The sequence below is a fragment of the Leptosomus discolor genome, chromosome 11, assembly GCF_034619465.1.
Source record: "Leptosomus discolor isolate bLepDis1 chromosome 11, bLepDis1.hap2, whole genome shotgun sequence".
Taxonomy (NCBI): domain Eukaryota; kingdom Metazoa; phylum Chordata; class Aves; order Leptosomiformes; family Leptosomidae; genus Leptosomus; species Leptosomus discolor.
This window is the reverse complement of record NC_141401.1, coordinates 18,865,672-19,442,387: the sequence shown is the minus strand read 5'-3', so window position 1 is coordinate 19,442,387 and position 576,716 is coordinate 18,865,672. Positions and strand designations below refer to the sequence as shown.

The following is a 576,716-nucleotide window of genomic DNA, read 5'->3' as shown; positions in this document are numbered from 1 at the left end:
AATATGAATATGCATTCTGAACTTCCTTTCTCTGTACATCCTAGTAAGAAATGAGATATATGCATTGCAGAGAGAGAAATATACTGCGAAGTGATATAATGTCATCTTTCAGTCCTCAGCTACAGCAGCTATACTTAGCCTTCAATCCAAAGCAAATTACAGAGTCCAGTGAATTAGAGATCACTACGGGTCAAAGAGAAATTGCTTTAATAGCATGATGGTTCTCTTTGTTCTCAACAGATGACATATTAAAATATGAAACTGAAAGGCTGCTGTGAAGTGATTTCCAGCCACAAAATACTCTGTGGTGGAATCCCAACATTATGCCTGCTAGAACTATCTTTTTTTTTTCTTAGTTCTAGTGACTGATGGCTCATGGTTTCACCCTTGGGCAGCACCTAGAATGTTGAGGTACTAGAAATATCCCCTAAGTGTCAGAGTAATCCAATAGGAAGGTTGGGCTTACCCCATTGCTACTGGGTGGGTTATTTTGATTGCTTGTGTGACATAAGGCAGAACATAAGAAAGGGCCTTGCAGAAGATTCCCGAGGATCTGGGTCCTGTTCCATTGTTCTACCAATGACCTAATATGTGAAAATCCAGACCCTAGAGACATTTGTGCTCTCTGGGTCTCTGTTTATGCTCTCATTCTGTCTGGGTAGTGCCCCTGTCAAAAACCATCATGGTGTTGGTGCCTTATACTGGAAAATTTGAAAGTGCTCCTATAAAATTACGTTTCCATACAAAAAGCTTTGTTTCCACCCAGATATTAGGCAGCTGTGACTATTCAGTTGTTCTGTTGCCAGCTGCCAGAATAATGTGGTACCCATATTATGAAAAATGAGCTCAGGTGTGTAAGCTTTCTGAGAGTGCTTTTGGCTTCTTCAGGAGTTTTCTTTAACTGGGGCCTGTATCAGTTCTTTTGACAATTTTGTTGCTTGCATAGATTAGCAAGCACACACACAGACATACCACAGATTCTGATCACTGATCCTGGAAATTAGATTAGTAACAAAGCACATTAATAATCCTCTGAATCAAGGAAGAAACAAACCACAGTAGGAATTTGCAGCTATAGGTACTGACTTGTGTCTTGTATTTGAAGCATTTTGAAGGAGCCTCATCTTCAAAAACAGCTGAACCTGAAAACACTGCTCTTTATGTACAGGTATGACTGCTCTAGCTGCATGTATGCTGGTGCTTGTCTGGTCTCTGGTGACTTCTAAAGTTAAAAAGTAAAGGGCTTGCAAATTATTTAAAAGGATACTATCCTCTTCCTGCACACTTCTCTGTAATCGACAATGCAAAGGAAACCCTGAGATTTGCTAGATGTATTCTCAGTCCCATGTTCTTTTTATATTGTCTTTGCTTCCAAAGTCCTATCTAGCGCTATATGGGAACTTCGTAGCTTTTGAAATATTGGTCCTGAAATACTCTCCCTTAAGCTCAAAGTTACCCTACTAATAAAACTACAAATGATGTAAAGTGGCACATAACATGTCAAACAAAGGCACAGTATAGTTTATTTTTATGTGTTCCTTTTTTCTTTTCATATCCTATCTTGCTTTGAGGCTTTATATTCCTGAGAAAGTAATTTTTACGATCCCTCTCTACTGTAGGAAGTACAAATAAATTTTTCTTATTAGCTGTACACAGAGGTGATTAGTTAAGCTCAGTAGGAATTATGATAGAAAATGTAGACTGGATACATGTGTACATGCTTATGCTGCTCTGTTTTCAGATGGACTCCAACACTCCGTCCTTTTGTCTCTCTGCCTTCCTCCCCTTCTCAGTGAGTGTTAGAATATGTGAGAGAAATCTCTAAATTCAATGGAAAGTGCTATTAGAAAGTATGCTGAGCAAGAAGACTCAAAGCAGAACACTCAGCTCTAATGATGTTTTGATCTCTTTCTTTATGCTATCTTTTTAAAGGAAAAATGGAAAATATATGTTTGGCTGAAAATGTGTTCTCTCCTTCAACAAATATGTCTCATAGTTCAGGAGTCACTTTCCTGGGTTTATTTCCTGAGCCTAGATTCAGATCAACTTACGGTCACTTGGACTGCAGAATATGAGGCTGTGTGGTTTTTATTAGATAACCTGAAGGGGTCTGGAAGAAGATCGTCTTCTGTGATAAGTTCTGGCGCAAATGGCTGGATTCATCACGTGAGCAAGTGCTTTGTTTTCTGCCTCTGTTCAAACCATGCTGTGCAAGCCGCTTTCAGTAGTGGGGAATTAAACTGAACGATTTGTCTTCTCCAGTGTAGCAAACCCTGCATCTCCATACAGAAATGTTAGATCTGTTTGGATTTTCCTTTGTCCCCAAAAATACACGGTGTGATGATGCTGACTTGCTTTGAACAGTTCCACTGCGAAGTGGCTTTGCAAATGAAACATCAGTGAGGCTACATTTTTGCCTGTATAATTTTTTGCGTGCATTTTGTTTGCTGCTGTGGTCCTTAAATTTGGTTTGAAAAGCCTTCTATAAGAGTGCAGGCTTTGCAGAGGAATTGACCTTCTGAAATTAGCTACTTTTTGGTTCACACGTGAAATGTTCTCGCAGTGCAAATGCTGCCCTCATTTCTGCCTGTGCTGCCCTATGACTTTCCCAGAGGTTGCACAGGTGTAAGTGGTGTCAGAGTTTGAAGCCCATGAGGCTGCACAGCTGGTCCGAGAATCTGAACTTAGCAGTGCTGGCAGTGCTGTTTTGCCCTGTTGTGCTGTGTGGCTAGTGCAAGCCTCTGACTGAACAGGGATTCAGGTCCCTGCTCAGTTCCTGAGATGCTCTAGTACAGGATTGTGCTACAGTGACATGTGAACCCGAGGATATAGATAACTGCCTCAGACTCATCTTGGATCCGCAGCACTGTAATGATGAAAGACAGCTGAAATCCTAGTGTAAGCAGAGATGAGACTGAAAATCCATGCGGGGATGATCTGTTGAGTAAGAAGGTGCCATCTTCACAGTGTCGCATCTCAAGAGTAGAACTGCACATTAAAGATCTCAAAAGCTACAGGAAAACAACACCTGGATGTGTAACAAACTGACATGTTTATTCTGGGATGACAGCATTATGGATTCAGAATCTTCCTCAGTCTGCCTCTGTGATATTTTCTTTTAGCAGTCTTCCATAGCTTTCCTGGTAATCTGGGCAAATCTGTAAGAAGGTCATCATTTGGTTGTATTAGATTTTTTCCCTCACAAATGCAGAAAGTTCTAATATTTTTCAGTTGCCTTTTAAAGATGTTTTAAATTTGATTCTTTTGCAGTAAAAATACATTTTTACAGCCAAGGGCAATGGAAAAATTTCTGAAATATTTCTGGTCAGTTTTCTTCTCTGGTGTATTACTTTGAGATGACCTCATCATGCCCTGGTATGGATCTCATTAGCTGGTAGCATTTCTGGTGTAAGATGGCAGAGGAAAGGGAATGTATTAGCTAGTCCTAATGACTAGGCAGCCAAGCAAAGCTGCTGTCGACAGGGATTGACAGGTATAATCAAGTCTAGATATTTCATTCTTCCAAAGTAGATATAAAACAAAAATGGTTGAAGGCTTTCTTGGGGAAAAAATGTTCTATCCTAGAGATTTCTACACCCACCCACCCCCCTCTTTTTTTTTCCTCATCTCTCCTTGTTCATGGTCTCAGAACAGCAAGCAGCAACAAATGAGTAGTTTCTGGATATTTCCCTGGTCTGTGAAGTTCTTCTCTTTACATTTGCTTCATTTTTCACAAGATTTTGCACTTTTCCCAAGCACTTGTTTCTTGAGTTTATGTAGTTAACAACAGTGGTTTTCTCTAAGTGGAAACATACTGCTATCCACCTTATGTTGGTATGAAAAGGAGAGAGAGGAAACCTAGACCTGCTTACCTTTCCTGAAAGACAAAGACAAGAAGCAGCTGTGTGCATTTGCGGCTTTCTCTTGTTTCAGCTCCGAGCCTCAGCTGTGCACTTGAACAGCTGGTAGAGATGGAAGAAGCAGGAGGGATGGCCATTCACCACTAATCAGTGCCTTAGATGCAGATGTTTGATGTTGTGGCTCTGAGGATTTCCACCACTGATCTGCTTCTAGAGAGATTTGAAAAATTAATGGAAGGTATTCCTCACTAAATACACAAGTTTTCAAGTATACTGAGTTTTCCAGATTTTTGCAGGTTTTCAGAAGCAGGAACCTTAAACTTCTAAGTGATGAGTAAGGGCCTTTCAGCATATTCAGCAGTTCACATGGAGAGTCAGCTGAAATCAGTGGGAACAGCTACGCCCTTAGCAGTTTGGTAAATGAGGGCCATTACTTAAGGTAGGCTAGAAGCGTATTTAGGAGTGAGCCTGAGGGAAATATGTTTCCCTTCCTTTTAATGATCCCTGTTTGTGTACAGAGAAATGCAACCACAATTCTAAAGAGAAGGGGAGGCATAAGTGGAAAAACTTTCCCAAAGTAATTTTATTCTTTCCTACTTTTTCAATTAAGGCTTTAAAAGAAATCACTAAGGTCTTCCTGTATCTGAAAATGATGGAGGATAGCATGTCTTTAATTATTCGCTAATAAGCACTGTGTTAAAATAGCTGGATCTCTTTCCTTCATCTCCTGCACCACCTCTGGTAACAGTCTTTTTTTGTGGTAAGGGCTTGTTTCTTCCTGTTGGTTCCACCAGAAGCCTGTGCTGTAGAGCGAAGGGTCTTCACAGAGTATGCAGGGTGTTCTTCAAGAGGTACAAAATTTCTGTCACGTACCTCTGAATGTTCGTATTGACCGATTTAGGTTCTCAGATAAATAAATGAGAGCTTGAGGCTGTATGGAGCATTGAGCGCAGTCGCTTCCTGACTGCTGCCTCTCCCTTTGGAAACCATATTCTGTTGCCAGACAACTGGAAAACAAGCTCAGGGGCCTTGGTGTGAGGAGGCAAAAGGCAAGGCTTGGAATCGGTCTCATTCAGGCTGTTCATCTGTGCAGTTTGGTGTGGTTTGAGATGAAGCACGTTCTGTAACCTCCATGTCCTTGTGCTGTGAAGCCAAGCATCTAATTGGATATCTGGATTTTATGGTGCTGTATGCCTGGGAAAGGAATTGGAAGGATACTGGAAACTGGATATATTGCACATCCACTGCTACTGCTCAGGTGAGCCCCTTGAACACAGAATAAACATTTGCATTTACTGATGAAGATTTAAGCATATGAGTGGTCCTACCTCTGTTAGCACAGTAACATCCACCAGCTTAATTTAAAGCGTTTACTTAAATGCTTTGCTAGGTTAGGACTATACATCATTGAAATGACAAGGTTTTTGAAGAGGCTAACAGTGTTCTGTGAAGTCTTTGTGAAACTGTTTTGTTAATAGACATTTTAAATATCTTTAAAAAATGTCAGAGTAAGAGAGTAGCTATCTACAAACTTGGTGCTGGGAAGGAAATAAAATAGGATCAGATCAATACAGCCTAGGTTTGTATCCTCCCACACCTGCTTTATCTAGGACTGTCAGAGCCAATGGCAATGATACCTCTTCAGTTACTGTCGCTAGGCAAAGACTAGCGGATATATTCCAGCTGTTTGGCCTCAGATTTCACCATCTCTGCTGGAATACTGCAGTGATCTAAAACCCTGAGACAAGACAGAAGGGCTTCTCAGCTGTCTGAGACAAGTTGGCACAAAATAAAATATTGTGGACCTCCTTGCTGAGAAGATAGTAGCCAAAACTAGAGTGGCTGCTACAAGATGGAGTGGGAAGGTAATAAGTGCAGCTGGAGGCAGCTGTAGCATAGCATATAAATTGACTTAAAACAGGGGGGAAGGATTGAAGGACTTTCCCAGAGTGAATGATTTCACAGATTATTGATTTGGGCAGCAGTTTATTTAAACATTAAAACTCTGAATGAAGCAAGTTACCCTGAAGAAAAATGTGTCAGGTGTAGAACTTGTTACAGCTAACTGGTTAGCCTCTGAGGAATTTGTAAACTGTCCAGATATATTTATTATAGGAAATATTTTCTTGAGGAAAAAAGAGACTGTTTCCCCCTCCAGAGTATACTGTGGTATTTTCTGATGTGAATGCTTGAATTTTATGGTCTATTATCATTACAGTTACTGTATGACTGTGCTCAAGAATTTTTAACAACCTCTCTCTGTTTCCCAGGGAAAGAGAATAAAAAATATCAAATAAAAGAAAAATTACTGCAACAGTAAATAGCAACAGTTGTATCATTACCCATCCAGATACATTATTATACTTAGTGCTGTCTCTGTGGAGTGTCCCACAGAGAAACAGAAGCACTTAGAAGGACACGTCATTCAGCAATGGAAGGGGACTTTAGGCCGAGGAATGACAGAGCATATTCCTTCATTCCTTATGGCTCCTAGAAATTTGTGGATAACAAATCCCTCAGACTTGTAGGTTTACTGCCGAATAAGATTGGTAAAATGAAAGTCAGGCAGTTAGTAGTAGGAGAGGTAATGGAGAATACTTATTCTGTACTTAGTAAGGGCCAAGTCTTCAGTCCTTTACAGAGCAAAAAGAAGATGTAGGAGACACAAGAGAAACAGGTGCTCTCTACCCTGATGTCTTGCCAGGGGTAAGGCAGGCTTGTCCATAGGCTACGGATGTGAGTGTGAAGTTCCTCAGGCACTGCTCTGTTCAGTACAACTCCACTCCAAGAAGCAGTTCTTACCTGAAATGTGATGGCTGTTTTCATGCAGAAGTTGGCTCTCAAGCTCTAGAAAGTGTTTTAAACTAGATCTTTGAAAATGATCTCTCTGCCCTCTCTCATAAGCTTTAGTCCAGTGCTTTCCAGATGCCTTTACAGGATATTCAGGCAGCATTCAGGGCACTGGCGTTGAATATCATTCTGTGAGGAGGTAAAAAGTTAAGATTTGTGTCCTGAACAGGAAAGACACATTTGTGTGTAATGCTTTATTCATGGTAGAAATCAAATATTCAGGTGGCTGCTGCTGGTCATATCTCTTTGGCACTGCTTACAAATAGGACAATGTCACACACATCTAGAACCCAAGACCAGTTCAATCAGTACGGGAAAGTGTTTACAAGTAGCAGCCTTTCACAAAAGTTGAATCCTTGTTTGCATTTTTCAAACATTTTGAATGTATGTTTAGTCTCTCCTGCTTTTAAAAGACCTGCAGAATGAGTAATGGTCAGCAATTTACTGCACAGAGGGAACAGGAACAGCAAATGGGTTATTAGCGCTATAACACCTGCAGTTCGTGTGAGTTGAGTGGACAAAAATGTGAGGTTAGGATACAGATTAGAAACGCTTGATACTAAAGCTCGTTATTTTGGGACTATAGCTACTTCAGGTTCGTTTACTCCCAGGACATGCTCTTAATGGGGTGTCTGCTGTCCAGCTTGTGTGGTTCCTTTCCCCTAGTCAGCAGGAACACCCCCCACCCCCAAATTGCACCAGTTCAGAGGATTACATTTCTTTGTTGTGCATTTGTGTAAGTGGGCCAGGACCAGGTGTGTATTGCTGTTGGCATAGCAGCTCAAGAGTTCAGCTGCCCAAGTACATGGCTCTCTACCTTAAACCAGACTTAAATGTGTCCTTCATTGCTAAATAAATGTTAACACAGTGAACACTACATCAGTAATTTCTGACTGTCTCTAAAGCAACTACTGTAAAGCAAACAAACCTGGCATTAAGGTTAATTTTAAAGAGAGAAACTTAAGCAGGAGGACATGTTACCATCCTCTTTGTGACCTGTCCTGAGGGTTATATCAGCCCAATAAAAGTATTGCAGGGTTTATGGTCCCTGATCCGTTTGAACAGTTGGGGTTGGCTTGTTTAGTAAGGTAGGCTTGACTCTTTTTTTTTTTTCTTTTTTTTCCTCTCTTGTGGTACCAGAAAGCATAAACTTCTGTACTAACCACGATCCCTCTATTTTATCATAATAGCATGTTTGAATTTAACTTTATTCTAATTTATTTCAGTAAATAATGCTTTTCTGGGAAGGCAGGCAACACCAAAGAAGAACAGTTAAAACATCTCTGTCATTTATTCCACCTTAAATTTCTGGTAGATATTCTACTGCAATTCCACATCCCCAGAGATTTTGTTGTTTAAATATTTAAACAATAAAAATTACTAAAGCTCTAAGAATGATGTCTCATGATAGTCAGTGACCTGAAGATAAGCTGTATCAGCCCTCAAGAAGGTAAAGAAAAGACTTGCATGTAGAAGGTGAAGAAATACAGTCTTACTAAAGCTCTGTAAGTGAAATCACCCTTAAAATTCTCTTATGCTAGGATATGTTATCTGACAGGCCAATTCTGGAAAATGCTTGTTGTCTTAACTAATTAAGATACATTTTTGACAGGATGGATATCATATAATATAAGCAAGTTGTACACAAGCTAATAATTTAATTTTTCCAAGCAAAGCTAACTACACTGTGCAAAAAAGACCTGTCACAGGAAAATGTCAATACGGTAGAGGAACTGGAAGTCATTTGGAATACATTTTGAGGCAAACATTTCAAAACTAGCTTGTATGCCTAGCTGACGATATGTACGAAGCCTCAGCCCAGGAGAATATAGTTTGTATTGCACATTGCGAAAGTCATTGATGCTGTCCTCTTCATGTGAAAAGAACATGGTAATTTTTTAACACAAAAGCACTTACCATTGTACTCACTAGCAGCTAGAGCTCTTTGCATTTTCAGTTTAAACAAAGAAAGGGAAAATTATATTAGAAAACATCCTGTGTATTTTAGAAATGTACATTTCAGTGGCAGAGTGGATTCCTTGCGACTTTGAGGCACGTTGCTTGTAGTGAATAATTTGAAAGAATCTGTTGGCTTTAGTGCAGACAAAACTCTGGCTCTGTTGTGGAGATCGGCACTGCTGGGTGATCCCTCCTGTACAGGGCTGGCCCAATGGCTGGCCACAGCCCAGTGGACCTTTTTCAGGACTGTCTCCTATATACTCTTAGACCGAAGACTTAATGTCATATAGCAAAGCAGCCTACACTTATTCCTAGGGTGTTATAGGACCTGGAGATTGTAATCGTGCTCTGACAACAGATGTGAATGGGAAGAAACAGCAGGTACAGGTGGGCAGGGGCTGGGGATCATCCAATTTGAGTTTGTATATGATGCAAACCTTATGCCTCTTCTTATAGAGAAATAACAGAAATGCCACAGCACGCATGCGCGCTGCCATCTCTGGGGAGGAAGACCAGTGCTTAAGGAGACTGAAAAGTTAATTGTCTCTGCTTTCCACAGTTCTGCTGGTGGATTAGCACAGTACAGCCTTGGTAGAATGGTTGTTCCCTAAGCAGTGTTGGGGTATGTGGAGGTTGTGTGTTTATTTTTTATTTTTTAAAAAGGCAGTCAAACACAACAAAACACTTTTGCCTTGGGTTCAAAAGTGTTACAGCAATTAGGTCCTAAAGCATTTAGGATGAGCAGCACTCATTTTGTTGGTGTTAGGCAACCCTGTGTACATTTGCACCTTGCAATAAAGCAAATTGTGCATGGAAAAAGGCCCACCCTGGCAGTGCTCTAACAGGCCATGCATTAAACCCTGCAGATAAGCTGATAGAGGGTATTTTATGCTTCTGCTGTTCCTTGGAAATCACTATTTCAACTGTCCTGTTTTGAAATTTAAGGAAGTGGATTTACTCAATCAAAACTTTTTTTTGTTGAAAAATAATGGCAAATTGAGTCATGTAATATCATAATGTAAGTTTGTCATATCGTAAAAACACCTTGGTGTAAATTTGAAAAGTAATTATTCACCTCTTCTGTTAAGCAGGAAGGTAAGGTCTGACAGTGCTTGGTAAGGAGGAGGAGAAACTAACTGCCTATTTGAGAGGTTCTAGCATCCCTCTGCTTTAGTACTCAGTGAATTGGAATCCTTGTGGCAAGACCTAGATCAGAACCTAGTCTTGGCTGTGTTTGGTACTGAGAGTCTTCCTGCACTGGCAGCCCAGTTCCCGTGCGCCCCAGTTAACTGTTGCCCCAGCACCATTTTGTTAGGTGCAATTCAAATTCAGGCCCATATGTAATGAGAATCCCAGATGGCTTCATGCAGCGAGCTTTATGCTTTTTTTTTTTTTTTTTCAGTGTCTCTTCAGTGAAGCTGAAATCTTCTTTCCAGTTACACCTGTTTTTTTTAACCCTTCCTTCAACAAAAAAGTAACCAGATGGTGATTTGCATTTCCCAGGGGACAAAAGCAGTGAAGGCTAACCCTGGGGCTGATTAGTTCTCCCTGAGCATCCCTCCTCCGACCATGCAGTGCACGTTTCTGGGAACCTAAGCCAGCTGCAGACAGGCGTTTCTTTAAGTTTTGGAGTTTACTAACCCAGGTTTCAACCAACTAATCTTTCTGAAGAAGAACAACTGGTGTTGTCACTGTTTGCAGCTTGGTCCCACATGAACCCGTGCTACTTTGCACAATAAAACCCATCATATGTTTAATTCTAAAAAAAGGGTTTGCCTAAAAGGATGGTGTGAATATCTCTGAAATAGAAACGTATTAAATTTTTATGTGTGAAAGTGGAAAAACCCCACCTTACGTATTACCAATTTGTTATATTAAATATCATTTGTGTGGTCCTCGCCACATCTACAGCAATATGCAGCTGTGCAAATGGACATGTTATTTGGCTTTTGTCAGGTTGCATCAGTCAAAACAAATGCTGCCTTCTGTTCCTCAGCTGTTTTGCCCACGCTTGTGCCCTCCTGGTTTCTTTGCTCAGTGGAATCCCTTTTTTGCTCTCATTCTGTCTGCTACAAATGGTTAGGAGTGGGAGTCAGCAGAAACAGTTTGATTTTCGTTCCAACTGAGGACGGCAGCAGACAGAGCATAGCAGCCAGGCTCTCCAGCCCGTCACTGGGGCACAGTGGGGTTCTCACTAAGCTAGGAAAGCTTGATTAATGTTAGGAAGCACTTGGGTCTAGATTGTTCCTCTCCTGCAAACCTAAACAGAACTGATCAGTAAGGAAACAATAGGGGGAGTTAAAGGCAGACTAGGTAGTAAGGGAGTGAATTGCTTCTGGCCTTGGGAGAAGGGGGCCTGTGCCTTTGGCCAGTAGCCACATGACTGTATCGTGAGGGTGAAGAAAAGGCAGCTTTTTCAGGAACCTTCCTCCCCGCAGTTTTGCTAGATTGGATGGGTTCCCACCCATATCATGAAATGACCTGAACCTTCTCTCTCTTAATTCCACAACATATATCAAGAAACGATGTCAGACTGCAGTTTTTTTGTGTTTTCTCTCAAGTTGTCATTGAAAGACACTTGGAAGCCATGTGAAAAGTAATCCACCCAACGTACACTTTTTTTGGACAGTATGTTTCCAGCTGCTGTCTAGTGTTTCTGCTAGTACATCCAAGCAGTGCAACTTCTCTTCCTACTCATGGAGTAAATGTGAGAGTGCGACTGTTAACAAGGATTTGGTTGTCGCTGGCTAAGCCTCATGGAGACCTGCAGAGGATGGTGACTAAAACCTTTGTCTGTGTTAGAACTGCTTTCAGCGGATATGATGAAAAAGCTGGAGAGATGAAAGAAATTTTAAATGATCAGCACTCTCTCTGTTTTGAACTACTGTACTTGTGTGTTTATTTGGCATTACCCCCAGTCTTGCACCTTTGCAAGTAAGCGTAGCAAAATCAATGGATTTTAGAAAACCAGTGCTAGTATGACAATGACAGGTTTCAAAGTCTGATCAGGAAGCGTGTGGTTTCAGGCCTCCAGTTTTGGCTTAACTATTTACTTGAGAGTAGCGTCTGTAGAGAAATGGAGCTATTTCTGGTGAGTTTAGTCCACTTATACTGGGTTGCACTGCAGCAGTTGACAGTGTGATCTGAATGGGAGTGTTACAGGAATTATTTTATTGCCCCTTTCTGCTTTTTTATTTTGCTTAGTTTAAATTCTCCAGAACACTTTGCTATTCAACAAATGACCAATTTATATCGGAATTTTTTTCCATTTTGTTTTTAAGTCTGTTTAATTTTTGCATAGACTCCTTCATTTTCCCCACTTCCATTTGAAATCCCCCAATATCATGGTTGGCTAGCTAAGTAAAACACTCTTCCCCTTTGGGATCTCATAGCCTCTTGATTCAAAATTTCATTCTTATGAAAAACCTTTAGAAACACGGTCGTTAAAACATCATGGATAATCAAGTGAAGCAATGAAACAGTCCCCTAAGAGAAAACACACTTGAATTTGTAAAATATTCCCTGCAGATGTCTTGGAAAACGTTCCCTCTCCTCCTGCAATTCCCACTAGCAGTACGACATGCTTTGCATTGTAGATATTTTTGCTAAGTGTCAGGCATAAGGACTTCTTAGAAACACCATTCTTTCTCATTTGCATTCTGTGAAGTTTAACCTGAGGGATTTCTTCCGGAGGCATTCATGGGCAGAGGCAAGGATGGATACAGACCTGGCTTCTGTGCTATGCTGTGTTAAAGCGATCACATGTAGTCCTTTTTTCTAAGCAGCTACTTCAGATGAATTGGGTAGATCTCTGGCAAGTAGTTAGAAAGGTATTCACTTTGGGCTCTTTAACATGGATAGAGGATTTTGCCTCACCTATGCAAGTAAGGGTGTGTCCAGGGTGTCCTGGCAGGGACTTGTCTTTAGGTTTGGATGCACCAGTGTACCAGAGTGCATGATGCTGGATATATATACCACAAATGGTTTGAGAGCAGCACACAGGATATGGTGGCCTGAAATCTAATGCTTCCCCAAATCAATTATTAATTTGAGTTTGATAAATTTCCAAACCTGAGATATTTAGCAAGTCAAAAGCAAAATGTGCTCTGGCCACTCCTGAGCCAGGAGCTTTGAATTTGGGTAATTCTGTGAAGATGCCTCTTTCATTAAGGAGATGCTCTTTATCCAGCCTATGAATTTTGCTCAAGGCCTAGTTTTGATGTTGGAGAGTCGCACTGAATTTGGTTCTGGCTTACCTTTATCAAATAAAAGACCTGTTCTGACAAAGACACGGCACAACAAACAGTTTGAAGGCTAATGTAGTCTCTGTAGCTGCAAATGCTCAAAGGAGGAATTGTAGGACTGACTTTGGCCCTAAAAGCTGCCAAAATAATTTCTTTGCTCTGGACCTTTTCATATCAAAATGGCATGATGCAGTAAACTGAGAAGGTCATGTTGGTTGGATTAAGTTAATTCTTTATTTTTATGTTTAATTTACTTTAACTGCTTGTTTGAAATTTTCCCTACCAGCTGTGGCATAATTACCTATTAGGGTGTAAATCAGATGTTTATAAAGCAATGATGCTGCTCTTTCTCTCTCCTCTCCTTCAGTATGACCTGGTAGATATTGAGGGTTTGGTTGGGGGTTGTTGTGGTTTTTTTTTTTTTTTTTCCAAATGACTTGAGGGCCAATAGTCATGAATGCTGTCATGTGAAACACCATCTGTGATTCTGGCTTGACTGTGCTATGTTCCAGAATGCACAATGCATGAGCAATAGTTCAGATTGTGGTAATGTGTTGCTCTTTCATGGTGCTGTATGTACAAGACAGATTTCCTTAAGGACTTTTCTAAAAGCAGTGTCATGAATAAACAGAGCCAAAGCTATCAGTTTAACAAGATTTGAGGTAAATACTTTGCATACTTACTTAATTACAGATCATGAGCTAGTGAAAATCCCCATAGTGCATGGTTTATTAGCAAGCAAACGACAACTGAGTGAATATGTAATTCCAAGCAAATGAATATATTTTATTGAAGATAATTGTAAGATGGTGTGAATGAACTTAAAATGCCACACTAGCTTTGGCCAATCTCATGAGAAACATATTCAAGACTACCTAAAGCTATACAAAGCAATGCCTTAAAATCTAAGGGTTGGATTTCTGCACGTGTTGGTTTCCTACAACTTCCGTAGGCCAACATCTGTCATAACCCTCAGTTAATTTTTTGGATGCTCCTGTTGACCACAGCACAAGCTAACAGTTATTTAATCTCTGATGAAATAAAATAGAGCAATTAAAGATAAATCTAAGCAGCATTCATGATGAGAACAAGAGGCATCTTGCAGGAAGAGGTCCCACAGGAATAAATGAAAAATGCTTAAAGAAAAAGTTATATAAAACCCCTTCTAAAACTCTGTATTCCTGATGTTTGAGACCAGGGTCTACTCTGTCCTCTTGGTGTTAGACAGAAGATAACAGTCACCAAAGCTAACATTTGTCTTCCAGGAGCAGTATCCTGAAATGTAACTGAAAGACTTAAATTTTGTCTTTATGGCTGTAGACTAATATGAAGAAATGAAGGAGATACTAGAGGCTCATCTCAGAGAAAAGATATGCTTGATATCCTACTAACCATCTCTCCTATTAAAACTGTTAGGTGCCTGTTATCTAATTATGCCTATCTGTTATCTGAGCTTTATTTGTTTATATTTATGCAAGACTATTCACTGATTTATCTATCTATGTCTATAGATAGGTATGCACATGGTGGGTGTACCTTAGCCCGTGATAATCTCTGTCCAGAATTGTGGCTCTTGTCTCTCTTGTAGCTGAGACTGGCTCGTGGCTGAAGGCCTGCATGTAGGATTTTTGCCCATTTGGGGACTACAGTAGGAAATTGAGCTGCATTGATCAAGCAACTTCAAATGACATGCACAATCTAAGTGCTGTTCATCAGGTGTACGTAACAGTAGAGGGATGTATGTTACCTGCTGGAGATTAACTATGGGGAGTAGCTAATACTAGCTAAGAATCGTGCTATACCTTTCCTCTGTTTTTTTACCAGCACCTGATGTGGCGTCTGTGATGTCAGTCACATGACGCAGGACTGCTGAAGCCTCCTTTTGCAGGTCTCCACCCACACATCCTCTTGAATTTATTAGCAGGCACAGCTTGGCCTTGTGTTTTTTCTCAGTTTGGCTCAGTCAGGGCTCAGCAGGACCTTGTGCTGTAGTAATGTTTTATCCTTCAGGACTAGTCATAGTTATTCTTCCATCTCATTCCAGGTGGAAGTCTGTTATGGCAAATGTTTCGGGGAGAATTTTGTCTTTAGTATCTGGATCTGGCAAGAACCTTCTCTATGCTGGTGTCCTCCCTCCTTCCTTTCTTATTTCACCTTAGAAAGGGGCCATAGGGAGATCAAATTCCTTGCAGGTGACCCTAACCTGAGCTCTGAGGGCCATGGCATTGGGTATCTTCTTAGAAACTTGGTGTCCTAGATACAGCTATGTATATACTAACAATATTTATGTATTTGTAAAAACAGAGAGAAAGAGTTAGCATATCTAAGTCCAGCTCAGTTCCATGAACAAGGTACTAATTTTTATTTATAGCCTGGATGTATGTAGGTGCATAGCTAATTCTAGCTCACCACAAACGAAAGAGAAGTTTTTATTTATAGATATGTGTACAGCATGTTCATCTTTGCGGAATCTCTGAATTGTTCCTCAACAAGACTTACAGCTGACAGGTCTGACTACCTTGACAAGGTGATTTTGGATAGATTTACCAATATTTAAGACTAACAGCCAAACTCTCCACTTTTTTACATAGATGAAAATGTCAGATAATCAGGATGTAAGTAATTTACAAAAAAGAAAACTAGTACTGCTTTACTTTAAACTTTCTTCTTAAGGCTAATAAGCTCTGGATTAAAACTCTGCAGCTTGGAACCTGCCTTATGCTATTTTAAAAACTTATCAGGTCTAAATACAAAAAGCAAACAATCATCTCTGAGTGAAAGAGTGAAAGGTTATTTGAGGCACTACTTGTTTTCAGTAGCTTACTCTCTAACTTGATTTGGGGATTTACAAAGAAAAGTTGCATCTAGTGGTCTTTTCTGTGACTATCACCTAGGAGGATGCTGTTGCAGGAAGGAGAGGAATGGTCCTGAAGGAATGTTTTTTTAATGTCATTTTTATCTACCTGGTCATATTCATACTGCTGTGGATATTGCTGGATAGGCTGAAGATACTTTCTCCATCTCTGTTTCTCCATTCTGTGCTCCCCATCTCTTTGGAGAACCCTCAGTTTTTCACCTGACTGCAAACAGAGATGCAGGCTGACCATTAGATGGGTCATATTGCTGAAGAAAACCAGTGGCCCAGGACTGGCCACTCTGGAGAACAGGAGCAATTCCTCCTAGCCAAGTGGGTACCCACCTTCTGTGGGAGGTCAGGATCTTTAAGTGTCAGATGGCAACAAAAATTTTTGAGGGCAGTGTTTATACTGGCCAGTAGATCAGGACTAGTAACGTTCTTATTTGTATAGCAATTGCCCGGCTGCAGTGTGCAGCTGAGGTTCTTTGGTGCTATACAGCTGCAGAGGAGGAAAATAATGACCCTGCTCTGCAGAAGTTGCAAGCAAATGCAAGGCAAACTCTACAGGTGGGAGCAGACAGGGTAACAAATAATTGGTCCTACTTTTTCTGCTTCCTGAACTAGCAGATTTGTAAACAGCTGGAGCTCCCAATTAGATTTCGAGCTACACACATATAAAGATCAAAGCCATATTTCTGAAGTTTGATTTATGAATTAACACTATTCTTAAAATAACAATAACCTTTGGTTTTAGTCTTTGCTACACCAAGGCTTTCTGCCATTCCCCGCCCATACCTGTCCTTAAACCTAGGTTTGGGGTTTGCTGCTGAAGGCTCCTCCAACTTCATTTGTATCCGTGTGGGGTAGCAAGTCATCTCTGACATGAGGCAGCAAAACCTACTTCACACTTCCCCTGCGGGACCAACGGCAGCTCCTGGCAGAGGGTATTTCAGGAAAATGGCAATAGTCTGTTACAAGTTATACTAGTCTAAAGCAGTTCATGCAAGCAGCAGTACTGAAAAAAATCTAGTTGTATATAACGTCTGGGATCTGTCACTTCAGAGGCTTTAGGAAGCTCCTGACTCAAACCTCCACTTCATCTGCAAAGCATAACTGGTGAGTGAATGGGCACAAGGATGAACAGGTGAATGTGTTGTGTAAACACACGGATAGGGTTTTGTGAATGTGACAGCATGAAAAATGAACTCACTGCATCTGAACTTCTCAGATATGGTATCATGTTTAGTAAGCTGTTTTCTCCTCCATGTCTGTTGCTTGCAGACAAGGATTCTCCTCTCAGCTTCCAGCATGCATCAGCTTGCCATCATGGTGGCATCAGAAGGAGAAAGAAACAAGCACAGCTTGAGGAGAGGATTGCTGCCAGTCAATGCCAACAAAACTCGCTTCGGAGCTTTTCTCTGTCAGTTATTAACGCCAGCAAACTAGACTGTAAATAAGAGGCCTGACTTCCAACAGATCTTACCTGTGCCATTTGCTTGGAAGTCAGCATAGTGGCAGATGAGACCTGGCAGATGTGACTGCAGCAGTTGAGGCCATCAATGCCAAACAACCACTGCTGCCTCTGCTTAAAGGTGCCACTCCTTTTATGCCAGGTGGCACAGTGAAATGTTTGCCTGTGCCCCAGTCATCCCTGCTCATGCCTGACTTCTTAGCAAGATCCCACCCTTTGGTTTCAATGAAAATCAAAAGCTTCCCTGTCCTTAACCCAGATAGTTTCAGATATTCAGTTTCCACACACAGCTGTACTGACAAAAATAAGACTAGATATCTGTAGCACTAGGTTGGGAACAAGCAGGCAGGCAGAAGTGAGGGGGAGACAAGGCTGAGATGAATTTTGGCACCCATCATTGTCATTAAAGGAGAAGTTTGTATAACTGGAAGATTTAAACGAACTGGAGTAAGCTTATGGGCCTTCAGCTGCTCTTGCAATAGGACAGTGATCTAGAGAGCAGAAGGGGGAGAGGGACACAGCAGGGGACACTAGTGTCAGCTAAAACCACCGTGCCTTGTGTCTTGGAGACCTTCACGTGAGCCGTGCACGTGCAACACCTTTCAGTTAACCAGTCTCATTTCTCTGCCAGTGAACCCTAAGCACTTAGTTAGAAAATTTTACCCCACAGCATTTTACCTGAGCAATGATCAGCTGTTTGAAAACAAGGGGTCAGACCTGGGAGCAGTACCTAAGAAAGAGTCTGTTCAGTGCAGTTGTCATGCATCCTTACGTTCTGATTTAAAGAAAAAAAAAAAAAGGAAAAAAATGAAAGCAGCTGGCAGTTGTGCGGTGCAGTGGGTGTGGGGCCTTGAGACAATTGTTCGTTTTTCACCTGCAACTGTGTGTAAAGTGAACCTTCATAGTGAAAGGGACTGCTACAGCCAGCTTTTCTGGTAATGCTGTGCCGTTGCTGCATTGGTTTGTATTCACAGTCTTGCTACCTACTGAAAAACAGAGACAATAGGAAGAATACATTCTGTATGGCAGTGCTTGTGTATTACGTCTTGGCAAACAACTACAATGAGCCTAGCTTGAATTTTGAAGTGCAACTATTAATTACATGCCATTGTGCTAAACATTGATGAATTTCTTTGTGGTAGAAAATATGTGCACATTTCTTCTAGGCATTAAAGCCTTTTCTCTTTGGTGGTGGTAATTAAAAAACAAGGACAATATGACTGGCAGAACTGAGTGTTTTTTTCTTTTTCTAAGGAGACATAATTTATAAATTAAAAGCACTATGTCTTAGCCAAGAACAAGCTGAAGGGTGGTCTTCTGAACTATGGCGTGAATGTCATCAATGAAAATGAAAGATAAAAGATGAAAAGCATCTTCTTTTCCAGTTAGAATGAGCATTTTGCTAGTGTATTCAAATTGCACAGAGACGAGTTTGTAACCCTTCCTAACTCACAGGGCGACTGGCCAAGAAAATACTAGCTCCCTGAAACCAGCCCTCACAGGAACATACTCAAGTCACTGACACTTCTGAAGATGAACAGAGAGAACACTGCAATGTCAGGAGTGCCTTTGTTCATCTGGGAAGCGTTTGCCTCTCTAAACAAAATCAAACAAAAAAGGAGGGTGCGTGAAGGACCTGGTGACAAGTACCAATAAGTAAATAAGTTCTTATAAATACACTTTTACTTTACAAGTAAGTAATGATGCAAAATAATAGCTGAAGGGCACTTTCCACCATTGCTGTGGATATGGCCAATTTGTGCACCACATAATATTTCCTACAATAAACACTTATCCAAAGTGGGGTGCCCATTCACCACTGATTTAAGGCTCTCTACATTTCTTTTGCCACTAAAAGGAAGAATTCAGCCCTCCTAACTTCCTCTTTCACCTCCATTCCTTATCGTAATGTTTCTGAGAAGATAATCAGTGAAATTTAAGCCATAAAGAAAAAAGAAAGATTTCAACTAATCCAGGTCCTGAGTCACACTGCTGAGCAGCCTTTTCAAGAGAACAATCAAGAAAACACAGGTGAGTGGAAGGAGAGCAGATCCACCTCTTTTGGAGGTGATCTGAAGTTAGATTGATTTAAATAAATCATTAATTAATCTATTCTTAAACAGAGCCCGGAGTTGGAGATCTGGATTCAGTTAGCTACTTTCCATGTTGTGGAGGTGCATAATCAAGGTACTGGGGTTTTTAAAATAAATATATTTTTTGATTTGTTGTTTTTATTAGTTTGTGAATTGGCTTGTCTGTGTTGCACTCCCAGTTGCTCCAAAACTAATTTTAGCGTCAGTGGCTTGAAACTCTGGGTCTACAGCTTTGCGTCTTGTTCCCAGTCCCTATAGGAGGAAGTTGCAGCTTTGCACTTCTCATCGCTTATTGAGTGAATGGTTTAGGTGTTTCTGCTCTGTATGGCCATGGAGGATGAAGCTGTACAGTTAATTCTCTCCAGTTGTGTTTTTGTTCTCTTTTTGATGACGCTCTGTTATTCTGCCTTGTGCATGTCAGTAGTTTAACAATCTCTTTATCTGGAAGTTAATTAAGAGTAGGGCTGGCTGAGTTTTTTAAAATTAAAACCAAAGCAAACCCAATATTCTGTTTTCAAAACTATGTCCCTAAGCTTTACAAGTCTCAGTCAAAAACTGTGGGTTTTCTAAAGCCTTTCAACCCCCCCATTTTTGTTATCTTTGCCTGTTCTCTGTCCCTTCTTTCAAGTTGGGTTTGTTTGTTGGTGGTTTTGGTTGTTTTTTTTTTTTTCCCTAGGGACAAAACTAGAGAGAAAAAGGTATAGAGGTGGGATACAAAACATCTTTTTTAACTCTCCCCACACAAGTACCTGTCTTTCAATCACTGCGGGTTAGAACTAGCTGCAAATGCATTTCTGTGGCCCCAGTATGCCTGCACTGTGTGAGCACCTCTGCCCTCTTCTTGATATTTTTAGCCCTGCTTTTCTTCAGTATATTTCTGCTCTTCCTCCGCATTAGAGGACAATGTACCTTCCTGTGTGATTTGCCTGTTTTCACTGCCCTTTCCTGACCCCTGGCATTTTTTCCTAGAGGCAGTAGGATGAATTTTACTGGCATTCAAGCTCCAGGCATGACACTGCCATAAGTCTCTGATGACACTGGGTATCACAGGAACTGCTGAGAACTCTGCTAGCGCTTTTGAGAGGCCTGATTATGCAGTAGGTGTCTTGCTTTGTGTCCGTATACTGTGTTACTAAGGGGGAGCTGAGTGGGAGACAAGTTAATCTCAGCTCTTTGGGCCATTAGAACAGCCAGAGCCTGGATGGCAGCATGTATTGCCTGGGGCCATCCTCCCACTTGGCATCTCCAGCCTGACATGGCCTCTGCTAATCCCCTTTGGGTTGACTGCATGTTGCCCCACTACAGAGGAAAAGAAGCATCATCTGCCTTTGTCTGCCACTGCTGTTAGAAGGTTTTTGCTAATGGCAGCTGATGCGACAGCAGCATTCATGTCGCAGTTATCCTGACACAGGGAAACTGCGTGGGAGTTCTTCTAAGCGCTGAGTACTGAAGAACTCATTGGTGGATGACAGATGAAAACCAGCAGTGAGCGTTTGTGTTCTGCCTTCTTCCATAGGGACTGCGACTGGCAGAATCTGCCTGACTCCTCATTTTCATTTTCTGGAGGAGCGACAAGTTGGGGCAAGGGGGCAACCACAGCTCACTGCTTTCTTTTTTTTTTTATCTCTTAAGTATTGCTGATTTCTGAAACTTCCAGAGATATCTTGATTAAATATAGAAATAGTGTCACAGGTCCTACAGCTGTCAGAAGAAAATGAGAACAGGATGCTGATTATGAGGAAAGTCATGGTTTTCACTAGTAAAATACTTCCCCAAAGTGATGATTTTTTTCATTCTTATTTAGGTGCTCAGAGTGCACGTAGATTTAGAGTGCTGGGATCTTTTTGATGTTGGGTTTTTTTGCTTTGTCCTGATCTGCTAACAATAGAATTGAAGTATTTGGGGGTTTTGCTTATCATTTGTCACGTGAAAAATATTTTGAAAGGGAAGCTACTTACGGGGTTAATCAGCTCTCTGGGTCACTCCTCCTCTGACAGAGTGGAGGAACTGACTTTGGTGCATATGGAAGACATCATTCCTGGTAAATTAAATATGAGAGACAAAGTGAAATTTGACAGAGATTATTTAAACCAGTGATTTTGCTCTGGATATTTAGACTAGGTTTTGTTAGATGTAAAGATCTTAAGGATTAACAAAATTGTGTAAGATTGTCAGACACAGGCGATTAAGAGGTGCTTGGCATGGTGCAATGCAGATGAATGGCCTAAGCAGTCTGAAGCTTCTGCATCTGGCACAAGATAAGTGTTCTGTCAGTAATGCTGGGTATTTTTCTGCAAAATTTAGAGATAGCAAGTTGTGTTCATTTCTGCCACAATCAGAACAGTCTACGGGGAACACAAAGCCATCAGACCTGCCAGGAATTTCACACAGAGCTGTAGTTTTGGCTTTTTCCAGGACAAGAGGCTAAAAATGCTTCTGGATGCACCGTTGTGTTTGGGTGTTTCCTTTGCTTGTTTTTACGTCTGACAGTGAATTCAAAATATGTACTCAGAGCAGGAAGTGTTCTCTCCAGGACTAAGTACACAGTTGCAAAGAAAATAAACAGGAAATATAATACGTAAGTTTTCATGCATGTTGTAGGTTCCTGTTACTGCAGAGAGGTCCTAGGATCTTTTGGGTGTTTTTTTGGGAAAAGAAAAGTTGAATTTTACTGTGAGGAAAAAGAAGGCGGCTTTTCTACAGCAGCTGTATTATTCGAGCTTCTTATTTTAGTTTCTGCTATTGCATGAGCTGATTGGTTTTCTTAGGGTTCTTTAACATGAAGTTTGAACTAGAAAAACTGACCTTGTTATTAGAGTACCTAGCAGACATTCATTGTGCCAGCAGGACTAGCCTAGTAAAATTAATGGCTTAAAAATTCAATTTCAAATGGTACTTTGATTTTTCTTTTTTTAAAAGAACTTCTCTTTGCAGTAAATTGACATTTAAATAACATGGCTAATTCTACCCACAGAAGTATTAGAAAGCAGTGGTGTTTATATATCATCCTCATGTGGGCTCTATGGTAGCTGTCCAGCACAATGCAAAAAAGAAAACAGAAGAAAGGAGTCAATTGGACGCTTGAAATTCAGCTACAGGATTTAAACAGTCTTTTTCTTATTTCTCTTTTTTAGGTGTAACTCCCATTGTAGATCTTCTATATTCGTGTCTGATAAACCATCAGTTGACTTCATTTTGACTGTTATTGAGCTAGTACTGAACTACAGTTCATATATTGCAGGGATGTGTGAGGAAATGTATAAGGAAAACTAAGCAAGGATTCAGCTGGATTTGCCCCATTTAAAGAGCATGGAGACAGTAGAAAAATGGCAAAATGCAGTATGAATGTATTTAGAGTTTTGAGATCCTGATATGAGACTTCTGTGCAGTTCAAGCAGTTTCTTAATACCAATTCGTTATCTACAGAAGAAGTCTTTTTTCTGTCTGTTTTTCCTTAGTTAATAGCTTATTTTTTTTTAAAAAATGCTGTAGTTGAAAGACCCAGCAGGCTCCACCTGCCATACTGGCACAACCCACTGGAGCTGCAGCACATCAAACTAAGTAATGCTTTTATAGCTAGCATTCAGCAAACTGCTTTTATAGCCAGCCCGTGACTTTGCGAATGGGGCAGCAGACAAGGGGTTATGTGAACTTGCGTATGTTGGAGCACAAACATGTCATAGCCAATTTTAATCCTTAAGCCTGCTTTTGTTTCGAAGGTTCTTGTTTGCTGCAGGTATCTAAATTTAGCCTTATTTTTGTCAGCTAGAAATTATGTTATAGAAAAGAATGCTAGCAAATCTCAGCAATGTCACACTTTATTAGTCATGCAAGCACTTGAAAGCAAGGTTAGAAACACAAAATTCTGGAGATCTGTGGTGGCAGTTGTTTAAAAATGCCACACTGAGCTTTTTAGGATTTACCTTCTGAAAATGGACCAAGTTAGAGCATTAGATTTCATGAACAATGCAGCTTTCTTAAGTTTGGAAAAAGGAATATTTAAATCCTGAAGAAAATCTTCACTGGACATGTATGCTCCTCTATCTTTGCAACATTCAAGAGTCCCTCACATTCTCTTCCAGGTTCAAAGGCAGAAAATAGTATTTTCTGACAACCTGCTTTTCTCTTTGGTAGCAGCTGTGGGCTTCTTAAGTCCTGCAGAGAAGCTCCAGGAACTCACGGCATCCCCTTCTAAATGTTCTTTTTCCTTTCTGCTGCTGGCTCTCCCAATGTTGCCTTGCTCTATTGAGGAGGGTGAGAGGGCAGAAGCTGTGCCATGCCGTGAGGCAGAGTCCCACATGTGGCACCTCTCTAACGGCGCTAAGCATGAGGCACTGCGGTTGTTTCTGCTGTTGAGATCTGATGTTCTAGTAGCAGTATATAAAAATTTACCTTGAGTCTGCTGATGGGCATTTGCTGCGGTGTTCTGTGTAAGAGAGAGAAGCTCCTCACACAATTATACTTGTTTTCTTTCTTTTTGAGCATAGCTGTATGGAATTGACAGGGGGGAATTAAACAAATGCTCTCCCAGTGTTTACACTCTGGACTTTTTCCTTGTTTTTCTGCTCATGACCACTGGCTACTTGAAAACCTGGTAAGAGAATGCCTTTTGTTAATTATGTCTTAGTAAAAACATGCACAGAAAATTCCCGTTGGCTACCAAAAACGCTGAAATATTTTAACACAATGTGGAAATTACATCCTTCTTGTGATAGAGCCCCTCTGTAAAAATACTCTTGAGCATCCTGCAGTTTGGTCCAGTTCCCAGGCAACCTTTGTGTCCTGTGATGCTTGGCTTGGGAGAAGAGCAATCACAAGCACCAAAGTGGCAGTCTGTTGGCATTAGTTTTCGAACGTGGGTGCCTCAGAACATCCCAACCCACCTCATTTCACATACACAATGACTTTCCAGCTATTTTATTAGGGGATACCATTCTGCAAAGGGAATGGTTAACCAGCTGTCTAAATAGCTATTCAATAACCAGTTGAGCTATCCAAGATCAGAAGGAATCAGCTTTGGGAGCTGGGGCTGTGAGCAGGATGTTCAAAGCAATCCCTTGGCAGTTACCATGGAAGGGAAGGCCAGACAATAGTGTGCCTGGCTGGCTGGAGTGGAGAGCCAGCATGCCAGCCAGAGACAGGCAGGGAGGTCTAACATAGCTGTTTTAAGGAATGAAGTATGTGGCCAAGAGAAAAATCGTGTGTGAAGAGGTTATGCTCAGAACTTGTTAGCTGTTGTGCTCTTAAAGCTGCATTTAACCAGAGGTCTGAGTGGAGAACTTCTGGGTAAATCCCCGTTTATCCGTACTGCAACTGTTCCAGAAATGTTTCAGAGCAGATGAATTACATAACCAAGTGTCTTGACTTCGCTTCTCAGTTGAGCATTACACCTAAGCAGTTTGTCCTCAGAGCACGTGACAATCAAGTGGAGCAGTGGTTTCACATCTGCTGCGAACTTTGACAGTTCTTAAATAAAAAATTCAAGGCATCGTTACTAGCGTTGTCTGCATTATACTGGCAGTTGCAAAACTGTGTTGAAAAAGATTCATAGATTATTCTAAAATAGAAGATATTAGAAATATTTCAGGCCTGAACACTTGGTATCTTCTGTCAGTAACAATATTCAGTTTGGCATCTGTGGGAGTTTCGGGCTTGTTTTTTCTTTTAAACTTTGTTGGCTTTATTAGCGTCTTTGTTTCTGTAGACTCAAAAATGTGGATTCTTTCATAAAAGAGCTTTTTTCATAACACCTAGACAAGTTTATACAGATTGTCCTGGCTCCAAATGGTATTATGCGTTACTAATATTACCGAGATCCATTCTGCCTTTCTCTGGTCAGGGAAGATATTTTGTAGCTCTAATTTGTACAAATAGCTATCTGTGTCAGTGCTGTGGCTCGGCCACAGAATCACATCTCTAATTGGAATAATCTGTTTTGGATTATTGTTGAATAATGGGTGGGGAATTATTCACCTTTTTTCAGTAGAACTGTACATTCTCCGCAGTGATTTGTTTGTTTGTTTGATTTCACAAAATATCTAATTCCAAGCTCATAAAATGACTACCAAAATTCTTGGTAACAGAGGGCACTCAGCATTTAAAAAGATAAAAGGCTTCAGAAATAGAGGTCTCTGGAGATCTGGATGCAGACTATACACAGAGAATAAAATAAACCTTATACAGGGTGTAAATACCGAATGGTCATCTGGAAATAAAGGGCATTTTGAAGGTAGCGTTGTTAAACTGGACTTGTGCCAAAGTCAGAAGGATCAAGAAATAAAATCAAAATTCCACTATTTCAACTTTTTTCCCCTTTTCCCAGCTATAGAGCTACAGCTGCTAATTTTACAAGCTATTCTGCTTCCAGGAACAGCAAATGCGAACCATAAACATCAATGAATTGCACTTAATATGGTTCCCAGAACAGATTTCTGAAGGCAGCACAATGTGAAGTTGTGGGTAATTGAAGCCTCGAGGCATTCTTGTCCCTTGATCTTTACCTGGTTACAGAACCTCATCTTCTGATGCCAAATCCCATTAGGATACCCCAAAATGACAGATGGCTCTGCCTAACTGCCAGTCGGCACAGATGTGATCCTTGGTTTTGGATAAACAGTAGAACTCTTTTTTTGTATGTAGCAACCTAAATTTTCCTAGCTAGAATGTAGCTGCTTGGTGACAATAATGCAGGTTGTTCTATATAAATTAAGAGCAATGTGTGTGTGTGTGTATGCACACGTCTATAAAATTTCTGTGAAGCAGAATTACAGATCTGGGCCCTGGGAAAGCTGTACTAACATAAGACAAGGTGTGAATTTTAAACCACTCACTTTTCTAGCGTAACTCCTCCCATGGAGCATTCTCACCACTGAGTTCTGCTTTAGTTAAGCTGAAATGAGGGCATCTGTGTGAGAGGTAATGGCATGACAGAAGTGGCTTAAACACACCAGCGTAGCAGAGGGTACTTTCCTCTATAGACTGGCCCACAGGCTAATTGAAAAATAGGTATATATTTTTTTGGATAGCTATTGGCAAATGTTTTATTAAACATTGTAAGTATAAATGCATCCTCACAAAATGACTCAGGTAGACTATTTAGCCTTCCTGTTATACAGCTGGTAAACAATAAGTATTAATACAAAGTAATAATTTCCACAGGATACAGTACCTTGCTGTTAAATGTATTCTTCGTGACTTTTATTATTGCTATTAGTGACTTCTCTAACTGAGAGTAGCAAAGCTGTAAAATCTAGGGGAATCGCATCTTCAGCAAGCAAAAGGAGTTCTTACACGTGTGGATACAGAAGTGTTTTGTGGTGTTTGTGTACTTCTACGCCCTGTACTCATTTATGTTGAGTGGTTACTCTGAGTTAGAGTCCTTATATGCAAGAGCATTAGCTCATTGAAGGCATAATTCACCACATCTACAGATATATACAACTTCATGATATGCATTCCCAAAATCACCAGTGAATCTAGCATTCTCAGACTCTCAGTTCTGAGAATGAGATACATCTGTTCAACTTCCAGAAAGGCAAAGTCACCTTAACCCCTCACTCCAGCTTCTCTGTCTACATCTGAACAATGAGAAATCAAAGAACTTAGACTTCGCTGCTTGCTCTGAAAATTTAGATGCTGTGGTGCAAATTCCCAGGAGCATTTTACGCCTGTATTCAGTTCCTCGGATGGCAGTCATTGTATCTCTGGTGTTTGGTGGAAGTCTACTTGAATGTTATTTTAAAATATCCTTAAACCCTTGCGTTTTGCTCTCAATGTGCTGAGAACAGCAGAATGGCTAACTTCCCATGCCATCCTGCTTGGGGACATTCGCTCTGAGCAATAGAACTTGCTCCAGAATGGCCATGGTAAGCTAAACTGTAAGGGCAGTGACAAAAAGGCCATAGACCTAGCTGGGAAGCTGTAGCTGATGAAAAATTTCAGTCTGGAAGAGTTCTGTGAGGTGTTTGGTAACTCCTGGAGCCATTACTCAATACGTTGGTCTAATTTTAAGGTTTCCATGGACAATGACTAATTCATAAAAGGTTTTATCCCACCTTAGAATAATTTATTAGTCTTGTGTTGGCATTCAGGTAAGATAGGTGAACTTTTCCTTTACTAAGATAATCGAGTGTGGGCTTCCCTCAAATTTGAAAGGGAAGAAAGCAGGATAGCATTAGTAGCTGACGGACAGCCAAAATTGTATTGGTCAGCTCTGCTGAGGAATTGTTTGGACTGCATCCTGCTCCCATGTGAGGCAGAGGGCAAACTTGAATGTAACAAATCTTGAATTTGCTCTCTGCAAAAAAACTGTAAAAGAAATTATTAAAAAAAAATTGAAAATCCTCAGAAGTTAGTTAGTTATTTTAGAAAGTTTCAAAAACTTAAAAATTCGGTATGTTGCTGATAGTGTTTCAATTGTTGATTTAGTGAATTGTGGATATCACCTTTCTGTCTTTCCTACCCGTCATGAATATGCTGATTTCATACACAGGGTGAACGCAATATCCTCTGGAGAGGGTAAGTGGAGTAGATGCAAATGTTACACTCAAGGTTATGCGCTGTCTGGGCCAGGAGACATACATACTTCCCAGCTCCAGCACAAGATGTTTCTTGCATTAGACTCTTGGCATCCACATTGTGTAGCTCTTTCCATAAATTCTATCGTGTTTTCTTCTTAAAACACTTCCTGGGTCATCTTGACAAGTTGTTCTGTTAGAGCAGTTAAAAATATTTGTAGCTGAGAATGGAAACTGTCCCTATTCTCAGCACGGTCTGAGTCACTCCTTTGTGGTGTGTTTGGGTGTCAGGCTGACTGTGCAACGCTGCGCACATGTTGAGCTGCCACCCGGGATGGATTTCTCCAGCACCTGCAGAACAGGGGAGGCCAGAGTGAATAGGGGACAGGTGGGGTGAACCAGGTTTTGGGAGGGCGGCAGTGAGCCAGATGGTTCCTGTGTCTGTGTTGCACCAAGGGGATTTGCCCCAGTTGATATATGTGAGCTTCCACGGCTTTGTCAGTCTCTTGCAGAGAAGTGGCACTTCTCCTGTTGAAGATTGTAAGGTGATTTCATCTGCGCTGTGCTGGCCTTGGCTCGCCCTGTGGAGTTGATGGGGATGAGGTTATGTCAGCTGCAGCAGAGGAAGGACAGGCAGAGTTTGGCCATCTGAAGCTGTTACATGGAGGCACAGAGGGATTAGGATCAAGCTAGAGGAAAAAAGACCGCAATACCCATTGCACTCAACACCCTCATTGCAATCTGAGAGAAGGAATTCCTTAATGGTTTTGTGATTTGTTTTACTGGGCTCAGCTGTCTTGGCTGGCTATAGGATTGGTCTCAATTAAGAGAACAGAGGAGGAAAGTGCTCGCAATTTGACCACGCTTGCGTTGGCACCATGCTTCTGTTGATCTGGCTGCTGTCTTGGGGCTGGGAAGGATGAGGCTGGGTGGGGCAGCCTCTGGAAAACACAGGTCCGGCGGGGTGAGTGCGTCCCACCAGCCCCTGCAGGGCACCTGCTGTAGCACTCGAGCAACCAGAGAGATACCCTGTGGGAAGGGGATGCTAAGTCTAGGAACTCTGTGACACAAACCACAGCAATTTGCTTTTACTCCAATAGAAACATCTCATATATAAGAATTCCCTTCCTCCTTTTCAGGTCATATCTTTACCTTGAGAAATACCCACTTATTGGAATGGTTGTTATTTACATCTTTCTTAATTTTTTAGCAACTTCTTACTTTGACATATTCAGCTAAATGAACGGGGGGAACTTGCATTTGTTTACTTGTTCTTTTAGAGATAAAACACCTCTGTGCCTCAGCCTTTGAAATACTGTGAATGATGGTTTTTGAAAGTGAATTTAGAAAATATTCTGAATTAAATATTTATGTTTAAGCTTTTACAAGGCAATCTGAATAAGCTTTTTGGGTTTTTTCCACAGCAGACTTAATTGTGCTTAGCCATATATGAGAGTTTGATTCCCTAGCTACAAAAGCCTTCTGTTGTTTTTTGTGGAAAGTTCAGGCCCCCCGTAATCTCTGTGCTAAAGTGTTGAGCTAGGAAAAAATTAAGAGAGTTTTGCCCATGAATTACACTCCTGAAGTGTTACGGTGTAGATGAGTCCAGAGAGTGAAAGTCTACGTGGCTGTAATCTCTGGTGGATCAGAATAGGTTAAATGCACAATATTCTCCTCAATCACCCTGTGCAGTTCAGAAAGCCAGCAGGTTGTGTTATTGGCTATTCCAGACTTCGTGGTGTAGCAAAGAAATGTCTCTGTCCTGGGCGACTGAGTGGAGAGAAGCGCAAAATAGATGCAGGAGACGATGAAAAAGACCAGAACACAGAACGCTCTACAGAGGGAGTGCAGAATGCCCAGGAAGAACTGAACATCTATCCTGACAACAGGAAGAGAGAAATCTGTATGGTTTTGGACTTCTCCGTCTGTCCTCGGAGAACAGAAGCATATGCTAGTTTTCAGGAACAAGGATAAGAAATCAGGGATCAGAGGCTAAAACTATGCATTCTGCTGGGAGCAAGCAAGACTCCACTAGATGTCCTTCATGTCCACATAAATGACACCGTCACATTTCACTGAAAGGGCTGAAAGGTGTCTGCAGGAGATGAGGGAAGACACCTGAATGCGTGGATCTACGAGCACTGCAGGGTTCCTTTCTGCATGAAGTGAATTCATGCATGCTAGTGAGTGGCTTGCTCAAAAATGTGACCTATGTCCCTGGAGAAATATTTTTCATGGTTAAAACTACTCTTCAGATTGCTGAAAGCAAAAACTAACACCTTTGAGGAGCTGGTTATGTATTACAGTCTTGTTTGTATGTTTTAGATGGCTGCTGATTTTTTTACATACTTTAGTTTATAATATGTTATTGTTTATGTTGACTATAGCCACTAGGAAACTGGTGTGTGTTTGCCAGAGACAATCTAATGGAAAGCTAGTGTTCACTAAGGTTGTGGTGAAATAAAGGACGGAGTTCAAGTTCCCAGTTTGGATGAGGAAGGTGGCATCTGTGTCACTGAAGAAGACAATTATTAGTAGTATTAATATTCATATTATTAATAGTTACTGCTAATCTCTTCTTTGGGACATATTGGGATGGGCATATTGTTCAGACAGCCTGAGGTCGCTAGCTGTGTTCACAGACGAGGGAAAGTGTTTGTTACTGAATGCAAAGTTTTAGGTGAAGAGGAGTCGAATGAAATTGGTGACATATATGTACTGAAACAGAGAATCTCAGACCTTTCTTATTGGTTCTATAGACAGGTTATGGAGAGGGTTGTGGTGCGTATACTGGTGGCATCCATTAACGCCCTGGATAGTGCTAGTGCATAGTTTATGGATGTTGTGCCGATGCATTAATGCTTAGGGCATTAGCCACAGGAGGGAGGAACTGGAACCAGCAGTGCACAGTGATATCACTAGCAAGGCAGAAAACAGCATCCTTGAGCTGCTGTTTTGTGCTGTACTGGTGCTTATGCTATCTGCTTTCCACGCAGTTGCACTCTAGGTTTATCAGGAGAACTAAGCTTGGAAAGAGAAGGGCAGGGATGGGAAGGGAAGAGAAAGTGGAAATTGCTGAGGAATTGATTCTCAGGCAATGCCTGCAAGGTGGACTGTTAATTCTGTCAGATGTTTAGTCTCAAAAGGTTGCCAGGTCTTTTAGTGATGCTATGCCATTTCTAACTACTATGTGATCTTAGCAGCGTTATTGCGTTACTGTGCAACTTAGCTGTTCTCGTACAGTGTGTTATGTTACAAGATGGTATCAATAAGCACAACTTTCAAAAGCTGAATGTTCTTTTGTGATCTATATTGACAAAATAAATGTCAAGTTGCACATAGCACATCTATGTCCTGCAGCAAGCTGGGAGATCACCATCTGTCTGGAGAAAAGCTACATTCAGCACTGAAGCACTGAAGGAACAGGACTGGGAGTGTCTAATATCATGCATTTTAATAACTGCCAACTATGCCATGCTCAGTTAAATTGCTTTCCATTATGTTTGCACAGGAAGTATTGAATGAACAATGCAAAACTTCTTGATTTCTGGTGTCTAATGCTGAAGAAATACAGGCATATGCTTTTACGGTTTCTCACTTGGCTATTTTCTGTCTTTTTTGAATGGGGAGGGATGAAGAATTTTAGCAGCCTACATGCCTTAACATTGTGCATAGAGAAATGTGTGCAAAGTGATATGCTGTTTGAAGTGCAAGGGCAAAACAAGTATTACTGATACCATGGCAAAGGTGTGTGATGAATTACACCTCATAAGAAAGAACTTTATATACACTGGATTTTGAGTACTTTTATACTTTGTGCCTGTTGGTATTTAAAAATGATTGATTAATCTGACATTATCTGAGAAAACTGCGACTGCACTGTTCCTCTGTTTATGTTACAGGAACAATATCTCAACTTAATGGAATGTATGGCAAGTTGCAAAGCTATGGTGGCTATATTCCCCAGAATAAAGTTGAAAAATAAAGACATAAGCTTCTGGATGGTATAAAACAGAGGCTTGGGGAAGAGAAAGGTCTCAGAGTAAAGAAAGGTTGAAGAAGATTGAAGGATGGGTATGGTAAAATGAGAATTCAAACGGATGTGGCAATTTGTTTTACAACAGAACCATAAAATGCCACTTAAAATGCCTCATTTGTATTCTGTGTCAATGTAATAGATGTAAATCTTCCAGGGAGTTACTAAATATACATTTCTGTTGGCAAGTACAAAAAGCATATGATCAATGGGAGAAACTTGCAGGGATTTTTTGTTGTTAGGACAGCATGACTGAACTTTCTGGGACTGGATCGCTCAGACGAGCCCTCCATTTCAGGCTGTTCATTCTGCCTCTCTTTTTGACGTTTTATCACTTCACAGCGTTTAAACATTTATTTTCATCTTATAAGTCGTAGTAACCAGCTAGTGACATGTCTGCTTTTGACACTCATTGGTTTATTGCAGAGGTCCCATCCATCTCACACATATATGTTGCATTTATAAATAAGGCCTTCTGCTAACTGTTTTAAATGATCTGCATTAGGAAGAGTGTCACTCCCTATGAATGAGGATATTGCTGCAAATGAAACCACTATTTGTCAGGATTAAGGGAAGCAAAGGGTAAGATAAATTTCAGTTAAAAATGGACTCATCTGAAAAGACACAGCAGTTATCAAGTTTTCAGCTTTTCTGAGTAGTGACCCTGTAAAAAGAGTGTGTGACAATATCAGTGAGTCTTATGATGGCTTGCCAAGTCCACTTGTAGTTCAGCTTGAAATTCAATTTCCAAATAAATTCCAGAAATTTCCTAAAAAACATGCTGTTAGTGAGGATTGCAATATTTCCAATGAATTATTTTCAACTTCCAGTTCTATAGGGGAGCTTTCTCAATCTATTTGTAATATGCTTCTCATTTAGGGATTAATCAGTTCTCTTCCCTGGGAGGATTATATTCTTTTCATCTTTGGCCCTCTTTTCCACTGGAGCATTATATTAGAAGTGGGATAGTCTCACAGAGGGTCAGTGAAGTATATCACCCGTATTACCTACCTATTAGAAACAAAAGCCTTATCATACCTGCTACTAGGTCCTACCCTCTGTAGTCAAGGCAGGAAACTGGTTTACCTAGTCCGGCATTTGATTCCAAATAAAAATCCGAACTAACTTCTGAGTTGTAAGATTCCCAAATCCTGCTTTTTCTAGGAGGTGGTAAGTCATCATTCTAGGAATAGTTTTGTGTTGCTAAAAAGAAGTTGGCATCTGGAGAAGTATTGGCACAAATTATGTTTTTCTAGGTTCTCCTCGGGTTTTCATCATTACAGTGTCTAGCAGTACTGCCTTATCCAGAAATAAGCATGGTCTTCCTTGTATTTAGACATACGTTTCTTTCTCTTATGCTATTCTGCAATATTCTTATTTAACTGAACAGTCTTTACAAACGATTTAATACTTTACTGGCCGTAGTATACAGAGGTTAATTTTCTACTTTAAAGTTGTCTGTCTAGTGAGGAGGCTAATGCTGCCTTAATTAGCAATTTGTATGAAGACTTAGTTCAGCGGTCATTTGCTTAGAAGACCAGAGTAGAGATAGTCTGTTCATGTGTTGGTACCTGTAGTTGTCGTGTTTGCTCATACTCGTTTGCTACACCACATCCATTGACCTTTGAAGTCCCACTTAACAAAACTCGCACTCTGAAAGCTAAACATTGACCTATTCTGAGAAAGTTCAGCTCCAGGGGGTATGAAGAAGTAGTCAAAACCATCCTGCAAAGCTCTCTGATGGCGTGTTTACATCCTCTATGATTTGGTCAGGCTGCTCTGTGTTGACACTGCGTACTTCAGAGGGCTGGGTGAAGTGCTGAAGGCTGTGACAGGTTTAGTGTCACATGGATCTGCACTGATGCAGCCTAAATCCAAATCCTGCCTTGTTTTCAGGGTACGGCCTAGTGTGGGAGTGGCCATTTTCATTCCTTCACATCCCATTTGGCTTAGTAGCTACTAGATGGAACATGCCAGTATATAAGGTAATACCTGGGGTTTAATGCCTTTTTCTTAGAACTTTATTGCATGCTGAGAAGATGCATACAGCAGCTTTTTTTGCCAGTGTTTCTCTTCCCTGTTCTCTCCCTATTTCTTATTTTACCATAAGGTATTCTGAAAGCCTAACATTGATCTTTCAGAGTGCTCAGTTTAAAGTGTTGATTTGAGGTACACCATTTCTGAGAAGCGGCATGTGTATTTGTTTTCTTTCTGTATCTGGAGGAGTGTGTATTTCTTGGATCTGTTTTCTGTATCTGGAGGAGTGTGTATGTGTAAACTGCTTTGCTTTGCAGTGGTTGCCCACAACAAGTACTGCTCAGGCACATGTACTCCAGCTGCTCTGTACGACTGGTAGGCAATGAAATAACGAACTGGTCATTTGCCTAGAAGACCAGGGTGGAGCTAGTCTACTCCAGCAGAGTTAAAACCCGTATGTGATGCATCTGTCTGTTATCTCCTCTCATCTGCCTTTTGTTTTCTCATTCTCTAGTCATTCTTTGCCCTGATTCAATACTCTCAAATAGATAACTTTCTTGATTTCACATCTTCTCCTTTCCATATTGACTGTGTTTTCCAAGAGACCTGTTTCCCCCATTGCCCATGGGACATTTGGCCATGGTGGCAGTCTGTGGAATGTCTCCTCTCAGTGAACTCCTGCACCACCTTTTGCTCACCTTTCATCTTGTCGAACTACACTGGCAAGGGTGTTCCAACCGATTCTCTAAATATTTAAGCTAAGTAATCAGCCAAGAATGTTATTAGCAGAAAAAGGATACTGCAAAGCCTAGAAAATACAGTTATCTTCTGAAAAAAACAACATTAAATAAAATGTCATAGAGTTCCTTGTTTACTCCCTCTCATGACTTCTGAGTTTATTGATGTTAAAGCTCAAATAGCCTTTCTCCAATTATTTGTGGTGATTGATTTTCAGTTTTTTTGTCACTAAGTAACATAACTAAAGCAGTTAATTCTTCAGTGATAATGGAAGGTGGAGTTGTGGCTGCAGGCTTAGGATTTGTTCTTCAGTAAGGTATCTATAGGTGGCTGTGTCTCTGGTATCTGAGAAGATTTGCTCTGAAGAATTACAAAGTTGTATCCTTCCAAGAACACCTTTCCTAGAATTTCAATCTGATTTAAAAACATATTAAAGCACATTCTAAAACATATCCTGTTTTCCTTGTACACCTTTTACAGACACCTTGCTAAAAATCTCCAGACAGAGTTCCACTGTTTAGCAATTTTAATAACAGAGGAAGAAAAAGAACGAGAGATGGATGTTTGTGGGAACACAGCTAGACTCTGGAGCTACAAACAGCATTCCTGGGGTTTTCTGGATGGTGTCAAGGTTGATGTTCTCTGTGTGAGCCTGTTCATTCAGTTTAGAAAATCTTTCGCAGATAGCCACTCTTCTTGCTGCACAAATATGCAACTTCAAGCACCGTGGGTTGCTTGATATGCAAAAGTTACACATAGACCTTAGATTCTACATGTTAAGTAGGAACAGCGAATGAGTCTGTGAAACTTCCAAACCTTATACACACACACCCACACACACACACCCCCAGTCTCTCTTTTATATCAATCTCTCATCCAGCATGCAATTTACAGTGTAGATGACTGCATCCCAGACTAGCCTTCCACTTTCCAACAGTCTCTTTGCCTAGAACTTCACTGTGATGATTTGGCCAGTGCCTGGCCGGTTTGAGATGTCCTCAGAATGATCATGAAGCATTTACTAATGGCAGTTGGTCCTTCCTTCCTTGCCTGACTTTCTGCCTACCTTTGCTTGGTCCTGACACGACAAAATAACATATGTGGGCAGGGGTGTCAGAATTCGTTCAGAATTTAGTGGACAATATTGCGGCATAGCATGGTCAGTCAGGTCTGTATACCAGCAGCATATCTTTGCTCTGACAAGAAGTGTGTGAGATTCAGGGAGGTCAGCAGAAACAATAAACGATGGTGCCTTCATGTGGTGTCTTTCTGGCCTCACTACCATTAAAAGATTTGAGACCAAGACAGCCAAGTACTATACTAGAAGCCTTTCCAGACTTTAGCAGGAGAGGAACCCAAGGGTACAAGCACCAAGGCACAGGGCACATCCATTGCCAACGGATGAGGAAACTCTTTAGCTTTTAGCCAAAGCTGCCTCAGTTTTTTATGGGATCAGTAGCTCTTAGCGGTGCATATTGTTACCCACAGTAATATATTTGAGATCGTATTTGTGCTAGTGTTAGTGCAGGGCCTGTTGGGGGGTAGAAAGAAAGGACAGAGCTCAATAAGAAAGAAAAATCAGGCAGATTGGAGGAAATAAATAAAGAGTATGTTTTACTTTTGTCTTGTATGTGAATCTCTGGGAAATGAATGCAGTAGCCTGCTCTGTCCTTGTGTCTTCCAATGATGAGAATTAGCCCAAAGCAAACTTAGCAGAGAAATCACATGTTGTTAGTATTTTCATATTTTTACTATTCCTGGAAAGACTGAAGGCTCAGGCAACATGAAAGAAGGAACAATGATGTATTCTACTTTTCCTCTGGCTAGATATTCCTCAGCAAACTTAAAAATATTGACCAGGCAATTATAGAGCAGATTTCACTCCAAACAGATGCCTTATTATAACATTCTAACAATTATTCTGATTCAAGTGACATTTAAATATGCTTAATCCTGAATTTTTATGCATTGTTTTGCATACCACAAAAAGATGCAAGCAAATGTACTGTAAACTGCAGATTTTATGTCTTTAACTTTTGGGCCATGTAGTAATTTGTTTTGCTTTCACCACAAAGCATCATTGGTTTGGTTTATATCACTTTTTCACTAGCTGGTTTTCAAGCACATTCTTAATCTCAAGCTGCATTTGCTATAAAAACAAAAATGGTCTTGAGAAGCAGTATTAAAATGTGTTTCTCGGTGTTATATGCTTTCCATCTTCAAGAAACACACTGTTAATCTCAGGGAAATGTTAATCTTTGGGTGTACACAAACAGCAAATCTTTTTTTCTAATTTCATACTTAAAGATAATAGGCTGATTCACACTGAAAGTAGTGAAGCCTGAAAGTGAAATAGGTTTAAATTTACAGCTAAGCAGTCTATTTTATGTTTTGTCTTGCTTTAAAAAAAGATTCATGGCTATTTACATGTAATTGTGTGCACAGAATAAGTCGTTTATGTAGTTATATATCTTTTCCCTGATTAGAGCTTCTGTTTCTTTTCTGAATCTTAAACCAAAAACAAGGTTTAAAAAAAGTTAGAATGGGAAGGCTAAATGTAGAGATACTGTATAAAAATGAAGCAAACTGTCAGGAATCTATGAATATAAATAGTTTTTAGCAAAAACATGTTATCAAGGAGTTCTCTCAACTATATTTGGCATTTTTGGAGCAAGAGTGTTGGTGCTTTATTAAAGAACAGCTCCGTGAAAAGGGAGAGTTTGTGGAGCCTCAGCCTGGAGAGTCCTTGAAATGAATATAGGAAATCTGAAAGGTGTACTCATGCTGCTGTGGCAATATCTAAAAAACCATTATTATTTTTTTATGTTTTTGGAGCACACATCAACCAAAAAGCTGTAAATAATCTACAGGAATGCTGAACTGTCACAAAATTATTTAGGATGAAAGCAAAGATTATAAAATATTCTTTTTTTTTTTTTTAAATTCATGTAAGATCGTGAAATTAAACAAGGTGTGAAGCACACCTATTTTCTGTGTCTCCTACTTTCTCTCTTACTGCCTAATAACAATGGGAAAGAGGTGGACTGGGAGCATTCCAGTTATAGTTCTGAGCACAATTTTATATTGTTACATGCCTGAGACTTTCTCTCAAATTTGTACTTAACCTGATAACTTAGCCTACCAAGCATATGTTCCCCCTCAGCCACACAGACTATTAAAGACAGAATTATAGGCTCATCTTTATGAAGAAGGAGCTGTATTTTGAAGCGGGAGCTCATTACTGTATCTGCAGTCTTGTGCTGTACTTGCTTTCCAGAACTTTGATTAGAGTTAATAGGGGCTGCTTGTGAACGTGAAATGCAGTATCAGACTCCAAGGTGATACGTAACACAAATCTCTGCAGCCACTGAAATGCAGTGGAATTGGGGAGGTTTTTGGTTACAGACTAAAATCTTAAAAGTTTACTCAACAGCTGCTTTGGGAGTGTTTCTTTGTTGTTTCAAGCCTGATGACCTTACATTTTAACCATCGTTCCTCTTTAGCAATATGCTTGCTGCTGTAGGTGCTCATCACATCTATATGTGAGCTGAGAATCACCATAACACATTAACTGGTTTTAGAGGCAGTAGTTCTGCCAGGAAGATGAGCTTGTAGGCATCTAGATTGGCACTGGTAGTTCTAAATTCTGATCCTCAAAGAGGAGTTGAATTCATGAAAGAGCTCCTTACTGCATGTGCTGTAAATTACATTCATACTGGCCAAACTGTGGATATCAGGAGAAAAAACAAGGTTGAAAGAAACCCATGGGTGGAGGTTTGGATAAAGCCCACAGCTAAATGCTTAACAGTTTCTTAACTAACTCCAACATGGGAAAAAACACTTACTTGTGTGGGTTCCTGTTTCTCTCTTATTCCTTTCCTGTGCTGTTTTGCCCAGAGCCTTGAACATATTAAAGGAGGCCCAATGGGAAGAGGGGAAAGAACGTGGAGAAGAGGTGGAAAGGGGAATAGCACTATCCAGTCCCTGTGATGTGACATGCTTGCCAAAAAAAAAGGGATACCACCCACTTTCAAGATGAGGATCAGGCTGCTGCAAGTGTTTATTCAACTGCCAGTGCTGTATTCAGTTCTCTGGATGCCATTCCTGAAATCGTCTCCCAGACCCCAGCTGTAAACATAGTTACTAAATGCATACCTCATAAAAGCACTTCTAAATGCAAATAGCCTGGTTTTCTTTGCTGTGCATAAAGCCATTTGGGCGTGCATGTGGGTGTGCATCATATTCAATTTGTCTATGATTGATAGACTGTCTTCCAGACCAGAGGGATAAAAAGAAAAGTGGAAGTCAAAGCCTCTGATTTTTATTTCAGCAGTAGCCAGGCACATACATCTGTGTGCAGAATTTGGCACCCAGCAAATCTAACTTTTGCCAAACCAACAAAAGTAATTGGTGTAACAAGGCTCTCGTGAAATGAAAACATGCATGAACTAAGTATTTCACATCTCTGTATTGGAAGTTATTTTTAGGGTTAATTTGGGTTATGCGGTTATATTGTTTGTGATTAATGTAAGGTCTTTACTATGCAAATGGTGCTTGTAAGGAGCAGAAACCAGCTGGTTTAGTTGGGTGGTCTTAATGGTCAATGGCCTGGCCATAGTATGTGCACCATAAATATGTGTGATGACATTTTCCTGCGCCAGACCCCTTATAGTTCACTCCTAAGCACAAATGGCTTTTGTGGTAACTTGCAGACAGTGAGGAGAGAGAAATTTGTATGATACACAGATGCTGACTAGATACTGTGGATTTATTGATATTTTTTTTGACTGTCATGTCCATATTGTATGAAGTTCTGTCACCAAGGGATGCACTTAATAGTCATTACACTGTGTCCAGTCTTGTTCAACATATTCATCAGTGACCTGGATGAAGGGACAGAGTGCGCCCTCAGCAAATTTGCTGATGACACAAAGCTGAGAGGAGCAGCTGATACACCAGAAGGCTGTGCTGCCATTCAGCGAGACCTGGACAGGCTGGAGAGTTGGGCAGAGAGGAACGTGATGAAGTTCAACAAGGGCAAGTGTAGGGTCCTGCACCTGAGGAGGGATAACTCCGTGCACCAGTACAGGCTGGGGGTCGACCTGCTGGAGAGCAGCTCTGCGCAGAAGGCCCTGGGAGTCCTGGTGGACAGCAAGTTGACCATAAGCCAGCAATGTGCCCTTGTGGCCAAGAAGGCCAACGGCATCCTGGGGTGCATTAAGAGGAGTGTGGCCAGCAGGTCGAGGGAGCTTTTCCTCCCGCTCTACTCTGCCCTGGTGAGGCCACACCTGGAATACTGTGTTCAGTTCTGGGCTCTCCAGTTCAAGAGGGACAGGGAACTGCAGGAAGGAGTCCAGCGGAGGGCCACAAAGATGATGAGGGCACTGGAGCATCTCTCCTACGAGGAAAGGCTGAGAGACCTAGGGCTCTTTAGCCTGGAGAAGAGAAGACTGAGAGGGGACCTTATCAACACTTACAGATATCTAAAGGGCGGGTGTCACAAGGATGGGGCCAGGCCCTTCTCAGTGGTGCCCAGTGACAGGACAAGGGGCAATGGGCACAAACTGGGGCACAGGAAGTTCCACCTGAACATGAGGAAAAACTTCTTTACTCTGAGGGTGACAGAGCCCTGGAACAGGCTACCCAGGGAGGCTGTGGAGTCTCCTTCCCTGGAGATGTTCAAAACCCACCTGGACGCGTTCCTTCGCAACCTGCTGTAGGTGACCCTGCTTTAGCAGGGGGGTTGGACTAGATCGTCTCCAGAGGTCCATTCCAACCCCTGCCAGTCTGTGATTCTGTGAAAACATTTTGATTGGAGCTGGTTATATTGGCATAGGGATGAAATTGCTTTTTCTAAAACACTTCTTGGAACTGACACAGGTGTTTAGTGTCCTATCAGGGCATCCCTAGGGTAGAACATGCAATTATCAAAATTACTATTTCTGGAGCAGTATTAACTAAGTTGTTATTATTCTTTGCAACATCATGATTTTTATATGTTGCATTTTTTTTTTCATTTGCTTCCTGGTGTTTGTATCTGTAGGGTGTCCTGGGATTGTACTTCCATTCTTTCCTCTGCAGGCAGAATGGCTAGAATTTACATAGGAAAGAAAACTAAGATTTGTATGAATCAAAGATTTTGAATATTTTATGCCTTATGATAAAATCAGAAGAACTGGATACACCCTTTTTGTGTACTGAAATTGTACTGAAATAGTATGCTGCAGCATTTAGGGCACTCCTGAGAATTTTGTGCTAACAAGGGGAAGGCATAGTGTTACCAACTCTTCGTTCTCTTTAAGACATAGATTGGTGAAAAGGGAAGGGGGAACAGAATTTAACCCATTCGCAAATACTGAAAAAATATTTTTATAGGATAGATCATTAGCTCATCAGCTTTATCACTTCCTGAAAGCATAGATGAAAAAGAAAAATTGGTTTGTTTTCACATAAAGCTTCTATGAAATTTTTATAACTTTCTAGAGTGAGAGAGGGGAAACCCTCTGTTTTTCTTTCTCCAAGATGAATGGGGACATTCGATACCCAGGCTACAACTCCACAAGCCATGGCAGAGATCTTTGAATCAAGTAACACATTTTTCCTTGTGATTCATGTGAAAAGTGAAAGCTGTACAGTTCAAGCTGGTCCTGCTTTAGAGCAACATTTTTTTGGTGAAGAGAGAGGATACCTTTGATGAAAATGAAATTGGTTCCTAAAGACTTTCAACAGACTTACCAAAAATCTCTCAAAACGGAGCTCAGACCAAGAAGTATTGCCTACCACATACTTTGCTTTCATGGCTTGCTTCCTTCTCGGCACTGGTCTGGCTTGGAACCTCTTTCTGAAAACAAACTAGTGGCAAAATTGTTAAAAAAGAAAGAAAGAGATGGAAAAATAGAAGAGAAAAGAGAAAAGAAAAATGTCATCCTTGATTTAAAGAAGTCTACTCTTGTGAGCTTTAGAGCTCAGTTTTTTAATTTCAAATTGTATAGTTACAATAAGCATCTAACATCTTGGATGCTTGTGAAAACCTCAGCCTTATTACAGTGAGCTTTGTCTGCCAGTGAGGGAAGATGCGTCACTGCACGTGTCACCTGCACTTTACAGGTGCCTTTACTGAAGCATAACAAGCAGATTCCTAAAACTACTTAAAAACAATTTCTGAAGAAAAATTAAGGACCATCTCTCAAAATGAGAAGAAGAATGCCCAGCTACTTCATCTAGAATAAAGCAGCAAAGGGTGCATTATGCTGAAGGTATGGTTGCTTTTAAATAATGATATCAGCTCTGAGAACAGCACTAGACTCTTGGTCTGGTCACCCCCTGAAAAAGCAAGTATTTCTTGCTCAACAGTGTCAGATGTGGTCCTTGTCTTATTCTTTTTTAACAGTGCATAACCCATGTTATCTCTCTGCATCAATATCTCCTAGATAATGGACATCAGTGCTTTAAAGGCTTTATAGGTAAACTATAGCTATTTAATATTTTCTTTTATAGTCAGCCAGTCTTTTCCTTTTCATGAAGGAGACTGTAGTGATCTAGTGATACAGCCTACCACTGCTTTGTCTGTTATATGATTGTTATGTTTCCATTTATATCACAGTCTGCTCTGTGCTATTCAGATCCAGAAGAAGAAAAAAAACCCTACTGCAGAGTTAGATTTTCTGTTTGTAGAAATGCATTTGATAGCAGGGGGAGGGGGTGTTTTCATAAAGTTCAATTTCTTAATAAAACCCAATTTCCTTTTCACATCACAGCCACATTATGACAAAGGAATTGCAGCAGGTGTCTTTCACAGAGAGAACATAATTGTGAAGCTTGCTGGCATCCTGCTTGCTCAGTCTCTCCAGCACTGACAGCTGGGTGAGGGGCTGCTGTCAGAGGAAAGGCTGTAGCCCAGCTGTGGCTAGAGGTGTCCACAGCAAAGGAAGCAGCAACAAACTGTGCAGGACTCTGGTCTGGTGGTCTCTGTCCTTTGCTGCCTGTCTATCACCATGTGGTGTCCCCTGTTTTACTGAGCTAGGTGCTACTGAAGTACAGTGTGAACTCTTTAATTCCCGGAGTGCTATTGCAACCCAGCCCAGAGGGCAACACTTCCTTATTTTATGGTTTTGGACTAGCTATCACCAGCGTTGGAGCAGGCATAGGAACAGGCTGCCCAGGGAAGTGGTTGAGTCACCGTCCTTGGAGGTGTTCGAAAGATGTGTGGACGTGGTGCTTAGTGACATGGTTTAGTGGTGGGCCTGGCAGTGCTAGCTTAACAGTTGGTCTTGATGATCTTAAAGGTCTTTTCATCCATATGAAAGGTGATGAGGTCACACTTGCAATGCTCCAGTGTCACTGTGTTACGGAGCAAACCTCCCTGAGAACAGGGACCTGTGCCTGCCTCTGTGCTGCAGCAGGGGAGGGAAGAAAGGACACTGCAGTACAACAGGGCTGGCCAGGGCCAAACCTTTGCGTTTTCTGAGCGAGCGGGCTGCTTCAGATGGCCTCTGGTTTGCACCAGGACCCTGCACTTCCTCCTACCACCCACAGTCCTCAGTTGTGGGCTTGTAGGAGGGACAAAACAGTGAAACAAATGGTTGATTCTCTCCCTTCCTTTCACTTTTGCTTCCCAAAGCACTCCTTATCACATTCCACTTAAGAGGGCACAGCCTGACACCACAGTGAGATGGGCTGCTGTGATACTGCAGACTTAGAGCATGTGAAGGTCTGCACGACTTTCATCTTCATAGCCAATGTGCAGTTTCAAGGAAAGAGCACCCTGCCACGGATATTGTACCTTTGTCACTAACACTTAAAACCTTTGTTGAAGCAGAGAAAGCACAAAAGTTCAAATAGAAAGAGTCTCAGTAATGTGCAATAGCCTGCTGGATATCTGCTTGATTTTACTTGTGTTCTGGATCTGAATAAGCAGCAATTTCAATATTTCCCTTTCCAAAATGCACATCTTGTGGCAGTGAAAAGATCTCAGGTACTTGTTTCAGGGAGTTGATATGTTACAGTGACCTCAGACAGGGTTGTGCTGGCCGCAAAAGGAATGCCCATTCCTCCAGCCATGTTAGTTCAGGTCTCAAATCTGAATTGCTTAATTTCATGGCTTCGTATTTGGCTCATAACATGAAATGTTGAGGCTACTATGCCCAGTGCCATGTCTGTAGCTGTCCTTTGCAGATCTTGCTGATGAAGCCTACTAGTCCAGAAAGAATTACCATCAGTGTTTTGAAATCACCCGCAGACCAGGTGTCCTGCTGAGCACTGTGTAATAGCAGATAGCAGCTGCTGTATGCTTCCTTGATACTGCTTTCCCCTGTTTAGTAACCTTTGATTGTTGCTGTCAGTGGTACAAGGCTTATAAAACCTGATTTCTATCTTCAACTGCATGTGCATATCTCTTTTTATTGTCTGTATGCTTAAGTAATCACTCATGTTGACAGAGAATTTCCCTTGTTCTTCCAGGTCAGAGACCCTCTAGTCATTACATTAATTTGAACAGTTTAAGAATGATCAACAGCGCAAGCAGAAAACACCATTTGCTTTCTTTAAATAAACAGCTCATCTTCTGGCAACTGCAATACCCTCTGCTTGTCTCTCTCACATGTTGTACCATAAATTTATGCTGTCTGTGAGCTCTAACCTCTTGGATATTCTGTAAATCCTTGGCAACAATTCTGACTTGCAGCCTGTCATTAGTTATGTTGTCCAAGTATCTGAGATCAGATGCAGTATGTTGAGAAGTTGATGGAGCTGACACAGTCTGAACATCACAACTACAGCAGATGCATTTTGGTAAATTGGTAGGAAAAACACCTGTTTTTTAAAATGAATTATTCTCTTAGTTTGCAATAATATGGATGTTACTAGATTTTAGCAAGGTCCTGCTTTATATGGGTTGTTTTTAACCCAGCATTACATCAGGAGTGTTACTGAATCACATGGGATGTTTTCTTCTGTTCTGTTCTTACTTTTTTTTTTTTTTTTTAAATTGGCTCTTTGCATAAATGACCCTTCACAAAAACAATTCGGTCTAAACCCTTGCATCAGGTTAACACATTCACTTTTCCCTATCAAGCTGTCCCGGTTTCAAAAAGCTATGAACCCCTAAAAGGGGTTAGCACCATCATACCAGTGACATTTAATGCTGGACAAATCCATGCTGAATTTGTTAATCTGTCAGATGGACTTTTCAATGTACAGCCTGCTCATTTCTTACAGTTTCAAATACAGCTGCTGCAGCAGTATTTGCTCTTAGTTTATGCATCAAGCTTTACCTTCTCATTTGCGCATCCATAGCCTTGATCTTCTGAAAATATTTTCTGAATGAATCTTCCTGTGTTTAATTTGTGGCTATTTTTCATGTGCAACCAGTGTTTTCCTGCAATGTTCCAGCTTCTAGAAGACCCCTGGGTCTAGATCAGGGGTCCATGGCTAAGAGGGGCTACCAAACCCAACAGTAAGATGAGCCCAGGGTCGACTCAAAAGAAACAGAAGGTGGTACCAAACCCAGCCACTTCCCCTTGCCTTCAAACATCCACCAGCCTGTTAGCACATACACAGAGCTGAGAGCAGACGAGCTCTGCCCAGTTTTGCAGCTGACTGAGAAGCAAATTAGTCCTGCTGGCTGTGTCTGTAACAAGTAGAGCATCATAGCTGCAGCACAAACTCGCAGTAGCCTGTCCTGAAGAAGACCTTAGCAAAAGCACGTACAGTTAATGGTTTCTCACCGTTTAGCTGATGGTATCTCTGGAGGGGCTGCCAGGCTGGAGGATGATTGTTTTGAGAGGCTTTTTTACATTCTCAACATCTGCCCAGCAGAAACTGGATTGATCCATGCAACTCAGAAGCTGCTGAATAGCTCTCACATGGAAATAACTCTTCTTTGTGGCATGACCTGAATGGAACTAGACACCTGAAGGCAGAAGGCTGTGTTTGGGTAACATTTCCAGGCAGATACTCAGGAAGTTCTCCGCCCTTTTCAGTTTTAGATTAAGTCTTTTGGTTTGAGATATGTAAATTGAATTCAGGTCAGTTCAAAATAAGATCCCCTGTTCCTCCCCACCTACACACACATACAACCTTTTCATCCATCAACTTCCATCCAACCAACATCAGAACTTTCCCTTTGGTTAGTTGTGGGTTTGTTGTACTCCCAGAAAACAACTTCTTGACTGGGCTGCCCAAACTGCATGTGGAGTGCTCCAATTTAAAGATACAGAATTTCAGTTTAGAGATGTAGAATGCAGCAGGGAGGTTGCTGCAGCCCTTTGCACCAGAGGGACATTTGTTCACTGTAGGCATGAGTGTATTCGTTACAACATCTTTGAAGTTGATCTAGTGAAGTACGAGTTTACAAAAACATGTATTTTTGCAGCCAGGCCTGGAACTTGCAGGGACATTTGAGGTCTGATTAACTGTTTTCTTTCCCATCATCTACATTCAGAAGATATGTTTTTTAAAATAATAAGTGGGAGGCATATTGCCCTGTTGCAGTAGTAGGATAGTTTGGATTCCAACCATTGATTCAAATGCATGCTACTTGCCAGCAATTTATAGGGGAGCTAGTGGTTGTTTTTAGTGTAAGACACAAACTCTGCCAAATAAATCCAATATTAATAGCTTCTCTCCTCCCACCAATTACTTCAAAGCAATTGGATGTTTTGAGACAAGTATTGAATTGTTATCAAAATGTCTCAATCTCTCAGCTTAGACTTTGACATGTTCTATAGGGAGTTTATTTCTTTAGCCAGAAATATGGCATTGAGGATTCCACTCAGTAACTTCCCACTCAAGTTATAGATTTTCTGTCAGAAAAAATAAAATCATGCCTGTATACGTCTACAATTAAAACATATGGCTCTGCTTTGGCATCTGTTCTTTTTTTCTATTTAAAGACTTGGAAGTGTATAATAAAACAGTAGTTCTATAACTATGGTTTTGTTAGTGATTATACATTGATATTACTATAGCCTTCTTTAAGAGCTACAAAAATAGTTCTTTAGTCTTTGGTCTTTGGATCATAGCTTCTTCATGGGAGCTGTAACACCTGAATTAAAACATGTTCAATTTAGCTAATAAAAGACTAGATCTGGAAAAGGTATTGTGGTAGAAATACAGCATAATTAAGCTGAAGGTTTGCATAGCTACAGATACAACTGGAGACCCCTTTTGCCCCTCTGAGCTTTCTAAATTAGAGGCAGGTAGTGTAACAGTTGTAGTAGAGTAAAAAACCGATACTATCCTCAATACATACCTAGACTAAATTTGGAGAGCAGAAAAGGTGTCTGAAATTTGCATGTAACTTTTCTTTCTGAGCCATACACTTTGCATCCCTGTAAAGCGTATCCTTTTTAAAATAAATTTGTTTTCCATTTTGATGCCATTTTTATTTTCATGTTCCAGCTTCTGAGTTATCAGATTGAGTGTTACAGTGTTATGGACACAAATATGGAAACGATCTTGGATGTTTGGCAGTACCTTCACACTCACAGATCAAACGCTAAGTGCCGTCTGATTACTTTGACAAATCACAGCAAAGAATACAGTTTACAGTTGGATTATCAGGATCCATAGAGCAAAGTATGTGCTAACATATTCATTGCATTCAAAGATGAATACATTTGAGGAAATCATGATCTTCACATTGATAATCTTCGAACCAAAGTAGGCTGAATTTAGTGAATAAGTTACTCATGATTTATTTGTTCAGCTTTGAAAACAATGATGAATCTTTTAAAAGTAGCAGTGAATTTTTTGTTGAATAGAGAGCCTTGAAATCATCTGGTTTGGATATATCTGTATACTCACATTTGATTGGAGTCTTTTTTCACTAGCAGGCTAATGAGAGAAATAAAACTTTTACTGCCAAGAGACAAAACCTCCCATTGAAGTTGTTGGCACTTTGGCCACTGATAAATAGCAACAACAATCCCCTACAAGTCCCTGCATGATCTTAGTGGTCTGGGTAGAGTGCTGGCTAATTGTTCCACTGGAAACCAAGAAAGCAAATACCATCGAACAAATTTCTGATACATATAGCTTCTTATGACACATCAGAACAACAGCAATGATAATAAATCCACCAACAGAGGCTGAGAAAAGCAAGCATTGTCATTAACTTCTTTTGAGTTACTGTAGTCGTGGGACTCAGTGATCCAGGAGGCCTTTAAAACAATGGCTTTATGGCTATTAAATGCTGCAAAAAGAGACAAGAGGTGTCACGCTTTGGGGCCTCAGGTAATAGTTCATGGAAAAAAACGAAAGACAGAATTCTGCACAGCTGACTACAGTGACTGTAGGAGTGCTTGCCCAAGGCACTAGCCACTGTCTACTGGCACCCAGAGAAATGGACCAGGGATACAGCTCCTGTGGGAAAATTCCTACCTTAATCTTCCACTGCTTCACACTAGAGTGTGGTACACGTTGCATCTCTGTGGATCGGTAAAGTCATAGTACCATAGAATGCTTTGAGTTGAAAAGGGACCTTTATAGATCATCTAGTTCAACCTCTGGTTGTGGTTTGTTTTTTTTTTTATTAACCTTTTCCTTACCTCTTTGACCAATTCAGAAGATCCATTCCTGGATGAACTGGAGATGCTGCATAAGTCATAATGGCAAGCTCTCTCATCAGCAGATTTCTAAATACTTCAGTAAGAGTTTCAGTATCTTTATTCCTTATTTGCTCTGTGGGGAAGCTGAGGCATTGACACATGACATGACCTCACTGAAGTTAAGGTAATAAAGCACAAAATACACCCCCCATCTCCTGAGCCTCATTCTTGTGCTCTCCCCTTCAGACTATTGATGCCCTATGCTATTTAGACCCAATGGCTGCAGTCATCTTTTTTGGAAGTTTTCTTTTACTCAACCTTTATAATGTTCTCTTTTTCTTTCTTGCGGCCTTGTTTCACGCACATTTTTAAATCCATTTGTATATTACTGCAGTTGTTTATTACAGCCTTTTCAAGGAAAGTTTACATCAAATGACAACATATATATATATCTATCTCAATTTCACATTTGAAGATAGTAAGTAGCGGTGGGGGTTTTTTATGACAACACAGTTTTGGCCCTCAGGTTCTTAAATCAGCAATGTCTCTTTATAGCTTTTAATTTATATATTTTGAGTGTTCCAACCTGACATATTTTGAACATAAGACATACAATGAGTGCTTGATCTAAAAATGTAGATTCACTGCTGTGACTCAGAGAAACAGAATTGCCATATCATAAATTCTTTGTAATCCGTCTTTCCTAGGGCACCTACAGTTTTTATCGTCTGCTCATATTGACTTCTTCCTTTTGGCCAACTTGAGTAGTCAGGTCCTTGAAACAGCAGAGATTTTCATTATACTGATTAGAGATTACGTGATGGGTGGAGACATGGGCGACAAACATATCAAAAGCCTTTCCTTTTCAAATGCTCTTAGAATTTTAGCTGTTTGTCGTTCTTTCAAAACCTTCTTCACCTATTGCCCTTTGTGGATGCGCTGACTTCCAGAAGCTTCCTCCCTTGCTACTCCTCAGGGAAAATCTTCTTTGCTCTACTGTTTTTGAAAGCTATTCAAGATGCTGCTTTGTGTCTTTTGCATACTACTTCTTTGGAGAGAAGTTGGAGGAGTATTTAGCTGGATGCAGATTAATCACTCCCACTACTTCTTTTGGCCTTCTGGACATACATTTTACAGTTGCTATCTTTTGAGGAATAATATTGCTTTAAAGCTAAAGGTCTGAATTACTCTCACCGTGCTGAATGCATCAAGACTTTAGACACTTGAAAGGACAGTTAGTTTTATTAGCTTTGACCTGCCTTCAGAGCAAACCAATTTTGACGGTGGGTATTTTTTGAGGTGGCTCTGGTGATTGGGAAGGAATCAAAGTTAGATGCTGGAAGTAGGTGGGAGTTATAGGACAAAAGGTCATAATACAGCTAAAGGCAAAGGATGAAAAGGGAGGATCATGGTGGGAATTGCTCCATATTACTTTCCAGGGAAAAGTTACACCTATATGGAAGCTGTCTAATGAAAGTGCCAGGGAAAGAGTAAAACAGAAGAGAAAAGTAGACATTCAAAGGCCCAGGAAAGACTCACAGTTTGAGGCCTGGAGAAGAGGACACTGTTCACATACAAAAAGGGAGACCTTAGCAGGAAGGTGGAAGGCCTTCCACAAAAAGCCTAGGGAAAGAGCTGGAAGCATGTTTTGTTTAGCCTGCTTTTTTTAGTTTAACCTTGCAAGGGTGGGATTTGGCTTTGGATAGAAGACTTCAATCCCAGGAGCTTGTCTGAAACAGCTGGAGGAAAAGAGTAGGAAGGTAAAAATATACAAGAAACGGTATCTGTTAACAACTTGTTTTTAACAGGTCAATTTTGGGCCTGTAGAGGTCTTCATAGAATATTTGTTAAATGTGAAAAATTGTTACATGATAAAACCTTTCAATGCCCAGCTCAACTTTGTCATGTAACTGTGGCCCTGCCAGGTGACTTCTATCATATACCACTGTTGCTTTAGTCAAAGTTAAAATGAAAACTTCTGTGCATGGTACCCCATGGAGCAGAGAACTATTCTTAAGATTTTGGTGACATTTGAAGAATAATGGGTTTAGTTATGTTTGAGTAAATATAAAGCAGTTATTCCCTCAAATGACTTTGTTCACAGTGGATATAATAAATCTGGTTTGCCCTTTTTATCTATTTTAGATCCCAATTCAGATATTGAAATGAATTTATCACAATACTCCCACAGCTCATATTATCTTTATGTGAGCATGCTGGTGAGCAAGTTTTACTAGGAAGAATATTTGCAGAAAGAGAATTTTAGATACTAGTTTTAGATTTTAGTGCATGTGGGAACCAACTGTGGGATTTCCATGGAGAGTTGTGCCAAAGCACTAACCAGCTATTGTGTCGCAAAAGCAAAACCTATGATTTACCTAAGAGACAGAAATCAAAGTAAATATATTGAGCAGGGAATTTCTGTTATTAACACTTCATCATTCATATCCTAAGTTTTTATTCCTTAAAAATAGTATTAAATCTGTTTTAAGAATGAAGAAACTGCATTCTTCCAGCAGCTTGTGGTTATTTTGCCACAAGGCGCCAATTCCATCACATTAGTTTCTTAGTTCCAACTTCTTTGGTTAGACAGCTACCATGTAGAGTCGTTTCTCAGAAAAAAAAAAAGAGACTTATCAAGCAAAAAGCATAAAATTACAGAAGGGCATTCCTTTTGCCTCTTTTTTCTGAGTAGGGAAACTATTCTCACTTAAATCAATTCTTCAAATTTGGCCTTAAGTTAGTATTACTGTCTCTCAGTGCTTTTCCTCTGCAAGCCTCTGTGTGCTTGATAAACCCAGCCTGCCTATGCCGACATCTGATTCAGGACTGTATCTGTCCCCTACTGTTTTGGGGCACAGAACGGGCTGTGCTTTGGGATGGTGCAGGGTCTGACACTGAGTGGCTGTTTGCATGCGTCACTTAGCTCCCTGCTGCTTCTGGTCCTAAGAAGACAGAATCAGAAATGGTTTTACCATTTCATTTTGGCAAAAGGAAAGATATTCCTTTCACTTATTCACACTTCTGTGTCACACGGCTTGCATCAAATTTCCCACAGAGCTATTTGCTTATCTCTAGGGTTTAACACTAGATGTTCTGATTGCAACTTTTTTCTCTGAACTCAAGTGCTCTATAAACACTTCCTTTGTTGTATGTGCAAGAAACATGTGATGTATGTCATTCTAAAGCCTAATGTATCTGTCTTTTTCTTTCAAAATTTCAGGTAGATGTTAGCTAAGTGAATGTTGCAAGGAGATGGCTTCTGCTTCTTAAAGAAGAAGCACTAACAGCAGAGCTAAAGACTTCTGTTGAAATTCAGTGTGTGTGCCCCTTACGTGGCCAAAGCTGGAGCTAGCGGTGAAGCCTTGCTTCATTAGGTCTTGCAGCCCTTAGTGGAAAAGCAAAATTTCTCACTAAGCTGGGGAAACTTTGTGAAGTGACTAAGACTGTTTCTCTGAAACTAATTGGCAGCCACTTCAGATTATACCAGGTCTGTATCTTATTTTAGTTACCCCTGTACTCAGAAGTGTTTTGAGTAGTATTTTTGGACCTTTTTGGAAATCGTGGGAAGTTTGGCACAAAGGCATTATATTTTTCCATGTTCAAACATCCAGTGGAACAAGGATGGGAGTACGGACTTCCAAAGCAATTTTGGAAAAGGTATGAGTGAAGAGCTCATATGGTGGTGGGTAGAAATGGCTGTTGTAATACACTTTGAAAAATCTTCTCCCTGAATAGTACTTTTTGCAAAACTAATGTAGAGTTTAGTAACCTGTAGTCTTTAACGTTTCATATTGCAAGATTTAATAGCCTATTAAAAAACCCTAAAACTCCTTAATTCATTAAGGCATAGATCCCCTTCTCTATATGTACATTGAATCCTGAACAGTATGTTGAATGATACACAGAAAGTTATGGTGGGCAAAGGAAAGATTCTGCAAAAAGATTCTGCAAAAAGATTCTGCGAAAAGCAGATTCTTCTGCTGCAACCTTCAGAGCACTGGTGTGCTATAGGTTCACAGATATTCCTATTTGTTCACAGAACGAATAGTTCCCCACTGGGGAACCTGCCGTGCAGACAGGCAGTGGGACCTTGTCCTACAAGGGGCACCAAGGTGGAAAAGGCATCTTTCTATTGAGCGGATAGAACAACAGGCTCTGGCATGCTTTATAGATTATTTCCCTTAATCTTTACAATGAGGTAGTAAAGAAATAGTCCATATTAAATTAAGACATGGAGAAAACTCATATATGCTGTTCTGCACCTGGGTTGGGGCAAGCCCTGGTATTAATACAGGCTGGGGGATGAAGGCATTGAGAGCAGCCCTGTGGAGAAGGACTTGGGCGTACTGGTAGTTGAAAAGCTGGACATGACCAGACAATGTGTACTTGCAGCCCAGAAGGCCAACTGTATCCTGGGCTGCACTCAAAGCAGCGTGGCCAGCAGGTCGACGGAGGGGATTCTGCCCCTCTGCTCTGCTCTGGTGAGATTCCATCTGGAGTATTGTGTCCAGCGCTGGAGTCCTCAGCACAAGACAGAAACAGACCTGTTGGAGCAAGTCCAGAGGAGGGCTACAAGAATGATTAGGGGGCTGGAGCACCTCCCCTGTGAGGATAGGCTGAGAGGGTTGGGGTTGTTCAGCCTGGAGAGGAGAAGGCTTGGGGGAGACCTTTATAGTGGCCTTCCAGTAGTTAAAGAGGGGCCTATAAGAAAGATGGGGACAAACATTTTAGCAGGGCCTGCTGTGTAGGACTTGGCTTTAAACTAAAAGAGGGCAGATTTAGGTTAGACATAAGGAAGAAATTTTTACAATGAGGATGGTGAAACACTGGCACAGGCTGCCCAGAGAGGTGGTAGAAGCCCCACCCCTGGAAACATTCAAAGCCAGGTTGGACGGGGCTCTGAGCAACCTGATCTAGCTAAAGGTGTCCCTGCTCGCTGCAGGGGGTTGGACTAGATGGCCTTTAAAGGTCCCTTCCAACCCAAACCATTCTATTATTCTATGATTCCATGCTGGTATTTCATAACAGGAGGAGAAGAGCCTTTCAAGTGGTTTTCATGATGAAAACAAATTTCTGGGGCACCCAAACCCAGTTATTAAATGGTGTGAAATGTTAGTTGGTTTTATTCCATTTATGGAACAATCAAATGTATAAGTACCTAGTTGTTGTATAACTACCTTAGCAGCAGATAAATCAGGTCAACATTGACTTCTTTAGTAAAATGTTATCATGTACAGATGGGAAACTGAGGTACATAAGATCTCCTGGGTCCCCCTGCAGTTCCTTGTGCATTAGATCATGCTGCCTGCCTTCTACAGACATAGATACTTTTAGAATGGAAGCCTCCTCTAATTAAATCCTTTCCTCCTCCACTACACACAGGAAAACTGCAACTGCCAATGGGGCTACGGGAATGGGAATTGTGAATTACTCAGTGCAGTGGATTTGCATAATTTGGGTTTTTCATTCCTTTTCAATATCTGAGTTCCATTATCTGAGCTGACTTGGGGTCAAATGCCTGAAGCGTTTCATGCACCCAAAAGCAACATAAAGGCCATAGTTGTGATCCATAGGGAAATAAAAGCAACATACTCTCTGCAGAAGGATCACAAGTTTCTCTGCAAACTGAGGACAAGGAGATGCTTATGACTTGCCACAGGAAAAGGGGAGAGGTATGGAATAAAAATCTGTTGAACTCAGGGTCGTGATTCATTCGTACGCTTCCCAGCAGCTGAAACAGCACACAAACCAAGAGCTCCTGCTGCAGAGGGAAAGGCCAAGGGACTTTCTGGTTCTCTTCAGTGTTGTAAATGAGGTTCCTATCCCTCTAACTCTGCTTTCTTGGTTCTTCCAGGGAATTCGCAGGACCTATGTAAGTATTCCCTTGTATCAGACAGAGGGAGAAGCAGCAAGCAGTCTCTAAAGGAAAATACATAAGAAAAAAATTACAAGCATCACAACAGCTTTGCAAACAGAATGGCATAAAGCTTACCAGGCTGACATATCAGCACCTCCCCAGAGGAAATACTGGGAAAGAATTCAACATGGAATATTTTTATATCTGAAGGGGGAATGTGGGGTAAAAATCGGAACCATTTTTTTTAAGCAAAGATACTCCAGGAAACTTACAAATGTAAGTTCCAAAAAAAAAGCTCAAATAAAACCCCAGTGAAATTGATTCCCTCTGTTTTACTTAATAAAATGAGGGAAGTACACCTTTAGCTAAGGCAACAGTTAACCGACACAGTGTCATTACGGATCAGGCAGCCCAGAGGGGTGTTGTGCAGCTCTGATGGGGAGGGGAGGGCTGCTGAGGAAATGGTTAGAGATATCTTGTGGACATGCAGCACGGATGTGCCTTTGTGGAGAGGTGAAAAAGATACAGGGAAGATGGCTCCTTGGGGTGGGAACATGCAAAGGGAGTTCTTCCTGGGGCCCTAAGTGCAGAGGGATGTGGACTGGGAGGCTAGCAAATGGGCATGGGGCACTTAAAGTTGTATGTCACCCCCACAACCTTACATCGCATTCCCTAAATTTATTATCTGTTTGTATCTACCTGAAACAACCCAAATCAGGCATCTTTTGCAGGAGAAAGGAGGTAGTCTTCAGGCTCCACAAATGCAGGAAAGGCTTCACGGTATCACTGCAATGCACAAGTGTACAGACAAATTTAGAAGGGGCAGAAAAGTTTCTGTTCCCCATGAGATGTCCCTGCACAGCACTGCAGCACCTCTGCAGCTCCTCAAGTGCACAGCCCAGACAGAGTTAACTGTGTCGGGAGTTTCCAGGACAGGACAGGAGTTGCAGCACTGTGCAGGAGACAGTCAGCTGCAACCCCCTCACTGCGATGCAACATAACAGGCATGGGCTGTGTCCCTGCTTTGTCACCTAGTTCAAGAAGAAGCAACATTCCTCTTCCCCCATCCCATGTTAACAAAACAGCTTCATCTGTTCATATAACAAACACATTCTCAGAAAGTTACACAAATGAGGTACAAAAGAATTAGTTCATATATTATACTGGCCCAATTAATTTTACTTAAGACTCAGGGACATGTGCCCATATAAGGTTACATCAGCAGCATCCTCCTTTATGCATTTGTGAGTAGATAATATATTTGTGCAGGCTAGTGATCTGAGACTAAATAATTTTCTAATAAACATTCCTGCTAGCAAAATAGGGGTTTTTCCGTTGTGCCATGTTACTCTTATGTTTGCCCCTGCTCCTAAGAAAAATGACTGTAATGTCTCTGTTCAAAATCTTTAAGAGTTGATGTGCTACAACAGTGCTGGAGAGAACCTAAATGCTGCCCAAAACAGTCTCTCAGTGAAGGGTAAGAGCAATATACACTGTAAAATGTTAAAACCTTGTTCAGAAGTTAGTTGCAAGATAAATATGGGAAGGAAAACTAGTATTAGAAGGGCTGCTTGTGGACTTATCCAATAAATTGGTTTCTGCAGGAATCGTGATGTTATCTGCTGGAGTCAGCTGTGGTTCATACTGTAAAAGCTTTCTGAGAAAAGGAGTACTTGGTGCTTTGTCATATTAGGAAAAAGAGTGATGAATGATGTGCATTTCCAGATACTGACTTTCATAGTAGTAGTGTATTATCTGCAGCTGAAAGACCGCCCTTTTTCCATTGGAGCAAAATATAATGAATCTTATTAAATGTTGTTATGGATGTGTGGGAATTGGCGTGGAGACTGTCATGAACACCTTCCTTTCCTGTGCAGACTTGAAAGACACAAAAACTGTTAACATATTCCTAAATGTATTGTTTCAGATTTGGACAAAATTTTACCCTAGGAGGCACGAATTTCAAACTCCATTGCTGGCGGCAGTGGCATTGTACTACTTTATAGACAGTATTTTCTTAGTTTGTTATAATAGCTTTATCTAATGGTAGTAAACTAAAGTGTCCAACTTGGGATCCAAGGCAATTATAGCATCACTCAGCTAAAGACTGTCAGATATGAAGGCAAATCTGTGACCAGTGTCATGTAGGATAGTAATAAAATATAGTTCTCCGTTTTCTTGATTTTTATTTTAGTTTTGTAATTAAGAAGAAAGAATTTATTTAAATCAAGTCATTCATGCTTCATTTTGAATAGTGAATTATTCTAGCACTGTAATAGGTTTTTATTGCAGAATAACTGAAAGCAAATAGTCCAATTTTATTCTACCTAGGAAATAACTACAAAAAAAACAAAAAGAGGAGTTTTTACACAGGAGAGACAATCAGTATTCAACTCCTTCCATTCTTGTTGGCTTAGTAATATTTGTCTGGATCAGTTCTTCTGGGAGGATGTGTGAGAGTGGGGTAGGAGGATAGTGAGAGATCTGGAAATGCAGAAGCTTAGGCAAGCATGGCAGTGTGAGCAGGCAAAGCTCTAGGTCAATGGCTGGCAGATGGCTTATGAGCTGAGGAGGCTGCTGGCAGATGGTATTGACAGTGTGGACAAGACAGAGATTTTTGGCTACAGAAAGGGAGCTTTGGAAAGACTCTAGAAGTCTATCTTTCCTGATAAGAACACTGTCCAATTTGGATGCACATCACATCTTGTTTTTTCTTGGTTTTTCTTTTTTTCTGTTTTTATCAGAGAAAAGGTAGAGAGGCTTTGCTGCTGTAGGAAGGAAAAAGTGACTGAAACAGAGAAAGTGAGGTCTGTTATTTGGTCTAGCTCCCAAATTCTGACCATTCAATAACAACAAAAACCCCTTACTATGTGTAATTGGCACGTAATTATTTGTGATTGCTAGTCTGATTCCTCTGCTTCTCTCACTGTTACTGAACTAATTACGCCTCTTATGCAACATTAGCAAATTAAATCATTCCAATTATCTGCATTTATTTCCCTGTACTTTCTCTACTGCCACAGTTCCTTCTCATCACCCTGTGTGATGGTGCCTGTCACGCTTTCGTTTGCAACCTACTTTCTTCTTAGGCAATTAGAGGGTGCTCGGTCTGGGCCCAGCTGTGAGCCAGGTTCTGAGCCAAGCAAGTGCCTGTGCACCTGTAGCTTGATGTGCTGTGGACAAGCACATAACTGTGAGGGGTGATGTACAAAATTAGGTGTGTACCCATGAATTCAGATGGCTCAGAGGCAGAAAGTTTGTAACCCTCAAAGAGATTTGGAGAAAAGGGAATCACTTGAAACAAACTAAGAACTGGCTTTAAAAGTCATTGTAACCACAAACACACAAAAGACTGAGTCCCAGTACTCAATTACTACTCAGTTTGGTGTTTGTTCACTTTAGGATGCCAAACTACGAAGGGCAGTGAACCCTTAAGCAAGCTGAAAATACTGTAGAAGGTGCATGGTCTGCTATGGAAATGCTTGTCGACAATGAAACTCTGAACTGGTTTGGCAGAAACAGAACTAGGGATTTTAGAAACACCGCGTACCTTCTCCCTGGGTGTGGGAGGGTACCATCACAGCTGATGCTTTGCAGGGTAGGAGGCAGCTCTCCATCAGGCTCCTAATAGCCCTTAATTTCCCTGACAAACCTTACCTGGGGCCTCCCCACGTTCCAGCCATGGCACCAGGGGGCCATTTAAGTTCAGCCTGGGGTCTTTGTTCCTGGTTTGGGCTCTGTTGGAGGTGTGCGTCTCTCTATAGCTCAGCCACAGCTATATCTGTGTGCAGTTGTGGACCCTGCTGGTCTGGACTCCTTGGAGAGGGGCTGGCCTTTACCACACTCTGATGCTTGTGCAAGAATGTGCCTTGAAGCCTAAACCTGGAATCTGGGTCTCAACTTCTACGGAGCTTAGTTGAGCTTTTGAGAGTGATGGCATAAAGGTGGCTCTGCGTTCAAACGGCTGGGTTCAGCCATCCATTCCTCGATACCAGAAGCTTGCACCCTCAGTGTAGGGCCAGAGCTTCACTCCCTTCTGAGGCTCACCAAGCAGCAAACAAACTTGTCTCTCCTGGTGGTATGCTAGCAGGTAAGTCAGTTGTCGGAGTTTCACTTACTGCCCAGGAATAATTTCTGCTCTCTTCCATTCTTTCTACCTGAAAGAGTCATTACTGTAGCTATTATGTGCTGCTTCACAGGTTAAAAAATACCAGCATTACTGTTTCGTGGGATTTAGGCAGCATTGTGTACTTAGAGCATTCTACTTCTGCTATAGTATAATTGAATGTTACAGTGTAATGGAGAAACGACAAAGCAGACGTGTGTGCCCGCTCAGCTGTCAGCACTGGGCAAGAAGCTTCTGCTCATCTCTACGGGCTGGGTGTGGGAATAACCACCTGCAGCTGCTACCCATGGCATCTGCAGTTCCTGTGAATGAAGGCTGCACAGAGCAGCTAAGGGTTTGAGTCCCACATCTGATATAAAACATAATTATGGTACTTCTGGGTGCAACTTCTGCCTTTCAGTTTTCTGCATTTAACATGCTAGACCAAGAATAACGTCTCTTTACTTAAGTACTTGACTGTAAAACAGCTTTTCTCTGTGCAGTTGCAGATGATGTACACTTGCCTGTTTAGGTCTCTGAACTGTAAGGTGAACAGATGCATTGAATTTCTTGTTATATTTTATTTCCTGCATCATGAAGCTTCCTTTGGTACTATAATATCCGTTTCTACTGATTTTCAGACGAAACAATTTTAAATTGCAGTCCGACAAAAATATATGGTTTTAGCATTTAACCTTCAGTAAAAAGCACGATATACTCCCATTAGGAGGGGCTAAGCAGGAACAAGAGTAGACACCAGATAGAATTACAAAGTAGCTTTTCAGCAGGAATCCAGACAGCACTGGGAGAGAAGTTGGTGCTCTTTGCTTAGGCTTTAAATTGGGTTTCAGTGTTCAAATTCCAAAGGCCATAAAAATTTAGAAGGGAATACAGAGCAAGTGTCTGTCCAAGTTTGAGCATTAAAGAGTGAAGCAGGGAGATGACAAGCACGAAGTGTACTTGTGTGTCTCGGACTTCCCTGAAGGACATTTTTCCCATGTGCGGAACTGAGAACAGGTGAAAATGGTTGGTAATTAGTCACAGATGAGTTTTGTTTTCTTTCTTAATAGGTAAGAACCTTGCTTTACAGGAGGACTAGAAGCAGACATTTAACTTCGTTGTCTTTAAGATATTTCCTCAAGAAACAATATTAATCTTAATGTGTGCCAACAGGGTCTAATCTGGACTTCTTAGGACAGTGCTTGACAGAACATCCAGCATTGCTGAGCTATTGTGGCAGGACTGTATTGTAGAAAATCCCTAAATCCTGCAAAACTTTGTCTTCAGGAAAACCTTTAGCACATGCTGCATGTTTGTCATCACCTCTGGTCTGCTGCTACAGTGCAGCAGTGTTTGGTTTTGTATCCCAGTACCACAGGTTTAAATAAGGAGTGCCTCGACACATGTGTGTACGGTAGTAACCTTGTGCATCGGTAGCAGTAAAAAGCACTGTGTGTTTGTTTGTGGTGACACGTGATATTTAGGATGGATGAAAAATCTTGCAAGTATCTTTTCCAGATTGACGTATGCAGACATAAGAATCTGCAGGCTCCTGAACAGGTGAGGCGTTTTCATCAGCCAGGTTGATTAGCTCTGCAGCAAGCTGAGGAGCTTCCCAGTTCACTGGGCTTCCTCCTAGGAGAATGTAAATGATATAGAAGGAATTACTTTCACATCTTTATTTCTAAACTTGCTGGTTTCTGTCCTTTTGGATGTGAGCAGCAACTGCAAGTCACAAGGAACGCTGGAGGACTTATGTTGAGTGTTGTAGGTTGGTTTAATTTGATCTTAGTTGGGCCTGCTTAAGATTTTTGTTAATTCTGGGAACTAGAAAGTTTAAACACAAGCTTTTAATTACTTAAATGCAAGCTGATGATTGAGTTTTATGTTGTAATATTCTGCGTAAACAGGTGAATTTCAGTCAGTGCTTACGAGTTGTACTGTAGGAGATGAGTGATGTATTCTTAGTACCAGGAACTAGCCTCGTTATTGGAGGCAATATTATAGCAGCTGTTAGTTCTATGCTTTAATTTTTACCTGTTTAACAAAACATTATGGCAGTTATAAAATGTGCCCTGCCACTGGTTCTGTGGTGATTCAGTATTCTGCTTTTGAAAAAGTAAAGTTTTGAAGTTCCATACTTGTTAAATTTGCTGGCATCTTCTTGACAAGATATTCTTGGTGTTAACTGCACTTCTCAGGTACTGCAATTCTGGGAGCACAATTACACTGTTTAGTGTGATTCTGCCATCCATTATCACCAACACCACCTACTTTTGCAGAGCTGTAGCAGTGGGCGTGATGCTATCCGGTTCACATTAATTGCCTACAATTCTGTACACAGGAAGAAAATAAACTTCACAGTTGCAATAACATGGATATACATTTTAATTTAGTTTTAGGATTAGTATCCATATTGCTAATGCAGGGATGTTTTTTTGCAACGGGAAACTACTTTCACCCAGAGAAGGGCAACCTTTTCCTATAGTATGTATGGCTGCAGCAGAGTGGCAGTGTTTGGTCAGCAGGTAATACTGTTCAGTGTGCTAAAACCTCCTCAGCTGGTCAAGGTAGTGTAGAAGTTGGTGCTGTGTAGAGATTTGGCTGTGTCACAGCCAGCTTAATTGCTGTGATCCTAATGAATCTTCTTTTGCAGTTCAAGGCAAGATGAATCAAATAAAATACATGCATCTTTCAGAATGATATAAGGGGGAAGAGTAGATGCTGAGTGCAAGAGCTTACCTTGTAGTCTGAATGGGATACGACATAGAAAAATTGTTGGTAGGTCTTCTCAGGCATAAAGCAATATTCATCAGTCCAATCATGTTACCATACAATGTTACTCTATGCACCAGAGACGATGGCAAATTTTTCTGTAACTAACTGATGCTAAAAGATGCAAATATTTGCTGTATTTTGTACACAGTGATGAAAAGTTGTGACAGGGACCAAAGACTCTTTTTATGATAGCAGCCATCTGGTAAAATAGAAAGACATAATATTTGTGCAGGATGGCTTACAACCTTAAGGTAGACTAAAATGCTGCCAGACTTGCTCTTGTTGCTCCTTTCTGGTCAAGCATAGTCCTGCATTGTTTTATCTACATACCAGAATGACTGATAACCAGCCTCAGGTCACATTTGATCTCGTGTTCATTAGCCAATATTTATTTTCAATTAAATTATGAGCAGTCTGTTGAAGCCATGTAAGGTACTAGAGTGCCTGCATTGCAAGGGTTTCATTTTGCTCAAGGATTAATACACAGGTACTTGGTTTCTCTATCTCGTTATGACCCATGGTGCTCTTAGAGATGAGGAGCCTCCTCATCTCTCAGCTACTTTTTATTCCCGAGTTTCTCACAGCTCATTCAGCTTTCATCATTTTCCTTCTAGAATCCCTGTGCAAGCCTTTCAGCACCTCTGTCTCTGTTCACTGTTGATCCTAGTAGCACTTTGCAGCCTTCCTCTTCCATAGCCAGTCCGGCTTCCCTTGGTGGCACAGGTCCTTTGCTTGGCCCAAAGGCAGGAGGCGGCATGTACGCTGTCCTGGCTGGACTGTTTCCCTTAATAAGGCCAGTTATTCTGTGACATGTGTATATATAATAGTTATTGCAGAGAAGAGTTTAAATTACGAAACAACTTTAATTTCCCTTACAGCTAACCTCAAAGGAGCATGAGCTTAAATAACTTTGGCTAGGTTTTGAGCTGCATAATGTATAAATAACCTGCATAGCAATACATAAACACATGAAACTTATATTCAAGTTCAAATAGCCTTATTTCTTGCACTATGATTGAGGAGCAGTTGAAAGAATAGGATCCTCTAATTAGACAATTAGTCCCTCTGGGGGGAGGGACTATTTCTCCATGCAGGGACTAATGTGTTTACTGACTTTATATTATGTTCTGTCCATGCTACCATAACACAAAGTAAGTGGTAGCTTCTTGGATTTAGTAGAAGATGATGAAAAGATGGCCATGATGACTTGATTAGATCTGTCAGCTGTCCTTAATTCTATTAAGCATGGAACTCGGGACGGCTGGGTGGAAACAGCATTTTGGGTGACCTTTTTTACGCAGTCAGGTTGGATATGGCAGGAATCTTTTTACCTTTATTCCTATGGAGTACATCTGCGAAATTACTTGATGTTGCTTGAGATTCTGTGCTACTGGTGGCTGATATTCAGCCATACAGAAACAAGATACCAGTGGCTTTTCAAGACTGGATTGGATGAGATTAGACATGCTCAACTCTCAGCTAGAAGCAGATAAAGTGCAGTAAAAATGGAAGGCAATATTCACAATAGTAGTTGTGTGTTGCCAATATCAACCTGCTGCAGGGAGATTATCTCCTTAGTTTTTGTCCTGTGATTGTCTTTAAGACAGGCTGATTATAGGACAATGACAGACCAGCTGTTACTTGAGAAGAGAAATCTTACAAAGCTTGGCTGGAGGCATGTGACCTTTTATTCTCAAATGTTAACATCATTTTGTGTTTTGTTTCTTCAGACTTTGATTGCAAAGGCAGGTTTGACATGAGCTTACAAGCTGACACTCTTCTCAACCCTACCTTAGGAGTTCAGGGGCCATCTGAGGGTCTGTTAGGAGAGGTCTCTGCACAGCAGCTGTAGCTCCAGTATTTCAAACTAGGCTAAACCAAAACATCATGGGTAGGGCTAGCTTTGCCTGTAGAAGGTAGGATGACTCAAGTTGACCAACTCTATCTTCAAAATATTTTTCTTCAAGCAGTTGCAGCCTGAGGAAAATCATTCCCACTGGAACTCCATGGGGCCCCTGGAAGGGTTGTCAGCAGATTGTCCAGCTTAATACCTCCTCCAGACCCCCTGATGCATCCCATGCTTCTCCCCCAAAACCCAGACAGTGCCACTAAGGTTCTCCTGTTCTCTTCCACTCCTTTATTCAACCTGCACGGAAACCTTGGAGTGAGTCAGCTCCCCCGGGCAGGTACATACCGTTCTGGTCGTGGCAGCCTGTTCAGACAGTTGCCTCTCTGCAGCTGAGAAGATGTGCAGCCCTGCTTTTGGGGCTGGCACGGCACCTGCCCTCCCCTTCAGGCGGGGTTCAGCTTGCCTTTGCAAAAAGGATGAGGAGGCTGTCAAGACACTCACATAACGCCTTGCCCTAGCCTGTAGGTTCTGGCCAATCTTGTCTCTTATCTCGTTATCTCAAATTGTGTGGTATGTTCTCAGTGTAGCAGCCAGATGTAGGGAACTTCTGGAGAGAAGAGGAAGGAAAAAGGAGACTGGTGGTGGTAATGAGAGCTTTTAGTGTGCTGCCTTTCTTCCTCTGTCTCAGGTTTGTCTGAAAGCACAGGGCGAGATGCTGTTTTCATAACTTTATGATCTGACTGGGTTTAGTAGCTTCTGGTTTGTTTCACTTGAATGTGCGAAGGTAATGGCTGAAAATATGATCATGAATGATGTTAAGTATTTAATGGTATATTAAAGTTTTGGGGAGACGCTGCAATAAATGGGTGAGTGCTGAGAAAGTCAGAATCAGTGTTCAGAATAGATAGGAAAATTTGAAGGATGATTTTATTAGTTATGAAACATACTGTGTGGAAGTTCATGGGACTGTGTGGGGTGCATCAAATGAATTTATTTTGCAAACAAACCTTGATCAGGAGATCTATTTCTGGTGATCATTTGATATGTTATTGGTGTTCACAGTGGAAAGCCTGGGAGATATTTCTACTGTATCAGCCTTGTAGTCAGACTAGATAACAGGAACTTCTGGTGCTGCTTGTATGTTCTTGATTATATTGACATAACTTGGCACATGAAAATAAGCTTAAAAAGCCAGATATATTCAAAAGCTTTTTAGAAGCTAAGATCCTGGGCAAAGCTGCAAGGTTTTCAGATTTCATTGCATAGTTATTTTCTAAACTAGAGTGAGAGGTGCTTTCCACAACTCTATATTTTCACTTTGGCTACTTGAACTGCAAAGACGAGCAGTAAAAAGTATTTTGTAAATTGTTTTCTTTACTCAGCTCTTACGAAAGAGGAAATGTCCACCTGAATTTGGGCCTGTTGAGCTGTTTGTATCACACACATTTTTTACACTTAGAATTTTTTCAGTAGAGTTTACTTGAGATACAAGACTTAACTGAATTGCATTTTCATGTTAACTAAAGTATTTGGATCCCAAAAATAAGAGCAGTGTCATAAACTAGGACATTAACTAGGTAATTCTTAAGAAAAACAATATACTGTTTTGGCAGATATTTAGTGTTCTTGAAACTAGTTAAGCTAGTTTTGCAATTAGGACTAAATATTTCTCTTTGTTTATGCTATGTGAAGTATTCCTAATAAAATTCTACTCAGAATTCAAAAAGCTTTGCAAATTAATTCACAAATGGACTTATGTTAGTGGACACTTTTGCAGTGATGCTGGCATCTGAACTTTCTAGGAAGGGAATGAAATTAATATCTTGTGAAATAGCCAGTTCCAGGTATCAAAATAGTTCTATTTTTCAAGCGCACATCTCTCATAACAGCCAAAAGAACTAAAGCTAATGTATTTTGTAAATTCAAATTGCAGTATGAGATACCTATTTTCAAGTAATGGCAAATAAGTGAAATAGGACCACTGCAAAAGCATGTTAAATGAATTGGTGTGTATTGCAGCAGTATATCAAACAAACCTGAATTTTGCAGAGCTTTAATTACTAGTTAACTAGATTCAAGATGGATCTGTATATAAGCTAAACAATAGATACAAAAGAGCATTATGCGGAACATAACATGCCTCTAACCATTGTTTGTTCCACTTGATTTGAAGTTCCACATAACAAGATGCCATTTGGACTGGAGATTTACTGCATGCCTTACCTTTAGCAATTATGCAGAAATTTTTTAATCATTTATAGTCATTACCCCAATTAGAAGACAACTACTCCTAAGTTTTATGCGTTTTTCTAGAATTTTTTCTTGATACATATTTTGTTGTAGTAGACTGGAGTATAAACTCACTGCTTTTGGTAGCTGAAACTGAATAACTGAAGTCACTTACTTTGAACACCTGCATGCATTATTTACCTCTACTGATTCCAGACACAGCTTAAGCTATATCTGATTTATGTATATGCACATACGTACATGTTTTGTAAGTATCTTACCTTCTATATGATCTTTGGATTAGGTTGGACAGCAATTGGGCAGTTGCTGGGCACTAAATGCATCTAAAGAAACTGTAACTTCTTTGGGGTGAGGACTTGAGAGTTCATTTACAGTGTTACTTCTGCCGTGCTCAGGTAGAGGACTGTGCTTGAACATATGGAAAGGAATATCCCAAGTTTTCCTCTTTGATACATGGCTTGGTACTGTAAGGTGTGTGGAACAGCCTGGATGTTGGTATGCTGCGTGTGGGAGGGAAGGTAAAACCCACTGGTCTGGCTTTCTGACATCCCTTCCACAAGGAGCTCCCAACCGCAAAGACACTTTTCCTTATAGCTTGTAGGTTAGTAATGGACTGTTCTGCCTGTTGTAGCAGTCAGGAGTACACCTAGGTTGGCACTGGAGATTCTGTTCTCATGTGTGTTGTCTTGCTTACAAACAGGTGACCACAGGCTGTTTCAGGATAAGACATACTGGAAAAACTCTTGCATCTGGGAGGAGCACCCTTGTTACTCTACTTAACTAGCTCACAACACGTGACTCTGGCAGGGTCCAAGTAATATGAACACACTGGAGTGAATGTGAGTGAGAAACAGTAGTTCTTCACAGCTGATGGGATTTTGGGTCAGCATCATGTAAGCTATTGCTGATGATTCCCAGAAGTAGTGAGTCAATAAAATGGAAACTTAATTAAATCACAGCCTAGGTATCTTCTCCTTTCTTCTGGCTGAAGAACAGAACTCAGAGGGTTGTGATTAGTGGCGCAGAGTTGAGCTGGAGGCCTGTGGCTAGCGGTGTTGCCCAGGAGTCAGTACTGGGTCCGCTGATGACACAAACTGGGAGGAGTGGCAGATACACCAGAAGGCTGTGCTGCCATTCAGGAAGATCTGGACAGGCTGGAGAGCTGCGCGGAGAGGAACGTGATGAAGTTCAACAAGAGCAATTGTAGGGTCCTGCACTGGGGGACAAATAACCGCATGCACCAGTACAGGTCAGGGGTTGACCTACTGGAGAGCAGCTCTGTGGAGAAGGCCCTGGGAGTCCTGGTGGACAGCAAGTTGACCACGAGCCAGTGATGTGCCCTTGTGGCCAAGAAGGCCAGTGGTAGCCTGGGGTGTACTAAGAAGAGTGTGGCCAGCAGGTGGAGGGAGGTTTTCCTCCCCCTCTACTCTGCCCTGGTAAGGCCACATCTGGGGTACTGTGTCAGGTTCAGGGCTCTCCAGTTCAAGAGGGACACGGAACTACTGGAGAGAGTCCAGCGGAGGGCCACAAAGATGATGAGGGCACTGGAGCATCTCTCTTACGAGGAAAGGCTGAGAGACCTGGGACTCTTTAGCCTGGAGAAGAGAAGACTGAGAGGGGACCTTATTAACACTTACAAATATCTAAAGGGAGGGTGTCACAAGGATGGGGCCAGGCCCTTCTCAGTGGTGCCCAGTGACAGGACAAGGGGCAATGGGCACAAACTGGAACGTAAGGAAAAACTTTTTTACTTTGAGGGTGGCAGAGCACTGAAGGGGTTGACCGGGGAGGTTGTGGATTCTCCTTCCCTGGAGATATTCAAAACCCACCTGGACGTGATCCTGTGTGACCTGCTCTAAGTGACCCTGCTTTAGCAGGGGGGTAGAACTAGATGTTCTCCAGAGGTCCCTTCTGTGATTCTGAGTGTCCAGAACAAAGTGGATCTCACAGTGTAGGTGTTGTACTGATTACAATGTGGTGTCCAATATTTTTCAGCTAGGAAAGAGTCTACTGAATTGATTCCATGCTAAGATCTAGAGGATGCATTATTTTTGAATTAAATAAGTTCAGAGAAATGAGTTGTGTTTGTACCCCTGTGCAAGCAATGGTAGCAACATAATAGCAGGTATGTAAGAGCCCTATTGCTTTCCGCAATCAGTGGGTGTTTTATTGTGGAACAAATGGCACTTACAGTTTATCAGAACATGAATTTGCAATCCACATTTGAAATTCAGTAATATCTTTCATCTGTTCTTGCAAATATAAATTGGCCTCTCCAGAATGGCTCCCATGAATTTCTGAGAAAACAGCCAAAGAAAATGGGTACTAAGGCATGTTTTTCAAGAAAGAAGAACTGCTTCAAAAGAATCTGCCCCATAATGTTATGGAAGAGCTGGAGCAATGCTGCTTTGATTCATCGTCCCAACTTCTTCCTGATTTTCTCTCTCCTTCACTCACTACCTCAACTAGCAGAGAAACAGCAGCAGCAGTGTAGGTGATTGAGCAAGAAGTGACACAACAGGGAAGACAAAACAACCACAGTGAGGGACTAGAAAACTTGGTAGTGAGGCTTTCAGCCCTAGATAAGGATGAGAGACCTCCTAGGGAGCTGTAAAGCACTCATGGCTGCAGAGCAGGCTAGAAAGGACACAGTAAGCTATTGGACTATGTAAAGGTGTAAGCTGCCACAAACCATTGCAGTAGCTTATTCTCTTCCTTGCTCTCCATGTTTCTGCATATCATGTGATATTTCATCTCAGGTCTATGATCAGTAACAGCAGCAGGGAATAAATTTATTGCTGAAATTTGTGGAATAGTGCAACTTAGAAAGTTGCTTTTTGTTCTGGTGGAGTTGGGGCAGAATGAGCAGAGAAATGGCAAAATGCTTGGAGCTTTGTGCTTGTTTTAGCTTTCATGCCCTGGTCCTCTTTGTCCAGTCCTCATGAGGATGGTTTGCTGGGTTTGGGGCAGTCTTTCAGCAACAGTAATGCAAACCAGGGATCAGGAGCTTAAATTTCCACCTACTCAAGTAGGAGTACTGAGCCATGTGTTGTTGCATTGTAGTCTCAAAAGGGTTTACTTTCATAACAGAAGAAAGTAAAGAAGGTTGTTTAATTGAAAGTAATCCAAAAACACTTACTATGTATAAATCCAGGAATAACTGGGCTGTTAGAAGAAAGATCAAAGAGTGATTTTTTACCTTCACCATTGGATTCATTATAAAAATGCATGATTCATTACACTTTGAGTGTCATGTGTATCTACTGAACTTGCAAATTAAGCAGACATCAATACAAAAAAGTATTTTATTGACATAAAGTAGCAAGTTGTGCCAAATTTAGAATATGAACTAAAATAAAATCTCATGCTTGGATCTGATGAAAGCTTAACTGCATTATACTCCATACTGCTAAGGTGCATGTAAAACTACTTGGACAAATGTGTAATAAGGGTCCCTGCTTTAAGTGCCTTGCTTTCTCACAGCCTAGCACAAGAAGAGGTAGCTCTTGTTCAGCAGGTGGGACTTGCACAGATGGTAAACCAGACCAGTCCAATTCTCTCAGTACTTGTTTTGTGTTGGTACCTGTATTGCCTGAAAGCTAGTTGTTTCAAGCCAGGCTGCAACCACTACGTGGTGAGCGACTACATACCGGTGTAACTTTAAAGTTCTGACTAAGATTTATTGGCCTGGAATAGGGACATGATAATTTTCACTATCGTAACAGTCTGGGGAAAAGTGATTAAGAAAAAAAAGAAAAATCTGCCCTTTGCTTCATTCTTTATTGCCTGGTAAATGCTGAAAAGGGAAGGTCAGTGGATGCCCACCCATCAATAGAGGAAGGTGATAAATATGGCAGACCATGTTTTGTGCATGTTTCCCTTGTAAAGACTTTCTGTTGATGTATGTATGTAACAAAAAATTTGTTTTTAAATTAGATTAATTGAAACACACAATTCCTTCAGCTGCTTTCTGTGTGTCTTGAGAAATAAATGTATTAAGTTTTATGATGAGATGTCTCTGTGGATGCACAACCTGAAGTGTATCAGCATGAACGAAACAGCAGCAGGGAATATTGTCCTGCTTGTATTCAGAGCAATTTTGGCAGGCTCTAAAGGCATAGCTGTGTCCAGTTGGATTAACTTAAAGGAAAAACTCTGCTCTTAAGGGGACTGGGAGACTTTTAGAGGGGCAATGGCTCGGTTCGGACAAATACAGTTTGAGGCAGATGTAGCCCCCTCCTCTGGGGCACTGTTGTGGGCATTGGGGGTCCAGGCCCAGACCCTGGTCTTCAGCCCAGGGGCAGCTCTCTGTGCCACTTTGAGCTGCTGCTGGGTACTTGTTCTGTCACGGGCTTCGGGCTTCCTGGCAGACTGTGTGCCGGGACTGGATTTTATTAGCACAGATGTATTCCCGGCAGCATGATGTTCTTAACACAGTCCTTATGCTGTGTACCTGGTGATCTGGAGAGAATCATGGCGTCTACTTGTCAGTGTAAATCTGTGGCAGTTGGCTGCTGGACTGCAGTCCTGTGATGTGACCTGAAAAGGGCAAAGGCAGCACCCGATGGGGCGCTCTGACTGGTACAGCCAGATTTTGGTGAGGTGGAAAGCAATACCTTTTCTAGCAGCTATTGATAAAGTGGTCTTCGAGGAAGTGCCAGCTCTGGGTGTAGCTCAATCCAGGAGGGAGAGATGAACATTTTGGAAGCACCTTATGTGAGTAGCCTCCTGTATCTACAAATAGGCAAGGTAAGGTAACTTACCCTTTAATGGATAAGTTAATATAGTTGTGGGAAAGTTTTAAACAGCACAGTGGGAAAGAGTAGTGTCACAAGTGACTCAAGACAATACAGACTGGGTTTCAAAGATACGCAGTATTTAATTACTGTGCTGATATCAGCATAATCACAGTATCCATCCAGTGCCTATGGAAAACAGTTCTGGTTTTAAGTGTATTCAGGGAGGTCTGGATCAGGATATAGTCCACATCTGTGTTCAAGTTTGCTTAACAATATTATATTCCAGGTGTGGAATATATATAATGACTAAATAACATTAAATATCTGCATAATGTTTCTTACCTGGAAAATTCCTGTAACTACTGAAAATTGATTTAAATCAGATAACAGCTTTGACTGATCAAAAGCCCAGAAATGTCAAAAGCTCTGTGTGTTTCTTTGTGAGTTGTTGCAAGGCATACGGTTTAGGTGATTAATTCTTATGTTGAAAGGAAGCTCAGACTGGTTGTTAGGATATCTCATTGCAGTAGGTGACAGGGGCTATAATGGACATGGGCACATAAAACATTGAGAGGGAAAGCAGGGTGTGTGTTACAGTGCATCAGCTACTCTGCAGTACTTGCCTGAGTGTGTATTCTTAACCCTGCAAAACCCCTGATGTAACAGGCTTCCCGCTGGGGGACAGCCTGCACAAGTTACATTCTCCAGTTACACTGGAGAGGCCCATATGATGTAAGTTCACACCCCAGTTTACTTTGCAATAGTTCATTTGCACGTGGAGTCTTGGTTTCTTGTATTTGTAACAGAAATACTTTGTGAATTTCAGAGGAAATAAGTTTGGAAGATATCCAGTTAGACTGGGACAATGCTTTAACAAAAAAATCTTTCAAAAGAATTAAGTACTTATAAATTTGAGGACTGATCAGTCTGATAAATGTGCTTAAAAGTGTTCATAATGTTATAGCATAGGCATACTAACATATTTTAATGTCTTTATCTTTAATCTATTATCACTTTCCTTGCTGCTGTTAGACCCTTTCCTCCCTTCCCCATGGACAAGAGCTTTGGTGTGATCGTAAACAATAAAACTCATCCTTGGAGAGAGGAAAACACTTTCCTCTTGTGAAGGATAATCTCTTTTTATGCTGACCTTTCTGCAGAGATTACTGGAGAGTACTGGAAGTGTAAAGTCTCCAGCGGAGAACAAGCTTTCAGATCCATAGTTACGGTCACTTAGGAACTTTAGTTGAGAAACCTGACAATTGAGGAAATGCATTGTCAAGGTGCAGGTGCAATTATATGCCAAATTTCGTAAAAAAATTTTTTTTTGTATATTAACAAATTGTTTTTAAACTTACTTCAAGGCCATTCTGCTATTTTAGTTTTGTGATGGAAATAAGCTGTCTAGTCAGCGTGAATTTAAAGGAACACATTTTGCTTTGCTCTTTACTATCATGAAGCATATTAGAACCTGCAGATCTTCCAGGGCATGTATCATGTCTAGAAAAGGGTTATTTCATGTAGAAAAACCCATTAATGAGTTTGTTCCTGCTTTCTCTTTATTACTGGTAATCTGTTTCAATCACATGATGTGGAAAAAAAAGTGTAAGAATATTTCTTTCAGTTGGGGAAATTGCCAGCCACTCTGGAGCAGTTTTTAAGTTAAGGAATAGATGTAATAAAGATCAACAGTTCTATTACCAAATGGGACTTTATGCACAGCACATTCAGACACAAACCCAGCATTTTTCTGATCCCATTAGGGAAAAATGCTCGTCTTGGCTGATCTTAGAATGTAGCCGTTGGCAGTCAGGTTATAACTAGTAGTATGGTTCAGGACTCAATTTGTTTTCTTTTTCTGTACCCTCTCATATTTTCCTTTCTATATAGAAATTTCTGCACACACACCCCCACACACCCCCAATTCCCAAAGGCCTCTGAAATAAACAGGTGCTACAAACGACAGCACACAATTTAAAGGCAATATTAGCAAGAGGAACAAGATAATCAGAAGTATAGACAGTTCCAAAGCAGCAAAGCCGACATGTGCTGACCTTCGAGCAAAGGTGCTGTTGATAAAAACACCTGATGGGATAGCTGAGAATTTGACACTGGTGTTCTGCAGCCTTCCATGTTAGTTATGTTGGAAAGTGGAACCGTTGCTGTGTATCCGGTGGCTCCTTCGGCTGGCAGGATGACAACTGCAACAGACTGTCAATATCATGTGCTCGGCTTTACTTTTTCCCCTTAGGGTGTTGCATGTTTAGCTCAGCTGGTAAAACCCAACGCATCTATACTTGATCTCCATTTCTCCCGATAACTGCATGTGCTCAGTAGTATGTTTTGGACTAGTGCTCTCTAGCTGTATTACTCCTTGTACTGCAAATACTGCTGCAGCAAGGAATGAATGTTTCATTCTTGTAGTTAGAAACAGTTTGAGAGAACACAGATTTTATTTTTCTTCTTGGCTGCTTGCCCGTACCATGCCAATAGACATCATTGGGCTGTGATGCTTTCTGATTGCTCATATTTAATTTCAGCTCCTACCTAAGGGGGAAGGATTAGTCTGTACATACCAGACAGGGCAGCAGTGCTTGTTCTTCCCTAGTTATACTCACCATGTGTCCAGCGTGAATGATTTTAATCATAGTTTGTTTCTAATTCACCGTTGCATGCCAAGTTGAATCTTCATCTTTCAGTCCCTTTTTGTTGGTACTCTCACTTCTAATGTCTCTCATGCAATATGATGTACTCTTGAGTTTTAATGCTCTCTATTTCCTATTGTGACACTGCATCATTCTGTGTTATCTTAATTTCCTGTCCTGGCAGCCTTCTCGCAGTGGTGTGCATGGTTTTTTGTATCTGTTATTACTGCACGTTGACCAACTGATTCTAGTTTGTTGTTTTTTCTTTATTCAGTCCAAGTATGACCCTTTAATCAGGCTTAATAGATAGTCTGGTGTGTTGTTGTTAATCTGCTTGTAATCCATCACTGATGGCCACCTTTGAAGTCAATGATACTACATGAGAATGTGCAAAACATCTAATTGTTACTTGTCTTAACAACTGTAGTTTTTTCTCCACTTCTTCCTATAACCGTTGTTAGGTCTGCTGTGGATTTTGACCTGTATAGCTAAATAGTGTTCCTACTTTTTCAACCATGGGATAAAATATCTTAGCTTAACATCACATCAGATTTCTCTCTCTAACATGGGCAAGGCATTTCAAGGGTCAAAGACTCCTGTGCTTACTGTGGAATTTCAAATGCTCAGGAGAATGTGTTTTCATTAATATTCATGGAACACTCTCATTCTGCAAACATTTGTGTGAACAGTATTTGTCAGAATCTGCTTATACCTAAGCCTCCAATAGAAGTTTAACATCCTAGGCCAGCATTTCTTTCAAGGCTGTAACAGGTTATTCATTTCATCAAGCAGGCTGTTTGCAACACTTTGTATTTAACTGCATGTCAGCCATAGGAAATCATGGATAAGCTACAAGATTGGCTTCTCTATGGGAATACATGTCGGCTTGCACAGGACTTCTTTAGCTAACTCTATTACTGTACAGTTATTATCAAGTAGATAGATGTGGTGCTGACAGCTCCTGACAGAAGAATGCTTTATTACATAAAAGTTTGCAAAGAAAAAACCTGAACATTACACCATGACAATCTTTTATGCCCAGAAAGCCACATATGGGACAAGAATCCACATAATTAATATTAATTGTAATAAAGTGTGACAATCAAGAAAGACTAACAGGAGATTCTGCTCATAAGTCAAGACCTCAATAGAATGGAAGAAATAGAGCCAGCAGAGATGGATGATGGAAGAACACTGGCACTGAAAAATTCATGAAGGAACACAGTGCATTGCATGTGAGGTCTGGAGCCTTTTAAAGGCCTATGAATAGATGACAAAGTTCACTCAATTCAGGTAAGTAAGAGAGGAGAAGGATGGAGAATGTACATGTGATGTAGCATAAACTATTCATAAGAGTTTAAAGGTCATATACTTCCCATGTCAAATGTGAATCATCAGGAACAAAAAATGCCAAAAGATATATGTAATATGAAACTTATAAGGAAGCAAAAGCAAATATGACCTTCGCAACAGCTTTGATAATTTAAAGGCTTATTAGCTGCATGGTTTTGGCATTTTTTAAAAAATAAACTACTCCACTTTGTGAACAATGTGTACATAGGGTATTAAAACGAAGTATGGAGCATAAAATACGTGGGAGCAGTAGGTAATACGTAATATAATGAACAGTGTTATATAGTTTCGGTTTTAATAGGAGGTGAATGTGAGAAGAGAAATTCTACTTGGTGTATGAATGTTAGATCTCATTTAATATTGCTTCAGGAAATTATGGTCATGTTCTTTAAACAGATCTTAACACAAGGAAGTAAGGCGATAGGGGATTGACTAGAAAAAGATGTCTTGTGCTGAATGAGGAGTCCACTACAGAAACGAACAAGTATATTTCTGGGGAAAACATATTTCTGTAGAGAGACCATTTGACTTGAAAGAAAAATATGATTGAGTTTTAAGGCCTGCCAACAGGATTCAATAATGAACCTTGAATTCTGCTAGCTTCCCGGAAGTCAATTAATTTTGACCATCAGCCTTGTCAGTGATCAGCCAGGCCTGTGCTCCCTTCTGGGGTTGTGAAGAGGCATAATTGGCATTTACAAAGGTCTGATGGATGTTTCTGGGCAGTCCCTTTAATTTGCTCAAACAGAACAAATCAAATAATTACTGCAATACATAAGTAGGAAATGAGAGAGGTTTTGGTTATTGTTTTATCTATGCAGTTATCAGTCTGAAAATTTTCTCCTTGACAGTGAAGCTGTTGACTTTAACCTTATCAAGAAAGTACAAAGTAAGAAAAATCTTAGGTTAAATGTGAGAAAGGTTAAGCAAGTAAACTCTGGGCTGAAGAGCACGTCCCCGCAGTGGTGCGGAATAGCAGCCTTTGGGTTTGTAATCCACCCAGAGATTGTGGCTCGCCTCGGGTGCTGGGAGTGGGGCTGCAGTGGGTAGGCAGCTCTGAGGCTGGCAGCACCAACACTGCTTCCAGCTCGGCAGCGTGGAGGCCTGTGTGACTGACAGGCCTTTGAAGCCTCACTCCTTTGAGCTCGCTGCAGGACAGTTACTTTCCAACACGCTTATTCAAGAGCGTCTGCTTCTGTGACAAAAGCCAAAAGCATATGTACCTGTTCTAAGAAATACTAAGTGCATGCAGTCTATGGCAATTGGTACAGCTCAGGCTTGGTGAGTGAGGTAATGTACTGACAAAGTTAGGGGTTTTTTGGTACTGACTTGGTATTCTGCTGCAACTTTTCCTAGTAAAATCAACAAGGGTTTTCTTAAAGCCTGAAATTCACTGATGTAGTTATGATACATCCTCTGTCAGATATTTGGATAGTAAACTGAGTTTATTTTACACTGTCCTCCCTTCTTGTTTCTGATGTGACAGATTTGTGTTAATGTATATAGTTGCACAGTAGAGGCTGTCACAGAGAAGTGAGAAGTTCTGGCAGCTGAGTAAAGGGCATTTGGGAACTATCAGTGTTGGGAGTGGTGTGGGAAATAATTTGGAAGTTGGGTATCAGCATGTTGTTTCCGCCTTCAACACTGAAGGAGCAAACAATATAGTTTCAACTTGCAATTCAACTGAAATGCATGGATAGTTCAGACTCTGTATTACTATTGTTTTGACTTTCAACAAATCCAAGAAAGTTGTGTTGAATGGGTTCTCATACAATTAGTATTTTGATTATCTCTAAGGAAATAAGGAAAAACTTTTCCATTCTCTCATTTGGGATTGTAGCTAAGTGGGAGCACTGGCCTGTTGGTCTGCCTGCTGTAACACCTAGAAACAATACAGCAAAATGTTCCTTTTAGCAGGAGAGCTTATTTTTGCTGAAAGAGTGAAAATAAACGTACACAGTTAACACCATAGAGTTACTTTACCTGTGTGCTGCACTAGCTTGGATATATGAGCAAAGTGTTTAGAAGCTGGTTTGGTTTTTTCAGCAAGCATTTGTATTTGAAAAGAGTTTAGGACCTATAGTAGATTCCTTTACTGCATCACACTGAGCATTTTGCTGTGGTCATTTCTACTAAGGAGCTGAAACTTCAAAGTATACAGAAATAGCATATCTAGAAAACAGGGAATTGGTCCCCATCTAGGGAATTGAGAAGGCATCCATAATTATGGCAAGGTGATCACTGAAGACAATTATTTGCAGATCTGATTGTAAGAGCAGATGGGAAAAGGCACTTAGCTGAAAAAAATCTGTTACTGTAACTGAAGTCTGTTTCAGGAGCATACATTAATCCTAGCTTTAGGTGGAGTTAAGCTTTTGAATAACCAATAGGAGTTGGCTGGCAAGATGGTCTTTTACATGTGTATATGCTAATGTAAATGTCATAATGCAAATTTAAGCACTCAAGAACATTATGTGGATTTGGGAAAATCCCTAAAATTTTAATTCCATAAGCAAAATATTATTTTGGCAGCACATGACAGAAATAATCCTGCTCCCAGATGTTTCATACTATTGCAGTTGAGACTAGTTGCATGGTCTTCTTCAAGACAGCTCTGAAATAGCACAAAAGCTGCTTGGAATATGAAGCAACTCAATTATACAATGAAGCAAAGAGCCATGTCTGTACTCTTAATGTTGCACAGTCTTCTGGGGAAATACAATGGGGAACAGAGTCTTCACCAAGTTTTATAGTATGTCAGTTAGAGGACAGAATGGAAGAAGACTCTTGAAACTGAAGAACAGAGAGGTAGTCTGCTGTAGCTTTTATATGGATGCCATGACACACTGTATGTCTGTGTTCTCAGGCCAGGTGCTGACAGCTGACTATATACAGAAATACTTGAGGATATGTTGATCTATTATTGAGAAGGGTGGGTATTATCCATTGTTCTTTGGAAACCATGGGGAATCTTCGGGTAGAGAAACACCTTTTTTACAGTAATAATTAAATTTAAATATTTACTTTTATTGTCCTGTGTTTCAGTGTCATGAATTTAACCACATGAGAAGTGTTCATTGCTGTTCAAGGTGATTCTTTATTGTTGCATTAGTCATTAGAACTAAGGCATGTAGGTTTTATTAATCTAAAGCTGCATGAAGAGAGCCTTATCCTCTCTCCATCTAGAACACACAGGAAATACCTTTTGGATTCATTCTGCTATCTTTTATCAAAGCAAAAGCTGTGACTATTCCCTCAATGTACTTCAGAGGTGGCTTTGCAAATCCAGTACTACTGCTGCACAACTCCGCTGTCCTCAGCAGCAGGTGCAGCAGGAAGAAATGGACTTGGCAGGCGAGTATGCCCATCCTAACAAGTAAAGAAAGCCATGCTGCAGGAGACCATGCCATGCCAGGTCATGCCTGCACACTGCCCGTTTAGGTGGAGGTGTGCAAAGCCCTGAATTTGACTTATTTTGCCAAGTAATTTGCAAAACGAATACAAAAATGAGGTGCCTGCTGAACTGAATATTTCTTAAAAGCTCTAACAGTAGGTTACCAGGGAATTAAATACTGGATTTCTGGTCCTCTGAAGCGGTCTGCATGTGGCCCTGGCCTGGCGCGACCCCTCGCAGCCCTGGCGCCGCCCGGCGAGTGCTCGGTCCCGGCGGGAGCCCTTCCCGCGGCGCCCGGGCTGCCCCGAGCCCTCCGGGCACGGCCCTGCCGGGACAGAGCGGCCGGCGGCCGCGGGGAGGCCCCTGGGGCGCGGCAGCCGCGGCCTCGCCGCCTCCGCGCCGCCTGCCAGCGCTGCCGCGGGCCTGGGCGCTGCCCGCCTGCGGGCGGAGCGCGGGGACCCGCCTGGGCGGCAGAGCCCTTCGTCCGGAGCGGGCGGGCGGCCCGGTTCCCCTGACGGACTGGTACCGGTTCGGTCACTGAGCCTTACTGGGGACCGCCAGGGTCAAGCGCCAAGTTTGCGTCTGCCAGAGAAAGGCGCCATGGCCCCCGGGCCGGGCCGGCCCCGCTGTGAGGAGAGGTGCCGCGGCGGCCCTGAGGGGAGGCCTTGCCTGTCGCCTGCTGTGGGGCCTGAGCCCGTGAATCCCCGCCGGTGCCAGGGTTTGACTGCTCCGGGGCCGAGTGAACAGCTTGAAAACTGGCCTTTTGTTGGGCCCCCCAGCTCCCTGACAGGACTGGTTTGTGGCTTCCTCCGCTTAACAAGCTTCACTTCTGGTACTTTGACTCTTCAGAAGCAGCTTGATCACTTCTATGATGTTTAAGGCCATCATCACCTTGCACAGTGCTTCTGCTCTTTTATTAATTTATGTAGCTGTAGAGGGTGAGTGGCTTCTTGACGTGTACTGCCCAGAATTATGTGGCTTCTCATATTTGATTGTGGCTCTTCTGTGGTTTCAGTAAGGTCCTGTTTAGCAGCCTTGTGACAATATGGCAGCTGTCCCAGGAAAATGGCGAAGTATAACGAAGGGAGAGATATATGCATGTGTGGTGGTGGCACCAACTGTCAACCATCAGTGACAGGCCTCAAATGAGTCACCTTGCTTACAGCTCTTTTAAGCTGCTTGCATTCCTATAAACTATATTTTACAGTAAATACACTGGGTTTTCCCCCCCCTTCTGCAGGGTAATTCCTACCTGAAGTCAACTGCAAGAGGAGATTTTCTTTGGCAAGAATCTTGTTAAAGATGGAAATTCTCACTGCGGACCAACATGTCCCACTTCTGTGAGCAGATTCCTCCTGGAATGCTGAGTACTGGTGTATGGTGAGTACAGTTGTTACAGGCAAGATACGAAAGAGCAGGGTATGGAAATAAAGCCACAGTCTGGAAATAAGGAGATGTAAGGGCTTTTTGTAAATATTGTTTTAGATAGCATATATTTTCTGGGTTTGCTTTTCAGCAGTGTGTAATTCTAAGCATTGCAAATGCTAAAATTTATTCCATTACCCACTGAGTGGGGGAGAATGACAACTTGTTTACACTGTAGTTTAATGGTACAAAGCCTAGCAAATTCACTGTCACATGCACCTTTTCTCCTCTTTCCTTCTGTCCTGGAGTTACCCTTATTTGTTTAATATGTATGCCATACTGTAGTGCCTTGTACAAGCTTTGCTTGGCTGCCTACTTGAATGGGGGAGTGAAGGGAAGGAGGATGTATTCCCCCTCCTGTGTCTCGGTGTAGCAGTGGAGAGTACTTGTTAGGTATGCTTTATTTGCTTTGGGGATAGATCATAGTTTAGAGCGTGTTATAGCTTTGTGGGATTAGCAGAGGCTTGAGGAGCACAATTCAGTAAGAGTGTTCTGGCAGTACTGCTGATTCTAATGTCTTTTGCTATTATGAGTGTAGGGAATATCCAGTATCTAAGACTGAAGAGAACTTTGTATTTAGAATTTTAGAGTATTCACTAGTAATAAAACAAAAACACAAGTTGAGGGGGAGAGCCCCTATAAATTGATGTTTGGTCATACAATAGTCACCGTAAGGGAAGGCTGAATATAAGGAGCTTAGAGTGAGGCTGGATCTATTCCAAGCACTTCTTACACTCTTATGAAAAATTTAAGGAAATAGCATGTTGAGCACTTTCAAATTTAATTATGAAAAAATGAAATATAAAATCAGAGTGTCTGGCTGAAATCTCTTGGACTGTAACAAAAACATTCCTTCCTTCTAATGTAGTATGCAGTTAGATGGGTTTTATTTTAGGCAGAAGCTAGAAAATTCTAGATTTGTTTCTTTGAAACATTCTTAGATCAGAAACCTGGTTTGAATTTAATGACATTCTATAAGGCACTTTTTCCCATGCCCTAATGTTAAATGAAGGAAAGGAGGAAAGTTTTTATTTTCATTCTTCTCCGTTTGATCCCAGGGTACTTGGTAAGCACTCCGCTCGTGTACTTCCAAGCGAACATGCCCAAGCTATATAAACAATGCTTTAAACTGCAGTTAAACCCCTCTTTAATTATGGAAAGACACTAGTCTGTACTCAGAATGGGAAACTAACTCAAGCCGTAAGCCTCACTTTTGACCTATGATAATACTTCACACTTTTGTGGAGCTTTCCATGAGAGGATCTCCACATCCCTCACAATCATTGACAAATTTAACTTGCCAGCTGCCTTGTGAAGTAGGTGAGTGCTGTGTTAGTATGCTGCTTCTACAAACGGGGAAACTAAGACACATAATATCTGCTTTATTGCCTGAAAAAGCACTTTGCAGAACATACGGAAGACATGCTTGCCTGGAGGAGATTACAGCATAAAGACAGACATAACAAATGGATAAAGAGAACAAAAAGAGATTGGGGTCAATGAAAAGAGGAGAAAGACTGCAAGACCATGTTGTCACTTTGGGAGTCATATGCAAATCTTAGTCCTATGGCTGTGGATTTTATTTTGTAAGACTTCAGATTGCTCAGTGAGGTCACATTTGTAGACTTAAAAACTGGGGGAAGGTGTGGGAAGCATCATGGACACAGGTAAAATGATGCTAAGCAGCATATAGTTCAAATTGGTAGGAAGAAGGCAGTTTAAAAGTAGTTTATCTACCACAGACAACAAAATAGAAAGGCTGGCGTGCCAAGACTTGAGTGGGACACGGCTGGCTCAAATAGTGCTTGGGTTTAAGTGTGGGAAAAGCCCGAAGTCTTTGCCTTCTCCTAGCATAGTGCTAGCCACTTTGCTCAGGCCAGCCCAGCAGGCTTGCCCCCAAGGCTCATGCCAACAGTTCAGTAGACGCAACCAGATATAATACCGCTGTGTCAAACTACCTTTTTTGCATTTTCTGAGTAATCAGCCTTGGGTGATAGGACATTCACTAGACGATTCTGAGGAGAAGAGAATGTTCTTTTGGTGAGATGATGTTAGAAAGATCTGTGGGTGTTTCTGTAATAGCTTTGGAAACCCAAATCTGTTTCCCAGTGTGGCAAACTCAATTTGACTTTTGTTGTGAGCATCCTACTATTCGTGATTGCATTAAATAGTTAAGGAGAAATCTGTAAACATATAGTCATGGTGGCTGCAAAGATGGAAAAGGTTACCAAGGAGGTCCTGAAGAGTTATGAAAACCCCTTAAACTTAAAAAAGCAAGGAGGGATCTATTAAAATTCTCATGAACATTGGAGGCAGTGTAACTTGTGCTTTTTGGATGTAGAAGTGAAGCACTATTAGTTTTTGTTATGTAAAGGAGTGTGAAATTTTGGATGATAACAATCTAAAATACTTGATTTGATGTTGCTAATGCCTTTGTAAGATACATTAGGTCTTGCATTAGCAGTTGTCTCCTGGTTTGGTGCCAGCAGGTACAACTGCAACCTGTATTCAGCAGCTAAACAGCATTTCTCCTCCTAGGCTATGGAAGTGGGCCCTTTCCGCTATGATTTTTGTTCTTACCTAGTGAAATGCACAGTGTCTTCTATTAGAAGATAGAGAGCCTTCAACACTGGAGAGAGGGCAGTGGCATCAATCTATGTTATTCAGGGCTCTAGAAATTGCTATTGCTGTGTTTCATTTTCAGCTGTAATATATTTCTGGATATAAAAACAAACAGATTGGTAGGCCTTCATAGGATCAGTTCTGTAAAAAGTTGCATGCAGCAAAGGGGAAAACAGAGCTTGACTGCTGTGTGCTAGAAACTATTGGCTATATTTTGATTAGTATTTGTCACTAGCACCACTTAATGTCAAATGCTTATTCAGCTTATGATTTAAAGTCATACAATGCAGTGCATAATTGTAAGTAGGAGACATTTGTGCATCTGGTATTTAAATGGAGTATGTGTACTTTGCATTCCAGAGCATCCCTAAACACTGCTGTTAGAATTGTCATTTTTAAAAATATGTTTTGTCCTGCTTTTAGAGCACATTTAATCTTTTCCCCATTAATCTGCTTTCCCTAAACCTTTCCCTAATTCTTCTGAAGGATCCCCCACCTGCTGTGCAGGCTACACAACACAGTGAATCTAATCATGTCTGGAATTATCATTTTTATCAGTTTAATCCATATTTTTCTGTTATTTGCTTTCCAAAGCCTTAAACATTTTATGCACTGTGGTGAGTACTGGAGCAGTTGTGGCCGTTAGTGTCTTTTCAAAAAAGCAGTGACAATACAGTTAAGATAATCAATTTAGATTATTTTCTGGAATGCAGCATTAGTGTTCTGTGGAAGTTAAGCTTGATCCTTAGATATGCGGAATTATATTTTAAACTTCCAATTATAGATGAGTTGAGAAATGTCCCTGTGTTTGTTAGAGCAACTGTTCTGAATTGTCTTGATCAACGCTTGCACATTCTTGATTGTACTCAGTGTTCTGCTACCTCTCTGAATTTGTTCACATACTTTTTCCGTATGAAGTCTTGTATTTCTGTTTTCTGAAAAGCATTTATGGAATGACTTGCATCTAAGACAGCAACTATTTTCTTTATGGTACAGTTTGCTATCATGAAGTGCAGCTTCAAACATTTAAAGAAAGCACCAGCTTAAATCAAGCAGGTGCTTTTGTGAAGCTCATCTGAATTTACAATGGTCTAAAGATGAGAATTTGGTTTGGTGTTTCATTCTCTTACTCCTATTACCTATGCTGCTTAGAGTCATTAGTCAGATGCTGGTACTGGCAAGATCTAACAGACAGTAACTGCTAGCAATACCCTGTACGAATTTGGAACAGGATGTTTTGCCATAGACAAATGAGATACTTAAGAGCAAACTAGATGACTTCATCTAGATGCCATAAACAAATAGCTATGGAGGTGCCATCCTGGTTTTCAGGTTTCATGCTTTCCTTCATGTATATATCAAGCTGCTTCAGTCAGAGCTGCTTTTTCTTTTCTGCTCCTGTCCTTCACTGCTTGTTTGGCTGTGAGGCTCTGGGATGCTCTGCAACAGCTAGCTGCTTACCTATGTAAAGGTCTAGTACTGCTGCATTGGTAAGGTTGTGCTGTAAAAATGTGATTTAGCAGAATTCTTGCATAAGCTATCAGACTGTAAAACATTTGCAGAGTGCTATGGTTTGTACTGTTTTCATTCAAAGCAGGACATTAGGGCTCCAGCCACATTTCGTTATCCATTTGAATAACTTTTTTCAATTTAAAGCTCTCTGTCTAACCACGAGCACTAAATTAATACTAGATTCTCTCTCTGCCTAGTGGGAACACTAAATAGATAAATAAAAATCGTTGCAGAATAATTGTAGGTGCTGTGGGCTGAAAGCCAAACCAGGCCAATTCAGCCTTTGAGCCCTGTCTGTCTGCTTTTCTTTTTCCTTGCCCATCATAATAGGGTATTCAATTATAATCTTTTCTCTGCCTGCACAGTGGAGGTTTGCATACAGTGGCCCAGAGGCATTATTAATCTCAATGCATTTGGTGAGTGAATTGAAAGACTAAAGGGTGGTGGGGGGGAGGAATCTCTCCCCCCCTGTAGCTGTATTCATCACTTAAGGTCTTTGTCAAAAATGTACTTTTCTTTTTCCCTCCCCCCATTCCTTGGAGCATAAGCTGGAATTGACTCCAGAAGTTAAAGGACAATGGAAGCATTAGCACAGGGATTATGGATCTTCATGTGCAAGATGGGGGCTGGGAGGAGAAGGTAGAGGCCTGCTGTCGTCAGGATGGAAATTTAAAACATGTGGCTAGACCAGTGCTTATCACTACATAAGAAAAAGCAGTACTGTAGTCTGTATCCACGTGGAACTTTTCAGGCCACTGAAAAGAGTACACAAGAGTTGTTTCTATAGCTGGCAAATAAATAATTGGGTTGCAAGTTTAGTGTAAGGGTCTAAAGAAAATCGTTAAGAAAAATAACGTATTTGTGTGGTTTTTCCAGTGGAAGAATTGTCTTCCAGAAGCTTGTGACTTTCTCTAATTGATTAAATCAGAGTCCTCTGGATAGGTTCTATGAATGATGCTTGACTGTCTTTTTTTTTTTTTCTCTCTCTTTTTTTCTTTTTTTTTTCCTTCCCCCTCCTCTGAGCACTTACCTATAATGCTCCAAGGGGAGGTTTAGAGTTTGGAGAAACTGGATGTCATGGCTACTATTGAAAGGGTTTTGGCTGAATTTAGCTGGGTATATAGCTCCATAAACTTGAATCAGGTGTTCAATATTACAGATCAATGCAGCATGATTTTCAAGGCAATTTTCTGCAACATGAGTAGCTTGGATCAGCCATGGGACATGATAGAGCAATTAGCAAAGTCATCCAATTCATAATCATGTTTGATGTACGTTAACCATTCATAAATTTTAGTGGTCCAAATTATCAAACCAATAAATGTTATTTCTTCCTGTGAAGACAATAGAATTTGGTGCTTTAAATTTGGTAGTAAAGCTGATTGGAATCATTGCAAGTTAAAGGAGCATTTTTGCTTCCTCTGCTTCAATGAAATTGGTTCACCCCATCTGTAGTCACATAAAATTACTTCCAGAGCTATTCCTGGCTTTCCCATGAAGGTCCAGTAGATGTCCTTTGGTAACTGTAGTCTTTAAAACAAAAGTTGGTATTTACTTTGTTTCTGATATACTAGATAGATCCTTTCCAAATGTTTAGGCACTAAAATGTTGTTTGGAAAAGTTTTCAAACTCCCAGATTTCCCTGGGCATATCTAAGTAGAAATTTTAGAAAAAAATCTATTATGTTGCCCAACTCTGTTCTCAGTGATGTTTATGAAATCTTCCTTTCTTATTGCTGGCCTAATTAAACAAGATCAGAAATTATTTTAATGACAAATAAACAAATGGTCCTCCCTTACCCTGCTCTTTTGATATAACTGCTGTAATGACTACACAAAAGCGGGGGAAAAATTCTAAATAATCTATTAGGGTGTCTTTAAAAACCAAAAAACCCATAAACAAACCAAGCCACCAAACTCGTAGAATTTTTCAGTGGAAGACTTCACACCTGCCTACTGGTAAACTGTTATTTTACGGAATCTGATTTAACCTGGATAATGCTTTAACAGTGTCTTCCAGCATAAAAGCTTTAACATTTCACATCAGGACCTTGATTTACTTACCATCTGCTCAGAGGTCTGTCATCAACAGAGATGATTTCTAGCTCCCTTCAGATAACTGGCGTTTGGCAGAGTTCTGCTAAACAGTCTATAACCTTGAAGACAAGGAGTATGTTATAACTCATGCATATCAGTTAACCTTTAAGTGGCTTAATACTCTTTTTTTTTTTTTTTTTTCCTAAATAAAACTGCCAAATACTTCAGTTTGGTCCTGGTTGTTCCTGATTTTTCTTTCTCTTCCTTTTAGTCAATGAGACCTTGGAGACAGTGAAGAAATGATCTTCTGTTTTATTTTTGTTCACCATTAGCATCCTCAAACTTGTTTTTCTTTTTTGTCTGTATTTTTTTGATGGCTTTTGCAATGGTATTTCTATCAGAAGAGTTTGTCTGGAGAGTAATGTATTTGTGGCAAAATAAAAAAAAAAACCACCCACCCTGTTTTTGCTGTGTTATTCCAGTAAAATCAAGAAAATTATTAGGATCAGTTTATCAAAAGTCAGGCAGTCAAAAACCAGCTGACCTCAATTTTAGCTTTAATAGTAAGATCGACATTTAGGAGGCTAATAATACACTTCTTAGGCTGTCAAGTTAATGACAGAGTTAGTCATTAAGTTTAAAGAGCAGAAGAATATATTCGTAGAGGAATCTGAATGCTTTAGAGTTTCCTTAGGCTTATGTTTAGATGTTGTCAAGACAAACTTACCAGTATTTGATTTAGACCTAAGCGTGTAAGGAGTAGTTAGACCAGAGTTGTTTTTAGACCAAGTGGCCAAGAACTTCAGTGAAGTAAAAGGTTTTCTGTTAATTTAACTGATAGTTATAGAAGTTAGTGTGAAAATACATCGTTCAAAATTACAGGACCACTTGAAGCAGTATGGATTCTGCTAACAAATAGTGTCGTTCACCAGTGTGCACAGTAGAGTGGCCAACTACCAGATGATGTCTCTTTCAATATATTGGATCAGTTACAGGACGCATGGGAGGTTTCTTTCTGTATGTTTTGTTTTTACTCTTTGTTCAGAATCTGCTTTTTTCTACCTGGCCTTTTTGACTCATTGTGCGGAAGGATTTTTAGGATAAGTTGGCGAGTTGTTCTCTTCAGACAACTGGAATTCAGAATAAGTATTCCAATTGGTCCAAGATCAGCTAGAAACAAGAGCTTGTGCTGTGACCAGAACACTATGTTCTACCTAGTTAAAATCCATCTCTGGATTCTTTGTACTATGGGGACAGTCTTAATTTGCTTGCTGTTCCCACTTGTAGCAATAATAAGAAATGTAAGTCTGGGCAAAGAATTTAACTCGGATGAGTTTATCTACTCTTCCAACCTGATCTTTTTAAACAGCTTTCAGCCTGCAGCGGTCAAACCCCTTGGCCACTGGGGGAACAATTGCTAGAACCTTTATGTTTACTTAGAGACACCCTTTTCAGCAAGATTCCTTGTAACTTTTTTAGCTTTGTCTTGTTAAAAACCAGTCAAAAATAGGCCAACTTTGCTTCCTCCTTTCAAAAGAAGCACCAAGCAGTTATAGAAGACTGGTGTGTCAGCCATACTTGTGAACGGGGGATACATAATAGTAGGCATGCTGCACCCAGAACAAGGCTCAGTGTGTTGCTCTGTGGTTGAGGGCTTGTGCTCAATGTAATTTTTTTTTTTGGGGGGGGGGGAGGTGGCTGTACAGTTTGGGGTGAAAGAAGAGTCAAATTATTGGAATCTTTGCAAGCTTGCCTCATTTAATTTTTTCCAGCATTTTTTTAGCCTCTAATGTCTGTGTGGTTAATGGCTTCTTTATTATACTGTTAAGAAACAAATTGGAATGGAGGGTAGCTTTGAGGAAAAGGCCGTGTGCATACCACCTTACATTTGTATATTATGATGGAAGCAGGTTTCCACGTTTGCTTTGATGTCCTTTTTTTTTTCTAGATAACTTCCAGCAAGTTAGCAAGGATTTTTCCACTATCATTTGAATTTAACATCCCACCACACTAGCTGCTAACGTCTCACTGAAGCGAATGTCAAGTTGACACAGTGAAGATTCAGTAGTAGATTACTTCCTCCTTTTCCATGTGTTTGACCAGTTCTGTATTGGTTGTTGACAGTAGTTGGACCTGTTGGATGTGTTCAGTGTTTCAAGCAATTGAGTACATCCCCGTGCTGTCAAAGTGATGATGAATCAGTAGACACCCAGGTGGTTTTGAACAGTCAGAAAAATGGACTGGGGCTTACTTGAGCTCCTGTTGGGCAGGTAACAGGAAAAAAGCATAAGTAGTGGAAAAAGTCCATCTAGGTTCATGATACACGATTTCCAAAGCAAACACCAGACATCTCTCCTGCATGAAGGGCTCCACAGAGGCTCATCAGAAAGTCTTAACCATGTTTGCTTTGTGACTTTTGCCTGGAGAACAATAATGGAAGAAGGTGGCTGTGAGGCTTGCTAATGTGAGGCTATATATGCAGGTGCAGAAGTAAGTGAAAGGATTAAAAAGAAATTTGCTGAAGACACAAACTAGCTTTGCATTTTAGCAGCTTCCTGAAAACATATGTCAAAAGAAAGAGCTTAATCTAAATAGGACTGCCATTACTGTTTTTCACATACAGAACACAGGGGTAGAGTAATTAGCTTAAAATTATATAACAATGCCAATCTGCTTTTAGGTCCTGGGAGGCCAGTTGGGAATTGAACCATGACTCTCCTTCAGTCTTTATTTCTAAAGCAGCTGAGTTGCAAAAGGAGACTTTTAATGCTTAACTCGTCAAAACATTCTGCAGTAATCTCTTGGATGGCTTGGATATCAATTTTAATGGCATTATGCCTGATGTGCTTTGTTTTCTCTATTTAAGATGAAAGACTGAATAGCATAACTCTGAATGGTGTCCAGGTGCAGCAACACCTTTCTGTATCGCTTTTCGAATTCCTGACTGCACTAAGACTGCAATTAATTTATAATAACGTTTGGCACAAAACACCATAATTTGGTACTGAAAGAGCCAAAATTAGCTTAGCCATGATTAGCCTATGAATGTTTCTATACTGCTAGTGATTGACAGGAGTCCTGTGGACTTCGTACTACAAATAGATATGATTTATCCATTAATGAAAGTCGCTTTGTTTACTGCTAGGCATGTTAAAATAAGAAAAGCCACTCTGCAAATGCATTGTTCTTGAAACCCTTAAGCCTGTTGATTACTGCACAGGCAGTATTCACAGGCATCTGTTTGTATTGTAAACCACTGTCATCTCTGCCTATGCACATGTTCTTTTTCATTTCTGGATCCATATGAGAGCATGTTATGAACATCATTTTTATGTGTACCAGAAGTGGCCGTTTGCTATGCATGAGATGAGTTTCTGTGCCCCACAGTGTCTTGTTACAGAGGTCAAACACAGTATGATTTTCTGCTTGTGAGGTATTTAATCTAAATATTTATCAAAAAGCTATAAAGTTTATATACTTCTGCAGAAACTGTAATTTTTTGTTCTGGCTCTATTGAAGAATGCATCAAGAATGTATTTTCATGAAGTTTGGCTTGTTCTTGGTGGGATTCTCAGAAGATTGAACGTGGTGTGGCACTGGTGTACAATGGGTGAGCTTGAATGCCTAATTCTGAAGATCTGTGTAAGCTTGGAGGAAGTTGGAAAGAAAGATGAATATACCGTGATCAAACCTCTTTCCCTTTGAGAGTAGTAGTTTGTTGGTACTAGAATCTTTATTTTTATAATGTTTTTTCAGCTAAATTTCTGTCCTCGTTTCCTTCCACTATTTAAGTGTCTTCCTTTGTATCTACATTCCAGACTCTCTATGTTGGTTTTTTTATCGTGCTGTGTAAAACTTGCTACTGTGTGAATCTTTAGGCAATCTGTCTATCTTTGACCTTCTGCAAGGTATCTCTTCTGTGTTTTCAAGCGTCACCTACACTAATACCTTAAATTGCTCTGACAGCCTTCAGAGCAAGGAACATGTTACACCAAAACATCTGTGAGTATAAACCTCTTCAAGTGTTGTATTTAAAATAGAGAATCTCCTGTACCTTAAAGGGCTAGATGTAAGGCTGGATTAGTTACTGCACTATCAGCCCCTCTGAGCTGGTGAAGTAACACCAACAGAGAGATTTTGATCTGCAAATGGCTGAGAGAAAGAAAGAAAGAAAGAATTGGGAGTGGATAGAAATCAGTTTTCACTTGCTGATCCTCTGGCCTGTGATTCTTTAAGTTATTCATGGATGGCATAAATTAGAGCAACCTAAAGGAGGCAGAATAAAGTAGGGCAACCTGTCTCAGAAGTAAGGAGCTGTAACCAGGTATGTGACACTGCTCCCTTTTCCCATTTCCCTGCTGAGTGGAACTCTGGCACAGGAGGAGAGTCTTTCCTGTTCTCTTATTTCGTTGTAATAATTCTAGGTGCTGGACATACAACAGCATAATTATTTCTTCAGCACTTAATTTTCTTTTGATAGACTATTTGTATTTCATTTTCTAAATAGCTGGTCTTTTTGTCAAATGTCCTGGGTATGTTTCTCTGATTTACTTTTTCATTTAAGAATCTAATGATCTCTGGAGCTGCCAGTAGTGTTAGATGATTTTGTTAAACATTTGGAAACTGTCCCAGTTTCTGCTTCACCTTTAGAGGAGGTGATCTTCTGTTTCAAGTCCTCTATTGATCTCTTAAAACTTCTCAAAAATGCCCAAGAGCAGACTGAAAACCTAAGTCAGGCTTATAGGAAGTGTATTCTGGCATCACTACTAAAAGTAGGTGAGTAGAAGGTAATGCAGTCTGGTCATGAACTACCAGCTGAATGAAAGGGAGTAGATTTTGTCACCCTGTTACTCTGGATCCAAAAATCTCACAGCTCCACTCACCTCATGGTTTCTGTCTGGGGGTTTACTCTTAGAGTGAGCATATATACTAAACTTGTGTTAATTGAATTTGGTTGAATTATTTATTAAGTAGATATTCTGTCTTCTTTCCAAGTAATTCTTGCAGATCATGATCTTTTGCACTATTTTCAACTTCTGGGAAGCAATTTTCATGTAACAAATATTTAAAGGTTTTTAGTATTACACAAGTTTTGGGAAAACCATCTTCATTCAGAAAGTAGATTAAATCCTGCAAGATGCCTTTTTGACTTAGAAGTGGGCCAGTCTTCCTATGACTACTTTGAATATTTTGATGGTTTTTCATGTTGTTTTATATATTTCTAGTGTGATCAAAATCTAGCCAGAATAGCTGGTACCATCCTACCAAAAATCTATTCTTTAACAACGTTTTGCATTAGATATTTGTACTATGGTGGTAAATACAAGCCATGTCTTCCTCTTCAGTGAAAGATTAGGTAGGGGAATCTCTCTGCTTCTGGCTAGGAAACTTCAGTGCAAATCTCTGGATGCCTTAGGGATGACAGGAGAAAAGATTTCAAATAATGTTGATTCTTGATCACAGTTGATTTTAATGAAAGTGTCTTTTAAAAAAAGAGTATGTAATTGACCTGTCTTTGTTCAGCCTAATGTGATTGAGAGGAGAATTAAATAATAACCGACAGACATCACTTTTTAAAGCATAAGAAACAGATACTGTCAAATATGCAAACACAGAAAGGAAGAAAAAGTTTCAAACTGCTCTTCAGTTTCAGCTGAGATGAATTACATCAATAGATCTCCAGCAATTCTGAATCTGCTTCAAAAAATGTTTTCAGTATAATAAAAATATACTTTCTTACTACAATTCTGAATGTCAGGAGTGGCTGGGAACAAATCTGCCTAGAATAATAAATTGTCACTGGTCAACTTTCTAGTGGGTGTCAGTGAGCACCAAGCCTATTATGCTGCAGGAAGTTTTCACCATAAATGTGTTGAGGTCCTTTGAGTCATCCTGGCTTGCGGAGTCTCCCATGCTACGCATACTAACGTACTATACTTTATGAAAAGGACCCTGTTGCACAATGCTAAAGACATAAACAAGATGAAATACAGGCCAAGGATTAAGAGGGAGATACCTTGCTGGAATCATCAGTTTATTGCTTTATCAAATGTTGAAAACTACTGAGAACGTGTTGTAATTATTTAGAAGGCATGCAGGCAGGAGACTTCTGTTGATAAAACAAGGAACCAGACACAGAAAGAGTAAGTTTTGGAGTACCTGGTGGGAAATGGCCTGGCATTCTGGGGACAAGAAGCTGCAAATAGGAATCAGCCTGGAAGAAGCCTGTGGTGAACTTGGAAAGTCTGACTGCTAATCACAGGTTCAGGTCTGCTGAAGATGGGGACAAGTTCTGCTCTGCTAATCCAACGCAACTCTAAATCATTTGTTTTGATGAATATTCTCAATACAGCTAATATATAGGTCTAATATATGCATTTCTTCATTAGCCTTACAATTCTGGAGAAACAATACTTTTTTGTATTGAACAGAATGAATAATAATAATGCCAAATTAGTAGACAGAAGATGCTGAAACACTGTCTAGGACAAAAAATGTTATCTCTGGATTCATTAGATGGAAACTGTGTGAGCTTGAGTTGAGCAGTACTTGGTTTACAGCAGTAAATGAAGCATTAGCTGGATTATCAGAGTAAATGTGAATGATAGTTTAGATCTGTAAGGGGTGGAATGAGCCTCCTGCTATATTAAGTGCAATTGAGTATTTATCCTGGTAAACAATAGAGAAGCTAGAAAATAATCCTGTAGTCTCAAGTGAATATAGCAAGCTATCAAAAACATGGCTAATAAAACACAGAAATCAGTACTTCAAGTGAAGTAGCCCACCATAAAATCTGTTTTAATACCACGAGCTGCCAGAAAGTGAGGCTGTTTTAGATTCAATTTAAAAAATATAAACTCCATTCATCCTATGATGTGTAGAGCAGTAGGTCTTAAGAGCTTGTAGCTGCATATTTTGCTTCCTGCAGCTTTCATGAAATGCTGGGTAAAGAAAGGATGTGACCTATACTATACAGTACAGAATTTCTGTAAGGATTCAACTAGTTAGTTCCAGTTAAACATGCCAGCTAAGAGGCAGTGATTGTGACTTGTGCCATAAGTAAAAAGAACAATTTTATAATCAATTTGTTGACTTTGTTGCAACTGATGGAAAGGCTTTACAATCGGCACAATATGTTCAAATCATCCCTTTCTTGCAAAAAAACAGAGCAGCAGGCTGTGCCTGCTGGAGATTGTGCAGAGCCCTGTTGTGCAAGCCAGTCAATAAAGAATTACAGTAATCTAATCCTGAAGAAAGACAAAAGTGTAAATAGCCTTTTCAAAGGCTTCCTAAGATGGAAATAACAACTGCTTGGCAATAGCCTTTTCAAATGGTCCAGAGGTGGTGATGTAGTGCGGATGAAATACTTCTCTGTGGTCTAACATGATTCTCAAATGTTTCCGTCTCCCAAAGAAAGCACTTGATTGCAAACTGCAAAAATACGTGATGGAGGAATAACCTCCTTTGAGCCTCACAGCCAAGAGTCAGTGTGACTGCCTTGTTCAAGGGAAGTTTGGCGCAGGGGATTGAACATGCACCAAAAACGCTACTGATTATGCAGGCTGAATTAACATCTGTAGGAATTATGTGTATTCTAGAGATGGACAAGCTTGCATACTACCTGCTCAGAATCATCCCTCTTTGGGCCACAGTGTGATATACATACCCCGTCCCTAAAGTGGAACATTTTTGGCGGCTTCAGGGTGCAGAAAGGACTTGCTGAGTCTCTTACAGTAAACAACATTAGGTTGTCATCTTTGCTTCATATAGGGCTTTGAGCTGAACATTTGGACGACTTAAACTCATTATTGCTGGTTTTTTGTTTTTTGTTTTTTTTTTTTAAAGGCTTGAGAGAGTTTGTCTTGATGTCTTCTTGGAAAAGACTTTCTGGATTTAATGCTCAGAGTTTTTAGGAGTGTAATGCTGTCTGACAGAGTGATAAGGTCTCTTGCAACCACAGGAAGAATTTGACGCTTCTAGTCCTCTGGAAGAGGAAGACCACGCATTTTAAACTAACAATAAAAGGAAAGGACAAGGAAGTTAAAGAAAATCCTTACTGAGGATGAATTAAGCTCTAATATATTCTATTACTGTTAATAAAAATGTGAGGTAGTTTTTGAAACTATGCAACAGCAAAGTCAATCTGGAGATGAATATTGACTAAACCAAGACTGATTCTCTTGTAACTCCAGTTAGAGTGTTCACCGCAGAAGTTAACATCCTGAGTTTTCTGAAGGCGAACCCCAAATCAAGCAACTGCTTTGGTCTATTATGTAATTTTAAAGGGCTCTTCATTGTAGAATCTTTCATTCTTAAAACAGATAATAATTGTAAACCTGTAAATCACATTTCCACTAGAAGCATTCTGTAGCAGCCCTGAGCTCACAAGATTAGAAGGATAAAATGTGTTAAACCTTTGCCTTTTTTCAGCCTGTTGGCCTTGTACAGCTGAGACCTCTCACTGCATAGTAGTTTTCCCTGGTTTGGTAATTATTATTCTCATGCATGCCTTCTGGGACTCTTCTCTGCGCTAGCCTATAGGCTTTTAAGAGCATCCTCTGGTAACAGGAGTGGTAGTGGAACGCTGTGGCCAAGAGGGAAGATGTGCAGAAGGAATACAGAGTGGAGGGACTGAAATACAAGAAAAAAGCTTAAGGTGGATACTGTTTCTTATGGGAAGTTTCTGAAGTAATGAGCTGGAGAACATGTTTTGCTTCTGTCTGCAAAGAGCTTGTCTTTTTCATGGAATAAGCATGTCTCTAGAATGTAACACTAGCATCAGACCTTGACAGAAAGAGGTTACCTTTCCTATTATCAAATACGGGAAAATGGTCTTATTCTTGAGCTACATCCTGCTGTGTTACTTTACGTACCTCCAGTGCTTGCTATCTGGACACAAATGGAGCCTTGCAAGGGAGAACTTAGAATCTGTGAAGATGTCAAGCTGCTTTCGTGCTTCTATGGATATCAGAAAACAGATCAAAAGAGAACAAAGTGCAATTATGCATGCACTTGAATTTCACATCAGCTCCTTAAGGTGCTGCTTCCACTACGCAGCAAATTCCAAATGAATTGTGGTGAGATCTTGAGGAGGCAAGGATGGGCCTGCTTCAGAGGGCACAAGGCAACTGTGGACTTCCTGCAGTACCAGCAGTGGGTGTTAGAAGTCCAGCTACACAGCGTCATTTCAGGCATTGCATTCCTGGGGTCTGCTTTTCCTCAGCTTTACCTTATATCCTAAACATTTGAAGTAGCGATACAAAGATACCCTTTCAAGTTGAACTTTACAATTTTTAATTGGTTCTCCCAAGTTTTGATGAATTGGGGGAAAAACCTTCCTAGATCTTGCTTGTTTACTTTTTTTGAGAGGAAGTAAGAGGTGAGCAGCATCTCTGACTTTTAATCAGAATACAGTGCTCCTTTTCAAAGCCTTCTGCTTAAAGAAACGACTAAGGTTGCAGGGATCAACGGGGTGGGAAAAGGGTGCGGCTGAGACTGTTAGATCTGTGACACAAACTTGTATTGTGAAAATAAGACAACTGTTAAAACTTCAAGGTTGAACCAGAAATAGGAGACAGGGAATAAAGCTAAAATAGAGAAAATATTTCAGGAGAACAAAATGTGTTAAAGGTAACTGGAGAAGGAAGAGAACCAGTGACAAATGGGGAGTGACAAAAAAAATAAGAAATAAAGGCTAAACCAGAGGCACTAAAAGGAAGAAAACATATATAGAGTGAAGTTGGTTTTCCTGAAAATAAGTAATTAAACTGTGAAATATGGAAGAAGCAAGATTCTTGAGCATAAAGGTTGTCTAGAAAATAATTTTTTTTAATCCACAAATTCATTGCAATTTTTCTGGCGTTTGTTCTTACTGCACTCTTCTGGTACCTGTTTGCTTATGTAGTTGTATGTGTTTATAGGAATGTGCTTATAAAACTACCATCCTAACTGAAGCAGACACTGAAAAAGAGCACTGGTAATGTTGTAGAGCCAATTTGTAACAGTATTTTTAAAAATGCAAAAATGATAATTTCATTCAAGTTTGAAGACTACATGGCATGTAAGGCAGGAATTACAGTCATTGCATGAAAAATACGGGTTCTTTTGTATGAGGTAGGAATCTCATGGAAAAAGTAGTACACTATTGTATAGTCAAAGGCTACAGTATTTTCTCATGAAAGAGTAAGACTAAACGGATAACTTCTTATTGTGGTGTTTCTTTTTTTTTTTTTTTTTTTTTTTTTGGTAAGCTGATGTTCTTATGGTTTGGCTTGCTTGCTGTTTTGCGCAGTTTGGGGTTTTCTGGCGTTACCACTCAATTTTTGTATGAAAATCTGGTATGGCATTTCAGTACAACTTAACATTCATATTTGACCTCAAGGTAAGCATTTGCTAAAACTGCATGTGATAAAATGAAATTTGGAGACTCCTTTTAAAATTCATACTGGAGGAGCTGCTGTAAATGAGTGTTTCTTTGTAGCATTAGCAAACCAAATACTGAACTGCTAAGGACTCTGAAAAGAAAGTTGACTATAAATTGTCACTGAAATTCTTGTTCTGAAAACCAGTTCACCTGCCTCAGTTTACTCAGAGTAGGTTAAGTAACACTAAGCAGTATGACTTCAATTATGTAGGTATGTGTACAGTCATGTCATTGTGGCATAATAAGTAAGTAAATCTAAAATCACCCACCCTTATCTAAGTTTGTTGATATAGAATCTGTGTCAAGATCATCTCTAAATATTATACGTTTAAGAAGTTTTTTTAAGACAATCTGAAGAGATTTAAAAAACAAAAAGGATTATGAGAAGTATTAATGAAAATATTTTTATAGTTCAAGATTTTCTGGGATTGCTTTCTGTAGGCCTGAATTTGGAAGTCTTTATTAATTGGTATAATGACTGAGAAGAATTTCTTAGAAGCCTAATCAAGAAAAAGTTCCTTTAGGGATTTTCTTGTCTATATTGTATGAAAATCACATGGAGTTTAATTTTGCAACAGGGAATAGAAGATGAGGTTATAATAACATGAAGGGTAGGACAAATAAAATTCTTGCTATGGGTGCTCCTTAAAAACCAGAACTCAGTATATCGGGGCTTGATCTAAAGCCAATTCTTACGTGAAGAGTCGAAGTTTTACAGTCTGTTAAAGTAATGATTTGGAAATGTTTTTGCACAAGGAAAAAGAAACAATAATGCCTTAGGGTAAGAATGCAAGAAGTTTTGTCTTTTTCTAAAGCTCTTTGAAGAATGTCTTAGACAAGGTGTTGTGATGTTTGCACTTGAGTTTTGGAAAATATGGAAAACCTTAGTCCTTGCCATGTATCTTTTAACTAGAGGCACTCAAATAATGCAGTTTGGGATCCGTTTTATCTCTTCTTAGAGTCAAAAGCACTTGTGTCCAAGTTTTCCCACTGAAGGATAGGATGAGCCGTCCAAATTATGCAATGTGTGGAAGTTTATTGGTTTGGCTTACTTATCTCTGGGTTTTTTTGAAAGAAAAAGGAATTTAGCTTGCAGTTAACAATAAATTAGAGGAGAACTTTCATGAGCTTTGTTACTGTCTAATGCATTAGTTCCCTTTAAAACACTCCTGAAATTTGAGTCTGGTGCAGCTAAATGCTTTTTTTGCCTTTAAAGAATTGTTCAATTGTTCAATTCTGTAAGTACATAGTACCTTTGTATATAGTAATAGCTTGGAGTGCTTCCTTCCTTGAAGGCTTGGTCCCAGTCCCTTTTTCTGCAACCTGACTGAATGTTTGCAATACATCAGCTGAGGACAACAACTATACCATTTCCACTTTCCTCACACTCTTGATTGTAGTAAGAGATTTGTGTATGAATATAGCAAGAAATCTGGGAAGTATTTCTTCTGTATTCAGTCAGGATTTAAACAAAAAGACAAATAGGAGTACATTGTCAGGAGTGGGTAGTATTTATCTGCCCTAGACAGGTCATGCTGTGAGTGAATGCTGGAAGATACTGGTTAAAGTCAAACTACCAATCTAAACAGAGATTTTTCCCTATGAAAATGTGTTAAACCAGATAACAAGCTTTGGAGAGGTAGTAGGCTCACACGCATAATACTCAGCTTAAGAATTACCTACTGCATATGTCCAGCAAATATTTTTACAGTAGAATATATTAAGGAAATTGAAATCTTCTTGTGAATAACTTGAAGACAAGTCATAAATTCTCAGTTCTAATATTGCTGTACATAGCTATTAAATCAGGTGTCTTTGGGCTCATGTATTTGGTATGTCCTGCAAGTTGTGTGGCAAAATGAAGGTTCATTCTAGTCAATCTGCTAACACAGTTGTAGGATACGAGCTCGGATGAGAAAATGCCAATATGCTATCATATAAAACTTAAAAATTATGCATGTAAAATGACCAGCTCTTCAATGCAAATGGCTTCCCATAATGATAGTCTTTGTGTGGAATTTTCAGAAACAAAGATGAGCAGAGGGGTGAGAAGCTTTATGCATGCTGGCTGAAAAGAAGTGACATCGTTTGAAATGAGATTTTTCTTCTGACCTATGGGTGAATTAATATTTTCTAGAGATTGTAACTTGCTGTTTAGCAATGGTTTTGTAATGTTATTTGACCACTGAATAGGTGATAGTGATCTTGAGCTGAACAAGCCTTTGCAAATCTTAATGAACACAACTGGGAACAAAGTCACATTGTATGGTTTTGGAATAATCAGTCAGACATATTTTTACCATCTGGTGGTGTTTGTTAATTTGTACATTGGTAACACAGCTATTTCTGGAATTGCATCGTACAAAAATACAGACAGGGCTGTAACGAAAAGGTAAAACTCTCAGGGAAAGTTTAATAAAAGTGAGTTCTTGGTGGAAAATATCTAGTTCAGAAGCAGAACTTCAGTATGGAATAAAAGAAAAAAGCCTGAGGAATATGGGTGAAGGGGAGGAGAGAATGAAATCTGTCAGAGGTGTGTGTGCAGCAAAATAATACGTTGCAACCATGTGTCATGACTGATGGTTTTGTAAGTCATCTTGGTTGTAGGTGAAGAGGAGCCAAGTTCAGTTGCCTAGCTCACAGAAACAGACCAACCCTTTTTCACAATTCTGAGTCAGTGGAAGTTTTAAGTTGGTAAGATGGGAGCTGGGGCAAGGCCTTTGTATTTCTGTCTTTCCACCTAAAGCTTTAGGTTGAAACAATGGTGAAACACTGCCGAGGCTAATGGATTTCACAAGTCTGGGTGAAAAGAACGAATTGCCTCTCTGCCCTGGGAGAAATACCCACAAGTCAATGGTTCCTTCCAGAACTCTTAGCTTTGCCTAGGTAGCTGTCTTTATAGACATGGTTAACGGCACTTCCGTGCATGATTTTCAGATACATGAGTATGCCTAGTTTCTAAGAAGTTGAGCCTTTTAATTCTGTATTAGTTTAGAGAAAGGGAAAAGATATGCAGTCTCTCTGTCTCCTGCTTTGTTTCTGTTAGACCTTCCCCAATTTTGATTTCAAGTTTTTTTTCCAAGACTTGCAATACTTGTAAAAATGTGTAGCAGCTGAGCTTTTCTCATCAAACATCTGTTGAGGCCAGAACTCAATCAGATGAGAAACATCAATGGCCAATCTTCTTTTCCACCAGGCCTGAGAACTCTGCTTACATTTGCCTAAATACAGCTATGACACAGCCTACCTTCTGATTTTGACAAGATGCATAAAACAAGTTTTAATTAAAAGACTATTGATTTTTTTGAGTACCTGCGATATTAATATTCTTTGTCTGACAATTCAAATATTTTTCTCATTGTAATTTCTTCAACTGAAAGAGGTTTAAAGCAGCAAAGAGCATAAATTATATCTTGTTTTATACTATAAAATTTGAGGTGTGAAAGTTCCCCCAAATGTACCCTTTAAAAACCTCTTTTTCTCTCTGAAAAAAGTAGCATTGATACATATTTTGAGTCAGTTAAAAATGCACAGTATTATACATTTCAGCTTAATGGTTTTCATTATCTATGGTAAATATTTAAATTTGTTTTTTAATTAATCATATACCACTTTTTATGCATTCTCAAAATAATTGTCACAGGGAGTGTTTTCCAGTGCAGCTGGGTAAGACTAAGGTAAAAACAAACCAGGAGAAAAACCAAAGACTTTCTAAGATACTGCTGTGTCTGTAATTCTTGTTTGCGCTTGGAGGTACGCTAGCTTTATAGCAATGACTGCTGAAACGTTGCACGATGCTTCTAGTGAACCAGGCATTCAGACGTTATCATTTCAGCAGATAGCGGCTAGTGTCAGCAGTAGCAGAAAACCTTTTTTGCAGTGAGGACATTTTTTAGAAGCCATGTGGAGTACAGCCTGTTTCTCTTTTGCATATCTGTGACAAATCTGGTGTCAAGTGGTGCAAGCGTCACTCAAAACCAAATGCAACAGTTTAAATGCCAATAGTAAGTGAACTACAATCACGGGGCGGAGATGGAAGCATTTACTGGATTGAGATTGTGTGTAATTTAGGAAGTAGACTCTGAGCATTTTTAGCAGCCTCATGACAGTTCCTCAAAAAATAAGAGTAATGAGTTGAAGTTGGCCCATTTCATTTAAAAGCAGAGCTGAGCCATTAAACTGATTCAAGGGCACACCCATTAGATTTGAGCAAAATTTCCTTCACTTACCATGGGCCTCTTGAGATGGATTGAACTGTGGTCAAATCAAAACTGGTTAGGTGGGTAACGTTGGAACAATAACTTGCATCTAAACCTGGGAAGTTTCTCTGCTCTATAGAGCTTGGCTCTGAAAGTTCATAGCTGGAGTCAGTGCACAGTGGGGGTATCGTCATGTTCCTCTCGGTACCTCTGCTTCCCTGGTGTATACTGCAGCTGTTTTTGTGAAATGCTGTGGGAAACGGTGTCTCCTGGCTCCCAGCTCCCACTGAATTTTAACTTCAGCAGAAGCTGGGAAAACAGGAGGATGTGGAGGCTGTTGCCCATCACAGAGAAGCAAGTTGTTAATTTGATTCTGAAAAGGCACTGGCTTCCTACTCAAAATTTCTGCTTATTAAGAGTTCAGCAAGAGCTGGGAGCTCCTGGCATTCAAAGGTGTCATGGTGCCAGTCAGCAGCCTTGTCTCTGTGGAAGCAATGGCTGCTCCTGAGCCATTGTAGGTGTGGGAACTGCAGCCTTATGTTGCTACAGGATGGACTTTTATGGTGTTGGGGAGCTGGAAAGAAATACTGAACTGTGACATCCAAGCCAAAGTATAACCACTTACTGCAGCACTCTGTACACATTCAGGTATCAGTGACAGTGATAGCTGCACCTTAGTTCATGCCACTTTAAGCAAGTTCACTGCCTAATCAAGTCTGTTGTTCACTGCTTTTATAATGGCAAACAGGTTTTAGGTAGGTATCTTACAGAGCAGTATGTAACTACTAGCTTATAGACTCACACCACTCTCTCTCCCTCTTCTCTGGACAGTGGAGAGAGCTTCAGCAGCAAAAGTTGAAAGTGTATCTACTTTATGCTCCCCTGTGTGAAAGCTGTGGACCTCAGGTGGAGGAGGAATTGGAGATGTTCTAAAACTTTCATGAGAGCTCTAACTGCTGAGCTATTAAATGAAGAAAGAGTTCTTCCTACAGCTATTTAGAAAAGACAGGTGTACCCTCTGTTTTGTAATAGAAAAACCTCGGTATTGGAAGTTCAGAGAGTAGATGCAGCTGTCTCTCTGCAGTGAGGATTGCTCACCTACTGTCTGCAGCCTTAAGACATCTCTGTTACTGGGTGTAACCTCATCTCTGTCTAATCCTCCTCCTGCATCGTAGAGAAACCCAGGGCACCTAACTGGGCACTGGGGATTGTTTTAAGCCTCATTTGGCTGTGAGTTAGACATTGTGAAGCTCAGTGTCACTGTGCAGAAGCCTTTTTGTGAATTCTGTTCCAAAGTCTCATGAGTGCTTTTGAAAATACTTAATTTTTTTCTAAGCCTGATTTTCAAAGGTGATACAGGACCCTCTACTGAAAAGGGACTTGAACTTCATGATCTACAGACAATCAGCACTATCCAAAAATAATTCTCAGATTTTGCTCCAGTGTAACCATTCTCAGTATTATTATGTGATACTCTATCTTGATATGACCTCTGCAAGTAGTCTTTATTCTCATCTTCTCATCTTGTACATTGTACCAATGCCTTTGAGAAAAGTCCAGATGAGCCAGTAGAAAAATCTTTATTCTGAATAAATGAGATGTAATTGAAATTTGTCAGAAAACGAAATGCTCAGAACATTCCCTGAACAAGAGTTTCAGGACATCTGTTGTTTTTTCCAAGGCTTGCATAAACCTGGGTGATATATATGAAGATGGGTAGCTCTCCTTAATTGAAAACCTGACTGAGAATATCAAACCTCATTTGTATCTTTATCCAAACTTCACCATACTACTGTTAAAGTATGACTTTCTAGATGTGTAACGTAGCCACATTAAGTTGGTAATAGGGTCATTGACTGGAGTATATTTTCCTAAGCTGTCTTAGTATAGCTGAGATGAAGGCAAATGAGATGTTTGCAGCTACTTCTATCTGTGAAAAGTGTTAAGAGTAGAAGCTGAAACAAGTAGCAAAATGAGTGGTTTATTATGATTACCAGAGTTCAGAAAGTGGCATTTAGTTTTTCATTTGTTTTTCAGTAAATCCTTTTCTCCCTGCCTGGAGACTAAAACCTGCTATTTTTCCCTGTACAGATCATAGAATCACAGAACGGTTTGGATTGGAAGGGACCTTAAAGATCATCTAGTCCAACTCCCCTGCCATGGGCAGCGACACCTTCCACCAGACCAGGTTGCTCCAAGCCCCATCCAGCCTGGCCTTGAGCACTGCCAGGGAGGGGGCAGCCACAGCTGCTCTGGGCAGCCTGTGCCTGTGCCTCACCGCCCTCATAGTAAAGAATTTCTTCCTAATATCTCATCTAAATCTCCCCCCTTTCAGTTTGAAAACATTACCCCTTGTCCTATCACTACCCTCCCTGATCAAGAGTCCCTCCCCACCTTTCCTGTAGGCCCTCTGTAAGTACTGAAAGGCCGCTATAAGGTCTCCCCGGAGCCTTCTCTTCTCCAGGCTGAACACCCCCAACTCTTTCAGCCTGTCCTCACAGGGGAGGTGCTTCAGACCCCTGAGCATTTTTGTGGCCCTGCTCTGGACCCACTCAAGCAGGTTCATGTCTGTCTTATGTTGAGGCCCCAGAGCTGGACACAGCACTGCAGGTGGGGTCTCATGAGAGCAGAGTAGAGGGGGAGAATCCCCTCCCTCAACCTGCTGGCCACACTGCTTCTGATGCAGCCCAGGATGCGATTTGCTTTCTGGGCTGCAAGCACACATTGCTTGCTCATATTCAGTTCTTCATCCACCAGCAGCCCCAAGTCTTTTTCTGCAGGGCTGCTCTCTGTCCACTTATCGCCCAGCCTGTATCTGTGCTTGGGATTTCCCTGACTCAGGTGCAGGACCTTGCACTTCGCCTTGTTGAACCTTGTGAGGTTTCCACAGGCCCACCTCTCCAGCCTGTCCAGGTTCCTCTGGATGGCCTCCCTTCCTTCCAGCGTGTCAACTGCACCACACAGCTTGGTGTCGTTAGCAAACTTGCTGAGGGTGCACTTCATCCTGCTGTCCATGTTGCTGACAAAGATGTTCAACAGCACTGGTCCCGATATTGACCCTTGAAGAGTGCCATTTGTCACTGGTCTCCACTCGGACATTGAGCTGTTGACTGTGACGCTTTGAGTGTGACCATCTAGCCAATTCCTGATCCACCTAGTGGTCCATCCATCAAATCCATGTCTCTGTAGTTTAGAGACAAGGATGTTGTGCTCAGATGCTTTGCACAAGTCCAGGTGGATGATGTTGGTTGCTCTTCCCTTATCCGCCAATGCTGTAGCCCCGTTGTAGAAGGCCACCAGATTTGTCAGGTACAATTTGCCCTTAGTGAAGCCATATTGGCTGTCACCAATCACCTCCTTATTTTCCATGTGCCCTAGCATAGTTTCCAGGAGGATCTGCTCCATGATCTTGCAGGGCACAGAGGTGAGACTGACTGGCCTGTAGTTCCCCAGGTCCTCCTTTTTTCCCTTTTTAAAAATGGGGGTTATGTTTCCTCTTTTACAGTCAGCAGGAACTTCACTGGACTGCCATGACTTCTCAAATATGAGATAGTGGCGTAGCCGCTTCATCCACCAGTTCCCTCAGGACCCATGGATGAATCTGATCAGGTCCCATGGACTTGTGCACCTTCAGGTTCCTTAGTTGGTCTTAAACCTGATCCTCTCCTACAGTGGGTGGCTCTTCATTCTGCCAGATACTATCTTTGCCTTCTGTAACTTGAGTGGTGTGGCTGGAGCACTTGCCAGTGAAGACTGAGGTGAAAATTCATTGAGTACCTCAGCCTTCTCCATATCCCAAGTAACCAGGTCTCCCATTTGCTTCTGGAGAGGGCCCATATTATCCCTGGTCTTCCTTTTTTCACTGATGTACCTATAGAAGCTTTTCTTGTTGCCCTTGACGTCCCTGGCCAGATTTAATTCTACCAGGGCCTTGGCTTTCCTAACCTGATCCCTGGCTGCCCGGGCCCTTTCTCGGTATTCCTCCCAGGCTGCCTGTCCTTGCTTCCAGCCTCTGTAGGCTCCCTTTTTTTGTTTGTTCGAGTTTGTCCAGGAGCTCCTTGTTCATCCACACAGGCCTCCTGGTGCTTTTGCCTGACTGACTCTTCATTGGGAAGCATCTCTCCTGAGCTTGGAGGAGGTGATCCTTGAATGGTAAATACCAGCTTTCTTGGGCCCCTCTTCCCTCTGGGGCTGTATCCCATGGTACTCTGCCAAGCAGTTCTCTGAAGAGGCCAGAGTCTACTCTCCTGGAGTCCAGGCTAGCGAGCTTGCTGTGCTCCCTCCTCGCTGCCTTAAGGATCTTGAACTCCACCATCTCATGGTGACTGCATCCAAGGCTGCCCTTGAACTTTGCATTCCCCACCAGCCCCTCCTTGTTGGTGAGAACAAGGTCCAGCATAGCTCCTCTCCTTGTTGGCTGCTCTAGTACTTGGAGAGGGAAATTATCATCAATGTATTCCAGGAACCCCCTGGATTGCTTGTGCCCTGCTGTGTTGTCCCTCCAACAGGTACTGGGGTGGTTCAAGTCCCCCATGAGGACCAGGGCTTGTGATTGTGAGGCTGCTCCTGTCTGCCTATAGAGGGCCTCGTCCGCTCGATCTTCCTGGTCGGGTGGCCTGTAGCAGACCCCCACTATAATGTCACCTGTCCCTGCTCTCCCTCTAATCCTGACCCATAAGCTCTTGGTCAGCTCCTCATCCCTCCCTGGGCAGTGCTCCATGCACTCCAGTGGGTCATTGACATAGATGGCGACATCCCCTCCTTGTCTGCCCTGCCTGACCTTCCTGAAGAGCCTGTGTCCTTCCATTCCAGCACTCCAGTCATAGGAGCCATCCCACCATGTCTCCGTGATGCCAATAAGATCATAGCCCTGCACACGTCTAACTCCTCTTGTTTGTTCCCCATGCTACATGCGTTTGCCCCATTTAACATGGGCCCGCAACGAAGCTGACTTACTGGTTGGAATTCTCTTGGGCTACCCTTCAGGTGCTCTCCTGCTGATCCTGAGATTTCTTGAGATCCTTCTCCAGGCTCTGGGCATCTGTTGCTGGCATTGGCATCAGACTGGTAGGAGTGGGATGGATTGAGGTTCCCCTCCCCCAGTGACTTTAAAGCCTTTTTCACCACCTTGGCAAGTCTATGACTGAAGATGCTCTTCCCCTTCTCTGACAGGTGGACCCCATCAGATCTTCCTAAGGTTCCAATACAGAGTGCAGTTTCATCTGCCTCTTCTGCCTTCTTTAATAGTGCATAGAAACTTTGAACAGCAGATGATTTTTTTCCTTTCTAGGAATGCTCAACAGATTAGTACGGCTGTTGTTCTAGCTTGTTTTTATTTTATCACATCAGATAAAAGACCCCCATGAGAGAAGAGGAAAAGCACATGAATATATGAAGAAATAACTTAAGAAAGCTGCATTTTTAGCTTATGCAGTGTAATTAAACACACTAATGGGTTAAAGCATAAATATAGAATCAAACTATACAGAAGGCTTTATACTCTGTATGTATGTAGGCCTATAGCCCTATACTTTGTTAGAACCTCTTAAAGTCCAGCTGTGATTCAAAACAACCCTTGAAAGTCTGTAGCTGAAACATCCTTCTTAGTGTGTAAGAGGTGCTTCTAAAATTTAGGAGGTGGGTGTAGCACACCAGTGGGGTAATATCCCAGCTCAGCAGTTTTGCTTTGTCCCTCTGAGCACTTCAGAAGGCAGAAAACTTGACAAATAGCAATTCAGACACAACCTGACCTTAGTACAAGTCCCCAGTGCAACTTCAGCTGCAATTTACAAGTTCTAGCTCATCAACGTCTTCAGCTTGGTAAATCCATAGACAGCACGAAGTAATTCTAGCTGGGCTGTTCTTGAGATCGGAAAGCACCTCCTTAGCTTAATACGACCTCCAATACGGTCCTGCTGTTGTTCACAACTTGTTAGGCAGCCTAGACTTGCTTCTTTGACTTGCTCTGTGAGTGCAGGTATCTGGACTGAAACTGTGTTTGCACATGTGAAAAGTCTGGTGTTTGAGAAGTCTCTAAGATGAACCCAAGTCTGGATTTCCTACTCCTTTCCTCCTTTTTCACATGAACTCAAGTGTACCAAGTTTGGGGAACGTTCAGGACATAATGCAAATCTCAATTTTTATTTCTGTGTTTGAAAACAAATGTAAAACCGCCGTGAGTGGAAAAACTGCTGGGACGACTTAATGTGCTCACTACTGGGTTTGCATTATGGCATGTCGGACTACTGTGTTTTGCTGTTTGTTAATGAGCGTTAGGATCCTTCCTGTTTCATGGATGCCTCTGAGCATTTTGACTGACCAGGCAAAGCACTGCATACAGCAGGAATTTGGGAAGTATGGTCATGGAATGACATACTTGGGAATTGCCTCTCTCAGAAGCAAGTGGCCTGCAATTAATTTTGCCGAATGAATTGCCGCGGCTGGATGAATTTTGGCTGTAATTGATAGACTACCTCATCACCAAAGCTGTAGTGGACAGAAGCTCCCTCCCAGTTACCCAGGGACTTGTGTGCAGGCCTGTGTTCCAGGGACTGGAGCAGTCAGTTGCTCAAAGCCTGCAGGTTTAAGTCTTGCATGGTCCTGATTCTGGTAGAATCCCCCCATCCCACTATTCTGCAGGGCAGGGAGACGATGGGGTAAAAAACCTGTTCCAAACCTATGCTGATGCCGGGAATGAGGTAACGTTTTATTTCTGAGGGTGTAGGGGTGAAAAGTACTGTCTGACGCATGGTTTTGGAGTGGTGTGGTTTCTAGCTTCTTGCTGATTAGGCCTTCTCTGAGTAAAAAGTGGGGGACTCCTGCTTGCAAGCACAAGACTGGAGTTGCCTCTTTCATGAGCAAGCCTGGGGGCAATAGGGAAGCAGTAATCTTTTTGTTCCCTATGAAGCTACAGAGGTGTGCACAACATAGTCCATCCAAAAATTGCTCTTTCTGGAGTTAAAACAGGAAGGGAGATAATGCAGAGTTTGCAGATTTTTCTTTTAATCTTTTTTAGGAGTCTAGAAGTGTGGTGCTCAGTCCATAATTAGAGGAACTGTGAGAAACACTCGGTAAATGATCAAATGTAAATGCACATCTTTGAATGATGCCAGTAGTGTTGTGGACCCATTTAGTAATCTACAAGGCTTCTTGGGGGGAACTGCAGAAATTTACTAATTGGCTTCATCTTTTGAATGTGTGGAGAACATATTGCTATTAATGGGTTTCATAGCACTTTCTGAACTACACTGCTATCTGATCTTTTCTTCTTTTTAGAGAGCCAATTGCTTTAACTCTTTTGTCCAGCATTTAGAGATTTTGTTTTTCAGAATGTTCATCAATAGCTACTACTCTAGTCAGACACAGGCAGTACAAACACAAAACTCCCAGTCTTGCTTGGCTGAGCTGGCATAGCAGTATATGAACTGCTGGCATTGGGAACCTGCTGGGATAAAGAAAGTAGCAGTGACCAAGCACTGAAATACCACAGATTCTCCAGAGGCAGTGACACTAAAATTGAAAGCGTTAATCACAGTCTTGCTTAAATACGAAATAGCGGCACACTAACCCATTCTACTTCCGGGGAATAATAATGCTGTTCCAATTCAGCATGAAATTAAAATCAAACAAAACAATTTCTCTGTAACTAAAAGCAAGTCTGTGGTGGGGATGAGTCAGGACTGAAGTCTTGGAATGGAGAGGGTTTCATGCAGGAGCCTCTCTCCCTTTCCCTGTTACCAGGGAGGGTTCATAGGCAACAGACTTAATGTGTTAAGCAGACAACTTGTTGCTGAGTAAGTCATGAACAGCTGACACCTATTCTGCATCTTGGAAGGCTTGCATGCTGTTTGGATGTGTTAGCCCAACAGTAGCATGCTTTAAACTACTTTCCTAAAAAGAATTTTTTGCATAGTTTTTACGGATTTGGGCTAAACCACTTGCTTATTTGAGTAACTCGTTTTGTTCTCCCTGCTTTCTTATAGGTAAAGCACACTATTCTGTCAGTTACAATTTTAGTTCTCCCCAACAGCAGGGAAACCTGGGGTCAGATTCATCAAAAGGGATAATAGTTTTCAGGTATTGCATACTAATGAATAGCTGGCTCTTATTCATTATTTATCTACCCAGAAATTTAATGAATAGCTTGAAAGCTAATTATTGAATTTCTGTATTTGTGGAGAACAGTGCTTCAGAAAGTGCGGATCACTGAATACTGCAGACAAGTTTCTGTGTGTATTCACTTAAACATAAAAACAAATTTACTTCAACAATGCGTGTCCTTATTCATTTTCCTATTTGCCTTTAATGGCTTTCTGCCACCATTTATGCACTTCAGGAGGTGGGCACAGTGTGAATTCAAGACAGTTACAAACCGTGGAGCATCTTGATAAAAGCTTAAATGTATGTATTTGTAGCATCATGTGTCACCTTGACACATCTGGGAAAGATTCTGGCTGCTGATAGGACTGGCCTTTCTTAATACACTGCTACAGCTGCTGCGCTTTGACAGTTCTGAGGTGGTTCCTGACATTCTCCCTGCTGTAGATCAAGTCTTACTTTTTGGAACCCTGAGCATGGAGATTTGACTAGCTGGAGGTATTCCCATTGGGAATTTGTGGCGTGTGTGACTAGGCAGCTCTTAAACTGGGATGTTGTTTTTTAACAGCAGAAACAGAGCAAAGCAAAAGGGAAAGAGGAGAGGGAGTAAAGATTGTTAGTGTGGTGGAAGGGCTGTGATGAACAGGTCTGTCATCCCAGAGGCTTGCCATTAGCCTGGTCTAACTTCCTCAGAAGCTCAAGCAGGTTGCTGCATCCATGTCAGTCTGCCTGACAAGAGCAGAGGAGTATTATTTAACTATTTGTGGTCCTTTTGATCTCTTGCTTCCCTGTACTGGCAAAGCAAGTCCTGCAACTTGGCTTAAGCATCTTCACAGCTAATACTGAAAGCATTAAATGTTTCCACATATGTATCTAGCAAGGGGCTTGGTTTGAACCACTGTGTACTTTCTTCTGTGTTCTAGATGGTCCAGAAACTAAACCACCAAGTACATGCAGCGAGCAGTCTGATTACACAATGTGTATGGACATGCAGTATATTCCAGGATGACCACAATGATTATATAGAGGATTATTTTCATCTTGGTTTCTTCTAACTCTCCTCTTGGTAATTCTATAGATGCTGTCAGGGGAACAGAAATGCTGTCATGTGACCAATCAAAAAAGGCAGCTCAGTTTTCCAACAGTAAACTAGTTCTATTGCAAAATAATGTTTTGGGGGAGAAAGAGCAAGGTGAAATAAAGTGCAGCTGTCTGACTATCTTGGTACCACTGAGTTTCTTGAGTTTGAACTAGAACTTTAAAAAAAAGGGGGTATTTAAAAAGAAGAAAAGTGAGAGTTCTTGTATTTTAATTTAGGTTTTTGTTCTCAAAAGGAAAGCTCAGTAAGTTAAAAATATTGTGGTTAGTAGTCTATTTTCAAATCCAGACTATTAAAGACCGTATACCTGGCATTTATGAGGTCCTAGTTCAGCAAAGCATTTACGCATGTATCACGTAAAGCATGTGATTAGTTTCATTTTTCGTTAGCTGTATGCTTTCCCAAGTCTGTCTTCTCCAAAAACTTAATCTTTTAGCAGTATAAGAATGTGTAAGTCCATTGACACTGAGTTTTTTTTGCTTGACCATAAAGTCTGAGGTATACATTCTATTAATTGTGCATAGCCAAAAGGGGCACAAAGATGTCATTACCTGATACAGAAAATACTGAGCAAATGTATGGTTGTCCTATGTCTGTGTATGCAGTCCAGAGGGTACACAGTTTTGCTTATAAAAGGGTTGTAGAAGCGTATGCAAGCACGGTCATTTAAATAAACATTCCATCTTTGAGTATTAAAAATAATTATGGGCTTTAAAAAAATATTTCTGGAAACTTTGCATGATCAGTTTTAGAACTATCCCCCTTCCCTCCGCAGTTGCTTTTCTCTTGGGGGGAAAGTATTTGGAGAGTTTGATTCTTAAAAGGAAAAAAAAAACCTCACATCCACAAACCAAAGTTCTGCAGAAAAACCTACTGTGGTAATCAGTACATTCATCTGGGGAAAAAATAGAGCTGAGCTATTTATTTATCTTTAATTATAAGTAGTTAAACAAGGAGAATAGACTTACAGTTCCTACTGAACTTAAAAAGACTGTGATTTGTGCCAGCTAAAAATTAATTAGTAAGGAATTTTTAATTCCAGCATCCTAGGCCAAGAATCTATTCCTTGATAAAGATGTCCCCATGGAATAGAGTTATGAGATCAGATTAGAATGAACATAAACTTTATATCACATGAAGCTTGTACTCATAGCACCAATGCAAAAAGTGTGCCTAAATTTTTTTTTTTTCCTTGGTACTGGAACATAAGCTGACAGCTGACCAGACGGGGGCCCAACATGCCAAAGGAAAGAACATAAGATCCCTGAATGTAACTGGAAAGTTCTGAGGTGGAAAAGTATTAAGAGCTTTTTAATCTGAAGTAAGAAATTCCTCCCCTGGATTTTTTTTATGAACCTGAAATGATAGAATAAATAGTACCATCCATTTTGGAAGATTATTATATGCTGCTGCTTCCTTCTTGCCTACTTGAAGCAGAGGAGCGTGAAGCACTTGTGATAAAAGCCATATTAATTATTTGTTATTTTTTAAACCTCTTTCCCCTAGTTTTGTTAGATTTTTGGCAATTTTTTTGAGGTATAGATAGAAAGTGGGGAAGGCTTAAAATTTCACTGTGGAAAACAATGGTGAACAGTAGATATAAAATATTTAAGTTTGGTGGGGTTTTTTGTGAGAAATAAAATCTTTTGGCTCCCAAAATATAAACTTGTCATTTTCAAACATTTTCCTCTCAGACAAATTTTGCAACACTAGGGAAAAAAGAGAATTTAAAGCTAGTATTTGTTATGAGTTCAGTTTTATGTTCACACAATTAAAAATTCTTAAGTAAAGCTGCTACATTGTTTTTGCACGTTTCTATTGATTTATGAAAAGCCACAAACATTAGTAAGGAACTTTAACGTGAACCACTTTTTACTCCTTTGAAAATTGTTCACTGATCTTGCTGTTCCTTGATGGTAACTGAACATCATAATAAAGGTCTTATAAAACTGTAAGCCTCAGGGGAGGGGGAGGCACAGCAATAGTTTTCATTGGTGTATGTACCAGGAAAATATCAGTGTATTATAAAGATTATAGGTAATTTGAAGAAGAGTAAAATTGTATTAGTGTAAAGCTAGTGCTGTAAACATTAAATTATTTGCCTAATCTATTTAAATTGGAGGCAAATGATTGCCATCATGTAAGGTGAGAAAAAGCATACTGTTGCCAGTGAAAATTTGTGTTGATTACTCTGAGTACCTAATGGCAGGCCTGCAGAGCTGAAACATGGCGGAAGCTGCAAAAAGTCCTGTGGACACTTCATTAATGTGTCCATAGGGTAACGTATTCATGTTCCATCATTCGGGATGTAAAAATGGATGGAAAATTATATTCTCTTTTATATAAGTAAGTTGATTTTCATGCTACCTATTCACCATCTAGGATTTTACCTTCATAAATCTCTTCTTTGATGTCTAGTAGTTTTGTATGCTTTGCTGCTTTATGTTATTTTTAAATGGTGGTTAAATTTCTACAATAGCAACAAGAATCGCCAAGGTGATTTATGCAAGAATCCCTTGCATTACGGAAGGTAGTAAAGATAAAGAAAGATAAAATTTGCTATAAGTGACAAGCTCAAATGGAAGAGTACTCTAGGAATCTATGGAGTATGGCGGGTTTTAATTTTGCTTCAAAATAATTGTGTGGGTTATGAAGTCTCCCAGTCACAAGATTGAAACCTCAACTAAAACAAACTTGTATAGCAAAGAGCTTCCTGTTTTGATTATGAAACCTGTAAGGCAATTATTTTTTCCTAAATGAGAGAATATAGCATGTCTGAATACATTTGTGAGGATATCTTACATAGGCTATTTTTGCTTTTAAGTAATGTCTTTCTTTTAAAGAAAAGTGAAGAATCTTTAACAAAGAAAAAGAGGAGAAATGCCTTATCTATCTCAGTTGATAGTGCATTCATAGGTTTGGAAAGGTTCAGAAATAGAGGGCTAGCATCTTGCATTACCAGGCTTACTAAAGCTCAAATTTGGTATTTTCCTGGGTTCCTTGAATGAGAAGGAAAAAAATCTGATGTCTTGATATAGAATTTGCATAAATTAAGATGTAAATAAAAACCTTTGGCAAAAGAGTTGAAGGTAGTAGCTATTTGGCTAACAACTGTCCAATTCATTTATATTAAAGATGGTTGCAAATAAAGTATCAAAAAAATCCATCCTTGAAATTTTTATTTAGTCAGGATGCCTATTTTATATTTTTTGCCTTGACTTTACAGAGAGGAACTGAGTGTGTCAATGTGTTTCTTCCCTCCAGCTTTATCTTTGACTTCTAATTGATAAAAGTTTTGAAAATTATTTTGTCATACGCTGCTTATTTTGTCATTTGTAGATTGGTGAGATTGTCTTGGTGGTTTGAGAGACAGAAGTTGCTTTTTTTTTTTTTGCTACCATTGCTCTCTGGGCATTGCCCGTTGCCATGAGCAGCTGTTGGTCGTTGAGATGCATCCTGAGGTGAGTGCATCCATAGCTGTGGAACAAGAAGGATGTTCAGCCAAAAAGACACGTGGAAATAGCTTGCCAGTGGTCTGAGCCCGTGCCTTGGGAGAGCTGCTTATGGCCTAACACAGACATAGGCCTCGCAACGTTCACGCTGCAGTCCCAAACCTGAGCATGAAAGCCATTTGTAATGTTACAGTAAGAGCTGACTTTTTCATGTCAATACGTAAAAGGATTTGAGGATAGTTGAGTCTCCTACTAGTTTAAGACCTACTGAGAGTCTGTCTTGATGTTATTACTGAGTAGCCTACTTCACATGGTATGTGTACTTCTGTAGTTGGAATTGTGTAAGAATCACCACATTGATTGTACAGAGGCTGCCAAAGAGCTATTGGTAACTTTACCCTGTCCAAAATGTAGTGGCTTTTTTTGGCTAGAAAATCCATAGTTGGGTCTATTTAATGAACTTTGGTTTGTGATTGATTTATTCAATTGAAGAAGGAATTGGAAAATATGCAAGACCTTTATGTTCCTTTTCTAAATGCATTCAGGAGCTTGCTCGTTTTGTTTTGTTTTGGTTTGGTTTTTTTTTAAAAGGAAAATACCATTTTACTTTGAACCATATCTAAACTTCATTTTTAACATGTTAAAAAATCAAGGTGCAAAATGCATCTTACAATTCCAGGTCTAATTAAATATTTTTTGATTAAAAGGTACTTTTCCCATCTTAATTTTCATCACAGGAGAAAAAGTTGAAAAAATTGCAAAGCTTATTTTGGATTGTAGTGCTTCATAGAACATGAAGACAGCTCTAAAAACAACCACCATTTTTTTTTTTTTACACTATTAGAACCATCAGTTGTGAAAGTTCAATAGTTCTGCCCTCTTCCCTCACATTTCTAAACACAGGGGAAAATGGATCTTTTCCTTCTTACTATACCTTTGTTCCATTAACACATGGGAATATATTCACTATTAAATTCCTCTGCCAAGTATTCTTTTTTCAAGTGGTACTTGAAGCTTCATACTCGCCCTTCTAGTCTGTATAAAATATACTAAATTTTGGTCTTATAAAAGGCAGAGGGTGTTTTCTCTTGTGGAATGTTCTCAGAGTTAAAGCAGACAGGAGAATGTATGTTTTCTGTAATGCTGGGCATGGTAGTTGACCTTTGCATGCAGTAGATGTTTTTCCATTTTCCCTTGAAATAAAAATACTTTACTAGATACAGTATTTAAATAAAACAAATGAGGCTTCAAATTATGTGAAACCTGACTAAGTGTTTTAAATTAAATTACAACTTTCACTTCTGCCTTTCTGGCATAGTTCAGTTTTAATGCTCATCTAAGCTGTAATGTCTCTGCTGTGTATTTGCGCTGTTTGAATAAAGTGATGGTTACTGTAATTTTTTGGTACGTGTTCAATGAAGGCAACTTTTGTATTTTAAGCTAGCTAGAAGATCAAGTTCTGTGACCTGGAGAATGACGAGGCAGATCAGGAGGTGCACAGGCATGGCTCCTTACTATTGGAGTGGGATACCTGAGAAAGCTTCCCCCCTAGCTGTTCAGAACGTTTTCTTAGATGGCTGGGTGGTGATAGGGTGGGAAAGGCAGGTAGTTTGTATCATCACTTCCCCACCTTTCTGAAGGTACTATGTTGGAAATTGTTGTGAGTTAATGGTGAGGTGAAGTACACTGGTACTTAGCATCGTGACTGCTGGAAGGAAAGCATGGCAGCGGTATAATAGGTTTGTGTGAGCACTTCACTGCGGTTAAGTGTCCGTGTGGGTATGCTGTTTGCAGACCTCAGATACGCAGGGCTCTTCTTGTCATCTTTCTTTCCGGGTAATTGGGAAAAGGTAATCGCAAAGAATGTTACTTGGCCGTGTTTTAGACTCCTGTAATATGCAACTTTGTGTTTTGGCCTGACTGTGCCCTCCTGTGCATGCATCAGGCAGTCTCTGGATCAAGTATCTCATGCATTACATCCTAATGCACACTAATACGAGGTAACTTGCAGCTTTCCTAGGCAGGATGATTGGAACTATGAACTTCTAGTCTGATGTGCTTTTGCTTGGCTAGTGCAAACTTCATTAATGATTTTGAGTGAAAGTGAGCTTTCCAAATGCATTTAAACTCTGATATTTTAGGGTCTTGACAGTGAGCCAATTAACTTAGACTGGCTCTTTCAGGTGAGGTATTTTGAAAGGGGTGACTGGAGGAATCCACCGGGAGAATGAGAGATGTATGAAGGCTTACACACAACGATCATCTAGGCAATAATAACATTTTTTTCTTAAGGAGAAACTATTTTTTTTCTCCTTGTTTTAATCTGGTTTTAAGCTACTACTATTTCTAGAGAAACACATCTTTTGTACAGAATGTATGAATTATCAGTCTGATATAAAGGATGAATTCTGTAATAAATGTGGTATCTCAGGGAACAGCTATTAAATAAAAACTTAGTTAAGAAGGTACTGAAGGAGGAGTTAATTTAAAAAAAAATGAACAAAACCAAACCAACCAACAAAACCAACCAAACCCAAAACAAACCACCCCCACTTTGGACTGGGAGTAATACAAGATCTCAGAAACAGTGTCTCTCTTACTGCTCCTCACTAAAAGGCTTCTGTTTTCTTGAGATGAAAAATGTATTTTTGGATCAGATTTTTCTTTTCTGTTTCCCTTCCAGTCTCCAGAGAAAATGGGCAGGCTGAATTGCTCCTCTAATTCAATTAGCTTACCTTTGTGGGAGGAAGACGTTGTCTGGAGGTGTATAGAATGTGAGAAAGGTGTTCATCTTGCTAAGGGAAAATATTCAGTAATTTTTTTAACCATCTGCAAGAAAACAGTAGTAAAGGCAGCATATTGAGAAAGACAGGTGTCTCTAGGCCTTTTGCCTTAATTCATTCACAAAATATATTGAATTCTTAAGAACTGGCCTGTGCTATTGCTGCTTACTCTATATGAGGGGATGCTGATTGTGGGACATAGAGCTGTACAGACAAGCACAAAGGATTCATTACTGCTTATGTTGTACGCTTCTCGACTTCAGGTTTTTTCAGAAATAGAAAATTCAGTAAGGAATGAATCCAAATGGCAGGAGAGGAAAGTGGAAACAGAGGCTTAACAAACAATGAAAAGCAGCTTATAGTTTACACTGTGAGTTTGCAACAGGAAGGAGATTCCACTGAATCTGTGCTGTGCTAGCTAGTTAACGAATGCTCCTCAGTCTTTAAAACAAACAAAACTGTATCTGTGAGTGTAAATTCCAGATGAACTGTTTGATGAGCTTTCCACTTTCTTTAGAGATAAAGGCTGTGGGAAAGGGTCCACTGAAGCTGCATTCAGTCACAGTGCCTCCAGCACAGTTGTCATCTTTTCTCTCCTGTTATTTCTTACTTTGTTTTCATCTAGAATAAGACAGAATGCTGTTAAAGTAGTATTTAATTTAATTACTGCCAAATATTCAGCTTCAGTAATTAGTCCATGTTCTATACATGTAGTTTACTAGTCTGCCTGTTTCTGCTGAAGCCTAATGGGGTGTATAACTTTGAGAAAGTTCCTTTCAGGCGTTGTAGGCTGTATGTTTCAAGTGGAAGCTGTTTTTTGTCCTACTGTAAAATTTAGTTATCTAAAGTTTTGTAAACCATTAAAAGATGTGCCACAGAATATGCTACAAAGAATAGATGCATATGAATGAAATTCTTTATAGATTGATCTATAAGCATGAGTACATCAGAATTGTACTAGCTGACTCCACTGAAGACCTAGTGGACGTCCTACTACTTGCGTAACTCTGAAATTTGGTCTTCTGAATGTCCTCAACCTATGATATTTTGTCCTTTTTTTTTTTTTTTTTTTTTTTCCCTGCAAAGACATCAACCACAGACAGCAGAATGTGTCCTATGGAAGCAAATGTCTTCACCCTGGCAACTTGTACAGGGGGAAGAGCTGTAACTGGAAGAATTTGGGGGAATGTCGCAAGGGAACACCTAAGGCAAGAAATGCCACCAGCACCTAAATATTTAGCGAGTTTTTTGTGTGGTATTATCCAAGCTCTGCCCTCATGATGAGTCTGCACTGCAGCAGTATGTTCTCTACAACTGCTTGATTGGAGCTAACAAAGCTTCCTAGGGAGGTTTGACAGTCCCCTTTGACACGTGCTTGGTGTGCCCAGAGGTCACTGTAGCCCAGATCCACGAAAGGGAATGGGGGCTATTGTGTACTTCCTCGGTTGGAACTGTACCTTGGCATTCTTTCTGAAGTGGGGTATTTCAACAGCTCTATTAGTTATGTATGTAGAAGACCATTATTGACTGCCTCAAATTCAAAATATTGTTGCATATTAAGGGACCGTGAACACTATGGCAAAATGGTGTTGTACTGTTCTCTTGCAAGCTGTGATTTTCTTCCGTGCGTGTGCGCTCTGCCTACCTTGTGCCTGTCCTGTGCAACAGCACAACTCTGTCGGTGCTGTGGAAAAGTGTCCATATGATCTTAATATCTTGTCTACTCTAGAATCACACAAGATTTGTGTGATTTTTTTTTTTCTTTCAAATTAAAGTTTAAAAAAATTATTAATTCTTCCACCTACATGGAATCAACAAATTCAACAGGAAATGTTTGGTGATACTTTGATACTTCCCCCCCCCCCCCCCCTTGCTGTTACTTCTTGTAGGATCTGTTGCAGGTAACATATGCAGTAATTTCTAAAGCCCTTTTTAATCTAACCAAACAGTTCTCCTCAAGTTTCTCAGCATACCTGTCTTTGCTGCTAATGCCATCTCACTTGTTTAAACAAGCTTAGTGATCAAAGTTAATGAACCATTTTGATATGGGTTAGAAGCTAGAAATAAAAGACCAAAGAACAAGGAAGACCTTTTCTGTGCCCAGGAAATGTCTCAGCAGAGCAGCTTCATAGAGAAGGAGCTCGACGAAAGTCATGATGGTTTTCCTCCATTATGTAAAGCTCAAGTGAACTGTCACTCTTCTTTTCTCATGGTGCTTTCAGTTTTTTTGGGCACCCTCTCTTTTTGCAAAAGAGCAAAGCTGCTTTGCCTCTTTGCTTGTGTAGGTGCTACAAAAACTCTAGACTGTTGCCTCTACAAACATGCTACAAGTCTGTCCTGCTTTAGCTGGTTTGTACTGCTAGTGACTTATGAGAGATGTTGTTAACATAAAATGAATTTTTTTCTCCGTTGCTTCAGATGTTCTAGGCACTTGGGTTTACTCCTCTGATTTGCTCCCCCCCAATGTCTTTTGAAAAACAAAGCTGTACTGTATATTGTCCAATTGTAGCCTTCAGTGTTTCCATTTCTTCTTTCTCTTCTAAGAAAGTAAATTGAAAAATTGTTTAGTTCTAGAAAATGGAGAAAAGATACACTAAATTACAATTGTATAGCTAAGGTAGGTGTACTAAATCTTAGCAGCCTTTAACAGATAAAAGGAGAAGAGAAAAAACAACAAACACCCCACACTCTCTGATAATTGGAAGTATCTGCAATACTAAAAACAGTCCTGCAAAACACTTGCGTGAATAATCCTTACTGTAGCAATAGTCCGGTTGTTCCCAGTGCTGGTGAAAGGCAGTGGTCTGGCAGCTTTGAGGAATGAGGTCCTTTTTTTATTAGCCGGGCAAGTTTCCCAACACACACTGCCTGGTCAGCCTGCTTAAACCCTGATCTGAAGAGGGAGGGATAAGCTTTCTCTCAGGATAACAGGCAGTTCAGTTTCCACAGCTCACATAATTCTTGCTTCTATTTGGAGGCTGCCAATTAGTGAAAAGTAAAGAGAGAGAGTTTGCAGGAAATTGCAGCTCTCATCCATCAAACTTGCATCAGAGAAGGACCACCTCGCTGCCCTCTGCAGATTCCGGACAGACCATGCCAGAAGGCTGTGAACCTGTCTGTGCCAGCGTGTGTTAGTGTGATGAGGGGATGCTCTGCACAGCCTCCAGGTAAGGCACTGGGAGCAAACCGTACGCCTGCCTCCCTCTTCCATTTTCACTCGCTCCCCCTCCAAGTCTGCTGTCTAGGAACAGCCTCTATCAGGCTTGAGATGGTTTCACTTGTTGCTGGTGGAAAACACTGTACCCTTTTGTGTCCATATCCCCGAGCTTCCAGGCCTGCTGTGAGCGAATACTTAATCGTCAAGAATAAGCACTGGTTTACTCAATGGGCAAGGTCTGGAAGTCCAGCTCTGACCTCCTGAAATTTATTTGTGCTCTGAAAAATAAATGCAGAATAATTCTTAATGCTACTTTGTCTTCTGCAGTCTTTGCCCATCCCTCTCAGATGTAGGCAGCCAACAGATAACCAGAACTCCTGTGTGTTTTTCAGACACGGGTGATTGGAACTTCAGGACCTCCAAATCAACTGACCCCAGGAAGCTACCCTTCCACTAAAAGGACTGTCAGCAGTGCAAGATGTAATCCAATTTGTGGACGAGCTCCTGGGGCAAATAGGAGTCATGGTACGTTTCACAGCTGTTTGTGAGCAGCCGCCATTTGTGACAGCGCAGTGCAGTACTGGTGATTAGACTGCAGAATGTGGATTTTTCCAGGGTTTACCTATGAGTTTCATCAGGTACCAGCATTGGCAGTGTTAAAAGCTGTAGCAGCAGCCCTGGTCAGCAGAAGGTGGCATACCCGCTGCTCGCACACGACCCAGTACCATTTGGAAAAAGCTTGTACTTGCTGTCAGCACAAATATCATGATGTGGTCTACTCAGGCCATGCTTCCAGTCAGAACAGTCAAAGCAGACAGCTTTAGCACCTTCTGTGCAGGAGGCAGTAGGGCTGCATGTAACATGGCCTCTGTTACACAAGAGGGATGTGTTCTTCAGCACACTGTTTGTGGCAGCTGTTAACTTTATTTTAATACTGGATAATGGACAAGGAGTTGACCGTTATTGAGACTGAACTGCACAAGAGTGCCTGCAGACATCAGACCAGATCGGGAGGTTTGCTGGCACCTTGCTAGTCACTTTTTGTCCTATGTTGAAGCGTACTTCATTGGAAGAGGGGTATCGTCTGAAATGCTGCCTTCTCCGGCTGCATGGCTGCCAAACGCGTGGGTCTTGAGACACTTGGCGCCGCTGGCATCTTCCGATGCAGCTTCAGCAGGAGCAGCCATGGGGGAAAGGACAGCCCTGCTTAGAAGCTTTTCCCAGCGCCGCTGGGGCTAGAGGGGGGAGCTCGTCGTGGGCCCGCTGACCTTGTTGGATGGGCCCCCCAAGCGCGTCGAGCCGCGGTGCCAGCCCAGCCGGAGGTCGGGCGGCCTTCCCCCCCCAGCCCTGGGCACGGGCAGCGCCTTCTCCTCCCCCGGCCCCGCGCGGGGGGCTGCGGGGGCTCCGCGGCCGCCGCCCGCGGCCGTGGGGCGCCCCGCACGCCGCCTCCGCGGGCACCCGCCCGGCTCGGCCCGCGCCCGCCGCGGGCCCGCGCCCTGGGGCCGCGCCGGAGGGCGGCGGTGGAGGGCGCGGGGCGCGCGGCTGGCGGCGGAGCGCGGGGGGTGCGGGGGCGGGGGGGGTGTGCAGCTCTCGCTAGCGCTGCTTGTGGTCACAGCCAGGCAAGCTCACATCCCATCTAGATCACGCTCGCGCTCTCCCTTCTGCTTCCCTACCATAGAGTTGCGCTGGAAACAGAAGATAGAGGGAGTGTAGGAGCTCGCCATCTCCAAGCGATCTACATTGGGAAAAACATGGAGTCCGCTCCGGCAGCCCCCGATCCAGCAGCCAGTGAGCCGGGCAGCAGCGTCTCCGAGGCGGCCGCCGGCGCCAGGGACACCCCGGTGAACCTGGAGCCTGCCCGGAAAAGCGATGCGCCGGCTCCCGTCCGCAGGCAGAGCTACTCCAGCAGCAGCAGCAGAGGTAGGGAGACTTGGGGAAGGGGGAGGGGGCCGGGGGAGTGGGATCGGGGGGTGGGTGGGAATAGGAAGAGGGGGGTAAGAGAGAAGGGGGAAATGCAGCAATTTAATCCCCTGGTTTATTGCTCCTGCGTGTTGGAGCCGCGCACGCAAACAAGCCACGCTTCTCCCCCCTGCAAAACCTTGCAAACTTTTATAGCTTCTTTTAATTGCTGCAGGAGGAGGGACAAATGCAATGAAAATATTGAGCGGTGCTCGGTGCTTTCCTGTCTCTCTCGTTTATTGCCTGTGGTATCCGGATGGGTACTGTGCCTCTGAAATTACATAATTTTATAAATATATAAAGCAACAGCAGGAGTATTGGGATTCAAGGGAACAAACTTTTAAAGCTGCAGTGTCCTCCCCCCCCCCCCCCCCTTTTTTTTTCCTCCCCCTCCTCTGGCTCCTTTTGACAGTTTCTCAACTGGTGTGCTGTGGCTGGTTGTGAATGGGGGATCTGTGATTAAACGGGAGATGTGCGGTTTGCGGGTGACTTACTCTCTTGCGCGCTGTTTTCCCTTAATTCATTTAAGTGTATCTTAAAACTGATTTCCTCGCGGGGCGGATGATCTCGTAGCTGCTGTTATTTCTTGAAGGTGTGTAACTTTGCAGGGGGTCTCTCTGCTCCCGTGGATTCTCCTTCGCTCCCCCCCGGCCCCCGAATAAAACGCTGCAAACAAACACAGGAGCCCCGCTGTTCTGTCGCTGACTGCCAAGCCCTCTCCTGCCCGCCTCGGATTGCGTTTTTTAGTCGTGCGGGTCCTCTCCGAAGGTGCTCAGGGCGATGGAAGTTTGGCGTCAGCTCGGCAGTGCCCGAGCCGCGCCGGCGGCGGGAAGCGAGCCCCGGCGGCGGGAGGGCTGCGCGCTGCCAGGCGCGGCGGAGCGGCGCGGAGCGGGCAGGCGCTCGTCCCTGCTCCCGCCGCGGGCACGGCGAGGGGCGCCCGCTTCAAACGCCGCCGGAGTTTGCCGAGACGTGCGAGCGGGAGGAGGCTGCCGCTTTAATTACTTGTAAATAATTTATGAAGCATTGCTCCTACGAGAGGGGGAGCGCGCTTAGAGAGGCTTCGCTCGGCAAAATCACTCGGTGATGGGTAAAAATTAATTAAATAACGCTGTGTAATAATACACACGGCTGCCGAAAGAAACGATGGGCGGAGAAAAGTACATGCCCGGCGGGAGTGGCAGCCCCCTCGGCGACCGCCGCCGGGGCCGGGGCGGCGGTGCCCGGCCGCCGGCGATGGGGAGCCGTCCCTCCTCGGACGGAGGGGTTTTCGGTTGTAGGTTGGAATATGGCTGATCATGTGTTGGCTTGTGTTTTACAGTATTTTTCCCCTTTTGGCCACACCCCCCCTTCCCAGGCAGCTTCCCACTCAGGGAATCCGCGTACAGTAAGATCCATCGAGATGACACACGCCGCAGCGTTTAATTAGAGGCGATTTGGGAACGGGCGCGCGCAGCGAGGCGGCTGCCGGGGCGCGGAGGAGCGGGCTCGGCCGGAGGAGGCCGGGTGGCCACGGGCGTGTGCGCAGGGAGCGCTCGGCTGCGCGGGGTATATTTAGAGCTTGCGAGAGTGGATTTGGAATGCAAGCGCCTTATGTAACGAGGTTAATCAGAAACACTGGAGAAAATTTCCTTAATTTGTCGGGGAGTTTTCTGGATGTTTGCGGAGCGGCCGTAGTTCGCGGGTGTTACACAACGCCCCCCCCCGCCCCCGCCCCGGCTCTCCCGGCCGAGGGCTCCGGCGGCGCGGGCAGATGGTGCTGCCGGGGAGCGGGGCCGGCAGCCGGCTCCGGCGGGCCCGAGGAGGGGGTCACTTCGGGGTCCCCTAAATTACGTAACGCTCGGCTGCTGCGGATGCGAAAAGGAGAGGGGGGGCTGGGACGACCGGGCGGCTCTGGTGGGGAGGGTGTTTCCTTGGCGGTCCCGAACCGCCCGGGCTGTGGTACTGCTAACCTGCTGACCCACATGTCCCTCCTCCCCCGGGATGGAGCGGGGGGGGGGGGGGGGGTCGGGCAGTCGCTCGCCCGGGCGGACGCTCGCCCAGGCTCGCGCTCGCCGCGCGCGGGCGGGCGCCGGGTTATGTAACGGGCGGCATGGAAGAGGAAGGTCAGTGATGGAGGGAGGCCCCCGCGTGCGGCACAATAGCGGGCGGGCGGCGCGGTCCGCACGGCCAGACGGGGCTTGCGGCAGGACCCGGCCGTGGGTCCGAAGGGCTTGGGAGGGGACAGGGGACAGGGGGAAGGAGAGCGGCAGGGATTTGAGGGGATAAAAAAAAAAAAAAAAAAAAGACATGTTTGGGGTTTTTCGGATGATGTAATGGAGTTGGCAGAAAATACAAGTCTGCTCCTGGAGTGCAAACAGTAAGAGAATTGGAGCTGGCGTTCTGTGCTAATGTTGCATAAATTAGCGTATTGGAAATAAATTGACCCACACATCACACACCAGCTGATTATGCCTTTGTAACAGTTAAAGCCCAAAGATGCAGAACCGTGCAGGAAAACACGACAATACTGACATCTTGGCCTCCTGGAAGTCAGGACTCGATGGATTAGGTGTTAGGTGTCCCTGTGGACTTGCAGCCTTTTTTTTTTTTTTCCCCCCAAAGCTATCGAAATAGAATTTGATTTCTTGCTGCCCTTTTTTTTTTTTTTTTTTTAACATGGTCCTTTATTTCATATGGCAACAGCGTGACCTTAATGTGTGACCAGTATAGAGGGAATTATTTTTAGAACTGCTATCTTATAAGCTCATATGTTCAGCTGTGTATTGACTTCAAGAATTTACCTGTTTGGGTCATGGTTCTGCAATGTGTTGTAATCTGGTGGTTCTGGACTCTCATACAGACTGTGTGGAGGAGTGATGCAGATCCTTAGATACTTAGATATATGTACACATATACACACCTATCTAACTGCAAAAATCCTTATTTTTTGACTTAGCAAACCTAGAAAGATTTGTTTCATATCCGTTGTTTTCATAGCTGCACCTGCTGCAAAGCTGCTTTGATACTTCAGAGTTTATAATAACCAGGCATTACACAGGCAATGAAGAAAACAAAATTGCAGAAAGGGCTGTTGATGAAGTGGGGAAACTTTAGTATGGAATAAATCCCTAAGTGAAGCTTTAGCTATTATAATGCTGGCATATCAAAATGCCCTATTTCCTGATATACATACATGTTTGGAGCACCAGATCCTTACATAACTTGATTTTTATTTTGCTAAGGTTGTGCTGTTTGTGTTGCTGTGTAGAACACTTAACTGAAAACATAAATTCAGGCATTATGAGAAGCACCTTTCAAATGGAGAATCATTGCCTGATATATTTAGTATATGGAAGCATGCATGTTTTGGAAAATTACCTGCAGTCTGATATCAAAACTGATCATTAGAAAATTGGCACCAGATGTGGAAAAAGCAGGAAATGGATAAAAAGCTTGGTTTCCTCCAAAAGGATATTTTTTTTTTACTGCTCACAGTAATTGTTAAGATTTTCTTAAGAGCAGTCACTGTCCAGCAGGTTGAATTTCGGTCCGTGTATGTTCTGCAACAAGGGTTTGTGGTTTGCCATGGTTAGCAGAAGGAGTGTTTCACTAGCTAGCTCTGGCCCTGGACTGTGACTGTTAAGTGCCATTCATTTCACTCTGCAGGCTTTGACATCCATGGAGTTCTCCTCGTGCTGCAGTCTAAGGGTTAATATTCTACTAGCCTCCTTAAAAAGTCGTAATTGAATAAACTGTATTTTAATAGAGAAGTATTATCTCATTAGAAATGAAAAGTATATAAAAAGCTTTTTAATCTAATAAAAAATGCTCTTTTTTTGGAACCGAGCTCTTGGTCTCAGTGGTGAGTCCATCAAGGGGGAATGTCTTGGTAAAAAAAACTTAAAGGCAGTTCTTGCATCATTGGACGATGCCGTGTGTAAATATTTTTGTGATGCTTCATATTTAATAATAGAAGGCCACAGCTATGTAGGTACTTATTCTTGTTTTCTTGCTTTTGAGGTGCTGAGAGTATTTGCTGTTTTCCAGAAGCCTTTGGGATTTATTATTGTGTCATCTATTCAGCTGATCCTTTCTATACTGATAGATGGGGGGGAGCCCTTGCTTTTTGTGTTTTTTAATTTGGGTGGTGCTCCACAAGTAGGGATTTGACATCATTAATAGTGACATCAGTAGGTTTGTGGTGTTCTTTTCTTTTAAAAAATCCTTTATTGCTAGATTGTCTTCGTTCCTGGATTTAGACTATTCCATGGAGCATAGCTGTGGTACAAAATTTGGTGTGTTGTTCCCAGGAGGACTCTTTTTCAATTTTATAAATTTGGATGTTTTCTGTAGATTCTTTGGGTTGCCTTTGTCATCACTGAAGGTTGTTCTGCATGCACCACTGATTTTGTCCTGTTTTGGTAAATGATAAGTGCTGTGAATCCTTTAAAGAACAACATTGTGTTAAATGTTTGTAGCGTAGGAGCAATAATAGCAGCAGTATGTTGTTCTCTTAGGAACGCTGCAGTTCTCTTATTTCAATAAACTGTAACCTATTCTCTTATTTTATTTGCCTGAGAAGCATCTCAGGAGCTCATAAACCAGTATGTAAATACTGTTATCATTCAACCAAATGCTGTAATTTTACCAAATAAAGAACATGTTTTGTAATGGAGATTAACAGGCTGTGTGACAATTTCAGTTTTGGGTATAGCACTGCGTTTGAATGGAAAGGGCAATTTCAGCTTTGGGAGGTTGTCTGATTTATTTTTTTGCTTCTAGTATTTGTTTTCTAAGCTACAAAAATGTGTACTAGGGAAAATCTGGAATGACTCAATTGATCTCGGCGGATTTAATCTGAGAACTATGCCAGTGAAAAAGAGGGGGGGAAAAACCTAACCTATTTTTAAATTACTGTGATATCTGTATGACTCTTGAAATTAATTCATGAACAGGTGATCCATTTTCTGCTGAAATATTTTTAAAAGCTTGTTTTCAGTGATACACAGTTGTAGGAACAGGTGTAAAAAAAAAAAAAAAAAACAAAAAAAAAAGAAAAATAAAACTGGGGAGATGTCTAAATGGACTGGCAAGTCTGGGTGCTGTGTAGCTTAAGGATTGTTTTAAACTCCGTGCTTCCTTGCTTCTAGACATGAAGCAAAGGAACTGTAGTTGGAGGCAGCAGAAGCTGACATTCCACAGTTGTGGAAGGCAGGGGAAGAGAAGGGGGACGGCCGGGCCCAGGCAGTTTACAGGGGGCTGTCAAAACAGAACAATACACTTGACTTAGGGCCTTCCACTTCTATACCGTGAGGTAATTGTCACCACCTTAGCTGTCTGTCCATCCTAGACCTGTAAGCTATAGGCACCTGTATCACCAAAGGCTTCCTGCCATCTCAGTTCCTTGGGGCAGGATGTTGTGAGGGGGAGCAGTGGCTGCTTCTCAAGTGGAGCTGAATTTTTTCTCTGTCACAGTACACTTGCACCTGGACCAGAGCTCACTAGGGAGATTCTGTAGGTCTCTGAATTTCTGTGGCTTCGGTAGAAGAGGAAGTTCCTACAGGTAAGGCATTGGAGAAACTTTTGGACATGTGGAAGCTTCCACACTTCATATGCAGCTTTCTGCTGTCTTGTTTTCTCTTCCTCTCATTTCCAAGTATCTTGTGTGTCACCTGTTGCTGAGGCAGTCTTTGTAGCCCTCATAGTCACTTCTGGAAATGTATTTTACAGAGCTGTTGCTTTTAAGATTATATGTTCCACAGCTGGCAGACAATTCATGCCTCCTTTTCTGCAGAAATTCTTACAGATGCATGAGGAGGACCCAGCAGAGCAGAGTCCAAATCCTCTACCATCGCTAGATCCATGTTACACAATTCATGTCATAAGTGGATCGAACTTAGTTTTAATGGCTGTTAGCTTTTTTGGCCCCAGTGTTCCAACAGGAGGCTCTTCTACACCTTTGCTGTTCTGATGATTAGAAAGCCTCTTCTCACATCTAGGTAACTGTGTTTGTGATCCGTTACTTTGCTTGGTTCTTTAAATGTTGGTTATAAAATCTCCTTGGACTGAAAATGAAGAAGAAGTTGATATTGTATTTTGTGATAGCTGAACTAACATACTGAGCTCTGTTCTCTGACTCACGGTTTAGTACTTGAGCATATCTGTTGTAGATGGTCTGTGCTGATAGACACATGAGTATAGCTTGGGCTGTATGTCATGACAAGTTAATTGTCTAATTTCTTGAATGTAAAGGTTGTGGATTACTCTTCATACTCTTATCTGAAGTCGCATCTGAGTATGTTTCATTCTCAGCAACATCTGAGCTCTTCAGAGACTAAATGTATTAGGGTGTGTACTTTTATGAAGAAACTGTGGGGCTTATTTTACAGCAGTTTAATCTTACGGTTTATCCTCATTGCACTGTTCATTTGGAAGGATCCCCAGGTGTTTTAAATACTATCGGGAACCATTTTGCTTATTACTGAAATCGAGCTACTTCTTGTGTGGAATCTGACAGCTGTTTAATGGTGCTCAGCCATGCTAAGCAGATCAGAACAGAAAGTGAAGAATACCATACCCGATTGAAACACTCACAGGGACTTTAGGTACAGATAATATAATTATCTGCATTGGAATTGGGTCAAACAGCTCTATTCCTGTAGAAAATTACTAGATATTTTCAGTGGCAGTGTATGGTCAAGAAATTGGTTTGAAATACCTTCCTGAAAATGATACCCCCAGCAGTGAGATAATCGAAGATCCTGCTGCTTACCCTATTGTGATCACCAGTTGCGGTATGATCAATGTTTTCTTCAGGTTTTTCTAAATGTATTAATTGTTTGGTCCCATGCTGGTATGTGAAATCTTACAGACCAGGAGGGACAACTGGGATGTTTCAGGTATTGCTTTTTAAAGCAAATGCCTGTACAGTTGTGTTCTTTAAATAGTGGGTTGTGCTGCTGTATGTGAAATGTGCTCTTATTAACTGAGGTTTTAAAAATGGTAGTAGGGAATCTGTTGACACTAAGCCCATAGGGGATGAGGGAGGTGGGTGTCACAAGCTTTTCTTTTGAGGATGTTGGGGAGTATGGGTAAAACATACAGCTCTTTTCCAATTGTCTTCAATTTCACTTCCCATATAATCTAGCAAAACAGAATATGAACAGATGATCTGTAAAGGATGTAAAGGAACAAAAGTTAAATTCATGGTCAACTGAATGTACATAAATGTTCCGGTAATCATGACCAACTGCGGAGTCTTTCATTGGTAATTTAATCTAATAATTTCCATGCACTTCTAAAGGAACACACTATGAAGCTGGCAACTTCTGAGAAATTGCTGTGCTGTTACAAACAGCATTTGAGCTGGCATTATAACAGCATGATAGATAGTGAGATGGAGAACAAAGTTAGCAGTTGAAACTGAGCTGAGAGAAATTGCTAGCAGAATGTGAGAAAGCGGAGTTGGATTATGATAACCTCCCTTGTAGAATCAAATTAAACCTTTTTAAAGGTTTTATTGATTTTTAGTTTGTAGTTGTACTATGTATTTACCTCACATGGGTACATGAGATTAATGAGGCAGGTGTAGTGATCACGGAGTGAAAAACCGTGGTGCTGCTGTTCTTTTTAAATGTTTCATTTTCTGCAGGCTGTGGGATATTTACAGCATTAATTGACAATGTGTCTGTGTGCTTTAGTTCTGCAACAGTTCAAATGGACTGGAAGTGTTTAATATACAGAAGTGATGGAAATGAAAACTCCTGAGCTCCTAGAAGCAGGTGGAACAGAGAGCCCCACCACATTTTTTTTTTTTTATTACTCCCATAAAAATCCTTAGAAAGGGCATGCTCATCCAAGGAGGCAGTTTGTGTGAAGAATGGTCAATAAATGGCCAAGAAGGCTGCAGCTCGCTTTGAAAATACGGCTGAAAGAATACAAAATTTAATTTTTTTTTTTTTTCAAAAACCAGAGGTAGACCATTGGCATGACTGTTATCAAGTATGCATCCAATAACATTGCCAAGTCCTCACATATGAGAGAGGATTTTTTTTCCCATAGTTGTGTAGAAATGTATGCCATACACTTCTGAAGTACATATATATGCAAAACTGTAGACACCGTGGGGAAGACTTAAATTATGTATTAGTAGAGCTTGACTTGAGTGTTTTGGCACTGAAGCAAGGTCTGTTAGATACAGTCAAGGATAAAACCAAGGCCAAAGGTTGTGAAATACAGATTATAGGTTTTATTTTCCTCCTGTTGTGGAAGTGTGAGAATACTTTAAATTCGGATTTCCACTCATAGTTCCTCTTCAGAGGTAAAGGTGGGAAAAAAAAGTCTTTTTATGAACTGATAGGTGACATTGCCAAAGTCTGTACCAGATGTAAATCAGTTGGAGGGCTGTGCTGCATTACATCTGTTAACTAGGGGCAGAAAGGTAAGGTTTAAATTATTCCTTTGAAAGAAGTCTTGAAATTTGATAAGACAGGCTAAAATACAGCTTTTGTTAATACTTTACTTGAAGTCAAAAACTGTCAGCATAAAGCATCTTCTAAATCCCATGTATATTAAAAAATAAAATAAAATGAAACCAGTTTCAAAGGAAACTAGGGCATATCAAAAACCTCTTCTCTCTCTGCGTCATACCTCATTTGTGTAATCTTCAAAAGAAGTTTTTTAGTCATTTGTGTTGTCATTACGGAAGTTAGGAAGGGTCCTTCACTGCCTGGGTTGTTACAGAGAGGCCTTTAAAAAATTCTAATGAAATATACTCCGAATTATTAACATCTGTTGTTGAGTCATACTGTTTATGAGATAATACACGTAAAAGTAAGTCTGTTAGCAAAAGCACAAAAGCAGCTCTTTCCAGGGTTGATGCTTGGAGGAGCAATGGATGAAGAAATAGGTAGTGGTGTTGGACTTTCAGTATCTAAGCATTTTTGCCCATCTGCCAATGGCCAGCCAGACTTTACACCTTGCAAGTCTTTAAAAAACAAACCGGTAAGTAATTTCTACATATATCCTTACCGTCCAACGGTTGACATTTGTAATGGTATGTTATTTTCTGGTAAAATCAGGTGTGTTTTTAAAAACTGAAGTAATCTGATTTTCACGAACGTGAATCTGTGAAAGATCAGATTAAGGTCAGTCGTATGTTAGCAGCATGGAAGCTACCCTTGGCTATTAGAAGAGTTCCACTCTACTGGCAGAAGACTTGATCCTGTGACAGTTCACATGTGTGTGTTTAACACTAAGTGTCATGAATGATTGTGTTGACGTCAGTGATCCTACATCACTGTACAGAGCCAGGGGTATACGTTTAGTAAAGATCAAGGGAGGACTGCTAGTAATCGAGAACTGCACTGTGAAATTGTTTAAGAAAAATACGAAATTCTAACGCCAATGAAAATTACTTTGGAAAAAAAGATGAATTAACTATTGTTTTCAGAGTAGATAGGGCTGGGTGAGTAGTTCTGTTTACTTTGGCAGGTATATTGTTATCCTGCTATAATTTTGCTTGCAGGATCAAACTGTGGCTCTGTTGCTGGAGAAATAGTTTATATCCTTACTTAAGAACAGCTATTAGGAGACGAGCAAGAATTTCTTCATGTACAGAACCTGAGTTGCACTTGTCTGTCACTACATAGAATGTGTTTGCTAAGATTACTAGAAGTTTTATTTTGTAATTGCTGAAATCCTAGCTCTATTCTTGTAACATTCAAAAAGTCTTTTCTGTTTCCTGATGGAGAGAAGGTGGGAGGGAAAGGGGAACAAATTGTAGGGACTTACCTGCAGAAAAACTAGAAGGCTGATTGTTGAGGTGACTGGGCTTGTTGGTATTTATCTCTCTAGATTTTGGCTAGCTGTCAGAATCTGTTTGTGCTGTCTTGGCTGCTTCTAGCATGGTTTGACCATAACTGAATTCTCTTCCCTTTTTTACTCTTCTGGGTGAATTACACTATACCACTTCACTTCTTTTTAGAGATTCCTGGCTTTAGTTTGTGAGAAGTTGCAGTTATTACCCCACTGCAGTTACATGCCAGATCAGCAGTGTCTCTGAGATGCTCTAGTGTGACTAGTAGTGTAATATTCAAGGCTGAGTAAAGGAAGATAATTTTTTTTTTTTTTTGAAGGGAAGCAAAATCCTTCCAAAATTCTGGCTAGTTACTGACTTTCCACAGCACTGCTTACATCTCTAAAAGACAGGCTCAAGGAGTTCTGCCACTAAAATCTTTCATTTCAGTTCTCCAGAGAACACTCCCCCAAACAACATTCACCTTGGAGGCGATGAGGACAAAAGATTCCGAACGAAGCCAGGATCAACAGAGCAGCTAGGTTTATGGATAGCCACAAGCTTGCAGTTAGCAGGCTGTATTTAGTCCCAGTGTTGGGCTTCTCTGTGGTAGCCATGTGCTGAAATGGCTGACTGGTGTTCCCAGGTTCACCTTCCTGTTGTTTCCAGCCTGGTTTAGAGGCTAGAAATGGCTTGTCACAGATCTCTGCAATTGGCAAGTCTCCTCTGAATTTCTTCCATGTATCCTTTCTTTTCTTTTCCACAGCAGAGGTTCAAAGCAGAATGTCTTTAGGGATTTGAGAGCAAATGATCACAAGTGGCAAGGTGGGGGACTTGTGCCAATATACTGAAAATATTTTGTTGCATTGCTTTTCTCTGCACACAGCAGAACACGCACTGGAAGCAAACTCGGCTCTGGAAAGGCAGCAATAGAAAATGTAAAAACAAACCCAGAAAGGAAGTAAATGAAGCCAAAGGGAGAGCAGGGTAGTTCTGGGTAATGAACAGTAAAAGAAAGATGTGGCACTTAAGGAAAAAGTGTAATGAAAGGGCACAAAGGAAAGATGACTGATTTGCAGAGTGGCCTGAAAAAACCCCCGAAACATTTAGAAAAGGACTGGAGTACTAGGGGAAGCTGTGGTGTCTGTTGAGGGGAGGGGAATTTGTCGCCTTATTGCCTTTGGACAATTCATATATTAATATTCTGTGATCTTGTCTTTTTCTATGGAATGTAATAAAATGTATTTTAGTACATGGTGGGGTCTCAAACAGTTGCCTTTTACAGATTTGCTTCAGCACGCTATTGTTTGCAGTGAGCTCTTACTAAATGCTTTAGCCATAGATGTTGTGCTAATGTGTTATATGAATTATTTGTCTTATCTCAGTGCTGTGAAATTAGAAGCCCTTTCCCACAGTGTGTTAAGCAGATTAAAATGAAAGCCTGTTTTTTATGGTCCAGGAACAGTGCAAATATTTTTAAAAAGGGAAAGAAAAAAAAGTTGTGATCTAACAGTTGGAGTGCTGTGAGAAGGCTTTATGAAGCAAATGCGTTTTGTAACCTGAATGGTGAGGTAGGTTCCAAGCTTCCCTTGAGAAGGTTTATGTTGTTTTCTATGGTGCCTTAAATTGAGGAGAAGAGTTGGGGATAGGTAGTTTCTACTAAGATACTTTTTGTTGTTGTCTTTTGAAATCAGCTTCGAGGCAGCTGTGCAGTTCCTTCTTCAAAACCTTGTCAGCGACTAAAGGGCTACATCTACTTTCTGGTAGACAGTCCTGGGACAGACTTTGGGCTGTTCTGAAAAGCACTAAAGATCCTATTAGAGGCTACTACCAGCTATTTTTTGTTAGTAAGAGAAATTGCTTTAAAAAGTAGTCAGGTGATGGCGTTGCGGAGGTACACGTGAAATTCAGGATTCATGTTACTGTCTCTTGAATTGATGTCTTGTGTATCAGTCCCTCGTCTCTTACAGGTCAAATATATCTTAGTTACAGCAGTATTTTATTTCTACCAACTTACTCTAATCTTATTGTCATAATGTTCTGAGACACTTTGTGTAAGGTGAGTACTCTTCTACCTGTGTGATATTTGTCATTTAAAAGCCTAAAGCTCTAATGAAGTTATTGCAGACATGACATGTGCTTAAGATAGAGTATCTAAGTGTGTTTGAGCAGTAGCTTAATTAAGACATCACATGTTACTATAATATGTATTTGGGTGAGGACAGAATAAAGGCACGATGTCAGTGTCAGAGTGAGCATTTTACTTTTTTTTTTTGGACTCTGTTCCTATTTCTGTAGCTTTCTCATTCATTTCTCTTATTTCCCTACATGGAAATAAGTAGTGATATTTGTGTATTGCTCTATCAGCAGTGCTGCCCCTTGGGGCCTCTTCAGATCATGAATAGGGTTGAGAAGTCATGGAAATGCTTGCAGCCTGCACTGTATGGAGGTTTAGGCTGAGATACATTGAGTTTCAAATCGTGAGGACAGAAAAAGGCAGGAGATGCAAGAGAGCTGACCCTTTATTTCCTTGTCCATGGAGTAAGTTAGCAGCAGCAGGCCAGTGAAGTGCCACAGAAGGGACTAAAAGGTTTGCCTTTTAGGCATTTGCTTCCTACAGAAGGAAGGGGTAGGCAGAAGTGAAGGGGTAGGCAGAAGTCTGTCACTTTTCCCTTTGTCAGTGTTGGAGGAGACGGCAGCAGTTGTGCCTAAACGGTTTTCCTTCTTAGTCTCCAGCATCTGCTTCAGGTGTCCTTTTGTTAGACTAGCTCTATGCAGCCACGTGTCCCTGAGATACCTGTGTGTTTTGTTGGCACAGGAAATGAAAAATTCACACTCTGTCACTGATACTGCAAGTCTAAACTACTGGTGGGGATGCAGCTATGCCAGCAGAAGGGAGCATTTATCAGTTTATCATGTGTTCAAGGGAAGAGCGCAGCAATGGCAGCATAATAATTTATTTTCTTAAAAAAATTGCCCTCTGTCAATCTATAGCTTGTCATGCTGGAGATCATGAGGACTGGGAAGGAGGGCAAGGGTTTTTTGTCATAGCTGTGTTAGCAGAGGCTCTGCTGTATAGGTAGTGCTTAACAACGTTTGGGAGATTCTAGGGATCTCTCACTGGTTAGCCCTTATCAAGGGGCAATTAGGCCACTCTGGTCAGTGGAGTTACGTGGTTTAATTTATGTGAAAGCCTTCAGATCCCCATGCAAACTTTACACCAGAGGTCTGTGATGTTCTACAAAAAGATTGCGGTATGTTATGTATTGAAACTTTATAAATTCTTACCTATTGTGGGCATTTGTTTTTGGTGTATCTTGAGCAGACCAGCACAGAGAAAGTTGGTTTTAGTCTTTCTTGGGTAGTGTCTGATTATTGCAACCACATTTAAGTGTAAATATAAGCAGTTGAAGCTTTTGTGTAATGCTGACATCTCTATGTGATACTTCTCGAGAAAAGTAAATGTTTCTACGTTACCGTTTTCCAATGTAGTGTTTTCTCTGTAAACACATTGCTTCTGATTTGCATTTCTTTTTCATATTTTTCCAATGGGTTCTGTTTTAAGCAGAAAGGCCTGTAACTCCTGGACATTACTGACAAAAAAGCTGTAGACATAAACCAAGAATATATAGGGAATAATTAAACTATCTTAAAATTAAGACATTTGAATTTTTTAATACCTTTAAGGTAATTTAAATTTAAGACATACTTTAGATTTAAGTCATAGCATGAAGCTGTTCTGCATGACTTCCACCAGCCTTTATTAAGGACTAAGCAGTCTACCTGCCTCCTTTTAGAGGTTAAACTTTTATTTGTAATGTCTTCTAATGTGCAGTTAATAGTAATATGGCAGTCATTCAGTTTTGCAGAACCAGGTAGGCTTCTAGCACTGTGGAGAGGTTTCTAATACAACATAAAACCACATAATTCAAGGCACTGCTGTTAGAAGTAGCCTCTTCACATTTTCTTAAGGACAATTTGGAAGAAAAATAAGTTCCTTTTAGTGACACAGGTGTGGTTATAGATTTGTTTTCTATCGCTGGTGAAATTTGCTCATGAATTTTCCAAATGGGAAGGATGGAAAGCTGTCTGTTACATCAAATTTGTTTAAAATTTCACATGGTGAAACTGGAAGGATGTAGTGCAGATGTGACGTGTTTTCTTGAATATCCCATTTGTTCATCTGGATACAGGTGTCCACTGAGACTGTGGTCAGAAGTGGGAGAGGGTTCTGAAACATTCATGCTATATTTTTTTTGCACTTGGAGAAGTTAATTCAGTTTGTTGTCTCGGGTAAGGACATCAATGGCCATTGAATTATCAGGGGGCAGGGGTGGAAGTCTTGCAGGAGAGCATAGAAGCAACAAAACCAAACTGAATTCCTTGGTAGCGGTGTTTCATGTGGTTTAGTCTACCTGAACAAATCTGTACTTAGAAATTGAAAGGGGTGGTTGGCCTTTAAAACTCTCTTTGTCTAGACCTGCCTTCTCCTTTGGATATAGGGAAAAAGACCTGATGCTCTTTGGCACGCCCCTTGCCAAGTTCAGCTGTAGTATGTGTGAGGTGACTGCAGTCACTGTGTGACTCTGCCTGACACTATACCCAGGAGCAGGTATTAGCAAGAGTGAGCATCTCATGGCTTGGCAGCACTGGGAGATCGAGGGGTGTGAGGAAGGCTCTGGTTTGATGTCCACATCAAACTCTACTGCAGGTCCTGAGCGAACACTTGGGTTTTAAGCCAAATGTAAGTTGATGATATCAGCCATCAAAGACTGTTTGACCTGAACTGGAGTTTCAGATCCAGGATGTGAAAAGAATAGAAATGCCATATGTCATGTAACTTTAGGTTGTTAATATGTGGTTGTATTACAGAGAAGGATTAACGGCAAGTTTTAACCAAAAGCGTTTTCAGCAACTGGAGATGTCCAAAACATTGCTAGTCATCCTTTCAGCTTTTTATTAACAACATCTTGCTCAGGAAGGTAGTTGTTAAAATTGCTAAGGAAGGCTGGTTGGTAGTTAAAGTCTGAAGTTTTAAAGTGAACTTTCCAGCAGAGAGAGGTCACTGCTGTTGGTTTTAGCTGGAGACACAAGTCTGATACCTGCGTTTTGGGTCATGTGTTCAGGGAGCACTGGAGAAACTTGTGCTGAACAGACTTCAGAGTAAAAAAGGAGTTTGACTACAACCAGTTAAAATATTCGAACAAGAAAAGTAACTAGTAAAATTCAGAAACATGCTAGCACAGGGAGGAGAGAACCAAAGAGGAAATGATTGGTCCCTTATGGATCTTTTGTATTGGGAAAATCTGGTCAATAGGTTGTTACCAGATTCTTCTGGGAGAACCAAGCTAGATGTTTTTCCTGAGACTGGAACTAAGAGAATGGGTAAAAACATTAAAACAAACCAAAACTGCACAGGATTCTGCTGCCTTCTGAACTTAGCTTAGATAAACAAATTTGGAATAGCAATAATGCCTGCTGTCTGCCTTGAGAGGACAGAAGGTTTGTGTACCCATCAGAAGCTGGAGAAGAGATGGAATCCCAACCATCAGAAGGCTATAGACTTTTCTCATATCAAAACCCAAAGCAGCAATTAACACATCTGAATATTGCACTGTGCATGGTGTGCCACATGTTTCAAAGAGATCAAATTCACCTGTAGTTTTGAATTCGAGCTTTTCTTCCAGAAACTAGCCTGAATAACAACAAAATTTTTAGTCTTAGTATGAAGACCTTGTGTTGAGGCATCACTCAAGTCCTGTTAATAATGTAGTGACTGTCTGTTAATTCCCATCACTGTTACGTCAGTTGATTTTCAGCTACTTGATTCATCATGATTTTGTCAGTTATATTGGAGACCCTTTTTATATTCAGCTGTTAAATAATGGTTTAGGTTTCTGTTGACTCTAATTTTTGCGTGTTTCCAGACATCAGTAATGTCCTGAACTAAAATTCCCATTTTAGGAGTAGAAATACCTCTTGAAAATCTATTTCCTTACCTTCTCAATATATACATGTTGTCCTTTTGAAGTAGATTGTACTGCTTCCCAAGAGACTAGGGAAGCTTCTGCTCTTCTTTCTGTTTGAGTCTTGCTAATGCAAGTGTTACTGAGATATTATGTGTTAAATCTGCAGTGGAACAACATTGATTTCTTTCATTCTTTTCTGTATGGTGGAGGGAAGCAGAAGAGGCTTTACTCTTAACATTTATCTCACCCAGGTGGGATGGGAGTCACTTTTCTAACACAAGAATTATTTCTAAATATACTCTTATATTTATTCAATCTAGCAGCTTGTTCAAGCTTTCATTTTCAAGCTAAACAGGTTTCTAAAGAGCTCCCTTTTCAACATGAAGGTGGTGGGAGCTGCTGGATATTAAAATTAAAGTGAAATGTTTATATTCCTAGAAGAAAGGTGCGTCTTCAGAAAAAGATGAACGGCTGCTTAATTGCTAAGTGACACGTGCTGTATTTGCTTTCAGTGAACAGTTGTGAAAATTCATCTGTCCTTACAGGTTTATGTGGTTTTGAAACTCAGATCCTATTGAATATAAGCTTTTTTAATAAATAGCTTCAGTAAGATTTTCTAAATTTGAGATTGAGTGCCAGTTAGGAAGATGGAGGTGCCAAGCTAGAATTACGGTGTAATTAACTAGCCAGTGGAACATCCTGAATGTGAAGGTTTCATTCAGAGCATTTAACAAGAAGCTTTATCAAGCCGTTAAAAAGTAGCAAAGGAAAGTTTTAGGTAACAGCAAATGCAGGGGATGTGGTAACCCATTTGCAGAGATCATCTCCTGGGCTGATTTTTTTTAATTAACAAAATTATAACAAGTGATGAACTGCTGGGATCAACATGTTGTAATGACCAATTAAGGGAAACAAGGAGATGATTTTCTTTCAGAAAATTGATACGGTGAACAACCAGAGCAGATGCAGGTATGCTTGTAAATTGCTAAATTGATGCATTGAAATACTGTTTCTGAAAGATAAACAGCTGGGAAAGAGTTTGAGGAAGTGTTGATTTTTGTCTTAGTAAGATAAGTACTGACAGTCAAACTAATAAAAATAAGTTCCAGTAGATTATTATTTTACTGACTCGTATGTTTTGTCTAAGTGTTGGAAGTGTAATGGAGTTGAGGTCTCCCTCCACCAAGAATTAATAAGCCGTGTTTCATTTGTGCCTTGTGTTGGAGTGACTTTATTTTACTGTTTTGATTTGTCTCCTCCGTGCTACTTGTGCTCCAGCCTTCTCAGTCTCTTGCCCATAGGTATTTCTCACTTACTTATTCCTTATATATCTTATTCCTAGTTTATAGCCAAGTGTTTTTCATGGTGAGTAAACTTTGTGATAGCTTAATGAAATTTAGCTTTGCTCATCGCTGTCCTAACAACCTTCCTTCTGGCTAGACAAAATTAAGCTCCAGTCTCTTTGAAGACATTTTTGTGTACAGATTTGACAAGTAACTTTAGCTGATTGCTGAAAACAAGCTAAGATTATGGGCTGGCAGTAGTTGCTACTGATTCTGAATGTTAAAGAGGCGGTATCTAGTTATTTGCTGGGAAAAGAGCCCCTATTACAACTTTGGTACTTTGATAAAGGGAACTGCTAGCCCAGCCATGCTTTAAGAGGTACCGTGACCAGAGTTTATTTTTTTTGCCATGAGGCTGATTACCAGCGCTTTTGTTTTTGTTTTTCTTCTCTTTGTAAGGCTCAGCCTGAGGGAAAGGAATGCTTTTGTGAAATACTCTGAAACTTAATTGCTTAGGTTAGCTGAGAGCAGACCACAGAGCCCCACAGGTGTAGTCTACATGTATGCCCTCGGATCACTGAAGTGGCAGTACACATACGCAGAGGTTTGAATGGCTCTTGGAATGTTTCCTACGTAACCCTTTACTTTTAAATCAATTTATTTAGAGTTTGTAAAAGGTAGAAGTAGTGCCAGGTTTTTTGTTTGCTTTTGACTCAGTGATGCTGGATATGTGATCAGTATTGTGTGGTATGAAATAGTCATACAGTGCAGATAACAGTCTTACCAAACAAGTGGAATCACATTCGTGGGCTCCTAAAGGCAAAAAGAACAATATTTCTAAAATTAGTCGCTGAAAGAACAGCGTTGCTGCTGTTGTCATTGATGTACTACAAATCAAAACTGTGGCATTGTACTGTACATAAAAGGAATTTTACTTATTCACTTGCTTTAAATGATACAGTAATAGCTATAACGTAACAAAAAAAAAAAAAAAAAAAAAGAAGAGAATGTATATGCTCTGTTTCTTCCCCAAACAGGCTAATGTATGGAATCGTGAGGAACTTGTGCCCTCTATGGCAGATAAGGTTGCAAGTTTCTAACCTAAAGTATAAAGAGTTACTCTCTCCAAGGGTGATTAGTGCTCTTCAGTTTGGATTTGACATGTAAGAGAGGGTGTATTCTGATGCCTACACCAGATTTCACCTTGATCCTTATATAGAAGTTATGTGTGTGCCAGTGACACTAAAGAGTTCTGGCAGGAATGTGGAAAAATCCCAGTGGTATCCTGAGTAGATCTTGTCTCTGGAAGCATAAATCCTGAAGAGCAAGTGGAAGCTGCTGTTTGGGCTGAGGAAAGGAGTACGAAAATATTGTTTGTGTGATAGCTGGTTAATGGGCAAATTAAGAAAATGCATAATATAGACTGGGAAGGAGCAGGAGGTAGGAGAAACCTGTTCTGAGAGGCTTCTGATGCCTGGAAACCAGATGAGTGAGTAATGTAGTCTACAGGTTTTGAGATTGCTTCAAGTATTTAGTTTTGATGATAGTTGCTTTAAGCCATGGTGGAGTAATACGCATGCTGACTCTCAGCTGCATTATTTTGTATCATAAGTCCAACAACATAAAGTGCTGTGGTGGAAGATGTTTACCTAGTTTGCTCATAAGGTCTGACTTTACGGATGTTGTGATCCTCAGTTATTCTGTAGTGGCCATGAAGCTCCAGCCATTTTCCCTGCAAACAGGCAAGTAAGGTCTGCATTATCTGTCTTCATCTCATTTCCCTTTCTTAGTTGTCTGAAAAGCATTAGAAGGGAAGGGGCAGGTCTCCAAGATTGATAAGAAGCCTTATTGTGTTTCACTTTCCACGGTGATAGCTACCATGAGGTGTTCTAATACTGCTTGTCTTCAGCTATGCAACATTGATACCTCTTCCTCATCCAAATTACAGAACATGGAGTACTCATGTCATGTAGGATTCATCTAACGTTGCTGAGATGTTTGCACAGTAGATATGTATATCTAAGTTACTTCTTCAAAATGCCTCTTATTGTCTAACAATAGTGGGGATTTTTAGGGGATAAAATAGGAGGGTAACTCTTCTGAAGACTGATGTCCAAATTAAGTCAAGGAATCACCCTAAGTGTACCTGTTTCTCCTTTCAACCATAAGAATTCTGTGCAGCAAGCCCATTAGAATACAGTAAATTCACATATCAACACCACAGATGCTTGAAGCTAGGAGTGGGAATGGAATCAATCTCGCCAGCATGGTTTACAGGTAAGAATTAGAGGTGGGTAAGTTTTATTTAGGGTGTACTTCCCCCACTTGCAACTTCTAGGGCAAAGATAAATTGAGACCAAATGATCTCTCTGTACTTTTTCCTTCTAGCCAAGATTTAAAAAATTAATTATTGTGAGGTTGAGTATTGGATCTTTGTGTATCTAAATGGCATAATTTTCAAATTGCTGAGCATGGCTGTCAACCCAGTGAAGCTGAACATGATTTTACTGAGAGAGATGCAGCACTATGTACTTGTTAATGCAGGAAGAGTCCTTCCTTCCTTCGAACTGTTGCATTCTTTACAGGCTTAATGCAGCAATTGGGAAAAGTCATACTCATAATTCATTATGAGGAAAAAAAATATAGTCAAAACTCTACATTGAGAATATGTGGCCCACTGCAGTTAGTCTGTTTCAGATCTAATGCAATTATTGCTATAAACTGGGACCTTTTCAAATTCCTTTTATTCAAGTGCTACGTAATATTCTTCAAGTAATTTACATCTGCCACTGATTGGGAAATATTTCAGATTGAATGAAGTGGAAATACACTTCCAGCTCTATATATGCAATATCATTTAAATTTTTATGGCTGACTCTAGGGCCTAAATATGCTTTCACGTGCACTTATGAAGCTGCTGTCAGAATCTACACATTGTGTAACTGAGGGTAGAATTTGGCCCTTTATACTACTATATTGTTTTAAAACAAAACCAACCAAACCACAAAAAAAAACCCAGAAAACAAACACAAACCAGAAAGCCCTAAACTCAAACCCAGGGATTCCCATGAAATTGTCATAATACATACTACACTTTAATAGCTGAAAATATTTTATTACAGTAATTTGAATTTTCACTTTCTATTTACACGGATCCTCCCCAGACATCCTCATTTTAGCTTCTTCAAAGAATCAATGATTTTACTGCAGAAACATTCATGGATCAATAGACTTTGAAGATTAGCAGGTCACGGCCAGGTACAAAATGCATGTTGTAAAACCCAGGCTCTTATATTTGCTTGAATCCTGCCTCAAAAAAATGAGAGAAGGGGTAGCCTTGAACAACAGACCTCTTTGAATGGATTAATTCCCCGTGTATTTCAAAGGTTTGAGAATGTACGAAAGAAACTACAAATGTGGAATTAATTTTCAGTGAATTGAGAATTCAGCTAGCTGACAAACAGTTTTCTTGGATAAGTCAGGGTGCTGAGAATGAAAGAAAGGCGGTGAAAAAGCCTGAAGAGGAGCACTATATGTTAAGTTTTTGGTTTTCCTGCCTTCCCACCTTCTATTGTAGATGGAGTTGAGGAGAAGTAGCTGCCTTATTACTTTGCTTTTTCAGTTGTATTTTCCTGATTTCAGGGCTTTTTCTGTGCAAGACTGGACCCTAACAACTCTTGACGTCAAATGAAGATAAATAGGACTAATTTGTCTGCTAAGAGTGCTAAATAAATCTTTACCTCTCCAGCATTCAGCTGCAGCCCCTGAAATGGCCTGTCTAGACTTTTTAGAGAAGCTTAATCGGATACAAGTAGCTTTTGAAGGTCTCTAGTAATTGTATTCCAGTGCTATGTTGCTTCACCTGCTTGTACGTGAGAATGGTGAAGTTTGAAGAGGGGGAGTTTGGAGTCACCGATTAGTTAACCGTATGAACACAAAATTCCAAGTTGCATTTGTTTCTTGTCAGTCAACTGATCATAATTTATTTTCATTCCTTTTCCTTTCTTACTCTCTTACCCGCAAGGTTATCGTCTACATACTCACTTTGATTCTCATTCTTCCATGGGAATTGCAATTTTAGATATGTTTCCCCTCCCACCACTATTTTTTAATCCATCAGTTTTGGTCATGTTTGACAGAAGGACAGATGTTTCAAAGATAATGACATATCCGCAAGTTTTGTGAGAACAGGCATACAGAAGAGGCTTAATTGCATGCAATTAAAGGAAAGTACTTATTATTAGACACTAGAGAATCCATATAGAGGAGTGAATTTAAAAAAGATTCCTCTGCAGAAGAAAATGCTAGTGGAGTTTGTAATTGATAACGAGCGTCAGACCCCTGTGAAATCTTATTTTCATAGTGCCAGGCTCCTTGCTATGTATGCATCAGGCTGCATTTATGATGGAGGCTTGGTAATATTAGTTACATTAGTTGTAAATCTGGTTCTTCATCCACTGGCTTACTAATGTAAAGTAGTTAATTCTTTTACTACTGCAGCTAGAAAGGCTGTGGACCTGCAACAACCACGAGTCCTCTGTATGCACTCCAATTAGTAAATTGCCTGACCCACAGTGCTGTTGGGAACTGAAAGAAAATCTTCCCCAGGGCAATATTATCTGCTTTCTCCTCTTCTGGGATATTGCTGCTTTTTATTTTTGTGCTGTGATATAACATGGAAACCTGTATTTGGATCAGTGTATCTATAGGAACTGATAATTTGGGGGCTTGCTGTATGGATTTACTCTGTTGTGAAAATGTTTTTGTTCTTCTGTGTTGTTATCAAAGACATTTTGTGGGCTTTTCCTGATGCCTATCTTTAGAGAAAAGAGATTTATCTCTGTAGTTGCAAGGTGCACGTTGAATTTTTAGGGCCATTGACAGTTTAACTCAGGAATGATCTAATTAGGGATCCAGAGAACTGGATTGAACGTATCCTTAAGTATTGGCTGTCCTGAGAGATGCTCTGGCAGATGGTTAGTTCAAAGTGAGTTTACCTTGGGCTCAGTTTCTTTAGACTGACAGCTTTTTTTACTCAATTAAATGAGACAACTGTCAAAAGAACAGACTCTGAGTTGATGCAAATAACTCTGCGGCACAGATAACGCTTAAATGTGTTCCTTGAGTCAGCTGAAACTGTCAGGTGCTTTGAGTAACTAGTTCAGCCAGCCAGAAAGGCACACTGGCAAGTAGAAGAAAAGGTTGGGAGGTGCCTAAAAATAAAACAACTCCCAGGTTTTTTGTTATCTTTCTTCGTTGATTTTATTTTTTGTGACATAGCAGTATGGCATGTTGGGAACCGTTCCCTGCTTTCACTTTTGTATTCATTTAAGTAAGGAATTTTCGTTATATTTTAATTATCCTCAGAAGTTTATTTGTTGTTAATGTGCCCGAAGTCCTTAGGCTATGAAAGCATGAAAATAATGAGCTATTATGATGGAGCTGTCAGGCAGTCCCCAAACTAACTGTCCTTTGCTCTGAGATTTCAGCTGTTTGCAAATAAATTACTGTGTTTTTTTCCTGGCAGCTTAGAAATCCGTATGTGATGCTTACAGCTAAAATCTAGAGTGTACTCTTCGCTCCCTCTTGCACTCCCCTGGAGGACTGAAGTAACTCTTCCTGGTACTGATCTCACTGAGCAGGCAAGACCCTGCCTTCCGTTTTTCTCTGTTCAGTCCCTGCAGCTTCCATTTCCTCAAGAATTACTAGGTTTCATTAACTTTGTGGGGTAATGAGGAGGTCCTGCTGATGTTACACTGCCATTTGGGTGGTGTCTTGTCTGCCCTGAGCTTCATCCACAGTAAATTGGAACTGAAACCATTGAAACTAGACAAAATATTCTTATGGGTGAAGCAGAAGCTACTTGTCTGCTGCGAACTTGAAAATGATTTGCAGGCATCTTAAAAACCTGGATGTAGCTGTGGAATAAGAACACCAGACATGGAAGGAAAAAAACCAAAACCTGGGGTGCCTGTCGAGAAGGCTGTGGTGTGTGGGTACCTGCTGGTGCAGTTTGAACTGCGGAGTGCTTGAATGAAAACTTGTTAAGACTTTAATACATTTTTTTTAGTTGAGAAAAGGGGAGGGGGGATTTTACCTTCCCCTTACACTATAAATTTCCATGTTCAAGAAGAGGAGTGGGATAGGGCAGAGGAGAAGCAGTGTTCATCTCATGAAGAGGCAGATTAACTGCTCTTGTCAAACCACACAGCTTTTATAATACTTTTTATATGCCCTCAAACATGGACTCATGGAAGACTCGTAACTTTCCATAGTCTAAGATGATTTGAAACATAAGAAACATTTCTGATTTTAAATACTTATGAAGTGAGCGAAAAGTCCCTTGTGAGAACCAGGTTTGACTCTCGGCATCTAACGCAGACAGGAGCCTCAGTTAGTATGTTACTGTAATTGTGTCCCAAGAAACGTTTTATCAATACATTAGTAGACTTTGACTGTCAACTTCCATTTGTTGGCTGATGGATTTATCATTCCTCAAATGTATCAGAAACATGAAGTTTTCAAGTCCTACCTATGAGTCTTCTATGTGACTACTTAGGTGTGTACTTGGGAATCAGAAAGCCAGTGTTCTGCTTTGGGCACATCCTCCTTGCCAGCTTCATTGCCAGCTTCCTGAGCAACTGCTTCTCAATCGTCTCTCCTATAATTATGTATTACCCCGTTTCTCCTACTGTCATCAGAGTGTAAGTCATAGAGGAGCGTACAGTGCCAAGCTCACATAAAATAAACATAACCAGTTCAACACTAAGGAGGTATGTATTTATAATTTCTTCCTCCCTCATTAGGATGGGCATTTTCAGGACTTCTGCTATTTGCTTGGCATTTCAGCTTGATTCTGAAAGGAACATTGTGGGCTCAAGTGAAAAAGCCCAGTGCAATGAGTTGTGTAGGGTTTTGCATTTTAAAAACACATATATGTCACTTGATACATTTTCATGAACTTACTTGAAAGTCCTTTTAAGCTAGGAGCATGAAGCTCTAATTTCAGTCTCAATGAAAATGCTGACTATAATGGAAGTTAAAGAGAAGTGATGAGAACATCAAAGGCCTTGTTATGTCTATTAGGAAACAAGATACAGAACTGTCTACGAGCCTAGAGGGAAAAGGGAATGATGAAGCCAGGAGTAATTGGAAAGATGGGTGTGGCTTGTGGGTGTAATCAACAGACATTGAATGTACCAGGAGTGTTTGGGTTGGTCCAATCTCGTAGGTGGGCAAGGCTTCTGATGCCTAGCCGTATATACAAAAGCCAACAGCTAGGTACAATCACTATTTTTTTTTTTGTTTGAAAGATCATTTTCTTAGTTCAGTTGTTAGTGGGAAAATTGTTGATTGATACTACAGCTGGGGGATAAGTTTGTAAAGTCAGTGCACTTAACTGGCACAGCTACTTTAAGGTAGTGCTGCAAAGGAATGGTGCTGGTAATAAAGGTATATAATTTTTTTAGCAGATGTTGCCGGAAGAGATTCACATGTATCTTTGTGTGACCGTAACTTATGGGATGTAGAAATTGAAGAATACTTGGTCAAACCTAATTCTGAGCTCTTTCCTTTGTTGTTATCACAGAAGATTCACTTTTTCTTTGTAGATATGTATTTTTGAAGGCAGGAATCAGTGAAAGTGAAAATATGTCATTCATTGTTTGTCTTAACCTTTGAATTTTTTTAGTACTCTGCAGTACTGTATAGCCAAGTCTGTGTCAGACAAGTTTTGAACCTGTAGTTGCTTTGGTCAAAGCTTCACCTGCTGAAAAGCATTTTGGCTGGCTGCTTTTCCCTTTAGGGAAGAGATCTATGGATCTAGAATGCGTAGATCTTTAGCCACTCGTCAGTGTGATTATTATGTGGGTTTATTGCATTTTATGTATAGAAGCTACGGCTTTTGGTAATTGATGGGGCACTCAAATTTCTTTCTGGAGTTTCCTCACCAAAAAAAAAAAAAGAAAAAAAAAAGAAAAAAATTACATTTGTTGTGCAGCAGTGAATCTGTTGGTGTGGAAGGGGTTGGGTTTGGCCAGCCATGCACTGTATAGGTGACCTGGGCATGCTCAGTTGGATCCCTTTGGATGTTGGGCTGTCCAGCAGTGCAGTCACAGCTGCTTTCTTGTCTGGCTTGCAGAATGTCTAGAAATCCCCTGGTAAGTTTTGTAAATCCTGCTTTTCAGCCACAGCAAGGTTTGCAGTTGGAAGAAAGCAAGCACGTCTTTTGCATAACCCAAATGGCACGTGCCTCTTTATAAATGTATCAGCATTCAACTCTTCTGTTTAATTTTATAAAACTAATGATTTCTCTTCGCTATTCCTCATTCTTTTTTTTTTAGTTTTCATCCTATTGCAATCTATTGTACTTTGCTTATGAACAAGATTATTTTTATGAGTTTCAAGAGACATTGTCTTTTAAATGTATTAAAACATCTGTGGATGTTGCTTAGTACGTGCTTTCGTGTCACAATCAGATTTTCAGCTTGCAGGGTTTCAGCATTTTTGCTTTAAATGCTTTTTCTTTGGAATAGAATAATCTACAAAAAGATTTGACACATACTGTCCCTAACTTGTGAACCGGAAGATGAATTGTCGTCAGGAGGTAATCCAGTGGCAGTCAATGATACAATCTCCTTTCCCTCCGCAATGTCCTCGTTCATTTGAGTTTGAAAACAAGTTTCTGTTTCGAAAAGTAAAAACTGTTCTAGCAATGACAGAAGTTTGCTTTTACTCTCAAGTAAGCACGAGCAGTTTCCAGTGAAACCTGAAGGTGTTTCGTAGACAGAAATCCGAGTGACCACTGGGCTCTGGGGCCCAGTCAGGAGGCGACACAGCTATGCCGGTAGAACAGGGGAGGAATCTGTGGTGGTAGAAGTATCTCTTCACCTAAATGAAGCCATTGAGCTGTGTGAAATGCAAAAAAAAAAAAAAAAGGCAACTTCATAGTATATCAAATTTTTTTAGAAGGGTGTGTGTAATGGCCCTAAAATGAGACTATAATCAGGCTCAAGAAGACTTTTCTAGAAATACTTGAGTTCTGAGCTGTTCATGTATTTATTGCTGCTGCTTTTCATGTTTATTTTCAGATGTTAGTTGTTTGAGCTATGGTATCGTTACCCGATAGTCTGTTCTGATGTCAGTGCTTATTCACCAGTTTCAGCTACAGGCAGCTCAGTGACTTAACTGTTGATAAATGATAAAAGAAGGAAAACAGATTCACAGATTAATGTTAACTGATAGTCTTAGGGAAGCCCTAATTGCAAGTACTAAACCAGCTTCGTAACAGTGCTAATAATACACTCTAGTCTCGTAATAAGGCTCCCTGTTACGATTTCATCACGGTACAAGCACGTGCGCTTTGGCTCCTCGCTGCATTAAACCATGGGACTGTCTGTATTGCTAGTGCCTGCTGTCTGAATGCTTGCGGAGGAGAAGAGAGCCAGCTTTGTCACTGAGCGGCCGTGCTTTCCTCAGGATTTGTTGTTCTTGAGCTCACTACTACAGTGGCTCTTACCACCAGGCTTCTGTAATAGGCAGACTGGGGCTTTGATGTGGGAGTGACCCATCTCATTATTTCTGTGCAAGGAGGAAACCAAAAAAGGCCCTGTGTCTTTAAATTTCTATTATTTCATATGGTCTGCCTGGCAATAGACCTCTGTCCTAAACCTGCAGAGTTAAATTTACCCAGAATGACAACTGTATACTCAGGGTTTAGTTACATAACAGCAGTTGCTGCGTTTCACATTGCACTAATCCAAACACAGTGATAAAGCAGGCTATGAAAAAGCTGGCTGGTTTTGGTATGTTACATAGGCAGGAGGATAAAGAGCTTTTTAATTTTCTTTTCTACATTGCTGAAACTATTCTCCGACTTGGGTGTTTGGCCATCCAGTGGCTTATTTTGTGCTTTAACCAATGTGTTGCAGATAATGTTGTTTGCACAACTTTTGTAAGTAATGAAGATGGCTGAGAAGATGGTTGTGTTTGTGAGTAACATGCATACACCACTGTATTTGTTTAGATAATGGTATTAAGGCTGGCATGTTGTAAGGTACTACGGTGATTAAATACTGCTCAGCTTTCATGTGCTCTTCTGAAACTGCTCTTACCCCAGTTCCACAGCAGATCTTTCCAGCAATACTCGGAGGAGAATCCTTGTGCTAGTGTAAAGCAATTACCTCTGCATGCTCACTAGTCCACAGTGGTCAGATCATCTATCACGTATTAATGTGTTATGGCTCTGCTTTTGATCCCTGCTGTGAGCATGCCCAAATGCACTGTTGAGTTCCCTTTTGAGTGTAGGCATTCGGTTCCCCATGGGAGTGTTTGCAGAGCTTTGTTAAATAATAAAGACATTTCTCCAACTTCTCATGTGTTTAATCAAAATATGAACTCTCCCAGGAGGTGAGGAAAGGCAGTGGGGAGGAAGGCAGAGGATGTTGAAGATCTAGATTCTTGCAAGGGCTTGGAGTTGGGAGATGGCTTGTCGCAGGCTGTATATTTCCTTGAAACTTCCTGCACATCGTTGCTGAGCCCCAGTGCTTCTCCCTCATCCTTGTGTTTTTTTGGAGACCTCTGAAGCAGTAATGGTTTTCATGTATCCTGTGCTAGCATCGTGCTTGCCACTCAGTAAATAAAAATGGATACTGTCCATGCCACACGAAGAGCCTGAAGGTTGGGTGTTTGCACCCTGGATGATCCCTGGAGGGGGTTGTATCTTTTCACTGGCAAAATGCCTGTGGTCTGCAGTGGAGCCTGGCAAAGAGCCATTAAAATCTCTCATGCTGTATTGCCCAGCGCACTGTTGGGCTGACTTCGTAAGGGAAGCTGCAGTGTGCTCAAGAGACCTGAGCGTAGCAGTGAGAGGGGCCCAGGGCAGAATTGCAGCAATGGTACCAGAGGGGATAACTGTCATGAAACTATGCTGTAATTGTTAGGGGATTGGTTTCGGGTGCTGAGGAGAAGCCGTAGGAGCCTATTAAAGGAAAAGCATAAAACCAAGTTGTTGAAAGAATGGAGGTTACCATAAGCCTTGCAGGATATTGTCAGTGGAGGAAGTTGACATGTTCGTGTTCAGGCTCTTCAAACTTGTTTGTAGTGTGTTCAGAAACATTGTCAAATGTCACCAGTAGTCAGAGATACCTATTTAAAAAAAAAAAAAGTTGCCACGCAGGTCTCAAATGCATATTCAGAATGGTATCTCACTATTGGTAAGTACAGTTTACAGATGTTATTTTTAGCTATGTAATTTATTCGGGTTTTCTTAACTGTAGCTTTCCTACTTATTTTTATGCACAGCACTGTTAAGATTAGTTAAGTAGCTGTATGCTTGCCTTGGAAATTATTTGCATGGTTACATTACCTTTGATCTCTTACATATCTGTCTTTAGATTTAGAGCTTTTACTGGTCAAGAATTCAGAAAAAGATAAGAATAATTTTCTGAAGCAAAATCAGTTCTGCAGTCTACAATGTAGGAAATCAGTGCTTTAATAGGTGTCCAAGAGCAAATTGGTTTGTTTCTTTCTTCCTCAGGCAAACCTTATAGGAGCTATTAAGAAGCCATAGTTAGATGATATTTGAGTGTCCAGAGATGAAGCTCACTCTTTTGCTAGAAGAGATCTGAAAACCCCAGCATAATGGATTAAAGTTTTTGTTCCGTATTTTTCATTTTGGACAGACAGAGCTCATTTGTGAGTGTTCCCTGAAATTTGTCTTTTATTTGAGAGCTAATGGGTTTATTTTTGCTTTCCAATGAACACAAATACTGTTCATCCCAATTAGAATGAGGAGATATAAAACACTTGATTTTTTTGTTTGTTTGTTTTTTTCCTTGCTATTCAGCTCTCCCATGTTTCATAATTTGTTCCTTTTCTTGGGCACTGTTATATGAAGAGCCATTTTGGTTCCTGCTTTCAGGATAAGAAGAATCACGATAGTGTGACAGTGAAAAACACTGACAAGGAAAAACATGATTTCTGTCTCTTTTGAACATACTAGAAAAATCTCTTTGGTTGTGGTAAATAACTGTGTTTCCTAGCTTCATCTCTGTATAGTTAAATCCAAGTTCTTAAAAAGCAGAAATGGATTGCTAATGTGAGTCACTTCCTTTTAAAAAGGAGATCAGTGATAGTACAGTCATGGTTTTGGAGTCCAGACTTGAGCTTTTAAAGCATTAGTAAGTGTAGAGTTGATGCATTTTATGTTTTCGCTTTCAGAAAAAAAATTAAAAAGGGACAAAGGGAAGGGCCTGGTCCTGATCTCTTTGAGTATTAAATGTAACTGTTCTCTTAATAAAGACAGCACAGTTTTCAAACACATTTTATGTCCATCTTGATACATCAGCAGCTCCAATCTGTGACTTAGTCTCCTGAGCAGCACTGCCATGTAGTTTTAAGTACTTTATGGAGATCTGCAAAGTGGAAATGGTTAGTGGCTTTGATAGCTACCTCATCTTTGGCTTTTTGAAACCTTTTACTTCCCCTTAAACATTTTTATTTGTCAGTAGGAATAATCTTCTGTGGGTCAAAAGCTCTGCTTTGAGAGTAGTGTCATGAAGTTGCTGCGTTTTAGTTTTGTTTTGTTTTTTCCTAAATGGCCTGGGTAAGCAAAGCGAGGTTTTTGGGTTTGGTGGTGGTGTGGGGTTTTTTTTTGTTTGTTTGTGTTGTTTTTTTTGTTGTTGTTGTTGCTCGTGGTGACTTTTTTCTTTGAACAATGTAAGTGTTTTCACCTCCTCCTGAAAAGACACAATGTGAAGCTGCTTGTCTTTCAGCTGCAACAGCGTTCATAAGAGATTTTAATACATCAAGCTCTGTCACTGGTATTCTGAAGTTTTCCTGGAATTTCATGGGTGTCTGAATGCAAATGTACTCTCCCCCCCTCTTTTTTTTTTTTTCCTGTTTGAAGGTTAGTTTTCTTTAGGGTATCGCTTCATTCCTGCCAATCTGATAAAGCTAACTTAATTAAAAATATTACCATTAGATCATACAGTTCTCTTTATTAGTTTAGTCTGTGGGGCTCCTTTTCCACTGGGAAATTATTTACTTCAGAACTTGCGAGAGTAGCCTTGACTGGCTTTGTTTAATGCAGCTGCTTTAAAGCTTTCCATCAGATTAATGTTTTTCCAGGTCTTTTCTTGCAGGTACACTGTTACTGAGAGATAACTGATTGCTCAGATCTGCAGCGTTTGCTGCAGAGCAGTGCTCTGATTGGAAGGGTTTATAATAAGCAAAGGAGACACAATGATTTATTTTGGATGACTGGTTATTTACGCCTTTTTTCCTTTTCTCTCCCTCTTCCCTACCACCCGCCCTCGCCCCTTCCCAGCCTTATTTTTTGTTTCCAAGTGAAAAAGTCACCTTTTGCTGCACGGACTGTTACAAGTACTTACTTTCTGCCTCAAGGATTTTTTGGCTTTACTTGGCAGGGGAAGGGGTGGACTGCTAGAGAAATTATGTGACTCTCCTCTATTTCTCCGTAGCAGTTTTAAGCAATAACATTGACAGCTTGTTTAGCTGGAGGTCTGGTCTGCAGGCTTTTATTTATACTTCCTGTTCCTCATGTTGTATTGTGGAGGAGCCATGCTGTAGTGGATACTGGAAGCAACCTTAGTGTCATATAGTCTGCAAGTGTAGGCTAGAGGAGTAGGGCAGTGTGAAAATTCTGTGCTCTAAAACAAGTTGTGGTGTGACCATTCTCATATTGTACTTTCCATCCTGTATCCGACATTCCTTATGAGTATTCTCTTCCTGTGTGTTTCTGTAAAGCCTAGTGTGGTCCTTAATAGCTGTTCAGGCCTCAGTACTACTTTGGTGCAACTAATAGGTAGCAGTGAAACTCGTATTACGTGTTTGTTCAAGATGCTGAATTCTTTCAGCACAGACCTGTTTTCCTCTTTGCTCTGTATCAGTGCATCTAATCTAGAATTGAAGCTGTTTTTAACTAAATACTGTTAAACCCTGATACAAACTGGATAAACTTACTTTAACGCATCAGCCTGTAGAGTCAAATTGGCAATTGTCTGCTGACTGCTGTTGTAGTACGTGGCAGTCCCAGTCTGCGCAGCTTCACAGTCTTCCCTAACACCGTGGACAGTAAGAACAAGCTGCAGCACTGAAGGTGTCTCTGGACTCAGCTGTGCTTGAGACTTATTTCTAACCTGTTCAGTAATGATCTCTTCTTTGAGGTGTTTGAGATGGGACTGTTGTTTCCAAACGTCTGTCTTCCGAAGCATGTGACCTCATTACCTACATGCCGATTTAGTCTGTGCAAAAGTTATTATTACTTGTGCTCATAAGGTTTTTTTAGGCCAATCTCTGAATATTGAATCCATCTTTGAGGCCAAATCCTCTTCCCTTCAGACTAGCAGTCCTGCTGAAGCAGAAGTGAGTAGGCTTTGTTCCCCTCATCTTGCCTATTTTGTTTTCATGGGAAGCGACTGCTGTAGCTTAGGCCATGCTTAATGCTAACGTGCAGGCGGCATTATTTTTCAAAATGCTCCCTCCCTCATAATTAAAATTCATGAGCAGTTCCCCAGAGAGCCACCTGAGGTAACAGAGGCTTTTCAGTACGCCATTAATATACAGGAACACTGAATACAGGCATTTGGCTGTGTTCACTCTTCCTCACTCTTCCCTGGCTGGTCGCCTGTATGTGTTGTGGAACAACAAAACTGAAATCTGGACAATTTATATTTCAGTAGTGATGGGATATTCTCTCTTTCCCTGTCACTTCACATTAAGGACCTGCCACTAATAAAACTAATTAATAACTCTTGGCTCCGCACAGAACACTTGGACTCCCTGGTGCTGGCACTGTGCCACCGTAGCTTTTGAAAGAAGTGCTTCATCTTAGTCAGGGACAGGATGAATATTTCTCCACAGTTCTAATTGGACAAAGTGCCTTGGCATTTCAAAGACAGCAGATTAGCAGACTGTAGATATTCTAGGTAGGATCTCTTTTCTGTAGCCTCTGAGACAGTAAGCTGGGAGGGACTATAGTGTGTCTTGTTTCAGTGCTGCGGTAGGAGCAGGATGAGGTTGAGCACTGCATGTAAGAGGTAGCCCGTGTTCTGAGGCTTGGCCCTGCACAGAGAGGGCCCTTAGGGGGAAGATGAATTTAACGCGTGCAAAAAGCAGGATGTGTAGGTAGCATAGAGATCTTGAGAGGACAATGAAAGGGGTGCCTTTGGCTGTTCTAAAATTATCTGATTAAATGATAGAAACTGTACTGACCAAATGACAGTCTTGATGAAAAGTTTCATCTCTACGGGAGGCTTTGTTGGCATTGTGATGCCACTTGTGGGCGTATTTTGGGTTTTTTCTTCTTGCTGCTGACAGAACTGTGCCAGCAAAATTTTGTAGTACAAGCTGGGCTGTGTTACATAAAAATATTGTTCTGCCTTCTGCTCTCACCCCTTTTTCCCTTTAGAAGTACTATTCCCTTGCATACTCTAGCTTGAAGACCCTTTCCACTGATGTATTTCTGTTCAAGTCAAGGCAGTGGGTGTTGGTGGCCCTGGTGATCTGGGATGTCATGATATATGTGTTTATTCATGAACACGTCATTATAAACAAGAATGTTCTGTCTGACACCTGTGCGGTGTGCTCTATGTGTATTAGTTCTGCTCAGGCACCTGCAGTTCATTCTTGGTACTGCCTTTCATAGATGCATTGTTTGGAAGGGTCAGCACAACAAGGACTATGGTTGCCTGTGAAGTTGGCTGTAATATATTTATCAAAGACAATTTAATGAAAAATATTAATGTGAATGCATGTAAAGAAAACAAATTGCGAACAGCAAGCCCTTTTGGATTTTCTGACCTGGCAAAAAAGTATCTGACCCCTTACTGCCATTTTCCTCAACTTTCTGAGTGTATCTCTGTATAATTGATGATTTTTTTTTTTTTTTTTTTTAGGTGAAGTTATTTTTCAGTGCTTTAGGAAGGGAGGGGCCTCAAGCATATTAAAAAACCTGAGCAGATTCATAGCTGGAAATATCAAGCATTGATTTTAATATCCCACAATATATCAAGGAAATGAGCATCTTTTCTTCATCATCTCCACTAGTTTACTGTCAATATGACAATACTCATTTATTACTGTAAATTTGTTATGGCTCTGGATGTTGCTTTACTGACAAAGGTGGATTCTCTGGCAGAACTTGTTATGCAAGTTAAATGAAGCTGGAGGGGGTGGCAAATACTGGATTGGAAATGGAGAGGATGGCAGTGGTGAGAGCACCCACAAGCCTGTGTGTCTTGTAGGACTAAGGCTTTCATAACTTTGTGTGCATGGTGAGCTAGTACTGAAGAACACACTTGACTGATATTTCCGGGGGTTCCCAGTGACCCTCGGTGCTTACAGAGCCTTGGCAGTCATGGCAATGGAGCTGCAGCAACTGATACGCATCAAGTGCTAGAAAAGGGAGGAGCCCTTCTGTTTAACCATGGTAATGTCTCTGGGAGCAGGAGGAATATATTCTCAAATATATATGGAGTTGTTGCTTTTTCAAGTTCCCTATCCCGTTCATTGTGGAGATGGTAAAAGATGTGAAGTGAGTCTGTCTCTTCTATGACTCTGCTGTCACTGCTTTGGAATTACACCAGTGAAACTACGGAGAAGAATTTGTCTCCTTGTTTTGTTGCCAAGTAAACTTAAAAGTGTCAGTGTTAAATTACTGAACTGCAGCCCCTTGCTCTGCAGGTCCCAGAGAAGTATTGAAATCCATGTTGTACTGTCAGACAAAAGGAAGAGTCCCGAACTCCCAGCTATATGCTTTTCCTAGTCCCTTTCTTCCAACAGTTCTCCTTGACATTATACTTCAGTCCTTTCCAGCAGAACAGCCAGTTGGCAGCCTTATGGTCTCAGAAAATATAGTAGTTGTCTCTTCGCCCCCAGCATGAAAAAGGGGGAAGGTTGGCTGGAATTATAACTGGTAACTTCAGTTCCCTCATTACTGAAAAAGCTTTCAGCTACTGCCATCTCCTTCAATTTTTGTCTGGATGTCAAGAATAAGAACACAGCTGAGCAAGAAGTGTGTTTAGCTCTAGCTCTGTTGCACTGAGTTGTTTTCAGTTACGTGTTTGTGGAGTCAGAGGTGATGCACAAGGTAGGATCTGAGAGATCTGACCCTCTGTTCTTTCTGGGATTTGCTGTTCCCTCTATACCTGCTGCTGCCCGCCCTGCCCGCCTTTATGTTTCTGTGGATGATTTTTGGTAATAAAAGGGCTGCATTTTTTTTTTCCTTTTAATGGTTGCCTTCACAGAAATAGTTAAGCTGGGGCTGTGTTTCCCAACAGTGATTCTTTGTAATCAACTCCACATTTTCTAGGCAAAAAACCCAAATAGTTTGTTTCTTAGCTCAAAGGCGTTTTTTTAAGTGGTGAGGGTGTTTGTTTTTTTTTGTTTTGTTTTGTTTTGTTTTGTTTTAAAGGTGTAATCCACAGTAGTGTGCTGTTAGAGGAAAGCAGATGCTGGGTTATTAAATTACCAGTATGCTGCGAATCACTGTGTAGCAGAGGGAGGCAGGAGAACGCTGCCAGTGATCAGCAGTGTAGGAGAGCTGTCTTGGAGTGATTGTACTTGAGCATTAGGAGAGAGCATCAGAGGAACTATGGGTGACAAAATGAGTTGGGCATCTAAGCAGCACCCAAGGAGAAGCTTGGTTATGTAGATAACAGGAATGAGAAATCAGACTTTGGTAAGGCACAGGTACTGCTGGAAGCAAAGCTGTTGTTGGATTTGAGTTTTGCAGAGAGTTATTCTTGTAATGAGAGGGCTTGGTTTCAGGGTATTGAATTGTTCTGTCCTTTCTCCTGCTGTTGAGATGCTTTATTGCAAGGTTATTCCCTCTATAGCCACATTTTGATACAATTATTTTCATTTAGGAGTGGTACGTTCAGTCAGAAACTAGGATGTGGATGGCTGCTTGCTTGGGGTTTTTGTCTCTTTCCCAATATTTGTGCGAGTTCTTTTTAAGGAGAATAGGACATGGGTGCAGCTTCAGAAGTTACTTGATGTACTCAGCTTTAATCCATAAGGAAAGGAACTCCAAGTTTTGCCACATAGTTAAATTCCTGGGTGCGTAGGGAACACAGTGCTATGTATTGCTCTAATTCTTGGAGACTGATATAAGGCAATCGGAAGCCTGGAAGTGTTTCTACAGCTGATTTCTTAAATGGGACTGCTGAGAGATGATAATGCAATGCTTGTTTGTGGTTAGCAGTCAGAAACGGCAGCACTTGATAGTACAGTCTTTGGAAAGTTCTCTAAAAATGTAATCTCTAAACAAAGACAACTGGTATATGTCAAATCAAAATGCAGGATCAAGTCCTGATTGCTGCACTGCAGTACACAGATTCTTGCAGCTTACCTTTCCCTCCTGCTATGGGCAACGGCAGCTCCCAGCACCCTTGGTACACAGGAGGCCATGTGGGCTGCTTAGGCAGCATGCTTTGAGGAATGCCTTCCAGAGGTTCAGACCCCTTTGCTGGTAAATGTGCTTAGAGGAACAGGGAAAAGAGAATTGGTTTGTCTGTAGCAGCACAGTGAATCCTTTTTTTACACACAGAGTTGTTGAAAAGGAATGTAAAAATCGAGGAGGACGTTTCAGTGAGTCGGAAGCTGAAATGGAAATACTATTTAGTGCTCCAATTTGGCATACAGGGAGTATTCTAAAATATCTTGTTGGTTTTGTTATTGCTGTAGCTTCATTTTGGAAGTTAGGAAAAATAATAATTTAGAGCCTAGTCTTTTCTAAGTATGCCTGTTTAAAAGCTTACTTGTTCAAAGAGATGATTTATTTGACTGGGTTCGGGTGTCTTTAGAGCATTGTTCAACGCTGAGCTTATTTGGCCTTTAAACTTACGGTGAATTACAGTGTTTGGAGGGTGAATACCATTTTGTATCTAACTTAGGGTTTTGGCTGTTCACTCTCTAATGAAATAGCAGTGCAGACTTTGATTTCTGTACATCTATTATCTACAAGAGTCCCTCTCAGCCTTTCCTTTATTGTAAGATACATTCATCAAAAAATAGTTCTGAGTTCTGTTACTTTTGATGACGTTATAAACATGTAGTGCTATCTGTATTGTTTAGACAAGTTGTGCGTGAAGAAAAATAACAGAGTTCTAAATCGAGATGGGAGTTTTTTACTTCTAAAAAGTCTTTATCTTTGGGATCATCCCTCCTGTGTTGGGTTCATGCCATACACTTTATAGATAAAATGCATCATTTATTGATAACTATGAACACACGTTGGATGTAACTAGTTTATTTGAAGTTGGAGGTCATGATATGTTGTGCTTTTGATAATACACAAATTGAGAAGATCACTTGATAATTGTGGAGTTTTCCACTTGTCAAAAAGTTCCTGCATTGCCTTTGAGTTTTCCATTGACAGCTATTAGCACTGGAAATTTCCCCTGTATTTTATAATTGGGACAACCTCTCAGTCTCTCTGTGATTTCTAGGTAACGTTCTACGTGGCTATACACACAGCAAAATGTAATATTGTGCCTGATGGGGCTTGGTAGTTGCAGCACTGATCTGCCATTGGGTTTGTGAGAACCAAGGTGTTTAAATGCTAGTGCAGTCCAGCTTTGTGTTTTCTTACACAAGTTAATAAAGTAAGGATTTATGACTTATAATTTATTCCCAGAAGTGCTTCATATAAATACCGTATGGGAACAATCTGTTGATAGCCTCTCTTGGTGGTGATGACGGTTTTATGTTATGTGTATCTGCAAACAGAACAAGTTTCAGCATGTTCATCTTTATGATGAACAAGACATGGATAAGGCTGGCAGGTATATAGCTCAGTCTGAAAACTGAGGAATTTCAGAAGAGAAGCTATGCAAAAGCAAAACTGCAGTGGTAATGAAAAACACAGTCAGGCCAATTACAGTGTGGCATCTACCAGGTTAAAATTAACGACAGCAAATGTACAGAACTGTGTGTATATTAGTTCTTGCAACGCTAAGAATAATGCAAAAAGATACTAGGTAATGTATGATACATGTGTGAACAATATAAAGCCTGCATATGAAACCTGCATAGTGATTTTATCTTAAACCACTCCTCAGGTGCTCATAATAAATCTACTAATAATAAATAAAAACTGAATCTAGAAGCTAGCGGCAAATCTCTTGTTACTTCCTTGACTGAAAACTGGTGGTCCAGGTGTACTGCCTGGCTAGGGAAGTCCCACATCCGCTGGTGACCAGATACTGAGAAGGAATGTGGGGAAAAGGATAAGTACATTTATGCCCCATTCCTTATGATCTGTATGTATTTGCTACTGAAAATCTTGCAAAATGGCTTCTTACCATTCTCTTACACAGAATTGTTTTCAGAAATACTCTCACCTCAGATGCTTTGGTTTTCCAAATACTTTATGAGAGAGCACAAGAATCTGCTGCTGCAGCTAGGGAGTAACAAAATACCTTCCTGGTATATTGGTTGCTATAGTTTTTACCATCCTGTGATACACCTATTGTTTAGATAGAGCATGCAGGAAAAGGATGTCTGTCTGAACCCCAGAATGCTCAATACTCTGTTTCACTGTCAGAAATTTGGACTAACTTAGGGTGCTTCCTTTTATATGTTTCTGCTGCTATCCCTTTTTTTTTTTTTTTTTCCTGGGGAAAAAAATATTCAAATGTCTCCAGTATGTATTGTTCTTATAAGATCCTACAGAGGCTAAATGGTCTCTTGTGTAAAGCTTAAAATCCTAATTTGCAGTTTGCCATGATATGCTAATATGTTCATGCTTCTTTCAGGCAGGTTTATGTCTAAATACCTCACAGCAGTGCTGTAATCATATTGATGAGATCCAGAATGTCTTAGGGAACTTCCTTTTTTGTCCTCCCTTTTTTTTTTTTTTTTAAAGATGTAAATTGTTTTCAGGGCACCATGGCCAGCTGCAAAATGTATGTGTCAGAGGACTTTGGATACAGCAACTTTCTTCCTCTCTGAAAGGCCCTATGTCAAGGTGGATACTTCATGCAATCCGAGGTAGAAATCTATGACACTAGAAAAGTTTTAGGAGAACAGTGGTGTCTTTGAAAATGCCACATAACCACAAATGGGTTTGGCCAGTGACTGTTATGTCAGTGACTGATCTTTATTTTTTTTTTACTTCCTAATTTGTGCAGTCATTTAAAGTAGAACTGGAATTTATTCACCAGTCCTGAATTCTGACACGTTCAGTCTAAGGGCAAGGAATTATATTCAACAAAAAGAAGTTGCCTAGCTTTTTGATCAGTGTGGAGTAAAGTTCAGCTTTGTGTAGACTTTTAAAAGTTATTTCCTTGTGTAGGACATTTTTTTTTTTCCAATTAGAACCTGCAATTACTTTGCAATGGTATTTTTATGCTTAATTTTTTTAAGCATCTGGTATTTAGCACTTGAAGGACTGCTTCGTTTTCTGTTTTGCAGGCAAGTTCTTAAAATGGTTTTGCATGTGTTGAGGCTTTTGGCTGATTTGTTGTCTAGACTTTTAGAAATCTTTTCTAGTGAAAGTATCATATAAGTCTGTTTTACTACGTTGAAGCTATCTATATAGGCAGAGTCATTTAGGGTAAGACTGAAGTCCATTCTATAACTCCTGCTTCTCTCCATCTGTTATGTAAAAGGTATAAGTAGTGTAGTTAAGTTCTTGTGTCTGCCTTCTGCATCAGGACACATGTTACTGATTACTGGAGTCCTGGCCATTCTGCACTATAGAATTGCATCAGAATAGCCTGTTCTGCTGTTAGTGCACACTGGTGCTGTCTGACAGACATTTGGACATCACACCTGTTTTCTGTGAAGAGTTTTTATCTTCATGGAATACAAACTGTGACAGTGTTTTGCAGGCTCATAACTGAGAAAAAGCAAAGGAAGGAGGCACTGGAGAAGTATGCAGTGGAGATAGACTCGGGAAGGAAAGGAAGGCCTTGCTGGCCATTCAAGCTCTACTCCCAGTGGAAAAAGATGTTTACAAGTTCACCATTTTTCTGTGATTTCCCCCCGCCCCCCTCCCAAACACTCCCTAGCAATAGAGATACTGAGGAGAGAATATGCATTATCGCCCTGTGCCATGACACTAAGGCAGTGGTCTGTGTGGGTATTTGGAGTTTCATGTGAGGTAAAGAATGAGAGAAGATCTCTATTGGGGCTGTTAGTAACAAATGCTGCAGGGTGCACAGTAACAGCAGTGTGCATGTCTGTGTTTAGCTTAGTAATTTTTTTCTATGTTAAAATAGGGGCTCTTTGAGTGCAGTCCTAGAACTAGTTTTGTAGTGTTTACATGAGAAACAATTTGACTGGAGCAGATCTTTCATCCGCTTCTCCCACCTGCCTGCTTGGTTTCTCTAGTATCATTTTTACCTCTTATCAATCCTTCCAAACCCGTCTGTCCTCTAGAGTGTGTGTTTTACAGTATATACGGCCTCCTCACCTGTGTCAACCTAAGCTCAAAAGATAGCTGATCTTTTTTAACTATCATCTTGGAAACCTTCTTTTACTGCAGTAAACTTAAGTGTGTATGTAAGAGAATACAGTGGGAAAATGCTGCTGTGTTAGTGTATTGTATTCTTGGCTTGATAATAGAATCTCTTCTTAAAGTAACTGAATGAAATGGGAGGAGGTTCTGTCATTCAACACCAGTCAGCATTTGAGGGTAATGTCTGTGTATGCACTGCAGGTGCTGTGATTTCTTCATTGCACAGTATAGGGAATCTGAATTCGTTTGACACTTTAGCCGCCTTCAGAGACTTCAGCGCAGCAATGTGTTAGAGCCTGGCTGGAACTACCTGGTTTGTGCTCCCATAGGACCAGCCGCACGAGGAGGTGGCCCCCTGTGTCTGTATGATGATGCTAACAGGCAGAGTCTCTTGCATGGTGGTGAGTTCCAAGTAGCTTCTAAGTGAACAGGTTATTTTGGTACTGAGGCTTCATGCTCTGTCCCTTTAGAAACAGTTCCCTCCTTTCCCTAAAGACAACAACGTGGACATTTCAAGTTGGTGTAACTTAAACTAGACACTGGTTCTCTTGCTATGAAGCAAACTAATTGTTAACTTAAAAGATAGTCCAGTGATAATTTTTTTGGCCGGAGTTCTTTAGTATCTTAACATTCACTGAAAGAGATCATATGCCTTTTCTGGAAGACACTTTCTGAGTATATAGCGTGATTCTGTCATCTCTTCAGCAGCTTTAAACATTTGCTTTTACATTTTTCTTATTTAATGTATGGCTATGAATGTGAAAACATGGTATTCCAGAGTTTTGGGGGAAGTTTTAAACACAGGCTTCAATGTGTTAGACAATGCAGAGACAATGATTTGCTTTTTGAATTAAAAAAAAACCCCTGTGAACTCTAAACTTTATATAACATCTGAGAACACATTTGTCTTTCCCTTTGGTATGAGAATGTATATGCTCATATAAATATATGCTGACACATGTTTTTTGCCTTCAGAATGGCTTGTGGGCCGTAACTGAACAGACTGCTCAGTTACTGTGCTTGGATTGTTTATTTAATACTTCCAAATTTAAATATTTTATATGTGTTGGTTTGTTGCAAAAAAAAAAAATGCAGTCAAGTTTATTTTGGCAATTTATTATTCTGAAGGAGAGTTAGTCATTGGATGAAACAGACATTTCTCCAACAAATGGTTGTTTTCTCCTATACTACAGACATCCTTTTTCAGTGCTTATAACTGAAGTAGAAGCACTAAGGACATTTATATACCTTTATCTGTAGTGTCTTGGTATAAGAAAGTGTTATTCTGGTCTAGCAGAGAAATTTGACTTTTTTTTTTTTCCTCAAAAATGTGGAAGTGCAAATTAATGTGCATCATGCAGGCATGAGGTGAGCTGTTTCACTCAGAATCAGGTATATTACATGGTCTCTTGCAGTTTCTCCAAGTTGGTACTGAAGTAATGTTTTATTAATGTAAATAAATAATATTCTCCAGTATTTCTGAACATCCCATAAGCTTTTCCAGGCAGTAGAGGACCTTGATTGAAAATACCCTCTCTGATAAGCTTTCACACGTATATTAAGGCAGATCAGCTTCTGTCACAGGTCACCTCATTTGCTAATTACTCAGAATTCAGATCAGGTATTTGCAGTGAAATTAGCATGCAGAAAGAGCATTTCTGAAGGTGTTTTCTGCTAGGAAAAAAAAAAAGGGCAAAATTTAGAGTAACACTTAGAAATGCAAAAACATTCTTGTTCCCGTGGACTTGGTTGCTATAGGGAATATGGGAAAAGGGTGAATAATAATAAATAAAGTGGAAGTAGTATGCTTGGAGATGGCCTGAAGTTATGTCTGAGAGTTATGTGGAAGGTCTCTCCTTCCAAAGGCTAAAAAAGGGAAGCAATAGATTGCATCTCTCCGTTTGGTGGAAGCAGGAAGATCAAGGATGGCGTAAGGACTGTATGCATGGAGGTAAAGGAAATTAACAATGTCTGGAAAAAGAAGAGGAATAAAAGCGTTACGAATCTGGTGAGACTTATGGGGAATCTGTTCTTCAGATGACAGGCCGTTTAGTTGAGAGTCTGGGAGGAGAGAGAAAAAACATTCGTAGGGTTGATCTGTTTTCTGCCATCTGGATGATGGCCGTTATCTTCATGCTGTTCTTTGTGCTGGTTTGTTTGGTGTCCCAGATTGATCAGCAAATAGCTAATTTCAAAATACATCCCCAGTGTTCACAACGTGTTTATTCTTATGTGATAATTTCTTGTGTAGAAGAAAAGGTTGTGAATTTTGTTTCTTTCCAGCTGGAAGACATTTCCAGACATTTGTAGCAAACAATGCAGATGCTATCATCTTCCTATCTCCTCGCCCCAGTACCTTAGCAAGGCAAAGCCCTATTAGGTAAATTTTAAGCCAAGACAGAGCGAGATGGTATGGTGGAGGAGAAGGGCACTTTGAAAAGATAACTTCTTACTTCCTTGCAAATGTTTTGTCTTTCTCTATCGTGGTGCTGATACTTAATTTTAATCTTATTAGGACTGCCTGCATCTCGAGTACCTACCTCGACATAGATGTCATACCATATGTATCACATGATGGCTCTTACTCTTTGAATATACCTTTGTCCTCAAAGGCTCCCATGTCTACCACTAGTAAGTACACCTTGGAGGAGAAGACAGACATGGATAAACATTCCAGCTGGTTTGCTGGAGCTCTGCTATATACAGTGACAAAGATCAATTGCTGTGGCATTCTTCACGTGATGCTCCCTCCTCATCCTGACAAGATGGCAGTAGTCTGATTTGTCTCAATAGCTCTTTTTGTATAACAAGAGTTGCGATGCACCTGGTTACCGGTACCTTCACGATGAAGCTTGGGTAGGCAAAAAAACAGCATTGGAGACTGAGCTGTGAAGTTGTTTATGTAAGACAGTAGAATGGTAAGAGCTGGACTTCTAACTGAAGTAACTGGAAGTGCTAGAGAAAGAGAAATGTTTCAGAAAAAGATAAGGAAAGAAATTATTGTCTCCCTTCAAAACGCAATGAAAGTACGCTGAACTCTGTGCACAGTTTTATGTCTCAGACCTTGTTTCTTTGGGAATAGGGCTTCAAGTCACCCGTGCAGCTGCTCAGAATCTGAAGGAGATGGTGGCACAACAACAGGAGAGGAAACAAAGTGAGTGCTGAAACTGTTCATCACTGTGGTACTTGTTAATGATTCTTCTGGGTAGCAGCAATAATGAGCAGTTGAAAGAAGTACTTTATGTACCCGAAATAAATTGCTTCCAAACCTCATAATTGCCACAGTTCTGGCTTTCAGTAGACCTGGTAATGAATTTTTGAGTGGTGTCCACATGTTGTGCCTATTACTGTACTTGACTTCCTTCCCATTTTGAGTGATCTCATCAAGGGATGGATGTTATTATCTGAATTGAATATATTTGTCCAATATTGTGAACAGTGGTGATCATGAGATTGAAATAACTCTGCAACTGACCCCCCCACCCCCCCCACCCCCCAGGAAGGCCACCTTTTCATGATCCTGCTACATTTCTGATAGATGTGTCATTTCAGGTGGTACTGCCTGGAAAACCCCATATATTGATTGCAAGAATGAAAGGATACAGCAGCCTCTTGAAGGGTACTTTTGTACACAGGAGAAAATAGATGCTTTCTTGTCTTGGAAATGTAGACACTGCCGAGGTGTTTCAAATGCCAGGAAATGCCTTAGGTTCAGATAGGCGTGATGAAGCTAAATGTCCCTTAAAGGCTTGTGGCATGTGCCTGCAATCAGAATTTCACACAGTTCTTGCGTTCTGCTGACAAAATAAAAAGGAGAAGGAAGTGGCAGATTTTTTTTTTTTTTTGGAAAGAGAAAAGTAGAGAAATCTGGAGAGACTTTACCTCACTTACATGAGCCCTTCTTATATGTATAATTTAACATGGCACCTTATATATAATTTAACGTGTGAAATAAACATAACATTTGAATTTCACAACTGGAACTCTTCTTCTTACAGAAGTGGATTTTTTTTCCATCTGTTTTTAATTTTAAAATGCAGTTTCTTAAATGAAATGAACATGTACAAATTTTGAATTCTAAGAGTAAAGATTGCACGACATCTTGTGCCTTTCCTAGGACAGTGAGCTGAACCACCCTACAAGGTATATGTTGCATTGATGTCAGTGTCATGACTGATAAATCACTTTCATCCTGCAACAGAGCCTTATTTATAAATAGCTCTTTAATAGAATGCCCTAAGTTTGCAATGATGCTTTTCAAACCCCTGAGAATACTGTCTCTTGCCTCAAAGAGCTTATGGTCTAAATTAAATAGATAACCAGGAAGAAAGGATCAAAGAAGAGAGGAGAAGTGCAAAGGAGAGAAGCGGTGGGTAGGGGGGAAGGGAGGTGAGCATAAATCTCAGGAGAGCAGGTCCTGTTTTTATAGTCTTGTGTTGGCTTCTTATTTTTAGAAAGAATATTGTTCACTGTCGTTATAATTGAAATCAGATAATGTTTTTGGAGCAGAGCTCGCTGAACAGACTCACTGGTCTTGATGAGTTTTGTAGAGGAGAAGGGTGTTCTTTTGTGTGAGAGGAGAAGAAAGGCTGTCTTAAACATTAGGAGTAGCATGAATATGCTGCTTGCAGTGGGGTTTTACAATAGGTGAACAACTAGTGTCAATAAGCTTTGCTTCATTGATTTTGATTCATTCCAGCTGAGGATATAACCCAGTGGGAGCAGTTAGGAGAAAGTAATAGACATAGAGTGGAAAAGGTCTTTTTTTTTTCTTTTTTTTTTTACCCTTTGTTAAGCCTTTCACATTGCAATCTGAGTTGCACCTTTGCTCCTCAGCAAGTGCATTGCCATATCAGGCACAACAGAAGTGACTTACTGTCCTGGCCCTCTTGAAGAAACAAAATATTCACATTGCCTCTTCCCTGCCTTCTGACATGTAGGTGTTTGACAGAAACTGCAAAAATGGGATGCTACATTTGTTTAAGGTTTCTGAACACAGAGGAAAAAATAGCCCCAAACCAACAAAATTGATTTAGTCTGGTGCACTTGCAATTAAACAGTTGTGCTGTGCTTTTTGTGGTTGGGGTGGGGTGGGGGGTGGTGTCTCATTCTGCAAAAAGTTTGCTTTTTTAGGTTGTTTGCTCCTCAGAGCCTTTGAAATACAAAAATAAATAAATCTAAGAGTCACTAGGCATTAATCTGTGACTTGCTGTAGTAATCATTAGCCATAATCTCTAAGTGTTCACTTGCTGTCTGTCTTTTTATTTTGACTGCAAGGCAGTCTTGGCTTTGGTGTTTTACTAATAGAGCTGGTAACACTTTTACTTGTCATCATCCTGAATCTGCTTTTAGTGGAATACCACCAGTTGTGCAGGAAAATGAATACGGTTCCTCAAGGAAGAAAGAACATTTAGAAATTCAAAGTGGAACAGAACTGATGGATCAGCAGAAGGGGTTTAGGTGGTTAAATACTAAGAAATGTGATAGGTTTGGATAGGACAAGTCCTGGTCTCCTTCTTCTCACTCAATTTTGAAATAGACTTAATGGAAAAGCAATAAAGCAATGATGTTGTATAGAGCTAAACGTAGTTATGTTTCAGTTTGTAATTTTGACCTTTCTCCTCTTCCTCCTGTTAACATGTGTGGAAGGAAATATACAAATTATGTAAAATTTTGGAGCCATTATAAAATCATAGAATGGTTTGGGTTGGAAGGGAACTTCAAAGATGATCTAGTCCACCCCCGCTGCCATGGGCAGGGACAGCTCTCAAAGCCACATCTAGCCTGGCCTTGAACACTTCCAGGGAGGGGCCATCCACGACTTCTCTGGGCAGCCTGTTGCAGTGTCTCAGCAACTCTCATTGTAGTAAAAATAAATTAAAAAAAAAAATAAAAATCTTCCTTATATATGTATGAAGAAGGACATTGCTTCCATATATGTCTATTTTTTAGTTAGTTAGTTAGTTTGTTTATTTATTTATTTATTTATTTCAGATACGACAAAGTGTGTGCCAAAGTTGTAACTTACAATTCTATTTGTAAAAGCAGAGTTTCACAGGGCCTGGCCTGACATGCAAAACTATGGCTACATTTCTGGTTTTGTAGTCTTAGCCACTGTCTTGTGTTTGAATTTCAGCAGTTAGTCTTCCTGGCAAGAGAGTGTAAACTAAAACTTGTTAGATTTGACAGTGTATGCTGTGTTTTAAATGTGCACACACAAAGATGGAGAGTTAATTACAGGTTTGAATTTTCTGTCCTCTGCCAAATTAAGAATCATCTGGAGATCTTGAATCATGATGCGACAGAGAAAGTAGAAACCAACTTGACAGAAGATGTAGATGATTTATCATTTATGATGATTTTCTCTCTTCTATCTAACATCCTGTCCACAGTGCGCTCTAGGAGATGCTACTGTAGCTCTGGATATGATAGCTATGGAGAAGTAGAGTAACCAAATTTCTGGTGCAGTGTGGTAAACTGGAGTGGGATTTCTTTTTTAACTTGGTTATTTAAATAGATACTCTTCTCTTAAACATAAATACATCTGCTTCTGGTAGCTGGATGCACAGAAAATTCCAGGTGGTACTTCTGGGCAGTTTATATGCACACTTCAGGTAAACAAATACAATATGATTCTTAATTAATGAACTTTGGGAGTAAAAATCTAAAGGGTTTGTAATAGTACTTGTTTTTATTACACTGCTGTTCTGTTCTGAATAAATTGATTGTGCTCTGAAGCTGCACAGCTCAATTAAGAGGGTATCCCCCCCACTGCATTTGTTTCTAGGTGTCTGGTAGGCAAGGTGCTTACAACCTGTTTGAAACATTTCATTTGTGTGTCTGCCAGTGACTGGGGGCATCTCTTTAGGTTGGAGAGAATGAGAACAGTGTTGCTGCAAACTGAAATCGTGGCAGTCGACCTGAGCATTGGTAGCAGATCACAGGGGTATGATGGAAATTGGGGAAAGTCTGTTACTTTTCAGACTGTCACCTGTGGAGGGTAATGAGACAAGCTCTTGCTGCTGAGAGTGGATGTGAGTTTAGGGTCTGAAAGTATGGTGATGCTGACTTGTTCCATATCCATTGGAAATGGAAAGGAAATAGAAACCCAGAGATAGAGAATTGAAGCTTTTTTGTTTGTGGCAATTATTTTTAGAGCAGTAATGTCGTTGCCATTCAGCTGCTCTCATAAAATGACCAGAATTTATTAATGGCCTACAGTTTGGTTATGGAAACTTTACAGACACCGGAGTTACGGAAAACTGCCTTTCAATTCACGTACCATCAGTGATGGTTGTAAAATATTTCTAGCACATGGAAAAGTTGGCCAGTTCAAGAGCAGTTATCATGTGTCAAATACAGCGTCCTGGTACAACTCCTGAAATATTTCAAACCAATAGAAACTTAAGTATAAACAGTGAGTGTGTTTCCTTAAAAACAATGCTAAACTAATAGCTTAAAGATGTGTCTTGTGGAAGTGTGGGATTTGTATGCCGTGGTCTCGAGTGTAAAAAGTCTCTATGCCTGTTTTCTTTGTGGAAGGAATTTCAATATAGAAGTGGTGATCAAAATGCTTGATACTGCACACGCTTGTTATTAGGAAAGACAAGAAAGATGGTTTTAATTCCCGTCTTATAAGCAGACAGTTCTCTAAGACTGGTAATGTGTCCAGGCTGTGGATATGGTGCACACAGGTAAAATATTGTGTGTTATTAAAAAGCAGTGAATTCAGAGATACGAGGTATTGCTATTGCCACTGTACAGTGGTCAGGTTCTTGACTGTGCCACAATAAAACCATTCCACTTCTCATTTTCTCTTCATAACATGCTGGTTTTATTTTATTGCACAGCCATACCTACAGTCTTGTTTTTAACTTGAAGTTAGTAAAACATCTTGCTGTTACTTTTCTGTTAACCTTGCTTGGATGAAGATAACAGTGGTGTAGCATAATATTTTTTTATTATTATTGATTCCCTGCTGTCCCTTCCTGAATTGCTAAGCTAACACAGGAAGGAGTGAGTAGCTATTTTAAAAATACCTGTTATAATTTAAAACTGTGGATGAGACACTGACAATTTTTTCTCTTATTCTGCTCTCTTGGATGTCAACTGGTTTTGGAGCAATTTAACCTCCGGCTGGGAGGGTGGACAAGCAGCACCCTCTTGGATCTCTGCAGTGCAGGCCATGAAAATAGCTTTGTGGATGTCTTTGTGCAGTGCCACGCGTTAGCCAGTTTTCCAAAAGCAAATTGACCTTTGCTGTGTAACATTTTGTGTCAAGTAGGAGATCAGACTTGTAGCCGCTTGTGCTGGAATTTTGTCTAAGTGCAGTATTAGATTTTCTGTCGTAATGGTGATACCAGTTACTGTGCTAGCTGGTGTTTCCCTCTGTTCCCCTCTCCTGCTTATTTCGGTTCATCCAGGGCTGCCTCTAAATGTGTCTGTAGAAATCCTTCCTGCAACTTGCATTGTCAGGGCAAGAAAGGGGAGCCCTGAGCATCTCTGCCTAAAAGGCCTTTTGCTGTGGAGCCTGCCCTGTGCAGGTGTAGCTAGCAGGAACATCTCTGCCTCTTCTAGTGGCAACTCTGTGTGCTGGGGCTTTTGCTGCAGGCTGGACCGGTGGAGCCAGGTGGGCAGCGGGCCCCAATCCCAGCCCTACAATCAGCAGTTTCTCTAGTGCCTTGAAACTGAACAAACGAGTGGCTAAAATGCGTGCTGACTTACAAGATTCAAAGTGATACATTTGTCTGCTGGGCCTTCTTCAAGCTGTGGAGGGAAAAACAGAACAAGCTTAGTTTTTTCCATAATTTTCCCCCTGTAGCCCAGAGGAGACTACACGGCAGAGATGTCTTCTCTAATCTTCTCTTCCTACCCTGCATTATTTTCTTTCCCTCCTCCTTCCCTTCTGTCTCACAGCTCCCCGCCCCACACGCACACACGCAGACTTTTGACAGCACACCAGTTTTATTCTCGAGCTCTCTTTTTAGCCCACATGGGTGTCTAGTCAGTGCCTTAGCCCCGGCTAATGCACGAGAGTTTGAATAAATGTATAACAGCAGGTAGCAAGTGACTGTAGACAGGGTGACATATTGACTTAATATCTTGTGTTATGAGATATGAAGGATGTGCCTTTTGGTGTGTATTTTCATTTTAATTTTTTTTGTGTGTTTCTTAGGCAGACACTTGTAGGCAGTTTTGAGTAATTGTCTGAAATCGTTAACATGTTTATTAAATAAGGAAGCAGAGTGCATTATCTAGCAAATCAATTATGTAAATGCACAAAAAGCATAAGAGATTAGTCTTTAACTGTTGCTGAACTGCATCCACTTTCCTAAATTATAGATGAAAGTGGTTTTTTTTTTTTTTGTCGCTGTGTCTATGTGTGGTGTTAGGCTCCACTTTGCTGTCTCGGAGCTTAAAGTAGCAGCAATTAATTGGTGCTGTTGTGCAAGAAGAGGGCATTCCTGATGTACACTAATGAACGCCAGTGTGCATACATCCTTTCTATACAGGGAAACAGATGGTCTGTAGTGAAGAACAGAAGTAATCTCAATTGGAGGGTCTGGATGACAAGATAAACTGACAGTGAAGCCCTAGCAATTTATTCTCTCATCTAGACACTGGGAAAAAATCTCCAGGAAAATCTGTTAATCTCTAGCATTTTTAGCAGTATGTTTTCTTTCTGGTGACTTTCAATCAAATGAAACTCTGCCTCTACAATTTTACCAGTCCTCAGCTTCAAGAGGAGTGAAGAATAGCACTCATCACTTACTCTGTGTGTGTAAAATTCACCCCTTTCAATTACAGCTGTATAAATGGTGTGTGTAGGGGACCATGTGCTAATAACAGCACAAACTACACTGCTTCATTTTCACCTGCTGCATTTTCAGTCAGGCTCAACTGGAAAGACAGTACTCTTCTGTGATTCAGGCAACTGTGACTTATCCACTGCTCTGAAGCACGTTGCTCAGAAAGAAGGAAGACTTGGATTTTGTGTAAATGATGGGTACGTGCACAAGAGTCAGAGAAAAGGCAATGGATACATTTTAAAAGTAAGTGAAGCTTATTCTGCTGTATTACATGTACGGCCTCAAGCTTCCAGTAGGAGCTGGGGCCTTCCCAGAGGTTGTCACTGTGCAGCAGAGAAGGAGAACATCTGTCACACTATTTTCTTGCCACACTATTACTTTGTCCATGTCAGTTTCTGTGCATCTTCCGCAGAGGTGCGCAGAGGTTGGACCACTCCAGATGCTCAGAACAGGGGATGCAGAATTTCCCTATAATGTTGATTTTGCAGATGATCATAAATGCTCAAACTGTCTACAGCACAGTTGTCCTGAAGACAATCTGTAGTTTCATCCCTACTGGAATGCCATCACAAATAATTCAGCTCTTTATCTGTTTCCGTTGGTTTTATTTCTTACCCAGGCTTGAGTTTGACTTGTTGAAGTGACTAACTTCTGTTGGCTTGACAGATCGCATCCTATTACCAGAGACCAAGGTTGCCTCCAAGGAATGGAGGCAAGGAACTTTTCTTTCTCGCTCTCCTCTGGTACTCGCTCTTGTCCTCTAGCCCTGACAGGTAGCTTGATGAAGAAAGACTTTGCAGCCTTACCTCTTTCTTTGACAGACTGTGCACTACAGTGACAGAGCCATTGCACCAGGTATTGCAGGAGTTAGCTTGTCATAAAATCAGCAACTATGCTACAGAGCTTAATGTAAAGAATGTACGCTGTTTTCCTGTATTCTGACCATATTAGTTGGAGTCAGCTATCGGAATGCAATTCAGTTTACCAGTGCAGTCACTTACATCTGAGTTGGCTATTTGCTGTCATTTGAAGACTTTCTGGAGTGTGTATTGCTGTGATGTTAGAAATGTGGAGATGTGGCAGTTTAGCTGGAGACAGTAAATTATATTATTGTACCTGAAAGTAGGATTAGTTTAGTTTCTGATGAAATTTTCATTCATGAAAACCTTGTTTAAAGACAATGCCTTCCCAGGAATGCTCAGTGTTAAAGTAACAAGACGTTAAGTGTGTCATGTTTATTAACTGTCAAAATTAGATCAATCATAACAGAGCTAACAGATATGTCTGATTGAGCTGAAAGATGAAGATGGAAGAGCTAGCGGATATCACCAAGGAGCTAAGAGATGCCAGGAGAGATGACAAATGTGGCTGGATGAGCTGAAGGGGGATTGGAAAAATGCAGTCCCAGTCATTGCCTCAGGGAAGAAATAGTAAACCTTGTAGACATTGAAAAAATGTTTCAAGTGAGCAGGAATGAAGGGGTTTGTTCTGTGCCGTTGTCTCTGTTGACTCTCACTTGCAGTGTCTGCCTTTTCCTCTTCACAGGAAGTTAACTGTAGGGGACTGAATGCTGGGATACCTGGGATTTGGAATTCTATTCATGTTTAGATTAAAAAGCAAACTAAAGTATTATTGTGCTTGTGCTGATTCTTTCTGACCTTAGCAGTGTCCATGGTTCGGCACTTGCAGAGACTTGAGTATATTTAGCCTGCAGTGTTAAAGACCTTTAGCCTGCAGTGACTCACTTGGGAACAGATTCCTGTACCTGGGCAGAGAGTAGGAATAAACTCAGGGTTGAAAGGTGGGTGATCGAAGTCCAGCCCTTTGCTTTCCCAGAGGCTTTGGGAAAGCAGATACATTTGTGTGATCTGTGTGATTGTGAAGCAGGAAAAGCACTCTGTGGTAATGTAAGAGGGAATACGTTGGGGTTTGCAAAGTACTCAAGTGGCTCTAATAATATGTCCAGGGAACTGATAGATAAAGAATGGAACATATGTCATTAAGTATATGTTAATAAGAAAACAACATCAATATATGAAATATGGTCTTCTGAATATATTAAAATATGAACGATATTCTTTAAGTACATCCCCTTACTTAAGGGATGTATTTATCTGGAATGTGCAGGTAGCTGTTGCACTGAGGGTTTTAAGTGGAGATTGCACAGTACCCTTTTTGGTTATTTCCAGTATCTTAAAAGCTCATTGGGCTGTAATAAAAAGAATAATGGGAACACATCATAATGCGTTTAGTGAAATAACCCATCCTTTTACAAATACTTGTTTTTCACAAACCTAGAATGAGACCTAAATTCCTGACTGGTACCTTTTTAAAAGGAGAGCTCACAGAGCTTTTTCAGATAATGAAGAGTGTACTTCATACGATAATGCTGCATAGGTATGGCACTTCTGTAAAAGTTAGTTCAGAAAGTCTGCACAGCACTTCCTCGTTGATGCTATAAATACAGCTTTGTGATGAAGCTCAAAATGTGATGAAAATATTTTGATACTGTGTTTTTAACTTTTGATACACCTCTTGGCTTTAAAGATAAAAGGATTCACTCCTAGAATTTACACTCCTCTGATGTGATTAAAACCAGATAGGTGTACTGTAAATAGAATATACTCTGTATGATGGTAGGTATGGCTTAGTGTTTTTGAGCAGGAGGTTTCTTACTGTGGAAAAACAGCTTTTCTTGATGAGCTGCTTGTCACTGTTTTCAGCAGCACCTTCTTTCATCTATTATTCATTTTGAAAGACTTAATAGTATGGTTGGGATGTGGGCTGGTACCAGACACCGGTAGAGTATAACCCCTGCAAAAATAAGGGATCTACAGAGCTGTCTGGGATAGAGTGGAAAACAGTACAAACGCATCTTTGCTTTTTAAAAATAATTTCTCTATCCAAAAAAGACCCTCAGTGGTACATGCTGTAAACTCTCTCCTGTAGTCCCCTGTTTAAATGCCTGATTGAGCAGACAGAAAGTTGAGTTTCTATGCACCTTATGCCCACGTAAGGTATGATGTGAACAGAGACCCCTGTCCTCTAGTTAAAGGAGTAGATCTGCCCCCATTGTCTGATAATGATTGGAACATGGAGCAGTATCTAGGAAGACTGTATCTAGTATTTTTATCTAGTCTGTTAACACAAGCTGGGGTGTTTGTGGAAGGTCTACAGTTTCTTCCCCATGGTTTAATGTGAGGTCTGTAGGGCTGCAGTTTGGTGTGCATGTAATGACTGTGAAGCCCTATGTGACCGTGGGTTTGTTGCAGTCGCTATGTGCATATAGATGGATATATTTATAGAAGAATGACTGTGAATGTGAGAAATAAGCCTTTGAAGTGTCAAGCCAAATATTCTGGGGGGAAAAAAGAAGATTTCTTGTCTACATCAGAAGCTTGTGTTTCATGTAGGCTTGTCTCATTTTACCCAAAATATCTCCCCACAGGTTAAGAGAGCTGAAAACAATAATAATAATGGGAATGTAGGGGGAGGGAGTGTGCGTGTGAGAGCGGGGAAGAGGGAAATAACATCTCTGAATTTTTTTTGTTCCTCCTTACTTAGGGCTTTTTTTCTTTCCAGTAGCCTTTTCTCTTGCTTTATTTCCTGTTCTGTCATAGAGCTGGTAGGGAGACAGAGCTGTGTTGCTTTCCCTTTGGTCAGACCCCTGCAGGTGTCCTACTGGCAAGGAACAAGTGATGGAGGACAGCCTCCAGTGCTCTCTAAGCAGGCTGGACCCTCACCCTCCAAAGCTCTCTGATGGGGATCTCAGCTCCCAGCATGGCTGCCACCACAAAACTAGCCCAAGCCTGACACGAAGCTTTTTTTTTTTTTTTCTTCATTGCTTCCCTTTGGGAAAAAAAAGGCATACAGGTACTCCACAGTCACAAAAGAAGGGATCCACCAGTCTTTCATTGAGCTGCTACTGTGATATATTGTAAGAGTGGACTGAATGACGTTTTGATAGGAATTAAAGCCGAGGAATGTCACTGAAAGGAGGCATTTTGCAAAGCAAAATAAAATACAGATGTTTTTCAAAATGAACTCTTCAGCTGATGGTAGTGGTTTTCTGCGTTACTTCCATTCCAAAACAAGGAAAGCAATCATTTTATGGAGAGCTGTTTCAGACTGCAGTTCCAGGCTGGTAGGCATCTTTGCACATGTTGCCACTGGGACATCTCAAAATCTTCAGTTGGTGCTTTTGGTGGGAAATCTGTGACTTTGTGTCCTTTGCTGTATCTTTATGGTTTGAATACAATATATCTTTGTCCCAATTGAAATTTCTAAGTTTTGCTCTAAAAGAAATAGATCTTGGGAGGATGATGTAAAGTGCCTCTATAACCTTCAAAAACATACATTGCAAATAGTCTGTGGTGTTAAGGATGAGAATTCTTACTTTCTTGCTTGTAGGCAATTACTTACATAATGTTTATTATTTCTGTTATTGTAAGTGATATTTCCTTTCCCCGTTCTTTCTAATAGAATGTGTAGTACTGAAGCCAAAGGAAACCAAGAAGCCAAGAGGGATGGCTTAGAAAAGCCAGCTTCTGTCTGATGGAAGACTTTGGTTTTAAAATACCTTATACTTTGTAGTATTAAATCTTTTCATGCAGTGATGAAAGGTTGTGTGCTAATAGCATGCGCTGTTAAGAGGTCATTTCAGTCCTGAACTACTAAATCCTTCCAAAGAGTCTGGTTTTAAACAAGGTTTGTGAAATCTAGCCAAGCTATTTGTTGTGCTCTGTATTTGAAATCCATTATTTTGTAATGTACATTGGTGTGATCTGTGTGATTGTTTTAGCTTTGTTCTTGGAGAGTGTTGGTAAAATAGCAGTGGCATTAATATTTTTCTTGAGTATCCTGGAGACTTAAAAAACCTACCTTACGGTTAAACTAGCAATAGGTTGCTAGCTGCCAGCTTCAGTATGCATTTTGAGTAATTTTAGAGAGACACAAATTGAGTGACTGTGTGGAATTGAGACAATGTTAAAATGTAGCTTCAAATACCTGTAAGTATCAATAATTGCAAATGCTTCATCTTTTCATGGAAATATCTTGGTTGGACTGGGCCTGCACCTTGGCATTTGAATTGACTTGCGCTGCTGTAGGTAAATGTTAACATGCAGCAAACACTGCAGGCACATGAGCTGGCTGCCAAAAGAAGGGCATTTTTCAAATGTATCACTGTAGTGTTGAACGAGAAGCTGAGAATATGGTTTCTCTGAGAGATTTAAAATATTAAAGAAGCCAGTAGCAATAAATGAAAGTGCACCCGTTGGTTAACTGCATTTGGCTATATTATCAGGACCATTTCTGGATGTAAAACTTGTAACATAAATTACTGAATACTGAATTACTGCAATGTGTTAAGGATTCTTTTTAATTACAGGATGTTAAGGCTTCAAAAATAAAATTCTTCAAAGTTAATCATGAAGTAAAATAACTCCATATTTAGCTGAGCTTCAACTTCATTAAAACTGTTCAAACGGCTGATGGAGCCCTAATAAGTTTTGTTCAAAGATATGACATCTTTGAAAATCTTCTGCAAATCTAACTCTATTATCTTTGATACTCTCTAATTGGATATAGCAATCTCTATTCATGTTGTCTAGTGGATTGCGTCCAGGATAAGGTGTTGTAAATGTATTCTGTTGTCCTGAAATTGCCAAATCCAGAGATTGTAAGGGCTATTTTCACAGTAGTATTCAAGCCCTTCAGGTGGTGTTCTGTCATAAGTCAAGTACAAAATACGTATTTTGCCTTATATAAATATAAAACTACTTTGGGAAATGGAAGATGGGGAAAAACTGGAATAAGCAACATTCTGACAGTATCAAATCATTAATGAGGGCACTGGTTCCTAAATTATTTACAGTGTATTCCATGTGCTCATCTGTTTTAGAATTGTTAATATTGAATGTGTTGTTTGTTATATACAAATATTTTTCTCTTTTTTCTTTTAGTTTTCCTTTTTGTGATATAATTTAATTACCCATGCTGTTTACTTTCTGGAGCTGTACAGATTTTTTTCTTCTTCTTCTTCTGCAGAGTAAAACCACTAACTAATTTACTGCAGAAGATCATCTTAGGAGAAGCTGTCAATACTGTGTAGCTGATAGTAAGAACAGGGACGCGGTATTTATTTTCACAAACCGAGGGAGACCAGATATGGCCGTGATGGAGAGTGATGCCGAATTGTCATGGCCGGGGGGAAGGCAGGGAGTTCTTCTTCTTTGTCTTCCCTGTTGTCGTCTCCCCCCGGGCCGGGCAGGGGAGGCGGGCGGTGTTCCAGGGCCCTCTCTCCTCTTTGGGAGCTGTTACTTTCAGGACCATCAGCTGTTCATCCTCTTCTTGGTGTCCCTTAAAGCAGCTTCAACAGCAGCTACAGAAGTAGCATTTTGCCCTCTGCTGGGAAACAGAGTTTGACAATTCAGTGGTGTGAACTGTTGTGACAACTGTTCTGTTCAAAGAAACTGTGCAAGTCGGAAGAAATACTTAGCGGGCTTCTAGGATTTATTTTTTTTTTCTGTGCTTCACTTTCTCAAATGTTGTAGCAATGGCATAAGTTTCTGTTCTCTTTCTCTTGTGTGTGGGGTTTTTTTTTCTCCTTTATGATTATTCCTTTTATGTCAGTGTTGTCATTCTGTGGCTATTAGTCAGGCTCGGGTGAAATCCTTTGCCCCAGTCCCTTCTAATAATACGAGAGTACTGAGCTACTGTGTCCCACCTCACTGCTGTATTTGTGGATCTGATTCGCAGTGTGAAAAATCAAACACACAAAAAGAGGAAATGGCCTGATTTCTAGTTCTGGCTTGGAAGTAGGCAAAATACTTTTTGCATTTCTAGTGTAATTTCAGCTAAAGTTATTGGAAGGATAATAAAAGCAGTATTTTTTTTTTACTTTGTTCTGAATTTTAGTTAAGAATAAATTTTTTTCACTTATGTCTTGAGATGCTCCTCACATGAGCCCCTACTTCTTAAATAATTTTAATTGTGTATATGACCATTCCTCTTTCATATTTATCTTGTTACCAATGACAGAGACTCTGTCACTACAAAGTTACACTATGTTTTCATGAACATGATACTTCTCATGATGTTCACTGGCCAAATATCTTCCTGCATAACACCAGCAATGACAAAGCCCAGTTTTCTGGGTATTTTTCAAATGCCTAGCATCTGTTAGAAGCTCTAACTGTGTTACTTAGGAGTCATTAGGGACTGTGGAGGTCCTTGTTACTATATTCACATTTCATACTCAATGACACATAAATTTCAGTCAATGTGACTGTTGTTCTGTGGTTATGGAACGCATGTTGAGGCTGTTGGATGCTGTTCCCAGCTCTGTCACAGACTTCCAGTGCAGTCGTGCACAAGTTGTTTGGTGTCGCAGTGCCTCGGTTGTCAGTATGGTCAGGTTCCTGAAGGTCCTTTGATAGCAGCGCAGAAGTGTGGACAGGTGGCTGTGGTATGAATGAAGGCAATGAGCTGGTTGCAATAATGGCAAGTTTGTCAGGATTATTATACTAATGTGTAAAAGCAACACTCTTAAGAATATTGCTCCTTGGTGTTATTAAGCTCTAAACTAAAGGGGAATGAATATAGCTGTATGGGATTAATTGTCTTTTAGGGTTTTTTTGTAATGTAAGTGTTTTTGCCTTAACTTGGCTGCAAGCATTTTTGTGTTACTGTGTTTTTTGAATCTTGAAGATAACACTGATAGCATTCTTGGTTATTATGGGGTACTAGAACGCATAATGCAGAGTGTCTTTATTTGTATAATTTTTCTTCACATCAGACAAATTGCATCCCTTGTATTCCTTAGCATTTCTCTGTCTCATCAGTAGTGTGCACTCAGTTTCGCTTGTTTGATAGTTTCAGTGATGGAGATTTAATAATCTTTCTTTGTTGCCTCCTGAAGTAAATTGTAAGCTAATAGTGATACTAAATCTACTCAGTTATGAGTTTCAGAGCTGGTTCTTTCTGCACAGAGCTATATTGCAGGCATTGCTGAACAGATTTGAGACTGGAGAATCGCAGTAGCTGTGAAACTAGCTCATAGAGTAAAATTTATTTCTGTTCAAAGACTATTTTCCCTTTTTTTTTTTTTTTTTTCCCTTCCCTGAACTGGTGCTTTATGTGTATATTTACTGAATCTCAGTAGTGACCTGATGTCTTGCTTTAATCAGTGGATGGTGTCAACACAGCAGTGCCGTACGTGAATGTCTCCCCCTTGCTCCGTAACTTATCCAAAAATACAGGAAATAAATGGAAACAATTAAGCGGGAGTAAATATCATCTGCATATATGCAGGGTAGAGGCATCAATTGTGGGAAGTGGAAGCGAGCTATTTGAGTATTGAGGGAGAAAGGCAGAAAGAGAAAAGGTAGCCAGCCTCCCCAGCTACCTTTCATAAGTTAGTCAACAACTGTTGTCTTGATAAATAGCTCATGCTGAAACTGTCCTAGCAACAGCTATGTTTAACACTGCCGTCTGGTGCAGATTATGGATAGCAATGCAGGAAGAGTAGTTCTGAGAATGTTCTTTTAAATAAACAAGCTGGAAGATACTAGTAAAAAAAAATACTGGACTATATCGAAGGAGGGATTGTAAGTAAGGTGCAAATTAGTGTGTGAGCAGGAGATGACTTTACAAAAGTATAGGTAATGTAGAAGAAAAGTGGTAAAAATAGAAATTGATAGTGAAATAGAAAGTGAAATAGAAAGTGAAAGATGGGAATAGAGAACAAGGGAAGGTTAGGAAAAATATGAAATGGAGCCAAGATAAACTCTGGCTTTTAGAGTTAAAGATGACAGAAATTACAGTAGCTATTCATCTCTCCAGCTTGGCTGAATGCAGAGGAGTGTAAAAGTTAAGGTCCCCTTAAAGGGCAGTGTGACTTCGTCATTCTGTGCTCCTACTGTACTAAAGGGCTTGAAAAAGGGAACAAGATGAACTGAAGGTACATTGGAACACAAGATCCTCCTTTTTCTTTCTAAAAAGGCATTATGATGATTCAGCATGAAATACAGGCAGTAATGCACACTGCTTTGAACTGGATTTGTTGTACTTAGGTGTTTAAAACAGTTGCTGCATTAACGGTAGGTATCCCCATCCGGATAGGGGATGTCTCCCTCCGGATGAAAATGAAATAATTGAATCGGATCTCTGCCCTATTTAGTGTCTCTCTTATTCAGCAATGCCCTGTGTTGGCTGCTGTGAAGTAAAGTGTAAGAAAACCTACAATGCCCAATTAGGGAGTCAGGTGGCTGTGTATGCTATTTTTTCCATCTCAGCTGAAGACTGGCTTCTGCCATGAAGTGTTTGGATTTCTGTCCCTTCCACATTTACTGCATTCTGTGCAGCATAATACAGGATATTCTCATTAGCTGTATGACTCTCAAAACCTTTTAAAAAGCTTCAGTCCCAATTATCTTGTGTATTTGGATCTCCATTCTTTGATTGTGTTCTAATACTCATTCCTGTGGTGACAACCATCTTGAGTGGGTCCCTGGCACAACCCTACCATATCATGTAGCCACATGATAAAAATATAAGCATAAGCAACATAACATACATAAACACACAATATGTGGCTGGGAAGTTGTGAGTTTGCAAGTAAAAATCTTTCTATTTGGCTGTCAGAAACCAGACTCTGATGAATCGAGATAGGTAGAAGCCAGTGTTCACACGTACACCTGTGCTGAGGCTGTTCTGTATGGGAGTGCCACATGAAGTCTTGGTTCCTGTATGTGATTTCAGTCAGACGGGCATTTAGAGGATGGTTCTGTTTATTCTTGGTACTTGAAAAATCTCAATAATTTTGTCAGTGATTTTAGTCATTAAAAAGTTTGCTCCTGCAATATTGTTTTGATATTTCCAGTTGATGTATGCCAAGGAAATGAACTCTAAACCTCCTGATGCCAAAGGGTATCTCCCTACTTGGTGTTGATATTCCATACTAGTTGCATTCTTTTTTTAGTATTGTCCCCCAGTTGTTCCTTGTTATACTACACAAAAAGATGATAGATCAGTATCTTAGCCCCCAGACACCACTGCAATTTGTCTGATAGCTGTCATTGAACTACGGGCAGTTGTAGTATGTCACTTTTTTGTGTTAAAGAAAGTTGTTTTTCCTGGCAGAGTGTTTTAGGTATTTCCCTCCACACACTCCCCACCCTCCCCCCGCCCCGTGGCACTGTGCTGAAACTGAAGTTCAAATATACCTCAGATATTTGCCTGATAATTAAAATTAGGGGAGGAGCATATAGCTCTTCTCTGTGGAGTGGGGCTTCAAAAGGAAAATAGAAATGCTAGTGAGGCAAGTCACTGCTGCCTTCTTGATTTACAAATGGTAGAGGGGTTTTCTCTGAAATACTCTGAAATACTGGTTGAGCTTTCATCCAGTTTTCCAGTTGTCTGGCTTGCTAAATGGAAATGGCGAAGTACAGAATTGTTCTCCAAATGTAAGAAACCCTCAGCATGCCTTGAGATCAGTAAGAAAGTAAAAAGACGTTAAAACTTTGGTGAGAATCATTAATGGGAACTGAGCAAACAGCTCTATTGCCAAGAGGAGAAAATTGTTTCATATATGAGTGATGATGTGTATTCTAATAAAAGACATACTTTCACACCCACCAGGAATAAGATCTATTCTGTATTTTTATATCCCATCCTGTTTTGAGTAGGAAGAATATATTTTTTAAGAAGAAAAATGTTTCATTAGGAAAGAGAAAAGGAAAGAGGCTTTCCCACATGCAGAAAAAATTCACAAATCGTTCCCATCAGAGTATGAACAAAAGCAGAGGAGCATGCTATAAGAGAGAGAACAACTGATATTTTTCAGTTGACCTCCAGCATGGGCTCTGACTGGTTTGTGACAAAGAAGTGAGGTGAAAAAAAAAATTAGGGCCCCTTCCTTGGCTGCAATGCTGTAAATATATTGAAATATTTTTCTGTGGAGTTTTAAAAAGAAACAGTTAAAGCTGCGATTGGAGACAACAGATCCAAGAGAGGTGAGAAACAGGTGCCCACATCATACTAACTTTGCTCTGTAGTCTCGAGTGGGAGGAATGTTGTTGCTGGGTGGAAGGTATGTGTGCAGGTGAGGAAGTTCAGCTGAGAGAGGCACAGCCCAAGGCTCTGAGTCAGAGGCAAAATCCCATTTTGAAATGGGGGTAAGGTGTGTGACATGAAAGGGGAAGAAGACAGAGCGTAGGTTTGTTCTGGGAGGAACTTGAGGGATGCAAAGTATTTCAAGAGGGTGTTGAAGTGGGTGGCAGTCACCCCTTCATCTCCTCTCTTTCTTTCCTGGCAGACTATCTTCCTTCCCTGCTCCTGTCCTGTCTCAGAACCTGTATCCCCACCCCGTGAGCAACAGCCTCCTCCTAGCCACCTGTTTTCACTTCCCTCTATCTGTTGGGTGGCTGCAAAATGGGAGAGAAAAGGCACCACCTTGTATCAGAGGGAAACACTAAATGGAGCCTGGATGGGAAGCAAGAAGATGGCTCCATTGGGAAAGTGTTCTTTTGTGGTTTTCAGGGGCCGTGTAGTAAGGACTTTTGCTCTCCAAAATCCAACATTATTCACCTATATACAAGCAGGAGAGAAGCCGTTGCGGCTGCATTAGTTGCTGGCAGCTGCTCTTGGCAGCTGTCTACTCTGACTGTGCCTTGAGGCAGCTCTGGGCATAGATACTCGAACGCCAGTTTGGGTTTCTTCCTGTGCTGCCAAGCTCTAGGTGGAATGAAACTGCTGAGAAAAGGACGATAGGTACCCACACCTTGGAGCTGGAGAAGAACACCATCTCTTTTGAAGTGTAGTAGTGTTTTGTATGAAGTCAGGTGCCAGTTTTCCAGCTGGAATCTGCTGGCTAATTGGTTTAAGAGCTTCTTGCCTTTTAATTCTTAGAAGAAATACATTATTGTTGTGTAATCTGTTTCACAAAGTGATGTTTGTCACTTTTCCTGTATCTGACTTCAGAAAAGACCCAACTGATTGTATGCAGGGGAGTGTATAAGGGGAGAGGGCATGGAGGTGTGGAACTGCACTTGCAACTTTCCAAAGAGTTATTTTGATAGATTCAGAACAGAAAGACATAGAAGTTGAGGGATGTGAGGAAAGGGTTGTGGGTTCAGCTCTCCCAGGGGACTGAAATAGGAAGCACTTAATTGTCCTACAGCTGGAGATCTATTGGCATTGTTATCTGACATCTGCACCACCAGAAATACAGAACCTGGAGAAGGGAGGGTCTCCAGATGCAGCAAATAATTGAATGGGAAGAGTTTCTGCAAGGCAAGAAGGCCTGAAAGGAGGCTCTTCTGAGTTAGCAGCAGCTAGAAACTGGTTTTATGGGCTCGTCAATAAGATTAGGAATTTCCCTAGGTAAATGAAGGCTCAGTCAGCAGTTACTGTGATCTGGAATCTCTGAGGTAAGCAGAAGCCTGGGAACAAAATGATGCGCTGTTTTGTTCCCTTTCTTTGCAAACTGCTCCACAGCTGAGTGGGACAGACAGCCAGGGATGGCTGAGGGAAAGGAAAATCTGTGCTTTGTTCTAATCCCTTCGTTCACTCTGTCTGGAACTTGCCCAGCTACTACCAACTTACTTAGGAACCTTTAAAAGAGATTTCTTTTTCAAGGCCTTTCTGAACTTAGTTGATGCAGTGTCATCTGAACGCTCTGCAGGGTAAAATGCTCTTTGCCAAATCTGCTGTTTTTGTGAGAAGACTTCTCAATTTATCCCATTTATGGCATAGTTTCAGCAGGAACTTTCATGCAGGATTTTCCCTTGGTTTGACACGTTCACATGAAGGTTGGGGGGGGCTTGTTTTTGTTTTAATGAGTTACAAGGCCTTTTAGAAGTGATATGTACCCAATATTTTATTATGAGAAGCAGGTTTATTTAGTCCTTCAACAAATGGTACAATAAACTGTCTTTTTCTTTTTAATGGTGTCCCAAGGAATGCATTAGTCTTTGAAGCTGAAATACTTTGACATCAGACTGGGTGATGAGTTGCTATGGTTTCAAGGGAAGTGTTAGCGCTAGAAAAAGACCGCATCCTTGAAATGCACACACATGCAGTCCTGGGCTCCTATATATTTCATGACCAGAACTTAGGAAATAGCCTTCCACATCAGTGGCTTCATCACAGGGCATAAGGAGAATTTGAAAGAAGATGTGTAATTGGATTTTTATTCATTAATAGCCTTTTAATTTGATTTGAGTAGAACTTTGCGTATGTGGCAGCACTTTGATGGAAAGATGGGAAGCTTATGCCTAGTGCACAGTGCATACGCAGGGTGAATTTCTAAGGCAGGCAGAAATCAGAGTGAGAGGGAGAGGATTCTTATTTTGATGTGGAAGAGACTCTTAATGCAAGCCACTTGTTTAACTCCTTGAAATAAATTCTTCAACCTGCAAAATATGGCATGTTTTATCAGATGCTCATAATAACCTTGAAGTATATGTGTATATATGCTTTCTCTGAAGAAACAGTAATACAGCAAGAGTACAAAATGTTTCTTGATAACCAAAAAAAGATGTATTAGCCACCTGCTTTTCTTATTATTTAAGTGTCTTTAAAAATAGAGCCCTAGTCAGTTTTCTCTTGAGTTCTTCAGCCTGCAAGTAAGAAATAGATAACCTCTGGATGTTTAAAACCATACATTATTTCTCAATGCATCGTAGAAATATGAGTTTCTCTGAGTTATGTTTAATGTGTATATTTCTAGAAAATACATAGGAGGCTCACTGTGGATATTGAAATGTGTTTCTGAAAGAAAGAATGAATTCCGTAAGTCTTAATGTCTGCCTTAATGATTTGTAATGAACAAACCCTCTTCTCTACAGACAGTCTGTTTTTGGTAAAACAGGTACAGTTACTGTGATTGACTCTGTTACTTTTTCCTCTGATATTTCAGTTCCTTCCATGGTGTATCCAAGGATAGTTTAGAAAAACAGCTAACATTTAGAGCTGTGCTTGATTTTTCTCTATACCATACGTTCGTTTCCCTCTTCCCTCCAATAAAACAACACAACCACTCATTAAGTTCTTTACAAGCTTCAGCAGTGTGTCCCAGCTGGGTAACCTGTCAGCCCTGGGCCTGGCAATCTTCTGCCTATCGGATGCCTTTGTAGAAGTTGAAAAGTTATTAGGGCTTGGTGGGTTCACAGACACAGTGAGGAGGGTCCACAGTCCTCTTACTTCCCTTGATTTTTGGATTTTTTGGAGGGGATCCTGATCCTTCTTTCTTCACCTCTGTTTTTCAGTCTAACTGATAACATTTGATTTTTCACAAAAAAGCTGCCTGTAATTTTGGAAATAATTATTTGATCCTTAACGAGTTTACTGATGTGTGGAGACCGGCAGGATGAAGGGAAACCACTTGCAAATGAGCAGAGTTCATCTAGAAATTCAGCCTTCTCACCAAACTGTTCAAGGGAGGAAATGGTGCCAGAGGAGGTCCCAAGACTTTGAATTCTAAATCGGGGATTTCCAACTCAGAACAGCTGTATGTACACTGAGGCTTTTCTCTTCATTTGTCATCTGATTAACAAGCTCACGGCACATACATATATTTGCCTGTGAATTACAAGGAAATGTTTTGGAAGTCTACAGGGAATCAAGTTAATCAATTGGATTCATTGCAGTACTTATTAGCCATGATGGCTGAGCCTCAGAAGGTTTACGATTTTCTTTGGGTGAAGTTCACTGTATTCTAAGCCAAAATTGTTGAAATGAATGTCTTAACTTTTATTACCCAAAGAAACCTTTAGACCTCTCTGATGTTTTCAGATGGAGTGAGTCTGCTTTTTTTTTTTTATTTTTAATGCATAGTGCAGGCATACACAAGTTGTGGGGGAGGGGAATCTGAATTAAGGTCCGAGTCCTGCCCAAATCTTGTGCCGCCATTTAGGTAATATTTTTTTATTTTGTTTTTTTTTCACCAACTGCTACTTAACAGCTTGTAAAGATCTTTTGAAACTCTGTTACTTTATGCATTAGAGATTTGCCTGCTTCCACCCTCCCCCTTTTGGGATTCTGTGAGGCTTTTTTCTTGTATGCTGTGCCAACAGCAGATTTTGCCTGAGTATTCTTTTTCTCATTAACATCAATTGAAGTGAGACGTCAGAAATCCAGGACCATTTGCAATGACAGGACAGTGCCAATGCTCTTCCTTTTATAACCCATAGGAATAAAACTATGCAAAGCATCATTTCATTATTCACACTGTGATAGCCTGCATAAATTAGAAATCATAAGCTAGGGGAAAAAAATTTCATTATGTCCTTTGTCAAATACCCAAAGTTTAAATTTTTCAGAGGAAATACGAGGAAAAATTAAAAAATCAAAATAGTATCACCAGTGGATTTTGGATGAGCCTCTCTTCATTTGTTAACAATTTTATCACAATACCACATTAGCCTACTCAGGCAAGTGAGGATGAACATCAGACCATCTATTTCTTTGCTGGTTTAGAGCAGGTGTGTACTGAAAACCATGCTTAAGTCTTTTGCTTGTTTGTTTGCTTGTAACAGTGAAATATTGAAGGCATAGAGTTGAAATCAGATCCTTTATACAGCCTTCATTTGGTAACAGATTAGGTGAAATCCTCCAGCATATAGTGCAGCTAAGTCCTGCTAAATTGAGCAAAATGCCCAGCACACACTTTGCAGTGTCAGGACCCTTGTGTGTGTCATAAAAAGGACATTCTTTTTTCCTAAACTGAACAAGTCCTCAATTTTACAATAGATTTTAAAAATCTAATTCTTTATGCAGAAATAATTTGGCACCTGTCTGTGCCTTAATTTTAAATAAGCTCACTGAATTTTGGGGCTTGTTTCACCGTATTTAGTTTTTATGTTGAGATCTCTGAAGAGGGCAAATAAAAGCATACAGACAGTGATTGTTGTGAACATTGGTCTTACTTTGATTAGGTAAAATATTTTGGGTTAATTGATGAGGTAAAATCCAGTTGAATTCAGTGGAGGAAAAGCCATAATGTAGCTTACACTTTGAGTAACTATTCCCTTTTTTATTGTATTCTGTGGACTTTGGCCCACGGGAACAGAATAAACCATTTTTCCTCATGGAGACACAGCCAGAGCAGCCTCTGTCAGAGCTCAAAGCCATTCAGTATTTCTGCATCTTCATGTTTGAATCTATTGCTCATGTTGGGGTGCAACAATAGCTGAGGGGTCTGGCGGCAGGCTGGGCGCTCTGATGTACCCAGACTGGAAGAACATGCTGATTAGGCATATGATAAATTCACTTCCTGGGTTAACGCCTCGAGTCTTGCCACCTTTTCAAGCTAGATAAATGGTCAGATGTTTCTTTGGAGGGGAAATAATAAGAAAAGAAAAAAGAGCTATCAATCTTTAGGTATCTGCTCCGATCAGATGCTAGTCACATATCTCTTCTGTAAATAACCACTTTGGTTTAGGGAAAGCTTTTGGAGGTGGAGGGGGACACCTTCATTATTAAGATATTTAGGAAAATTAAAGATGTTAGAGTAATAGCTAAAGTTCAACACTTGTTAGAATTTGTTCAGTGGAAATTGGTAGAACTGACTGACTTAGAGACTCAGTAAAAACCAAAACAAAACGAGAAAACCGAACCCACAAAAGAGACAAACCTCTGTGATTTTGCTAATTTTCCTAGTTGCCTGGATAAAGGATATGTTGAGCACCACAATCTTCAGTCTGGCTGGGGGAACAAGAGGCTTTTTTTGTTTTGTGGGTCATGAGAAGGACGTCTGGGTTTTTAAATGAGAGATAAACCAGGGCAGTTAGAAAGCCTGAGATGCATTCATTCAAAGGTGTGATTTTATATGTTTCCTTACTAGGAAGAAATAAACTTTAAAATGCAGCAGGAAATGGGTTCATTGCTGAGTTAATTAAAAAAAAAAAAAAAAAAAGGATTAGTATGTTGTTTAATGTGGGGGGGGACACGGACGGACGGGACACGGACATGACCCCAGAAAAATAACCCTTTCTATCAAATTTGTTAAGATCTAAGGGAGTTTGATGTTGCTTCTTTTCTAGATTAATGAAACACACCACATCTGCAAAGTGGCATTTCAGGGTGGTTGCAAGGCAAATTCAGCATGTTTAAGGGAAGACGGATTTCATCCCTTCCCGCATGCAAATGATTTAGACTTGCACTGTTCATAGATCCCTTTCTTTGTAGCCTAGCTTTCTGGGACACAGGTTTCCGATGTGTCTGGAGCCAAGAGTCAATGAATGTGATAGGAATTGGAATGTACTACTTAAGATCCTGTACCTATTATTTTGTGCTTGTGTAGAATCAGCCAAGGTAATTTTTAGTAAGTGGGCAGGTTATTCAGAGTGTCAACATCTCTTCAAGATAGAGGAAAATAACAGACATTTAACAGTCACTTCACATAGTTCTTCTTAGATTGAAGTAAAGTTCAGTATTAAAGATTAAAACAAAGCCAAAACATAACCAAAGGCAGTGTTACTATAACTCTAAATGTCATACATCCCTTACAGAAAGTATCTCTCAGATTAATTATGGAACCCCTGGATTTCAAGAAATCCGTTATGGAGGCAGGAAGAATGGCCCTCCAGGGAGAAATCTAAAGATGTTTCATGCCAGCAGTAAGAAATTGATAGGGAAGCTAATTGCTATGAAAGACTTCTTTAGAACAAATAAAATACTATACAGAGAAGTCAGCAGCTTGAAGTAAGGAGGGAAAATGAAAAGATGATTTAACTGTTATTTAAAGAATTAGTGGAATTCTTTAATTAGAGAGGGCTTATTTTGGCCGTGTCTGAAATGGATGGCCAATTTGAAAGATTTTTATCGGTACTCCTTTGGAGTTACCTCTGTAACTACTTCAGAATAGTTTGCTGCCTACAAATGCAACCCTTCTGAGCTCACACCACAGACGTGCTTCAGGCGACCTGTGTTGTGTTCCTTGTCATTTTCTGCTATCAAATGAGATAAACTTTATTTAACATGATGTGTGCCAGAGTGTTGTGGGCTTGGGTTTTTTTTGTGTGTCTGTGTGTGATTTGAGGTTTTTTGTTTGGGTGGGGTTTCTCGCCTCTGTAACATAGCAGGAGTACCTTGTTGCCTATGTCTGATCTGTGTATAAGAGCAGGGCTGGATTACATTTTCTCATCTCTGTTTTTTCTGTTGTCCAGCTTGACCAGCCCAGCTGGCTTTTACCATTTCAGGTACCACGATTTTGGGGTCAAACCATGGTGAGGTACAATCAGCATGGATGCTATTGTCTCAGAGATACGTTCTGGTATAAATATAAGTTAAAGTTTGTGAAATGCTGTGCGTTAAAGTTATAAATGTTAGAACAGGTCCTGTCCTTTGCATTCCTGTTAAGGTACCGTTTCTTACTTGCATGATCATAATTATTTTTAAGTACTGTGTCTGTTCTTTCTCTGCTCCTTCAAAATCCAGAAAAAACATGGACTTACCCGTTTTCAAAAATGTACGAGCATGTGACAATAGCTTTAGTAGACTTGGGCTGACTTACGCTTAGAGTACTAGCAGGGTTCAGGTCCGTGGTATAGCTGGCTGCTGCCTGGATTATGGAGGAACTTCAGTAGGCTTTTGCTGCCTGGGGACCAGCAGTAGCAGGAGGAAATACAGTGAGTTACCTTTTGATAACAGATGGTTTACCAGATTTTCTGAAAATCCAGAGTTGTTATCTCAATAGATGCAAGAGAAAGAGCGTTCTTTCCCGTCTGTCTGCTTCCACCTTGGACCATTTCTGCAGTGAGGACATCACACCAGCCTTGTCCTGTTTCTAGAACCTCTCTTCTTTACCCCCTACGCTCAAATAACTATGGAGCTTCCTTCTGCTCCTCGAGGGTACAAGGGTACATGCTGTGAGAGGGCATGAAGAGTCATCTTCTTGTTCTCACTTCTGCTGTGCCAGTGTATTATAATCCTTTTAAGAGCAGAGGGGAGGAGGTGTCAATTTTTCTATGGTTTCAGGATGGTGCTACGTCAAGTTCTGGAGGCTGGACCTACTCAATGCTAGGGGTGATGGTAGAACTGTAAAGGCACATAAAGCGGTAGCTTCTCTTCTGGTTTTGAGGTACTTAATCTTGGTCAATTCATGTGAACTTCCATCACACTGAGGGTCATCCTTAACCCCACCTCCTTTTTATTCAGTAGCAGAGGTCTCAGCTGCTGAGATGGGATTGCAAACACAGTTTGAGCTATAAATGTTGCTTCCTGCTTTGTCCATAACGTGCATCTGATTCTGTCCCTTTGTTACCTTTGGCAGCACATCAGGCCATTTTCTGTTTCTTGCTCCTTGTATTGTCAGGCACTTTTCTTCACCAACACCTGTTTCTCCTTCTTTTTTTTTTTTTTTTTTTTTTTTTCTCTTTTAATGCTGACTGCCTTCCAGAAGAACTACAGCTATGTGTATTACCACTGCATGGAGAGAAGTCTAAATGTGTGGTAAGGCAGAAACAAATAGTCATACAGAAATAGAAATCAGTAGTACATATATGGGAGATCTTAGTGTTTGTCGGAGAGGACTGATGGTTGTGAAGAATATGCAGTGCACAGCTTGAGGTAGAGCTTGCTTTGTTTTTGAGGAGGGCAGTTGAGGCCTCTCTGAGAAGCGCAAAACAGAGGATCTCTGCTTTTGTGCCATTTACAAGGGATTGCTGTGGCTTTCTTCAGCTTCAAAGTTAGCCAGGGTTTGGAAGTGTGCTCCATCCTAGATGGAAAGCTGTGGGAAGAGGTCTGAAGACCTTGCCAACTTGCTACAGGAATTGACACCAAGACTTTTTTCAGTGTCTGTAGGCTGGTAATGCACAGGTGGTTCAGCCTGACACTCAAGTCCTTGTATTCTCAGGAGCTTTGGGACAACAGTGGGCTTCACCAAAAATAGTTTTCCAGGAGTCAAGGATATTTGGATTTTACAGATTTGGTTTTGTTGTTGTTGTTGTTGTGCCAGATTTCATGCTGACATAGGAGTAAAATGTTTTTATTTAGGAAGAAAGCTTGACTGCCTAGTCCTGCCCTCATATGTTCTTATCTCATCCTCTTAGTTTAAGCCAAGCTATTTTATCTTGAAATTTGATCTACCAGATATGACAAGAAGCAGAAGTGCGGTATTTGGACAACTGTTTACTAAAAGCATTTTTGATGCCTGCTTCTCAACTGACTGGTGTGCGTCAGTCGATTCGGGCAGTGTGTTTGCTAAGGAGCAGCCTTTATTTGCACATTCATGATTGTCAGCATGTCCTTCCTCTATTGCGGGTTTGAACCACTATCACTGCCTGTTTAACTAGATGTAGTATGTTGTCCTGAGTAATCGTCAGGAAGTATTGGTTTGTGATGATGATCAAATGTGCAAGTAACGTAAGCCAGTGTGGTCCAAAGAGCATCAGGAGTTGAAGTATTGTGGATGAGAGAACATGCTCTCGTTCACAGGTTTAAAGTTTAGATTGGTCACCAAATGGTGGAGAGAGAGGTAAGTTCAGAGGCTCTTGGCCTCGTTTCCCTGCTGCTCCAGTGTAAAACATGGTGTGCCTGGTACGGAGCCTCAGAAGCACGGGGTGTGTTTCTCTCACTCATCAGGCACTGCGTATGGCTCAAGGCAGTTTACAGAGTGTTTCGGCCAGTGATATGACAGAGTCTGGCAAATTCTGGTTGTACTTTCTGTTGCTGTTGACTGCCCTGTTCCTGTGGCCTGTGAGGGTTTGCGAACCCTGCTGTACAATAGCAGAATACCTCGTTTTGGAAAAGGGAGGGGTGTTAGAGAGGTCTAGATCTTTAAATTTGCAAAACATTATAATGCAAAGCCACAAGTGGATGGTTTCATCAACATTTTGCACATAACCTGGTTTATGGCTCTCAAATTGGTTTCCGCAGGCCTTGTGATAAAAGGCCGGAAGAACTTTTTCAGCGAGCGTTCCTGAGCTTGATGTGCGGGGTTGACTGGGAAAAAAGAACAGAATTTTGTATTTGAAACGGATGACAGAACAAAAAAAAAGAGCAAGGCCTCACAAACGTCTCTGCTGTGAAGAGAAATAAGGCATGTGGCAACTGACAGATTTACGTATCCAGATAAAATCTTGCACTTTTCCAAAAGCAGAACTTTCTCTTTATGCAATGTTAGTTTCAAAGCTTCCAGCTCCTGCTGTGCCTAATGGCAGGTATGTTTCCAGCTACTTCCTTTTCATGCCTGAAAATGGGATCATTCTCAGGTCTCCTCATTGTCATCTGGTAGCTATTCCCTTTCACTAATTTCCCCAAATGAGTTGTGGCCTACTCCGAGGACTACAGGATTCATTAGAGTGAGGCATAATAAGAATGTCCTTGGTGCTTGAACAGGAAGAAAATATCCCAAAGGCTGACAGAGATAAAGATCACCCACTGAAAGGATAAAAATGAACAATGCTTCTTGCAGGGAACCTAAAAATACAATACTTGGTTCTCTCACACAGAGTTTAGTTATTGAAATAACTGGATCGTACAGTGCCAGGATTATTTTGGTCTCAAGAAAATATAAGTCTTGCAAGTTTAAACAAAATGCGTATCCGAGAAAACGTAGTTTCAAGTCTAAACTGTACCCGGTGTTCTGGGGTGAGCAAGTGTTTATGTGCATGTAGGAATGAGGCTGGAAGTTGCAAGATCTCTTTTCAGTACTTAACTCTTCAACAGACTTCTTGAATAGCTTTGGATTAGTTGCTTAATCTTTTCACCCCTGTTTTCTGTCAGCAGGTTTTTGGAAAGTGAAATGGGAATAACCATGCTTTTCTGCCTGAGTAAGTGGGTTATAGGTGGGTTGATTGCTGCATTAGTTTGAGTTCTGTGTGTCAATAAGACATAGAAAAAACAAATTGAGTACGCTATGAAGTTTGACATTCATCAAACCCATTACTGTTGCCTTTAAACAGATTGTTATGTGAACCTACGCTTATGACCCTTGCTGAGTCGCAGTTCTACATTAATAATTTTCCTTTCTCTATTGTAATGTGAATATGTATGCATAGTATATGTACACATGTAGAAATGGCATCTACTGAATGGATCCTAAGTACTATAGTCCAGCTTTTATAACACTGTAAAGAGGCACAGGTCTGCAGATTTTATTTTACTGTGTATAAACGCACACAATTTCATGTTGTGCCCTTGTTTCTGTGTCCTGCTTCAGATCATAGAGCTGGAGGAGAAAGAAGAAAAGAGTCAGTTTTTACAACTGCAGCTAATTGTTCCTACTAGGTAAGGACGCATCCCTTTTACTGGCTGTCTGATGATGGCTTTTTGTTTCTAGCTACAAGCAAATCTAATTTGCAAATGAAAAATTTCATTATAACAGAAGCTGCCTGCAAGGGAATTAAAGGAGACACATTCAAAAGAATTCAGCAGAACATACAATTGCTTCTTAAAGAATGGATTTACAATCCCAATTAACAATTAAAATAACAATTGCTTTTAAGTGGCACCTATTATTTTTAAAAGGTTAGATATTCCAACAATAGAATTTTAAGGGGAAAAGGCAGCTTATGAGCAGAACGTGTGGTAGGTAATTGGCAAAGCTCACTTAATATTTTTTGTTTGCTATCCAAGAGCTATTCACGATGCCACTGTAACAGTATGTTGTTGGTACAACAGAGCTGACAGTTTTCTGAGATGAAAAGGAAGAGAATGGAATTAATCACACAAACTTCATCATCCAGTCTGGCATAACTGAAAGTGAGTTCTGCTATACTTGAACTATTTTAAATAACTTCATGTTTTATTAATACAATTTTTTCTCTGTTAACCCCTTCTATGCTTGCTGTCCAGAATCCCCTTGTGACTTCTTGTCCTTTGGAAGGCTGCCCCTGATACATGGCAGCCTTAGTATGTACTAGCTGCAGGGTACAGTAAAGAGGAGTGTTGCAGCAGCCCTGGTCCTGTACCACGTGTATATATCAGGTAATACATAAGGTGTTACGTGGAAAGTGGAAGTGGATGAGTGCTAGTGCAGGGAGTTCCAGGCTGGCATGGCGATGCTAGTCCTGCCCCTTCTGGGGAGGTCCCCCTCTGTGGCATATAGTATGCAAAATGGATGGCTTTCAGTATTATCCTGCAGAAGCTAGGGTATTTGTACTTCTTTTTTTTTTTCTTTTTCTCCTTTGTCCACAGAATGGCTAAAAGAAATAGAAAACTGTAACTGCTTTGTGCTGTGGTGCCTACTTTAATCATCATCTACAGGGAGACCAAGTTATGTGTAGAGGAGCCAGATTATTAATGTATTGAGAAACATTTATCATCTTAAAAATAATGCATGTTTTAGAAATGTCTTAAATTTAAGGTAGATGTGACTACATAAAAATAAGCTTGTGGCTGTGAGTTTGACGATACTGGAAGGGTCCTTGTTCAGAAGAGACAAAATAATTTTCAGTACTTGTTTTCTCCAAGCCTGCTTAGCAGCCAAGTCTTCTGATAATGTCTGCTTTGTTTGACATTATGCAGAAAGTGCCTAGCAGACCTCATGAGTCCTGTGTCCCTTGGAGAGGAGAAGAGAGAGTACTAAGGGTCATTTTTCTTGGATTTTAACTCTGTCATTCATTATGGTTTTGCACTATTTTTTTTCGTCTTCTGTTGTATCATTAGAGGCCATGTTTTGTGTCCGTTGTCGGCATAATGTTTCCTCAGGTAAGAAATTATGTCCTCTTTTTTTTTAATTTAGTGAGGTATTGTTTGACCTTTGTATTCCACAGTTTGGTAATACTTTGGTGTGTTGGCCGCCTTCAGAGAGAAAGCAAAGGGTTTGCAGAAAGGTAGCATTGCTAGCTTCCAAGGAATCTGCCCTAGCTCAGATATTTTAGATATTTAATGTCAAGCTATGGATGTCTTTGTGCAGATGACACGAAGTACTGGTCTTGCATTAAGTAGTAAATTCCACTTTCCATAAAGGATCACTGGTCTTTCTATTGAAGTTGCAAATGGCATCCACTGTGGTGTAACCTTGGTATGTTGGATATTTGCCCTAAACCTATTATGAATTTCTGTTTCCATCTGGAGTTTGGATTTGCAACGTGACTCTGAAGGCCCCGTGCAGCAGTTCAGTCGAGCAGGTGTCCTGTAGGTACACAACCAAAGCGGAGGCACCATGAAGCTGTGTAGGCTTAGCTCATGATATTTGATGTACACCTGTTGATACCAAGGAGCCTTTCACAACTGTGGATTTTCTCTGTTCTTTCAGGTTTTGACGTTACTCCTCTGTCTTAGGAATATAAATTACATGCAGAAAGAGGAGGAAATGGGTGTTTGACATATTCTATCGAGAAAGTCAAACGTGTAAAATGCTCTGAAATCATTCAGCTGCTGCACTTCTTTAAAACAGATGCATATGTGTTCTTCTACATATGAGATGTAGTCTGTGATGAATGGATTATTTTCACTGTGATTATCATATGCAAAATTTTATGATAGTTTTGAGAAGTTTTTCTACCTTTAGTTCACCTTTAACAGTTAGGAAAAGAGCTCGTTTTAGAGAGGATACGGATTTACGTTGAGTTCTAGTTTGGTTAAAAATCCTGTCCCCTTTTTTCAGGTAGTATATTTCTTTAAAGAAGAGAACGTGGAGTTGTGATAAATTGCTGTTGGCCAGGAACTGTACTTTAATGTGCATCACGTACATGTAGCCTGATTAAAGAGCTTTCTGTAAAGACTGAGAGAAAAATGCTGGTAGCTGACACTGTCCTAGAACAGTCAGTAGGAAGAGACCTGGTAGCATCTCTTGAAAAATCCTGATTTTACAAGGACTGTGTTCTAGGTTAATGTTGTATCTTCTTTAATGTGAAATTGCAGTAAGAAAGGCTTAAGAGACTACAGCAAGGAAAGCATAGTTGAATTGCATGTGCTTATGATTAGCACTCTGGCACTACATTCTAAGACCTGTTTTAATAAAAATAAGTATTCTTTATCCCTAGATTATGTTTCATAGATTGTGGCTTGGTTTTTGGCAATGTTTCATGGTCTGTATGTGGTCTAAGGGACCTTGCTTTCAAGAAACTAGGAAAGATACTTAACCTGACCTTAAGGAAACTAGTATCACGTGCCATAGGGATGATTGTGTCCTGAGATGGTACAGCAGGCATCCTAAAAGAATAGTTGGGAAAACCTGACTGATTTTCAGGACACTGGAATCTCCTTGGCATGCTGCTTTGATGGAAAGCTGAATCTGACTTTTTCTCTCCCCCTTACCTTTAGGCTGCAGTACTCCCATAAGTAATTGCTCTTAGTGCTGCTGTCACTTTAGTTTATTTCTTGACTGTCTTTTTACTCGTCTATCTTATTATTGTGTTTTAAGTATGACTAGACAATTTGCTTCTTTGTGATGTGGAAATGTTTTATCTTTGCTTTATAAACACTGACAGTGCTCTCTAGCACAGGAATTGCCAGCCACGCTATTCTTTCGGGCTCTTGGTTGTAGAGAAGTTTTAATACAAAAGTTCTCTCTTCTTTTTTTTTTTTTTTTTTTTTTAATAGGCTCTGAACTTTCAGATTGCATATCGCTTTCTACATGCTAATAAGCTTAGATAAGCAGAGTACATGTTAACACTGTTGTACAGATGGGGGAACCAAGATACAGGAACATTAAGAAACTTGCTCGAGGAAGTCTGTGGGAGCTGACCTTATTCTGTGAGAGACCCACGCACCATCCTTTTTCTTGTCAGATTCTTTCTTTTTACTTACTCAAGTCCCTCCCTCCAAGAAGTCTTTGGTACATAAAAAAATCTTTCAGATTCTATGTATCTATATTTACCGACAGCTATGATACCTTATTATACGGTATTCCATGTGGGACTGCAATCTTCAGTCAATCACAAAGTGTTTTCTAGTTTTCGAAAGCAAACGCTGCTTTGCTGGTTATCTGGCAAACTGCATTTCGGAGGCAATCGCATCAGGAAGTGAGTTCTGCAAAAAGTACAGCGAGTGTGCGGCGTGGAGCTGACTTGCATAAAGAAAGTGTTCCTTCACCTCAAGTACCCTGCAGGTCGTGAGCCTGACTACGCCGAGCTGCACACTCTGTCCTTGTCGCTAAATAAGAATCTCCAGTGTTGTTTGATATGGTGGAGATACTGGTCTTATTCCTCTCCTGCAGGAGTGGATGTATGGAGTTAAATGGTATAGGGACCTAGACATTTACTATTACCATGGCAACTTCAGATGATGATTTATTAAGCCATATTTTTTCCACATTGAGACTGTGCATTTTTGTTGGTTTGAGCTCTCCAGAGACTGTTTCTTGCCACTCCCTAGCATGTCCTTTTCTCCCATCCAATTCTTTGCTTCTCCTTGCTGAAATGGCAGAATAACGGAAATGTGTTTGTAGCAACCTTTATATCAGGCAAAAAAGGCTTAGTACAGTTATTGCTTTATTAGTAAATATACTACTGCTGGTTACGACCTTGGACTGGGATGCTATTCTGATGGCTGGCATAGTAATTAGGAGCAAAGGCAGCACTGGGGAGAGAGCGTCACAAGTGCTAATAGAGCACAAGATGCTGCGGGAAGAGAGAGGGAGGCCTTTTGGCCGGGCAGGCTCTCTTTTTATTGATCTTAAACTCTCCCTCTTGCTCTCATTCCTCTGTGACTGTCTCTTTCTGCTCTCGACCCTGCAGTTGTTGTTCCCATAGTCGCCCCCGGCTGCTGATGCTGTGCAATTAGGACTACAGCAGTGCTGGAGCTCTTCCAAGTTGCAGTCCCCCTTTGGAGTCTGCGACCCGCTCTTCTGGTGTAGCTTATAGTGAGCATGGCTAAATCTGTCCAGTTGTATAGTCGTGATGTATTTGCAGAGCTAGGGCCTCAGTGACTTCTGTGGTCAGGGTTACGTTTGCCAGCCCTTTTGTATAACCTTTGGAACAAGGGCAGTGATGGCCTCTGTCAATGTCTGCACCTAGCACATTGCAACTGTTCACGTAGTGCTTCGCATCACAGGCAGGCCTGCTTTGTTCAGCCTTTGGAATGCCAGCTAGATGTAGCCCTGAGTAAAGTCTCCAGATGCAAATACAGGCCACTTAATAAATTATTCATTTTTGAGCTGTGTAGACACAGTTTGAAAATCTTGAGGATGATGGTAACCAGGCCCAAGCAAACAAAATGTATGGAACAGTTACTGAATAGAGAATCATGAAATGAATCCTCAGAGCAGAAAAGATTGCTTTCAAAAAATCTGGCATCTATCTTATCATGCGTCTATCTTGATGAGCAGACAGTGATCTTTATGGCTCTAATATCTTAACAGCATTAATCTGCCCATAAACTTATTTCAAGTTTTAGTGTCAATGGGTTTGGTTTTTATTTGTTTTCATTTCTGAAGTACAGGAATGTTGTCAGAATTCTTAAATAATATAGTTGTGATACATCTAGATGTGTAAACCAGTTGTCTCCTACCAGTTTCTGCTGGTTACTTGCTTTTTCTCAGTAAGATCTGTTCATGTAGTGCAGTTCCATTGTCATTCGGCCGTATTTATGGTATTCTTTTTTTACTTGATTAAATCATTCATTAGGGGCTTCCTAATGTGATAATTATGTAATTATATGTGTGTTTATTTCAGTGTTGATTGCGTAAGTGTATAAATAGCTAATGCATAGCTTTGTTCTTCAACTACGTACCCCTGAGTTAATTCCACTAGCAAGAGAATACATAGTAAGAGAATACCTACCTGTGTGGGTACTTTCTGTAACTGCTTTCAAGCGATTTAAACTTGTTTTATGAGACTGGGGCACACAACCCTTCTCTGGGAGAACTTTCTACCTTTTCTTTTTTTTTTTTCCTCATGGGTAATTTATGCTGCACTATTGTAAGGCAGTGATATTTTCCTGAATTTTTTTTTAATCATATTATACAAGTAATGAAACATAAATAATAGGTGTAAAAACATTAATGAACAACACAGAACCCAGTTCTAAGCATGTGGATCAAAGTCTTGCTAATATTACTCAGTATAATGGCATAAGGAAATCTCCATATACGGGGTTTCTTGATGTGTACATATATGTTTACAGCAACAAGGAATGGCTTTAGGTGTGAAGGACTGTCGGAAGTACAATGCTACTTCATTTGTGAGAGCATCACTTTACATTGTACAAATGTTATCAGAACTTATATACTTTTTGAAATTGAAGACTTTGGTGTGGGGGAGGAAAATACTATATTTTACAAGTCTCAGCTGTATCATACAAAAAGAATCATAGAATGTATTGGGTTGGAAGGAACCTCTAAAGGTCATCTAGTCCAACCCTCCTACAATAAGCAGGGTTTACTAAAAGGTTGCTGAACAGCATATAAATTTAACACACCCCCCCCACACACACCCCACACCCCTCCCCCCAATCATTCCTCTGCCATGCTGGACAGGTTGTAGGAAACGTTTTTCAGTTTCAGCTAGAAGTGGCTCCTTGCTATTGTATGTGCTCACAGCGCTCTGTTACCTGATTCTATTGTTTGACCTGTGCCATTTTTCAAAACCAAGCTAAAATAATTCCTCTTTCAGTGTTCGTTGCCAAAAGACAGTCATATATCTCCCAGTCTGTACTCCTTAATTTACCTGTGTCTTTTTGGATTTTCACATACAACACAAGTTTGCAAGTGTGTTTGTTAGCTATTACTGCTACCCTGTAGAAACTGGGTGCGGTAGAAGAGCTGAAATCTGATCATAGACTAAAATTTAAAATTTCTGTTGTTGATATTAGGAGAGTCATCGCAGCATATTGTGGTGATGATATGAAAAACCACTTTGCCCAAGTCACCAACTGCTACAGGGACACTTTCTGTAATCCGGTGCCAGTTGGGCACAAGAGAGATTTGATTTTATTACAGTTACTATACATCAGTATATATGTCTGACGGAAAAAAAAAACAACTGGGCTAAAACCATGTTTGAAGACAGAGGAGCAGGGAAAGGGACATTTCCTTTTCTGCCTCTGCCTTTTAGAATCCTCTTCTGCTTGACAATTTAGATGAACTCCCCCAGTAACAAAGTGTCTTTAACAATAACAATGGGAAATAAAAAACCCCACCTTTAATAAAAAAAGCAAAAGAATAAGGAAAAAACAAACAAACAAACCCTAAAACCCCAGATTGTACAGGAGCCCCAGAGAATCACTGGCTGGATTTTGCAGCTGGGGAGATGCAGTCCCACCTTTATTATTGGGTCAGAGCAATCACTGGGAGTTGCTGCTGCAAATTCAGAGATGCTTGGGGAGAATTCAGTTAGCCAGGATGACGGGGAAAAGAAAAAAAAAAAAAGGGAGGGGGGAGGGGGGGAAGGCCTCCTAAACAACAAACTCAGTCCCATAAACAGATTATTAAAACTAATGGCAGACAAAAACTGATGCAACCACAAAAGGCTTTATTTTGCACCACTTGCATCTCTAAGAGATTTCAGAAGGGACTGGAAGGCGCCTTTATGGTTGTCTAATGTGACTTTGTTTTAACACCAGCCAGAAACTTTTGTGCTGTCTCAAGCTTATAGATTTTTCTCTCCACTTTTGGGGGCTTCCATGTGATTTGATGGAGTTGAACGATTGCCATAAGCAATACCTCTGACCACCATATTACCAGAAGCTGCACAGATAGTGTAAGTTTTAGAAAGATGGGTTGCTTTAGCATATTTCCATGAAACGAAAACCATTGGAAGGATCGAGTATAATCAAGGAAATTCACTGCAAAACTAGAAAGCTTATATCCTACTGCAGAACTCATGCCTTCTGCTGTAGGGATCTGGCTTTGGAAGCGTCCTCGATTTTTCTGCCAAGTCTGCTGCCCAGGCTAACTCTCATGATACCTTTACTGTTCCTTTAACAGTACAAAGTTACCCATTTAAGTGAGGATGGAAAGAATAATTTGGAGATGGAACAAATTTGCTTTGCCTTGGTGACATAGTGTGCAATTAGCCAACAAATATTGATGACTGTCTTGGTCCCATTTGCCAGGAAGGCATACAGTGTATGTTTACTTTTTTGTAACGTGAGTCATCAGGCCATGCCAAGCAATGACACCCTTGGGGATGCTCAGAATTGTCATGACCTGGAGAGGGAGATGTATTCTGGAGCAGAGCAAGTCTGTACTCGCTTCCAGATGGAATGCACAAGTATAAAGTGAGTCGTCATATACCTGTTAGCAATGGCCAGTTTCTCCAGTGTCATATATCCAGTTGTGTTACAGGGATGCTTTTAAATTGTGCAGGTGAAAGGATGAAATTCACCACAAACGAGAGTTTTTCCAGTGATTGGTGGGGGACAAGGATTTTGCCCCAAAACATTTATATTTTTTCCAATGAGGTTTTTGTTTTTTTTTTCAAGAAGTAAGATCAAACTTGGTCATGTTAGGATGAGAGCAATTAACGCAAGATAGGAAAGGCTGATTGTAACAAAAGAGAATTATTAATAGGAGAATAATTTACATCAAGGGGATAGTGGGAGTAAAGTGAATTTTGATGTTTTGAAGGTTGATTGGGTGGGTGGGCATGTTGACAATAACAAGACAATCATATAATCATATCTTCCTCAGGAACTTACTAATGGGCTTCAAGGATTTAAGATGAAATGTATGAGTTCTGTGGAAATTTCTCTTTTTACAACAGCAGGAACACAATATAATTTTGTTGCAGAAAAACCAAAACGTAACTTCAGTTTTATGCTGACTTTTCAGATCATGCTATCACCAAAGTATTTTCTTTTGAATAAAATTCTCCTTTCAACATTTCTAGGGTTAAGCACTACAGTTCAATTTTATTTTATCTATGTAACTTCAGTAGCTTCTGGAAACCTTCAGCATAATATTCCCAATTTCCAGGAGATGTTTCTCCCTCGCAGAGGCTCATGTTGTGGGATGAAGTCTTTGGTGTTTATGGTGATGCATTTCAGCAACATAGAAATGCAGATGGACTCCTTCACATCGGCTTTTTTGTCCGAGTATATCTTAAAATGTATCTTTAGTCTAGAAAAATTAGAAGTCTTGGTATAAAAGTGTTAATAAACAATGGCAATCTGTAAAATGATATCTGGATAAAAAGTAGATAAATCAATGGCATGGTTGTTTTCTTGTGCAGCTAAAATATAAGCTCAGGTGATGGGTATTTTTCTACCTGTTGTGTGATCTGGAGCAAGTCCTCAAGTGAATTCTGGTTTTTGTCACTTTATTAGCGTGTGCACTGGAAAACCTGTTTCTGTACAAGGCTGGTTCGTACTCGAAATGTAACCCGGGAAGCTGGCCTGGTTGGAAAGCTCAGCAAACAAACAGATCCTGCTCCACTCAAATAGATGGTTTGATATTTAGCACTTTGGGGTTGATCGAGTGTTCATATAAATAGTGACTTGAAAAGATGAAAAAGAAATAGTAGCAAAGGCCCCTAGAGAGTGTGTGTCTGGGGAAAAAAATAGCAACAGGTCACTTAAAAATGAGCTAGCAGGGCCAACGCTGGAAGAAGGCATGGGAGGTGTCCCTGCCCCTGGCAGGGGGGTTGGAACTAGACTATCTTGAATGTCCCTTCCAACCCAAACCACTCTGTGACTCTTAAGTGAGGAATCTTGAATCTAAAGATTTTTCATCCAAAACTTTAATCCGCTGTTTATGCAATTATACGATGTACTACAGAAGCTGAGGGAGCAATAATTTCCCTCTAGCATTACTCTGTGCAGCGTGTATGCTGGGTCACTGAACTGAGAGCCCATCTTGCTCTCTGCTGTTACTGCATCCAGGTTTGTATCAGCATATTTGTGAATGCTTTTAGAGGCTGGATAAGATGCAGACAGGGCAGTCATAGCTTTGTGCAGAGAAAAGAAAATAAAGTTCTTGTAGTGTTAAATCCAAACTGATTAAATTAAATCCTAGACAGCTTCTGCATCTGAATCTTGTATTGGATTACATACTTGTTCCTGAACAATGAAAGGAAAAAAAAAAAAGCAATTAAAGGTGTTGATGACTTTTTCTTGGCAGTTTTCTCTGTTCGCAAATTGCTAGTCTCTAGACCTTTTGTAGAGTATTTTAAAAAAAATCATTTGTTTGCTATTTACACACCATTTTGGTTTTTCAGTGATTTCAGTGCTGAATTTAGCAGCAACTAAGCATAAATTTGGAGAGAGGGAAGCTTTATTTGCATGTGCTGCCTTTGCTCAGATCCAGCCCACTGTGTCCCAGTGCAGAGACTGAGGAGACATAGAGTCAGATCAGTTTAACTACAGTGGGAGTTCAGCTTTAGAGACCTGTTCCTTTGCTGTCCGTTCTGAGTATCCCTGGGGCTCAGCGAATCCAGTGGCTGAGGTGAGGAAGAAGTAGACAGATACCCATGGGCTGGTAATAACTGTATCATGTTCCTTCAGTAGGGTTCCCAGTGTAAGCCTTCAGGATAGTAATTATCCACGTCTCCCTATTTTTGTTCTTAGGGGATGATTAAAAATAAAAAGCTGTGTTCCCTAACATCTTATACAACATGCCTCTGTGCATGTGTGTGTTTTCTCAGCACGTAGTAAAAAGAAGCAGAAGATGATTTTCTAGAATGAGAAAGGAAGGACCTTTATTTGGGTTCACTCTTTTCATTGTATCTCGTATTTTTACTGCATCAAAAGTGATTTATCTTTTCGATGTATCTAGGCGTCATAACCTCTGCTGTATTTCTGTCCATGGCTTGCTAGTTGATAAGGCCATCTGAAGAACTGTCATGTCATCCACTAGTTTTGTTTTTAGTATTATTACTTCTATATTATGTTATTGGTGGTCACAGAGTTATAGTTGCAGGTCTTTCCAGGTGCTATCATGAAAGATATTAAAGATCAAGCCTGCAGGCACATTTTTAAAGGTATGTGTTGTGAACATGCAGGTATTAATCCATATTTATTTTTGCAAAGATGTTCGAACACAGAAGTTCAGCCTAGTGACTGTTGTGCCTGGGGACACCTCACAGAATCTCTCAGCTCAGGGCATTGTGGCAAGTTCCCTGGTTCTGGAGGGATGATCTTCATGGGAAGCTCTTGCTGTTCTAAGCACCTACAGAGAGGTAGTGGGATAGTCATGTGAGTGGCCATGTTACTGACCTGAATTCCTGCTGTCAGTAGCAAATGTTACAAAATGCTCTTTGGTGTAATGGTCCCTATAAGGATAAATAGAGCAGTCATGCTTTCAAAAGCTCAAATAAATAACTGCTGGCACTCGCAGAACACCGGCCCTCCATTTGGGAAAGACCACTTGATGACAGAGTTGATGAAAGGTCCTCAGACATCAAACACATCAACTATATATAAAAAAAGGCATGCTATAAATGATCATTACTCTCTTTGGGAAGACATTCCTTCTGTTGTTCTCCTTTGCTTATTTTAGTCACCCATTTCATACCTCCTCTTCAACACTTGACCTTTCAGGATAACCAATCTGTGGTGATGATATGTATTTTCTTCAGAAAGCTTGGAACTGAAAAGATTCTTAGTGACAGTGCTAGGAATTCCTGATTGTCTTAATTACTACTTTACGTCAGCGCATCTTCGCCTTTTCCATTTCAGATGTGATCCCTGGGTTTGAGACTTCTGAACCTTAAACTCATTTCCAGCTGCTCTTTATGACAGTGTTCTTCATACAGTCACAGTGTGGGGTTCAGTGTACACTGTTCACCAGGATTTAATCTAAGTTCCTTCTTGCTTCTTCCTGTGAGTTCTGTTTTAGTCGCAGCAGTCTGTGCGCTAAATGCAGCTCTGGCTAACTGCCTTATCTTGGACACATGTTTGTGGAGAATCAGTGTGACCTGCTACAGGCATTTGACAAGGATCAGGACTAGTTTCAAAACAATTCAATATTTATGTCAATTACTTGGAAGAATCTATCTGAATCACTGATGCTTTATTTCCAAAGAGTGGCAGAATAAGAGATAAAAAAGTAGTAGACACTTTACACGGAAAGCTCTGGATTGTTTTGCCCGTTTAAGCAGAGGGCCTGTGTAAATCAACTTGCCTAAGAAAAGAAAGTGTTTCAGTAGGAGAAGATGATGTTATGCAAAGCAGAGGCAGTCCTCTTGGGTAACAGCTGACCGCAGGCTTCTAGCAGGAGAGAACCGTGATGCAATGCTTGTTTGTGTAAATGGGAATGAGAGATGGGAGAGAAGTTTTGCCTCTTCATATGCCAGTGTATGTTGGTAAGACAATGCTAGAATAATTCATGTCATTCTAAGATCCATGTTTTAGGAGGGACATGGATGTTTTGGGTAAGATTCAGAAAGTCATCACAAAATATTTGGGGTGGGAGAAAATGGTTAGTCTTAAACACTTGGAGCATCATCTGTTGAATCTATCGATGAGAAAACTGGGTGTCTGTAGGATAATGGTGTTTAAGAGTCTTCAGAGAAAGGGAATACTGGCTACTAAAGGACTCTAATCTAATGGAGAGAGGCTGGAATGCTGGAGCAGATGAATTCAAATTGGAGAGTAGGTAAAAATGCACAACACTGGTTAAACATTGGAATGGATTTCTAGGAGGAGTGGCTGCTGCACCATTTCCTGAAGCCTTCAGGACTTCAGCTTGGATGCCTTTCTGTAAGAAAAGTTTTAATCAAACAGTATTTATGAAGCTCGGTGCAGGAGTTAATGATGTGAAATGCAGTGACCTGTGATACGCACATCTTGGGATATGCAAGAATAGATCATCCCACTCATCTTTTTTTTTTTAAAAACTTTAAATTCTATGAATTGGTAGATGTCTGCTAGTGATACAGCTCTTTGTACTTTGCCCTAATTCTACAAGTCTTTGTAAAAATTTTTCTCAATATAATCTTAAGAATACCGTACGTATTATTCTCTCAGTCTGTTAGCTACTATTAGTAACCCGTGTGAATCCAGCCGTTGGTGTTGTAAGAATTACTTGGGAAATAATTTCACTTTCTCAGTGCTGGATTTTGATAAGGTGGAAGTAATTTTGACCTTTAACTCTACATTCTTCAAGAGAAATATTATGATTCATTCAACTTTTTTTCATGGGAATATTATAATAAGTCTCAGTGGTTGGAAAATACAATTTGGTGTTGACATGTTCAACAGCACAGAATCCAGTACCTAATAGCTCTTGAATTCTTCAGTTCTTTGAAGGTCAGATATTAGCCACTCTAAAAAGCCTGGCTACTGCATGTGGACCATCCATCCGAACTCAGGTTGCTGTGGTCTGACAGTTTTGTGGTTTGTATTTAATTCCACTGTCTTGTTTCTTTTCTGTTGCAGAATATGAAATATTAGATCCAGTTGACTTTTTTATTTCTAACATTTATGGGAAACAAGAACAGCTTGTCAGTGTCTTCACAGAATTCTGTTTGTGAAGTGTTTTTTTTAATGCAGTGTAACTTATTACTGACATATACTTAACACTAAGCACACATGTAAATACTACACCATTTTATAGGCTTGAATAGTGCTCCATTTAGTTGATACATACCCTGCAAAATAGGGAGCCTAATGATTAGCTGTTAACTTCGTTTATATAGCACCCACTATATTAGAGGCCGATCCTGGTCGGGGCTTGGATACACATACCAAATGGTGATAGCTTTTGCGTTGTATCCGGTGGTGGTAACTAATAGTGCTGGAGTATTCTGTAGAGTCAGAAGGAAACTCCCTGTCTTGACTTTGGAAATGTATTTACCTTTCTGAATATAAATTATTTCGACAGTGCACCATTGTCCCCAGTAAATAACCACTCTAGCATAACTTATTTTCTGAGCAATGAATTGATATAGTTGATCCCATGTGCTGCATTTTTGTTTATATCTTGTGTATTTGATTTTGAAACTGAAATGAAATACTGAAGTTTAAACAATGTGGATTTTCTAATCTGTGTCAAGTCCTTTAGAAAGAAAAAAGTAAGATGACTAAAGGAAGGGGTAAGGTGAAAGCTATTCTAAGTCTGATGATGTTATACTTTGCCCTCCCAAACAGCTTCTCTAAAGCTAGCAAGTACTTTTCTACAGTACGGAATGTGTTAAGTCCAGTGATGTTGATTTTATTCATTTAAGTTCTGGTACAGGCTGTGCAGTAAGGCTGAAGATTTCTTGTGCATCTGTATTTGAATCCATGGACTCTTTTAAAAGATAGGGGATGAATGAGTTGCACGTACCAAGTATTCATTGGAAAAAGAACTGTTACTTTGCCAAGGTCATGGAATCATACAATAGCAATATGCTCTGAATACTTTTGTTTCTGTGGACTTATGCTGTGGTATTTACCTTGTCTGTCTGACAATTCCTGGCTCTGAAGTTTGGAAATGAAAAATATAAATGCAGCACAGAATTCCTTTTGATGCTACATAGTGAGAGCAGTTTTTGCTGATAGAATTGCAGGAAGAATATTTCAGGTTGAAGTGCAAGGTCTCTTGGTCTTTGATACTAGCTGGGGGAGCCTTCCTGCTCCTCTAAACTTTAAATAGCTGATAAAATAACGCATACATCTGAAAAAGAATACATTGAGCTCCGCGTAAAAGTACCTTCTTTAGTGAAGTGGTTTGATTAACGTGCAAGCAAAAAATAGCTGCTTCTCCCTGCAGTCTTTAATTGACAGATGTGAAAACTGAAAATCTTCCCATTCCCTCTTTGTTTCTTTTTGTTTCATTTATGCACACTTCCATTCCTATTTGTTACGATATTGTTGCAGTGATTTTGGTTAGCTTGGAAATACTTTATAAACTGTCAGAATAAATCTGTCTGATACTCTCTTGGGAAATTTGGCAGATAAATTATGTCTTCATGGCCAGTAAGGAGCTCTGAACAGGAGTAGGCTGGTTGGTGCTGCTCAGATGGGCAGACTGGGGATTTGACCAGGATGTGGTTGCACTGGCTTGTAGCAAGCAAAGTCCTTGGGACCATGGAGATGACAGTGAAGTGCCTTGTCAAGTACAAGATCATCCTATAGCAGGCACTTCGTCAGTGCTGGAACTGAGCAGGAAGAGCTGTGAAAAGGAGTGCCGTGTGGGGAGACGGTCAGAGCTGCCCCATGCCTCGCTGGGGCAGAGCAGCTGGTTCACAGTCAGGTAGTGTCGAGAGTCTCGGAAGTACAGTTGATGATTTCTGCAGAAACTGCCTGCAGGTAATAATTGCCGGGCTCTTGGAGTGGGGACAGAAGTTTCCATCCTTCAGAAAGTAAATTGTGGTCCCCCACGGTCTGCAAAGGAGAGGAAGAGGCATCTTCAGGAGTGTGTTAGTTCTCAGGCAGGTGCTTTGTCTGTGGGAGTTAGTACTGGCCTGTGTCTGATGCTGACGACCTTTTCTGTCACCAGTCACGGTAATGCAGGAAAAGCAATGTGGTTAGAAAGAAGTGGAGCTCCTTTTTGCTCTTAATCCGTAGACACAGGTATATGATCTTCTGTAAATTACAAAGATGGTATTAAAGAATGTGCATGGCTTTTTTAAAAAAACAATTAAAAAAAATCAAATGCTATTTCTGAGCTCCAAGGGCTGACAGCTGTTCTAGTTTTGCTTGGGGACGTTTTCACAATGTGGATTAATCAATGTTATGAACTGGGTCCATGGGGTTTTGGGAATGTAATTGGTTTCAGATGACACTTTGCTAGTCAATCTGCGAAACAACCGAATGTTGACACAGCTGAACAATTCCAGCTGTTTCCACTCACCCCTTCTTCCCTCCCTGGATGCACCAGCCTTTTCCCTCTCTCTTGTCTCCCTTTCTTATTGTGACTTTGTAAAACAAATTTGTGATCTCAGTTTCTGTCATTTGCTTCTGTTTTGGTTTTGCTCCTTCCCAGGATGCTTTCAAATGTTTTATTTTAAGGATGCTTTTTTGATGACCTTTTTTGTCACTGTGAGCCTAATTTGGTCTACAGATGTTAACTCTTTTGAAGCATATTTAGATGTTGATTGAAGGTATAGTTTTCAGATATTTTGAGGAGTTTTAAAATACTTTTACCTACCTCTTCTCTCAAAAAGCTAACGAGGAAATTAAAATCAAAGGCAGGGAAAACTGTGGGGACTCTGCTTAGAGATGTACTGTAGGGACTCTGCTTAGAGATGTACTGTAGGACATCTTCCCCTGCTTTGAGGCAGGGCTGCTCTTGTTTTGCCCTAGCTGATAGCCCAGCTTTGGTAAGGCTGATGATGCTTCTGTGCTGTGCATTGAGACCTTAATGACTAGTAGAAATAAATCCCCAGAAGGAAGTGTTTCATAAATTGCTTATACCATTTATACCTCTAGAATTAATTTTTAAAGTTATTTTTCTCTTCATTCCCCTTTTTTTGCCCCATTGTATGATAAGGATAGGTAAGTCCTGAATATGTCATGCCATCTGTCATCTGGAGTGTTTAATATGGTATCAGTGCTGTCCCCTTTTGCGGCAATGAAGAAGAAAGAAGATGCAGTGCAAGACAGCACACATTCTTTTTCCACAGCATTTTTCATGTGAACTGAGCTTCAGGGTACTTTGCAGCAAGGACTACAGCCTGGCCTGGCCAGTTTTTCCTTTAAGACCTGTGTGCACAAACACCTACACACAATTCACAAATATGGCATTTTAAAGAGTTGGCCAAAACTGCTGACAAAGGTGGTCTGGCAATGTTGAGAGCCTTTGGTCACTGTACCTCTTGTAGTAGGCTTGTGGCTAGTCTTTTTAGTAGGAACTACAGTGGTGGTGATTTTCTGTGTAGTATTACTTTTCCATTATGATGTTGGACAAATCTTGAAGGACACATACTCCCTCTTGTTTGTGTGACTCCTCCAACAGCAGACTAGTCTAATTTTAAACTGATGTGTAAAGTACTCCAAAATCTGCTGGTTTGGACAGCAGTTAAATCTGCTAACTTTTTGAAACAGCAGAAAGCCCCGATGTGTGTTAAGCCATTGTAAGTCATATTTATTGTGTTAGAGTAGCATGTAATGGAGTGACTGATTATATACTTTCCACATCCTATTGCTAATGCTTTGCCTACAAATGAGTTTCTTTGACTACTACGTATGTCCTATTTAGAAAAGGAGAAATATGTATTGAAAATATAGTAGGAAAATGGCACTTCTGTGACTATCTTAGAAGTATGTTGCTGACTAAGAAAATTGCAAATTTGTGCACGGTGGTTTTCAGAGAAAGTCTTGATGTTGTTAATTCCTGTTTGTTTGGTTTTTCTATTACCAGAGTATTCAATAAGAATATCCTACAGACTCTATGCTGGCAGTGGGCATTGGGAGGTTTTGTGGATTGCTTGTGGGGAGGGAGCCTTGGAAGGTATAAATTCAGTACCTAGATCAATGTAGGTGTCTTGTGTGACTATCAGCAAGCCACTTTGCTTCTCCTTGCCTCAGAGGCCCCACTTGTATTGTAGCATAAAACTTTTTACATTTTTTCTAGCTTTTTCTATCTTCATGCCCCAGAGGTTTTGAATTCTGACCAGCATTTCTAACTAGTATTAAAATCCTTTCATTGTCTGAGAACTAAATATCAGGATTCTTCATTTTGTAATTTCTAGAAACTGTGAAAAACCCTGCGTTCTTATCAAAAGACTGTAGCTTTCTTTTTTCTTTTTTCTCTTTCATTAGTGAAGATTAGTTTCCTCAAAACTAAAGACTAAGCAAACATTTAAATGCATTTGCTACTTGAGCTTGTGACTTGAGGTGTATCCCAGTGGTAAATTGGATCTTGTATTTAATCCAAATGATATGTAAGGTAATTCATGATTTTGTCTTTCTGTGCTGCACCAGCCCATAACTAGTTCTTAGTTAAGCAGTGTCTACACAGAGTTGAGGAGAGAACAGTGAAGGCTAATGCTTACATTCATTGAGAAACAAAATAACCATGTTTCTTTAAACTGAACAGACATTAAATGCGTCGAGGACATGTATGCTATTCACTCTAATGTTCTTTTCATTGTTCTTCAAACAACCCATAGAGGTTTTCTGTTGTACAATCTTTGACAAATCTTTCTTTTTATCCCTAGTTCTCTTTTATTGGGCTGAACCACCGAAGGGGCTCAGTTCTTGGAAAGACAGAAGGAATGTACACAACCAGTACGGTGTGGAAAGCGTGTCTGTGCTGTTGTGTGGTTGAATCCATACAATCTTAGAGGTGCCATAAGTCCAGACTTTCCCAATATGTCTCTTGCCTCCTGCTGGAAATTTTGCGCAAGTAGCAAAGAAGGAATTTGTCTGTTGCCTAGGGTTTGCAGACCTGCTTATGCTGGATCACTAGCACTAGTTGCAGCTAGACTGCCTGATGCTGCCTTTGCTCAGGTCTGCTGTTCGTACCCGTGGATCTAGTGTAGAAGTGCAGTGCATTCAGTCCAGTGCACGAACAAGAAAGAACAGAGTGCAGGAGATGATCATTTGGTAGCTTGCCCTTTTTTGAAATGGTTTATTGTTTTCATGCTGGAATTGAAAAAGTTCACTGGCTGTTAATCATTTTGTATCTTTAGATACACTTGCAGAAAGAAAAGCATCTTAGGCTACAGTGTGTTGCTGAGTGTTGGGCTCTGTCAGGTTGATATGTCTAGCCTGCGATAGAAAAAGCAGGTTCATCGATAGAACCTGCTATAATCGTATTAAAAAAACCCTGCTTCCTCTCTTTTATCAGTGCGGTATCCCTGTATTATCCATTTTCATTGCCTTGTCCACCTCTTCCCACTAACTTATTTGGTCGTTGAAGCCTGGATACCCTCAGGAAGCTCCTCCAATAATACAATTTTGAGGAATGGGAAAGATTTCTGAAAAAGTTTCTAACAATCAGTCCATTTCCAAGTTAGTCTTTGGTAACGCCAAATCACTGGTTACTTCAGAAACTTAGGTAGAGCTATTACGTCCCAAAGTACTAGAGGCAAATTTTTACTCTGTATGCGGGGATAGTTGTTTTCCTTTCTGCCTGTCTCTCCTGTTAAGTTGCTGATAGAGGTGTGGTTCTGAGGAGAGCAGCAACACCCTCCATCGGTACCTGCCAACAATTTGTATCCCTAGGATCTGGGTGTAGTTTCTGATGGGTCTGTATTTTCTGGTGTGTCTTTGTACGTCAGTCTGGTTCTGAGAAGGGGCCCTGGGGACTATCACAGGAGTAGCAGGGCAGAAGGCACCAATAGTATATTTTGGTAGTGTGCGCTCATTTGTGTAAATTCAGATATCAGGCACTCAGAAGCACAGGACTGATGCGTGACAGTATGGCACTGTCCAAGGACACATTCACCTTCCCGATACCCATGTGCATAAGAGAAGTCTTCATTTCTATTTCTTCCCCTTTTTTTTTGCCAGAGCAGAGGCTGTGGGGAGCAACACACTAATATAATCCTCACATCTTAGTTATTTTCGATACCTGTGCAATGTTACTATTTCAAAGTAAGTTAGAAAGAGACCTTATATGTATTAAGCTGTTTTTTGCTTTCAGAAGCTTTATTTCAGTCTTTGTATCAGTGTTCTGCAAAAAGGATGGTAGCAACTTGCATACATTCCATGTCACATTGCAGAAGTTTCTACTTAAGTGTTACTCTGTCTTCAGAAGCAGATCCCTGGTGTTCTGTCTCCTCCAGCATTTTGATACCAGTCAATGGTTCTTAGGCCCTGTTAGGGCCCTGAGGGCAGCAGTTGCCCTGACCAGCCTCACCTGGGGCCTCCGCCTGCACCCCTGCCCAGGTGCCATGGGGCTCCTTTTGAGCTCAGGACTGTGCCGCGTCAACAGGCCTCATGTTTCTTTCTCTTAGAATTTAACAATGCAGTTATATATAACAACTTAACAACCCTTCCTCAAAGAGCGACAAGAAGAGATAACAGAACATTAAGAAAATTTCCATCCTTGATCATATCATACAGCGCTGGTAAGTTGTTGACATTGTGGTGTGCTATGCTGCTAAGTTTTTGACTCATTGGAAATGTAGCTTGAGTCATAAACGCCTATATTCTGTTGCTTGCTATGTTTTGGGGCAGGTTTTTTTGTAGTGGCTCTTCCTCCAAAGAGGAAAACAGAAAAAGCAGTTCTGAGGAGCAGATAGAGTAAGTTGCAATTCCAATTGTTGTGCAATAAAAAGAGGAAGAACTAGTGTAGAAGGTAGGAACCTTGGCTGACATTTCGGTGTGTGATGCAGGAGGTATGGTGAAAACAGGAGTCTATGCTCTGCTGCTGGGAGTTTGTTGATTTTCCTTCAACCCACTTAGTCAATACCTAGCTCATGCTGTTAAGAAAGATGATTGAGAGCTTCACAGGTGCATCAATGAACATTTCAAATTAAAACTTTTTCAGACATATCAGAATTCTGTGTTGAAGTAGGATAAAACCTGACAGTTTTGATCTTAAACTTAGTAGTTCAGATTTTTAATGCATGAAACCATACCCCACGTCTACTGCAGCACCACAGACACTGAGAAAAATGATCATCAGAAAAAATCTTTTCTGCACTGAAGTTATCATTGATAGAGATGAAATCAAGGTCAAGATACCACAATGTGTGGGAGGAAGCTGGGTGAGAATTAGCAACTTCATCTAAGGCTTTATATCTCAGCTCGCTTCCAAGTTGTCTTTCTTCCTCTGTCTCTTAGTGACTGTGAAAGACCCATGAGAAATTGTATCATATATATAATTTTCCCTATTACGTGAGATCTCATGATCTTTTTGAGGATAAGTTCAAATAGATTCAAGCTGATTCAGAGAAGAGACCATTTAAGAATTCTTCACTTTTTCAAGTGGTTCACTTAATTTCACATGCTCTGGGAGGAGGAGAGAGATTGCTCCTGGTGGAGGCTCCCGTCAGGCTGTATAAGACATTGGTTCATGAAGAAAGTTAGGCACGATCAAGACAGGATTATTCTGTGTGAAGAAGTTGTGCATAACTTGGAAGACACCAGCAAGTTCTCTCCTCCCTTGTTTTCTCTCCCCTTTCACCACTGCTTTCTGACATGTTCTTTCACATCCTTAGAAAGCCATAAAAATGCTATTGGTATTTGTGTGATACAAATGTCACTGTCTCTGGGAGGCTGTTGTTAGTCAGTCAGCCTTCTGGATCTCGTATGTTCCTGGGTCAAGTGTGATAAATGTGGACTGTTCTTTCCTCGGTGCCCACTTGCAGACTTCTGCTGTTCAGAAAGTCGGAGTCTGACTGAAACCCTAGAAAAAAATGCCGGGCTGCTCCATGTTTTGTTGTTGACTGCTTTGGGATGAGGTAGTTCCTTAGGGAGCATGCTGCTTGTTAGAAGGTGGGATTTTATAAACTTGATATGGTCATTCCAACTTTAGGAGTAGGGTGTCACATATCCTGCTTTCCCACTTGACTATACAGTCTGCTGTGGGTATTTTGAGCTTCCCTTTAACCTGGTCTGGCTGTGATTTTGGTTTTCTTTGTTTCTTTCCTTGGCCTAGTCTAGCCTTTTCCCATAACTCAGTTCCCTAGGCAAAGCACTCAAGTTGTTAGCAGAAAGAGGTGCTAACTTCCCAGACGGGTGCCATTCCTGGTGAATTCAACCTCTTTCTGTCTCAAAGTATAATTTCCTTCATAGCTGATTGCTGAAAGATGATGTAGATGGCCCTAGATTCCTCTGCTGTAGCTCTCAAGCAGAGTCAGGAGTCCCTCTCAGCTGGCTGTCCTGGTCTCTGATGCAGTTGCAGCAGAAAAGCCTTACCCTGAAGCAAAGAACTGAATCCCAGCTTCAGCACCCAAAACAGAGTGGCTTGTACAGGATGGACAGGGTTGCACAGTTTGATTCAATAACATCTCGCTCCATCACATTGAGCATTTGTATCTTCTCTCTGACATTCGCTGATACTTTTTTAAGATTATATTGAAAGTATTCAAGAAGGGAATAAGTCTGAAGTTTTAGCAGCATTATCCCAGAAAAGAGAGAGCATGTTTTCTTGTGTTTGTTGTGTATAGTGGTGACCTCTCTGGAATTTGAGTAAAAGGGAGTTATTAAAGGAACTCAGCAGAAAAGAGAACCCTCCAAATAAATGGTGTTTATTTCCTATCACTCTATGTGCTTTGTAACCTTGTAGGATCCAATAGTGCACCATTCTGATGACAATACATCTGAATTTTTGGTGAGTTCACTGGTCACAGTTCCTTGGATCAGGGGCTTGGCGTGGCCAGAGGCACCAAAGGTGTCCTGTTAGCATGGAGGGAGCTGCAAGCCAGAAATTGGGCTGGTGTTTCTTCATACGCACAGAGAGAGGGTCAGAAGTGGATCTTATTAGGAGTACTTTCAAGACAGACCAAATAACTCCAGCAATACCCCAGTCAGAATACCAGGAGAGCATTCAGTGTGCGTGCTTGGGGAGAAGGGCAAGAGTAGTTAGTATCCATTAATTCAGATGTTTCTGAGTTGTTAGACAGGTGCTTTTTTTGTGCAGCCTTTTCAAAGGCTGATACTGCTTTCTTTTTTTTTTTTTTTTTTTGGTTTGCTTATTGCATAACTCCAATAGAAAGGAATTCCTAAGGCATGAATGCTAAAAAGGAAGGAAAGAATAAGTGGTGCCAGTTAAATTTTCATGTATTTGTGCCTTATTATGGCCTGACAGTCAGAAATAATATTCTTTTCCTTTTATCATGATTTTCTCTTTTGACTGTATATTAAAAAACCACCAGCAGTAACAAAGTGTAAAAGATTGAATTAAATCCTAGTTAGAATGACTTCACCTTAAATAGTGGAATATCTTAGATCTCTTTCTCTTCCTTTTTTCTTTCTCTCTGTCTAGTCTACAGAGACTTGGCAGTCTCAGATACCCTTCGGTGTTCAAAGGTAGATCAGTCTGCGGCAGGGCTGCCTTTGATGTTTTCACCTACAAAAATGTCACATCACAACCTGCTCTGTTATTTCACATTGAATGTGAAAGATTCACTAAAAGGTTAATTTCAAGTCTTGTTGAATTTTCTACCTTTAAAGTCAATGCCTTTTCAAGGATGCACCTAGAATGGTTTTAGAAGGATGAGAGAAGGGGCTGGTTCTAAGTTTCGCTGCAGCTACACAAGCGCCCGATAACAGTGTGCGTAGGGTGCTTGTGGATTCATAACCCCTCTGTGCAGGAATGTTTCACCCTCCACTCCCTGTGGAGAAAGAAGATCAGGAATTGCTATAGATACTTTAAATAGCGCTACATCTGCCAACAATACCTTTACCCATTTGTGCATGAGGCCCTAACTTGGTCTGTGTTCGGTCTTGTCAAAGAAAAATCTAAAGGGTGAAAAACACTTCTATACAGAAGATTTTATAAGGGTAAGGATAATTCTGAATATCTGTTCTGATTTCTGGGTCTTACGATTGATTTCTGGAATGATTTGTAGGGTCATTACAAATACCTGGGTAACATGTTTTTGAAACACTGATTTTCTTGGTTTTTCCTTCCTCTTCAAAACGTATTGTTTTGAATTAATGCTGTATGTTTGCAGTGAACAAGGGCTTTAATTTCTTTGTGGATGCAATAGATTTCACTGGGGAAGGCTAAATGTACTGGATTTCAAACATTATTTTGAAAAAGAAATAGGGTTTTCTAAAAGATTCTTCAGATTGGAGAAAAATACTTGTTTACCAGTCATACCACAAATAGTGCATCTGGAAGATTTCTGAATGGACAGATGTTGAAGGAATAGAAGATACAGGTTATGTTTTAAATCTTTTTTTTTTTTTAAAAAAAAAAAAAACAACCCCACACAGTTGCCAAGTAATTATATCCTCTGTTTTCTCTTAGTATCATAAAATCTTGAGATTCAAAGAGGGCACTTAGAAAAGAAGGTGACCTCCCCACCCCTTCTCCTAGCATAACTTGTATATGTCATTTAATTTGTTACTGAGCCCAATGCCCTCCAACACTCCCTCCACCTCCCTGCTCCCAAAATCATTTTTCCAAGTGAGCAGTGAGAAGTTGGGTAACTCGCTCTAGTGTCCTTGCCTTGGTGGCATAGTGGAGGCTGGGATTACGTGCTTTGTCAAGCTGTGTTCTTAAGGATGTGCTACATGTCCTACTGTTTTAACGCAGGAAGTGTTTCTGTCACCAGGCAGCTCTGCTTTTCTGTGGATCCCCTAATTGTGTGTGAACTGAAGGTGCAGCTGGAGAGCACTTCATATCTAATTGGTGTGTGAAAGCTGAGTAGAAAACACAATTAAGTAGTCATGGTTAACTTCAAGAAGGGCTGTAATCGAGGCAGAACTGAAATTAAAAATTGGATTGCTACTGACCTGAAGTGAAAATGATATATGGAAGAAAGCTGTAAACAGCAGAGCAGCCTAGGCTGCAAAGTTGCACTTTCTGCAGTAACTTGGCAGTCTTCAGGTGCCTGGAAGGAGTGGGGATGTAGGGACTGAAGTGCCTCAAGCATACCTGATGTGGAGCTTACCTTCCCAAGCCACCTGGCATTTTTAAGAAATGTCTGTGGGTTACAGTGGCAAAATTCAGTGTGTTACAGGATGTCTCTGATTTTGGTCATCATCCTCTTAATCAATTAGTCTGCTGATAGCACTGGAACAAGGACTAACTGCTCCATTCAGCTGCCTGGTTCTGTCTTCACTTACCAGCAAATAAAGAAGTAGAGATGCTAGGTGTACTCTTGAGTGCTATTTTAAATCCACCTAGTGAAGAGTTTGAAGTAATTTAACAAAGGAGTTCATGTTACTGTTCAAACTGTAACAGTTGCTGTGTACACTAAGTGATAATGAGGCCATTTAAAAATCCTTTTCTTGCCACTTCAAATAATTGCATGTAGGTTTTGTAAGAATGTATTAAAATGTGTGTCACAGCAGCTCATTGCCGTTTTACTGTTTGGCTGAAGTGTAATGAACTCTGGCAAGTTCTAATTCTTAAAAGTCCTGGTCCAACCTGTCACTGTTATTGTGGCATATGTGCTAATGGCTGGTTTTTATCAGTGTCTTAACACTAATTGTTCCAATATGAGCTTAGGTCATAGCTGTGCAAACGGAAAGGTAGTGCAGGATGAGCCCCTGCATTAGAAGAACTTGCGAGTTGCTCAGTAAAGCCCTTAACCTGAGAAGCAGTGACGTGGTGTCAACAGGGAGAAGGTACAGTCCTGTTGGCTCCTCCTGGCAGGAGCTGCAGGAGATTTTCAGAACGTACCAAGAGGAAAAATAAAGAGCATACCAAGAGTAATTCTGAGCAACTAGAAAGCAAGTGCCTAATGTGTACTAGCCAGGAAGAGATTTTGTTCTTGGTTTGTTTATTTTTCTTTCCCCATTATCTCCATGTCGGAGATCACTCTATCCTGTCATCTTGCCAGGTACTTGCTTATTAAGGTTGTATGTCAATGTTTGCATAGTGGAACTCTCATGCTGCTGGGAGAAGCTGGGAACTAATGAATTAACATTGTTAGTTGGGAAACAAGTGGCCAGAGGGTGGCCTAGCTGGCAGGTGTGAGATTACTGGGATACTTTTCTTTCAGTTAATTAGATTTTAAGAGATCACCAGCTCTATTTGTTCAGGCTTCTGTGACCTTACTCTCTTTCCCTAGAAACTTTCACCTCTTGCTTGAACTGTGGAAGAGAGTAGTTTGGGCAGTACTCAGGTTTCTGTTGCCGTGGCACGGTGTGTCCTGTGCTGCAGAACTACTGCGTTCCTGCCACAGCTGGAGCAACTTGTAGTTTAGATGTGCAATTCTAGAGTTTGTCAGAATTTGTTAATTTTTTCCCCATGCATTCAGAATAGGGTTATTGCTCTGTGCTCATTTAGGATCTTTTTGGACAAAAGGAACTACTGAATATGCTGGTGTTCTCTTAACAAAAATAGTGGTTTGGATGGGTGCTGTCCTCCAAATTTTGTTCACACAAAGTAGCTACCTGTTGTGTAAAAGGCAGAAACTTTTCAGCGTGTTAGGAGAATAAACCACGTCGTAAATAGCTGATGGAATAATACCCGCCTTCTGAAGTAGGTGGCGATACTTCCCTGGTGATGTTAGCTTAATCTTGCCTTGTTCTTGTTTGCCTGATTGCTGTTTGCCCTGTGCACGTGTCCTGACATCTTCCTCAGCCCCCCCCCCCCCCCCCCGCTTTGATTTCTGTGAAGCTCGAAGGCTGGAGGAGAGGGACTGCCACCTACTCTTCACCTTTTTGCTGCTTGCTGTTTAGTGAATTACGTAAACAGCTGTTTAGTGAAGGATATAAAGATGTCACAGGTCAAGGAATGCTTTTTAGCATTGACTTTTGCTGAGGCCCATCTATTCAGGGTATCCCTCTTCCTTTCCTCTGCCTTGCTCTTGGCTGAGAACAGTACATTACAAATATCACTAGGTGGCATAGCCACCCTGGTGTACTACCCAGGTTAAACCACATTTGTAGCAACTAAGGTTTTGATTTTAGTTTGAAATAATTCCTGTCTAAAAGACATGATGTCCCGGTCTTTTATAGCACACTTTTACACTTAATCACTGGACTCAAGCGTAAGGCAGATAGGCGTGTGTGCTCAGGCTTATGCAAGTTAGAGCTGTCCTGAGAAACGTGGCCTGCTTCTGTTAAGGCAGTACAGGCAAAAACTTGAAGGTTTTGCTTACTTGGAAAAAAATAAATTGAAATGACAATTCCAAAGCTTCTTGGAACGTTGTTTTGCAGACGCATACCTTAATCTTCCTGTTGTTACCCAGTTCCTGTAAAGGTCTGTTTTTCAGCCTTTTGGAATTTATTCCAGGGAATCCAGTATGTAATCCCAAGTTTAAAAAAAGCACTTTATAGTAGGTGCTTAAGTTTTAAGCACAGGCTTAAGTATTTTCACTAAAGAAATGAAGAATAGTGACACAAAGCTTGTGCTCGAAGTTGAGTATCAGTTAAGTGTGTTGTTGAGCTGGGACTTCTCCGAGTATTATTTATGAAACTAGTTGGGGGAACTCCGTTTAAAAGTTATAGGATGGTTTCTGTGTTCATTTCTCATTTGGTAGAAATCAAAGTGTAGGGGGGACTGTATGAGAGAGAGAGATGGATCTAAGTCAAGTTGAGATTTTTTACATTGAATGTCTTTAGTCCTGAGGATTCAGAAAATTCTTAGCAATTGATGAGTGCTTCTTTTTGAAGTAAACTCATTGAACTGTGATGTGTTGATTCACTTCCCTAAACCAATGTGAGTTTTCAGGCACACTGATTTGTTGTTGGTGGTTTTAATTGGAGTGGTAGGGATGTGTCTAAGAGTGTAATGTATGTTTGAATTTACAATAAAGAGTTATGATGTAGAAGTTATTATTTAAAAGAGCAACTGTTATGTGCTTAAGTATGTTGTGTATGGGTTATACTCATACTTAGCCATCGCAATTAGATGTTTTCAAGTGCAGTGACAGTTACTTAAAAGATTGCTGCTGTTTGAAAATAAAGCATGGCTTTATTTTTAAAGCTTCACCTTCATTTGTAAGGAAAGATGCTATGAGAGCAAGTGGTGGTGTTATTATTGCTATTAATGTAGCTTGAAACCAATTGTGGTCACCTATCAAAAGGAAAATAAAAGTCTCTTCCAAGATCCCTCATCAAAACACTCCTAGAAAATCAGAATGGTCTGGTAAAATAGAACTTAGAGCTGTGAATTAAGGGGGTTGGGGATGTCTTGCCTATAATAGGAACTGAAGATACTTTTGTATGTATTTTTTCCAAGAGCCCCCCTTTGTCAGAATATTGCATAAATACCGGGTTTATTTCCACTGTGAAGCAAAAACTTCTTCATTATAACAGGAACGTTTATGCTGAGACAGTGGAGAACAGTGGATGCTGGAGTAGATTTAGGGAACCTAACGTATACATCCCCTTAGAACGTATCATTCTTCACATGCAGATCAAGTGGAAGTATTTACAATGGTCATTTGCATTTGCGCTGGGTTCGGTCCCATCCCTGGCACTCTGATAAATATTGCAAGAAAGCACCAGGGTAATCTTGCGTCCTTGCTTAAAATAATGCTGCTATAGGCTTCCCACACAGGAGAGAGTTAGTTGTTGAAGGGGATTTTTATGGCTCAGACTGGGACTGACGTCAGGCTCACCCACAGCCTGGGACTGGAGAAATTCTGAAGCTGTACAGACAAGCAGTTCCTTCCTCTTGGGCAGAAGAACCACAAGCAGGTTTGGCTCCCAGGCTGTGATGCACTGGAGATTTTTGCAGGCAACAAAGGAGCTTTTCTGAAATCACTGTGTAAAAACAAAAGCATCCTTAGTGGAAAACAGCTCTTCCCCATGCATGTCCCTTCTCTTACGTCGTTTTCTGTTTTGGTCTTTTTTTCTTTTTCTTTTTTTTTTTTTTTTTTGACATATCTTGAAAGAGATGCTTTTCTCTGTGTGATCTGTCCATTTCCTTCTTACCACTTCTGGCCTGATTTTACTTCTAGATCTGTGCTTCTTTGTATGCTGGTGAGTACATGCATGTAACTATGTTGATCTATGCTAATCCTCTCTGTTGATGTGCCTTATATTTCTTTGCTTTGTTTCCCCTTTTGAATGAGATACACGAAGCAACATGGCCAAAGGCATGCCACAGGTCAGTGGGAACACGTAGATGAAATCTCCAGGTTTTTGGTTTTGTTTTTTTTCTTTTGTGCCCATTAAAAAATTGAAAGTTACAGTCTGAGACACGTGCTCTAAAGTGTTCTTCAAATGAGAAGTTAAGAAACAAGCTCAGGAGAATATATTTTCTGGATCTTACTAGACAGCCTAAAGTTAAACCCTCTTAGCATTAATCCTGTTGGAAAGTGAAGCGTTTGCTTTAGAAATGCTGGTTTCATCTTGACAGCGAATGTGACGTGAAGAAGACTGGCAACACCAAACCCAGCCAGACATCCTCTCTTTCATTGGTGTAGCATGGAGGGGCTGAAGACAACACTGAGGGCAAGCTTTCTTCTTCTCCTTCTTGCAGTGGAGAGGTCAGGTTTAGGTACACCATCTGCTCCTGCTTTTTGCATTAAAAATGTCTGTGTAGCACGTAGCAAAATCCAGCTATAAAGAGTTCTTAAGAGTGAAAAATTTGCATGGGTGGTGCCAGGAATTGTTCTCACTTGGGATGCAGAATTGCTCACACAAACAACTCCATAAATTCAATGTTGGTACCTGTGCTGAATTTGGTTGTTCTTGCTTTGACTTCCCTGAGGTTTAAGTTCAGCTAAATCTGATTCAGATGGGAAGGACACCAACTAACTGTCATAGCAATTGCCTCTCCATGTATCCTTTCGTCCTTTCCTAGATCTTACAAATCTACTTTTATAAAAAGTTTTCAGCAGCTGAGTGCATGAGGACTTCTTAAGTCCTATAGCTCAGAGCTCTAAAGTAGATTTTACCTTGACTCTTTAATTTGCTTTTGTGGGTGTATCACTGCTGTATCTTGACGTGCCAGAATCAACTTCCTTGATGGTGTTGTGCAGTCCCTATTAAAAAAAAAAAAAAAAAATATCAATTTTGAGCAAAAACAGTAGAATTTGAGCCAGTTATACTTTGAGTGATACCATAGGTTGACATCCATAGCATATGACAAATAGAATCTGAAGTGAAACTGTTCTAAACTAGCTATGTGAAAGCAAACGTGAGGTAAACATTGTACACGTTACCTCTTATTTAAAAAGTACCTTAAAGGTCCCCTAATTTGCTACTTGTCTTCCCAGGTACTCTAACAACTCCTTTCCACTTCGGGGCCTGCAGGACAACTTAAAATTTTGATTTTCAGAGATGTCTTCATGCAGTTTTCTGAACTGAAAAATATCACGTGTTTGTGTGGAGTAGTGTGGACATGTAACTGCAGGCTTGTTCTGGAAAACTGACTTATCTGTGCCGACATCAGTTTTGTCCTGCTAGGGAGATAAAAAGGACTAAGGGAAAATGTAGTGCTTTGACAGACTCTTTTTGCTTTGGGTGTGCTGCTCTTATAATTTTGTTCATCAACCAGGACGTTGGGCCACTCATTCCATGTCTTGGACCTCTGCTATGTCAACTAAATAATAGGGTATGCTCACAGCAGTGAAGTTCCTCTGCCAGTCATCAGCTGGTAACTGCATGAATGTGGTTAGCCCTTATAAACAGGTGCAAATTACATTCGTGTTGAAATTAAGATAAAGGTTGATGCAAAAGGTCAGTATGTCATTGCTGACACCAGAAAACCTGTTTTAGCTTGCACTTTACAAACTTCAGCTGGTAATTATATGTATAATATCTAAGAGATTTTAGATTTTACTAAATGTGCTTCTTATGCTTGGATTTTATTAGATATTTGCTTCCTGTTCCACCTCTTGAGGAGAATGTGGGATTAGACCACACACTAGTAAGACAGAATCTGCTTGATACCTGCTGGCCACACTCTTCTTAGTGCACCCCAGGATACCACTGGCCTTCTTGGCCACAAAGGCATACTGCTGGCTCATGGTCGACTTGCTGTCCACCAGGATTCCCAGGGCCTTCTGCGCAGAGCTGCTCTCCGGCAGGTCAACCTCCAGCCTGTACTGGTGTGTGGGGTTATTCCTCCCCAGGTGCAGGACCCTACACTGGTAACTCCACCTTCTCCATATCCTCCATCACCAGGGCACCGACTTCATTCGGCATTAGGCCCGCATTTTCCCTAATCTTTCATTTGGTACTGATGTACTTGGAAAAACCTTTCTTGTTGCCCTTGACATTCCTTGCCAGCTTTAATCCCAGGTGGGCCTTAGCGTTCCTTCCTGCATCCCTGCACACTCTGACAACATTCCAATAATCCTTCCAAGTGGCCAGTCCCTTTTTCAACATTCTGTAACTCCCTTTTTCTAGTTGAGCTTTTCCAGAAGCTTCTTGCTCATCCATGCTGGTATAGAAGCATAATGCGTTTCTAGTACTCATTATGGAGCTATCATTATACCTTCCCAGCCCTTGAGAGATACAAATTAATATCCTATGTCTGACCAAGTCCACACATTCTTGGTCAGAAAAAAAAGTTCTGGGAAGTAGATGCTTTGAGGTTGCTGCCAACGCCTTTTTCACTTTTACAAACTACGTCAGAGCTTTGAAGCTACTGTTGTGCGTAGCACGCTTGATTTTTGTCAGAAACAGTTTTCAAATGGTTAACTCTACCCAGAAGCCTAAAAATAAAGGAACCCTCCGAAGCTTTTGTTAATTCTGTAGATTGGTTTCATACTATAAAATTAGTTCAAAATGGCAGGAGTGTTCTTGATGACAGCAGTGTTACCGTGTAAAGTTGGATCATGATTTTACAACCTGTTTGCTGTAGTAGTAGTCCACATGAGAAATCCTTTATTTACTTGTATATGCACAGTATGTGAGTAAGGATTTCTACATCTAAGTGGGTAATCAATTAAAAGCCAGAGAATTCAGGGACAGCTTCGTTTGTTAGTCAGCTGCTGGTTTTGCTTAGTCTTGTGCTAGTGGTTTTAATTCTGTGTTGCAGTTATATTGCTTGTAGCATGAGGATAATAATGCTTGCCTGTATCTATAACGTTTTCAAAGACACACTATGTAATGTTTAGAAAAAACCCTAGTAAACACAAATGCTGGACGCAAGTGAAATGAGAAAAACGAAGGTAAAATTTATGAGATTAATCCTGGAGAGTGGAATGGTGAGTGTATTTTTAAGATGGTACAAGGGGAAAATACAAAGTCGCAATTACTTGAAAAGCTGTGAATGACCTGTGAGATGTCCCAGTGTTGAAGTCAGTTTGATGAAAAGCAACCTGACACACAGTCCTTCCTCTTTGCCTTCCTTCTCCCAGTTCTCACTGGTATTTAAGCTGGGAGGAAGACCTCTGTGGTTGAAAGTCTCTAAGAAAAGTGTGGAACCATGTGGTGGATTGACCCTCTCTGGGTGCCAGGTGCCCATCAAAGTTGCTCTGTCGCTGCCCTCTTCAGCTGGGTGGGGGAGAGAAAATAGAACAACAGGCTGCTGGGTTGACAGAAGGACGGGGAGATCACTTGGTGGTTACTATCACAGGCAAAACGGACTCATTGTGGGGAAAAATGTAATTTGTTACCAATCAAATCAGAGTAGGATAGTGAGAAATAAACCCAAATAGTGAAAAACACCTCCCTCCCCCCGCTTCTTCCCAGGCTTAACTTTATTCCCTGATTTCTCTACCTCCTCCCCCTGAGCAGCACAGCGGACAGGGAATGGGGGTTGCGGTCAGTTTATCACACGTTGTTTCTGCTGCTCCTTCCTCCGCAGGAGGAGGACTCCTCACACTCCTTCCCTGCTCCAGCATGGGGTTCCTCCCATGGCAGACAGTCCTCTGTGACTTCTCCAGTGTGAGTCCTTCCCACAGGCTACAGTTTTTCACAGACTGCTCCAGTGTGGGTCTCCTTCATGAGATGCAGTCCTTTAGGAACCGACTGCTCCAGCGTGGGGCCCCCATGGGGTCACAAGTCCTGCCAGGCGCCTGCTGCAGTGCGGGCTTCCCACGGGGTCACAGCTTCAGGCATCCACCTACTGCGGTGTGGGGTCCTCCATGGGCTGCAGGTGGATATCTGCTCCACCATTCACCTCCACGGGCTGCAGGGGCACAGCCTACCTCACCATGGTCTTCACAGGCTGCAGGAGAACCTCTGTCCTGGTGCCTGGAGCACCTCCTCCCCCTTCCTCTTCACTGACCTTGGCGTCTGCAGAGTTTTTCTCTCACATCTTTTCATTCCTTTCTCTGGCTGCAATTGCTGCTGCGCAGTAACTTTTCCCCTTTCTTAGGTACGTTATCACAGAGCTGCTACCACTGTCACAGATTGGCTCGGCCTTGGCCAGCGGTCGGTCTGTCCTGAAGCTGCTGGCTGACATGGGCTGTATCTGACACAGGGGAAGTTTCTGGCATCTTCTCACGGAAGCCACCCCTGTAACCCCCCTGCTACCAAAACCTTGCCATGCAAACCCATTACAAACCAAAACCGTGAAAGCAGTTATGGGGGAAGCAAAAATCAGCAGCTTCTTGCTTGTAAAGTAGGAGTGTTTATCCAAGTTGAGGCAGACTGTCAGGTAGAGGTCAAAGTGCTAGATAAGATGCAGAATCGGAAAATGGAACTCGGGACTTGTGGAAGTTATTGACAAAATGCTCATTGATTTGATGTGGCTGGAATTTCACTTGCAATATATTGTGGTTTAGACATTCCTTCAATGCTAGTGACTTCCCACCTTTTTAGGAATTTCTTTAGACCTATCTGTTTAGAATTTTTAAATGTTTTTCTCCTGCTGTAACTGATTCTGAGCAGGCATGGAGAAAATACCAGTGCAGCACATTCTGTACAGCTGCAGGCAGCTGAGCTGACTGTTTTCTGAGTTGTGAAAAAATTGTTACTACTAAGAGACAGCTTCTGTGATTTTTTTGGTTTATAGAAATCACATTATTTTTTTGAGCTATTCCAGCAGCATAAGTGCATGCACATGATGGCTTATCTTCCATCTGGGCGTGAGCATTGTTTATGTAAATAGAGAAGGCCATATATTATTAGTGCCATGAATAGACACTTGCAGGGTTTAGACACAGGCCTTTTTAACATTCTACTATCAAGGTTAAGCTAAATAAGATGCCACACTACCATGTTACCATTTGCAGTGTGAGATATAAGCACGGTATTTGTCTATAGTGGACTATCTAAGGAGACAATGAGGATGGTTAGAAAGGGGAGATGGTGAGATATGTATTTGTGGTGATATATCCATAAGCAGAGAGAGAGTAGGATGGATGGAGATGGTGTTACGAAATTGGTAGAGCTGGTGGCTAAAGCTGTGAATGAAATGACAAGTCTTATGTAAGCCCATGGAAAGATAGGAGATTTTCAAAAGAATATAAATGAGTGTAGAAGAAGGAAGAATTGTGAGTAAAAAGCAAACTTGGAGCTGAAGGAAGGATGTTATTGAAAGAAAAGGAGTGCACTTGGCTACACTGAAGATGGCTGACAGGTTGGGGGGAGTAACTGCAAGGTATTGATTCTGAATTCTGGGTCAGACTCTGTGCTGATACCAGCCTTAGTCCGTGTGAGATAGAGAATAAGTTTTACAGTTACCATACTACATGTGGACAAGAGTTCTTGGCAGTAAAACATCTGTGAGCTTAGGGAGGACATTGAGGTGATGGTAGTGAGTTAGGTCAGTATTTTTGATGTGGAAAAGATTACGACGTGACTTGTCTTGGAACAGAGTCAAAAGAGAAGATGAGATGAAGGAATAGAACTAGGCAGGAAGGAAAGATAGTGGGCACTAGAAAGATGAAGTGATCAAATATCGCCATGGGGAAAATAGATGTATTGGAGGAAGGAAAAAAGTTTAACATGTCCGTTATCTTTGGTAGAAAAGGAGGGTGACATTCTGGATGTGTCAAATTGAAAGGAAGGGAAAGATTGTTACGCTTCCCAGTGTTCTTTGAAGAAATCATTAAAATCCTGTGCAGAAGAACAGTGGAGATGGACAGATAAGAGTCAAATGCAGTTAAAAGACAACTGTGAATGGTGATGCAGGATTCAGGATACAGTGCAATCAGAGAAGTAATTGTTTTGTGGGGCAGCTAGCCAAACAGAAGGAGTGTTTATACTGGAAAAGGTCAGTTTTGTTTTTCTATCATTCCGTCTGTGTTATAGTAGCAGAAGGGCATGATGTGAAAGAGAGGGTGAGCCAGATCTGAGCTGAATCATCTCTGACTTTTTCTGGTCTTGCATTGCAGTGACTCAGTGATATCAGTAAAAATTAAGGAAAGATAGGAAAGGGAGGTCTGAGATCAGAAAAGACTTTTAGTGCTGCTACAACATCTACTCATTTGACATGTCACTATGACAAAATTATTGTTGCATGTGAGAGGAAGGTGCAAACACACCCAAAGAACCTTTGTTCATCTCTTTAAAAGCAAAGAAAAAAAAACCCCAAACAACAAAACGAAAAAACCCACAAACAACCTCACCACCAAACAAAAAACGCAACAACAAAAAACCCAGCCTGTGAACTGAAACTGCAGGTTATTTGTGGTGGAGAGATTGCCATAGCTGTGTTGGCCACGTAGTGTGAGCAAAATGAGGGTTGCTGTGAGTAGTAAAACTTTTCCACCTCCTTTAGCAGTCCTGGCTTCTACAGACTGTTTGTATGTAATTTCTGAATTTTTAAGGTTATGATAGTTGATTGGAAGGCTATTGTTTCTGTTCATAGGTGTTGTGAGTTGCTGCAGACTTAGCCCATTTTTTGTCTGTCATGTGCGTAGGCAACAATGTGAACTCCAGTGTCTCCTCAGAGCCTGGCGTAGCAAGATACTTGGTGTAGAAATTGTTTGTAAATGTCAAAACAGTCTCTCTTGACCTGACTATTTCACAGAGCAGGTGGTGGAAGTGTGACTGATGGAGCCAAGGACCAGCTGGCTAGTGATGGCTGATGACAGTGATGGTTGACTTGAGAGTAGCATTTTTGTCTTCACTGGGGTTGCACTCAGGTGCTTGCTAGAACACGCAGTTGTGCCCGTTGGGTGTTGTGGTCAGTATGCGCTTCCTGAGCTGCTGTCGAGATGTTACCAACAGTCCAAGGTGCAAAATACAGTTATTGTTTCTAAATTAATTTTTGCTTAATTTTGGCAAGTAGGTTTGGCCAAGCCTGTCTTGTAATTAAAAGCTCTGTTGTAATGAAGATGGGAAGGTGTAAAAAGTGCAAAAGGAAGTTGTGTGCTATTCTTGTATGGCTGGCCATGTGCTAATTGATATGAAGTGTTCAGAACAAAGAAGGGTTTTTTATATGTGTCAAAAATATCTCTCAGTTGATTTGGAAAATGTGGTAAGTATCAGAATAAGCAATCTCCTTCCAGTAAATAATTCTTTCCCCGCCAGAAGAGGAGTAGGGGGATTTTTGAGCTGAACAGAGGTGATTCTTAAATTCTGTGTGAAAAGGACCTTTTCTGCTTGCTTTTTAATTCCTCAGATTAGCTCCTTGGACTGAAAGTAGAAGCAAACTCATAGCATAACAAATTTCCTCTTGTGTTTGAGGGTGTTTTTTTGTAGAGGCCTGTCTACAGTGCTTAAGTGGTTTCTTTTCCCTGACAGCATAGCAAGTAGCCTATCGTAGGCATCAACACAGAGGAATTCACTTTATTTGCCATTTTGGATGCTTAATTCGTTGACTGCGTTGCAACTGGCTTAAACTCAGAGCTGCAAAAGAAGTAGGCCTTAGAGTGACACATGAGTAGAGAAGACCTCGAAAAGCTGGAAGAAATGTGAATAAGATTTGTGAAACAAAGTCCTCATAAAACTTGTAGCCCTGATCTTCATTGCTGTCCAGAGCATTCACTTTCCTGCTTAGAAGTATGTTAAGTGAGCTCCTCATCTTCACTGCCAAACCACCGCTACTGTTGGCTTCTCAGCACGCTTTCTAGAGTCTAGATCCTGTAGTGATACAGAAATTGTTGTAGCTCTGCTTGATTGCAGCACTGATTTACAGCCCATAATGATTTGAGTTGGGGCTGGTTGTATTTGCCTTTAAGATGTATGCAGAGTCCTAGTTTAAATCTTAGCTTTGGCATGAGACTTGGCGTTTAGCATCTGGATATGAATTTACATTCTATGAATATTTGTTATTGCAGTGAATAGAACAAAAGCCTCAGTGGAGGCTACAACCAGCACTTTAAGGTTAGAAACCTAGGGTTGGGACCTTTTTTTCTTTTCTTTTCCCCAGAGCCTTCTGCTAGCCCACATTACCATTTAGTTGTCATTTACTCCTCCCTGGGTCTGTTGGTTTCTCAGCTTAGAAACAGCTGCCATGTGATGTGAATGATATTTTTAAAGTCCTGTGTTTGAGTTCTTGTGATAGCAATGTGCAGAGAATTGGCAAGCTCTTGGAAACAAAATGGCATGCGTTATTTTGTCACTAGAAGTATGTTCAATCTGCTATTTGATTCTTTGTAGCGTTTTGATTAAGAGCTCAAGTGAAGTTATGTGAAAAGTGAAAATCCTCTTTATTCTTTCTCTCCAAGAAAATGAGATGCACAACATTGTCAAAATATTTGCCTAATCTTGCAGATTTGGATACTTGTTGTAGTTCTTCTGACAGACCAAAACAATGGTCATTAAATGAGAAGCAGATGCAATAAATATGCAAGCAGGCTTACTAGGATAGACTGAGGGGGAAGCGGGAGAAGCTGCCAACAGTACTCACTAAGCACTGGAGAATAAAGAAAAAGACAATCTTTCCTTGCTATTGTACCCCATAAATAATCATTTTCCTTTAGTAATGTAGGCATTGTATTTTTCTACATTGGTGTTTTCATATGTTCTGGTGCAATATTGACTTCAAATCCAGATGCTTCTTTTGGCTTACTCAAATTTGTTCCTTGCCAGGAAAGAAAAATGCCAAAGAAATGCTTTAGCTTGGTTTCTTGTGTGTGTTTGTTTGTTTGTATTTGAGTAGTTTTTGGTTGGGGATTTTGTTTGTGTGTGTGTTTTCTTTTCTGGTTTCACTCACTGCAGCACTGTTATTTTGGGACTAAAGGACATTGTCCAGGAAGAATCTGGTTATGCTGAGTTACATTCACAGTTTTGTGTGATTGGGAAGAGAGAAACTGCTCAAAATAAAACCCTGAGTCTGACCTTGGGTGCTGTTAAATTTTGTATCAAGGTGTGAAGTATGTTTTTTGAGCAGATCTGTTTTGTGGTTGCAGGGCTGCTATGTGGACTCATCAGGACGTTGGTCTAAAGTCTGCCTTATGTTATGGATAGAATTAGAGCTTTCCAGCTTTACTGTTGCTCCAGTTATTTACTCAAACCATAAGAATTACAGATCTGCCTTTAAGAAAGAGAACTGAATTATTATTCAGGATCTTCCTTCAGTGATCTCTGTGTATTCAAGCTCATATCTGTGATTGCTGTTAGTGTTCATGTTTTCTTATGTGTCCTTAAGTTACCGGTATTAGCTAGTGTGTGGTAATTCTTGATCCTTGAGTTAAAAAGCAAAACCAAACATTGGAGATATGGTGTGTAATGCTTTGCAGTTCAAATTCTGTGTCTCCCTGCTGCCCCATCCTCCAAATCCTTGCATCTCCTCTAGGATGGTGTATAAACACGTGCGTGCGCACCCACCCACCCTTCTGCGTGCACAAATTTTTCAGCAAGAACATAAGGAAAATGCTGATTTTGGCATACATGGAAAAGTGCACAATAAGGATGGGGATATCAACGTCAAACAATGTATTGCTTAGAAAAATAAATGTAATATGCTCCTCTAAGCCAAAGATAGAGTAGTAGTGCAATACATTGTGTTACAGAAGTTCCTCGTTTCTAGAGGAAAAACACTGTGGTGTGATGCCTGCAAACCAGCCCAGATTGACTTGGTTTGCAAAAACCTGTTCTGGGTCAGATGTCTCTTGGTTCTGTGCCAGTCCGCCAGTGTGCAGTCACTCTGATCAGACAGTTATAAGGTCTGTCTGCAAAGACCAAGCACCTCTTGTGTGAGGGTTTGAGATTTTTTTTTTTTTTAAATGTATGCAGAGCGTGCTCAGGGCTTAGATCTAAATGGACTAATTGCAAGGTTTGTCTGTGGGCTTACATCACACTGACTGTGGCTTGAATTTATTTGTGTATGATGAGTTGTCACTAGAACTCCCTTGTAAAGCTCAGGAAATGTACTTCCATTTGTCTTGTTATGATACTGTATTGCAGTCAAGTACAGCTGCTTGTAGAAAAGATGTGTTAGGCAGTGCCACTGCTTGAATTTTGTTTTCTCACACTTAGGGAGGAGGAGGGAGGCATTGAAATGTTGGGACCTCATTGCAGACAGTGCCATAATAGGTAGTGATTTTTTGGAATGGTGTTTTGCCTTGATTTCAAGAGCATCGAGTTCCTTGAGAGAATTCAAATATTGTTAGTCCAAGGTTTATGAGATGCAAAGCATATCAAATGCTTCTGTTGCCTATTCACAGGTTCAGTCTTGCCAAGCTCTACATACAGAATAGAATCACAGAATGGTTTGGGTTGGAAGATATAATCTGGTTCCAACCCTCCTGCCATCAGCAAGGACACCTCCCAGTAGACCATAGCTAAAAGTGTCCGCCATTCTATTTGACTCTTGGGTGTTGCTTTAGATTCTTTTCAGTTTCATATTTTTGCTACTTTATAAAGGGTTCATGCGTTATATGAAGCATTGTAGAGATCATTGTCTGGATTCTACAGTTAGAGATACAGATTTCCTTAATTACTTCTTTAATTAATGAGTCTTCTTGGATATGAGATACTTGGGATACTTGGAGTCTGAGAACCTGTGTGATACCTGAAACAGTCTATTTTATATTTCTTCCTGGGGAAAAAAAAAAAAAAAAAAAAAGACACTGCCTAAGGTAGAGAGGAAAATTTGGAAGCAGCTAGCAAGATAATAATTCTCTTCCTGTAGTTCTGTGTCAATGGAGAAGTGGTTCTTCTGGCCAAAGCTTAAAAACAGTTGAGTCAACCCAATACCCATGTTTAAACATCTGGAAAAAATATTTATAATTCTTGAGAGGAATACAAAAATGTTAATCATTAACTGTGGTTAGAGAGACTTTATTCACACATGTACAGCTCCAGTGTGAAGAGATGATACTTCACTGCATACAGCCTAGTGTAAATTTTGGATCTCTGTTAAGGATTTGCATGTGTTGTTCACTCTGGATCTGTTCCCGCTGACTAGCTGGGGCTGAAAGTACAATATGTTCAGAAATGGAGTTCTGCCTGTGAGTGACCCCACTCCACCTTTTTTTTTTTTTTTTTTTTTTTTTACAGATCTCTCCAATATGTCTCCCTCCCCACTGTACTTTAAGGTGATATAGTATCTCTCATCCTTACGCTGTCTAAAATGCATAACTTGGGTTTATTTTAGGCAGGACCCCTGAAGTCACTGGCACAGGTAGCTCTGAGTCTTGAGGGACACTGAGTCTCTGATGGAGGAACTGTGGCCCACTGCAGGGCACTCCTCATAAAGCCCTTTAAACATAGATGGGATGAAACAATGACCTTTGGAAAAGGTTGGCTACATTTGATGGGAATGGAATTATGCTATTTTTTTACCTTATCATGTTATAATATTACATGTATTTATTTTACTTAATGACTGTTATTTGTCTTAGCATATAAATGTTCCTTGTACATAGTGATGCGTTTTAATATCTTCAAAATATATTTCATGCTCAGCTTTTGAGGATTTGATTGTGTGTCCTGAGTTCTCTGATGTTTCTGAAAATTAGACCACTGATGTAAGTGTCTAAGCCTGAACTCCTGACTTGCTCTTCTTGGAGGGTTAACTTGTAAGAGAAAGTTCATCTTGGCAGAGTTGGGAGTAGAGCTTTATCTCTTCAAATGAGCGCTCTAACCACTAAAAGCCTCCCATTCACCATTTTATGATTAATTTCAAACTTGTGTTTAAAGTTAATATAAGAGATAAGATGAATAAGTGCTTCTCAGATACTCAAAATACTGGGTTGTTTTTTTTTTTCAGATAACGCTTTGTCTGTACCAGCTTCAGCTAGCTTGTAAAGGGACTGTAGCAAAGCAAACTGACTTGTATTAATTTTTTTTTAAATCAGTGAAATTAAGCTGAGGGCCAACTGGAAGACTTTGGTTCTACTGGAATAACATCTCTCATTAGCTTGGGGCTACATTTCTAATTCCAGTGAGGGATTTTGAATTTTTCATCGGGCTTAATGTGCAAAGCCCTTAAATATTCTGTCATATTTAGTAATCTGAAATACCAGGACCCTGTGAATCTGTATCTAAAAAGCTAAACTGCACAAAAATAATGCTAAAGTTTTTGCTTTAATATTCTAAACTAAACAGATACTGAGTTAACTGAAGTTTTCTGAGTCACCACCGAGCAATAGTAAGTTTGAGTATTTTTAATGACAAGTTCTTCGGTGTTAAGATATCAATGTAGTTTAATAAACACAAACTTGGAGCATCGACCCTGATTAAATCTTACCAAAAGCTTTAACATTTTCTGAGTATTGTACTCTAATGATGGCAGCTTGGTGAGATACATATCTAAACAGCAAACATGAAATAGTATCTACTGAAATGAATTTAAATTGAGTTCTAGCTCGTGATTAGTAATCTATGTGGCTGTTAGCTTGAACTCTGTAAAATCTGGGGCTTTACAATTCAGTAGGGGGAAAAAAGTGAACAATTTCAACAACGACAGAGGTGTTGTGAGCAAAATGAAATGGCTGGTGCTAATTGTGATAGCTTACAAAGAACGAGGTTATTTACCTCCTTTTTGCATGGAAGCTGATGTCTTCTCCCATGAGCTTGCTTATAATTCTTATTCCATTTTATGCCTGCAAAATGTGCTTTCTTTTGGTATACGTATTATTTTTAGGATGTTATGTTTCCTTGGTGCATACACAATGAGCCTGAAATCCTGTAGGAATGTGTTTAATTTGAAAGTTTTATCCTCTGGGCCTGGTTAATTCAAATACGAGGCTCAGAACAGTGCTGCAGTGCCGGCAAGAATGCGGGAATGGCAAATCATCTGCACAAAGGCAGCAGAGAGCTTGTGCGGCTGCGATGCCTGTGCTGAAAGGTGCCGGTGTCCTGAAGATCTCCTTTCTGAAGCTGCTCTGTGCACTTCTTTCCTCTGTCACTCCTGTGCGCTAATAAAGTGAATATTTGGCCAGCTTTGCTTTCCTTTATACCCTTAGCATTGTTAAGGGAGCTTGTAATTACAGCCTTCCCAGATACTCTTTTATCCAGTGGCAGGGTATGTAGCAGTGAGCTGCTTGACTTCGTTGTTGGTGATGCAATGCCTAGACAGTATTTGAAGAGGGTTTGTTGGTGTCTTTTTAAAGCTGGAAAAAATTGAACTGTGGCCAGTATTAACTCTCACCCTAAATTTTTTGGAAGACAGAAAGAATACACTTGCTGAGTCTGTCCTGCTGTGAGAGCAGTAAACTATGTTTGTGTCTGTAGGAATGCGAGAGCTGAGGAATTCCAGTGTGCAGCCTGCTGGAAAGCGCTGCTGGCTCATGGGCAGCAGAGGGGAACGGGCCTTGCGACGAGGGCTGTGGGGAGAGAAATGAAAGGCATTTTTTATAATACCCTGGGCAGCATACGCAGGATGTTATGTCTGGCTTGGACTGGGCTGACGTGGTGCCTCAGATTTTTTTTTTTTTCATAATGCTGGAAAAATAGATATAAGGGAAATACAGAGATAGAAATGGAACAAAATTAAAATGAAAAACAAGCTTTATATTTCACAGTGAATAATTTGCAGCATCTTTCCTCAAAGACATTGCGCTGCCACTAGAGATAGGAAGCAAGCAGCATCAAATTTTCTGCAGATTTATAGTACTTTTGAATACCCAAATTATTGCAGCCCCATCCTGTGACTTGGGAGAAGGCATGGTTGTGGGCAGCTGTGGGGTGGGGTTGGGGGATGCCTCCAAGCAGCCCAACTAAAGGAGAATTCCAGGTGTGTGTTAGAAGAGAGGAGACAGCAGTGTGGAGAAAAGGGATGAGAGAACTCTTAGCTCGTAGTTGGCCAAGGAAGATCTCTAGGCTTGTACGTACTGAGGCAGGAAAGGAAGGTATTAGCTCCTTCCTTAAAAGGGGATATGCATTTACTGGATAGTCATGTAGTTTTTTCCCCAGTTACCTCTGGAGGGTGGAGTGAGTGTTATTACTTTTCCATAGCTGCTCATGAGCAACTAGAGTTTAAACTTGTTTCCTTTCCAGGAAGGGGATGCAGTCAGATTTTCTCTGGTCTCTCTGATGCTAGACCTGTCTTCGATTCAAGTCAGCACTCAGACTGGTACCCTTTTTGGAATGAGTCTGTCCTCCTTGGCTTTCATTTTTGCCTGATGTAAGATGGATTTCCTTTCTATTTGAAATCTATGTATCCAGGCTTTATGCAGTCCTTGCCCTCTGGAATTCACCAGTTGCACCCCAAAATGGAGCCTCTGTCTTTAGAAACAAAAGTGTTTAAAAGCAAAGAAGTGTGTGTATGTGGGGGAAATCCCATTTAGTGCTGCATACCTCATCAGTGACTGTAGGCTGTCAACTGCCTCATTTATTTCAGTATATTAATAATGCAAGTCCCTAAGGCTGATTATTGTCCCTGGAGTCTGCTATGTGCAAGTGCTTTTCTGTTCCAATGAATTCAGTAATCAAAGTCCCACTGGCAGGGCCAGTGCCGAGCAGCCTGTGGCTTAGAAAAGATAAGCCATGCCTTTTTTTTCTTTCCCCTCCCATTTATTTAGTGTTTTACATTGCCCATCAATTTTTGTGTCCCTACTCCTGACTTTCATACACAGTCCAGATAACAAACGAAGGCTTTCTTTCATCATTTTAAATATTAAAAGATAGAAGAGAATGAAACAGCTATGCCATTGTATCTGTGTCTTGCTTAAAAGGAAAGTGCTTTGTCTGAAGAAAGAACAGACAAAACATTCATTGGAGTTCATTGAGTTCTTCAGCTTTCAGAAGTCACAGGGAGTTGCTCCCACTGTTTCCCTAGCAGCATACACTGGGATTTCTAGCTCAATTTTGCTGAGACTCTGGAGTGAAGTTTTTATATATAGTTTTTGATGTAGGACCTAATTAGGCCCTACACATCTTAATACTTTTTGCTACATCTGCATTAAAGATGGCATTGCATATATTTGCATACAATTTACATTTAAAAGTTAGCCATGCTGTGTGCAATAATCATTTTAACCAAGTACCATTGACAGCCAATATTGTGAATAAGGATACAAAAAAAGATGGGTGCGTACAGTCATCTTTCTCAAGCAGTCTTGAGAAATTTGTATTTATTTTTTTAGCATTGTAAGTTAGTCAGGATATTCCGCACAAAGTGAGCAAGAGATTAGAGCTCCTGCTTTCACTAGAACCTACATGTGCAAGACTGTGTCACACTGTTCCGATACTCACCAAAACTTACCTCAAAGTTGGAGCGTATACAGTCTGCTACGAGGGTCATCATCAGTCAGGCAGGATGCTCAGACGTGATGTTCGTTTCTGGAACTTCAGCTTGTTCCCACTCAATTTATATGATAGTTAAAAAACAGACCTCTGGGAAGGTCTGAGGTTGTTGGATTTTAGTTCTGGCGTGTAAAAGGTGATTGGTTTACTAATTTATTTTCAAAAGTACTGCTAATGGTCAAAAATCCTGACGTCCTTTCAGTGTTTTCCTGTGGAAGCATACTGAGTTGTTCAATTTTTCATTTATCTCAAATCAGGAAAGGAATCTACAAGTGGCAGGAAGTCAGCAAAAAAACCAAAACGAGTTAACCTTGCAGGGCAAAGAATCTGTGTGCGGCGACACTTAAGCCAAGCATTCAGTCCAAGAGATGCAGATTTACATTTTGGAGTCAGTTTAAAGAACATAACTAGCAGAAGCGTCTATGTTTTACTCAGCAAAACTCAGTCTGTTGTCTTCTGTGTGTGGGGTGGTTTTTTTTTTGCTTAAGGGGAACCAACATTTCTCATTTCGTGATTATGATGATGTCAAAACCTTTTCAGACTTCCTTAAAAAAGCATGAAAAGAGCTTGGAGTCAGCTGGTGCTTAGGCTAGTAAAGATCAGACGGAGGCATATTCTTTTTAGACAGACTTCAGATCTGATTCTCTGAGGTAGAAACCAGGAGTTTGACTTCTGTGCTACAGATGAATTGCACAAACCAGCAGAGTCAAATGTTAATTTATGTCTTGGCAGTTAAGTAATAGGAAAAATCAAGAAGGATGAATAAAATTTTCTACAGTATCCCATCTGCAGGCAAATCATTTTATTTCTTCGCGTTTACTTATCTGACTGCTTTCATCTGTATAGACATCACAGGTGGCTGAGGTTTGGCAAGTTGGCAAGCTGATGAATTAAGGATTTGATTTTGCAATATTGAAGTTAAGTGGAGTTTTTCCGTTGTCTTGGTCAGATGCCTTAGAAACATGTGTTCCTCCGTTAGGTCAGGAACAGAATGAATCCTCCCTTCTGCAGTATTCACAGATAAATGGAAAGGGGTTCGAAATCATGCAGTCTCTTATACTTTTTATCACTAGTTTCCTTAGTTGGCTTTCTCTACAAATTGAGCACAGTTGAACTCATCTGAGAAGCTACAAGCTGGCATGCTGTTTCTATAGCAGTGTGAAATCAGCTGAGCCAGTACAGCACCATGGCTGCCAGATGATGTGGCTCCATCCATGTGGCAGCTGGAATTGCTGGATTAACCACTGTGATACTGATGTAACTAACGGGGGATGAGGATTGCCATGCTTCTCATGTAGTTGAATTGACTGCGATCCTGTCTATACAGTGCCTTTATAAAATCAAATACATTCCATGTTAATTATCACAATGTAGGCAAAAGTGCTTTGGATTGTCAGTGATGTGTTTACATCTCAACAAGCATGTGCAAGTAGACATCTGCAGCGAGGTGAATACTGACGTTTAGTCAAGGATTTTAGCTTGTTTAGAACTTTGGTTCCTCCCTGCTTCTTCCTCTGCACTGTGCTTTAGTTACTCAGAAGACAATATAGTGCATGCATGAGGTATGCAGTACCTGCTTTGCCTTTACAAGTCTAGGACAGCACACAGCTGTGAGTCTTGACTCAGCTTTTGGATCTCTAATCTTCTTTTGTGGCTGTGGGAAAACTTGTCTGAAAATAGCTGGGTTTGCTCCTGAAAAAAAAATAATGACTGCATTGTGTTTAAGTAATTTAATTCTATATTAACTTTGTGCTTCCTGACATTCACAGTATTTTTTTATAATGTCATCTCGTCCAAGGCAATCAAAGAGCTTTTTCCATAGGGGCGCTTTTCAGACAAAAGGCTTTCAGAGCAGCTTCTCTAAGTGCATTCTACACCATATGAATTCTGTAAAAAATAAGTCCTGAAATTTTTTTTCATATCTGCTTAGTAAAATATGAGCTTAGTTTCAAAACCCATGAACTCTGAAGTGTCCCCTCCTTGGAGAGTGCTCTTGTGAGGTAAATTTCTGCTTTTATATTTACAGACAGACATTCGAATTATCTGGATGATGATAATAAATGTGTTGCTTATAAGCTATTATAGGAGGGTTGAAAAAGCTGGAGGGTGATTGTAGATCCTGCTCATCTTAAATGATGAGAAACTAAAACATAAGAGAAGAATGCAGAAAATAGAGCATAAAAAATTAATGTTTTACTAATGAAAATCTTCCAGATTAAGCACAAAAAGGAGAGGGAAAAGGAAAAGCAACTCCCACAGTAAACAAGTGGTACTAAAACGAGCAAGAGATTTGAATCCAATTCAGAATGCTCTATGTATAATTGATGATTAGTATTTGATTGTGCTGCTCTTTTCTTTGTACTACCAAAGCTTAACTGCACTGTAAAATTTGTCAGGAAGGAAGAGTGGCTTTTGAGTTTCTTTTTTCCAGTCAGTATAAATACAAAATAGTTGTGGTTTCTGTCACTTGGAGAGTTTTTTTGACTGTTAATGTGAGTTGGCTATAGCTGTTGATATCAGCTGTAAATAATTAGTTATACTGGCATTTAAATTGTCATCCTTAAAGATAAATTTCAGCAACCTCCTGAAATCAGTTAGACCCTTCATAGTATGCAAATATTGTTTTAGATTGTCAGCAGACTCAGGCAGGTGGCATGTATTAATTGATACTTCTTTTGCATTTTTCTGGCCTTCACATTTTTAGTGCTGCAGTGTGGCTGGGAGGGTTAGAAGGATAAACTTCAGACTTTGGTGTGGGATTTAAGAACTAGTAGTGAATCCCCCAGAAGAAAGGATGGGATGATTCCGAGAAGCCACCTCAAAACTTCAAAGTTTTCACCACTGTATAGTGGACGAAATTAAGATCTTTAAAAGTTGTTCTATAGAAAGACAGAATAGATCCCTTCCAACCTCAACTGTCAAGGGATTCTGTGGCCGTTAAGATGGTTGGGGGCTGCAGCACTGGCACGTGAGGAGAGGCCGAGTGAGCTGGGTACGTTCAGCCTGGTCAGGAGAAAGTGAGCAGGTTATAGTACAGGGTGGGATCTCGTTGTGTTCTTTGGCGTTTTTATGGAGGGCTCTAAAGAAAAGAGGCAAACTTTTTTCAGATTAGTATACAGCAAAAGGACAATAGGCAGCAGTCTACACTTGCAGCAAGGGCGATTCCTCCTGGGTATGGGAGTGGTCAGGCACCAGAACAGGTTCCCAGAGAGAGTGTTGGGTCTCCATCCCTAGAGACTTTCAAACTGAACTGGCTGTGGCCCTGAGCAACCTGAGCTAGCTTTGAATTTAGCCCAGTCTTTACTGGCCTATAGTGAAATAGGGTTTTCTTCTTAAAATTCTTATAAATTACATGTAACATTTTTCAATGTCACGTGTCTCTTTGTGAACATAAACTGCTGTTCCTACTGCAATTTGTGGGTTTTATTTGGATTTATCTCTAAACAGCCTTTGGCATTTAATTGCAAAGGAATGTTGTTGTGATAGCACATGCACTTCCAAATGTTGGAAATATGGTGGCATATGTTCTTTCAGTGCATGTTTTAAGAATTACTATTAACTTTTAAAAGGCAATCTTTTGGAATTATGAGAAAGAATGCACAAAAATCTCATCAATCCTTTGTATTCATTTCATGCACAATATATAGATTGTTTGGAAATGATGCCATTATGTCATAATTGTATTGCTTGGCTGTTACTCATTTAAACAGAGAACTATATTTTTCTAAAATAATTACTCTGACCTTTGGGCAATTAACATATGGCTTGTCAAATAGGTGTTCAGGAATCTTTAGCACACTGTCTCTAATGCAATCTGATGTGCACTTGATACTGGGTGAAAAATTAAATTTGTAGTGTATTCAGTCAATCTATGCAGCATGCAGATCTCAGAGCTGCTGATAAATGTGTCTGTGGAGGGGATTGCAAGACAGTGCATATAGTATAGCTGTAACAGAAAGTTAGAGGAATCTCTGCAATGCTTTACTCTTAAATTTGTGCTCTGAAATGATAGAAGCAGGCTAAGCTGGGAACTTGTAAAATACTTGGCGGCCTGCCCGTTGTGAGGCAGTATTTTAGAAGTAAATTAAAATAGGGAGGTTTTTAATAGCTGCTTTCTACTTTCAGCTATTTAATGCTCAAAATTGCTCTGTGTTTAGTTATGTAGATTTGGGCTCAAAAACAAATCGTTCTAAAATTTAACATTGAAAGGAAATGACTTACAAAATTGAGCTCAGGAAATGAGAGCGCTGTCAGTTTGTTGCAACTGTTGGTCACTCAGGTAAAGCCTCAGAATGTTTCTTGGTTCATAGCACACAGGAGTTGCATATGGAGACATTCCTACTAAGAGGTTCAAAGGGAGGTGAGCTAACAGTGTTTGCAGTTCATGTGTTGATTAATTTGCTTGCCTTTTGTTGCTTTTCCTTTCGATTGTGTGAATTAATAAACTAGTAAACTCTTCATTATGGTCTGGCCTGGTGTAGCTGTAGCTTTCAAAATGTATCAGCAAATATATAAAATTGCAAAGTTACAATGGCAAAGGGTATTGGCTGACTGGTTCCAGGAATCTGACTGTACACACAGGAAGGGTACATGTGCCCTTACACTGACTTTGAAGGAACTTTGTTTTTCATTATCACACACAGACCTGAATGGCAGAAAATACATTTCAACCATTCTGTTTCTTTTGTTTAATGAAAAGGACTTGTGACCAGGTTCTGCCCTGGCAGAACACTAATAGAATCAAGACAGAGATGGATGCATTGGATCTTTTAAATCTACTTCTGTTCGTCATGTCTTGGTATTTGGTATTTAGTCTTATAGTTGTTATGTAGGCTTTGAGCTTTGAAAAAGGCCTTGTAATCATTTTAACATAATTTTATCCTGTTATCTAAAAAAAGACAGAGAAACTATGGCAAAAGGCACGGGCTTAGCCATGAATTAACCTATTACACTACAGTCATGCATTCAGGTACATTTACTGTCGTAACAGACTGGTACTGAGGTTGTACTTTTACATAGCTCATCAGGAAGCCATGGATTAAGAAGCGCTATTAACTGTGTTTGGTGGTGTTTAGAATGGAACAGTAAGAGCCTTTTAGCACTGCAGTTAATTTACTTTTGCTTTTTGCCCATGTTTTTGGTGTATGTATCAGTTTTATTGAGATCTCTTTAGAGCTGGCTTGGAAGAATTCTGCTTGATCCTTGCACCTTTCATTGGCCTTAGGGCCTTTTTCAAGCAAATGTCCTGCGTGATGCTTGTTGAGGCATTTGTGGGTATCCAGGATTATGCAGAAGTGCAAGTAGCCTTGAGGAGGAGAAAAGGTCACAGGCTTACTCTACAAAACAAGAAAGAAAGATAAAAAGGGTTATTTTTGCTTGTTAAAATAGTAGAAATTCTTTTTTGCCTTCATATTTTCTTTGTTAGTGGATGTTATATCTTCCATGTTTAACAGCAGATTAATCTTTTTCTCTTGTCAAGAAACACTGTCAATATGAGCATAATAGGTAATTTACATAATGGAAGAAAATCTTAGCAATAGAAGGAAAAAAGTTTGTTTTCTTGTGTGTTATTAACTGAGTGTCTGAGAGACATTCAGAAAGGTTGAAAAAATTCCACGTTTTGTTCTGTGACATCTGTGAAGCGGAATCCAGCAGGTCAGGGGTTGTACAGAGTCTTGGGACATGGCCATGCACAAAGGGTTCTGTGATCTGCATCCATTTAGAAAAGACAGCATACAGACTTCATCGGCAGCATAGGTGGAACACAGTACAAATTGCCCAAAGGCGAAATATGATAAAATATTATGAGCAAGTAAACGTGTGGGAGGGGGAAATAGACAAGAGAAGTTCTGGTCAAAAGGAGGGAAATACATTTGTCTTACTTCCCTTACTCATCATTTGGTGTTCTTTCCTTTGAGTTAGTGTGGTGGTATGATGAAGATGCATCAGATCAAGTCACTGGTCCATCTGTTTGACAGCACCATTTGAGAAAAAGATACAAAGACACTACATAGCAAAGGAGTTCATCTTGCCCTGTTGACAGCGGGTGTATTAGTTATCTATACAAAGTCCCAAGAGCTTCTGCTAATCTCTTGGCCTTTGTGATAACCTATGGCAATGAGTTCTGCCAGCTGTTATGTTTGTTTGGCTGGATCTCCTCATGTTCTTTCCCATGCTAAAGGATAAGTAGGTATATATTCTGTACCTTTCATAAACTGTCAGTGTTTTCATTTCTGTCCTATCTCGTAATTTCTGTCCAGAATTAAGGTGCCCAGATTTCTTAACCATATGCAAAGTTTCCTGCAGTGTAGTTTCATAATGCAACCGTTATGAATTTTGGGGGTTGTTCCTGCTGCTGGCAGAAACAACCCTTTGTAAACTTTTTTCTGAGTGACAAACCTTAAAATGAGGGAATATGTTCCTTAGAAGTGGTATCACGATACTTTGGGATTTTTATAGTTAAAACTAAAATGTAAAAGGAGCACAGTAGGTATAAAACTTGTTCCACTAGAGACTGGGGGTTTTCCTCTGGTTTCACTTCTCTCCTGGCATCGGTGTTCTTCATCCCTCCTCTCCTTCTATCTTGCTTTTCCTGCCCTCCCTCAAGCCACACTGTGCACAGAATGCCAGAGGCATTTCAATTTGGTCAGCCTTTCTTAAGGCCGTGCATCTGGACTTAAACAACAAGGCTGGCTGTACCTGGAGGCCAGAATGGCGAGGCCTGTCTCTTTAGTTCAGAGAAAAATCCTGCTTACCAATGTCTCTTTTTTTGTACTTGACAGCACCTTCTCAAAAATGTCTTCCACACAAAATTAGAAGCTAAGAGGAGTGGTGTTATGTGCCAAGGGAGCAGGGGATGAAGGACTCAGAAATCCAGGCATCTGTTAATAGCTCTGTGACCAGATTGTTATGTGGCTTTGTGAAAGGCTTATAACCTGTCTCTGTCTCCCTTTCTGCTACTGGAAAACATGTTAATAATACTTTTCTCACCATGGCTTCTGTGGCTTTATTGAGGCTTAATTAGTAGATACCCACAAAACATGGAAAAAAAACCCCCATGCTGTATTTTTCAGAGTTAATTGTGGTGATGTAGCGATGCCAGAAGCCCATAAGCTCACCCTTCTGAGAATGGTCTGTATTGGCTGCTGCCAAGTGTTTTTTTGCAGGTTGCAAATTTATGAAAACTTGCAGCTGAATTTCTTATGTTGAATATTGTGAAAGATTTAAACAAACTGTTTATCTTATGATGTCTGTATATCTCAGAAGGTTAATGGTTAATCCGGGATCTAGCAGAGGTAGTCTCTTCTTCCATCTGGTAGTATCTATCATGAAAGTTAACTTGAATTTCATTCCAGAAGGACAACTGATCAGATCACCAACTTACATGGAACCCCTTACACTGTTGTTAGTTTGCTGCAGGTGTGTGTGCGCAGGTGAGATAACTACCATCTCTTACGCAGTTCATCAGCTTGGTTCATTAAGTTTCCATTTTGAGAATGTGTCATTTTGGGCAGATCTGTTGGTTATCAGAAACCTGCTAGAGCTTGTCATTCTCACTGGTCTATAAATGTGTCTTTGGGTCATCTACATCACTTCTGGAGGCTTTGGCTATGAGTGTCTAGATTCTATTCTTGACAGTAGTACAGCAGGCAGGTAGATGCTGTCGGTGTCTGGGGCTGAGAATAGCATGATGAGTGGCATTGACTTCTGCTCCTGTGTCAGGGCAAGTGTATATGCAGGAAGAAATATCCTTTTTCCCCCCCCCCCCCCCCCCCCCCCCCCCCCGACCCTTCCGTTTGCTGTTGTTGAACATTACTTTTCATTCCAAAGCATAATTCCATCTGCTCTTCACCTCAGCACATCCCACCTTTCACACCGCTTTCTGTTTCTAAATTGGGAGTGCAAGTCCAAGTGTTTGGATCCCCACAGGTATTAAGGGATCAGCAGTTACCACCTATATGAAGCAGAGGAAGTACCTATGTAAGTAATTAATATGGATGTTTACTAACTGTCTGTTTCCAAGTGTCTCTTCTTGGCTCTGCTTATAGAAAGGATTGGAATGCATCGAGGTGTGCCTGTTTCCCTTGCTTTTACAGCTGCTTTCAGGGACTGTAAGGTTTCTTGAATAGGTGAATTAAATAAAAAGAGGAGGAGGAGGGCTTGTGATGCTCCAGGGTGGTCTTCCAATACAGAAGTCAAGAAAGACACAAATTAATACAGTGGAGAAACCTGTGGAGCTTGCTGTAATTCTTGTGAAGTAATTTAAGAATAGTCCTTTGAGTTTCAACCCAAAGACTTTGTCACTGGTAACAGAGGTTTGTCACCTGAGGAGACCAGTGTGATGATCACTACTAACTGCTGTCTGAGCTGTGATGTGTATGAGACTGTTCTTGCTTTCCACATTTGAAGGATCAAGAAGAATGGCATTGCTGATACTACCTATGTGCTAACAGGCATAAAGTGGTATCTCTTTATGGCAACCACTATATAGGATTTCTCCATACTAAAAAGAAAAGTGCTATGCTAGGTCAAATCACGCCCAGTATCCTGTCTCAAACACTAACCATGTGTCTAAACCATTTAATTTCAAATCAGAGATAGTAATTTTAAATTCAGCATGAGCATTCTGAAGAAATGGAAACTTCCTTCCTCTTTATGAAACCATTTCTCTTAATTCCTTCTGTGTTCATTCTTTTAGCACATTCAGAGGCTCTCTGATGTTCAAGATTAAATTAACAGGATTCCCCCTGCTGTTTCTATTGAATTCAGTTGATATAATGAGTTTATTGTTAAATTAAACAAAATAAAGCCTGCCATGTGGCAGAAATACCACTGAGATCCCATAATGTCCACCTAATAGCTAGTGTCTGTACTGTGGGGTTATAACTTAAGTGGTGGAGAGTATGTGTCTGTTGGACATGTTAAATAGTTTTCATAAAAAAACTTTGGACACTTAATTGGTCATAAAAGCAATGTGCCTGTGACATAGTAGCCAATAGTTTTATCTCTAATACAGTAAATTCATTTCCATTTGGCTTGCTTTCTTTACTTGTGTATGCTTAAAAATTCTCAAGGCGGTTCCATGACTCAGATAATGTGTATTGTCTTACCTGTTGCTAAACCAGTACTTTGGAATAGTTACAGCTTAGACTGCTGGTTCAGCAAAACAATTTGCTCTGAAGTTTGGGATAATATAAATGGGTTCTGGGAAAGGTTGGACCGTAGCTTGTGGCAGCACCAACCACTGCTATCCCTACTTGTACAGCATCTGTATTTTTATGTTCTCTTCTACGCCACTGCGGTTTTGTCATAGCATAAGGAAGTTTTGTGGCTTGTGTTGTTTTGGGTTTTGTGGGGTTTTTTTAATGTTAGATTGTTTTGTTTTACCATCTGTTAGTTCTCTGCCCATAATGCTCACTGTCTATAACCTCTCATGGTTTTTGTTTTGTGTGCATGTCTCCTTTTGTGGCCAAACGCAAAAGCTAGCTACAAACGAAATGTTTGTATATTCTCATCTTAATACTTAAGTATCAGAGCCCCGAGGTCCTAGGATGATATCCATCAGTGACTGCAGGGTTTGTACCAAGTGAATGTCACTATGGAGCATTATACTTGGTTATTTCTTAATTTAATTTTACACACTCTTGGTTTGTTGGTTTGTTGTTGTTTTTTTTTTTTTTTTTCCTGCTGTTTTCTGATGTGCCTTTAAGAACTGTGAAGATTTTTAGCCTTGAGGCTTGTCCAGACGTGGAAAAATGCAAGATTTAATTGTGCTGTTTGTTTTACTTGGTTCTGATCTGAAAAAGAGATGGGCCTACTTGTGGGTTTGTAGGCTTGTTTACATTTTGAGAGGATTCTGGGGCTTGGATTTTGGTCCATCACTAATTGAAATCCCATTAAATTTAATGCCTGCTTTTGATGAATTTAAACTGTTGTTTGGTTGGTAACTTAACTCTGAGACATGAGGCTTTGACACTTCAATAAATGCTTGCAAGGCATGTGCCTGTGCGAATCAAAACCCGAGATGATTGCATAAGCCCCTATGAAATGAAACTGCTGAGTTACTGCTGATGCTTGCTCTTAGATGGGAGTTTATTTAACGTTTGGAAACTAATGTGTAGCTAATGTCGTTACTATTCTTTCAGGCTTTAATTTTATAAAATATAAAACCCACCGTACCGAAACACTACTTCTGAAAAGTTATTTTTGTTTCCTGTAGGAGACCTTTACAGGTTAAATATGTTTTAGAATCTTTGATCAGTTGAGTGTCATGAACTATTAAATGTTAACACTAGAAGGTTGCTATTCCAGCTGCTAAACCGTTTGAAACACTAAACGTGATACAGGAAGTTGCTTTTCCAGTCTTCTAAGTGTTTCTAAATGTTTGATAGATTTTTTTTTTTTTAAATTCTTGCCTCTCTTGCCCTCTCCAGTAATCCATCTGCAGCTCAGCAGCTCACAACAGTCTTTGGAATCGAGGCCTGTTTAGATTTTACTCGTGAAACCAAGTGTGAAATCTGTGGCCAAAAGCCAATCCCTGTCCCATAAGGCTGAGATTGCTCAAGTTTTCTCAGAAGCTCAAAGAAAATGAAAGAGGAGAACAAGTCTGTATATTTATACAAGTAGATCTCTGCAAGAATCTTTCTTGTTTAAGCATGGATTATTTTCAGGTCATCTCCAAGTGATTCAAATCCTACTGCGAGGTTCTCTCTCTTCCTCTTGACATGTGCAGTGCTGCTGAGAGAAGAGTGTGCAGAGTCAGGATACCAGGGCTTGCTTCTATTCAGGATTTGGTGACAGATCTGCTGGGTGAATCATCTTACCTCCATTTGTCTCATCGCCCACGTGTAATTGGGGTGATATTTTGTAATCTGATTATGCAAAGACCACTTGTTGGGAGTAGTTGTTGCAAGCTGACTTGTGTTATGGTGATTTTGGAATGTAAGGTTAAAATCACAAGTGTGTGATACATCACAGCAACCCATTAGAAACTTATGTGGCATTCTCAAAGGAGCTTGGACTCCATTTGAAATACTAAATGGTTTGTCTGTAAAGTATTGTAAATTCTTTGAGGCAGTCGTTCATTTACCTTACACTGATACAGTGACTAGCTCAAGTGCAGCCTTGGCATGTTATCATTAATAAGTTAGTTAGTTATTCTGGTGCATGTGTCCAAATAAGGAGAGGCTTCTCAGTCTGCTGGTGAATAGAATAGGTAATACGGAGAATTTTACATTATCTTAGTGCTGAGAGATTCAGGTGTTGGTTTATTTCTCTCCAAAACTTTCTTTAATAGACCAAGTCTATCAAACAGCCTTGCCAATTCCTTGCTATTGCCATGGAAATCATACTGTTTCTGTGCTTGAAAATAGCACCTTCTATTATGTGAAGTGTTGACGGTACGAGCATTTACATGGGAAACCACAGTGCAGTCACAGAACAGAAGGAAGTTTTGAATAGGGAATGTTTCACAAGAGATCTTGGAACATGGATCCTGCCCGCTGACCTGCCGAGAAGACCTGTAGTTCTGTACGTGCAGCTACTTCCATCTCTTGATGAAGTTTTGGCCCTTGAAAGAAACCTCCTTGGTCCCATGTGGTTGGTCAGAAGCGGTCAACAGGCCCATAGCTCTGTGTTCCTCTTTGAGAAGACATGTCCGCTCCTTCCAGGATTTAAGGAGTTTTATGCTTTTGTTTCTTTGTTTTTTGGTTTTGCCCTTGGTCCTTATTCATTCCCTCTATATCTTTCTTCTCTCTTTCAAGCCTTCTTCCTCAGCCCTTGACAAGGATTGCTCTATGTGGATCTTCTTACTGGGCAATTAGGAAAGGAGCCAAAGATGTTATTCTTACTTTGTAAGGCTTTGAAGGCAAGGGTGGGTGAGCAGTACTACTATGGCGGCTGTTTTCTCCTTTCATTTTCTTTGTGGGTTTCGAGTGTTTGTTTTTCATCCTATTTAGGGAAAAATATCCAAAGTAGTAGGTGGAGCAGCATCAGCAGGTGAAATATTTCTTTGGGGGAGAAAACAGCTTCAGTAAATGTGATGACTGGAAAGGGAAGTAGGCACAGGGTACTGTGTGGACTCTTCTCTGCATGCTGTTCCCTGATAAGAGGCCGTTAGCTCAAATGAGGATAGACAGACAAGAGCTTTCTGAGCCAAACTGGGACTCCTGGCAAACATCAGATCAGGCTGAAAATACCTCTTTGAGTTAGAGACAGTGATACAGTTGGAGGTGTGACAACCCACACAGATCAGTTTGAGCAACTGTGCTGGGGAAAGTGTTGGTTTTATCTACTGTTAAATAAGACGACGTGTCTAGCTCTAAGACAGGAGGAAGGATGGAGTTGGTATGAGGAGCAGAGGGCACGAAAAAGAAAATAATGCTGCTCCAAGGTCACCTTTTACTACAGGTATGGGAGATTGAAGAGAACTTTCTTGGTACTTTTGATGGCTAAGGGCTGCTGCAGTCCTGGCAAGTCTCTCGGGAATGGTTCAGGAAGATCTGCTGCCATACCTGAGGCAGACACTCATTTATCTGAGACGCTGTGCTCCGACTGCTAACAACCAGCTCAAATTGGCTTATTTTTTCACATTTGTTGCAGAGCCAACCACATTGTCACAGCTGTGCCTCTCTGAACAGGGAAGTACAGAACCAGAAGAAGTTTTGGAGTCACTATTCTTATGCATTTCTTCCTCCCCTGCCATGTTGTCGATTGTTGGGTTTTTTTTCTTTCTTTTTTTCTTCAACTATGCTTATAATCCTCCTTTCCTTTGTTACCTTGAAACCTTGGGATTTTTCCACTCTCTTCTCCTGTAGGTAGATGCTCTGTCCTGACAGTATCTTGTTATAATAGACACTGATAAAAAGCTGTAATTACCTAACTCTTACATATGCTAAATCCCACTGGAGTACCTGCCCTCGTTAAAGTCAAATACCCTTACGGCACTGAAGAGGATTCTCTGGAGGAGAAATGGCTGATGTTGCCTGAAAATGGGGACCTAGTTGTTTGGGGTTTGATGGTAAAAGGGAAAGTCCTTTCTGACTACAGTCACAGAAGCAAGTAGTTCCTGACGGGTCCTTTGGAAAGAAATGTTATCCTGCTTTAAAGCAGTAACATTTCCTATGCTGTAATAGCTGGTGAGTGAGGTAGTGGTGGAGCTGGCAGAATGATCATACTGGTCATGTTTAGAGACAGCAGCTGTACAGCTGGAAGAGCTGCTAAAATGAAACAACTAAGTCATTTGTAGAAGCAAATCCATTCATGTGCTTAGGAGCATTTGCCCTGGAAGATTTATGTTGCACATAGTGCTTAGTTACAGGTGCTGTGACTCAAATGTCACTCAGTTGTACAGTCAAGCCCCAGTGTTGACATCGCATTGAACAGTCTTCAGAAAGCTGTGTTATAACGACCGTTGATAACAGAAGTTCCTCCATGTGGAAAGCAGTGTAAGTGTAGGTATTCAGAGCTCATGATTTATTGGTAAAGTGAACCTAACTATAGAGGAACAGTAGTAAGAGATCGTATTGTGTTTCTTCTCAGATTATTTCCATCAGAATTGTGTCTCAACAGCATTGATGTGCTTGAAATGCCACTGTTCTGTCCTTGAAAGCACCTAACACTTTTCTTTTACAGTTCCTAGTGTCTGTTTGGGTTTCTTAGTCTTGAACTCTTGTAAGTAAACCTTTTATGCTCTACACAGATACACTTAGACCCATCACAAATGAAATGTGCCATTGTTAAAAAATAAAAATTAGGTAACTTTGTACACACACTCACTGCGTCTGTTGGGTAATGAGCAATTGCATTTTTTTGTCAGATGTTCTAATTCAGTAGTAGATATGTCAAGGGATGGCTCCTGGTGATGTTTTTAGTGACAGAAATCCTAAAATCATACTGTTTCAGTGGAAATAACTTCCAAGTTGTGAAATACAACTCAGTATTGTTGGATGCACTCAATAGCCAACAGTTTTCTAGTAAAGATCTCTGTTAAATAACGGGATTCTTTATGATTTTGGTTTTGTGTGGTTAAGTAGTTAATGAGATGATCCTTTTAGGACTTTTCATATTTACAGCTAAAAACTGAGCTATTCTACACAAAGTTTGTCATTAATGCTTACATTTAAAGAGGAAAAAACCATTTTGATTTCTTCACTAAAGTGAAATTCTTCTTTGAAAGAATGTAATTTAAACAATCATATTTTCTAATTAAGGTGATCCTGAAAGCTGTTAGTTTTCTGAATAAGTATGTATGAGTCAGTAAGGATCATATTCTGGAGTTATTCTCACTCCTAAGTACATGCTTGGCAGTCTAATTTCTGTTTCAATTTATTTTTTGTTTTTATAACTTCTTGCTAGAATGTTGCACTGGTGGAAAATCACTCATTTACTGGCGATTAGTGATTAAACTATTAGCCAGCCAGAACACACAAGGAATATAATTTAGCTTGAAAGCAATTGGTAACGGAAATGATGAAACATATAAGCTGTTAACGGAAAGGTTGGTGGTTCAAGCCTACTGAGGGGTGAGTTCCCCTTTCCCTGCCCATGGCAGGGGTGTTTGGAACTAGACATCTTTAAGGTCCCTTCCAACCCAAACCATTTTATGGTTTTATATCATAATACCAAGGTAATGAAGGAACCTGTTGTATCACACAAATAAATGAAAGTTGACTTAAAATGTAAATGAACAACGGTTTGGAAGGTATGTGGGAGAACACCTGCATCTGAAGTTCTTGTATTTAAGGGAAGGGCTTGACAGTAGCATTTGCAGAGTTGCAGTGAGCTGTGGTGGTATCTGGTGGGCACCCCTCCTTCGCTTCCCTTCGAGGTCCTGCTGCCTGCTGGGCAGGGGAGTGAGACCAGGCAAACAGAAAGTACTTCTGTCAGGTCCCAGCACAGGGCAAAGGGATGCGCGCAGCTGGGTTTGGATCAGGCCTCCCAAAGGCAAGTGTTTTGCTCTTTTTGATAGCGCCTTGAAGAGAACACCCTGTCCTTATTACAGCCCCAATTATTGGCGAGGATTTGTGCTAGGTGCTGGCAGAATTACTTGTCTAAATCCCTTTGAAAACTCAATTTAAGTCCGTTCGCAGTAAAGTCCGATGTCATCGTTGTCCCTGTTACGATTTCTAGTGAAGGAAATGAGTGCAATTTAAGATTCAGTACAAGGGATTGACAGAGATTAAAAATATGTTAAACGTTAGTGGTGTGGAAACATGGAACAACTCTGTGCAGCTAGCAGTGCAGACGAATACTATGTGTGAGCAATACACACACATGGTAAGAGCAAAACACTGTGGAAACAGAACTTTGGGAACTCCTTACTAATTGACTCACTTCCGAACTCTTAATAATGTTATAATAGTTTCTGTTCATGCTTAGTTTATGAGGAATTGGTAGAGAAAAACATAATTACCACAAAGCTATAATGTTTCTGCATATTGTAGGCCTCTGAATACAGATGACAGAAGCATGACCGTTGTGTTAACTGCTGTTCAACAAGACATGGCCCCTTTCTCAAACGTCATTTCTAGTTGTGCACGTGCAGCATGGAACAGATAGGGTCAGTGGACTGTTGCAGAACATAACCGAAACACAAACCTCATAATGAGGTGGATGCATGCTGGGGCAGAGCGCATCCGGCCAAACTCCTGCTCACCATGAAAGCTGTGAGACTAAGGTGGCCAATAAAATTAATTTTGTTCATATTAATTATATAACTTCAGGTGTGGTGGCATCAGGTGCCATCTTAGAATTGATCATGACTCTTCAAACTTTCTTGTGGGATATCTGCACTGACCAGGTGGCTGAAGCCATAAAAGCTGACAACAAACTGGGCCTGCTGTGTTACTCAGCAACGCAGAAGGATCCCTGAAGTTCAGGCATTGTTTACGTGAATGGTGGTGTCTGCTTTCTTCTTCTGTGTTGGGATGTATGTGGTTGTCATCATTATGAGAAATTATTTTCTTTGGTAGGAAATGGATATAGTGAAAGTTAAAATAGAGAAACACCAATTATGCTGCAAAGACCTTAAAAAATTAGCTCTTATGCAAACTGAGAACTATAAAATAAAAGGTATTATTTCTAATGTATCTGGTTTTAGTAGCACCTATAGTGTTTTGTGTACAAAGAAAGCATAAAATCTGCTTGTATTTATAGTGTCACTTAAACTCCAATGGAAGTAACAAGGCTGTTTGATTACAGGCTGAAAGGGTGTACTTGATGGAACAGACTTTCTCTTTTCTTAAACATGTAAAATCTGAGGACTAACTTGAAGCACTGTAGTCTAGCCCTCTGACACAGGAATAGGCTAAAGACTTTTGGAAGTCTGGCTGTAAATAGGATTATTTACCCTTTCCTACCTTAGAGGATAGAGTTCTTTTCAGAGCCTTTGAGGATGTCATATCTTAACTAGATACTGAATTGTTATATTAAATAACATGAAACTATGTGACAGTAAATACAGTGTAAGGAATGTGACCTTGAACTGCCTCTGAGAATGTAACACACTCTGGGAAAAGCTTTTCCTTTTTCTTCTGATATTAAAAATAATTTGTGTAGTGGAGCTATGCAGTAGAATTGTTCATGTTGACGTTGTAGCATGTGGATTATTCAAGCACATGCTTTCACCAAACACATAGGAAATTAACATTTACGGGAGAAAGTAAGTGTAGTGAATGTTTTTCTCCCCCTTCTATTTCAGAAAATAGATTCTGCCAAACATCATGCAACTCTGTATAATCCCACTCACTGTTCTGTGGTCAGGATGTCAGCTGGAGCAGTGGCAGAAGGGGAACTTCAAATTCTTGATGGCATTTGTCGGAAAGTCTTTTTGGAATATTGTTTAAATGTTGTTTGCTCATGTAATGGGTTTGCGTGGCAAGGTTTTGGTAGCGGGGGGGCTACAGGGTTGGCTTCTGTGAGAAGACGCCAGAAGCTTCCCCCATGTCCGACAGGGCCAACGCCAGCCGGCTCCAAGGCAGACCCGCTGCTGGCCAAGGCCAAGCCAGTTGGTGACGGTGGCAGCATCCCGTGATGAGGTATTTAAGAAGGGAAAAACCCCGTGCAACAGCAATTGCAGCTGGAGAAGAGAAGAGTGAAAAGATGTGAGAGAAACAGCTCTGCAGATGCCAAGGTCAGTGAACGAGGAGGAGGAGGAGGTGCCTCAGGCAGCGGAGCGGAGGTTCCCCCGCAGCCCATGGTGAAGGCCGTGGTGAGGCAGGCTGTCCCCCCGCAGCCCGTGGAGGTGAACGGTCTCTCCATCTGCAGCCCGTGGAGGACCCCACGCCAGAGCAGGTGGATGCACCCAAAGGAGGCCGTGACCCCGTGGGAAGCCCGGGCGGGAGCGGGCACCTGGCAGGACCTGTGGCCCCGAGGAGAGAGGAGCCCCCGCTGGAGCAGGTTTGGTGGCAGGACTGGTGACCCCATGGGGGCCCCACGCTGGAGCAGTCCGTTCCTGCAGAACTGCACCCCGGGGAAGGGGCCCCCGCTGGAGCAGTTTGGGAAGAACCGCAGCCCGTGGGAAGGACTCGTGTTGGAGAAGCTCGTGGAGGACTGTCTCCCACGGGAGGAACCCCACGGTGGAGCAGGGGAAGAGTGTGAGGGGGAAGGAGAGGCAGCAACAACGTGTGATGAACCGACCGCAACGCCCGTTCCCTGCCCCCTGTGCTGCTCGGGGGGAGCAGGTAGAGAACTCGAGAGTAAAGTTAAGCCCAGGAGGAGGGGAGGGGTGGGGGGAAGGTGGTTTTAAGATTGGGTTTACTTCTCATTATCCTACTCTGATTTGATTGGTAATAAATGAAACTAATTTCCCGGAGTCGAGTCTGTGTTGCCTGTGATGGTAACTGGTGAGTGATCTCTCCCTGTCCTTATCTCAACCTACAAACCTGTTGTCATATTTTCTCTCCCCTGTGCAGCTGAGGAGGGGAGTGATAGAGCAGCTTTGGTGGGCACCTGGTGTCCAGTCAGGGTCAACCCACCACAGCTGCTCATTCGGAAGTTATGTGACCGATTTATGAATTGTTTTATTTATTGATTTTAGCCACACTAAACAGTAAACTTTTATTCAGCGATGTCATACAAAACATGAGTTTGGAAAGCGTTCAGATGTATAGTTGGCCTTTCCGTTCTAAAGGTGTTGTGGGTTGGGTTTGTCTTTAACCATGAAGATAAAGACTGTTTTGCAGTGTAATGAACAGTGCAGATTTACAGAAATACTCCTAATGGCAATACTTTTGGTGTTCAACCAGCATAGCCTGGCTTTTGACTCCACTTTCTTCAGCTGCAGTCAGTTTCCGGCTTAGGAGTAACCATCAAAGGCCTACTCTGCAGAGAAAGGTGCATTAAAAGCTTCCTTAACCTCACCCAACCAAGTGCATAAAGTCATCTTAAACTTTCACAATAACACTTTTTCTCTTCTAAAACTGCATTTGGATCCAAAATTTGCAATATTTCTGTAGAAACAAAACAGATCTTATGTACTCTACTATGCGCAGCTTCCAAGGTGAAGTGTAACAGTTGTTAGATGCCAAGGGTAGCAGAGGGTTTGGGTGCAGATAGGTGTTCTTCACATCACCAATTTCTATAAATTACAAAAGTCAATGTGTGTTTTTCTCATTGTTTCACAAATCAGCTATAGAAATGCAAAACTTTCTGCAAACTTGGGTAGTAGGATGTTGATTTCTGGTACGTTTGTTTGTTGTGGTTTTATATATAAATACATCAGCAAGAAAGAAGTATAACAGATCATGGAACAGTTGCCGCAGTACAGATTCAGTTGTAACTAATTAGTTTGAATTTGGTGTTTACCATAACTTTTACGTTTAATGAGTACATCATTTTTGTGAACATCCTTAAGTCTGTTGCACATTTGGACTAGTATGATGTATACTATTTATTGAAATCTGAATGTTGTTCCTTTAATGTTTTCAATTGTCATTTCTTAAATACACAAATGTAACACATTTCCTTTAAAAAACATAGACAATGCAGTAGTGCTATAATTGTTTGAATTCACTAAACCTTGAAATTAAAGTAGAGTTAAATGGCTTGACATTCAAACAAAAATTGTAACTGAGCTTCCAGAAGCCAACTATTCCGTTATCTTTTCAGATCTTGGAAAGTAGTGATACTTAACAGTCCAGTAATTTAGGTGAGATGTTTCCAAATGACCAATGTTAGAAGTGTAACCAAAAAAAAAGAGAAATCTGTACCACTTCTTTTTAACCTAATCAGTGCTTTATGACTTGATATGTTCAATATGAACTTGATATGTCCAATATCAACTTGATATGTTCAAGCAAGCAAAGTGTAGTACTGGACTTCAAATGCAAAAATATGAGATTTTTCCAAATCTCCCATTATAATTTAGAAGATTTTTTTAATACATTCTGTGATCCATAATTATGTGAAAGATGCTTTGAGGGGAACATATATCCAGCAAAGGGCTTGTAAAATTTACTCCAGATACTTCCTGCCTTATGGGTTATCATCTCTGATGTTTGTCTGTTTAACCTATGGGGGAACTAGTTTACCGTAGTTGATTTCTGATTGCCAGGATTGGAGAATACTTCCATGTGAAAAACACTGCATTTCAGTCAGTCCCAGAATATTTGGCTATTTGTAACTAGCTAGACTGCCAGAAGACCTTCAGCTTGTTCAGATCCGGAATCCGGTGTTGTGTGAATACATAGCTCTTCCTAAACTGGCCCCAAGATATTGCAGGAACAACTTCTGTTCTCAGGCATGTTGCTGAGATGGATGCACCCGCCTGCCTATGAGCATTCTTTTGGTTTAAGTTAGTTTTAATGTCAACATTTTTAGTAGATGATAAGTGATAAGGACCAGGAGAGCCTGTTCCTTGAGTCTGAGGGCTAAGGGACCCCTCTATTTCCAAAGAAGTTTGTGTCAATGGTTTCTTAACAGTACCTTTACACGTCAAACCTCTTTTGTGATGATGTTCAGAGCAAAAGGTGGATCTTGCCTGTAGTTTGGAGCAATTGTGCACTTCAACCCTGATCTGCCATTGCAGAAGTTATTGTGGAGGAACAGATGAGTCTCCAGACTTTCTCTGCAGTTCAAGATTGATTTTTGAGGTACCCGCTGAACAGAGCGCTTCAGAATGTATTTGAATTGAACCTTGATTAAGATTATTGCTCAGGATAGCTTTAAAAATCAGCTTTGGCCTTGATAAGAAGGGGTGAAAGAAATGGGCAGTCTCTTACTCTGTTTCTAAGTCAGAATATTTTAGCAAATCTAAGCCTCATTTATGTGGATGGCTGACACTGGGGGGATTGCCAAGAAGTTTCTGTAATATAAAAAGAATACAAGCTGCATAGATGTTATACAGATGAAAAAAGGGGTGTGTATAACCCCTTCCTTGATAATAATCTGCATCCCTTAAAAAAAAAGTCTCATGATTCTCATGACTGAGGGGCTGTGGAGCTAGAAGGGATGCACTATAAGGAATCAGGGGGATCAGTGCTCCAAGGGGAGGAGCAGTGGGAAAGGGAAGATACAGAGCACCATAGTATCCACATGTGCTGGTGGCCTGCAGAGCTGCTGAATATCATGGGCTTTTTCAGATAATCCGTGGGCTTCAGAACTGAAAATATCCTCGTTATGAATGACAAAGCTAGTTTAGATGAGATGCAGAGATTTCTGAAGTGGATTTCTCTCTTTATGCAGAAATGTTGGTAATTAGAATGTTTCTTTTCCAACTGAAAGGAGGCATGGCTATTAATCAGACAATAATGACGCGATATTTCTCAAGTAAAATATTATTTTTCAAATAGCGTTAAATAACCAAGGTACAGCTTAACATTGGCTGTTTATGACAATGGTAATTTATCCTCATGTGGCTGCCAAAGCAGCTACTTGTATTTCCCCTGTTGGAGATGGGGGTGGTTTGGAGACATTTAATGCTGTTGCATTGCAATCTCCAGTGTGACCACTGCTCTTATTTATGAAAGCATGGGTCATCACTTGTGACTGAATCCAGTTGTAATCTGAATTTACATTAGGAATATGAAGTCATTAGCAAGCTGATTCTTTTCTAAGTTAACACTCTGGGATGAAAGTGTTACTTTACGTCATGGTTTAGATTTATTCGATGTTACAACATTTGGAATGTGTAAAAAATATCATGCTAATTTTTTCTGTTTTCCCCCCTTGGTTACTCATGGTAAATGGTCAATTTGAAAATTGGTAGGTAGGAGCCTGGCTCGCTGTCTCCTGCTGCCAGCGCAAGTCCCAGCAGAGAGACAGCCTACAACTGCAGCAGGGGAGGTGGCCAGCAGTTCCTGAAGGCCTCCCTGTTGCTACAGTCGCCCCCAGTCCACCCCCCGCTCCCCTCCCCGGTTAATCCAGCCATGTGCCTGCATGCTCAGCGAGGGGGATTACTTTAAGTCTGCATATTTCCATCTTTCCTGGGTCCAGGTCAATTTACTGGCTGGGCACAGTGAGCCAGAAACAGATTGGTGTGGTGAGGTACAGAGGAAGCCAGCTGAACTTTCGTAAAAGGCAAGGCATCACTTTGAGATGTTGCGATGTTTACAGGTTCTCTCCTGCTAGATACATCACAGGAAACACAGGCAAAATAAACAGCTGATTTTTCCTCTTGTTTTTTCTTTTTTCTCCCCCCCCCCCCCCATGTGGCAAGGTGATTATATTTTAGAGAAGTGCAGGAATTTCCATCTTTCCAGTGACACCATATGAGAACCCGCTTAGCACTGAATAGTGACAGCAAATGCTGAAGTGGAAAAATATTTTCATCCATCTGCACTAATCTTCTTTTACTCCAAGATTTAACGGGGCGGGGGGGGGGGAGGATATATGAGACAGAGGAATCAGAAAAATCTCAAAAGCTTGGCTTAAGGTTTTAGCTTTGCCAGCTCATTCCCTAGTCAGCGAAGAAAATGCCAGACTTCTGTGTTTGTGGTGGGGTTATTGGGATTTTATTCATTCGAATAGTGATGCCTGCAGACTTTATTACGAAAAATAAATAACTAAATAATGGCCTCCAAATATAAGCCGTGGAAGGGAAAAGTCATAGCTGAACAGAACTGATTATTTTTTTCAAAACAGACTAGATTACATAGTGTACTCCTGGAAAAAGCATAAATTAGTAACTTGCTGTTGACAAACTGTAAAAGTATCCAGGATGTTTCATATTTCTGCTGCTGCATAACTTAGGTTTTGTTATGCCATCAAATCTGTGATCACCCATGTTATTTTGAACTGCACAGATCTCTGCCTTCAGAGCCCTGCTGAACGGATAATAAATACAGAAAGGTTTAAATGCTGTGACTTACTCTGTCTTTGCTTTTACGCTGTTAGACATCATGTTTTCAAGGATTTTTTCAAATAGGAATACCTAGACTATTTCACTCCTTTTTAGCATTGAAACAGATCTGAGAGTCGCATGCTTGCTTACTCAGTATAGTCTTTCTTGCCTTGTTGTGAGGCCATCCTTGCAGGCATAAGGAAGTCCTACATTTTATAGTGGTGCATGCAAAGCTTCTCTCAAAGCTGCAGCTTCGCGTTCAGAATCTTCAGCAAAGAAGCAAAAATAAAAAAATTCTTAGAAAATCTGTTGATGCCGAAGAAAGATCTTGTTGCTGTGATATATAATGAATAGGTAACAAAATTGCTGGGAAAGAAAGAAAGAAAGAAAGAAAAAAAAAAGACAACTTCGCAGAAGTCATTCTCTCTTCTCCCTCAGGGTGGGTCAGCTAAAAATATTGCCATGTTTTTCTACTTAAAGGAAGGCCCAGGCAAAGAACCAGAGGTAGGACAACAGGAACAAAAACATCCTTTTGAATTAAGCTTTGGCAAAGTGAGACACCACTCCATATAATATATTTTAAATATTGTTTGAGTTGGGATGTTTTCCTCTTTCCACATCTCTACTCCTTTATTAATGTTAGCTGTGGGGGATTTTTCTGCATTCCATTTTCTGTGGCGTGTATTTCACTGGATATTTTTGCCTTCTCTTTCCTTCTGGGAAGGAACGCAAGAAGACTTACCTTGAAATTCAACTTTGAGGCTCCTGTCATTTGGGGGTTTGTTTGGGGTTTTTTTCTTAGGATAGTGGATAGCATTTTCTTCATCCCGACTAACTAAAAAGTGAAATAATGGCTCAGGTTTAATGGAACAATATAGCACAATAGATACGTCAGTGTGACACATTTAGACAGAGATAATAAAGCAGCAAGTCAGTGTAACAGCTAGCCATACTTTAGATAGATATGAAACTTGAATTACACAAATGTGGAATAAGTACTGATTGTTTTTGTGATGATTTGTTTTTCAAAGTAGTAGTCAAGTAGTTGTGAAACAAGACTTCTGTATTTTCCCATGTACAGTAAGTATTTGAGCTTGACGATTTTGGCATCTAAAGCTACTGCAGGTTGTGTGTGTAGACTGAGGGGTCATATTTGAAAAATCTGTTCTTTTGTATTATTCAGTTTAGCTGCAATCTAAGTAAAATAATATCTTTATTTTCATCAACATCATTAATGCAATGTGTTTTAACTGGCCACTTTGATACAAGGCAAAATAATTTAAAATAGGTTATGTACTAATGAAGTGGGCTGATCTTAGCTCCTGCTGAATTCCCAGGAGTGTGAGACTTCGCGATGTGATGACAACCCCATTAAAAAAAGGGATACTTTTATGCTGCAATGCCTGTTGGCAAATCAGAGCCCTGGGACCTGGTCAGTTTGACCATACTGGCTACCGGTTTGAGAATTTGCATTGTGCCACTACTAAGTTGTACAGTTTCAGGGCACAAAGGAAATGATTTTTTTTTTTCTAGTTCTTTCTGTGCAGTTGGAGATACATGAGGAAACATTTATCTTCTCACTTCCATGGAATAATACCTGCTGTTTAATTTACCTTGGCTTTAAAAGAATCAATGTTTAAAGTGTCGTTAGCATTGTGACCCACAGTGGGTGGGCCACGTTTTCCTACTGTGTATTTTCATGCTGTTCTGTGCAGTAAAAATCATACCTAACATAGGATGTAGAGTTACCCAGTGTTTCTCTTCAACTCGTGGCTTAGTCAATAAACTGGTCCTACCTGACTATTGTTTTCTAAGAAAGTTAGAAAGAAAATGTTTTCCTTTGAATCTTTGAAATTGTAATTTTCTATTTTTTATTGTTTTTCTCTGAAGAGGAATGTGAAGAAAATTGTCTTGAAATCCAGTTGTGAAGTTTCTGTAGTAAACCACGAAGAGGTGGATCACTCACTTCACTTAAGTGCAGCAAGGGAGTATTAAGCAAGACATTTAGGATCTTTCTGATTCCTATACCTAAGTAGTACAGGAATAGGTTGTTTGGAGAGGCTCTGGAATCCTTGTTGTTAGACGCCGATAAAAGCAGGGCAGCCAGGCCTCTCTCTGAAGGATACAGGTACTGTGGATCCCAGCTTGGGGCTGGCAGATTACGTGACTTCTTGAGATCTCTTCCGGTTCTATTTGTCTGATTCTACACCAGGAAGTAAAGACTTTTGCCTTTTATTTCAACACCCCCCCCACACACACACCCTGCAGGAGGCTACTGGCTCCTTGGGACAGAGATGATGATTTTTCCGCTTGTTTTTGTTGCCGGAGAAGTGGGGTTGCCATCCTCACAAGGCTTAAGACGCCCCTGCAATACAAATACTTACAGTAAAAGTTCATTTGGTCATTTAGAGACTACATCTTACTGTTCATTCAGCTCTTACTTCAAACATCACTTATGTCATCATCCCAGCTGACCATCAATGCCTGCCCTCCTTTGGGTGCCACTCAGAGCTCTTGGAGCAAAAGCGTTGTCATACATCCAGCGCTTCAAGATCCAGCTCTACAGTAATAAGTGCGATTGTATTTGGCAGAGGGGGAAATTTGGGTGGTTTTTTTTTTGCCTTTATTCCAAACTATAGCAGGTAAAATAATTATTTGGGAGGGTAGGGGTGGATGGGTGTGATATCAGCCAGGGAAAACAATCTTGCTAGTAATTGCCATGTTGTCCTTGACTAAATCACTGTTTTCAATATTTGTTTCCTTTTTCTAAAAGCTTTGTGAACCTCTATTCTGATTTCCTTTGGTTCTAATCTGAGTCTTTGTGCTTTTGGGACAAATAGTTTGAAGGTTGATGTTTTGCCAGAAATGAACACTAGAGCACTTCCAAAACAAATTAAAATGAGAACTAACGAAAACCACTTTACTTCTGAATAAGGAGTCTTTCAAAGAATTTAATGATCTTTAATGCATAGTGATTTTCTCTTTGGTTAATTTGATTTAACTTGACTTGAATGAGGCTGCGCAGACAAGCACCAAGTCCATTGATTTTCTGCGGGACTCAACCTCTTAAACAAAGTGCTTGTGAAAATGATAAGGGTGCGTTTGAAAACGTTGACTGCTCTTGTCCCTGGCTTAAGAAGTACTTCAAAAATATCCTATTTAGCTTTCATAGCACCTTTGACAGTTAAGCAGAATTTAACAAATCCACTTCTATTTTAAGCTTTTTCTTTCTCATCATTATGGGACACATCCTGGTCACTCAGAAGCTGATGATGCCACTGGCTTGGAATTCAGCTCCAAAAGCTGTAGCCCTGGCATATCAAAGGAAGTCATCCTCATGTGTGTAACATAATTAAGTTGCTGGAAGAAAGAATGTAGGAGAGCATTAGTTACAACATTTTTATTCCTTGTGTTTGTAAAAATTAGCTGAGTTCTGGCTTGTTTATTTCCACCACAGATGGAGATACTTCTCAGCTGAAAAATGAATTCTGTATCTACTACAGAGATGTCCTGTCTACTTTATATTTGCATGCTTTGTAGGTGTGTGGAAACTTTTTTCACTGTTGTGTTACTGTTAACAATTATTTTAGTGTTTATAACAGTCTTTGCAGTGAATTGCACTGGAGTAGAAATTGAGAGCTACAACTGCTGCGTGACAGTAAGAAGGAAACAACAAAGAAATAAGCATTATAGCAAATGAAGTTTGAGATACTGCATGTAATAAGACAGGAGATATAGTTAGCTAACAGTTGGCCGTGGATAATTGAATAATTGGTCCTGCACATGGCTGGAAGGCCATACTGTTAATTACTAATTTATTTCCAAGATACAGAGCATCTGCTTTCTTTGTTTAGTTATAGCAGTCAGGGGTTGACAGAACACCTTCTGGGTTGTTTGTTTTGATCCCTGAGATACTTATCAAAGTCACTTCTATTCTAATAAGCCATGGATCTGGATGCAGTGACTTGAGGATTATTTGTAGGTTATGACTCTCTCTAGTGTTTTCTGTGGCAAACACAAAACATAATAGTGAATAGGCTTGGGAGGTACCTTGAGAGGTCATCTTAGGCATTCCTGTGCTTGAAGGTAGGAGCCTTATGGGGAAAGCATCCCTGACTGACAGACATGTGCCCACCTTAACTCCGAAGATGGACATTCCATAATTGCTTAGGTAATTCATGTCAGGTTTTTGTGACATCTGATCTAAATCTGCTTTGTTGCCGTTTAAGCTCAGTACTTTCAGTCCTATCTTCAGGAGTCAGGGAGAAAAATGTGATGACCCCTCTCTTTAGCAAGCTTTGAGTTACTCGGAGGCTGCTGTAATACCTGTTCAGCCTTCTGGTATCTGGACCATAAATCTAAGCTTTTTCAGCATTTCCTTACATCTGTATTACCCACTCCTCTGAGCTCTTTTCAGCCAAGCAGCGTCTTTCAGGTGCTTAGAAGCATCAGATCCTCCTCAAAGTGTTCCTAGCCAGTCCTTTCCCTGTGTTTTGTGCAGTTGCTTACACCCAAGCTGAGTATTTTGCCTTTGTTCTTGCTGAATTACAATTTGTTTGTTATTGCTCTCCAATTTGAGATCACTTGAATTATCTTCATTCACACAGCTTGTGACCCCTCCCACCTTTAGATTGTTTGCAGAGAGAGTATTTTCCTTGTGCTATTAAATACTGCTAGTAAGTGGCTGTTTCCTGAAACAATACCAATAGAGGACTTGGTCCAGCTGGCAAAAACACAGCCTCCTAGTTATGCCAACATTTCTTTTGTCCGGAGAGAAGTGTTGTCCTCTGAATATGTTCAGGCTTAGATAGCTGGAATCTGATCCTTCCAACCTTTCCTTAGGTTTGACTGTATATGTTTGGTGGTCTAACTGGAACTGGGGAAGGCGGCTCTCTGCCTAAATAGGCCTGTAAACCAGTACAGGACTTGCACAGTAGTTCATGTGCAAGGGACTCTGTGTATGGATTTGGTATATCTTTACTTTTTTCTACTGATAATATTAGGATTGATCACTTGTATAGACCTGTCCAGGACTAAGATAGGTTAAGTCATTTGACGTTAGAGTGTCTCCTCAAAATAATCAAGGCCTGTCAGCCCATTTTTGCCCATTTTCTTCAAAGGACTTTCTAGTCTTCCATTCTGGGAGCCCTGACCCATGCTTGTCCCACCTATCACTACACTCCTGTTATATTGCAAATAATCCTTAGGATGACATACCTGTGTGTTATTTCTCAAGACTTATTGTTTACATATGTTCTTCTGCTCCCTTTTTTTTATGCTGCTTGGAACCCTAGATGTCATTTAGGGAAAATACTTTTTCCTTCTTTAAGTCTAGGGAAATTATTATTAGGAAATCATTTTTAAAACGTTGTTTGAGCAGAGAAATATTTCACAGATGATTACTCATTAAAAGAATTCAGCATTTAGTCTTAATATTGGCATCATCATCCATAAATTAGAACAACTGAAAAATACATGATGTATGTTAGCTTGAAGCACTCCTTTTGGGGAATTAGGCCCTTGACCTCAATCAGAATGAGATGGGCTCCTTAACTGTAAAACAGAGATGAGAAAAATCAAATGGGCTTTAATAGCACACTTGTATTATGTGCTTGTAAGTCACTTGTAAGCTTTTACTGTGTAAGGTTTACACTTGTAAATGCCACATTACTAAACAAACATGAGTCTTCATACTTTCAATTTCTAAGCTATTGACTTTTCTTGATAATGCCAGGGGAAAATTTCAGCGCACGCTCCTTTACCACCATAAACATTGTTCCCTGCCAACACAGAGTTCTTCGTCAATCCGATTGCAATGAGCTCAGAGAAGCAAAGAGTGCAGAGGACCAGGTATTCCCCCAGCTCTCTACAAGGCATCACTGAGAGCAAGAAAAGAGAAGGCTTAGTTGTCTTCAGTTAACACTGGACTGATGAGGTGCCTGGAAAGAAAGTAAGTGACCATAACTTGGTTCTGTGTTTCATGTAGGAGATGGGTTTGTAAGCAAAATATCTGAGGTTGGTGTTTATTATCCTCAGTTGAGGAGAGAAAAAGGAAAAGAAAAAAAAGCCAACCAAGAAAAAAAAGCCCTACACAAAAACCTGAAAAAAAACCAAAAACAACTGAACAAAAACCCTCAAAGCCTTGACCTGGAATGTTCATTTAGATACTGTTAAAACAAAACAAAAAACAACAACAAAAAATTAAAGTCATAATCATTTCGTGACACGATTGTGAGATTAGACAAAGCTGTTATCTGGGAAAAGTGTGTTTAACAGATGTTAAATGAGACAGTAAAATAATTTAAAACACTTCTCAAATTTAATTTCTTAATTTAAAATAGTGCTATATATAACTTATATAAAAAATACAAGAAAATCTATTGAAATCTTCAAATCATTAAAAAAGTAAATGCAATCAAGAAAGTAATAATGCCAAGGTTTTATCAGTGGCTTAAGATGGAGTAGTATTCATTTACCTGAGCACTTTAGTTACAGCAAAACTGTAGATTCCAGACCTTCTTATGTTTGGGGATTTTTTTCAAATTATGGTAAACAAGCAGTTATGATTAGTAAGTGGCTTGTTGGAATTACGGCACAGCTTTCTACAGTAGCTGTAATTTTCAGGTTTGTGAATGTGGGAATGGACACAGTCTCCTCTATAATAGTAATTAGTCTTCAGAAGCAAACGTTTGATGCAGCATAGCCCAAATCAGTGCTTTTCGTCTGTCTTGCTTTCTTCTCTTTGTCTTCCCGGTGATTGAAAGAGGCCCAGGCAAAGTGAAGCAGAGTGTACAGCATTCTGTATATACTTAGTATATAGCACATATCCAGATGGTTACAAAACCAAACTAAGCATCGAGTCCAGCTCCCTGGCCTTTCTGTCACTTACACATAGACATTGAGGTAGGGCACAGGGCCACTCACTTGGTTACTGGCAGCTTATAGTTGTATGGAAACATCCATCCATCTTTTTTGTGAAGGTGGATGATATATTTGGGAAAAAAAAAAAAGATGTATTTGAAACTTGCAGCTAACAGTTCCTACGTTCAAGAAGTAATCGGTGTAGCAGCTGATAAGTTTTCCCACAGCTGTATATAGGTTACTCACACAGATGTTTGGGTATTGATGGCATGATTCATGTATCCTGTCTGTCGTCTAACCTCGGATGAGGTTAATAGTATTACAAAGAAAAAAAAACCCAACACATTCTAATGTAGTAATTCTATTAGTAATTAGATGGGAATTAAGTTGTTAAACAGTTATTAAAAATTTGTAGAAATATCTGCCAGCTCTGCTAGCATCATGTACAGGGAATCAGGCCTCCAGTGCTGTAAGGAATAATTTGTCATCTCCTGCATATATACCATCTCAGTCTCAATTTAGTAACTTCCCCTACTCAATTTAGTAAGCTCCCTTACAATACTATAGACTAGTTTAGTGTTCTCTTGAGGCCTTTTTGGATCTGACAGCCATACAAAATGCAGGCTCTAAGAACAGAGAGGCTTTCCTTCCTGCTTAGAGGAAGGGCTGCCTTCTTCAGACTGCACAAAGTTGAACTAGGGGTGGAAATGCAAGAGAGAAAATCTATAGGCCAATTTAATGGTAAGTACTGACTTGAAGCAGCATCAACATTATCACTTAGAACTTGAAGGATGGTCTCCAGAAAATCGTCCACCCCGCTGTTATAAATTCACCTTAATGAACAGCAAACAAAAGGTTGCAAAGGATGGTTGTGACTGATTGCTGACAAAGTTGTGGTGTACTGCGGCTGGCAAGGCTCCTGCTGGCACAAGACATCATACGTATTGCTACAGGTCATACAATGGTAAATGAACGCTTACTGCCTCTGTGGCAAGTGGATTGATTGTTGTGTCCACCTCCAAACAAGTCTGGCTTTGTTTTACAAGTAAATGTATTTGCCCCTGCTGTGTTGAAGTCAGGAGATGACTTAAAATACACAGAGTGCGAAGCAAAGGCGATAGTGATGTGTACAGTAGCTATTTTCAACTTTTACAAAATTACTTGTCATGTGCGCATATATAAATGAATGATTGTGTATAAATGTACTTTTTTCTTGCAAATGTGATTTTATTTTTCACAGGTCAACATGCCTAGAATGTTATTCTAAGATAACAGACAAGATTTGTTTGCCAGGTGCTGACTTCAAATCATAACTTGTGCTGTGATAAAAAGGTCTCTGTTAGTGAATACCACTTAGCTTTCTCAGTACATTCTTAATGCATTTTGGCTTTCTTAGTACCCTTGAGAAAATTGCAGGTGCAAGAAGGGCCACTTTAAAAGTTTTCCAGTTTGAAGCCTGAGGTGCAGATCTTGTCTTAACTAAAATGCCACATCCATTGCCTAAAATGGGAATTTTAATATTTCTGTGCAACCAGAAAGGAAGGAAGGATGGATCCTGTCACCTGAGAAGGATGGCCAGCGAAATTTCTGGGGTGTGGGAGAGACAGGTGGGCTCAAATCAGCACAAGCTCTGGTACCTCTCAGTCACATTTTGGGGATATCCCGTTTGAAGTAATGATTAATCATTCACTGGGCCAAATATACGTGGAGTCTGTTTCTCTAGCTTTTAGCCATTAGAGAACTTATTTAGGATGTGGGATGGTGAAGTTCAAGTCCTAGTTCTGCCTGATTTGGCACCCTTGTCTCAGGGAGCTGCTTAAGCTATTAGACTGTTAACTTTTGCAAAATTCTCGAGGCTTTCATCTTTCTTCCAGTACAGAATGGAAAGTATTTTCCAACTCTTTATGAAATGCAGTTCTTGTTTTCTGCCAGCCACAACTGTAACTTCTGGCAAGAGTCAGTTTGGACTCCAGTCAGCACCACGATCAGGGAAAACAGAAAAGTGGCCTAAAGCTAGTTCTGCCACCCGCCTCCGGAGCTGTGTCAAGCATGCTGAGACCTAAACCCTGCATGTGTTGTGCATGTGCTTCCCTTAATTATGTTTGACAAGGGGCTGAGATACACCATCTGAGATAGACCATGTTTTGATGGCAAAGATTTTCTTAGAACAGTGATTTCCCCCCCCCCCCCCCCCGGTACATTAGTAAGTATCCTTCTTGTGTTTATTCATATGTGTATATACATATACTTATGTATGTATCCTGCAAATCTGGGTATCTTTGCAGAGATTGACTCTAAGAACTCCTTGACTCCTTGCTCAGGATCCTACATCACGTTCTCATATGCTACCATAGAGCGTACTTGCCATGTGCAAGTATTGCTTGGACTGCCGTGCAGGCAGCCTAGCACTGAATTATCAGGGGTGTATAAGCAGCTGATGACCTTACTGTGTCACTGGAAAGCAATTTTTCCCCAGAAACTCTTGTCTGCCAAGTGATTTTTAAATTGTGTTAGGTAAGAACCACAAGCTACTTCCAAACATCTTTGATTTAATTGCTTTAAAAAGTATTTCTAATGTGGAACAATTCCTGCAGTATTTGTCTTCGTAGGAAACTGGTAGTAAATGATGTGAGGGAGTGGAGACTCGGACAGACCAGGGCAACCTGTAGAACAAAGCAAAGCAAAACAAATGCTTGCCTGGATCTGTGTCAGTGAGAGGCCACTGTGACCCTACAGCAGTTAATTTGTTTAGCATGTTGCTGCTGTCATGCTAATTAGGTATTTCGTGAACCAAGAGACTGTCAGTTCCAAGTTTCAGAACTTTGTTCTTTTTCTTAAAAAAAAAAAAAAAAAAAAAAAAAAGGCAGATGAGAGTTTCTTGGAAGTGCACAATTCTAGCTTGCCCGTGTCTTTCTCTGTTCTTGGCTTTTACAGCCACTACAAAGCTCATTTTCTTTTTTTAATGAAAAACACTGTGGTAGCACTAGGTTGACCTCAAAAGTGCAAAATTAACAGAACTGTGTTAAATAACAACGTTTTCAGTGCTTAAAAGAAATTGGCAGTTTTGTTGAGGAAGGACCTCTGCTTGCAAGCTGCATGCTCTAAAGGGGCCCTTCAGAGAAGTGGAAAGAGTGGAGGGAATGGTGGAGCCCACTGACTTTTCAAATCTGTAGGATAGTAGGTTGGGTTGGTGAAGTCCTAACTAATTCCTGGTGTTTGCATGACTTTCAGGATTGGCCGAGACACCAGTTGTAAAAGCAGAAATGCGTCTATTCAAAGAGCAGGATGGTACTTGTGTATTACAGACTGGGCATAACAGACTTGTTTACTAGTTATGTAGTCAGCTTTTTGCGCACATAGAAACTGTAATTTAAAATTCACTCTTCAGCTGTAACAGGTAGGGAAGTAAATTATTCAGAGAAGTTGCTAAAATCTGTGTGGTCCATCCTTAGCAATTCAGTTTCCAGAGACCAAATAGTTAGCTCCGTGCTGAGAAATAATCTCAAGAACTACAGTGACTGTCAAGCTTGTCTTAAATAGCTTCTCTCTCCTTGACGAAACATTATTTGGTCAGTCTGAAGACCAAGGAGTAAAATGCCTTGGTCTTGTTATTTCTTCTCAGCAAATAATTCCTTTACATCAGGGGCACTTTTGGTTTGTTTTTTTGGTGTTCTACTGTTCAGCTTTCTGCCTCTCCTTCTGTGCCATAGCTGCAAAACTGGCAGGCACTTACCACTCCAAAATGACGGTTTGGAGGTTTTTTGTATTAGTACTCTAAAATTGAATTACTTTCAAACTGCCCTCAGTCCCACTGTTGCTAGAATTGGGCCGGTCTGCATTCAGAATGTCAAACTATAGTTGCTGGCAATGATGAATCCTCATGACTGGTTCAGACCATTATAGGCAGCACACCCTCTTGCAGACCTCAAATTCAGGTGCAGGTTGAATTTGCCCTCATTTTGCATGCTGAAAATTTCCAGTTTGAATCTGTGAGTGTCTGTTTCAGACCTGTAAATGTTGCACGTTGTGTTTGTCAAGGAAGACACTAATCTACAGTTACGCTTTGATGTGTAATGGTGTAGTGGTGTAAATCTCAAGTGATGTAATTGTTTTAGCTTTTTACCCCAGGTGCTTTCTGAATCTTATTGTTTTAGAGAATCTTCTCTTGCTTAGTGCACTGTCTTGCAGTGCTGCCTCATGAATCCAAAAATGGGTTTAGTAGTTTCATATCCAGTTGGGCTTTGTAAGAACAGCCTTTAAGCTGGTGAATCTTCATTTATGTAAAGGGCTTGGCCATGAAAAGAGTTCCCCCTGTAAAATATAGTAGCAGCCATCAGTTGCCCTGCCTATTGGAGGCAAGTGCGAGGCAAAAATGAAGCTAAGTAAGACTGCAGTAGTAGTAATTACGTAGGTGCTTGTTTAACCATGCAGCAAGTAATGAAGTTGGGGACTGTAATATCACATCAACTGCATTACCTCATTTTCTTCTCTTGCAGACCCAGGGAGGTTAAAAATAATGAGCCTGTCTGCCTCTCCCCATACCCCTGAGCACATTGAATCACAAGCACCTTCTTTCTAAAACAAATTTATTTCTTGCTGCCTCCTTCCCAACAAAGACTTGCCTGTGATGAATACCAGACTTCACAGCATATTTGTCAAAGTGGTGCACCTGTGAGGGTTCCAGCACAAGATAAATTTTGGCAGGCCCAGGGAGTAGAGGGAGGTACTAGGCGAGGAATAAATCTTTGTGTGTTATGCCAGACTGCAAGTGAGCGTTCTCCTCCTAAGAATCACCCTTCTGACAAGTTATGATAAATTACACTCTTTGTTGACACCTTCATCGTGTTATTTATGGCTCATTAATTGAACCGAAAAGGAGAGTTGTAGCACAGCAGGGGTACTGTACAATACCTTTCCAGTAGGCTGGAGCTCAAACTAAAGAACAAAAAAGGAAGAAAAAGGTAAAAGTAATACATGTGTGTTGTACTCTTCACTGAAAAGAACTAGCTGCTGTGAGATACCAGTCCGGAATTGTAGCAAGTGCTCTCAGTCCTCTCAGAAGCGTTCAATTCAGTCCTTCGGATGTCCCAGTAGGAGTGTGTATGTTAGTCTTCTGCTTTTATCTTTAATTCTTGTATCTCTGCTGCTCTGTGCATTGCTGAAACGTGGGGTTATCAGTCCCATGTGAAGGCAAGCATCAAGCCTGTCTTTATGGGCTTGACCATCTCTCACTTCCCTGCTCTCTCCTCGTACCCTGTTGCCCCAAGTGAGATTCTGACACCACAGTGGGTGAAAAGAAAGGATGCTGATGTGACGTTGAAGAAGTGTAACATTTCTATACCAACACAAAATGCTATTCTTTTGGGGCAATATATGCCTAATTCAGAGGTGAACTCATTTGGGGAACCTTTGTGGATCCTAGCTCTCTACCACTGGTAAAGGCTAGGTCATTTGACCAAACATCCTATTGTGGCAGTATGGGCGGGCATGTTCTCTGAGTAGTGGTAGTGTAAACAGGAAAGGGAGAGGTTCAGGATCTGAGCAGGTGGCTGTCTACGCTTGTTATGCAAGAGGTGTCCACAGGAAATGTAGCTGAAAGTCATTGTGGGCAATGGTAAAAGAAAGAACAAAATCTTCAGCAGATAAGTGCTGAGGCAGATGAGCTCGCTTCTATGAAGAATTGTAGATTTGATGCTGAGCTGTTTAAAATCTGAAGTTGTTCTAACAAGCTGTGTCCTAAAAGGAAATTAAGTGAACTGACTCCTGAGAGTATTGATCATGCATAAGTATTTTGAGACAGGAGTACCTCAAAGCCTGGCCAAGATTGGAGCATGTTTTCCTATCAAAGGGTTTCTGAGATGACTGTTCAAGGATCTTGCTGGAGAATACCATCTGAATTTCTCACACTTCCATAGCCGTATGAGCAACATTACTCACACGCTTGCTGTTTGAGCTCCTTTCTTCCAAAGGCACCGGGCCCTTCTGTAGTGGCAACCTTGGGAGTTTCTTAATTCAGTGAGTGACAGTTCCCTTGGTAGTATGGTCTAGAAGAGGGAGTAGTCGGGCTGGGTGTCAAGAGATCTGAGATTCGCTCTGACATAGTTGCTTAATCAGCTTTGTAGGCACAGTCAAACTTCTTGAACTTTAAGGCTTTGGTGTGTCTCTTTTCAGGTATGAAATAAAGCTTTGCTTTTCCCTTAGCTAGAGATCGAGCTAAGTGGTTCTGCAGGGACAGAATTTAATCAGGTAACACTGACCATGAAAATGAATTCCTCTTCTGACAGCTTTCCACCCTCCCAAGTGAAATACAAGTGCAGTTCCTTTATGTTCCCCTTTAAGGATTTATGGGGCATAGGGGCGACCTCTCCTGTGTGTCATTCTGTCAGGGGGGAAGACACCGTACTTTGCTAAACTTTAGGTAAGGTGGTACACAGCTCCTGGGTATGCATTTCCCTGCTGCTGTTTGTTGGGAGACTGGTTATGTCCCGGAATTGAAAAGTGATGAAACTGAGAGCAGTCGCCATCATTTCTTTTCTGACTGGTGTACTTGGTGCGTGGTGCCGTTCGCTGAAGGGTGGCTGTTTTGCAGCCGCCGCTGTTGGTGGGAAGGCTTTGCTGGGGCTGTAACCCTGCACAGGAGGTAGGATGTGACTTGTCGCAGGGTGCTGTGACTTTGGAGACAGTATTGAAACGTGGTGGCAGGCTGTAGAGGCGCAAGGCCCCAACTCCCACTGCCAGCTGCTCCTGCTGTTCCCCGTGGAGCCCGCTCTTCCCTCAGAGGCTGCAGCGCTCCCTGCGCTCCTACCGAGAGCAGCATCATTGCCCCTCTCTCCTCTTATACGTTACCTTAATAAAAGACTTAATGCAGTGTAGTCACACCGTGAGCATGAAGGCCGTGGGAATACTCTCTGTTTATAGCACTGCTCTTAGTTATATGACGGGACTATTTGCCTGCGTGCAGCGGCGGAAGCGTCAAGTCGGCGCTGGGCCAGCAGTTGCGGAGAGCGAGGCCGGGCTGCAGACCGGCGCGAGGGGGCCTTCCCGCCATCGGGAGCGGGCAGCCAATCGGCAGCGCCGCCGCGCCCCGCCCGCCGGGGGCGCCGAGGCGAGGCCCTGAGGGGGCAGTCGGTCATGGCGCTGTTCCTCCGCGGCGGGCCGTGAGGGGCTTGCCTCTTGCCGAGCCTCCTCGGCCTCCCCGCGCCGGCAGCAGCACGGCCGGGAAATAGTGGTGCCTGCAGTGCAGCTTCTCAGAGTGGTTAATTCCAATCCACAGGTCTGCCCAGTAACGGGTGTTGTTTCATTTCCCTGTAGGTTTTTAACTACTTTCTATTCAGGTTAATGTAAAAACAACATAATTGGGGCTCTAGTCATAACAAAGATTGACTTCTAAGGTTTTTTGTTGCTGTCTTTTTGATCTAGAGAATAGGGTTATTAAGAGCAAGGGAGAATCAGACCCGAAATACAAGGTCCTTTGCTCTGCTTTGGACAGCAGCCCAACCTGATGGTAAGCGGCAGCAGTCTCTGTTGATTACTTTCCTGTGCCTGGTTTCTCAGTCAGGAAACTGAGTGCCGCCAGTAAGGGTGCGATAGCCTGCGTAGCACCTGGACTGGAAGGGGTTTCAGTTTATCAGTTGAAAGGTCACCGGGGTCCTTCCACCACCCCACTCCCCAAACCACTCCCCAGCAAGGGAAAACCCTCAGGGAGAGCCTGCATGTACCAATTTGTTTGCATTCATTTAATATTTAAATATTCAACCTAACCTACTGTGGAGCAGTAGTTCCATGCTGGTTAGGCTTAATATTTAAATATTGAATGTTTTTACATTCTGTTTTGAGCTGAAATGTCATCTGGAGGCCTGGTAAACTGGTTGCTTGAGGATCTGTGCAGTGCTGCCACCTTCTTGCTCACCCTCCCTCTTTTCTTCTTCCTTTGTGCAGCAGCTTAAACGTGAGTGTTGCCTGTAGGCCTAGGCTGTATTGCCAGGACGTTAGCAGCTACTTCTGGAGCTAGGAAGCAGAGCATTGCAGGTTGAGTGTGAGCAAGGAGAACAAAACCACATAGATACAAGAAGTCTGAGAGAAGTAAAGCAAGTAAGGAAAAAAGTTCGTTGCGGGCAACTACCAAATCTCAGTTTTGAAACCAGCTGTAGCTAGCATCCAGTTCTGCTGAACCAAGGCAGGACCACCTCCAGCACAGCATCCTGTTCCCCCATCTCCATCCTTTGATTGAAAGGTCAGTGCTTAGCAAGATCTCTTCTGTTTTGCGTTTTCTAATGGTGTCATTCCTATAGCTTTTTCCTCCCAGCTAGCTGACTTTCTTTTCCAGTTGCAAGGGTATGTGATTTTTTTTTTTTTTATAGCACTGAAGAAATTGAGCATTACAATATTTTTTCAAAGTATTCACTGACAGATAAACTTTCTTACTTCTTAATTTTTGATTAAAATCTACTCGTTATAACGTGGGTCACATTATTAGCACAAGAAACACATTTGTGAATGAGGCGTGTTGACTGAAACAGCCTTGAGTAGCTGCTGCTTTCCTGGCTGTCAGTTTTCCAGGATTTTGACTAAGTACACTTAACAAATTTTGGCTTGCTGGCTGCAACCATTGGTGTACCTTTGCCGCATGTTCTGGTATGGTAGAAATTCTACTCAATGAGGAGCTGTAGTGAAATAATTCTAGTTTAATAGTGTGTTCGATTTCATTTAGGCCAACTTTTTTTCTTCATTGTTGACAGGACAGCAGGTTCACACATGGTATCTTGTCTGTGTTCCTAGTAGGCATAATTTGAATATACTTTTTTGTTGTTTGTCATGGATTTTCTTGTTCAGTCTTTCAGTGCCTTGAGATAGTTATAAACTTTCCCTTTTTTTTTTTTTTTTTAATTGGGGTGTTTGAATTGATGCTCTGCATATTGCATGTGCCCATTGCTTCATTTCCAGATGTTGATACAAAGGCTTAACCATCACAGCACGTGAAGACAGCACCATCTCTTGGGCTTCAAATACTGTAACCATGTGAGTAGGCTTCCCTGAATTAATTCTCTCAAATGAGACCGTGAACTGAAGATAACTCAGGAAAAGCAGTTTACAGAATTTATATAGCCTAACAGGCCTTTAATTCATGGGCCACTGATAAATAAATGAGGGAGATAGAGCTAGTGACATGTTCACGATCTTGAATACTGAAGATGCTTTTTTGCATAGGCTTACACAGATGCGGCTGTGTTCTTGTATCTGTGACACAGTAGAAACCAAGTACTGTGTCGTAATACCGGAAAGAAAGGTAGTAGTACTGGTGTCTGTCTTCAAATTGAACAATTAAGGTTTAGAATAAAAACAGAAGTATTTTTTTATCCACCAAAATTCTTTGGTGGAGGAGTAGCATTTGAAAAATTGTGTCATCCTTGATAACAAACAGGAGCGGGCAGAATCAGCAACTGTAGTCTGCGCACGGGAGGTAAGTGCCACCCACAGCAAAAAATGTTGGCTTCAGACTCCAGCTTTCTGCACTTTTGTTCTTTGTCAATTACAAAGCTAAAGGAGGAGGGAAAAACAACCTCCAAGTCAGTCTTACATAATACTTTGTTTTGCAAGGGTTCTACTAATCATGTCAATACTGAGCCTCTAGTTTTTGGTAATTACATTGGAAATGCCCAGTTTGTACATAGTAATTCCAACTATAATTACCATGAAATTATGTAGCTACAAATTACCCTGTCATGTGGATGGCCTAAATAAGCATGTACAGTACCTGCTCTGTGATAACAAATTAGAATTACATGGTTGGTTAACTAGCAGTAATATGAGAGTTTTGAAGTGGCCAACCAAGTGGGTTAGTTATGTGGGGAGAAAGTGTGTGTGTGGGGAGGCCTTCCTGGTGCTTGGTTTAGATTTTCAGATAATAGATTGTTTCTTTCCTGATACTTCCTTTTAGGGGGAAAAGAAAAAAAAAATCTAGCTCGGGGTTTGTTTTATTGGACATTTGTATTGAATCATTTGCTTGGTCACTGCCATCTGCCTGTGTGCCTACTACTGCTTGTGGAACATTGCTTCTTTGATTTGTTTTTTATTTATTGATTTTAACTGAATGTGTTAGAGAAACACGTTTGCTTTGCTTTTTTTATCAAAGAGCATTTTGTCCATTTGCAACAAAATTGTTGGTGGAGAAAAGAGCTGGAGAGAATATATACAGGTATAACCTTTTCCTTTCATTAGTGTTTATTTGAGGAAGGAAAAAATCATGCCTGAAAGTAATATACATCACAAAACAGGGCGTTCATTCTGTCAGAATCCCCTTTCGGAACATCCATACTATAATTCTTTTTTACAGATAAGATAGAGATAATATTACTCTTTCTTACTTACATTTGGCCCCTGACATGACCCGATGGGGAAGAAAGGCACACCTAAAAACCAGAAATGGTAGTACTGGGTCGCTTGAAAGACTTGCTCCTCTAGAACTGTAGCACCTCAAAAGACAACCTAACTATGAAAGTGGACTCGCGCTTCTTGTATGGAGGAAGGCTGGTGTTGCTAATAGTCTTTCTTTGCCACAAGGGCAGAGCTGCAACCTTGACAAATACAAAACTGGTGATAAGTACTTCTCTACTCCAGGAGTAGTGGTTTACTATTTGCAGTTGTGCAGAAACAAAGAGACTACTGCAAATGGCTTTAGCATCTCAGTCGACAAGGTATGGAGGAGGGAAGCGAGAGGACAAAACCGCCAGCTTAGTGTGGAACTCTCCACTGGCGGAAATTGGATGCAAAATCCGGATCCTGGGTTTTCTGCACGTGACTCCACGTGGGTGGAGGTGTCACTGAAGCCCACTAGATGGCAGCGTGACGGAGTTGCAGTTAGGTGCTGGGCCCTTCGGCTAGGAGCGGCTTTTGGGGGCAATTTGCCGTGGAAAAAAATGAATTGCTGCAGTCAGAACATGTTGAATATAGATTTTATTGTCAGACTGGATCTGGTTTTGAAACTGGTGTGTGAGAAGTCTTAATTCATCTCTCTAATACGCTTGTTTCATTTTTATTTCATTGTTTTTAATCTCAAGAGTATATAGTAATCTGACTATGGAGAAGACTATGTCACTAAGGACCTAAAGATCTTTTATGGAAGCTTAGCACTTCCTTCTCTTCCAGTGGTAATTGAAACTTCGTGCAAAGGTCCTGGCAACTGTTCTTTTCATCTGCAAGAGTCACCACAGAGAAATGTGTAATTGAGAATAAAACATCTGTTGCTTTTCACCCTAAGCCATAGTGCTTGCAAAAGTCGAGCTTTCTTCAGTTGACTTTAATTTTCATGCCTTGATTTGTGGTTTCTTTGGTCTACCCTTAAATTAGGTAGCCACCTACATGAGAGAGAAAATTCTCTAAGAGGTTTACAGCTTCAGCTCTTTGTTCTTATCTAAGTTTTTCTTCTGTGTTTCTTGCAGAATCTCTTCCTTATCTAGCATCCTTTCTTCTGAGGGACACATTTGTAGAAACAAGTAGTTCCAGCTAAAGTTTGCCTTGTTTACACGCAATTGCAACTCTAAATGTGTAGCTTCGATTCACAATCATTTATTCCTGACAGTCTCATTTGCTAGTCAGTAGCAGTGGCAGATGAAAACTAGTAGTACCAGCATTACCCAGTATCCCAACAGATGAGTAGTGGGCCCTAGACTAATCTTTAGAAGTGGTTGTCTTTGCTGTCCAAATCCAGAATTTGATGGAGGTTCCATTGAGTTGGTGTTTGAATTACTTAGGCGCTGTTCTGTTTCAAGCAGATGCAAATTGTGCTATGTATTAACATAGATCTATGGGTTTTTTAAAAAAAAAAAAGTAACACAGGATTTCTTAGCCTGGAAATGATTCAGTTATTTTTGTTCTTGTTTGTCTACCTTCTGCTTTTCTTATAGCTGGGTCCACCATGTCTTTTTTTGTCTGTCACTCAATTAGATACTGTGCAAACCCATAGGAAGACTCCAGAGATTCATGCTGGGAATGTATTTTAAAAAAATATCCTTTAAGGTGTGAATCAACATGGTGGTCAGGTATATTCCAAATTGCATAAGGACTGTGGCTAGCATGCAGTGTTTATGAACATGAATAATTATAATGAGAAGTTTTCAATTCTCAAATTCTCCTTTATCTCTTCTTTGTGTCGTCTCTAAAGAATCCACCTTTCAGAAGGTGCTAGCTGGGAACTTACTAGCAGAGCAGTTTCTCATGACTGTTGTTTGGTAATTGGAACCTCTCAGAGCTTCTGTGAGAGTCTGTGGTAATTTTGGTTGCAGTGAATGAAGAAAATTGAACAATGAGCCAGTTTTTTTAGCTGGCTAGGTGCTTCAGCTCTCAGTAAGGTCAAGGATTGAATTTAGGTAGTTTCAACTGAAAAAAAAATACTGCATAATTACTCATATTATCTAAGCTATCAGAAAAATGTTTTAAGACAGTTTTATTGCAGAGACCTTATGTAGTTACATGAGCTATACTCAAAGCTGTTGTTAGATGTGGTAAAAAAGGTAGTTGAATGGGTTCTTAATCTGGAAGAGGGTAGGGGTTTTGATCATTTGTTTGTTTTGAATTTTTTGTACAAAAATAACTCTTAATTCAGATATCTGCTGATGTGATGTGTTTATGTAAAAAGCACATTTTTTTTTTTTTCTTCTGCAAAACCAGTTGCATTCCTCTTACAAGTGGAAGATTTCTGTGCAAACATATCTTTGATCACCGAATATGTTTTTAGGACACTTGGTCTTAGTCACATTTGATCAAACTCAAAGACTTTGCTATTAGTGCTCCTGAAATCAAGGGAGAACCATGTCACTTGTTTAAGAGTACAAGATTTTGTGTTTGTCATCTGAAGAAAGTGTTCAAAAACTGTGCTGAGTCTTGATTACTATTTCAAACTGGTAGCACAGTTTCCCCTCCATGGAGATAATGTTCTAGTATCTGGGAGTATGTTACACTTACTTGCTATCCCAAAACTTTACCCATACAGAGAAGGCTTCTTACATCATGGGACTATGCAGGTAACTGTAGAAAACATCCGTGGTTTAATAATCCCAAAGTAAGCTGAGGATGTAAAATGTATTTCCCACTGATGCAGCACTTTCCCATTCCAGATGTATTCAGCATGGTCTAGTAGTTCTTTCTGTAACTTTAGTGCATGAGCAATCCCATTTACACAAATAATTTTATTCTTGTTTAATTTCGTTTCTTCTTATTTTGAGCCTAAATATTACCAAAGCTAGACAGTTAACTGGTCTGTTTGAAATTTAGTAAACTAAGATAATAAAATCATAGATTATGTATGAACAGGGAACCTAATATATAAGAGAAGAAACAGAAACGATAGATATTTCAGAAGGCTTCCAGTTGCTGTCTATCAGAGGACTGATTCTGTCCAGCCTTCTGTGGAAGGGGATGGTTTGTCTGATAAAAGTATTTGTTCCTTGACAATTTTGCACTTTATACCATGCCAAAACCATGAATGATTCATTTTCATGCTGGATGAAATAACTAGGAACAGCAAGCACTGGTGTTCTGTATTCACTTTGGAAACTGATGTAGAGTCTGAAGGTTGCTGTAACAGAGCTCTTGTAAACAGCTTTAAAAAAGTGGCAGAATACATGTAACTGTCACAGAAATACATGTAACTGTCACAGGAAGAGTAACCAGTATCGGGCAATATTGACATTGTTTCTACAGTACTGATACTTGCTATGCTCCTCATTTGCTCTTTTGGGCTGACAATGATACTGTGTATTTGTTCTTCTAATAGTTAAATTTTTATCGTTATCTCTGTGACTCTGTCATTTTGATAACACACTGTGTTTTCAGAAGCAGGGGAAAGAGTTAGGAATGTCTACAAATAAGTTATCTGCTGTCGCTTTAGCATAGTATATCCGTGGTGTGAAGGCTGGCATGGTGAGGTTCGTAGCCTCGACAGGTAACAAGTAATGCTTTTCCCAGCTGAGAAGCTTTATAAATGCACTCAAGAGTTCTTGCTCAGTATATAACATTGTTATTTCAGAACTCACTAATGATTTGGACATGTTCAAGGATTTTACTGAGGTTCTTCTCAATAAAAGAGAATGGGATTCATAGAAGACTCATCTGTTGAGTTTCTTGTAGTTATTTGAAATTAGTTTCTTGTGATACGACTTCATTTTCAATTTGTCTGCCTCCTTATTTGGGTTCTTTTCTAATCCCTGTTCTTTCCATGCATATGATTCTCTCTGCTGATTGCTGCTTCCAACCAGATCCAACTATGAGTACCCTGAGCTGGTCTGCTGGTTGAGTTAGAGAAGAAATACCATTTTTATTCCGACAAGTAACTAGACCGCTTTTCAAAGAGCATGCAGCCTGCATCATACAAGCACATGGCCTAAGCTAGTGAGAAGGAGCCAGAATGGTCTCAGCTTAGTGTAACACTGTGAGATGCACTCCTGGAAGATGTCGCATGTCAGAAGGCTTGGCAGCTCCTGTAGAAAGAGGGACGCAGGAACCTGAGGGAGCTTTCAGAGGTGACTGCTGTACCTAATCCAAGGTAGCTCTGTGCTTAGGGAAAGGTACTGATCTGAGCTAAGTCTACACTGAAAGCATGCTTTAGAGAGGCTGGAAACTGAGTGCCTGCTGATGAAAACAAGCTTGTACACATTTAAAGCTTGACTGTGCTTCACTAACCCACCATGTATCACAGGATGTTTCATTTAAAAACTGGGACAGTGGGTTTTTTGTCTTTAAAATCTGTGTTATGGAAGACTTAATTATTAATACCTCAGAAAATTATTTATCAAATGTTCTGAAAAGTGTGTTAGCTTAGTGATGAATCAGAAAAATATCAAGTTCATTATTTATTCTGTAGACTTAGAATCAGCTTATGGCCTTACATGAAGGAGTATTCTCCATTGGTTTCATGGTTTTAAGGTAGTCCTGGAATAACTAAGGAATTGTTTCGAGGAATGCTAATGAGTCTTTTAAGGCTCGGGTAAATCAGCCAAATCAACCAGTTGTCTTTAGGGCTGTGTGTTGTCTTGGCAAGTGTGCAAAATGAGATTTTTAAGTATATGGTATCTTGAAGTGTCATCTCAAGGCATCATGCACTTTAGAACAACTCTTAATCTACAGTTAGGCAACTGGTAGGGTTCCTCAATCAAGTATTTTGTTAGCAGAGATTTTGAAGAGAAAATGTCTGAACAGTTGGAACTTGGAGCTTCTTACTGGCTAAAATGTATGTTGTCAGCATCTTTAACCAGTAATGTAACCATTTTAAGTGGATTTCCCTTAGGGATGCCTGAAGAAAACCACATCTTAGTGTGGAGTAGCGTATCACACTTCATGTGTACAGTATGAGTGGAAGTAGCTAGGGAATGTGCATTGCTTCTGGTGGGGCCCCTTTGAGGCTTGGCATTCAGCTTTACAGTTAGAACAAAACTATAGTGTTGTTGACAGTTCTGCGTTCATGTTGATTAGTCTTGAATACAAAAGGATGCTTATAATTCATTATCTTAGAACTTACTAGTTCATTTTGTTGCATCTACTAGAAAATTCTTAGGAACTTTAAGGATTACAGCTATAGAATTTGGGCTGCAAAAAGAATAAGCCTGTAACAGTATATATTGATTATAATTTATTTCAAAATTTAAGTTGATTTATTAATGAATAATCTATCATAAAGCATTTTATAAAAGGTGATATATAAATGGAACAGCTCATGCGAAATCTTCACAATTTGTATTAGAATAAATGCTTAGGCAGTAGTACAAAGAGATCTTTAAAATATGCAGATTAAGGCAGTAACTTGTACAAATTCTTTGGATTTCTGATTTTTCTTTTCCAGTAGGTGTTCAAGCGTATGGGTTGGTGGTGCAGCCAAGAGCTAAAGAGATGTCTGTTCCCATTTTGGAGATTCCATAAAAATATTGCAAATGCCAGTGCTTCTGGTAGCTGCATTAGGCTGTATGTAGATTTTTGTATGTATATTTGTCAGACAGGAGGAATAGGTTTATGGTACAAAATGTTTCTGATTCTATCGTACCTTTGTAATAGTGACACTGACCATTTGGAGACTCTTTGTTTTTGCTGCAAAGGCTCTTGTCAGTCCATAGCCAGTTGAGCTTGTCTTCCCAAGATCTCCATAAGCAAGTTTTTTTCAAGGGAGAGCATGTGTGTTTCACGTTCATGCAAGCTGTTAAAAGACAGGAGCCACAAAGTCTGTTTTGAGTTTGGTTCTTCCTATTAAGTAGATTTTGGTGCTGTATGCATCAGTATTTGCACCAGAAGTATTTGTATGTGATTAAAGGACATCTTTTATATATATAGTTCATCTGTTCTGGAGTAGCTAAGTGAGCCAAGTAATCACCAGTGCTGACCTTGGCAACCTGTTCATGATCAACCTATAGATTTTCTTTTCATAACAAAAAGAAATAGCAAAAGGTTACTTTCTTAAATTGGTTGTATTTATAAGTTATATTTATTTCTGTATTGAGATCTGTATTTGCTGAATCAAGGTATGATAGCAACTACAAGTTTATGGTTTTTACAAGTACCTGAAGATTGGTACAAAACCAGACGGACAACACAAGTAGTTGTATGGCTACTTTATATAGTATGCTGCTTACAAGTGATGCAGTGCAACAATGCACTGGTAGCCTGGCTGCCTGCAGCGGAGGGAGACTTTCCATGTGCAATAGCTAGTCTAACACCATTTCAAGATGAGATTTCTCTTTCTACGTAGGAAATACTGCCAATTCCGTGATAAAGAAAAAGGCTCCAATTCAGTGAACAGCCACTTCTTTCCCCCCTTTAATGGCCCACTTCTGACATAGAAACAAAATCATTGTTTGCTTTTAGGTTACACCAGCTCTTTAATAACAGTTTTGATTATACATAATTTGCCAACCTAAAGCTTTTATATATTCAGTTCTGGGAAAAAATTGCTGTGCTGAAAACAAAATTGAGTGCTGATAACTGTTTGGACAGTATTTGAAAAACATATGCATTGGTAAATAAGGGGATCAGTTCATAAGCTAAACATGTAAGTGATTTTCTGTCTTGCTATTGATTAGTGCTAAGGGCATAAAATTCAGAGAAGCTTTGTAAATTGCAATCAAAAAAGTGTTTGGGAAAAGCATGCTTATTGTTCCAGTCCAGGAGGTGAATGCGAATGTGATCATGCTGGCGCATAACCACTAGTCCATTCTCTGTGTATAGAGAACATCCTGTATTGTTTCTAACGCTTATCGATTGCAGTTATTTACTTCACAGTAGCTCAGAGTGAGACAGATGCTGCATTCTGTTAGTGATGTAAACTCAAGTGACAAGTCAAAAAGACTTGTCCAAATTACTTCAAGACAATAAACATGATGGCTCCTCATTGACAGCATGTTAAATATTAATTTCTCAAACGGTGGGTTTGAAAGGCTTTGACATGTGTCAAGATTCTGACTATTTAAAACCAATCTTCCACAAAAATTTCTTACAAACCGAAAGAGCAAACGTTGACTTGTATGAAAAGCAAATAAGACTCTGTAGTCTGTCTGTATTTAAAAAAAAATTAAAAAAAAAAAAAATTTGAAATCTAACTCTCAGTGTATTCCCCAGACATAATGTGGGGTATTATTTGAAAGTATGTAGCTAGCTTAAAGCTTGTTAATTGCCTTTCATTCATGCTAAGCAAATGCTCCTAAAGGTACTCTTCTAGCCAATAATAATACCAGTGAAATGAGAAAGGAATCAGTGTTGTTGCTTTAAGAGTTGCTAAATGCTGTATTTGCTGTGAAAAATAGAGCTTGTATAAAAACAAAAGGGAAGAAATAGAATCTGGGCTTCTGAAGAAGGCAGTGCTGTTCAGATAACCCTTCTGAGAGGGAGGAAAGTATGTTTTCTAAGATCTTCTGATACTAAAACCCTTTTACTGCTGTTGAGAAAAAATATCTCTGACAGGATTTAGCTTCTGCTGATCCTTAAGGGACTTGTTTTGACAGAGTCTTTATAGAATATTTTCTCAGTAACTTCTGATTTGTTATAAAAGAGCAATTACTGATTTGTCCTCAAGCACCTTTTTGATGCATGTTTGTTAATGAAGTTCATGTATGTACAGGAATGAGGAGGAAAAGCCGGTCAGAATTGTTTACTCTGAAAAAGCAGGAAGATTTGGATTTTCCTGGATCTCCAGTTCTCTTTCTAGCCCACAGGGTATGTGGAGTCTGGATTTCATTTAATGTGTTATGTGGCCTGCTCAGCAGTTTGTGGAAACTGATTCTGCTCTCTCTTTCCAGTGGACTGTGTATTTTTGTTGCCCTTTCTAAGCATGAAGAGATGTCCTTATGTTCAGCGTAATGCCCCCTATTAGACTTCAATCCATTTTCTCTTAATTTGCTTAATAATTCTCTTTAATTAACCAAAAAGTCCTGGTTTTACAGAGGTTATGCTAGTTAAGGAGAATAAAGCAGCTTTCTTGAAATGCCTTTGTGTTTCTTGTTCCTTTTTTATGAAGAACTCGAATACATAACTATACATCTAACTATGTTTCAAAATCAAAGATAGTACTGAGAATCCACAAAAAGCAGCTTAGCTCTGTCAGTTTTCCCAGTTCTTATCTTCTAGGCTCTGTGGCTGTGCATGTGTGCTCAGCTTACAGAATAATCTAGGAAAACAGGACTGCACTACCAATACTGTCTGGTCCTAATAAAAAGGTGTCATGCTGTTTAGCTAAAAAGATCTTGGATCACATTCACGTAATTTCCTATCGTTCTCCTGCCAAACTGTCTCGTCCCTGATCTAGAGGAACTGTCTGTGTGGTTGACATTGTAGTTAATTCATCTGTTGGCTTTGCTTCAGAAAACAAGTTTGGCTGTTAATCAGCGTTAATATTAATAGAATAATTTTTTTTCTTCCAATCCAAATAAAACTAAAAATCATAGGACATACTGCAGTGATACAAAAACTATGTTCAAAAGGCAAGTCTGGCCTCTAAGCTCCTTTGATTTATTCCAACTATTTGTTTTTACATATTTTCCTTAATTCTAATGAATGCACTTAGTCTAAATAAAGACAGTTCGTGCCGCACACGCTGTCCATCCCATTTCAGTGCAAGTCGCAGTGCCTTCTGTCAAACGCAATAGGGTAATGTTTGTATCCTGGAGCACAGTGTAACTTTGGTGTAATAGTAGAGACATGCTGAAGAAGTGCATACCTCTCTCTAGTTAAGTTCCTCTAAAATTTAAGAAAAATTAACCCAGTTTGGGGGCAGATCAGAATGACTGCCATCAAATAGCCGAAATCTCGCTCACAACTTTGTCAGTGACCCAACAGATGATCACTGTAATAACTACTGTCCTGTTTGAATTTCAGGTCTGAAGAGCAAATAGTTCTGTTTCTTTTGGCAAAGAATGTCAGTTAAATTTGCAGCAAAAGATGGTAATTTATTTATAATGAAGGATTATTTCAGTGATAAAGACCTCTTGGCATAGTAATCTAAGGCCAAAGTACCAGTAAATGAACTACTCTGCCCTTGGTAACCATTATTTTTATTCTGCCCTGACTTTCTGCTTTTGGAGAAATAGTAGTTTCGGTTACTTAGAGTAACAAATCTTACAAGAAGCAGCTTGCAGAGCTCAATCTGACATAGTTGACTAAAAATCCCTTGAGGAAATGAGCTTCTGGTAAAATATCAGGTATTTCTCACTTCTGGCAGTTCTGGAAATGTTCTGAAAAAAGCTGTTCCCAAACTAGTATGGGAAATTACTGTGGTGGAGCTGGAACACAGACATGCAAATACTTACTTCTGAGTAAAAAGTGAAAAAGTAACTATGAAGAAAAACTGGCATTTTAGAATCTTCAGGAAGGATTCTCTGATTCTTATGAGGAGGTTAATATTATGTTGAGGGGGAGAAGTAGCCTCTGTTTTTCTTTCCAGATGTGCTTTTAAAAAGACGACAGCTACCCTCACACAAAGGTCTATTAAAGTGCCCACGAGTGTATTTAGTGGAAAAGAGCTAGAACATTGCACGTGCATACTGCACACTGACTTCATACAGAGACAGATGGTAACAGCTTGCTCTGTTAGCTGTGCTTTCTATATCTACCATTAAAAAAAAACAACCCCCAAAAAAACCCCTGCTGAATGGATGAGAAGAAATACGTAGCCTGTCTCTACTGGATGAATTCTGTCATTTTAGGAATAAAGCAGAGCCTCAGTTCCACAAGGTATGGACTATACTGTCTCAGCTCCACTTGTCAAGAATTAGGATGAAATGTAAGAAGAGCTGCAGATGTGTTACCAGCTGTTTCTGTAAAATAAGTTGTGGTGTGAATGATGTGGTAAACTCCAACTTAACCATGGTAACTGCCAGTTAAACTAATTAATCTTGACCCCTTTTGTTTTAATTTTACCCAAAAGTCACAGTTGATTGTCTAATATCTTAATGAATGAAGAGGGAAGAGGTGGAGAGAATGAAGCCTACCTTTGTTTAGTTATATTGGTAAAATGTGAAATTGTATTTTTAAATAAGGGAGAAATTGTGGAAATTTATGAAGAAAAAACATCTGATGTATTATGCCCTCTGCAAACAGAGTATGTAGAGAATGCCAGTGAGCTGGTTCCAGCAGAGCCGGGGTATATCAGTTCCTTGTGTGGTCAAGATGGGCTAACAGCGAACACTGTAAATGCATGTAATTGAGAGCTGTAATTGATCATGAGCATTGGCTCCAGAATCCTTGCAAAGAAACAATGGAATATATTTTTGCTCAGTGTTGCTCCAAATTGTGTGACTAGGTAGACTCATGACTAGGTAGTCTTTGAGTCTAACTTAGTCTGACTGCTCGGTTCCTATGCTCTTGATTCTACCCCTCAAACTCATTTTGCTACACTACCACAGGACATTGGGATATACAGCAAATCTATGCTAATTTTTGTTTGTGATGAGTGCTGTATTGCTTTCACAATAACCCAAAGTCTACCCCATACACTTCATGTTCAGAGTAGTACAGTGGTTCTGAAAGTCAGTCTGATTTTCCCCTCTGGCTGCTAATTGCCACCTCTGTGCCATTATTACAGATTTTTTCAATAATAAAAAACCAAAGCAGAACAGACATTTATTACTGCACAGAGGCATTTCTTGAGTGGTTTAACAGTTGCTTGATAATCCAGCCGCCACCTGTGCTAAACAGCCACCGATATTTTGCTCTCATACGGGCTTTCATGCTTAGCCGAAGTTTGCGAGAACCCTAGCTTTCACACTTTTCAGTTGTATTTTTTAGATTAACTATCTACCTGCGTATGAGACAAAAATTACCCGATGCTTGGTGAGACCAGAAGAGTCTAACTGTAAATTATTTTCCTGTATGGTTCTGTCCTGAGGATGAAACCTGGCTTCCTGACTCCATGCGTTGGTCTGGATTGCCCGTTTGCCCTTCTGAGAGTAAAGGAGGTCTTCCTCAGAGGTTGAGGGAGACGTGTCTAGCCTTGCCTTACCTTCTCCTGGCCATGAGAGTCAGCTCCTGTGGCTTTACTGCTGTCTGCTCCCTCCTTCCTCTCCCAGTGCTGGGCTTCTCTAGTGTCTGATTGTGATGCGACATTTGATCCTGAACTGTATAAAGACTTGGATGAGAAAAAGAACTTTTGATCTGTGATTTCTTGGACTTTAACAATGTTAATTTTACTTTAATGCACAAAGCTTCTTTTCTGTGTCCTTTCTTTTTTCTTAGTACCTTCTCTTTTGGTGTTTGTGGTGTTCACCAGGCTATTAACAAGTGCAATTGATGAGGGGCTTGGCTCTTTGTTATGCTTGTTGTTCATAAAAGTATGTATGTTGAGAGCTGTGACACAGAGCTATGTTTGAACTTGCAGGTCTCCCACACTGAAAATAAATTGAATGGGGTGTTACCAAGTCGCGGGTGCTTACAGCATAATGGTGAAAAACAATGCAAGTCTTGAGGATTCTTACAACATGTCAAGTACTATAATTGATTCAAGGCAGACATTTGGTCAGTTACCTCATGAATATTCTTCACTAGCAGATCCGACTTTAACTGGCTTAGCATCTGTCAAGTATTACTACTTATTGTCATTACTACTATGTGCTGATTTTAATTATAGGTGAAGCCAAAAAATCTACTGATGCCTTTTGACACTTCCCACAGCACAATATGTCTATGCTTTTCCATGTATTTCCACAGTATTTTTAGTTTCAAGGATATTTTTTCCATGGGAAGAAACAAAAATGTTGACTTGTGTTTGCCACATCAAGTGCTCTTGATTAATTGTATTCAGGCAAGGAGTAAAGAAGTTCTACATTTATTCACGAATTTTAAATGTGTCCATCGCCCTGATATTTATACTAAAACCAAGTCTGATGGGTTTCATGGTGTAAGAAAAAATAGACTCAAAATGGAAAGCTAAAGAGCAATAAATGAACAACTCATACTTTTTTACCCCCTATCTGTGCTATAAATAAATAAAAATGCAAGGAATCAATTCCTCAAAGTTAGAGGGTATAAATATCTGTATACTTTTATAATATTCTAACCTTAATTAAAGGTTCATTTTATAAAGCCACCTTTAAAGACTGTGGATAAACATTCTTTTTCTATTTAATTGTGTTGATTAAGGCCAGTTTCACTGTTATCTTGAAGAAAAGCAAAGAGCGTTGTAGGTGGACTTGAGATTTCGTTGTCTGTCATAGATGTTTCAAGTCCATTGATAGCTAGTTCTGTTAGGTTCAGGAACAATAGTGGAATGTTAAAGTTCTCAAATATTTCTCTCCCACTGTTTGTTTTTTTGTTTTTTTTCTAAGCGGTACTTAGTACCAAAACTCCAGATGTGTCATGAATGTGCTGTCTGTGAGTAGCAAATGAAGAGATTCTGCAAGTGTTCTCTTCAATGGGGAAATGCACATTTGAAAACCTGAATGTGAGAGCAAGTTTCTTCTGGGTTTTCGTTCGCATATGCCCAATATCATGCCCAAGATCTGCTGAAAGACTGATCTTCCAATGAGGTCATGCTGCATACTTTGTGTACACCCAGATCACATGACTGTCTATGTAAAAAAAAAAAAAAAAAAAAAAGTCCAGGTTTGAATTCTTTACTCATATCAACATGTATGTGGCCACAAACAAAATCTGTTCACCTTAGTGACAGTGAAGAATTGACTGGAGGGGGTGTGTATAGTCTTGATTTAAAGTAATTTGCTTGTAATTTACTCTTGATCCCTTTCTGTCTCTTGCTTCAGTCAGCTCCCGCTGTTCCGCTCTGTTGAGATTGCTTAATGTCACAGTTCAGTTCATCGAGGTCTTCCCAGTCTGTGGCCTGCATTTCTCCGTGTCATGCCATCATCTGTTTAATATGCCAATCTACTCTTTATCTTTTGTCTACTCAGTTACAGCTTTTCACTGTGTATTTTAAATCTAAAACCTTTTGATGTTTTCTCTTAGGTGAGTAACAGTGTTGTTATAAATTGGCTACGGAACAACCCTACAGTGTAATGGTATTATGTACAGGGTATATATAACGTACACATGTAATACATCTATGTATTATGTACAGGTTAACTATTAAAAAGCACATCAAAATGTTTTTGCATATCATAATTTTCCTAAGAGTAGCATGGGAGATTACCAAAGAAGCAGTCGCTTCTTTGCACAAAGCTTTCTTCTAAGCACAAGGCTTTATGCACGTGGTTGACACACGGTGCAGCTCCTGTTACAAGCAGGACAACTGTGTGTTCATCAAGTGGGTGCTTGTAAGCAGCAGGAAGCTGTGAAGACTGCTGAAACCAAGGACTTTAAACTGTCAAAGATTTGATTAACCTAAGAAGAAGGCTGGAGGTTTGGTACAATAGAGTTCTTCAAAATACTGAAATTCTCTGCTGGAGAGAATTCAGTAGGTTCTCTTTGAAGAATTCCTTTGGAAGTGAAGCTTAGTCTTCCTACAGCTAGTTTTCTATTCCCTGTGTTGGCCATGTGAGAATGGTAAGATCCTGATACCAAAACATTAATTCTTTCTGAGCCTTCTCTTAAAACTGTTTTCAGGGGACATTATGAAATTTCTTCATTTTTTAACATGAAGTAGAGTATTAGACTTATCTACACACATCCTGTTTGGTCTTAGTTTGTGCTGCCTGCGGTTGATCACTCCCACTGATGAATGACTGAGACAAGAGGTCCTTGAAGGCAGGTTTTTTCCAGTTTGCCCTATGGAGCTTTGGATTAGTCAAACTTCATTAAAAAATCCTTATGCTCCATCAAATAATTCCCTCTCACCATACAGCCAAGAAATAAAAAGTTTGTGTCTATAGATTCTGCTTTAAGAAATGTTTCTTGTCTCTTAAATAGCTGGGCCAATGGCAGGTGATCACATATGTTTGTATTAAAGATCAAGGGAAAGAACATTATTTAGGGCATTGCAAAAATAGTGGACTCCTCTTTTAATTTCTCAGCTTCCCACACACCTCAGAATGAAAGGCAACCTGTTAATCTAGTGTTGATGAATGTGCACTTGAAGGACCGTGATGTGAAACACAGAAGATAAGTCTAAGTATCAAGAGAGACCAATTCCACGAGTTGAAAGCATTAATGTGTTAGTTGAGATGTTTTTTAAATAGTATACAAAAGTGATGTTTAGAGGAAGAACTTAACTCTCCTGGATATAGAAAAGACCCTAAATCTTTTCTTATTAACAATATCAAAGACTGTATCTTGAACACTGTACTCCCTGACAGATTGCAAGGTAGAAGATGAGGTTTCACTATGCTGGCAGTAGATCATTTTGTTTTGGTTTGTTTTTTCTTTGTTGTTTTGACATACTTGATAGTAGTTAGGGACACCTGTACACATGGTGGTGTACTTTCCTGAAAAAGTCTGCAAGCAAGATAGGTTGTACAATGAATTTATGCCTGCCTGCACTATTGACCAAGCATGAAGTGAAATGCTGAGAGGGTTCTTAGTTTATGCATTGCTCAGGTAGAACAGATACTTTTCTCTGATTCACTTGCTTTAGTATCAAATTATTGTGACCTCATATTAGGAAATTATTTCTCATACTGGAAGGGTTCCCTGCCCAGAAATGAGAGGTATTGGAGATCATTAGAGAAAAAGCAGATGTTTGGGATGACATAGTTTTAGTCTCAAAAGTTGCTTAGACATCAGCAGCATTAAACAACTCGCTGTAACAGGGGGAAGACTTGTGTTCTTAGTGCTTGATGCAAACGAAGTTCCCGGTGTGGGACAGGTGAATAAAAATGTGAAGGTTCCTTTTGAATGGACATTTTAGTTCATACCACATTGTTCAATATTGAGACTACTGGCTGGGTGTTACTTTATACATCAGTTCATGCATCAAAACATTTACAAATTAGACAGAATTGTGAATATCTTTCAAAGGATTCCTTCAAACAGTTCTCTGTTTTCAAAATTGATACACCAATTCCACTGCTTGTTTTATTGTTCCTTCCTTTGCCCTACTCATTCAGAAATTCCCCTACCCCGACTGAAGTAAAGCAAGGAAAAAAAAATGTTTTTGCTGTCTTTACGATGATGGCTTATCAAATCATGATGATGATCATCTTTTAAAATGCCGGCTTTCATGTCATCTTTCTTCTATATGTATCTGTATCCTTCTGTAAATTCATTGTTAGAGACTCGTGTTTATTCTTTGGACAGAACCACTGTAGGATACCAGTGTGTTGACAGAACAACTTTTTTTATTCATTTAAGAATAAATATTTGACTGTCTCTATGTTTGGAGAGGGCCTCAAATATCCAGTCATCGGATGTAAAATGAGTAAGTTTTAATGTCTTGTGAATTAAAAGAATGAAAGGAGAAATATATTTAGCTAATTATTCTATGCCATTCATAGCTTCTATTGGAAACAACAAAATCTGTCCTTAATCTCTAATGGAACAGACAGTAAGTTCATTTTGTAGATGTAAGGTTACATGGGATCAAGGCAAAAGCACTGGAGACAAATAGTGGTGGTACGTTTGTCCAGAGATCATTTCTCACTTTACAAGTGGTTACTTTCCGGTTCATTGAGTCAGTCCATAAACGATTAATTACACAAAACATAGAAAGGCTGCTAACATTGGACAGAAGTTGTCATTGGGCCCTATTGGGGAAGTAGCGGGAGTTCAGGGGAAAGTCTTCAATAACAGATAACTGTCTGTGTCTCACACATTTTCTTTTTTTACCTTTTTCTGCCTAAGAATCATATCTAGGTGAAAAAGAGGTGGAAGACTTGAAAAATGTCTTTGTGAGGTGTCGTTGATAAATGGTATTGTGCATCGTTTGGATGGCTGTGCTCTCTTAAAGAAAGTCGTGTTCGTAAAGCATTTAATATATCATGTAGATCCAGCCTTCAAGTGCTATGGACTTTGTATTGTGAAGTGAATAATAGCTACAGCTTGCCAGGGCAGCAGTTCAATGCAGGTCGTGTATTTAGAGCACATTGCACTTGAGAGCTGAACTCAAAAGCTTCACAGCAGACTTCCTGAAATCTGCTTGAGTGGCCTTGAACAATATTGAATCAAAACTTGGAGCTCTTCGTTTCAAAAAAACCCTCTTTTACTCTACAAGAGCTCTGCGTTTCTGAAAATAGAATGGAGCCAAAATCGTCCAGATATTTATTGAATTGCCAGACATCCCAAATTGTTCCATCCCTACAAGTTATTGCTGCTGGGAGCATCATTAGAAGGATAGTCAGTATTCCAACAGCTAAGGTATCATATCTGATGTTTTCAGGAAAGTCATTCAAAACATGCAGCTACACAGGAACAGTTACTTCTATAGGTAAATTACTATAAATTTTACCCATGGAACGTTAGAGGTCTGGAACTGCCCTGTAGTTCTTTATCCATTAGTTTTATTTTTGAAGTGTCAGTTTATGGCAGTATCCCAGTTGTTCTAGCTTTGCTTTGGTTAATGTAACTTGAATTGCAGGAAATGACTGCTTCTACAGAGTTAATTTGACAGGAAATGTCTAGTCCCGTTTTTTTTTTTTTTTTTTTATTATAGTTTCAAGACTGAAATGAGTGTCTACATGCCTATCATTTCCCTTGTCTAATCACGTAATTACCTTGGTCTAATTTTGAAGGTGGCGAAGGGTAGTGGGAGAAAAGAAAATTTTAGAATGTGTATTGATGGTTCTGAAGACAGTGCTACTGTTTTGATTTTAAAGACTAAAATACATAGTGTTTGCTCATGGATCTGTATGACTGCACTTAGTTTTTGTAATGTAAAATTATTTGGCAGCAATAAAGTTTGTTTAGTAAAGCTACTAAATTAGAAGTTAAGAGAAACGTTGTGCTCCCATTCAATGTCCTGGTCATGTAGCTGTGCCTGCCTTTTTGTGATAGTAGCCCTGAAAACTAGGAACAAACCCCAAGAAAACCCCAAAAAACCCTAATAATCTCCAAGCTTGCTTTGTCAGTATCATATAATTTATGTACTTTAAATAGTAACCACAGATACATTGCCTTGATAATTAATTTGTTGTTCTCTGTCTTAGTGTTTTGGTATACTTTATCATTTCTGAGGGCTGAAGACTGCTTCTGTGTACTTTTTATAAGAAAAGGTAATTTCATGGTAGCTCAGAATAAAAACGTGTTTCACCCTGCACTAATAAAAAATGCTTTCTAAAGGATAAAAATAATGCAAATACTTGAAGAAGTTATGAACCAAAACAAGGAATAAGTTGGTGTTTGCTGAACATTTGAAATGTACTTCTAATATGAGTCTGAAAAGTGTACTTGAGTAATTAGCCAAAGTAACAAGTTCGGACAAACAAGTGACAACACATTGCAAATGAAGTATCATTTTATTATTGTTGCACAAAAAAATAATTTACAGCATGGATAAACTCTGATGTCCTTCTTCTGCAAATTGTGTGTTGTAACGGGTGTCACACTTGCCGTGGTATAATGGTGCAAAATACCTGTTCATAAAAGGGACATGTGTTCCGTGACTGAGGAAAGGGTTTATGGTTTGTAGTGAGTATGATGTTATATGATGCTCCAGTTGGAATGTTTGCTGGCTTGTTCAGAAAGTCTTTGTTTACATATCTCTGCTCCTTTCATCCAAGGAATACAGTATGACCAGATTTCAGCCAAAGAAATATATTGATTAGCTATGCCCTAGAGTAGCTTTTTAACTTCATTTGTGTACATTAGAGAAATTCTACGTAGTGCAGCGCTATGAGGTGGAGCCTGGTAGCTGGAATTTGCATGTATGCATTTTCAGAGAAAGACTGTTCCTGTTTTAATGAGTATTTTTTTGTTTCAATTTGAATCATGCTATGAGCACTGCTGATCTGAACACATTCCTTCCAAACCTACATGTTTCTAGAGTGGGTCTGCATAACTCATCTTTAAAATAATTAAGTAGCGGCAATGCCATCGGGGGTGCTTCGCTTGAATATTCCAGAAAGTAGTAATGGGGCTTGAGAGGAAGAAAAATTATGCATGAGGCTTGTATAGTAGATAATTTCCTCATGTACGTATGGTAAAATAAATTGAACAGCCCAAAAGCAAGGAAATTCTGTGAAAACTTGATCTATTTTGTTTATGTTTTCTCTAACAGTATATTATAATTACTGTTGTTAGCAAGTTACCTGCTGAGAATCAAACCAAATGAGGGTTTGCTACTGTTGTCGTTCGTAGAGCAAAGTTCTGATCCTGAATTTGGTTGTGTTTAGACAGACTGCCTCAATCCTTCTGAGCCCCACAGTCTTCTGCCTGAGTCTTGCTGCTTTTAAAATGTGCTATTCCAAAAGGCTGAATTTCATTAAATAGTAATAAAACTTGGCCTACTTAAATCAAAGGCGTATCTCCTTTTTTCTTTAAGCAAACACCTGCTTTCAGGAGGATGTATGATGAATATAAAACTGTTACAAAGCTCAAATACGACTTTAGCCGTTCTTTTATTTTTGTCACCTTACCTGCTATGGCTGAGGGAATACTGGCTGTTGTATTGGTTGACCCAATAGTCAGCAAGTTTAATACAGTTACAGAACATAGGTTTGTCATATGGATGGTAACAAGGACAAGTATCTATCTTAAAATTAGCTGATTTTGTTAAAACAGGAGCTTTATAGGCCATTGATAGAGAACATTGAATACTATTCATTAAGTAAAATTTAGCTTGGGAGGGTTATTTCATTTGGAAAATTATGCTGCTTGGCTCCTGAGGATGACAATGTAAAGTAAATGCCAAAGGATATCTCATTATTGTGAAGCAGTGGGCTGCTGATTCTGGGCCGCCTGGGTTTTTCACTGCGAGCAGTAAGGAGACAATGAGCCATCAGAAGTCTTACTCAGTTGTAATGTGAAGTGATTAAATATTCCCTGCTGGTTGTTAGTTTCCTGGCTAAACAAGTATGCTGGGCTCATTTCTTATTTCTTCTCAACTAGCCATACATCCATTTCCACCTTCCTGAAACCTTTTACAGGTCCAGGGACAAATAAATCACTTTTAGTATATTCCCAGGACAGTCTCAACTAAAAAAAGGATATCAACATGAAGGATAATTGCAGTGTTGAGCTGTCATCCAGTCCCCACAGGTACCATGAAAAATTACAGCCAATAAAATAACATTTTTCAAAATGTGACACTACTCTTAAATTTATCTTCTGCAATAAATGGGTTCTAGAGAGAATTTCTGTGCACTTGAGTACAAACTATTCTTCAAGTGCCCAATAATGGATTGTAGATGAATTGTATTATTAATTTGTAATAGAGTAAATGTTTTGCTTCAACAGTCACTTTCGGGAGCTCAGACAGTAATTTTCTCTGCTTTGTTATCATCTTAAAGATATTTATCATAACAAGAAAAAAAAAAAGAAGAAGAAAAAAGTTCAGGATTGAGCTAAAGCTGTCCAAAGCCATGAAATCTGGTGTTAAACCAGAAACAGAAGTCTTAATTCAGCCTATTGTGCTTTAGTGAATGGTCAGCCTATGCAAATCTTTCCCATTGTCTGAATGTTCCTTAGAGAGGACCACAGTGCTTAAAAAACTTACTGTGATGGTGCCAGCCTACTGATTATGAGATAGGTTCATCCTTATCCCAGTTTTCTAGATCTTGAGCATGATGATAACATAGATTTAGTACGAGTTTTCTGTGGTTCTAAACAAATGCAAAGTGTGTATCTGCAGTTCCCAGGATTTGAATACGACTGTTATTTATGCACTATTTATACATGTGTATCCCCTGACAATGCAAACCAAGAGCATCATGAAATTAAAGGGATTTGTATTCCCACACGGAGAGGTGAAAAGACTGTTCTGTGAGGATCTGCTGTATAAATACGTTGACAGCAACTGGAGAGATTTTTTTTATCCTAATATATATTATCTTTTTCTTAATGGACTTCAGCACACAGGCTGTCAATCATTTATATATTTGTATTTTGGACATAGCTGCAATCTTATGCATAAATCAGCTTCTAAAGACTTTCCGGAAAAAGTTTTTAAAAGAAACTGATGACTCCTGTGATAGTGGTACAGCCCTTATTGTTGAGGATATTCCCCCATTGTTTACTGTGAGCGTTACTAACAGAGCTGGTCGGTGTAGCTCTGAATGTATTACTTTGCTCCTCTTACTGCTACAGAAATACCCAATTCTTAACACCAGAAATGGACAGAAATCTACACAGAGTAGAAAATTGAGTTGTTACTGTGCAGCTTCAGGTCTTCATGTAACGGAGTAGCTTGCTCTATATGCAGTAGACCGTATCTGAGGAAACACATTGGTGCCACTGATGTGCTAGTAAGTTCTTAAGTAAACTGCTGTACTTCAGGTATAACAATTACAACTGCTAAGCACATGCTGATGGTAACCCTTTAGAGTTAATCTCTCTCTCGTTGGTGAGAGGCAATAACAACCACATCGAAGTGTATGAGAGCAAAGCCTGAAAAAACGAGCTGTGACGTTGAGCTAAGCACTAGAACACACTGCAGTGCTCAGCAAAATGGGAATGTACCTTGGAATGGTTAATGTCTACAAACTAAGCAGTCTGATGTCCTGTAAAGAAAAAAGCATTTACAGCATTTTAGAAGCATACAAGTATTTTCAGTTGTTGTAAGGAATATAGAGACATTTTGTGTCTCCCTGCTCCCATCTTGCATCTGTAGTTCTTTTTTCTGATTTTTTTTCTACTCAGAGCAGAAAACGCAGTGGTTTGGAGTTTTTCTAATTTATATAACCATTTTTATTATTTTAGCCATATAAACTAGTTATGCTGCTGTTACTAAGGCAATGTGACACATCACTAAATGACAGTTTGGTGGTTTTCCTTATGTGGTACTGCAAGATACTCACCCATTTGTAAAGGTGAATAATGTAAGGGGGTCTTCTGATAATAGACTTCTGTTGGGATCAGAAGTAAAAAACTGGTTTTGGAGGACCCTAACATAGTGTCTGTGTTTGCTTCAGCTGTCTCTTTTCCCTGGCAAGTTGAGCCATTAATCCAAAATTCACTGAGTTAGGAGCCCTGAGATAGGATGCCCTTTAAGCCGTTGAGGACTCTTGTGTTCTGTTTCTTGTGAGTTTGGCTCAATGCTGTGAAGGGATAACAACATGCATGTATACCTGGGAATGTGCCAGGGAGGTCTCGGAAATACATGTGTTTTGCAAAGTCTTTGGATTAAGGGCAGTTTAAGAATTTGTGCTACCAGTATTGCCAGAGCCAGTTGTTTATTTAGTGCAGGGTTTACTTAGTTCTTTGTAAATGGTTACAAAGAGCTGTAGTAAAAGCAAATGGTGCAACAGGTTATGACTTTTTGCGGGACCTTGTGTCAAGGCCCTTTGAATTTCTTACTTAGGGGTTTGCGTAGAGCGTCATTTCTTCGCAACATAACTTACATAGGCAAACACAGGAGTTCACATTTTAACAAGTCTCAGACAATTTTGAAGGCAAACTAATAGCGCTGAAGCAAGGCAGTGGTGAAAATACTGAACTGTAAGAAGTGTGGAAAACAAAATAAAGATTTGCTTGCTTCTGTTGGTAGAAAGAAGTGAAAAAGATATCCCAGGTGTTAGTTATTGCCAGGACCTTGTTTTATGTTACGATATATTGTTTCAAACCTGCCCTCGTATGCATGAGAAAGATTCCTTTAAAATTGCTCCGCCATCAACTTCTAAGTGGTATCCATCCTAGTTCTGCTGTTAAGTGCAAGTTAGTTTTACTGTAAATGTCTTCACATTTCAGCCCATTGTACTGCATAAAATTGTTAGTTGGACTGGGTCCGTTGTTTTCTGTTTCCCAAGCTGTATTCAGAGAGCAATGTCTGTTTTCTGTTTGGCTGAACTGGTGTGTATTTTCACGATGAAATGGTGCCACTGTTTCTGTTAGAAATAAATAGCGATAGTACGAAGCAAATAGAACACTACATGTCAATACTGAATCCTAGTAAAGTGGTTGTCAGAATTGTAAGTCATGCTTATTTCCTTGTCTTTGAAAATAGTGTAGCAGAATGTTGACTAACATGCAATAGGAATGCAAGCTGGCACAAGAACACAATTCTAGTAAAGGTCCAAGGTTTTACCCTGGCACCCATTTTGCTGAATAGACATGATTTCACTTAACATTAAGTTACCATGTGTGCAGGGTTTAAAAGGAATGCTGGTCTCTTGTTCACACCTGTGGTGGATTAAGGTTGCGGTATGGGCAAAGTATCCTCTCAGCATTTTTAGTGGAGAAACCAGCTACAGACATTTTGTGGCCTTCAGCAAATGCTTTGTAGGTATATACCTCAGTTGGAAGAAAATTTGCTTTAGTCTTTTATATTAAAAATCTCTTAAACATGTTTGCAAGAGGTCATGAGCATGCTCAAAGACACTTACTACAGGTAAGCTGATGTGCAAGGATCCGTTTTTGTGCCAGAACCCTTGGTTCCCAGTCAAAGTGCAAACTAATTTAATACCATTAATGAGTTTATTAGTGCAGAGATCTTCATCCATTCCCCTCAATGGGTGAAAGACAGAACAGAAATGAAAGCTAGTTTGGGATTCTGCAGTTAAATGCATCTGGATGAAAGCCAAATCATGCTGTGCATTTCTTGTAATGCTATAAACAGTCTGAACATAATGTTATCACCACTTGTTTCAGGCAGTGTTATTTTGTCTGTGTTGAAAATATTCTGGAGGACTGTCATTGAGCAGTAAGAGGCGTGTTGAGTTTACAAGGCAAGTGTACTAAGTGGATAAACTGTGAGGGAACCCAGGTTACTGTTCAATAGAAGAGATTGCTTAGAAGCTTTGGAAAACTTTCATGAAAATTGTTCCTGTTAAGTGACTAAGTGGAAGTGTGTTGGGACGTGTGGTTGAAGGCTCTTTGAAATGGCTTCGAGTTCCACTGCAGCTAGTCTTCACAAGAGAAGAGCACGCTAACAGAACTGTAATACTTGGTCTCAGTTGTAGCACTTCCTTTTACCGTGAAAAAGCTAGACACTGTTTTAACAAAGGACTTTCTCAGTAATGGGTTTGGTTGTTACTGTATTGAAATATACAGGGAGGGAAAGCAAAAGAATACCACCAAAGACTAGTGACTGTCCTTGTACCTGTACCCTGAGTGCAAATCATTCAACTCTAGTGAGAAGCACTATCGATTTCTGCAAGGTGGGAAACAAGACAACCTGACTTAGACTATATTAGTTCAAATGGGCTGCTGTGGCAAGCCTAAACATAGTTCAGACACTCTAAGGGTGTGAGGAATCACAGTGCCAATTTATTTTTTTCCTGTCTATGATTGTTTACAAAATTAAACCAAATAATTGAGTAATTAAGTAATGAAGACACACACTTGTCCGTTTATTAAATCATAAATATGATAGTGAATTTCTTCATGTAAGTAGATTGATACAGTCACCTTGAGTATGAAAATGCTTTTAGCTTTGTAGTTCAAGTTTTCCCAACCACTCTTTCTATCACATATCAGCTTGGAAAACCAGAAAACAATACTGCTTGTGCATAGAATGCATTTGGTAACCTGTTACTGTTTCCCAATCCAGTAACTTAATGGAAAGTCATGGAAAAGACGCATTAAAATAATGCTGAGTGGCCTTTGAGAACTGGCACATTCTACTTTGTATGTTTTTCTTGGTAAGAAGTTCATACATGACACAGATTTATCTAAAATGTATAACTGTGTATTTTAGTGTTCAGATTATTGGCACTGAATATTTTGAATAGCTGAATTTTGTTAAAAACTCATAATTCATATTTTCCATTGTGAAAAAAAAGGGTGAAAAATTAAAATAAGCCCTTTGATTTTATTTTCTATGACTTTGTAGAATTTTCTGGTAGTAGTCCGCATCTAAGGTAGATTTTCTGAATTTTTGTTTGCAGCCGTTTGGTGATACAAATATACATGTGTGTGTTAAATACAGTTACTGGGCCTGTGCAATAACCATTGGCTTTGGGGAGCTGCTCTTCATCTCCTCGGATGACATTAAAGGAGAAAGAGGAGTTCAAAAAGCATTGTTGTTCTCTTTTGATACAACTTGCTCCAGGGAGCAGAGAGGAATGTGAAAAACAGGTGTCTCACGGATTTCACCAGACATTCTTGTTATATTCTTTTGGCTCAACAGATGAGTTCCAGATATCCGTAAAACTTAGCTCTGTTTGGCTGTAATCTAGCTCAGAAAAACCATTGCACTGAATGAGACAATATTCTATGCAGAATGAGTCTGAACATAATAGTATGAGATGTTTAGAAAGACTGGTTTTCTTCTTGCATTGGAAGGGTTAAATATTCCAGTCTGAGTAGCTTTTTATTTATTAGTTTGTTATATGTGTAACCTACTCTTAATGAGGGAAGAAAAATAGCTATAATCCACTGAGGAAACTATTGCCATGGTAGTTTGATTTTTAAGCTGCGCTTTGTAGAAGTAAAGCATTGTGCAGGTTTTTCCTGCGTGATGTAAAGGGGATGGGAGTACCGGAGGAGGGGATGGGCTCCTTTGAAAAAAATAGAGGTTTTCTCAGGGAATTGCTTTCTATATGGACCTTAGAGTTCCTTAAATCCTTAAATAGAGTTCCTTCAATCTTTTTATTATACCGTAAACTGAATCTGTATGAAGCATACAGTCCACATAGACCATAGGAAGAAAGAGGCAACTGGAAATAAATCAGTAGCAGAAATGTCAGCTCATTGCCAGCGCATCAGTAAAATGGCTGGTTTGGGTTGAAAAAAATCTATTTCATGCCTTGGGAATGAGACCAAAATTCCTATCTACAGTCTGAACTGAGTAATATATAGTGCAATTGTTCTTGTGTTTATTTTCTTTTTATGACAAGTATGGAATGCGTAGGGATCTCACAAGAATGTTGTTTCAGCCCAGGTACAATTGTTATCTTGGCCAACCAATATGTAAAAATTAATCAGGTACACAACCCCTGTGGATATTGTAGGTCGCAGAACGTGGCACCTACTTCAAGCACTTCTCTTCCCGTGTAATAGCTTGGTCCCTTGAGGGCTGCAGTTTGGAGCACCGTAAACGGCTTATTGTCAGTGTGCTGCTGAGGAGGGATCTGTTTCATACTTCTAGTCAGACCCGATGCAACAGTTGTTCCCCATTTCCTTATGTGTTCCCTTTACTGAAGGGGATAGAAGCACATGCTTAAAAGCTGTAACTGCCACACTTACCAAAAATTCTATGTCAAATTACTGTGTAAAACAGTATCCAGCGACATGCTCTTGAATAACATGCTACCCCATACAATGGAAAAAACCAACGAATCAGTGCTGTCAGAATCCTGTGTATCTATCTTCAGTATTCAGTTTTGTCCATCTTTGTCAAAGTATAATATATTTTTAATTTGCTTATTCAAAGCAGTTTATCAGACTGCACTTCTGGTTAGTCTGATGTTTCACTTCAAAAGTTGCTGCTCCCCATATCATTAATTTTGGGTTATGCATTTAATGATTAAACATTTATTTAATAGTATTGTTATATGTTCCATGAATTATTTTGGGAGAAAGTGTTTGTGGGTGTGAGAAGTATGTGGGTGCTTCCATGTGTGAGGTCAAGATTGCTACTGAGATTACTTACATCTGTTGCATATGGATGTCATGCATGCAAAGCTGAAATGTGGGGGTGTGTGACAGTTAAAGATGTCTGCTTTCGGAGGCTGATAGCTGCACTCAGCAAAAACCACTGGTTTCTAGTTCTCTGGGAGTGTGGAAATTGCATCTGATCTTAGTTTTCCATGGGTTTATTTCTTTCTTTGGGACTTAGATTAACTCCAGAATTACAACGTACCTCAAGTCAGACATAGTTTTGATCATGCAATACTCAAAGCTTTGCATGGTTTCTGTAAATCAGCTCAAAATCGTTAAAAGCTCAACTCTGGTTCATTCAGGTTGGTGAGTATCTGTGACTTCAGCTTTATGATGATGCGTACAAGCAAGAGAGTAGTGTAGTTACAGATGCTGTAGAACATCACTAAATTCCAGTTTTGAGTTATTTTAAATTATTGCCATTCTATACTTCTAACACAGCTTTATCCTGTACATAGTGTGCTTGATTCTCATTAGGGCTTTATAGAAGAGGAGGCTTTGAAGCTTACCGTAGATAAAGAACCACAGTCCAACAGATTGGTTCACATTGAAAACACATAAATCATCTCCTGAAAAGGAAATACTGCGAAGGCAACTTCAGATCATAACACACTGCCTCCAAGACGTCAGCTCAACACTAACAGTCAAGGAAATGAATGGTTAGTGTCCTTAAATGTCTTACCAGATTCCCTTTTCTTCTGCTAGTCACTTCAAACATTATTATAATTTTATTTTTATTCATTATTACTGAACACTTGGTGTAAATTTTACAGGGAAATTGTTGTAGCTGGCCGTAACTCATCCAATTAGACTTGTAGTCTTTTGTAGAGTGTGGAAATGTCTCATTTTATGTTGTGTGACTTTGATTTATGGAAACCAAAGAGAAAAGGTTGGAGTCATGCCCTGTCTTAAGATTATTGATTCGACATTGAATGTGCCTAGACTACTTGAGGTATCAGAGTTGCAGTGAGTTCTGAGCATGGCTGAAAGCACCTGACCTTTAGAGCTGAAGCTAGTGGCCAGGGTTGTGGCATAGTGACCTTTTGGTCTAAAGTGAGTCACAGTTCATTCTGGGTGATATGATTTGGGCTTTTGGGGGGTTTATTCTTTGCCATGTTTGTAGTTTGGGGTTTCAGGGGGGTTTTAAATGGCAGGAGTATATTTTGGGAATCACTTTCACTCCCAACTTCAGTTACTGTGTTAGTAATGTGAAAATGTCTGAGGGCGGTGATGTTATAAATGAGCTTGCTGCCAAGATGGTTGCAGACCTTTATATCTGCCCTTGTTGCAGATATATAGAAATAAATACTTGGCTTAATCATCAGCAGCCCCAGTTGTTGTGTGACTTACATTTGAGAAAAACTCAGATGTGAGCTCAAATGAAGGGCAGATTGATTTTATTATCAGGTATGTAGTCTATTCAGAGTATCGTTTGCTTTTGCCTTTTTGAGGTTTTAGCCTTCTCTACCGTTTTCCAGATTTTGTTGTACTTTGAATTTTTAAACCCACAGATTATCCACTATTCATCAACCCTTGTTACTTTGCCACAACTCCCTGCTCCACCCTCCCCCACGCCCCAAGAAAAAAAAAACACCACAAACTAAACCTTTGTTTTGGTGATTAGTTTTAGGCTTATAGATAAATACATGCAGTAAGAAAAACAGTGAATAGGAGGTTGCTGATTTTTAAAAACAACACTGTTTCATGCTTTGTGGAGTAAATAATGACCACATCTGTAAGAAAGCCAGAGTTGATATGACATAGAATTGCAAATCTGACCATGTGTAGTATGGCTGGAGGAAGGGAGTTAATTTTGAGCTGAGGCACTTGATGCAAACCTCTGTGGGACATGACACCAGAGTTCTGTTATCCTGTCATTTTACAGTAGAATAGATAACCTAATATTTTCAAAATAAATCTAAGTTTTCGACAATTGCCCATTGAAACATAGCTAAACAAACATGCAGTATCTCTGTCTGTCTGTGGAAAGGTCAAATCCTGTGTCATGTGGTAAGAGCCATGTTTGTGCTACTAGGTCATCACATGCTTTCCTGTGTCCCCGCTTCTCTTTTATCTTGCTACTGTTTATTAATGACAGCTTTTTTCTAGATGTTCATGCCAGTTCATTGCATCACAAGAGAATCTGAAAACTTTCCTAAAAATGAGAACTTCTGAAATTCTGGAAAACATTGACTTAGCATTTTTTCTGCGGTTCAGTGTTTCTTCCAGTCCATCAATTTCTTCAACCAAATAGCAGAATGATCCGAATAGCTAATTCTAGTATTCATGTAGCAGATTGTGGTTCTGCAGCTAGCTTTTGAAGGCTTGTGATGCTTGAGGAGGAATAAAAGAAAGAACCACTTATAGTGCATCTATGTTGTAACATACGACTCTACCACTGCAGAAACGAGGCTGATGTGAGAGCTGTAAAAGTATGGAGCAGACAGTAGGAGGGTTTCATCTCATGGACCTTTAGATGCCAGCATTGAAAACATTTATATTTGAACTACTTATGTAGATTTTCTTTGTAGTCAGCAGAAACAACTAGGCACTTCTAGATGCTAATTCATTACTTCCACTGGTAGACTTTTCAAATAAGTCACTGTATCATAGTCTGGAAGCCCCCATGTTACTGGAGCTAGATGAGTTTAAGCCTTGAAGACTGGTAAATGAAAACACTATAGATTTCAAATCTTCCTTTCTCTGTGTTTACTTCTGCAGAACAATTTTGCAAAATGCTAGAACTGTGCTCTAGCAAAACTGGCCGCTCCCTTACCCTTTTGGCACAGGCACGCTATAAATGCCTATGAAAAGAGAGATGACTGATGTGTGTTACGGATTGTTTGCTAGCATAGCTTTGCCACCCAACCCATCTGGGATAAACACCATTTACACAACAAAAAAGTGCTTTTGATGATGCAGCTTCTGTCATTTCCCTGAATACAGTAAGCTACAGAAGTGAAAACATTCATGGTGGTATAACTGCCTCTGTGGTACAGTTTTTGCTGGTATAGTATGGTTGCAAAACAAAAAGAAAAAAAAAAAAAATCACGCCTCTAACCAGCAGTACTATATGGGCAAAAGCTTCTCAAGTAAGCCTGGACTCATTTGGGAACAGGTGAAATAGAAGTCTCACAGTATTAGTCATTCTTCAGCTCTTTCAACCTAAATTGAATAATGTGAAAGTAGCTAAATGTATTTCCGCTAGTCATGGTCTAAATCTAGCTGGAACAGCTTATGATAATTTTACATATCCACACAGAGAGCTTTGGTCATATCAAAACATAAATCCTTTTCCTCATATCCAGTCTAATCTACACCACATACAGCTATGAGTTCTTCAGCCCTCTTGCAAGCCCCTTTCAGTTTAAATGTCTGTGTCTTTTCCTGCCATCCTTAAAAGAAAAGCAGAGGGTTACCCATGGACTATGTAACACCCGAACATTTGCTTGTACTGGTACATGCTGTCCCCAGAGAGCTAATGACCTGTCCCGTATTGCTTTGATCCTGCATGGTTTAGGTTAGTTGTGGGTGGCAGTTTTTATGAGAGCCCTGCAGCAATTGTACCTGGGGGAGTTTTGTGGTTGTGGGAAGAGAACTATTGGAAGGGATGAACGTTTCGAAACTGTCATGATTGATTAATATGTTTTTCTCCCTTTATCTGTTCTCTTATCACTGCAGACTGATTCACAGAAAAGCCCAACTCAGACAGAGATACTGACAAAGAAAAGACCCCATCTAGATTTTCTGAAGTGCTTAGCAGCCAGGAGGTGGCACAGATGCAACCTTGGTTACATTTTCAACAGTACATGAGTAAATCACATTAAGGTGCTTGCTTCCTAAAATTTGGCCTTTTACTTGAAGCTGAGAATTATGACATTTAAAGCCATTTCAGTCTGAAAGCAGATATTGATCTAAAATGATACTTCTGATGTTGATAATTAACTATTTAACCGAAAATTTCTGCTGGTTTGTTTCACCTAACTGCTCACTGCCTGTACATGACTATAGTAAAAATGGTGTTCTGCTGTATTCTGAGCCTGCCTGGTTCTTGCAATTACACTTAAATGCTCTCTGGTCAGCTGTTCAGCCCCAAACAGTTCAACGGAATACTAACTTTATGGTGTGTACAGGATAGTAATGTATACTTCATGAGAGACAATCATAGCTACATGGGAATTTCAACTGCAGTAGAAACAAGATTTAAACAATCTTATTTTAACATGTCAAAAGAATAACAAGTAAGTGTGGCTAAGTTTAAAATGCATTTTTCAGGGTGCTTGCCTTTACCACGTTATGATACGATGCAGACGCAACTCATTGATCTTATCAGTGCTGCAGGGTTCTGCAATCAGTTGTACAGTCCTGCAAAATGGCATTAAACTCTTAAACGTTGTTTTGTTTGTGTTGGAAGACACTCTTGGGATGCAGGGCAAAGAACCCTTCTTTTTCCCCACTACTTGTCAGCTATCTGATGCCATTGTCATTGTGCTGGAAATCTGGTAGAAACAGCTAAGCTTTCAGAAAGTTTGTTCTCTTAAAAAAAAAAAAAGTTTATTTGGCCATATTGTTCTTGGTTTCATTATGACATTTGGATTGTGGTTTTAGGGTTTCCTATCAAAAAGCAAGTAAAGGAGCTTTGCATTTTTTCCTGTATTCAAATTCAGTAGCTGCAAAATCTGTTGTCACACTTAGAAATTTCCTCAAAGGCCCAAAAAAAAGAAAACAAAAGAAAACAGCAGTAGAGAAATTAAAGTTAACATTCCTCATGATGAACTAGCACAATAAACAATTTAAACTCAATTTTAAGTATTCATTGGTTTTATCAAAGGAATGCCTGTCCTTTGGTTTAGTAATCTAACTAGCTAGAGTTGGAACTACCTCGTGCTTGTGCCTGTTTGTGTATTTTGGCATTTCAGTGGAAGTGTGGCAAAGTGTAAACCTAAACCCCTCACTTTGTCTTTAGGGCAGTTTACCTGCTGGAGATCATGCTGATACTCTAATAATCAGTTGCTTAGGCTATCACAGAGGTTAAATGATGACAATATGCAAAAGTTCAGAAAACTCGGAAGGTTTTTGTAGGAGTCAGAAATGTTACTGGATATTCCCAGATCCAAATAATCCTCACAGTTATGTATAAGAGTTTGAAGACTCATTCTGATATTCCCATCAGACTAGCCCTGCCTAAAAGACGTTGAAAATCCGTTACTGCAGGTAAGCGCAAAGTTTGTTCATTCAGTTTCAGAATACTGTTAGGTCTCGTTTCGATCCTTGAGGTTTTGTGAGGTAATGATTTAACTTTTGGAGAAAACAAAACAGTCTCAGTTAGTGATTTGCTTCCTCCCACACACAAAGTTGGTAGAAAAGATTCAAGCCCTCCAGCTTTCCAAACACACTCCACCTTTGCTGTTTTTTTTCCTCTCAACTGTTCAGTCTTAGAGAAAGAAATTCACCTGCATTCTTCCTCAAGCAGTAAAGAAAGTCAAAAGTAGTTGGATTGTTTGGTGTGCCTTAAAAATGTCCTCAGAACATACAATGTTTCAGAAAACTGGTTTGCTTCTGAGGCAGACATACAGAAAAGGGAGCTCCTGTTTTATAGAAATCACTATTAAATATGTTAGGCACCTTGGAAAAGACAGTAACTTTGCTCCAACCTGAGGGAATGGAAGTAGCAGGAGAAAGCCTTTGTATTCACGCTGGCTGGTACTTACTGGATGGTGATACCTCTGTGGTGATTATGTTGATGTTCATATATTCTGCCCATTGAATCATACATGAAAAATAACTGTCCCATCTGCACTCCCTAAATTGTAGCTTGTTTTGAAGTTGATAAAGCGTGTATTGAATGACAGCTGATTTATGTACACATCGGGAAAACAAATCTTCTCCGTGGAGGGTTTGTTTTTTGGATTTTGGTTTGGGGTTTGTTTTAGTGGTTTCGGTTTGTTTGTTGTTTTTTTTTTTTGTTTGGGGGTGGGAGTGTTTTGGATTAATATCTGTTGACCTTAGACTTTTTGTAATAATGGTAATTCAAATGGTAGTGAAAGTTTCCCATCCTTTTTTGAGACATAAGCAGTACTTGGCTTATTGGTTTTATTTATGAAGATAGAAGTGTTAAAGGAGCTATGACATTTACCCTGGTTTTTGAACAGATGTGTGTCCTAGCTAATCACAGTAAGCCCACAACACAAGAAAAAATGTTAATGAGCTGAAATTTCAGTGCCATTAGTGTTACTTAATTCCACTTTTAGAGTGAAAATGGGGGGTAAGAGAATTTTGGCAGCTTAGCAATAGTTGTCTGTTTCCAGTTAAAAACAGTTACAAGGAACTTGGTTGTATGCTTCTGATCTGGTTTTTGTTCTACTGCTGTGAAAAAACCAAAAGATGCAACAATTCTCCAATGTTCTGATCAGCAAATGGTTGCACAATTACACTGGAAGTAATTTGTTGATAGTATTTCTTGATGGTAGCAAACAAATCGGGAAGCAGTCAGATATCTGAAAATTAATAAGTGAGCCACCCTATTTTAATTTTGAAAGTCTTTATTTGTTTTTGAAATTTATTTGTGAAGCTGAACGAAGTCTTTTTATCAGTTCTTATTTTGCCACAACATGCTTTTCACTCTTATTTGTTACAGTGAAAAATGGAAGTTAGCATTTCCATTCAAAGAGGACAGTATTACGAAGGCTGTAACAGGGATCTGTTGACTAAGGATGAATCAAAGGATCTAGACTATAAATTCAGGGCTCACACCAGTCTGGCTAGAAACATTTTTAATTGTGAGGAAGACAAGCAAAAGGTCTGAGTTAAGGCAGAACCCAAATTGTCAAAGGTCACATTGCATCGAGTGTAGTCTCATATATCCATTGCTGTTAGCCTTTGGTCCTTGGAAAGTTTTTGATGACTCTCTTGTATAATCTTTGAAAACCTTTTAAGGGCAACAGAAAAGACTAAAACTTGAACCCATGTGTTTAAAAAATTTGGATTTCTAATGCGTTTGGGGTTTTGAAGCTTTAGATTTAAATTTTCAGATATTTTTACGTAATGAGGTAAGAATATGAAAGTTACTCTATGCTAAGATAGTATAAAAGTTTAATTAGCAGTCATGAACCATAACTTTTTCCCAACTGAAACTAAAAATGCCAACCTTCTCCCTCATACCTTTGCAGCAAATATCTAAAGGTAGTATGGGAATTGGACTTTTTCCTCTGTGTCTCCCTGCCAGAGAGGAAACATAAATGCTTTTCACCTGTCTCCTGGTGTTTTTTAAACTGCCAGCAGCTCTTAAAGTCTATTCTGCATTTAAGGCAGAAACAAAGCCATAAAAGCTGCGGGCTATTTCTCGTCACACATACCACATATATGGGAGTGCGTAATTCTCTCTCTCTCTCTCTCTGCCTTTCTTTCGTTTTGGCTTGTGATCCCAGACTGCTTTTCAAACACAAAACCACCAACAGTAGGTTGTGAGGTTTCTTGTAGTACTATAGTATGGCACTAGGAAGCAAACTCAAATACCCGTTTAGGGTGGAGAAATGAGTGAGCTTAGTCAACGCTTGAAATGGGCTTTGCAGTCCTATAGACACACATGAATTAGCAATTTTTTCCTTCACTCTCTGCAAAGGCTAGGATCAGTAATGAGTCACTTCACATTTGGTAAGCTTCTTTCCTCCCGTATTATTTTTGGGTAGTAATCCTTTGGTTTTCTTTGAATTTTTGACACTGTTGTAAGTTTGGTTGGGCGTGTTCAGAGTTTTTTGGGAGAGGGGAGTTCAGACTGGATGAGACCATTAAAATATTTTTCTTTGGAATTAAAAAATGTAGCAAGATAAATGTAAACTTAAAAACAACACCTCTCCCTCCTAAGAACGTTTTTTAATTATACTTACTATGCAGATTGGATAATTTTCTGAAGTAGGCGATCTTGCATTCTGCAGTTTCTTCTTAGATGGATTGCATGTTTTCTTTTATGTTTGTTCACTGCCTGGCACCATGGATACAAATACTAATCAGTTGAAAACAATTCAAAAATGGAACAATGTCATCTTTAAGAAAGTGTCTGAGAGGGAGGAAAGACAACCTGCTTTTAATTCGGTACAGTAAAGTGCCTTCTAAAATGTCTGTCTTGATGCTGTACAGTAGCCCACTCTGAAGAGGAAGTCTGTCATGGTTAACCCTGCCAGAACTGTGGGCTGCTGACAAGGAGAACATGTTGCGGTGGCAACTCTGCCATCTAGCAAGAATAAAATATGCTCACTTTCTGTCCTCACGGTTGGCTTTATGCCTGTGTCTTGGACAGCCTTTCTAAATCTGTGGAGAAATCTTGTTGCTTACTCAGAATTTCTGATGGAAATTTGTGACTGGTTCCACTCGGGTAAGTAGATTGTGTAAGCGAACAAGGATTTCTTTGACCTGCTTGTTCATTAAGCTGTTCAGAAGTCCCTAAATTTCTGAAGTAATCTGGTGTCATATCAGCTGTGAGATCCAGCCCGAAGCAATACGCTTCCAGCCACATATTTCCATATACTATCCAGCACATGCTGAGAATGAGGGAAGCTACTTGCAGTTTCTTTGCATCCCGCTTGTTCTTAAGCATTTTGGATCTAAATCTACTTAGTAACGTATTAGTTAAGTAGTAACTGCAGGATTCGGCTCTATGTGTTTGAAAGCCTGGGCTTCATTCTCAAGATATTAATATAAATTGAAAGCTCTTCCATAAACTCCAAGATACGTTCCAGACATTTCAGACTATGAAAAATTCCTGAATTTGACCTACATGGGTTTTTTAGTAACTGTTTCTTTAACTAGGCTTCTTAGAAGTATTGTGTAATCTTAATGCAGTTTGACACCTAGAAAAGTTATTCTTCTAGTGGGATAATTGCTCCAAGTTGATTTGTTATCGCAAATGAAATTCTGAATTCAATATATTCAGGATCAGATGTGCTTTGCTTTTATTGCTGTTTACTTTAACTAGCTGGCAGCATCTGGAGCTGCAGAGAGGCCATTGCAGTTGTAGCCTCTGCGCAGCTTCTTGGTTGGTTTTTTTTTTAGCTTGTTTTTGGTTTTATATTATAAATTGAGGATTGTGAGGTGGCTTTTAAGGTCAATTAAGCAACAAGTGCCGTTCCATCTTCAGCTCTTAAAACTGAGTGCATGACTAACTCCTTGAATTCATTGGGGCTGTTTGTAATTGTTTTGCATAAACGCTTTAATGGTTGAGGCTAAGTAGCCCAGATCTTGTAGTAATGAACGCCTAGGCTTTGGGTTTTCTAGCCTGGGCTTGGTTCTGTTTGCATTCACGCTGGCATGACTCCAGTGAAAAAATCAGGGTTGTATAGGAATCAAACCAACCTCTTCCCGTCCCCTCAGATTTCATCTGAACTACCCCTAATGTGTAGTATTAATAAGAAGTCAGTATTGTTCTTTTTATAATGGATGCATGACTCAGTTGTACTAAATCACTGTAGGCTGAAAAATTGACATCCAAAATCTAATTAAATATTTTGTGTCTTATTCTGATTGTACTTACATGAGGTGAATCTGACTCCATGGAGATGTGTTAACTTATTCTGGGTTTATGAGGCCGGAGACCGTGACCATCGTTTGAGAGTGGAATGATGGTTATAGAGGGAGCCCGTACTTCCAGATTCATGTGTATTGGTACTTGCTAAGACACTGGCATGTTGTCTGGTATTGGGGACTCGCCTAATCACTTTTCACTTATAAAGCAAGAATGATGATGTAGTAAAACCTGAGAGAATTGCACATTCGAATGAATATGAATGAAAATGAATAGTGTGATGAATGCTGTTTGATCTGTGAATCAAAAGCATCATAAGGGTTAAATGATTTACATTCAAGTGGAGAGTAATGCCTACATTTGCAGTATAATGTGAAGAAAAGATTGTATTATTTTTTTAAAAGTTGTCATTTCCAAGCTAGGAAAGTATCAGCCCGTTTTCAATAAACTACACCCTTCTCAATGGAGAGCAGGAGCAAGGGAAAGAAAAAAATCCTACTCCATGTTAACTCTCCCCTTGGCACTTAAGTCAAATGAGGTTTAGTATCAAGAGTTGTTAAAAATAGAAACCATTTTTTTCCCTTTCAATATAATGCAACAAAACCCCCTGTTCTGGAAGATGTAGCTGGTTCAGGGTTTAGAAAACCTGCGTGCTGATCATGTCTAGGTCAGAATTGTTAGAATTAATGAACCCAGAGCCATCACTGATCAGGGTTGTGATTTGCACCACTATAGCTGGGAGTTTGCAATACTTGGCCTCCTAATACAAGTCTAGAGACAATTCCTTTCCTAGCTTTCCTCTTGAGAGCTTGGGGGCTGGGGAGGAATTAAACAGATCTCCAGGTAGTCTGATGTCATGATCAGTATTCTGCTGTTATTTCTACTTGTCAAGCACTATTTGAGTCGCACACTTTGGAATGTTAAGCATTTGCTTTGTAAGTGTTTAGGCATCAGGTTGATTACAGATTTGTTTATGGAGACAAATTCTGCCTCTTCAGATTTGCATGTGAATTGAGGGTCAGATGGGACTTACGCTTTCTGTAAGAATTATAGGAACACCTTTAAGATTAAGCAAGCAATACTAAGTGATTAGAAAATAAAGGGATAAATATAGTATTTAGGCAATTCCAGTGAAAAACTACTCACTTGTAAGCTATGTTTAGTGACAGAAGTCTTAAAAATGCATCAGAACCACTATTTGATATTTTTCTACAAAATAATCAAGTATGGTTGGTGCCATTACATTTCCTCACTAATTATTTGTATTTCAGTTATCCAGCTATGATAATATCTGATATAACAAAAATATTTGTAACAGTGTCTTCATTAGATCATATTTACTGAGATGCATTTTTTACAGGTATGATTTTAACAGTTTGTGGTGGTTTTTTTTTAAATTGTAATTATGTTTCAAGTTTAATGTTTTATGCATGTTAATATGTGAAATAGAGTAACCAGGAGCAACTTCTAGTACATACAGTTAGAGGAGCTTTGCTTTGATCTTGCTTTCGTCTATGTAGGAGGTACAGACTTACTTACTTGTGCAAAGGTATGCGTGAAGAAACGCGCACCAAGGTTTGCAGGAAGAGCCTTCTCTTCCTAGACACAACACCACGTTTGGACAGTGTCTTGGCACCTGACTGTCACATCTTTTAAATACAGGAAAGGAATGTGTTTGTCCCTCTCTGAAGCTCTCCAGCTTTTTTAGTGTGAATGGATAGTTCTGACCCTGTTAATCTGTGAGTAATGTAAAAAATTCTGCGTTTCATCTGGATGCAAAATGGATTTCTTTCTATGATTTCATTACCTGGTCGCCAAAGGCATTCAGGTTCAAGGCCCAGTTCCTTCAATGAGATTAGGGATTACAACTGTGTGTTTTAGCAGTCAGGGGAACCTTGGGCCAATAGGCATCTGGCTGTTGTGCGTTAGAGCCCTCTCAGGCTGCCTCAGTGCAGCTCTTCTGCTTTGTGTAAATAATCACTGGACTAGGGCCTTTCATACGCCAGTCTTCAATCCTGTGCCTTAAATGTTCAGTCTCTTTTTCAAATGGACATGTTTCAGTTTGTGTCTTTAATCAGTCACCACTTCATAGGAATTGCAGTACTTGTTTGATATGCCTTTCTGAAAATCTCATCCCCCATACCTTAGTAGGCTGGCATAGAATTGTTGAAGTCCCTTTAGTGCTTTTCTTAATCAGAGAGACCAAGCTCCGTGGTACTGTTAAGTGCTATATGGTCTATTTGTAGAGAGATGCTTATGTGTGGTTTGGTACAAATTGGTGGGTGCCAGAGTTCCTCATTGCAATTTCAGTAGACACACGATAAGCAGGAAGCTGTATGTAGTATGAGAAAATTAGAACTTTAGTTTACCGTAAATGCAAGCTGCGGGAAGACTGTAGTACGTTAATGCATTTTGTCGAACTGTGGGAAAGCAAAATACGATGATTTGATACTACATGCAAGCTTTTCTGTAAAATCCATGGAAGTGTGTGCTTTTACAGTGCTGAAGAGAACCTGACATACTTCATCTTCCGTGTTAACATACGAAACATTAACATGGTATAAGCTGTTACAAAGGCAGGTGCTGGTGCTCTTTGCTTGTATTAACAGAACCTCCTTTGGTCGTTAGGTGGGGTTTCCCAAATACTCATTCTGATTCTCAGCCAAGTTAATCTGGCTTCTATAAAAATGGCTTAACACTCGTTGCACACACTTGAATCTTACCAGTGTCTTCAGTTCATCAGTCTCTCGCCAGATGCCGTGTAAAGGGATGGTACATACATCTAAGAGAAGGGATAGAGTCAAGAAAACAGAGCGACTTTATTTTGTTCTTATCTCGCTCTGCATGCAAAGTCAGTTTCGATGTGAACTGCACTAAAGAGTGGAAGAAAACAGTTGCTTTGACGTAGCTTTAAATTCACTATTAAATAAAAGTCAAGTCGCTTAAGTTTGAGTGTGGAATAAATTATTATTTATCAGATTATTATTATGATTACTTTGGAAAGCTCAATGTAAGATTCTGTAATTCCATTGCTTTCTGGAGCTCACCATCCTTTGAGGTGTTCAGAATTAAATTAAAAATAAAGTGTCTCCCCAGCTGGGGCATCTGTAGCCAGCAGAGAGTACAAACTGACAAGGAGGCCTTACAGAATGGTATAGAACTACAGAAGACAAAGTCAGTGACTTAAGAAAATACTTCTGTGCCAGGACATTCTGTAAATTTCTCTGGAGAAATCTGACAACCCTTCAAGAAAGTTGACCTCATTTGCATGTTTTGATTAGATCGCTGTCAGGCTTCTTCTGACTTCCTATAAAGAAGAGAAAAGTAGTTTTCCGAACAAGTCTCAGGAACTTCATTGTGTCAGAATGCATTCCTTATAAGTAACTTTATAACTGAAGAGGAACATTTTTGTGTACTGCGTCTAAGTCTCGTGGGGAAACTTGTCCACAATAGGTTTTTATGATAAGGAGGATATTCCAGTTTAAAGAGGGTATTACAGTTTAATGAGAGGACCATCAATATCCAAAGGAAATTCCTGGAGTATTTGTTAGTTAACTAAACCTCTGATATTGTCACAGCTGGGAAACTATTTCTTTAAAGGACTGTAAGTGAAAGCATAACTTAGGGTCATGTTTCATAGAGATACAAAACTGTATGACAACTATGCGACTATACAACATACAAATGGTATGCTTGGAGAATCTTTAAAAAGTGGGAGGAAAAGAAAGAAAAAATCTTATGCCCCCAAGCACAGGGAAATTCTGGAGGTAGAAAAATGAAGTGTGAAACCACTAATATATTTAGGTACAAGATAATGATCTACACAGCAGAATGTAGCTGTTGTGAAGACTGCAGTGTTCACTGCCCTTTAATAGGTATCATGGGTGTCTTGAGTGAGGTTTAGGAGAGTGTGTACTTGAAAATATTTAATATGTACACAAACACAAGGAGCAAAAGACTGTACTCAAAACTATACTGTCTCAACTGCAGCAGCCTTTCTTCTGGATACTTTTATTCATAATGTTAGGGTCTCCATGACAGCAATGACAGTAAGTAATGATCTTAAGAGACTTGTGGCAGTGGAAGTCAGAGCAGATCCCTAACACAACCTAGCATCTAGGAGGAAATGCGAAGTATAACAGCTCTCACCCTGCTTGCATTTCTGCGTGCTATCTAGAAATATGTAACAGATTAAACTCCTCTCCAGATTAAACCATGGAACCATAAGTAGAATGCAGGAGGAATGGATGTAAAGAGGGGGAAGACTGTATAACTATTATGTAGCTCTAATATCTAATCCATTTTCTTACTTTCAGACTGTGTATTTGGTTTAACACAGGCATGCAGCTGGTATTATAGTTATTACATTCTGCCTTCCCGTGAATGCTTCATACAACTATAAAAATGGTCATGTTAACAAATAATTTTTCATTTAAATACTATACCTGCTTTCAAAGATAATATTGAAATATACCCGTTTTAGTATTAGCAAGGTAGGTTTGGTCAATATTGATGGAGGTGCATTTTTTTCTTAATTAGATTTAATTCATACATTTGCGTTTTCTGAAATGCGGCATTGGGACACCATGATAAATACAAGACAGCTTTCGTAGTGTTGGTTAAATGGAATAGCAGGAAAGGGAATATTGAATATGAGAGGTAAAATTAGCTGAATTGACACTTCCTGCTTTATATTGAAAGATAACCAAAATTCTTGGCCACTGGTTTAATATGTTGCGGGTTTTATTGTATAGAAATAAAGAAGAATTTGATTTTACTAAATTTGGGCAATAAATTTCTCTTCAACCTTTAAATATTGAGTCGTTTGGTTTGTCAAGAAATAGGGCTACTTAGAACAATGTTAAAGTTCTAATATTCTCACTTGCCATGGTAGTCTCGCTCTTCTGAAGCTACTGGGCAGTGAGAGCATTGCTTAGTTTGTAGCTCAGATTGATGTCTTGCAGATAAAGCTTTATCACTTAATTAGTCAGTTGGCATTTTCCGTTAGAGAAGCAGCGAACTCTGTTACTTCTGGCTTTATGGAAATCGGTACAAACACGGCGGATTTTTTCCTTTGGTTTATTTTATTTTCATTTCAGTCAAAACTCTTCAGCTCTTCATTAAGATACAAATTCAAAGCTAATTATAGAAGAATGATTTTGCCCTATTCAGACATTCTAGTCCTCATTTCTTTGAAAACTCCAAGTACCAAGGTCTCCAAAACTGATACAGTGATTGACCTTTTGCCATCACTGTAAAAATGTAACTAAATTGTTTGTAAAACTGCATGGGGTTTAGACAATTTATTTTTCACATTTCTTAATTTTTCATTCCTTTAAATTGCCACTTGAAAATATTCTGTTATCACGAAAAGTCTGGTGTGTTTGTTTGTGGTCACTTGCATTATTTTTGTTAGGGAAGATGAAGTTATAAAAACATATAACCAGTTAGGCACTACTTTCAACTTTATGATGGGTGTTTCCTTTTCTAAGTGCCTTAAAAATAGAGACAGAAAGAGCAGAAAATGTAGATTTCTGACAGCTTTGACTTTTCTAAGAAAAAGGGAACTATTCCAAGCAGCATTTCACTAACCAAAATGCATATTAAAGATGCATTGGCTGTACCCCAGGCTCTTCAGAGATGAGCCACAAAGCTCATAGTTGAAATAACTTATGCAAGTGGAGGTAAATGAGTTATGCCGCTTTCCACTCTCAGTCTTAGAAGGTGCTATGGTTTATTTTGGCCTTCTACCATAAAAAGGTGGAAATTATATGGAACAAAGAATTATTTTGTGTTCTACTTTCTAAGTTGCTTACTCACTTGTATTACACAGGTTTTTTCGGATTGGTTTTGTGTTTTGTTTTTTAACAGGAAGGTCTGCTTTTATAAGCTGTCATACTGCATGTTGGATTGGGCTAAGAAACATCTGGTCATTTACGATTGAAGAACCTGTTGCTTACTTTGGGAGTGAGGTATCTGAGTTGTCAATGTAACTCGGCAATGAAGTAATTCATGTGGTGCCAGGTGTTCCCTTCGCTATTGGAGGTGGAGTTTAACTGTATTAGGATAAACCAGTAGGTCTGAATCCAGTGAGCTGGACAGCATCACTTGCATGTTAGGCTGTAGATTATGTTGAAGTAGTCATCATTTGGATGAAATCACAATTCAAGCCACACCTTGGTTTTCACAGCCAGGCAAAAAAAGTATTTTCTGCCAAAACCATTTACTTGACTGCAGGTAGTCCCCTCCTGCTTCCTCTTGTCCCCAAAATACATACACAGGCAAAAACTCACAGAGGAGCTCAAATAGCGGGGGGAGAAGGGGATTGCTGGTCAGTTTTACTACTTTTTTTTCAATTAAAGATCAGTTTAAACTGTGTTTTCCTAAGCATTGGAAGATTTGACTCTTCAGTCTCATCTCAGTTTTACCAATGTGAAAGCAGCAGTGAGGAGAGTGCAAGGCATCCTGTGGCTAATCATTACTAAGAACAAATGGAGCCAGCAGTGTTCCAGAGCTGCAGAACATTCCTAATGACTCAGACCAGCTTTTAAGAGGGTCATATCCCATGTTGTCCTTTTTCAGTTTGAGGTAGAACTGTCTATGCCATGCATTCAGTCATGCATACTGTACATTCAGAGCTGCAGTCTCAGTTCACTGTCAGTTGGAAAGAGGTAACAAAAAAAAAAATCTTATTCAAGTGAGCCAGACGATAGGGCTATATAGTTTCCTTTCCATTCCTAGAGCTTCAGGGGGCAGAGGCTGAATTTCTGTCCTTGCATAGTTTTGTTGGCATGCAAAAAGTTACTTTGAGGCATCAAGTCAGAGATACCTTTAAAACATTAGGTATCAGTTAAAACATTAGGTATTAGTTGGAGAAAAAAAAGTGATAAATTTCCAGCAATGCACATCATTGTATTCAGAAGTAAATTGTATTGGTCTGCTTTGGAATGGACAAAGAAAGAGAGAACGATTAAGTGATGTAATTCTAAAGACAGTTTTTTTCTTCACTGCTATTAAAACAATGACAGTGAGTTGCCGTAGTTTTCTACTAACCTCTGTGATCACCCTTCCATTAAACAACATAAAACCAACATCGTTTAGGGCAACAGGAAATTGAATATCAGGAATTTTATAAAGGTAGCATGCAATAGTTCTAACAGCTATGGACTGTTCTGTTCTTTTGTAACTGTAGAGCTGAATTACACCACTGGAAGTCTTTATCTGTTTTCACTCCTCATGCCCTCTCATATGGCAAGTGTCTGCAGTACTAAACAAGGAAGGACATCCTGAAAGATTTTCTGTCTCCTCCTTTTTTTATCAACAGTAGTGTTTGTTGCAGTAGGGGTTTTTTTGGTTTCTTTTTTTATCAGCTGCGAGTGCATGGTTCTTTAAATTTTAATGGCTGAGGGAAGATGCTGACAGGTTGCAACAAGCTCGTCTTCCACTGGGAGTATTGATTTGTACGTGCCTGTTGGTCACCTGTTCCTCTCAAATGCTGTACCTTGTAGAGAAAAGTTGGCAAGGATTTTAGAAATCTTACCTATTTGTAACTCATGCAGTGAGCTCAGTTGCACGAAGGAGCAATGTTATATTCTTTTTATAAGATTTCTATGAATGGTTATCGTCATTTGCAGTCAACTCAACTATAAAAGTAAACTGTAAGAAACAAACACAAGACCTTTAAACAAGTTGAGAGTAAGGACATTTAAGGTCAGGGTGTTTCACATCTTTATGTCATTAGTCTTTAGAGACATCTGTAATTCAGACAGTCCTAATATCCTTTTTGTTTTCCAGTTTTACATTTTGGCATCATATTCAGAACTATTTTCCAGAACGTTTAAAGAGAGGAAAATAAGATGTTTGGAAACAGTACTACAGTTTTGCTGAACTCCAGCATCCCATCTGCTTTGAGAAATATTTGAGCAGCTAAAATTGTTTCCCCTTTTAATGGCCTAATTCAGTTTTAGAACAAGCCAGTGAGACTTTTTTCTCCTTGCAATTTGTATAACATTCAGAACTTCAACACCCGTCGGTTAACAGAAAGCCTCTGACTTCTGTTGTTCGTTGTGCATGTAGCAGAGTATGTCATCAGAAGGTTGTCAGAAGTTAAAAAGCAAATCTTCTGGTTTTCTTTCATTAACTTCACATGGCCTTAAAGGAGACTGTTTATATCCTCAGAACTGAAGACATTTCAGAAGTTGAGATGTATGTAGTATGCAGAAGGTTTTTTCAAAAGTGGTGATCACCTTCTGCTATATAATGAAAATTTGTTCCTTTTATGTATCTAAGCTATGTATATTACTACATAACATATATAGCTATGATACTAGCCAGTATATTGCTTCTGTTCTGGGGTTTTTTTTTGGTCATTTATTCCACTGTGGTTTTGTCAGAGAATTTGAATTTCTTGTTAAAATGCAAAAAGTAAAAGGAGCTGCATTTCTAAAGAGCTAGCCTGCTTTCCAGCTACTCTGTGAAGGCAAATCATGCATTAGGTTGCAATCCTAAAGGCCTAGCAAGCAGTCAGGTTTGCACACAAAATGTTTTCAACGTGAATTTAACAAACTAAAGCTTTCACTGAAAGTTTCATGCGATATTTTTTTAATACCCTGAGCAATTATGAGTGTACCTGCAATTCAAGAAGGTTGAGTTTGCAATATGTGCTTTTATACAGACCCTACTGTGTGCTGATACTCAGTCTTATGAATTCTTCCCTCTGTCTCTTTGAACACTGTGTGTATCATCAACAGGCTTGTCAGTTTAGTAAACAGTGGGTTGGAGCCTCACTCTAAAAGGAGAATGACAAAAGAGCCCATCTTAAGTGTACCTTGAGCTACAGCTCCGTCCTGACCTCATTTGTGGCTCTCAAAGCTGAACAAAAGTTTTAGCTTAGTTTCCTGACCCTCTGTCCTACTTGCAGGAGAGCACAAGGAATCTTCCTGGCACCAAATGTGCATTTGTTGAGCTATACCATTAACCTGACACCCGTTGTCAACGTAACTCTCTAGGCTGAGCAGGACAACAGAAGAATTCCAGCTTTAAAGGCCTTCAGTTCACTAACCCTAGCACCTACAAAAAAGGGTGTGTGCTAATATTCAAAGGCTAATATTCTTCCTAGAGAGGCTGAAAGCTCGTTGGTAGTTACAGTGGCTGCGGTCTTCGTGGTCCTGGCTGGAGAGTCCAAGGTATCCAGGGTAAAGAGTCTAACCCATCAGGCAGATCATTGCATTGATCTTCTTTTCCGGCAGTTGTGTTCTCATATGACATTACATGTATTAATGGGTCTGATACATTTTGAAAAGTGTTTAGTATACTGCACAGAAGGGTCAGTTTATTTGGCAGCACAGGCAGCTCCAATTCAACTAATTTATAGATACTGTAAACTTCTTTAGTTGATAACAGTCACATTTCATGATAATTGTCTAAGGATCAAAAGAAGCAATGAAGAAAGGAGGTTTCTTTGCCAAATATAAGTACGGAGATGTGTACACAGAGTGTTGGCAAGAAGAATAAAAGCCATGTTTCCTTTATATACTGCATGAATATTTCTTCATCTAAAAACGCTGACTTCTAGCCATGAAGAGTTAACATTCATGAGGAATGTGTGGAAACCTTACATAACTCGTTCAGTCTCATCTCATGGGTGTTTCTCTGTACACTCTGCCAGAACTAATTTCACGGTTTTAAAACAACTCATGGTACAAAAAGAATACGTAATGAGTTGCCGTGAGATATGATTGTTTCCCATTTGAGAGAAAGAGAGACCTGTAGCTCTCCAGGACTTATTAAGAATCATTTCTCAATTAAGCATGGGATGTATAGCTTAACAAAGGCTATGTGGTTCCTCTTGAATACATCAGGGTTTGGCTGTGGAAAGCATACATATTGTAATAATTTGAGATACTCTTCCCCCTCCTTTTCCTCAGCATCTTCTCCTCTGCTAGTTTATAAATTCAGAGAGACCGTAAGCTTGTGTAGACAAAAACACTGACCTGGCATGGTCTGTCTTATCTTGCATTCTGAGTCCCTGTCATATCTTAGAGTTTGAAAACAGACAAAGCTTTCTGGTGCTGTCAAAAAAGTCATCTTTGAGAAAGGAAGCAGCATCCAAACTGTCAAGACCAATACTTGCTCCTTCTCAGCCAGTGACGTTTCACTCCTGAAGCCTGCATAGCAATAAACTGCTTATTTGAGTTATCAAAACGTAGTCTACGGAAAATGCTGGCAAAAGCAGATCCAGGGAAAGAAAGTTGGATGGAATGGGCTGGGGAAAAGGAATCTGTTTGTTGTAAGGTGAAATATTTACGGATAGATAAGTTAGGTTCCCCTATTCTGGAAAAGCAGAAAATAATGTTATACAAAAACAATATTACGCAAAATGGGGGAATGCTTTAGAGAATGTGCCTAGGGTGCAAGCCAACAGTTCATGGCACATCTAGTCCTAGCTTGAAAAACAGCTTTTTGGCTAGTGAGACCAAAAAGCATACGAAAAAAGGTTTGATTAGTTTGCTGTTGCAGAGACCATAGCATGTGGACCGTAACACAGCTCTTCCCATCTCTGCATTTCAGGCAGATTTGAAGCAGAGTTGAAGTTTGGTTTGATAGCCCTGGCAAGGCCTCATATCACTCTTGGAGGCAGGAAGTCAGAGGGGAAGTACCTGGCTAGTATTTGCCCAGATCTTTCCAAGCTATAAAGTGAGATTTATTTCAAAGTATCAGAGCCACTTCAGTTCTAGTAAGTTAGTGCAGCTTTAGATGCTAAGAGAAATTTATGAGGATCTTTGGACCTCCAAAATACTTGAGTAAAGCAGCTGGAACTACTAGTAAAATTTCACTGCCGTAAAAATGTGATTTAAAACAGAAACGTGAATGGGTTGAGAGGGATCTACTCCAACATAGTATGTGGTGTTACTGTGCAGCTGTGAGACCTATTGTTTCAGTCAGCAGTCTTGAATGGAAAATTTGGTGTGATAACTCACTGTTTGTTGCATCTTCGTGTGCTGGAAAGATAGAAACAAGGCAAAGATTCCTTAATCTGTCCCCGTACTTGCCCTGCTGCTCTGTAGGGGGAGTCATTATGGGTATCCCTTTTGTGGCTTGAAAAGGGAGGAGGGGTTGGTGGGATGGTGCACGAAGGTGTCATTTCTGTACTGCCAGGTACCCATCTTAGGTACAAGGTAAGGCTTAAGTTGCAAGGAAAGGTTATACTGTTCTGTCTGCTGGGCAGAAGTGGTGACATGACAGGTACTGTGGTGGCAGGATGCATGAAATAATTTAGATTAACCTCTCAAATTTTCTGTAACGGCAGTGTTGAATTCCTATAAGCTCTTGGAAGAACTCCAAGAACAAATTTCCATGCTGCTTATCCCTAACGCACTGGTGATGAAGGAAGTTTTACTTCAGTAAAAATCATTTGTGTCCCAATAGGAAGTAGTACCTTTTTATAGGAGAATTGTTTTTTTCACCTACAAAACCTGTCATTTTTAATGTGGGGAAGAACCAGAAGATGTGAGGCACAAACACACGTTGATTCTCTTTTTAGAAAACCAGTGAGAATAGGGATGCAAATTAGTTCACTGTACAGATCTAATTAATCAGCCTCTCTTCTCTTTTCTTTATTCCAGTTACCTTGAATTAGAAGTCATGTTATCCTTTGGGCTCCGACTGACTTAATGTTTTAGAAAACTGCCTGCTACTAATCTGACAAGGAAGTCAGAAAGGGTCAATACTCTTTGTATTGTAGTTATTTCGAAACAATGGCTGATTTTAGTTAGAATGGTATTCTGGGGCTATTTTGCTTCTCATATTTCAAAGCATAGCTGAAAATAAAGTGAGTGTGCCCTGAGACACTAACTGTAACATATGTTGAAGGAATGTTCTATAAAGATAAACCAAATAGTTCCCCAGCATTATCTGAAGATAGAATCTAGATTTGATTATGATTTTTGACCCATCCAAAATTCAGAGATGTCTGAGCCTGAGGTTTTTTTGATGGTCTATTTTGCAGGGAAATGAGGAAAAGGAAAGATTGTGGTAGAGTAAGCAGAAAATTATTCAGCAGTTCCTTGTTATGTTCATTAAGAAGGCAGAGTTAGGCACTGAACTGTTATTTCAGTCAAATCTTCATTTCATTTATGTCAGTATTTTGTAAATAATTAATATGACATGTTAAGTTGACTTGTTTCCCAAAATAACTGCAATACAATAATAAACTGCACTGCAGTCAAGAGAAATAGCTATAATACCATGTCCTGTTTTGAAATTATTTTTCACTTACCAGTCAAGCTGAATATTAGTGCTTCTAGGTAGGAGGTTATTATCTATATTTGCTCTTTGAAGAGAAAAGAGCTCCTTACAAAGGTGACTTCAGCAGCAAAGAAAGATTTCACAGCAGTAGCCAGTTTCCTCAGGGAACAATTCCATGATTGCCCAGTGCAGTGTAGAGTTACTCTTCTGCCTACTTGGAGGTAGGGGCAGGGAAGCATAGGAGGCTGTTGAGATGGGACCGGGGAAAATTTCAAATGTCATAGAGACTTCTAACTGTGTCAATGCCAATAGCAGTTTTTCAGGACAGAGCTGCTAGTAAACCATGCAGCTGAACAAGCCTAAGCCCTAGCACTTCAGCAAATCACTCAAGAAGATCTTGGAAGTTTTACAAGATCTCTTTCAGGATTTTTCCTTCAGGAAAAGAACACTAATAACATTAGCTATTCAGTTCTCTTCTAGGTCCTATGAGTTTTCTTCCTTGCCTGCTTACATAGAAGCTGCTTGTGCTGATGACCTCATGTGCTTTTATGAGCAGAAACCTTAGTACAGTAGAGTCATTGCCTAATGTTTAGAATGGCTGAGGAACTGGGAAAAAAAAATTAAAAGATCACCCATACTCTCAATAGCACTGGCTCCAAGATTTAAAATATTGTTAACCTACAGGCAGAAATGGAAAAGCACTAGTTTATTAATTTTGCTCGTTTGCTAAACCTCTGTGAGATTTTTGCAATGCAGCCCAGTTGGACTTGCCTAATTTTTTGTTTTAACTTCAAGCCAAAGGCTAGATAAAGCCCAAAGGAGGATGTATACTATAGCACTGAAGTGGTGTGCAATTCATAGTTAGCTTTGGTGAAGATTTGACTTTCGACAGTTGAGCAGAAGGCAGGATATTTTTATTTTTGGAGCTAAGGTCTTTGCTTGACTACTGTGGTGCAACGTTCTGGAAAAGCTGGGAATGACTGATCTACATGGCCAGCTTTTATGTGTTCAGATTAATTCAGCTGAACACTTATTACTCCAGGTACTGTGGGGTCACAGATGCTTTAAAATAGCACTGAAGGGTCACTGCTAGACTCTGAATGAAATCCAAGGCTCCCAGAATTTTTCTTCTCTATTTGTGTTCATATACTAGAATACCAGGGTCTTTCATACATCCTACCTTCAAATTTGACTTATGGCCACAGTCCACAAAAAGAGGACTGCTCGGCTAAATTTAGCCCAGTGAAGAGAGCAGGAAAATCTTTTAAGATGTCTTCCTAACACAGTCATCATGCATGTGTCCCCGCCCCCTTTTTCATTTTCTTTCTAAGTGGTGAGAAATTTTACCATCGCTTCTAACTTTTCTTGACCAATCAAAGAATAAGTTTTAATTTTAATACTCCTCTCAAGCTCTATCATTTAAGGAAATACTGGTTACAAAATATGTGGTTTTTTCTAGTGCTGACAGGGGAAAGTCATTTCTCATTCTCTTTTTCGTTTCCCCTTTTTCACTTTGGGATGCCAGTCTTGCAAATCAATATTTCATTTTGAAGGAGCCATGTTTGATGCCAGTTCTACTTATTTGCTTTGCAGTCACTGCAGTAATGCTTTGTAGCTCTGTCAGTATGTAAATTAAACCAAGCATAGATAGCTTTGTGTTGCTTAATGTTCAGCTGATAAAAATTAATGTGGTGTGAAATGAGCATTTTATCTGACTGCAGATACAGTGCCGGAGTTAATTAGACTGGCAGAGCAAAATGTTATTAAGCATACAGGACCCTGATCGTCAAGAGCTGGGTGAACCTCAAAAATGTGGGTTTGGGTGGGCAGTGTAATGTAAATTGACTGAGGCAGGCTCAGAGCAAACACACTGAGAATGGTGTGCTACTTCAGCAATAAGACATGACAGACTGAGCGGTAGTGCTGATGAATGCATGCCTTGGGTGCACAGTGTAAGGTACAAGGCAAGCCAAATGCTTCCAGCACGCTTGGGAAGTGCATTAATCAGCATTAACACATGATCTACATTGTCTTATTGTCATTAAACATTGCCACTTCTTAAGTTCAGAATTTGGTGACAGTTAAACGATCAGTAAGCCAGATCAAATAAAGCGGCAAAACATTTAATTCAGCATAAGTTATTTCAGTGAAAGTATTTTCATACGTTTAGTTGGTTCTCCTGGCAGATTGCCTTGCAGCACTGGTGTGGTGTGTTGCTGTTTTCTGTAGTTAAAACAAAAATGCACTAACAATTACATCTTTTATTCTATAAACAAAATATATTCTATAAATACTGGGTCACTTCTTCTGTTGTCTGAATATGGATTCCATTTTCGTATTCCCTATTCTCTGTTTATGCAGCTGGATAAATTTATTAAAAGATTCACATGCGTTAGAATACTGACATGAAAAGTTATGTTGGATACAACCAAACATGCCTCTCTACTTTTGGTGCTGTGGATAGATGAGTTTGAAGAGACTAGTATCCAGCTTCCTCAGTATTACTGCCTAGGCAAGATGCAATGAGTCTAATGATTTTAGCCAGTGAAATCCACAACAATTTATGTTTTTTTGGAGCACAACATTTGTTAACATGTAATTGAAGACTTCAGGTTGCGGTGTTTATATTCAGAGATGGGCTGTAAGTCACAATTAAACATACAAGCCATCACCCAGAATTTCAAGTGTCTCTGTGGATGCTTAAGCAATCCAGTTTAAAGGACTCTGTAGATGCAGAAGATCACCTGAAAGCAGTGTATGTTGAAAAGTTTTCCAAAACTGGTGTTGGGGGCTGAGATACGCAGAGGCCGTTGCTGGGCAGTGAGAGCTCAGAGCATGCTTTTCTGCCTCCCTGTGTCCTGTGAGCCCTAGAATAATGCTGAGGAATCTCAGTTTTACTTCCTAGCGACTGCCCTCTTAAATAACCTCTCTTGGTAAGTCTAGGAGTCTTAACACCTAGGACTTTGTCCTTGCAGTACTCTGATAAATAGTATTTCCATAAATCTGATGTTTATCAGTAATCCAGGTGATGCATTTTGTTCACTCTGTCTGTTTGTCTTTTACTGCCTTTTACTTTGCTTTTGATGGTACTACATAGGCTTACGCTCCAGTACTCAGCTTTAAAAGAATGGGCCTTTAGTTTTCCAGTTACTAGTTTATTTTTCTTATGCTGCTCTGATTTGGATGCTGTCCAAATAGTCCTCCAAGTTGGTGGTACTGTTTAGCTCTCAGCCCTGTCAGATTGCAAATTGCTTTCCTGGGGCTTGCGAACTCATTACAGTGCAGTGTAATGCCATGGTAGTGTTGTGGTTGTCTGCAGCAGGTAAGGTGGGTGAGTGCTGCTTGTGTGTGTTTTTAGGAAGAGCCCCTTGTGCTTTTGCTTTACATAATATTCGTCATCGAGAGTCCCACTGTACTGCTTCTGAGTATTTCTGAACAGCGCAGGCAGGAGAGACAAAATATTAGGACCAGACAGCAGGGCCTCAGTGTCTGTTCATGAAGCTATTAAAAAGGAGCAGTGGGTGGTCAGAACTTACCTGGATGCACAAATTGATATCCCCTATTAACTGTGTAATTTGCTTGACACTAACTGGAACTTCCAGGCAGAATTGAAGAATTTAAGCTTTTTGGCTCAATCTCAAAGGATTTGTGAAGGTGACCAAGGAATCCTCAGAATGATACTACAGAAACATCTCAATAGAAGGGAGTCAGGAATCCTTCTTTTGCTATACGTATCTGTTACATCTAGGTGTGTTTGTGAGAGACAGAGAGAGGATGATATAAGGCTGTCTCAGTATTTGCATGCACTGCTTTGGTTTCTTTATACCTTAGTGATTTTCAGATAAAATCCAAATCTCCACTCCAGTTACTTATTCATTTCTTTAAAGTATTTACCACATGAAAGAAACACTGTAAATTCCCTTCCTATTTTCAACAGAGTTGACATACTCAGGAAGCTCAAAGATTGTATTGATTTCAAAACCCAAGCTGTTGCTCTCTCCCCTTCAAATGTCGTAATTTAGTCTTGCACATCTGTTAGATCCTTTAGAGACACACATTGCTGTTAGCTTCTTACATGTATGCATCTGAAGACAGTCTGCTGCTGATTCAGAATTACAGGTATGCTCTCTAAAAGTCCTCCATGCACTCAGATATACAGAACTATAACAAGAACAGTATTAATTACTGTCCTAACAATGAATTAAGTAATTTCCAGAATTAGCAACATCTGCATGCTACTCTGGAGTGATCTATATGCCAGATCCGATCAGGTTGCTCCATTCCATTTTTCACCTTATTGAGAGGTACTTGTTCTTTGTGGAGTTGCATTTTATTTAGTAGTGTTTTCTTTATGACTCATTCTGTGCTCTACAGGGTCTTCAGTGCATCTAGGAAGACATCCAGTTGTTCAGAGCTGATTTCGTCATCTAACCTGAGATCAAACCTATATGCTTAAAGCTACTGTGTGACTTACTTTGTTTTTAATGTTTCCTTGCCAGGAGATAAAAATTAGCTCCCTTCCTCTATAGTAATCTGTAATTACTACCTTTTACTACTGTAAAGTCCCAGGCCAAATTTTCATGTATACTGTTTTTTCGCATATTTATTTCTTTTCATATAGCTGTCCAGACTTTTAACTGGTGCAAGTTATGAGTTACTAGGGCCTCAGTTAGTTTGGAATTTTGAAAAGATTTCAAAAAGTGCAGAAGCTCATCACTTTTGGACTGGAATTCTGTATTGAGAACAGTCTCTTACTGATTTTCCAGACCTCTCTATATCTAGAATTAGACAAAACAGAAGCCAAAAAACCAGCCAACGAACATTCCACCAGCCATCACCACCCCAAAAGAAGGGAACTTCCTGTGGCCTTCACACTACCTGTTTCTGGTTTTGGTCAAAAGAGGTGTGAAGTAAAATAAGTTACTTCCTCTACTTCCTTTAAAGGTCAGATTTAATGATGGACTGAGGTTAAAATTTGAGGGTTTTTAACTTAAAATTATTAAGATGGCTCCTACAGTGATTTGTGGGATTTGCAGCTAAGATCAACGTATAAATAAAATAATGATTTTGAAGGTTTTGACCACCACCTAATTGACAGAAAGAATCTCTCTCCTCTAAATCAGTTGCCTTTTTTTTTTTTTTTTTCCATTTAGTCACCTAACAGTATCCATACCTTTGCTGAATTAAACAGATGGAATCTTTTGCCCTGATACGAAATTGTATTTGGTTTTGTAGCTTCCAAAACAATAGAAATTAGTATAGTGGACCAAGCTGTTTTGCAAAGCTATTTATAAAGCTCCTCTCTCTAGAACAATATTTTAATTTTTAGACTTCTTCATCCTTTTGATTCAATAGAAGAATCTCAGATCTTGACCTTACTTTGCAAAGTCTGAATAAGGCCCAACAGAAGTAATTTGATTACGAGAAATAGGTGGTGAGATGTTGGATTTTTGAGGTGCTGATGTTCCTTCCCCTTGTCCACCCCTTCTTTTCTTACAGTTACTTAAATAGCAACCCAGATTAGTAGTGAGAGAATTTTGTTACACTGCAAACTATCTGTGATATGAAATAAATTACTTCTCTTAAATCTAGCAGTTAGGTGGCACTACCAAAACCCCTACCACCTGAGACGGTTTTGGGAAGAGAGAGTGGGGATTAATTTGATTCTCATTTTTGTTATTTTTGAACTGGTTTGGTATCAAGGATTCATAGGGCCAGGTATTTGGTCATCTGTTATGTGTTGCTACACCTTGAAGTGATTGGTGTACTGTAGCAAAAAACTACCATTGTGATAGAAATAAAGCTATCATTTAGTTTAATTTATTCGATCATGTTAAGGACTGTAGGTGAAAGACTTCTCCTTTTTACCCTTCAGGGCTTCCATTAGTGATACAGATGCCAGTGACTGGGTGTTGCAACAGTCCTTTAATTCATACACGCCTGCTCATTAAATTTAGTTGAGGAATGCAGATAATCATACTCAGTATCATGGTCTTTAGACTACAGCCTAAAGTGTACATGCAAGTGGCTGAGATTAATTCACTTCACTGCTTTCTCTAATCATGTAGATTCAAACTGTGAAATGTTCTACCCTGGGAAAAAAACAAACTTCTACAAAATCAACGGTCTATTAGAAGAGTAGAAAGTCTGTTTTTGTAATATTCGGAACCATAATGCCATGGAAATATGGGTTCCTGCTCCTTTTTGCCTTTGTGCACTCGCCTCCCAGCTCTGGAGAGGCGTTCAGCTCAGCAGGTTATGTAACTGTGACTTGACACTGCAGCCAAGTTACCAGTAGCTCTGGAGTTCAGCTTACTGAACTGTAGCAAAGTGTGAATTCTCTTTAGTACGCTTGGCAGTGGTGCTAACTGCATGAAGAAGCACACTTAGAGGATAAATGGATGACTTCGTGTTACAGAGCAGCTGTATTTAATGCACTAAACTGTCAGTTACTGACTTCATGCCGTTTGAGTGTTGGTAAACGTGCTGAGCAGAGTACAGAACCTGATCAGTGAAATTAATAGCTCTGTTTTGCCAAACTGCATTTAGGCCTTGCTATGTTAACTTGGAGTTACTGTACTCAGTATTCACCTCATGGAAGCAGCAGTGTATTCCAACAATGAAATAGTCAACAGCATGTGGCCACACAGGGACCGGATTGCAGACTGAGTTTTTGTGTTGCTTTACTTGCTCTTCCAAAGCCTTAAACCCCCAAGTTGTTTCGTTCAACCTCATTCAACTGAATGCTCTAAATGGAAGTGATTTGTACAGGCAGGATTGTGGCACACGCATATGTGCATGGACAAAGCTGAAGTAAATGTTAATAATGGTATGTTTTTATAGATATTTGGTGAGTAGTTAGTATTTGCTAATATTTGAAAAGTTTATTTTGAAAATACAGGCTGTGGCTGGTATAAGAAAGGTTTATGCCAAATTTTCATAGGTGTTCCTGGAAAAAACCCTTAATTTCACTGTACCTTGCTTTGCCTATCTAGAACATTATTATTTATTTCTCTGTATGGTATTTGTAGTAAAATACATGTGTGAAAACTGCCTTTTTAGAAGTATAGTTAGCCTAAATATTAGGCCTCATCAACTTTAACAAGCCAGTCTAAATAGAAACTGCTCCAGTTTACAGAAAAAACTTACAAGAAAAAATCTGCAGATATGGGAAAGGTAAGTAGGTCTGTGTTTCAATAGCTCAATGTTCCTTTATCTGTCAGCCATAACCCAGAGGGTCATAGGAAATTCAGAAGAGACTGTGAAGTTTGTGCCAGCCAGGGTTCAGCTACCTGCATTTCATTTCCAGCAGTGGCTCAGCTCCTCCACAATTCACATGGCACCTGGTAAACAGAGCTGCCTAGCTCACTCTCACTCCTTGCTCGTGCAGCAAGTGTCGGTCACCGTAAGCAGCCAGAAGTAGCTCTATGGTCCACGTGGAAATGCTCGCAGCAAGTCACTTCAGGTGGTCACAGTCCAATGGGCCCCTAAAGGGCCACGTTTACAAAAAACTCAAAGTACCACATAAGTCTGTGTCTGAAAGGTCTCCAACCCATTGCCATGGAGAGGGCACTTCCTGAATTTTGGATGAATTTAAATATCTCCAGAAGTCACACAGTACTAAATACAGTAAGTGAGGAGAACAAAACTAAAGGCTTTGCACGTGGTAATGCAGCTCCCCTCCCCCTCTGTTATATTACCATGTAAAAATATGCTAAATGAAATCCAGAAAAATTGTTGCTGACATCTGTCCATCACAAATATGCCTTGCACATTCATTACCTAACACTTTTTAATAGCTGTTTAGTTCACACGCACAGAATTATTGTTCTGTATACAGAACACTGCAGACTCAGACGAGATCAGATCGGTTTTGTAGTGAGAGATGGAGTAGGGAATTTGTGTGAGAGTTCTAACTTGAGGCACTTATGAAATCTTCCAGAAAAATTATTTCCTATCAGGAAATCCCAGCTTGCTAAAACCGAAGCTTTTTTGTGTAATCAGAGGTACCACTTTGTGCAGAGAGGCTATTTTCAGTCAAGGCTTGACAACTGACTTGCTAACTGCTGCTGCGAAGCAAGATTCAGAACAGCACTGGAACTTCACTCTTTCATATCCCCAATAAGTAGATGTGGGCTAGGTATGTCCTAGTGTCTCTTTAGGTGGAGCTGGTTTACTTAGCAGAAATAATTAATGATTCAAAACGTTGGGAAACATATGCTCTAATTCCGCCTTAACAGCAAGTGATCTGCTGGGGCCCTAATGTTGCAAGCTGCAAAGTATCCTTTTGTCCTTTTAATTTCATCTGGGGATAAGGCTGCTTAGAACATCAAGGAGGCAGCAGAAATTGCAGTATAAGGTACAGATTCTGAAAATATGGGTTCAGTTAGGATAAGCCCCTGAGTATTTGGATGCCGATCTGAGATTGGATCTGCAAGCTGAAACTATAAAACTTAAAAGCATGAGCTTTATCATTAGTTTTCCCGTACCACTTTCTTTAATTCACACTAAGATGTTGTAAGCAAGCTTTAGTATGGCCTTCTGTTGTTCTCTAGCTTGAAGCCTAGTCAATAATATGGCTGTGGCTTTTTTTTTTTTTTGGTTCATTGTCACCCTCAGCTGAAGATACAGCTTAGAGTTTATGTGGAAGGAATCCAATCTGGTTTTCATTAATGCAAACTTGTAGTCATTTCTATGTTTTTCAGAAGCTTGCCAGCTGTGAGAACATAGCACTTTTAGCAGTCCCAAAACAATGAACACTTGGAAGGTTTTTTTCTGCACCGTGTTCCGGTTGAGTCCATTCTTATCTCTCTTACCAAAGCAGTAGATAGGCTGATCTCGGATAGTATTGAGGATTTAATGGATTTAATAGGTAGAATAAGCTTGTTAACAAATTGATGATGTACTTTGAGTGGCTCCACTTTCTTTTGGAAATACGCCGTCATTTCAAGGGTGGCTGGAAGTTCTGTTTTGTACATTTTGGAAGAAATTTTTTATTGCTTTCCCCAACATGAATTGCCCAGTTCAGTCTTCTCAACAGCTGGTGGATTAACTGTATCAACCAGGAAGTTTCATCATTTGCCAGTCTGGTTTTTTGGGGTGGGTTTTTTTTGTTGTTTTGGGGTTTTTTTTTTGTTTGTTTTGGGTTTTGTTTTTTTTTTTAATATGTCCATTCTGTGGTCGTTTTTATTGCCACCATTTGTGGCAAACAGTTTACCATTGGTTTCTCACAAGGGCTAAAGACAAGCATGAAGCTGTGCCTCATGGGCTGTTTTCTAGACAAGAAATGGGTTGACATTTTTGAAGTTTATATACCCCATCAGGTGAGCTTTTGATCCCCTTTTCTCACTTTGAAGCAAAACATTTATAATGAATTAAGCTAAAATATACTGTGCTACTGGATGAGATGACGGATGTGGTTGGCATGACAGGTAATCATTCCATTGAAATGTTGAAGGTGGCTTTTAAATTAATGAGACTGACATGAAGGCTGTAGCCTACGTATTTCGTGGAACTGTCTGGTTCTACATTCTTCCAGCTTCTTTCGCCTCCCACTCACTCTAGGGGTAGCAGAATTTTGAAATTATCTACGTTGTGCGTGTCTTATGAATTCTGTAGGGCAGAGTTCCATGTCAGAATCATTAGAGTATACTTCTAGTCTTTTTTGTTGTTGTTGTTGTTGTTAGTTTCCATTTCTTCTAGCTAATTCTGGTATCAGTTCTAGGAAACAACAAGATGCAAATGCATGTCTGCAGCTAAATGACTGTATACTGCCAGCTTTGCTAAGTCAGATCCAATTTTGCAAAGTCACATATCTGTTTTTGAAATTAGTACCTGGACAAATTTGCCAATGTAGATTAAAAGAAGCGTTGTTTGAATGAAGTTTGTTATATCCACTTAGATCCTTTGCAACTGATAAAGGTCAAAGAGATGGAGTGACTTTTCTTTGCATTTGGGGAAGTGTAGTTTTTCTGGCTGTATTTTGAAAAGAAATTTGTATTTCTTCTTTCCTGGAAGAAGAACCAAACGAACCCTCCCCAAGACAAAACCAAAAAACACCTATGGAGCATAAACCTGTCTGTTACATAAACTTTGAGACATGGCTAAGTTAATGAGCCGGTATTAGTCAAGCTGTAAAATAGATTAAAAAAAAAAAAATCCTTGAGAAATCTGAATTGATCTCTGGATTACCTATGTACCCAGAAAATGCACTCCTCGATATTTGTTTAGTACTGGAGGAACAAGTTCCTGTGATAGCCATCAATATAGCTTTGCGGTGCAGTATGCGTAGTTGTGTTAGGCACCCCTTGCTGCAGGCTATACTTGAGCTCTTGTCAATAGGGTCTCCACAACAGAAGCTTGTATTGACTTTCGGATTAAATTTAAGTCACTTCCTATTTCTGAGCTCAAATTCAAGAATGTCTAAGTGTGACATGACACTCCAGGTGTGCTTTTGTTAGATTGTGTTAAACTGTTGCTGTTTTAATACTTTAAAGCCATTTTAGTAGAATGTAAGCATTGCCAGATAGATATTTGTGTATTTTGTGTACGAGAGTGCCATTAGAGTTCTGTTCCTCCAAACTGTTTTAAAAGAATGCACAGAGATGAGCCTCAGGAATTTGCACCCTGCTTGTCTTCCCTTTATTTCTGGGGAAGTGTCTGTCTGCTCAGCAAAGGAAAGTAGTGTTCACAAACGGATTGTTAACCCTTGCCAGCTTGAGTAGCAGTGGACAAACAGCTGTTTAATTTCTGTTTTATACAGATTTTACTGCACAGGGTTTTTTGATTTTGGTGATCACTACTTGTTTTCCAGAGTGAATTAAAACCGCTGCTCTATATAATGCTTATTGCGTATTGCAAGTTTTAACCTCTATCTGAAACTAAGAGTATTTATTACATGAATATGTCAGGACTTGCAGTAAGCTTTCTGGAGGCTGAAGGTGATTAGCATTAGTGGACTCATAAAATGAGTCCACCTGCATGAGGTCAAATGAGCTCCAAATGTCATTTATTGTTTGTGTTTTTTTAATTTATTAAAAGTCTATGTTCAAGCTAAGCATTTTATTTTTATTATTTTTAGGCAAACTGAGCCAATTTATCTTTAATTCCTGTAAAACAGGACATAACTTTTAAAATCCACATTCCAATGCAAAAGGATCGAACTCAGCAAAGGCACAAGACTTAGTTATAAAATTAAATTTCATTCTTCATGTCTGTGTTGCCACAGTGAATAAGGTTTGAAAGGGTAGGGAGTAGTGCTCAATTCACTGAAGTGTGACAATTCTTCCATGTCAGTGATTTCAAGCCTAAAGGGGATGACATCCTGTAAGCACATTCATCCATTTGTGTTTATTAAATTAAAGGCTACGTGAATTTGCAACAACAGACTGTTCATTAACGGGAAAAGAGACTATTGCTTTCCTCTTGGGCCTGTTTTGGCTTTGATCTATTGATCTGTTCTTGCATTGACATAAATATTAGGGGTTTGTTTGTATTTGATTTGTTTTCTTCTTGTGAAAGATGAGGCCATAAGGAGCTGAAAATGATTTTATACTGCTCAAATTAATATCTACTGTATACCATAACTAGCAAAATTAGTTATAAAGTATCATAAAATAAATAGCACACAATGCACTAGCCTGAGGGAAAAAAGAATCCTGATTTTTGCTCTCAGATAGCTCTACTAGAATTGTGCAATAGTTTGCTCGACATGCAGGTGTTGAGGGGAAGGGAAAAAGAAGTAAACACTAACAAGGCAGTGTTATGTGATGTATTGTTTAACACATATGTTTCAATAGCACCCAAAGATTCCCAGGCAAAAGCAGTATCTTTATCATGTCCTGAAGAGAGGCGTGAAAATAACAGCTGTACCTCAGAGGGTGTGCTATGGAGCTGAATGTCAGACAAAGGGAGAGAGTAAAATCTAAGTTACAGTTTTTCAAAAGCTCCCCGGTTCCCTTCTCCCTCTTTTAACAGTAATGCATATTTCACATAATTGAGAAATACCTGTGTTATCAAGTCATTATCTGTCTCTCAACAACAGGGGAGAGGATTACAGGAAAAGGGTTACAGTCTTTCTGACCAGTTAATGAAGTTCCTGAGAAAGGGTAGAAAGGATTCAGATGTTTTTGTAAGCAGCTACAACAGTTATGCAGAATACGATAATAGATACAGGGGTCCCAAAGACTAGATATTTTAGGTCAGCAGAGAATATGATATAGATGAAAGATGAGGGTATAATTTGAGGGATACAGAAATGATTGCTCTAGTTCTTCAGGGTGAAAAAATTGTTTGACTCTAGCAGAAGTAGGAGAGGGAGAAAAGATTGGGTTTGGAATGTAAATTTTGTAGTGAGAATAAAACAGTCCAAAGAAGAGAGAGGAATGAAGTGACGGAGCAATCATGCACAAAGTGGTTTTTTAGGGCGTTGGAAGTATCACCTGGAACTGGCTCATGCTGAAAAGCAGGTGTGGTATTCTGCATGGGAGGGTTAGATAGAAATCAGTATTTTGCTAAGGTAAAAAATGGCTACATCATGGATACAACATGGTAATAGGCTGATTATTGAAGTTGAAGCTGCAGAGAATGCGTGTGTGGGTTTTTATGACAGTACAGCTGGCAAAGAGTGAAAGAAGGCAGAACCATCAGAAAACAAAAGCGACATGAAAAGAAAGGTGCGTTAAGCTATAGAAAGCATAGTTTGGTCAAGTTAATGGGGCTTCCTGGCAGTGGTTAGTGTTAGAGGACCTCCTGGATACTTTAATGTAAATCGAAAAAACCACCAGAAGCCCATCAACATCAGTAAACATTTGTTAGCACTGAAACTAGCGTATCTAAAATGGGTCATAAAAAAAATATTTAAAGACCAAGATAATTAGGCATAACATTGAGAATTCAGTCTGGGTGAACTGAACTGAATACTCCCAAACTGAGTATTAACCTGTCTCTTTCTAGCTCCTCTTTTCATAAATACAGGTAGAAGTGTGTTTCAGTTATAAATCTGAATTTATGTACCTTCTAGTTAAAACTCATATTGAGCTGAGGTATGTGCTGAATAAGAAGGGTTTGAAGTGCAGTAAGGGTTGTCAGATTATGCCTACCCATCCTTTCTTGGTTTTGGCATTAAATAGAAGTTAAAGTATTGAAGCAGTTTGAAAAACATCACTCTGCTATGAAAGAAAAAAAAAAGAAAAATAAACACAGACAATTGTATTGATCCAAGATGGCTCTTAATTATAGCTGTTATTTATGCTGCTGAAATATAGCTGTTCCCAAGTGTGAAGTTGGGAGCCTGAAATATGCAACAGCTGTAGTTTTGTAAGACTGTCTTTTATACTATTTTTCTCAAATTTTCTGGATTTTTTTTTTTTCCTCTCCCTGTTACGTAAGGAGGAGTTACAGCCAGTGCTCACTATATGCCAGGATTCAACCTTAGATGGACACAAGGTCTGCATTGCTCTCTGGAGGTCCCTGTGTCTCTTCATAGGTTGTAGAGGCAGCTAAGTTTGATTGATGCAGGGTTGAAGTGGCTGACACCCTGTGGGGGTGGGGTGCCTCTGTCTCTCCTGCGAGCTATGCAGGGAGCTAAGAAGTGTTTTGATGCGAGTACCTTGGTTAGGTACCTGGTGTTTGGGGGAGACTATGTGTACAAAGCTGGGCAATGTCTGTTCTATTCTACGAGTGAAAGCCCATGTATTCTGGCGGTACTATGCTCGTGCAGCCTTTTTTGCTGCTGACTATTAGGCTAAAGTCCAGTTAGGTCAGCAGGCTCTGCAGTGAGCGAGAGGCCAGCACAGAGTCCATCCAGAGATCTGCAAGCTGTTGAGTGAGATGGAAGTTCATATGCTGAGACCTGGGGATTTCTGGGTGAGGAAATGGATTTGTAGCAGTTTTTTCAGCCTAAATAAAAAAGGTGGCAAAAGCCTTGCACATGGCTCTTGATAATGAAACAATAGTGAAGCCTTTTTGTCTCTTAAGAAAATTATATAATTTAACCTACTACAAAGAAATTCTGGAGTTAATAAAAGGGAGCACCTTCAATATACAATGACTGTGCCTGAAATGGGAAGCTAGGGGCAGTCACAAGAACAAGTGGCTGATCTCAGATTTGAAGTCTAAGGCCTTGAACTTCACCTGTCAGCGATCAGCCTTTTTCTCAACCAGCCTTGCTGAGTTACTTGTCCTGAATTTTGTAACACGTTTGCTCTAGGTACAGAACAGTTGTATTGCTGCAAGGAGACCAGTAGCACTCCTCTGTCATTTAGTGACCTCTCTTTCATGATGCTGGGCTGAAAAGTCAGGGAGCTAGAAATCCTAACTTCGTTGTCCTTCAGTATTCATGTAACCTCCTCTCTAGTTTAAAAAGACGGGAGGGAAAAAAAAAAAAAAAAAGAGAGAAAAAGACTTTGAGGTGGTGATGATGTGTATCCCACAATTACCTTATTCTTCCAGGATAAGCTTGACTTTCCAGTACCATTATTAGGTAATTGTTTTGAAAATGATACATCTTTGGACATAGGCTGTGTGTTTAAGCCCTATAGTTAGTCAGGTTTTTGGCTCCTCTGTAATTGCGTTACTTTTTTCTTAATTATAAATGTTAATGCCAGTTTACATGATGCTTACTTACAAGCTATAGTAAGAATAACTTTCTTCATGCTGTTTTTTTAACACATTGAATTTGCATGACTTTTGAATTGGCAATGACTTTATTTTTGCAATCCATACATCAAATAAAATAAGCGTGATGATTTTGCAGTCATTTTTGTTACTAACTCACAAAGCAGTGTCAAAAGTAAAGTATAAAAATTAGACTTTCTTAATGACTTCCTTAGAGTTTCATAATCAATGGAGAGTTTAGGTTATTAGAGCTAAGGAAGTTAATATTTCACTGTCCTTAGTGGCTTTCTTCAAAGTGTTAAAGACATTGTTTTGGCTGTAAAGGACCTTTTTATAAAATGCGATTGTGGTTCACATTCCAGACCTCCCCTAAAGCTTCAGAAAGGCTTGGATATGGGATTTTAGATTTAAGTGTATTCATAAAGCACAGTTTCACATGAAAAGAGGAGATGTAGGTTAAAGACAGAAGTGTGGATACCTCGGGTATTTAAGGACACAGAACAAGGAAATCTAGTGTAAATGAGTCAGTTTAGGTATTAGAGATCTCCAAGGAAAGGAAAGCAGATTTTTTTTTACAGATCAGAAGAGCTTTTGGGGACCCTCTCAACCTGGTACCCTACAGCAGCTTTTGATGTGGATCAGATATGAATGTTTATTCTCTGGGAAAGAGCTGACGTATACTACATTGGGGAAAGGAGGAAAGAGAATATGCAACAAAAATACCATTTCAATTTATCATTTTTTCCCCTTTTTTTCTAAGATGAGCTGAGGCTTTGCAGTTACCACTTAAGAGACAATAACACACAACCTTGAAAAAATAAGGTTCATTCTAAATGTGTTTGTGTTGGTGTTAGATAGCTGACTGTTTTTATCCCAGCGCCTGTAGTAAGGCACACTTCTACCCAGTCAAACCATGAAAACAAAATTGGTGCTGTGTCAGCATCTTGGCTGCAAATAACACTCAAAACAGATTATAGGACATGCTAGGAATACAAAATAAGGTTAGAAATAATGCTTCAGCTGTGAGTTCTTCAGTCTGTGGAAATAATAGAGCATAATTTAGCAGAAAAGGAACTAGGGAATCAGCATACACAGGAAAAAAAAATGAAAGGAGCAAGGAAAAATGAAGGGAAATGGAAATAGATGTAGGGAAAGTTTGGCAAGTCCTGTCAGTGTTAAATTATTAAGCTGACTGCATGGAAGGACCAGAAGGGATTTAAAGAAGAGCTAGCAGTCATTCTCAGATAAAGAGGGCAGTGCCTGATCTTTGGGAGAGCTGCACTGGAAGTCCTGAAGAAGATATGAAACTATAAATAGAGTCTGAGTATATTTGTTAGCAACTTACGAATGAGTCCAGAGAAGTGCAGGCAAGTGCTACAAACTATTTACAAACTGTCCCTCCCTTTTGTACGTGCTTTGAGAGAAGAAAGGCCTGCATTACCTCATGAAACATTCTTTTTCAGCAAAGGTCACTCTTGAGTTACTGTTACCCATAAAAATGCTTAGTAATGCTAAAAAATAGCTTTGCTTATTTAAATAAATTGTTCTTTTTTTTTTTTTTTTCTGTATTTGCTATATTAAAGATACTTTCTTTAATGTTACCCTCCTCAGTACCGTGGGAAGCTATATGGTGAACTAGCACAGCAGTGTCTATACTCTAGAAGTGTGCTTTCCAGATGTCACAGACCTCGTTTCTACCTGTAAAGTGAGATTTGAACCCATTGTTGCAGACAACCTTTTGTTTCAGACAGGTGCTGTAGAAGTATGCAGCACAGTGTAGGAACTGGGAACTACTTGTCGTTCACAATGAGGCACAGTTTAAGTTTTCTGTGGCTATTGTCTCTGCACTCCTCTGCTCAGTGTACAATGTCTTCTCTTGTGGACTGAAAGCAGCAAGCTCACTGAGGTGGATAAGCACATATTTGACTTTATGCCACTTGTTGAAATGTCATAATGAAGAATGAAGCTGAAAACATGAAGTACAACAGAACAATAACAACTCTATTGCTTTGAAAAACTGGTACTGGAAGTCTGGGTGCTTAGTGCCTTTCTTCACCATCATATCTAAGCTTTTCTACTATATATTTCACCATCACCAAAACCACTATCCCAGCATCTTTCCTCTGTTTACAGCAGTGTGGGGTTATGAATTTTTAACAACAGATTATCACTTCTTATTAAAGCAAACATAAGTTGAACTCCATTTTCAAGCACTGTATTCGAAGTCCTACCCTTTCATACAGGTTTCCTATTTGAGGAGCATTTAGCACTTCTGTGGTAGTCCTGACAATAGCGAAATAGAGAAGACAAGAAATTGAAAGAGACATGTAAACTCAGCCTTCAAACAATGCAGTCTCTCAGCAACCATCATGTTAAGTTTAGAATACCTAAAATCAGTAAGAAGCCTGGTGGGAGCACTGACATTTCTGAATAGGGTTCAGTCTGAGAGGAGCAGAGTCTTGCAATCTATTAAACAACGTGTTACAATAGTCAAGTCTAGATATCACAAAGGGAGGGATTAATGTATACACATCTACACAGGAGTCTTTGATGCTTTCAAATGCTCCTCATCATCTGAAAATCAAGTCAGCAGGTATCACCTACATATTTCACAGCAGTCTATCTATCTGGGCATTTCAGTACGACAGTAGGAAGCCTGTTGAAATGATAGTGAGACATCTCAGTGTAGCTTGCATTCAGAGTTTGAATATCTGTGGCTGGGGTTTGTTTAGGTGGGCACATGTATGTGTACATATATCTACAGACACTGAGCTGATCAAGCCAAAGCTGGGTAATTTAGGGTCAAATGTTTAACGAGTAAATACTGTGGCCGAAATCTCTGTGGTAGTTTATATAATAATGATGCTACTCTCTAGCAATAACTGCATAATAGAAAGAGGAATTGATAGATTCATAGGCAGTAACAATGACAAAACTGCAACAACATTTTTAAAATGCAAAAAATTCTGGTTGTGTAATTGCTGTCCAGCTTTTTCTTTTTTTTCTTTCTTCTTTCAAAGGAAGTTTAATTAATTTTCTGGATGCAGAGTTTGGGGTAGAAAAAAATTTAAATTTGGTTTGCCTGCCCAGCATTTTGTCACTAGCATGAGAAATAGTGATCTAATTCTGTTTTGTTTTTATCTTTAGTGTTTAGTACAGAGTAAGAAATAGAGAACAGGCCTAAGGTAAACACTAACCAAAATATCATTGCAAATACTTAGGCTTATAAACTTAGTCTTGGAGTTGTTCAAATGAGGGGGTAAAGTGAAAGGTAAAGTACATTTAATTTCATCCTCATTCTCTCCTTGCCTGTTAAGAAACATTCACCCCTTTTGCTGCAGCAGTGGTACAGAAAATTTAAAGTGTGCCTGTCCAAATTAAGTTAATATTCTTTTATACTTTTTCCTGGGCATTAAATTTATTCAAATATGAAGGAATAAGAAAATGCCCATTAGAATCAGTAAGGTTTTCCCTATATGCAAGACAAACATGCATTGGTTCTTACATTAGGTTTGGCATTGATCCAAATCCATCTATGTAATGATAACTGACAATTCCACTACACTATTTAATTGGCATATAGCTGGAAAATCTTTAAATGCATGCAGCAAGAGAAATCTTTCTTGATGCCCTTTCTTGATGACTTTGATCCTCTGTTGGAGGAGACCCTGTCGATATCTTTGCATGTAACCTACTGATACCGTAAGTGCAATACAAGCTGTTGTCTTGTGGTTCTGGTAGTTAACTGTATTACTGCTACTCCATTACTAAAATATAAAATTGTAAGCATAAAATATAAATTGTTGAAGTGAAGTATTAGGGTATAAAATGTAAACTATCTTGGTTTAAAGAGCGTCAAATAGAAAAATAGGAGATATAACAAATAGGAAAAGGAGAAAGTGTAACAAACAGTGATGTTGGCAAATACAATGTGATTGGAAGTCAAGAGATGGTTCATTTCAGAGAAAGAGCAACTGCAGAGCTGTATCAAATGAATGACTCTCCCTGTATGCAGTATAAGTAAATGAATTAATAATCAAGGGAAAGTCTTTTAAAAATATGTTTCAGATGATAGCTTTAAGTGAGTCTGATCTCTTTTAGCCAGTGAAGTCTGGTCTCTAATTAGGTTTCTATTCTTACAGTGGTGGATACGAAGTACTTTCCGAATCTATTTGACCTTCTCAGCCTGGGGAGCAGAATTATTTCCATACTGCTTAATTTCACAGGAGTTTTGCATTTGTTGCCACAGAGAGCTCTCACAAACAGGGAAGAAAGTTTAAGTGGTTGAGAGACTTGCTTAACTCTGTGCACTAGGCATGGGCTTTATTACCGCTTGTTTGCCTGTGGAGTTCTTCTCCACCCTGTACATCTGTTTCAGTATGCATGTGATCTCTTTGAATTGGGCTTGGTTGTTACTCACAGGGAGCCTCTGCACTTGCATCTATCTTCTGCATTTCTTAATTTCTTTTGGAAATACTCTATTCTCTCACCTTATTAATGTTAAAACAAAAAAAGAAGGGGATTTTATTGCTAAAGGCAGCAGAATCGTGAACTTCTTGGTGGGGTACTGTGTCTTCCCCTGCGAGTGAAAGCTAAATTAGTTCTGAGGTGTTTTCACTCAGTGGAAACGTAATGAGAGACACCAGCCACCTCTTCATTAATAACGTGCCAGTCACATTGGGAGCAGTGTACAAGGCCTGCTGGGAGACCAGTACCACCATCAGAAGCAGGTAGGAAGCAAAAAATAGGCTTAAGAGAAAGGAAACACAGGTGGAGATCAGGGCTTTAATGTCACAGGGTGTAAAGTCATTTCTGTCTGATGAGCGAGAGTGACTCAGCCTGGCTGGAAGAGCGAGGTCAGTGCTAACTTATGAATTGCCACAGTTGTAACATTACAACGGTACTGCTACTGCTCAAGAAGAATTTGCAGCAGTTAGGACAGAGAGCAATTTTTCTAAATGCTTGTTATTTTTATTGCCTGTTCGCAGCTCAAGTGTTTTATTTCCTTAAGAAAAATGGGATGGTTCTGAGTTCTGCAGCCCAGTTCCAGAGCTTTATGTGTGATACTGCTGTATTTGTGAAACATGAGGTGCTGGAAGAATCTAAGCATAATTTCTTTTTTTTTTATGAGATTCCCATAGCACTTCTGCTTCCTTACTATCCTGAATTCATTCTTACATTTGAACTCTTAAGGATTAAGTTTTACATAGCAGCCAGGTAAGAACACATTTTCCTGCATTACTTTCCCTCTCCAAATGAGACAAGCAGCAGAGTGAAAAATCTCATAGCCACAACTGTAATATTAATATATAGACTTGTATGTTAAACTCCAAGGACCTGTGGATGTGGCTAAGGTAACCCTGATGTCTTACTGAACTACAGTGAAAAAACAGAGGAGGACAAAGTGCTCCTTCCTGCTGGTACAGGAGCAGGAATAGACTTCATATTCTTTTAGTCCTTTGGAAACATCTGCTGGCATCAGCTGGCAGGAAGTCTCATGACTACTTAACCAAAGGCCTCACTCCTTTGCATCGCTCTAGTTTTCTATCTATTTTTTTCTAGTTTACTAGTTTCTGCATTTATCTGTTTCCACAGAAAAATTACTTTATTAGATCTTTGAAGGAAAAAGTAAGCTAGATCAGTTTTCAGGTGCAGACTGTGTCACAGAAGACTACCTTTTCCCATGCCTCCACAGATATTTCTGAATCTGTCATCAATCTTCAAACTCTGTGTTTGGTCCTAAAATTTTTTGATTTCTAGGTTAGTTGTCCAGTGTTACGTACATAGGTTGAAAAAGCTGGGTAAATTCAGAGGACTGTTTTTCAGATTCTGTGGTCCAGAAACTCAGATAAAACTCTGATTTTGCTCCAAATCAGATGCATCAAAATGGCTGCTATCACCTCTGTGGATGTGGATTATTTGTTACAGAGTGTATTTTTCTAAACCATTCTTAGACTCTCTGAAGGTTTAAATACTTAAAACACAAGAAGCAGAGACCACAACTTAATAAAATGTTTGCACTTACAGTTAGACATGGCTGTGTCCTTCAAGAATCAGGTAGTGACAATTCTAATCAGCAAAACAGCATCTTGGATGTAATTTTCTGAACTCATTAGACCATGTCTAGCAGAGAGAGAAGAAATAGCTGTGGTTTATAACACTTTAATGCTTTCTTTTTTGGAAACAGAATCTTGGGTCAGCTCCTACAGAAATTGCAGAGACTAAGGAATGAAGTAGGTTTATTATTATAAACAGCAGAAGCATCAGATAAAATGACATTCATTAAATTCATTTGGCTCCTGCTGTCTGAGGAAATAAATACATGGTTCCTTGCACTGGCAAGTACATGTACACATTAAAGGATCTGTGTTGCGGATCTGCTCAGGCAAACCCTGATGTAAGTCAATAGGGATTTGTCTTGGGTGTCTTCAGCGTATGGGAGTAAATCCCATGAATGGGCAAGTTGCTGAGCAGCTAGTTTATAACATAATTCTGCCTTATTTCTATTAAAAATACTCCTAAAATCACAAGCCTAGTTTTTTGGATGTTTTTTACTGCGCAGTTCTTACCCCTGCTGTAATGAAAAGAAGTCTGAGTAGTATGAAGATTCAGGCACGTAAATAGTTGATTTATAAAAGCTCTGTCTCTTGCAGGCAGGTGTACAAATTATGCCATTCTCATGTGATTTTGGTGCTGTCTGTGATAGTTGATAAAATGCTTTCAAATGGTGGAAGTACTGGTATATATTTTATGATTTCTGCATTAGCTTCTAATGACTTAAGAACACATTAGAGACATGAATTGCGTATTACAGTACAGTGCCCTCAGCTGTCACCTTAAAGTACTATCATCCATCTTAAATACATAGGAGTCTGAGGCTGGAGTTTCTTCTGTGCAGAAATTCAAAGTGAGTAAAGCTAGAACTCAGCATTGTCTTCTGCTTCTAGATTAGAAAGAGTAAATGTACAGTGTGGCAGTGGTTGCTACTAAGGAGTTGATCACTAAATGCAGGGTGGTCTGTAAAGAGTTAAAAGTCTTGAATGCAAGCCTGATGAAAATATTGCTCAAAGTACCTTGTTGAAATCTCTGGCATTTTAGTTAAGCTCACTCATCCATATGACCCTACAGACTTTTCTGCAGTAGAATCTGTTTAATCTCCCTCCTCTATTCCCCACCCACCAAAAAAAAAAAAAAAAAGGAGACATGATCTCTGCTTCCCATTGTCGTATGAAACGATAGGAAGGTTTAAAGTTTGTGACAGAAGTGGTAGTGCTCTGGATTGGTAGTTCTTTGTCTATTTTTAAAATTGTCTTCGCAGCTACTAGAATTAACTCTTCAGTCCATGATAAAGCAATATAGATAGCCATCCAAAACCAGCCTTTTTTGCCTGATTTCTTGGTGTTCATCTTCAGCAGCTCTTTGTCATAGATTTCATAGCTATTGCCATAGATTAGACTGTATATTCTGGCTTTACATACAAAGAAATGAGTTAGGAAAACTTCTCATGTCTTGATTGCATAACTGTCAGCCAGCTGTAGCCAGTACCGTGAACCACACATTTTAAAAATCATTAATATTAGGCCCAGGAAAGCTTTTGGATTGAGAGCTCTGGCAGACGAACTGCAGCAGTTTAGCCAGAATCGTTCAAGATATTACTGCACTGTGCCATCCACTCTCCAGACCGAAGTCACAAACCAGAATTTGTGTTGTCTGATCCACTGCTGCTCTTTCAAGCCCAGCCTACCAAGGAAGATCAAGTCTAGTTTTCAGTTTATAGCACTGTACTAAGCTGAGCAGTATGGCAGTTTGGGAGCTGGTTTATGAGTAGATTAAGTATCCCTGCCTGAATTTCCATGATCTTCACAGGAAGAATGGGACAATAGCATGCAGCTACAGATGTCCTGCTTGAATCCACCCCCAAGTCTGTCGAAGCCCTGAAAAAAACAGGGTTTTGATTTAGGATTTTAAGGCAATTAATAAGTTTAGTCTGTGAACTTAAATGGTATTTAATGCTGCTGAGAGTAGCAACTGCTACAGATCTGAGGGAGAAGGGGTGCTCCCTTTTGTACTGTTGTGGTAATTGCTAAAGGTAGCATCAGGCTTGACATTCGAGTAGACCTGGGACAAGGACTCCTGCTAGTCTATTGATGGTAGTAGTCTGAGGATCAAAAGACTGCAGTATAATGTCTTCTTGATGTTGAAAGAGTGAAAGTGTTTCATCAGCATATGGGAGGAATCTGGTGCACTGGTGAAGTTGGAGGAATTTGTAAGTTCTGCAGACAAAATTGTTCTGTATCAAGAAAGCTAATAATTTTGTAGATGATTCTTCAGCCTGACTAGTAGTTTTTTGTACTTCAGTTATAGGATGCCTAAGCAGGGGCAGGGAGTAAATTTATAGAATTTAAGTGTCTGTCTTTCTGAACTATTAATCATTTGGGACTGGTTAGATAGCCAACAGTACAGGCATGAAAAAAATAACATGTTCTGTTAAGAAAACCTTGGTGACAGATCAGTCTGGGTGGCATCTTGGCTGTGTTTCAGGTGTGGGTACTTCATTGAAAGCATTGAAGACTTCATTGACTTAGACAATTTATGAATACTACAATCCCTCCTTGACCTTCCCCCTGTAAAAGTCCATTTCATTTTAAATGGAGAAATTACGTAAGGGGAGTATCTTTAGGACAACGTTAAAGATAGGAAAATACCCAGCAGTCAGAATGGAGGAAACCTAAAATATGTCTCCCCCCCTTTTTTTTTTTTTTTTTTCTTTTTCATTTCCACACTGTGCTGTGTGCTGTTGTTGTTTTTTCCATGTATCTTGCATATAGAGAGCAGCGTAGAATAGTATGTGCCATGTTGAGGGAGTCAACGTTAGAATATCCAAAGTTTCTAATGTTTAATATTTTCTCCTTAACATATGCAGTATAAATACCTGAGCAGATTGAACACCTAATAAAGGTGACCACAGGTTAGACATCTGTAATGCAATGACACGATGGACAAGTTTCATGATTATATGGTTAAAGGGACAAAGTAATGTGTTTCTTATTATGTGTAAATCAGGTTAATACTAACAAGTTGTCTTCGTTATGTGGAAATTACAGACGTGGGGAAAGGAAAAGCACAACAAATTACAGTATGTCTGTGCATTCATACTTGCATTTCATCAACATTATAATGTTGATAGAGAAGAAGAACAAACAGGAAGGAGCAGGAAAAGTAGGTTTAGATTATACTTCCAGCATGACTACCTTATGTTGTGTTTACCACGTTTCAGGAAAGAGCTGCATAGTACTTGCCTTTGTGTGATCTTCCTCCTTTTTCACCACGATCACTGATAAAATTTTTATATGGAGGGATTCTGTCATTTCATGTGCTCTAGAAACAAGATAAAACCTGTCTTTGTACCTCAGTGAAGAAAGAGACTAAATGCACCAGCATATTCTGACACTGCACACTTGATCAAATACAGTAAGTAGGTGCCGTACCAGACAACTTCCAGCCACGGAGAATTATGACCATACCCATACTGAAGGAGGCTGAATTTAGTGACATTGGAAATCTACAGGTTTAACATTGTAAATCTAATATAAAGCATAAATATATGATGGAATTGTTAACAGAGTGCAAGGAAGAAATTAAATAACTAAAGGTGTTAGAGCTAGATTTACTTGTCATGATAAAATTTGAATGTTTGAAAGTTTAGATACCTTTTTAAAACACTGCCTTTTTTCAAAGTGCAGAAAGTGTCATTGTCTCGCTACAGCCTGCAACAGTGGCATGCAAATGCACACCACTCCTAGTTATTGTGCTTACCTCAGCTTATGAAGCTGGCAAAGCACAAAGGATGCTGCTATGGCATGTCAAGGTATAAAACTGAAGCTGTTGTTAAACCAGAAGTTATGTTAATTTATCTCCATTAAAATATTTGGGATGGAAAGTAGGTGTCTGCATTGGAAGGATGAAAAGACGGAACAGATAGCAAAAGGAGTCATTTGGGTATCTCTGAGAAGTTGGAACCAGGCCCAAATTTTATTTATCCAGCCAGCTTTAAGGAGTAGCTGTTGAAGAAGCCTCTGTTTTTCCAAAGGAGAGGTAAATATTTTGTGCATGCCTTGTACATAAAGGCTGTTCCAGCTTTGCTGTGTGGGAAACCTGGTTAGTGGTTGCTTCCCTGTGCCAAGTCAACTATCAGCAATCAATATAAATCTGCTAGTTACATACACAGTCTTTGTACACCTATCAGAAGACTGTCTTGAGTGCTAAAAAATCATGTGGATCTAACCCTGTCACATGATCCCCATCTCAGCATCCCAGCAGGAGGAAATTGTTTGTACAGGAAGCGAGAGAGGAACCAACCAGAGTTACTGAATGCCAGAGAACCGAGATGGATCATGTCAGGCCTCTTGGACCATACATGGGTGGGTTTATTCAATGCCCTCACCTTGGTTTAAAGTAGCAGGAACTTTACTACTTTTATTACTGGCATTAAGGCGTCCTCTTAACAGAAAGTAAAACTCCAAATAAGTCTGTGCTTCACGTTTTTGGAAAAGTATTCCCTAAATGTCTGTTTTCTGTTGAAAGACTCTGCGCAATGTGGTTTTCCCTGACGTCCTCTGTGAGCTTTCAGATGGCAATAGGTGTTTAGGAAGCTGATTCACCTTGATGGCTCTTTTTTACAGAACGTGCCATAAACGGCTTGCTTTGTTTGCAGTCTCTCTCACTCTCGTTTACAAGGTCAGGACTGATGTTTTGGTTGTTTTCCCAGCAGTGTTCTACTGACCCATTTTGCCTTAATCCCCTGATGTCACTGAAATAAACTGGGGAGGGGGAGATTTCAGAACTCGAAACAATTTCCTCTGCTGTTGTGCTCTGCTGCAAATTAATTTGATACTATTATGTAAGCGTAATCATCTACTCTAATCACATCACAAGATTGGGAACAGACAGAAATAACGGAAGGGAACATTCTGGATAGCAAAAGGGAGTCAGTGGAATAGGCTGTTGATCAGGACTTGAGCTGAAACACTTCTGAGATTCAGTATCACCAATACTCACTTGTGCCGTTTATCTCTTCTCGCACTGTTGAAGAATTTGTAGCTGTCTGAGAGTTGGAGCCCTTCCCTCACTACAGTCTACTAGTACTATTCATGAGTTTTATGTTTCTGTTTTGGGCGGAAAGCTGCAAAGTGCTGGATTTTCTGCTGGAAGTTGGTAGGGAAAAAAAATCAGCATTGTTTGATCTTGTCCTTCATATATTTATCTGCATTTGTATGAATTGAATATGAGATCTCACGCTAACGCTCTCTATCCCAGTGGTCGTCTGTCTCAGAGAGTAAACAGATTCATAAAGGTGAGTAAACAGTCATATGGGCCTATACTCCTCTCTCTCAAAATGTCTCTGATTAATGTCGCTATCAGGAGCTTACTGGCAGATGTTTCATTAAATCTTTTCTGAATGCTGTTAGCTCCTTCATTGGAAATGTAGCCTCCACATCTTTGATTCAAGAGCAGATCGGAAAAAGATAGCATTTTTCCTTGCAGTTGAGTTTGACATTTATAGGTTTTTCTTCTGCCAGTGATACTCAGCTGTGTGTAAAGTTTCCCTTTTGCAGCCTATAGCAGAACCATATAGTGTGAATTGCTCAGGCAGCATTTGGGGAACTTTTACATGGAGCTTGGTGTGTACAAAGTGCACAGACTTGGAACCCCACTTTGGTTGTTGTCCCTTTTTGGTTTAGATGTAACAGAAGTTCATGTTGTGTAAATGCAATGCAATCTGCATTCCAGCTTGGCCTCAAAATGAGTGAATGCAGATGTTCTCTGCAGTGTGCTTTGACCTCCTTAGCATGATTTCCTCTGAAAAAGTAAATGGAAGAGGGGGGATTACAAAACACAACAATGTCTTTGAAGGCCTGGTGGAACCTAGTCTGAACTGTGAGACTTTTATTACTGATATTGATTAGTTCTATAGCATCACATAAACTTACCCCACTGACTTATTTGAGATTTTTGATTCTCATATGCGGTCATCCCCATCACCCCCAGCTCATTGAAAATGAAGCCCCTGAAAACCTATGGAGTTTCTCAGATGTTTAAGAGCAGAATCTGGCTCTGGGACTGGATTCTAAACCTTTCTACTTCTGATCTCTTCATTAGAGCTGATTGAATATCATTTACCTTGCCAAGCCATTGTGGCAGAGTCTAAACAGCATTTTGGAGTCACTTGACCTTCTGTTCCACTTTTTGCTTCATGTGATATTTAAAAAAAAAATTTTGATGGGATTGAGGGTATGGCAGATAGTGCACAGAAAAAAGAAAGCACAGGTGCTTAGAGTTGCATGACGTTTTATTGTTATTTTTAAGAGCCAAGCTGTGTATTAGAGTAGAAAGATTGTCTGTTGCATTAAGCAGTGTAATGTGTCACAGGGTGCGTAGGAAAGGAGTTATAGCTATAATTGTCTAGGATACTGCCCAGTTTAATGCCCAAAAAATGATAACTGCCTAATGGTGGCCTAGTTTCTTTCAGAAATGAATTGGTGATGGAAAAACAAGATCTTTTAGAAGACATAACCATGAACTGACCTTGCAAACATCTGCTGTTAAATCTGAAAGAAAAGAAGTTTCTGGAACAGGCAGAGCATGACAAGGAAAAGATGACAGATGTCGGTATTACCATAGGTACATAAATGAGGTAGACTTTCTTTGTGTGTGCAAGAAAGTGACATTTGAGTGAGATGTTGAAAACAAATGTGCTTGACAGACAAAGGAAAAGCTTCCTTGTGCATCAGTATCTTGTCAAGTCCAAATAAGATTAGTAAACATTTGCTACCTTGTGAGTAGCTTTCAAAATAAGAGCAGGGGAGGCTGAAGGGACATAGTGGAGCTAGCTTGAAAATAGAGCTGTTAGGGAGAATAGATGTATCTATTCAAAGAATATCAATTTCTGTGCAACAAGATTCTTCATTTACTAGGTTTCCGCTATACAGTGAAGGACATTACCATTTCAAAGGCCCAAGTAAGCTTCTGGCTAGCAGAACCACCAGCATTATTTCATTACAGTCTGTTTCCTGAAATTGAGTCTTCCTGCCGTGGTTTTGACTTTTACTCTGCATAAGTATAAAAGGCTTTATTTCTGGCATGCAATCTAACAAAGCAATTACTGTTATTTACCTCTGTTCACTCAAAGAGAACCATTTCACAGAGCCTGTGCTGCGTTTGACAAAGCCCAACAGTATTGTTACTGCTGCCTTTAACGATTTCTCGGGCTCTGGTTCACATCAAGGAATATGAATGGCTTTTCCAGACAAAACTGTAAGCCTTGACATACTGAGAGTTTTGCATTTTAAATGGATAGTCAAAGTTCTTCCACAAGATCAGTTTTTACTTTACATGCCCTGAAGCCATTTCATTTTATTAGTCTGCTTTTTGTGTAAGATTATTTTGCTGTTGAATTTATAGTTTATGTGTTGTGGTTTTCATCTCCACTGGGAAGTTAAGCATTTAGCATTATTGAGAGCATTTAGTGACCCTTGTTTGAAAGCCTGATGGTAATTTGTAAAATAGATCCTACAGAATGGAGTACTTATATGATCTCAAGTGTTTCCCTACCCAAAAACCCCTGTGGGGACAGTAATTGATTCTCTCTTTTTTCCTTTTGCTTTTTTTTTTTCTTTTTCCATCTTAACCCTACTTCCCAGACAGAGTTTCACTTTCAGATCTGTGTTTTGACTGCATGGTCACTGAATACTTGGGAATAAATTACATCTACCTGTGGAAAAACGAACCTAATGTCGGTGCAGTGTAACTACAGGCAAAAAACACTGAAAGAAGGCAGTCACATGGAGATCCTGCGCTTGAAAATAAGACAAGTGGTTTCTTTTTATTCAAATATGTGAAAAATCTCATAAACTGATCAACAGAACATGTTACATATTCCTATTTGTGGAAATTATTTTGAAATTAGTGCTTTAAAGCAACAGAGGGCATGGGGAGATACTTTTGCAGATTATAGCCATTGCAGATACAGTCTCAAGGCTAACATTTAACAAAATAGATCATGAGCAGAGAATGACTTGAGATTAGGCAACCAAAGAGACAACGCAGACTATGCAAGTGAAGAATTACATCGAAGTGGGATTTCTCTTGAATATCTAAGCACGTACAATGCCAAGTAGATGAGTACAAGTCCTGCAGGATGATTTGGTATGCAGTCTGTCTGTCAAATGGAGCCTGCGTGGGAGAAATGGGCCAAACCTTGACTGCTTGTGTTTATGTGGAAGTTCAAGGGGCAGTGGTGTTTAACTGCTTCTGTCGTTCTGCCTCCTGGGGTGACTGTGTTCCTGGTAGGTTGTGTTAGTCTTTCGCTCACTGTAGAAGCCATTAGGTAGTGCAAGAGAGGAACAGTGAAATAGATCATTCAAATGACATAACTTCTTGTATTATTTTCGAAAGCATGGGGCTTTTAAAATTATTTTGGCCAGGAAATTTAAATTTTTTTTGTCAATTCTTTTTCCAACAAATCCCTTTTTTATGTTCTCGTGCATATTAGATAAATAATTGAGAAGTTGGCTAAGAGGAAGTTATAAGACACAATTAACAAGCCTTGGTCACAGACTTAGCTCTAGTGGGTTTTCTGTTTGCTATGAATATTAAGGGTAAGACGATATGGAGTGTGTTTTATAAGCAGCCTAAGCAGGCTTGAGCCTCACTCCCAAATTGTTACATAATCTCCGGATGAGACAATTAGCACACCACCCAAAGCCAGAATTTGGCTAGGTGATGGTTACACTTGAGGAGGTTGGCTGTCCCCTGAATATAGATCATCTGCCCTCTACATTCCCTTTAAAACTGGCTCTGGTGTGTACTAAAATGGGCTCGGTCTTTTCCAGTGGTTAAATTTCAGTCATTTTGTAAAAGTCTCTGATCCAGCTGGTGAATATCATTGTTAACTCAATACTGTATTCCTAAAAGAACCAAGGATCCTCAGCCATCAGCTCTATCCTTCAGTGTTCCTTTTTAATTACAAACGTACATGTAACCAGTCAGGGAGCAGGACTGGTCCCCCATGACTAAATTACCAACTGGATCCTGACAGTGTAATGGCAATGGTTTGCTAATTTACTTTTTCTTCTGAAAAGGTCAAATTCTTTTAAATCACAAGTGAATTTATGGAAGTCAAAGCCTATTCATAAGTAGGAAAAAGGGAGAATTTGCCGCAAAGATTATTCGCTACGAATAGTTCACTCAAGCCTGCTTTGCATATTACAGAGTCTGTGGCTAAAGTACTTTTCCTCCTATCCAGAGAGATTTCGATGAGGCTCAGTTGTTTCTAGTTCATACTGGTTTGCTTTTGTAAACAGAGAGGCTGAAGAGCACACCTGATGACATTAAGTAGCTCTTCAAATCTAGCAATGCTACTTAGAAGTCACTGAAGCTGAAGTCAGGTCTGAAAGCAAATGAGCCAGCTACAGCAGATCAGAAGAAAATTAGCTGAGACTGGAAATGCAGGAGAACAGTTCAGTCATCTGCAGGTAGCGTGCTGGGAAAAAAAATGTGTTTCTGGGTGGTCAGTTGCTCTGAAGGCAACTACCTCATAGGCTTAGGCTGCCTGTAGCTTGCCTGTTTATAGCTCATGGAGATACAGCAGGTGTATTATTAGTTATCCAACTGCTCTTATCTGTCTTGACTATCTGTTAGACAGAGAGACCTAGTTAGAAAGCACAGTGTCAAATACTTGCTGCTAATCTCATTTAACTTTCTTTAGAACATTCACCAATTAGTATCTTTCTGTCTCTCTGCTTGTCTTTCTCCCTTGCCAGTTTTTGAGTAGTTATGTCACAGGATTGCGAATGAAATGTAAATCTGCGTAGCCTGCTCTGTCTTGCAGCGTCATTTGTATGAGTTCAGGACTTTTTCTAAAGAGGGAAGACTGTTTCAGCGATAGTAAGAAAGCCTGTATTTTCACAGGCACTCATTTTGAGTGCACACTACCCAAGACGGTGTTTATGAGTTCATGCATAGGGGTGGGGGTCATCAGAGGAAAGAAGAGAGTCTCCAGGGTGGGCTCTTGTCTGTCTTGGTGTGAGCATAGCAGTATGCTCAGAGAAGAGAGAAGCAGCACGGTCTCAAGAAAATATATAAGAAAATCTGAGCTTTGACAGTCTTGCACTGAGCTGGAAAGAGTATCTTATGTGGTTTCTTTGGTTTTTTGTCCCTTGAACAAATTCAGGACAACTTTAGTAAACTGAAATTCTGAGAAAATAAGTTTGTTTGCTGGGCAAAAAGTGGGTGAACTGTAGTTCAGTGGTTAAAAAACCCCACAAACCTTAGAAGTTAAATTTGATTGCAAAGCGGCTTTATACCAGGGGTAATTCCATTCTCAACCTGTCGGTAATCCAGGTAACAGACTTGTTTAGCTTTGGATAGCCAATAACAAAGCAAAGGGAGCTGCAGTGGGTCTGTGCTTAGGTTGCCTAATGTTTTAAATTAGACTTTTGCAGGCTTCTGGGGTTTTTCTTAGAATAACACCTCCATTGTTTACAGAATGCCTTTGGAATTCAGCAGGGAGAAAATTCATGTAAAGAAATGTTTCTTCTGTATTATGTTAAGTTTTAGTCTATTTAAAGTGTTAAAATCGTTGCCTCCCTTTTTTATTTTGTGCTGTGCAGGAAGGAGTTGGGAGCCTGCTTATTTACCAAATGAGATGAGGAATTGGGTTCTAGCTGCCATCAGCATTCAGTACATGCTGAAGGTTGCAGAAAAACCATCGGGGAGCTGCCATAGTATTTGGAAGATCAGTATACCAGTCTCAATAGTGCCTGAAGATGTGACTCCCACCACGCATGGTTCTTGAGGAAGAAGCAGAAGAGGGGTTCCATATGCTCTCTGAAAGAGGAAGAGAAAAACAAAAAGTAAATGTACCTACAAATCTTCCATCTCTGATTTCTAGGCTAACTTTTTTTTTTTTATTCTTGAGGTGCCTTCATCCCCTTAGCATAAGTTTAGCCTGTATTTAGATAACTAGTACTTTAGGCTAGTCCTCACTCCATATTGTAAAAAATTCTTTTACCTTGAAACAGAAGAGATTTATTGCACACCTTTGGAAGGTGAGGAAGGACAAGATTTGGAAACAAATGGTCCCTGGGCATGAGATAACATCATCCTACAGGAACCCTGTTGCTGGGATCTTGTAGCATCAAAGGGCAGCCCAGCAGCAGTAGCCTCAGGAAGCATGAGCTGGTCAGGGTGCGTGTGGCAGGGCACCCCACACGCACTCCAAAATGTTCTTAAATGATTAAGAACGTTTCTAAAAAGGAATACTTTTTGCTACATCAGCTGGCCCATCTCTGTATGGTGGAACTTACTTGTACAGTGGACTCAGTGTAATTATTTTCTTAAAGGGTAGCCATTTAATTGAAGAAGCAATTATTTATACATATACACAAAGAAGATTTGGTAACTGCTTTCATTTTTGTTTCTTATGCAAATGGGTGTTCTAATGTTGCTATTTTCTAGTGATTATCAAGTGTATTATCATTTTTCAAATTCTCTAGCTGAAATTGACTTCTGTTCATTATGATGGAGGTACTTTTTTGGTAGCTGTGATTAAATAAATAAATAGAAAACAAATCGATAGCAGGTAGTCTATTGGTGGCTATTGCCTTTTCTAGGTATTCTTGTTATGTTCGTAAAAGCAATAGCTGAAAGCAGGTGAAATAATCTTTGTTTGGTTTTGTCAGTCACAGCAAAATATTCCAGTGTCAGGCTTCTGGCAGTATAAGAGGGCTCTATTTAGCCAGAGAGGCAGAGAATTTCTTGGTCTGACTGCAGAGTAATGCAGCTGCTTGAGCAGGCACTGCCTGGAGTTTTCCAGGGAAAAAGTGTGCTTCACAGTGGTAATGTAACTGCTCAAGGAAATAAGGAAAACTTTCCACGTCATTAGTAGCGTGCTGTGAGGGCACAGCTTGGGTGGGCATAACAGGGCATGCTTACTTAACATCCAAAGCTGACCGAAAGTTCATTTACTAAGTGGCAATTTTTGTCATTTTCTGATGTTCCCAAGTGTTAGCTGTTCACTATGTTTGCTCTTAATTGTTTTTTTTCAGGTACGAAAAGAGGAAGGTACTAGGAATGACAGGTCATTAATGAGATGATTCTGTGCTTCATTTCACTGCTGTCTGCATTACTACTTTGTAAGATAAACCAGCAAAAATTAAAAACGCTGACAAGTGTGGCAATTTTCTGTGACAGAATCACTACGGCTGCAGTCAGTATTTCTGAATAAGATAGAGGAGGTGATACTTTAAATAATAATTACTCTCTAATTTCATACCTTCAGTTTCAGCTGCCTGATGGTGCAGGCTGCAATAGAAGCTTAAACCGGCTCCAAGTTTAGTTTTTTGTGTTATCTGAGGAGTTCAACCATCAATTCAAATGATTCAGTAGCTATATTAAATATTATTGCATTGAAAATAATAGGAATAGGGGAATATTGGATGCCTTAGGGCGATGTAGCTTTTGTGTTATTAAATATTGATTGAAAATGTGCATTTAGGTTAAGAAAGGGTTTCAAAAGGAACAAGAAAAGATTGAGATTTTCAGACGGGCCTACTCACATTTTAGGATGTTCTATTCTTACTTGTTTTCTCGGGAAGTAGCATTCCTGTTTCCCATATTCTTACACAAATGTCTTAGCTTATATGGGGAGAAATCCTGACGTTACTTGCTCTCTGCAAACTGTTATCATCTAGACAAAACTTCTTGATGCAGGACTAAAGTCCGTTATTTAAGAAGTAAAGTTCGGGGTTTGCCTTTTAATCAGGGTTAAATTCTTGCTTTGGAAATAATACTTTCTTTGCTTAATGAGAAGGAAATTAGTGTTAATCACATAGATTGCCTTTTGGTTTTTTCTGTTCTTCTGTTTTCTCCAGAGGAGTAATGTGTTCATCCAGAGAGTACGTGCTGCTGACCACACAATGTAGTCTCTGGATTTCTGTGAAGCTGATGTTTCCACACTGTGTAAACTAAACCCCTCAGGCCCTATATTTCTGAAGTAAAGTGATTATTAAAATATTAAAAAACATGCTTCCTCCCATGACACATGTTATGGTGGAAGCCTTAGAGACTACCATCCTTAGATTGGTCCTGACTTGGGAATAATGCCCTCCAAACGTTAATTATATGAGAATCTAGTGACCATTAAGAACTAATTAGCAAGGTGCCTTACAGATACATGAAGGAAGTATAGAAAATAAGAGGATAACTTCGTATCGCGCTACAAAAATTCAGTTAGAAGTAGTATGTGTTGTTACGTATGCTTATTCACACATCTGAATCTAAGAAGGCAGCGCGTCTGCTTTTGTATCTGCAGAGAGTATATATGGCTAGAATTAATCCAAAAGATCAAGGAGAAAAATAAGTGATGTCTGTAGATACCTTCCTTTGAGGACAGACTTTACACAGGCTTATTTCTGGATCTTTTTTTTTCCCACAGATCGGTTGTAGAGTCCACTTTTTATACATTCTCACTGCCAGATTTTCTTGTCAAATCATTACATGTGTCAACATCTCAGGTTAGTTTGGGAATAAATTTTATCTTCGTACATAAATGACTGGCCCTTAACCAAAGGAAAGCACCTTCTTTTGGGGCTTGCTTATTTTCTGCAGCTTGGCAAAAAATCAGACTTGTTTGTAAGTCATTAGAAATATAGCAATGTGTGCCCAGTTGCCCAAAAATGTAGGTAAGCCCAAGCAGGGGTCTGCTGTGGAATGAAGGTATGTTGAGAATTTAGTTTCCTGGCTACAATAATATCCCACATTTATTAAACAAAATATGAAATACAGATGGAAGTCATCACAAAGAGGTATGGCCAAGTTTGCTGAAGTGAGTGCAACACACTAATTTATATCAGAGATTAATTTCACTCTGAAATAGAAGAAACTTCTTGGGAAAGAAAAAGAGTGTACCACCCAGCACTGTCAGAATAAAAGAAAACCGATGTGCTAATTGGAATGACTGATGACAAAATAATTCAAATAACTCAATATTTTGTCATACTTCTTTAAAAATGAGAGTTAAACAGCAATGTAAAAAGTAGCTACCAAACCTAAAATAGCTGTTCAAGAAAGACTGGCGAGAATTAGCGATCAAATCATTGTACATGTGAAAGTTATTACAGCTAAAATAAAAAAAAAAAATTAGATCAGGGTTAATTATAAGATGATGCAGTAGTATAATTAGTATTCTTCCTATGGAGGATTATGGGTCCTTCTAAATGCCCTTTTTGATTGCCTTCTTCCCTTTTTTAATTTCCTCCTTGTCCTTTTTGATTATCTACCCCATGACCCTCAGGGCTCCTAAATGTAATACAATTGAAATAACATTTTTTGTTAGAGGTGTTTTTTTTTTTTTTATATAGGCTATTAACCTCTTGCTTACCAAGCACTAAGAAATGCTTTTCTGTGAGAGCTCCACTAAACACAGAGGGAGTCTCTCATATCCCTGGAGTTTTTATGTAGCACAGCTTTTTGCCTGTCCTGAAGGAGTCTCTGAGGATCTGTCAGGAACTGATCTGCATGAGAATGAGCAGAAAGAAAAGAGAACTTCCTTGGGGTGTATTTTACAGCTTGGCAAGATAAAATCTAGTGGATCTTTGATATTTCCAAGGCTGCTTCAGTGGTCTAACTTATGAGCATTAGGGTTCAATCTAAAAATTATTGTCAATTATCCTTTAATATGATTTTCAGAATATTTGTTTTTTATTATTATTGTTACTTTTAAGAGCAACAGAGAGTGTATGGGATTCAGTTACTCCTTGGAATCCTTAAGAGGATGCCAGGACCTAACACTTTAGTCCATTTTGGATCCCATGAGAAACAAAGTTTATTTTCTTTTTAATTTTCTTCCATTTGGACTAATAAATTGTGTTTTGCTGCTCAACAAACATACCTATTTTGTGTGTTTCTCTTTGGGCTAAATTTTTTTTTAAGTTCACTCTGTTGAGAAGGAACATTGTTCACACCTGGGCCATCAGATACTGTTAACTTCCTGAGATGCCTTTCAGTTAAGATTCTTCAGCATGTAGTATAAAAGCAATGCGTGAGGGCACCTCAAAATACAACATTCTGGCTGTTAATTAAACTAAATACATCTTCCTGCTGGTGTTCATGTAATGTCCTTTACTCAAGTCTAGCAAAGAGACACCCGTCCCTGTTTATAAATTCGTGCCCACTTCAGGCATAATTTTTAGGCTAGAGCTGTGGTAGCTTTGAGATATTGTTTAAGCTACTACCCATTGCCTGTTTTTCCAAGCTTGAATAAACTTGCATTACATTTCAGGTGCGCAAGAAGAGTGAGGTCCTGTTTTCACTTGGCCAATAACTGGTCATAACCTTTCTGTGCAAACCCAAATGCATAAACAAGGAAAGCACAATGTGCCTTGTTTAAAATTACCCCTGTTTGTAACCAGTAGACTCCAATATCGATAATTCCTTGTCTGCACTTGGGATTTGCATGAGACTTGTTGAACTGGGCAAGTTGAGGTTCCTGTCTTCTCAGAAAATATCCCTTCCTCTATGCTAGCCCCTTGAACAAAAGCATCATGTGCATACCTTTTGCTTCAGTCTCTTCTCATGGCTAAAAAGATAACATTTATTATCATGAAGTTTTCTCTGTAGGTTGATTAGCATTTTAATGCTCAATGGAAAGGTCATTGTTTTTCACTCTGCCCATAATGCAAGTGAACTGAATTCTACTGGTTCTCGGTGCATCCCAAATGAGGTATTACGGCTGATGGGAGGTTTGTAAACAGGTGAAATATTTAGACTCTCTTCATAACAAAGGGTACATTAAGATTTCTACTGAAACATTTTGATGCCATCTTTGTATAAAGACAGTTTCTGTTGTGTTTCTATGCAGGTGTTTTGCCAAATAGATTCACCTGAGTGTCTCGTAGATGGCATTTTAGCACAATGGTGCTGATACGGTGGCGTTAAAACAGATTCATTAGTGTTGGTAGAGAATATATGAATTAGATAGAACTGTTAAGAAAAGAGTTTTCTGTTCTGTGTTAGCTTGTGTCAAATATTGGTCAAGAATTTCTTTACCCATTGTCATTTTAAAAAGTGAGATTCAAAAGGAATTAGACCTGAAAACACAGTTAAGTAACAGTAAATGAAGCCTGATTGCTTTATCGTCTTCTGCAGTGCTTGCTTTAACTGAACAAGTACCAATGTTAGCATGGAATTGACTGTGCAGTACGTCGTGGCTATCTGGAGCTGAGCTCTATGATGAAGGTGGGAAACGATTCTGTGTTTTCTGAAGTAAGGCTACTGTTACATTCCCTGTTTTTCAGTGATGCTGGAGTCTGTATTCTTTTCCTTGTTGGTAGAGAAAAATATAAAGCAGATACTAGGAGAGCTTTATGTTATTAGATATAAGGGTGGGGCCAGGAGAGGAGAAGTTAAAATCCAGTTAAAAAGCACCAGTTGCTTTATCTGTTCAGAGAGCCAGATGCAAGAATACATCATCACTCCGTACTTCGTCCCAATGTGAAGGAGTTTGTATAAGCTCATCTGATGAAGAAAAACCAGCAACAAACAGCTCTTAAAACTTTTCTGTACAAAAGTGGTATTACATGAGGTGTTGGCGTTGAATGGATCTGAAGAAAGCAACCCTAGCCAAAGATGGACGAAGCAGCACAGAGTTACCTTTTGTAAGTGGGAAAAGATAGTGATGATATTTCTGAAAAAGTGTCAGAAGTTAAAATTAATACTTTTTGGAATTAGAGTAGGTGCATGTTACTGTGTCTTCTGATATTTGAGACATTTTTGGAGAAAGAAGTTGCTTCCTTTTATCTTTAGCCTAGAACTCTCATGCCATAGAATATTTGTGACTCATTGCTCAGAGAATGACAACACACATTTGGTATAAGTCATTGGATGCCACACTTAAAATGTTCTTCGGTGTCTGTGCTCATCTTGAAGTGTTTTAGAATGAAAAGACCAGTTTTTCAGGCTGTCAGACCTGGAAGCCTAGGTAGGAAGACTGCTGGGAAGTTTTCCAGTGCTGCATCTCAGCAGAGATCTGGAGAGTGCTGAAAATTAGTAGCTTGGCAATGGCACTGGTAGAGTATAAAACCTCTCTGTTGGCACTTCACAGTTAGAGATAGTTGAAGTATGAAGTTCTGGATCACTATTTACCTACAGTCGAAGTTTAGTTCCGTCACTTGTCCTATCCTCTCCTTGGTTCTGTCTCAGAAGGATGTAGTATGTTTGGTCGGTTTGCATTATGTTTTTGAAACTGAAAGAAGGAAAAGGAACAAACTGCGTGTTGTTCCTGGAATACACTGCAACTTGCTTTTGAGGTGAAACAGCTGTGTGGGCAGAGCTCGCAGCTTGTGTTTCTTGGGACTAGGATGCCCTTGCCTTGCTTTGCTGGATTTTCTCCTGGATTCCAAAATAAGTGATTGTCATTTCCATTTTTCCTACTTATAAAAAACATAGCTACAGCAAAGAGCAAGAAAGAGGAAATATGGAAACAAAAGCACTATTTAAATTCTGCATTTTTATTAGCACGAACAGGGAAACAGTGGGTATTTCCATCATTTTAAGGCTTGCTTCTTTTTATTGTCTGTTAACCAGAACCCTAGGTTTTATTTTCTCACAAAGTTGTGAATAGATCGAGGCTCTTAGGGTCTCAAATACAGCTACATGTTATCATGCAAACCTGACAGAATTAAAGGTTAGGTCCAGACTGTACATACACTGTCTTTATTAGCCAAGGCTGACTGTGACTTTAAGTTTGCCACATGGACTACATCCACAATGCCTGGAAAAGGAGTGAGGGTGGGAGGCTACGTTCCAGCCGGTCGTCTTGTGTGGCTGAATTTTTGGGTTTGACAAGTAAGATAACTGAATCCAGACTTGAACAGGATTGTTTGGTAGTGTGGGTGATTGAGGGGCTACCTTGAAAATATAGGCATAAGAGACCCACCTGAGCTGTCTGCCAAGGCAGTTCTGCAAGCGGATTCTGCCTTTTTGCACTGTGTTCTAAGGTCTGATACCCTGTGTGTCAGCCGATGTCTTGCCAGCCTCTGATTCAGTAAGAAATTGGCCTATTCTTTGAGAAGATGCTCATGAAGAAAATCAATTAAACCATTTTTTAGAGTTTGGGGATTCAGTTTAGATTTGTGGGTTTGGTTTTGGTTTGTGGGGGTTTCTGCGTTTGTTTGTGTTTGGTTTTTTTCAGTTGAAACATTTAAAACCCCATTATCCTGTCTTGAAATGCAATGATGATTGGCCTGTATTCCTTAAAATCTGTACTTTTAGTTTCTTTCCTAATGTGCTGGTATAACTCAAATGTTTTTCGTCCTTTCAAGTTTGTTGTTAAATAAATGATGTATAGTGAAGCTTTATGAGGCTTGAGGTATCTTGGGAGGGAACACATACATAGTTGTTTGTCTTCTAAGACATAGTTCAAAAGAAAGATCAGCTTTTCACAGGAAAACAGGTTCTTCCCTGTATCTTCAGTAATCTGTGCAGAGGGCATGAAGTTAGGGGAGGCTGGGCCCAGAGTTTCCTTGTGACCTGTGCTATCACTGCCTGTTTTCCAGGGGTTATGCAGCAGTGGAGCTAAGTTACAGCTTGGAAGGGAGATGAGGATTGAGGCCTAAGTCAGCTGCTTGTTGTGCATCTAAAAGGAAGGATTTAACGTATGCCAGGACTGAAAATGAATACCAAGTGTTCTTTTGGCAGGGACGCTGCAGAGTGTGTGCTTTTGGAAAGAAAAGCCTTTCTCGGGGCAGGGGGAAGCGGCGTTTCCTGTCGTTGGTACCTGTCCTCTCAGAGTTTGAAAGATAGTTCAGTTGCAGCATACTTTGTTTGACCAGTGCAGGCAGATAATATTTCTGATACCTGGGCTGTTTGCAGCCTTATCAAAGCAAAACAGTCTCAATCACTGTGTTTGTAGGTGTACTTGTCACCTACACTATAGTTAGGACCCAGAAGGTGCTAACTTGACACGAAATAGGAAAAAAGTATTGTATAAAAGGCAATTTTCCCCAAATTGAAACTCACAAAAGATAAGGAACGCTGCTTAAAACAGAAACCACAAAAGCTGGGAAATGACAAATTACAGTTATTAGTCATTCTTTACTGGCAAGGGGAGGCAATAAAAACCCCCACATGCTCAAATATGGTGTGACAAATAAAGTGACTTTTCTTAATAGAAGAGGCAGTAGCACTAGCATCTGTTCATCGCAAATGTTGTGTACACTGAGCAGACAGCAGTGGACTGCCATTTTGAGAAAGTTTGGGCATGCACAAAATTCTTTTATTCCTTTGATAATAACTTGTTATTATAACTGTAGAGTTGCTCTCCTCCTCAGTGTTGCTCTGGGTACACGCTGGGTATGAGAAGTGGTTTGTCTTTGTGGCTTTCAAATATTCCAGACCTGAATTATGGTAACATTGTTACCTGTAAGAAAAAGTTGGGCAGATCTTGAGGTCTGCCCAGTTTAACAGAAGATGTGACATTTTAGCACAAGCTTATACTCTGGATATAATGAGGAAGGGTATCCCATATCCCCCTGAATGCAGTTAAGTTACTGTACTGTTTAAGCAGTTTTAAAATATTATTGAAAACGTTGATAAGCAGAACGATCGCTGTTCAGTGTACAGAAGCATTCCAGATAGAAAGGAAGGTTGGAGGCTGCTAGATGAATCTATTAACAAGCTGATTTTTCAGAGATATTTTTTTTTGTACACCAAAAACATGAAAGCCATGTTTAAAAATTTAAAGCCTTGGTATGTTCCAGTTCTGTGGAGCAGCAGAAGGAAGGCGCTTTTTACAGTGCTGTAATTCCCTATCCAGCAGCTCTTCAAATTGAGATGTTTATGACAGCTGTTGGTACTTAATGGAATGCACACAGATTTGGTCATTAATTATTGCTCTTTTTTTTACCAGTTATTATTTGTATTCAGTGGGTCAGGTGGTTATGATCCTGCTGTTGTCAGTGCAGCAAATGCACTTTAACTTCCAAAAAAAACCCCACCAAACCCTGAAAAGAAACCTTTCTTCCTCCCTATTTATCTTTCCAGTGGCTGAGAATTTTGTAGGAAAAATATTCAACAACAGTGAGTTATGGAGCTTTTTTTGTAATGCAGTCATTTAACAGCTTCAAGTTGGCAGTGATCCCATCCACCTTAATCCTCTTCACAGTTTGCAAGCAGTCAGCCGAGAGCAAGAGTGCGCTAGGACTTAATAGACTCTACTGTTTGAACTATGGCATTTGTGTTTAGCTTCCAGAACTGGTCTTAAGTGCCTAGTAAAACCCTACAGCTTTGGTTTCGTTAATTAAAGACTCCCTTCCACTGATTTGTGGAAAACGTTGGCCAACATGTTCTTTCAGCTCAGTAAATATTTATACAACTCATGTATGATTTTTAGTAATGAATACTGCTCATTCTCAGTGCATCCAAAAGAGGCTATTTCCACATATTAACAAATTCCTTGTCTGACCCCTGCTGAGCATGGCAATTCAGGTTAGGAAAAGGTAAATTTAAATCTTGGTGCTTTTTGAAGGTTTTTTCCTGAACTCCACTTTGCCATATCATCGTTTCTCATCATATTTGCAAGGAGTTTGAGTGAGTGGAAAATTAAAGAAAAAACAAGCAGTGGATAGCAATTGCTAGTTTAAACCAACCGGCCAATACTATTGTTCAGTATCTGTCAGATAACTTAATGTTGCACTGTGATGATGTTAGGATATGAGCTTTCTGGGATGTACTACCACCTTTCAATCGTAATCCTATTTATCCTCACCCATACACTCACAGAATCCCTGTGAGGCAATATTATCCCTGTAACACAGATGGGAAACAGAGCTTGAATGCCTGGCTCAAGGACGCATTCAAAATCCTTGCCTTCGATGTATTGACAAAATTGCCCATCTCTATGGGAAAACGCATGTCCAGCTGTTCACATGTACACATTTAGCTGCATATACAAATATCTGTTTTCTGTGGGCACCAAAACACTGAGTTCCTTTGTGGAAACATCACAGGAGCTGCTTGGAGAATTTCTGCAGTGTTTTTAATTAAGTGTTAGTGGAGTCTTACTTTCAAAATTCCCCCAAATTGCTTTGTTTCTTCCTTCAGTTGTCTCTCCTGCATCCTTTTCTTATCTCTTGATTCAAGTACTACTCTTGATTGTATTTATGCAGTGCTACTGATGTTACAAAGTAATGTGTTATTTTTTTGTGAAGTGTCTTAGGCAGTAGTAGTAGTTTGCCTAGGTTTCTCATGCTTTAATGTACACAGTTTGGAGAAATGAGAAAACAAAAATGTTAGCTGTTTCAGGACTCATGGAATGCTGAGTGCCTATCTTCCTGGGGATACTTGGGTAAATATTTGGATGACAAGAGCATGCCAAACTAACTCTGTTTGATTCTCTGTGTTGCGGTGAGATAGAGCCATAGTAAAGTCTCTTAGAAAGTAATTTCTGAGGTAACAAACTCTCGTATTTAAGACTGTAGAAACAAGAGCCACTTGGAGACATGTCATCATTTTTTAATGCATACAATAACCTAGATATAAGTCTAATGAGTGTAACTAACTGATTTCTTTTTAGTGGAGCTCGTTCTACAGTTTTTTTGTTCAGTTTATTACATGTATTAACTAGTAGAGACATTTACACAGAAGTGTTTGTTACAGGCAGGCTGTGTTATCTCAAAAGCGAGCACAGTAAACCATGCTGTCTGGCATAAGGCACATGCCAAATTCACAGTTCTTGCCCAGCAGGTCAACATATGGTATTCCATCCCATACTGGTCATGTTGAAACTAATGAGAGTTTTGTTTGCATGTGGAATGTGTGGTGGCCCCGCAGAACCTTGGAATGCCTCAACTATACAGTCTTTGAAAGCAGTTAAAAAAAAACACAAACAAAACAAAAAAAAAACCAACCCACCCCCCCCCCCCCCCCAAAAAAAAAAAACCCACAAAAAAAACAACCTACCTATTTCATTAGTTGTTGCCAAATCTGATAGCAGACAAGTTTAAAAGAGGGAAGAATGCTGGTGAGTGTGCACAGTAGTGACAACTTAAATTTTCTCAGAGACAAATATAGAGTGGAAAATTAATCTTAAACTATTATCAATTAGTTGATGTGCAGAGAGAGCATTCACACTTTCTATCTTGGTGGAACTGTATTCCCTAAATGTAAGGTTATAGGAGTTCTAGGCACCTTATTAGATGCCTAAAGTTAGTTGTGATCCTTTATGTGCCCTGGCCGTTCTGCAGCAGCTCAGAGTTAGCTGATGCAGATGAGCATGGCTGATTGCCATGCTGTGGTCATCAGATCCAGTCTGGGAATCAGCAGTGCTCAGCTACCCCAGCTGATGACCCAACCGAGAGCCGCTAGGGGATCCTCCTGCGGTGAGGATCTGGCTGTGATTTGGCAGGCCTGCCCTTGGTCTCCAGCTAAGGATCACATTTCAGCTAATCTGGCTTTTGTGGTTTAGTTGCTAAATTTCCTGTATTCGGCAAAGGATCATACGTCTACCTGTAAGGATGATAATCTGTAGTTTCAGCTTTTTAAAGCTTCAAGCTTTTTTTATTAAATTACATTCTTTCTATATTTTGTCTTTTTAGGAATAATTCTGTGGGTATCGCTGCTGTCTAGGCATAATTATATAGATTTGTGGTGTGCAAATACAGTAATAACTTCAATGCAAAAAGTATAATCTTACACAAAATGTTTACAAATATTATTCTATATCATTTTCAAGAGCAAGAGCTTTGTTGAAATTACTAATGTTATGCAGTGTCTTGATAACTCAGTGTTTTGGTGCAGGGAATCTGAGCAATCTTCTGAAGCAGATGTCATTTTCTTACCAGCTTTTCACCTGTGTACCTAAGAGCTCCATTCAGAGCTTCTGTGGACTACAGTTGGCAGTTGTCTTGGCTCTTTCAGCAGAGACCAAAACTTCACTGTTTAAAATGTAGGAAGTAATCTAAGTACTTCAAATATTTGGGTGAGAGTTTTCTTTAAATCAGTGAGACCGCTTGTGAATTAAAAGTAAAGTTTTCTTTATGAATGAGCCTGAAGAGCTAAGCTCCCTCTCACCCCCCTTTTAGATCTAGTTCATCCTACTGTGAGATAAAGAGCAGTGGCAGAAGAGACATTTGCCCTGCTGCAGCTTGTTGGATCAAAGAGAACCCTTTGGTATCAAGTGTTGTCAATGCAGCAACTTTTGCAAGCACTAAATTTACTTGTAAAAAGTTCTTTTTTGATTGCCCCAGGACAAACCCTTGCATGACATGCTTTTGCCTGGAGAAAGTTATTATATGGAAATATTATTTTTCTTTTTTTTCTTTTTTTTTTTTTTTTCCTTAAGATGGTGTAGAGGATGTCTAGAGTTTGTCAAGCCAATTGATCCTCCAGGGAATGTGCTGACTTTCAGTATGTATGGAGGATTTTTAAAGCAGCTGAGTGAAATCCCTTCTCAGATAAGATGCTTTCTATTTTGTCAGTTAAGAGCATCCTCAAATCGAAATAGCTCAAACATAATCAAATCTTCCTTTCTCAATCCCTTGCCTTCTCCTCCCAACCCCCTACACAAGCCATCCCCAAAAGGATAATCCTGGCAGTGATGTCATTAGAATGAATTTACAGACCAGTGCTCAATTTCTTGTCTTGAGCTTCAGTTGCTAATGCTGTAAATTTGAGCTGTGTATGTAAAGGAGTCAGGTTATGCCTTTTCCCCACCCTTGTTTAATTTCCCTGGAGCCCTGAGAATAACTAATGTGGGATTATTTGGATATTTTCATGATGTGCCTTTTTTTTTTTAACTGCTACACAGCTTCATATTGATTCCAAGCATTAGTAAAAGCTGTTGCTGTATTCCTGAAGGAACCATTGTCTTCAGGGAGCAGAAAGTTTAAGGGAAGAATTTTACTGGCTAAATATAGAGATAGTTACAATTTCTGGTAGGTGTTGTGGGTGGTGATATAAAGTACAGACTAGAATGAAAAATGATTTAATGAAATTCCACTGTTTTCCAAAAATAATATCTTTTCATTGTGATGATCCTCAGTGATTTTTGACCTCTAGAGAATATTTTTAATAGTGAAGAAGCACCAATGAATAAAGTTGATCCAAACATATATCAAGAATCAGGACCGATATTAAAAATATTATCAACTGACTAGGCAAAGAGAGGAAGAAACAGGCTGAATTTACCTATTTTGTTGGTAGGAGATTGTAATACATAGAAATTACATGAATTTTGCACGGTCATTGGAGGAATTGATGGTAATCCAGAATGTGAGTACAGGTCCCTCAAGTCTGAGTCCATACCGTTGAAATCTTAACTACATAGCTTCAGCCTGGCAGGTTCAACCACGCCGTGTCAATCGTATCAGCTCAATGAAGTCATAGAAACCAGTCTTTTCCTACAGGCTTATGTGTAAAAAGAGAGATAGATGACACTGATAGCTTCCGTGAGTTCAGTGCACAGTGGGGGGAAAAAAAGGCTAAAGTCAGTCTGAAATGTGTGTTGGAAGCAGGATTTTTGCTTGGGGCTTATATCTAAAATTAACTCTTTTCTGTGGCAAGTTGATGTACATATTAAAAGTGGTAAGTACTTTTTTGAAGTTCTCTGCTGCATCTCAAGTTTAATGTGTAATAAACAAGAAACCTTTCAGATATGAATGACAAGACTAACCTAGCCAGGATGATTTGAGAGTTGGTAGGCAGTAGACTGCTTTGCAAATCACGTTCCGCAGATCTATGGGTGAAGTCCTTGTGCATTGCAGTAGGATGGTTTGGAATGGTGGATGCAACACAGATTTAGTGTCGTATGCTGTAAACAGGAGCACACATTTGCTGTTAACAGAGCTGCCAGAAGACTGGATTAAAAAATGCAGAGTCCCAGTTGTGCTTTTCAGGTTATTGTAGCTGTGGTGTGATCATTGCTTCTGTGTACAGTACACGAATCTGTGCAGTACTTTACGACACTTCTTAACATGACACGATCTTTCCTCCCCTTCTTTATCCACAGCAGGTATTTTCCTACTTCTGAGTAGAGCTTTTAAGGGAAACTCTTTTGATCTCCTAATGGAAGATCTTTCCTACTGAATGGAAAGGGGCTCCTAGGTCCAGGATCATGGGAAACGTGTTAACCTTGCCATACAGTTACAGGCATGCCAGAGCCCTAATGTCAGTGAAAAATATGTTGAGGTGGTAGCTGTGCTCTGTAACTGAGTAGTTAAAGCGAACGAAACCTTATCTTAGAATAATAAAAAGGGCCTTTGTGCTGCAAAGTAATTATGTCACTTTTGAGACATTGATTCAGCACGTCCTTTTTGACTTCTTTTCCTGAGATGGTACGTACCGCTTCTCAGTATATGTTATAAAACCCAAATGGACTCCGCTCTAATTTGTTTTATGGCTTTATTTAGTGTAATTCAGATACCTCATAAGCATTTTTATTACACAGATTCTAAAATACACTTCAGGTCAAGGGGATATTAACACCTTATTCTATTTCTTAAAACATAGAAGTATATTGTGAGCTGCATTTCAATTCTGGAACATAATAATCTCTGTAAAGGAATTAAGCTTTTCCGCTAGTCCCTAAGTACAGGGATCTGCTGAGATTTTGGCTGTACTGTGCCTCACCAACCATCGTGGCAGTGCAGTGAGCATCCTAAACACTTGGAAGCAAAACCAACAGTGGTCTCTAATAAGAAGGAGAAAAGAAAAACTCTGAAAAGCGAGTGTCCAACCAAATTTGGGGTGTAATCATGCTAGATGAATGCAGTTAGCTGAAAAATAAATTTCACTAATTCTGTTTAGATTTGTAGAAAAAAATGAGACAAGACAACCGGCCCCTGTCTTTTTATTGGAGATCTGTTTCAATTTATTGATTCTGATATCTTTAAAAAAATTACCGAACGGGGTTAAACACCATTTTTCTGTACATGAACATTTTAAATGAGGAAAGAGTAGGCTGCCCTTTTTGACGGACATTGAGGAAGGTCATAGTTTTCCTTTATCACGTGTAACTGACACTGAAAGTGCAAGGTGAGGGAAACTTAGCAATTTTTATCATTTCTATTGTGCTGTAGTATTAAATAACTGTTAGAAAGGAGTAACAAGTGCAGTATTCACAAGCTAGCTGAGAGAATTAGAAATTTGTCAAACTCCTGTCAAGAAATGTAGTTCATATCAGGAACAACCAGTTTATTAATTTTGCTGGAGTCGACAGACTTTTCTCCAGAGTGTTCTCCCCTTTCCTGAAATAAGTTTAGTGATTTAAACTCAACTCTCCAGGGGTCTCAGCACAGAAGGAGTCTGAAGTGTTGAAGTGCTACTTGTGCTATATTCAAGTCTCAAATTTTGCATGAACTTCTAGCACAAATCCTTCCCTCTCCCTATTCTCCTCTCATTCATCAAAGCTGATGAAGACGACATAATAGAATCTTACTTCTTTTCCTCAGGAGAGCAAAGCAATGAGAAGTTGAGATTCAACCTCAGTATATTTTGGAAAAAAAAAAAAAAAAAAAAAAGTACCATGATAGGAGATTTCTTGACAAAAGTATACTTTTTGCAAGAGTCAGTCTCAGAAGAATACTGAAAGGCAAATGTACATGCACATTGCAGCTAAAGTGTTCAGTTGGGATAAATGTATGTGTAATATCTTGTGGTATCTCAGTCATCTTGATGAAGTCATGAACTGATTGTGAAAGATGCAGTGAGAAAATCCTTGCTTGGAGTTTTTGAATTAAGATTGCTGCGATGAGCCAGGCAACCCAGTTTATAAATACATGACTTGCAGTTACATAACGACTTAGTTTCTGTTTCTTTGTCTGTAAACTGCAGGTAGGATTGGTTTTTTGCAGCTATATAAGCACTAACTTGATGGTGTGAAGTGCTGCAAAAAAGCCAAACCAGTAACACCAAGGGAAACAGAATAAGTACCCGTGGTAGAGTTGCCTGCTTTCGGTGTGGGATAAATCTTAGCATTTTGGGGTTTGCCTGAATGTTAATTGTTTGGGTTTTTGGTGTTTTATTTCTTGGTTTTTGGATTTTTTTTTACTAAAGTCCTCACATCTTTCCAAACATTACAACTCTACCTGTAGTCAGCCACAGAAGTTACTTGGTAAAGTGCAGTCACACAGATTGATTGTTAGAGAAAGAATTGACAAAATAGTAAATGCTTGTTGCTTGCAAGAGTATCACCTTGCACGATATTCTTGCTTCTTCTCAAAAGTTAACCTGGACTTTGTTGTGGCTATATTTGGATCAGCGATCTCCCAGAGTGACTTGTATGTCAGAGCAAATGGGGTTGATAAATCACTTGATAGTGTCCTTCCCCCACGCCATTTCCTTTCAGCTCAGCAGAGAAGCCGTATCTGTGTTTATCAGGGGAGATTGTGCTAGTCAAAATGCCATCTTTCAGATAAAGTATATAGCAAGTTCCAATTACTTTGTAACTTTCCTATATCCTTTTTCATCCAGTTTTGCAACCTGACCAGCTCCTTTCCACTGTCATCAGAGTTGTACTTTTGAATAGTCCACGGATGCATCTGCTCTTTATTAGAAGCGACCATTGTCACAAAGCAGACCAAGCGGTATTTGTAGTAGGACAGTAGGAACTGCTTGAAGGCATTGAATTGTGGTACAGGCAAAACTTAGTAGCAAGGTGCTCTTCACGTTGGCATCTTTACGATACTAATGAAAATCTTTGTCCATTGTCCTCACTTTATCCAGCACTTAAAACTCTATCCAGCAGTTAAAACCTAAATCTTAAATGATTAATTTTGTAGATGTAAACACTGTGTAAAAGCAAGTAGCCCACTGCAGCACCAACATTCACTGGATGTGGTTGCAGAAAACTGGGTGGATCAGTAACTTATGGATTAAGGAAATCTATTTCCTTTAGGGGGTTGGTTTTGTTGTACTTTATGAATGTATACAGCTACTTTATATTTTTTATTAATGTATACAGTTTTATGATCATATTCCACTTATGTGCAACTCATGAACAGTTTTTTTTTTCCTGGTCATAGAAATACTGAGAGGATTTCATGTCTCCTATAGCATCTATGAGACCATAGAATATAAATAGATATATTCCTAAATACAACAAATTTTATTGGCAGATATTATAGGGTAGAATAAGAAGACGAGTAATCTACAATTATATCTTAAAACGTGTTCTAAATAGAAACCTGTTATTTTCCCTTCCCTGATGTAAGAATATCCGTCAGTTCATTTTAAATCATAATCCAATGTATTTAACTTTGCAGTATTCTTAAATAATTAATTCCTATTGCACAAAATTTAAGTAGCAAGGACTACAGCTACACACTTGGTAGCTGTTTGGTTTTCTTTCATTTTGTTTTGGTTTACATACGTGAAAGAGCTTAGGTAGCCTGTGTGAAAATGTTCACATCATAGTTCTAGCTACCTGAAGGCCCAGAATCGGGGCACTGAGGCTTCTTTTATCTCCCATCTTGAAGGACTACCTCTAGGTGAGAACTGGTGTAATCGGGACCGCTGCAGCCTTGTGGTTGCTATCTCAGCCAATATCTCAGCTCCTGGGCCTCTCTGTGAAAATTTCAGTTTTGCTCTAAGGACAGTTAGATTTCTATGCACCTGGAGAAATGACTGAAAATGGTTGGCCTGAGTTAACATACAGGAAGATAACTCCCACTCTCAATTTTTATTTGTAGTTTGATAATTTTCTGGATTTTATGAAAATACCATGAACTCTTTGAGGCCTGGCTCAAAATGCTATTTTTTACCTTGGTCACAGTAAACAGTGGCCTACAAAGATCACAAAATTCCTTCAAGCCAGAGATCCTTACAGTCTGTTATATAGACCATTATTAAAGTTTCTAGGAGAATGAACTCCTTTCTGAATACTCTCAAATCTATTCTTCTGCTTTGGTAGGTTCTCTGCAAGTGCCCAAGTGTTACATATAATCTTCCACCTTAATTGCTAACTTTGTGTAGTGACAGAGTAAAAAAGAAGTGGAGTGACAGGATGAAACACAGTGGGATCCAAGCTTCTAATACATTTTCTTTCTGATTTTACACAATATGTCAGGCAGGAGGCTTAGAATTTAAAATTTTAACATTTTTTCCCCCAAGATTTCCAATCTATCATAAAATGACTGAGTTCTACAACATGCTAGAGCCTTAATGCTGGCTTGAGGGGAGGGTAAAAGTAAGTTAAAAAAAAATAGATATATTGATAAACACACCCACGTGAGCAATGCATCGTATACATGTACCATCTACATAGATATATTGTCATCAGACCAATGTTAATCACCTAATTTTGGTCCAAAAAGCAAAGCAAAGGAAACACGATGGTGCTTAACGGAAGTCCTGGAGATTAGTTATGAGCATTGCCAGTGATGCGTGTGTTATCCACACAAACTTCTGAGGAAGAGTTTTCTTGGAGGTTTAAGAAAATTGCATTCAAGAATATCCCCCTTTGGTATTTTGCAGAGTAATGTATTCTGCCAGACAGGGGACTTTTTACTTATCTTTCTGTACATCAGAGTGTGTTTTCCCCTTGCAATATGGGAAGTTGACAACTATACAACAGCAGCAGGGATCTGGGTTCACAGAGTAAGCAGTGTTTCATTATGCTGCCTTATTTGGTTGGGCAACTGTGAGAAATAGCTTATGATGTATAAAATATCTGAGTCTCTTTTTGTACTTGAAGACATTGTTATCTATTTGAAGTTGGCTACTGAAGGTCAGTCAGGCTAACCGCTTGCAAAAGAATATCCTGTCTCTGTTGGTAGATACTCTTTTCAAAGTTCATTGCATCCAGAAAGCTATTTTTGTAAATACCACCCATCATGGCAAATTACATATTGTTAGTGGGAGGGTGAAAGGGAATCATGTATGAATTCTTTTCATTTAAAAAAATCGATTGTTGTTGCAGAGAGCATTGCATAGCAACAATGAAAAGTCTAAGAAGTTAATTTGTTTAAGATTTGGTGTTGATCAGGAATGTCAACTTGCACTGCTGAAGTGATAAATTCTGTGATAACCGTAATACTGAAACTTTCACTCACTGATAACCATGGCAGTGATATATTGTGGTATTTTCATGACATTTCCTTTGCTTTACTTTGAAGCCTGGTTGGTTAAGTCAGGAAGTCTTTCTGTATTAGCAACACTGAAGTTAGGGTTGCTTATTCCTCTATTTTTTTTCTTTATTTATTAAATAAGAATGGAAAGCTGGCTGTTTAGGATAGTCTAATAGTGGCAAGTGATTACATAGTACTCCAGTCTATACTACATTCTGAAATGAGGCCCATTAAAAAGTGGAATTTTACATTAAGTAACATTTTGAAAGGAATCAGTATGTTCTTTTCTCCACTTACTAAAATATAATAAACCTTTGTCTTTCAGTGGTATGTTAGGTTTAAGTTTTATTATATAGTGTCAGCTCAAATCTACATAAACTGATGGTCCAGTCCCAGAAATATTTACAAGCGAGAGCAGTCGCAGTTAATCAAGCCTAATCTTGTGAAGAAAATGACTGATGTGTGTTGGACTTGCACAATTAGGTTCTCTAGAGATCCTGTCGATTGCAAAAGAACTGAGTTGTCTGCATAAGACTTCTAGGGTACGGCTCATAGGAAAGGCATTCAAACATGTATGCAAGTGGAAGCCAGCATTGGCCCAAAGAAAGCCAAAGATCTTGTAACTCCCCTTTTTTACATTAAGTAGTTTTCAGACTGACTTTTTTTTTCCACAATACACTCATTTCTAGGAGATTATTATACTTCTTGAATGTTCTGAATAGCAGAGCCATTGGCTTCCTGCATTAAAACTGAAACTGAATGCAATGATGTAGGAATGTGTTGCATACTTAATATTTATATTTAAAGCACTAGATACAACGTATCTGACTTAAGTAACTGTTTGGATAGCTGCTACATTTTTTTGCTCAGTTTTTCTAGGCACTTTCAGTTACTGGTGTGAAGGGGAAGACTGCTTAAAAATTCACAGCTGATTTTAACGTAAATAAAGATTCCTGATTAATTTAAATCTAATCCTGTTGAACTCACTGGCAACATTATCCTTGTTCCATCAGATTGCAGTTAGCCACTGTAAAACCACAGTGCAAAGCAAAACACTTTGATTTCGCTACAGCTACCGGTGTAATTACGAAAAAGATGCAAAAAAGCCTAACTCTAAGCTGTTGTTTTAAAAAGTTATCTAAAAATATCTGCATAAAACAGCTAAAAGGCCTTATGTGGTATTCAGTAATTATTATGGAAACAGCTGATTGGAAAAACCCACCACTCATCTTAAGTAAAAAAAAAAGGTGGAAAAATATAAGCACTAATATTTCCATCACTGTTTCATGTATCAGGGGAAAGTAGGCCCTCAGTCAGCGAATACAGCTAAGTCTGTTTTGTGCTTTGGCAAATCCCATTGTGAAGAGGCTGTGAGTAATCAGAAGTGACAGCATAAGCACTTTCTGTTCAAAGTGATTTTACAGAAAGCATTATTTTCTGAGAAAAGTACACATATGGCTCCCATAATGCTGAAAGAGCACTGATGTATCTATTTATTAGCGCTACTGTTGAGAGAGGAAGTTTTGCAAATGGTGTTCAGATTCAAGACCTTTTCCTCTGCATTTCCCATTCCATAAAACATCCTTAAAATTGTAGGAGTTGGCCCTATAGGCAAGGGCAGGGTGACTGCTTCTGCCCAGGGAATGTTAGGACAGTTTGCGATGATGAAGACTCTCAGGAGCTGTACATGCTGTCAGTGGTCACTCAAAAACTCAAACAGCAGCAAAAATGCTCTTCCTTGGTGGAAGAACAAGTGTTCTAACAGCAACTGTAATTTTGAATTCAAAGGGTAAGGCAGACCTTTAGAAAAACCTAGAGAAGAGAGAGTTTTTTACACTCATACCAAAGAGCGCACAAGACATTGTTTGTGCATCGTGTTGTAGATACTTCAGATCTCTCTGCTGCTTCTCGCTCTGCCCCTCTTCTTGCCCAAAGCTGTTGTTCCGATAATAATGCTCACCTCCTTGGCACATGCAGCTGTCTTGTTCTGTGCACCTACTCTGAGGCCAGCCAGTAATGAGTGATGACCAGACTGAAATGAAAATCTGAGAAAGCTGGCTCTTACAAAATATGAATTTAAATGCTGAATTTGCCCCCTGTAGTAGCTTTTTTTGTAACTAAAAGGTTTTATTTTTCTTATGCTTATTTTCCTTTTGTTCTTATTGCTTACCCTGGCTCTACAGTTTGAGGCTACAACCCTAATTCCTAGCATGAGGACTGTGCAGATTTGGCTGGGACCTTTCAATTTAAATCAGTATGTGTACATAATCAATTTCTAATATTCTGATTTTTTTTGTAAATCGCTTACGAGTGTCTCACATTTACAAAATTACTCAAAAGACCTGCTCAGAAATTCTTTTCCCAAAGCCTAGAGCCTCTCAGCTTTTCTTTTTGTGGAAAAAAGGGTTCCCGTGCTCACACTTGTAAAACTCAGTGGTTCAAAACCAAAGAGCCAAAAATCTTCATTATGTTTATGTCAAACTTGATAGCTACATATTTGGAGTTGTCATTGTGGATTTATGTATCTACCAAAAACGTGAGTAGTTTGAAAACTGTTGGCTTTGGCAGTGAGCTCTAAATTTGCAGATAAAGTGTCTGTATTTTTCTGAATTATTATAACCTACTGCCTCCCTGAGATGTTCCACAATAAAGCAGCCTGAAATAAAGGCCTGTTTTTTCTACAGTAATATGTTTTTGGAAGAGGTGGTTAAAGGAATAGGAGGGTAGCTAAGGAGATTCACGTCTCTCTGTCTTTCAGGAATAGTAAGCCAAACAATTCCAATTCCAAAATTTCATTACAGGCCTTAATTGCAAATGAAATGTTTCAAATACTTGTACTGCTTCCAGTAACCTCTTTCTCTTCTCATAAAATTCCCCCCAAGGAGAGTGAGGCTTAAATACTGAGGGGTCTGAGTACAGCACCAGTTATCTGCTAAAGTGGAGACAATATTGTTTGTATTCAAGCGTGAATTCCAATGACATTTAACAGAGTTAAATTTATCTTTATTTGGTATTATGAATTTTGCCTCATTCTGTTCACTCTGTTGCTTTCTTTAAAATGCCTCTCAAATTTCACTGGCACTGGACCATCATTGGTGATTGCCGCCACATGCCTGTCTAGCATAAAAACATCTTTATTACTTCAGAAAGTATATATTTAACAGCTTGGAGATATTTGCATCTGGCTTGGAATTACAGCAAGTAATACTTATATTGAGAGAGCTGTTCATTTGGTTTTAATGAGCATAAGCTACAGTTTGCAGTCAAGGAACTACTTGAACTTAATAACACAGCAAATGAATTGTCGTACTGCTCAAATCTGTTCTGTCTGGGTAGTCTGATGTACGCCAGTTAATATGAGTGTGGGAAAATTTTAACCGTGGAAAATAAAAGGAGGCTTCCATAGTGGTGTTGGTATCTTCTGTTTGCACCGGCTTCAGTTTTAAAACAGCAGCATGTAGATAGGCATTCGAACAACAAAATTTAAACAATAGATGTTGAAACATTCATTGATGAGGTGTAAGGAGAGACTATACCATTAAATTCTGCAGGCGAAGAAGGGAGAACTTCCCATCTTTAACAGACAGATTATTGCAATTTTTATTCCTCTTTTATAGTGACTGCTGTGTGTCTGAAATAAAATAGTTTAATGATGAAATACATGTCAAAAGAATTTACTCGGTGGTCACTTTGCTAACATTGGTATCATTTCTTCCCTACAGGTATTTCTGTAACAAAGAAGACTCATACATGTAAGTAGTATCTTTTGATTTGGCCTTCTCTTACAAATGGAATTCATGTTAGGCTGTGCTGTGGCGTTCAGACTGTCAGGTGTTGGTCTGAGAAGGCTCCGTTTTGAAAATTCTGGTGGGTTTTCCACTTCAGGGTGGTTCCAGTCTCAGAATCACAGAATGTCAGGGGTTGGAATGAACCTCGAAAGATCATCTCGTCCAACCCCCCTGCCAGAGCAGGACCACCCAGAGCAGGTCACACAGGAACGCGTCCAGGCGGGTTTTGAATGTCTCCAGAGAAGGAGACTCCACCACCCCCCTGGGCAGCCTGTTCCAGGGCTCTGCCACCCTCACAGTGAAAAAGTTTTTCCTCATGTTAATGTGGAACCTCCTGTGCTCCAGCTTGCACCCGCTGCCCCTTGTCCTGTCACTGGCCATCACCGAGAAGAGCCCCGCTCCATCCTCCTGACACTCGCCCTTTACGTATTTATAAACATTGATGAGGTCACCCCTCAGTCTCCTCTCCTCCAAGCTCAAGAGACCCAGCTCCCTCAGCCTTTCATCATAAGGGAGATGTTCCACCCCCTTCATCACCTTTGTGGCTCTGCGCTGGGCTCTTTCAAGCAGTTCCCTGTCCTCCTAGAACTGAGGGGCCCAGAACTGGACACACTATTCCAGATGGGGTCTCACCAGGGCAGAGTAGAGAGGGAGGAGAACATCTCGTGACCTACTGACCACAGCCCTTCTAATACACCCCAGGATGCCATTGGCCTCCTTGGCCACGAGGGCACATTGCCGGCTCATGGTCATCTGCTGTCCACCAGGACCCCCAGGTCCCGTTCCCCTACGCTGCTCTCTAACAGCGCAGTCCCCAACCTGTACTGGTCCATGGGGTTGTTCTTTCCCAGATGCAAGACTCTACACTTGCCCTTGTTGTGTTTCATTAAATTTCTCCCTGCCCAGCTCTCCAGCCTGTCCAGGTCTCTCTGGATGGCAGCGCAGCCTGCTGGGGTGTCAGCCACTCCTCCCAGTTTTGTGCCATCAGTAAACTTGTTAACAGTGCACTCTATTACCTCGTCCAGGTCATTGATGAAGATATTGAATAGTGCTGGTCCCAGTACCGACCCCTGAGGGACTCCACTAGATACGGGCCTCCAACTAGACTCTGACCCATTGACCACAACTCTCTGACTTCTTTCCTTCAACCAGTTCACAGTCCACCTCACTACCCGATCATCCAGACCACACCTCCTCAGTTTAGCTGTGAGGATGCTGCGGGAGACTGTGTCAAATGCTTTACTGAATTCAAGATAAACCACAGGCACTGCACTACTATCATCTATCCACCTGGTTATGCCTTCATCAAAGGCTGTCAGGTTGGTCAAACATGACTTCCCCTTGGTAAGGCCATGTCGACTGCTCCTAATGACCCTCTTATCCTTGATAAGCCTAGAGACAGCGCCGAGGATAAGTTGTTCCATCACCTTTCCGGGGGTGGAGGTGAGGCTGACAGGTCTGTAGTTACTTGGGTCCTCCTCCTTGCCCTTTTTCAAGGCCGGAGTGACATTTGCTTTCCTCCAGTCCTCAGGCACCGCTCCTGCTCCCCACGACTTACCAAAGATGATGGAGAGTGGTCTAGCAATGACTTCCCTCAGCACCCGCAGGTGCATCCCATCAGGACCCATGGATCTGTGTGTGTCCAGCTTGCTTAACTGATCCCTGACCCAGTCCTCACCAACCAAGGCAAACTCCTCCTTTGTCCCGACTGTCTCCTCAGGACAGTCTCCAGCAGCATAGACAGAGACAAAGGCGGCATTCAGTAACTCCGCCTCCTTTGTCCCCTCTGATACGGCCCTCGCCTGAAATGTCATCTAAGTGAATATACAATACATGCGTGTGTGCCTGTGTGTATGCGTGTGTGCGCATTCTCATATGTGTTAAGTCAGAGGGCAGAAAAAGAAAGTTGTGAAGAAAGGCAGAATTCCTTATCCTAGTAAGTATACCTTACAGCTAGTTGATAAGTAGTGTATCCAGAAAATATAGGTGAGAATGGTTATTTTTTTCTATGTCTGTTATATATGCAGTATGATTCAAATAAAAATAAATTATTTTATTGAAAGTCTTCTCTCTCTTCCTGTGCATTAACCTGTAAGGTAAATCATTCTGTGCTTGTACTTAAGGAGCTCTTGATGAAAATGAGGAGGTTATTGTTTTGCTCTCAACCATATAAATAAACAGTCCTTATAAATGGCAACCTTGGGAATGGATGTGGATGCGTGCATTTACTTACGTATACATTTATTCCAAATCTTCTTCAAAGACATCATTATTGGGGATCACTTGTCATCTACTTTGCAGTGAGTTAAAAGCACAATTCTAAGAAAATGTTACCATTTGTAGATGAAGGAGATATGCTGAGATTCTTCAGCTATTGTGGAGGTTTGGAAATCTGGTAGTGCAGGAATTGTACTTGCCCAGGATCTGAAACAGTAGTAGGCTAAAGCTGAGGTTATTAGTCTGATGAAAGCCTTCTGACAAAATAGGTGGTAGGCCGCACAAAATTTACGAAGATATATGCATTTTAACAGGCTTATACATTTGAAGTATGTTCATGGCAGTTTCTAGGGTTGAAATGGTATCATAAAGTGTCTTGCATTAATTTCATTCTTGTTTCATTCCTGGTTTTAAATATTCATATAATGAAAAGTCTGGCTTGAGGAGGTGAGTTCTCACTATATAGAGTTACAAAGTACATTTGATTGATTTAAGAATTTCAAATGAGAAGCTGGTTTGTATGGGTTTTGAAGCAAATGTTAAATGTCAGAAACTTTTAGAGCATGATGGTCCTCCTCTGCTTAGGTGGGCTTGCTGCTTGATGCATTCTTAGGGTCAGATCCTCTTTGGCTGAATGCATATGTGGGAGCTGCAGATAGGCATCTGAGGGCAGAATTCGACCCTTACATTTTTGGTGAATATTTGAGCTCATGCTGACTGAGATTGACGGTACAGGAGACTGAAGTCCTCTGTATATCCGCAGGCCAGGCATTGTACAGACAGCTTCCTTGCACAGCCTTGCCCATGAGCTCAACCCTGGCCTGGAGCGACCACCCTCTCTAGAGGTGGTAAGTAATTTGGTATTTATGCTAGCTCAGTCTTGGGCCTCTCTTGTAAAGAGGCTAATGACTGTACGTGGTGGTTTCTAATCCTCCACCTGGAAATCAGCTGAAATCACTCTCTATATTTGGTACACAGCAGTGCCATGTACTGACCTGCGAGAAGAGTCACACCTCCAGTTCCAGTATTCCATACTTTGGGTAGGGAAGATTAAATAGTAACCACAGAATTAAAGTGTAGGAAATATGCTCTTAAGCCGTGTCAGACTGATAAAGTGTTGTTGTTGTGTATATCTCAGTGGATGCTATGTTTGAGGCCTATGATGAAAAAAAGATGCATTCATCAGCTATGTTAGATGATTAGCTGCTGTTCGCCATGTATGGCCTTCAGTCTAGTTGAGACAGAAATTAGGGTTCCAGTGCCTTCTCTGTTGAGAACTCTTGTTTGTTCTAGTCTAAGAGAGCTGTCAAAGAGTAGTTCCCCGATTTGTTAATCAGTTGTCATGCAATTGCTGAAGCATGAACAAAAAAGTTCCCTGAATAATGGGAAGATAAGCTTACCCGTTAAGAAAGGATTAAAGTAGAAGGAGCGATACGCTGTAATTGGCATGATGAAATTCAGGCTACGTTTACTAGCAAATATGTATGCGGTTTCATTCAGTTTTGGTTGAAGTTCTTTTAGAATTCATTCATGTTATGACAAATTCTCATAGAGCAGGAATTAATGTAAATTGTGCATCTTTGGCCTTTCATGCACGAGAAGCAGGGGTGTTTTTCCTTACTGCCTAGAATTTTTTTTATTATTGAATAGGAAAAGTAGGCATCAAAATGCACAGTTTTGGAATGACTTGGGAAAAAAATAATTTTGTACAAGCACCTAAATGCAAAAATTACAACTCCAATTGAATTTTTAACAACTACAAGGGAAGAGTTTTTATGTATCAAGTCAATCCAGAGTTTGCCTATCACTCTCTGTCAGTATATATAACATACCCAAATTAAGTTACATAGAGTAGGATTTCTGCAAAGAAATTTCAAAAAACATTCTTGCGAACACTTTGTGTTGTTTGCACTTATGTTTAGAAATATGGATGAAGTTGTCTTATTCCAAGGTGTGGCATATGAGGGTGTTGACTGACTGTAAAGTAGCACTTACTTCTAATGACCTTTTGACTTAATTGGTGGTGGAGTATAATGCCAGAAAGTTTGATACATTATGCATTTGAAACATCAAATTAATCCTTTTCAGACTTCATACTAATAGCCATTTGAAATCAGTGGTGATCTGTCTCCACTACTTAGTTCTTCCTCATTTTATTGTTTGAGATTTTGGGTAGGGGTTACCCCCTTCTTGGCATTAGTCTGTGACAAAAGTGTTCTGTCAGCTGAAGCTGAACTACTGGGCTGATGACAGGTGCTTAGATCATTTCTGAATCAAACAGAAGTTCAGTATTTGTACGCATGCAATGTAATGCTGAAGAACTATAGGCCTTTCATAATGTAACTAGCTAAATAAAACCTGCGAGTTTGTCACTCTTCTTGATACAACCGATTTTATCCAAGTATTCTGTTTCATTAGCTACTTCTCCACATCCTCTCTTTATCAGAGTTTGAGCATTACAAAACCTGCCATTTTTAAACAAGGAGTGTAATACTCTTCCAAGAAGTACTAAAGGAACAAATTTTGTCCACCCCAAAATGCAGCTTTTCCCTCAGTAGGTTAAACAGACTTCTGAAATAAAAGTTCATGCCTTTGTCTGTTTGTAGAACTACTTTCTCTTGAGTTCACATGGCGATTTGTTAGGTTAACAGTCACCTTATATAACCTTTACTCTAGCTAAATCAGATGGCAGAGGCCAAGTCCTATCTCATCTTCCATACAAAGTGAGACTTCTGGTGTTTCAGTTCTTTTTTGACTTGAGAAAGGTATGACTGACAGATTCTTTTCAGGTTCTTTAGTTTGCACTAATACTTGTAATGCAGCCCTCTTCCTCTCATGTTTCATGCTCTGAAAAGTACTCTGAATGGTAACTTTGCACAGCTTCAGCCTTTTTGCAAATTCAGACAGGCATCATTGTATCAGTGGTAATATAGATCTGAAATTCTGGGGAATGGAAGGCTGCAAAGGGCCTGGCATTTAGAACCTACCTGCTTGGGTTTATGCTGAGTCCTGAAGTATTTCATTTATGACATCTTAAATCTAAACCTTGTCATGCTTCATGCCATGAGTTTGATGGCCTCTATCAGGCCACTTGTGACTCAGAACTATCACAGAAATAAATCACCTTATTTTTCTTCAGATGATTTTTATATCCTGGGCACTAACTTTCTTAAGTGAATTTGACCTGACTGCCTGTCACAGTACGGGGTGGTTTCCTGCAGATGCACCCGGAAGGCTAATATTGTAATGAATCTGCAAAGTAATGGAACCTTCTTTCTCTTGCTATTTGAGTTGCAGTGAACCACAGTCAGAAGCTTCAAAGGAGTTTGATTACATAGCTGGAGTTTGTATCTGCATAGAGATCCAGGTACATTCAGTTATTTGATTACCTGACATTTTTAAGATAGAAAAAAGTGCATAGATTTTGCAAGCCTTCCTTTTGCACAGTTTTCTCTCCATGTCTCTAGAAAGCCGTGGAAGAGCTCCTGCCATCCATTGGTACATTGTTCTGCAGCAGAAAAGAATCAGGAACCCTAGCTCTTAGTGACACGGTGTAGAGGCAGGGACCCGTGGGGGTGCTCTTACCTGGACTAGCTTAACCCAGGTGTTACTTGGAACTAGGTGCTGCTCATTGGGTTTAGCTTTCCAGTGGCAGTGCACCTACAGATCACTGTCAACACACAATGTGGATTATGGCCCTTTGTGAGCTAAGCTCAAAACTGTTTGATAACTGCCTACTTCAGGCACTTAGACTAGATTATCACCACTTGGAGAGAAAGAGCATGTTTCTTTGGGCGTTCTCAGTGATGGGTAGCCAAGTACCTCAGTTCCTATACCTGGACCAGCTCACTTTTCAGGGAAATTTAAGATTAAGGCCTACCAGCCCATCTGTTCTGTCATGCCTTTACAATAAGGATTTCCTTTATTGGTAATGGAACTTTTTAGTTGTGCTACTTTGCTGATACTCTTTCCTAAATCTCTGACTCAAGAGTTGGACATTAAAGGCTGTTGCAAAATGGTGTTCAAAACATGCACCTCATTCTCCATTCAAAGCAATCTAAGTTAAGCCGTTGGGAAGTTCAGCTTCATCTCAAACATATATGTATAGAATACTTTGCATTGCTTCCCAAGGTAGAATTAGGCCAGGGCAGTTTTAGCTTCTCAGTACTTGGACAAGTTTGGTGTGGACTCTCACATTTCAGCACGTTACCACTTGTTGTCACCTGCTCCCTGAACTACCACAGGTTTCAACACTTGCTTCTTCATTCTGTATCACTGCCTGGTAACATGTGGTACTGGCAGAAACAGTGTCTAGCAGTGGCGCTTGGTAGATAGTATTGTGGTAGGTACAACAGCGAGAAAGCCACTGTTAGTGATCTGTGGACTAATTTTGTTCATCATTTATTATCTGTGTTTGCTTGTAATGCAAATAGATGTACTTGGGTATCACATTCATAACTGCATATTTTCATAACCCAAGATATATCCAGATTTAACAGAAAATACTTATACCAAAACCCCCTATAGATTGTCTCCTTTGTAACTCTTTGTCTCCTTTGTAACTCTAAGATATTTGCCCTTTATTTCAGACTTGGGACTTCTCTGCTTTTTGTGATTTACTGAAATCTTTATTCTAGAGTAATTTTTCTTAAACAGTTATGTCAGTCAGCATCTCGGTATGAATTCCTTAATTTTGGATGAAATACTCCTCTCTTACACTGAAATTATCCTTTCAGTTGATTTCTGGCAGAAAAGAAATGTTTCCAAAGCTAGGGACTGAGCTCCTGCTGGAAAATCAAGTGGGGTCTCTGCGCTTTTCATTTTTATCACTAAATAAAAGCATTTGCATGAAGAGCTGGCAGTTCTGATGGTAAAGGGTGGAAGTAAATCCATCCATTCTGCTGAGATCCCACACAAAGCACCTATCCCAGCGCCTTCCCTCACTCCCACATCAAGCTCTGGGACTATTCTTACACTCATCTTGTAGTAGGTGTTGGTCTAGAGAAGTATCTTGACTCTGTGTGCTTCCGTGAGACTTATCTTTGGGCCAAGTGGTCAATTCACGTTTCAGGTTTACCCTGTAGTTGGAAGGTTTGATTATACCGTTGGGAGACCAACTTGACTGTATACTGCCTGCTATATTTAACAAGACCTCAGAAGCTGGAGTGACAAAGTTTGGGTTTCTCAACAGATACCTATTATCCTGAAAAGCCCCTAAGCCTTTGACTGGAGCTGAGAGTGCTGTGTCTTCATTGCTGCTGCAGCATGACTAGCCAAAAAAGGGAGTGTCGTCTACTTTAGGCATAGGCACGTTCTTAATACTATGCTGAGCAGAGATCTGTTCCTAAATCTTGTCCTTCATATCTTTGGCTCTAAGCCGTGGCTAAGGAAAGGACATAGCTTGTTAGAAACTAACAAGCTGATTTGGGGCAGGAGACAGCTCTTCAGCTTCTCAGATGTCCAAATATCCTAGAACTGTTCTTTGCCAAAGTTCTACAAGCTTATTAAGGTTTGCAGATTAACTGAACCCAAGACCTGGATTTCTCTCTTTCTCTGGTTTTACTTTCCACATTGTATTTGTAGCCACTGCTAAAGATTTCTTGAAGTTTGTTGGTTATTTTGCTTAATTGCGTTAAAGGGAAAATAACTGTGGGTTTTTTCTGATCTGATTTATAATTACTTGTCTGCTGTCTACTTCACCCCATGTGTTTTGTGTAACATAAATGATACTTTTCCCTCACAAAATAGGAGCCTGCAGAAAACTGATGGTTAACAGGATTAGCACCAAGGCCTAAAGAGAACAGGTGAAAACTAAACCCTGTCCCCTGAGGCCAATAAAATAGCTGTTTGGTCCCCTGTGTGTAACCTCCTAATAACTTTACTGGGCAGCCTTAAGATCCCTTGGGGGCTTCTCTGCAAGAGCACTCCCTCTCTTTGTTCAGATTGCTTATTAAAAATGATTTTATAATGAAGTTGCCTCAAATAGCAGCTACTTTCCTACTTGTCCTTGAAGCACTGTTTGCCCTGGTGAAGAATCTGAAGACAACTATCTAGGGCTTTTCGCTTGTTCAAAACTTTTACTGAGCTACTGGTACACTTGATATTTTTTTTTTTCTGTGAGCCAAAGAAAACCTCTTCAGCCACAGATAGAGATTGCACCTTTGGGGCAAACCTTTAATTCCACTTTGAAGCCATCCCTGTAAAAAGTTTGGTTTGGGTGCCAGCATCATCAATCAATCAGTTTTATTCCCTGCTACACAAAACACTACATCAGTGACTTGTTTGCGGCTGAGAGAGAATGGATGTTGCCTTCTTGTTGTGGTGGTCGAGTTATTGAGTACAGGGGCAAAGATGAAGGCATTGTCAAATAATGAGAGGAGGGAATATTTTTAGTCAGAAAATGTTTCTGTCTGGTTTGGGAGGAAGAGTACGCAGAGTGACAATGCTGTATGTGAATGTGTGAGTTTCATGACGTGAATACAGGTGGAAATCTGTGGATGGTCTGGTTCTTCGTGGTAGGTCTATAGCAGCCAAACATTTTCTCTGTGAAAGTTCTGATATTTGTGAGAGACGCTGACCCTTTGCCCATATGGAACCAGCTGTAGATAAAGCGTCAGGAGGACTGTTTATTAATGCATGTTTTATACCCTCACAGAATAACTGATCAGAGGTGAGACAAATAGGGTGCCTCTAATCTTCTATTAACTACCTAAAAGCTTGGCTTCTGCCTGGACCCCAACTGTTTGGCACAGTTGGAAGGGACATTTCATTTTCTCTAAGGCTGATAGAACAGACAATTAAATGCACTGCCCTGGAAGTCCCATGGGGAACTCTGTCTATTAGCTGTACTGGAAGCTAATGTCAGGTCTCTTCTCTGGGTCTGTTCTGAGTATATGGAGCAGCTTCTATCTACGTGGGAATTTTGGCCGTGACCATTAATTATAGACTTATTTTACTGTGAGTTTTCTGGTAAATACCTTGAGATAGGTTTTTCTGTGCCTTTGTAGCAAAGTAGCGTGCAAACTGCAGCAAGGCAAAAAAACTGCAAACAGATGAAAATTTGTTTTGGCAAAAGAATACTGATAAGCATTTCCAAATGTTAATCGTCCAGTATTAAAATGAATGTGTGTGTGTGTGTATGTTGCATTATAGTTCAGATACTTCTAAATTACAGTTATCTAGCAAACTCGATTAGACAAGACAGAAGAAAGGAAGCTGTCTTAAATTTTGCAGGTCTTTATCTGGGGGTAAGTCCTGACCCTTTCCATGCCTCTAATACATATTAATAGAGGTTACAAATCAATAAATTCCTTTTCTGCTCACACTGCATTTCTTTTTCTGGTCTTTCGTGTGGAAGCATGCAAGATGGGCAGAAACAGTCTCTTTCATATTTAAAAATTTATTTGGAGGCCCATGTTTTAAGGAATGAGCATTAGGATGTTTCTGATATTAGACACCTAAATTCTGTCAGTGTGGTTGATGGATGTTAAGAGATTGTGGATGCGGCTCAAAAATAAATTTAAACTGTTCATGGGCATAGGCAGTAAATACATGGGGAATGTCTGCAGTGTTCTCTTATATCGAAGTCTTGCTTTATAACTCCATAGCAAGTTGTTCTTACACCTTTTCTACCCTTCTCTTTTTTATCTGTTAATTTCTAAGGCCGTTTGTGTGATGTTAGAAACACTGAATTAAGTCGTGAGCACCCCTTGTATCTTGTGCACTGTAACAGAAAGCGTAGGGCTGATCTGAATCCTATTGCAGCTGCTTTAAGGATTCCTATTGGCTGAAACATGCTTCGATCAGCCCTTAGAACATACTGTCTTTTGTTGTTGTTTTTCAAGTCTCCTGTCTTTAGAACTCTCACAGCTGTTATATGAAGTTAATGTTTCCAGCTTGATAAGAACAGCCATCCACAATTTTGGTATGGTCATTGGTTACAGAAGAGACCTGTGTTATGGGCTGAATGTAAGCTTCAAAGTACATGATACTTTCCACACTCCTAAGACTCTAATCCAACTCCGAGAGCAGTAGAAGTTACTCTTGGCAAAGTCATGAAGTTTAAATTTTTTTGCTGTTTTTGAGTGGCTTGGGGACCAGAAAACTGACAGATGAGACTTCTCCAAATCTGCGTTTGCATTCTGGATATTTTTCAATGCAGACCATGTGAAAACAAATAGGAAGTGTTACTGCTCACAACTTTCTTCTTTAATGTGTGGGTCACATATTTTGGCTCTGAATAGTCTGAGCCTAGGCAACTCTAACTGTACATACAGAGAAATATCAATACACTGGAAGGCTTTTAACTACAACCTTTGCAATAGTTTCCTAAGAGATAATTGCACTTACTAAACAAGACTTGTGCAAGACTCTTGTCAGTTTGATTTGAACAATTCCTTAAAGTCACTTCAAATGCCTTCCTTGCCTCAGTCTTTAGTAGTCAGACAAGCTATCCTCAAGGTAATCAGCCCTCTGAGCTGGAAGACGGGGATGGAGAGCAGAACAAATCCTCCGTAATTAAGGGAGAAGCAGTTAATGACCTGCTCCACCACCTGGACACGCACAAGTCTTTGGGGCCAGATGGGATCCAGCCGAGAGTACTGGGGGAGCTGGCCAAGGAGCTGGCCAAACCACTCTCCATCATTTATCAGAAGTCCTGGTTAACAGGGGAGGTCCCAGATGACTGGAGGCTTGCCAGTGTGACACCCATCTACAAGAAGGGCCAGAAGGAGGATCTGAGGAACTACAGGCCTGTTAGCCTGGACTCAGGCCCAGCCAGCATGGGTTCATGAAAGGCAGGTCCTGCTTAACCAACCTGATCTCCTTCTGTGACCAGGTGGCCTGCCTAGTTGGTGAGGGGAAGGCTGTGAATCTTTTATCTGCCTGGACTTTAGTAAAGCCTTTGATACCGTCTCCCACAGCATTCTCCTAGGAAAGCTGGGGGCTCGTGACCTGGACAGATGCACATTGAGCTGGGTTAAAAACTGGGTGGACGGCTGGGCCCAAAGACTTATGGTGAATGGAGTTCAATCCAGCTGGCAGCCAATCACAAGCGATGTCCACCAGGGCTCAGTATTGGTGCTAGACTTGTTTAACATCTTTATTGATGATCTGGATGAGGGGATTGAGTGCTCCCTCAGTAGGTTTGCAGATGACGCTAAATGGAGTGGAAGTGTTGATCTGCTCAAGGGTAGGAAGGCTCTGGGATCTGGACTGGCTGGATCAGTGGGCTGAGGTAATAAGGCCAAGTACCAGGTCCTGCACTTCAGTCACAACAAACCCCTGCAACGCTACAGGCTTGGGGATGAGTGGCTGGAAAGCTGCCAGGCGGAAGAGGACCTGGGGTGCTGATTGACAGCCAGTTGAACATGAGCCAGCAGTGTGCCCAGGTGGCCAAGGTGGCCAACAGCATCCTGGCCTGTATCAGGAATAGCACGGCCAGCAGGAGTAGGGAAGTGTTCATTGCCTGTTTGCTCAAAGATCAAAGCTCAGTGTTTTCCCAAAGTAGGTGGCTTATTCCCATGGGCATATCACCTTTTTTCACACACTGGGAGGAATCTGTCCTTAGGAGCTTTCTGCTCACATTCATTTCACTTCATGACATTGTTTCTTATAACATAACATTGCATTTTTGTCGTAGTAAGTCTGAATTCTAATGATTCTAAAGCAAGCTCAGTCATGTTGACTTCTCCAAGGTTGGTATCTGAACCAAAAAAAGCCCATTTTATTATCTGAATTTTGAAACTAGGGACTGATTCCATCATTCCTAATAGACCCATTTATTTGACAGTGCATTGCTAGACTTATGCAGTCACCATTCTGGAACAACTACTGAATGTGAAAAGGGCTTTTTAATGTATGTTGATGGCTAACCTTATTAGGACTGTAGAAATATTGGAAGTTTTTGCAGCCTTTCTCGGAGAACATCAACCTGGAATTATTTAAATGGGAACACAGTTTCATGTAGACAACATAAAAGGCAGCTCCTTATGGCAGATCAGGTGGTCACTCTAACTCATACTGAATAGCTTGTTCTTAATCTTAGGACTAAATGATGATGATGATACTTGTAAAGCTCTTATTTTAAAAACAGTTTTGCTGGTCAGAGTTTTTCTCCAAGTCTCCTAACATGATTCAGTATCGTAATTAGTGCTCATCTAAAAAGGAGTAAAAGCCTCAAAAGGCAGCGTGGGTCAGTCTGAAGAACCAAAATTTGGGGTTGAAAAGTAGGAACAGAAACAGATTAGCCCAAAATGAAATAGAATCCTGATGGAATTTGGAATACAGGCTTTTTAAAATTCAATCTTCTTTTTCCTTCTTCATAACTGTTGAATAATTTTGAGGTATATTGATCAAATGCTGTGTCTTTGTCTATATTGGTTAATTGGCAGGGGTGGGGAGTGGGCAGGAAGAGCAGTGCAGACAGCTCTTCAGAAATCCTGGCAGATACAAGTTACAGTTAAGTAGGAGTACAGGTTTTATATGGAGCAAAAGGTAGTTAGATACTTCGGTTTGAGTTTCTGATTACCAAAATGCCATCTGTATTTGCATTTGTAATTTGCACGAGGGGTGGGAAGATGGTCATGTGCTTACCTAAACTATGCTCACATACAAATTGTTTAAGCAAAATTCTTCATCAAACTGTAAGACTCTGAAAACATGGTGCCTAGTGTTATTTTAGTATAGTGGAGTAGTTGAATTTCCTGTTGCATTTTAATAGTTGGGTTTCGATTCAAAGCAGGAGAAGAAATATACACAACACAACTTTTCTGTAATGCTGTAATGATTTCCTTTCAATCAACTGTATGTGCGCTATAAAAGCATAGTTAAAATATGCATGATTTGGCATATACAGATGTGCTTATTAGCACACATTGAAATAAGCACCACAATATTGAAATAACTTTTTTCTAAATACTTTTTATATACACAGAGAGGGAAAAAGTCAGTATTAGTAAGTACCAAAATTACATCCTCCAGTCTGAATACCTTTGAATTCCAGCGTGAATATCCCTTGCTACTTTATTTCTTGCTAGTATAAGGCACTATAATTGTAGAACCTAGATTTGGTCTTTAACCCCAATGCAGTCACCTTGCCTTAAATTACTGTGTCATCTGGTTTTGGATTCACTGTTCACTTTATCAAAGGAGTAGATCTCACCTGAACAGAAATTATGGTTTTGAGGGATTGCAACTGGGACTTCAGAAAGCTTCCTGTCTTAACCTTACTGCCATTAATGGTAAAATTCTTGCCTTGAATGAAAGAGAACTGAACCTTCAATGAGTTATTGTAAAAAAATATAAGCAGTAAATTAAACAGGAATTCTTGACAAAGACGATGGTGACTTTGCTGCAAAATATAAGACTGTTGTGAGACCTTCCTGCTATCTGGCTTAGCTTCCCCTGTGTGTATGATAGGTTCTTGTTTAAGGTTAACTCAAACTATCAGTTGCAAGTTGTAGCAGCGTGACTTGCTAGAGAACAGACTAGGCACACCCTCAAAGCAATTTCCTCTCTGTCTCTTTTTTTTTTTTTTTTTTTTTTTGAGGTGTTTACCACCAACTTCAAAAGCCAGTTCACAACAGTGGTGATGTTCTTGCAGTTTTCTGGAAATTCAAATTAGGCTTTATTTAATCTCTATGCAACAGGGGTAGGGAAACCTTTGGTTTCAGAAAGCCAGTATATGACCAAAGCCATTTAGTGATTTCCTTTTAGATATACTCATCAGTTGATAACCATCCTTCCCACCAATGTTTGTTTGAAGAACTGTTCCCTTATCTTTGTTACTGTTACCGAACTGATATGTAGGTGTGATACTTGCTGGCTGCAAAGACAACTTTTACAGATAAGGCAAGTTTCGTGTTTAAACTCTTAACATTTCTTTCATTCTGACCCGCTTTTCCTTTTCCCTCCCTATATTGCCAGCTTACTTCAGAGTTACAGGCCTTGAAGAAAAGGGGTTATCCAAAAAGACAATTTTACATGCTGTTTGAAGACATAAAGGTACTAAAGACTGGCTGAAAATAATTTTCCTGTTAAACAGAGCTTTTGATATTTCAAAAAATATTTCACTGAAATAGTCTCAGATTTTTTCTGCAGCTTTCAGGCGAAAGTTAAGAAAACCGCTTGTTAACTCAAAGCAGGGTGAGTAGTCCTTCACGTGGGATGGTGGTGATGTGATTTGAAGAGCTGGCCTATAAACAAGGCAGTTCAGGTACTTCAACCTTAAATTCCCACATCCTGTTAACATGAGTTCACCACCTCACAGTCAGCTGTTTCGAGAGTAGATTTTAGTATGGAATCCTGTCTTTGATGAAGCGGTGTTGTCTCTTCCTCTGGAATATTTCATCTTTGGTAAACAGACAATATTGTCACTAAGAAATCTCCAGCCATTTCTAACAAGAGAACCTTAGAAAAGAGATACAGAGAACGTTGACTTGGGAACAAATCGTTGCAAACTTACTAATATTCTTTGTGAAATTGATACCTGGCAATCCCAGTTTGCCAAGAAGATTCCCCTTACTGCATGTTAATTTGCTGCTTTTCACTGACATTGGATGGGAGGTTGTTTGATAGTCACTCCAGGTAGGAACGTATTACCTGTTTTGCAGATAGACTGCTTTCCTCACTCCGGGGTTAAATCTGCAGTTCGACTACAGGTCCAGCCTAGTAAGTGGTATTGTAGTCTCATAAGTGCAAAACTGAGAAGGCTTACATGTAGCTACTTTTCTTGGCTCAAGGTGTTGAGTTCCTGGTCTTGAAATCACAAAGCTGAGCGTATGAATGTGATTGACATTTTAGTATATGTTCTACATAAGCAACAAAAGACTAGGCCAGGTTAGGTGGGGCTTTGAGCAACTTGGTCTAGTGGAAGGTGTCCCTGCCTACGGCAGGGGGGTTGGAACTAGATGATCTTTAAGGTCCCTTCCAACCCAAATCATTCTGTGATTCGATGATGACTATCTACATATCTATATCTAATATATTGTGGGTGGGTATAGGTGGTCTAGTAAATCCCATGTGTTCTGTTGTGTCAGATTTGGCTTGTCTATACAAAATAACTTAATGGCACTGGTGTAGTAAGCCTCCATGATGCGTCTCTGCAAATCAAACTTGATAGCACTCTTTGACAGCCAGAAAAGGTCTATTCAGCAGTTAGAAATTGGATGAGTAAGTGTTAGTTTGACATGGACCCCTCCCGCTGGTGGGATTTGGGCAATTGTTGAGAAACTTTGCTATCTGCTACAGAAGTTTGTAGTACTTGTATCATTCCGTTCTCCCGCTTCCCTTTTCTGTCCCTTTGCTATCCCTGTGCAAAGTCTTTCTCCTAGGCACTTGTTATTTTAAAATGGCTCTATTTCTAAATAGATAAATTAGCAAAGTGCAAATATGATTTGCCCAAAGCCAAAAAAAAAAAAAAGAAATTAATTCAGTAAGATGGTTCTGAGAGACATACCCCAAAATAACCGTTCCCTTTATTAGGTTAGTTCACTGCTGGATAATAAATCCAGAAAAAGTTTTTAATTGACTATTTAAGTAGTTTTAGCTCAAGTTAGTCTTTTCTGCTTTTAGCTTCTATTGTTTTCCAGTTTGTGATGGCTGAACACAGTTAAATGAACAGACTCTTTGATGGGTTTTATGTGCTTGCTACATATTTGCTTCTAAGTAGTTTTGAGGTTACATTTCTGTTATGATTGTTATTATTCTTAGAGCTTTAGAAGGACAGAATGAAAAGGAAAGGAGAAGCATAAAGAAAGAGGAAAGGATGTAGTTACTATTTACCTAGAAGTCGTGTGCCGATTTGATATATTTGCACCTATTAGGTAAGAAGAGAAGCAGAAGCTTACACTGAAGTATGTGGTCAAATTGCATATAAAGGAATGGCAACAGGAACCAAGTGATGACAAGTGTTGTGTTTGATCCATTAAAGCTCTTAAACTTCTGTTTTCGTCCAGTGAGATCATAACTCAACACACCACTGCCTACGTGCATCAAGCTGAGCATGCCCAGATTACAAGATTAGAGCAAAAGTGCTTAGCCTCTTTCAAAGAAGTACTTCTAGGATACCTCCTGTAGGAATCTGCATGTAACAGCAACTACTAATTTAAATATGATGCTGTCTGTACTCTGAACATATCATATTCATAAAAACATCCTTTTTCTTTAAAGGCTTCACTTTCTCTGTGAAGCCTCCACTTCTTTAATTGTTGCACTCTTTATTTTCCTCATGAGACTTCCCATCAGAAAAAAGAGATGATCAAAGACAGGTGCAGTGACATAAAGAAAAGAGGAAAGTTGTGTACCTTTTGGAATCAGTAGAAAAGCTGCCCTTGGTTTTAGAGCCAGAAGATCCCGTTCATTGCAGAGCTTTTCCTTTATGCCCACAGTGGTACAGCATACTGTATTTAGTTGGTTTTTACTCTATTATACAGGTATTAACTTCAGTAAGGAAAGAAACTAAGATCTTATCAGACTATTTGCCAATAGGTTAATACGGTTCTCCCAAACCGCCCCATCCATGTGTGTTAGCTCTCTCTGCTTTGCATTATCAAATGCAGCGGTTGTGTCCTTTGGTGCTTTTAAATGAATTTCCAAAACCATCTTTATTCCGAATTTTAAAAGAGGTAAAAATAACTCTACTAGCTGTTGTATTTGACCCTTTGGTTATTTAATATAAATGTGAATTCTAATCTTCTTAGTCTTTAGTTTGTGTTTCACAGATGATTTTCTTTTTTTTGTGCTTAGTATTGAGAAAAGTATTTCCATTTCATTTCTAACCATGTGTTTTCTTGAAAGCAAACTATCTATAACACATTGTATTTCTATGAAAACACAAGCTTATTAAATGTCAAACAGTTTATGTTTTCACAGCAGTCATCTGGAAACTGGCACATTCACTGTGTCAGTGTTTTATGATGTAAGCTTAAAATTGTCAGATTGTCAATGTTCAGACATGAAAAGGTCTGAAGTCTCGCACACGGAGGAGGAGAAATTAAGCTCTTGTCAATTGGCAGGTGGTCATAATTTAGGCATGTTTGAGGCTTGTATTAAGATACTCCTTAGTCTGAGTATCCTCAAATATTTAAGCTGATAAAGAAGTGGCATCAGTGTTGAAGTCAGTCATTTGTGCTTACTAAGAGCTGACTATAAATATCAGGGTTGCTGGTGGAGCTTGAAATGTCTTTGCACATTTAACTTTATCACTCAGCTCATGCATTGCAGAAATTGCTTTAAAAAGCAAGGGAGCTGGGAGAAATGGCTCCCCATGCCTGTATGTACCCTGTGCTATGGAAGCTGACGAATCTTAAGGACTATAGCAAGGGTTTTGGCATTGCCTAACCATTTGGGAATTGTAACTGCAGGTTCATGGGTCGTACTGTAAGAGGCTGAAAAATTACTTTCAAAGCAGACCGGCTCCTGGAAGAGAGAGCAGAGCCTACTGGGTAAGCTTATAGCAAAAAAAGTCCTCTGTCAGTGAGGGAGGGCATGTTGAATGAGCTGTAGTTTATCAGGTAGTGATCCTTGTTATATGGAAACTGCACTCGCATCAAAGTCTGTCATTGCTGTGCTGGCAGGTGTGGTGGGCATCAAGCTGTTAAAGAAAAGATTAAGAAACTATGTATGCATATGGAACAAAGACAATGCAAAGGTCATAGTGAAGAGGATTTTATCTTCACTAAGATAGGAAATGCTTGTACAAGAAAAGCCCTTTTAGCCCTCCCGCTCCTGTCATTCTTACACTTTAAAAAAAACCCCACAGCACTATCGCCCTTCTGATCTTGACATTTCTAGTATATATGGGTTAAAAGGCAGGAAAATCAATTTCACTTCTATCATGCTGTGCTATATTTTATAGTATAAACTGGTGTTGATCAAATGGTTTAATTGAATATGACTCCAGAAATCGCTTATTCTTTGCGTGCAAAAATTTTCAGGAGTGATATGCAGGTATGAGTGCAGTTGTATATGTTACCCTATCATATTATGCAAATAATTAGGAAAAAATAGATATTTAATCTCTATAGGGAAAATGTACACATGTTTTACATGCACTTTCCAACTATATTTACTCTTCTGGTGATCATAGAAAAGCCCTTAATATATTTCTCTATGATAAATTTTAAGTTTCACAGTGGAATTAACTAAATGATTTGGTTTGTTTTGAACCCAAATGGATGGGATTTAAATCGAGTTCTCATGTCACACGGGAAATGTCTTTCAGTGTCTTTTTGTCTCTATTCTGTGGTTGTGTCTTCTGTGCAGCAAAACTGAAGACAATTTCTCGTTGTTGGAAAAAGTTGTAGCGCTTGACTCAAAGTAGTATGGATGCTCTAGGTTCCTTACACAGAGTTTGCCTCACACCTGCTCATCTTCCAAACTCTCTCTGAGGGTTATTTGTCCATGCTTGTGCCTATGTGGCATCTCATGGGGAGCTGTGAGAAAACCTTCTGTGGCTGCTGGGATGTCTGTCTGAGACCAAGGTTCTTCCCTTCACGGGTCAAATTGCAGAACTTGATGCTTTCATGAGCATTACTTACACGTAACTTTCTCAATTCTGTCCTTACGTATCTCCTAGCAGCTCAAACTGTAGTTAATGACAGACATCCCCCTGGTGACAAGTTTAATGATTCATGAAATCCTAGCCCTCAGGGCACATGCTGGTTATTTATTGTTACACACAAACACAAAGCAGACAGTAAATTTATCACTTTCAGATTTAGGTGACATAAAAGGGTGTTTGGTTATCTGCAAGAGGTATTGAACGTTTATAGACTTTTGCATACCAGCCATTTTTCATTTAATCTTACCGCTAGACACAGTAGATATGTGAGACTGGATATAATTCTGCTGCAATTGCCAATATTTTTTTTGAGTGTTGACTGATGTGTGTAACTGTCATAGGTATTGTACCACATATCAGAGTACACGTGTGTTGGCATGAAGCTGCGATTTCATTTTAAAGGAAGGGTGAAAACTTATACAAGTGGTGCTAAGCCATGATATCATAAACTTTGTACTGCTTATACTCTGTATTTGTATTGTGATTTTTCACCACATAGTAGCAGAATAAATTTCAAATTTTTCCCCAGAACAGGTTTTCTCTCTGTGTTATCTCCTATATTAGCAGTGTAACAGACAGAAATTATAAATTTTTAGCCTTACCCTCAAGCCAGAGGAATATTTATTGGAGATGTATCAGTATTAGATTTTATTAACATTGATACACTCTGTGCAAACTTCTCGGTACAGGTTTATAATTTATTCATAGCTGAGCTTGGGATAGACTGAGCTTAAAGACTCCAGTCTGGAACCCTAAAGGAACACCAAGTTACGGTAAAGGGAGCAGATCTGTATGGTAGAACACTTGGCATGAAGGACCTGACATCCACATTATACCTGTTTCAGGGTTGGTCTGTTTGTTGACTTTAGGGTAGATCTGGTCTGGTCTCATGAAGCCTATTGCAACTGGAGTGAATTACATATTGTCTGGGAGTGCACCTATCAGTTTAGTTTCATCAGAAAGGAATCCTGTTCATGCACTCTGAGGCCACTGTATGATGCAAACCAAAATGTAGTGAAGCAATGGGGAGAACTGCTTCAAAAGCACACTCCTGATCTGAACTAAAATGCTGTTGGAGACACACACTAAAAAGCTGCGAGTGCAATTTGGGAATGGGACTAGAAATTTCCTAGCAAAGTAGTGTTTGCGGTACCAGCTCTGCTAAACTGCATGTGGCAAGTCTCCTTGCTTTCCTCTGGCCTTTATGTTCTCTCTGAAGTGGTCCCCATGACTGCTGCCCATTTCAGTCACTTCATGGGGACTCCTCTGCTTCTCCAGAAGCCACCCGTATGCACAGATGCATTGTAAAGTGAATAGGTTTGTGAAAGAACAGTTTTCTGTAAATATGAAATGTTCCTTCGTTACACTGTATAACTGCTGAAGGTTAGTTATATTAATCTTTTAGCATTGCCCCTATCCAGAATTAACAGAGTGGTTGGAGGATGCTCTTTATATTGTTCTTCAGTTTGTAAAGGGAAGTCAGATTGATCTTCCATTTTTTTTCTTTCTATTTCTCTGGTATCCAGTATAAGAACCCAGAGTTCACTCCGGTATCTTAGGAAGCGTGCAATTCAATATCGGTAATATTACCATATAAAGAGAAAACATTTATTGGGGTAGAGGGGAGAGAGGATGTTGTGTCCCCTGCACATCATGAAAATGATCACTGAAATGCAGCTTTCAACACCCTCTTGTATTATTTTTGTATGGATTTCAGGCCCAGAAGCTATGTTGCTCATTATGGAGTATGTTACTTCCATTGCTCATAGCAATGGAGATCCATGAAGAAAAGAGGAAAACAAGGAGGTGCTCTATAAAGAAAACATTTTCCACACAGAACCGAGTTCTTTTGCAGGTGTGCAGATGCGACCTTTTTCTTGTCATTATCTGTGCACATATAATTTCTGATTCGGAATTTTTTTTGGCAGTTTTATGTACTGCAGTAAAGCTTTCACTGCTTTTACTTAGGCACTTGAAATTAGCTCTAGTAAATACTAACTTGGTGTGATTTGTTACAGTGCTGACAATGTGTTGCTTGGCTGAGTAACTTGTAAAAAGACTGTGATAATTAGCTCCTACAAGATAATGTTCTCTTTCATATTTGGATATATGGATTGTCATTTGCTGCTGGGCTCTGTGTAAGTGTATCAGTAGTTCCTCACAGTTGTCTCTTTGGTACTTTGAACAGCTCAGTCTCTAGTGCCTTCATCCGTTTGTATGTTCATGGTGAGCTAAGAAAGCATGTTCCTACCCTTCTTTTTTTATAGAAATGGGGCTGTACAATCTCCTCAGCATCTAGGAGGACATGTTTTCCTGAGTGTCCGTTTTTGTTCTACGTCAGCGCCACTTCATTCTCTACAGTCAGTCAACTTTGTTTCTTCACCCCGAAGGTATCTAATAGTGTTAGGCATTGGTTATTTATGGTTAAGTCATCCTGACTTTGGCGTTTCTTTTGAAGGTTTAATCTAAACTGCTGTCTTTTTCTGTCATTACAACAATAGTTGTTCTGTTTGTTGGCACTGGTAAGTGTTTCCTTTTCTTCCAAGTCTTCATTCTCAAGGGAAGGGGGAAACCCAAGCGGAAAATGCATTGGTTTTTTTCTCAGAATTTCAATATATTATATTTGTCTAGCTTTCATCTTGTTTTTCCATTTTCTTTTGCAGACATGTTGTTATTAATGTGAATGAGAGGGAGTGATGGACAATGACCCTGTTGTGGCTCGTGTAAATGTTGTAGTCTGTGTTTTTGTTTCTTTACATTTGAGTTTTAATGTTATATTTCTTTTTTGTTTAAAAATATATTTTAAAGAATTTAAAAGTTAAAAAAAATACTTGCACGAGAAATGTGGTGATTTGGCTGGGAAGGCACAATGATGGTTGGTGCAACCGAGAATTTTGTTTTTCAGTCCTTCACTTACACAAACCAGTACTGACAGACCTTTAATTTACGTTGCTAGCATAGAGATATAGCCACAGGAACTGCTCTGTAATATCCTGTTAAAGAGTATTTTTCATCCACCTATAATGAAAGGTGTCTGTTTTATATTGCTGCCCATTCATCATTCCTCGGACACCTGCTGCCTCAGTCAGCCTTCTTAAATCTGAGTTAACCTTCTAATGTGATCCTGCTCTCCTTTCTTCCTTGCTCAAACCTATTATTCTATAAACCAAGCTGTCCAACATGAGTCCAGTCACCTGTGAGCACACAGTGTAGGATTTTAACATCTGTCGTTTATGCTTGCTGTTCCTTGGAGCAGTGGATTTTCACCACAGCTTTATGAACAGAAGAGCAAAGTACCTAACTAAACTGAACTATTCATTATGTACTCATGGGTTTACTCTATGTTTTCCCTCCCTGGCTTAGGACTGCATGTTGTTCTCTTAATTCTTTCTGCAGTCAAGAATGGAACAATTAGCCACAAACTCTCAAGCTCTGGTAGATGATTAATCAAAAAAAAAAATTAACTTTAGCTGATAATGCCACTCTATGAATTACGAGCTGGCTGTAAGCCAGGGACTACTCCTATTGTCCCCTGTACAGACAGCCCATCCTTCCTTGACTCAAGTGCAGCAGAAACAGTAAGATTTTTCATCTAATAGAATTTTAACCATTATGTTATTAAGGTTTTTAACTCCTTAGTGCAGTGTTTCTGGATCTCTTTTAGCCAGCTACCATGTAATCCTCAGGAACAAAAAGTCCAGAATTCCTTCGTATTTCAGTATAATTTGGCAGTTGAAGGGGGGGAGGTGGCAAATAAAGTTTAAAGCATTTAGGTAAACAGCTGCACTGCAAAATCTTATTGTTATAATTACAAAGATTTTAATTAAAAATGCGGGCCGCAAAATATTCCTTTGTAGGCCGCTGCTAATGATTGTGATTCAGTTCCCAACTGTGCTTTGGTATTGACAGATATCCAAGTTTCTGTGAAGTGTCTATTTATGTTACTTTTACTGTTAGTACTCTTTTTTTTGGTAATGTTTTCATAGGCCACTGTCCTATGCCCTACCATGGTCCCGAGCCAGCCGGCTGAGTAACACTTGTGCGATGGGGTTGTTTTGGTCATAGAGCATTAGTGATTCCAAAAGAACTTGAATGACATAAACAATTACCTGCTGCAAATGTATTTATTTCTGGCAGAAGGAATCTTGCCTTTGCTTACTAAACACAGTCTGGTTTGCTTACTAGTAAGTATTATAAACCACTACTCTGAACTTGGATCTGTCAGCTCAGATCTCTGAAAGTCTTTCTGAATGACAATGCAATCTGTAGTTCTGCTAGCTGGAGACAAGTATGATTTCCATGATGAGCCTAGACAGATTATTTTTTTCTCTGAAAAACACTGTAATGAAACCCATGCTACATAAAACCTGATGTTGTTCACTCTGAGAAGGAACATTACTACTTCCACTTCTAATAATTACTTAGCTGTGCTGGCACATATATGCAGTTGTTTTTCATCCATCAGCAAAAGGATTGCTAGAAAAGTGCTCTACCCCCAGTAGAGGGGTGAAAAAGCGAAGGCATTACACAGGGGCAAGAGCCTGGGTCTGACTTGTGTGCTTTCCAGCTCTTTACTGGATGATCGCTGATTCCAAGTTTGTAATTTTCAAATTAAATCTTTAAAAAATAAAAATAGCCTTTATAGGCAAATGGAAAAATAATCAAGACATACAGTGAATCTCTGGCGCATTAATAATTAAAGTTGTTGCCAAGACTTTTCACAGTGTTTTGAAATGTTCATTAACATTTTATTTCATTTCTGATCAGCACGTGGTGTTTAGCCCATTTCAAGGCTGATTTGGTAGGCTTCCAATACAGGAGCTGTAGCTTAGATGAGTACTCATTGTGAAGACATTCATGTAGGTCCTACTTAGTGTTTAAATTGTCTTTCTAACTCATACTTCACATTAACAATTGAAAGGATTAATTTAAAGGACTCAATACAGACTATAAAAAAAAAAAAGTAGTCAGATTAAGTATAAATGAAAAGATATTTTGTAGTGACTTGATCAGTCTTGGCATCAGCTTAGCTGTTTTTATCTGTAGCTGAGATAGGGTAGCTGATGATGGGGTTTTCCAAACACGACCTTTCATGCACTCTTCTCAGCACACAGAAATAAACAGAATTAAAAAAAAAAGCCTCATCCATGAACCAGCGTCTCAAAGGGGACATACCTGCTAGTGAGAATCAGACTGGCTTTTGGGAGCATGTTGGTTGCACGAGTTCGTCTGAAAAACAACAAAGCCAAATTTGGAGCAGAATCTGTCTGTCTGTGTAATCATATCTAGGGTTGTGCTTATTACCATCGGAGCCAAGTACTTTACAGATTTTAATATCCCAATATCTGAACAAGGCAGAGAATCACTCTCATCTATAGAAGGAGAACCAAGACATGCAGAAACTAAAGTGATACAAATCCATTTCCAGCTCCCAGCTATGGTACTGTGTGAATGTGCCCTAGCCCCCTTCCGGCAAAATCAGCCCCATTAGCCCTGGTCAGCAATTCTGACTGCTTAGGGTTTTTTTTCCATTGTAGATTAGGGAGTGGTTACTTAAACTGCCTCAGAAGCTGTCCTGCAAACAGAAATTGGGGGTTGCATCACTCCTGTGTGCTGCTGATCTAAGGGTAAACATTGATCCGTGGCCTCAGAGCTAATCTGCTTCTACTGCTCTAGCACTTGCTGACCCACAGCCCAAGTGGCATGTGAGCTTTTCCTCCTACACGGTTAAGCTGAGAAGGCGAAATGAACTCTGTCAGCTGCCTTGGAGGCAGTTCTCCTCTGCCTTGAAACTACTGGTCTAGTGCTGTTCAGTGGTCCAACTAATACCCCAGTTTCAGCCAGCATCACAGGCTCAGAACAGAACTTCCGCTACCTCCTGGTTATGGGATAGTCTTCCATTTCCCAATTGGTACGTAGACCAGTGGGGTACTACTTGTTTCCTGAGTATGCTCCTTATTTTTCTTTTCTCCTGCTGGCAACATCTGTAGGTAAGGAAACTTTTGGCACTGTCAGCTGGTTGAAATTTCTGTGGGATGAAGTAGCCCCTGCTGACACTCCAGTGTAACTGCTTTGCTTTCTGTTGGGAAATTTTTATTCTGTAGATATCCAGGCTCTAACAAATGTACTGCTTTTACATAGAGCTTTAGTTCAGACTGCTTTAAGTGGGAACAAGTGATGTTGATTGATGCTGCTGCTTAACATTTTTTTTTGTGTTAATGCTAATAATTTCCAATTAGAAAATGTTTTTCTACTGCATTGTTCACACTTTGCAAGTTCGTTTCTCTCTTCCCTTGCTATAGAACTTAATCATATACTTATTAAATGGGATCCCTTCCCCTCTATCTGTTCGGTTCTCATGAAATCCAGCCTTGTCCTTAGTAATAGCTGCTTCATGGGACGTAAAAATGAGTTTGGAAAACCTCTCTTGCGTTTCTTTCTCACTTGAAAGCCATTTACATTATTCTTTCTATAGAAGAACATAGTAGTATTTATAATTATTATTAAGAAAAATACTTTCCATGCAGAAGGCCAGGCCCTGCCAGTGCCAAAAGAAGCACTCTTGTATTTAGGAAGGAGTCACGGGGGAAGGTAAGACCATGCTTTGTAACAAAGAAAAAAATCAAGCATCTGAAACATTGACTGCTGCAAAGGAGTCAAGTTGTTGAAAACTTTCTGAATTGGGATTGCTTATCACTTCGTGAAAGTTGCCCCCTGCACTTTTATGTACTAGTGATACATGTCTTTTTTCTTAGACTGCTCCATCTTTGCCTACCCTTCTCCCACCGCTTTCCTTAGCAGTAGGCTACAGTGGGCCATTATGATTCACCACTGCAACTAGTGGCATTCCATAATTACTAACAAGGAAACTACTTGAGGAATACTAAAATAATGTATAACAATTGCAGTATTCTCGGCCAAGACTGTTATCATGGGCTTAGACAGTTTGTAGTATAATGGAAAACAATTAGTACAGGTAACAATAGTAGCAACCTCACAACAGCACAAGCTTAGTATGTTCCAGCAACCAGATTAATAACCCTCCAGTGGCCTTACCTGTGCACTTCAATCACTGGTAAATACTGTGCTACCATATCTTTACTGCTATTTTAAATCACGTTATCTGGATGTGTGTTAACATGTGCTAAAGCTTTAGTGAAACGGACCTGAAAATTTACCATTAATAACTGAATTGACCTTCTGAATAAAGAACACACAGAGTGGCCATACTGTATTTATTCATCTGGAAGGGAGAGGTGATGGTTTAGAGCCTCTGAAATCTGTGAGTGTCCTGTCAAAAATTTTTAGAGTGTAAATAGAGTATATCTCTCTGTCTTTAAATCTAGGCTTTCTTTATGCAGCACCAAGTGGCAAAATAGGCCCGATTGTTTTTTCATTTCTTTTTTTTTTTTTTTTCAGCAGTCACCTTTAAGAATCTGACCCTTATTTTTTCTGCTAGGGAGATAATTACTCACTCTCAATTGCTATCCCTAGAACCAGTTAATGAATGCTACATAATAAACAGAAGTAGGGCAGCTGGATGAGAATAATGCACAGGTGGGTAAGAAGACTTCATTTGGTGAGGAGATAATGAGCATGAGAACTTGTTGTTTGTCTAAATACCACCCTTGCCTCCTCTTCAGACAGCTTCTGCATTGTTACTGTTCTTCCTCAATCAGTTTTTCTACTTGTTAAGTGGTAAGAGGAAGATGGTTACAAAGGGAAGAGAGGTTTCCTTAGCAGAAAGAGATTCAAGCAGAAGAGAATCCTCCCTCTCTCTAAGCATACTTGTATACATGCTGTTGTGCGCCTTCCCAGAGCAGGCCAATTCTTCAGGCAGAATAACCACTGCTTTGCTGTGCCCGGTTTTATTATCTCTCTGTGCAGTGCGACTTGTCCCTTCCTTCCTTAACAATACTGTACCAAATCTAACCTTTGGAGGTTAGGACAGGATTGATTCTTGTTATACCAGTTTATATGACGTTTGTGCTGAGAGAGATCGCAAACTTTCCTAGCCCTACCACTGCTGGTCTTGCTATCTGTATTGAACAGCTGCATTTTCTAGCCATGTTTTACTGTGGATCTCAGTAACATGAATGTGTCACAGTGAAGTTTAATGGCCACTGCACACACAAAAAAGGTGAGTAACACTGCTAGCCAACTGAAGAATACCGATGTGTGGTGCAAATAAGTATTTCCTTTCCCTGACAGTGTCTCCATAACTGCAGTTTCAGAGACGTAGCACGTCTGTGTTTTTTAAGCCAGCGCTACATCATTATGAGATTGGTGTTGTGTAAAGTCATAGCAGCAGAGGCAAATGACTCAGTGACGGGAACTATTGAAGATGAATGGAGAGCCAGGCAATACGTTCTTTCTGTTCTGTGTTTTGTTAACCTGCCTGAGACACAGAAAGGAAGTGGGGTCTGAAGGTTTCTGGCTTGTTAACCAAAGTATTAATCTCTTAGAAATTGCAAAATTTAAGTTATTAGTGTGGTTTCCGATATTCCAAACGTGACTTGACTTTTTATAATGTCCTGTTTGAACTGGAACCACAGGTAATTAAGGCAGAATTTCAGAAGCTAAACTCCACTGAATCCCATTATGATCTGAGCACCTGTCTTCCTTAGACTTTTCTGAAAATTTCCACCTTAATCTTTCAAAGGCATGTTTAATACTCAAAATGGCAGAAGTCATAGCCAGAACAGCTTCCAGCTAGAGATGTGGTAGGAACATTATGCACACCATTTGCTAATACAGGCACGTACAGGCCAGCAGTAGTTCCAGTATCTCTGCCAGAAAGCTAATGAGAACATATTTGGCCATAAACTTTCCTCTGACTTGGGCAAGGGCATATCTAAATACCAGTTGTCTCATGTCCACTAGCTGTAAACTGGAGGTATCAAAGCAACAGTGCCAGAACAAAGTGTGATTTCTTAAGGGTTTGCAGTGAGAGACTGAGACATGATAATTGAAGAAACCTGCCATGGGCTGTATTTGCATGGGCGGGTGTATATTTTTCTTGAGTAAATGGGCTGGTTGTGTGTGCCAAGAGCTCGCCACGCGTGTGACAGGCCAATGAGGAAACACAGCTCTGTACATTCCATTCAGAGCATGTTTGGAGGGGAAAAACTGAATACAAAGTGATATCTTTTCTATAATAGTCCAGGGAAGTGTGGAGAAATGCTAGAATTAGAAGGGGAGTTAATTTTATCTCACTAAGGATCTTGGAAAAGCATGGCTCTTTCCTGATGCTGTCCTGACTTGTGATCTATCAGACCTTGATCCATGAAGATAGGGAGCGTGAAGAGAGTATTGTTCAAGAACTCCCTGAATGGGGAAAACTCACTCTCCTGCTTTTGAGCTCTAACCCCCTTCCTTCCCAGGCCCCCTGCTGATATACTTCAAAATGACATTTGGGACCTGTGCTTCAACTCTGGCACATCTTCACCAGGAGTCAGCATTGCCAGATTCAATGTTGCAGGACATAGAACTACTCTGAAAAGATCAAAATGCAGTATGCAGTGATAAGTAGCTATTAAAAGGCCTCCTTACAGTATGCCTGGTGTGCCGTGGAGCCTGTGGAGTGTATTATCCAGGCCCATGCTACCTGGGAGACAAGAGGCACTTGGAAGTTAATGGGTGCCCGAAGTTCTTTCCCAGCTGAAATTTAGGTCTCTGAAATTGCCAGAGCTTCTCTATATGTTGCCTGGGCATTCCCAAGGCTGCTACTAGAGCAAAAAAGGAGAGACTGGCTGTTGCCCTTCTGCTGTGGAGAAACCATTATCTCCTGCAGTTTGTACAAGGGACAAAGCAAAAGTTTTGGTGATGCACCCTTACAGGGCCAACATTTCTGGAAAGCTGACAGCCTAAAATAATACAGTCCACCAAACCAATTACAATGATAGAGCAGCTGGAGGGGTTTACTTTCAGTCTTGCTACAGTATGCCCAAAAGCTGCTTTCTGCCAGCTTTACTCCCGTGTGTCCCATGGCTGACAGGAGGGATAGGAAAGGCACCTGTTTCATAAAACCTTCAGATCATTATGACCAGTTCTTGATAAAAATTACATTTAGAAAGATGTAAATGTAAAGATTGGGAGGATTAAAATGTAGAACTACCCAACTTCATGCAGAAGTAACCTTGTCATCCTCTTATTCTCCCTACCATATTGCTTGTTAGTTTTCTTGGTGAATGACTCAAGTCGTTTACAGCTTAAAGGGGAAACTCTTCAGGTCAGGGATATTTTTTTTCATTTGTAGCATACTTAAATTTCTGGAAAGACTTCCATCAACTGCCCTAAGACTAAGTAAGGTTTTGATGAGTGAAATGTGGAAATGTAGATGTATCAGGGCAAAATGCTCTCTCCTGATGTGCCAGTTTCATAGTCAGCTGAAACTACTCAGTAGGTTTCAATTACCTGCTTTTTGAAGTAAAATTATAGGTATATCTAAATGGCACCATTCAGTGCTGTGTAAAAATAGCTGTATGGCTAGTTTTGGGTAGTGGAACTAGTATAATTGTATTCTGATGTAATTGCATGTGCTTTGGGGCAGTCAAAGAGTTTGAAAAGTTATCATTTTTTGCCTGTCGTTTGCTGACCGTTAGCTGGATGTGGTTACTAGTGTGCAAGTGCACCTGTATGTACCTGACCTGTTTCGTCTGTCATTGAAATGGACAAGTCACCTTTCCAGTGTGGCAGTAGTAGGCTTCTCAAATGCAGTGTATCACAGCGTCTTTGACTATTTTCTTGGCATTCCCACTGAAACATTGCTGATAAGTCGGCTAGAAGTTCTATTTGTATTTTATGTACAAGCATGTTTAGAGCTTGCCTCAGTATTCATACATGATACTGGCTTTTAAGGTCTGCATGTACTTAATTGGTTGGAGGAGTTTGAAGAATTATAAACCTTGGATTTATAGGAATTGTTATTTTGTTCTTCCCCTCCACTGGTGTTTGATATATATCAGCAAGAGTCATTCCCAGAAGGAATTCAACTAAATTTCTCTCCTAGATTTCTAATTTAATTGGTGATTGTTTACACAAGTGTCCTTGCCAAAGTGAGATGATTTGGCAGTCCTCTGGAATGTAAAGGTTCAGTATATTGATTTAATCTTTTCCCAAAGGAGCTGTTCTTTCTGTGGCAAAGCATCATTGTTTTTGTTCTTGTGTCTGCAACTTTGTTTACATGGGTTTAATTGAATATTGTCTATACTGTACTGTAAGTGGGAGATGGCAGTGTCATATAGCTCTTCCTTCCTGGAGTGCAGATTTTTGGACTCTGTTAATGAATCGTGAATTTCCCTGAGCAGTAATTCTACAGAGCTTTCAATGTGGTGAGTACTGAAAAAAGGGAGAATCTGTTCTGCCATTACATGCACAGTAAATAGGAGCTTTTCCTGGTGATAGTGGGAACTTGTACCCTTCTCTTCAGGTGAATAGTACTGTACTTAGCTCACAAATAAGCATATCTGAATTGTTATCTTACAAACAATGTATATAAACCATATTTATTTTAACATAAGGCACAAGCTTATAACAGTCTCAGCTTTAAAATTATACATTCCTGGAGCAATGTGAATATAAAACCAGAATTGGTAACTTTGTTTTCAGAAATCATATACGTAATTATTTTTTTTTCCACTTACACAATAAGTTTATTGGGTTTTGGACCTGTAATTTTTGAGTAAGCTGTTTGTTGCCACTTGGGAATTGAACAGCAATTGGAACAACATGGATGAAGTGTTACTTCATCTGTTTTAGCATGCATGGGCCTTGATCAGAACAGCAGGTGTGGATGGATCACTGAGCTGCTGAATAGCTTGCTGAGGTTCTAAACTTCACAGCTCCTTCTGAACTGTACGCTGGCCCTGCGAATAGGCTGGAGCCAAGTACGCCCCAAAGACATGATTTTGTAATTGCAAATGAAGGTGGTGATATGAATCTGACCATTTCTTTTTCTGGTCACATCTTTTATTGGTTACTGTTTTTCCACTTTCTTTAATTTCATCAACAATTTTTCTCAGCAGTCCTTTTTGTGATCCAGATCCAGACAGTGTGACTGCATTTTTGTAGAGCAGAGGAATGACAGCTGTATTCTAGTTCTGTGTAGTAATTTATCTCCCTTTTGTCCATTCTTCTGGTCTTAGTTGGAAAGAAGGTGATAACGAAGCAGGTGCCGTCCCTGGGCTTCTAATCATATGCCTGCAGAATCAGATTCCGACTCTGATAGTTCAGAGGCAAAGTAACTCCTGCTGTAAAGTGCAATTATAATGGAGACAAATCAGGAGTGAATGTGATCCTCATAACCATTAATTAAAAATACCTTCTGCTATTTCTTCTCCTAGCAAAATGCTTCTTCCTGATATACCTACCCTCACATGGACTCAGTGTTAACAAATGAGGCTTCTTTTTAGATATTTATTCCTTTTTATTCTGTCAAAATTAGCAACAGGTATCCTGTTGTTTTAGTTTTCTTTTCCTTCATTCCTACGGGACTCAGTCTTAACTCAAAGATTTCTTTTGATCCATATAGACTTTTAGGAAATTTCAAATATTTGATGTTCCAAATATTTTGTTGACTCCTAAGAGTATATTGTTGGGCTTATTGTTAATAGTTAAAAAAGCCAAGACCCAGCAGCCACAGGAATTTATGCCCATTGTGGAAACTCTAGCCTGATTTCTTTGGTATGGCAATACCAAAAAGTCTGCTGGCATACCCAGCTAAAGAACTTATAACCATATAAAGGGAATGCCTTTTAGGAATTGGATTAAAACACAGACATAATATTTTCCATCAATTAGATGTTGAGAAATCCCAGACATACAGTGCTGCAAGTGAAATTAGATACCTTGGGAAACCTATTCCAAATGGAAATCTAATATGTGGGATCCTGACTCAGTCACCACGCCCTCAGTTTTTTACCCTCCCAAAAATATATTTGGATACACTAGTTATGTAAATATAGTAACTTTATACCCAGTAAATATGCACAGATTGGATCATGCCAGCTGCACTAAATGTAGCCATAGACAAGCTACAAACTTGTCTATAGGTATTTTAAAAACCTGTCAATAATGCAGATTTACCTGTTTTCCTATGTTACTGCAGATGTGCAGTACTACTGCTTGTGGAATCATTTTAGCAAACTGTATTATTTATAAATGGAAAATGACGCAGTTTATGGTAAGCCTTCTGTCACAGTTGTTTGGCATATGGGAATTATAAATAGGAGCGGGTAATCATTGATGTGCTATGCTTTTGGCCCTGTGGTCATTTCTGACCCAAAGAGAAGCCACAAGAGATAAATACATGGAGGTCCCTACTAGGTTTTTGTCTGTATAGAAATATTTTGTCTTTTGGTTCACTCCCTGCTTAAGCTGCAAGCTAAATAGAGTATTTTTAACATAATCCTTTACATGCTTCCACAGCATGGCTCTTTTCAAAACAGTTTGCCCCTAAGTGTTTTGGGCAGTTCTTTGTTAGAGTAGTAAAACTAGCATGTAATTATCAGTACTGCTTGCCAAATGCGTTTGAGAGCCCTCCTCCAGAATATCCAGGTGAAGAACTGAACGACCAAAGTTTTAGGCCTGTGTTAGCTTTGTTTTAGTTGTAATGTGAAGTAACGGCTTCTGAGCGCACAACAAAATCTTCTGCAAATCATATGCAAGAGGAAGTGGTTTCTGAACTATATGGACACCTTGCAGGCTTCGTTTGCAGTCATACAAGTACAAACGGCCATCCAAAAGGTACCATTTACTTTCTTCTGACCTAGCAAAGGTGAGAAAGAATTGCTGACATTATGGAAGAAGCCATTATTCTCTTTGACAACTCAAAGTGCAACATTTTTGTTTTCCTAATTTCCACATTTAATTGATTAAATTTGAAAGTCATTTTGCATCCTTTTTTTAACTTTTTAAACGCCATCTATGATCTAGTTACATCCAGTTCTGCCTTTCCTTTGACTTTCGCTGTTTTCAATGGTAACTGGTTTCTTCATTTGCATTTAGTTGGCAGCTCTGTTGATTGATGTTCTTGGTAGAATAGAATCCAGCTGTCTTCACTTAACAGTATTATAATGCAGGACAAACACTTTAGTCTGTGTCATCCATGTAGACAGTCTGTGGTTCTAAAGCTGCGTAAATTCATCAAGAATATGCCAGTCCGTGCTTCTTTTTTGCTATACTTACAATGTGGACAAAAAATGGCTCTGTGTTTTTTTTCCCTAAATCATTGCAATAAGCTAGTAGGGTGATATGTCAGTTAATACTTTAATGAAGTATACATCAAGGTTGCCAAATAAACAGCTTTTGAGGCGTATGCATATTATTATTGTGGGAAATGTTTCTACTGGTATATTAGATAATAGGTGCAATTTGAAGAAGGAACATGTAGTTCTGTTCATCTCCCCTCCCTGTGCATCCTTTGGGTGTGGGCATATAATACTGAAATGTGTAGCTCAGCACATTTTCAATTCATCTGTCTGAAAAGAAGTTGCAAAGCAGCATAGATTGTCTTTTGCTTTCCATCTAATTCTGGTGAACAAACCCAATAGATTGTTTTTCTTAAGTGGGCTTTTTTACTTTCTTCTTCATAAAAGGCTTATTTTTAATTGTACTTGCAGGTAACGCACTTGTGTAACCTTCTAACTATTGAACCTGTTGCATGAAGCTTGTTTTGCAGATGCAGTTAATCAGGGAAATTAACACCTTCCAGGTGTGCGCATGGAAACACTTGCAGATACATAAACAGTGGTGGTAGCTGAGGAGCAGGGTGCTTAGTTAGGAAAAGCCCATGTATCCATGTTCTGATGCACCAGGATTTGAAAGGTTGGATAGAACATTGGGGTTTCATCTGCAAGTTTTGGTTTCTCAGAGGTGAAAGGCTTCTTGCTTTGTGATCACTTCCTGAGCTTGCGCCAGGTCTGTGCCGCTTCACAGCAGAGCTTCTACTATCCGCGTCCGATGGCTGATCCAGGCATTCCTAGGTGGACTTGATTTTTTTGCTCTCTATAATGTTGCTTCCAGCACTTCTCTATGGGGAGGTCAGCTAGGCAAATGATCAGTAGAGCTTACAGTTGCCTATGATGAGTGAAAAACCACTCTAAATGGCTAAGTCTTTTTAAAAATCTACTTTAATGAAATATTCTCAAGCCAGGGAAATGCATATAGAGGAGGAGTATAACAGCTTGCTCTTTGTCACTAAAAACTGTACTCTCCAAGATAGGATACCAGATACTGCTTTTGTTGAACAGGGATTTTTATCTTCCTATCCAATCACCCCCTACCACCAGGCTTTGAAATTCTTGTTTCCCTGGTCAGAAAGCTGGTTCATATGCCGTACCTGTGGTTTCCTTTGTGTTCTGGATTTTTTCACAGAACTTGGTTTCCATAGTAAATGCTTTTCAAAAAAGCTATGGTTCAATAAAAGCACTCTGTAGTCCTTCATTTTATAAAGGAGTGCTCTCATTAACTCACTGTTGAATAACTCTTATAGCCTCGGGTCTGTTTGAATTCTACGTGTTCCATTACAGGCCATCTTGACACCTCATAGAAACAAATTATAAGCTCCATTGCTGAGTTTCTGATCTCAAATCTTAGTTCTCAAACTATTATACTTTTATTTGAACAAAATATGCTAACTGAGACAGCAAATGAGGATCCATATTTAGCCATGCAGTCCAGAAACCAGGAAAGGGATCAGGAAATATTTATTGCTCAAAAAAAATAGTGTTTTCCAGACTATCTGGAATAATGTGATGTGAAGCGTTTGTTTTCTCTGCATTGCCTCTTAGTTTTGAAAAGCTTCCTGTTTTGTTGAGACGTCACCACGTTTGTGATCACAGTTAAAGAGTGGAAGATGCGTGCACCACACTAATTCAGGGACACCTTCGTTCCTGTCAGCCTAAACCTGAACCATTAGACATGAGGTTGATTTCACAGATACGGAGGAAAACTCCCCTAACCAGTAATCCTAGTTTATAAACAGTAACTCAGTTAGTGGGAGACCTGAAGAAATAAGGCGTTGTCAGTGACAATCCTGTCCCTCATTTGTGCATGTGCATGTGCCTTTTGAGTAGTGATCTTGAACGTCGCTTCCCTGCAGACCCCACAGCTACAAATACAGCTGTCAGAGAAACATAGCTGCCACACACAAGTAGGAGCACTGTGCAGGCAGTATGGTATCCCAGCCTGCAGCACACATGCACCACATTGCCTGGTACTCATGGGAGGAACTACAATACACCACTCCCACTAGTCCCCTTTAGCAAAACTCAGAATTGCTATAAAGGAATAACAATGTCCATACTACCATTGATTGGTCTTGGTGATAAGGGAAAAAGTAATAACCTGGAAGTAAACTAATGTTATCCTTTAAAGAGGCAAGACAATGCTTTCAAATGTGACCTAGTTGTCTTTGGCTTGATTTTTTTATAATAGGAATGTGAACACCAAGATACTGTAGTATTGCTGTATCCCTAATCCTAACTCTTGTAAACATTCTGTACACCATTGGTGGTATGGTGTTGCCTTTGCCAGTACTTTCCTATTTATTTCTTTACCTTCATCAGTTTGGAAAACAATTAGGCCTATCTCCACTGAGATTTTTCACCTTAGCTAAGTGAGGAGTGTACAGGCATTCAGCTGCTCATGCTACCACTGTCTTTTAAGTTTGTTTTTATGCCTTTGCTGGATTTTGGATTGCATCAGTAATCTATCACATCTCCAGCAATAAGCACATGAAATGTGGCAGAACAGTATCTCACGATTTTGGATGTATGTATCCTACTCAGTGTCATGGCACATGAAATAATTACAAACTGAGACATTACCATGGTATTGGTAGGACCAAGTAATGCAAAGTGGTGCTTCCTTAGGTTGCGCTGTATTTTCATGAGAAAATGAAAGCGAAAAGGAGCTAGGTGACTGAGTGTGAAATAACTTGAATCAGCACTGCCAGTAGTGAAAACAGGTTTTTGAGCCTTTAAAGAAGGAGAAATACCTGTAACGAATGCCCTGAAAGTTTTCACCTGACATAAGACCTCTACAAACGTCGTGATTTTTTTGCCCTTGCTGTATGATCATCAATGCTTACAAAGTATTTGTGATACACCTCTAAAGTTATATCAGACCTGAGGATTTGGTATATCAGTACAAAACATATTCCAATTTTCTCCTGACAAAGACAGCATCTTTTTCATTTAGGAAAGTGACAGACCTGCCTACTGTAACCATGCCAGCTGAAACCTCAACTTGAACCCCAGCTGCTGCCTCTTTTACAGGTAGACCATTGATCCTGCAAGGATTTTTGGGGCCAGATTTGAGATTTAGTTCTTGTGTCAGAGAACCTAAGTCTTTTTATAGGCTTTATACATTTTTCCTTTCAATTTCATCATACAGAAATTCAGTATATTTCTTCTTTCTTAATACTGTTAAATGTTTTGCAGGCTTAATTTAAACATAATGATTGCTTGAAAACATTTGTTTTCTTATTTGGTTGACAAAACCAATGAAGCATTTATGTTGCAATGTCTTGGCATGTTTTCAGTTTGGGATCACTAGACAACTAAAGAGGAAAGGCTAGTGCTTGTGAAGGCAAAAATAATGCGCTTATTTCCCCTTATGAAACTATGCATATTGCTCTTTGCAGAACACCAGCCTTAAATGGAAAAGAAGTCTTAACAGAATAAATGTTTTTGTGTAGCTTTGAATGCTGTATGGCAAGGCCAACATCCATCTAGATGAAAGAAAAGCAAAGGCAAGATTAGGTAGCACGAAGTAAAACGGCTAGGGCTTTGGAATGGTGTAACAGGTCAGGGCACATCTGAAAGCTTTCTGTGGGTTGGGAGGGTCCATGGGGCTCCCCTCAGAGGCCAGTTCAAGGAGATGATGCTTTCTGAACAAAGTGGCTTGCAACCCTGAGGAGCACAAGGCGCTCAACCCCCAGGAGCAGTTACTCCTCCCTTCTCTTAACCATTCTCCTGAGATCTTTAGGTTTCTAGTTTCTAGAAGGTAGTTCATATGTGTAATTTCTCTCCTTTTCCCAGGGGACTTCAAGACTCTGACTGTATAAGCATGCAAAGATACTCAGGACCCACAATTACCTGTTTCTCCCTCCTTGTATTGCAGACAAATACCCAGTTCCAAAATCAAATACAGTTACTGTCGCTTAATAGGCTGACCCTAACAGCAGGGTTTGGGGACCCTTGCTATTGGATCTATAGAATACTGTAGAATGCTAGCAGACTGTCTTTACCACAGGGACTGATACATACTTGCTGGTTTTCGGAAATGTCTCTTCTGTCCTGTGCCTTGGTGAGCATTCCTGTAGTACGCTTGATTTTGAGTACAGAGCTTTCAAGGTTCTGTTAGCACCAGCTCCCGTTTGCTACTTGTCTCCTTTTCACTTCAATACTGGATGGAAATACAGCAGATATATCGTAGATACTGAGGAGAGTCAAGAAGCTGTCACAGAGGATGCTGTATTTTCTTATTCTCTCAAAACTGATGCTCAGAAGTTGTTGTCTAGTCTTTTATATTGTTTGGAAACATGCTACAGGAAAATGTAATCTTTAAGTAATTGCTTCTATCAGAATACCCTTTGATTTTTACCATCTCTTCTGTGTGATTTTTCAAAATGATGAAGCAGAAGGTTGTGAAGAAAAAATTGTGATGATTTTCTGGGTAAAAATTATGTGAGTCCTCCATTTTTCACATTGAGGTAGGTTGCCCTACCTTAGCAATTTCACATTGATAGTTCTCCTATTTGATAGCAATTTCTGTTCATTGTATGTTGTATTAACTATCTTTATCAGTGCTTCAGAAGCTTCCTCCCTCAGCATTTTGGTGCAGATCTCATCAATATCTCAGACCTCAGATACGTTAAAAAATGGTGTCATCTGTTCTTTCAACACATTGCAGCCATTTATTCATCTGCACAAGAGCTCTTTTCTATCCCTCACCTGGCTTTACCTCAGCAGTGGGCAGTCTGTTAGTATTGCAGACAGTCTGTTAGTATTGCAGAATATCTGGTTCTCTGCGGTCCACAGAAGAGCAGTACTCCAACGCACTGGATCGGTGCTGTTTGCCCCAAAAGTGTGAGCGACCCCATTGGTTTCAGCAGGACTGCTCAGATGTGTACAGGAGGCAAGGTCTGGCCCTCTATGTGCAGTGTATCTTAACTGTAGCTATCATGCAAGTTTTTGTAGATTGTGTACTTCTAATAGGCTTGTTGAACTGAGTAAATTGTGACAGCTCTGATGATGCACTTTAACTGAAAATACAAATCAATTTCAGTTGTTCATGCTCTAGAGCAGATAAATAACTCACTCTCTTAAAATAGAAAAAATACTATTTTGGGGAAGCAGTTTCCAGTTAGTAAAGAAAAGTACTCTTCATCCGTCAGCTAAAAATTAACAGAATGACTAAAAGCAGCAGATACCTTTTTAAATTATTGGGGACACAGAAAAACACAACCACCTGTATTGAAATTCAAGCGTCTCTGCTCATTGTTGCTTGTAAAGTACATGCTTGCAATACATTTGCGTTGGAGTTGAGAAGTTCGTGTTTTAATAACTGGGATATGTGTTAGAATCTGACTACAGTTGTGTGCTGAAGAACAGCTGCCATGTGCTAGAGGTAACCTCCCCAGCTATAGCAGCCTTAAAGTGAAGATTAACAGTGTCTTAAATTAGCCTTGATTCTATTAGAAATGTCCCTCATATTTCATGCTCTGGAAAGGGATATGGGGAAAGAATGTCATAATGTTTCCCTGTTCTTTGACAAGCCTTTCAGTAGCCCTGTCAAAGATCCTTTAAAATTGAATTGAAATAATCAGAAATGATGTGCCTATGTGAAAAATGCTTGGTGGATTCTTTTCTGTAAGACGGGTGTATGCTAATGAGTTTTACATTATGAGTTTAAAATTATTCTTACAAAGCAAGTGGTAGTAGCTCAGATTAAATTACTAATGTAGAAAGTGAGAATGTTTCTAAATCGTTTACCTGTTTTGCTTTCTAAATAGGATAAAAAAAATGCTGTCTCGAGCTAAATTAATAGAAATGCAGATTATAAAACCAGGTTTTATATGAAGCAATAGGTCATTCCTTATAGGTGGTCTGCCCTATGTGTTCTGCTATGTAATCAAATTCATCAGCTTAGAATACTGCTCTCTCCCCTTTTAAAGTAAAAGATGGTACTGTGCAGGTGTCCTTCTGTGAACTTGGTGATTATTAGTAAAACAATGCTCTCGAATAATTATCTTCCTTTGTGAGTGCCTCATCTTATTTTGCTTCCAGTATCTAGTCTAGTATCCTTCAACAGTGTCATTTTATCGTGTCTGACAATCAGAATTATGCAAAGGGATTATCTGTATGGATTTCATGCCCAGGAACTGTATCATCGTTTATTTATCACTCTAAGTATGTATGCAGTGTTTTTTGCTTGTTTGAAGTACAATAGTTGAGGCTGTATTGACTTTCAAAAATAGATCATTAAAGTTTATGTTATCCTTAATGTTGAAGCCTTAAAAGCCATAATCAGCTGCCATTTATTTTTCACTAACAGCATCAGAAGTAATGAATTTTCTTTGATAATGTTAAGAATGTAACGGTGCCGAGGGGGAGGACATCTGGAGTGAAGGCTGCTGGAGCAGCTCTTAAGTTTCATTAGAACAATGTAATCTGTACATTTCATCTGTGAAAAAACAGTTTGCCAGCCACTGTCAGAATACCAAGAAGTGAGAAATAAATGGGAGAAATTCACAGTGATCTACTAGTACATGATCAGAGGGTATGTTAGACTTGCCAGTATTTCTGTTCTGGAGATCAGTATCAATCTGAGAAAGAACTGGAGAAAACACGATATGCAGAGTAGTTAAGACCTGTCTGTTAAGTACTGTGCTGGAAAAGAGGGAGTAAGACAGGCTGAGAAACCTGTGTAAGCTGTGGCTTGCAGACTAACTCTGGATAGAGGCCTAACATGGAACTTCAATTTTCTTAGAAAGCATGTGTGGTTCTAAGCTTGTATATTGCATTGAGACACAGAAAGCATGCCAGACTTTAATTTTTTTTTCTCATAATAGCACAAATACTGTCCAGTGCAAAGCTGTGTAAATAATGTCTATGCTCGCAGGAGCAGGAAATATGCTGCTGATCAGACAATGTCAACTTAGATGAATCCTGTCCTGAAAGCTGTACTTTAAATGTGAGTAATAAACCCACTATTGACATGTGGCACTGCTGACTGAAACGTCAATAGTTATAAAAAGAGTATTTCATAATGCAGAATCATTGCTTGGTTTGCTTGACTGGACAGATGCTTCTGTTTTCCATGAAAGAGAAATCATTTCCATATTAGTTCCCTGAATGCCGAGCACAGCTTATTTTTTCCCCTAAAGCTCACATTCTTAATCACATCCTTGAAAATGGGTAAAATTTGCTTGCTGGTCTTGTATAGCATAAGAGGGAATTTTGATACTGGGCATGACCTGAAACAATTTAAATGTTGACATACTTACAGTTTCACTCAGGTTGATTTTGCTCAATCTGGAGGCGGGTGCAGGGCAAATTCAATACACAAAGCATCCTCATCCTTACCCCTTAGCTCCGCCCGTGAGACTGCTTCAATTGCTCTCTGGCAAATATGACTTAGACATAGTTTCCAGAGTTTATAGGCAGAAGGGACAATTTTGTTTGGCTGTCTGTAGGCTGCAGACGGTTACATTTCTCTGGTTATACTTAAGCATAGTCAAAGTGTTCTCTTTGTCAGCAGATTAGAGCGTGTGCCATAAGCAGAGAGGAAGAAGCTAAAGTGCTATTAATGCCCTGGGCACATGGAGTGGCAGAGGATCCACTGGGATATGCCCATATCGTCTTGACTGCTGAACTATTCCTCAGGAAAAGACCAGAAAACCACTAGGTTCCTTCCCGACGCTGCATCTGGCCAGACACATTTGTGAGAAAGATTCTGAGAAAGAAATCTGTCTCGCTTCATCTCACGCACTGCTCACTACTACCCTTTCTCCTGCCTTGGCCATCCCTGATAATTCAAAAGAGGGCAGAAAGAGAAACCCAAGGATTAAAGTAAGAGAACACCACCATTTGACCGGTGTGCCTCAGGAAAAAAACCTGTTACTTATCCCTAGTAAGTGCCAGTGGTCAGGTCAGTCATAAATTTGCTGAGGGAAGCAAGGAGGCTTGGAGCATTCTTATTAGCTCTCATTTTCCTTTCCTGTGGGAATGCATGAGAACAGGGCGTCCCTGTGAGCATTGCAATTCTTCTGCAAATGACTGTGCGCTACATTTGGGGAACTGGACCCGATCCTTTGTGAAACTCGGTTGTTGCCCATAAAACTGACTAAAAAGGGTACAGGCCAAAGGCTTTATAGACAAGGAAGAACTTTTCCAATACTACTAAGGTATTTTTCAGAAAGGGACCGAAGTGCTTACACAGTTTTGTCTGCTTTCAGCAGGCCTCCAAAAGGCACCAGCACAGTTGACAACCAGTAGCTCTGTGTCCAGACATTTGTTTTCATTCATCACCAGCAGGATGTTCAGTTGTTAACTAAGCAACTTCACAAGGGCTGTTTCTGTGCTACTGAAGCCCAAACATCAAGCTGATATGGAGCAAAAGGACTTTGGAAGATTCCAAAATGTTGAAGATGTTTCACTACAACCAACAGGATTCTCTTTGAGTAGGTTTACAAGGAAGGATGGTTCTTTGGAGAGCCTGTTTATGCCACAAAATGATTATATGATAATGATCCTTAAACAAGGGTCTAACAGCTGCTTCTTTGAGCATAACCAGTATCTTGCTGTTCTTTGTGCTTCTGACAATCAGCTCAACAGTAAGTCTGACACCATCCATTGACTTTTCCCCGCCAAAAGGATATACTGAACAATACACAGCTGCAGGTTTTGGCAAGCAACGCTGGCCAAAAATAGACAGGTAAGATTATGCATGGAAAAGAGAGCTCTAACAGCTTTCAAACAATTACTGCTTTTTGGAAACATTAATGTTAGGACATTGTAGAAAAATTTGATAATGTGATCTAAGACAACTTCAGAAGTGCATAGACAAGAATCTCTCTGAGATTGAACAGGGACTCGGCAGTGGCAGCATGACCAGTAATCCAACACCAGTCACTTCATAACCCCATTTTAGGTGTAGAGAAAAGAGGGGTGCTACTATGTCCAGTTTGATCTGTTTCTTGATAACCTTGTAATCTTTCCATGGTCCTGCTTGCAGTAGGTGGCAGGTGATTAATTGACCTTAATCTCATCCGTCTAATCACTGTAATTCTAAAGTGTACTGCTGTTACCTTACATTTTGAAAAGCAGCAAATATGTTATCCTTTCAAGGGATTTCAAGGTCAGAGGAAACTGGGTGACAATCCAGTTGACTAGATCTTTAAAAATCTTTTACAGTCAAGCGCATACCTAGCTGATAATAATGATTTTGGACTTACCTTTCATTCAGATGAACCCCAAAACATTTTGTCAACTCTTCATTGCACCAGGTGCAAAACTGTAGCAGCTGTTCGGCAAAGCACAGCAACCAGTTCAACAGTTGTGGGTAGCCATGTGCTTAATTGGAAGTTGTGGGGCGGTTTGTAAGATGGCTTGATTAAGACATATAGCTGCAGGCCCACGCTGCACAAAAGCACACCTCCTCAGCAAGAATTTAGGAAGGTATTTTGTCTGAAGCAAAACGGTATGATTGCAGGGTCAGCATAGTAGCAGTTTTAAATAGATGAAAAAGAGGCAACTTAATGAGGACAACCTCAGTTAGATTCATCTTCAACAGTGTGCTACTTGGAGGGCTAGAAATAAATGAAGATTAAAATACCACTAAATCTAGAGGGGAAAATGTGTTAAGGAACAATAATTTTCTTTTTGTGGGTGTTGTGTATACCAATTAGAAACCTCTTAAAAGTGATTGTAATAGGGTGGATAGAATTATGATTTATATTTTAAAGAGTATTAAAAGCTGCAGTTTTCCTACACTTTGTTTTGGATGTATTTGGTAAACAGGGCTATTGTGACTGCTGCACCTGCGTGGTTTCACATAGGATTATCGTTGTGTAAGAAGCCAAAAAGGCAACAGCGCAGCTTTCCGATGCTTGGAACTTTTGTGTTTTAAATCCTTGTTGCATCTAGAGCTGCATCCCTACTATGAGCTGGGAGCTCAACACTTCACCTGATGTTAGGACATGTGATTGGGCTGCAATTGGAGAAGGGCTTCCCTTTCAGTATCACCTGCTTTTTCCCATTTACCAGGTAGCTGCTGTTGCCTTCTCTGGGCAGGGTTTAACTCCTCAGAGGAGCTGTTTAGATGTTGATAAGAAATAAATGTTCTGTAAGTGTTTGAAGTATGGGGAAAAAATACATGAACATTTTTAAATGTTACTGCTACCTATTTGAATCAATACAAGATTTCCTAAACATTTTAAGGAACTTCTGTCATTAAAAGCGTATGAAATCTTCAGAAAAACAATTAAAAATATGCCTGATTATTTAAATTTAAACTGACAGCCTAAGCCCTTTTTTTTAAGCAAAAACATATGTGCAAAACTTAGCTCTAGGTTGTTTTAACAAAGGAAAAAAGCTGTCTCTGCTAAAACTGAAAATATGGAGGCTCTGGACGATTTATTGAAATGTTTTTATATCGTGTTTCTTTACCAGTAAGTAAGGTTTTCGTCTCCATGGGAGAATGCAGCATGCAGTCATTTCCCTGAAGGAGGATTTGCATGCAGTTGTGTATGTGACAGTGATAGAGCAGTGGGTAAATGCTGTGCCTCATAGTGGTTTGACAACTTCAGCTTCGTAACAACCCTGTGTGGTTATAGCTCCTTCAGACGGGGGGTTATTACATGACACATTTTCTTCTTTTCAGAGCATTTTTTCTTCTATGCAGTATAGGGAAGGAGGGTGATGGTTACATCCTATATTTATTATTTAATTCTTAAATTTGAGTGATAAGGAGGTCTTCCTGAATTAAGCCTAACCATCCAGCTTCACTTAGGCAAGAACGCAAAACACAACCCAACAGTCTGCAGAAATGCTCTCCACTCGTGTTCCAAGTTAGGACAACGTAAGCATCTTTCTTTAATGAGTTGCATTTAAACTACTTCTGTCTTTGAACAAGTAGTTCAGAGCAATTATTGGTTCAATTTGGAAGCTGAATTTATTACTTTGCTCAGTAGATTTAAAAAGAGGTGGAGGAGGAGAGCTTTTCAATATTTTCTGTCCTGTGCTTACAATACTCAAATACTGGTTCCCTGGTTACTAGTGCTAATAGCTGTCATAGGTATTTTCCCTTTCTCTGTTAGCAATTTTACACACTTTTTTTTTTTTTTTTTTGCCAAGCAGAGGTTGAAAAGTTTTCTGGAAACAGTTGTTTCCCTCTGATTGTTGCAGAGGCTTGTGGTTAAGCTGACAAGTTGAACGCCTTTTATATCGTTACAACACAGAACACTGTGATAAGGTTACACAATACGTTAACATCTTTAACTAGCAATCTAACATTTATAGTTCCTGGATGTTTGAGTGTGGTTAGCATTTAAGTTGACGCTGTAGCAGACCCTTAGCGCTCACAACTTCCCTCCGTTGTGGCGGGCCTCGGGCGGGACTGGCGCATCACAGGAAGGAGAGAGTGCAACTGCCTTGACTTGTTTTTGTCTGTTGTGGAAGGGCAGGAGCGCGCCTCGCATCCTCCTGGCCCCCTCGCAGCACTAGCTGGTCATGATGGCCTACCGCAAGGAGCAGCGCCCCGGGACGCGCCCTGATGGCGGCAGGCCAGCCCCAGGCGGGGGCCGGGCAGCCTGCTCCCCTCCAGTGCCGAGGCCGAAACGCAGATTTCCATTTTGCTGAAACGGCCGCATTCTGAAGCTGCAGAGGAGCTGCAGTGCGGTTTTGGAGCCACCCACGTTTGGGGGGCACATATGCGAGTGGGAGACGTGCGTGCTCCCTGCAAAGGGAGCAGTGGTGTCTTGGATGTTGGGTAACAGGCCCAGCCGTCCCCCCTGGGGCTGATTACAGTCTTTTCTGAAGAAAAGGTGGTGCGAAGCAGGAATGCATGCTGTGCTCAGGGTCTGCTTTGCAGGCCGCTCATTAGTCCAAACCATTAATACATAGATTTGACACCTTCAGGAGGTGTTTGCAGAAATCGAGGAAAGGATTGCGTGTAACCTGAGGTGTAGCTTCTCACTCCTATGAAGACTGTGCAGTCTTGCGGTGTTTTACAGGTATTTATCAAACGTTTAAGTAACAAGCGCAATAGAGTACAAGCTTCTGGAAAATAGGAAGAGTTCATGTAAGTCAAATGACACCCTGCTGTACAAACCAGTGAGAGCATTTGCATATTGAGTAAACTGTATTACTGAGCTAAGTATTATTTGACTGGCACATTGTCTTTGTGTTGTCATTGATACGGTATCTAAACCTGAGTGAGACTTTCAGTATTGCAATAGTTTGGTAAATTGGAAGGAAACGGATTTTAAATTAAATTTTCACAGTGAGGTCAAGCCAAGACAGAAAACTAAAGTGCGAATGGATGTGTTTATACAGCCAAAAGTCAGTTAGCAGATGGCTTTAGATGGGATATTGATAACAAACAATAAGGCTATTTTAAGTATGCTCTTCTCACTTAAAATGTCTGGTGACCAATCTTCTATAATTTTATGAAGCAATCATTGTAAGGCATTTGTAGGAATGCAAAATCTGTGTCACCTGCTTATTACTGAGGCCGTTTAGCACATCAGATGTCATTCCAGATTACCAGTTGCATTTCAGTTGGACTGGAAACAAATACAGATCAGTAATAATGTAATGCTGCGTACCTTAAGGTTAAAAGTCTGACAAGACAACTAACGCTAATGGACTGTGACATTTTTCAAGCCATAGGTCTGACATTACTTGCTGTGTCAGAGTGAAATATTTACAACAATCTACCTCTACATTACAGCATAATAAGACATCATTCTTTTCTCTTGTGCATGCTGCCAGTTTCTGACTGCATCTAAATTCCACAGCAGTAGCAGCAGCTGGCCCACGTGTAAAAGCCACATTTTCCAGGTTCTGAAGAGCTCTGAACAGCACTGTTAGTGGTATTTGACTCAGTCCAGGATGTCCCGGAAGGTTTCTGTTCAGTACATTGCAACTAAAACATGTGCTGCCAATAAAACTCGATGAACACAAACCCGTCTGGACCAGGTCTGCCACTGTAACTTTTCTAAGCAATATCTCACTATACGTGTAGTGCTATTGGTAGGAATTGCTGAGTGTAAGTAAGGATGACAAACTTTATGCCAAAGATACTGCTAAATTTACACTACTGCACCAGATTAGCTCTTGGAATTCTTTTAAATAAGGAAGAGTTAAAACAATATTTTGCATTAATGGGACTTGAATGACTAGACTGATAAACGGTAAGTACACCTGGATAGCTTCTAATCATGTTTAAATAATATCCTACTGTATTAAGAACTCATTAAAGAAATAGGTAAGAATTAGCAGTTAGGGGCCATTTGATAACATTGTTTCAGTGTCCTCATCTCATAAAGGCTCTTTCTAAATATAGGGGTTTGTTTCAAATATTAAGATGCTTTCTCTGGCTTCTGTTTATCTGTTTTCCCTTCTCTTATTTTCATTAAATGCTTATGCTTCTGATTAAATTATTTGGAAATTTTATATTCTGTCCCCTACTGAATAGCTTGTAATGCATCAGTGGTTTTCTGCAGTTTTATATTTTGTGACACTCTTCCAGTGGCTAAGACAGGGACTGGAAAAAATACTGGTTTTGTTAATGTGGTTTTTGCCAAAGCGGGGGGTTTTTCATAGGTTGGATTTTTTTCTGTGTTCAGTCTTGTGCCTGTCCCTCTTGTAGCGTGGATGTGTTAACATCGATGATGCAAAACTTCGCCTCGCAGACTGACAGCATGGTGACAGCTGATGCTATAGAGTATATGAAAATAACTCCAGCAGTGGTATAATGCTTCATACGCTCCAAGTAAATCCTAAGAGACTGTGAACTCATCCCCAGACAGATTTAAAATGTAAATGCTGTTCTGCTTGATCAAGCCAACGACTATGAGGTGTATAGGCGTGTTATGCCAAGATATAGCTTCAACACGGTTGTTTTCTACTTAAAACGGCGCTTACAGCTCCTTCCGAGGCGGGGGGTGGAAGGGGAACGTCAGTGTGAGGCACGGAAAGGGAAGCGAGCCGGTGCTGCGCTCGGCTGTCCCAGAAGCGAGGGTCGGTTTCGCCCGCACGGTCACGCGTGTGGCAGCCGGGACCGCCTCCCCCGCCCGGCCCCTCCGCCCCCGGTCCCTACCCGCTCCCGTCCCGGCGGCCAGCACCAGCCGCCCCGGGCCGGGGGGTGGGGCCGTACCCCGCGGGCCGCAGCCCGGGCCCCGCAGCACCTGCCGCGCCCGCAGCCTCCCCGGGGCCGCGGCGCCCCCGCCGAGCGCAAGGCCCCGGGGCGGGGGCAGGAGGGCGGCCAGGCGGCAGCCGGCGGAGCCCCGCGGCGGCGGGGGCGGTGCTGCCGGGCTGGGCTCGCCCCGTGACCGGGCGCCCGCGCCGCCCCTCGGCGCCGGCAGGGGAGGGGACGGAGCGAGCGGTGTAAACAAGGCGGGGGGCCGGGGCTGGCTTGATGTCAGCGGGTCACATGGAGCCTCATATGGGCCGGGGGATGGCGGCGCGGCGTGGCTCTCCGCTGGCAGGCGGCGGCGGCGGCTGCTGCTGAGGCGGCGGTGGCGGCGGTTCACGCCGAGGGCCCGGCCCTCCCCGCCTCCCCTCCCCGCCTCCCTGCCCGCCGCGCTCCGCTCCCCGCCGCTTCGCCCCTGACAAATGATGTGTTTTGTGCTCGCCGCGATGAAAGGTAGGCGCAGCCCGCGGGAGCCGCCGCGACGTGCCGTGCCGCGCCGCGGGGGAGCCCGGCCCGGGAGCGCCGGGGCCGCGCCGCCGCCGCGGGACTGGCTGGAGTTACGGCGCTCCGCGGCCGCCTCTCTCCGTGCGCCGGTGCCACAGCTCGGCGTCCCGGTGAGACGGGGCTGCCTGCGGGAGCCCCGGGGCCGGGGGGCGGCGCCGTCGGTGCCTGCGCCGCCGGTGCCTGCCCCGCGAGCCGGTGCGGGGAGCCGGCCGGGCGGCCCCCGGCGCTGGGGGAGGTTTGTGGGAGCTCTTGGAGCGGCGGTGTGGCTCAGTCTTTCCCGTGAGCGCCGGGCAGCGTCCGGGACTGCCGCGGTGTTTCGGCGCGGGCGGCCGCGCCGCGCGGGAAGAGGAGCGGTGAGCCCGCGGAGCCGCTGCCCTTTGCGCTGCCGCGTACGAGTTAGAGGGTGAGAGGTGGCCGGTCTGCCAGCGCGGCTTCCCGGAGGGAGAGGTGGGGATTAATGCGGCTGGAGTCGCGTACACGGAGACGAGCTGTCTGATCGTGGTACAGACCCTTGTAGAAATAACGTGCCGTGAAACCTGTGTCCAGCAAAGGGGAGAAGAACGTGCAGCATCCTGCAGGTAGCTGGTGGGGCTGAAAAGCCGTCTTAAGAAATAGCTGCTCGTTTTTAAAAGGTTTTGGAATAACAGGAAAAATCAGAGATACTTAGTGTGAAGTTTTCTTTGCTTGCCGATCCGAGCCCTTAATGAGGGGTGGTGTCAGACCGAGGAGAGTCAAACGAAGTTTTTAATGAGAAATCAAAAGTTTAGAGGTATGTTTTTCAGTCTGTCCTGTTTTTTAATGAGATCCCCAGTAGAACTTTGCGTTGCAGCGTTTTTAAAGTCATAGTTGTTCTTTTAAAAAAGAAATCTAAAACCGGTAACCATCTTGCTTAAAAACAGTATTCTTTCATAGTAATCTAAAGAGCATCACTGTTGATATTTGAATTTAATGCCCTCCCTAGAATACTAAATCTACACCCTTTATAATATTTTCATGGATTTTGTAAGTAAAGTTTCTCTTTTTTAAAAAAGTAATTACTTGGGAAAAGAATATTGAATTCTGCTTCAGATAGAGACTTTTTTTTTTTTTTTTCCCCAGTTTGCAAGAACGGTAGCTAATGAGCAGCAATAGCAGCATAGTGTTTGAAGCATGGTAATTTTCAGTCACTAGGCTTCCTTTTTTTCTTGGAGAGAAGCCTATGTGAATAAAAAGAAAAGCACTATATTCATTAATCATTAGCCATGCTGAATGTGTTTGGCAAGAAAATGTAATTGGGTTGATTCGAATACTTGTGTCTATAATAAAAGGAAATACTTTTTTCTTTCAGTGCGAACTACATGGATATTTTATCAGTCCCTTCAAATTCTGTGTATTCTCATAAGAGTTTTCAGCATATCCCTCACAAGCCTGTTAGAACCATGAAATCAAATAAACAAATTTTAAAAAAAGAAAGAAAAAATAAAGTACACAAAACAATTCAGAGGGTGTGATTGCCTTGTATATGCTTCTGGACAGAGACTTAAGGTGTGTTGTAAAAGAGCAGGCAGATGATTTTCAGCAGCTCAACTTTGAAATTTTTTTTTTTTTTTACTTTTTTGAGAGTTTCATTTAAACCAGTTTCCCCACTGATGTAAAATCTTGGCGGAGCCCAGCTTTTGGGGTTTAAAGTCCGATTCCTAATGGCTTTATTACAGAAAATACTTAGGTCTTTGTACTTTTTACAAACTGTTTCTATGGTACGTTTCATTCATGTTTCATACTATTTAGTTTTCTAGTGTATTGAAAAACTTTCTTGGTTTCTTATCCTTTCTCTCATTTGCTGGACGGGGTTCAGCTGGAGGAAATGTGTTGTTGTTTGTCTTAAAGTGACCTCTGACTGCCATGTAATAAAAGATCCGCAATCCAATATTGTTATTTGAGAGAAGCAGACCAGTAGCACGGGGAACAGAGTTTTATATAAGCTCAAAGGTACAAGGGAAAAATGTAAAATGTGTAGGTGTATTGAATATTTTTATTTATTTTCGGTGCTGTAAAGGTATCTTTTGGCACTTCTGATCTTTTACTGTTCTGAAGTTAAAGTGTAGAAAATTATGGTCTGCAGGAAAATACGGATTTCCATATTGTTTTTTATTGGGGTTTTTTTAAGTCAAAAAGATGAGTATTAATTCCTTTTCTATTTCTGTTCAGGTAGCACAAATTGATACTATGTGAAATTTATTTGGGGGGAGTCGTATTTTCCATGCAACATAATGTTCTGGCAAACACGCTTTCTTTGATTTTGAAAAGTCATCAGACTCCCAGACTATATACAGGTTTGAATGAGGGAAGATTTTGGCCAGCTGTCAGCACATCGATTGCTGTGCTAGCGTGCTTAAAGAGCTGGAAAACAGACTAGTCCAATGAAGAGGCCAGACATGTCTTTAAGACAGGCTGTGTGATAAGAAGTGTAACTTTCTGGGATTGAGCAGAGAGGAAAGAGGGGGTTTTGCTGTATTTTCTAAGAAAATAGGCAGTGGTGAAGCATCAAAGTTCATAATGACTAAGTATTTTGTAGATTGATGGGCTTCTAAAAATTATTTGTAAACTGTTGCAAGTTGTGTAGAGGATTCAGGAAGCCTTGTGTTCTTAGTTTATAATATATGTAGGCCAGTTACCTGGCTGATAGCTTTAAGGGAGAGTGGAACTTTATGTGCTTACCAGTAGAAATCAGATAATTTTGCTAGCATATTCCTTGATACAGATCTTATTCCTGTGAGAGTTTTCACTGGCAGAAGCTTCAAGGTTAACTTCAAGGAGAATAGTACTAAGTGCTGCGAGTTGGTGAGCAAATACTCTGCACTGGAGTAGAAACATGGATTCAGTTGTCATACCAGTACGTAAGTGGAGGTGAGCCGAAGACAGAGGGAGCTAGAATCATAAGTGTGGTATTTTACTTTTTTTTGGTACCTACTTTGGCAGGGCTGAATCAGGCCTGGTGCTGGTGAGAGCTGAAGTCCTGTACTGTGATCAGGCCTGGAGAGATGGGTTCAGTCTGCTGATGAGTTTGTCAAGTGTCAAAATGAATCTAGCAATAGTTTGACTACCCTTCATATGGACATTTCTAAATAGAAATTGATGGGAAAGTAGATGTAAATTTTCTAAGCTTTTTCTATCCAGGTGTATTTACTGTTAACGTAGAAATTGAGCTGCTAATCTTGACTTTTGCTGTGCCAACATCAACAGAGTTGAATCTGTTGCTGTTTTCTAGAGGATAGACCAGATAAGTAGAATTAGTTGTTACTTAGTTGTAAGGAAAATTGTTGTACTTTGGGGGTCTGCACTTGGATCATTTGAAGCGTAACTAGTTTTCCAGCTGACACTGTCTCTGAATGAAAATACAATCATTTAAAAATACCTGTTTAAGTAAGTAGACTCTGTTGGTTTCCTGTTGGTGCACATGATTTTTGGATCTTACTGCATTTTTTCTGACTACCCAAACTGTGGTTGGGCAGGTAAGCAGGATTTCCCTTGCTGCCTGGCTGTAGCGCTGAAGGGAGCATGCTTTACTTGCAGCAACCTCCAGGCTCTGGACTTGACAGAGACAAGTTGCTCCAAGGTTGTCCATCCGGGGATTTATGCAGTACTGCTTACTGTGTGTGAGCTTTTCTGAGTCTGTCAAGCCTGACCTTTTGATGTGTTTTTTGTCATGTATCTTGGCACCAGCCTGCCAGTGTGTTGGTAATTACTCTGTGTCTTTCACCAGTAAACAACTGCCTATGGAAAAATACCTTGCCATAGCTTTAAAAAAAGAGTTGCTTTACAAGTTGAAGTACACTTAAATTTGCCTTTGCTGTGCACTATTGGAAGTTAAATCCAATTTAGCAAATACCCTGGTACAGGACTTCTGTTGACTAAATATTAACAGAATCTGGCCTTTGGAATTGCTAGCTGAGAGGCTGTTTTCTTGCTGCTTTAATTTCATACGACTGATCTCAATGACTGACTTGTACCTAAGACATTTGTTGCATGACATTCGCAGGGTGAGATTGGTTTGAGGTTTATTGCTGAAATGTACTTTTCAGGCCCTTTGAAAGACTCAAGATTTGTGGGTAAAAGAAGAGGAAATCTGCCTTTATGTCTCACTCTGTGATAATCAAAGGCAGTTGCATGCTCTGTACAAGTCTCAGTTGGGGATACTCCTTTCAAGTATGGAGAATCTGTACATCCTGATTTAAGTCGGCAAAAAGTATGGGTGCTGAACATTTCACTAGATCAAATTCTTTAAACTTATGTACAGCTCTTGCCTAGCTAAAGTGGTGAGCCTGTTTGAACTGGCTGGCAATACAATCTTAAAAATAATTTTTCTGGCATAATTCTGAATAGTAGGGGCAAAACTGAAGTGGTCTGCAGACATCATGCACAGACTTCTGTCTGTTTTTTTAAAAAAAAAAAAAAAGAATCCCTGAAGGGATGAGGCTGTAGAGGTTGGGTAGTTACACATTGCTGGTTGCTGGTGTTTGGGGCGTGGGCTCTGCACAGATACGAAATGTTGTCATGTCTTATCCAGTAAACTGATGTGAGGGGTCAGGGGGAGATGGCAGCTGGTTCAGCATGTGATGCAGGGTAATGGCCTGCAGCTTTGCAGCTTGGCTCTGCAGTGGGGAGGTGAATGTTTGTATTGGCATTTATTAGTTCAGGGAGCAGTGTTTAGAGACCTCAGTCCTCTTTATATCGAGTACTTCCACAACATGTATGAAAAAGACTGATTTCTTTACTCCTTCCCCTCGATAGAGTGCCTTGCATGTTTGGGTTTTTTTCTAGATGATGTAGCACTCAATTTTAACCTTAAGGGGTTTTAAATCTTCTTTCTTGCTTCTCTTGCCTACAGTACATTATAGAAATGATCCCTATTATGTACTAATTACTGGCAGGGTTGTTAGTATTTCATCTTCACTACACAACAGAATTCTCAATTGGTATATTTCTTTCTAAACTATACGTACTAAATCAAAACTGTCAAATCTTTGTCTCTTGTGAGTAGATACATGCAACTTTGACTTTGCGATTCTCTGTCTAGTATTAGAGGAGGTTGAGATGCAGCATGTTCTTTTTTTCTCCTTTGCATTCCCATGAGATAACTTTTTGCAGTGTGCACAATCACTGCATATGACAAGAATTAGTTATTACAGTCAGACTTGATACATTTTATAATGTTACTCTGTTGGTTTTTTCTTTTGCAATGAGAGAAAAAAAAAATAAATATTCACCTTTCTTGTATTTGTCTGTGAGCTGTAATTTGCAATTACAGCTGATAACTCCTGAGATCAAGCAAGCAGTAGTTCTCTCCTTTTGTGGTTTGTCTTTTCCTTGAGGACTGATATCTAAGGAATATGCACATAACTAATGGTGCAGCAACTGTCTTCTAAACCTCTCGTTCCTTTTTGAAGATCAGTGGTTTTCTCTTTTTTTGTGATAAACATTAACAGGGAGGGGAGGATTCCGTCCTCCAAGAATAGCTATATTATGAGAAAAAGGAGACTCTATACAGTGCAGACCTGTCTGATTGTTGGATGGAAAAAAACCCCACAGACTCAAAAGCTGAAGCAAAAAGCCTTGTTAAGGGATCTGGCAGATGGGCTTTCTTCTTATGCTTAGTACGGTTTTAAAGGGAGCCTTGCCTGTGGTTAATAAAGTCTTTAGTTTGCCCAGGTTTTTTTCACTTTTCTTGCTACAGGCATTTAGGCTAAGAAGTTCTGCAAAATATAGGTTGGCAAGCTTGGTGCAGTTTCAGGCTGCTTGCCAGTTGCCTGCACCTTATGTTGAGAATACCAGGGAGTGACTCAGGGCAACAGTGACTCATGGGGTGTCGTGCTGTTCCCCTCTTCAGAGTGGGGGTTAGCTGCAGTAGGGAGCTTGCTGACAGACTTGGAAAAGTCAGTGCGCTGGGGAGAGCCCTTTGCGGTACCAGCACTCTACACTGAGATTGTCTGCCTGCACAGGTTCACACACAAGTTCCTTTTTTTTGTGTGGAAAAAATGTAATTAAATTAGCATTTGCTTCCCTTTTCCTTTTTGGTGTCGGGGGAGGGTGAAGCCTTCATGCTGACAGAAGCAAATGGATATGCAGGAAAATCCAGAGTTGTGAAGGTTAGAGCATCTCTCCTATGTTCTGCCACTACTCGCTTTGTGCGTGTGTGCTGTCCGCTCAGAAGCACAAAACTGAAGCTGTTACTAGTCACGCAGTTGCAGTCTGTGAGATGGCTGATGCTCCTTACACTCATTGGATGCAGCCTAATGTGAGTCTCTGACATTTAAGGCTCTCCCAAGTGCAGGAGTCCCCGCAAAGAAGACCGGGGGTTCCACAGCACTGTTGCAGCCTGCCCTCACCATCAAACGTAGCCCTTATGTTCGCTGCTGTTAGCGAACGCAGCTTCGTGCAGTTCGTGTGAACTTGCAGCGGTCAGCAGCACCCGCTGCTGCCACCCTTTAGCGTACAGCCTGGCTCTACTACACGTAAGCAATTGTCTTCAATAAGGTCACAATTTCGCTGCATTTTTTGTTTTCTTTCCTATGTGGTGGAGAGTGATGCAGGACCCATCGCTTGTGGCTCTTCTGTTTGTGTGATGCCAGCCTTTGGGCCTTTTGTCATGCTACATACGTAGCAGTCTAGGCTAAAATCAGTGTCAAGAGAGGTATAATCATCCTAGCTTTCATTTTAAAAGCATTTATCTTAAAGCTTAATTAAAGCTACTTGCATGTAAATAAGCCTAACCTCTTCACTTCTGAACAATGCAAACAGAATAATCAGCATACTTATAGAGTGTCAGCCATGTAATTATTGTGTAATGTTTGTGTTCTTTGAAATACTGTGCTATTTATTGCCATTGAATCCTGGGACAAGGTGCTTCATAAAACCAACTGCATGACTCTGTGCACTTTAGAAGTTGATCATTCTCAAACGAGGGGGCGGAAAAGTGACATTAAATCTTTATGTAGACAGATGCATTGTGAGAAGGGGTTTGTCAGTGTGTTCTTTCAGACTGAGGTGGCCACAAACTGGGGTTTTGTCTGATTGACAGAGTACCACGGACCCTGTTCCTTCATGCCAGGATTGCTTTTCACTGGCTCTAGGTGGTGCTCGCCAGAGGCTGTGGGCACATGGCCCAGCGGGGTGGGCTTGGGCCTCCTGCCACCTCTGCTCACACCTGATATGTTGAGAATGCTTTCTGCACTGTTGACTAAAAATAAGGAAAAGGCCCTGTCACCGTTTGCACACACAGTCTTCTGCCATGTGTTATTCGTTCAGTATTTTTGAAGTCCTGAAGACTTGCTGTTATTTTGTTAACTGCACAAAACAGAAACCAGGGGAGGGCTGCAGTACGGCCATGGCTTCCGCTTCCAGCTCTCACCGATTACGAAGAGTTGATGTATTTGGTTCAGCTGGTGGATCGACCTCTCTGCCCCAGAGGCAAAGGGGTGTGCATCTGGGGCACTGAGGTTTTCTATGCACCAAGTTATACAAGCGAGATGGAGGTTATTTTGAACTGCTTTAGTTAAATAATCTTAAAAGGCTGGGTGGCATGCCTGTGAAATGCAGATGAAAGCCATGTTGTTTCAGCTGTCTTTTATTTTGGACAGAATTGTCTTAGTTTTAAATAGTAATTTCAGAAAAGATGAATCAGAACAGTGGGAATAGAACTGTATGCAGGGCCTCAGGTTTTCAGTCTCTGCCACAGTTTGAAAGAGGACGACATATTTGAATATCAACCTTTTTCTCCAAAACACCAAGAAAGTCAGGGTTGGCTCAGTGATTTTCTCCCTTCATCCAAGTACCATTTGCTGTTTAAGACCTAGTACAATTTATACGATCCAATTAGAAAACAAGTTCTCATTGCATGTAGCACTTAATTCACACTTCCCGTGAGACTGCCAGGGGTCTTAGGAGTTGATACTGTGCTAGGGGTTAAGTGTGCCTAAAACTTAGATGAGCTGATGTTTACCAGACTCTTGATTCTGAGAAGTGCTCTCTTGTCCAGCCTCCTCTACTTGGCCCTGTGCCTAGTGGGACATGATTGGAAGTGTCATTTATCTTCTTCTAACCCCAAAAGAAGGTTAAGTTCTCTTTAAGCCCCAGGTGCTCTTTGCCTGAAGCCCTTAGTCTAAGAGGTAGAGCATAGAAAGCTGGTAAAAAGTCATCCTTTCTGTACATAGACGTTAGCATGCTGAAATTTTTACTTACATTTGAAAGGTATAAATTGCTCTGCTACTTGACAGGAGCAGCAGTAGCTGCTCTCTCCATGTATCAACTGTAGTGTTAGTCATAAGTGGTGCATTTTTCCATTCAGCTAAATTAATTAGCTGATCTTTGTGTTTGATTTGGCAGAGTAGTTATTGTGGAAAAACACATTTTCTAGTAAATTTATAGTGACTGCTTGAAGCTCAATTTGGGAATTAATAAACCCATCTTCTGTACTGCAGAAAACTGCTTGTTGTAAATTGCCACTGATTTTCCTTGGACTAGCTCCTTCTAGTTTACTGTGGAAATGTTTGTGTGATGGGTGTTATATTTTTAACCAATTTTGGAGACTATAAATGTAAGTGAAACTACTGTTTGGTACTAGGCCTCGTACATCAGGCTGGAGCACTCTAGGGTTTTGGAGGTATGTTCGCAAGCGTTGCTGCAGGGTCACGCTCTGCCACGTAGAGAGGGGCAGATTGTTAGTGATCTTCTGGAGTAGCTGAGCTTACGCTCAGCGTTGTTTTCCTTCAAAGGGACACTCCCTGCAATTGTTAGATTGACAGAGATGTATTATGTTAAGCTTTGGGTAGAGTTTTTCTTGTACCATGAGTGCATTACTGAATTAAAAGGAGTATTTGCTTAAAATATGAGTACATAAAGATGTTTATAACTGTTTATAATCTATTCAAGATTCTTGTATCAACAGATAATAAAAAATCCAGACAGGTTAATTAAAGAGCCAGAGATGTTTCATTTGAGAAACCTCATATACATAGGCGCCTTCTAAATGGCTGAGGAAAACAGGCCCAGAGCATTCCTCCCTCCCCAGATGCTCGCCAGTGATAGCAGGGAGAGCAGCAGTGGTTGCCAGCACCCGTGGCAGCCAGCAGCCTGGAAAGGCACTGGGCTGGCACTGAGGCATTGCGATGCTGGACAGGGGCAGCCGAGGGAGCGAAATAAAGGAACTGATTTTCCTGTTGTTCCCTTCAAGGAGGATCAAAATTCTCTCTCCTGTCTCCTGCACAGGATGCTTCAACAGAGACTTTATGTGAAACCTCTCAGTAACACGAGCAATATTTCACCCTTGTGTTTTTCTTGGTGGGTTAATTTACTACACGTGATAGAATCTAGGTGAGCTCTGAGAACCAGCTTTTGCCTGGACCTGAAAAGGCCCTGAAAATACAGTGTCTCCAGTATTGCTATGGCTGGCTCTATTTAACCAGGTTTCTTAAAAATCTACTGATGTTGCTGGGAATAACTTAGCAGTTCCCAGCCAGAAAGGTGGAGTGCAGCACCTGGCTGCCTGGCATGGCTAGCACTGGAGTGCTCCCTCCGTTGACAACATCTAGCTCTTAACGCACACTTTTTGTTATTGGGCTGCTAGATATTTGGGGGGGGGGGGGATCAGTAGCTGTAACAACGTTGTTTCATTTTAGGTTCTTTTTTCTGTTACTAAAAATGACTAAGCTATGATATGGTTTCCTCACTTTAAAATTTTAGCTTGAAATTAAAATATTCAAAGTAGTGCATTTCTCTGGCCAGTACAGTGACAATGTGTCTTTAAAGTAGCTGGCTTGCAGAGGGGCATCAGTAGCAGTACTGATTTTGTTGTGGAAACCTAGAGCTCAGTATGGGGAAACGTTCTTTCCTTGCTGTCACTGTTCCAAAATTTTCTAATTTTCTTCTGATGTTTTCCCTCTCAACCACAGTGTTTATACTTACAGAAGGGAAAAAGAGCCAAACATAAAGGTCACTCTAAAGCAGAGACCTTTCGAATGGCAAAATTTCACTCCAGATAATTTCTGCTTTTAGGATTGATTTAAAAGCCCTCACAAAAGTGCTTCAGAATGGAAACACTTTTGTATGTCTCACACCAGCAGCTCTAGAATGTACTCTTGGTAAATTTGCACTTTATAATATGCTATTCCTGCCAACGCTGATTAGTGTTTTGTCACAGAAGTAAATAACTTTGTAATTTAATCTGCCTTGGTGTTGGTAGTCTAAAATTTTATGTATATACTCTGCATTGTGAAAAGCTGTACTGCAGAGGCTACCTGTGGCTCTGGAAGTCTCTGAACTGTAAACTGCTGGAGGCTGGCAGAGCAACTGGAGAGGTACCACTACACGCTTGCCTTAGCTCTGCGCTATTCCCAATGCAACTGCTCCTGGTCACTGCTAGAGTCCAGGCACCAGCCTGAATTATTTAAAAGAAACTGAGGAAACGGATACTTGACTAGGTAATTATACTTTACGTTAAATGCATTCAGATATATTAGCTAATGCTTGTATTAATGTGTAATGCTTGAAAAACCTGATCAGATCTTGGTTTTTAATCAAGTTATCATTCCAGAAGGGTAGCACAGTTCTTGTGGAAATTCTGAAAACAAGTTACTAAGAAATCTGACTCATAAAGCAACTGCCTCGCAAAATTTGAATGTTTAGAAGGGAAAATGACTGGCAGCTCCTCTTGTAAGCATGCTAGTTGCAATAAAGTATAAAAGTTCAACATCAAAGAGATCACCGCTTAGTCTGTGGCATATTTTTACATCAAAGAGCAAATACAGGACAAAAGGAACTGTATAGAGATACACTTCAGCCTTGCAGACAGGTCCGTGTGGAATGCTAGAGAGAGCTGCTTTCACAATGTGGAAATTATCTCTGGCGCATCTTCATTTCTGATTTGGGGAATAGGTAAGATTAAGAATTAAAAGCAGCGTCTCAGAATCCAGTCTTGCCGATATACTAGGTAAGAGCGTCTGAGCTTACATGATGTCAGCAGTGCTGTTTCTGTGTGCGGTGTGATTCAAGTATATAAACATGGGTGACAGATAGGAAGTATGTATGCAACACCACCATTTCACTGGGTGGGGGAGGATGGGCAAAAAGTACATAAAATGCACAAATGAGAGCTAAATGTCTACTTTGGGGTTAATTTTTTATAACTATTATTATGCCTGTGGTCAAATACTGTACCATGTTGCCCAAAGAGATTGTGGAGTCTCCGTTCTTAGAGGTATTCAGACTTCAACTTGACACAACCCTGAGTGGTAGCTGACTCTGCTTTGACAAAGGGCTGCACCAAGCAAACTCCAGAGGTGTTTTCCAACATCAACTTTTCTATGATTCCATGAAAATAACACTGCTATAGTAACATAGCTGTCTACTTGCATGTTTTTCTTCTGATCCCTCCTAATGCAAGACAGAATTCAGCCAAAAATGTGACCAGCTCCAGCACAGCCAAAGTCCACCATATTTTTTTACTGAGCTTTTGAAGTGTGGAAGCTGCATATATTTTTGCTGATTTGGGCTTTTAGTAGTTTGTTGTGGATTTTGTTTGGTTTTAATCCTGAATTCTCCTTTAAATCAATGAGAAAATTTGTGGATGTCTGCCTTAGAACTGAAGAAAAGTAATCTTGGGTATCTAGAGCACATGTCCCCTTTCAGAAAAGGTAGGGCATGAGAAGTTGATCACAGAAAATTGTTGGACTGCTGTTGACCGATTGGTGGTAGCATTGTGTTGAAGGCAGCAGAGACTTTGCTATTAATTTGAACATATCTGGTTTAATATTAAAATGTAAAGTAGGTTACATCAGTTCTTTGGTTCCAGTCTTTCTTACTCATTTGTATTTCTTGTCTATAAGTGCTGACTGCTTATATGGTATATAAGAATGTTAATCATAAAATCCAGACGGAATCTGAATTCTCCAAAGTTCAAGTGTGTGTGGATCAATGGATTTAATACCAATCTCACCTTTTATGGAGGTAGTATGGTCAGCAGACTCTTATTTCTTCTGTTGAAAACAAAAAATAGTTACAATCTCATGGAATCATTAAGAAATACAAAGGGTTTCTGTTAAAAACCCTAGGGAAACCTGATTAGGCATACTACTGTATAATTAGTTGATGTGCTACTACACTTAGAGAAGTAGTACATCAGTAAACAGAAGTCAGAATGTAAAAGGCTAAGAAGAACTGCTGGGAATTATGTAAAGACATCAAGGCTTGAAAATAACAATTTGGGCACCTCAGAAGAAAGCAGCGTTTGCGTTCGGTGGAAGGACAGAAAGTTCTCCAGAAGGCCAGAACAGGGGGAACTGTGCACTCTCAGACTTGTGCCTGGCACTTTGTTTTGCCAGTGAAATGGCTGTAAACACATTTGATGTTACTGATTGCAATATTCCATACTACCTTCAATCTGGATGTTCTGATAGTTCCCTAGACTGTATTATTACATTTTTTAAAACTGTCAGGTTAGGTGTTGTTAAAGTGTTCCTTTTGTTAATACTGTGCTTTAAATACAGTCATTGTAATAACTAAGTTGTCACTTGAGATATGAATGGGTCACCAATTTATGGCATTGTTTGTCTTGTTTGCTTTCAGACTTAGAAATAATTGTCAGCAAGTAGTCTGTAATTATCTCTTTGGAAAAGTCAGGGTCTTCTATAACGTTACTGTAAAGGGACATAGTAGTTGTATATGTAGAGATCAAGGTGGACATGATGATACGTGAATGAATTATTCTTCCAGAAATACTTTTAAAACTTGTGTCAAATCCTTTGTTTCTACCCCATTGCAATAGCGTTACCTGAAGAATTCCGTCCTGGGACAGTACGCATACCGTGAGGAGTCCCTGTGTCCAAGGAGGAAGGAGGAGCTACTACCATGAGCTTCTGGCATTCCAGAAGCATTAATTCTTGCCAATTTGAGGAAGATGTTATAGGAGAAAATAGGTTCATATTTTTCTGTTTAGAGAAAAATACAGCTATTTTTAAGGAGGCCTGTTCCTATGTCTGTTGCATCATCCTGTTGATGGGGAGAAATGAGCTGTACTTGAAGAGCTTTACTGACTATGTGGCTTTACCTCGATCTCACAACATGCTTGAGTCCTAATAGCACTGCTCACGTCTGCACACAAGGGCACTGGGAAGAGTTGGGGATGCTCAGCACACTGAAATCAAGCCATTTCTCAGGAAATTATAATAATTGGTTGTAAATAGTGACCACTGCTCTCAAATAAATGTAATGATTGTGTGTGTACGTTGCTATGAGGAATTAAAGCAGAGGCGTTTGTACTGTGCTGTTAAAAGAAGGTGGAGGTTTCCTCACTCAAGTATGTCAAGTCCTGGCCTGCTAGCTGGCATAGAGTGTGTTTGGAAGAGACAAGAGCTTTACATTTTAGAAAGACCAATCAAATGAATTCAATTTATATGCTAAATTGAAGGAAGTTTTGAAACAGTTTACTTTTGAATTAAAAAAAAAAACAAACAACAACTAACTCTTTAGAGTCTGTTTTTCCCACCTTTAAAATACCTGAACTGTCAAGTTAATAGCTTGTTGTTTCAGGGAGTGTGTGTACGCGCGTGCACAGGGAGGGTTGCCAGCAACTCATAAAATCAAAATCCCAAAATGAAATCCTTCAAGACTCGTTTTCCCCTCTTTGAATTGAATTGAAAAATTTCTTAGGGAGGTGCCAACAAAAAATAATGTGGGGTTGTGTAGCTTAACTTCTTTTCTTGGATCATTGCCACATTATTAGGAATTCGGTATCTATGCTAAGTTCAAATTTTGTATTGGCAGTGGGTAGGATCTTTTTATATGTGAATGAATATTCTGAATGGGCAATGTGCATAAATGTCCAGCTTGTCTCCTTGGAGCCTAAAATTAAAGTTCTAGGAGCATGTCCAAAGCTGGCATAAAGCTGTGTATCTCACATGAGAAGCGCTGCTGTGTACTGGCTAAGGCATTATTTCTAAATTTGAGTAAGTTTTTGTTAGCCCAGCATATTTTCATTGGTGGAAGCTTTACAGTTTCTGAGGACTCTTATCTACTTGTAGTGTAAAAGCACCTCAATAATTGAAATTACATAGCATGACTTCAAATGTAATCGCCAAATATAATGTGGGAGAAGAATTAAATTTAATTATAATTAATTCCAGTTTTCAGAAAATGCTTTCAAAGTTGTATTAAGCTGGAAACCCAAATTGTTATCACTATGGATGTTCCAAGTCTCCAAACATCTCAGTAAAGTGTCTGTTTCACAAAGGACTACTTTGATCCAGCTATCTAAGAGATTTATCCAAGGAGACAAACCCCAGATTGCTTGCTGCTAATCTGGTGCTTTACAAACAAGATTTTAATTTTTATTCCCTTTACTTGTTTTTCAAAAATTCAGGCAGATATACAATGGGATGGTTTCTTCCTGTAAATAATTAAGCCCATTGTAAACAATGTCAGTAGAAAGTAGTCTTGAGATTCATTTAGGTTTAAGTACCTACTCATTTTTTCCTTTTGAAAACAATGTCATGTCCCAAGCAGTTTGAGTGCTCATAAATCATGTTAGTAGAACAAGAGAAATTATTCCAAACCCACTCTGTTAGGCTTTTACATTTCTTCTCAAAACTTGTTTGTTGTCCCAAAGATTAGCCAAAGAAGAAGCTGTCCTGTAGCTTGATTCATAGCAAGTCGCCATAAGGTTGGTGTAGCAGATCACATTAGCGGAGTTGCCTGTGTGCATCAAATGTGCAAGTGGTTCCTGTCACTGAGTGCAGGCAGGCTGAGCTGCTTCTGTACAATGCCTTTCTGATAACATTGCGGAAGAACTCTTCCCTCCTTTAATATTGGGCTGCTAAGGAAATTAGGGCTCTCAGTGAAGCTGTGCTTGTTACTGCTGCTCAAGATGATATTCTTTTCATCATGAGTATTTGAACAAGCTAATCAGAGGATTTAGCATGGCCTGGAAGAATAAAAAGCATTCACATCTGAAAAAAAGTTGAATGTGAATACTGTGGTGTTTTTCAGGGAAAATAGCATATAGTAATAGAACACAAGAAGAAACCGAAGGACTCTGTTCTGAAAGAGAAAATACCTGTAGCACTGAAGGAATGAAAATAAGTATGTATTTGTATGCCTGTCTGCTAATGACATCACAGTAGTTCCATGTACATTGTTTAGTTGGATTAAAGAACCCACCTAAATATTTTAGGGCATTGTTTATTAACAATAACTGATTTTAATGTCAGAGAGGGTAAATTAATTGGGTTACACAATTTATCAGACACTGCTTGATGTTGTGGATGTTACTAGTTATTAAGTAACCAGCAGGACATTGCATAAATAGTTCTAGATGAGAAAAATAATTTCCAGTTTAGAAGGTGAGTATCTAGTCTGATGCTCTGTAGAGATGTCCTGCCTCCATCTGAAATGGGGCTGTGCCAGGCAGCTGTGTGCTGTGAATGAAACTTCACCCTGCCCTCTGCAAAAGCCAGCAGAAACAGGCTTTGTGGTGGGAGTTAAAAGGAGTAAAGTGGGCTGGAATCCACTCCAAAGCAGTGAGCACAGGACTCATCACCGAGGGCTCGTTCAACTCCTGAGCAGCCTAGAGCAGTCACAGTTAGGCCTTTCCTGTCCTTTCCAAACGATCTGATATTAAGCTGGTAAAGGGCTTCAACCTGTCCGAAGTCAGACCTGTAATAACTGCCCGTGCTCAGCTGGCCACCGGCGCTGGGGCTGCCTCTGCTGCTGGGCAGGCTTTGCCTTGAGCCACCTGTTCCCTGCGCGAGGGCCCGGCTGGTGCCCCCCCCCTTTCCGCGCGAGGGCCCGGCTGGTGCCCCCCCCCTTTCCGCGCGAGGGCCCGGCTGGTGCCCTTCTTCTGTCCAAGGCCCAGCTAGTGGCCCTTCCTGTCCCTGGGCGCTGCTGGGGAGCAGCAGCTCCTGACCGCCGTGCTGGTTGCAGAGCACTTGCCTTTGCCAGGGCGAGGGGGCTTTGCGCTTTGGTGTTTAGATGAAGGTAATATTTCACTTACCGGATTTGGGAAGCTCTCCATGTTTTCCTTGCAAAGCTGAAGAGCACCTCAGAATAACATTAGCAGTCGGTAAATCTGTGTAAATTCTTGCTTGTCTTTATCCTCGTTCCTTTCTTACTGACTGCTTTAAACAAATCTTCATTTAGTTTTTTTTTAATGAAAACATTTTTTTTCTGTAGTGAATCTGTCAGACAAAGTAAATTGACATGTCATGTAATGGCTTTCTGGTTTGCAGGTTTTTTCCCTCATTTTAAGTTTATGCAGAAGGTGTATGCTGCTGTTACACTGTGATGGATGAAAAAACTGCACTGACTTTTATCTAGGAGAGGAAGCAAGTTGTTTTCTTTCAAGGGCTGTAGATCAATTGATGTCTTATAGAAGTAATACCATGAAAGTGGGGAAGAACTCCTCTTTGATACTCGACTCTTTCTATTTCAGTTGGTACAATAATGGGCTTTGAATTAAAGGTTTGTTAAAGCTTGTATCTATTTCAGAGTATTGACAGCCAAAGCAGACTTGCTGAGCCAAAATTTATATTTTTATCCATGCCTGTTAAAATCAGAATTTATGTTGACTGTACTAATGTCTAAGCTTTAATACCACTTTTATATAAAAGGCTGCTGTATGAATTTCCAGTGAAGTAAATTTCTTTACAAATATGCCTTTGAGTTATGATTTATAACTGGATTCGTATAAATAAATGCTTTCAGCCAAATGCTGTTGAACTAATTCTATTTTTCAGTCATTAATTATATTTAGCTTATTGAAAAAAGGATGGGGAAAGGCATCAACTAACCCTATATAAAAGTGACAACAGAATTGTTTTGTGAAAAGGCTTTTGGGCCTCTTAAGCTCTGAAGAGCAAGTGGCTTGTTGGGTTGGTTGTTGGTTTTTTAATCAAAGTGTGAACAGAAGCTAGCTAATGCATTGCTATACTGCAAAGACAATTCATTTTGAACATGCATTAATACACCTAATGCGTTTTGCTTTTATCATGTTAAGGTCTTTGTCTTTGCAATAAGATCTGGCTACACAGTGAGCCTACTGGTTTGTGCAGGAAAAAACCCTCAACCCTTGTTTTTTGATAATAAAACCATTAACTCTTGTCAAATTGGTAAGTTTTCAAGGTAAATTTCTTCTGATGTATGTTCAATTGACTAATTGGTTTGCTACATTCAAACAGCTTCATGTAAGAAAGAGGTGTTACAGCTTTGACTTCTTGTATATATTGTATGAAGGTTGTGATACAGTGCTAACCAATCATCAAAACTAAAACCTAGATGCAACCAAAACACAGTGGATTTTAATGCAATTTTTGTGAGCCTGCTCATTAGACTTTATTAATAGGATTTCTTTTTGTCTTTTCAGGAGTTTGAGAGAGAGAATAATAAACCTAAGCATTGCCGATTGCAGTTTCCCAAAGACAGATTGGGAAATAAGTAGTGTGTATATTTTTAGACTGGAGCGTGGTACTTCTGCCATTTCTATCTTTATCCTTCCATTTTGTCTATTCCGTTTAGGTAAGAATTTTCCTGCTTAGGATTCATATCGCCCTGGGATCGCATAGGCTGCACACAGAACTGTCATCTCACTGAAGTGCTGTGTAATTGCCTGATGCTCTTTCCTTTGCAGTCTAGTTTCTCATTTATTTCATTACTTTCATTTCTTTTCCTTCATGTTAACATTCTTCATCTCTAATTCACTTTCTTGTGTTCTTCTTTCACCCTCTTTTGAAAGCAAACTGCCAGTGCCTGGTTTGATGTCTTTGTCAGTGTAGTGAGGGGTAACAACACAACTATACGTTTTAGGTCCTTTATAGCCAGCTGTTTCAGATCGTCATGAAAGAACGAAAGACACAGCCCTCTAGGACACCTCTGTACTTTACCTTTATACACTGTGTGCTCAGTTCTTCAAGAGATCTTTGTTCCTTTAGTAGCCTTCTGGAATAGTTCCAAGCGCACCAGAGGGTCACGACAACTGGAAGAAACCGTCTCTCCATATGGGCTTTAATTGTCTTTCTATCTACAAAAATTCATATCTGCTCTCTAAAGCCATGCTCGCCCTGTGCCATCGTCCCCCACCTGCCCCTGAAACATTTGTGACTTTATTACCACCTTTTGGCAGTCTATGCCAGGGACCCCAGCAGACGCTCATTGGCACGCTCAGAAAACTTAATTTGTCCTTGCTGCTTGTTTTACTTGGAGAGAATCTGCTCCTCTCAGATTAGCAGTGTTGGAGGAAAGAGATGTAGAATTACCATGCCAAGCTGCTGCAGTATCTAAAATGTTTAATTGTGTATCACGAGCTCTCTAAAAATTTACAAACTCTTCTGCTTACCAGCGTGATTAATAACAGATGAACCACAGGGTAGATTTTAGGAAGGTGTTGATGAAACCTCTGCCTTGCTTGTAGGTTGCCTAGTAAATTAGAGTTTATTAAAATGAACTGGCATGAAGCAAGAAAGCTGTATGGAGTTACTTTTAAAGAGGTTGTTTTACAAAACTCAGCAGTCATTGTGTAAATCACATATGAGGTATACAAAACCAGATTAGAGTGAAGTGAGCTGGTCAACAAGTTTTGGAACTAGATAGTAGGGAGCAAGGAAAAGGCAAAAGAATGTACAAATTTTTTTATTTCCGTTAAAGATCCTTGGAACAGAGCCCATCTTTGTATTTATATATATTCTTGTGTGTGTGTGTATGGGGTTCTCATCGTCTCAAAACTATGGTTCCTCAGCTGTACTATAGTGACAGTGGTGAACAAGCTGGCTATCTGTCCTTCCCTTTTATTTAAGCAGTTTTCAAAACTGCTACCTCTGTCTTCAAGAGGAAAACCTAATGCTGTGGTATGTTTGCTAACACGGGTAGCCAGTACACATTTTTGCATATCACGGTGCTTAGAATGGTGATCTCCGAAGTGTTTTGATCACACACCCCTTATCATTAAAAAATAGATAAATTTGAGTGTGCACCTTGAATGTATGTATATTTATTTATAAATTATATATGTGTGCTACTCTAGTAGTATTATGTGTATTACGAAACATGCACAAAAATAGAAATTAAAAAAGAATGGGATAGAGATGATGATTTTTGAGGTCCATGTGCTAGAAACATGGATGAACTGGACTGTGTGTAGTAAGGTGTACCTTTATATTCACTGCCTAACTCTTCCTGTAAGAGTGAATGGAAGTTGAGGTGGGGAAGTTCCCATGGGTGGCTAGTGAGCTATAAGATCACTACATCTAGTAAAATCAACTAGATAAATAGATTCATTGTGAAAGTCTTGAACAGTTTTGGAAGACATTATTTCCAATTTTCATGAATTCGTTGCAGTTTCTTAACAAACTGCTGAGTCATGGTAACGTGTATTTTCCACTCATCCATGAGAAGCAGAATTCATATTGGAAAAAGCTTTCTTTTTTAAATTATGCACTTTAAAGTGTGTTTCCGTCTTCTGCCTTCATGAAGTTACGGAAGATAAACTAAAATAGAACAGCTCAAACTTAGTTGTTAAAAATCTTACAACTTTCTGCGTCCGTACGTATGCTTGCTTCTTTCTTGTTTTGTACTTTTTTTTTTTATTAAATACTTGAGGGTTGGTAATGCTGTGAAGTAGAATGGTGAAACATAAATACTAATTGTGGTAGGAATATTGTCTGGAATCTCATCCTTGTTTTACTTGAAAATAATACTGAATTGTCTTGGCCATGCTGAAACAAAGACCTAAGGGATGTGCATTTGTTTGGCTGCAACTTTATTAACACATTTGGGAACACTGCCCAGCCAGCAATAAATCATATAGTGTGAGTCATTGCTTATTCCTTGATTGTTCCTACCTCTTTGGGAGAGCTGCTGCCTTCCCCCTCCCAGCCTGGCACCCTCCTATGGCAGGGCCACCACGGCTTTCTTGTGTATTAGGGCTAGGTGGATGTTGGTGGAAGGGGAGGGTTGTTTTCCCACTGCACGAGGTGGTAGGAGCCACAACTGCTTTTTCACAGCTTTCTCTGAGAACGACTGCTGGCCTTGCTTGGTTTATTTTTCATCTCTGGCAACGTGAAAAACCGTGGGAATGTATTTAAGATGGGTACCACCTAGGAGTGGCAAGCCCTGTACCTTCCCACTGCTCTTCCTGGGTAACACCTAATTTCGGAGGATTGCTGACATCAGATAAGGGGCTAGTAATCCTTTGTCTGCATAGGCTCCATTAAATTGCTCTTTCCAGTTTTGGGAAGACTTTAAATTTTAAGGGCAAAGATGAAAATTAGAGCCCAGATTGGTAATGCTTGTTTTCCAACTCCTCTTGCTTGGGCAGTCACACACGTAAGAGATCCGTCCGCCCTGTTATTCTGGATTATGACTGTAGTTTCTGCCTGGAATAGGTATTTGGCTCTCTGCTGCTGCCTCCACTTGCAGTGTAAAAATATATTGATCAAAAAATTCGCCGTTGTTAGGCTCGCTGAGACAAGTGCAAAATAGCTGAATGGTTTGAAAGGTTAGTATTGTTGCCTTACTGGGAGGACTCAGAGCTGCACCGTCACTAAGAAAGTACTACTTCAGTGCACTAATAGTGTATATTCCAAAAATGAGTAGTCTAATGTAGCAGTAGCCTGCCTAGTTTCTTATGGCAAGGAGCACTTCTCCCCACCCTGACATAAAAAAGATTCCATATACTTAAAAGTTGCAATATTGTAATGGTTCTATTTCCTCTGGAATAACTTCGATTCTTTTCTGAGTAAAGATGATAAACTACAATACACTCTGAGGGACAAAAGTGTAAGCAGGCTGGAACTCCACTGAAGCATAGTGCTGGCAAAGTCCCGGCTGTAGGACTGCATGAAGGCATGAGGGAAGTCCTGGTCGCGTTTTAGCCCCGTATTGTCTGTTCTGGGATGGAAGTGGGAAGGAGCAGACAGGCCCTCCTCCCTTATGTAACACTGTGTATAATGCGGAGTTGAATATATGTTTTAGAAAAGTAATGGTGTGATTAGTTGGTCATGAAATCATAGGCAATTTATTTTTTTAAATAAACTTAATAATAATTTTTGTGCATGCTGATTTTGAATGTCATTAATGTTGCAACAGAGCTTTTGATGGATTAATTACATCACCTGTGAGCAAACACAAGACAAACAAAGATGAAGTTCACCTGAGCTTTGACTAAGAAACTCAAAAATTATAGTTTGTTACCTGTGTTCTGAGGATTGTCATTGGCTGCTCGTAGTGCTCAGATATTTGCCTTGTAGTGAGATGATGATGTTGTTAACATTTGAAATGAGGCGAGTGAATTCACTGGTGTACAGCAACAGTGAGAAATCCATTTTCTAGTACTGGATTATGGTCTTAAAATCAGAGGCCGGGATTGTTATTTAGTTCCTGTAATCAGTAATCTGCTGTGTTTCAAAGAAAACTAGAAATATTTGCTATGTGGGCTAGGTGGTAACTTATGACAGAAGTTCAGCTGTTGTTTGAAAGCATAGTTCAGCTCCTACTTGATCAGTCGCTTCTCAGTGGCTCCTGAAAACGGTAATTGCAGACTTAGTAAAAGCCTTATCTCATTTGTGTCTTTCAATATTGACTATTTGAATTGATGTGTGTTTGAAAATAAGATGAGCTTAAAAAGTTTGGTACTTTAAATCATGTGATAGTAAAGTCTGTAGCTGTGTCAAGTTATATCATACCATTTAAAGAAAAGGGGGGGAAAAAAAAGCTAAGATTAATTTAGTCTCTTTTGCAAGTGTAAGCAGAACAAGGATTAGTAATATTCGATCCTCTTTCTAGTCTATTTCTGGTCATCCTAGTATGAAAACTGTGTTTTATTTAATTTGTTTTGTTCTTGAGTTTTGTGCTTAGATACTGTACTGGCGTATGTATGTGCATAACTAGAAAATGAAGTTATTTGTCAACTTTGTTATGTGTTCTAAGTACAAGCCAGATACTAGGCACTGTATAAACACAGGAAAAATATCTTGTCTCTGCTGTTGAGCTTACATCTGAAAATACATGCTAATCAACATGGCTTTTGTAGAACTGTCTTTGTGTTCTCCAGCAACTTGTAAATGTGTATTTGTGGAAAACAGTGTGTCCACTCTTAAACTCTTTGTTCCAAGCTTACTAAATGTTTCAGAATTTCTTCAGTAAAATTTTGTCAAGATAGCATATACCAATTTTGCTGAAAACTGATGGTGATATTTCATTCCAAATTAAATGTAGGATATGCCCTCTGTTGCATGAAATCCTTACGATATGTTACTAAGAAGTACACATTCTAAAAAATAACTTTGTGGAATTCAGTAAACTTGATTTTCTGGAGTTGTATGCAGATTCTATCATCACTTCTGGAATGTGCTCTTTCCCTGGGCCAGAGTTGCCAGACAGAGCCCTCTGACAATCTCTTTATCTATAGGGCTGTCTATAATGTTAATTGGTGGACTCTTTGAAAAACCGGCTTCCACAAGTTAATTTATGCATAAAACATCACTGAGGGATGTGTTTTACCTGTTTCACAAGTGGGGGACTGAAGTATAGCTTGAGAGACTTGGCTTGGGCCACACAAGAAGCCTGTGTCATAGCCAGGAATCAACAGATTCACATTTCATTGCCTAACCACAAGACTTAAAAAATAAAATGTTGAACAAAAGCAGATGCAGCACTCAGGATTTGAGTCTTGGGTACAATTTACAGGGTGCTTAACTCTCCGCCCATAAAACTGGAAGGATCTGCTTTGGAAGGCCAATAATGCTCATGCATTCCTAGCAATTTAATTGCAAACTGCCAGACAGGCTGCAGAGATTTCAGCCTGCCGTGTAGTTCGGTGGCCTTCAGTGCAAATCCAGACAGTGCAGGATTTTCGTGTTCTACGGACAATTTTTTTTTTTAATGCTACTGATACAACTTAATAATGATTATTTAGGGCTGATCCCCTGGCCTATCACAGGGAATTTCAGTGTTACCCCTTTCCAGGGGTTTTTAGAATCGTCAGCCTGATGTCTCAAAATCATAAGGAACTAAAATCCTGAGGTTGGTATTTCAAATTTAAAGCTTTTTTTGATGGGTTCTTATTTTCCTTATGTTTGTGCTTGTTTTTTGAAATATGTGTACTCTAATCTAGCAAGGACATAATAAGGTCTTGAGACATAATAAGCTCAGTAACTCTTGAAACACTATTTACCTATTTGAGTATTTACATGGCTGCTATTCCTATTGATGTATCCAAGCACAATATGCTGTTTAATGGATCCTCAGAGGTAGGAAGCCTCCAATCCTACCATTCTACAGGTATAACTGAATTGCAGAAAGGCATGTGCCTATCTCCATGAAGCTATTTAGTCATTTAATTCCTGGTGTTTTCAGTGAGACCTACACATCTTACAGGAGTTCAATGCACGCGTAGCTCTGATAGTTACGTGACTTGTCCTGGCTCATACACACAATCACACAGTCCTTGTGACAGCGTGGGGACTTGAAGTCAGATCTTCTCAATCCTGTAGTAGCAATCCTGCTTAGCGTGAGAGGAAGAAATGTTTTCTGTATTCCTCTGAAAGAATGCAGAAATGTTCAGGCTAGAAGAAAAGGACAGGTTTTAACTGTGAGGAAAGCAAGCTGTTGGAACAGCTACTTGTAGAATTGAGTTGCATTTTCTGTAGCTTGATGGCTTTATGTGCGTAATAATGGCACTTCAAAAAAACTGCCTTCTAGTATCACTGGTGTGTATGGGCATCATACAAAACCCACTGGGTGATACTGCATCGTTTCTGTCACACAGAAGGTGAGATTTGATTATAAAGTTACTGCCACCCTGATGTTTCTGTAAACTTTTCCTTAAACTGACCCTGTCATTCTGACTGGAAGCAGCGTGTTCACAGAGTTTCTTCCAGTCCTAGTCCTATGGTACATTGTATCATGGAGTTGTATCTCTCACAGTCACAAATTTTGGAATTGGGAATGTGAGGAAGGAGAATGGGATACAGTCTATCCCTAAATGTTGTACAGATAAATTAACACGTTGGTCACTATCCTTCCCCAGTGCAATTATTTTTGCACATACAGAAGATACCTCCCTGTAAATTCCTTGTGACATAAGGTTTCTGACTAAAATTAGGTCATAGCTATTTAATTGTTCAAGTGTCCACCCACGAGGGAGCTACAGAGAGCTCTTTCAATTCCTTGCAATCAAGTAAGTAGCAGTTACTCTCATTTGTCCTCTAAGGAAATAGTCCGCCAGAAATAATGTGTTGATTCCTTAGCCACTCCCTGTCACTAATCACTCAGCTCTTGTAGCTACGTACTGACTTGGCCCTCAGCACCAGTGTCCAAGTACCTCAGTCATTAATTTTCAACTTACGACACTTTGGTGATGTAAGAAAGCATTGTCCTCATTTCACAGCTGAGGAATTGACACATCAAATAAGTGACTTGCTTAAAGTTTCACAGCAATATGGACATAGAAACCAATGACTTATTCATAGACTATTCTGTTTCTTGGAAAACCAACCCTGTGTTCCTTGCCCTTCTGCCTGCTACCTCAGGTCTCCTCTTACCGATCTAGCAGACTAACAGTTTAGTTGTGTGAGTATTTTAACCTCCCATAAGCTGGCATTGCCAAACAAATGCACCCCTCCCTTGTTCAAGCACAAGCAGCATCTCTGCAGTCACGTGGGGAGTTAAGTCAGGAAACTGATTCAGGTTAAAGTTAATCCCCCAAAGAACAGTTTCAACCTGAGTCGTTCTCGCATTTGGCTCTTGCAGTGTAGCTGTACAGGCACCAGGAGAAGCGGGGAGAGGGAAGGCAGGCCAGCTCTGTTCAGTGACTGGAGACTTCTGCTAGCTAAAATGCGTGTGGAGTTAGTGGGGTTGAGTTCGGCAGAACCTTAACCAGAACCAGTTCTAGTTTGTTCTTTCTTTCGAGTGCAGATTGCATGCTTTGAATTTTCCCACGTCTGTAGAGCCCACCCAAAGCACAGTGACAGGGCAGCTGGGAAGTCCAGAGCACAGGGGAAGCTTTGAATGAGTTCTTACTGTGGTGACATTTTAGACCTTCCCTGCGTGGCAAACTTTTCTTTTGTGGCTGCTGTCATTAAAAATGCTTGAGACTATATAAGATTTTTCTCTTGGAAATTAAACTGTTTCCGAGGAGTTAACAAATGCAGCCAGAGAAGAGCACTATTACCAGGGTCAGTATGTTTATAAAAGGAATCACATAATTTAATTGTTGCAGCTTAATGCTGCATCTCACCTTGCACCATCTTCTCCTACATGAGCCCATGTTACTTTGCCTTTCTCCCTTGGATGATTCCTTAGAAAACAAGACAGATTGGAATTGCATGCATATTTTTCAGTCTTTATCTGGAGTGTTATCTCAAGGAGTTTTATGCTGTAACCTTCATGCGAGAGTCAGGCGTATGGGGACAAACCCCTGTTTTGCTGATCCCACTCTCAAAAGTGGCATTCAGAGAGCTTCAGAATTGCTGTGCTGAGATGTGCTTTCAGCTTGCAAACTGGAGTCTGTATTGAATCTTGCTGCTTCACTTGGAGGACTGTGACATAGCAGAACCTGTAAGTGTGGAATGATGCCCTCATCCTGACTACATCAGAAGTCTAGAAACCTTTAGTAGGGACCTTGGCATGCTAATAACTTGATTGTTGATGACTAAGGCAGGAAGAAGGGTCCCAATGACATTTAGAAGGAGACTGAAAGAAGTTCTCATACTTAAGAAATTGCTATAGAAGAGAACAAAACACTTTTTTAATGACTGCTGTTAAGTTGTTTACATGTGGATGATATCTTTTCACCTGAACTGCCCTATGATCCCCTAAAAATCTTTTTTGCTGTCTTTGTGGCTGAACCCTGTCCTCTCACTTGTCCGCTTTTTTGTCTTCTGGCTGGAGTGTGAGGCCTCTCTGGGAGAGTGAGAGGGTGTTGCAGATGGTCCTCAGTGCCATAAACTTGTCTTGCGAAAAAACTCTGGCCTGTGTCAGCTGCAGCCACAGTCCCTGTTCCAATCCGGCCATCTCAGAAGCCTCAAAAGAAACGTGTGTGGGATTGTTGTATTCATTTTTTGTTTGGGCCTTGCTCAAAGGCTCAAGATTCGGACATAAATCTGTTTGGTTTTCTTCCTCCACTGAATACAGATCATAACATTACAGCACAGCCCCTTTGTGTAGTAGGAACCTAACAAAAAACAGATTTTAACATAGTCTCTAGTTCCTTTGAAGGAAGCAGTGTTAGCAATTATGATCTAGACTTAGACATTGGTAAGAACTTACCAAATAATTACAGGCTTCCTAAAGTAGTATAGTATGAGTAATTGTAGGTTTAAAAATGTTATTATGAGGAGTAGTTTATACCGAAACTTCATCCTGCTCTTTGAAACCAGCATCCATAACTCTCATCATGCCACAGCAAATGCTTGTCCTTCTGCACAGAAGAATGTAGACTTGCTTTATTGTACAGCAAATGTTCTGTGGTACATTATTTAAATTAGCATATAATAGAAACCTAATTGCCCACTAGGGCCCAAAGCTTTAGCTGGTGGAGATCAATGTGCTTCCACTGAAGTCAGTGTAGCAATGTTGATTTTCACCCCTTGAGGATCTAGCTCAGCAGCTTGTTTCTATTCCAGGCATTGTTAAAGGAGATAGTGTGTTTAGAATATTAAACCATGGCATTGTCAGAGATAGTCAACTCAATTTATGTGCAACTGAAGAGAAATAAAGCGGTAAAACCATTATTTTTATCTGAGGATTTCAATTTACATTGTCGATTATTCATATTGACTGATCTAGTACAACAGGGAAATCATGAGCATGGGGTCATCTTGTTGTGGTTTTAATTTCCTACGTCTGTAGTTATCTAATCCTCTCAGTGTGAGCAAGCATGATTAGTATTTATTTCTATTCTGTGTGCCAGTGCCCTGGGCCAGATTCTGTGCTAAATCCAAAGTGACTCTCCTACTTAATTGGCATTAACATGTGCTGCAATAATATAAATAAAAACTTGTACTTTCTGTGTAAAGCACCCACAACTCCGCAAGCAGATTTCTACATGGATGTTCTGCCCCGATGTTAAGGCTTGTGATATATCCGTTTGTTATTTGAAACTTTTTCTAGCAATGTTTTCCAAATAATACTTTGGGAAACAGATTTGGAAAGAACCAGGCTGCTTGTTAACCATTGAGACGCTACCAGGAGTATTGTTACAGCTGTACCACTGGTTAATAAATTGCTACAGTAAGAACAACAGCTGTCTCTCCAGAGAGTCAAGTACCAAAACGAACAGTAATTCTTCACTTTGTCAAATAGTTTTTACAATCATTTGGAATGCTTGCTTAGAGAAGCTTATTTTACTTAATGAATGCTCCATTCAGGCATAGGGAAATTTTAGGGCTGAGCTGAGCCAGCAGTTCTTTGTGGAGTTTGTTTCCTCTCTTTGCACTTTCATTATTCTCAGAAGAACTCTGGCTGCTCCCCCACTTATCTCTGCTTCCATTTGTCCCCTGGGAGCTTTGGATAATCAAAGTTATGCTGCAGGTATTCTGAGAGTAGGAATGGAGGAGTTCTGGTTAAGTATTTTGGGTCTTTATCAAGGACAGTACAGTAACTGTGTGTGTGAGGCTTTTAAAATAGTGCAGTTTTAAAACTGTACAGATTTGGAGTTCATTCTTGTGTTCTGCATGCATCAGAAAAGAGACAAGCATAGAAAGAAACATCATCAAGAACGATGGGTAAAGGCAGTCTTGAAAGGGTTGAGAGATTTTGTTCAACATTCTTGGTAAGTCAGTGTATGGCTTCATTCAGCTCTGGTTACAAGGTTGTTTTCTTGTCCTGATGAAGAGATGAAGCTTAGCTCATTAAGTGGTTTGGATTGTCTTTGGATAAAATCGTTGCAATAATACAGGTGCTGTTTCTGTTATTTTCTTCTAACTTTTATCAAGCCTGCTTTATTTGAGGAAACACAAATCAAATACATTCACTACTGGCCAGCGTCTACCTTTTTAGGTGATTTGGCCTTTAGAACCTAGTATTAACCACGTGAAGCAAGTCAGTTTTTTCCTTTTAATCTCTGAAATGCATTTAGCAATTGCTGACTCAAATAATTTTATATTGTAATCTGCTGTTTGTACTTGTGCTCTACCCAATGTGTGTACTCTGCCCGGTTCTGTGAGACATAGGGTGGTCTTCTCCTTATTATACCGTCAGATTTGCTTCAAAAAGATGTCAGTATTCTCTGTTTGGGGATTTTTTGGTGGCCATTCTGCAGTGCTGTGATTTTTATAAATGAAAGTAATAAAGTATTAAGGCATGCATATAGATGTTGATGTTAAGTCATCACATCATCAAGTTCCTTTGGTTTTGGTGCTGGGTTTATCAGCTTCGGTGTGGGGTTTTTTCCACTTAAAAACATGGGGACACATGGAACATGTGTGGGCAGAGACTGACGTAACGTGAGTCATCCCGCGTTGAGGTAAGGAAGCCATTTTAGAGCCAGGTGCCCGAGACCAGCATTGTGTTATCTCCATTGCAGAGATAACAAACATTAAAATTGTAGTCTGGTGGCCAAATGGCACAACACCAAACATGATAGTTTTTCTTCTCCCTGAGTGGTAAATCATGTTTGATAATTCATGACGCAAACTGCTGTTATTTCTAGAGTACGCGAGCCTCTGATGGCATAGCAGATTTTCTTAACCTCTGTAGGTTAGATGAAAAGCTGAATGAACTTTAAGAGCAGCAAAATATGCCGGTAGTTACACTGCAGCAGATCAGCTGATAGTTCTTTGCTTGTATCATTTTACTCCCCAGCACGGTCAGAGTGGTACAGCTCTTATGCGCTGTGCTTTTTGCCTTTTTTTAGGAAGGAGGATTGTGAAGATAATGGGTGAAGGCACTGGAGCGTTCATGGCAATAATTTCTAAGAGCTGGAGATAAATAAGCAGGCAAAGTTGAAGACTTATCTGGGTGGGGGTATTAGCATTTTGAATACTGTCTGCACAGATGCAGTTATCACTTAATTGACTTTACCGTAGGGAACACTAGAAAATCACTTCGCAGCCGTAAGGGAAAAACTTGTGCCCATGGTCCGTAGTGGTTCTGTTCTGCTGTGCAAGAAACTGAGGCTGTTTTACTACCAGTGTCACAACAAGGAAGGAGAAAACCTGCCACGGATCTGCGGCTACACAAGCTCGGTCATGACAGTCAACGTCTTGCCCTTCCTTTGCATGTATTCTTGTGATTACCTTCGTTAACTCGGATCACAGCTGTCACCTCACCTCTCTCTTGATACAAGGAGAGAAAGTCACCACCAAGCTGAGGGAGTGGGGCTTGTGGTTTCCAGAGACTGGTTGCTCCCAGACTAGTCCTTTTGCTGGAAGGACAGTGGCTGCTGTAACTGCATTTTCAGCGCAAGGCCCAGCTCATCGCCCACAAGATCAAGTTGCAGCAGTGGGTCCGTTGGTCTGTCTGCCATGTCCACCGCTCCTGTCTGAGAGCCGGGGCCTGCTCAGCTGCCCTTTCTGTGAGTTTTGAAGCCAGCAGAGAATTGTGCATTCAGGGCTGCAGCGATTTGTGCTACAAATGGGTTTGTAATTGACGGCTCCCCTGAGAGGCGAGCGTGATGTGCAACGTGCCTGTTTACCCGCTGCACACATGGCTGCTGACAAAGCTCCCAGCTGCCAGGCTGTCCCGCTTGGGCCGTCGGCCTGGAGCGGGGGAGGCACGACTCATTGATCAGATGGAGAGGGCAGGGACAGAGCCACCTTGTCCTGTCCCATTCTCTATGCCATCTGTAGAGGCAAAGGAGCAGCGTAAGAACCAGGAGAAGACCGATTTGTTAATTTTGTTTCTAATCTTGCTTTTCGGTCTTCTGTCAGAAATAAAGAGGGTTGTTTTGAATTTTAAAGATTTTTTATGGAAAGAGGGTTGATTGCATGATATTTAGAGGGGCTGCAGTCAGAGCTGTCATTTGCCTTATTTTGCAAAGAGCGATCTGATCTCTTGCAAACATTACTGTGCCTATATGAATCCAGAGAGTGAATTCTCACTGAGTCCGTTGCGAGACTGAGATGGGTGTTTGGTGCCTGAACACGTTTGGTTTCTCACTGCTGATGCGCTGAAGATGGGCAATATTGTCAGAGTTGCACAGCTGATGTCGGTAACACCCTCAACTCAATGGAGTCTTTTCCTATACAGTGGTTACTTGGTTTGCTTGTAGTCATTATTTTAAAATTTGCCATCTAAGCATGTCAGGGTTTTATTGGTATTATTCCTTCAGTGGCAATATTGATTAGTCCAGGCATTGTTTAAAAGCTTAATTTTTTGCATTTCTTGAAGAGAGATTTGTCTTGGGGAAAAGAATTAGGAAATCAAACCCTTCCTTTCCCTTTTCGAACCTCTCGGTTTTCCAACCTCAAATAAGTATGTGAAAGGGGTTTAACAACTTTAAATTGGATTTTGGAATGTCAGATGACTCTAATAGCCTTTGTACACAAATAACAACAGAAGAGCTGATTATTGTTTCTGGGCTCTGCGATGCACTTATGTAATCATTAATCTTGGCACTTCTTTATCTCCAGCAGATTAGGAGGCCACTGTCATTTTGAAGACTGCCATTAAGTAGACTTTGTTAGTGTTTAAATATGTGAAGCTTAACTTTAAGCTTCCTTAATGTATGCAATGGAGGTATGCTGTGTGCACAGCATTGCGATAGAGCTGTTGTAGTGAGTTTCAGTCACATATCTGCTGCCACAGTCTGACCTCGGACATGGTTTTATGTACAATGTTTGTTAATCAGTGTCTGAAGACACTTCGAAAGCTTTTTAAGCGTAAAGCATTAATATATCTGTTTGAAACAGCAAGCAAACTTGCTTTATCTGCTACCTTTCAGTTGGTTTAATCACTGAGAGGCAGGAAATTAAATGCTATGAAATGAGTAGCCAAAAAAAAGGTTTTAATGAAGGTTGTAGCACCTAATCTAATTGTGGCAAAGGAAGAGCTTTTGCTAGACCTTTTCACAAGCTTCTAATTTTCTGAAATGTTTTTGCGGGCAACAACATTTTTTTCTTTCGTGATCCTCATCACAAAATGAAAACAGTTTTCAAGCGCTGAGTACCGTACATACAGACATCATGAGCATATCAAGAAGCACAGAAACAGTCAAGTCCAGGGAGATGATGTGAGCGTGGTTTGTGGGGGACAACACTGTAATACATGGTTTGACGAACGTGTTGGGGAAAAACACTTTGTCTCTGGCAGGAGTGGTTTTGAGACTGTTTGATAGACTGGTGGTGGTTTTATTTTGTTGTAAGCCAGAGCCTGTAAAATTCCATCTCTTCTGAGATCATCCTACATGTTTTCCCTTCTGGTGCAGTTTTTGGGGACAGTTCAGTGTTTTCCTCCTGTGTCCTTCTGCAAGAGTACAGCTGAGGGAGGAGAATGTGTGCCCAACTGCAGATAGGCAGAGCTGGCCGCCCTCCCATGGCTTCCCCCTGGTCCCTGGCCAAATGGGCAGCCCCAGCCCACTTCACAGAGATGAAGGACCGTCATGTAGCTTCATGCAAGTCAATAAAGTATCGCTAAGATTACAAAGAAAAAAGTTGCATCACCATGAGCCAGAGTGATGCAGTCAACAGTCGAGAGAAGGGGAAGGGTGTCAGTTCGAAGTACGACAGAAATACCTTGTAAAGCCAGTTCAGGTTGATGGGAGACTCCAATACAAAAGCTGCGGGTAGGTGAAACTTGTTATTAGCCAGAAGCATGTGTGGCTATGCTTAGTGCGGCGTGCAGGTGTCTGTTCTTTGGACCCACGTGGTAGCAGGGTCTGGCGGTGGGCATGCAACTACCCAGTTGCCTTGAGTGAATCATCAGTGTGGGGGCGAGTGTGTAGGTCTCCTCCTCAAAGCAGTACCATTAGGTGTTCAGTGAAGTTGTACAGGTGTTAGGGAAGAGTGACAGCAAAATTATCCTCTGCATCAGTTTTTCACTGTCCAGGCTGTCTTCTGGCCACTGTAGAAGTGATGTAGCCTTCCTCTTGATTCCACATACACACTAATGTGGCTCCCTCTGAGGTGGGGCAGGGGCTGAATGAAACATCTTTCTTGGAGAGGAAGACATGGCTCTTTCTTCAGCAGAGATTTGACCCTCTGTCACAAAAAAAAGGCTATGAACTCTTGATAATGGCTGTACTTTCCAGTATCTTAACATGTATCAGGAGACATATATCAGCTGTAAATCATCGATTGTTTTTGGACTTCAGTGACATTTCCTTTTAAATGGAGGAAATGTAGGTATAATTAATCTACTGTGCTCCCGCCTTCAAAACAGGGGAGTAGCTGAAGTTACATTGACTGAGGATGTGAATTCCTCTGGAGCGTCCCTCAGTTTCATTAATCCTCTAATGACCTCTGAAGAGGACTTATGAAGAGGAGCTGTGACAAAACAACACATACATGCTAGGAACAGTGGCACTGGAAAGCATCCTTGGATAAAAAAAGTGACCCTGTGTCAGCTAGAAAGATGCGAGGGTGAGGTTTGAGGGAATCTGGTTGTGGTTTGCTTCTAATAGCCATGTATCACAGAAGGAGTTGGCAGAATTCATGCTCAATGTTGGCTGCCATATGAATCCAGAAAGGAGGTGTTGGAAAGAGTTAATAAATGAGTGAGTGCAGCTAAAAGGCTTTTTACTGTTTAGAGTTCTGAAGTTGGTTTTGGTTGTTATTGTTCATCTCTTAGATGAATCATCTGAAAATGAAAATTTAAACCAGACATTTAGAGCACACCTTTGTGAGAAACTAATGACTCTCTTGGCATACAGCATCAAAGCCTTTTTAATGACATCGAATTCGCACACAGCCAAAAAGAAAATATCTTAAAAATGCAGATGTAGTCACTTCAAAATGATGGAGTTTCTAGTCTGGGTGAAATACTTTTTTTTTTTCTTTTTTTTTTTTCCTCTGCAACTTTTTCTTCTAGAAGTAAATTCAGGTTTTAAGTGGTTTTTCATCCAAGTGCAGCTGTCTTGTAAGGAAGTGGCTTCTGCATCAGCCATGTTTGCCTGGCTTTAACTTAATCGTACAAAGTCGCATTTCTCAATACACACAGCGATACATCCTGCAACTTCTGCCGAGGCCAAGCCCTGAATAAAATTTGTGCAGCCTGGCAAAAGGGCAGGACAAGGCTGAATCATGACAAATGCTTTGTTTAAAGGGAGGCTTCCCTTATTGGATTCCCCCCTGCTTTGTTACCTCTTCTGAGTTCATTCCATGTGCCTTTTTCCAAACTGACAGTTGCTATCTCTGGGGAACTCACTGCTGAAGTGGGACTTGACGTGGCTGAATAGTAAGTCTGAAGGAAAGCATGTGCATTGGGATAGAGAACGTGGTGATGGTATGTGGCTAATCAGAGACAACATTCTAAGCGGTAGTATCAGGAATTGCGAATGCTTGATCTGAAAGCTGCAAGCACATGAGTAGAAGGAATGAAATTGCAGCATTACCCACAGTTAGCTGGTGCTGTAGTCACACCGACCTAGTGTTCCTTTAACGATTCAGGAGCCTGTCACCTTGCTAATGAATTTAGTTGAAATTGTTAATAGTTTTGACACTGTGTTGCAAGCTTTTCCCAGGTGTTGGGTTTGGTTTTTTTTAACCTAGTAACTGTAGGTGTCATTTGATTTGTGCTAGTAGATAGCCTAATGAGACCATTGAACTGAGAAGTAATTTTGGAAATGGATAGCACAAATGTATGTAGCTTCTTAAAAATCAAATGACAGAGGTTTCGTACTGTATAAAAGAAATTGTAAGACTCTCTTAAGTACCCTTTTACCACTGTTCTGAAAAGCTAGTAAAAGACCTTTCCTTAATGAACGCTAGTGTAATTTAGCTAGTAACTAAGTTACTCTCATAATCCTGCATGCAGTAACTCTGTGCTTTGTAATAGGGACTAAAATGACTGCCTTCAAAGTGTTCATCATTTAAGACTGTTTGCAACCTGTGAAAAATAATTCAAGTAAAGGTGGTTGTGCTGTCATACTTGTAGCTGACTTGCTGAAGTGGTGCTTAAAATTGATGAGTGGTTGGTAAGTTCTTCTTTGTTTTCCTACTGCAAGCAAATAAACAGAAATGTTGAGATGTTCCCCTAAGCCAGTACATTTAATTAGGGAAAAGAGGGTGGAAGGGCAGTGTAGGAGTCGACAAATTTCAGTCTTCAGAAGGCCAGGTGCAACATTGAGAGTAGGAAAATTCATATGAAATGAGGAGCTCTGTGCGTTAATCTGTGGAGCAAATGTCAGAGGTAATTTAGATTTTTCACTCCGAAATGCTGTATTATTAAAAGAGTTTCTTTGTTAAAATCAAGTCTTTATTAGTTTCTTCCAGAGAATTGGGAAATTGGAGAGAAGTACAAATACGTTTAAACTTTTTAGTACAGGTTTCTTTTTTGGTGGGAGGAGGCAGAATGCATTAGTATTGTCCAGCTAGCTGCAGCAAGTAAATGTACTCTGAATTATGTTCTCCTGCAGATTTCACTTTCTGGTTTCCTATCTATTAATACTACAAAATGAAAGACCAGGAAGGAGAAATCAGTTGTAGATTTGCTTTTCCCAATGTAAGAGAAAAATAGGTTGCAAAAAACCTCAGTGTGATTGAGCGTATAAGGGCACTTTCCCTGCCTCAAGGTGCGTGTGTATCTTGGCCTACCAGCGCACTTCTTGTTGTTTTCATTTTCTTTTTGTTTTCCTTTTCCCTTTTTTTTTTTTTTATTTGGCAGAGAATATGTGTTAGTTTGTTGTAGCAGCACAGTGGCATGGTATGGAGTGTATCATAGTAGAACTGTGCTTATGTCCCTGCTGCAGGTGTTCCTCTTCACAAATGCCCAAGGTTAGTGGTTATCTGTAGGAAGAAATTAGGGATGTCAAAACCAGAGTGAACTGTAGAATCCTATAAAAACATACAGCATGGGTTGACATAAGCACTACCTTGCTGCTTACCAAATAAACGCAGTAGCAAAGCAGAGCAGAAAAAGTCAGTGTTCGCAGTTACTGTGGTAATAGCTCACACCTGTGTTGCTTCTAAAACTTGTGTTTTGTGTAATTTTGTCAAGAGCAATGTAGCTGTGTAATTAAACCCGTAAGCTTTGGTTTTAAAAGTTAAAAAGGAAACTGAATTCAGACAACTAGCAGTCCTGTTGTATAGTTTTGTGGCATCTTTTATCTAAGCAGTGCCAAATACTGGAGATTTGTTTGTCTGGAAGTCTGCTCACTAGTTTCTTGGGTCATAAGACCAAGACCCAAGATGTGTCAGTAAGTACCAGTCACCTAAGATAGCTGTAGCTAGAGGTACAGATAAAGAACGATTATCCTGATTACGTAGATAGAGAAAATGAGATACCAGCTAGTGTCCGTCCCCATTCACACAGCAGATCAGCACTAGAATGAGGATTATAGTATCTGTTTCTTGACATGCACTTCAGGGCTTTGATTAAAACTATATTATATTTCATTAGTCACATGATTGCAGTGTCAGTATGTGTTCTTTTCTTGTGAAAAATTATTTTTCTGGATTGCTTTATTTAACAAAAATTACATTTAGCCTAGTCTTCAAATTAATCATACTCCAAACCGTGTTCATCATAGCCAGTGTAACGACTGTTACTTTTCAGCCAGAGGAGGGGAATGAAATGGTGAAATGTTTATTCATTAGTACTTGAGCCACTGAGAAAGTGAAAAGTCAAAATATTATGGGACAAAACTGGTGTTTTATGAAATTTGAAAGTCTCTTCTGACCATATTGAAATAATTAAGCTAGTCTTCAAATGCTTTGGTTTGAAATGCATAGAACAGTTTTCCCTTCGTTCTGTCTTGTTCTTGGTCTTTGCCGTTAGGTTTGGTTGTGTCTTGTTACTGTGCCTGGGTGTTGTGTCTAGTGAATGAATCTTCTCCTCCACTATAAAAGGACAGAATTTGTATTCAGGGGTTGGTGCTTCAGGTTTTCTTGGTTTATCTTGTCCTCAAGAGTTAGTATCGTTACTCTCTATCTTGCTACAGTGTGCATCTCTTGGCGCCTGTTTCAGCCATGTTCGCGATTTGTGTTTAAGTTAATGAAAGTACTGACAAAGCTGGAGCTTTGAGAACTCATTAGACTACCCAAGTTGGGAAGATGTTAGTTGTATGCCCTGGGAAGTAATGAGAGAATGATTTTCCAAGGAACTACTTTTCTGTGCTCCTGGACAACTGAACACGTCTGGATGTGGCAGTCCTGATTATTTTGAGCCTAGGCTTGTAGTTCAAGGGTTTGGTATTACAGTTTGGTCTGTGGTATGGTTTCATAATGTGACCAGAGAGTTGTCTCTATCTGTCCTTCCTTCAACAAGGGAAATCAAATCATCTAGTTTTCAGCTGCAAACTAGATTGCTGGTCTTTTTTACTCAAAAGTACAAGGAAAAATGTCTTCAGTTGCTTGGTCATACAAATGTTGAGATACCAAGTTGCGTTGCTGGGTCAAAAATCAACAAGAATATTTCTGGATGGATAAAGCCAGGACAGTGGAGAGATACAAAACTGTTATATAGAACAAAAATTAAAATCTCTTAGTGTTGCACACATGGCTGAGAGGGGGCAAACATCATCGCTTGGAGTTCCTCTGAAAACCCTAAATCTGTTTTTAGCTTGTTTGTGCTCCTAAACACTTACAGAAGTCTTAGAGTGGTTTTGTTGGGATTCTTTCTGGTTTAATTTTTCTTTATAGGAGTTAAGAATATTATGATGGTCTATTAAGTAATTTTTTATCTGAATATAACATTAAAAAAGTATACGTAGAGACCTCACCACAACAACTTCACAGACATAGTTTGCCTGTTAGAGAATCCAAACCATTTTCCATCTAGCATTCTTTCATTAGGCATTCAAGTGTCTTTGTTGAAGCCAATGCTTCATGTGATAGCAAAGCTTTAGTTCTTTAAATTAAAATTTGTGTAAGTAAAATTTTGTGGCTTAAAGTAAAATAATAAACATAAACGTCAGTGATCCTGGCACGAGAATATGAGCTCTTACTGCACTGTTCCCTTCGATGCGTCCAATCAGTAACAGAGGTTGAAAGAATTTCGTTTTATTCCTAAAAGTCAGTCTTGCAAGCCCCAGAAGTGCTCAGGTTGTTCCATAATATTTATTGTGCATCTGCTTTACTACTCCTTGAAGCTGCATGTTTTTTAGTGTTACGGAGTGCTGCACAGTATCAAGTGATCTACGAAGAGGGATCCAGCTGTGTTTAGGTCCAAAGATCTAGTCTTGGCATTGCAGCATTTCTGCCTTGTGTGTTTGAGGTGTTGCTCATACTTTACTTTTAATTAATACTTTGGTGGCCATGTTTGTTTCTACTCCACCCATCACACCCACAGACTTCAAAGGATTTGTACAAGCATAACCTCAGTATTTATTTTATTTTATTACTAGTGTGATTTCCTAAGGAAACAAGGCTTGGAGAGCTTGTTTGTGTTTGTCTGGTTTTCTGCCCATTGGCCCAATCCTCCTCATTTACAAAACCATTTCAGCCAAGCTTGAGAGCATCAGCAGTCCCAGAGATGTGTTCCTACACATTTCATGAAAATTGAAAAACATACCCAGAAAGATACCCAACTAATACTCCACTGAGGGACGCTGTGCAGCCTGAGCTCAGCTATAGATAGGAGAATCGGTAAAGGAGAGGAAGACACAAGGAATGTCCCACATTCTGGGAAGTCTTCTGCTGGAATTTCAACCTTACTGGACCCCATAAAATCCAATTGTGAGACACAAATCTCTGGATCCCAGGCTTTGTTAGTTCTTCTCGGGAGCTACTTGTTACTGGCTTTATCATCACAATCTTCAGCGGGCCTGCTTGTGGCCAGAGTGCCATTATTGTGGAGATTGCATATAGAATAAACCAACCTTTCACACAAGGAGTAGGCAATGGTAAATTCCATCAGCTCTTGATCAAAATACTTACGGTGTGTTCCAAAAATGTCTCGGATGTCTACCAACCAGCCACCATCCTTGGAAGTACACAGGGTTTAAGTATTTTAATATATATGGGTGGACAGCTGGTCACTTAACGTAGTATGTTAATAGAATGGGCAGAGCTGTGCTGCCACTAGCTTTCAGTTTAGTAGAACTGCAGTGTTTGTGAGCTGCAGGTGTTCGTAGGCAAGTAATTTGCAGCCAGCTCAAATTACTTAGGGTACATGACAGAGCAAATTATTTAGGTAATGAAGCTGAAAATGCAGGAAGATTAGAATATTATATAGTAAAATCATTCCTTGTTAATTCAGTTTGTGATCAGATATTATGTTGCTTTAAATACCACATTACATGCAGTACCCTTGTTTGAGTCAATGAATATGTATGAATATGTCAGTGAATATGTATGCCTCCTAATTTAATCAATATACTTACAAACAGCACTAGCAGGGATGTCTGGCACAAACTGTGTGCCTTTAGAAGCAGGGTAGCCCAGTTTGTGTATGTATCATATTTATTTCAAAGCCTTTCTGAATTAGCTGCGAGATTGTACGTACCCTGTGAAGCCGGGTACAGGCGAGCCACATTCAGGGGAAGGAATTTAAATCTTCCTTGCAGTCAAAGAAAGGATAACTTCTTAAGCAGTACCCGGAGACCCAGGAGATCCCAGCTGCAGTCCTGGCTGTTGTACGTATCCCACATCTAGCCGTAAGGGAAGTCCTCATTTCAGCTAGCAATTTTGGTTAGGATGCTTTTCGCAGAAAGCCAGTGGATTGGAGAAGGATGCTCAGTGCCCACAGAGGTTTTAAGAAATGGCAGACTAACCAGTGTGCTTAAGTCCATCTTTACTGAGTAAAAAAAGGAATGTGTGTACCTGGAATTTCTTGACATTGCTGCCTTGAGAGCTGAAGGGTGGGAGCTGTGGTGGGAAACCCCATAGAAACGCTCTTATCTCAATGGTGCCAGCGTACACAGGTGGTTGGGACCCTGTGTACCACGGGAGCATAAGGGAGCACTTCCTACGCAGGTTTTCTTTTGCAGAAAATGATAATTTTTGAAATCAGAAATAGTAAGAGGCAGTAGGATTCTCCTGACTTTCACCTTCTAAACGTTAGGCTTGTAATGACAGTATCGTTAAATTCCTTCTCTGGTGAGTGAAAAGGAGGCATCTCCACTCAGGGGTTCATCTCGCTTGTCTTGAATAAGATGAATCATGCCCCCTTCTTGCTTTCTCTTTCTCCCTGCCTTTCTTTTTCTCTCTCTTTCTTCCTCCCTTCCTCATCACTCTAGAAGCAGACAAGACAATTAACTTCAGCTAATTACCCCATTTTCAAGGTAGCTTAGGTCAGCTAGGTGAATCTCACCTAAAAGGCAGCAATGGGGACCAATTTTTGCTTCCACTGAAGAGCCCTTCCCAGGATACCAAATCTGAGGTTTCACACCTGTTACAAAATGGAAAAAACACGTGATCTGCGTGAATGTTCAGTTTTAAAATAACAGTGTGAAAGCAGGAGAAGGAATGGGAAGATCCTTTTTCTACTCCAAGACAGTTAATTCACTAGAAACAAACATTTCATTCAGACACACTAATGGGGAGGAAAAGAACTTCTGTCTTTGGACAATAATTTTTTCTTTTGAAATGTTTTCTTCAGGTTGGACTGGTAATACACATTCCTGCGTGGAGGCTCGATGTGTTTCTACTTAAATGGCAGAACTGGGGAGAAAGATGCCCCATGCTTTACTTGGCTGTGTGAGCTCTTGTCCTGATTGGAGTCTGCCCAAGGAGTTAGAAAGGAAGAAACTGAAGATTATGATGAGCTTGTACAGAGCATTTCCTCACAAATAGAGAATCGGATTTCTTTCCTCCTCTGCTGCTCAAACCGGACAAGGAATAAAGCAGCATTTCATGATGCAGGAGTTAATAAAGAGTGAGAGCCTGTCTAGAGGGGTTGGTTGGGCTAGGGAGCTTGAAAAAGGCAGGCAAGCCCAGTGAAACTGTTCCAGATTTGGGGAAAGAAGTGAAGCCTAGAGTAGGAGGGAATAAGGTGTATTCTTCTGTTCTGGATGCCAACAAAAGGTGTTGTTTAGTGCTCTCTCTGGTTGTCTGGTAGGCATGTTCGGTAGGAATTAGGTGGAGGCAAGTGTGTGACTTAAGCATACCAGAGCGACTTCAGACAATTGCCAGGTGAAGACACAGTGGATGGAGAAAGAAGAAGGGTTCAGGGGAAAAACACAGGCTTCCCCCCCTGCCCCCATAATACTTCGGCTCAAGTTCCTATTCTGATTTCGAGCAAATGAAAGAGTTTGCACTCAAATTTTCCTGCTGTAAAATGAAGACCATACGATGTTACAGCAGAAGAAAGCTTACCAGGAGTTCCAGTGATAGGAGCAGCTACATGTTAAAGTCACGTATACAGAGAGATCTTAGTGGATGTCAGATGCCCTTTCCTATGGAGATGAGTTTGCCTTGGGTTTGACATGAGTTTGTGGTGATTAGTACCTCCAACCCTCAATGGTCACTTGTCTCTCTGAGGACTTGTTTCTGTAGCAACTTGTTTGATGCTTGCGGTGGGTCTCTGTGCTTGAGCTTGCATTTGTTGCTCTTGGAGGTTTGTTTGGGCTTTTATTCCTACGCATTGCTGCTTTTGGCACAGGACATCCTTGGTAGTATTCTGGAGCACTGTTATTTCAGGGTGTGAAAGATTCTGAGGCCTTTAATCTGAGAATACAAACTACATCTGTCACCTGGATATCTGTAGCAGTTTCTAAGCAACCACAAGAGTTTATTTTTTTTCTGCAATTCATGTTTAAGAAATAATTTGCTCATGCATGAACGAGAATCAGCCTGAGCACCACCCCAGGAGACAGAAATTGTAAACTGTAATTTAGGCTAATTCTAGTCTAAAGCATGAATTAGAGTATTTTATATAATCTTGAAAAATAAACCATATAAATATATGTAAGCACAGAACAGGTACAATTAACGTGAGCACAGTAGGAAGCTTTAAGTAACTCTGGGAATGTGAGAAACCAAGTTGGAACATATTCTTGACATGTAAAAATATTTCCCACCTGCCTTGTTTGCATAAGAACAAGGTTTTAGCAAGTACATATTTGCATGTCAAAGTTAAAAGTGGGGAAAATATTTTCACCCTTGTAAGAAAAATGCATAATCTTGGCACAGGCAATTTGCATTTAGTAAGTTTAAAGTATCTAAGTCCTTTCATGCTATATGGAAAGTGTATGAACTTGTGACAGGGATTCCATTTCAATGAGCTGACTTGCAAAGGCAACCACGTGGAGCAATAATTGATCTGATGTCTTTCCATGCGTTAATTTGTAAATAGAATTGGTTGTGGCAGTCCCAAGCGATTTATGCTTCTGAGTTTCATCCCACTGTTCTGTATCTCAGAGAGAAATGATAAGTTGAAGTTTTACATGCTGCGTGCTTAATTGAAGGTAAATACCTTGAAGATGTCATAAATTTGAGGAAATCCAGAATTCTAGAACTATACCCGATTTGGTGCTGCAGCTCATACACACAATGGTTGGCAAATGCTGGCACAGCTGGAGCCTGTGAATCTGTGGAGATTCTCTTCTAACACTAAAGCACCCTGGAAAATGCATTTGGGGCCAATTACGGCACCTTTTAGACTATTAGTAACCTAGCTCTGGGCCATCACTTTGAACACGTGTTACATTTCTTCAGAAACACTGCAAGTGTCCTGTTGCTTAAGAAATAGGGATTGCATAGACAGGCTTCATGGGTGATTTAGCTAATGTGCTGGAGATTGCAGATAAACAAGATCCAATTGTATCATACCTATTCAAAATAAGGCAGTAATTATGTATATAAAAGTGAAATGTAAAAAATACACTGCCACGTAGCTGTTGAGATAAGCCTTGTCCCTGCCTTGTCAAAGGAGTTGGAGAAGGCTGCTGGCTCACTGTAGGAGAGTAGAAAAATAATTGTATATTGAAAAGGCACGACTGGGAAATCGGTAGACCTATTCCGGAATTTGCCCACGGGATTGCTCTCTGAATTTGAACTGCACCTTACACCAATTTTGAGTTCATGAATTTCAGTCTGTTGTTCAATTTGTTGATACAAAGTGGGGTTGTGCTACCCGTTCTGCTCGAAGCTTTGTTCATAAACATATGATGCTCTAGTAATAATTAATGTAACACATTAATAAAATACCATACACTTTATTTTCCCCTTTTATTAGTTCATTTCCTGCTCCGTTGTGTTTAATGTGTTTGCTGAGAGCAAAGTGAAATGAAAACAGTTTTTGGAGGAATGCAGGGAAGAAGTATTTCCTTCCTTAAGTGTCCTAAACAGACCTTTGAATTTCAGCCTGTCGTTTTGTTGCTGCAGGGAAGGTGGGGGATTAAAGGTCAAGAATGCAAAGATCCTTACGGTGGAAGCAGATGCAAGTAGTGTCCTGCCGTATAAAAATATTTTGAAAGCTGCTGATACGGAACTGTCAGGAAAACCGCAATGTGGTCCCGTGGCTGCTGGGCACCGCTTTCCTCAGCAAAGCATAAATGCTGTTAGGTTCCTGGTAGCAAATGGGTACTGTTTGGGTGCTACTCAGCTGCTCCAGTCATTGCATTGGATATTGTCTGGAGAGAGTTTTGAAGGAGTATTTTAGCACAGTCAGTGCTGTGCTAAAAATCTTCAGGTCTCCTAGTTTATAGTTACAGTTTTGTCCTGATCCTGAGCTGTGATGTCAGGCTGCAATGAAGTGGAGCACACAGTAGCACTGGAAGATGATTCTTGTTTAATAAGCAGTCAGTCAGGGATTTAATGGCATGTAAACCACAGCGTTTGTGAGAGTGGACGTGACTTTTTGAAAACAACGCTCAGAGTACAACTGAAGTTAAGCGAATGCATTGTAAGACAGTATTAGATGCAATTGTACGTGTTGTCACAGTCTGGATAGCCATAAACTGGATGAAATAAAAGCTCTCTGAACAATCAGGCATCTTGTGAATGGATTTCAGTTCCTCACAGGAGATTAACAGCACTTCTGATTTGTTAATATACTACAGTTAGAGACACAGCACGAGTGGCATTTGTACTCCTGTTCGGATTAAGCCGGTTCAGGAAAACTGATGTAGCCTGATCCTAACACCATTGCAGCAGAGAAAGTGCTTTCTTGGGATTTTTTGTGGATTTTTTTGTTTGTGTGAGCACGTGCAAGCATATGTGAAATGTGGACTGCTGGTCTTTGATACTTGTAAAGCACTGCCTTAGCACGGTCCTGTCCAGAAAGGCTTGCTAGCAAAATACCTGCAGCCATATACTCCAAAAGCAGTTGAAGAGGTATTCCTGAGCGTATAGGAGTCCCTTCTGAAATCCATGTATGGAAGGTGCTGTGATTTAGAGAAAGATGCAGAGGGTTTTGTCACACACTAGACTGAATTCAGTAGGTATGTTTTATATGTGTAAAGTTCAATTTAAAAATTCAAGAGTTTTCATGTTGTGTATCTCTATGGCATTTTCCAGGCTGCACCAACTCCTTTGGTTTTGTAAGCTGACTGGAATACTGCTGAACTTCTCTCCCTCGTTTGTTCCGTGGTAGCTAATATACAAATATGTCCTGATAATTCACTTTCAAGTCAGATAAGTGAATTTTGGATTTGTCATGTAAAATGCAGTTGCCGTTTACCTTGTTTCTTCTCTTCATGGTTGGCCATCGTGCGAACTGGATGGCATGATGGTGATCCCTCTAGTAAAGGTGTTGCAGTCATTTGCAGGCAGGACAAACTTTAAAATTACCTTTTGCGGTCTCACATGAATAAGATTGGAAGAAGTCTTTCTAGTGTCATCTTAGCTCTTTGGCCAAAATGTGAACTCTCTGATTCTTTTTGGCTTTGAAATGCTGATTCTAGCCTTCTTGTGGGTTCTTAAACACCTTCTCAAATGACCCATTTTAATAACCCAAAAGCTATTATATAACGAGCAGCCATAATTTAGTCCAAAGCTCTAGGGGACCCTTGCAGTTCAGCAATGAATAGTTAATGCAGTATAATGTTTAGCAGGTTATTAGTTTTCACTGTACAAATGCTGATCAGGGAATGCCTTTATAAGGTGTTTAAAAGAAAATGTAATTAACTGGTTGCGTGCTTCTGTTGCAGCTCAAATTGAAATTATTCCATGCAAGATCTGTGGAGACAAATCATCAGGAATCCATTATGGTGTCATTACATGTGAAGGCTGCAAGGTAAGCTGCTAAAATATTAAATCTTAAAACAGCATTTAGCCTTTTGACAGTGATTATTTTTCTTCCTTTTTTAAAGAGCAAGCATTGCGCCAAAGTTGGATCAGTGGATTCCATTTCAAAGAACAGTAAATCAAGTGGGGATTCTGAAAGTACTGGGGTTTGGGGGGCCTAAATGGGGCATTTTTATGACACACACACCCCTGGCCCAGATTTCAGGACGAGCTTCAAAAATTACGCAGTTGCGCTATGTGTGCCGTAAACTGTCTCTCTGTGAATAAGCAGAAGAGGCACAGAAAGATGATCCACTTCGAACATACCACAAAGAATCTGTTCTGTGGATTCACTTGAAGAGGGAGTTTGTGGCTTTCTTGAATCTCCCTCTCCATTCTTGCTTTATAAATTGCTAAGAAGCTGTGTTGAAATATATGAGAGCTCTCCGACTTCTTCTCAGTTTTCTTGTGTCATCTGCTACAGTTACAAATCTATTCTCTTTGGTATGGAAGATGATGTTGCACATATAGCACGTGCTACTGGTGTTGGGCATACTCAGGCCCTCCTGGAAGCAGTGTCTATTCCTTGCAATGCAACCATTGCCAAGTAAGGTTTAGGTTTTGAATTTTTTCCTGGATTTGTGCCTTCAGTAACTCTGGTGAACAAGGATTACACTAGAAGCATTTATATTTTGCTTAGTTTGTCTCTCACAACCAAGAATTAAATTGGACAATGGTAAGAGTAGGCCAGAGGACTGTGAAGCTAATGACTCCTTTTTATCACTAGTACAGAATTGCAGTGCTAGCTTGGGATGACACAGCCTGCACAGTTGTGCTCTAGCTTGTTGCTTTCTTCATGTATGTACCTGTTGCAGTCCCATGCTGATAGGTTTTCTACTGCTAATCTACACTTTAGGTGTGAAGAATTTACATTTGATAGTTTTGCCTGCTCTTCTGATATGCTTGATACTGCCACCCATCTTCAGAGAGTAACTTCCTTGCTTTCACATTAGAGATTTCTTTTGGTTTTTTCCAAGGCAGATTTTTGCGTTTTCATTAACAGTCTCATGGAAGTATTGGAAAGAAGGAAAAAAAAATAATCTTAAGAATGTCAGAATGATACAGGACAGCACCTTCTGCCCTTTGTAACTGCTGATGCTATGGAAAATGCAAGAATTGCACAAAAAATGCATTGATAATAAAGTGGTTACTTTTTTCAGCTCCATGTGGTTGAGCAGCATTTATCAAATTTCAGCTGTGTGAAGTGGCACACATTTGCAGTGAGAATTCGGCTGCATGATATTGTCAAAGAAGTATCAAGTTCTCTTCAGTCTAAAACCTCTTAATCCTTAAATGGACTGGGACCAGCATACCTGAGAGACTGCCTTAAGATCCACGGCGAACATCGTTGTCAACAGACCGAGGTTCACAGAGTGCTAGTGCTCGTCTGTGCAGAAAACAGGCCTTTCCCAACATGGCTTGTTGCAGAACAGGCACGGGCTGCCAAAGGAAGGGAAGGCTGCCAGCCGTATTATCTTTTGTATCATCTTCATGCAGTTCCTCGGTCTTGCCTTCTCGTAAATCCCGTGTATGAGAAAAGCCCCGACCAGAAGCAGCGGGACGGCCGCATGCAGAAGGAAGCAACAGGCCTCACCATATTCTCAGTCCCATCAGTTAGTGCAGCATAGCTGGTACGCACTTATCACTGCGGGTGGGAGAGATATATCCAGCGAGCATTTCCCCTCAGAGTGATTGTACTTTCCTGGGAATGAATGCAAATGTGAGTTATTGGGAGAAAAATCCTTTGTGTACCTCCAGCACTCAGAACAACAGATGCTGCCTGGTAGTGAGAAATGCGTGCACAGTTCCTTATGTTTTAGAGCAAACTATTTTCATTCGAGTCTTTATAAATTCCGTTCTGTGGGAACTCTGTGCCATCCTCAGTCTGCTTCTGAGAATCCTGCCAGAACAGTCAGCTGGGGGGAAAGGGCAGAAAGGAGGGCGAGCGGGCAAGGACGCTCAGCATGCTGAAACCCATTTCACCCTTGAAAGCAGAGTGTGCGTGAATAAGGCAGACAGTGGCCCCATCAATGAAGTCAGGCATTTTCTCCTTCCCTTGGAGTAGCAAAATAAAGTTTCCTAGCCATACAATTTCAGGCAGAATTTTCAAGCCAGTGCATATCAACTTAGTGAACTAAGTTATTTCCCTTTCAGGAGGCAAATAACTGAATCTTACTGTTCCTTAATGCCAAAGTCCAGATGACCTGCGAGTAGTGACAGATAGGGGAGTGCTAGTGGGCACAAGTCACAGGAGGAGTGTAAGTGACCATGACCGAGACAGCATTTAAAATGCCCTGCTGTAGCAGAGGGATTTTGTTTGCGCTACGCTCTTCCACAGTAATGTCAACAGAGTCTCACCCAATAGAACTATTTTGGCTGGTGAAAAAGTTGGCATAGCTTGGCTTCTGCCAAATGAGCCAGGTGTGTATTGGTGTGGGTTTTTTCCCCAGCTTTTCTGTGGCTATGATCTCTGCAGGTTTAAGCTTGCTTGCATTGCTCTTCATGTTATACTAAACCTTCCTTTGCAAAAAGTACTTTGCTATGAAGACCTAGTTCCCAGTCCTGCACTGCAGTTCCTGGAGCTGATGTCCTGCACCAGCAGACAGTCCCAGAGAAGTCAGGGAGGTTCTGCACAGGTGCTACAAACCCATCGATGTGCATCAGATTGCAGGATCAGGGCCTTAGTCATCAGGAGGGAACAGATGTGCTGCTGCCCTCTCAAGCCAGACCTGTCAAGAATGATCTACAGGCAGCGATAGCAGCAGCAAAGTGGGACCTTTTCAGCTCTTACTGTTTTTCACTCCAGTTTGGTGTGAGCTTCAATGTTACTTAATAGTAATGCTAACTTAAGTGTTACTGTATAATAACCATCAGAAATATAATTTATTCAAAACGTAAAGTGAAGTTTTAATTGCCAAGACCTGCTTTGCAATCCTAATCTGTATCATGTGTGATATCACAGACAAGCTCTTCTCAAACGGACTTTTGCTGATCCTGTTGCTCTTCTACAGATGTGTGACCCTTGCGTTTCACATAATTGAAAGTTTTCTGACCAGTTTTTGTCGTTATATTTCATTTCACATAACTAGAATTGAAGATTTGTAATGGAGCCAATTAGTGTTTCTTGAGAATTTTTCATTCCCTATCTTGCTGTGATGTTACTGGCTGTTTTTATGAAGTTACTGGCTGGGTTTTGCACAAATGTCATTGAGTACTCCCAACCCATCAACCTATTTAGCTGAATTTTGAATCTGCCTTTTAAAAACAAAATGTAACACCCCCTCCTCTTTTCCCCCCACTAGTGAAGAAATTAAGTTTTTAGCTAGGCTCTATTTTACACTTTGTCTAGGAGGGCTTTTATGGCTGCTTATAAATAAAACTAATTTTAAGAGGCTTTTTTTTCTATCTGACCATCGATGATATCCAGTATGCAATGTATAATGGGGGGAAAAGGGAAGATGTGATTAATCATATAAGACTTTTACTCGGAAGTATGGATGAAGAATGACGTAAAGACTGTAGCACGACTCAGAAATAAAAGTTTATTCTCCTGTGTAAGGTTGGAAATACTACTATTGTGGTAGCAGTACTAAAAATCCTGGTGTCTGTATGGAGCGCTTCCTCAGCCGTTAGTTCTGGGCACTCATTAACAACCTTTTGCTCCATATTAGGGACTGTGCTGAGAAAGGAGCCTGGTTTGTACACATCCATGCTCTTTTCGCACAGCTGGAAGTTGAATCCAGTTCAGCATTGTCAGAAAATACCTGAATGCTTCGAAAGGACAGAGCAAAGCATTTAGTTTGAAGTGAAGTTTTTGTTAATGAAATATCTGTTAATTTGCAGATGCAGTTACTTGCTTTTGCTGTCAATAGTGTCAATTCATGCCCAACTGACCCACAAATGCGTTAGCGTGATCCCTCTCTTTACCTGACCGTATGCAGTTGGTCTCATAAAACCATCCGTGCAGGGCATTTCTGGGAATTTCTCACATTTTCAGAGGTTTATAGGTACTGGCTTTTGTCTCTTGTGTCTTTTAAGACCTAAGATGGTGGTGTTCATTGTAACTACAAGGAATGTCCGTGTTTGTTACTTCAGGAAACAGGACCTGGTATATGATCGCTTCCCATCTTGCATTACTTTTGTTCATTTGTTCCATTCATTCACTTTCTTTACTAGCCAATTTTTCATTACTCTGTTGAACGTCGAGTGTCATATTGGCATGGCAAACATTTACCTTGAATTCATGCTTTTGAAGTTTTTCCTTTTTTAATTTTTTGCCTAGGCAATTTCATGCAAAACATGTTAGAAAAGAGATGAGCCATGTTACAGAAAGGGCTGGTCAGAAGTCTCATATAACCTGATAAACCCAGTCTCACTCCTGTCTTTACTACATACGTAAAACATGATAATTTTTCTCTGTTTTCAGCAACACTGAACTTTGATATCAGATAATTTATTAACAAAGTTTATTAAATAATATTGTTGCAGCACTCTCCTCGCTTTACAACTAAAGTATGTGCTCATTGTCACAAAAGGGTTAAAATCCAATTCAAATGTTCACCTGTCTTTCATATGACAGCGTATATTTCTGATGTTTCTTTGAAGTAAATTTGTGATAGTTTGCTTTAGAAAACAGTAAAAGAATGACCCCCCCGACTAATTGTTAATTGCTCAGAATATTGCAAAACTTAATGATACGTGGAAGTCTCTAAGTGTTAGCCATAAATCATGGGATTATGAATAAGCCTTTGTTGTCACAGGCTTGCATACAGTCATTCCAAAACGTCTGCCATTAGGATGCAGCAAGGCAGCTGTCAGCTGTTTTCTTGTAATTAAACAGCCAATGAGCAGCTAATTAAGACATATGTGTATACAGAAGTGGAAGCGGGTATGTTAATGAACTGTAGGAATCAATTCATTAAATGAAAATTTGTCAAAAGACCAAACATGAGATCAGCATTTCAGCCTGTGGTGCAGTGGAGCGGGAGTCTGTGCTGTGCCATGTGGGACATCAGGGAAGCACAACTGGCTTTTCACCTGCGAAGGAGCAAGCTGAGACACCAATGTCTGTAATACTGAGCCACTGAGCAGGGAAGTTATTGAAACTATTAATAGAATTTGCAAAAATGGCTATTTACATTTCAAAGTTCTTTTTTGACAACTTGTTATTCAAACTGACTTGCAGATGAAAAGTTCTTGCACCCTTTTTTCCCAAACTTGATTTCTTGGCAGCATATGAAAAACCATATATTGTGTTGTATATGTCAATAGGAGTCTGAAATGCAGAGATGAAGCTATGGCTTGTAATCTGCTCTCCTCTTCTTCTGGCACTGTGTTAATGTGCCTGCATAAAAAGGGAGACATGCAAAGCTCAGTGACACCTCATCAAAATCGCTGGATCTTTACACTGACACCAGGAGGAGGCAGGGCTCCAGGCACTCCCTACCAGCGCCCTGGGGTCAGCCCGTGCCATCGGTCAGGCTGGTGTAACACAGTGGCTTCTTCGGTGCAGCAGCAGCTCTGCTTGTGTGCTTGATCGGACGGGTCCGCTCTGCCCGTGGCCATTAGGCAACTGTCTGAACGTGAAATCAGGGTTGTGAACATGCATGCCATTAAAAGCATGTGGCCTGGGCTGGTTTGCGTAGTGCTTCAGTGTGTACACGTGTACCAGGCATACATCCACCTCCTCCTTCCTGGTGGAGAAATTATAGCTAGCTCTGTGCCTCTGGCAAAAGTGAGGAAATAGAACAACAGAATATAGCGTCTCTCCTTCTCTTCTAATAGAGGGGGGGAAAAAACAACCTAGGAAGAAACATACATTCAGAAGGCTCCTGTAATAGGGGCTTCCCCACATGTCTTACAATGGTATGAGAGCCTAAGGACCACCAGAAGGTTAGAAAACTCACAAATAAATGAAAACAATATAGAAGAACTTTAAGAGTAGAAACCCCTCCCTTTAACTTCATGGTCAGTTCAGTCCCAGATCTCAGGTATGTGTATTTCTGAGCTCTGGACAAGTTCAGATTAATTTCTGAAGTTTGAGGCAAGGCGGGTTTTTTGCTTTAGCTACTCCTGATGTTTTCAACATAGCCAGATAACATTGTAGGGTTTCTTTTTAAAAGCATTCTACTACATCTCTGGTTTGTAAAGTGCAAGTGCTTTTAAAGGCCCCAGTGTCGGGCAGTTCTGCTCTATTGAAAATTTAGCTTCAAGCTGTAACTTAGCTGATATATTGTACACTAAAATGTATTGAGCAGCTGTGTCTCTAGGGAAAACCTGGAAAAGCAAAAAGCCCAGTATTTTCTCCATTATAATACTAAAAATAATCCTCAGCCTGACAAGACTATTCTTAATAAAGATAAATATGCCAAACTGGCAATACAGACTCAGTGTATGTCTCAGCTAAAGGAAAATGTATAGATCTTTGAGATTATTGGGCCAGGTTCATTTTATTTATTGATTAAGCTGACTTTCAGGATCTCAGTGGTGACAGGAGATTTCACACAGTTTGTATGTGAGCATGTCGTTCAGTGCAACTGCTAAAGGTGTTTGGAGGACTGAAATTTTAAGGGGCTGGTAATGCGAAGATGCAGAACCTTGATCAGTATCAGCTCAATCCCTAATCCCATTTTTGTAGTGAATTGCACTGCACTTGCGTGTGCACTTGCACTGGAGTGACAGGCTCCCCTAAGGATGCCGACAGTGCTGGAGATGGAGTTACCTACTTACCTAGGAGCTGGTTCCTCCAGAGGGGTCAGTCATGATGTTGGAACAGTAGACATTTGCATGGTGTTTCAGGTTTTCTTTACGGTGAAAGGTGCTCTATCAGAGCTCAATATGTGCAACACCTTCAGTCTCAGTGGCGATCATCTCACTATTGACAAACATTAAAAAACAGTTGAAAGTTCAACCATATGGAAACAAAGACCATAATACATGGGTGAGAAACTGTACAAGAGAAAAGGAATAAAGACAGGCGTTTTCAGTTTCCTCATTTTTTATGCTCCACGTTTCCCCAGTAAAGCTTTAATAAAAGGGGCATAACCTACAAAAACTGATGCCCTCCTTATGAGATGGAGCAAGGGGGGCCTTATCACAATGTGTGGTCATGTTGCTGTCTGCAGGAAGTTTGCTAGGAAGACTGGACAGAGCATGCGTGTGCTGAGGGACTCTAGAATGTGGCCTTCAAATAAATAAAAAATTGGTAAAAGTCCAGCTTTAATTAAAAGGTGCCCAGCCTTTCTGAGGAAGTATTTTCTTTGCAGCACTGTTAATTAATCCATTATGTGGCAACATAAAACTAAAATACTGTGCTCACTGATCTCAAATGCCTCTTTAGAATGACTACATCTTCGCAGAATCCTTGTGAAGTAGGTATTACACACACGCCAGCCTGTGTTTGGACAGTCTATAGCAAAAAGATGAAATGAACTTCAAAGCAAACAGCTGGCATCGTGGTTAATAACATGCACAATTCTGATGGAGAGAACCAAGTTGTAACTACTCTGTAACATTCTGGCGCCAGCTTTCTTTGGAGATGGGCTTACCTGTTGCGGTTGCCTCAGAAACGAGGTAATACATAAGGTCTGTTTCAGCTTCGCCCCCTGCTCCGCCACCCCCTTTAAAACTCTAAATCCTGTGCCGAGCTGAACAAAACTTCGGTCATCAGCATCAAACTAATTAAGAAAAAAAAACATTTAAAAATTTGGTTTTTATAGAAGGAACTGCTCAGCGTCATGCCTTGAGTTTTAAACAGTTACAAACATTGGTGAAGGTCAACAGCAGGAGCCTGACATTGTCCTTGTCAAAGAGCAGAACAGAGTAGCAGCTGTTGAATCCTCCCTCTTTGGGAGGATCTATGCTGACCCAGGAAAGATATCAAGGAAATCTAGGTCTATAATTAGTTTTATCTGATTTGGAAAGAATTGGTGTACCATATGTAATAAGGGGTTTGTAAAATCAGTGAAAAAATGTGTAATTCCTTCATGTGTTGTAACACTTTTTTATGAACTGTTTCCTATTAGTTACTGGGTTTTGTTTGTTTCTAGGAGAGAAAAAAAAACAAACCAAAGCTCTTAACTTCCTTTAGTTGACTATAGTGCGCTTGAACGTCGTTTGCTGTTAGGTATGCCACCTTTCAGAGTCTTTATTCGCCCCAACAGTGAACAGCTTCTTGACTTGTGTGTTGCAATTCTCTTACAGGGCTTTTTCAGGAGGAGTCAGCAAAGCAACGCTACATACTCCTGCCCTCGTCAGAAGAACTGTTTGATTGACCGAACTAGTAGAAACCGCTGCCAACACTGTCGGTTACAGAAATGCCTTGCTGTGGGGATGTCTCGAGATGGTAAGCTCTGCTAACACATAGCGTCGTGGCAAAAAGTAAAATAATGGTTAGTATACTGTTGTGCAACGAAAACAACATCGGATTTAAAAGTTAACCGTGCATCAGGCTGATAGTTGAGATCATCGAGTGGTTTTTACATGTTGCTATATATTCACATAAATATCTATAAAGCCGGGCATGTATGAAGTTGTTGGATTTTTTTTTTTTTCCTAGTCGTCTGTTATAGTTCCCAGTTAAGTGCTTTGCCTCTGGTCGCTTCTTGAAAATGCAGTTTTTAGTCTAATGTTAATACTTGCTCTGTGTGTTCTTTCCGATGTAAGTGACGTACTACAGTTGCAGGTAACGCTCTGATTGCCATATTGGTACACATCAGAACTGTTTCACAGTATACAGAGAAGTTTAAACGTGTGTATAATGAGTAACGGAAAAGATACAAAGAGAAAATAGTGCAGCATTTTTTCAAAGATGGGATTCTGAAGAAAATGTGTTGCAGTGCTGTTAACGTTAAGCTCAAAATTACACCTAGTGTAATGATGAAAACCCACCTCTGCAAAATGGAAGCTTATGTAACTCCATTAGAGCTGGATTTGCAGCTGATACTTGCACACCTCCCCCAGAGATGTAACAAAGCTGCCATCGCTCACCCGGTTTGAAGATCGGACTCAGTCTTTTCCCCGCCATAGTGTCAGCCATGCTACAGGTTCTACAGATACATATGCGTTACTCGGTGTACCTGAGGCCCGATTAAGGAGATTGTTTTCAGATTATGCTTACTTCTTGAATTACATTGTCTTAAATTTTTTTATTTGGGCATGAAACTGAAAACCTGAAACGGTTGATCAGGTAATGACTAGTCCCTCCGACATGTTTGCTTTCCTGTAGAGAAGTACAAGGTGGTAGTCGCCTTCCTAACCAGTGAGGCTTTTACAGCTGATACAGGTCCCAGAAATCACATAGAATGTTCTTAGGAATTCCCTGGATGTGGCAAATCAGTCGCTTCTGGCTCACACTTAATACTTCTCAAAGGAGCAGTATTTTTGTGGAGAGGTGTGTACACGTGTGCACGCACACGCCCACATACGTATAGTTTTAGTGGCAGTTCACCGGGTAAACGTTTTTGCTTGTCACAGTAAGCTGCACTGAAAGCAGGCGCCGTGATTTTTCCTGTGTGCTTCAGTCCCAACATCAATAAAGGTTGATTGTGATACTCTCTGAGATAGACCCCACATGTTTACACCGAACTGTAGGTTCACTTCGTAGTATGGATATACAGCTAGTAGGACTGGGACAGTTCCTCTCAGGCCAGTATATTCTGGTTAGCTTCTGCTTTTTTAGGTAGGATTTGAATTCTGAAGAGATGCATCTGTCAACTTCAGTGGACGTATAAGAGAAAATGGTTTTGGTACAGAAGGGGAAAGTTAATAAAGGAAGCTGAAACAGTGTCTTCTAATGGTCCATTTAAGTAGCCTGTTAAAATGGTCTTTTGAAGAGTAGATGCTGCAGCTGTGTTACCTGTGACTGACAGAAGTGATTCTCACGTCTGCTCATCCTGCTCATTTCCCTTTCATACCGTGTCCTTCTGTGTAGTAGTTAAAGACCCGAGGCACCTGAAATGCAGTGGTGGATTTGTAGAAATGTAATGTATTGTGTGTCTGTATTTCAGCTGTAAAGTTTGGTCGAATGTCAAAAAAGCAGAGGGACAGCCTGTATGCGGAAGTGCAGAAACATCGAATGCAGCAGCAGCAGCGAGATCATCAGCAGCAACCAGGAGAGGCAGAACCACTAACACCAACATACAATATCACCACCAATGGGTTAACAGAGCTACATGATGACCTCAGTAATTACATTGATGGGCATACCCCTGAAGGTAGCAAAGCAGACTCTGCAGTTAGCAGCTTCTACTTAGACATACAGCCTTCTCCAGATCAGTCGGGTCTTGATATTAATGGAATCAAACCAGAACCAATATGTGACTACACACCAGCATCGGGCTTCTTCCCTTATTGTTCTTTTACAAATGGGGAGACCTCTCCAACTGTGTCCATGGCAGAATTAGGTAATGAGAGAGAAAAGCTTCCATTGTAATTGTCTTAATAGTACCCTTTGGGTTAAAGTGACACCTGTAGCCAGGTGCTAGCGAGAATGCTGCTGCAGTGGCATTCTGCGAAGTGCACAATGCCCTGCTCGGGGCATGTGGTGAACGCCTGGCGGAACTGGACTAAAAATCCCAGGAGCTCGTGGTTGATCAGCTCTAGTAGTGTCGCTTTTGTTTGCAGTCCTTGTAATAGACTACTGATTAACAAGCGAAGTTTTAGCACTGAGCAAACAGACGGAGTATTTTTTTATTTTACAGATTATTTTTGAACATTTTATCTTCTTTTTCATTACCGCAATACTCTTTATTTTCTAACAAAAAGGGATGAGGCTGATTTTCTTCTGCTCTTTACCTGTATCTGGGAAATAGGAAACCAAAGCACCAGTCTAATCTGAGGGCAGTTCTTACCACTGGTTTAAGAGAATCTGGCCCCAGATACTTGAGAAAATTTTTTAATGTAGCAAGTTTTGATAATTTCTCCAAGAGCCCTATAACAACCACATTAATTAGCACATTTTACTTTAAACCCTTCCCTGAATGATTACACTAGGGCTGAATTCCACAACCATAACTTGTCGCCATCTGAGACTCTGGTTAGAGCGTGCTGTGTGAACTGGAACAGGACATTAGAGAAGTGACTTTAAGATTCTATTACTTATATAAGCAGGCATTTAAAACTGACTTTGCTTGCTTAAGCAACATTTTTGCTAATTATTCCATTATGAAAACTTAAAAATAGTTCGAAAAATCAGGTATTCCAAGTTAAATTTTTCTCTTTTTGCCTTTTTTTTTTTTAATTGGAGGCAAGTATATGATATGAAATCTTGCTTGTTTTATTTTGGGTTATGTTCTTTTGAGAAATTTTGCAGAAAGGAAGGGACAAGAGGACTTATTTCTTAATGTCCTTATGTTGCAGAATGCAGTTCTCGGCAATATAATTTGTTGTGACAGCCAAAGTATTGTGTCTGGCTTGAGTTCAAATACCTTCAGTTACAGATAAGTAAAAATGAGAAGAAAAAATTAGGATAAAGGCAATGCTGCCAGCTTTGTCTCCATCAAATGGTTCTTAATATTCTCATGGGAGTTACTGAAAGATCTATGTTAAACCCACTGAAAAAAAAGAAAGGGCTTTTCCTTCCTAGGCCAGGTGTTGAGTTCAGAACACTGGTCTGACGTGAGTTCGTCGTGTTGTTTGCCTTTATTGACACAGTGCTGGCGTTCAAACCCCACAGAACATGATTTGGGTGCCCAGCACTGACATTACCAAACAACATTTGAAGAACATTTGGCTTCCAGACTTAAGGTTTCCATTTAGAAAGGTGTGGCTGTTCAATGAAAGTATTTAGGTGTGTGCCGAAACACAGTCCAGAGCTGAGACCGAGGCTTGTGAATAACATGGTAATATTTCACCTTCTGTACCCTGCAAGGGCACAGCTGTAAGGCTCTCAGTTGCTGCTACTGAGAGCGTGTGTTTTAAGTACAAACTCGTAAGGAGAAAAAAATTGCTCTGAAATACATGAAAGCCATGACGACAACCAAAGTATAACCTACCTTATGTTATATATTATTGATTGCTCAGGTAGCATGTATGATCTGATTTTACCTCAGCTGCATGTTAAAGACTTTTCAGGTAGTACCCTACATCCAGCTATTAATGCAGGAGGTATGATACTAAACAGACCGACTGGTCCAGCAGTTCAGTTTGTGAAGAGCTGAGTTTGGTCATTACCAAACAAAGCAGGTTTCACAGAACGCCTAACGCTCAAGTCCCTCAGAATACTCCCATGCTGTTAATGACCGCTGTTCTTGTTCCTTTAAGCCTGCTGTTTCAGTGGCCTGCCCTGCAAAAGCACCAACTGCACAATTGTGCGAGACAAATCACCAGGCCTCTATTTGTCCCGTGCAAAACAGGAGAACAGACATGCATGAAGAGTCAGGGTAGAAAAGGGGGAGACAAAGTTGAAGTGGAATTCAGATGTCTGAATGCTATTCATGCTTTTGAAGGTGTTCCTAAAGGTTTATGGAATCAAGTTTCATTAATAAATATCAATCTGCCTTATGGGTCTTTTAACCAAGTATAGCAGCAGCAAATAGTTTATTTGGAATTCAAATGTTGTATGGGAATTTTAAATCATGTGCAGTGAACTAAGCGACTAGTCCAAAGCTGAAGAAAAAACCCTTGAGTCTTTAGTGCATTATATTAATTATCCCAATTCGCTAATAAGCGCATTTTCCCAATATATTTTCAATGATAGGAGAGTAGAAAAGAAAAGGAACTTTTCCCTCACGGGCAGCCTCATGTGATAGTGTCCTGCCTGACAGAATACTAGACAGCTGGTAACTATCTGTATAAAACACAAATGAATTCAGCTTTTGAAGATCATCTGCCTGGCTGGCAGTGGTGTTACATTCTCTGTACACGATACACAGTGTCCTGAATTCAGCAAGGCTGTCCCCAGGGAGATTCTGGTACCCGAACTTGAGGGGTCCATCACCTCGCTCGTTTGGATTTTTTCTGTGGCTCTACTTAATAGTGTAATTCTCAGCCCCGCTTTCAAAGCTGCTTTTATCTTCCTAAAGGCAGCCAAGGCCACATACTGAATTTGCAAAGGCTTGAACGCTCTCAGGTTTCACCAAGTTTGCCTTTATTTTGCCAGCTTTTTGATCTTGCGAGCTTTCCTTTGCACCCACTGCTGTGCAAGAGAGAAAGTCTGTCCCCAGTAGAAGTTTGTTTATTCAAAAATAAACCCAGGTTCACCTGAACATCTTGCACTAGTGGCAGGACTCTGTCTGGAGGTCCTGTGTGTGGCTCGGGGAGCTGCTGTGCGGGAGGGCACGGTGCGTGCCCAGAGTGCCCTCTAACGGGTAGCCACCACGTTCCTGCTTGGTTCTCCCCAAGTCTGTCAGCGGTTAGCATTAAATGTGTTTATTTTCATGAAGCAGAATCCAAGGAGATCTGAAATGAAAGCATTTTTTGCTAACAGCTAGCCCTCTCCCCGCCCCCCTGTTGCAACTGGGATATGTTAGCTCTCCTGTCTGAAGGCATAGCTTCGTGGTTGTAACGTGTGTCGCTTTCTGGTCTTTTCTTTTAGAACATCTTGCACAGAATATTTCCAAGTCACACATGGAAACTTGCCAGTACTTGAGAGAGGAGTTACAGCAGATAACATGGCAGACTTTTCTGCAGGAGGAAATCGAGAACTATCAGAACAAGGTATAAAAGCATGCCAGACTATGGCATGCTTTATTTAAAGCATGGTATTTCCATAACATGCTGCAAAATTCACTTTTTCACTGCTTTCTGTTTACTATCGTGTGTGTTTTCAAAAAAGTAATTTGCTAGAATCAAAAGCGGCAAGATGGTTAGGATATCCTTTGCATTTGTGATTTTTACAGGTACGGGAAAAGGCAAAGCCATACTCCTCAAATCAATCTGTCTGTGATTGATAAACAAGGATAAGTAACCAGAGGCATTTTTTCAATCCTAAGTGGCATGTTATTTTCACTTTTTAATTTGTAATCTCCCAGATCAACAGCAACAAAAAAGGCTGAAGGTACCAGGTTATGTGATTTCACATGGTGTGTTTTGTTTTGAGGTTATAAACACAGAACTCTGCCAGATTTCCAGCCTTTAGTGCCTGGTTGTAACCCTGATTCATTCGACAATTGTCACTCAGTGTTTCAGTGTTGCCTGTAGAACAGCAGCATGGTGCTGCCGTCCCACCAGTGGGTATTGTCAGATTTAATTGATGTTTGTATTTCCAACATGCCTCCCATCCACAAACTACTACCAAATGGCTACTTTTGGAAAACCATCTTGGGAAGCACTATCAGAGCGCACTGTTCTTTGAACATATTTTTCATTTCCACAAAAAAAAAATCTAACCTTTAAGAATAATTTTTTCCACTCATTAGGTAATTTCTTCTGAATTCTTATCAACATATGAAAAAGTCACTACTTGCATGCCCTTTTTATGTCATTAACAAGACATATCTTTACATGTGTCCTTACGAAGACGAGCTAGTTAGATAATTTCTATTCAGAACAAAATACAGAAGTTGATAGGAAAAACGTGATTATGCACTGCTAGTGAAAATTGGCCTTTTTCTTTTGATACAGCGAATAAAATTCCCACTGAAATGACCAGAATCATTATACTTTGACATTTTTGGCTTATGAAATAAAAATACTCCAACTGGATCTCTTCTGATCATCGAAGAACTCTTACATGTTTGCATTGTCACTCATCCACATGAGGCTTTGGCTTTGAGGTTAATTCCCCTTGTCTTACAAGCAGACTGTAGCCAGGAGTGCTGGAGAGAATTCACTCTGTTTTTTTTCAACTCTGTTTTACTTTGTGAAAATGGGCTTTCCAAATCCTTGATTAGTAATTTTTCAATTTTTCTTCTCTCTCAAACAGCAAAGGGAGGTAATGTGGCAGTTATGCGCAGTCAAAATAACAGAAGCGATACAGTATGTAGTGGAATTTGCCAAACGCATTGATGGCTTTATGGAACTGTGTCAAAACGATCAAATTGTGCTTTTAAAAGCAGGTATGTGGGTCACTTTTAAGGTCTGCTTCCATTAGTTTTGACTGAGGAAGGTCCTACCTGGATACAGTGATCATATACGTATGTTGTACAGTGATCATTTAGAAAAATACAAGGGAAAAACCTTACAAATAGTCTGTGTCTTTAAAGTACTATACCTTCTTAGTTACTCCAGATAGAACGAGTTCAAGCCTACACATGAAATTTTCATTATGAACAAAGGCAGCAATGAGTGTGTAAAGATGGAAAAGTTGGGTTCAATTTTTTTATTTTGGCTTACTCACAGTGAATAACAGATTTCAAGGTAAAAATCCAGGTTGTTCTAGGCAAGATGTTGTAGAAGTAATGCAGTTTACAAATGCTGGAGAAAGTTGTCAAAGCTTCGTGAACATAGATCTAAATGAGCTGCTTTGACTTCAGAGACTTCATGACTCTAATAAAAATTATTAGAGTCTATTAGTTGCTTTAGCAACAATTTCTAAAGGGGTTTATGAGAATTTTTTTAATTCGGCTAGCAAATCAACTGTGCTGTGTTACGCTGCAGAAACCTGCTACCCTACTTGATTGATACTGAATGCAGAGCATAGGAAATTTTTAAAACCTCACTTGCTCTTTGCAACTGAAGTCTCTACTTAAACAGTCAAACATACATTGTTTCTGTTTTAGGGTCTTTAGAGGTTGTGTTCATCAGAATGTGCCGTGCCTTTGACTCCCAGAACAACACAGTCTACTTTGATGGCAAGTATGCTAGCCCAGAGGTTTTCAAGTCCTTAGGTAAGGAAATGTCAAGTGTTGTATCTTAAAAAAAGAGACTAAAAATAATAAGGTGGAAAAGCAAGGGGACAGCGGCTTTGAAAAATCCAGGGTATAGTGTTCAAATAAAAGAGTTCCAAAGCTCAAACTGCTTATTTTGTAAGCAGTCATGCTGGCTCTGTTTGAGGCCAAGCTGATTTCAGGAAACAGCTTAACTCTATTCAGTAAAGGACTGTTGGTGTTGAAACTCAACACATAGATCAGGATAGAGCAGTTTGGACACACTTGTTGAGAACAGAAGCCCGGATTTCATATCTAGTGTAACACTTTATATAAACTGTTGGAAAAAGCAGCAGATTTTAAGGTAATTTTGGATATACTGACATTACTACTTTGGAGATGTTAATAGCATTTTGTAATATGCAAAGTCCAGTCATTTGCAGGTAAAATACTGTAAATATTTTTTTTTATTAAACCATAGTTTATCATTTTGATTTTTTTTCCCCATATATTTTTGCTAATTTTAAAAGGATGCATTTCACTGAGTATAGATTTGGGATGTAAGCCATTTTGGAGGGCAGTGAAAATACAGCAGCGGAGAATGCTGTACAATTACTGAAGTATTCTCTGCCTGTCTGAAACACCTCAAGGTACAAGGTCTGAGTGCAAACAGTTCAGAGAATGCAGTATCAGATGTGGGGTCCAATGAAACGTAACTTTCATCTGTTACCAGCTACATCCAGAAATTTAGGCTGGGTTGGGGCTGAGATTGCAGAGCGCACCCTCTTCCATCAGGTTGCAATCCACTTCAAAGCAAACTGCGTAACAGCATGTGTGACAGCAGCAGTAACCTGACTGACCCTGTGTGAGCAAGGGAATGGATGAAAGGGTCTCCTCTTCTGTTCCTTTTCTGCATGACAAGCTTTCAGACCTTGGCGTTTCCCTTTGCTCCTGCATGTAGCTTGTATGCCTCTCTTCGCCCCCCCGCCCCCTCTTGTGTGTGCTCAGTAGTCTTAAAATCAGCACTTCTCAAGTACACGTTTTGAACATCCAGTCCACAGCAATAGGAGAAAGTTCCATTTAGAACAGAAACAAAGCTAAATGAATTTTGACCTTGAAAATGGCTTGGGTTTTATCCACATTTACCCCAAAAGAACCACATGTGGAAAAGATACTGTGCAAAACCTTCAAAATACTGGCCGCCAGGGTGTGGGAGCTGGGGACACGTGGGAATGGGGTAATAAGCTCAAGCATGAGTGAGATCTCACTACGGTCACTCCACAGTCCTTAAGGAGAAGACCATTCACCTATGAAGTATTTTACATCCATTTTTCACCTCCATCAGAATGAATCAACAATTCTGTAGCTCTGAAGTAGTTTTAAACAATGTGGCATGAGCTGTACCTTCTTTTTGGCAGGTTGTGAAGACTTCATTAGTTTTGTGTTTGAATTTGGAAAAAGTTTATGTTCTATGCACCTGACAGAAGATGAGATAGCTTTGTTTTCTGCGTTTGTTTTAATGTCAGCAGGTAAGAGATAAAGGTTTGCTCTAGGTTTATTTGGTAGAGGCTGTTTTTATTTTTAAGTCTTTTTGATGATAACTTAAGACTGTTGGACAGTGTGAAGTATCATATTTTTTAGTGTCTCCCTCTTGACCAATTTTTTTTATCAATAAACACATTAAAACTATGAATTTAGGAATAAATTTGTTATGTTGGAAATCCTAATCTAAGCCCTTGTTTTCCAAAGTTCCACCTCACTGAGGACTCCCTTTGCGAAAGCTTAAATGCATGTGAGTGAGACCACTGGGTTGACCTCGGTGAGACAGGCAGAAGGCAGCCGCTGAATTTACATAGTCAGCTTTCAATGTCTATGAGCTTGCAGCTGTAGCAGAATTATCTCCAGCAGTGGCACCTCAGGTTGGTTAAGCAGGGTTGTTGCCATTTTAGTGTGGTACAAAGGTACCAAGGTAGCTTAGCTATCTGTCCCCATCGTGGGCACACTGAGAACGACAGTGCCGGACATACGAGTCACCCCAAGAGTCAGCCTGGGTCTGCCATACCCATAACTAAAATAACGTCATAATCTCAAGTAGACAGGCACCGTACTCCAGGCTCTGGGAAGGCTCACTGGGTCAGGTGGAACAAGGTACTGGTGCAGAAAGTCAGGTTGTGTCTGGCATAACACCCAAGGAAATAAACGCTCTGTTTTTAGACTGCAGCAGAGTGGACTCGGGAGTGGTGGCAGAAGAGTCTGTTAGCAACAGTGGCTTTATGGAGACCATCATAAATACATTCTCATGCTGTTTGCCCGATCGGAAGTATGTCAGCCCTGTGTCTGAGTACTTCAGTCACAGAATCCCGCAGTTCTGCTGCACAGAGGTGGTAGTCACTAATACTACTTTTCTGCTAGGAAGTGTAGAAGCTTCTTTTTTTTTTAAATAGCTGAATATTTGATTCTGATTTTTCTGTATATTACTGTAGATCTTGGCAAGAAGATCCACTCCCACTTCTTGTTCATTATGTGACCTATTCATTTCCCACTAAAAAGTTGCTAGCTTCATTTTGGAAACGTGCTGCGTTGTACAGACCTTGTAGGCAAATGATCGATAAGTCTTACCCAGATAGACTACATTCTTCTAATTAAGGGCTTTATAAAAGTAATTTTAAGTGTGTGTAATAAATATACTCCAAGACCTATTAATCTTGAAACTCGTTTTCTGGGTATATAAGAAGTGGAAGGAAGGTTGCAAAGAAGAAAGATGACTCTGTAACAGACATAGTACTTCCTGGTGCACTGTGATTGATGTGTGCAGCACTAGAGGTGTTAACTCCATTTATATTTAGATCGCTCATGGCTTCAGGAGAAAGTAAAAATCGAAAAACTCCAACAGAAGATCCAGCTAGCACTTCAGCATGTCCTACAGAAGAACCACCGAGAAGATGGAATTCTAACAAAGGTAAGAATCATACTGTGCCACGACACATGACTGTGAAAGCATGCTTTCTTATGAACGGTATCCTAACTACGGTGTTCAGCTTTTACACAGTTAATTTGTTATTTATAAACCCAAAATTCTTTTATCAACATCAAGGTGCTTAGCTGAACTATTTACTGCAAACTAGAAGAGGCGAAGTAATGATGTACTAGGGAACAAGGCTGACAATGGTCTGAAAAGAAGTGTTTTAATGTTGAACTTCATGAAAAGCAATGGAAGTTTTTATCCTATTTCTCCTACACAACATTTCTGCCACACAGAATACTATTTCAGTTCTACAACACACATGCCTTAATCCTCATGAAATCTCTGCCTGCATAACAACTAAGTTGTTATAACATGCAATACCCAAACTAACCTTGTTTTTCAGTCTTCCTGAGAAGTTCCCCACACGGCCTTTTTCTCAGCAGTTCTTCCAAATACTGATGCCAGGGGGGGCAGGGGCGAGGAAGAAATGCTACGTACCATTATGCTAATTGAAAGTGTCCTCACGTAATTTTTCACAAAAGGAAAAGGTGGTGTGATGTTAATAAAAACAAATCTGAAGAACTGGGGAAGGATAGGTAGGCACTTCCTTACAGAGGTTGTTCCTTAGAGCCCTGCACAGCCGGAAAGCTTATGCTTAGTTTCACACCCCAGAATTATTTACAAGAGAAGCAGGATGGTCCAGCCCAGGCTTTGCCGATTGTCCTCGTTTCAAATCCTAGCTCGTATTTCTTTTCCCAGCGCATGCTTAGGATACCTTTGTTGTAAGAAAGTTTCTTGCATGTGCTTTGGTCTTGTTCCATTTACTCGGTAAGTTCAGAGAGTACCCTAGTGATATTTTTGATGTACAGGTTTTTTCGGTCTATTCCTTTTCATCTTATTTGGCATAAATTAAAAAGGCCTAATCTATTGCATTGCCACTTCCCTCCATAATATTCACAGTGGGATTAAAAGTAGTCAGGACTGCCATCTTCCACGAGAATGGGAAGTTGCATGAATGAAGATCCAGCCATGAAATACTTCTATGTGCGAGGAAACCTAATGATAAATTTCCCTAGGAACTTAAAGAAAAGATTATTTCACAATTAGCATTAATCCATTACTTAAATAATAGCTTTTTAGTGGCTTGCTTTTTTTTTTTAATCTAACATAACAAACATCCACGGCTACACACCTGAAATGTCATCGTTAAGGTAAACAACTGAAGTGAACTCAAAGCGTTGGGAGAACTTTAATCCTAAGAGCAAGACTGGGAGGCCTGGTTCCATAAATGACCGTATGACTTTTGTTCATTTTTTTACAGTTAATATGCAAAGTGTCTACTTTAAGAGCACTGTGTGGACGACATACAGAAAAGCTTATGGCATTTAAAGCAATATACCCAGACATTGTACGACTTCATTTTCCTCCACTTTACAAGGAATTGTTCACTTCAGAATTTGAGCCAGCGATGCAAATTGATGGGTAAACGTATCACCTAAGCACTTCTAGAATGTCCGAAGTACAAACATTAAAAGAAAGGAAAAAAAAAAAAAAAACCAAGAAAAAAAAAGAAAGAAAACCAAGACACTTTATATGGCCCTGCACAGACCTAGGGAGCCAACACACTGCACATCTCTTGGTGGTCGGGGTCAGGCGAAGGATGGGAAACAATGAAACAAAGTTGAACTTGTTTTTCTCATGCATATGATTTCCATTATGCCTACAAATATGGACCCTTTTTCTGTCTCAACTTCTCAATCCGTGACCTCTGTTTACAGACTGAGGGTACTGCTGTCAGAAGGTTGTTTCTTCTTGTAGTTCACTGCCCAGACTTTTGACAGAACAATCAATTTGTTGATCAGAACAGAGAGTCCACCTAGTAATCAGCGACTGGTGTGCATTGCAGAGAGTCAGCATCAGTTTGCACAACTTGCTCATTGTTTCATGAAGGACGATTTTTTTCACCTACCACTGTTTGCCAGTAGACAGAACGGCATGAAAAGGGTCCATAGCAATAGCAACAATAGCATTATAATATATTACAGGGTAAATGGGCATGAAGACTATATATAGCAAAAGAGATATTGTTTATATATTGTTTTAATTAATATAAAATGTAGTTACTGGTATAGCTTTTCTTGTTGAATCGATAAGGCACTTTCATTTTGCACCTTTTTCTTTAAATTAAATGCTAGCGTGTTCATTGTTGTGTTGCATGTGCACCAGAAATTCAAGTTTAACTGAAAAAGGTTTGGCAGGTACTGGTACATTGGGAGGTATTTATGCTGCTGTTTTCCATGTTACTTTTAAAGAGAGGCTGGTCATATCCTGAAATGGTTACAGATTTTTTTTAAAGAGTTGAAAATAATGACAATTTTCTAAATGAAAATCAGCTTTTCAGCTATTAAATTCAAAGGTACTTTTATTCTCAAATCTTTCAAACCTGGATGTTTAAAATTACATGCCTAAATTCAAATTTAGGTGCACAAGTCAAAAGCTTAATTTTCAAAGGTGCTGAGTTTCCATGGTCCAAGTTAAGCTAAGCAATCACAGATCATTTACAAATGAGTAACTCAGCATCTTTAAAAATCAGCCTATTAAATAAAGTGTATTTCTGCCCACCGTAAATCCAGGTTTGAAGGTATTTACTCAAGTCTGTATCTACAGTAAAAGTATGTGTGTATGACATGTATGTGGAAAAGTAATTTTTATACATAATATTACATACTTTTGTACTCCATATCGTAAACAATGCCTTCAAACTCCAAACCTTAGCCTATCAAAATCCGTAGGAGGTTCATCTTTGATTGCAGTGAGATGAGACACTGACCCATGTTCTTCCAGCATCCAGCAGTTCAATTTCAGGTAGCGGAACAGAGAAGTCCGTTGCTCTCCTTGTTTAAAAAGATGCACTTTAAAGTTTATCAGATGAGGACAGACTAACAAAGCAAAGGCACACTGTTGCTAGAAAGCATTGTTTTCTACTCTGGATGGAAATCATTAATGTCATAAATCTGCATTCTGTAGTTATGAAATTGTGATTTCCCTACTGCCTAACCAACCAATAAGCCAAGTCCTGCAGTCTTTATTATTATTAACTGCCTTTCCCTTTAGGAAGGTTACTGTCTCTGAGCAAACGTGGCAAGGAAACCTAGGTCCGAAGGAAGCAGATTGACAATAAACGACATCACAAATAAAGTGTGGCTGTTTGAGCCAGAGGCGCACAAACTGTTTTGGATGAGATGAAGGTGTATAACTGGGTGCTTGTAGGCCTACACAAATGAAGTTTCTGATGAAATACATAAGAAAAAGCCAGGGACTTTAAAAGAGAAAAAGGAACGAGACAATATGCCCCACCGCTTTAATTTCCAAGGATAGTCTCTTACACCTGTTATAGTTGTTGAGAAGTAACAGAAGTGAATAGAAGCACACTGAAGCCTACCTATTTAAAAAAGGAGAATTAGGTCAGTGCGTTATTATAAGCAAAACAGAGGTTTAGTCTGTGATTGGAACATGTTTCCTTTGGGGTCAAATTGAGACATTTAGCTGTGACCCCTACTAAAACTTTGATAGTCTGCCACATCAGGGAAGCTATCACTCATCTATGGTTTGAAAGGAGGGGAAGATGAGCATCATAAGTTTCCCGTCAAAGCAGTGTGCCCCCAGAGTACAGGAGGGGAAGGCCCGCACCTCCCTGAGCACTGGGATGGAAGCATGAGGGCTTTTGGAAAAAGTCCACAGAGCCGTCATTTCGCTGCTCCATCCTGCCTGCTCCCAAGGAGGCGGCGCCCAGCCCAGCCCATGGTCTCTCCAGTCTCACTGAAACACTTTTCCCAGAGTCATTGTTTACTTTATTGGAGTAACTGGCATGATATGGTACTTTCATTCTAATGTGTGTTCCTATTTTTAAAGCAACCCTTTCAACTAACAAATGGTTTCTGAATGTGACCAGCCTTGGGTGCTAGTCCTGTAAAGATCAACTAAACTTAATTTCAGTGTCAACTAATGAATAATGAAGTGAGACCTGTACTTTTTTAGAGAGCGAGATACAACTCCTACTTCTGACAATAAGTAGACTACCAGGCAAAATATCCGGGGTTAATTTTCAGTCACATCCCTTTTCTTACCCTTTCCTGACGAGTATTAGTACTTTACCAGGCATCGAGGTGCCAATGGTTTTGTTTGGTATCTAGTTCAGCATATTTACACCTGTAAGTCACTGACAACACAGACTGTTGGAGCATTTACTAATAAAGTACATAACCATAAAAAGGTCCAGATGGGGCCTTAGCTGAAAGCCGTTTGTGATCTTCCAGGCCAGAAAGTGCTCTCGGTTTGGTCCGTGGGAGCTCCTGTGTACTGGCACCCTGTTAAATCAGGCTGTGTGTACATACCCTGGGTAACAGCCACTTGGCAACAGAACATTATTTTTGTTCTGCTCTCCATAGAGAGGGGAAAAAAGGGATACAGCATGGCAGGTGTGCTGGTAAGAGTTCTGTTGCCAGGGAGGCTTTTATGAAAGGGCATGTCGAAAAACATCAGAGGGGCTGGTCAGAGCAATGGCCACGTAAGAACCCAACGCACTCTGCAGAACCTCTGGGACTCTGGCCGGGTATCAGATGATCAAAGATTCAGTTAAAAACCGTATTTGGGGTCAGTGGATATTCACGTGAATATTTTCATAATCTGCCCAGTCCACTACAAACAAAACCATGAGGATAGCTGAAGATAAAGGAGTGATATATTGGTTTTGAGTTATCTGTTGTGCCCTGAAGTCTGCAAAGAGATGTTCATTGGGTGTCACATCTATCCACAGAGATGTTTTCTGGCTTTCTAGGAAAGAGATACTATACTATGCTGCCCTTTGAACCACCCTAATATCCTTCAACATCTCCAGCATTGTTTGACATTTTAAAAACTATGGGATTAGGTGAAAAGGGAGGCTGTTTTTAAGTTTGGTTGTTCTTTATGAAAGCTTATCTATCTTAGTACGGATACCAAGATATCTGTGTGTGTATGTGCACCTGTGTGTGTGTGTGTGTGTGTGGGAGAGGGTACATTTGTGTGCACACAGGAATATGTGCGTGGGTACGTGAGTGGCTGCTTCTAGGCTGTTAAGTGTCAATGGAATAAAGAAAATGTGTTCAAAATACTTAAGTCAAAAATAGAAGGTGGAAAAAAGATTTATTCTATACAAAGCCTTGTCTGGACCACTTTAGAGAGACTTCTATTTTTTTAACCCTTCTATAAATGTTTGATGGCACTTGAAATATTCCTGCAATAAAATGTGATTTGTGTAAACATTAAAAAAAAAATTTTGTAATGTGAAACAATGAAAGAAAGTAATGTAATTTTTCTAAAAAACTAAAAAAAAAACAAATGAACGAACTTTGTATTATTTTCTTGATGGAATTTGTCTATTTGTCTTTGGAAAACTTTTTATTTCATTGAATGTGCCATAGTAGAGGTGTGTTTTTCTTTTTCTTTCTTTTTTTTGTTTTTCTTTTTTACATTTTAGATTAAAGGAATAGCTGTGTTCCGACATTCCAAAATGCAAGATGACATAGCAGTCATGATTAAAAGGTTTGATTAGTAAGCTTCAATCATTGTTGCTTTTTTTGCACATGTTCTTCATTCCTCTACAGTGCAATATGTACATAGAGCACTTGCGGGTGTAACCTTGATCCCTCAGGGAAAAATACATATTTGTACAGGATTTTTTTTTTTTGCCTTTTTTTTTTTTTTTTTTTAGCTAAGGAATGTCGATTGAATCACTTGTCTGTTGTTGAGGGGCAGCCAGATAATAATCCTAAACCACTGTCACAAAACATTGATTGTTTAAATTTTGTGCCCTTTTATTATTTAAAAAAGAAAAATAAAAATTATTTTCTGACAGTTCTTTGTGCTGATTGGTGAAAAAAAGGGTAAATAGATAAGCACCTTATGATTGACTTAACTGTGAATGACAATCCATCTCGTTATCAACAACAGAAGCCCTATCATTTTGGAGCTGGGGTTAAGAGTCAGAAACTAATGTGCTCAGGGATCTTCTAAAACTCTTCAACAGGGTGGCCAGTACTACTGGTGGAACAAATTACTTTTTAAAAAACACGCTTGTATTTCTTCGCTTCCCCCCACCCCCAGGCACAAGAGGACTGGATATTTTTTTTAACTAAATGCTTGATGCGTGCCTCATTCTCTTATTCAGTTTTGCAGTAAGCTGCTCTTTGGTCTTGATTTTTTCCAAAACAAAAGTACTCCAAACAGCGCAAAGGTTTTGCAAAATTATATTTTAGAAAATAAATTTACGTTGACCCATTAAATAAATGATTGAAATTCATTTCAACACCCTCTGGACATTTTGATAATGATAGAACTATTTTTCCAGCTGAATTTCAGTGTTTTGCAATAGAAAATGGGTTTTCCATATTTAAATTATTGTCAAAGAAAACAAATAGTTTATGATAGTACAGTAAGAATGAAAAGGTAATGACTACGTTTGGGCAATGAAGTCATATAAAAAGGAACATAGATCTGCAGGAATACAAGAACAGCACTTCAGACGTTGTCTGTTGTTGTGCATATGCTTCACGGTGAGGCAGAAAACCTGACTGGAAAGAAACACTGAGGCCGAAGAGATGTTTTCGTATCTAGAACATCAAATACAGCAACTCCAAGTGATTACAATGGCACCAAACTCAGCAATGTCTAGGAAGTCTCCAAGTGCCAAATTGTAGGATTCTGTAAGCTTGTCCCAATTAGCCTTGGTTTATGGCTTCACGTTCCTTTGAAAATGCAAGTAGAAAAGTAAATAAGCAACTACAGACAAAATGAGCAGGATTTCAAGACTTTGGTTCAATTGGGAGAGTGAATTTCTCCCTCTATCATGTCTGTCTTCTTGCAAAAAGCATCAGTTCTCGGGTATCTTAGGTTATTGAGGGTTTTTCCACAGGGAATATGGCTTCCAGATGTTTAGTTTAGGTTGCTTAATAAATAGGAAAGCCTTTCTTAGGGTTTTACAAGCTGACCGTCGAGTTGAGACTGGAATGGCCGTCCAAGGCAGACAACTGCTTAGCAAGTATGACCTTGTGATCAGTTTGTGTTCTGGCATCTGCAGTAGAAGAAAATTCCAGTTGCTGACTCGCAGTAGAACCTACTCTTCACATACTTTGCATATCAATTAAATGTACTGCTAATATGCACAATCTATAAGATGTTTTAATTCTGTAGCGGGGCAATCCAAATTTTTTTTTTGATTGGCATAGATATTCCCCAGTCTGTACTTGATGAACAAAACTGGTTGCACAGCTGTGCCAACAATGTGTATTTTTTTCTCTACACATTCCTAAATTCCCCAATGTAGATAAACTTATTAATATAAATTTCAGAAATAGCATTTACTATCCAATATCCAAAAATAATAAGCAATTTTCTCTTGAGTATTCAGTATATGAAATTCTTCCTGTGCTAGCTGATTCAGATTGCACAGAAGAAACATCTTTATTTTCCTTAGCTGGAGAAATGTAACTATTAGAATTACTTTTTCATTATTAATACTAATATTTATTACTTTAAAAGTTTCATCCACAGATATATTTGAATATTAGCCTCCTGTTTGCTTTATGCTTAAATATTCCTGTCAGTAAATCATTTGGTGGAAATGAGGGCAAATGCATACAGATACCAAATACAACAACAAAAGGAAAAGTTTTAAAATTTAAATGAGTATTTATTTAAAGATCATTGCAGTATGTGCTTTAATCCTAGTACTGTGATAATAGCTCGCTAAATAATGCTAAGTCACTGGACTTGAGGGGAAAAAACATTTAGGATAATATACAGACTATCTTTGGAACTTTATTCAGGTACTAAATAGAATTTTAACATCAAAATAAAAGCTGTATTCTACCTTTTTCATATGTAATGTTGCTGTTTACCTTTTTTTTTTTTTTGCCTTTATCATTGGTAGAATATAGCAATAACTTTATAGCAATAAGTAGGCTATCCAAATAAGAAACAAAACATGATAAAGGCTCCAGATCAATACTCATAGGTTCATTTCTTCTGCCACAATATTCACTTGTATGTCTTACCTCACAATCTCATTACTTCTTCAAGCTGAACTTCACAATCAAGTTGTTCAACTTGATGTGTGGCATCGCACCTTTTTGTTAATATCTGCATGTTTTTGGTGTTCATGTGTCCTTTGTATACTCGTTTTCCTGTAAGTTAGTGTTTCTCAAGCTTTCTGAAAGCACAACCCCTCTGGGCTATATTTCTTCATATGGCTCACTGTGTTGGAATTAACTTACTTTTTCTGGGGCAGGGAGTGCAAACCAGCTGTAATTACTGGTGGCATTTCCTAACTGAAGGAACCGAGCTGCTGCTGGTACTTCCTAACTCCATGGCCATGGCAAATGCTCGCAGCCAGCTCCTCCGTGCCGCGAGGGCTGAGCTGCAGCCAGCAAGTGGGATGAGGTCCCTGGCCGGCGCTCACCTGCAGCCAGCACAAGCACAGGCTCTGTGCCGGAGAGCTGAGCTGCTGCACGTGGCGTAGCACCGAGCTCCGGGCGCCTGACGCGGTGTTCTGGTAATAACGTAAACCCTTTGGCAGCTTTCAGTGCTTGTGACTTTCGGTTTGAGAAACGCTACCCTAAATTACCCCACAAAGTCTTAATGTAGATGCACAAACTTTACAGGAACTTGCAATCTGTAATGCTATCTGTGTCTAATGCAGAGAATTCATAAGCAATACAGTGAATTTTACTTCACAAAAAGGCATACGTACTGTACACCTTTCTAAATCCAAAATGTTCCTCATTTCTACATCGATTTAGAAACACGTTACAGAACAGTGGTGAATATTTGAACTATTAGGACATTAACTGGCTGCTTCTTTATATGTAACTGTATTGTCCGCCTGCTCCTTTTCTGGAGATGTGTTTTTGTATTGGATGTTTGGGCCAATGGGAGGCTTCAAGCTACAATGTATTTTCCCAGATTAAATATATTTAACATACGACAAACCCCAGACAAGGCTTTTTAAAATGTATAAAGAACTGCAGTGTTAGGTGGTTTATTTGCAAACTGTTTTCAATGTTGTCCATTTTTATGGCACCTTTAACAATATTCTTGTTTCCAAAGTACAAAAAAAAGGTTAAAAATACTCTAGCCATAACTGAATGTCAAGCAATAAAAACAAATGACTTTTTGTGCATAGATTTAAAAGAAATACAAGTTTTAGACATCTGCATGTAAATGCAATCTCTTGTTTACTGCTTTCTTAAACTTGAGCAACTGATTCCTTATTTTACTACTAATTTAAGGACTTGTAATGGCCTGTAAACATTTTATCTTGCTCTGTTCTTTCAACTCTAACTTCGTCTCTGCTTTGGAGTCATAATATTTAATGTTGTTCTGCTCACCTCTATACAGTTAACTTTTTGCTTTCATTCTGTATAGATAAAGTTATACTATAAACAGCCTACACAGTGCAAATATTTATCTGTTTATCAAATACCACATTATGCTGTATAATATCTGTTTTACTATATAATCTATTTTAGACATAGCTGTTTAGAACTAGAGTGTGCTATTTTTGTGTTTTTCTGATGTGTGGTGCTAGATAAGTTACTTTTGTGAACAAAAGCAAACAAACCCCTTTTATTCCTAGACAATACCACCTTTGGGTCTTGTTAATTTCACTGAGTATAACTATATATAAATATATATATATTTGTGTATATATATATATACACCAACATATGCCCAACAAGTACCTGTATCAGAGTACAAGATTTGGGACATGGTTTTCTCTTTAAATGCATAGTGTCATTATATAAATTATTCTATAGTATATTTAATAAGGAGAAAATTACTTCACCGGTACAGATACTTGATATCAAATGTAGAATTTTTTTCTACATTATTAACATTATTAATTATTAACGTTATTAAAAATGTTCTGTCCAGCTTGTTATCCTTTTGGTTACTAAAACAGTCTGCCTGTATTGTATCAGAAAAAAACATCTAATCTGCCAGTATAAAGTAATTACAATGTGCTGTCTGTCTGAAAGGGAGGTAGTTATTTGGCTTGTTGGGAGAGTTCTATGCTGCCGTTGCATCTGATATTTATAGATGTTATTCTGCTGGGTGCCTTCCTCCCTCTTCACTTTAAAATAGGATCTGTATGCACTCAAGCTGCGGATGGTACGAGGCCCCGCCTACACCCTTAACTCCAGTTACTGTAAATAGGAACTTCCTGTAAATCTTCCGTGATAGATGGATGGCTGCATTCGGTCCTTGGATAGACTTTATAAATCACACGGTACTTGCCCAAGGACAGCCATTAGCAACTCAAGTTAATTAAGAAGTGGAATTTGCAATGTTTTGTCAGGTCTGGGGGTTTTGTTTTTATTTTTCATGTATACCTTAATTTACGTAGTCATGTACCCTTAAAAGTATTCCTATCCCCTGTTCCTTTCATTCTAGATATTGTTTTCATATTAATTCTTAAAAACTGATGGATATCAAATATCTAACTAAGGAGGTAATTAACCTTTTAAATATTTATTAGAATTTTTCTGTAATATTACTGAATTTATAAGATCTTTAGCAAAGATTTTTGAGCAATTTATTAAATACAATGTTTCTGTTTACTGCACTTTTTGATAATAGAAGGTAGTGAATTTTAAAGCCATGGTTCTTGGCTTCCATGCACTGCTTTTATACCCTCAATCCAAGGAATATATATATATAAATAATTTTTTTTAAACAGCAAACATACTGTTGTCCTAAAAATAAATACAAACTTTACTGCACCGTGGGTATATTTTCATAAGTGGAATGTTTAATTGCAAACACTATCAGGACAATTATAAAAAACCTGTTGAAGCTACGATCTTATTTAAATATAAGCCATGACAATTTTATTTTCCCTTGTTGATTTCAGTCACCTTTTGATATTTTCAAAGAGAAAAGGACTCGCTCGCAAATTTGTATGTACTAACCTATACATAACGCCAGGAACACGTTCTCTCTATTGTTTTAATTTTAATAGTTTGATATATTTATGCAAAACCATTTGGTTAACATATATTTTCCCTGTTTACTAAATGTTCAACGTAACAAGACCACAATAAATGCTGATTACAAATATACATCAGTTTGAAGATTAAGCACATAGACTTCAAAAACCTCGTTGAGTGACATGCTCAAATTTCTGTAAATACACACGAGTTTAAATGCAATTATACTGTACATGTAAATATATGCTGTCTGTTATGTGTACAGTATGTATAAATTCCTTTTCTAACCACAATAAAATGTAAGCCATCAAGAGGAGTACTAAAGTGGTATTGTACTAAACCTTTGCTAATGATCTTTACCCAATCACTTAACTTTTCACTTTCATGGACCTTTCCAACTCACTCTTACGATAGCCTGCTTATATTCGAGTTTGTTATTTTACTCAGTCCCGAAAAAAGTATTTTGATTCATTTTGTAAATATGACTGTAAAAATAAGAGATTTAATGTTGTCTTTTAAATACTCCAATTTTCATTCTAATATGAATGTTGTTATATTGTACTTAGAAACTGTACCTTTAATATTACATTACCTTTATTAAGTGCATTGAACACATCGATTTTAGATGTGCTTTATGTACTGTTATCCTGTAATAAAACTTCAGCTTCTAATGGAAAAATCTGTCTTAATTTTTTGTCAGTAGCATCTTGTTTGTTTTTCTCAATTGTGGTTTATTAGGTTCATTCCTTAAGGAATGCACAGTGACAAAATTAGGCTGTGCTCCCAAGCACATGTATCAGAGCTGTTTAGCACATCACATCATGTTTGGCAGTGGCGAAACAAGACTCCTTGAGCACTTTTTAAGCTCCCCTTTTGGCCAACAACAGCTTTAAACCTCCTCAGAATGCATGTGGATTAATTTAGCTTCCCTCTCCTAGAAGGTATCTTCTTGTTTGAAATCACGGTTCACTGCATCCAGTGCAAGATACAAGAAATCTGACTCAAGGCATTCCCAGTGACTTTGGAAATACTGCTTCAGGGTAGATCTAAATGAGGATTTGGGTATCAAAATTGAGGTTTTAATACAATTTAGGCATCAAAATTCAAAGTTGCAACTCCCCTCTGCTGTGCTAACTTTGGGAGTTACCTGAATGTCGGCCGCACACTTGGTCTTAAGACTTAAGGCATGTAAAATTCTACTTCTGCGCCTACCCAGAAATGCATCAATCTTAACAAAGCTTTAGCAGCTCAGTATTTATATGCCTGACCATGATCCAGAAATAAGTATTAGCATTCATTGTTGAAGCACAGTATCTGGAAGCAGCCTACACCCACAGATCGAGTCTGCAAAACAAAGTCGAAGTGATTGCTTTCTTAGAACTGTAGCATTAAGTAGTGCCATTTGTTCTACAGCAGCTCCATGACTAAAGCAGTCTTTGAGGCATTGGAAATCCAGGTACAATTTTCTCATCCTCAGGACATGATTCCTGCCCAGTCTCTCCACTCAGTGAGAGTTCCTAACCACAAAGATACAGGTTAGGCAACAACTATATGAACAACTATATATGTTCAATATAAAATGCAGGAATTTTTCTGAAGTGAGAGACAAACCAAGGACTCCCATGCCTGCCCATAAGGAAAGCTGAGCTGTAGATTAGGAGGTGGTGTTTTTGACCCCAACGATTTCACAGAATCACAGAATGGTTGAGGTTGGCAGAGGCCTCCAGAGGTCACAAGCAGGACCACCTAGAGCTGGTTTCCCAGGACCATGTCCAGACAGCTTTTGGGAATCTCGAAGGATGGTGACTCCAAAGCCTCCCTGGGCAACCTGTGCCAGTGCTTGGTCAGCCTAACAGTGAAAGTGTTTCCTGATGTTCATGTTTATGGTATGGAATTAGAAAGATCCCATATAGGATTAAAAACATTTAAAAAAAAAAAAAAACCAAAAAAACACTGCAGGTTTTAGAGAGATACAGACTGAAGTAGGATTTAACCTGCCACATTCACAATCTAAGATAAATCTGCTAACCTTTGGGCTTTGTAACTATTACCATACCTGGATTTTGAAGTAAGGTTACTGCTTTCAAGGCTAGCCTCCAGGACTGGGCTCTGGGTGGATCCAATAAGGAGAGAGAAACCTTTCTGCTTCTTCTATGAGATACACAAACCAAAAAAGGCCAGAATTAAAATTAAACTGTGTCCTTAAGACTGATCTGCAAGCAAGCTAGAGACTCCTTTGCTGGTGGGTTTGGACATCATTCTGAATCATTTCTGTACTTTTATGTATTCATGTATAGTACCTGGAGTTTTAGTTACAGGACTAGGTGTCGTGAACACTTTGATTGCTTGATGCCACAATCCTCTTTTCCCTCTTCATTTCTCCATTTGTAGAACTGTGAAAGGGATCACCCTTTCTAGTAACGCCACAAGCAAATGAGTTTCCATCACCTAGACCTACATAGAATATTGAATTCCACATTCTACTACATTGGGAAGCCTGATCATCAGAAAAAAAAAAAACCAAAAAAACAAAAAACGTTTTGTGGCTCTGCCCGCGTGTTAACAAGTGGGAAGTGAGCCAGGGAAACTGGAAGCCCAGGAGAGGAGGGAAGCTGATACCTGCAGCAACCTCTACAGGGCAGCTCAGCCCGCTCACGCACGGCCCCAACCCCCCTCAGGGGCGGGCCGCCCAGCAGAGCCGAGCCACCCCCGCACACCCAGGGCGGGAACTGCCGCTCGAGGCACCCCACAGCTGGCCAGGGCCACACCTTAGGGAACGGCGCGGAGTCGGAGCGGAGCCCACAGCGCAGAGCAGCCTTAGGCACGCTTCACCTCCCGGCGAGCGGGACGCCGCCGGCACCGGCATGAGGGGCGGCAGCGTACCCTGCCCGCCCTCACCCCGTCCCGCGACAGTTCCGCCTGCCACAACATGGCCGCCGCAGCTCCTCCAGCAGCTGCTCGAGCCCGTGTTGCCATTGGCTGGCCCAGAGCACCTGATCCCGCGCTCCGGGCACTCTGCTACGCTGATTGGCCGCTGCCGTCAGGCAGGCTCACGCGGCAGAGAAACGAGGAGCTGGCGAATAGGCTCCCCAGCAGGGTCCGTCAAGATGGCGGCCAAGGGGCAGCTGCTGACCTGGTGAGCCCTTTCCCCCTCTCCCCCTAACCGAGCAGGGCGCGTATGAGGCGCGGGGGGCGGGAAGATCGGCCCTCGCTCCGCTCTGCCCCGCCGAGAGAAAAACGCGGCGGCAGCCCGCATGCGCCCGGGGGGAGCGGAGACGGCCCGGGTTCCCGCGCCCGCCTGGCTCCGCCCCGTCGCTGAGGGAGGGCAGGGCGGCGCCGTTGTTTGTTGTTCGCTTAGTGGCAGGAGGGGTGAAGTGGTGTGCTTTCCGTGGGAAGAGTTGGGCTGGGGGTTTGTGTATGTTGAGAAGTGAGGAACAGCTAAGTAACGCACATCCACGATGTGGATTTGGGTGGCGTTGTTCTTGTTTTTAGTACGAAAAGACCTGTACAGAACTGATTCGGCTTTTTAAGTCTAGAGGGGTGAGTCGGTTTTCAAGCAGTTTATTCGTAAGGAATAGAGAAATAAATCTTTCTTTGTACCTTTCAAAATAGTTTGGGAAGTTTGGCATTGTATAAACCGTGTACGCTAAAAGAGCTATATTAAAAAAGAAAAAGGGCAGTTTAGAAGATAAGGTCTGTGTAAAAGACAAAATACCTCATTTTTGAAAAAACTAAAACTAAGAGTGGTGTATTTTTCTCAGAATATTCAAGTTCAACCCCGTGTTTGGCTTTGATTAATGAACATCTGAAAGCGTGTAACTCCATCAGAATTTCTCTCACTGTAGCTAGAATTTGTATCCTGTATTAATGACATTGTTCTTCTTTGACTGTGAAAACCAGTAGGGAATTAGGCAGTATATGTGTAACTTCCATAAGGTGGGAATGGGGAAACACTGTGTAGCTAGCTTTTTTTTTTTTTTTTTTTTTTTAATTTAAATAAGTAATTCTGTTCTTTCTTTCTCAGGGGCAGATGTAACCTTTGTTGTGTTTTTTTTGTATTGCAATGTTCTTGGGTTTTGTTTCTGTTTTGTTTTTTGTTGTGTGTGTTTTTTTTTTTATTAGGGATATTTCACCAAAAAATGGGAGTGAAGTATTTTTCTCACATGAAATTTATGAAAAATATTCATTGGCTCCGAGCCTCTCTGAACTATGGCGTTTATCGAACAGGTATATTCTGTTACGTTATAATTTTGTGCTGTTTGTCATCATCCTGTTGATGCATACTGTTACTGTTTTGGGGGAAAGCTGCCTCTTATCTTTCATGCAAGGATTTGTTACTGACTCCTTGGTCCAGCAGTTGGTCTGCGCTTTTATCTGTTGTGAAACCTCAGAAAGGTGGAAGAGTTTAGGTGGGACCTCTGGTCTTTGGTGTCTTTTGGGTGGTGGGGTGGTATTTTCAGGGTTTTTGGATGGGGTTTGGGTTATTTTGGGGAGGGTGTTTTGTGGTGATTGTCTCATAGTGGATGAACATTCACCCCACAACGAACGTGGATGGGAGACCAAGGTAGCTACTGTGCTCTGAGTGGGGAGTTCAGCATGTGGAGAAGTAATTAATTCTGAAGGCTAATTACTGCATTTTTATGAAGTGATGCTGAGAACACTCATTTGAGGAGAATACCTGTCTACATCACATGACTCTCTATAGCCCATATCTTTAGCTAGAGAAGGCTTTTCTGCTTCATCTCTGTTGGAGCAACTTTATTTGAACTGGCAGAGATGAGTACGGCCCTCACAGCTTGCTACTGGGTACTCTGGGTATTACTGTAGGGCTCTTCCTTTAGATGAGGGAGAAAAAGGGTTTCTGAGGTAGACATGACCACACTCAAGAGGGGGATTGTGTTTAGTTTTATATGGTGGAAGTGGGTTTATAGTCAAAAGAAGATTGCAACCAGAAAAACTCAGGAATTGATGAAACTGGTTTATGTGGCCGTAGTCAAGAGGAAGAGAAATGGAACCTGTTAGGGCAAATATGAAAGTAAAAGCTGGAGGAAATTTGTCAATTTTTATATTGGGGTTTCTGATGGATATTTACTAAAGTGTGTGTTCTCTCAGCATAGAAGCTGTGAAGGCAGGTTGCTGATAAAATGAAGGGGAAAAATTTAAGCCATCGGCTCAAATGAAGTATAATGCTGTAAATATGGACAGAAAAGCTCTGTCAGATTATTTTGGTTTGCACTCTGATGAAGACTGTGACAGCATTGCATACTGAAATGATCTTGATGTGCTGCCATTTCGTTCAGTGCTGAATATAGCCAATTTAAGTGGCTAGAATTTCTTGATGTTCCTACGTTGGCATATCTGAGTCAGCATCTTGTCGCTGCTGCAGCTTAATTAGATTTGCCAGTTTGTGCCATGAGGATGGACACATTCTCATATTCAGAGAGACAGCTGTGAAGTATTATTAAGAACTGTGGACGTGATACTGCTGGGTTTGAATAACACTTGAGATGTTTTCTACTGCTGAAATCATCTCTTAAAAATATACCTTTTCCAAGATCAGCAGTTAATGTTCATTTTGTTAACTTTAAATATTTTCTGTCTTAAGAACAGTTATTTTAAATACAGCAGGGCTAAGATGGCCTTCCTATACTGGAGTTGTTTTAAGAACCAGCTTTAAAATGTTACTTCTTTGTTGTTGTTAGGGCAGCTATCCCCCTGCCTTAGCCCAGTACCGTTTTTGACAAGCATTGTTTAGAGTAGAAAATTAGACTCTTGAATTGTGTGCTTGGTTTTTAGGAATTTCTTCACTGAACTCCGGAATTTCGATTGTTACAATTAAGTAGTTCTAATTTTCTATTTTTACAGCGAAAGAAAGGCTCTTTCTAGTTAAGTCTTTCTCCTTTACTATCATAACTTTGACTCATAAGTTAGACCTTTCTGAGGGCAAACTGCTTCGGAACACCAGACATCAGTGAATGATGAAATGTTGAGACTGTCTGTCTTTTCATTAATAATGGGTGTTTCCAGAACAAAGAATCAGTTTCATATTTAGCTTCTCACTTCAATATTGAGTATACAAACTAATATATACACCATTTTGTTGTTTTTTTTAAAAAAAGAACCTTTCTTTTTCTTTGTGAAACCAGTGGCAAACGTGCTGTTGGTACTAAGGGTTAATCCGATTGTCCAGGTGAAGCTTCAGAATAAGAAAATTACTGTCACATAGACTAGGAATTGGAATAGTACAGTATCTCACCGTGCATTTTGCTGGATTTGAAGTTTAGGTTTGCATGACTGTATTAATTCTGATAAATATTAATATTTATGTGAAAAGTGTGAGTTCTTTCATTTATCACTTTTCTTTCAGAGAGGCGAAGAAAAACGTGGAGGCATTGGCAAACTCTTCAGTAAACAGACAGACTTGCTGCGTGCAGGCTGCAGATCCAGTTGAGGTGGAGGCTAAAAGCACAACTGACGATCATCCTTTTCCAGAACCTAGACTCCCCTATCCATTTACCTCTTGTTTGACTGAGAAGGAGCAGAAAACATACTTATATCTGATGACTAAGTACTCTAAAAAAATAAACCATTTTCAAGTTAATGCAGCAAGTCAGAGAGAATTATTCACGTATCTAGTAAGTGTGTATATATCTACATATGAACATCACAGAGGGAGTCATGCAACTTTTTTGATACAAATAGTTAAGGAAAATAGAGCAAAAATGTTTTTAAATTGTATTTATCATGATTTCCTTTTAACAGTATTGTGAGTGATCATAAAGGTTTAAAGCATTCGGGAAAATGTTTTTAATATAGATTGAAAGTCTGTTTGGTTATTTCATTGAAAGTGGGTGGGGTTTTTTGTGGACTTTTAAGGTCATTTTTTAGTAGTAGTCTATAAACAACTGATGGTAAGTGTAGGTCTTTGATAGCTGATCAAACAGCCCCCCACCCCCCCAAAAAAAACCCCATTTTTTAATGAGAAGGAAGTTAAGAGTTGACCTTACTGTGACTTTAGCATTTTGTAATGGCATGTAGCAGTCTTGCATAGTGTTCAGAGATGGATACGTTTTGATGTGATCTTTGGCAGCACCCCGTAAAAGGAACTTTCTTCATTAGTGTGTGACGGGACCTGGGCATTGACCTTCTATGCTTCACAACTGCTGCTTAACCTCAGCAATGTTGTTGAAATAGCGAAAGACTGTCTCATGTTTGTTGGAAGCATCATTTTAGTTGAATCCTGTATAATGTAATTGATCAGCAAATGTTTGAGCCATTGCATTTGGTTTCCCATGCTTTCTTATAATGCTACTTCGGCGGAGTTACTGAATGCCGCCTTTGTCTCTGTCTATGCTGCTGGAGACTGTCCTGAGGAGACAGTCGGGACAAAGGAGGAGTTTGCCTTGGTTGGTGAGGACTGGGTCAGGGATCAGTTAAGCAAGCTGGACACACACAGATCCATGGGTCCTGATGGGATGCACCTGCGGGTGCTGAGGGAAGTCATTGCTAGACCACTCTCCATCATCTTTGGTAAGTCGTGGAGAGCAGGAGCGGTGCCTGAGGACTGGAGGAAAGCAAATGTCACTCCGGCCTTGAAAAAGGGCAAGGAGGAGGACCCAAGTAACTACAGACCTGTCAGCCTCACCTCCACCCCCGGAAAGGTGATGGAACAACTTATCCTCGGCGCTGTCTCTAGGCGTATCAAGGATAAGAGGGTCATTAGGAGCAGTCGACATGGCCTTACCAAGGGGAAGTCATGTTTGACCAACCTGACAGCCTTTGATGAAGGCATAACCAGGTGGATAGATGATAGTAGTGCAGTGCCTGTGGTTTATCTTGAATTCAGTAAAGCATTTGACACAGTCTCCCGCAGCATCCTCGCAGCTAAACTGAGGAGGTGTGGTCTGGATGATCGGGTAGTGAGGTGGACTGTGAACTGGTTGAAGGAAAGAAGTCAGAGAGTTGTGGTCAATGGGACAGAGTCTAGTTGGAGTCCCTCAGGGGTCGGTACTGGGACCAGCACTATTCAATATCTTCATCAATGACCTGGACGAGGTAATAGAGTGCACTGTTAACAAGTTTACTGATGGCACAAAACTGGGAGGAGTGGCTGACACCCCAGCAGGCTGCGCTGCCATCCAGAGAGACCTGGACAGGCTGGAGAGCTGGGCAGGGAGAAATTTAATGAAACACAACAAGGGCAAGTGTAGAGTCTTGCATCTGGGAAAGAACAACCCCATGGACCAGTACAGGTTGGGGACTGCGCTGTTAGAGAGCAGCGTAGGGGAACGGGACCTGGGGGTCCTGGTGGACAGCAGATGACCATGAGCCGGCAATGTGCCCTCGTGGCCAAGGAGGCCAATGGCATCCTGGGGTGTATTGGAAGGGCTGTGGTCAGTAGGTCAAGAGATGTTCTCCTCCCTCTCTACTCTGCCCTGGTGAGACCCCATCTGGAATAGTGTGTCCAGTTCTGGGCCCCTCAGTTCAAGGAGGACAGGGAACTGCTTGAAAGAGTCCAGAGCAGAGCCACAAAGGTGATGAAGGGGGTGGAACATCTCCCTTATGATGGAAGGCTGAGGGAGCTGGGTCTCTTGAGCTTGGAGGAGACTGAGGGGTGACCTCATCGATGTTTATAAATACGTAAAGGGCGAGTGTCAGGAGGATGGAGCGGGGCTCTTCTCGGTGATGGCCAGTGACAGGACAAGGGGCAGCGGGTGCAAGCTGGAGCACAGGAGGTTCCACATTAACATAAGGCAAAACTTTTTCCCTGTGAGGGTGGCTGAGCCCTGGAACAGGCTGCCCAGAGAGGTGGTGGAGTCTCCTTCTCTGGAGACATTCAAAACCCACCTGGACGCGTTCCTGTGTGACCTGCTCTGGGTGGTCCTGCTCTGGCAGGGGGGTTGGACGAGATGATCTTTCGAGGTCCCTTCCAACCCCTGTGATTCTGTGCTGTAACAATGGGAATGTCATTCCCAGGCAAATTGTTACCTACTGCATTGCTGTTACTTATAGTGAAGTTGCTTATGAAGTCAGAGCTCAGATATCTTTGTGGCTGTGTCACGTAAACTTGCTCCAACAATGTCTTTTAACCCTTCTTTTTTATAAACCACCAGTGTACAATCAGAAGTAGTTTGCTGTTTGTTGGGGGGTGGTGTTTTGTTGTTTTGGGAAAATTTTTTAAGGAAGTGGGCCTTGCAAAAGGTTGGGGTTTTTTTGGTTTCTTTTGGGTTTTTTTTTTACTTACGTGAGTAAGTACTGAGCATATTCAAAGACTTGCCGAATTGAGCAGCAAGTGAAATCTTTGCCTTCCCTCATACCATCACCTGTACTACGTCTCTGGAAATTGTGCTGGTTACATACCTAGTCTACAGGATTCCATTCTGTCTTAAGAACCAGATTTTTTTTCTTTCCCCCCCAGCAAATGAAAGAAGTAGTAAACAAAGAAATTGCAGAATTTATGAAATTTGCCCAAAATGCTGCAAAAAGCTGTGCCCAAGATTATGATGCCATCTCTGAAGATGCACTACGTTATACTGAGGTAATTGCTAATGTTGTGTTTAATTCCTGCTCTTCTTCAGTAGTCACATTGGAATGGTGATTGAGATGCGTAGACACTGCTCATGGGATCTGATGTTCCCTGAACTTTTGCTGATTCTGTGTTGGGATGAGACATGAGAAGTTGCCCTTTCCCTTATGCTGTGCAGCATGGCTTGGCTCCACAGTTTATTGTAGCCAATAAGATACAATGTAAGTGAGGTCACTAAGTACAATACCATACAAAGATTTGGTCATCAGTTGAGTAAGGGACATCTTATATTTGAGGAAGGAGAAATTGCATTTTAAGTGTGCATTTGCATTAAGAAGCTGCTCCTAAATATACACTACTGGGCAGAATGTTAAGCTTTCCTCCACAGTAGTGTATTACAAAGTGGCTTTAATCAGGGGTTACTCAGGCTTTAATCGTAATCATCGGCAAGCTCATACGGTGTTAAGTATCCACTTTGATTCTGAAATCAAACATGAGTGCAACTTTGTATGTCATTCTTGGTTTAAGAGCACGTTTTGGGAAAAGAATTCTAGAATACAGGTCCATTAAACTTTCCCCTCAGTGGGTTGATTTGCTCTTGCTTGTTTTTCTCATAGGGTCTTGCCTTAATTGAAATGACCTACTTGTATACTTTTTGTTAAAATTTCAGTCTTTTCTAGGAAGTGCCACATCTCTTTCTTTTACCAAATAAAAGAGAAAAATAAATGTGTTTATTGGAGAGTAGAGTGTTTAGTTGAATTCAGAAAGATTGCTTCTATTTCACCATAACACTTTTTATTACGTGCTTTTTCATGCACAAGATTAATTTGTTCTCCTGTTACCACATGGTTTGGGCACACATGAGAACAAAAATCTTGCTCTTTTTCTAAAAATTGGGATTGGCTTTGTAATTTTGTATCTTACACTTCTGTCAATTTTTCCAAGTTATCTTGTCATCTAGTCACAAAAAGTGTCTCCCAACTTGAAGTCTTATTTGTAGTTAAGTTGATATCTTGAGGTAAAAATGAAGCAGAGACACATACGTAGTTTTAAACAACACTTGCAGAAATAACTCATTCTAGTTACTAAATCAAACTTAAGTGTCATCATTACATAATTCGGATATTGGAAAATACTATCTTAGGATCTAGAGTTGACATGAAAGCAAGTTTCAACACATATGGAATCTTCCTGTGTCTTTACATTTGTGACTTTTACCTAGGCCTAGTGCAAATTGGGTAGTAACACAAAAAAATACCAGTCCCTCTAAAAGCCAAGATAAATAAACTAAAAAGAAAATAATGACCTGGGTTAGTACAGTTCAAACTGTACTAAACTTCTTTTTTATGATTGGTCTTGCATATGCAAGATTGAGGAGAAATTAGAACGTGTTTCAGTTTTGATACCAGTGATTGTGAGATTCTTACAGAATTGTACTGGTTTTTAAATACTGTCCCTAACTGGAGAAGTTGAACAAGTCTGTTAGCTGTAATCTGCTAAATATATCTGTATTCTCTATGGAAAGTATATGCAAATGCATCTTGCAGTTGCAGAAAAAACTGTATTAAATTCTTATGAAAGATACAAATGCATAAACTATTTTTTTTGTTATGTTAGGAATTACTGCGTGCTTGTATTGGACATGTGCAAAAGTATCCTGAGTTTTACACGCTCCAGGAGATCATGAGTATCATGGGAGGAAAGTTTCATACACAGTTGACCTTTAGGCTGGAAAAAAACCTTCTTGTAATGGTAATATCTTATGTGTATGTATTGTTTAGGTGTTATTTTCAAATAAGTAGAATTACAACTAGATTGTGTTATGCAAGGATTCAGGTTTTTTTTTACAGATATTCAGTGGTTGGGTTAGGGGTTATAATTTATAATTAAAATTTTTAATGAAAACATTAACGAAATTGTTGTGGTATTAAGGCTGTTAACACCCTTCACGTGTGTATGCAATAAAAAGATTACAATTAATAGTACATTTTTTTAACATAATGCTAACTTTATAATCCACCTGCATAAATTCTTAATATTTTTCATATAAATGGAATGTTGGGTCAGTATTATTTTAGATAAAGCTGTTTTCTGATACTTCTTGATTTCTTCAAGGGTGTGGCAAGACGTGGTAAAACAGATTTCACTGCCATGCCAGTTCAGCTGCCCACAGACTATAAAACTGTTACGTCTATTATAACTCCAGAAAAAAAGGCTTCTATTATGCACAATGTAAGTAACTTTTTTATTGTCATTTTTAAGGCATATTTTGTAGAGAGGAGCAATTCGGTCCTTTCTATGTGGCACCATTAAGTTTCTTCTTTATTTTTTTTCCTAATCTTACACATCTTGTAGCATGGGAACATATACTGTATCATTCTTTGTTTAGTATTTCATTTACAGCAATTGCACTGCCCTGTTCAAAAGTTGGGTTATTACCTTTTGGAACTAGTGCCTCTTGATGGGGCTTCTTCTGTTCCTTCAATGAAACATTAGAGGTCCTTAAATTGGAACACACTGTCTGTGAAATCTAGATAGAATTGTTTGTTACAGTGTTGTTCCTTTTAAACTTTGTTTTGCAATTTCTAAGCTGGCCTCTCTATGTATGAGTGTGTATGCCTACATATGAATACATGTCGGTGTAAAGGTTTCTAATTTAAGAAGGAAGTCCGGAGGTTAGGGAGAAATGCTTTAGACTGTCTAGCTTTCTGAAAAGTCGATTGGGTTAGCTTACCCGGGGAATTTCTTTTGCTAAAGAGCATAAACTCCATTCCTGAGTTGAACAATTTTTAGATTCCATTCCACCTAACCATTAAGTCTCTGATATTTCTATTTGTGTTCTTCCACAGAGAAAACCAATGAGTTTGTTGTTCTGTGGAACTCTGGTTTTGTGACTGTTTATTCCAGGTAATTTGTTATCTACTAACTGGAGGAGTTTGTTCACATATCAAAACCCAGCCTTTCAACAGAGGCACTGTGACTGCGAAGACACTTTTGCTTAAGGAGGTAGCAGAGGTGACACAGGAGAATCATATATGCCTCAAGATATTTTAGCTATGAACGGAGAATATTTCTGATGGTGTCTCGGGTGCCAGAAAAAAAACATAGCTAGATTTCTCTTATTTCTCTCACATGGTCCTCAGTGTTCCTGGGCTTCTGTTATCATCTTAGTCCTTGATGCTCTCCTCCCACCTCATGACCATTCCTAGCCTCCTCTCTTCGTGGAAACCTGTACTCATAATGTTTAATAATTTTATCATTTTGATTGTGAATTTGTGTTCATCATGTTTTTATATTTGTTTTAATATTCTTTATATATAAACTGTATTCCAACAACTGTGCAGTTTTGACCCTTCTTCAGTGTTAGATGTCTTTATTGTGCTGTTGCTGTAACTCAAAAAGATCTGTAATACATGTGCGAGTCTGTTTTGTTTTGGGTTTTTTTCTTCTGCAGTGCACTCCCATGTTACACAATCATCCAAATTCCTGTTCAGCCTAGTAATTAAAATTAATAGGAATGAACTGAAAGACGTAAATTAAGAGGATATGTTTTTTCATGCTGCAAGGTGCATGCATAAGATTCAGCCAAAAACCTTCAGGGGGACTTTTTGCTTTTTCATTTGACTCTGAAGCCTGGCACTGTGGTGGTGTTTGGGCTTTTGTCGGGGGTGGTTAATCCGTGTTTGTTTGGGTTTGGGGGTTTTCTTACTGATTTAAATTTATGTGTGTGTTTCTTAAACAAAACTTTAAAAAAATCATCTTTTTTTCTGTTTAGGATATTAGTTCAGATTCAAATGCGGAAAAACTTGCTTTGAAATACTGTCCTCAAGTTGTTTTAAGTAATGAGTCATTATTTACTTTACTGAATAATCATGGAATAAACTACAAGGAGCAATGGGAAATTCCAGTTTGCATTAAGATGATTCCTGTTGCAGGTATAGTATGTTTTATAAAAATTATGGGGTTTGTCCGTGAAGACCTTTATATATTCTCATAATCCTTTTTGAACAGACTGAAGAACAGGAGATTAGAAAATCCAGTAAAACCAGCTGTCTGAAGGTAGAAGGTAGTTTGCTTTAGTTCACACAATAATATAAGAGTTTAATTTTTGTTTTATTTAAAAAAGGAAGAAGCTAAGGTTAATGAAATTTGTAATTATGAGCTCCGATTTTACCACTTCTGAAGAAGCAGTACTCTAGAATGCAGTTTTAAGAAAATGGTTTCTCTTAACTACTTCCATGTTTTCAATTTAAGGAATCAAGCAAAGTAATAAAATTTGCCTTACTTAGTTCACACATTTTAAAGGGCAAAAATCTGAATTTAATAGTTTTCAGCTGTCATCTGGTAAGGAGTCGGACACCTTTGTGTTGTAAAAGAAGTTTTGTTTAATCGACGTTATCATAAAAAATGAACTTTAAAAAATCTCTTGCTATAGTTTGTGCTCAGTTTTCAAGGAGGAAAGCTGATAGCAAGGTCATTTCATAGCTTATGCCTTGTTCCACCTTGTTACTGAGAATAGTAACAACCTCTAGAGGTATCACCATTAACATTGAATTTGGACATACAGCTATTTTCCACTGGGGGGGAGGGGGGGGGAAATCTGTTAAATGTCCTTTTGCTTTTCAGAACTGTAAGCTCCTTGGAAAGAAAACAACTGCATGAAGCTAAAGTTAAATGTATCAAGTGAACTGGTTTAATAAGCTGAAAGAGAGAAATTCTGAAGTTTTAAGACAAAACAAAGAGCAAACATTCTCTGGAATTAAATGACTTATTTACATCATAGAATAATGCATAAATAATGAATGTCCATGGAGATCACTTTTCCCAATTGCAACAAAAATAATATTTTGAATAAAGTGTTTAACTCAGATTAGTGATATACTTCAGTTGTCCAGTTGTCAAGCGCTCCGTCAGTAATCTGAATATAGTTTTCCTCTTGTTACTTTTTGTTGTTGTTGTTGTCTTGGAATGTCCACGTTGTGTGCATTTCACACAATTTTGTATAGCAGACTTCTGGATAGTAGTAAATAAGCTGTCAAATACCTGCAAATCTTACAAATTTTGCACTTTCTTTCCTGAAATTAATTTACTTTATCTGTAAAGATATGCCTGACTCCTTTTATATCTGCTTTACAGTTTTTAAACTTAATTTTTAGATCCAAAATTAAAACCTAAAGGGCATTTAGAATATGTTAGCAATAGATAGTGTTTCTTGAAAGGTTTCTCCTCTCCTTCCTTTTCCACTTTCCCTGTAACCTACCTCTTGCATTAATTAGGTATTTTTCATCCGTGGATTAATTTTTTTTCTCTAAATCAGTGATACTGTGTTCACCGTGTGCCTTTGCTTTCTGTATAGTACTGGGCAGGGTATCACTGCTATTTTTGGATGAATCCATAGATGATTCATATGTAAGTGGGTTAAGCTGTAAACAAAAGAGTGGGGCAGCAAAGCCCGGACATAGTTACTGATTAGAAGAGATATAAACTGCAGCCATCACTTTTTGGGCAGTGAGACTTCTAAAAAAAAAAAAATAATTTTGAGGTTTATCAAAGGAAGAAAAAATATCTTTTTGGAAAATGGAATACATTTGATGATATAAAGCTGTATAAGGAATGATTAACCCTAAATTCTAGTTTTACCAATTCTCTATTTAGAACTGTATTTAAAATATGATCAGCTGTTAATAAGGTATGTGTTGCTGCTGCAGAATCCTAATCATTCATGCTGTATCTGAACATACTTTTCTGTTGTTAATGAATGAGAGGATAAATTTTTTTTTTTCTGGTGTGGATATGGAATGGATTTGACCATAATAGGAAGTTGAAAGATTTATTTTTTAAGTTATAGAACAATCTTTTTCCCCTTCATTTAATACATATTCAGTCTCTTTGTGTTCTTGAAAAGGTAGCCAACCAGCTAAAGTGGTTTATATCGATTCACCTCTGCTGAGAAAGGAAATGACAGTAAGAGAGAGGAACCAAATCTTCCATGAAATTCCAATGGACTTCCTAGCAACTAAAACGTCTTATGTTTCAGTTGCTGATGTATTCATGGACAAACCAGCTGAGGAGAATCTGTTTCAGTGGGATGTAAGTAGCTAACTGCTTCTTAAAAACAGACAAAACTGAAATCCTGTGTTGTAATTCCTAAGTTACTTGTTCTGTGATAATGAAGGAATAATTTATGTTTCCTGTTGGTGGTATTTCTGCTGCTGCGTTATGGACCCTGTGTTATAAAATGTCTGTCTGATTCCTTTAAATGCTTCTATTACGTCAGCACCTCAGCTGTAGTGTTTACTTCATTAAAATTTATTTTCATCAGTTTATTTAAGTGGGAAAATTCTATGAACTTTGTTTCTCTTTTGAAAGGCCTTTCAGCTCCTAGGACTTGAGATGTTCCATGTTAAATGGAAGTTCTCCGTTGTTTAACAATATGTTTTGTGTTCTAAAATTTGTATTATGTGTATTGTTTAATGTTTTAAATTTGTTTAATTTTATTTCAATTTTTTTATGTATTATTATTTTTTCCTCCCTGTGTTAAGATGCCTTCAGATACCTACCAGTACAGGAAGCTTCCCCTTCCAGATGACACAGGGATGGACTTTGATGATGATGTTACAGAACTGGAAACTTTTGGAGCAACTGTCAAGCTCTCAAGAACTTCTAAAATGGAAAGTACTTTTCCTACAGTTAGTAACACTGCTAAAGTTTTATCGCATGGCCTAAAAATGGGGGAAAAAAATACATCCACCATAAACAATGGAGATGAAGGGAAAACCACCATTTCTGAGCAAGGAGTTTCAGAATGTGCCAACATGCAGCTTCCATCTTTAGATCACGTTCTGTGCTTCAGCCCTGAAGAAAGTGCAGCTCACAAAAGCTTTAATTCAGAGGCAGTAGGACAGAACAAAACACAGCATTTCATGACCAAAGAAGTATTGGACAATGAAACAAAATTAAATACTCTATCAAATGCTGTTGGTTACAAGAAAGAGTCTGATTCTGCACAAAAAAATGAGACTTACACTTCTTTATGTAGTAGTGACACGGATGAAGAGCGTTTGATAATTGATACAGGATGTAAAAACAGTGATTGTGGCAAAACACCTGTACCAAACGCTGTTCCTCATACCTTAGCAGACACAGCCAAATCACCTTCCCCCACTCAGAGTCCATCAGCAAACGTGGCTGATTGCTCAGATGTCGTGGATCAGGGAAAAAATGTCTCCAGAAAGCCTACCAGAAAGTTGTCCAAAGAATTTGATCCTGTCGGACAGATTTTGAAAATGCAAACTGAACTTCTCAAGTCCCCTTCCCAAAAAGCTCCTGAGCAGCCAGTGCTGAGCTGTGATAATTCTAATGCTACGCAAGCCCATGTGCCTCCATCTCCCAAGCCATTGGTGATCTCTAGCACAGAAACTGTGCCAGTCCCTGCTTCAAATCCCAGCGGCTCATCTAGAAATACCTGGACTTCACTTTTTCAGGGAGTGCAAAAGAGTAAGTAATTGTTTTAATTGTGGAGTAAAATTTCAAATTTTTGGTAAAATTTAACCGAAAAACATTTCAGCTCCTTCAGATGAAGAACATCCTAATAGACCGCTGTTACATTTCTTTATAGAGATATGACTGACTTTATTTGATTTTTTTTATCAATACCTTCTCTCTGTGAGAATTACTGTCTTGCACACATAAGGGAGCATTTTGGGAGCTGCTTGTCCACAGAGGTGAATGAAATTAGAGAAACAAAAAGTTGCTATACACAAGGTTTTTAAGTAAGGAAAAGAAATAATTTGGTAGTGAAATGAGTTACTGTTCCTTGGAAAGTTGAATATTTGAGTAGTCTGGTCTGCAAAAACAGTTTCTTGGCCATCAAAAATGGAATTATTTTACTTTTTTTTGTAGAAGAAAAATGTAATCAAACTAGGCAATTAAAACTTGAAGAAAATTTGAAATTTGGGTGTCTTAAGTTCTAAGACTTATAGTTCACTTGCTGTTAGCTCCTAGCAGTCTGTTCCGGTGAGAACTTGTTACAAACCACCTCTCCAAGTTTTCAGGCATTTAGCTGGAAATTGAACCTGTGCTACACCCAGACCTCAGCCAAGAAATAGAAGCCTTGAAGATTCTAGGGACTGTGAACTTGGAGGATTTTCTCACATGCCCGAGTTGCTTCTGAGCTCTGTACAAGTGAAGTAAGAAGCACTTTATTGTTAGGTAAATTGACAGGAAACCAGGCGCATTGCATCAGAACAGAAACTCTTTCTCAGATATTTAATTCCAATGAATCAGTGCTTTTCAGTGAGAAAACATGTTTTGTTGGTATTTTCTGACTAGCTGTGCATTTCATTGCACAGGAATTAGTTACTTAATCTGTAATGGAAACAGTTAACACAAATAATTCTGTTTTACTTGAAATTGAGTTATCACTTCCTACACTTTCATCGATTTAACTGAATTTTAGTAGTCACTAAAAGACCATGTCTTTGCCCTCAGTTTGAGGGGTTGAGCAGTGTGGTATTGTTTCTGTTTCTTTTCTCTTAAAAAGCCAAAGTGTGGGATTCAGGTGTTTGATAATAGATTTTTTTTTTTTTTTTTTTTAATAGAGGTGGTGAAACCAATGTTGCTGAGATGCTGAAGTGTGACTGCAAAAGAATAGAAAGCATAATTCTACAAACTGAAAGTTCTGTAGCAAGCTGATAAACCTCTATGTGTGTGTGTTTTGCAGAAAGCCAGAACTAAAAGTCAAATATTTTATAACAGGAAATTATTCGCAGTCACTTGGGTGATAATATCTCACACAGTATACATTTTTTTCAGAGATGCATGGAGCTCTAGTGTTAAATGTATTTATTCATAGCACTACAGCAATCCCTATTTGTAGTTGTAGGTTTGATACATATTTCTACGTACCTGCAGGACAAAAAAAAAAAAAAAGAGAACTGGATAAATTTTCAATAAACCATCTCAAACAAGTTGTAGTTTACTCTTGTTTATTTTAAATTTTTTGTTAAAATATCTCTAAAGGGTGCAGGGATGTTTGTTAACCTACCTCAAAGCTGTGCTTAGAAACCTATTAAGAGTTTCTTTTGAATATACTAGTATTGAAGTTGAAGCAAACTCAGTTTGGAACACAGGCTTATGCTACTATCCAAAACTGAGGCTGGAGTTGTTTCAGTAACTGATAAATGCATGGCGACTCTCAGGAGGCATTCATTGTTTAAAAAAAAAAAAAATTAAAAAAACATTTCTCCTTTGTGCCAAGGGACTGTGGCTTAAAAACCATCCTTTGAACTCCATTTGTACAGGAATGGAATCTCACAGCCCTGTTTGTCTGAGAAATCTAATGATTAGGATAAAATATGTCAGAATATTTTAAAATACACTCCTTAAAAAGTTATAGCGGACATTTTCCAAATTTAGTTCTTTTTTTTTTTTTTAGTACACAACTGACTTCTTGTGCCTAGTGAGATGATTTTCTTAGGAAACAAAACAGATCCTATTTAAAAAAAAAACAAAAAAAAACCCAAAAACAAACAAAAAAAACCAACAAAACAAAACAAAGGAAAAAACAAACAAAACAAAACAAAGGAAAAAAAAAAAAAAACTACTGCAAGAGAAAAAAGCTAATTAGCTTCATGGTAAAGAATGTGCAAGCTTGTAATTTTCTGGTTTATTTTCTGTAGGAAAGCTGCCGAATGAACTTCAGATGCTTGAAGAAGACCCGTCAGAGTATAAAGCACCTCAGGATGGCAACCTTGTGTATAAGCTATTCAGTTTGAATGATCTGTTGTTACTTGTGCGTTGCAGTGTGCAGAAAGTGAAGTCGTTGCCTCGATACCGTAAAAAGAAAAAAGCCCAAAAGGTACAGATCTTGCTGTTTGCTTTTTTGTTCTGGTTTTTTAAACACTTGTGCTCAGCTGGCATCTCTGGGATTCCCAGTCCTTCTTAGCATTTGTGTTTTCACACAGACAATTAGTACATTTAATTGTAACTCTACAGTGTGTATCTTCTTTAAGTAAATATTTGCTGTAGGAAGAGAGGGAACAATAACGTGAATTCTTTAAACCTACTTGATTAGAAGATAAGAATGTGTGAGTCTGCATTTTTTACTACAACTGCATTACAGTAATATGCATGGATAATTATACTAATGTAAACTAATGTCAGTTTGAACTATTCTTAAAAGTTAATGCAGTAATTAAGTTTGTGGCCCAAGGCTTTGAGAATTTTCATGATCGTGAATACTTTCAAGCAGGATTCAGCCTTGCTATTATGCCTGGTTAAGCAGAGGAATAGGAGATAGAATGAACAACAGAGGACACATTTAAAGATAAAAAGTGATCCTATTCATTCTTCTTGAAAAGACTATGATGTACATCTTAGCAAATTGTTTGGATTACATTGCATTTAAAGCATTTTATTCCTTAAGACAAATAGTCCTTGTAACATCAGGAGAAGGAAAGCTTATTCTGGAATCCTCAGTAATTTATTATTTTGTCAAAAGTCCTCTGAATCATTCAACAATTTGATGTGTGGGTATCTCTCTCCCCAGAACACCAGAATTATGGTAGGCAAGCATTTTGTGAGGTGTTCATGCTTTGTTGAAATGGAAATGGATCTTTGTAACTCTGATTGCTTGCTAAGATTCCGTGGTCAGAATCATATTTTGAAGAAAGACATTCTCCTTGCTATTGATCTACTGCTTATAAATGGTTGTGAATAGATGCTTAGTTTGTTAATGAGAAACTGAGCACTGTTGTTTATTAAAATTCCTGCTGAAGTTTAACCTGTGATTTGTCAAGGAGAAGAGGCTTATATTCTCTCTGTTAGTGTTAATATACAAAGGTTAGCCTCTGATTTCAAATGAGAGTCCAAGCATTAGGTCTAATTTCAAGTGAGATTCTGATAAAGGGACTAAATGGCAGGATTCCACTATTAATAAGCAAATCAGAAATGTAATATTGTATTTTTCTTAAATTCCTGCAGAGGGCAGTAGAGCATCGAAGTGCAAACTTCAATTTAGTCTCATGGTAAAATTACTTTGCGGTAAAATGTTATAATTTGTAGAAGATTGCCTAGGTTTGTTTGGTTTTTTGTTTTTTTTTGGGGGGGGGGGGGGGGGGGGGTGTTGGTGTTTTTTTGGTCCATTTCACCTTTCTGTGTATAGAGTCTCTCTAGTCCACAGTTTGTAGTGTGGGTTTCATAGAGTGTGAGCCATCACAGAAATGTGTGAAATGTTTTTGTTGCTTCAGCTGTAGTGGAAGACTATGATGATTATCAGCTACAAAATGTAGTTCAATTGTGGACGTTTTTTGGACAGTGAGTGCTGATTTTTCTTGTATCTTCACTTTTATAGCTTATTCCAATATTCCTGTTGCCAAAACTAGAATACCAACCCTATTACGGTGTCGAAGCTCTTACAGAAGGTGAAGTATGTCAGTTGTGGACACAGAGTATGTTGCATTCTGAATGCTTGTTTTATATTGGTAAGTTCATGTGTTGATTTTTGCTTAAGAAACATGTATGTCTGAATATTCATAGACTAATAGGAGAGAAAAATATTTATTAAAGGTAAATTCCGTATGTCCTTTTTTATTTTAACTTTCTAATTTTGGTTTTCACTTTCATCTTATTTAAGTGCTTTGTCTAAAATTTCTGTTGGGTGGTGAATGAGGATATTTCAACTTTGCTTTTAGATGATTAGCATCCAGTATCTTTCTTTTCAAGAACTGCATTTATTTGCTTTCAAAGACAGATGTATCTGGAAGTGTGAATTTAGTTCTCTGAAGTTAGTAATCTTCATGATCTTTGGGTTTTGGGGGTGTTTTTTGGTGTGGTGGTGTTTTGTTTTGTTTTGTTTTTTTAATGAGTCATATACAACATGAATTATTGCAGGAGTGGTAAAAATATTTCTTGAGCTGTAAATATATCTTATCATTTTGTGAAACAGTTTTAAATAAATTTGTTATTACATACCAAAATAGAAGATGAACAGAGGATCAGGTATGTGCCTCAAAGGATACAGATTCCTTGGCCTTTGAGCTTGCAGTGTGGGAAAGGTCAAGTGTTACTTATTTTTCTTTGAAAATAGGCAATAATCTTCCTGTTTCTATACTGATAACATGTAGACAGGTAAAACACAAGAGAATGAGGAAAAACAAGCAAGTTAGGGCTAAACCAAGTTCTGTTGTTCAGAAATAAGAGAAATTACATGCTTTTAGAAGAGTGTACATGTGTCTCGTATCTAAGGCACTGGAAATGATTTTCTGGCTTTTCAGAAATGAAATTCCTAAGGAAGAAGAAAAATACATAGTGTAAGCTTATTGAAAGCTTCTTTCTGTGGCTATGATATTCCTCAGGAGTTCTGAACACTGGATGATCTTACTTAAACACATTTTCCAGTTTTTCCATTGGCTGTACCTAACTGATCCATGAAATTTAATTTCTTCATATGTGATGTGACTCGAAACATCCCTGTCAAAGGGATGGTCTTGATACTCCTTGTTCTGTATCATGCAGGAGTTGGAAACAGGAGATAATGTAATAGAGTCTATGAATGAGAAGTAACATACGTTCAGTGAGAATGAAGTAGGAAATTACAAATCTCACATAGAAGAGATGACAGCTGTAATTCAAAGCACAGCAAATAAAAAGACAATAAAGCAGGGCTAAAAAGCATGGAAATGTTAGCAGAAAGATATCTTACTTGTAAAAGCCATCTATCCAAAATCACATAAACCAAGCATTCTAGGAATGCAGAGTTATAAGGAGTTTCACCAACAAATGTCCTGTAGAAAATGCTTTGTTCATGTTATACGTGACCTTTTAAGCATCAGGGAAGTTTTTATGTCTAGTAGGATACAGATATTCTGTAGAGAAATTAAAATGGTGCCTATGAAGAATGTGGCCAGATTATTTTAACAACCCTTTTAATATATGGAAAGCTTTCTGATACCAATTACCTTGTAATAACAGTTTAAAAGGGAAAATCTGCAACAAACTGAGTAGGCAAAATGCATTTTAGAGTATGTTTGGCAGTTGCTATGGAGTGAGGGCAATTCTCTTTGTACAGTGAATGAATGTTCTACAGTGGGAACTGCCTCGCTTTACTGTTGTAGAAAAAATTCTGGGGTTTTATGGTTGTTATAGCAGCAGTTGTGTCCTGTGGTTGCCTAACCTTTTCACTTGTGCCCTGAATTACCCTTTTGCTGTTGGTAGCTCACATCAGAAAACTATTTTAGAAATGCTGAGTTTTCTCTTTTCTAATTTTTACATACGAACTTTGAATCCTAACATGGAATAATAAGGTTTATGTGAAGTCAATATATTTGAGGTGATAGTTTTGCTGATTGCATTGATCTTTGCTGTCCATATTTAGTGGAAATTATGTTTCTAATTTTAAAAGCAAATATTTGCTGTGGTTTTTCCCTTATCTAAAAATAAAAAAAACCTCACAAAGAGATCATTCTGCACACAGTTCTCCATTTCTAATTATATCTTAACGTACACTACTGAAGTATTTCTTCTTTTTTTTTTTTAACAAGCAGAACAGTATACTGAATTGCACTGAAATTTAGCCCCCTGTAGAAAACTTTATCAACACTTTTAGCGACATTTCCAGAGCCACAAACAGTGTGAGGAAATAGTGAAGCTGTAGAGAGAGGGCTAAACTGCTTACAGAGTGAATAGACTGAAAGAATGCACATCTATCTAATCTCCCGTGGATTACAGGATACTTAACATACGGCTTTTACGCAGAAGTTTGCGGACAGCTCATCCAGCCAACACCCCTTTTTACAGAGGCTCTCGGAGTGCAGGAGAGAGCAGGCAGTGTGCTGCGAGAGTTCTGGCAGGAACAGCCACCCCCTTCTGATAAGGAGGTTCTTCAGTGTCTCCTTTGCAGATACCTGCTAAGCTGTGAACCAGGTGCGGAGCCCTAGGCGGGCAGCCTTCAGTGGCCTGGCCTCCCACACACTCTGTCTGTGTGGCTGTGAGAAAAAGTCGTTGGGATTGAGAAACAGCGGTTATTCCAGTGATGTGTCTTTGCCAGCTCTTTTCCGAGGAGCAAACCCTGGGGGGTCCACAGGGGTGCTCCTGTTGTGTGCTCCAAGAAAGCACAGGATTGCTGTGACTTGTCACTGTCCTGCACAGTAAATTGGTGCTCTGGCATGTGGGGGAGGGCCCCTCTCTCCAGTATTTTAAAAAAGAAAAACGTCTGCTACAAATACAGAGTTGGACTCTCAGCATGTCACCAACTTTTGATACTGACAGAAGATGTGATTTATTCAGGTAGGCAAATTAGGGACTGCAGATTTTTGGTACTGCCGTGTAGTTTCTAATAGAGGTAGGCAAAAAGACATACATGGAAGTAAATTATCCATTTTATAAAAGAGGGTCTACCACAGCTTTTAGTAAGAAACTGCTATCATATTCTGCTTAGGGGTTCTTTCAGGTCTGGTCGAGAAATATTGCAAGGTAGCTGTGAATTTCTGCCTTGGTGTGTATTTCTGGGGAGCTGTGGAAAATACAATGTTGCAAGTGTTCTGGTTTGGTTAGATGGCTCTGCCACAGAAAGCTTTGTCCTGAAATTCCAGGGACAATTCTCTAAGGGTGCTAATATCCCTGCATTATGGGCAACTTAAAATGGGGTGAATATCTCTTTCTTTTCATTAATATGATACCTGAAAGTAAGACTACGGCTATCATGTGCTTGGTGTAAGCAGAAAGACAGACTTGACTTCTCAGAGCAGGCTATAATTTGAATTATTTTAAGTGAAATATCATGTCCTATAATAAAGGAGTTTTTAAATCCACCATAGTAGAGCCATAGACTTATTGTGCTTTTTAAATGTACCCCACATATGAGTGTGAAAGTATGGAAAAACTGTTTGAAAGCTGTGATATTACTGTAACTAGCACAGTACCTACAACTTGCATTCTTGTTCAGACAGTTCTGAGACTATATAGATCTTAAGTGAAGCCTCTAAAATTGAGGGTTTGAGTATATAGCAGACCTCGGTGTTCAATCGGTTTGGAGTTCTTGGCTCTTGAAAAAACGTAGTTCACTGTCTCTTCAGTCTTCCCTATTGCCAAATAAGCGTGGATGGAAGGTACTTTGGAACACGGTCTCTGCCCAGTAATTGTCCGGCTTTGTTCTTCTGTGTTGTATCGCTCTGTGTGGTTGAGGGAGGAACTTCATAGCTCAGTGCAGTGACTCAGCAGTGCTGCCAGCTCAAGAGATGAAAGAGAAAGCAAGTGTAACTATGGCCGCCTGCAGAAGTTGCAAGGTGTGATACCAGGTTGAGTTTCATTTTGTATGTTCGCAAAGAAGGCAGTAGTTGTTGGCACAAAAGCAGAGATAATATCATCAAACGCAATAATGCTGTCTTCCTCTTGTTAGTAGAGCACCTTGCTCAGTTGTTGGTTTAAGTCTCTTACTACTCCAATAGGAAATCCTGTGCTTGCAAAAGGAGTAATCTCTGTGACATGTTCCCAAATAAGATAATTGTACTTGATCTAAGCAGTAAATAAAGCTGTGATAAACTTTGCTGATTAATGGGAACCTTTTACCCTGACTATTATTCATTTATTTGCATTAAGTGCCTAAGCAAAACGTTTCTGCAAAAAGAATAATTTACATTCATTTGAATAGGATAATACTGTCCTCTAAATAAAGATTATTTCAAAAATGGGTTGGAAAGAAGTACTTACTGTATGAGTAACTTACTGAATGTCAAGTGTTTTCAATCCATCACTTCTCAAATATAAGATACAGTGATATAAATTAGGTATGAGTAGTTCATAGGTTGTTTTTTTTCACAGCTATGCTGTCAATCAGTTTAGATATAGGGAAGTGTCTGTTTTGAGGAGAGGCTGACAAGGAACAGAGAATACAGATTATTTTTTGTTATGTAATGACTTCAAGCTGGTTTTCCTCTAGTCAGCGATGCAGAATATTAGATCTAGCTGCTTAGTCTTGCACAAAATACTGGCATCAAGAAAAGTAACAAATGTATGGCGTTTAAAAGAAGTGAGTTGTCCTGGTGCACTTTTTTAAAATTGTTAAAGTGAGAGTTCTTACTTGGTCTTCTTGCACATCACATAACAAATTGCTAGTAATGTTTAGCTTGGAATGTGAAATGCTTTGTTTAGCAGTTTTAACTGTACAATTGAAGCATTTACGCTTCCTATGAGAGCAGATTTGTAGTAAGGCAATAAATTCCACTGAGTAGGTTGTATTTTATTATGCTGCCTTCTCTTCATCCTCCTTGTGGGAGCTGGAATAGAACAGATGTCTGGGAAAACCTCAACATGAGAGAGAACCTGAAGGTAAGGCACAGTCACCACATCAGTGTACAAGCTAATGCTAATGATCTTTATTGCTTGTCAAGTGAAAATGTGGGCTAAACTGTTCTTCCCAGCCATTATTTTAAAAATGAGATGAGGAGAGCTTTCAGTTCTTGCTCGTAGCTATGTCAAAGACAAATAGTCTTTAATGATTTGCCATGAAAAAGGCCTGAATTGTAAATTGCATTTTTCAGGTGAGGAAAAAAAAAAAAAAAACAGAAGAGGCAAAGGTACAGAGTCTCCAGAAAATCAATTAATGCAATTGTTTGTATAACATACCAGAATAGAAACACAAGTATATTAAACTCAGAAGTAAATTTGTTGTAAAAGATAAACTTTCATGATCTGTCCAGTGGGGAAGCATAGTGATAAGGATCAAAAGAACTTGAGAAGATGCAAACTAGCTGATGAGATTAAGGCCATGGCAAAAGGAGGTTGTGTATGCCAGACATCACCCAAGGTGTAAGACTTGTTGGAATCATGGGTATCTCCCTGATTTAGAAAGACAGCCCAAATAAGGATGTCTGTACTTAGAGCAGCTGTACATTTTACTTTCAGTTATTGTGCAACTTTGATAAATCCTTTTCACTGTTCTACACTGTAAAAGAGCAAAATTTTTATTCCTTTTAAAATGCATTAGGTGCTTCTGCGCTTGTTCTCTATTATTTTTAGTGTGTTAAATGATTTAATATTTTTCAGGACGTATTGATGCTTTTACATCAAAGCTTATTATGCTAGAAAAGATTTCTCCAGAAATTTTAAGAGAGAAACTTGGATTAATTAAGTGAGTATTTTTAGTGGGGTTTTTTAGCAGTGAATTTGGAAGCCTAAGAAGCCTTGCAAGTTAATACTTTTGTGGGTTTTTTCTTTTTTGCAGGCCTGCAAATTCATTAAATATACTTCATCACATTTTGAAGAAAGTGTCTGAGTAAGTGCTCCGTTCCTGTTCATGCTATTTATTTGCAGCATTACCCAGCTCATCCTATTTCTTCTGTATCATGCTTGTCTACTCTTTGATTTTTATTTCTTCAGATGCGTGGAATGTTTTACGGGGTTTTTTAGGTCTAGTATAGCAGTGCTGTGCTTAGGATTACAGGTTTTGTATGAATGATGCAAAAGAATAAGAACTTGATTTTTATGAACCACTTGTTCAAGAGAGGAGACTGGACACTTCTGAGCTGATTAATTAGTTCACAGGGGTGAGTTGTAATATTATGTATGTAGGCTGACATTTAAAATTTGGACGTCTGGTTTTTTTATTAGTCTTTCTGCTTAATCTGTAGAAATAATACTGTTTGTGTTGCATTCTGCTTAGCTCAACTTACAACAGACTATGTCTTTCTCTGATATATCTTTTTAGTTTGCAGGAGGGTTCTTATCTATTGACTCACGCTGCAGGAGATTCATCAGTTGCAATCTACAAGAGTTCTCTTGATGAGACAACGAGAGCATCATATAACTTACATAAAGCTCACTGTGACCTGCCTAGTGTACCTGCTACTCTTTCAGTCCCATGGATGCCACTAGATCCCAGCCTCCCTTTGCCCTATCATATGAATCATGGAAGAGTTCCGTGCACCTTTCCACCTGCACCCCAGGAAGCCGTGTGGAAACAGAAGGTCAGTGTCACACTTAATGGAAAAGCAGATTAGCAGGTTTGAAATAGTCTGCTTCAGTCCCCTGGAAATATAGCTAGTATATTTGTCATCTTCAGGGGTCAGAGAGACCCTTTTCAATTCCTGATCCACTACCACGAATAGGAATGCCTTTTTCCTGAGAAACTATCAGGTGAGATTCATCTCACGTAGCATTAGACATTATAGTATGGAAAAACAACATCGAAGCCTGTTGTGCTATTAACAGAGGGAAGTGGGATATGTTGTAAGATGCATTTCCGCATCAGGACAGGCCTCACTAGGACTCGTGCTGTAGAGTTGTCATTTCCTCCCTAATGACTACAGGAGTGAAGATGACTAGCACAACTGTACTAACAGCTGGTAACAAACAGGTAAAATCAGGTAAGGTGAATTCTACTGTGAGGGTCTATTCCATTGAGCTCTTACTGCAGTTCTCTGTGAAGCATTGTGGGTTTTTTTAAAAAAAAACAAAAACAAAAAAAAAAACCCACCACCTTTTCTCTCCCTGCCCCCCCCTTGGCAAAATTTTTTCAAAATTAAGATTTTCATCTTTAATGTGAGCTAATAATACTTTTGGACGGCAAAAAGAATGTAGCATTTGGCTTACTTAATAGCTTTCTAATTTATAGGTTTGCAGTACAGCTGGAACAGATACAGTATTTGCATTTATAAGGATTTTCCAATTTTGCCTCTGTGATGGTGCCTTTCGTTGGTGTACTTTTTCTTCAGACAGTTTCAGGAAGGACCTTTTAACCTGGGTTCCTGTTTTTTCAGTCCTACTTTTATCTCCATTTTTTCCTCTGACTTTCCCCCAGATTTCAGAATCTTGAACTTGTTGGGCTATTTTGGCAGAAACTGACATGTCTTGGAAGCCTATGATACTAAATTCTAACCAGCTTAGTGAAAATAAGTAGCCAGGTAGAGGAGAGAGATCCAGATTGGTGCTTCCTCTGTGGAGACAGCAGTGAGCACTCAACTGTAATATTTGATACCCGAAATCTCGTGCAGTCAAGAGAGGGTGTGAGCAAATCAGCCACACACAAAAGAAAATTATCAGAGCTTTTACTTTACTAGGTGTAGGATAATCGTATGGCGGGACAGAAAACCAAATGACGTTACTCTTTCCTAAAACTTTAAGTACTCTTCTCAGTCCCCTTATGCCACTCTTTGAAATCTTTTCTGTCTCTATTGATTGCTGATTTCAGCAGCCAGGGTGGAGCACCTTGGATCTACCCTTGGTTGGTTGTAATTTTAAACAAAGCTCAAGTAGGGGTAACAGTGATTTTCTGCAGCAAAAATAGGGTTTCCTTTTGGCCCTCTAAAGAATGTTAGCTCCGTCGGACAAATTGCCATTGATTGCCTGTCTCTGGTTGCTCTGAACTCCGCCACCTTTGAGGAAGCTTTCATTGCAATTCAGGTGGCTTCCCTGACGTAATGAAACTTAAATTCTCGTTGATGTGCTGTTCCCTGTACAGGGAAACATTTGTAACAGTTTCTATGCAATGCTGTTTCTAAAAGAAAAATAATATGTTATTTTGTGTAGAGACACATATACTTTTCTAGAGGCATGGGAGTACCTTAATTGTGTAAGAAACACAATTTCTGTGTCTAAGACCTAAATATAAAATTGTGTGTGGATGGCTTACTCCTTTTTACTGCAAATGAACAATATTACACAGTATTTATATTCTGCATTTCGTCAAAGTGCAGTTAAATCTAAAGAAATAAAATGTTCGTGTGTTTGAATGTCATCTTCCTTCCAGACATCATTAAGATAAGTAAAAATTAATATAAGCGAAAAGTCTCCGACATCTGGGTTTTTGTTGCTGTTATTTTTAAAACCGAATAGAATTTGTTATGAGAAGAAGAGATAACTGTCTGCATCTAAAGAAACTTTTGATAGAAACTTTGTGGAAATTTTTTAGGAATCCAGCCTGCTTTGTAATTTATGCCGGTGAATAAATGATACGTATCATGCTTTGCAAATTTCTCAAAGATCCAACTTTCAGCTCTAATATTTTGAACAGGTAGTACAACACTTTGAAAGGAAGAAAACTTTCAAGCATTGTTTTTCTTCAGCATAGGTTTACTCATTTGTGTGACAGCCCCATGCTGACTAGCCCTAGCTTAGCGGGCTCTGGGATGCTTTTTAGGCCCAGTTATATGTTTTAGCCACATCCTGACTTCATTTGAGCACAAAACGGAGTTGTGCATTGGCTCCTGATTAACCCCATGCACTTTGGTTTCTGCCAGAAGGAAATCCCAACAAAGAGGCAGGATTGGTCAGAGCTGACTGGTGGCAGGAAGACCAGCTGTGTCACCCAGTCCGGGTGTGGCCTCTGGCTGGCTGGAATGACAAGTAGAAGGCAGTTCTCTGAAGGTAGTTGTGTGTGTTTGTGCTTAATACAGATTTAAGATTATTAATTCCAGTTTGGTGGTGGTTTTTTATTCTCTCTCCGTGTGTGTCTAGATGACGGGGGTGAAAGGACAATCGGACACACCCTATGAGGGAAGGCCGGTAGCTATGGAAACAAAGGGCAATCCAGCTAAGCCTCTTAGAAATGAAGGTGTGGCTACAAAGAAGCTGAAGAACTACTGCAAACAAAGAATGATGATGAAAAAGTGGAAAATGAAGTACAACAAAATGAAGTAGGAATAGCTGACCTATGCTGTCATAAGTATGGCGTGGAGAAGGACAAGAGGAAACAAAAAACGTGAGGCTTTCTTGCAGCTTCAAAGGAGCCAGAATGAGCTGGCAGGGAAATGGCTCCATAGCTGAAACATTCTGTAAACCTTTAACCCTTTCTTACCTCAGTGGACACATTTCAAGTGAAAAATCTCAAATTCAGTCATAGGGAAAAAGAGCAAGTGTCTGCAGTTGAGGTTAGGGGACAAAAGTATCTTCTGTTGGTCTCGTGGCTTATGTAGAAAAACTACAGCTTGAAGAATGAAGCAGTGGTCGACAGCAATATCTGATGTCGCATAACAAGGACAATAACTTTTCGGCTTTCTTAATTCTTCCAGAATCACTACAGACTTTTATCTGACATATTTTAAAGTTATATTTTTTTGTGTAACATGCATAAGGGGAGCAACTTGAATTTAATTACTTCATCCTTTTAACACACAGTGTCTACCAGGTTTTAAGTTACTTATAAAATATATTTTCATTTTAGGATGGTGTAACAAATGGGGTTTGGGAAACAAAAGCTGTGTTTATTTGAATAGTATGTGCCGTCAATGTGCACTAGGAAACTTAAGAGTACAGGTAAACAGTTAAAATATATATTTTTATGCTTCTCCAGAACAATTTACAAAAATTGTTTGGTTTCTGGCGTGTCTTCAGAAATGAATATTGTGGTTATTTACTGTATTACTAAATGGCTACAGCCTAAATCTCATCAGATTGCACACTGATATGCGGTAGTGCTTACCTGAGGTATTAAGGTTTGCCTGGAGGAACAAGTGATAGGATCAAGGCCTTAGTCATCGTTCCAAAAACCCAACCAGACTACGCTGTATGTCAGCAGTTTGGTTGAAATTTAGAGCCAAACTGACAGAGTGAAGTTAGGAGAAAAGAATACTTACTGTCTGTGAAAAGACCAAGCAATGTGATGACATGCAGTTTCCTAGTGAATGAGTTGTGTGCAAAAATTAAAGTTGTTTTGAATGTTAGTATGTAAACGCATTGTATTCTGTGGTGTGTTTGTAACTAATGTGATTGCTTGTGAGGGAAGATTTCTCTGCGTTATAGCTGTTTTATGGTACATCATTTCAGTGTTTCATGAAACAGAATTTCAACAGAAACAATGCTTGAAATTGAGGCTTGAAAATTGTGTTCTCTCTCACTGCTTTTGTTTTGTGGTTTCTGGATTTCTGCCTATATTTTTCATTTATTAAGAGTATAGTTTTGTAGAAGAGCACATGAATTCTTGAAAGCTACGAGAATGAATCCAATAAATTCTTTCCTGTTTTGGCCTTTTAAACAAACAACTATTTTAAAATGTCTGAGCTGGTTTTTGTTTGGATGATGTTCTGGAGAGCTGTTTGTATGCATGCTTAAACTGCTAACACAAAAACCAAAGGCCTTAAAGATGTTCTTCCAAGACTTTTGTTTGGACTAAGGAAGTTACCAAGTACACACATCTGATCAACCATTCTTCAGGTCACTGGGGCTTGACATGACACATTTTAAATTGTTTACTGGGGTATACATGTTATAAAATCCCGAAGACAGGTTTTTTTAAAGCAGGCTTAAAAAATGAATGTATATTAAAAACTGTTCTTTGTGAAATACAAAGCGTTTTCTGGTATTTCCCCCCCCCCCCCCACTGTCAGATATATTTATAGTACCGTTCAGTTTATTCTTTTTTTGGCCATTGCTTCTTTTAGCTGCAGTGATATGCTAATGACAAACTGAATGGGCGTAGAGCTGTTCGCATATTACAAATAGTTCTGATGCAAAATCCTAAATGCACTTAGTGACCTCTCATAATAGGAATATTTTGGCTGTGAGTTGGTTTTGCCAGATAACTCTTGTGAGGGGATTCAAAGCAGTTTTCAGTTTGTATATATAAAAACTTTTGCCAGACTTGTGTGGAATTTAGTTTCTCAATGGAGTTTCAGATGGTAGAAATATATGGTCTATTTGCCCATATATCTAAGAGAAAGATCCATGTCCTTTAGGCATATTTTTGGCATTTTTATGTTGCACTAGTGTACTACTAACGATAGTATACTAATTACAGTTTCTTACCTGATTAGAATAGGTAAGGAATCTCGAATTTGTATACAACATGTGAGGTGGCTTTTTAATTCACAGTTATGTTTTATTTAATTGTTCTCTTTTGGATTAAGTAAGACTGAAGTAATTTGCTCTAAGATGAGTTAGTTGTTTGAAAGACTCCAGGTTTTGTTTATATATCACAGGCGGGAATACCAAAGTATGCTTCATTTATATTTGCATCTAACATAAAATGCTATTTACAGGAGTTTGATAAGAGGAGAAGGGAAAAGGGATAGCAGGTTTATTTTAGGCAGTAATGTCTGAAATTTGAAACAAAATGTCTAAACAAAATAATTGCTAAAAAATATTTCAGTAAGGCTGGAAAATGTGCTGGATATTAGTTGCTGGTTCTATATAGGCTGCTCCTGAAGTGACAGTTACTGTGGAGGAGAAGGAAGGAATAAGGGGGAGCCTGACCGTTGTGATGCTACCAAAGTATAAATTTCTAAATGTTAACACAGATTGTAAAACTGTGGGAAGCGGGGTAACTACAGCTGAAAGAGAGTGAGTGAGCCTGGATCTTACCTTCCAGCTAACTGTTGCTCTACAGCTGATGCTGATCTTTTTATGGCCTCAAACTGCTGAGTTAAGGGAAAAAATTCCACAGATCTCACAATCCTGTCCTGTAACTTCAGTCTTCAGCTCTGTGTTTGTAATGGATTATGTGTGTTTATGTTGCAATTTATACAGTTTGTTTTTAAATAGAATTACTACTTTTCATCACGGTAGTGTAGGAATATCTTTTACATATGCCTTTGAAGTGCGTGGTTAGATGTAACTTACCCGGTCTAAGAATCTTTGGTTATATTTTTCCCTTGTTAGGTTGTTGGTTTTTTCTTTATGTAGATTTACCTGGTTGTAAGGGGCAAAGTATGTGCTGTCCTGTCTTTCAGAACGGGAAGCTCTAAGTGCTGGGGAATTGGTCAAACTGATTTCAGAGGGATCTCTGTATTCAGTTCTCTCCTAGCTTTTCAGTGCAGATGTTTGTAGTCCTGTGCTAGTGGAGCAGCCTGTGCTGCCGCTTGGGATTATTTCATTCTGGATGCGGGACTTTGCCAAGTCTCATGCAATTCTTGTTAGCCCAGCCTGTCCAAATCTCTCTGAATAGTGGCTCATCTGTCCTCTCTAACTCCCCATTTGGTGTCGTCTGCATCTTACAGGAATATTGAGTAGTACTGGACCCAGTATCAACCCCTGAGAAGCTGTTTTCATGACCAACTGCTAGTTCAGCTTTGAGCCACTAACCACTTCACTAAAAATGGAAGAAACCCTTGAGAAGGTAAAGTCTTCCACGCTGTGTAAGATCGTCTGTACAAAGTCTGTTTCTTCCCATTCACTGGTGTTTATTAAGAGATTAAATTGATAGCTTTGTGTCATGTTCAGGTAGTTTAAAGTTAGTTTTGATGACTAAAGGGGGAATTCTTACCTGGCACTTGAGATTGCTGGTTGACGTACATGCAAAACCATGGAAATTTATCAGTTCTTTATATTAGCATGAGTAACTGCAGTGAGTTATTAGTTGTGAAATCTAACTTTTTTTTTATTTCTAGAGTAGTGTTTTCAAACTTTATTTGTGCTATGCACTAATGAATCGTGAGTTGCTTTCATTCCCATATGTGACTGGCTAAACCTCTTCGCCTTCTCTGTTTGACTGCGAAACCCTTTGCGGATACAATAGACACTGTCTTACGTAAAATATCTTAGGAATAGATTTACTGTGGGTTTTGTCTGTCTTCGAATGTGGCCTAGTAGCTGGAAGCACAGAGAACTGGGACCAAGTCGCCAGACGTCCATTCCTGTGCTGGCAGGTGGGAACTGCCAACAGCGAGTGATGCTGTCCAGCCCCATGCAGTGAAGTTCATAGCAGACACTGAACCATTTGAAGAGGTACTTCTTTTGCTTCTGATTTGTTTGCCCTGTATTTTTAAATAGCTTGTCTCCAAAAAATATATAAAAATCAGTTGAGATGTGGTCTTTCAGAATGTTTAGTGCTGACCTCCAGCTGCTTTTAGGTCTACTAGTAGAAGGAATTGCAGCGTTTTCAGTGTTTCCCCTGTCTAAGTCTGACTGGATGTATAACTTTCTCAGATGCTTATCTGAGAAGTTACGTAAGTAAACTCCTTTATTCTTAACAAAATACAGTGCAGGTACAGTCCTTCCCAGAAGCACTGTCATTGCTTGATATGTTATATTTCTCTGTGCTAAAAGTATGTTTGCTTTTTTTAGTTGCTATTAAATTGTATTTTTCTGCAGAGAGCCTTATATTTTATTTGCAAGTTGAAATTCCATTACTCTGTGCCAAAATTATTATATTAAACTGTTTTCAAAGATACACTGCTGTATTATATATCCTAAATTATAATTCCTTCTCAATGCCAAAGAACAACTTTAGGGACCAGGTGACAGTCTGTTTAAGGACAGAGCATTTGAATTATGCCCTGTCTAGGTTCTAGGTGGAGGGTTGTCATTGACAAAGGGCTCATCCTAGCCATTCTGAGCCGTATGAAGGTCTTCTGTAGATATTCTCAAGGCTGCTCTTACTTACGTGTCTTGAAGGCAAGCCCATTCCTATCTAGCTGTAAGAGAAGACACTGCTGTCCTGTACCTTGCGGAGGGGAATTTTTCTAATGTTGTTTTTATGGAACTGCAACAATATACTGCCAATTTCTAAATTGTTTGTAGAATAATTTAGTGTAATTATTATTAAACAGTATCAGTCCTAGTGCAGATGTCAGGGCACGCCACAGCATCAATTATTTACCTCTTCTGTGGGGTAGGATGCTTACCCAGTGAGAGGAGGAAAAAAAAAAAAAAGCCGTATGTCCTGGGTTTGGCTGGGATAGAGTTAATTCTCACAAGAAGCTGGGAGGCAGGGAGGAGTGAGGGAGTAGCTGCAGTGCTTAGTTTTGGGCTAGGCCCAAAGGAGACTACAGGAAAGCCCCATGCTTCCACGAAACATCATGGTAGTTTTGTATGACGTGTAACAGTAGCGGTAATACAGAGGAAACAATCTTTCTTGTTATTGTTTGTGATTAAAAGATTTCAATAAATATTAAAAGAATATTGTCACTTTTAACTCAGTGTTAGAAAGAAAAAAGTGAATAATGGTAACTGGCGGGGGGAGGCGCTATTAGAGATCCCAGCGACATATTCCCTCATTCTTTAAATGAAATATAGCAGCATTCTGTTTATCCACAGCGTATTTTTACAAGTGTACATTTCCTATTTTTGATTGCCCTCATAGAGGAAAACCATTTGTTTATTTTTCCAATGGGCAATATCCTTGTTCAGAAGAGCCCAAAGGAGGAATATGCTAATAGTGCTGACCAAAGCTATATTAGTCCAATCAGCCAAGCCATCTTCCTCCGCCTTGATGGTGGTAGTTCACATTACAGTTATACAGATACATTTAAAGCCAGCTTTTCCAAAAGATGCATGAATACATCTTAGTTTCACTAAAACTTTCTCAGAGGTACTTGGCTAAACAGTTTTCCACATGTGCAGTTCCTCTGTGGTAAGGCAGCACGCATGGCTAGGAATGTGATGTTACCTGCCTGGGCCTCGAGAATAAGCACGTGCCCTGTCAGCGCCTCTCATTTTAGTTGCTGCCAAATGAATATAATTTGTGAAGAAAGAAAAAGAGCAATCTCTACCACACCAGATACTGTCAGAATTCTTTGCACAAAGGTAATGACCGTGACTCTTAAAAATTTAGAGTTTTAAAATAGTTGGGAATTTTAATAAACCTTGACATGTTTTTAAGAGCCTTTTGAGTGTTTCAAGGGTGTTTTGAGCCTTTTGATACTCAAGGACACGTGACTCGGATTGTATTTTTGAAATTTTACCTTGAAGTGAGAACTATAGATTCCCTTTCCATTCCCCGCCACTGCCTTTTTCAGGGAATCCTGAATTCTCACATCATGGCAGGCTTTTAGGAGCTAATGCCTTCAGAAAACCATGAGACTCTGGGAGCTAACTATACTGATAATGTTGTGTAAATGCAGTCAGTCATATGCTAGCAATGACCCGTGAGAGCACTACAAGAATAGTTAAATTTGTATGTTTAGGTAGAAAAGGAACTAATGAATTCCTCAACAAAACAACATCAAAGATGATAAAGCAATGCCAAATGAAGACTGTTCCCTATCTATCCAACGTGCACTAAAGATATTCCTGGGGACGTCACAGTGGTATAACTACCCATCCTCTGCACAAATATAGTCAGAAAGTTTGGACATTTCCTTATGAAGATTTTTTTGTGATCTCATAGTAAACTTCCAGAGTTTATACACATGTTCACACACAGGTATCTTTGGATGATCAACTGTGAAAAAAGAAAATAAACAAAATTTTGACTAGTCTAGTGCTTTTTCAGACCTGAATATGAAATAAAAAGTGGCAAACTCTGTACAGCTGGGCACAGAATCGGTTGTTTGGAGCAGTTATTCTCCGTTAGAGTTTACCTTTCTGCTTCTAGATTAATTTTCTGACTTGAGGATGCATCTATATACCTGAGAGCTTGACTAATTTCCCAAATACATCCAACAGAAAGCCTTGCCTGTGAATGTTAATCTTGCCTCCCCTATTTGCTGCTAGCACAGCTGCTGCTGGAGTGCATTCATGCTACGGTTTTAAAGGAATGATGCAGCATAGCTGGTCTTGCTGAGATTCCCTAGCTCTTCTCATGTCAATTCTCCCTTCTGGTATACTTTCAGTGTAGAAAGAGGAACATAAGGATTTTCTGTAAATAAATTTGTAAATATCCATGTTAATAACTAGTGTACCCAAATTCACCCTGTGATCAGTGCTTCCAGTGTATTTTTCAGCAACTATTTAAAAACATCTATGGATAAAACAAGAATATTTGGTTAGAACTTCATTTCATCACTGAAAATCAGGTTTGGAGTAATGACACAATCTTGAAAATAATTCAAGTCTGTTCATGTCTCTCACCTTAATGTAGACTTCAAAATTTGTTTATCCCATAGTTGAGTGAACAGCACGAGTGCCATCGTGTGCCAGGCCTGCTGCAGCTGATGTTTCGCTACATTCAAAAGCTCCACTTACCAAATCTTTGTGCAAGCAATTTAAAATAAAAACAGGAAGAATGCAAAAAAAAAAAAAAATTCTGACTGAAACAAGCCACCATCAGTCTGTCTAGTGTGGGCTATGCTGCCTGGCAGACAGAGCACTTCGACAAATATTTTAATTGTCCAGTTAAATTTGAGCTTAAAAAAGAGGGAAGGAAGTAGCTGTCAGAACCCCATTACTTCTTATCCCCTCTGCTGAGCAGGTCATGTAGCCATGTTAAAAGCTACATCAGCAGTCAAAACCCATTTATTTATTTCAGAGCCATGTAGTTAACACATCCAGTACTGCAGATGCGGAGTTCTGGTCCCTTGGTTGACAGGAGGACAGTAGTTTCATGCAGCTCTCTGGATATTTGTTAATAGCAAGAGTAAGAGAATAAAAAGGAGGTATAATTACTGCATAGCTGCACACGCTACTTGGAGCAGATTTTTGCAGTCACTTCCAAACTAACGAATGCTTACATCACAGTTGAAATTCTTTGGCTTTTTTGTGGGTAACCTAAGCAGAATGCACAGTAAGATTGATTAGACTGACTTGTTTAATTCCAAAGCACATTAAAGTTAAGAAACCTGGAGAGAATATTGTACTGACACTGTCATTATCTCTGGAGAAAAAAACTCGTGGGTCAATAGACCTGTCGCTACAGCTTTTTTTTTTTTTTTTTTTCTTTCCTTAAATAACAAGCAGTACATTTGTATGCAAGTGCATGAATAAGTAAGTTTGTTTCCTGCCTTCTAAAGGGAAGGTATTTCAGATGACATCATATTTACCAAAAGAATGCATTCTCTTCCATTTCTAGGTTTTCTACAAGCCCAAATAGAAAAACTGAGAAGATAAAATTTTGTACACATTTCTTTGGCTTTTAAATGTCTGTGGCTTCGTGCTGGGGTGTGTCTGTGTGTGTATGCATGTGTCACACTGTGGCTTAAATTTTGGGTTCTAGCCTTCTATACTGGCAAAAGCCTCCTGAAGGGTTTCTTTGGTAGAGCCTCTGTCTCCACAGGCAGGACGACAGCCACCTGTCTCTCCATGTGTGTTCTTGTTGACCAGTCAGCTAAGCTTCCACTCCTTTCCTCTGCGGTTTTGAGCTCAGTTATTTTATACACACTGTGATGGCTGCTCGTTATTGTATTAATTAATTCCTGGATGATAGTAGCATTAGGAAAATAAACCTTAGTGTTGAGGCCCTGTTTGAAAATTGCCTGTAGTTGTACTATCGCTGTAGCCTTTTATTTCACCTCCTTAAAGGTTAAAGATCTGTTCCCTGTGTGAGCACTAGCTACTAGCATGCAGGACACAGCAGTGAAAGTTATGCAGCTTGAGTAGAAGTGTTTAATGAAGGCTTATTTGAAAGCAAACATTGAGGAAAATGTTCAGTATTACATGTACTCCTTCATGCTAAAGCAATAGGCTTTTAATATATATTTATGATTCATTAAAGGAAGAGAGAATTCAAACATGTGCTTCTGACCAGGAAAAGCAAGTCTCAGCCTGCCTGGCAGAAATGAATCCCTTCACAACAGCCATTCCCTTTCACTCAATCAACGACTTTTTTGAAGTCAGGTTACTTTGCCTTAAAATTTATCTAAAGCTATAAGATGCCACTTGAAAGAGCAAAACCAGACATCAGTGTAGACAGTCATATTTAATCACGAATTTGTGAAATTCCTTTGTGTTGCATCATTTGTTCCCCAGCTAGTACCTCAGCTGAGCCTAATTAGCTGAAGTTCAGATCATTTACGAACTTCATCAAAATCCTAAGTGTTTTATGTTATTTTGTAATAAAACAGGGTTGATATGTTTTAAAACAAACAAAAAGTGCAAAAAACCTTTCCTGTTATTTCAATCATTTATTTGAATTGAAATTTTACAGCTGTGTTCCAGATTGCTGTAGTAATAGTGTGCTAATTTCTGTCAGTGAACTTTAATCTGGAAGTGATTTTTAAATTAATTTTCATGGGCCGCTTCAGAGGTGGCATGGTGTTAAATAAAAAGGAGATACTTCCTGCAGTATGCAGTTACCAGCCTGCAGATTTTCTATAGGAACCTGTGGTTTAAAGATTTTAGAGTAAGTTCAGATGGTGCTTAATTAGATTCCTTGGAACTCTCAGAATTATTCCCCAAGATTCTCAAGGACATCTTTAAGGTGTGCCAGCCTCCCATGTGCTCTGGCAGATGCCAGGAGATTAATCCGAACCATGAGACTGTTTGTGTTCTGAGTCACCAAAGTGGAAAAAGCACATAATGATGGGAAACAATGAAGCAGAAGAGACTTGGTCTTACATGAAAACTTTTAACACTATTCCTAGGAAAAATTCCCTGAGGACTTTTGGCAGCTTCCCTCTTTTGTAGCTGTTTCTGTCCTTTGACAAGACAGACTCTAGTGATTACTCATGCTGGTCTGTTCTGGATGATGTCAGGGTCTCCTATGTGCACTGGTAGTATTTCCTACAGTATTTTTCAGTGTGGTGGCAGTCTGGGGAATGTTATTGTAGAGCTGGCAGCTGTGATCATTTTAAGCACTGTTGTCATCTAAATGGGTTCAAAATCTCTCTCTAATGCTGTATAATATACTGGTAGTCTGTTTACGCTAGCAGCGTTGTGCTGTTGTTGCTGGGAAAGCTGAACTCATCAGAGTGGTTTTGAGATGTGTCTGTTCCTGTGTGTAGGACCAAAGATGGGTGATACCTAGATTCAGATGGAATTGCAACTCTCCAACCCTAAGTAGTTGAAACTCTGCTTGCAGGTATTCATGATAACCTGAGAACAGAAAGTAAAGTTACCTTCTTTAATGTCTAACTATGCTTTACAACCCTCCTTTTGTCTCAGATTGCATGATGTTAAGATAAAAAGGCAGCTGGCTATCAAGCAGGGCATCAGGAAATCTGCGAGGGACTGAGGAAATTCACTGAAACAGGGTTACACACATAGTGACTGTGTGTTTGTATATCCTGTGACTTTCAGTGTAAAAATGCAAAGTGTATTCATGCTGCCAATAGCAGTACGAAGAATTTGGCAAGTGTGTTTCCTTTCTGTTTATGTATCTAGGCGACGTCTCCTAGTCACATATTAGATGATTACTTCTGTGAGGCACACTGGGAAACCCAAGTGCTAGTGATTCACGTTCTAGTTTAGAAACCGAATTGAACTCCAGAGCCTATTAATATTTATGATGAATGTATGCCGGAGGAGTTATTTTTCTGTTCTTTGGTGCACATGTATCCGAGTTGCTGGTTTACCATTTGTTCGTGATGCATGTTCCTCACTGAATCTCTGTGTCCCTTGAATATGTATACCTCCCTGGCTCACTCCAGTTAGCATGCCGAACACGAGGAAGGAAGATGCAATAGCCTGGACTGAGTCATGAGGGAGACGAGCGTACTGCACCTCTGAAGCTGCTGGCCTGTGTTGTTTCATGTGTCAGCTAGATGAGAGTAACAAAGGATCTTGCTTCCTTCTGAGCGTCTCGGCAGCATAGATGATTCTGTGTTGTTTTCTGTTAGCAGTGGACAGCCAGTGCAATGGGATTCCACCACGGTGACTCAAACTTTATGGGTTTTGGCAATTGGTAGTGACTTTAATTAGGCCGTATATGTGCCCTGAGACACCTTTCTTTATTATTAGCTTTTGTGCATAGTTAGAGGAGTCTCTTTCTGAGTCCTGTAACTATAGTCTTAGCTAATATTTTGCTTTGTTACTCCCTTGTCTTGATTTGGATCCCCGGTCACCGAGGCATCTGGTTCTTTGTGGAGGCCAGCTCCTTGTGCCCGTAGGCTTAGAGTGAAAGGATCCACTGAGATTGTGAGATAAAAGGATGAGGACAATGGCATTATTTACACTGGTGATAAGAAAAATCTTTGAGAAGAAATTAGAGTTCTAACTAAGGTTATGGTCAGATAGGCATGAAAGTGGCAGAGGAGGGATACTGAACAGCAGACAGAAATTAATTTGCAAATACAGAGTTGAGAAGTAGCTGAAGACAAATCCAGTGATGAAACAGTCTCAGGATACAAGAGGAGACTTTTGGAAGTCACATGCAATACGCAGCCAACTGGTGGGGGAGAGAGGGAGATGTTTTACTAGCCATGAAAAGTATTTTCTGTCAGGTTCTAATGTAATGTGTGACACATTTAGAGATTCTGCATGGAAAGTAACGTGGAACATAATGCCTGTCACGTTTTCATCAGCTAAAATGATTGCTAAAATATATCCTTTAAACAAGGTTACGTCAGCTTCTATGTAATGTAGACTTTGTATGAAACAGATGAAGATAAACTGGAAACAATTTGATTAATGTAATTTATTCCTGTATGTTGATGAAGGAATTTGTTGTTTAGCACTTCGTTGTTTAGCACTTTCTTTAGCAGATGCAATACTTAGTCTTTGCCCTGAAGAGTTAACAGGACGTGATCAGTGAGAAGGCAGCAATCTAAGATCACGCAGCAAACCATAACACCGTAAGGCATACAGTCCAGCTGTCCAGTTTCGAACCTGGATGTCCCGTTCATAACCAGACTACCTCTGTGTGCCCAGACTGAACTAGCAGATGCCATCTACCTTACCTATTATAATGCCTCATTTGTAAAATACACACGTAACAAAGTATTAGAGATCTGGCTAACACACAAGATCATTCCAGAGATAAGTCTATCTCTTTAAAAGGGATTATTTCAAGTAAATGAAATTCTGAGTGGAGAATAACATTTGTGCAGGAATGTGCATGTAGTGTAGGAATGAGATTACACAGAATAGAACTGATCCGAGGGCTTAGGTGGTTAGGTGGAGCACCTAACAAGATGTCTGGTTCTCTGGTATTGTATTACATAAAAGATATAAAAGATAGCATTGGTATTCTGGCGTTCAGTCTATTTTTCAAAAACATACATTGGAATTAAAGTTCTGTAAGATTTACAGTAAATCATTACAGACGTTAACAAAAAATGTTGCATTCCCCCCTCCAAAAAAAAAAAAAAACAAACCCAAAAAACAAAACAAAACAGAAAAAAACCCACACAAAACCAAACCCCAAAACAAGTTAAACACTTTCAGTGTGTTTAGAGTTTGACTGATGCAGCCTAGGTGTGCTTCCAGGAGTCCTTTCTTCTGTAGCCTTAGACACAATAACTTGCCAAGTTGTTATCCTGGGAACCCAACTAGCATAACTTTTACATTGCACTTAACTTTCTCTGTAACCTGCGATTACTCAAAGTGCTAATAACAAATTACATGTATTTGTGTCATGGCACTTCCCAAATTAGGCCAAATAATCAAGGTGCGAAAATAACACCCAGAGGTCTGCCTGATCCATATGTTAATCAGAATGGAATTTATATTGTCCTCTTGCAACATGACACGTTCAGGGAAGCAACACTACATAGAAGCTCAGCCACAGCTAAACTAGAAAGTCCTTTGTCCTGATCCTTTTTTTTTCTTTTATATTGGAGAAAAAAGTTCAAGTAGGCAATACATATTGACAGAATTGTGACCTTCGTAACTTCAGTGTTAATGTGTCTTTGATTCTTTATAGACAGCATCCTGAAAGAGTGTGAGCAAGATCTGTGTAGGTGAAGGAGCCAAACACTCAGGGATAGGAGAGAAAAACCTACTGAGAGCCAGAGTGACCCCGTGTGCACTAATGTTACTGCAAAGATAAAGTTTGAGTCAGAGGGGAACTTAAATTGACTATTCAAGTTAAGCATGTCAAACCTCCGGTAGAATAACATAAGAGGAGGATAATTACAAGAAAAATCAAAGGTGTTAGTGAGGTGGAAGACAATGCCATATTGAATTGAAAGAGGGAGTGGGGGGAAAAAAAGATAACCTATTAAGCTGCAACAAAACAATGGGAGAGTTAGCAGTGGTCATGTCACTGAGTCCGAAAGGATGGAATAAGTGGACTTTCAGCATGTCCACAGAGTATAGGATGAACCACTGTCACACGGAGCTGTCAGAGGGGAAGAATGAGCAGTTAGCACAATTACATTCGTTCTTCCATCCACAGGTCTCTGGGGAGCTCTAGTCAAGGCAAGCGCACTCTGTGGTCAGCATGCAGGAAGCTGGAGATTATGGGTAGGTAGTTGCAGCTGAAGTAGTTGCCAGTTATTTGAAATATGAGCTTCTATGCAGATATTTTAAGAGGGTGTGGGGACTAAGCAATGTGAAAACAAATTGAAAACCTTTTTTGGCACTGCCTTACTTGCAGGCTAGTCGCAGCGTATGTCTTCCAGTAAATGATCTGTGAGGCAGGCACAGAGAGACACCGGGCTTGTGGGAAGCGGAGTCCTTGTCCCAGCCTTTTATTCAGCCTAATGCTGACAGTGGTTACTTTAATCTAGTGCTCAGGAGCGGTGGTCATGGACCAGAACCCCTTGTGATAGGTGCTGTGCAAACCCTCCAAGGTTTGGGTGAAGAAATAACCCATGTGACTTACAAGCTTATTTTTCATTTTAAAAAGTGATTCAGGCACTTGGCTGCTGCTGTTCCATTGAATTAATTTCCTTTCCCTGTTTGGCAGACACAAGAAGTCTGTCTTTCCGATTTCCACAGTCTGACAGCTGCCGCCTTCAACTCACTGGCTTTGCAGTTTTTTCTTAAAGGTATGAAGAATATATTGTCTTTCCATGGCAGGGTCACCAGGCCTTGGTATTAGGGGATGGTTGGTTGTGCTGCCAAAAGTGTTAATGTTTTCTGCTGTTCATACTGCTTAGATTCCCCAGCTGCTACAAGTGCCTTTGTTGTCAGTTGACCTACATAAGGGGAGACCAATTGAGGGAATGTATAATGTGTTTGAATATAATGTTGGTATCTTCATGATTCTGAATGTGGTTGCTCTTTTTTTTTTTTTTCCCTATTGCTGGTCTTTTGAAATAATTTCCACAGTCCTTGAAGCTCATGTAAGAGAGGCTGCTGTTTATTTTAAACTGAGGTAAATGTGTGCTACTGGGATTGAGTAATTGATGGTTAAGTTGGATCTTAGAGACAATAATTCTGAAGCTGTTGGAATTGCTGGAAAGTCTTTTTATGCTACAGTTGATGTGGCTATAATGATAATAGTTCAATTGATATCAAAGCTTTTGCGAACTGTTCATATGAAGAGCTAGTTTATGAACTAGTACAAATTTTAAGAAGTATTGACTTATTAAAAAGAAAACAATTTTCTAAGGAAATGGGAATAGTCATTGGAACAGGTTGCAGCAGGGGACTGAAAAGTAAATGGACCTTCAGTTAAGAGAATTCATTCATATGTGACTCAGCATATTTTGTACAAGAATGCAACATATATATTGCATGTTGGCCATACATTACATATGGGAAAACACTTTTTTTAGCTGAGGGTGTTGTGGTTATGCTTTTCTGCTTTTGCTTTAAGAATGTCTGACAAGATGGGGGTAAAAAACTATCCCTGAGGGACTGTGCATCCATTAGCAAATTGGCTGCCTGGCTTCTGGCAGCTGCTTATCCCTATTTAAAGCCCCTAATGAATGCTGCAGTGCAGAACGGCTGTTCCTTCTAGGTCTGTAAGTATTTTTCATCTATGAATCACCTTTCCAAGTGGCCAGTGATATATTTTTTTTCCCTAAAAAATCTGAAAAGCAGGGGGAAGTTATCTGTTTAACTGTTAGTGACAGACACTTGTTGAAGTGGAATACCCAGAAATTAATTTTTAAAGACAAGTTTGTTAATACACAGAGAAATAAATCCAGTGGCCTCACCAAAAAGAAAGCTAACATGTCAAACTAATGCAATACTGGCACTGATGTGCTTTTCTAACAGAACACTTTTCCTTGATATGCCTTTTCCTATGGCTGTCCTTTTCATGTTGCTTTCATTTAATCAGAAAATGGCTATTAACATTGCTTTCACCTTCTGCAGTGACTAGTTCACCTGTCCACTCTATTGCTTCCATGTTTGAAGTCTAGTGTAGTGTTTCCTAATATTTCTCCCTCTTCGTATCTCTGATGTCATTTCATCCCAGCAATTACTTGGTCTCTCAGCCCTTATTCTTGTGTCTCTTCTGTGCTTCCCTGCTTTTGCCACCGTTTTTATGCACCTGGCCAAGCCTAAAACTTTTTTAGCCTGTCTGCTAGAAGGCATCTCTGTCTATGCCTTCCAAAAACCTGTATAGCAGAGGGAAGTATCTCTCTGCAGAATCAAGACCACTCTGTGACTACATACTCTGAAAGGGACTATCTCAAGGTATTCACCTGCAGGGGATTAAAAAAAACATGCTTAAATTACAGGAATAACTGCATGGATTGGGAATGGGGAGTGATTGCTTTTTTGATCCCCAGTACATTGGCCACGGCACTGGGGTGAAACAGCAATCTAAAGTGATCCAACTGAAGATCTTCTTTTGCGGATACTTTTAAGCAATATCTTGGTTTTGTTACCTGTGCATCATCTGGGCTTTAATAACTTATTTTTCACTAGTCCGACTGGCCCAAGTTGGGATGTCGGGTGTGGTACGCCTGTCGGGGTTAGCTGAGCCCCTGTCGGGGAGCCGCAGAGCGGGGCTGGAGCCTTGGCCTCCCGGCCTTTAGCGCTTGCAGCAAACGTCGCTCCGAGCTCCCACAGCTGCGCCGCGCACGGAGCGCTGAGCGCCGCTTGTGAACCGCTGTTGGTGCGGAGCGGGGCGGCTGGAGGTGCAAGCTGCGGGGAACGGTTCGCCGCGACGGAGCCCAGAGCAGGAGCGTGCAGCTCCGACTGGGTGGGCAGCGGGTGCCTTGCTTGGCGGGGCGTGGGGGTCAGGGGTCCGGGCCGCTGCGCGGCAGCGCCGGCTGCCCCCTGTGTGCTTGGGAACGCGGTGCTGTGCCCTGCCCGGGGGCCCGAGCACCCTTCAGCCGCGCTGCTTTGGGGAATCCAAAGCACAGGCTCAACGACCCCCTGCTGTCGCAGTAACGCCGGGGAGCGGACAGGGGTTGGGGTGGAGGGGTACGGGGGCCGCACTCCTCGCATCTCAAAGGTGGGCAGCCGCCACGCACCTTCCGCGGCGTCTCGCGGGGCTGGCGGGCGAGGACTGATCCCCGTCCGCTGCACTCCACGGCGCTGCTCTCGGCGCCTCCTCCGGAGCCCCCTGGGGCGGCCCCCGGGGACGGGGATAGGGCCCTGCGGGACTCGGACGCGGAGGGAGAGGCCGCCCCTGCTCTGCGCTGCCCGGCCCGGCCCTTGCCCACTCCCCTTCCCGCAGCGGGAAGCAGGCGCGGCCGGGTGAGTCAGGGCCGGGGCGGGGAGGGCCCGCCCGGCCCTACAAAACCCCGCCCGGGCCGCCGCCGGACCCAGCTGCTGCCAGAACCGTTGCGAGAGCTGCCTTGCCCGCCCCGGCCAGGTGAGGCCTCGCTGGGCGCCCCGGCCCCGCCAGCGCGGCACAGAGCGGGGGGAGGCGGCAGCCCTGCGGGGCCGGGGCGGGGGTGCGGGCGGCTGTCGGGCTGCGGTGGCGGCTTCGCCGGCGGGAGCGGAGCGGGCGGTGCGCGGCCGCGGAGCGGGGCGGTGGCTGGGCGGTAGCTGGGTGCGGCCGCCGTCCTCCCGCGCCCCGCGTGTTTCTCCTCTTCCTTCGGGGTTACCCGTCCGGTACTTCGTGCTCGGCCTTGCGCCTAAACAGCTGCCCCCACGGGGGAGCTGCCCCCACGGGGCTTCGTACGACCTCCGCCAACACCGGGTGTGGCGGCAGCGCTCAGAAAAGAGGAACCGGTCCCAGACTTGGTCAAACTCCCCCGAATACTCTTTTTCTCCTCCTCGTTAGGGTACACGAAGGCTCCGCTGGGTTGACGATGACACTGTGAAGTGACTTTCCAGCCCGGAGCCCCGCAGCCCGCCCCGCCGGGCGCTGAAGGCGGCGCTCGCTCGCTGTAGCGGGGCTGGAGGGACTCCTGCGGGTGCGGCCGGGCTCGGCCGGGGGCAGCGGACCCTGGCCGTCTGCCCGGGGCGTGGCGGCGGCCGCTGGCATGGGCGGGAGGGGAGCGGTCCGGGTAGCCAACGCGTACCCGGGGTTTGCCTTGGCTCTCGCCCGCGGCGTTCCGGGGGGCCCTGTGCGGTGGCTTGCCCGCAGAGGCAGGCTTGGGCACGGCTCTCCCACCCCGCCCCGGCCATGAGCAGAATGGCTGAGATCTTGCCGCTGGCTTTTGGGTTGTGAGTCAGCGGGGACACCGCTTACTCCGCCTCGAGTGAGGAGGGGAAGTAGGGCAAAGGAATGTTGCCTTGTATTTTAGCTGGAAGAAAAGCGAAATGGTAGTCACGCAGAAGTGAATTGTGTTCTTATACGTGGCAGTTTTAATTCTGTTTCATGTTAGTTGTTTTTATGTTCATATTCAAATGCAGTATCTGCAAAGGGATGTGCAGACCTCGACATACAGGTCAAGAGTGTAAGACTTTTGTGCCCTTGAGTGATCTATCCCTATGTGTGCCTTCTGTTGGTGGAGGTGGTTGTGATAGGCAGCCCTAGTGAGTATAGTTTCTATTACCTAATGTATGGAAAGGTTTGCCTGGATTAAAAAAAAAAAGTTTTCCTGTAAAGTCTCAGAAGTGGGAATAACTTGAATTCGAAGAAATGAAAGTCTTTCATTTTATATGTGCATAGTATCTTCCTGGAATGGAACATTTCCTGGGTTATTAGCAGTGTCTGTGGAGAGAACAGTTAGAGTATGTTTGTGGTAGCATTGTTTAATGGGTTTTGGAATCCTTCTCTTTAAAGCTACTTTTTTTCTCCAAGTAGAATCATTAAAGGATCTGCTAAACCTTATCTGATGATTTGGGGCTATACAGCCTGGCTCATTTGTACTTGCGATTAGCACTGTGTATAAATGAATGAGTTTGAGTCTGTATTTCATTTACAGCAGATACTGTGGATGTTCCTCACTCTCCCTCATCTCTGTTGCCAGGCCTTGCCCTAGTTTTTGCAGACCTGACACAAATGTGCTCCAAATGAAAGAGTTTCCATTCTCTCATTCTGGGGATGCCATTTACTTGGCTCAGAAGTCTGGGAACACCCTTTGCTCAATCTCTGTCTACAAGAGTATATTAAGTGCTTCTTAAAATGAAGCTTCTCTGCTTATTGAGCAATGGTAGCTGTTTGTGCATACGTGACACTTTTTTTTCCATGGATCACATGGGGGTTTTCTGCTGTAATGTACGTGAGCTGCCCCTGGGAATCGAGATACAGGACTGCTTTTAAACACACACTCTTCTGTCAGCAAGCAATTATGGGGATAAAGTACTGAATATAGACTAGGCCCTATATAATAACAGACTTGCAAACCAGTGATTACTGTGGGGGCTGAGGTCAAAACAGATGCTATCTCTTTACAGAATCACAAAATTTAGTAGAATAACATTATGAGTCAGGATTATGTAATGTGGATTTAGGAGGAAAACCGGTTGCAGAAACTTGCCTTAAGGTATTGAAGTATTAGTTTACAGCTGGAAGGTAGAAGTGGATTTTTTTTTTTTTTTCCAGTGTAAGGAAGAACAAGTTAGTGCAAGTATTTTCTATTTACGTGTTCAGACCCACCCAGAACTTGTCAAAACTACATCAGAGAAAATCAGTCCATCAGAGAACAGTGGGAGTCTGTTCTCAAATATGAGTGCCTTACAAAGCAGGATATGACAAGAGATGTGTTTGTTCTCTGAGTAAAGATCTTTCTTTGCAAAGATTCTTGCAAAAACTCCAGGTTTGGTTTTTTGTTTTGTTTTTTTTGTTTGGTTTTTTTTTTCTTTTACCAGCTTGCTGCTGCTGGGCAGTCAGTTGCAATAGCGTTGTTGTGTGCTGGTGATATGAACCTCCCAGTTCCAGCTCTACCTGAGGGTGTGTTAGTTCTGTTCCTGGACTCCGTTCAAGTTTTTGTTCCAACAAGCCTGGTTTAATGTGGTTTTGAATTGATTTAGAAATAGGAGTCTTGCAAAAAGCTGTTCAGTGATTGTTTTGTGAAAGATGATACTGCAGTTGCTTTGCTTCAGCTTTCACTGGTGTTTTTTAGTTCTTTGTGACAAGCAAGACGAGAGGACTTCAGTTGCTCATCTTTGGTATCAGTTGTAATACTGCCAGAGTACAAAGGTCTCATTGTTAGGCACTTTATTTTATTAAGAGTAAACATCAAAAATTCTGTAACTCAGTAATATATCATACCCCTCTAACCAGCATGGTTAATAGTGCCAATAGCAGGTAGCAGCTTACTACATCTTCCACAGCCTGTCTTTAAAGGGCTGGGTTAGATTTTTGCCTTGAAAAAGATTTATTCTCAAATAAATTGATGCATGACTGTGATTTTCATTCTGTCTTACTTTTCTTCCCCTGGGATCTTAATTTTTCCTTGAAGTAAAGCTTTTTTTAAAGCTGTTGTTGTTTTACCTATGTTGTTTCAGAAGATGAAAGGTTTTCTTTCTGTATTGTGAGGAAAGATGTGATGATAGCAGTTACACAACAAAAGCCATGGAATTGTGTTTCTGCATTTTAGTCTCATAACGCTGTATCTGCTAAAAGTAAGGATTTCTCTGCTTTTCTCTTGATGTACAGGAGCTTTACAGGAGCTAAAACAAAAAAATAAACACTTGTTCTAGAGTTTTAACCAGATCTCCATTCTTAAGAAACAATTTCAAATTTCTTGCTGGTTCTCAGAGCCCTTGGTTTCAGGTTGATCATTGAGTGGAGAGGAGTTTGGTTTGTGTGGGAAGTTTGCCTGGGCACCTAGTACTGCTTGCTTGAGAAAGCCGCAATACCATCAGAAGACGATAAAAAAAAGGATCTGAAAACTGGTTGAAAGGACATACCCAGGACTGGCTGCACAATATCTGGGAGCTGGGTCAGAGGGCCTGGTATCTGGGAGCTGGTGACAGTGTGGAAGTGAAGGGAGTGGCACCCAGTGAGGCTGCAAATAGTGCAAATTTGGTTCCAGCCTGTTATCAGTCAGTGGAATGTCACTAGTCTAGAGGTTGCTGTGCTTTCTCTCCTACCTCTCTCATCAAGCCAGCTCTTTTTTCCTGTTTGATTATGCTCTCTATAGCTTGATTCTAGAGTTCCTGAGAAACAAGCTTTAATTTCAACAGGCAAAATAACGTTTGTTGCAGGTGCCAACTTGGATGACTAGAAGGCAATGTGAGTGGCAATGTCAGTCCTTTTAGTAGAGGAGTTTGAGAGCAGAGTTTTGGGAGTTCATCAGACCTCTTAAATACTACCTCTAGCTTAACAACCTTTGGAAAAAATTTTGTCCTTAGTTGAGAGACCTTTCCAGTAAAACAGTAATACGGCTTTGGCAAACTTCCCTGACGAGAAACCAGAGCTGAAGAAAGGCAGGGTGTTGCAAGATAAGCTTATCACGTCAGTCTTCATTTCTGCAATGAGTATGAACTGTCTCAGGGTTGGGATTTTCCCTGTTTTTCTTTGTATATGTTAGCAAGATGTTGTGCAGGTTCTGGCAATGGAGTAACGATACAGATTACCTTGCCTCAATGGCTCTTACTTTTGGGGCTATTGTTTTACGAGAGTCCTTGTTACCGAGTGTCGGACAATCATGTTTCTAATTGGTGTTAGTGGCTTGTCCTGTGAGTGTTACTGCTGGGGAGCCACTACAAAACAATAGGATATTAGAGGCATTTGTGGCTGTGTACAGGATTAAAGATTGACACTATTTATATTCGTGCAGATGTTTTTTAAAGTCATAATACTGTTCAATGTGTTCCATGCGTACTTGAGGAATTCAGCATCTGATTGAAATGCTACTACTTGTTGCTGCTTTTTGGCTTTGAGCTGGAGGAAGCAATCATGTTTCTGCAGTTTTCCAGGTAGTGAGTTGTGGGCTTAGTTGATTCTGTTTCTAAGGTAGGTATTCTCCAGTTCCTAAGTTAAGCATTTAAAATGCAGAAGAAATGTGTGGGGTTTTTTTTTAGGAGTAAAGATAGGTTTTTATTGTATGATGGAATGAATACCTCTCAGTGCATTATTAATGGTGTGGCTTGGAAACTCTTAAATGTACTTTCTTGGGATTAGCAGATTCATTGGACTATGTCACTTTCAGTGCTGCAATGTTTCAGGACTATATAACACACTGATGTAATAGAAGATATATTTAAGTCTACTTGGTTTGTTGTTTTTTTTTTTTTTCTTTCTCCAGCATTCTTTCAAGATGTCTACTGTCCATGAAATTTTAAGCAAGCTCAGCCTCGAAGGAGATGTAAGTATTGTTATTTAAATGAGAAAAGTTTTATTTACTTAAATGCCACCTCTTGTTTCTTTTTTGGCACTTTCTACCAACAATTGTACTAAGCTGTACAGTTTGCGAGATTCCACACATCTCTTCTACTTAAACTTAACCTTGGCTAAAAACCTAGACAGCAGTGGTCAGTTTTCAGCTGCAGAGCACCTGTAAACCATAGGACAATCACATGAGGTAACTAGATTTAAGGACAGTTCTTCTAACTGTCCAGCAGCATGAGCAGGATTCACGTGCTGGGCCATATGAAAGAGCTCACAGGACAAACTGAATGGCTAGTTCGCATCTGTGCTCCCTTTTTATTGCAAAGGAACAAGTGCGTTGAGGATGATAAGAGAAGATGGAAATGTGTTTGGTTTTGCTTATACTGTCTGAGTTCTCTTTTTTCCTTTTTTTTTTTTTTTTAATTAAAAATGGAGAACATTACTTAATGGAAATTAAAATATTGGGGATTTTATTCCTGTAATGGTTGTCACCCAACCCAAACTACCTCTTGAAACGACTTGTTTTCTCAAACTTGTTTTCTTATTTTGTTTCGAAAAGCGTAAAAAAATCTTGGTTTTAATTGTATGTTTTCCACCACATCTGTACTTGCTTGATAGTTTTATTGAAATACTCCAAATCCACATTCTCTTTGTTTGATTTCTTGTGTTGCAACATTAGATGGTAGCATTATCAGTGTAGTGTCAGGATATTAATGTCATGAATTTGTGGTTCTGTGATTGTCACTGAAGAGGAAGTGAATCCTGTCTGTGCGTTATTTCATCATGTTCCTTCTAAACTTGCTATACTTCTAAATATTATAGCTGGTAACTCCAGATCTGAGCTCAGTATGAGCAAACTTTTTGCCTATTTTTGTTACTTGTTGCAAAATAAATTATATCGTATGATCTTTGTGAAAGAGCTGTTGCAAAGAACTGGCTAGTGCACTGTAGGTGGGTAGCAAAACTGATTTTGTACTGCAAAAGCAGTCAACTCTTCAGATTTCTTGGCCGTTTCCAATTACTTTTGGAATAATATTTGAGCAATCTGTTCTCAAGGCAGAAATATTTCTTCCATGATGCTTGTGAGTAGTTGCAAAAGTCAAATTTGAATACTGTTCCATGCCAGCGTTTCCATCAGAAATCCTGCCACGGAGTGGCACTGTCAGGCAGCTGGTTTGTTCTGTAGATTCTACGTTGGAAGCCAGCATTATTGAGTAGCTAGTTTGCATAAAGGACTTGCCCAGTTCCGCTAAGCAATGATTCGGCAAATTAACTGGTGTTAAACACAATACTTCCACCATCCATTTTTCTCAAAAAAAAGTTTGTAACCTTAAGGGTATGGAGTGGTCACAGCTGAACCCAAGTCCTGTGCTGTGCAGTAAGGAATTTGTGCATTCTGCTTCAGTGGTATGGCGATTGGTTTGTTTCAAGATGAAGAAACTGGCCTGCTTACTACAGCCTGGTATCTTTTCCTTTCTTTAAGGAAAGGAGGGAGTTGAGCTGAAGTTAATTTACACTTGCAGTTTCTGCATTGATCCACGGGAGAGTATAGAAAGATTCTGTAATGAAGGCCTTGCTGTTGGACTTCATCATGTGCTCTGTTTTTGCACTGAGAATTGGAAGCCCATATTTTAATCAACACTTTATAGGTTACTTGCTGAATGATGTCAAGTTACTCAGTTTTCAGACATGACTGATGATGTTTTTGAGGACAAGGGATACTGAGATGTAGATATCTTGAAAGGGTCCTGGGTTTTTTTTAGAAGAAATTAAGCCTCTTCAGCTTTCCTGTTAGTGATAGGTACTTCTGCCTCATGTTTTGCTCTTTCCAATAGCATTGAATTCCTCAAGCTTGAAGGAAATAAACCAGTCAGAGGACCTCTGAAGCACGCTAGATATGTGGGGAGAAAAAAAATAAACCTTTCTCAGCCTGAGTCTGACCCGGACCGCTTTTGCGGTTACACGTTAGCTGGACTTTTATTGCCCCATCCTGGAAAATTCTGTATTGAACTAAATGGAAAGTCAGTTGGAAAAACACTTGTCTGAAAACATACAGTACCAGTATACTGTGGTACAGTAGTGCACCAGAGTAATTTGAGACCATATAGTCTGGAATTTAAATGGCTGTTTTTCATAGGCAAGATAATCACCCTGATAAGACCTGTGTCTACTCCACTGAAGTACTCAAGACAGACCTGATAGAGTAAAGCATAATCTCTGTGGATGCTGAATTTGCAGACGGTCCATTTACTGGCAGAGCAGCCGGCAGAATGTTTCTGTCTTTCCTGGGTATACATACGTACATGGTGCTTCTTGGGTCTTTTGACCGGTGTCAGGGGATCTGAATCCAACTTGTGCATGCATTGGGTGGAAGGATAGAGGAAAAGATGAGTCCCAAGTTGCAAATATGTAGTGTATTTTCTCCGTATATGATACCATCTTACAGTAAAATACTCTGTCCAAACAACTCATAAAATACTTAGAGCTGGGAGGAAGGAGCAGTACCCAATTGTCCTAAGCTCACCAGGTGGCTTGCTTCAGGTTATCCAGCAGTGGTGGTTAATGAGCTAGAAGTGCCACATGATTGTGTATACTAATGGGCTTTGATTGAGGAATCCTTCAGGCTCACAGAGCTCTCTGAGGCTGCATGCACACTGTTTCTGCTAGCAATTTGATCTGCTAACAGGAAGGGCTGTGTTTTGTGGTGTGGCTGTGGGCCAGGCTGGGGCCACTTTTCTAGACTGAGCTGATGGTAAGAGACGAAAGAATGGTTCAGTTTATTGGTGCTTTTTTGAATTCCCATCTCCACAGCATAGCACAGACTGTCTCAAGAAGGCCCAGTGCTTGCTGCCAGAGGAATCTGTTTAGGCCAGTGTGACCTTTACAGGATAGAGTCAAATGCAGTCAAGAACTGTGGAATTTTTTAGTTAAAATTTGCATATAAAAATATCCTCAGGGATATTAAAATAGCTTAGTCCTGTTTATGAACCTGGCTTTCTGTTGGAGTTAGGGAGTGAAACAAAAGTTTCCAGGAATCTTTACCAAGAAAGCTCAGTCCTTCATTCACATAGGAAACAGCTATGGCAATTTCAGGTGTTAGTCACTAAACCTTTCTGATGGAGGTTTAAGTCTCTAAATTGAACTCAGCAGAGGTGGATTTGTGAATATTTCTCAGCTATTTATATGAAACTCTTTGATTTTGTTTAACCTGCCCATAGGAGGTGATAGAAGCTAAACTATTAGCTTACACGGAAGCAGCTGAGAAGAGTTGAATCTCTGTTCTGGTGATCTCCTGTTTGAAGCTATAATGCTAAGGAGAGGAAAATAATGAACAGCTGATAATATCTGGTAACTTCTGAAATGTTGCAAGTGTTTACTAAGAGAACTTACCTGTAAGTCGTCTTAGTCTTAGCAGAGATAATTTGAAATGTCATTTGGTTTTGTTAGCCTCGTGCTGCTTAAACCAAGTGTCTGCAGGGATGGAGTTTCAAAAGGAGGTTGTGGGTAACTTCTGCTTTCTAGACCTATTGGCTTAAAAAGATTTTTCTTTTGGTGTTACCTTTAAAGTCTATGAGACAGGGCACAAAACTTGATCTGATTTACTCATCATTAATCTTCAATCTCCCTCTACTTTTTTTTTAGTTGTAGACTGTAATCCAAGGTGGAATATTGGCTTTGAATTTAAAATCCTTCAGACTTAGATTTTCTTTGAATTAGCTTTCAGTAGTCAATTTGCTTCAAATCTAGACAGAAAACTTGATATTTTAGAAGACTGAGGTTTGGTGAAGAACTTGGAATGTGTTAGGGTTTTGCTGCATTAGTATGTAATCTCTGTATAATCTCTAATTCTTTGTTATAATATGCATGGCTGTGAGTGGATTTCTGGACAATACACATCAGGAAAACAGAGTTCAGTGGCTCTTAGCAGAATTCCATTTTCACAGGTACCCAGTGGTATTTCTTCTATTTAAAAATTTGTCTAAATGCCAGTTAACCAAGAGGCACCTGTTTTAGTGACTGCAGAAAGGACAGGATTAGATGATTTAACTTTGAGGTTGTTTTATTTCTTTTTCTTCTAGCACTCTCTCCCACCTAGTGCATATGCCACAGTTAAGGCCTACTCAAATTTTGATGCTGACCGAGATGCTGCAGCCCTGGAAACAGCCATCAAGACCAAAGGTGAGGAACACGGGCTGTGGTTTTGATTCTACCTGTAAGATAGAATGGTGTCGTGCAAAAAAAAAAGATGTTGTCTCTCAAGACCAATATTTTAATATCCTTACTCTAGGATACCTATTTTAGGAGGGTTGGATTTCTCAGGCCTCACTAACGAAATCTTGACCAAGTTAGATTTTGAACTCCGTGAATGTGTACTTTGACTATGCTTTTGAAGTTTGTAGACAAGAATTGTTGAGGTTATCACTGAAATTTTCCACTTTTTTCTCTTGACTCATTAGTGCTTCGAATTCTGCTTCTTCTCTGCCACTAAGAATGAAGTGTCAGCTTCTGTGGCAGTGATTTGGGACCAAGCTCTGAATCATGGATTTCTACTGGATTATTGGATAGGACTTTTCTTCTTCCTTTCAGCTCTCCAGACAGTTGAATAGGGATAACTTGAACGTTTTCCTCCTGGATTTTGAACTAAGTGCTCTTGTGTGTTGTATTAATTTGGTTGGGGTCAAAGAAAGTCCTAGGAACAACAGAGCCTAATTTCTGAAATGATGTTGCAGTGTTTCAGGTGCAGTGCAGTGTGAGAGTCCTGCTTCTCTGAGCCAGGCTCTCAGGTAGGCTTCCATCTCCTTGCATCAGTGCCAGGATCCACCACTTCCACTGACTGGTAGGAGACTGCATCTCTCCCCTGCTCCATCACAGCTTATGGAAAAGCCTGGTATACTGAAACAGTCAGGAGTACAGGAGTATGAGCTACAATGCTGGAGTAATAACCGTGGTGGTACTCCCAGGGCAGTGATCATCTATCTTTGTTGTGCTCTGTAACAAAGAAAGGGCGTGCCACGCTTGCCAGACTTCCTCCAGGCCAGAGAAGTAACAGCTGAGCATAGCTGGAACTGCCAAGTCTTTTGCCTATATGTCAGGAGAGGGAGAGATTTAAAAGCCAAACAGTTTCTCATTAGGAAGAAATGCAGTCTTTCATCAGGGCTAACAAAGCACATGTTTGACTTGCTATAAAATGTAAAATACTGTCCCTCCCTAACAAGCATGAGGCTTCCTTTTGCAAGGTTTCTTAATTTAACTGGAGAAATCCCTTGTCTGCTCATTAAAGTAGGTTCAGTTCTGATTTTGAATCATTTTATGGCTTGTTTTTGTTCTAAAAAATGCTCTTACAAGAGAGGAGTAAATGTAATTGTGTTTGGCAGAAGATGCTTTGAGTGTATGTAGAGTTTTGACTAGACAATAATTTTTTACAGCTCTGATTATAGGGCAAATCTAAACATGTCAAATATACCATCAGACTTTTAGGATAGGTACAAAAGTACACATTTTAACACTCAAGTTGTTAATTAATGCAAAAGGAAATTGCAATATCCTAGACTGTTCAAAAGCTTGGCCAGTCAGGAAGCCAGTCAGCTTATGTTGTTTTTCCACTTTCTTCCAGCAAAGGTAAGCAGTTTGGTTTTGAGATATGTGGAAACCTTTCATTGGAGAGATGGTTCCCAGCCCTTTGAACAAATAATAGGGAAACTTATTCATGGACCCACATGTTTGTAGGATTGGGCTTACTAGCTTGTGTGCTGGTTTTGGCTGGGACAGAGTTAAATTTCTTCATAGTAGCTGGTATGGGGCTGTTTGGATTTGTGCTGGAAACAGCATGGATAACACAGGGATGTTTTCATTACTGCTGAGCAGGGCTTACATAGAGTCGAGGCCTTTTCTCACCCCGCCCCACCAGCGGGTGGGCTGGGGGTGCACAAGAGGTTGGGAGGGGGCACAGCTGGGACAGCTGACCCCAGCTGACCAAAGGATATTCCGTACTGTACGGCATCACGCTCAGCATATAAAGCTGGGGGAAGGAGGGTTGTTTGGAGTGATGGCGTTTGTCTTCCCAAGTGACTGTTACACGTGATGAGGCCCTGCTCTCCTGGAGATGGCTGAACACCTGCCTGCTGATGGGAAGTGGGGAATGAATTCTGTTTGGCTTTAACTATTAAACTGTCTTTATCTCGACCCGTGAGTGTTCTCTCTTCAATTCTCTCCCCCATCCCACCATGGGTGGGGGAGTGAGCAAGCAGCTGTGTGGTACTTAGTTGCTCTCTGGGGTTAAACCAGGAGAGCTTGTTATCCAGGAGCTTTTTTGGGAAGGTTGCTTTGAAGAGGAGAATCTCTTTATGGTTTTAATACTGAATCTTCCACCATAAAGAGTCTGTCTCAAAGGAAGTATTCCTGGGGGAAGAAGAGAATGTTAGGACCCTTCTTCCTGTTTCCCTGTACTTTGAATGCTTGGTTACAGGATGTTTTAATCTGCCAATTCAGAAAATTTGCTAAAATGTGAGCTCTCTAAAGTGTATGTGGGTTTTTTTCCACATGAAAATTATGAATCATCCAGACAAGAATTGGTTTTCTACAAACTGTGATGTAAACAGCTACACAGGGAAATTCTTCTGCAAGAAAACATTTTAAAGTATTTCTAGGAAATACCTTCATAAAAATACAGCACTTACCATGAACAAACTAGATACCCAGAGCAGCTACCTTTTTCCTGGGAAGTATCACTGATTCTCTAGTGATCAGTTTGCATTGTGTGCAGAAGGTAGAAATAAGCAGTGTAAATTATCATAGAATTGTAAATAGTAGTATGAGTTGTTTGTCTTGTTTTAAGACAATGAGAGAGCTATAACAGGTTATAAATAGACATGCAAGCTCTTTTTGTTGTTGAGGTGGTCAATTTCAAAAAGAACCAAGAATTTTGGGGCACTTTATACAGGACAAAGGATTCCTGATATCTGAAACCCATGCCTTTGTTTTGAAAATCTAGGTCTTTACATGCTATAATGGGCCTGTATCTCACAATCATCACAGCAGTCTTTCAGCTTGTATCCTTTATAGCAGTACTATGGACCGTGGAGTCTTATCTGTGGGGAAGATCATTTGGGTATACCTTCTGCATTTTTACATCAACACTCTGCAAGTGTGGTATTTGTGGTCAGGGTGGGCCAGTTTTGAAAAGTTACCATCTAATTAATTATCCAGCTGTTTCCCTGTAATGCAAACTTCCTGAATCAGTCATGGATCTCTGTTTTGGTGATTGTGTGTAAGATGGGTAAAATTTTATGGGCTAAACAACAGCCATGTATTTGTTTTGGGGCAAAGATCTGGAGTAGAGTGTCTGACTGTTCTGCTCTATATAATTTCTAAATATTCTAGCATTCATTCACACTCTTCAGATTAATTCATCAGAGGTTAGCCATCTATTTATCTGCTGTGGGATCTGTGGGAAATACTGTGATGTGTTTATTGGGGCATAGATCTGTCTGCAAAAATTGGACTGCACAAATATATTGTCCAGTCCTTTGCTGGGCTTTGAGTGGAGTTGAAGTAAATGCAACGGCCTAGAAAGGGAGATGTGCAAAAACGGCAGCTCTAGATGATATAAAACCAGTTTGTAGTTAGCAATAGTTCAACGTAGAGTTTGTGTAATGCAAATAATAACTTGTTACGGTTCTGGTTTGTTCCTTTTGTAATAAATGTCATTGCTATGCCAGCCTCATTTTTATGCTGTTTAGTTTTTCTGTAGCGAGTACATCTAGTGCCTCAGCATGTCCTTTGTAAATGTTGGCTTTTCGCTGTATAGGACAAGAGGCTGTCTGATTTCTGTGTAATGCTCCATTGTGCCCTGTGATAATTAGCTCAAGTGTATGAGCCTAAATAGAAGAAACTAACGCACTAGAAGAGTACTAACAGAGCACATGTGTTAGGTTTCCTTTTAGTTCTTTGTAGGAAGGAAGACTGCTGAAATGTCTCTCTTCCATTTCAGAGTTATTCCCTAGCATTGTGACCTTGTGTATCTCAAATACTTTGTTAAGTAATTTTATTGTATGACTAGGCTGTGAATAGTTAGTTACTTGTGAGCTAAACCACAACCTGTTACTGAAGTCTCATGGTAGATTTTTTTTTATTCCATGCCTGGCAGAATTCAAACACAGGTTTGATGTAGGAAAGTTCCATGAACGTACGTCTAATAATAAATTAATTATATGCAGAAATTGGTAAAACAACGATGAAGTGTAAACCATAACAGGAGTCTTCTGTAAGATTGGATTCACTGTTTATGTAGTATATCCAACATGCCCATACCTTTGCCAAGGGTTGAGGCTGGGCCGGCCACTAACGAATGACAGACGCTCTCTATTAACCCCTCTCCCCTCCCAAAAGGGCAAGGGAGAGAGAACAAGGGAAAGAGACTTTGCAGTTTGGAAAAGAAAACTAAAACAGCTTTACTGAAACAATAATGATAAAAGAAAAGATAAGAATAAGAAAATAATGAAATATACAAACAGATACAAACCCAATACCGAACCCAGCTCCCCCACCCTGATGATGATACGTCACCTCCACGCTGCAGGGCTGGCACTGGGGCAGTCCCAGGCTGGACTGGGCAGCAGACAGGGACGGGATGCAGGAGCTGGACTCAGGCATTGGATTCAGGGACACACGGATCGGGATCGACGACAGAAGAACAGACAGAGTCGTCCTCGGGTGTCGGCCATCGAAGAAGAGAGCTTGACCCTCGTGATCCCTCAGCCTTACACTGACCATGACATCTATGGGATGGAACACTCCATTGGTCAGGTTTGGGTCACCTGTCCGGTTCACTCCTCCCTGCAGGGGCGACCTTTTTCGTGCTTGTGACCCTTTTCACTCCCGGCCCCCCAACACGGAGCACAAGATCTAGCAGTGACCTTGGTCGCTATAAGAACAAGTATGAGCAAGGGCCTCTCTGCACACCGTTCCGTGGTACTGACTGTAAACATTGGCCTTATCACCGCTGGAAGCCATCACTGTCTGGAAATACGTGCTGCTGTTTCAGAAAGGGCAGTTACTTGGAAGAGACTTAACTGAAAAGTGAAAGCACTAAACCAGAATTTGTTCTGGTTTAGCTCAAACCAGGACAACCTTTTAACAGTTTTTAATGTTATGAAGTAAAAGTTTAGAGGAAATCTGCTGGCATGCTGGTGGGGGAGGATGGTGTCTGAATCCAGCAAACTGCCTCAGTCAGATATTCAGAATATTAATAGTATCAGTAAAGAAGTGTCTTATTGCAAAATGGTTTGGGTTTGGTGAAATCTCGCTAAACAAAATAGCAGAGCTGAAATTATGGCCTTTATCTAATTTTTTCCCTTTGACTCCAGTGGGATCAGGGTTTTATCCAAGGAAAATTAGACTGTGGATCACGAGCTTGGTCAGATAGTCCTAGGACTGTTTTGGTACCAGATAGGCGGTGGTGTTGACGTCTCGCAAGGGCTAATCACGTACATCTCCCACTAATAATTTGAGGCCAGCTGCAGTCCCATTTCATTCATTCCTGTAGATTGATGATCTCTGTAGTACCCAGCACGCTATTAGGACAGAAGTAGCTTCTAGTATGCTGGTCGTGCTGCCTTTGAAAATGAAATTTAAGAGAACAAGCTTCAAGTAAATGAGTTGAGTGAAAGTATGCCAGCTCTTGTGGAATGAAAGTGTGTTAGCTCTGTTCTCGCCTTGTCCTAGAAAGCTAAGTGGCTGCCCATAGGATCCATTTTGTTCAGAACAATGCTGGTGCTGTTTGGTTTGGCCCATGGAAATTCAAGTACAGTGTAATTTAAACCAAAACATTAAAAATTCTTAACTGATCATTTTGGTTATGTTAATTTCAGCTTTTTTTGCTGACTGAGCTGTGGTCTTACCAATGCAACAGATTGCCTTTTTTAGAGAGAAAAAAAAAAAAAAAAGGTAGGTTGTTATTAATCAGAGTTGTTGTGTTTGGGCTTTTTGGTTTGGGTTTTTTTTTTTTTTTTAAGATTTACATACCCCCACGGCCGCCATACATTTCCATGTGCAAGGAATTTTGTTGTTTTAAACAAAACAGTGTCTAATTTTCAGTTGCACATTGATAGAAATGCACAGATAAAATCTGCCCAGACAGAATAAATTTTGAAATAAACTTTTGTTTCATTACCCTGAAACTTCCTGAGATTTTGGTGAACAGCAAAGAAAAATGTTGGAGCTGTTCTTCTGCTCCACCCCACCTCAGCAGATGTGAGTCAGCATCCTGTCCATGCAGTGTAATTCCCAAGTGTGAAGTACAAGCACTTGTTTTCCATTAAATGCCAGAGCAATGAGTTAATTTCATATTTCCATGCACAAAGCATATGAATAAGAAACTTGGCTGCAGTCATTTGTGAGCTTCTAATCTATCACAATTGTGATAAAACTTGCAAATGTAATTTGCCTTTTTTGAATGCCAAGAATGGTTTAAATTTAGAATTTATTAAAAAGCTTAAGACATGGGATTACGCTGTGACCCTGCAACAGCTGAAAGGCCCCACTGTCTGTCGGTGGCCGTTTCTGGACCGGGAGAACTTGGGGTTTTTTATAAAATAGCAACACTTTAAAATGTGCAGGAGTAGATTAGGACTGAAACATACAGTCAGCATGTTTTCAAACTGAAATTTGTAACCAAAATCTATGATGCTTTCCAGGGCCTTTTGAGTTTTGCAGGCCAAGCTTGTGTGAATAAGAGCGCTGATGTAGGTCTGCCTTAGCATGAGCTAAGGACATGAGGCTACCAAGTACAGTATTTCATCATGAAAAATGTGGTGAGGAGGAAGACAGGAATTTTGGATTTGTCTCACTTTAGATTCTGTAGCTAGGGGCTAGAAGGTCTTTTGCAACATTCACACTTCATATGATTAATTTTATAATGTCTGCTGCAGTCCTTTGTTTCAAGTTGCTGTGAGGTTGCTTTGGGTAATAAGGGAACTATATGTAAATGGATTCTGGCAGAGATAGGAGTCCAGCTAGTAGCTGCTGATCCAGTCCTTACTTTCTGGTTTTTTATCAAGAAATCATCATTTACACTGATGTGTGTGCAAATGTGAAAGAAGCTATTCATATTACTTGTAGTAAATGAAGAGACCTGAGTTGAAATTCTGGGCTTGTTCTGACCTCTACCTATTTGCTTTAAAACCTGGCATGCAGCTGACCAGAAAAAATAACTAGTTATACACCATGTTTCTGTTGCAGAAGAATATGCGCTGTAGTAGACGTGCAATATTTAGAAATAGTTTTGCATCTTCTAAGCTTCATGTAGTTGGTCTGGAAATAGTTCCAAACAGTTGGTTACACAGCATAGCTATAGGTTAGCTTGATTTTTGAGCGTAACAATTTTGAGCTGTTCTAGCTGTCTTCTCTGTCCATCAGTTTATAAGCTATGCTAACTCTTTTGTTTGGAAGACTTTATTATCTGGGCATTACTTCCAGCTATGCCGTTGTTCTCCACCTGTGTTTGAATGGCATGTCCAGACAGCTTTGGTGAATGAAATACAAATAGATATTTTACCTGGGGGCTGAATTCGGCTATATAGACACAAATATGCATTGGAGAATTGGGGAAGGACACTCAAATATATCTTTTTACAAAGCATTCTAAGAAAAATATTATAGTTGTCCAACAAAAATGTAATTGTATTTGCTGTTTTAAACAGTAAGAAAATTAAATTCAAAATGAGATTTTACTTGAGCGAGTTAGTGTCCTCACCCAGGCCTTTGGAAATTTCAGCCATCTACGGTTTGATTAAGTACACCTTGGCAGACCTTTTCAGTTCTGTTCAGATACATTCAGTGTCAGTGTGCCACACTGGGTTTCTTAGTTGTTACTCCAACTCTTTCCCCCCCCCCGCCCCCGGCTGCTCTGTGTCTATTGCTAACAATTCTTTTGGTTTACCTTGTGGCAGGGGGGCTTTTTCCTTTGAGTAGTGGAGATTGGTTTCTTGCAAAGGCAATTTCTATAAGCTCTCATAGTAATAGAAAGTGTGTAATATAACTTTAATGCTTAGTTAATGAAATAGAAAAGCACCAAACAAGCTGTGTTTATGTTGATGTGAATAAACAAAAGGTAGCTGTCCTTGCAGAGTGTGCTTTGGGAGACACGGATGTTTGCAGGTCGTGGTAATTGTGTCTGTTGGGTTAGAGCCCTATCACAGGATACAGAGAGAACTCAGGTGCTAGAGGTTCATCTCAGGAAGCTCAAGAGCCTTCAGTCCAACCAGGCTCTGGGTTACCCTTTGAGCTGCCAAGCTGCAGATGAGAATTGTGATCAGAACTGTGGCAGCCAATCTGAAGAATGCAAGTTCAGGAGAATCCAGTTTGAAAGCAGCACATGAAGTGGGGAAAACAAGAGGGAATCTGAAGTGGAAGTTAGTAGCAGTAGGCAGGAGCAAGTGAAAAAATCACAAGGTGCTGCCTGTGTTGGAAAGAACATAGAGTAGCAAGTAGCTGTCTCTAGGAAATAGCTTCTGGAAATCCTGCTTCCTGTACAACAAAAAAGCTTTTTCTCCATATGCATTGATGATCCCTACAGGATCTAAAGCTGTGGTGTGCATTAGGTTCCATTGACAGAGATCTAACCCTAGACGCATGCTTTGGCTTTTAACTTACAATGAATCTTAGTGATCTCCTTGCATTCAACCTGCAGTTGCTTTTAAGTGCATGGATTTGGAAAACGTCATTTAAAACAGCCTTTACTGATACATAGTTCACTTACTTGAAAGATAGGTTGGGAGTTTGAGCATCCAAGTCGTCTAGGCATGCTAGTTAAAACTCAGCAGGGATCTTCCAAAAAAGTAGCACCTACCTAGTTCTTCCAGAGTCAAAAAAACCCTTCTATCTTCTGAGCCTCTGAGCTGCTGAGAGAACAAAATATACTGGTTTATTTTCCATTTTTTATGTCTGGAGTGATAGTTCAGTGGTTATGGATTAAATAGAAAATATAACTGTTTTATTAAGAAGCTTTAATTGAAAACACTGTAGCAAAATGACAGGGCAGGCTTTAGTAAGTACAGATTCCTGTCAGTTTTAAAGCCTGTGTTCTTGATCAACTTTTTTGCAGAATACTGAGTGACTGAACACAGGCACACAGACACGCAAGTGAAGTGGAAAACAGAAGTAGCACAGCTGGTCACATGTATTAGGTGTTTACGTGCCTGGGTACACAAAGATCAGCATCACATCAAAAAGTTGGGCCGTAGTTGGTTGCCCTTTCTCCAAGGCCAGGATGAGACATGTACTAACTAACGAGAGCTATGGAGCTCTGGTCCAGACAGCATGTACGCTCCGCTTAGAATGTTGGAGAATGTATTAATACAAAGAGAACAGTAACAAGAAAGCTTCTCTAACTGTTTGTCTTATGTCTTTGTAGGTGTGGATGAGGTCACCATCATCAACATCCTGACAAACCGCAGCAATGAACAGAGGCAGGATATTGCTTTTGCCTATCAGAGGAGAACCAAAAAGGTAGCAAAATATGAAGAAATACCAAGTAATTAATATTTTTCTTGTGGACAGTTAGATGTTTTTCAGGGCTTGTGTGTTTCACAGTTAACTGGGTGTAAGCTGGAGATGAGTGTTATTTGGTTTATCTTTTCACTGAGGTTAAAGATGCGTCTACTCTGTCCATGCTGTCACAGTTTAGGGCTGGTGGGACTTCCAGATTTGTTGCGTATGCACAACTGGGACTGAAATCTGTTGGAGGTGGTGGTTTCCTAGCACCTTCAGAAATCACAATGGGTGACGTATCAGCCAGCCACAGGATTCCCTGGTGAAATATAAACAACAGTGGAAAGCCATTGACATCAAATGCCTCAGTTTGAAGGAAGAGATGAAAGGGAGATGCTTTAGGGGATTGAGTTTAGGGGTTTTTTTGTTTTGTTTTTTTTTGTTGTTAAGAAAACTCAGCATAAGGAAAATATTCTGCTTCTGTTCACAGAGCGAGCTTAAAAGAGAAAAGACTGCAGTCAGTTGTGCTAGAAATGCTGCAGATGTGGAATAAAGGGATATAATGAGTTGAACTATCGCTAGATGTTATCTCATCAGAAATACCTTAGGTACTGATCTGTTGATGGAGAGGAATCTGTAACATGTGTGCAAAATTCTGCATAATGAGTCTTACTATCTGGAAGGCAAGAGCTGTTCTCTTGACTTTTGAAGTTTTGAGAATCTTACCATAATTGAAGTTTTATGCCCATGAAAACCAGGAAATTTCTGTAGAGGTAGGATTATGATAAATGTATCTCTTGCAGGTTTGCCAGACCCCAAATGGTAGTCCTCCGATAGCAGCCCAGAATGCTCATCTGAAACCCAATGTAAATCTGAATTTTGGAAGCACACCACCTTCTATGCGTGGCTGATACAGGCACATGCAGAAGCACGCACAAGTTGACGCATGTGTGCGCGCACATGTCTGCACCCTGGCCGTCCCTCCATGTGGGCACTGGGAGAATTTTGCATAGGGGTGGACCCTAGTAGTGAGATGTGTCACTTAAAGCTTTGTTAGATGTTTTGCATGACCACAAAAACACAGTCAAGAAAATCTGCAACTTTTTTCACCTGTTTCTCTTTCACCTTTTTTTTCCTTGCCAAGACCCTAGAGCAAACTGGATTTATCAAGCTTAATGAGTGCCAAAGAATAAACAGCCTGTAGAGACTATGGATTTGCAGAGAAACCACTCGGTGAAATAAAGAAGTGAGTGGCAAGAGAGGAGGGAGTGGGGTATGAAAAGAGGTGTAGGTATATATCTTCTAGGGACAGTATCTCCTGGTTTTCTTTGGCAACGGATTGTGCAGATTTCTTTGGCCCTGTGTTGTGTGGTACAAGGCTGCTTGTTTTGTGTGTTGCAGGGTTTCTCAATAGATCATTATAATATTTAAAAGTTGCAGATCTACCTCTAGTTTCATTCCTTTGAGCTCAGCTGTGTCTAATGGAAACTTGGTAATCTTGAGGAGTGATGTTTGATCTGTGTAAACTTTCCCCATCACCAGCATTAATGGAGCTACCAGTGAGTACTGGGAGTTCTGCACATGTGTCTTCGTACGGGTCTGGTCAGTCCTAACTGCCACCAATAATCCCTAACTTTGACATGAATTGCTAATATCCAGATGCTCATTTGGAACACTCAGTAAAACCTTTTCTGTTTGGTGTCTATAAATTAATGATATCTGTCAGTGATCTGCTTCCCACTTCTCTCTTAGAACGCTCCTAGCCATGGCAAAGAATGGTGGAGTGGAGACCCTGCTTTCCTGGCAGGAGGAGAAGACTCTGATTTCTCTGGAAGCCTCCTAATATGAGGGCAGGTGCTTGGTTCAGTTTGAGGTGTTCTGTTGCAGTTATTTTGGTAATTCCTACCATAGTGGTTGGTATTTCCTTCAGCCTTCACACCAAAGTGCAAAGACTGCAAAAAAAACAACTTCACTCAGCTAATTGGAATTCATAGCATTGTCCTAAAATTTATTATAGAGATATGCAGCATCTTTGCTGTTTCAGCTGATGTCTGAAGAATCTGTTTTCACACAAATAAATGATGGAACATTGTAATCAAAATTTGAGTTATTGTACTAAAATGTTCCTCAGACTAAAGCAGCTAGATGCCCAAACCCCCCATTCACAATCTTGGTCAATCTATGCAGTAAGTGCATACAGTATTAGCATGTATTAGTGCCCTGGATTGAATGAGTGACTCTGGAAACAAAGTGCCTTGGCTCTTTGTGTCTCGTACAAACTTTTGATATTTTGCTGAGGTCACTTTCTCTACCTCCTTTTCCCCTGCCCCTCAAGCTTACACGTTGTTAATGTAGAAACCAGCAATTGAAATGCAGCAATTCTCTTCTGCGTTCTGCAGTCTTACTTCAGCTTAGGGAATACATTGATCTGTGTGAACCCCAGACTGGATCCCAGGGATTTCAGCTTTGTGAGTGCGCTACAATGAAGCTGATAATGAGCATTATTCAAGTTCCATCTGAAACGCGTAAAAGAGGACATGCTTCTGACTTTATTTGCTACAGATTTGTATGTGTCCTGTGAAGTGAACATACCTGACCGTTTCTTTCTCTAGGATTGACTGACAATTAACAATAGAGACTTTGGCTACACTCCTCTGATAGCTTCCTTGAAGACAGGGATAATTTTTCCATGCTGAGGGATGATTTTTTTTCTGTTCAGCTAGCTGTTTGGGAACTGGGCCTGTACAGTGGAATAACTGTGCAGTCAATTTTCCACTGTCTCAGCTAGTGAAGGTCTGGGATAATAGGAAAAACACAAATAATACAGTGCTACTGGGAAAACTATGGGAGCATGATGGAGAAGCACTGACCGCATGGGAGTCAAACTCAGATCCATCTGTGCTTATTAACTCCAACAAAGTGTCAGTCCTTCAAGACTGGAGTGGAGCTGTTCAGATGTGTCTGCACCATGCTTCCCAGCACTTTGTCAGCCACCAGTGGATTTCTTCTTATTTTCAAAGGATGGGAAAAAATTCCTTTGCCCTGATTTCTTTTAGGCTTTCACAAAGGAAAAGCTCTTTATGTTCTGTTTCCTTGTCAGTTGTGCAAGAAACACTGTTGCAGGCTTGGAGACTTACAGGCTAAATTCTCTGGAGATCAGAAATGAGCTGTAGGTTTTTTTTTTCCATCATCCCTCCCTTTTTACAGGAACTCTCTGCAGCGCTGAAGTCTGCTCTGTCAGGTCATTTGGAGGCAGTGATCTTGGGCTTGCTGAAGACACCGGCACAGTATGATGCCTCTGAATTGAAAGCTGCCATGAAGGTAAATGAGCTTTGAAATTTAAGTGTGTTAGTCTGATGTCACTGTCTTAAGAATGAGTATGGTCTTAATATCGAAGGCCACAGTTTTCACACATGTCCACCGATTATTATGGTTTTTAGTAATACAGTTTTAAGTGTCCAGCTGCAAGGCATCCAAAATGAGAGAAATTCTGGAACCATGTGATAATTAAATCATCTCTTTAAGGAAAAAAAATAATTTTCATCAGGTCAGCAATAACTGGTAGGATGCTCTGGCTTGTTGCTGTTTTGCTGACTGATCTTAAAAACAATAGATAGGTTCACAGTACAAAAAAAATCATTAAGAGAGCTGGAACCATTAAATCCTGTGCTAGCATTTATTATAGGCTTAAACAGTAGTTTCCAGTCACTGATCTTGAAAGAACATCCTGTACTGGACCTCCTCTGTGTAGAACACAAGGAGGACGGGGCATCAAAAGCAGTCTTTGGAGAAACCGCAGCAGTGAGTCGCTCTGTTCAGTCCCCTGCAATCACAGGCAAGCGTGGCAGAGGTTGCTAGTTCAGAAATAGCCACTCTGCAGGTCACTGAAACGAGACTTTGAGAGGTGCTCATGCCAGTGCATTCACTTTTCTAAGCAAACTAGTATTTCAGAATGTTTATTTATAATCATCACTTAAATCTGAATGTTCTTGATATGGTTAATTTTTTTTTGGTAAATAATTAAAAACCAGTGTCTTTTGAAACTCAGAACAAGACAAAAAAACCCAATTAATTAATTTCTCCAGACTATGAAAGAGGGGTTAAAAAACAAACAAGCAAGCACCCCCACACCCCAAAAAAAGAAAACCTCAAACCCAAAAAACCAACCCGGTATAGAGATGGTAACTCGTTAATTATGGGCCAAATTCCTTCTTTGCGTAATCAGATGCTGCCATCTTCTGGTTTAAGTAGAGGCTATCCATAATTTACTGTGAATCAGATTAGTTGGTTTGGGTTTTTCTTGTTGGTGGTTGGTTTTGGTTTTTTTTAATGTCTTACATCTGAATGTATATTATACATTCATAAATACAATACATAAATATGTTATATTTAGGATAACCATATACTTCTATAGCATTTATGCTGTATTTGCAGCCCAGAGACCAAGCCGTTACCTCAGAGTAGCCACAAATGTAGAACATCCTATTCTTTCCATAGGTCAGCCGTTCCCAACTCCCAGGCGCCTAGTCTGATGTTCTGAATTTGCCTGAACTTAAGTTTGACTTGATAAGTAGAGCATAATAAACTATGGCATGGGAATCAAAGTTGGGTAAAGCAGAGTTACCATTGAGGAGGTAATTATTTTTCTGCTACGTATTTAAAAAATATTTAGAAAATCTTGAATTTTGTTAGCCTTCATTTCTTCCCCAGATACCTATTACAACCACTCTGTGGAAAGCGTTCCTAATTCTCTAGCTGTGAGCCATTTTTATAAAATTGCTCAGTTTTAGTCCTCTTTTTTTTTTTTTTTTTTTTTTTTTTCCTTCCCCTTCAGTAGAGACTTTTTCCAAGAGGGTAGTTTTCCACATAATTACCTCAGTTTTCCACATGTGAAAGACTGCAGCATGAGAAGTTTTCCCAAGATTTTACCTAGCAGACTCCTCTTGGAGTCCTGTGGAAACCATGCCCTTTTTTGCCACATACAGAATGACATTCTGTTACAGATGGGCTTAACAAACAGCATCCTAACAGGAGGCGTAAGAGTGGGTTTTGTTCAGTCTGCTGGTGATACTTCAAGATGAGTGTAATGAGATTAGCATCAACGTGGTTTATTGGTAGGTAAGAAACAAAGTGGAATGAAAAAATCACCAGTGGAAACTACTTTCTGAAAAGTTTCTTTTCAAAATATTGAGGCATCTGGCTGTTAGATGGCTTTACCAACTGGTAACCCAGACATCCGTAGTGGTCACTGAGAAGGGAAGCATCTTCAGCTCATCCAAGTTAGTCTTCTGTTCTGAGTCTGTCCTTTAGAATTTCCTATCTTCCTCCAGGAGCAAGAGTGCTGTTGTTTACTGTTCTTAATTTTGCTGTTTATATAAAATAATTGAACAAGGTCTAGAGCACATTGATCAAGCCACATTACTTTGGAGTATCTGAGTTACTATAAGGTTTAATTGATAGTTGATACATTTTGGTGTGGTTTGTAATTTTGTTACAGTGCTAATACCTGTATTAGTTTTTAAACAGTAGTAATGTAGCTTAGTTCAAACTACTAATTTTCTTAACTGACCTTGATCACAAAAGTGGCTCTGAAATACATAAGACCTCTCAATTCATTTAGCTTGTTTAAAAACATTAAAGTCTAAATATTTAGTTTATCATACTAAATACATTTTTATTTCTTAATATAGCTAATAGTAATATATTAATCTGTATTTGTGCATTGCGAAGTACATGGAAAATACGGACAATTAGAGAGGGGCTGTTTGTTAGCTAGAAATTCAGAACATGCTTAACACTTTGCTGACTTGGAGACAAGGCCAAGGCTAATGATGGTGTCATCCTTGGCTTTGCGTTTATAGTGAAGGAATTGTATGGAGGAGGTGGGGAAGAAAAGCAGGGAAGTACAAGTTGATTGCTGCCCGTTTGCATGCTAAGAATTGGATTTGCTTCCTGTGCTCTCGGTGGACAGAAAACAATCGTACATGGGCCATGATAGGTTGATCTCCTCCAGTTGTGCTGGTGGGGAGGCCACTGAGTGTTACAGATACTCACAGCAAGTGCACATTGCCCACAGATATCTGCAGAATCTCAAAGCTATTGGAGTAGTATTTGGCAACTAAAAATGTTTCCTCTGGGCTTTCTCAGGTGCAGTTAGCAAAAAATATCCCTGAAGAGTTGTGAAACTGTTAGAGTGTGAGATAGGAAACATCTGTAAAATATTTTTAAACAATTCAAGCATGCCTGTTGATTTCTAGCACCTAACTGAATCATATGTGTGTTGCAGGGTCTGGGAACTGATGAAGACACACTCATTGAAATCATCTGCTCGCGAACAAATCAGGAGCTTAGTGAAATCAACAGAGTCTACAGGGAAAGTAAGTTTACTTTGAAAGTTAGTGTACTATGTTTTTACACCAAGTTACTTGGATAAGTTCCTCTCAGTGTGAATTGGTTTATTACAGTCACTTATACAACACCTGCTTTGATTCTCTGGCAGTTAGACATAAGATACTGGTGTCCTGGATATTTGTCTCTGTTTGTATAGTTTCCTCTTGTTGCTTGGTAACAAACAAATTACTACTCAGGTAAGTGATAAGTTGTGTCTAACTGAGGCGTTTGGGTTTTTTTTGTAAGATACGTGCATTCTGTGCAGAGTGACAGAATTAATGATGTTAGATTTGCGGATTCTAGGATCAGTTATGTAATAAGTAGGTGAATCTGAAATCTACCGAAGCATGCTTGTAAGTTTATTTGGTAGACCTGCCAGAAAAGACATGAAATAAAACTTTATAAAAGCATATATTATGTTTTCCAACTTTTTTAAAGCATGTTACCTGATTGAAGCTATAATTCTTAGTTGGTCAGAAGTAGATATAAGAATGATCTAAGATCCATCCTCAAAAAATATTATTTTTCCTTTAATATGCCTTATATTTTTAGATTGGCCATTCTAGTTGAGTTGCAATTCAGTAGTGTAGCTGTCTGGTGACTGCTTGTTTCCTTGAGCTTCAGAGTTGAGCTTCAGCACAAATAGACTGAAGTGTAGAAAATTGCTGTGTGCTAATGCTTAATATCTGTCAAGCAATTCTGGTAAGGTGCTGGCTAAGTCAAAAAGAACAGGCAAAACCAGTGTAGTCTTAGTGGCTGGTATTGAGGAAAAAAAAAAAAGTGTGATCAAAGGAAATGCTGCTGTAGATTAGGATGCTGTTGAAAAGAAGAGAGAACGTGATTTTGTAGCAATATAGAGTATGACTACTTGGAAAGCATAAAAACGTTTATAGACACCAGACCAGAATCACACACAGCATTCCTTTGATTTATCATAGCAGCTTTTGTCTTTTGCATTAAACTTGTAATTGCAGTTGTCCCGTCGTAAATCCACAAGTGGAGAAGGCCTAAATGCTATGTTTATCCAATAAGCAAACATTCATTGGTAGCTAAGAATGATCAAACAGTATATTGAGCTTAAAACAATATTCCTTTCCCTTTCATAGTCTCAGGCTTTCCTGTTATCTTCCCATGACAGTCTGAATGATTGCATGGGAAGTCTCATGACTAGCTGGCAGCAACGTAGGTTTTGTATGCAAGCATGCATTTGTTTTCATTGCCGTCCACCTGTGACTTAGATTGTAGCTGTTTGCTTATGTGCATAAAACACAGTAATTAGCAGCTGTTCTTCTTGCAAAGGGGTACTTGCAGGACAACTTTTACTTGAAAAGAATTTCTTGTTTTCTAGTGTACAAGACAGAACTGGAAAAGGACATTATATCAGACACATCTGGTGACTTCCGCAAGCTAATGGTTGCCCTCGCCAAGGTAGGTCTGTTCATGTTTTTCCACTGTAACTGGTGTGCCTGCCTTTTAGTAACTGACTGATGGTTACCAGTAAAACAATTGGATTTCTGATTCACTTTTAAATTTCCTTGTATTTTCACTGTCTTTTGGGGAAAAAGAATATTTAGAACTTGAAGGGTGAAGTATTTTGGCAGAAATGCAACGTTCATGGCATCAGCTTCATAATGGGGGACAGAGAATTCTGTTACTCATTTAGCAAATTCAGATTAAAAAAATCAAAGAAAAGAATATGCATATAGCAAACTGCTTACTCTCTATTAAACCTCTTCTAAATGCTGCTATCCGTGTTCAAAGGGCAAAAGGTGTGAAGATACCTCTGTGATTGATTATGAGCTGATTGATCAAGATGCTAGGGTAAGTGCTGGTAATGTCTTAAGTGATCAAACTTTTGGGCATGTTGAAAGTGCACATCCTATGGGAGTGAGAAGCATTTATGGAAGTGTATTTCAGATTGTCTTGCAGAGAAATGTTTGCGTGCTGTCAAGGTATCTGCCACTTGCAATCCTGATACCTTCAGTTACCAGTTTCCACAGGCTGCTTACCCACTAGTAGCTATAGTGAAGCTCTCTGGTGTTTCCCTTAGGCATATTGAGTGAGAGAGCCTTTAATCAAAGGAAACACATTGCGAAGATTGGTTGGAACCAAGTAGTTGTGTAAGATTGAGAGAAGTATCATTGAACTTAGTGGCTGCTAAGGCTTATTACATCTGTACCTGTCAAGAGCAGCTCTTGCTGAGGTAAACAGAGCTAAGTACAGAGTAAAACCTGTAGACAGAGGTAAATACAAAGTAATTAGTTCTAGTTTCAGATTAGATCCATAGATCTTGCCCTGGTGGTCTGCCCAGTCACGTGTTCTTTTGTGTTTCTCCCACTGACACAGTTCCAGTAGTGCTTCTTTTCCACTAAGGAAGTTGTATACATTTGTGATGGCTTCTTGTGTAACTCCCTATTTTCATTATTTTGCTTTTCATTCATAACCCCAGGAGCTCTATGATGCTGGTGTGAAGAGAAAGGGAACCGATGTCCCCAAGTGGATCAACATTATGACTGAAAGAAGTGTCCCTCACCTGCAGAAAGGTACTATTTAAGAGACAGATTTATGGTTTTCCTATAAGAGAAAATGATACCGAAGTGGTAACTGTTTTGTGCTAAATATGATTGAAATGAGTGTGAAAAGCCCTCGTAGAACATAGGGGATATCATAAATCTTAATTCATGTCCAGGCTGTTAATTTTTTTAAAAAAATACAATTATTTCTGTGGATGTGTTCATCTCACAGTTTGAATGTGTGTAGAGCTCTTTTTTGCAGAGGTGTAACACTGCTCAGATACACTGAGAACAAAAATGTTACGAATCTAGAAAACATGGTTGCAGGACACATTGAAAACTCCTTTTCAGGACTTCAGACAGCTTTTCCCTCTGTCCTAGGGTAGCGTAGCTATATCTGACAGTGAAGACTCTTAAAAGCAGCTCTGATATTGCTTCTTAAAGCACATGGGAAAGCCATTTGAAGACTTTTCTTTTCAGGGCCTAAATCACTGTTTCAAAAAATACTGGGACAGGATTAAGATGGTATTTTACCTGATTATGAAGGCGTTCAAGGAAAACAGAAAGGCCACAGCATGGGAACTTTATATTTGCTGACAAACTTAGGCTGTAATTAAGGTAAAGTCCTCAGAAGGACTTGGACAGATATTCTTTAATCATGTGTCTCTGCATTGCTGTTCTGATTTGCGTGATCTGGTTTACATTTCACCTGTTTTCTTTCTTGTGATAGTGTTTGACAGGTACAAGAGCTACAGCCCATATGATATGTTGGAGAGCATCAAGAAGGAAGTTAAAGGAGATTTGGAGAATGCCTTCCTTAATCTTGGTGAGTTACTCTTAGATAGGATCCTTTCGGTGCTCTTGCAGTATATTGTGATAAGGATAGGGCCCAGCAACACAGAGGAAGCTGAGAGAAATAAAACTGGAGAAATAAACTGGATGTGCTGGCATTATTGGATCCACTAGTGTATTTTAGGATATTACAGGTAATGAGAAGTAGCATATTTTTGCCATCTGCAAAATACAAACCTTGCTTTCCGGTTGAAATTAAAAATGCATGTGTTTTGTGATCTGTTGTTAATTCCAGTTTTGGTTCATACAGAGGCTTAATGTTTGTTTCCCCAAACAATCAAAAAGGTTGGAACTAAGCTGAACCCTTGTAAGTATTCAATATAGACATAGGCCAGAGAGAGAACAGTGTGTGTGTGTGTGTGAGAGAAGACGAGCAGTGAAGCACGCTAGAGGCTAATAAAAGAGCTGATTTGGCACTGAATCCTCTGAAATGGGGAAGCAGGGTGTAAGACTGGTACTGTGGCATGAGATGAAGATGACAAGGATGTTGCCAGGTTTAAGAGGGAATTCTTCTAAGAGGAAAATCCATTTCAGACTAAGGGTGAAGTGAGAGCTCTGTAATGCAAATGGAGAATAAAGAGAGCTCAGCCTTGAAAGGGAGACCTCTCATGGATTAGCATACAATGAGTGTTTTCAGAAGAGAGGTTGCTTAGAGAAGTGGAAGAATGAATTGTGGTATGTGTGGAGGAGGGCTAGCATTCTGAAATGGTACTAGTGGCGGAGGGAAGTACTTTCTCAGATCATAAGCATTTGTGGTTCAATCACAAGCTTAGCGAAACAACTTCTAAGTAACCACTCAGGTAAAAATAATTTCTCTGTGTCCCCTTTTGGAGAAACTTTTGCTGAAAACCTTAGACTATTTACCACGTCTTTAAAAAAGGCTCCAAGATTCTATGTTCTGCTGTTCTGTATGGGCAGGATGATTAACTGTTCTTATCTCTCCAGTCCAGTGCATTCAGAACAAGCAGCTGTATTTTGCGGACAGACTGTATGATTCCATGAAGGTAGGGAAGACTGTTCTTTCTTTCTACTTTTTTTTTTTTCCTTGCCATTGTTTCATCAAATTTTGATTCCTTAGGCACTTTTATTCATATGGGGTGTGACTGGCATGTGAATAAAATTAACAATGAGTTAGTATTGTTCAAAAGCATTCTTTAACAGTTATGAGCCTAGACCATCTAGGTACACAGAAATACAGGGAGGGGTCTCATAATGATCTGTGTTAGATCCGTTGGTTATCGTTAGCAAAGGTAGACACATCTTTTGCAGGTAACAAAGAGCTGATGGGGAAAAGGCTATTTATTGAAGTGCCAACATAAGACACTAAATTTGCCTCAAAACATTTTCTCAAGAAAAGGAGTGAAAGAGAAATGCCTGGTGGCAGGTATCAGGCAATATCAGGAAGACCTCCTGGTGAACCTGAACTGCTGCTTACAGTCTAAGTAGCTAGATTTGTAACTGGAAGTTGGTCAAAGACTGCTGATGAGAAAGGTATGTTCATGCTCAAATTTCTGAATCATAATAATGACCTTAGTGAGAAGATGTAATTAATTGTATCTTTTATTGCTACATCTCAGTTGTCTGTAGTTTGCTCTTACCACTAGGTATGGTGGCCTTTTATGCATTTCAGCTATTACGGTTCTAAATGTGTATCTGCTTGTAGGGCAAGGGAACCCGCGACAAGGTTCTGATCAGGATTATGGTTTCCCGCTGTGAGGTTGACATGCTGAAAATTAAGAGTGAATTCAAGAGGAAATACGGAAAATCTCTTTATTATTTCATCCAGGTAAGTTTTTCAGCTTTCTTTTTATATCAATCGTATGAACCTTTGCAGCAGTCTTAATTGGATTAATTGTACCATTAGAATTCATGGGAGGTGTTTTAGAGGCTGCAGTGAGAATAATATGTTATTATTCATGCACTGTTGAAAAACGTAACTTTAACTTTACAGCCTACAGCTGGTACAACTCCTGACAGCCACTTTGATGCTATATGTAGGCTTTGTGCAATCAGCTGATGTGTTACAACGAAAATGCTCTTCACGTGTCCCTATCCTCAGACCAAAAGAAATGAAAAAACAGAATTGCTTTGTGATTGCTGAATGAAGATAGAGCATCTAATCCCTAATCCCTGCTCCCTGTCATTTCAGTGCCCAAGGAGTAGGCTTTTTCACTAATGATTTTTGTCCGTTTCTGTGATTGGGTAGGTGCTATAGGTGCTAGGTTTTATTTAACTTGGGGCATAGGTAAAGAGCTTGTGCATCTGTTTAAAAACTAGTCTTCTACCCACCCTCACAACAGCATATGATGCATTCTTCCTCATGTAGATGAAGTTGAGTCAGAATCTTAAGGCAGAATCTTTCCCTGAAGATGTTGATTTTAGATAATAAGCAAATTCTCAAAACAGTGAACTTGATGTACAATTTTTGCAGTGATCAGTGAGAAGTAACAGAATCGAGTCCTTCAGCTTTCCTTTGTTGTGTTACTCTTTTTCATATCAAAATTTGTCTCCCTTCTTGGCATTGTATTTGTATTGCAAGAATGAGAAGTGATCTGAATTTGCACATAGGTAAGACTTGGTCTACATAGTCTCCTCCAGTCTGACAAGGTTTCAACTGCAAAACATACTCTGTCCCATTGTTTTAGAATGTAGTGCATATACTTTCATATTTTGTGACTGTTTCCTCATATGTGTTTTGTATTTTTCCTTCCTTGCTTTACAGCAAGACACAAAAGGGGATTACCAGAGGGCACTGCTGAACTTGTGTGGCGGAGAGGACTAAAAACTGTGATGGAAGAAACTCGAATCCAGACATGCCTTTTTTGCTCTTCGTTTTACTGTAATCGTAGAAAAAAATTGACTTACCTAGCTAACCTTGGCTTGCCTTTGTATCTGCAAGACCACCAATGTAGTACGCTTTACGGTGGTGTGCGCACTTCTCTCAGCAGCAGTGCTCTGCTTGGCTCTGCCAAAGGTCCTAACAGCATATAGCCAGAGAAACTAACCTTCCAAGGATAAATGAGGTTACCAGTGCTTGTGAAAGACTCTGCCTCTCTGTGCGATGTTTCTAATAAAACATAAATAAAACTGAAGTTTTACTTTAAGACAACGAGTTGCTTTCAGACCTTTAACTTGAAAACTGTGTGAACAAATGATATGTACTTACCCCTCGCTATCCATCTTCTGTGTTGTTTTTTCCTCCCAGGGTTCACTACTTGGGGCTGAAACCTTATCTTCCTCCCTCAAAGCCCTTCCCCTGTTTAATGGTTCAATTTCTCAGCAGAAGCAAAACCATTCTCTTGATGATTCTTACTCCACTCCCACCCCCTTACCCCAATAAGTGAACTAAAAACCTGAGCCCCACCCTTCAGTGCCTGTGCGAGGGGCAAACACTTTTGAATCTCTTAAACGTGTAAATGTTTTCTGTGCCTGTGTGCAAGGGGCAAATATTTTTGAGTCCCTCTTTTTAAACAGCCTGTCTGTAAGCTGAGCGTTCCTTCAGCAGCCCCGGCGCTAGGCCGTGCTGCGTACGTGTGGCGGGCCAGGCCGGGAAGCCAGGAGGAACGAAGTGGGTGCTGCTTGTTTTAGTGAGGGGGGAGTTTCCCGCCTTTCTTCTTCCCGCCCTCCCCTTTCCCCTGAGAGCAGGCTCGGGCGGAGGCAGGGGCTACCTTTGCACCTTGCTTGGCCGGCCGGGGCCGGGCCGCCCCCGCGGCCGTCAGCGCTGCCTGGGAGTGCCGGTGGG

At 40.1% G+C, this 576,716-nt stretch overlaps 3 protein-coding genes across 3 annotated transcripts; all 3 read left to right on the top strand.

Moving 5' to 3' along the window:
• The first annotated feature begins 119,677 nt into the window (after positions 1-119,677).
• RORA (RAR related orphan receptor A) lies at positions 119,678-488,624 on the top strand. The gene is made up of 11 exons (XM_086471408.1): positions 119,678-119,846; positions 376,376-376,405; positions 468,292-468,377; positions 476,630-476,771; positions 478,435-478,830; positions 481,962-482,083; positions 483,291-483,423; positions 484,087-484,194; positions 485,592-485,702; positions 487,020-487,132; positions 488,460-488,624. Exons 1-11 carry the CDS (start codon positions 119,678-119,680, stop codon positions 488,622-488,624), a joined length of 1,575 nt encoding a protein of 524 aa, XP_086327534.1.
• Positions 488,625-501,263: 12,639 nt separating this feature from the next.
• Positions 501,264-529,972, top strand: ICE2 (interactor of little elongation complex ELL subunit 2). The gene is made up of 15 exons (XM_086471439.1): positions 501,264-501,301; positions 502,288-502,392; positions 504,533-504,800; positions 507,584-507,703; positions 509,309-509,443; positions 509,807-509,923; positions 511,467-511,626; positions 513,597-513,781; positions 514,234-515,188; positions 517,372-517,550; positions 519,045-519,174; positions 524,735-524,819; positions 524,913-524,963; positions 525,396-525,654; positions 528,143-529,972. The coding sequence occupies exons 1-15, from the start codon at positions 501,273-501,275 to the stop codon at positions 528,323-528,325; spliced, it is 2,961 nt and encodes a 986-aa protein (XP_086327565.1). The 5' UTR covers positions 501,264-501,272; the 3' UTR covers positions 528,326-529,972.
• A 14,865-nt stretch (positions 529,973-544,837) lies between these two features.
• ANXA2 (annexin A2) lies at positions 544,838-576,061 on the top strand. The gene is made up of 13 exons (XM_086471561.1): positions 544,838-544,874; positions 549,649-549,708; positions 553,811-553,910; positions 563,143-563,237; positions 566,427-566,540; positions 569,506-569,596; positions 570,958-571,037; positions 571,371-571,430; positions 572,059-572,152; positions 572,853-572,948; positions 573,920-573,978; positions 574,638-574,760; positions 575,697-576,061. Exons 2-13 carry the CDS (start codon positions 549,661-549,663, stop codon positions 575,754-575,756), a joined length of 1,020 nt encoding a protein of 339 aa, XP_086327687.1. The 5' UTR covers positions 544,838-544,874; positions 549,649-549,660; the 3' UTR covers positions 575,757-576,061.
• The last annotated feature ends 655 nt before the right edge of the window (positions 576,062-576,716 follow it).

What these genes read in the sequence shown, in the direction of transcription:
- RORA (XM_086471408.1), top strand. Translation starts at nt 119,678, where the DNA reads ATGGAGTCCGCTCCGGCAGCCCCCGATCCAGCAGCCAGTGAGCCGGGC. An exon ending in TGTGTCCATGGCAGAATTAG is followed by an intron (nt 478,831 to 481,961) that starts GTAATGAGAGAG and finishes CTTTTCTTTTAG; the next exon opens with AACATCTTGCACAGAATATT. An exon ending in TCGAGAACTATCAGAACAAG is followed by an intron (nt 482,084 to 483,290) that starts GTATAAAAGCAT and finishes TCTCTCAAACAG; the next exon opens with CAAAGGGAGGTAATGTGGCA.
- ICE2 (XM_086471439.1), top strand. Translation starts at nt 501,273, where the DNA reads ATGGCGGCCAAGGGGCAGCTGCTGACCTG. An exon ending in AAAAGAAAAAAGCCCAAAAG is followed by an intron (nt 517,551 to 519,044) that starts GTACAGATCTTG and finishes TCACTTTTATAG; the next exon opens with CTTATTCCAATATTCCTGTT. An exon ending in GAGAAACTTGGATTAATTAA is followed by an intron (nt 524,820 to 524,912) that starts GTGAGTATTTTT and finishes TCTTTTTTGCAG; the next exon opens with GCCTGCAAATTCATTAAATA.
- ANXA2 (XM_086471561.1), top strand. Translation starts at nt 549,661, where the DNA reads ATGTCTACTGTCCATGAAATTTTAAGCAAGCTCAGCCTCGAAGGAGAT. An exon ending in TGTCCCTCACCTGCAGAAAG is followed by an intron (nt 572,153 to 572,852) that starts GTACTATTTAAG and finishes TTCTTGTGATAG; the next exon opens with TGTTTGACAGGTACAAGAGC. An exon ending in GACTGTATGATTCCATGAAG is followed by an intron (nt 573,979 to 574,637) that starts GTAGGGAAGACT and finishes ATCTGCTTGTAG; the next exon opens with GGCAAGGGAACCCGCGACAA.